We start from the raw sequence: 576,716 nt of genomic DNA on the forward strand, positions 1-576,716 counted from the left end.
TCCACAAGTGCCATTGCATACGTCCCCCAAATGGCACCGGCCATGGCAAGGGCTGGTGGAAATCAGAAGACGTTCGACAGCCACAGTGCGTGGGCGGGTGGGAGGTCGCCGCTGGGTTGTCCACCCGTCATGCTTAAAGCCGTATGTGCATCCCCGAGTGTTGATTCATCCCCAGTGTCTATGCGGTCCGGGTCTGGTGTGTCTGACAGGCCGGGGCAGTTAGCCGAAGTAATCGGACGCCGACTAGGGTGTTGTTCCACCCGCAGTTCACAAGTCCGCGATGTTGGGGAAACCCCAAAGGCCTGCCACATACAAGGGGCCACCATAAGAGGACCTGTCAGCCTCTCGAGTGAAGGCCTTCGATGGCCTTAATCCCCCCGGGCTTGAGTGCAAGCCCTTATTGGCCGGAGGACAGAAACCTGCCTGGAGAGGACTGACATCAAGAACTCAGTCGAAGTGTTGACATTCCGGTGACGGATCGCCAGAAATGTTTTGTTGTGTTAAATTCCCATCTATTGTTCGAGAATGTCCCCGGGTTGTTGTGACGGTCGGTTATGTTCACGTCACATGCATTATGCAATGTTTTTATTGTTGGGTTTTTTGGTGTTTTGTTGTTCTTCTTCTGAGTAGGATTCTTTTTTTCTCTCCTCCTGCTCTTCGGTCCTAACATATTGCATTGTATGTTCGTTAGTTATTGTGTTATGCAGATGGTTCTGCCTCAGAGATGTTGTATTGGAATTGTGGTAGCCGGGGCGGCTATGTTTTTAAGAGAGGGGGGGGGGGGTGATGTAAGGACAGTACGGCTCCTCGTGGCAGTGGTTACTAATTGACACGACGGGCACTGACAGGATCACGTAAGGACAGCACGGGACCTAAGTGGTCGTAAATAACAATTGAGACAGGGACAGACTGGCCCAGATGAGGTGAGTGTTCGGGACAAGGGGCGTGGCCGGGTCGAGGAGTGGATAAAAGCCGGTGTGGAACAGAGCTCTGGGCTGCTGTGGGGGAAACAATAAACTGTCATCGCCATTGTCTTGGAGTGGGTCGTCTTCATCATCTTGGATCGGGCACCTTGTAGTCTTACAAGGTGAGAGTTAATGTCTCCGTGACTACTACGCGTCTGCTCCTGTGTAGCCAGCCAACTACATGGGGAGCGTCGCTTAGTCACAGAAGTTACCCAGCGGTAGTCAACCCCCCTTTCTCCTGCCCAGTTGTGTAATAGCTGCCTTTAGTTATGGTGTGCCTAAGTGCCCTTATACCACCTTTAAATAATACTAAATTATCATACCAATGCTCGTTCCCAGGAGGCAGTCATCAAGCTGCAATAAAATACATTAAATATGAAATAAGATACTGTTTTAGCACCCCTTCTGGGTGGCGATTCTCTTTAATAGATTCCTTCCAACCCATGTGCATTTTACGCAAAGTGAGCAGTTTTCCGTCTTTATTCAACAGCCGTTTTTGCCATATGGTTGTCATTCTGCAATTACTAAGTATCCAATACAGCATTGTCAACTGCACAATTGTTGCTTTTTAGCACCTTTATTCACGAGTAGATGAGACAGCCCATTACATGCAGACATTTGTGTAGCTTTATCAGCTTAATCCATACACTGACAAAATAAAGTATGTAGTAGACAGCACTGTTTCAACAAACTGACATTCATTAATACTGCTTTGTAAAATGTAACAGCGATGTTTTGGGGAAATTGCCCTTTGAAAGAGGGTAAATTGGCTTACATTTCTGGACAACTTTGTGGTGAGCAGAATGGAAAATGTTAAGTTGACTTGTTTCGCATATACTGTACGCTTTTCATGAATCGGGCGCAAACCAATGTCAATCTTACCCCATGCTCTGAAGGGCATGTTCCCAAATTGTCAACCTATTACATGTCCCAAGGTATTACCATGAAAAAGTATTCAGCTGCACGCCACTATGAACGGTCCACAATTGGTTTGTGTTCTACAATCCTGCTACTCAGAAAAATGCGGTTTCTTGCTGTTATGAAAACCACGTGCACTTGCAAAGTCCATTCCCTCTGAAAAAACGTTGTACAATTTCAAAAATGTATATTTGCCTCGACTACGCAGTGCAATGAAGCAGGGCCGCACAGGGTACAACACAAAAGCATTTATTGCCTTTAATGTAAAGTGATACATACATTTTAACAATCTAAATGCTAGTAGTAAAATAGAGAAATCACTAAACGTGCCAGGCGGCCATTTAGCTATTGAGAAATCTTTACTGAATGTTTTTTGGTACAAAATTTTACATTTTAATTTACACAAGGAGCGGGTGTATTATATACAGACAAGAGTTCAAGAATGAAAACGATTGCAGCCGTTACCATGCGCGTTTATCCCTTCAGCCAATAATGCTTACCGTCCACTGCCTTCACTGCAGGGAAACTAAGGCGATGTACAGAGCTCCACTACATTTAAACACCGAGCAGGATTACGATTCTCATGTCTTTATTAAGTATATAAATAAATATTTGCAATTTTCAATATCAAGTATTTAGAGGGCTAAGCCTGGAGAAATATTCACCACAAGCCAAGAAAATTGTTAATATGCACTTCATAACAAAGCACAATAATGAAATGTAAACATTTTTTTTTTAAGTTTTATACTGTAGAGATTCCAACACCTGAGCTTCTTGTACCTCCACTTTATGCTGGTACTTCCAAGACTTTACATCTATGAAGTCTTTAGGAATGAAACTAAACTAAAATGAAATGCTAAAACGACATAAGACAGATAAGGAAATCTTCAAGAGACTTACCAACTCCGAAGATTTTCAAATGCAGTTTTTTTTTCTTTTTTCATAAAACTGTTACGCGCTTGCTATAAAAAAAACCCACGTTGAATCACAGTAAAACCGCTGGGGTTCCTCAGCGGCTAAAAGCAGACATGAACGTTGCAACAAAACTGTACAATTTTACCCTTTTTCTTTAACAGCAAAAAAGCAAAACGTCGACCTGCTCATGTTGTTCAGTGTATTTACTTAGGGAGAGGTGGAGGGGGCGGGGGAGGGTCGGCTGGCAGTGGCGGAAGTGGTGGTTTACTTGGAAGTGAGGACTGCCCTCTGTGGATCAGTGGATGGAATCCACGGGCCATGTTTTGGCTGTAATAGTTGGGGCTGAAGTCTTGCGTAAAACCCGACTGGCTGGTGTTGGTGGGCGTGTTCACACCCTGTGCACAAAGCAGCGACTCCAGCATATCACGGGTGGCCTTGTAGCTGTCGCCCTGCATGTGGGGCATCGGCTCGTCCAAGTCCAAACATGAGTCCGAATTGAGCCCATTTAATTCCTTCCCAGATCTTTTGGGCAGCTGCCCATAAGAAATTGAGGTGGTGGGTGGTGGGGGAGGCATTGGAAGATGCAGCAGCGACTGCACTGCAAAGGAGTGCTGCTTGGCAAAGGAGCTGCTGCTTTTGGAGGTCTGCTTGCTCATCTTCTGCGGGTTTCCATGAGATGTGGCGTTACTCTCGCGTGGTCGTTTACGTGACGATCCAGAACTCGAGCTGCCACTGCTACTCGTAGTACCTGGTTTGGCTTCTGGTGATAATACAAAGCCACCTTTGGAACCATCAGAGCTATGTTTCCCGTTACCACTGCTGTGCAAATGAGGGTACGAGTGCAAGTGTTTATGACTGTTTCCATGGTGGTGATGGTGGTGGGAGGCAGGATGGTGGTCTTTGTGCTTTTCTTTCAACATTGCCTGGCTCTGGTGTTTACCTTTGCTGATGCTGTCATCAGTGCCACTGTTATGTTCATGTGCCATTGGCATCTTGATTTTTACTTTAATCTCACGCCCATCTTTAGTATCATCCTGGTTTCCAGGTAGGCGCACTTTGATAGAACTTTTGTCCTGTTTTCCATGTTTGTCCACTTTCTCATTGCTCTGGTGGTGAGATTTGTGTTTATGTTTCTGCGACTGCTCACTGGGAGTACTCGTGCCACTACTCTGTTGCTGCTGGTGCATCTTTTCGCGTCTTTGAACTTCCAGAAGTATTTGAGCTTCAGAGGCATACTTTTCCTTGAGTTCAGCTTCCTGTCTTTCCAGCTTGCGCTTGTGCTCTGCCAGGACTACAGCATGCTTCTCCTGGTACTCCAGCAGACTAACCTTCTGATGAGGAACCTTATTTGCTGTGGCAGAAGGTACAGACCCTGTGGCAGTGCTAGGCTGGGGATCCCGGCTTGGCAATTTCTGGGATGAACGCTCTGTTTTTAAATACACTGGAACGTCAGAGTGCATAGGATTGTCAGAATGTTTGGCTTGCATTTCCACTTTGATGGGTACCGAGTCATGGGTCTTCTGTTGAAGGTCATGAGACTTCTGCAGTTGGTAGGACTTCAAAGGAGCCATGACCTGACCAGGCGGCGCAAAAGGAACCGACTGCACAGGAACCATCGGCACACTTATAGGCTGTGGCACGGAGGTGGATGCAGATTTCACTTCAGAAGGTGCGGCGAGGTCTGCAGCATCAAAGTGGAATGCAAGACTATCCAGGCTGTGGCAATGTGCATCGTTTGTTGGTTGCCCTTCCACTTTCAGTTTCTTAATTGCTTGATTCTGATATGCCTGCAAGAGAACACAGTCAAGTTATTTTACACACACAAAAGGTATGATTCTGGAGGCAGTTGGCCAGTATGAGGATTGGGAAATTGCAGAGGTACTGGGGAATGAAGGATGTGAGTGAAGCTTCGCTTAAGTATAAGTAATTTGAGAAATGTTTCATGAGTTTAGCAAATGCAATATTGAAGAGTGTTGTTAAAGTCAAGATTAATTCATTAGGTGATGCGACAACTTATTTACATGTAAAGAAAATAATTAGGAATCCCATTCACTAATGGCTAATGGAGGAAGAGCCTTTCTAATAATGGCAAATGTCTGGCATATTGTAAAAAAATGAAGCAATTACTATATTAAATTTACATGTAAACAACATGAAACCATTGATTAAATATTTAAAATAACACTCAAAGCATTAATCTAGCGTAATGAGTTGCCATAACCATGTGGAAGAGGTGGATACATCAAGACAGTAGTAATCAAATGATACATTACCTAAACTATTGTGATGTTTTTAGAAAATACAAATGCATCATCTCATAGTCAATGCATTTATATTAATCTACTGTAGACCGAGATGTCCACGGGCACTTGTTCGACAAATACATCAGTCTACCATTTGGTGTTATTATATGAGCAGTAGTTATTTTTGGACATTTTATGAATTTAAAAACAATTACAATTGACGTAATTATGCAAAGCATACTTAGATCTTGACTTAAAGCTTTCGTGACTCCAGGAATTCATATTCTTTGGGTCTTTCAGTAAAGTCACAAAGATAGGTTCAAAGAAAACAACGTGACTTTACCGAAAGACCCAAAGAAAACAAAGCAAACGTATCATTGACATAGCATTCTGGCCAGTATTACTTTGCCCTTAAATAAAAATTTCAAACACCATTTTTCGCATACTCAAATTCCAATTTACAGGTGTCCCACTTTGAGAGGTTTTCCTGTACAAAAAGCAGCAGTTGGCATGGAATCGTGCAGTCCTGTACTTGCCTAAAAGCTGCATGGGAGAGTGGGCAGTGCAGTGCCATACTATAAACCATCCCATCCAATGGAAACCACCTCTTGTTTGCATTTGTGGGCTATCACTGTCACTTATCGAAAAAGTTATCAGCGCTTAAATTAAAACTCTATGTTTTTCAGTGACACGCATACGAAGTTGTTATTACACAGCAACAAAAAAATACTAGCCAGTTTATAAGAATAGGTTTTCCCCTGTCTGGCAATAAAACAGGTGTTAAGATGTTAAAACACCAAACTGAAACCTTTTGCAAGGAGTCATGTCTGTGATTGAGACTAGGCTCTAAAGAAAGCTGTCGCTTGTGTGGACCAATCAGTTTCTAAGACAATGCATATACTGTCAGATGTTTTTGGTTTGTATTTTCACCGCAAGTATATGTGGTTAAAGGTTTCAGCTTGGTGTTTAACATCTTAACACCTGTTTTATTGCTCGAAAGGGGAAAACCTAGTGTTATATTTTGATACTGGCAAAGGATGTCCCATAATACTAGCCAGTTTGCAAAAAAATAAGGCTTTTCACATGATTGTTAATGTATAAATGGGAAATGGTAGGTGGGTACTGTTGTATCAGTGTGGTCTACTTTCAAGTTAAAGGAATGTTTTCAATCGCGGACCAATATTGACAAACGCAAATGCAGGTTTCCCTCGATTTATGCAGGTTCAGTTGTGTGAACTCGTGTATATGCAGCTAATCTATTTTTACCCAAAATTCACTATGCGGTTTTAATTCAGTCATATGCGACTATGCGGTCGAACGTGGGACAAACATTGTGTTCTTAATGCACTACTCGACAAGGCAGCCGTCTAGTGCGGTTTTGCTTTGTGCGCCATTTTTGGAAATACATCTACCGCATGCAGGGAAACCTGTACTACAAATGAAATCTACAAAAAAATTCACATTAACCCAAAGTAGTCCAGTTTTATTAGATTATATAATATTTTGGCTCTGTATTGTTTATTATTGACTAAATGGAAACGTAAGCTGAAACTGTGGACTGCAACAATGAATTTTTTATTAACCCAAAAGGAAGAATTTATAACCTATTTTGAATAATCGGGTGTCTAATCACAAAAAATCCACGAGTTAAATTAACCAAAAGCATCATACAAAATGACTTACCTTCCAGTTTCTTATCCTTTTTAGCCTATTTGGGGTTTTCTCAAGAATCTGAAGAAATTCATGTGTTAATGCTGAAAAAGCAAAAATACAGTTAGACATTAAACAAAAAAACTCCAATATAATGCCTAAATGTCATATTCTTTGGATGTCATTGCGAAGAGCAGTACAATGAAGAATGATGCATGTGAATTTAATGTTTACCCAAATAGAATTCTTTCAATTCCAATTCGTACAAAAATATCGATTTAGAATCAGGCACATGTGGTGGATTCCTTACCATCCAGAAGGTTCATGCTGACACCATTATCAACATATTCCCACCATGGTTTTCCATCACTCGAGACCGGAATCTCCCAGTTGGACCACTTACAGGCCAAGTGGATACAAACGCAGGCTACCACTGTGGGCTTGTGCTGCAAGCAAAATGTGGTGAGGTGTAGGCTGCACAGCCGTAGACGCAGGATGGAGAGGACCCCGGAGACAGTAGGTCCAGAAGCCGGCAATTGGCAGGTTCAGGTTTGTTAAGTGGTCATTGCCATGGGGACAGAGAAAGGAGCCATGACTTTCACATCTACATCAGTTTAACAGTGGCCAATGGCAGTGCATATAAAAAAATGTATAATGTACATAATTTGAAAATTGAAACATTTCATATAATATAAAATATGCATGCACATTCACAAAATGCAATCAAATTTACGCATTTTAATTATGTATTAAATTAGTTGATAATGAAAGCAAACATTTTAAAAAGATAAATATTATCAAGATATAAGCAAAAAAGCAATAAAGAAAAAAATGGGATGCTCATACTTACCAGGGTAACTCTCACTCCTAGCTTAGACTAGCGCTCAGAACGATAGGCTACCAGTTTACACCGATATGCACGCAGTACTGGCAACCGTACAGACAGCAACACTACACTTCTCTAGTGCATACAACCCCCTGTGCCGATGGTGCCCTGGTACATTACACCGCACTACAATAGGGGGCCAACGCCATGGGGTATGGCGGGCCTAGCCCTAGAGCGAGACAGGGCAGTGGCAACGGTAGGGGGTTCTGCATTAGGGGAAGCTTTAGTGCGCCTTAACAGTGCAACGTATGGGTGTGGGTAACCACCTGTTGGTAGCCATGAAATACGAGGTCTGGGCCAGATCCTTACTCGCTGAAAAAATAAAAGCAGAAAACGTATTATGACCAAATAACGGAGGCAAATATATATTTATCTTTAGTGTTTCAATGTAGATTTGGAAGATAATTACTTGTAACTTAGAATACATGCTTTGCGTATTAATGTTCTGCACATGAGTGTGGTTCTTACCCCGTACTAACTGTGTGCATTTCACAACATAAGTATGAGGGTGATCTATTGTTATTTCAAAACCTGCAAAATGAAAGAGAGCACATATTAATTTCATAGGTATATAATCTGAAAGCTCTATAAATCAAAACATACCTCTTCAATTTTTTTAATGCAAATGTATCTTTCAAACGAATGAGCCATTCCACGGTGATTCAGGAAAGACCACAGACCAAAGAAAGAATTATTATAGGCTCTGTCTTGAAACTGAAAACCAATGGAGAGGTTTACAGCCTTGAATCAGGGCCGTTTTGAGGTCAATGTTGTAACAAATTCTCAATTCCTGGGTAATTTAAGTGGAAACTTTGTTTTGAATAGAAAATATGAACAGTTCCAATGTCAGCTTCAACATACCCAATGTCTGAAGCATCACATGTTCATTCATCACCAAGTCTTGGGCTTGCTGAAGGTAAGCCTGACGAAACAGGAAAGAAATTCTCCTGCGTAAGTTTTTTTACGATTGAGTATTTACCCAGAATTTCACCTTGCACACAAAAGACGTCCGAGTGCATATTGGCTCAACAGTCACAGTACATTGAAAACATATTTCATTCCTCGCGTGCATCCAACATATGTACAAATTAGCCGAATAGAGAATGGAAAGGTGCAAAACCTCTGGGATGAGATAGAATACAGAAAAATGTATCATTTAGTCTCACTTACATCACTCTTTGTATCCAGCGGAGCTTCCTGTGGGTTAAGGCACGCGTGTGCCACTTTAATAACATGTTCCAGCTTCCGTGGTTGCTCTTCTACTTTAGCAGCAAGGAACAAAGCAGCTGGAGAAATTGCCTTCAGGAAGAGATAGAATAACTTTTGAGTGGAATGCTTTTAACCTTAAGAAACACCAACAGAGCCTGGGCCCAGCGTGCAGTGTTACACATTCCACGTGTACAGCGCGTAATAATTGTAGACTGCAAATGTAAGTGATGTCAGAATTTCTTCAAATTCGAAGTATACACGTAAAACTTACATTTCTGTGGAACTTTGAGAAGGTCTGCAGCATATAAAACCTGTGCATATATACGATAGCTGTGTTTATCGTCAGCTGAGAACTGCGCCGAGTTCAAAAAATGAATCAAATGAAACCAAGGGTCAAGGAAAGAACACGCACAAAACCACAACACACACAAGCGACAGAAATCAACACTTACATTTACGAGCAAATCCCCCAACGACCCCGAGCCGGCGGCAAAATGGACACTGGCGGTGGAGGAAGCGGTACCCCTCGCCCCCCGGGTTCACACGACTGCAGCAACGCACGCGGCGTGGAGGTTACCCCCAAGGTTGCAAGCATTCGCACCCTCACGGGGAGAATGAATAAACGCGTAGAGGAGAATGAAGGCTCGCAGAGAGGACGCGACGCGCCGAGCCGGCGTGGAGGGCGAGGACAACATGGCGGCGACAAAGGAGAGCCGCGCCCGGGCCTCGCCGCGCTCGGCTTCAGCCTCCCCTCACAGATACCCCCCCCTCACAAGTCGCGCCATTGCAACGAACCCTGCTCTCTAACGCAACTAAACACCGCCACAATAAGCACATTCATTCCCACCGAGCTCGAGGTTAACGCGAGTAACCAACGTTACGTAACAATGCCTCCCCTCCCGCGAAAGCCTGCGCGACAAGGCCGCACGGCCCGGTGACGCAGCCGCCCCCCGCCCCCCGCGCCCGTCTGGTAAGGATACACGTTGAGCCTCTGTCCCATGTCCTGGATGAGGTTGGCCGCCTGTTGGCGGTAGGACAACTCCTTGTCCACCTCGATGCCGCATCTGCGCGACGGCGTGGCCTCGAGCTGCTCCCTGCTGAAGAACCACTTGGCCGGGGGAGGAGGAGGCGGCGCCGCCGCCATCGCCGGAGCAGCGCGCGCGCGGGCAGAGACGGCGGAAACGCGCGACGTCACGTCCGGCGGAAGTGGCAGCGGCTGTGACGTCACGCGGGACTGGTTTGGGTGACGTCACGGGGGGGGGGCGGTGGCACGCGGACGGGCGGGCCGCGCTGCGATTCGACTCCGACAGTCCGCCCTGGAGGCGCTCGACGAGAATGTTGACGAATCGCGGATGAATGCGATTTTAATTTCATTTATTAGGTATATCCCTGTGAGCAATTCGGCTCTTGAATCGGGTGCAACCGCAACAAACAAAAACAAGAAACATCTTAAAGTTACTACGCGCAACAGAAAACATACAGGAAAACCTGCAGTCTTCCAGAAAAAAGCACCGTATATCAAACATCCCAGCGGGATACAAGTCAAACAATATCAACCATAAGACAATTTAGATTAAAGTTATCAGTCTAACTCTGTACTACAACAAACAAATATGGCTAAACCAAAATAAAGCTATAAAAACAATGTAACAGTGATCATAGGAACTGTGATGTGCGATGAGCCACAGATGCCCATTCGGGACACGGGGTCAGAACGTTAGAATTACGAACAACACACAAACGCGATAGGAGTGCAAAGTGTAGGAAAGGTAAACAAATTACTTTAAAAAAAATACAAATAAAACTAAACAATTTTTATCTTCCCAGGTCGGGCTCACTTTTGTACAAACAGGGTTGTTTTGTCCATTCGTACTGTTCTTTGACAATTATATTATTCGACATGTTTATTTTTATCTTGGCTTTCGTGACTGCAGGAATTCATATTCTTTGGGTCTTTCGGTAAAGTCACGTACATAGAAAAAATAAGAATAACAATAAAACATGAAATTAAAGTGAATAAAAAATATAAATATCACGACGTTTCGATCGTAAAGTTGCTGAAGCAGGCTGTTTTAAAGGTTGAAACAGCTTGCATCAGCAGCTTTCCCCCATGTTTTCTCCTGATTATGATTGCTTGTGTTGCGATCGAAACGTCGTGATATTTGTATTATTTTGTATTCACTTTACACATTTTTATTTTTTCTATCTACGTGACTTCACCGAAAGACCCAAAGAATGTTTATTTTGCTTTGTTGCACGCATGATCCCACGGGAGATCCGTGGTGCGTAAGTTCAGCAACAACAAACACGTCAATGTTGCAAGGAAACGCGTATTTTGCACAATGAATGACGTGTTTGACCGTCGTACAACAAAAACACGCTGTCAAAATGTGAAAGTTAAATATTAAAAATGTAGTGGTGCATAAAAGCTCTACATGTAATGAGATAAACACGTAATGGGAAATATTAAATCGCGGCTGTAGGAACTATATTGATTATAGTTATATATGCATATATTTTTATATTTAACAATATTTTCACCAAAGGTCAATTCCCACGCCAAGGTTGTTTCACAATCGACTTCCAGCTGGGGAGGGAGGGGCAATGGGGGGGAGGGGAAATGGGGCGGGGGCGCGTGACTCCAGTGACGTCACCGCTGATTTATTTCGCATGGCTGCCGATGTAGACGCAGAACAACAACCACAGTCTCACATTCGGGTAGTGAAGCCAGACAACCGCGCGTCAGGAGTAGCGGAGTGTATCGCCGTGATGTCTCCTTCGTATTTGTGGATCGGGCGTTGCGTCGGTTATATGTTGTACGGTCTGCTCTGGATGACCACAGTGGCACACTGGGAGGGTTTTTAATCTTCCATATTTTGTGCATCAGGTATCCGCATCTGCTGCTGCCGTGCTTTGTGCGGTGGATGCGATTTAGGATGGGCCATGAGCAGCTTCGTGGAAGGTCAAACCCTGGTATCTTGTGCGTTGGCTCTTTCACAACAACAGCATCGTGCCAAATGTTATTTTTTCAGGGGTGAGGACGAGGCTCTTACGTAACCGTTAGTGACGTCATTGACGCCGCGATGTGATTGGCTCGCGGCTTTTTAAATGGGGGGGCGGTGGCAGGCGGTGAGGGAGCGAGGGGGGGCAGTGTCATGGCGGCCGGCGCCTTTGTGCCGTTGGCGCATTCACGGGCGCGCGAATTTTTACCGCAAAAGAAAAACGAAAACCTCACGAAACACCTTGGTCTGCACTAAAACGAAGTAAAGCGATCGCTCGTCGGAATTGCGTCTCGCATTGTATCGCCGGTAAGTGATTGGTGGTGGTTGTGGTGGCGACGGCGGCGCTGTTGTTTAACGTTCGCCTCGCCCACGGCGACTGGGGGCTGGGCGGGGGAGGGCGTTGCCGTTACGTCACTTCCGTTGTTGTCGAGCCGGCGGCCATGTTGGGTGGGGGCTGCAAGGAGGCTGTGTCAGTCGAGAGTGAAGGGGTTTGTGCACGTGTGTGTGAGTGAGATCGCTGATTAGTCAGGGTTGTCACGTACGCAAAGACGCGGCAATTCGTTTCCACTTCAGCACACCGGAGTGTTGGCGAGTCAAACCCACAACGTTTACGTAGCGAGTTACCGTGACGTCTTGAGGGCGATCACAACAACAGCAGCCAAGCCTCGTCAGGCGATTCGCCACGAATGTGGCGGCAATCGGCTAAGAGCTCTTGTGGGTTCAAGTCCCCGGTTGCTTAACGTTCATCCTGGGAATTGTTTCGACGTTTGCAATTTTTAAGTTGTGCATCCGTTTTAAAAACGTGTGAGTATGCGAATCGAACGTTCGCAACGCAGCCCGATTGTGCAAACCTCAACATTGAAGTGGTTTTTGTTGAGGTGCGATTCTTTAATTCTAAACGTTGCATTTCTATTAATAGTTGCATAAGCGGTCGGATGCTGTTGTGGTTGAGCGCGCGTGATTCAATCGAGAAGTCGCCATTTTCAACGCTTGATTCGAAATGATCCCCGTCATAGGAATGTGGAAATGCCACCACCGGTTGATCTAGCAATTTAAGACGAGGGACAATTTAATTTATGTAAGAACTCGGCGTATTTGCCTTGGAATGGGAAAAAAACTAAGGTGACGTTTCGGTAAATGGCCCGTCGAACGACAAATGTTAAGTTCTAACATAAAATTATACAACTAAATTGTCCCTCTGTTCTAACGAAGATGGGGCGGTGCTCGTTTAGGTTGTGCTTTGGAGAAGGGCCATAGTCCGAAACGTCGCCAATTGTATCTTTAAATTGAAGGCAATGGTATTGACGAATGTGACTTGTGTCATCGCATTAGGAGCGCTGTAAAGAGCAGAACTGAAAATTGACACATCGTCTCGAAGAAGCACTAAACGTGCTTAGGGGTAGGATTTATGGCTAATGAGAGTTATTAGTTGGGATAGGGTTGGAATTATTGGCTACTCCGCTCGTTACTTCGTGTTTGGGTCGGTGAGAAGCATCGCACTGGAGGCTGGTTTGCTAATTGTTTCTGGTGAGGAGTCGGGGTAGAGACGAGGGAGAAGGTGAGAGTGCAACAGATCGCAAACAAGAAGACTGCTGTTTTTGCCAGGATTTTTCTGTTGCGTGTAGTCACTTTAAGATGTTTCTTGTTCATGTTTTTGTTGCGGTTGCTCCCGAGTCAAGAGTCGCATTGCTCACAGGGTTATACCTAATAAATGAAACTTAAATAAATAAAACTGAAAACAAGAGTGGCTTTGGCATGGAAGAAGAGAGAAAAAACACATCGAAGAAAGGCGACGAACGTGGAAGGAACGGTCCAGATGCAGTCCTAGAAAGAGGTGGTTCCAGCTGGTGAACGAGGATAATGAACAGGAATGAGTGTACTCAGGAGGATGATTCCACACGAGTGGCAAAAATCCAAGGGAAATAATTTTGTTCGACAGGAAGAGGGGATCAGAGGGCTCATAGTGTTTGGATGGTGCATTCCTGCAAACTGATTGCCGCCCGCACTTCTTCCCCATTGTAATGGATGCTCTGTTTTTTTACCGCTTGCCTTTCCCAGCGCAATGAATCGCATTCGCATCAACGTGCTGGCAACGTCGGGCCGCGGGCGCGCCGCGAGCCTGAACCGTGTGCCCGAGCCGCAGAGCTGCGCGCACACGAGCCGGCCGTGCAGCCTGGCTCGCCTCGACGGCTACGAATACTGCCTGAAGCACATCCTGGACGACCGCGCCGCGCCGTACCGCCAGTGCTGCTACGTGTCGGCACGCAACAGCAAGCGGTGCCCCAATGCCGCACCCCGCAACGAGCGCAAGGACAGGTGTGTGGTAGAGGGCCGTGGGTGGCAGTGGCGTGATACGTCGGCCGCGGTGGATGGCACGGCGATTGCGTGGTTGTGGTGCATGTGTGGTGGCTGGTGTATATTTCAGAATAATTTATACTGGAAGAATGCGGTGAGCTATAAAGCTCTCTTTCACAGATGTCCAGTAGAGGCAGGTCAGAGTGTCGTGCATGGAATGTGGTGATTTTGGTGTTGGTTGTGAGGACTGGTGTGTGACAGCAATCGCAGGTTGGCAGTCGCGTGGGCGTAAGGTTGCGGTGGTGTGCTTGTCCACCCTTTTTCACCAGTGGGATCACCAAAGACTAGTCTCTTGTGTAGTGATCTAAAGTATTTGGTTAGATTTGAAGTTTTCGTGACTGTAGGAATCCATACTCTTTGGTTCTTTCGGTAAAGTCACATAGGTACAAAATAAATTAAATCACGACGTTTCGGGCGCAACACAAGTGCCTGTCATCAGGTGGAAACAACCACAGCAATAAACAATTGCTGAAGTGGGCAAAAAAAAAGTCGTGATTTAATTTATTTTGTACCTACGTGACTTTACCGAAATAACCAAAGAGTATGAGTAAGGTTTTTTTGTTGATTATTAAAGTTAAACGTTAAGAGATATGACCATCCATACAGCAATTCATGTGTATTTTGAAAACGTGCAGTCGTGGGATTCATTTGTTTTTTTATTCGACGGCTGAACGTTTCTACAGCTCCTCCCTCTGCGCCGAGCATGCACGGAAGGCCAGCAAAGCTGCACGACAGCAGATGAGGAAGCAAAGCAGTGGCATCACCACAGAAAGCATCCTGGCAGATCTGGGAAGCTACATGCTGGAGGACGGACGGGCCAGAACCACAAAGCACAGCGACGCTTCCAGACTACTGGGTGAGTGCTCGCCACCTGGAAGCGGCGGTTACACCTGTCGGAGCGGGATGTTTTACGGAAGCGTGATTTTTGCCGATAAAATGAGCGACAATCGCGTCTCTGCCTACAGACGACAGCTGCAGTGAAAGTGAGGGGGAGCGGATGCAGCTGGACCATAATTGGCGCGGGGACCCGGACAGCGAGGCTGAGAGTGTGGACAGTGACCAGGAGGATCCACTCAAGTTAATATGATTTCCTGTTTGCAGACACTTTATGGATTTATTTACAATACAAGTTGTTTGCTTCCTTAAGTAAATATACGACTGGCACAGATAGCCTTTTCCTCTGTCCAGTCCTCTGAACTGATTGTACAGCACATTAGTGTGAAATGTGTGGACACATCTGTGTTTGAGGCATGACATACTATAACATCTGTAAGGTTATGAATTTCCTTTTTATGATATCGTGTATAGTATATTAAAATTTGGTCTATATATTTGTACAACCAAAATGTATCGCCTTGCCAATTAGCCATAAAATGGGTGATGGAGTCACTGGAACATTCCCCAACACGTATCTGGCCCTTGATGATTTTTTATACCATTTGTTAGTGTGTTACAAAAAATGCCACACTGGGAAAAAAAAGGTTGCATGTCACTGTTGCAGGCACGCGGAGGTATACACAGCGGAGGAGGTGGCCCTGATCACACGAGAGAAGCTGATTCGTCTGCAGTCTCTGTACATCGACCAATTCAAGCGCATGCAGCATCTTCTGAAGGAGAAGCGCCGTAGATACCTGCATTGCCGACGCAGTGAGGATGATCCCACCAGTAAGCTGTTGCTCATTTTTGACTTTGAAACTTGTAGAATAACGTGTTTTAAATTGTATTAAACTAAAGCATGGCGTGTATGTGATGATGAGAACAGCAGGCATTGCGGTGGGAGTGGAGGGCATCCAAGAGCAGGAGGATCTCCGCCGTCTCAGGGCAATGAAGCGCTATCGTCGCCGATTTGGGGTGGAAGCCCTCCTGCACCGACAGCTAAAGGACCGCAGGACCATCCTCTCGGACCCACACACATTGCCGCAGGTCAGCCTTCCCCGTATGGGTGTAATGTAGCCGCGTGGACTATGTGCATTTCTTTCCAAGTGATTCCACGTAATCCACTATGTTTTTTGTTCTGATCCCAGCTGCCATCCCATCGTGGTGCACAACGCTGCATGGGAACTGTGGACGGAGTTCGCTGCAGCAACCGGATTCTGCCACTTTCCAAGCACTGCGCAGCGCGTATCCTTTTCCAATTCATCGAGGAAAATATTAGCGTGTGAATGCTGTTTCCCGTGTGAGCTATTGGCCGTGTTGCTTTCCAGTTGCAATTGTTAGCACAATGATTTTCGTGAATTTTGCATCCTGTCCTGCCACACGTTTGCCCTGACATGAATGTGCCCAGACATCTGCCAAGACAGCGCTCAGCTTCTCTTCCGAATGTGCCCTGGAGTGGAGGGGGCGCCATGCAATCGGCCGGTGCCAGTCAGCCTGTCAGACAACCCCCACTGCCCGCTACACACGCCTCTACCCCCCTCTGTTTCGGAGCAGTCCTTGGAACTGAGCGAGGTGTGACGCTCTAGCCAGTGAACCTGCATCTGGGTGTTGTGTTTGAGCAGTGCCTGTTCTTTTTAGTTTTGCATGGTGATCCAAATCTTGTGATAATGGTACGTTAAAAGTGACCATATAATGGATTAATTAATCCATGAATATGATTCCCCTTGCAATATATGCATTGAACTGAGGACTTAAACATTTGCATTATGCTAACTACTGCACCACAGCTGCACAATACGTTGAGTGAGGGTCTGATCTATGTTTAAGTTTAAACCAGTGAATCCCAACCTTTCTGAACTGGTTGACCACTGCCAACCCTCAAACCCCATGGACCACCGTATATCCATAACAAATTCTAAATTAAAACTACACAAAGCATTGTCAATATTAACTCAAACCATACAATCAATTGACATTGTTAATTGACTAAATAATTGTGCAATGGGCAATGAAAATATAGTGTTCTGTGAATAATATCTGCAAGAGTCCTGTGAACCACCTGTAGCTCACAGAACACAGGTTGGGAACCACTGGTCTAAGTGATGGTCAGTACTCCTGTATTACGATGTATTCACACAAATCGTGTATTTCAGGACTGCTCCAAACACATTGATGTTGTCGGAGAGGATCCAGCACAGTCAAGTCAACTGCAAGGGGTATGTCGATTACAGCAATTTACAACAGCTGATCTCGACTTTGTTCATCTTGCATGTTTTGAGACATTCCCGTATGTTGCTAAAGAATAAATAAATGTGCTTATATTTGATAGTATTGTACGTAACCTCCTACATTACCATGCAAGCTCCGCCGAGAGTTTGTCACGTTGGTGTGATTATTATAGCCATTTGGTTTTGGGTCTCCACGCAGGTGGAAGGTGGCAGCATGGAGTGGAGCGGTGAACAGAAGGATGGGGCGGGGAACACCGCCGTGTGCCCATCGCATGGCAAAGAGCCTCACGTCAGCCCCTCGCCCACAGTGAGCTCGCTCAATTGAGTGCCTTCTTGGGGCAGCGACGTGGCCTTGCGGTGGTGCGTTCATCACTTGTTGCGGAGGCTCATGGCTCGATTCCAGCAGTATTGCGGGTGCATTCACCCTAACATGACATTTAATCTGCTTCACAGTGTATTCTAAAGATCCTATGTTGTAATTTGCAAGAGTAGGCCATTTTGTGCGGCCATCACGGTCAACATTTGAAAACAAATTCCCTACAATTTCTTATTTGGAATCTGTATAGAAATTATTCCCTACTGTGAAAATGTGGAAAAGACCCTTCTGAAAGTGTCATGAGACTCTTTGAGGCTTTTTCAGGAAAACAAGCACCTGACGTACCAGTCACTGCAATGATAACTTGCTACTTGAACTGTTTATAAAGTGTAACATTTGCTGCCAGAGCCAGGCGGTAGCGGGAAGCTTTTTTTTTACAGCACATGTAACCAGCTACCACCACACTTAAAATGCATCTGTGGTGAGAGATACAATAGTATGTGATACTCTGTACATGTGTGTAGAGCATGTCTTGTACTGACAAATAATAAATGCGATTTTGAAAATCTTTGGTTTCAAGTGGCATGTTTATATTTTTTAAGCGCTTACATTTTTAAAGGTTTTTTTACTAAAATTTGTATAGGGAACTGCATTTCCCTTGGCGTTTACATTTTTGAACGTAACATTTGCTTTCAACAATCGACGTTGGCTCATTATGCACTTAGCAAAAAAATCAACAATACATTTTCCTACGTGTTTTACAAATTAAGTGCTACAAATAGAACAATAAGTACTTCAATTAGTTGACACTGGGTTGCGTTGCCTTTGAAATATCACTTTTTTACCAGGCTAGGCTTGACTGGAGGCCCCTGCAGGAATGCTTTGCAGCCTGGGTACTGTGTGTTCAGCCAAAACGAGCACCGTCCACACCCAGGAATTCCAGGGCATTTGTAGACAAGAGCTTGTCCTAGAAAAAGACATGAAGGCCAGGATGACAACACGATGTCTGCTTGGTGGCAGCTCACACTATAGTAGCAGGCATATGGAACATGACCCATACCTTGAGCTGTGGGGAAAACTCTTCCATGGTTTCAATCAACCTCCCTGGCTCCAGATCGCCTAATGGAAAAGGGTAGTCGGTTCCCAGCATCACGCGGTCCTGTGAAAGGCATGAATGTATTCAAGTTATTTTAGTGCAAATGTTATATCTCAAGCTAAGCCGGCTGGAGCCAGATTAGCGCTTGGATGGGTGACCACTAAGCGCACACCAGATTTCCATGTGTAGTGCAGAAAAATCTATTGTGCGATTCCATGCTCCCCATCTTCAACCCGCACTGACCAGCGTGGTGAGGTATGGTCAAACAACCCCGGCGTCTAGCAGTGTGGTGGGGCCTTTATGCAGCTGTGGATTCATTAAGGGCTGCTGTACATTACAATGTTGGGCGCTACGAACTAATATTCCAGGTGAGGTCCCCTCCTCGCCAGCCCCGAGCACCTGCCCCAGGACGTCCACGAGGAGACGGAGCGCGTGGGGGTCGTGGACCAGTGAGTCCGTGTAGAAGCGGCCTGCGTAGCGGCGTGGCGGGTGTGGATTGTCCACGGCACACAGGTCTGGCCGCACGTCAAAGCCATGCTGGATCCTGCCCAGCGTGAAGGGGAACGAGCCACCTGGTAGGAAAAACCCTGGGTGTGTCCTGGAGAAACTTGATAACGAAAGTTTTAAGTCTAAGCCTAGATATGTAATTTGGGATGGTTCAAAAGTTGTTTTTGTTTGGTATGAAATTACATCACTTCCATGCCTTTTGCACTAAAAATGTGTTTCATCTGGCTTTGGATAACGCCAAGTTTGTTAGCACACGGCCATGTTCAAATATTAGACTGCATATGATCTGAGAATTTGAATAAAGATCTTAATTTTAAATCCTATCCCTAAACTAAACTTTATTCTACAACCTATGGCACACTTCCCCCTGTAGCATCTGGTAGGTGTGTGTGTGTGACCAGATTCGTATAATTTCATGAACACCAGGCACACGTTTAGGGTGCATCTAACTTTCTAGAATGTAAAATCCAGGGAATATGGTAATCTATTAAGATGAGCCAAGCAACTCAACAATTCACTTTCTGACACTGCCATCCCCTGGTCACCTCAGCCCAGCAAGTCTGGGAGGTTACCACGTGTTTGTGTTATACAACCCCCCCCACCCCCCCCTAAGTGCTCGGACAAAGATGCACGCCACCTCTACTGGTCGGATTTTAATGCGTGTTGGCACAGTGATTATTGCACTGCGCTCCAAAACATGGCAACCCGAGTTCAATTACCAGCCATGGCTAAAATCAATGGCAAACATTTGAATGAGGACTGGGCTGCCTGTAGGTCGACTCGATCTAAATTAATAGCTGGTCCAGTGTGTAAATATCAGCAGTGGGTAGACGAAGGCAGCTGGGTGTTGTGTTAAAAATACCGCCCCCTCGTGCCATGTCAGCCTTTAACAGGTGCTCGCTAATGGCACTGGCCCTAGCAGTTTGAAAAAAGCTATATGTGGGATAATTGTCTTTGTATGTCGATAGTTTACATGCGGACCAATTTAACTTGCACACATTCACCCACTCACCTCCATGTGCAAAGCAGACCTTAAGCCTGGGGAACCTCTCAAAGACTCCGCCAAATATCATGGAGCAAATTGCAGTCGTAGTCTCGGCTGGCATCCCTGGACCAACACACGTACACATATAGCCCGTTGTCAAGCTACTCACACAGACTCGCATAGCTCGGTGAATATCTCAAACGCTGCCGGTAAATGATTGAAGCTGGCAGTGACGTTACCGTGTGGTCTATGGTTTGAGTTTGGGGGCAAATGTCACACTGGGTGCGATTCTTATTTTCCTATTTGGGCCTGCCGTAGGGTAGAATGCTTCCGTGGGGTGGCAGGAGGTGAAGGGCGTTGACTAACCCACGAGCCAGGGCAGCCAGTACTTGGCCATGCGTCCTGTGGTGTCCATGTCCCAGGGGTGGATGAACAGGGCACAGCCGAGCTCCTCCGCCTCCTGAATCCCGACGGCATAGTGGCGTGAATGAGTGTCAAGAAGAGCGCACACAGCGACCTGCTCGGCAGTCCACACCGCACTCGTGTATGAACTGCAGACTTGCGTGGGGCCACAAGAGTGGGAGTTGACCAATGGAGTGAACACAGACAGTGCTCCAGATGGAGTGGGTGGATAATAAGTTTTGACCGTTACCCATGTGTCACCAATTCTCACTGTCTTCTCCCCACATCTCACCACCATGTGGTCCTTTAAATTAGTTTAAAATATGTACACGATATAGATATTTAAAGTGATGAGGAATTTGCCAAATGTAATTTCTGCAAACATCTACTGAAAGTTTAAACGTGGTAAATGTGGAGCGATGGGAAGTACGAAATCTGGTGTTTGAGCGTCTCTCATCTGCGGTCTCTGAGGGAAACTCGGTACGCTGTGGTGCGTGCACCTGCGACGCGAGGCAACGCCAGGGAGCCGGCGTCTCACCGCGAAGACGGCCCTTAGCTCGGGGTCGTCCAGGTTGCAGGCGTTGATGTGCGAGCCGATCTGCACCCCCGGGAAGCCGAGCTCCAGAGTGCAGCGGCGCAGCTCCTGCACAGCCAGCGCGGCCGACTGCACCGCACAGACACCGCGGCATCTCACGCCACACCATCACGCGGCACCGCACGGCACCGCACGGCACCGCACAGCAAGACAGCATACAATAGCACACCATACAGCACAACACAATCCAGCACAGTACACAGCACTACAGCATACAGTGCTGCACCATACAGCACAACACATAAGCATGCAGCACACCATAGGGCACCGTACCATACAGCACACTGCAACACACCACAACATATAGCACCTGACTACAGCACAGAACCCCAACAAGCGATACAGCAACAAACCCACCCAGCACTACGCTGTTCAACACCACTCGGCAGCATACCACCCTACAACATACGACACCACGCAGCGCAATATCCTAGCAACGCACCAAGGCATGCAGCAAAACACCCCAGTAACACCACCTCATAGGGGACCCCATAACCACCCCACACCACTGAGCGCGGTGCTCCACAGCTGAGCGGAATGAGCGAGCGAGCGAGCGGTTCAAGCGAACCTGCATAGGCAGAGTGCCGAGCCCGACGAAGCGGCGCGGGAAGCGGCCCACCACGCCCGCCAGGTCGTCGTTGAGGAGCCGGCACAGGTCGTGTGCGTCCTGCGGCCGGGCCTGCCGGGGGAAGAACCCCTTTAGGGGGCACGTGGGGGGCGATCCGAACCCACTCACTCGCCGCAAGGTGGAAAGGGAGTCAGCGACGAGGCATCGTGTCTTTGAAATATTGTCGCCTCCTCTACTATAGATATTGGGGTGAAACGAATCGCTCCCCATCAGACAAAACTCGTACCAAGCACACGTGGGGATGACCCAAATCTTAACACCGCCAGGTGCAAGGTGTCCGAAGCGAGTCCTGCTGTTGACATGCCACTACTTCCCCTGCAGATTCTCGAAGTTGTGCTGCTGTGTAGCAGCCCTCCGATGTGTTGTTGGGCTGTGCTGCGAATTGTTAGGCAACAATGTGCGACGTTTTGCTCCACATGCCGGGAGAACTTCATTAAATGAACAGAAGCTCATCGTGCTGAACACGCAGTATCACCCAAACAGTATCAGACAACGGCCCAAGGCAACGGATATCACATAACTACCTCTTGAGAACAATTCCAGAGACCACTGCTGCACACAGTCGAGGGCAACGCTTTCCCACCCGCTCTGCGACTGAGCGCGATGAGTTGTGAGTTGTGTTCGTCGCCGTGCTGTTGCTCGACGTCACTGTTCGCTCACTCACCCAGTAGTTGAACATGACGGGCACGGTGGAGAGCGCCTGCACCGTCACCCCTGCCCACGACGCACACGCCACGCACATCGCGAGTAGTTACGTATTGAAATCTTTTGGTGCCATTCTCAGACAAAACGTGATGCACTGAGTAATACGCTGAGTTCACAATGGAAATTCATTGATCGCATGACGTGGCAATGCTGACAGAACGATCGGAATGCAATTGGTGGAACAGAGCAATGCATTCTTGTAAAACGTTGTGACACCTAACTGGTGACAACCTCTGTGCACAATTAATTTGTGACACGCAAGCTTTGATGATGTCGCCGGGTGTGGCATCACGCGTCGCACCCTGCTGGTCCATCTCCCGGATACGCACGGCCGGGTCCCAACAGTTCTCCTGGATCACGCGAAACACCTTCCCATCCTTGACCATCTTGGCTTCACCCTGCGGCACAAGGCTCTATCAGTCAGCTGAGCAGAGCTCACATCTGCTGTGCAGACTTGGCATGTAAACCTTCACCACCACTACCACCTGCAGTGATTGATGAACATACACATGTAAAGTGAGTTCTTCGAAATCTCCTTTCCACCAACCGTGTCCCTTGGTCCCCGCTCTCGCTCCGGTCTCTTTCCTGCAAAATTTCTCAAAGTCCTCGGCCTATCCCATGCTTTTGACTGGACACCCGTCAAAAAGAGCTTCACAGCTCATCGGATTCCACCAGTGTTAATAAAGATTCCGATTTCTCCCACCTGGCTGTGTCCCAATAGTGGTTCATTAATTACTTAGGGAAGGTGTCCTTATGTGACCATGACATTATTCAAATATATTCTTACACGATGCTTACACATTAAGGTAAACAGACGATAAGAGACATGCGTAGATAGAGGTGCTTAAGTGACTTGCTCTCTGCTGCTAGATGACCTTTTATCTCCCATGTCTCCCTGCCCTGACCCCCACACTCCGCTTCTATCCTGTTTATTGTTTGTTAATATTATTTTAGTTGTAAATAGTGTCGCTGTTTATGCAAATACATCTCACAATCGCCGAGGAACCACAGATAAGTGGGAAGGTAGTCAGGCAGTGTGCCAGCACAAAAATGCCCCAACCTCTGGAGTCCTCTATATATTACGATATTTTCAGCCAATTAACGAGTGTTAATATATGTGGGACAAAACCGGAGCACCTGTTTGTTTGTAATTTTATTTTCTGAGCAAGATGTCTTGATATATGATGACATTTAGAGGCAACATAGTGCATATAAATGATTCCCCGCGCTGTATATATGTTTATTCTACACAGACAAGACGAAACAAGAATACACACAAATTCTACGTACATAATGTACTCAAATAACATACACGTAAACATGTTACACGTATCTCCTTTCTTGGCGTACGAGCTGTTTAAGATTGTTTTAGGCTCACCAGGACACATGCATATCGTGCACAGCAACGAGATCAACGAGATGTTGATCATCGGCATTAGCTACATTAAGAGTTGGGGAAAGTTGCTATAGTTAGCGCCTATTAAGGGCGGCAGGGTAAACGAGTGGGTGGGTGGTCAACACTCTTATCTTATCAGTGCTGGTGTTTACAGAACGTACCTGGTACTCGTTTGAGGCTGAGTCGACATAGGGGAGGCCCAGGACCGGTTCAAATATTCGCTCCTGTTTGTTAGCGATCGAAAATCGAACTACCCCTCCCCACTAATCCATGCAAGTACATGCACGTACATGCAGTGCAAGTCTCTGTCACAGGGCGAGGTGCTGTACGAGGCAAACTCACCTTGGAGTGATGCTCCAGGTGCACCCAGCCTCCATAGCCGTACCTCTGCAGGGACACAGCGACGATGAGGGCAAGAACATCGACTTCGCTCTCTCGACGCGGGAGCCAGCACGTATCCCACTCCCCATAACACACTGTCGAGCAGCGGACGGGATCTACCTGAGCTGTAGGCGTGGCTACCTGAGTAATGGGAGGGGCTACCTGAGTAATGGGCGGGGCTACCTGAGTCGTGGGAGGGGCTACCTGAGTAATGGGCGGGGCTACCCGAGTCGTGGGCGGGGCTACTAGGGCAGTAGGCAGAGCCTATGAGCAATGGGCTGGGTCAATTGGGGTCAATTGGATAGGCCACTTCCAGACTCCAGTGTACAGGGCTAGCGAGGGGGCGTGGTTATATAAAGTGGGCGGGGTGAGGGAGGGACTACCATCTCACAAGAAATGTGGATGTCGATGTATTATTAATGAGCAGATAGAGAAGGCCCATCACCTGTCACCCCCTTGTCAGTGCCCCACCTTGTTACAGACCAATTCACACCTTATTGGTTACCCCGTGGCCCTTAAAAATCTCAACGTTCATCCTACAAAGTCCCATCACAAGGGAGAAACACAAACAAATAGACACAAATTATGTTACTAAACAAAAAGTTGTATGTATTTTGATAATTGGTGCCAATGATACGACTGATCATGCTACTGTCTGTGATCTTGCATATTGATGCTGCTGCTTGCTTGATACGTGGATGCACACATTTGTGTTGATGTTCTAGCCCGTATAGAAACGGCTGTACGTCGTATGGACCTGAAAACTCAAGTTCTCTGTACAAGAATACGGGGTAAACCGTATGGGTTGACAGCGATCTTATGCGAGCAGTGGTCTTCAGAATGACCTCTCAACAATCATGCACGAGGAAGATCTTGTGTATGGCTCGGGAACACTGCATAGAGAAATTAGAATTGAACATTGTTTTCAAGGAAATGTTATTCAATCGTCAAGAGCTTGTTTCCTATCGAGTATGTTTCAGATGTCAAGCCACATCGCCTATTTCAGTATGTTTGCATTTTATATTTGTACTGTAATGGGAAAAAATGTCGAAGCCCTTTACAATGACATGACCTTTACTTTGGCTGCAACCCAGGCATGATAAACTAACACATATGACGCAATATGATGTGTCCGTCGTGTGCTGTCAGCACGTAGTCTATAGGCGGGGATCAACTTTCCTCACTGAATATGTTCCGGTCGTGATGAGTATACTGGATGTGGTGTGTCGGGTGGGGGATGATTATTATACGAGTCGCCAACCCGGACAAATCTGGCTGCAATTAATCCCTATCGACAAGCAACTCGTGTCTGCGAGCAGCCTAGACTGTGAATTTGGTACGGCATTTGACTGGAAACATGACCACGCGTTAATAAAAAATGTTTGCTGAAAGCAGACATCGTGCAGATTTACACATCGTGCAGATTCCGCGGTGGTTACCGCACCGGGCAAAGTGCACTGCAGGCCTGGCAGACGTCGGTCATGAACCCTGCGTGCTCAGAACACAGTCCTCTCGGTAGCTTTATAAAATAAGTAGCCCCACCGATCAACTCTACTCCCACCTTGGTGTGCACATTATGTTATGGTTATAACACACAATTGTCAATGTGTAATACGCGCTGATCCAAGTTACGTTTGATTGGAACTACATCGTACCGGCAGTGTGTCCGATATGAATCGACCACGTTTTGTGTGAGCGTTATGTATGAATGCACAGTTGGTGTCGTGTTGGTGACAGAAGCAATTATATTACACGTCATTTCTGGTACTGCATTTAGAATTCAGCACAGTACACAATATATACCTGCGTTAAGTCCGGCCACTCCCGAGGAAGAATGTGGCTGTGAACATCGATCTTCATTTTCCACGTTAAGTTGATAACTATGCGTGGATTATAGCAACAACGACGACGACTGTGATAATGACAGCAGCAGCAGCAGCAACAACAACAACAAGAGTGACCAGCACCCACCCCACAAGTCCACCCGTGGCACGCTTGTGCTTGGTGTGTGCTGTGGTGTTTTGGCACAGGGAGAGGGCTGCGTGGGTGTTTCTGGGGCTTGTCTCGAGCAGCCAATGAAAAGACCCACTCCGCTTGAACGCCCAGCCATTGATCACGACTTTGCCCTAGGAAAACAAAGCAGTGGGACTCGCTTGAACGGACGTTGTGCTTGCTTTGATCTTTCGGTAAAGTCACGTAGATATAAAACAAAATTAATTAAATATAAAACAAAATTAATTAAATTAAATCACGACGTTTCGGGCGCAACACAAACGTCCGTCATCAGGTGGGACAACCACAGCAGGAAACAACTTCTGAAGTGTGATTTAATTTAATTTATTTTTGTTTTATACCGACGTGACTTTACCGAAAAAACCAAAGAATATGCAGTCACGAAAACTTCAAATCTAGATTTCTTTGATCTGTTCACGTTCTCGTGATGCAATATACGTCGAGGCTGCTGAACACGAGGCGATGTCACCGCGCCATCTCCTGAGACGCGTTCCATTCTATACGATTTGTCTTTTACGAGGTAATAAAGAAGGCCCATTGAGTTATATAGCTCCTTTTCAGAAGCCACCTGGCCACAAATGATATCCCAATGAAGTGGCTTATCGTGTGGACATTCCTCGCAGCCAAATGCTCTGAACGCACGTTTCTAAATCAATAGGCTACTAGTTGACACGTCACACACATAGACAATAATACAGGCACGGTCCCCACGTCATAGCCTTTAACAGTTGGGGAAAAGTGTTTTTTTGCGAACACCTATAACGCCATACAAGCCAAGAGAGGTCTTTTGTGGTCAACACTTTACCCGGCCGCCTTTTTCTCCCCAATTCTGATAGTTAGACACCGCAGCTGCTACTTCGTTTAAGGCTGAGTCGACCTATAAGATGCACTACCGTTTTTCCTGGTGTTAAAAGCAAAGATTACACTCGACTATTTCAAGCAAAAGTAAATGCAAGCCGAACTCTGTTCTGTCTCCACATTAAAGTGAAAGCGTGTTTATGTCGAATCGGAAAACTGGCTTCCCAGACCAACGTTATGTAGCTGCATTCGTTTAAAATATAGAATTCTTGCAAATTCGTAAAAAGCACTCCGATGTTTGCGAATTATTTGGATGATGCTGGCAGCGGTGCAAAAGTACAGGGGCCGTCCATAAATGACGTCACGCGATTTTGGACGATTTCTGACCCCCCCTTCGTCACACGACGTCACAAAAAGTCAGACCCCCCCTCAAATATGACATCACAAAGCTCTGCCTCCCCCCCCCCAAAAAACATGCTTCAAATCGCTTTAAACTATTGTGATTGTAGTGCGTATTTAATGTGGCGCTGCACTCTGATGTTGTAGGAGAAAACATTTATTAAAAAAAAGACTATTTTATTAAGTAGAACGTGTTGTCTATATTTATTTAAAGTTGTGCATTTTGATGTGACGTCACATTTCTTAACTCCCCCCCCCTCGTCACACATCGTCACAAATGTCTGACCCCCCCCCCCCCTAGGTACGTGACGTCATTTATGGACAACTCCACAGTTAATAACAAAAACAAACACGTTCGTCAGTAAAACTAAAACTATGGTCTTAAAAGAAAAGTATATATAATAGGCCACGTTTTCAAACAAGTGCTGTAATAAGGGCCTTTGCCGGAAACGTCGACTATGAATTACTTAATTTCTTTGAAGGTATTATTAACGCAAGTGTTGGATTTTTTTGTCAGTTGTTCACGGTGGTAATGCTGCCCCCTATGCCACGGTGTGAGAAACGCAGCGTTACCCTTCACGAGCCGCCACCAACTGGGGCAGCCTCGTGGCGTAAATAAATAAATATATCTTCTCTCCAACAACAACTCTCGTATCAAATACATGTTATAGCGGCGACTGATTTTTTAAAATAATTTACACTTTAAACGCGCAGCTAATTTCAGCGAGCAGTAACTATTGCGCAGTTTAAGAGTAAAATGAATTCTTAAGAAAAAAAAATGTGCATTGGCCGGGAATCGAACCCGGGCCTCCCGCGTGGCAGGCGAGAATTCTACCACTGAACCACCAATGCTGACATATTAGACGAGGAAGAAGAGGAGATTATATTCCTACTGTCTTCATCAGTGAAAGGATGGGGAAGATTCACAGCATGCTTGGAATGTCGGGCCAACGTTGTAATGTGGTTGGAACCGTTAGATCAATACTCTTTGGTTCTTTCGGTAAAGTGACGTAGTTAGAAATAGATAAAACAAATCATGACGTTTCGATTGCATCATCAGGTGGGAAAAGCACATCAATATTTTTTTTTTCGAAACGTTGTGATTTGTTTGATTTTAATTTATTTCTAACTACGTGACTTTGCCGAAATAACCAAAGAGTATGGATTCCTGCAGTCACGAAAGCTTCAAATCGTTAGATCAACGTTTCCCCAGCGTTCCGTGTTAACTGGGTTAGCAGGAGGGCTGTCTGATTTTGCTTTGACCACACGTGGCTGGCAACACTGAATTGACAAAGGGATTAGAGTGACTGAGAAAATATCACGAGTTTCTAACACACATTGTATAATGTTTTTTGACCCGTATATTTTTTAAGGTTTCCTTTAATCCATAATGTTAATATCGACGATGCAGAAAGACAGATTGTTTTTTTTTAATAGAAAAAAATCTATAAAAATGTGCATTGGCCGGGAATCGAACCCGGGCCTCCCGCGTGGCAGGCGAGAATTCTACCACTGAACCACCAATGCTGACATGGAGACCCATCCTGAGACAGCCCCTTTTGTCTCAATGATGGCAGCGAGGCGTGGTGATGATGAGGCGTGGTGATGATGAGGCGTGGTGATGATGAGGCGTGGTGATGGTCAGGCGTGGTGATGGTCAGGCGTGGTGATGATGAGGCGTGGTGATGATGAGGCGTGGTGATGGGCAGGCGTGGTGATGATGAGGCGTGGTGTGAATGAGGCGTGGTGATGGGCAGGCGTGGTGATGATCAGGCGTGGTGATGGTCAGGCGTGGTGATGATCAGGCGTGGTGATGATGAGGCGTGGTGTGAATGAGGCGTGGTGATGGGCAGGCGTGGTGATGATGAGGCGTGGTGATGGTCAGGCGTGGTGATGATCAGGCGTGGTGATGATGAGGCGTGGTGTGAATGAGGCGTGGTGATGATCAGGCGTGGTGATGATGAGGCGTGGTGTGAATGAGGAGCGCTGCTGCGTGGGCGGTGTGGAGGCAACATTCACCGCAGAGGAATATAATGCAATATAATGTGTTTGCATTACAAACATAACACTCGTTATTACATGACAACAAGACGAACATGTTTCAAAAGTAATGGTGTTCGAAACAAATCTAAACACGCTAATCGAGAGGTAACTTCTCTGAGCTGACAATATCGCCCTCTCGTGGTGACCTCATGTGCTTGCATGGGGGATCATGTGTTATGCAGAAGGGCTATTGCCTGAAACGTCGCTCATTATATATTTTTGTCCTTGTAAGGCCGCAGTGGTATTGACGAGTGTGTTGATGTTTGTGATATTTGTGCACCACTGCCAACGCAGCATCAGCAGCATCAGCGGATACTGATGTTTAACACGGAGGCTTTCGCGACCAATATCCCCCATAATACAGGTGGACTTCTCCACAACTCAGGCTGTCGCCTGACGAAGATAGTGGTAATTATTGGTGAAACGTCGTACTCAGATTGTAAATGTTGTGGCTTGGCTCTCCAACACACCGGTTAGTGCTGTACTACTGACGAATTGGCTGTGTCGGGTGGTGGCGGGTGTAACGACACATTCATATATTTACGCGATCTAACCCCCCCCCAAACCCCCCTCCCCCCTATATTATGAATACTGATGTGTTGAATCATCAGCCATGGCCACTCCGCACTAAACTCGACGATGCGCATCACCACCATAATCTGATGGTGATGATTCACCATCGTCATCACCACCATCACCACCATCATCATCACCACCATCACCATCATCACCACCATCATCACCATCATCATCACCACCATCACCATCATCACCATCACCACCATCACCATCATCACCATCACCACCATCATCACCACCACCATCACCACCATCACCACCATCATCACCACCACCATCATCACCATCACCATCATCACCATCATTACCATCATCACCATCACCATCATCACCACCACTATCACCATCATCACCACCATCATCACCACCATCATCACCATCATCACCATCACCACCATCATCACCATCATCACCACCACCATCATCACCATCACCACCACCACTTCGGGGACGACATCGCCCCCCCCCTCAGCGCCAGGGAAGCGCCAGCAAGCAGCGAGCCGCTCGCTGTGTTCAGCGTTTGTCGTCCTTCCCCGGCACCTCCAATTAGCGCGGTTCGCTACGTACGGTGCGAAAGAAGTTCGACGCAGGGTTAGTCTCCAGCATCTCCCAACATCCAACCCGCCACGCACGCCTCTCCCATTGTCGGCCGAGAGCGGCTCGCGGGACGGATGGAGGGCGAAAGTCAACGGAGAGATGACTGCCGTCAAACACGGGGAGAGAGAAATCGCGCAAAGTGTGCAGCACACAATGCGCGTGTCGGCTCCGGGGCGGGTACCCGCGGTGCGTGTGCGCGCGCGTGTGTGTGTGCGCGTTGAACGTGACGGGTAACGTTGTGATTCTCACTCCATTCGCTACAGTTGCCGACACGAGGCTCACGACATCCTCCATGAGACGAACCCCTCGGTTGAAGGGCACGTGAGAAATGGAAGGGAAATGTGGGCACGAGACACCTGAAATGATATCAGACATCAACTTCCACTGAGTTTATCTAGTAACACGAGTAGTATACAACGATGCATCGATGCACCAATGAATATGGCATGGTTATTAAACTCATAATACATGTTTTTTTTAATTCTTATGCAATATGTTGCAATCTAGAATCGGATCGCTTCTAAATTGTTTTCTGAATCACGAGTTGTGGCACGGTGCTCTGGCACGCATCCCACGCCAAATGAGTGAACAGCAGCACCCCCGGGAGGTCCTGTGGTGTCTACGGCGTGCCTGAGGTCACGTTGTTTCTGCGAGAGGCTCCGAGTGAAATGCCATGGTCTCACGACAACACGACTCTCTGCAGCAGCGACCATGGAATTTAATTGGGGTGGGGGGAAGAGACAGACCCAAGCGCCGTACGACGGAATGAGGCACACACTTCTACGTCGGTCAAACATCAACCGTGCAGCAATCGTGCAGAGTTCGCCTGACGGAGGCGCATTTTAAAACGATGTAAAGGAATCCTCTGTGTTGTGGGTGGTGGTGGTGGTGGGGGGGGCAAGCTGCGTGACTTCGCACGGCCAACTCTGTGCGAAAGCGGCGTGACCGGCTCCCATTCAGCGAGGCACAAGCGCGACCACTGTAATTGACCACCACGTGGATCGGAGTCACAAGACAACATTCAGCAAGCCACATTTAACTTTATCGCGTCTTCGCCAGTATTGTTTGTGCACTTGCATGCGAATGCTCTTGAGTTTTTACGTCTCGAGTCTTCTTTTTATTTTTTAGAGTGGTGACGTGATAGTTTGTGCACTGCACTATAACCTGAGTTCGATTCCCGGCCATGGCTAATATCCTGGCGAGATATACCTGAACCGATCCTGGGCTCCCCCGTTCACCGACCAACACTGACCAGGGTGGTGAAGTATGGTCAAAACAACCCCGATGACCGACACGGCGTGGGGAGGCCTTCATTCAGCAGTGGATTTACCAAGGACTGTAACTTAGTTGTGTTGCTGTAAGGAAGAGTGGTTGGCCACGGCGAGCATAGCATGTTCTGCGATAGAGCACAAGGTTAAACTTAGTCTGGCATGATCTGCTTTGGTGGATGGGGAGACATTGCCATCATAAACTGAATTTGCAATGCCTGCCCCCTGCTCTCTTCAAAAACAAGATTGTAACGGCAATTAACCCAAGCATTTACACAGGCTTATGACTTTTTCTGGAAATATGAATGGCTACTGTTTAAATTGTAAGGCAGTCTGTATGAAAACGTCCGGCAGTTTACTTGGATTTATCCTGAATACTGTATCCTAACCACTTAAAGCGAGAGTGAGAAACGTTAATTATCACGCGCACTAAGACAAAAAAAACCCTGTAAAGCCTTTAGTACATTGTTTGGAGCAAGCACTGTGAGCGAGCACGGCACAGGAAGGTGTTGGTGATGTGGCCAGTATCCCAGTGATGGAAACACACCGCTCAAAGTAATCATTTAAGGTAGAGTCGATCTAGCGGAGGTCCAGTACCGTAACAAATATCACTCGACACTGTTATTAGCCTCGATTGGGAATCAGATAAAATCTGGTCCATCGCGCAGTTTGCAACTCACTGCGTCACCACTCGGACACCCCTCCCCAAGCACACGTACACACCGTGTATCTTTACTCGGAAAGTTTCCAATCCAATCTGCCTCAAAACCCACACTGTACCACATCCTCCTCGTAGCTCAAACCTAATATTGACTCAACAGGTGCACGCTGCGCAGAGAAGCTGTCCCATACACAAAACAGCAGCAGGGGGGAGATTCGATGCGTGGGTGAGTGGGAGTTGTGTGCGCGTGGGTAGCGGTTGTGTAGCGGTTAGCGCGCTGCGCTACGAACCCGGCTACCCGAGTTCGAGTCCCGCTCACGACCAACATCAGTGATTATCGCCACTAGAGAGACAAAGGCGGCCGGGCGTGGCGCTGGTCACCCACCCCCTTGTGTGCCGTCCCGGGCTTCATAGGTGCTCGCTAACAGCACCTGCCCCAACAGCCTGTTAAGGCCATACGGGGGGTGGGGGTCTTTGTCATTGTTGCGTGTGTGTGCACGCCAGGAGTTGGTGTGGTTAAAACCACGCTGGGCCACATCTGTCTTCCACAGTGCGCATGTCCACGCACTGGGCCAGGTGCTCATTGCAGGCTGAACACACCTAGGGGGGAGACCCAGCACCGGTTGAAATCACCACGATTTCACCATGATGTATGCGTTGCCAGGAATCGAACTCAGGCTACCAAGTTGTCCACGTCGCTAATTCCTGCGCGACCGCTCTCAAAACGCGCAAAAAAGACCCCAGTGGAGCCTCCACCGCCTCTTGGAGCAAGCGCTTTGAGCGAGAGCGCCGATGTCACCTGTGGGCTGGCCAGCACCACGACGGGCCATACACAAAGACAATACTCTCATATGGAGCCATACAGCCTCAACAGTCTGTTTGGGGCAAGTGTTGTGAGCGAGTACCTACACCCACTAAGACCATGCACTCATACAAAGACAAAGATCCCCCTATAGCCTTAACAGCGGTGGCACAGTGGACACGGTATACACGGGGCTGGGTGGCCGGCACCACCTCCGGCCGCCTTTGTCTCTCTAGTGGCTATGTTTACACATCGTACCAGGCACTAATTTAAGGCTGAGTCGACCTAGGGGAGGCCCATTACCATTTCAGATAATCGTCGCTGATGCTGGCCGTGAGCGGCAATGGAACTCGGGTCGCCAGATTCGCAGCCCACAGCGCTAGCACACGCACACACACAGACGCCCACGCACACACACAGAAGCCCACGCACACACACAGACGCACGCGCACACACACAGACGCACACACACATACGCACACGCACACACACAGACGCACACATACACACACACAGACGCACACGCACACACACATACGCATGGCTACGGCAGTCGCAGATGTAGTTTTGCCCCCCACCCGCCTCTGCGTGTGCCTCTGGTGGTGTGCATCGCTGAATAAATTTGCCACGTCTGATTACAGCGCAGCGGAAAGGCCGCCACATGACAGGTCACGTCTCGCCAGCGCGCACACACACGCGCACACACACGCGCACACACACACACGCGCACACACACACACGCGCACACACACACGCGCGCGCACACACACACGCGCACACACACACGCACACACACACGCGCACACACACACACGCGCACACACACACGCGCGCGCACACGCACCGCGGGTACCCGCCCCGGAGCCGACACGCGCATTGTGTGCTGCACACTTTGCGCGATTTCTCTCTCCCCGTGTTTGACTCCCCCCCCACCCCCCGGGATCACCGATCTTTGCCTTTTCTCTCCACTTCTACAACTCGCCGAGCGAATCAAGACTCGTTCGTGTTGGCAGCCTCCCCGCAACACCGCGTCTCTGCCGTGAGTTTTTTTTCTTCTTTTCAAATTAGTTTCGTCCTTTGTTTTTAGTTTGGTGATATCCCATATTGCGTGGGGAAGCGGTGGCACAGTGGGCATTGTCACGCTGTACTTGGGACGTGGCAAACGCGAGTTCGATTCCCGGACACGGATAACGCCAGTGGTGAGCCGATATTCGAACCGGTCCCGTGCGCCCCTGCCAACGCCTTCGCCGACCGGCACTGAGCAGTGTGGTGGATGATGGGTCCATTGAACCTCGCATCACCAGCACGGCGTGGGGATGCATTCATCCAGCAGTGGATTGTACTCTGCACTGTGTTTGGCCGATTCGATGCAATTGCTTTGCCCGATACCATTGCAATAACGAAAGTGTGATATAAGGAATTGATTCTGTCGATGTTTTGTGGAAGCACATTACTTTCGGTCACGGTATTCGATGTAACTCTTAATAGTCTACCTACGGTAAGAAACACAAACAAGGCGATGTAAGGAAAGTGATTGGGCTTGGGTGAGATTCATCGCTAGAAGGGGTGGTGATGACCGCTGGACGAGACTCGTTGACGACATCGCAGCCAACGGAGGGAACGCGCCCGGGAGGACGATCACCGGTTAGCGCTGTTGGCTACGTACGGTGCGAAAGAGGTTCAACACACACATACGGAGATGAGATCGATGACATACGTATTGTGTGCAGGAGAGAGATGGATTGTGGCATCGCAAAACCGCGAGAGATAACCCATCGTGTGGGGGGGGGGGGGCTTCACCCATCCAGCCGTGGATAAACCATGTCTCGTGATGATTGTTTAAAGGGTAATTGCGAGCGGAGCCTTGCTTAGCTCACTTAGTCACGGACCCGACGAAGCAAGTTCGATTTCCAACCACGGATAACATCAGTGGCGAAATCTAAACTACCCTGGGCCCCCCCATTCACCAACCCACAATGAGCAGCTGTGGTGAAGTATGGCCAACAACCCACATTACTGATACGGCATGGAAAGGTTCAGGAGTTGAATGACAAAGGGGAGGAGAGTTAGTATAAGGACTGTGGTTTATGACAATATGTATTAATCGCAGTATTATAAAACCTGTGGCATGGAACGTCCCTGGGGATGGCACCACTTCTGTCGGTTCGCAGTGGCGGATTTCCAAAACCGTCCTTCGGAATTTCCTGAAACTTTCCCAAGTCTTAATATAGTTCACACTGCACTGTACACGGCGAAGGATGTTATCGTATAAACATGCTTCCATCCTGCAGTGAATTGATAATGCCTGATATCTTACACGCAGTCGATCGGCAGGTCTAGTGCAGTGGTACACCCAGCTTTCATGACCCACAGTGGTTGATGATCTTTGTTGATAGCCAGTCGGCTTGTAAAGTATCATCGTCTTAGAGAAATACATTTCAAGTGAGCCAGCTGTATTAAAGTAATGATCAGCCACGGCAGAAGTATTGGTCCTGCCGTGTTTCAGATCAGCCTTGTGTTCACGAACACGTTCCGAGGCATGTTATTTACTTCCCCCCATGTAACTGCTGCCGCAGACACAGCTTAGTTTGTAGACGCTGGGATATTGCATGTCAGGAATCTTGTCCTTCACAGATGGGATCAGGTCACGAATTTTATGCACTGTGTTAAATCGGACCTGGATCTTGTGTTTGTTCAAGATTTTGGAAATCTTTTTGGTTATCCCTGCTATGTAAGGTAAGGTGATGGTTTTGATTTGATCTTCAGATGGCTCCTTCCTCACGGTTGTGGTGATGGCTTTGTGGCCAGATGACGAACGTGTCATCTACGTGCCTCTTCCACAAGGACGGGCGTAGAGTGGATGCCTGGATGGCGTCCATCTCAATTTTTTCCATGAAAATGTTGGCCACAACCGGAGATAAGGGAGAACCCATTGGGGTGTCTTCAGTTTGTTTGTAGAATGTTCCATTCCAAGTGAAGTATGTATTGGTGAGGCAGTGTTTCACCAGAGCTGGTACATCAGCATTCAGTCCTTGTTGGACCAAATCTAAAATTATTGCAATGGTATCGGGCACAGGAACTTTGGTGAACAAAGAAACTACATAGAAACTGATGAGCTAATCACCTGGGGACAGTGAGATGTCTTTAATTGACGATGCCAGGTGAGCTGAGTTAAGTACAGAAGAGGTGGTCTTACCAGTGAATGGATGCAAGGTCTCAGACAGATATCGGGCCAGTTTGTAGGTGGGTGAGCCAATGGTGGAGACGATGTGATGAAGGGGTGTACCTTCTTTATGGATGTTTAGTAAGCCATTTAGTCTGGGTGGTCTAGCAGCAGAAGGTTTTCAGGAAAACCGTTTGGTCTGTTCAATGAATGAAGCTGAATCAGTGATGATACTGTTCGTTTTTGTAACGAGGCTGTTGGTGGGATCTCTTAAAATGTTTGTGTAGCTGCCATCATTAAGTAGGTCCTGAATGTTGTTATTGTACACGTTTTTGTAACGAGGCTGTTGGTGGGATCTCTTTTAATGTTTGTGTAGCTGCCATCATTAAGTAGGTCCTGAATGTTGTTATTGTACACGTTTTTGTAACGAGGTTGTTGGTGGGATCTCTTTTAATGTTTGTGTAGCTGCCATCATTAAGTAGGTCCTGAATGTTGCTATTGTACACGTTTTTTGTAACGAGGCTGTTGGTGGGATCTCTTTTAATGTTTGTGTAGCTGCCATCATTAAGTAGGTCCTGAATGTTGCTATTGTACACGGTTTTGTCCATGATGATCGTGCCATTGCCCATGTCGGCTGAGAGGATGACGATATCTTCACTCTTTTTTAATTGAAATAACTCAAAGCGCTCCTCCTTACTGATGTTGCTGACTGGTATCTTAGCGCTTTTGATTATTAATAAGGGGGGCTGGTCGATGTTGAGTGACGTCATCTGCTCATGATTATTAATGAGGAGGGGTGGGGGGTGACCATTTGGAGGACGTCACCTGCTCATGAATATTAATGAGGGGGCTGGTCGATGTGGAGTGACGTCACGAGCGTTAAGGACATTCCTGGGTGATTATAGAAGATATGTTTAATGGGGGTTTATATAAGCGGTAGGAAACCGGAGCACCCAGATAAAACCCACGCACGCAAGGGGGCAACGCTCTATCCCCATACAGATGGGTACAGATTGCGATGAGTCCACTTGCTGTATCGCCTTCTTCTGGCGATCCAGGGTACGGGAAGGGAGTTTCACAAAACGCGTGCGGTGATCCACTGACCCTCGCTGCTGCCTCCCCAGCGCTGAGTGACAGGCCACGGGCATAGCCCCCCCGCCGGCTACCCCCCCTCGCCCCCAGCGCAATTAGATTAATCGTAGCGATTTCGAGTCACAATTCTTTTCAAGTCCCGATGATGTTTAGTGTCGTTGGTGTTGTCTGTACGATGTTGACCTTGTGAAGTTTTTGTTCTCGTTATTTACTGATTGAGATTATTGTCCGCTGTGGGTTGTTCCGTCTGTCTCGTTTGTATCGTCTGCCTCGTGCCTAGTCTGTCCTTGTTGTCTGTGACGCCTGTCTCGTTTGTATTGTCTCGTCTGCCAGGTTCCGTCTCGTTTCTTTGGTCTGTATTTGTACTCCCGCGCTCCTGTCTGTCTCGTTAGTTCCGACCCTTTAGCCCGAGGGAGCATATTGCATAACATTTCCTGGCGTCGAAAATAACTATCGATACCGACTTGTACGAGTCTAGCCACTGTAGGTGTTTTCGGTGATTGAATTGAACCGCTTACTCCTTCGGTGTCTTTCGTTTAAGTCCTCGCACCCAGCGACATTAGCGGCGCAGTGTCCCATCGTTCTTGACTCAAGGGTTGGTGGATCGCGTAGAGATTTGTGAAGCTACCACTCGCTGGGCTGTGAAGGTGGCAGAAGGCCCGTGGGTCCGTCTGTGTGGACCTTTGGGTGTTATTTCCGCTTTCGCGTGGGGTTTGTCCATGTTTTCCAGTTTACCTCTCACACGCCAAACATTTATTGAATTGGCCAAACATCCCAATGCAGGACCCTCTTGAAAACGTCTTGAGCTTCAGTGAGACTCTTTGGTAAGTAAAGGCCACTCCTATTGTCATGAGCAGAAGCATTTATGGCGCACACGCTGCCATGACCTCGACAAGCTGAGTTAAATTTTCCACCAGGTCCATCAACATCCGTGGCGAGTGATATTTGAGCCAGTACCGGATCTCTCTTTCACCAATCCGCACTGACCGGCGTGGTGAAGTATATTCCAATAGACTCCCATGCCCGACACGTGGCGGGGAGGTCTACATCCCACAGTAGATTGGCAAACGTTGTGCATTGCACCCGATTGCCACGGTTGGCTACGCACGGTGCGAAAGAAGTTCAACATACAAACAAACATGTCGATCGAGCACCACAAGGGGGCGAGCATCGCGGGGCCTTGTCACTGCAGACTCCTCCTCGTCGTCGTCTCCTTCGCTCCCATCTACTCGGGACAACAAATCCCGCTTCTCGTTTGTTTTAAAATCAGGGTGGTAATTGTGACGACAAGTTTCACCGTCAGGTGTGAATCACTCTGCATCTGATGATTCAACTCCCCCCCTCCTATTCCAAGCTATTCGATTAATTGTGACAATTCGGAGTTATTTTTTAATATTTATATTTTTGTTTTCCTTTCATTGTGAAGTCACACACAGCAGGTATGCTATTCAGTATTCGTCGGATTATAAGAATCTGTGGAAGTAAGACGTGCCTTAAAACTTGTGCCCCGTGTCTATGAAGTGATACGACTCTGGTCTCTCGCACACACAGCTACCGCATTAAAAGACGAACCCTTCACATTTTGCTTTAAAATACTTGGAAAAAAGTGCGCCTTAATCCACAGAATACGGTGACACACTGTCCTTATCTTCTCCTCCACACGTGAATAAATGTGAGGTTTATCTACAACGGAAGCTCCTGGTCTCTAGTTGTAACATGGGGAAGTTAAAATCGACAGCACATGTGGGTTATAAAAAAAATGAGTAAAAAATGTCTGAAAGTTTGTCGGTTACATAAACAACACCGCCCACCCCTGCGGTGGCAGCAGTCACAACTCGCAACCTCCCCATCACCGACCTCGCGGCGAGCACCTCCATCCCCACTGACCCTCACGGGAAGAAAACCACAAGCGCTTTCTTAGGGATTATATAGATATAAAAAAAACGAAAATATATCTCTTTCACGTAAAAACGTAAATGATTGTTAACACAATCAATCGGCCTCACGTCCTTCTGGGAGTGCGTAATATTCAGCAGCATGTATTTAGTCGAAGCAAAACCCCTGTCAGGTTTTCACATAGAGTGTCTCGTCAGCGGAGCCAGGCTTGATTCAGAATTGGTTTCTTTTGGGTTAGGCCGTCTAAAAAACTGTGTGTCATAAACCCTCCTCAAACCGACAGCCAATTAATAAAAGTGTCACGTGAATCAAACGTGCCTAATTTATCACCGCGTCAGCACCGCCGGTGTGTTGGACAGTGGGCACGACGTGGGCACGTCAGGCTTGCTTGAATGCTGCTGAACTGACAGATGTTATGGGCGAGGAGCATCCTACAGGAAGGGAGTGGTGGCTGGGTCGTAGGTCTGTACACATGTTGAGCTTCTTTCGCACCGTACGTAGCCAACCATGCTAATCGGAGGTGCGGGATTCACCCCGCCAGGAAATGGATGAATTGCCACAATTCATGATCGCGATTCGATAATAGATTCCTTTTTGGTTTTGTGTTGCTGTCTCATTTGTATACTTTTTGGTTCGTTCTTTTGTGTTCATATCGTGTTATTATCTTGAGATACTAACAGTGCAGAGGACCGTACCTCGTTTATTATTGATTTCGCCGTCACGAACAGCAAAGCGCATCGATTTTGCCATTCGAAATTGTCGCGATTGCCCCGACAGGCTGGCTGGCAGCATGAACCGCTCTGCAGAGATGTGCAGAGGCTCCCGCTCACGCCACCGGTGGGGCGTAGGGCAGGTTAACCCGATGTGCCAATTTGACAGACACGAGATACGTGTTTGTCAAATTGTTATTCGCAATGCTCCATATCAGTGCATACTAGGTTCGTTATATAGTTGTTGAGAAAATTACATTTTAAATTGACCTTCATGTGTGCTCTGGTGAAGTCACTGGAGAAACGTAAAACAAAATACGTCAACCACAGGGATGTTGCTGCGGTGTGCTCATGAGCACACCGCAGGGACGTTGCTGCGGTGTGATGTCCAAGTCTCCCAAATCCACCTCTGCACTGCACCCGCGGCATCGTGACGTGAGTCCACCGCAGGCCACTTGCGGTGGAGCGAAGTGTGAGGTGACTCCCACCTCCTCCAAGACGCCTTGCCAGCGCGGAAGAGTAGGCCAAAAAACACAACACTCCCTCGAGAGATGTTCTCTCCAGAGCTGCTTCTAGCGGAGGGCTTCCACCAGCAGCGTGTGAGGAGCAAGCCACTGCAGCGCCGTGCCTGCACCCTCGCCATCAGCTACACAACAGAGACGTCACGAGAGCGAGCGAGTCCAGTGTTCGTTGTTGCTGACTTTATGACTCCCATGAAAGATCACAAGGCGATGTTACGCGTCTTCCTCCTTAATTTAGGTTGTTTTTTTATTGGGTTACATCGCGTAAATATAAATGCGTCTATAAACCCGCCACCACCCGACACAGCCAATTAGTAAGGGTTGTCACGTAAACAGAACGTGCCAATTCGTTACTAGTACGGCACACCGGCTGTGTGTTGGAGAGCCAAGCCACAGCATTTATAATATTGGTGCGAGAGTCAAGATTGTAAATGTTGTGCCGTACTCGTAACGAATTGGCACGTTCTGTTTACGTGATAACCCTTACTAGTTGGCTGTGTCGGGTGGTGGCGGGTTTAACGACACAACATTTATATATTTACACGTTCTAACCCAAAACCACCTCGATTGTGGATGATATTGGTCGCGAAAGCCTCCAACGTGTTCAAGCGTCTCCCTCCTCTTTGGCAGTTGAAGCTCCCCCCCCCCTCCCCGTCTTGGTGCCGCGGTGACATCGCGTTCCCTGCCTGTCAGCGACGGTGCAATTCATCTTTATCAGCGAGCACGTGAAATGTCGAGCGACCTGGCGAAGTCGAGGGCTTCGTATAGCCGCTCTTGGTCGATACGCCAGTGAGGCGATGGTGTTGCGCGAGTCGAGCCAAAACGAGCGGCGGCCGCAAGTTCCAACTGTGAGAGGGCTGCAAGAAACCGTCACAAGCCCCACGACCAATTCGACACAACCCCATCGGCCGCAGGGCCCTCTGGGAGTAAGAGCGGCAGTTCACCAGCATTGATTCAGTTCACCAGCCAATTCAGTTCACCAGCATTGATTCAGTTCACCAGCATTGATTCAGTTCACCAGCATTGATTCAGTTCACCAGCATTGATTCAACGCTGAGTGTTGAGACCGGTCCAGAGAGTTGCTTGTTTTTGAAAAAAAATGCCGCTGAAGTTGCACACTCCCATGAGGCCGTGCGGCAGACGGGTTGTGTAAGAATTAGTTGTTTTAATGTGAAGACTCATATGTGAAGAAGACATTGTTTATTTTGCTAAATATGTATTACCCTACGCTTACATTGTGTAGCTTATATCCAAACAATTGATGACGTATTGGACAGACATCACAAACACAGGACAATCCAGCAAAACGAGCTTTGAGATTCGGGGAGGCTTTCATTGACGAACAGTTGGAAATACACGTTAGTATCAATTCTGTGCAGTGACGTTATGTTATTCCACATGCAGCGTGGTTAGTTGATCGTGTGGACAGGGTTCACTGCTGATTTAGTTTGGATCGAGTAGCCCTATTCCAAAGCAGCTCTCCTGTTGTCTGTTTCATTGCTGCAGACACGTTATCCAGAGGTTAGCAAATTAGAGCGTGAATGATGGAAAAGAAAACACTGCAAAATAGTTCAGGCAGGGCCATGCCATGGATGCAGTTCCAGTAGCAGTGAGCTCCGCTCCGGGTTTTGTCATTGCAGGTGATATAAATGCAGTATATGATTATTACGTACGTATTTAGAACTTCTTTCGCACCATACGTAGCCAACCGTGGTAGTCCGAGGTGCTAATGGTGCTGCTGCTGTCACCAGCTCTTTTCTCTATGGGGGCTGCACGGACATGTTGGCGTGAGACGAAGCTCGCCGCAGATCCGACCCCTCAGCGCTCTGTTCCATGCCTCCACAGCTCCGGGAGGCGATGGAAGCTGCCGTCCAGAGCAATGGGCAGGGCCCCAAGGGAGAGGCGGGCAGCAAACCCCACCCCGGGCTCACCCTGGACCCCCTTCAGCACCTGGATGGGCCCGAGTGGCTCCAAACAGGTGCCTCGCGCAGCCGTTTCATCGCAGTCATCCAGAGTGACCCCAACCCCAAGTTCCTCGCCACTTACCCACCACACAACGCGTCGTTCCCAGCTCACCGATGTACACGCTGCTGCTGCTGCACGTGCCTCATGGTTGCTAAACGCACCATGCGGGACATGTACACAGGCCAACACATCTCTGCGGCAGAGAATCCTCACGCCTAACGCAGACCGCTTCTCGCCGTGTGCTCCTAAGAGATTACATCACTCAACGTTGTGTTTACATATATGCTGGGTGGTCCATTGATAGGTACCCCACTAAGCTATGTAGAAAATGACTTGTTGTTTCAAACACCTGCACGCGTTCCCACCAATCTGAATTCACGTATCCAGTCTTATAACGCTCTCCTCTCTAAGATACGGAGCCACGACATTCGCAATATTCAATCAGCCATTGAGACGAAAACAAAGAGGATCGTTCGAAATCAGTGGGTTATCTATAAATGGATCGTCCAGGATATCTCACTGCTGCACCCATGTTCACGATGTAAGCACAGCGATCATGCTCATGATGGTTGTGAGCCCACTGCTGGATGAAGTCCTCCCCATTTAGCGGCCACCATCTGGGGTTGATGGACCATACTTCACCACGCTGGTCATTGTGCGTTCATTGTCTCAGATGTGTCACTTGCGCATTGCCAAACCTCGCACACTCCTCCACCACGTCGCCGCTGCTTCACTCGACAATTCGCGTCCGCGCTGCTTGCGCCGCCATGAATGCGCTTCGGGGTTAATGATTCGCACCGACAGGGAACTTTACGCACCGGTGGCTCTCTTGGCGAGCGATGACGGGGCGAGTGCCGCCAAGGAGGAGGAGGAGAGGAATCTGGCCGCCAAATGTCACGGGCCCGTGGGTGCGAACGATCAACGCGAAGAACTTGTTGCACGTCTCGAAGTTTCCCCGCAGGGGGAGTTCGTTGTCTATCAGTCGGAATTCATCATCAAGCCAAGCTGTGTGTCTCCCCTCCCGCCCCTCCCCACTAAATATGTCCAATGTTATCTTTGTTCAGATCTCTTCGTCGACTTTGAATTAAGCCACCCAGACTTTCATGTATGGGGTGCATATCGATATGTCTAAGAGGAGTGCTGTCACAGTGGCTACCGCAATGAGCTACGCCCCCGGCTACCCGAGTTCGATCCCGAGCTGGGCTAACGCCAGTGTTGGTGACGCATGAGCCGGTTCCCGAGCACCCGTTCATGCACGAACTCGCACGTGGCCAGCGCGTGTGGAAGTATTGGTACACAAGCCCCCACCCCCACGACCGACTCTGCATTGGGATGCTTTAATCCTGTTTCCTATCCATAATAGAGGGATGTTTTGGGTAAGATCGCGTAAATATAAATGTGCCGTTAAACCCGCCACCCCCAAACACAGCATTTGGTAAGATGTTCCAATTAGTTACTCGTTTAGCACACCGGTGTGTTGGAAAGTAAACCCAGACCATTTTCGAGTACGACGTTATGTGCAGGGTACAATCTTGTACCATGTATCGGGTACAATACCTTGTGAATATTCGTCAGGTCTATTGCAATTTTCTCCGAAGCTACAGGCCTCTGCAGGACAGTGCGAGCTCCTTATACGAGGTGCGGGAGTTCATTCCAGACGGCCCCATGAGGCTCTACCACTTAAAAAAACATCCGCGGGCGATAGCGAACCTGCACCTTGGCCGCACTCATCGGCTCCTAGAGGGGAATGTCTCCTACCTGACAACAACAAGGCTGTTTTATGAATGTAAACACCACTCAGCCATTTGTTGTCTTTTCAAGGAGTTTTGAGCCGTAAATTACATGCAGACCTCTCGCGTGACCAAAGTTTAGTGTCAGAAACAATGAGCGTGCCCCTCCCCCCCACCGAAGGTGTTTGAAAGTCACGGGAACGAACCTCCCCAGCATGCAGTGAGTAGCTGTGAGTGCTAGTAATGATGCACGGCGTGCGCGTGCTTATATAACTCTGGTGGCTGTGGTGGTGGGGGGGCTCTCTCCATGCCACATCCATCACCAGCACCCCGCCCCCACACCCCCCCGCCCCCACACCCCCCCGCCCCCACACCCCCCCGCCCCCACACCCCCCCGCCCCCACACCCCCCGCCCCCACACCCCCCCGCCCCCACACCCCCCGCCCCCACACCCCCCCGCCCCCACACCCCCCGCCCCCACACCCCCCCGCCCCCACACCCCCCGCCCCCACACCCCCCCGCCCCCACACCCCCCCGCCCCCACACCCCCCCGCCCCCACACCCCCCGCCCCCACACCCCCCCGCCCCCACACCCCCCCGCCCCCACACCCCCCCGCCCCCACACCCCCCCGCCCCCACACCCCCCGCCCCCACACCCCCCCGCCCCCACACCCCCCGCCCCCACACCCCCCCGCCCCCACACCCCCCGCCCCCACACCCCCCCGCCCCCACACCCCCCGCCCCCACACCCCCCCGCCCCTACACCCCCCCGCCCCCACACCCCCCCGCCCCCACACCCCCCGCCCCCACACCCCCCCGCCCCCACACCCCCCCGCCCCCACACCCCCCCGCCCCCACACCCCCCCGCCCCCACACCCCCCCGCCCCCACACCCCCCGCCCCCACACCCCCCCGCCCCCACACCCCCCCGCCCCCACACCCCCCCCGCCCCCTCCCCCCCCGCCCCCACACCCCCCGCCCCCACACCCCCCCGCCCCCACACCCCCCCGCCCCCACACCCCCCCCGCCCCCACACCCCCCCGCCCCCTCCCCCCCCGCCCCCACACCCCCCCGCCCCCACACCCCCCCGCCCCCACACCCCCCCGCCCCCTCCCCCCCCCGCCCCCACACCCCCCCGCCCCCTCCCCCCCCGCCCCCACACCCCCCCGCCCCCTCCCCCCCCCGCCCCCACACCCCCCCGCCCCCACACCCCCCCGCCCCCACACCCCCCCGCCCCCACACCCCCCCGCCCCCACACCCCCCCGCCCCCACACCCCCGCGGTGATGCGTCGCGCGACTGTTTTCGCCGTAGAAGTCGACGCGGCGATGTGGAATTCGTTGCCGCTACGACGAGAGCTCCGATTCGCTTGATATGTTCCATCCGCGAGCAATTAGTCGCCGAGGCTTTCGGCCCGCTGTCGTGGTAAATTATAATAACGGGGCTTTTATTTAACCCAGAAAAGCCTCGGTCTCGAGACTCGTTTTCATGTTGTTGTCAGGAGGAGTCCTGCTACGCCGAGACGTGTGGCCAATTCCACTGAGGAGTGTTGGGCACGTGAGAGGAAACACGGGAGTAGTTCGAAAAAACACACTGACACACACACACAGACACACACACAGACACACACACACAGACACACACACACACAGACACACACACAGACACTCACACAGACACTCTCACAGACACACACACACACAGACACACACAGACACACAGACACACACAGACACACACACATGCACACAGACACACACACAGACACACACACACAGACACACACACACAGACACACACACACAGACACACACACACAGACAGACACACACACACAGACACACACACAGACACACACAGACACACACACAGACACACACACACAGACACACACACAGACACACACAGACACACACACGAGGGGGCGACACGAAAAGCTCGAGCAATTAGTGATGTGGCCCAGCAGCAACAGCAGCGCGTTTGCCGCTTGTTTCAGAGGTTCCCGCTTAGAACCCAACGACTGCCCTCATCAGCGCCGCTGCTGCCGCCGCTGCTGCTGCCGCTGCGGGTGTAAGAGCCACGAGAAGGCGACACGCGCCGCGTGTACGCGCACGTGACGTAGCCATGCAGATGACAACAACACTAAAGACTAAAAGCAGTTCTAGAAAGTAGTTTTAACAGTGGACGTTAAAGATCCCCGTATGTCCTTCGTATTGCGTGCGGGTATTAGGGTCCAAATCGGTGGACTAATGCCCCATGTCACTAATTATAATTTAAACTTATTCTGGTCCCTTGATTTATCACCTGGTTAAACAAAATACATTTGTGATTGTGTTTGATAATTCACATCTGTATGTTCACATCTCCTGGGCATCTCGCTCACCCAAGCATTATTCAACACGTGCTGTTCGCAGGCACATGTTGTCTGCCGAGTACTAATGAGGGTCAACTCCGTTTAGCTTTTGAGATCTGAGCAGACCGGACACATTCAGGATCATTAATAACCCGAAAAAAAACATTTGGAAGCTAGAGGCTCGTGCCGAAAGAGGAGCTCCGCTTCTGCCAAAGTGCAGCAAGGCAGCAATTAGAGCGGCGTGGACGGCCTCTGCGAGTGCGTGACTCGGTGGAGCTGGATGCAGTGACCCCCATGCGATAGGTCCCTGCCGCCGGAGTGAACGACTCGGAATGCAATTTGTGCGCGCGTGGCAAGCGCTGTTCGCTCGTCGGTGCAAGGCCCCGAAGAGAAATTCTTGGAGCCCGGGTGTCACTTTTATCTCCCCCCCTCTGCCCGCGCTCAAACTTAATAAGTACACAAACGCTGCGAGGCGGTTACAAGAAGAGTAAGCAAGCGAGTAAATAAATTAATAAGTAAGCAACTTACATAAATACATCAGCGCCATCCCCCGCGATCCACCCATCTTCTCGTCGGTGCCATCTCTGCGCCTCGTGGCGCCCGACACGCGGCCCACGAGCGGGGAGACCAACTCGGCCAAGTCTCCTGCGTGAGCGGCTGTGGATCGGCGCCGCCGGCAGCCACGGCGACTAGCGAGCTACAGGCTCTGAGGACAAAACAATCAGGAGACCCCCATCGGCGCGTACACCTGGCACCATGATGCTGAAAAGTGGCGATAGCAGAGCGCGGTTGTTTGGCGAGGAGAGCTTGGAGAGACTCGGTGAGTGGACGCTACGCACCGGGGTGCACAGCGCAGCGCGCAGTTCCACTCACGCGAGCACCTTGTGACTGTGGTCCGGACGTTGCATACACGAAGGAGGTAAAGGTGCACCCATGCATTTGCATGCAAATTAGATTACGCACGCCATTGCTGGCGGAAGGGCATCCGCTAGACCAGTGTTCTTCACTAATTTTGAGAGGGGGGGGGGCACTAACGCCGATAAGACATCATCAGCGTGAGTGCCGCCACACTTTTGTAACCATTGGGGTATGACAGCAGCACGATGAAGAACACTGCGCTAGACGGAGCTCTAGAGACGTCTTGGGAGAGGTGGGAATGCCCACACTCTACTCCACAAGGTGGACTTGAGGGCCTGTCCATTGTCTCAGCTGCCATGCTGATGGGGTGCGGTGGCGCGTGTGGTAGGGTGATGCGTACCTGCAATTGCAGATCTTTGTTAGCCGCTGAGAGCCCATTGGGACCAAAAGTCTCGTTTGAGTGGAGACCTGGTTCACATTGGTAACGTGAAACAGCAAATTACACGACGTGTAAACAAACATAAACTTGCACGTAAAAAAATACCATGCGGAACATTTTGAAAACAGAATTAAGAATCGTAATTTTATAACATTTGTTGTTACTGTTGAAAAGTGTGCGAATATTTTTTTGTCGTGGACAGGACACGTTGGCAGACCTTTATGTGCTTGTGTGTCAGCCTGGTCTCAATGTGGCTTGTTGAGAATTAACAGAAGTTGGTGACAACCTGTGGAGGGTACCGTTTTAACCGGTAGCGACTAAATATGTGATAACATTTGCAGTGGTCAGCGTTTACAAACACCACCTGTGGTTTATAAACCCGTTTCAAAATGTACACCGAAAACCAAGGCTTGACGGGCAGCTAAGTTAGTCCACCACGAGTCGGCCTGAAGTCGAGTTTGGTGGACAACTCAAGTCGATAAAAAAGTGACATTTCCGTAATTTATTTATTTGTAGTTCTTCGAGTTTTCATTACAAATCAGGCCGGGCAGTTTTTCCCAGAAATCCTTGCGAGTAGGACTTTCTCGGAAATTCTCGCGAGGAAAAGGTCAGGAAAGGTCAAGACCGTGATGCTGACAAACAAAATCACGGGCACGCAGCGCTGAAGGTGCCTGGGGGGCGGGGGGCAGGGGGGGGTAACTCGAGCAGTCGACAGCGCAGCACAGTGGCTCACGAAGTGTAGGCACGTGGTACTGACAAGTTGAATAACTGCTTTGGATTCACAGGACACGTTGCATGTCGTCTTTTATTATGGTGTAATGTTATTATGGTGTAACGTTATTATGATGTAACGCCTTTATGGTGTAACGCTATTATGCTGTAACATTACCGTACTGTGGTTCATGAATTCCAGAAACCCCACTTGTCCTGCACCAGCGCAGCGTATGATTTAGCGTTGACCAATCTTAAAATAAAATCAGAATGTGGAGAATTCTGATGAATTCTCCAATTTCAACATACATGCTTACATAGGAAGATGCAATTTATTATCTGACCTGAGGTGGTACAAATATAAAATGTGTAAATGCGCATGGAGTTATCCAACTTCAAATATGACCATACGTTGAATTGTACCCCCAAGTGTCGCGATTTTAATTCAATCAGCTGAATAATAACAATAATAATGATTATTATGGTTGCATAGCTAGTGTCTCCCTGCTCAGACGAGCATTCTGACCCAGTGGTGAAATTCCACATTCACATGGCACGATCCAGTCCATCAACGCGATCAACACTGTTGACCTGCAAACAACAAACGACTAATTTTCACCACCACACATAAAACATCTACAAACTTTTTGCAATAATAAACTTTAGAAAACACATCGTGCACTGTATTATTAAATTGTGATCACAAAAAATAATCATAATAAACCAGGAATAATTTGTTTACTTGCAAACAAAAACTCCCATCAGCCAATAGACGTCCTGATCAACGTTTCCAAGAGGAAACCACTGGATGGGTTTCCAGTTCTCCGAGTCTCATTAGCAACGGGTGACCTTTTAAACAAGAGTAATCTATTTAGTTATCCAGGCGAACATTGGTGAGTGTCAACACTATTTGTCAGGGAGAGCATGCATCATGATGTTTGGCCAATTCCTCATAACGGAGTGCTTTATGCAGGAGCTAATCTGGAGAACACCGAGATACTCCACAAGGGTACAACCCTCAAAGGTCCGCACATACGGTTTTCATGAACCCACTTGCTGTCCTGCCATCTTTCTGTCAGCTCACTTGCCAGAGGGTTATGGAGTTTTACATATGTGTGTGTGAGCGACCAACCCCTTGATGTTTCCACAGCGATGGATCATTGGCGTGTGCCACCAGTGCTGGGTGGATTTAAATGAAACGATTTCGGGGGGGGGGGGGCATGTGACGAGTAGACATATAACGATTAGGGGGGGGGGGGGGGGAGTGCCCTGGCAAATATTATAACTCCCGTTGTTAAACTATATGCGGTAGACGAGTACCCTTTTTCAGAATCTATGAACGGTTGCAAAAGTCCGGAACCGCTAACCGTAATTTTAGTAATGATTGGAACTTGCACAATTTGTTCCGACTGCCATACCGGAAGATGGAATTGAACTGGCGACCTCTGCATTGCGAGTCGAGTGTGCTGACCGTTACACCACCGTGACAGCTCTCTTCGTTTTTTTGGTTAAAAATATAAATACAAAACTGTGATGCTTCTTGCTCCAGATATTTTTTTATATGCCAGGAAAACTGGTCACTGGGTTTTCATTTTTTTGCTGTGGCTACAGGTTAACTGCAATTCTTTTAACAATCCTAATTATCACCCACATTTATATTAAGCCAACCCTTGATAGCTTCATTGGGACACTCTATAATCCGTTTTTATAATCTCTGCACAGATGACTGTGCAATTAACTGATATTTGATGTTTAATCTGCTTAATCTGCTGCCTGGCAACAAAAGCCGATTTTCAGGACAACTTGTGGGTTGTCGCCTTTTGATCACAGATTAAAATTAATTATTATGCTCATGATATATTGTTCGGGTCACGTGCCAATGACTTTCTGAAGATCACAATGCAGAATGAGCACATTTATGATGGAATTTTGGTTTATGGTCCAATAGATTGTAGGCCACAGATGAGACAGAATGAGCCAGAGACAAAAAATATCCCAGCATATATTATCTCATTCATGTGCATTGAAGGACCATTACGCAAATTATCACCTATATATTTACCTTATTTGTGCACCACTGCCAATAATAATTGGTAACGCCAATTTTTTTCCTAAAATAATGTATCTATTCTTGAAGCGAATCGTTACATCTCATCAAACTGCAGTTGTGGTACCACGTGTACATCATAATTCGGGACTGTTTGGCTCTTAAGCAGCTTGGGTCATTTGACAACCTTTATCCCAAGCACCTACTTATTAGAAAATGACTTTGAAGCACGTCACTTTCATACATATCTTGTTATAATGCAGAGGTGGAAACCCCGCTTCTGTACGTGCACAGTGTTTTGTCACTCCACTGCTGGAAGAGGGCCTCCGGAAACCGTGTTGGTCTCGTGGTGGTTATTTGACCATACTTCACCACGCTGGTCAGTGGGGGCCGTTGAGGGCCAGGAAGCATGGACGTGGAAGCATAGAAATACAGCACAACCGGGGTTACTATGCACTGCCCTCTGCTGTTGACATGGCCTACGTGAGGTTACTGTGTGTTCTGGATAATAAGATGCTCCGGAAAGTAAGACGCACCTCAAACTCGTGCCCAAGTATCAGTAACGTTACACAAATATGGTCACACACACACCTACCAGAATATAATACGCATGTCCAAGTTGTTATTTAAAATACAGGAAACGAGAGTGTGTCTTATAATCGAAATAAGGTACTATGGGCTGTGCGGGAACTCTTAATTTTATTGGCATACAGTATATAAGCAGAACTTAATGCTGTCTTTCCACGTACATATATTAGGCCATCCGCCTATTGGCTTTGCAGGCCAACATTAGCCAGCAGAATTCGTTTAAGGCAAGAAAACTCTGCACCGGTTTCGACATTTTTGGTTTCATCAGCAGTCGGCCTTGTTCAACAAATGCTGTTGGTTTACCAGACGTCGTTGGCCAGAGCACGCCGTGACTTTAGACGGCGGAGCGGCGTTCAATGCTAAGCAGCAATGCCGTGGACCCAGGGCCGGACTGGGTTTGAGGGCCTCAGGATAATAGGAAGAGCCTCAGTGTGTACAGTCTTACATGTTGCAAAAGATGACGTCATCAAATATTATATATATTAAAAAAAGGTATTCGACTCAAGGTGAAAATCATCAAACATACATCACTCACTACACTCATGTCTTCTAACATTTCTACCCCCCCCCCTAGCTTTAGCTCCTGTGGCAAAGTCACGAATGATGTCATTCTAAGACTTAAACATTTCCGATGGTCGCGCTACCGTCGCTTAGCTGTTACTTCAACATGGAATGGAGGGCCTAAAGGAGAGCCGACAAATCATGAGGTCCGAAGGCCCTATTAGCCTCTGGTTTAATCCGGCCCTGCGTGTACTGACTTGTTATTCTTTTCACAGGACGTATGTTGAACCTCTTTCGCACCGTACGTAGCCAACCGCGCTGATCGGAGGTGCGGGGAAAGGACAACAAACTAAACACAAGAAGCAGTTCTAGAAAATCGAGTTGGTCAATCTAGATGATGATGATGATGATTTAAAGGTGCACAGCTCCCAGTGGCTTCCTAATATCGGAAGGAACAGCGTTCCAGACGGCCGCAGAAGAAGCGCATCTGAAAGCGCGCGATGCGGTGACCGTCTCTGTTCGGTGGTGCCGTGCGATGGTTGTTGATCCGTGCGATGGTTGTTGATCCATGCGATGGTTGTTGATCTGTGCGATGGTTGTTGATCCGTGCGATGGTTGTTGATCCGTGCGATGGTTGTTGATCTGTGCGATGGTTGTTGATCCGTGCGATGGTTGTTGATCTGTGCGATGGTTGTTGATCCGTGCGATGGTTGTTGATCCGTGCGATGGTTGTTGATCTGTGCCATGGTTGTTGATCCGCGTGGCGGTGTCCCTCGGCGGTGCGGTGCAGGGCTGCTGGAGAGCAGCCAACGGCTCAAGCCGCAGGAGGCGCAAAACTACCGGCGCAAGGCGCTCGTCGTCTCGTGGCTGTCCATCTGCATTACGCTCGCCCTCGCCGTCGCCGCCTTCAGTAAGGATTCGGAGTTGGGGAGAGGAGGGGTGGTGAGGCGGGAGGGGGTTGGCTGATTAGTTGATCACAACGATGTGTAGCGATAGCATGTGGTTTGTAAGCGTGCGCTAACCATAACTGCAAACACCTTAGCCCCATTAGGGCCACTGGGGGAGTTTGTGCTAGTGGCTGCTTGGCTATCACTAGTGGCTAGTGGCTATCACTAGCGGCTGGTTGGCTGGTACTAGTGGCTGGTATTAGTGGCTGGTACTAGTGGCTTTCACTAGTCGCTGGTTGGCCAGCTGCTTCGGGGTTATGGTGTTGAACACAGAAACTGCTTACACCAGTGGTTCTCAACCTTTCTGTTGTGGTGGGCTCCAGTGCAGGCCACACAGCCCTAACCCTGCAAAGAGGAGGGCCCACGCGCCAGGTTACGAAGGCCACAACACACAGAGGGTGACTGGCAGGTGCAGCATCCAAGCTCCACCGCGCACAATGAACCCTCATTCGCCTGATGGCGAGGCGAGCACCACGGCCTTTGTCTCCCTAATGCTGACGTTGACACACACCAGGTACTCACTTAAGGCTGACCTAACCTAGGGGAGGTCCAGAACCTGTTCACAAATGACTCGCCACTGACGTCAACCTTGGCCAGGAATCGAATTCAGACTGCCGGTTTCGTAGGACAGCGCGCAAACCACCGCTTCACCTTTTCATGTTAATGCATTAACAAACATATACGTACTGCACATAATACACATCACAAAGCCCTCTATTCACAACCACACGTAGCGCAACGAAACGAAAGTCTTCCTTTTGTTTCTGTTATTCCGTCGAGGCGAGATTACTCCAAAACCCAACAGACCGGATGGCTGACACCCACTCACCGAGCGCCCCAACCTTGCCAAAACCCCGCAGTCGCGTGCGGAATATCAAGTGCATGTGGCTGACAAGCGCGAGTTTACGCGGACACTTTTTTCCCCATTCAAATAATCATAAGATGTTCCCTGCAGCTGGCGAGACGCCAAGACGTCATCCCATCGTGAGTGCATCTCCTGCAGGGTGCTGGTGCTTGGGCGTCTTGCGCTGCGAAACTGCAACTTGCCAGAACCGAATGAAGGGCTTCTCCACCCCGTGTGGGTGGGTCGTGGTGGTTGGTTGAGCGATGAGGCTTTCCGAGATAGATCGATAGATATAAATATGAATGTTTTTTTAATCGGTACAATTCCAACTTGTGCTCTCTCAACTGGCTGGCCACTCGGCGTGCGAGGATTCACCCATTTGTGAAATTAATTATTTCGCTCGTGATGCAAGCAACAAATCATGCGTCTATTAATTGATATGCGATTTATCGACATTATATGGAAATTATATGCAAGGCGAAACCATATTGAGCATACGAGACAGGCAGTACAAGTTTAAAGTTTAATTTATTTAACCAGATGGGAACTCAAGAGACCAGCCTGCGTCTCATTTGCAAGAGTGCCCTGGGTAAACGAAATGGCACAAACAATGGGGGAACAAACAATCAATTCTTAAAATCGGTTTAATTCGTGATTTCAACTCTGACAATTCATCAAACTGCAGGGGGGGTACGTCCACTGGTGAAGGGGCCGGCTTCACCAATACACGGCCTTGTCATTTGGAAACTTCACCATGTCCAGTCGTCGTTTTTATTGTTTTGTTCGTGTGTTTTTTTGGCTGTAGCCAGGTTTCCAAAAGTGTAACCAGGCCCCCATCGAAATAAGTACGTATTGCCCAATGTGCTTTACCTGTGCCAAATTAAACCCAACGGAACCTGAGGTGGCATGACTTTCGCGTTTCCAATTTCCTTATGTGGCCAATACCAGTGAATGATGATGGTTATCTACTGGACATCTACGGCAAAGAGCTGTATAGCTCATCAGCTTCCTCCAGTATAAATACAGATTCTGATTCTGAAATGAGTGAGGTTGTCAAATAATTCACTCGCATTGGTCGTACAAATACATCGGTAGCACTGAATTGGTCTTACCCCGGGTGGTACTGATTTCTGTTCTGGCCCACGGACTCAATTCCAGGGATGGCCTCACTGCTTCCGATGTCCGTGGAGCGTGGTCACGACCCTGCCGTGCTGCTCGATATCACACGACGGCTGCCTCGCTCCCCCACCCACCCACCCACCCCCAGACCCCCACCCACCCACCCCTAGACTCCCACTGTGGTCCCTGGTCGGTCTCCTACCCCCCCGACCCCTCTCGAAACTTCCTTTTGCTGCCCGCACGGCCATCACGGCACATGCTAATCCCGGGCAAGGCTCGCGCAACACAACAACAGCTTAGAATAGCTCACAATTGAGATGTGCTGGAAAGTAGAACAGGAATACTGCGTGTGTGCGCGCACGCACGCCAATGTGTACACAGTTGCACTTTATTCATTACACCGTACAAAAATAAGATGCTCCATTGCCAGTGATGTACATCATTACCATCATTAGGTATGGTCTTTCCACTGCTGAATGAAGATCTGTCTCGGGCTCGCGCCATTACCAAATGGCGCTGCGATGCCAAAGTTCATCTCATGCCGGTTAATGATCTTAGCTCGTCCCCTCATTCCTGTGATAGTCTTCTCTAGCATGCTCCCTCCTTTGCCTGCTATTCCATCACCAGGCTCGTCCTTCTAACAATGATGTGGCCTGCCTGCCCAAGCCCACTTTATTTTTCTCTACGGTTTATATTATTTCTCTGATTTGCTTTTCCCCCTGATCAGTGAGCGCTTATTCCTGTCTCTAGTGTTGTACAGGCACGCAAATATTAATTGAAAACAAGAAACTCGCATTGTTAGTCATTATCGCTGCCTTAAAATAAAAAAAAATATATAATAGGCTGACGTTTCTGGCAATTGTTCTTCTTCGGAGTAGAGAGATGCCAGGGGCTTTTCTGGCTTTTTATTGACTTTTGTGTCACATTCCAGGTGAATTATTTATGAATCACCGATGATCTATGTATGTGTAACTTCTTTGGCACCGTATGTAGCCAGCCGTGCTAATCGGAGGTGCGAGATATATATGATAGGGATCATGTATTATTGAGTACAATATGCTACTATATGAGGGCCATTCCCCAAAACGTCGCCTATGTTTTACTTTTCAGGCCACGGTGTAGAGTTTTGTTTTATTTTATTTTGCTTGCGTACCCCTTCCAACGCAGCAGGACCGTCAACAAATACGATTTGACATTGCGTTGAGCCGCGCGCTCCAAACGACTCACTCGTCACACACTCACCCCGTCATATATCGGCGTGCCACATCAACAACCACGTGCTCGCCGTGGTGGGCAGAGCGCGCGGAGGATGCCCCCTCCTCGCGAACGACGCGTGCACGAAACCCACCCGCATCTCGCCGAGATTCATTCGTCCACGTGCGTCCTGTCGCTGATGGACGACCCTGCCACCTGGCCGTGATTGCACATATGACTCTGATTAGTGGGTGTGTGTCTGTGTGTCCGGGAAGTGTTATAGCAGCGGTGTTTAGCGCACTGCGCTTTTATACCGGCGACCCGAGTTCCATTCCCGTTCGCAGTACGACAGTGGCCATTGTCTGAACCGGTCCCCTGGGTCTCCCTCCCGTCAGTACTCAGCCTTACATGAGTACCTGGTACAATGTGTGAACATCAGCATTTGGGAGACAAAGGCGGCCGGGCGTGGAACTGGCCACACCACCCCTGTTAAGGCGATGCTGCACTGGGGATCTTTGTCTGTTTTGTGTGGCGAGCGGTAGTGTCGTGGTGTGTACAATAGGCTACACATCTGGCCGGCTTTCCACGTTCGGTTTACGGCTACGGCGAACATCAGTGGCGCGGGATGTCTGAAGTGATCCTGGGCCTCCCTAAGGATGACTCAAACGCGTACCTGGTGCGTTGTGTAACGAATCAGCACGGGGCTGGAGAGGCGACGGTGGCCTTTGTGCTGGCTGACAACGATTGCCTCGATCGTCCGTGAACTGTCAATGCAGTGTGCACCAATGTGCTCTCTTCACAGCGGTGTCTGCTATGCGCTCCAGTGCGTCAGCGTTTGGATTTGGCGTGAGTACACTAATACAGAGCCACAGCCAAGCGCAACCACAGTCCGTACCCACACAACAACACGAGCACAAGCCACGGTTACGGGGGTGGGGAATGATCGTGGAGGGAGCGGGCTGGTGAAGAGTGAGCAGGCGAGCATTGCTATGAAGCGGGCACCTGAGTTCGAATTCCGGACATGGTTAACGTCTGCGACACCTAAACCAGTCCCTCTCCCTCTTCACCAATCGCTAACTCAGGATGGTGAAATATGGTCAAACAACCCTCAATGAGAATTCATGCATCAGTGGATTGACAAAGCACTGTAAGTTATATATATTTAGTTTTATCATATAAATGTTACCACATCTCACGATAGTGAACAAGCAGGGAGTTGAATGGGATCTCGGGTATTTAATTTCTCCCCGAAAGCTGCCAATGTATTTCATCATCCGCACGCGGTCACACTCCTCCGATTCCGCCTGGAGACGCCCCAGCGAAGCGGAGGCATCACGAAGCGCGCCGGGGCGGCGACGCCTCCCCGGGCTCATGCGCGTGGGACGCACGGGGCAGAGTGGCAGCTGGCCACACAACTTTGTGCAGCCGTGTCGCCGCGATCCCCAGGGCTACTAATGGATAAGGCTCTCCATGGCTACTGTTAGACACAGGTATCCATGGTTACTGTTAGACATGGGGGAGCCAGAGCAGAGTGGTCAGAAAATGGAAAATTGTCGCGTGTACTCATCCATTGTGAATACGTGCAACAAGCGTTTTCATGTGTGTAGTAGCTGTCGAGAATAATGCGCTCATAAGCAGCCTGCAATGAAAATATATTCATTTAAAAAGTCATATTCCAACAGAGCTAGATGTAATCTGTTTAAAAATATTACTCTGAAAAATATTGATTCATAACTCACTCACCTGCCAAGGGCAAAACTAGCTCGAGGCAATGATGATCGTGCGTATAGAGGGCATCATCACCGTTATCGTCAGTGTATCAAGCGCAATGTGCCAGAAGAAGGGTCATTGTCTGTAAGAATGGCAGTTCACCAGCAGTTCCTACTGCACGCCTGTGAAAAAGGGCATTGTAGCTCATCGGATATCTCCTTGATAGATACAGATTCCGATTTAGATTCGGACAAGCCTGACTGCTGATTAGACACTGCGTGTCAAAACCCGTGCTTGGATTGTCTTGAATAAAGTTCATGAAATAATGCCCTCTCAGGAGACCTTGGCTGTTGAGAAATATTTGTTGACGTAAAGATGGACACTTGGAGGTTTATTGTTTCACTTGTTTATTTTTATATTTTTTAGGAGATTAGCGATGTGCTGAGAGAGACACACGCGCAGAGAGCAGGCGATCCCAGCTCCAGTCCTAGCGCCCACGCATATCAGAATCAGAATATTTATACCGGCGGAATCCGATGAGCTATAAAGCTCTTTTCCACAGATTTCCATTCGGGGCAGGTCAGAACGTTACAACAACAATCACTGCAAACACAGGATAGTAGTGTACAGTACAAGAAAGGTAAACTAAATCACCTAAAATATTCAAAAAATCTAAACCATTCCCATCATACCAGGCAAAGCCCACTGAGGCATTTACGTATTTGGTTGCAAACGATCGTTCTCCAAAGTTGCTTATCGTGTGCAAATTGACAGCAGCGAAGTAATGTAAATAATCTCAATGCATGAATCAGTGCTCCACCTATATTTGTTAAACAGTCTTCTCCGTTCCAAATGCAGTAAGTCGTTACACGCTTTACGTGCAAGATGATTACTAAACTCGTAGCACGTGACGTAGAGACAATGCTCTTTACTGTGTCGTAGAAAGTAAAAAAGCCATACACGCCTCTCGGCTCAAACTAGCATGGGGCATTAATAATCTCCGATTTGCACGGTTGGCTACGTACGGTGGAAAATAAGTTCAACATACTGTACATACATCGCCATTAAAGTAAATATAAATACTTGTTATCAGGCACTCTTGCGAATCAAGTCAATCACGCATGCGCCCAGATCCAGGAGTGGAAATTACACATTCCTCGGGCCAGAGCCAGTCTATCCACAGCACCACGACTGTCAACTTCCCACACAACTCTGCTCATATTGACTTAAAGCTTTCGTGACTGCAGGAATTCGTATTCTTTTGGTCTTTCGGTGAAGCCACGTAGATAGAAAAATAAATAAAATATCACGACGTTTCCCTGAGACAGGATGTTAGCTGCCTGCCTCAGCAGCTCTCTCGCTATTGTTTCACCTGATGACGATTGCTTGTGTTGCGACTGAGACGTCGTGATATTTTTTATTATGTTTTTCCATCTACGTGGCTTGACTGAAAGACCCAAAGAATATGCTCATATTCTCATCCGCCTGAGTAACGCCACGTTCTCAAAAATACTTACATCATCATCATCAGCCCAGCGCCGCAGCGTTGCAATATCACCACTGCTGCCGTTGTTTGTCTGACATGAGCCCCCACCCCCCACTCCCCCACTACCCACCCCCTACCCCTCACCCCCCCACCCCCCACTCCCCACTCCCCACTCCCCCACTACCCACCCCCCCACTCCTCACCCCCCACTCCCCACTCCCCACCCCCCACCCCTCACCCCCCCACTCCCCACCCCCCCACTCCCCACCCCCCCCACTCCCCACTCCCCACCCCCCCACCCCTCACCCCCCCACTCCCCACCCCCCCACTCCCCACCCCCCCACTCCCCACCCCCCCACCTCCCCAACCCCCACCCCTCACCCCCCCACTCCCCACCCCCCCACTCCCCACCCCCCCACCTCCCCACCCCCCACCCCTCACCCCCCCACTCCCCACCCCCCCACTCCCCACCCCCCCACCTCCCCACCCCCCACCCCGCCTCCCACCGCACAGTTCGACGCTCTACTCGACGTGCTGTCCTCTGCTATCGTGGCGTGGCGCTACAGCAACGCGGCGGCCGTGCACTCCGCCATGCGGGAGTACATGTGGGTCGGTGTGCGTGGTGTGCGTGGTGTGTGCATGTGCGTGGTGTGTACATGCGCGTGGTGTGTATCATCACTCACAATTCATGACCATTAGCACCACCACCCGCATCACAACCACTATTATGACCACCACAATTACCATCATCACTACTCCAGCTCATCATCATTATTCTTATTGTGATATTTTGAATAAATAATTGCAATGATGATGCAAGTACAATTGCCCCTGTAGCTTGCGTAAACGTATTTATTTTACCAAAAATATGCGCTTCAGGAAATTCGATAAATATACACAGCTACAAGAGAACATTCATTATCTGAGTAAAATGCAACCGTGCAGCAAATGTTACACAATTGCCAAAAAGGTAAATATTTACCTTGATGACAAGTGGATGGAAAGGCTCATTGTCCTTTCCTTTCAGCAAACAGACGTGGCTTGCATGCACACCGCTTACACACTGACGTGCACACACACATGGCCAGGATATTGCATTGCTGGCAAGAGGGTTCATGAATCCGCCAATGCAAACGTTTATTTAACCTCTTGTTGTCCGCAACGCGCGTGGCACTGCTCGTGCTGCTGCCACCGCCGCAGGGCGTGCGTGGTGCTGGGCGTCGTGTTCATCATCTCGTCGCTGTGCATCGAGGGCAAGGCCATCCACGACTTGGCCGTCAAGATGCTCCCAGACGTGGTGAGGCCCTCGCCGCGGGGGGCTCGACGCGCTCGGCTGCTCCGCTCGACGCTCCATCTGACGCTCTTGCTCCTCCGAGTGTCGATTGGCTCCTCACACCGAGCGACGGGGACGAGGGCCTAGGCCGTCGGGTGCTCAGCTCGATTGGCGTACTTGTTGGGATGAAGCAAGTAGCCGTGCGTGTCTGTGTCTAATCGTAGACGTGGGTAGCTACGAGTCGGGGATCATGGCGACGACTTATCCCAGCCGCCCGAGTTCGATTCCGGGCCAGGGCTAACATCGGTGACGTGTGCCCCCCGGCCCCTTCATCAACCCGCATTGACCAGCGTGGTGAAGTGGAGTCACAGAATCCCATGACGGACACGGCGTGGAGAGGCCTTCATTCAGTAGCGGCTTGACAATGGCTGAAATTTGAAATAGCGCTCGACACTGGGATAGGCGCGACGTTCGTATTGGGAGCATTCCATGATGGCCGGTGCCACAGTTGTCTGTGCCGCAGCGTAAACATTGGCACCTGCATGCGGATTAACAAGACCCTTGCAACATCGCCCGAATGCCATGCAAATTGTAATTGGCAGTGCAATTTAAACTTCAAGAGGATTCATTATCGTCAAGTGAAACCTGCTGGAGTCGCGTCTAAACAGCGGCACGCGCGCACGGCTCCTTGCGTGTGCGCCGCGTTTCGTTAAGGGAGAGGGATCGCGATGGGATGATCCACGAGGGAACCGGTGTGAACTGTGAAGTCCAATTCCGGCGTCTGAAACCCAGAGCCACCGCTTGTCTCCTACAAAAAAATAATTATCCAAGGCAACTAAGACAGAGGGAGACACACACACATACGTGGTGTGTCTTTAATTTATCTTGAAGCATTCATTTGATGGCTTCTGTTTGAGTTCCACAACAGTCACCATCGCCACGCTGCCTTATCAAACACGACTTTTCAGAAGCGTCACTGACACTCCCAGATAAACATTTGGAGGGGACAAATTGCTTCAGTGTTCATAAAAAGTCAAATCATGGCAGGTAATATAATGTATAGACCATACCTGAAGTTTCCATCGTGTATCTAAACATATAAGTTAAAGAATGTGTCGATTGTGGGTTTATTTAATCTTCTGATTGAAATAAAAAATAAAAAAAATGGTCTGACATACAGCGGTCGTGTGCAAGTGTGGGGAAGGAAATTGGCCATCCCCGCCTCCCCTTCCGTACTTTGAGACATTTCCTCGACAATCGGCTGCCTTCAGCCCCTCCCAAGAGCAGCGACCCCAGACGGAGCTTCTCAGCGAGCGAGCTCAACGGGCCTCTCACGTGAGCGCTGCGGTTCGAAGTTCAATTCGAGATAGAGAATTTACGGCTGTCCCCCCCCCCCCCAGTTTTAATCCCCGCGAGTTGCTATCTCGAGACAAAGAATGCGCTCGGAACTTTCACAGGAGAAGCACGGCCTGACGCATCAGAAAGCGGCTCAGAGAAGATATTTTCTGCGTAATCTTTTCAAACGCCTTCAAGTGGCGTCTTTAATTTTGTACAGAGAGCGCCCTTGTCCGCGCACTGCCACGAAGTTATCACGCGACTGAAACATCGATATGGAAAATTCTCTATAATCGCGTTTTTTTGGGGTTAGATCGCGTAAATATACGAGTGTTGCACGCGATCTAACCCAAAGAAAACCTCTATTGTGGATAATATTGGTCGCGGAAACCTACGTGTTAAACATTTAAAATTCTCACAGCAGGAATTTAGCCAAACCAAGTGCATAACTACATTTTACATGCTTTGTATTAAAAATGCAGTTATTGGTGACCAGCCTGAAACCATCAGCGGCTGGCTACACTTGAGAACTCGGTTCAATCACGGGCGGCCGCCAACATTTGAACCCAGCATCTTAGCGGTGCCGACTCAGCGCTCTGACCTCTGCGCCCCCCGCCGCCTCTTAGCGCCACGTGTAGATCTAAACAGATCGTAAGCGAAGCTTTACCCCCCCCACCTCCCCCCCCGAGCGTTTCTACTCAGCTCCATCGTGGGTGAGAGCCTCTTTTCCCATAACGCCTTCGCAGACGAAAACCAAATGTATTTTCTTAGATTTAAAGCGTTCGTGACTACAGCGATTTATTTTCTTGGTTCTTTCGGTAAAGTCACGTAGAAGGAAAATAATAAAAATAAAACAATAACATTCTCACGACGTTTCGATTGCAACACAAGCAATCACCATCAGGTGTGAAAACCACAGAAATATTTTTTTGGAAAAAAATGGCGTTTTTCCCAAAAAATTCCCTTCTACGTGACTTTACAAATGTAATTTATTTCCCGTGAGCTCAACCTTGGGTGTGTGTGCGTGTGCGTCTCACCGTGCAAGGACACTTTTCTGTTCACGGTGTCCATCCTGAGCGGGGTGCTGTGCCTCCTCCTTGCGGCTGGCAAGTTCCTGCTGGGCAGGGTGCTCACGAGTTGCGCCCTCATCACGGACGGTGAGGCCCCCCGCTCGGCGCGGACCCCTTGCCACCCTCTACGGCTCGGCTTGCTGTGATATCGTTTCTTCCACGATACGACACGATGAACAGTTCTCGCGATTGACCAAAAACATCTTGAAAATAGAAACCCAACGTAGCAGGACCGTCTTGGAAAAAAAATTTCCACGCCTCTATGGGTTTCATAGATACATAAGTCAGATGTATGGCCAGCGTGGAATAGTAGGGCAAATACCCTCTAAGATGGACTATCCGTACGGATGTATGTTGAACTTTTTTCGCACCGTACGTAGGCAACCGTGCTAATGGGAGCTGAATCCTTGAGCGGAGACTCTTATGGAGGGTTGCATCTTTATAATCATATGAAGCAAATGTGGGGAGTGGTAACAGAGTGAAAACCGGAGTGTCCGGAGAAAATCAATGCACAGATGGGTTCACTCCCTAGGCTCCCCAGTGCTGATGTTTACACGCTACACCAGGTACTCATTTCAGACTGATACACGCAGAGACAAAAGACACACACACAGTGTAACAAAGACACAGATCCCCCGTATCGCCTTAACACATTGTTGGAAAAGTGCTGTTAGCGAGCACCTATGAAGGCCGGAATGGCACACCAGGGGGTGGGTGGCCATCACCACGGCCGCCCTTGTCCCCCTAATGGCGATGTTTACACCCTACACCAGAGGCTGAGTCGACCTAGGGGAGGCCCATGACCGGTTCAAATAATCGTCACTGGTGCTGGCCATGAGCAGGAATCGAACCCGCGTCGCTGGGCTCGTAGCACAGCGCGCTCACCGCTACACTGCCTGTGCTGTCAAGGCAGAGTGAGACCCACACGGACACACGCACTGACACACGCACAACGGCGATCACGAGTTGCGCTCCTGCTTGCAGGGGAATGTGCAGTCACATGCGGGGAATTAGTGGTCACGGCCACAATACGCTTGAACTGGTACAGATCCAAGTGGCAGTCAGGATGAAATCTAAATCTTATGCCCCCCTTTCTCGGCATCTCCCTCCCCCCCACCATCAACCCCCACCACCCTGGGCAGCCCAGAGTCTCCTGTACGCCCTGGGCCTGGAGGCCCGGGACACGACGCCACGTGACCCCCACCCCCATTCTTGTTCATAAGCGACACAAATAAGCCCGTTCGTTGTGGGGGTCATCTTTAGTATCGGGCCCGAGGACAACTCTCCCTCCTCCCAGCCCTGTCACCACGACCCCTCCAGAACTTCCCGTCCCGCGGCCCCCACACCCTGACCTCACGCGTGTCTGTGTCACCTGACGCCGCCCTTCTGCTGCGGCTGCTTCGTCAGGGTTCAACTCGCTCGTGGGTGCCGTGATGGGCTTCAGCATCCTGGCCAGCGCCGAGGTGTTCAACCACTTCCCCGACATCTGGTACTTGGACGGCTCCACGGGGGTTCTCATGGGACTCGTCATCTTTGGCTACGGCGTCAAGTGAGTGCACGCGGCCGGCCCGGTAAACGTCCAACGTCGGGCCAAAGGGAAGCAGGAAGAACATCAGAGAACTGAGCTGGGAAACGCAACGTGGAGCACGCGCGGATCGGAGATGCGGGCGATTAGCTCGCCTCCGATCGACGCGGTTGGCTACGTACGGTGCGAAAAAGGTTCAACATACGTACGTCACCGCGGGTGAGCAGAGCGCGTCGCTAGGAGTCGCACGCCGAGGAGATGGAGCGGTGAAATCCGCTCGTGTGCGAGGAGCTCGAGCGGCCGCTGCATCTCGGGACCGTGAGAGGTGGCGAGGGCCTGGGCAGCCTCTCGTCGTCCACCATGAGTCCAACCATTGGCTGACGGCGATGATGATGATGACCTCTCAACCACATGACCCTTGAATATTCCCAAAGTGCACGTGACTGACTGATAAACACACCCCAAGGGCTGCAGGTGAATCTGAATGCACGTGCACGCAACACAAGACGCATGATCTCCGCTCCTGATCTGAACCCGCGCGCTCTTGCCAAACGCGTGGTACGCGTTTAGCAATCATCGGGCACGTACGGCATGTAATGACTTAATCTCGAAAAGAGAGGCGAGATTTGTGCAGGGTCGCGAGAGAGCGGCGCAATCAACGCAAATCGCCGCCTGCATCGAGAGTCTGCTCTGGGGGGCATTGCAGTGGTTCGGCCAGCAGGTGGCGGTACCAGTCGCTGGGTCTCGATGGGGGTACAACACGATGTGGATGAATAGAAGCCGTCGAAATGCGACGACATCTCCGGAGACACCCTGCGAGCAACGGTGGGCACACGTATCGTACAGAGGGAGGCAGCATAGTCTAGGCGGAGTAGAACAATGACGCCTTGGACGTGAATCGGGCGGGGGGCTGACAGCACGCGTGGCTGGGTGGCGACACCAGAGTCGTAACACCGGTGGGCAGCACAGTGGACTCGAGGCTGGGGACCTCGGCTCAACCCCAGTGGCGTTTCGTCCACCTTGGGCGAGTCCACCACCGGGTTTTGTTCACCCGGCGTCTCAAAGGGGAGCAAACTGCCCTCAATCGAGACAAAAAAACACTCAACACATTCATTAAGGACACTGCCTCAAATGGGAATATAACAGGCGACGTTTCGGTCAATGGCCCTTCGTCATTGCACAACAAACGAGCCGAGCATGCACATGCCGCTGGCAGTGTGAGCAGCGTGGCGAGATGTTAACTACCTCGCCTGGTACACAGGAGGTCGTGGGTTCAAGCCCCACCATTACGCCTGCTGCTGTATATTTGGAGTTTGCGTGTCGCTCGCCCCGGGGTCGCCCTGGGGTCGCGTGGCTTTTTTCCGGGTCGTCCGGTTTTTCCCCTCCACATTGAGAAACACGCGTTCAGGGTATTTGCTGCTGCTATAAATATCCACGTGATAAGCTGCTTCCTTGAACGATCATTTGAGATAACGGGTCGCTTCTGAAAGAGAGCTATATGACTCCTGGTAAAATAAAACGTAGCTCATAGTTTCGTTGTATAGTTTATAGCATCGTTACCTGGGACGCAACGAACATTGTATTGTGGTCTGTTGTCCTCGGAGCCGCCTGATTCCATAGCATTTACCATTTGTTGTATCTGCAGTTTCACAATAACTGTAGCAAAACCAGCCATAATCATTTACTCTCAACGACATCTGCGTTTCCGTCTGCCCACGTGCACCATCTGTTTTGGATATGTCGCAATAATCATACACGTTTCCTCCGTCACAGCACATTTTAGTTAGATGTAGTTTTCGAGAGAGAGCGCGAGAAATGTTGTTTTTGTAACAAGTCGGTCACTACACTCTGCGAGTCATTTGTTGAATTGTTTTCTTGGGATTAGCTCACAAATACACCCGGCCACTCTGAGCAGCAACCCGGTAATAACTGCCCTCTGTTAAGAAACAAATTCAGGAGAATATCAGGAGCTTAAAGTTAATTACGCAACCTTGTTTTAAGACCATTGGAATGCTTCCGCCTGATATTTTTCACAGCAAAACATGAATAAAATGATCTCTCTCATACGATATATAAAGCACAAAATTCATGAGGCTTATAACTTGCTGGCCCATTAACATTTTAACTATTTAAAAAAAGGCTAATTCAGCCCAATGCTCGGTAACAAGAAAGCCAAAGATCCCCCAGTACAGCCTTAACAGACTATTTGGGCAAGTGCTGTTAGCGAGCACCTATTAAGGTTGGAACGACACACGAGGGGGTGGGTTGCCAGCACCACGCCCGGACGCCTTTGTCTCCCGAACAGCGATGTTTTTACACGTCGCGCCAGGCGCCACCACCACCACCACGCAAAGCGCATCGGAGTGGCGCACGGCAGCACGGAGCGAGCGCCGTGGCTGTGTCGCCCACAGGTTGCTGGTGGACATGGTGCCTCGGGTACGGCGCTCTCGGCTCTACGAGAACCTCGGCTGATGGCGGAGGAGGCGCAGTGGAGGCTGCGCTCGGCACGCACTCTCAGACGACGCTCGTGAATTTGCATCGGCAGCCTACAAGGGGATCCATGGAGGTCACGCCCTCGATTGCGACACAAGCAAACACAACGTATGCCGCTGGTCAAAGTGCATCTGTGGAGAACGCGTGCGGTATTCATCTCGAGTTTCAAATTCCTGCCTTGTCTTTTCCCCGTACACGCAAATTGGCGTTATACACCTGGAATTGAATGCCAGCTGTGCCAGGTGTTCCTTGAGACTGTGCGAGCGATTGGTGCTCGAGGCTTCTCGGGCAGCAAGTGGTTCTTGTTACCCAGTCGAAGGTGACTCTGTGTCAGCTCAAGCGTGGATTCTCACAGCGCATGTTATCTATGAACTACTGGCTGATGTGCACTTTTTAACACTTCCATCTTAAGGTTAAGGGAGTTTAAATATTCAGCTCAGAGGTTAAAGATTAAGGAACAAAGCAATGGTACTGAAGGATGGACATGCCTCTTCTTGAAATGTTTCCTCGATTCTTAAGTTTGACGATGGTCGTCGTTTTCAAAGCGACGTTCGACCACACGTGAAGCGCCGTGGTCGCATCAAATCACGCCTCTCTCTCAAAATATCTCTCTACCTTTAGTTTTCTAGTTTCTTTTGTTTTCTAGTTTCTTTTGTTTTCTAGCAGACCAGTGGGGCCTCAGCCGATGATCCGTGGGCCACTGGCGGTCTGAAAAGCCGTGGGAAGTGGTTTGCGGGGCCGTTGCAGGGCTGGCAGTGGTCTCTATGTTCAGGAAGTTGGGGAAGCACTGGCGTAAATTAAAAACCGAAGAATATAGTTTGTAGCTGACTTACGAGACGTCCAGAGGATTCTAAAAAGTACGATTTTATTTTGTGTATGTTTGCACATGGGTAGTATTGTTGTATACAACTGTAATAAAATAGCAATGTCTCTTCTTTTCCTAAGCGGAATGCTGAGATGCCTGGTGATGTGTGCAAGTTGTAAGGGGAGAAAGGTGGCAGATTAGAGAAAGTAGAACTCGGATTGTGAGAGTGAAGCCGATCACAAATAACTAAACACTTACCGCGCCCGTCGATACCGCTGTGTGGCCTTAAAAGCAAAACAACAATCTATAATCGGCAACGTTTTGGGAAGTGGGCTCCCTTTATAGCACATGAATGAGAGGTCAGAAAGTGGATAAGAGATGGAGACTGCACTTTACACCATGGGGCCTAATAGGAATTAGAAAAGATAAATGTTTTCAATTGGCATATGAATCGTTAATTAACTGAGTAACAACCACTTCAACAATAAAACATGTAAATGACGATATAAAGCCATTTGTATCGCATCACACTGCTCAGCTCGCAGAGTCCTACCCACGCCAGAGACAAAGACCCCCCCGCCCCCGTACAGCTTTTGACAGGCTGTAGGGGCAAGTGCTGTTAGCGGGCACCTCTGAGGGCTGACACGGCACACGAGGGGGTGGGTGGCCAACACCGCACCAGGTACTCAGTTGAGGCCGAGTCGACCTTGAGGAGGCCCAGGATCGATTAAAATAATCGTCACTGGTGTTGGCCGTGAGCGGGAATCAAACTTAGATCGACGGGTTCATCGCGCGCTGCGCTACCCGCGACACGACTGCACCCACACCACACGCAATCAGATGCACACATTCACTCATTTGTAGTCCCACACACAAGGCATTTCATGAGTTTTTGTAGTTAATGTCCGATGTTATCACAATGACACGAAGAGACGAATGGCAACGAGTTAACAGTGGAAAAGGTTCGCTCCATTATCACCCCCAATTAGCTTCACATTCACACGCCGATATACGACTGGATACAGTGTTGCTTTAGGACGAGGTACCAGGTGACAGATGGCAGTACAGGAAAACAATTATTGAGTCTATCTGGGCGGAGCTTTGAGTGTTTTCCCCTTTTATGGGTGTGGGGTTTTCTTTTCAAACATCCCACGCAATTATTCGTGAAATTGGCCAAACATCTCGATGCAGGAGACCCCCCCGCCCCCCCGCCCTGAAAAAGCGATGACCGAGACCCGAGCGAGGCCTGTCTGAGGACATGGGAGAAGAGCCCCGTGCTTTGTCAAGGCCACAATTGGAGCGAAGGAGTCGAGCCGTGGCGAGCCTACCGCGACGTGGGCCCTGGCCGACCGCCCTCGGCAGCACGCGGCCACCCCCCATCCCGCGCCGTGCCCGAGGAACGCGCGCGCGCCGTGGGTCACGCGCGCCGCTGGCTGGGCGCGCTCGGCCCAAGGAGCGGCCGAGATTCATCTCCTCCCGTGGCGCTTCAACGGACACGCGGAACGCAAAGCGACAGGCCGCCTCGCGCACGAGCAGATGCCGGTGCACTTTTAATGAATCTGTCCAGCAAACGCTGGGGGGGGGGGGGGGGTGATGACTTTGCCTCTCGTTGGACGAACGTGCCCCTCTTATCGATCGCTCGCAGGTGGCAATGGTGCAGCCCTGCCATAGCTTGCCCCGTGCGGCTGCCGGCAAGGAGGAGGAGATCTCGAGGAGCCCGGCTCGAGTATGTGTTGTCCTGCTCTTCCCACGCTCGCGTCTCACGATCGTTACACGGAGGCGTCTTTAATTATTTCTCATCTGTTTGCCGGGGACACGAGCGACGGCAAGTGTTTGAAGCCGAGTTTGTGGAAGTGGGCCTTGTGAATCATTGATGGCGATGATGAATAATGAACGCTTTATGTGACGTTCAGTTATAAGATGGAGAGATATTCCAAGAACATACACTGCAGGGAACACATGTGTTTTTGTGTGGAGGGGGGGGGGGTGCCGTGATTTTAATGATGGAAACAAATAACGACAAAAGTGTTCACGATCATTGAAGAGGCCACCCGTGGAGTTACAGACACCCCCACCCCTCAAGGTCACCCCATGGGAACAGGGTACGGAAATACAGGGTGCTTCAAAAAAAATGTGAACACTTCGCAGAATTTGAAACAACACCACGAGAAATGTGCCGCCTCCGTGCTCTGGAGACCACCTGGAGAAGATTCCAGGCGTGCGTTGACGATGATAGCGAACAAGTGGAAACTATTCTTGATTTGAAGCTTTCGTGACAGCAGGAGTCCATACTCTTTAGTTCTTTCGGTAAAGTCACGTAGTTAGAAAATTAATAGACCACGACGTTTCGATCGCAACACAAGCAATCGTCATCAGGTGAGACACACACAGCAGGAGGACTGCTGAGGCAGGAGAACGAGCTGCTGCAACACGAGGTTATAGAGGCTTTAGGTGGGCTCAACCCAAGCGTAAGTGGGCGGAGCTAGAGATAGAATTTGCATGTAAATGTTAGTGTAGTATCCCTTTTTCCATTAAAAACGATAGTCCCATATAAGTGTAATTTTTTTTGAAGGAGTATATTCCTTCTCTCTGTGGAAAAACATAAAATCGCTGTCGGTCTGTGTGCGTCGTCGATTCACGTCCCACGCGGCATTCCGCCACAAACACGACCACCTGGAAATGTGTCCCCTTCCGTGGTGGCCACACAACCCCACAACCAATGGCTTATGTTCCAACATCTTTGCACACATCAAAAGCCTCCTCTCCCCGTTACCCCCCTCCCCCTCAACCACCCTACCCACATCTTAACCCGCAAAAATACAGTGAAGGCAACATCGACTCGGCATAACCTGAAACGGCAACACGTTCATTAATATCACGGGGCCTTTTTTTCCAATACCAAAGTATGAAAAATAAGAATAGGTTTGAACACTATATTGTCAAGAGCATGTACGTTTGCATGGCCACCACAAGCACGCGTGGCTAATGCAGACTTGATTCTTTGCGAAAGGTATCTTTTTGGTGTTTGACCATCTTAACATCTATTCTGATATGTTCCACACGTCCATGCTGCGGCAGGGTGCACATTTGCCACAGCTGCCCCATGGACGAGACTTTTCACCGTCGGGCCTCAGGGTGACGGCCGCGTCGAGGGAAGTCGGGAAGCAGCTGACGGGAGATTCGCAGTCTTTCTATTCTGCTACAACCGACAGGAAACACCGCCCTCTGCAATCAGTGACAGCAGAGAGCAGGTAAAAGCTTTCTTGGCTTAAAATTCTTGACAGGCAGTTATGACCAGATTGTGATGATCAATAATAATGATGACCCTGATGATGATGTTGGTGCTCGCTGTGATGGCATATACACACGATCTACAGCCCATCATGACATCAGCTACAACTGTATTAGTTACCAGCAAATACAATTATTTTTTTTACAAAATATTTCGACAATGTTTTGAAATTAAATAAGTCTTCGAAGTGGAGCAGTTACAGAAAAGACAAACGTTCACAGACAATCAAATTCACAAGCTACGACACCTTTTGCTCATAACACTTTCGTGTGTATTTTTAAAAGCAGTTTATTTCGTGACGCACCCAACACACGCTTGTCGTGGTCTCAATGGCTCGGCCGCTTGATTTCATTCACACGTCATTCACACCTCTCTTTCATTCAAACCTCTCTTTCATTCACACCTCTCTTCCATTCCTCTTACGGCGCCGCTTCCACGCGGCTATTGAGCGGGAGGCCCAGGGAACCGCGAGCAGCAGCAGCAGCAGCAGCTTCCCTTTGAAGATGCCCATTAGGCCCCTTTCATAGGACGATCAGAGCGCATTCAATGGGTTTTCATTTCAAATGTAGGTAATAATGTGTTCGGCAGCGCCTGCGCGTCACATCGATGTAAACACTGCTCACTCATAAAAGCATTTGCGCTTATTTTTGTAGTTCCTCCAACAGATTTCCCGAGAATATAAATAATTAATATACATAAATGTGGCGTTCAGATTGAGCTTGTAAACAAAAAAAAACAACCTGACTTGGCAACACCTCGTTATGAATTCAGAGGCTCAGAAAAAGTATGTAATTCTGGCAATATTGCCACCCAAACAGTATTGTCGTTCAATCCAATAGCTTTTTGGAATGTTTGTATTGGTAGCCCTCCACCCTTAACATCCGCCCACCAAGGAGTTTAATGAGTGCAGTATTTTAAAGTCACCAGAAAGCCAAACCTTATTCAAAGTGTTTTTTTCCAATCACGATTATTCTCTTTTATTGTTTTTAACAAAAAACAACAATCCACCACTGTCAAAAAAAAGAATCACCCGAAAAAGGGACGCGGCCGACAGCAGCTCCCCCCCCCTCGCTACGACCGCCCGCGTCACCCAGCCCGCGTCACCCATCCCGCAACGCGCACGCGGCCACGCACGCGCGCGATTATGTCTCAGAGGTGGCGCGCGAGACCGCAGGGGCGACTCGGGTGACATCTCAGCCGATGGGGGCGTTGGGCGCGAACTGGCTGCGGAACGTCCAAGTTCGAGTTGACAACGAAGGGAATCCCAAGCCACGACGACGACTCGTTGATGAACGCGGCTGTCGCCACGTCGCGCACGGGTCGCGTGGCAGCTGCACGAGCTCCCCGTCAGGTGCAATGATGAAGACGTTTGGCGGGTGAGAGTCACGGGTGAAATTTCGTTTCAGGGGCGATTTTGTCTCGAGGTTCCTCTTATCTACCGAACTGCGATTAATGCTGCAAATAAATTCGCGTTTGTTTTCGGGTCACCTTATAAAGTTGATCATTGCCTTCATGAAAAACAAAAAAGAATCGTATTCAGTGTTAAGGCTTTTGTCCTTTAGTTTACACAGTGAAGCTTCTCAAACTCCGGTCTTTACCAATTGTTGTGTGCATCGATGTGCAGCAATTTTAGTTATGGATGTATATGGATTGGTAAATGTGTAAAAGGTGGAATGGAGCTTGAGAAGTCCTGTTCTAGAGGATTTTATTATCCTATTCTACAGATCCGGCCACGGCCCGCGTACCGACACTGATCGTCTAAGACTGCGCCAAATGACGACGCGACACGAGTTGCCTGGGTCATCATTTCACTCCTTCCGTCTTTTTTGCTTCATGTCTTGTCACTGTACATTACAAATAATAATAATGTGCAGATAAACTCTGACTGCAGCTCGCGATGCAAGTTGGCCGAGGTATGCGTTTGACGATCCCCGCTACGGATCCGATCAGCGAGACCGATGGCACCACAACGCCGCCGCCGCAGAAAAGCCACGCAAATAAATAAACAACAACAACCGTTTAAAATCGTCGACGAGCGAAATCGCGACGCGAAAACGCGCGGGGAGTCTTTGCCGCGATGATGGCACCGCCGCACGACGATGGCGAGACGCGGTTTTGTGTGACCGGCGTGGGCGCCACGAGCACACACACACAGAGCTACACAGGCAGGCAGGCAGGCGTGGGTGTGTGTGTGTGAGTGGGTGTGGGGTGTGTGTGTTTGTGATAAGGCAATGTTCACGTGACGACGAGACGAGGCACACAGTATGTCTGTAGAAATAGCAAACGAAAACTAATTAATACGACGCTGGCACGGTTATGTTGACGTTAGTTTGTCGAGAGCGTCAACCCCAAGCATTGCAATGCTGGAGCGAGCGAGAGTGGGGGCGAGGAGAGAGAGAGAGACTTTGGGTTTAGTCAACACAGCAGAACACAAGACGGTAGCGCGGTGGGTGACTGCTGACCGAGACAGCTACCCACAATACAGCGGCTGGGAAATGAAACAAAAGCACGGAGAATAATTATCTTTGACCGAGTCAGTAAATAATAATCTTTGACCGAGTCAGTAAATAATTATCTTCGATTGAGTCAGTAAATTAACCTGATGGCGTGACCCCGGGGCCCCGAATAAACGGAAGTTAAAATCGTAATTACATTTCTTTTTGGCGACTCTGTCCCACCGCGCACATAAACGCCGCGACCCGCCTGGCGCGGTTCGTTCTGTTGTCGTGTCCAAGCGCAGCAGCGAGGAGGAATGCGCAGAAGAAACACAACTTTGAAACTTTGATTAGCGCATCGCGTAGAGCTCGTCGAGAGGGACAGATCGCCGTATCGTTCGCCTTCAACAGACATAAAATGACGTGGCAACGCAGTTTATGCGAGAGCCAGGGGCTTATGGGACCCCGGGGTCCCGCCATAAGGTTCATATACACACACACACATGTATGTATGGATGTAACCAATTCAAGACAGGGGCCGCTGTGGTTAGAGCGCGTAATGAATGGAAAGACTGCGAGAGTTGAAATCCCAGCGAAGATCGACTAGGCTCAGCATCCCCCCCTCACCCTCCAGGGCCAATTAAGAGAATTACCACTCCGTTAGAAGTCGTCAAAACAGCGGTCCTGCAATGGCCAAACAGCCCTCCCCCCACATCACAGGAATAGGGACATTCGTCTATATGCACCACTCGTTTAACGTTTAAGCGAGTGCCGTAGCTACGGAACGATGCAGCAGGACTTAAGGGCCAGAGGGGACCCCAGGCATCGGCTACAAAGAGGGGGGGGGGGGGGGGCGGGGGGGTTTGACAGCCCCCCCCCCCCCCAAATTCACTCCTCGCAGCGGGGCCCGCGTCAAAGTCGCTCTCAGCCGCTGTTGCGAGGACTGTCGAAGGGCTCTGCACGCACATCGCTTTCATTGCCCAGAGCCAAAGGTGCCTCGCCGCTTTGGTGAATCTAGTGCATTAAACCTGGAACGAAATAAAGCCTAGCCTCATTAATAAATATATAATACACGCCAATATACATGGTTTTTTACTCAAATTGGACAACCAATAATGGCATATATCATCATTGTAAAAATAAAATTGAAAACAAATTCAAGTTTGAAACGAGTTAAGTGTGGCTACGAAACCCAACAAGACTGCCACGCATTTGTAAGTATAGCACAGAGCACACACAATGTAGTTGAAACACGATATCACGATAACAGTATATATAAAAACCAGAGACGCGTTCCGTGTTTAGATTTTTACAGACTTTCCATAAACCAGAGAAAAAAACTTTTTTTCACGTCTTTTTTTCGGATTGTGCATTTTTTGCCAAAATGACGGGTTAAATAAACAATGATGTCCATGTACCATCGGAGTCGGTTTTCCACACTTGAGCATTTTACGCAGTGAAATTTAAACCAGGTTGGAAGTTTAGAATGTTAACATTTAAAACGCTATAATTGTTTTGGAGAATGTCTACTGCAAGGGCACGCTTGCTTACGGACATTACATTTCACACTCAGAGCACGCAAGCATTCTGAACAGCGGTCCGTCGTAAGCGCTTACTTTTTCTTAACGTTCTGAAATGTCGGACGAGATGGCATTGCATGATAAAATACTTCTCTCCCACTACCGTAGTTTCCCTTCGTAAAAAAAAAATCAAATAGCAGGCCGACGAACTCTCCCTCGTTTTTCTAAAAGTTTCGATTTTTATTCCAGTATTTGTTTTGGTCCCAGCGTCATGTCATGAGAGAAAGTATTTGTTCGGATCTCCGTGGTTGCGGACGGTATACGGCTGGGAAGTTAGCCAGACTAAATGCAGAACCAAATTTAAATCGGATGGGGTTTTTTTTGCGCAGTCATTTGTGACTGGGCTGAGATCATCAACTCGCTACATTTGAGAACATGGTTTTAATCACAGAACCTGGATTCAAACCCAGCCCCGTCATTGCGGTGCCGGTTTGAGCCGTGCCGAGCCGTGTCTGTGCGTGTAGGGCTCAACTGAACCGTGCCGAGCCGTGTCTTGCATGTGTCGTTGTCCATTTCTATAAAACTCCAATGGTCTGCCGGGGTCGCTGCTCTGGGTGAGATGTCGTCTTAACCTAAGTCACGAATCATCCGTCAATCCCAGCCAACGCTGTCCAGAGACAAACTTCTGCTACTGCTGACGCCCCCAGAACTACCGAGATAGGCGGTGCACTTCGGCAAAACCGTTGGTAAAAAAATTCACACATCAAATAAATTACTCGCGAGGGTATTACCCATTACATAGCTACACGTAAGGAGGGCGGTCAAATCCAGACCCCTGTAGCCATATGGAACTCTCCGCCTCTGCTCGTCAAACCAATTAATTCCATTTGCTCGTAAATCCGGAACCTTGCCATGCCGCATGCATGAACATCGAGCGGTTGACGTGACAATCTAGATTTGTGCGTGGCTGTTTAAGCCCCAGGGGCTTCCTGCCACGGCCTGAATAACATCACGCAGATGTGTTAATTATAAAGAGGTAATTATAGGACTCCATAGTCGGCATGTTACGATTCATCTTTCCAGCAACTCCGTGAACTGTCACGATGCGAGCTATATTTTTGTTCCAGCATGCAATTTTCTTTCATCTCATTGTTATCGTATGATTTGTATTTTCTGGTGTTTAGTTTTTTTTCTCTCCACTACATTAGCCTAAAATATAACAAAGGCATTTTGTATAAACAACCGATTTGTACACACACGATTGAATGCGTGTATTGTGGGCATCAGGATCGATTTGAATCTGCGAAATGACGCATCGCTAAACGCCGACATGGCAGTCAATGTCTTGATTTATGTATCACCACCATCACAACTACACGAAGGGCTTCACAACAATGCTGCTGTACGACAGCCTGTCAACGCGGCTTCACTCATTTCAGGAGGTGCACACAACCTGCCTTGGGCTTTGCAGTGCTATGCCAAATTAAGCTCCAAACTAACAGTCAATCGCGACGAAGAAAACACAATAACAATAATCAAGCTATTAGAAAGAACACACGCCAATACTGGCCCAACACGCAAGAAAAATCCTCAAGTGCGCGTCGACACACTCGCTCGCTAGCCGTGTGACAGGCACAAATATGACTCGCATATACAAGGCTGCTGAGCGGTGGTGCTGATTCAAAGCGGTGGTGGCAGCAAGTGGGATGATTAAATTCAGTTTCCAAATTTAGATTCTCCCGTGATGTTTGTTTCCTTCTCCCCCCCCCTCGCGCACGCGAATGAAAGCCGGGGCCTGGCTCAACCCCCGTTCGAACGCGGCCACAAAGCAGAGAGAACGAGCAGTGTATGAACTCAGAATTCAGTAGCTTTTGAGTGTGAGAGAGATAATCTCCGTCGGCCAAACACGCGACACCGATCGTAACCAAACGGGGACACCGGCCAAGAGCGCACGTCACGCAAATTCCAGAGAAACGTAAAAAAAAATCCATCTCAATTGCATAAATACAACAAAACGCTTGCTTCAGTTTGAAGAACGCATTCACTAACATTTCCTGTTACAACGTGTACCGTCACTTACAGCAGCAACTGTCTGCCCAATGGGGACGGAGAAGCATCTGCGGGAGGCCTTGCAATGTGAATTGGAACGGCCACCGCAGGTTCAGGCCACGCGCAGAGACGGAGCAGCAGCGTCCGCCGCAGCGAGCCCCAGCGGATGACGACGCGCCGGTCCAACCGTCCGGAGTGCCGCTCATCTCGCAAAGCAGCAGCAGCAGCGGCGGCAGCAGATGTACCGCGTTACACCGTAATAAATACGCCACGCTCACATGATGCGCGTCTGCCTTCATTCATGCATCGTGGGTAACAGAGCAGCGCTACCAAACGTACTCCGTACCTTTGACGTTAAAACGTACGCCGCAAAATCTGCGCCAACTACCTCGAAAGACAATTCTGTACCACGGACACAGTTTTATACTCGAACGTACTTCTCGGTTAAGTGCGAGTGCCTGCGTGATTGTACCGGACAAACCAAACAACACATTTAATATATAGATTTCCTGTCTATCTCGAGTTTACACATTTACAAGGACAAAAGAAATGCCAATCTCCGTCCAGTTTCTTCATAAAAAACAATAATCCATTAACAATGTAAAGATAATCATACACAAAAGTAAAGATCGGAACACATCCCACGACGAGGAGACAGGTAAGTGTCTCCTCAGTTCACCGTTTTCATGATATCATTTAAATATCGTAAGGCTGTGGAACAGCTGCCTTCCAGGAATATTCAAATCTACACGGGAGTATGAAGACGCAAGTTCGGTGGATCAGGGAGGGGCGGCAGCAGCAACGGGGAGGGGGCGGTTTGGTGGCGGAAGGACAGAGGAGGAGGAGGACATGGCCAAGCACAACGTAGAAAACACGAACCGCCGTTTAACCGCGGCACGCCGCGACGCGATGATGCATGCGCTAGGGATGTGCACGGGCCGAGTCCCTTGTTTGCGTAAAGCCGGAGAGGCGCTCCACGTGTCGCCCCCCGCAGCGCGACGGGCCAAGGGCAGCTCCTCCGCTTTCGACTGTGAACGCCGAGTTTTCCACCGGCTTGCACCAGATTCGGCTGTTAATCAGGCTCCCCAAAAATTGGGCTGTTAAATCACCTTCCCCCGAACCCAACTTGTACCAGCGACCCGGTCCGGAGGTCACGTTTGCTCTTCCTCCGTGCGATCGTCATTTGTGAAGCTCCACAATCGACGCTCAATGAAAAGAAAACAAAAAGGCAGACGGCCACATTTTTCCTTGTTTTGGGGCGATTTTTTTTCTTTCTCGAAACAAAACAAAACAATAATTTAAATCCATTTGGGTAGTTGAGTTAAGGCTTAAGCACAAACGGCTCGGTCACAAAAAACGAAATCGACGTGGAAAAAGATGGAGAAATCCTGGCTCAACCTCCCTCAGGATGCGACTCGTCCTGCCGTCCGGCATCCAAGCGAGGGGGTCAGGGGCGGCGGCGGGTCGCGAGCCCTTCACAAGCAGTCCCGGCACAGCGCCACCTGGCCCTTCATGTAGTCGCGGCACGGGCAGATTCGCCGGTGCGTGTCGTGGCTGCCGGCGCAGCTGAAGAGGAGGTAGTCGCCCTGCAGGAGGCACTTCTTTCGGCCGGACTCGAGCGCCGGCACAAACACCTCGTTCTGCACCTCCGCCGAGTCGCACTCGACGCCGTGCCTGCAACGGCACGCCCGCAACGCGCACCCCGTCAATGCTCGGCAAGCACTTTCTCGACGCGGTGAAGATTTGCCGATGAGGCTCACGACGCGAGTGGCAGCCACAGTTGGGAACGCGGATGAGAGGACGACTTCCATGTGCAGGTGTGTTGCAATCCAAGGGCGTGAGACACGAGAAATGGCAGTGGCTTCGGGGAGGCATTCATCCAGCAGTGGATTGATCATGACTGATGGTGATAATGATGGTGACCTCACCAACAAAGCACCCAGCATATCTCATCGAATCTCGAACGCTAAGCAACTTTGAGCCTGGTTAGTACTTGGATTAGCTATTGTCAAGTCCCAGAAACGGCATATTGAGGGTGATTTGGTTTTTAGGCCATTATCATTACTTTGCTGTTGTTATATTTTTGGGTCTTTCGGTAAAGTCACGTAGATAGGTTCAAAGAAAATAATGAAAAATAACAGAAAACCACTTATTATTGAACCTATCTACGTGACTTTACCGAAAGACCCAAGAAAATTAATTCCTGCAGACACGGAAGCTTTAAAAGTCAAAATTTGCTGTTTTTTCCTGGATTTTTCTGTTGAGCGTAGTCACTTTAAGATGTTCTTTGTTCATGTCTTTGTTTGTTGCGGTTGCACCCGAGTCAAGAGCCGCATGGCTCACAGGGCTATACCTAATAAATTAAACTGAAAAAAACTGAAACAACTGATCACTAGCCTCAGCCATGAGCTCTCCACGACTGGATGAAGGCCTCCCCTAGCCACTGCCATCTCACTCAGCCGTTGGTCTCGACTGCCGGCCGTCATCCTGTCTAACAGCGTGCTCCTGCCCAAGACCCACGTTCTGAGCTGTCATGTCTCTAACGTGTGCGCCTTCTCGAACCCAGGTGTTCCTCTCGGTCTCTCATTGTCATTCCAAGCACGCACCTTGCCGTGCACACTCTTAATCTCTAAGACTACTACACACGAGGCAATTTGAATTTATAAAGCGCCTAAATGAGACGCTGCATGTACGTGACGGAAAACGCACAAGAGGAGAGCTTCTCTATTCAAGGCAAAGAAGGAAGTTAGGGAGAGGAGTCTGCAGGAGAACAGGAGTGAATTCATGGATAGGCAGAAGAAGAAGGAAGGTCCAAAACAACGAGCAACTTATAGTACTACGCAGACCAAGTAATAAATATAAAAAGTGCGTGAATGTTGCCGCGTCGCCAGAGCTGCCCGGACAAAATGAAAGGATTCATTTTCATATGGAACAGCCTCAAGAGAAAATAATGACCGACATTCAATAAAATCATATTTCTGTAGCCTAATACGCAGAGCTATTCGCACGGAAATAAATGATGCTCGTAGATTATCGCACCAATTTGATGTTTCTGTCGTTTAAAGGCCAAGGGATCGGGTTCCACCAGAAGGTGGTGTTGGTTGTGCGACGCGAGGCCGATTGGGGGTCAACGTTTAATTTACACACAAGGCGTGCACACACAAGGCGTGCGCACACAAGGCGTGTACCCGAGACCGCTTCTCCAGATGCTGTGCAAAACAGTGGGATACATTAATCATGGGGAAACAAGGCGGAACATTAATAATGGACACAATTAACTTTTAAGAAATTAAATAGATGAGGCAGTCGGACAGAGAGAGGAGTAGGGGAAAGGCCTCGAGCCTGGACTTGGCCAGGGACTGCACGGACGGCGGGGGGTTCCAGTCCGTGGGCGCAACAGCGGAGCGACCTTCCACTCACCGAGAGAAGCGTTGATGATTAGTCTACTAGTTTACTCAGGAAGGCCTCACTCTCGGCAGATTACTGGGGCTGACAAAAGGTCGTGGTTGCTGGAGCGAAGAGGACAAGAGGGGGAGCCGAGTTAAGCTGCGGCAGGAGAGGTAGACGTTGAAATGTACGTTGAACTTCTTTCGCAAAGTACGAAGCCAACCATGCTAATCGGAGGTGCGTAAGCAAGCGAGTGGGTTCACGGAGGACCTTGAAGACGGTCATGTTTTGCCGCATAAAGCCAAAGAGTTTTCTCGGCATCACAAGTTCAGGCTCCGGAGCTCCAAGTCTAAGTGCTAGAGAACGAAGCACTGCCTCAGAGGCTCCCATCCAGATGAGATGTTTAATCTTGGCTTCTGTCCCACTCTTGGGATTTTAACGACTTCGTGGTGCACTCTATAAAAGACCCATGCGGTAATTATTAAGAACGGTGTCCCTGCTCACGCGGGTCAATAGAAGTGCCAGTCTGTCCGTGTGCTCCCCCCGTGCTCTGCCAATTTCTACAAAACGAGCGGACGTCCGGGTGACGGGCTGCGTGGTATATCAAGCGGATCCGTCTCGCACGCGTCAACGCGGCAGAGAGATAGCCGAGCGGCCACCGAGCCCCATTTATGTCGGCCAGAAATCCTCGAATCCCACGACAGCCTGCAGATTTCAAAAGGCAATTACCAAAGCGAGTTGCTGTTTGACGTAAAACGGGCTTTTTTTTTTTTAAAGGCGGCCGGAAACTACTTACGATAGTAGAGGCCACCGCGCGCTGCCAATGGGGGCACAAGAGTCAAATCGGGAAATGTTCCGTCGGGCGGCTGCGACGGCGACACTCGGTCCCACTGGCAGCCACAAGCACCTGGGGGGTTTGACTCCCGATTCCGGTGCCTTTCTGTGCGGCGTTTGTGTGTTCTCCCCTTGTTCTGCAGGGGTTTCCCTCCGGGTTTTCAAGTTTCCTCACATAGCTAACAAAAATATATGTGTAAAATGTGACTTGTATTGGCCAAACATCCCAATAGTGAAATATTGAGACGCAAATTACTCGATTGCGATCACATGCAACAACACTGTCCCCCACTGAGAAGACTTGGCAGGACCCTCCTGAAAAGGGTGCCCTTTGAGAGTCAGCGAGGCTTTCCCGGGTAAACGAGCTCAATAACGACGGAAGACAAAACCCAAAAACAAACAACTCCCCACGAGTCTGAAGCTTTGTTATTGGTGATGGACAAAGCCTTACCGTCTAAGGTCCTGCTCCTTGTTGAGGTGAGCAAAGTACGTCGGCTCGCAGATCAGCTGGCTCTCCTGGCACAGGTGCTTGCACGACTGGCCTGGCTGGGCCACCTTCACCTGCAGGGCGCTCAGAGGTGGCCACAGCCGCTTCTGATGGCAGAAGTCCTGCAGCAGGGGAAGCGGCGTGGTGCGCGCAGCGTGACATGCGTGCGTGGTTAATAACGCCGAGGGTCTGGGGAAGAACGTGATGATTCGCTCCCCCACCACCATCACCAACCATCACCTCGGCTATTTCCAACATTTACATTAGCATGGTACCAAAATTGTGGCATTTACTGAACACTTCAATTCTAAACACAAATTCACCATGATATAAAAGCTTAAAGTCGTATTGCAATTTTTTTATGGAACACAAGTGAAGCAGATAGGAATATAAACCCATCACACGGTTTGGCAATTTACGGTGCAAAATAAGTTGAACATACATACAACTTTGGGATATTCTAGACTCATGAGTAAAAAAGAAAATGATAATGATAAAGAACTTCAACCCTTACTACAAAAAGCCACTCAAATGTGCATTGAATGGTGGTCTCAAATAGCAGACACAGAGCATGTCTTATGGCAGGGACCCATGCCTGCACAGTACAACCATTGCAGAATTCCCACAATTCGTTACCTATTTTATCGATCCTGGAGAGATGGGGTGCTAATTATCAGACGTGTCACGACTCATCCTCCTAAGTGATCCAATGAATCGTCACAACACGGGGGAAAAAGCATTGAATGTTGATTCAAGTCTTATTCCCTAACACATTTTTTTAATCGTTTCATTTCTATCACGTCTAAACGTGTTCTCATTTGTACAGTTGCCTTCGCTAGGCACACCTAAATGCAACGTCAGCAAATCACAGGCGTATCATTTTTCACAAAAAGGCCACCGATGCATTCTTACGTGCCGAGTTTCAGAGCACGCATCGCAAGCGTCAGAAAAGATTTTAATCCGCGGATCGATGCGATGTTACAAAGCTACTAATTACAAATAAGTAGCGAGAAGCGCCGGCTGCCACAGTTGGCAGATAACAAGCTTCCAAAAGAGCAAAAAAAATCAATTCATAGCGATTCTGGAAATGCTCTAACGTTGCCTGCTGTGAAGTATGGATTTATTTTCTATCCCCTGAGCCGTGGTGGGGGGAGGGGAGGGGTGGGAGGAGGGGGGGCTCTCGGCGATGTGAGGAGAGGGCACGAAGGGACCACCCGCAGCTCCGATCCCTGCGGCCCACGCGGCGCTCCCTCGGCGCGCCACGCGGGGGGGGCGTCTCTCACCTGCTTCTCGATGAAAGCATTCACCCGCTGCAGCATGCCCTCGCACGTGAACTCGTACGGCATGTACGGCTCCGTCTTGGGGGGGGGGGGGGGGGGCACAAAACAAAGCGACGCTGACACGAGCCGTTCCCGGGAATCCAAGCAGGACCGCCGGGTGCGTGGCGGAGCTCTCAACACACACACATACAGACAGACATACATACATACACACACACACACATACACACACCACCACCACCAGCTCCCCCAACACACACACAGACACACATACACACACCACCACCATCACCAGCTCCGCCAACACACACACACACATACAGACATACACAGACACACACAGACACACACCACCACCATCACCGGCTCCCCCAACACACACACAGACACACATACACACACCATCACCAGCTCCGCCAACACACACACATACATACACAGACATACACAGACACACACAGACACACACCATCACCATCACCAGCTCCCCCAACACACACACACAGACACACAGACACACACAGACACACACCACCACCATCACCCGCTCCCCCAACACACACACAGACACACACGGACACCACCCAAGGGAAAATGCACAAAGACAAAGATCCCCCCGTATAGCCTTAACAGATTGTTTGGGGCAAGTGCTGTGGGCGAGCACAAAGCCACGCACATGCACGCTCGTGGGAAAGGCGAAGACAAGGCGCGTCTGCCGTTTAGCCGTGCAGACTGCTGGAACAACAACAAGAACAGTAATAAAGATTTCAACACGTTATTATCACGTCTGCATGGAATTCCATCTCAAGGCGCTTGACAAAAATGAACACCGTGACGGCGCAGATCAGGGTAAGGCAACCAGCGCCCAAGCCCACAACAACAAAACAACAAAACAACAACAGTAGCGACAACAACAAGCCACGGGTGTAGCCGGGGCAGCCAGGGTAGCACCAATTAGTCCCAGGGCATCCTCGGGTTGTGGTGCTGGTTGGCGTTTAGATTGGTGTTCCTGGTGGTGCTATTGATTGGTGATATTTGGTGTTGTTATTGGCGAGTGTTGACCTACAGTGGTGCTGACAACGGTGGTGGCACTTTGCTGTGTTCATGGTTTGTGCTGGTAGCGGCGGCGGTACTGGTTGGTGTTTTTTTCAGGTGGTTGGTATTTGTTGGTGGTCGTCGTGGTTTGTTGGTGGTTGTGGTGTTGTCGGTGTTGGTTAGAGTCGATCCCAGCGTGCGTTGTCCACCTTCTGTGCCACGATCTGCCGCACTGCCGCCTCCACCTCCTGCGGGTCGTCGATGTCGATCGTCCACACGTGAGGCTTGCCGATGTACACCTCCGCGTACGGGTGCTGCGACGTCAACTGGCGGGCAAGCGGCAAACGGGGAGAGGGGGGAGAGACGTTGGAGGGGGAACGCACGGCACAGCGAGACGGCACGGCACGAGGGCCGCGGGTGAGCCACAGTTAAGTCGTATAACGCATCGCGATGATGTGCGCGTGGCATCCGTGCGCAGTGCGTAACGCTCCGTTATTCTCGCGCTTCACTCATTTCAATCAGCGCGAGTTTGTGTTTTCCTCCACTTTTAAACGATTAATGTTTTATCATTTTGGGATACTCGTCTCTTTAGGACTCCCCACATTCAACAACATCAATTCCATTAAAATGGCCATTATCCTGCGTCTGGTCGACAGCAAGAGAGAACGCTTTTTGTTGGTACGGTGTCTGTAGCTCGGCCTGCAGAGTTCATGAGAGTCCACGAAGAACGACACAAATATTGGTCTCCGCACCTCGTTGGATCTGGGAAGCTAAGCAGGTTTGAGGCAGCAAGTGCCTGGACGGGAGATGCGTTGCAGACACCTGACTGCCACGTGTCGGGAGACGGCAGAACAGTGATCGGTGCAGTACACCCTTACATCTGGTCTACTCAGTGGATAATCTGCATCCGTTTGTGCAGAGTTTTTGTGTTCTCCCCTCGTATGCGCGGGTTTAATCTCTACCCTCCATTTACCCCTCACAAGCAAAGCAATTATTAGTGGTACCGACCAAACATCCAGAACCCTCCTTAAAAAAGTCTGCAGACTCAGTGAAGCTTTCCTGGGCAAATAATTGGCATAATTACAATCTCAAAAATAACTGGCCTAATTAGTAAGCTACCCTTATGTGAACTAAGCGGTCAGTAATTTTCAAATGTTGCATAATTAAAACCTCACCCCTAATTACTGCAGGAAAAGTGAAAGCGACCAAGACTCAGCGAGTCGACTCGGTTACACGAGCGACTGAATTACAGGTTCGCAACACGAGAGCGCCACGTGACGGAACCAAACAAAAGCGTCAAGTGCGTCGAGGCCAGGTCGGGGCAGCGTCCCCGCTTTGCCCGAGCGGTTACGCTGCCTCCGTATCGTCTCACAGAGGTGGGCGGGGGGGGAGGGCGAGGGTAATCAAGTTTAACCGGCATCGTGGCGTGGGCCAACGTTGTCACCTCCGGGAAGAAGAATATCTCACAATCCCGAAAGGGGGAACCAGTCTTGAGTGGTGGATTATTGCTATTATCTATATATATGTATGTAGTTGCCCTTGTTGTCCTTCCCCCCCGCACCTCCGATTAGCACGGGTAGGCTACGTACAGTGCGAAAGAAGGGGGAAGGACAAATCATTACGCAATAATTACACAACTGAAACAAAAACCGGAAGATTTACAGATTGCCCAGGACAGCGGCTGCTGCAAGAGGACGATGGTGGGAAAACCGGGACATGTGGCGACCGTTAGGCCAGGGCGACGAGCCTGCGATTAGAGTCTTCGTAGGGACACGCCGTCCCCACGGGCTCGAGACCACGCGGCGCGAACGATCCGGGCGTCGGCGCACGGAGGGGCCTCGTTGGCAATCGCGAGCCCCGAGGGACGGCCGCTTGCTCGCTCGACCCGACAGCTCCACGATCACGCCGTGGGCAAGCGAGGGGGCGCGCCGCGATGGGGTGGTGCTCGCTCGCGTACCTCTCTCAGGGTGGGCTTCCCCTTGAAGAAGTCGGTGTTTTTGCTGCTCTTGGGGGGACGGAAGCGAGGGTTGAGGAAGACGCAGCCGTTGGCGATGGCCTCCAGCGGCGCGGGGCCCTCGTACGGGAAGCCCAGCCCCACAAACAGCTGTGGAGTGGGGGGAACCGCAATGAGAGAAATGCTCGGCTTTAATTTGTTTTACCAAAACCAAACGCACAGCCTCGCGTTGTTTTTGCCAAGGAACGAATCTCCTCGTGTTTGTTAAACGGAAATCTCACGGTTATTACGAACACGTGACGGCGCGTCATTGCCTCGTGAGCGTTGTTAGGGATTTTTTTGTCAGTTGGTGATTGTGTGCCAAATGTTAAGGCAGAGCTGCCGTGATTTTACCAAGGAGCAGGTGTTGTCCAAAATTGATCTTTCACAATTATGCACTCGTATCGATCGCACGCGCCGTGAAGAATTTTTAATAGGTCGGGGTGATTTGGGTTGATCATTGAAAACAAAACATTCGCATGCAACTCATTGCAGAGTGCAACCGCTGCTGCACGGTTACACATTTCACGCTCGTCCCCGTTTCCGTGACGCCGAGAGATTCGGCACGTGGGTGCCCGCAGCGACTCCGAAGCCCAGCGTGGTGCGTCTGGGTCGAGCCCGCTCGTTGTGCTTGTCAGTGCTCAAGCTTCCGCCACTCACAACCGGAGGCGTCTTCACTCCTGATGATGCCCTACGGTCGTGCGTGGCGAAAGCTCGCGTAGAAAGGCCGAATACCATGTGGCTTAACTTGGAAGAGATGACATCATATGGCATCATATCTCGGACTTCTGATGATATTTGTTGGACGATTCCAAGTAGACCCTAGAAAGCGACCACCCACTGTAATTATATACACCTGGAGAGTAACCTTTCTAATTTGCCATATGGAGATCGTACCGCGAAGGAAGTTCCTGCTCTTCTAACTCGCAGATTTAATTCCCGCTCCCTCGGCCCCTCCGGGCGCATCGATGTGGCTGCCAAAATTGAGCTCGTGATTCGCCCCCAGTTGGTTTACATTTTACCACTCGTGACAAAAGAATCCACGGCCACCCCTCGTGGCTGTGCGACATATGCAGCGGCTTCCCCAATGCCAGCCGCACGATCACTACCGCACGATATCAGGAAACGTTTAAACGTGTTCAAGATTAAGAAGATCGCCCTCCGCCAGCCCGACCACACGCCACTGCCCAGTAGAACGTGCAACGTCGGGCCGACGTCGCACGTTCCCTGGACGACTGCTCCCTAAAGGGATTCTCATAGATTACAGAAATATACGACGTTTATTTGCACCTCCGATTAGCAGTTGGCTACGTACGGTATAAAGAAGTTCAACATACATACGAAGCTTAACATCTATTTATAACCAGTTAAGAAGCCACTGCACATGGAAGAGGAGACCAAAACAACCCATGAGGGGTTCTCTGCAGCTACCTATTGTGGAGGCCCTTCCACCAGCTGTGGCATGAACAAGCAATTGCAGGGCTGCTCCTTTATCTTTTCAAGAGCCCACAGTGACCGGGGAACATGATGTGCAGATAAGTAAATAAATAATTTGGACAGAAAAACACCAACACATTCTCGGGTGCACACCGAACAGCGCCGGAAAAAACAATCCGACAATTGTTTGAGCAAAATTTAAGAATGAATATGAAACCATGGAGGATGTAAGACGATTCGACATTAATTATAAAGTAACATCGCTTAAAATGGAACACGACACTGCGAGCCCCGGCAAGGCGGTGCTGAGCGCAGCCTCGGGCACAACCACAGGCTGGGATGCGGACCCCTTGCGCAGGCTTCTCTTCAACCGCTCCGCCCGGGGGAGGGGTGCGGGTAAAGTCACGACTTTTGACCACTTCAAAGCAATTGACCTTTGAATCAAAACCGCCAATGTCCCAGCGACACACACGGGGTGGCGCTGCAGCTTTCACGAGGTCGCACAACGCCCACCGCCCACGAACGAAACTGGCGCCCAATCAAAATCTGTATTTAGACTGGAGAAATCCGATGAGCTATGAAGCTTTCTTTCACAGATGTCCAGCAGGAGGTACGGGGTCAGCGAGTAACGGTGTGGAAATAGAAGCTGCTGCAGGCTGCTGGGAGTGTGATACCAGGGAACAGATGCCGCTGCCAGACTCCCGGCAGTCTCCCGTCCACGAGACCACCCGGTCCAAGCGAGCCCTCAGGTTCCTCCACTGCACCCATAATCCAGTCCCCCAGTCAGTTATGAGAACGCACTCACCGTTTCCAAGAATCCTTTATGGAATCGCATCTCATTGCTCATCTCACCGTCCAGGCACCCTCCGATCTCTCCCCTTCTCAGCTCACTCTACTCCGATAAATACTCTCGACACAAAAGTAACGAAGGGGTTTTTTGTTGGAGCTACCCAGTCAACCATTGCTCAGTGGGAGGTTGTGCCTACCCCTCTGTATGTACGTTGAACTACTTTCGCAGCGTACATAGCCAACCGTGCTAATCGGAGGCACGTTGTTAACTCCCCTGCCCATATTCAAGTCGAGACTCAAAACCGTCATCTTCCCCTTCTTTCTAGGGCCGTCTCTTCTCTATTAACACACAACGCCTATGTTCTGCGCACCCTTTCCACCGCCGAGCGATACACGAGTAGCACTATTTCGTACAGCATCTCGCCGAGGGATATGTGGTCGAATTTAGATGTCCCCCCCCCGCCTCCAATTCCAAGACGTGCTGAATCCAAAGGGGGTCAAACAAAAAGTAAAAAGAGACTTGCGCCCTTTCCCAGTTGCCCCTCTGTGCTCGCGGGGGGCAGCAATCCTCCCACTCGCTTCCCGCTCAGAGTTCTCGTTTTGGCTTCGTCAGGTGGCAAACAAAAGGGAGAAAGGGTACCTTGGTCTCACGCAGCAGGAACTGAAGCTCGCGACCGCTCAGGATGCCGTGGTTCTTGACGTAGGGCGGCACGTTGACCGTGGCCCCGTGCACGGTTCCGTGGATCTCCGTGTACTTGCCGATGATGTCCAGGTACTGCATCTTGCCCTGCACGCGGAGCCGTGACATCACGCACGAGCAGGGTGGGGGGTAGACGCATGAATGGGTGCCGTCAGATTTTCCTTTCGAGAGGTGAGGCAGGTTAACTGTTATATGAACGTGGGTAAAAAGTAAAAACGTGGATTCGTAATTTATGTTTGGGTCGGAGCGGGTGAGTGAAAAGTGTCGTACACCCGGCTCCACCCAACACATTTCACTCGCGCGACGCGATCCTACAATGAATTTTCATTATATCGGTCGCAAAAGCTCACGTGGAAGCAAAGGTGAATAATAACAACAATTCCATTCATTTGTAAAGGCTAACCGAGTCTCAAGACTCTTTCAGCAGGGTCCTGTATTGGGACATTTGGCCCACGTTAGCCGTATTTTGATGGTGTGAAGAAAACCGAGTGCCCGTAAAAATATCAATGCATAACACTCAAAATTCCGCACAGATGGATTTTACGAGCCTATTTAATGCACTGCCAATTATTTGCCCAGGAAAGCTTCCAGTGACCTGACAGCGCTGCGGGTTTTGGCGTTGAATGAATCGGGGTGATCCATCAACCCTTGCCTCCAACGTTCTGGATTGCAGGCAAAGTGCTTATGGCAGCCACAGTCCAAGAACACACATCACGAGACCAAAACGCATTCCACTTCATACACCGAGGCTCCACTACGCTGTATTTCGTATTACTTGGCGTGTGCATTCCGGTCACAGTAAACCGTGCTGTAATCATGGGTAGGGGTTTAACGGTGGATCGCGTGAGAACCGGCATTCTTTTGACACGTGTACGTAGTGCAACGGGTTGGCGTGACTGCTGCAGCCACTAGAGGCCGCTAAACTCACCCCGAAATGCAGAAGAAAAAAATCTATTTTGAATAACATCTCTCCCTACCGACAAGGAAAACGTCGGAAAAATCAACAAAGCTACGGAGCAACGCTTTGTTGCCGCTACGCGGCTGCTGCAGAGGAGTGGAGTGAACTCGCTGGGCGATAACGTGACTCGGCTATACCTCTTCAAGGTGGAGATTGTTCCGTTTCAGCGGAAATTTTCTTTGCAGTGGCAGGCGCCGTGGGGGAAACGGCTTCAATAAATAATTAATAGTCGATTCGCAAATCTGAATCCCGACAATCCATCGAATCTCTTCCCTACATTGTTACAAACTGAAGTCACAGTGATTGCAAATATGTTCGGTGCCACAAATTGTTTTTTTAAACTGCGTTGACAGTGAGAGCACACAAAAAACCCTACATTCATCAATAACACTGCCCTCAAGGGGTAGCCGTATAAATTATAATTATATACGGTTATCTATAGAGAACGTTTCGGGCAGCCTCGCTGTGCTATATAGTAGGGATATTCCCCGAAATGTTGTCCATTATATACTTGTTTTTCTTCAGGGCCACACAGTTTATTGACAAATGGGTTGAGTTTCCGTTTTCCAAGTATGAATTCACCAAGGGAAAGCGCGCTCACCCACCCCAAGTGTCGATGCACAGACCCGGAAGAGGAGTTCTAACGCCCCCACTCTCCCGGTTGCGGCACGGAGCGGAACGCGCAGAGGCGGCGCCTTGTCAACCCAAGCGCCAGCTACGAGCGGAGACGGGAAACCGATCCATGACCCCGCGACCCCCAGCGACCGCGTGCTAAGCGGCCACGTGAAGACGTGGACGTAGCAGCCCACGGACGCGCGAGACGCTCGCCCCCCGTGCCACGACGCCATCCCGGGAATGGGCATGGTGTGAGAGTTGGCGCGAGAGTTGGCGCGAGAGATGCAAATGCCAAGTTTGTTGGCAATATTAACGAGGCGTTAACAGGCACTCCTTGAAAAGGTGGAAAGTGGAGACAAATTAAACCGCAAACACACGCGTGTATGCATGCGTACGTACGTGTATGTGCCGTATTGCTTTTTTAAGATCGGGCGGAAGAGCTCACAATGGGTCCTGTTGACAAGGTATCCATGTACTTATGAGGGTGCCGCCTTTGAGTAAATCAACATGTAGATAGTATAACAAAAGCAATGCTGCGTGGCATATCAAAATACCATTTTAATGACCACATCTCTCTCCGTAAAGGTCTCCTTTAACTCGGCAGCACACAGTCTATTGTCCTATGTTTGGCAGAACGGCAGCTGTGTTAGTCAAGTTTCCTCAGGAGGCCACCGCCAGGCTCTCGCAGCAGGGGGCGCTGTTGCTGTGCGCAATCCCAATTAAGTAATTTGCAAGCAATGGGATGTTTGGGTCAATACCAGTCACATTGTATGTTTTTGTTTTTAGCTTTCGGAGGAAACCGGAGAAACCGAAGGAAACCTGTCAAGGAACAAGTTGAGCACAGAAAGGGTGCCGCCTTGAGTCGGGACTCAAACCCAGGCCACGCTTGCCGTGAGTCATGGGTTTAACTGCTGCGCCATCCTGACGTTTGTTTAGCATTATGGGTAAAAGCATACTTAAGCAGAAATGCAGGATTGATAATATTTAAAAACCAAGAAGGTGATTGGACGAATTTATTATCATGTGCAGACAGAAGAGATTTGGCGAATTCTAGTCGATGATCCTGAAACTCCAAAACCCGCCGGGTTGGAGATGGCCAAGAAATGGCGGTACAGCAGGCGGGCTGTTGAATCCTGTTTTTCACTGTGTTTTTACCAAGTTTAGTTGAACACGTAGGCTTTCGTGACCAATATCGTCCATTTAGTTAGTTGTATTGACTGGCGAAACATCGTACTCAGATTCTAAATGTTGTGGATTTTCTCTCCAACACACCGGTGTGCTGTACTAGCAACGAATTGGCACGTTCTGTTTACGTGACAAACCTTGCCACGTAATTGTCTGTGTCGGGTGGTGGCGGGTTTAACAACACATTTATATTTACGCGATCTAACTAAATAAAAAAGCCTGTGTTATGTGTGACTAAGTTTAGTTTACTCTGTGCTTGCTGGAATGCGACGTGTTGATTACCTTCAAAACGTTCAACTGCGTGGCTTCAGTTGTTTGCACTTTAGAATCCGTAGCTGTTATACACCTTTTTTTCGAGTTTCAGCTTATGGCATACTAAAAGTTTACCGTTATAAACTATAACAAGATGTGGATATCAGTGTCTAATATATTGCACATTTGAATTTATTCCGTAAGTTTATTGATATGATGCGTGTAACTGTGGTATTTTTACGAATCACATGCGAACCAGTTTTATGCTATCATATTTCAATTTGCATTCTTACAGTTGCACTGGCACACACCAAATATCCACCGAGCAGCATGACAGACTGTGTTGGAAGGTGCTGTTAGAGAGCAACTCTGAAGGCCGGCATGGCACACGATGGGGTGGTGGTGTGACACCGCCACGTCCGGCAGCCTTCGCCACCCTAGTGGCAATGTGTTACGTATCGCACCAGGTTTAATTTGAGGCCAAGTCGACCTACGGGAGGACTAGGACTGGTTCAGATAATTGTCTTGAGCGGTAATCGAACTCGGGTCGCCGGGTTCGTAGCGCAGTGCGATCACCGCTGTGCACACACGGGTCTCTTGTATGTCACCAGCGGACTCTCCTGCCACGAAGCCGCCTGCCCCACCCACCACAACCATGAATATGACACAAGAAACTTAGAGTTCTTCATGTGGGCATTTGTTTTTTTGTTCAAATGTGAATCACCGTATTACTTGAGGCCCCCCAATTAATTTTACTTGGACAACGCAAACGCGCATGCGCTCGTGTGCCATAATTATATTTCCCCGGGTCTCCCTTGAAAAGGAGACTGCTGGTCTCAATGGGTGCCCATTAACCAGAGCTACTGCACCCCAACGTCTTGTTGCGGGCCCGCGCGCTGTCCCCTCGTGTCACGTGGGTTCCCTCTGGGCACTCCGGTTTCCTCCCACGTGCAAGAACGCTCCTCAACCGAACTGAACAAACATCCTAAAATGCAGCAGCACCCTTATAAAAATTAGTCTTGAGACTCGCCGAGGGTTTCCTGGGGAACAGAAACTCCAAATATACGGGCGTTGGGCTCGAAACCACGACCTCCTGCATACCAGGCGAGGGAGTTAATATCTTGCCACAGTGGCTCCTAAGTAGTCAGTAAGTTCCCAAGACAATGGTAGTCAAACCCAACCTCTCAATCGCTTATGGAACGTGAACGTGACTAAGGCTCGGCGAGAAGATTCGGCCACACGAGCAACTGAATTACAGATTCGCAACACGACAGTGCCACGGGACGTAACCAAACAAAAGCGCTAAGTGCGTCGAGGCCAGGCCGGGCAGCGTGCCCGGTTTGTGCTGGATAAATTATTATTATTTAAGCCCATTTCGTACTTTCAGTGTGTGGCCCTGCGCCACCCCACCCACCCATCACCCCCCTGCTCCCCCTGGCAATTCCACTTCCCTACCCCAGCCACCCACCTCGTGACCCCCCCCCCTCCTGAGCACCGCGTCGCGCTAATCCTACACGGCCGTTTGCGACGGCAGGCATTTCGAAACCGAGAATGGCAGAGCGGGACACGCATTCACAGCAGCTGTACGCTGCCGCGGTGAAAATAAACGGATCGGACTTATTTTAAAATAAGCCACGGGGAACGCCGTTCACAAAGGTGTCATGCTTAGCAATGCAGAGGTCGCCGGCTATATTTAACCTCCTGGCGCGGCAGCTGGAACAACGGTTCACATTTATTAAAAACCCAACCCTCTACTGCTTCTGTGCACCCATCGGTACAAATGGGTGCAGCACCGGAATTAGTGCATGGGCAGGTCGTGTGCGGTGGGATTAAGTGGGCGCACTCTCGCCTCTTCCAAGTTGTCTTGGGTGGCGTGTGTGGAAGAGGAGGCCAAATGCCCGCAAGAGCGGCTCTCTGGTGCTCCCTCGAGTCGAGGCCCTGCTGCGGGCAGTGGTGTGAGCGAGCGGCTGCAGGGCTGCAGTGTTTAATATCTTTCTTGCCTCCACAGAGAACAAATCAACAGGGGGGTTTCAATGGCGACGACGATATCTGCTTCCGTGCTTCCTGTTTGCCCCCATTGTGGCTGCTCTCGTTAATGAAGCGTGCGCGTGTCGCACAATGGGTCCCTGTCAACGCATTGTGCAGCGGAGTAATTAGCGTGCGTGCGTTTGTGCGTGCGTTCGCAGCGGTCACACCGACCGGTGTTTGGCCCGCGACTCCGCGCCGAGGGTATTGTGATAACAAAACAAAAGGAGCGCGTGCCGTTTACCGCAAAAAGCCTCGCCGAGTCTCAAGGCTCGTGCTGGGGGGGGGGTGGTAGGGGGTAATTGCAGTACCAAGCAAACAAAAAAAATTATAATTACAGAAATCCTGAGAACATTTTAAGCACGGACAGCAATGGGCAGATCAAGAGTAAACATTCACCTATTCTTTATTTTAATTGAGACTCGTGCACAAATAAAAACACACACGTAAAACAAAGTCAAAGACTTTAGACTGTTGTGGCAAGTGCTGTGAGCGTACCTCATTAGGCCGCCGTGCCGTATCTGGGAAAGGTGGGGCCAGCACCAAAACCGACTGCCTTTGTTTCCCCTGCGCTGATGTTCACCCACCGCACCGGCTACTCATTTAAGGCCGAGTCAAACGCAGGGAGGGCCCAGGACTGGTTGGGATTATTCGCCATTGATGTTCGCTTCCGCCGGGAATCGAACTCGGGTCTGCACGTTTGGAACGGAATATAAATGGTGGTGCACAATGTGCAATGTGCACCACCATTCCCCACGATACTCGCGCGCAAGCACACGCGCAACACGCGGTACCTTCCAGAAGTTGTCCACTTTTCCGTAGACCAGAGACTGGTTCTGCCTCTTCACATCTTCCATGTGCGCCGCGTCGCTCGAGTTCAGGTGCTGCTCCACCACAAAACCAAGGAAGCTGTTGTCGGGCGTGTGGGCTGCACACATGAAGGACACGCATATACACGGACTCGTGAGCAAGCGTTTTACAGGAGGTAGGCATCTACAAGTGCGTCCAGGAGAAATAGCGCGGGCGGATAGCAAACGCGTCACACTTACGGCGAGGAGTTTCGGTGACAGACTAATTTTTTTTAAGGCATTGAAAAATGCGAGGAATTGTGAGTAGACGGCAGAGGAAGTCATGCGGTGTGTCCTTGCTCTGCAGATATTCCGTAGCCCCGCGGGAACAACACGCAATCTAACCGACAGAGCTCGAGGACTGAACAAAGTGCGCAACACAATCCCGAGCTGTTGCTGCTGCTGCTCATGTTGTTGTTCACTGCGTCGCCATGCTGCACATGAACGCCATGTCGGGCAGTCCGGGTTTAGTGCTGTAGCTACTGTAGCATTGATTTTGTGAGTAACAGATTTAGCTTCTGGTTGTTGCATCGTTTTTTTAGATTTTTAAACAATAGAAATAATACTACAAGCTGTATAGAGGTTAAATGTGTTCTTCACGGAAACAACGGGGGGGGGGGGGGGTTTGTGAAGACGAGCAGTGTCCAAGGCAACACGGCCCCTCCATAAATTAGCACGGTATTGAGGACACAGGCAGGCCTATACGGACGCACGAGCACACGCTCACACGCGCGTGCGCCCGCCCACACGCCCGTAAGGTCAGCGGCAATGTTATTCTAACGCGACACTGAACATGACAGCATCCGATGTGAAACAGATATTAAGACACTCTGTCACTTCATTTTTCTCCATCAAGCATCGTTTAGTAAATTGGGTTCGCAGCGCAGTCATCAATCCTCGGAGGCACGCAAACTCGAAGTAGAAACACGTCCACAAGGACAGGAGCACAGTTCATGAAAATAAATATTATTAAAAATAATAACCCCACCCATCCCCGACGGCGTTGGGCAGTGCACCGCCACACCCGTGCGGTGGCCACGGCACGTTATCGACATCACCTATCTCGCGAGTGCAAATCCCAAGCTGTTTTTATAGTTGGTGTGACGGTGCGCATCTGGTCCTGGATAAATAAAGGACGGGACTTTTGCTGCGTGAAATTCAGTTTTACGACAATGCATAACGAGGTTTTTATATTGTAATGTGTTTTTTTTTGCGCTAACAGGGCCCCATCGTGCAGGTGGAATGCTCTTGCAGATAACATCAGACAATGCAGCAGTGCGTGACTGCTCATGAGACCTCGAAGGTGGAAACCATTCCAGAGATGAAATACATTCTGCAGGATAACATTGAGGTTAATAGGCTGGCTGAAGGACTAAAACATGGATTATTAGTTGTCAATATTTTTTATCCGTTTTCTATTTTGGTGGAACAACTCCCCGACACATTCCTCCACTTCCCCCAGGACGATGAGGATTTGTCATGATTCAGGGTCGAGATTCCATTCGAGAATCGAATTTGTTTTTCAACCTTGCGGTGAATAGGGGCATCTCCAGTGGCTGCAGGGGAGATGTGAACTCATTGCACACGACACGCACAAACCGATAAACTGATTACGCACACGAGTAGATACACAAATCATGCAGGCAAATTTAAGTTAATCGACGAATGCATTAATTGCTGCACCCATACTACCCCTGGAGCCGCAACAAATACCGATAAATTTCGCCCAAACTTGGGGCCCAGCAATGTTAGCAAGCACCTATTAATTATTAAGGCCGGCGTGGCTCCGCAAGGGGTCGGCGTGCCCAGTGCCGTGCGCGACGACATTCGCCTCCCCACCACTTCGGTCGACCGCCGCACAGCACCACCCGCCACCTCCAGATACCGGCACGCGTCCGTCGACCCGCAACGCCGGCCGGGCGCGACGTACGGAACATGGTGTAGAACTGGCGCGGCACGAGGCTCCACTTCCCCCAGGGCGTCTTGTGTCCGCGGGACTGCGCGTACTGGGCGTGGTTGAACTCGGGCTCTGTCCCGAAGGAGTCGAGGACTCGCAGCATGCACCTGCGCTCGCGTGCGGCGAGGGTTGGGGTTTTGGGGGGGGGAGAGAAGAGGCGTTGAAGTGTCGCTTCCCTCTGCCAAGCCGCGGCAGTGCTGCTGGGGAACCCAAGCGAATTCCATCGTAACCGTGGCGTCCCGAGCACTCATGAGGATCGTTTGCGCTTCGTTCACGCGGCACGGGGGACCAGGGGGGAGAAGTGCAGATCGGCGAACGGTTAAATTTGCGAGCGAAGACACCCAAGATAATTTCCTCTAGCTGTGGCGCCAACAAAGGCGCGCCCCGCTCTCCAGTCGAAAGGCAGGAGGATTAGAATAGTTGCGAGAAGTCGCACAATTGTGCGCGCACCAGCAGGTAGCGCGTATAATTTGAATAAATTGAAAGGAAAGCAATTACGGATAATCTTCATTTTCCCCATTGGTTAAATGATTTACGATGATTTTCACCGAAACACAAAGCCAGGCGAGTGATTTAGCGAAGGGTACCCCCCACTCCCCCTCCACTGTGGAAGGGACGAGATTTCCCCGCCGCGCTGCACGAATCTCCGGGGCCGTCTCTCTGGGGCCGGAACGCGACGAGCGTGCGGCGCAGAGGGCGCTGCTTACTGGTAGTGGACCCAGGGTGGACCCACGGCCTTCTTGAACTGCGTAAGGCCCACGATGTCGATGTAGATCAGGTCGACGACCTTCTCCCCTTTGACGGGGCACCCGGACTTCACGCCGGCCACACGCTTCATCACCCTGAGCGGCGGGAAACACCGCCATCAACGGCGCACGTCACCACCGTTCATTAATTTTTAAAATTATAATTAAAATACGATACCCGGGGGTCATCCGTTTACAAGGGGTGTCCAGGGGTGTCAGGTGACACGCACGCACACACAAGCACGCAGCAAACACGAAATTACGCGTGTGCACAAACGTTTTTGAATATACTGTGATACTGAGCAGAACTGCACTGAGGTTGATCAGCTTCAATGAATTCTAGGTTACACTTTCAATTAAAACAAAGAGCTGGCTAAAAACAACATTGTGATTGTAAAAATACTGAATAAAATTAGTATTTGTTTTCTATACAGCTGCATACATAACAGCATTTGCCCATCTGTCTAGCAAGTTGAGAGATTTGCATGCAGGATATAAATATACGTGAGAATTGTGCTGAGTGGAGGTCTTTCGCGCCCACAATCCACAGAGGAGCCCTGCGGTACATTCTGGGCACAGAGCTTGCCACTGTTTACGGCTCGGGGTCCCATAGCAACCTAACGCCGTGTGGCGTTCACTTCCATTCAAAGTTCCAAAGCCCCTGAGCTGCAAAGACTCTGAAGGGGCCTCAAGTTGCTCAGAGAGTGAGCTTTGATTGCTTTGAAAAATTACCATTGGTACAGACGAGATGAAAGCTGTGATAGTATCTACAGGGGGTGGATACTCTGCGTGAAAAATGCAGGTGTAGTGATGACCTCAATTCCAACATCTTATCACAAGGCTTTGTCAAGTGCTCAAGACAGCCAAAGGGATGCAAATGCGAACTTTATTACAGCATTACAATAAACGCTACTCGCATTCAGGAATGTAAAAGCTGCACACATTAACTCGGCAGCAAAAGTTGAACCTTGAAGTTCAGGCACAAATAAAAAAAACTACTGCACGAAAGAGCAAAAACACCAGCCGCAGTCAAAGAAAAATGATCATCGCACACAAAGTTCCATCGCGAGACAGCGAGAGGCGTCTTTCTAGTAGCGTTCTCATCACGATCAATGAAATCGATCGAGAAAATGTCTCAGTGGCCGATGGAGACTCAGTATGGCGCGAAAGAGACGGCACGGTGAAGGGGATGGACATTGGTCGCCCACTTGAAGTCAGAAAAGCCAGCTGCTGACGCGTCAGAATGTGCAAGGCGGAGATTCAACGTAGCCCTCGGTGGAGTAGACGACTCTGGGTCATCCCACCGCTGGCACCACAGTGGAGGCGTCCGAGTCAGAAGGAGCCGAGGTCACTCGTAAATCGACACTGGGGCATGAGAACAGCTTGGAAATGAGATGGCCAACACAGAAGCCGCTCACTTATTGTAAAGGCCAACTTGGAAGCGTTTTGTTAGCCCCCAACGTGGTCGCTGTGAAAACCGAGGGCACTGATGTCATAGTGACTGCATGGAAAGATGAAACGAGAAGTGAATGGAAAAGGAAATGATAAGTGTGAGCCAGTAGTGTACTTATAGTAACACACTTGAAACATGTTTGGGCCTTTCTCTGTGGATTTAGTGAACCAATCCCGGTTTGTTAATACGTTACTGCCTTGAGGAATCTCACTGACAGCAACGACTCGCTATTTTTATGATGACCGACTGAAGATAAAAGCAGAAATGAAACTATGGTGCCACAACGCACTCAACTACACAGCGGCACATCTGTTACATAACCCTCTCTCTCTCTGCGGCGAGGGTTATGCATTCATAATTATTGCATGGAATCATAATAAGAAACGTTACTAAAATGGAGACAAGGTGGAGTGTCTCCCAGGATAACAAGCAATGGCGGCAGTGCTCATCTCTGTTGGCTGCCGTTACCCGAAGGCCAACAAATGAGACATTGCCATGCCAGGGCCAAGTCTCTCCATCCATTTGGTGATTACTGGTAGCTTCTCACAAAGTGGAACATGTGCACAGCGGACAACGAGTGAATGCAATGTTGGAACAAATGTTGTCCAACTCTTCAGTTACAAATGATCCAGGTGAGATTTTTAGTTTTTTTATTTAAAACCACGAGGGCAATTTTAAGGCAACGGTTTTTGTGCCGTTTTATTTGTCAAAATTTATTTTAGTTTCCCAGATCTGGACAAATCTGATCACTGCTTTGCTTAGCGAGAGTCTGTGTTGGAAAATTCCAATAATAACTCAACATCTTGCGTATGGCAATATGATGAAAGTAGCACTGCAAGACGTCTCTGCGGTGGGAGACGCCAGCCAGAGGCGAGAAAAAATGGTCAAATTTGCTCTAGACGTTTCAGACAGGGGGCCAAACACAGGCTCATTTGTCTTTCATCAGGAGCTGAGACTCCCCGAACAGGTAAACAGCAATACAATGTTGACATTTCGTTTAACTACTATTTTTATTTTACCAGGTAAGGCCCAATGAGCTTTTGTAGCTCTTTTTCAGCAGCGACCTGGGCCACAAATGATTGCAGCTAAACACTCCACACGATCACGGGGAGAACACGCAAACTCCAAATCGAACCCACGACCTCCTCTATACCAGGCGAGGTAGTTAACTTCTTGCCACCGCGGTGCCCGAGAACAACACCGTAGTCTTCATGGGACCTTGTTTCCAGCATCAAAATGATGAAAAAAATAAGAATAGGCTTTATCCTTTCTGGCAATATTATCAGAGCATGTTTGTCTTTAAGTTTTTCCACAAGTACGTGTGGTTAATTTAGACTTGCTGCCTTGAAATAGGTATCTATTTGGTGTTTGAACATCTGAATACTCGTTTTAATACCGCAGCCTACTCCGCAGTTGGCCCAAGTAAAGTCAAAGTCAGTGAAGCACACGGAGGCGAAGCGGGGAGGGACTGAGAGATGCTTACTCTCGCAGCTCGGACACGGACACGGAGAGCTTGATGTGGTGGCCCAGGAGGTAGAGGGCCGAGATGACGTCCCCCCACTGCACGAGCTCCCCGAGCGGGCCGCCCGAGAAGGCGCTCTCCGCGATCTTGAAGCCCGACTCCTTCGTCAGGAGGCCCAGGTGAACCAGAATCTGCCACAGGCGGGCATGGGGCGAGCAGCGGGTGACGCGACGGGATGAAGCCATGGTTCTCCCGCGATCAGCGCGATTCCCCCATTTAGCATTGACCTGGGGTCGACTATAATTACCACGTCAACAATGTCAACTGAAACAACGTTTACAATCAAATTGTCACAATGCGATTGTAATTCATCACGAATTGCACAATTACCATTTACCCCAGGTCTGCAATTACATCACTCCCGACCCCGCGACCTGTTGTGCAAACAGGATATTTAACACAACTGCAGACGCACAACGAGTCACCGGATGGATTGTAGTGGATTGTGTCCAGGAGCCAACGCGGTCAAAACGTCGGCTGGCCTCATTAATGCGCAACAACAGCAACAATACCGAGGCAAAGAATGATGACATGTGGCTGCGAGTGTCGACCTCGTCGCCAATAGATAACGCCCACACGGCCACAGCTACCAACGAGACGACGCACAGACAGGGCTGCACACGTGCGGCAGGAGCCCCACGGCACTTTCGCCGCCAATTGACACCCCGAGCGCGCAGCCATGGACGACACAACGAGGCTGACAAGGTTGCTGGACCAGCGGTCTCGGGGTAACGGCGCCGTCGGCGATGAAGCAGCGGCCTCGTTACCATCACGGGGGCCGGATGCCGTTTTAGCCCGACGCGGTAACCGGTGACGCGTTGCCTCATCGATCGAAGATTGATTTTTACACTCGCATGCACTGAATAGTTCGCGTGTGAAAAATGTGTAGTGACGTAAATGGAGTCACTATGGCGTTTAGTGTCAGCGACTGTCACAAGAGTGGAACTGTACGTCTTGAACCTCTCTCTGGCACCAGAGTAGGTATGGCATAGAAGTGGGCCCTAGGGGGCATGGCTCTGGTGATGGTCAGAGAGAGGGCAAGTAAGGACGTGACAGTCTGGGTGAACCCGAGAGGGCACGTGACCAGGACAGGGTAGTGAGGGGGCCAAAAGTGGGCTTGAGGGGCAGGTGATGCTTGGTCGAGAACCTTCTGGTGAGATCCAGAAGGGGGCGTGGCCAAAGGCGGAGTGAGGCCACGTGCTCGGGAGCATAAAGGGGAGGTCCCGAGAGCAATCGCGGATGTCTGCTGGAATGGAACCCTCGGTGCGACGTCTCTTCGGTTTTCGGTCTTCGGTCGTCACGTTCGGCATCGTGGGTCAGGCAGTATGTTACTGACGGACCCAGTTATGTAGTTACCCTGTTGGGGTTCAGTTAACCTGTTGTGACGTTTAAGTAGCAGCCCTGTTAGGGCCGTGCAATAAACGTGTTGCCTCCAAGTTCAAGTGTGTGCCTCCATAGAACCACTACAAATGTATTACATGTAGGCTAACGAAATGACTGGAGCAGTATAAATCAGAGAGGAGATGCGAGAAACAATAGAAATGAGATGGAAAAACAAGGTGAAGTAATTTCTAGTTGAACCGAATTGCGACCCAGATTCACTAATCGCTGCACAGGTGGCGTGTTAAGCATCTAATTGCAAGAGTGCTCTGCCAATTAATAGTCGTGCCTGCCAACTCAAGACACCCAAAGCCTTGTGGGCCCAGAGCCATTGAAACAACTGGCACTGTGATTTCCACCATGCACAGCAGCAGCAGAAGCAGCAGCTGCATCAGCTCCAGTATCAGCAGAAGCCATAGCATCAGCTGCAACATCAGCAGTACCAGGTGCATCAGCATCAAGTTCCAGCGGTATCAGCATGAGCAGGGTCAACTGTTCCTGCAGCACGAGCGGTAGCAGCAGCAGCAGCACCAGCAGCAGAGCCAGCAGCGGCGGTGGGAGCGCTGGTGGCGGCACTGGTAGCAGCGCAGCGTGCTGGAAGACGGACGCGCTCACCTTCTTGCGCGTCCGGCCCTGCAAGTCGTGCTCCTCCGAGAGCGAGCGGACGGCCGCGAGCCACGACTCCTCCATGCGCAGGATGCGCATCTTCATCCAGCGGAACTCCTCGCGTGACGCCATGCGGTGGAACAGCTGCTTGAAGTCGGTCTTCACCTCCGCCTGCGGAACGCACGTAAAGACAAAGGGTTGCCGCGCACAGCAGACTGTTGGGGGACGTTGTTAGCGAGCACCTATTTAGATCGCAGTGGCGAGATTTTAACCACCTCACCTGGTATACAGGTCGTGGGTTCCATCTAGACCCCCACGCCTGTATATTTCGAGTTTGCAAGTTCTCCCCGTGGTCGTGTGGATTTTTCTCCGGGACCTCCGGTTTTTCCCTCCACATTTAGAAACGAACGTTCAGAGTATTTGGCCCCGGGGCCAGCCCAGGATACGCTGGCGGGACGATGTCGCTCGGCTGGCCTGGGAATGCCTTGGAATTCCCCAGGAAGAGCTAGAACCTCGCCAGGACAAGCGGACTGAGAAACTAATGAACTACCGAAATTTCCACGTGATAAGCCACTTCGCTGAGCTATAATTTGTGGCCAGGTCACTTCTGATAAAGAGTCATGTAGCTCAGAGGGCCTTAACTTGGTAAGATATAAATAGTTTAGATTTAGTTTATAGTTTATAGAGGAAAATGACGCAAGGCACCCCAAGGAGTGGTGTGGTCAAGTGTTGATTTTTACACACCGCACCATGTACTCATTTATGGCCGAGTCGACCTAGGAGAGGGTACAGACCAGTTCAGATATCACTCGCCACTGATGTGAGCCATGGCCGAGAATTAAACTTGGGTCACCTGGTTTGTAGGGCAGTGTGCTAACCCACTGCACCACCGCTCCGCTCGCACACACGTACAATAAAGTCATAAACAAAGCCAATGCTCCCCTTTTAGCCGTGAACAAGAGATTGTTGGGGCAAGTGCTACAAGCCAACACCCATTAAGGTCAGCGCGGCACAAAAATGAACATGGGGTCAGGTGGTGGTGTCATACTGGAAGAGAGAGGTGGCAGGGTTAACCATTGCTCAGTCTTTAAATTATGTTGTTTTATTAACCTGGAACAATTTCCCCATTAGCCCACAGGGTGACCCCGCTAGTTGTCCTCACTGGGACTTGAGCGCAGTGCATGTGGTTAAATGTCTGCATTAGGGAGTTCAAGCCGGGCGATGGTACACAAGGGGTAGAGTGGTGGCGCGGTGATTGGTGTATTGTACTTTGACCCCGGTGATCCGAATTCGAATCTCGGCCACGAAAAACACCGGTGGGCGAGCACTACCCATGGTGGTGAAGTATGGTCAAGCAATCCCAAATGACCGAAAGGTCGCGGGGGAGGCCTTATCCAGCGATGAAATTGAGGGCTGTACATTGTTACACATTTACTTTGCGTAAAGACTTCAGCGCCTGTGTTTATAAAATGTGCAGCAATTTTTATAAGTGCTAAAAAGCATTATGGTTAAAACCCTCTTGAGGCCTTGCAAGTGTGCATGACTGCATGTGCACAATCAGTTCCATTGCAAAACTTTACAAGGTGCACGGCAATCAAGCTGAATTTGAGGCACACGCGTTTATTTTAAACAGCCTTCGTACATTTTGCAACCCCGTTGACTGTTGCAAGCCAATAAAAAGCAGCCCAAATGTCGACGGTGAGTGTAGCCTCGCTGGGCCGCCTATCCTCACCAGGGGACCTTCAGGCTTGGCGACTTTTTTTCTCCAAGGAAGCTGAGGACACCACGTCTCCACCTGCAACGACAACGTTCACACGTTTATCACCTCTGGGGGCAAACCAAACAGGCCAAGGTACAGAAGGAGATAACGCAAAGGTGACAGCTGTTATCGCTAGCGTCTCGTGACCTCCTCTTGTTCTTTGATGAGGAAGTTGATTCCACATCGCAAGTTTATTATGTTTAACCGGGTGAGCACTCAAGAGACCAGGACAGAGTATCATTTATGGAGTGACCTGGGTCACTCGCTTGTCAGTAGAAAGCAACGATATCTGTGTACAACTCCACTTGAGTAATCTGCAGATAATATTTTTTATTCGGAAAAGTTGGGATCTGGACACAGCCCCATAACGGTTGACTCTCGCGAATGACATCCGGGGATCTTTAACATCCGTGCGAAGCAGACTGCGCGTGGTTTTTATTACAGCTGTGACACCCGCAGCAATAACCAGGGCGGCCGCTGAATTCCAAACGAGTGAACCTCCACAGCAAATGGCAAACACGCTACCTCTAGGCCGTGTCGCTGCGTTACGTGCAAAAAAGACAATAGGAATATGTGAACATGTAGATTAGTAACTGGGCCGTGACGGAGTACAAATATAAAAGTTAATATTTACAGTTCCCCTATGCGTGAGATGCATTTAAACAATGTGCAATTCACACGGGAGGGTACAAAAAGGTCTTTATATTGTCTTTTCACATCCAGCGTGAGAACAAATATGCAGAGACAGGCCTGTGCAAATGCCGACGTTTTATTTTTGGTCTAAACTATTTACCTGACCACTGCTTGCGATGACAGCTACATTTGCTGTTGGGTGCCAACTTAAGGTTGAACATTTTTCAAGATTACATTTGGAGGAGGAAAGCAATGGCACACGTCTAGAGCAGGCTGCGATGACAAAAACATTGGTAAAACCGTCTCGTTATTTGGAATACACGCAGGCAGCGGACAGCTGGACACCAAAAAACAGTGCACAGAGACGAAACGAGGGGACTTATTGTCGAATGTTAATAATAGAGAGTCAAAGCCAAGGCTAACGAAAACCTTATTTAAAAATAAGTAGGTGTTGCGCTGTTTTAAAAAAAGGATCAATGTCTATTTTACAAGGGCAATCAATCTTGGCGTTGGATTCAAGATGAAAGGATTTCGATTTATTTTATTACCGAGCTCGTTGATCAATAAGTTACGAAAAAAGGGAGAGAGAGAAAAAACAAAGCAGGCGTGGAAACCACGGCAGTCCGTAACTCCTCAGGGTAACGATTGAATGGGGCACTGACGCACGGAGGTGGCAACTGGAAGCCTGGTGGTGAAACATCGAGCAGCAGACAACAGGCGGCACAAACTCAAGTGTTGGAGGTGGAACTTGCAGGCTGGGGGGGGGGGGGGGGCACCAGCAGCGGCCAGGCGGCATGAATAGTGGGCACATTATCTGCGAGAGCTCGCAACAGAATTAACCCTGACTTGCGCGTTTTTAATTGCTGAGAGAAAGAAAAATGCGGCGTCACCTTACGGCAAACGCTGAGGACGCCCCGAGCTCCTCCAGAACAAACGCAGATGCAAGCTAAACGTGCGAGGGAAACGGAGCGAGGTTGCACGCGACGCGGAACGAGTCTGCAGCACATGAGCAAAACCACGTGGAGACGTGGCGAGCGGTGCGATGCCGTAAGGGAGGGGGGGGGGGATGGCGAGGTTGTGAGCGGCGGTGTCGATACGGAGCCATCGCACCGAGCCCCCGCGATGGACACACGGCAGTCCTCCGCATTCACACACGCCGCCTCTGGGCGTCAATGGGAAGATGATCATGATAAAGATAACGGTGGGAATTACGATGACGATTCCAATGGCTGTCTTGATGATGTTGAGGACAATGGGAGCTATGAACTAGACCTTCGTGGTGGTGGTGGTGATAATGGTGCAAGTTTTGACTGAAGTCTGAATAATCAAAATTATGTATTTTATACCAAGGATGGCTTTGCTTACCTCTCTTCACAGAAATAATGTGTTCCTTTTAACACAAACCAGACAGTCTATGACAAGCCCAAAGAAGAAAGGAATAAATGCAGTTGGTAGAATGTGAGAATGCACTGCCAATTATCCTTGATGGAGTGGATAGGTGTAAAAACATTTAATTTACTGCGAAGAGCACACACCGACAAAACAACATTCCTACTATGAAACGTATGGATTTCATTAGACACGGTTCCTCGTGAAGCGTGCCTTTTGTTGTGTGGGAAAGGGGCAAGACTGCATGCAGGGATCCAATTATCCATGCAGCCACTCCTTTGCGGGCCGATGATTAAAACCCGCAATCACATAATAAGCATCAACACAAGTTTGCGTTCAGGGGCGAGAAATATCTCCGACACCAAATCAATTTAAGGAGACGTCAAATTATATTTTTTATTTATGTAAAATGTATAACTGTCTCCACAAAGTCAGTAATTTTCTTACATTCGAACCTGACTGCACAAAAAAATCCAATGCAGACAGTAAAATACGGGCACGCAACGTGTCTAGGATAAGTGCGCTTGTGTTTAAGGATCACTAACGCAGAAGAGATGAATGCGTCTCAAGACTGCACACCTTTTCACATGATAGTACAAGTGGATATTCCTCATAACACTGCCATGTCTGTAGGCCAAAGGTACGAGCTGCTATTTTTGAGCACGCTGGGAAAAAAGCCACACACACACCCCCCCACACGCATTCTCATGGGTAATTCAATAACCATCCTACGATTGCACACTTTACACCCCCACTCACGACTATCAGAAAAAGCGCACGACATTCTGCCATGAAGCCCATATACAATACAGTCACCACAGCCGACCTTAAGTCCCAGATATAAACTGTCCAAACAAACAAAAACCAACCAAATATTTTTCTCTAAAAAATCTCTAAATTGGTAACAATTATTTCTGCAGCCATGCTGATGAATATATTTACCTATTTGCGGTCCGTCTGCTTTTTTAATGATCGCTCTCGGAAATAAACAACGGAAGCCAAGAAGCGAGCCGTGATCGTCACCGTCATTTTTCGTCGCTCTTCGACCTCGCCGTTTAACACTGAACGAGTCTTGAGGTAATTAGGAAAATGCAAATTTTGTTAAATAATTTAATTCATTAAGAGCGTGGGGTGGCTTACATTTGCGTTAACTGCCGTACAGTGAATTATTATCTCCTGGGGATGAAGGTGGTGTTGACACAAGCGTTGTAATTTAGAAGCACTGCGAGAGAGAAAGTGTTACCCCCATGCTTGGCACTACATTATATATACTATTTATATTCAGCTCTTTCTACAGCATCCTTTTCCACACGCGAATCAACCGACAGCGCGATGGCTGTGGGCTGATGCACACAACTCGTCAAAAAAAAGTGTTCTTTGTAAATTATTTAGTGAGTCACCAGATCGTCCTCAAATCTCCATGACATTTAGCTGCCAGTTATTCTCAACATTAATCAACCGTGATAAATCCACTGCTGGATGGAGGCCACCACAAATCGTCGCCATCTCTTCACTATCCAGCGCTGTATTCAACCACCACTAGCACCGACACGAGAGCTGATTTCACGAACGAGCCTCATCAACCTAATGGTCACTTAATTCAATGTAAAAAAAAGTCAAAACGACTGTTTTTGGGGAGATGTTCTCTCTTGGCGGTCCTGAACTAATCACATAAATTACACATTCCTATGACGGGGACCAGTCTAATCCAAAAGATGACGTAATTTTCTGCAGCAGTAAAAAACTGAGACATGATACAGATGCAAGCATCTACTTTTAATCGATTAATCGTTGTTCGGCCTGGCGCGCGAGTTCAATCGCAGGGCCTCGGCAGTGTCGGTTCAACGCGAGAACGCAGCTGTGGGTCACATGGCCGCCGCACATCCTCATTTATTCGCGAGCTTAAGAATATATACTTTTTTACGTCTCGTTTGATCAAGAGGCCTGTGTTCAAGCCCTGGATCTCAGCGTTGCCAGCTCAGCGCTCTGACTTCCGAACAGTCCACTTTAATCAAAGCTTCAGTGCACGCCTTGCGCAGAGTCAATGCTCCTGCAACCGGCTGATCCGCAGGTGCAATCGCAGTGCCAACAGAGGAGCTCGGCGAACGCCGACGGATGGATGGGCGGTGCGCACAATCGAATCAAGTGTGCCACAATCTATTATTTACGACATATGCTCATGTTACATTTGGATGCGAAGGGCAGATAAATGCACATAAGAGACATCTATCCATGACAAACAATACAAGCCAAACGGTAAACACAGGACAGAAAATTATAGATTTGTTTTAATCGAGTCGTGATCCAGACTCCCGACATGTCATCGTATCATTGGGCTTCATTACAAACCTCCTCTCCAGAGCACGAGACGCTCGTTGTAACCATCTCTGCCCTACAAATTACATCATGGCGGTCGACGAGGTTTGAACGTTAAAATTGTTTTATTTGAGACGGCTCGGAGGATGGGGAAGGTCACGTCCCCGGGCCGAGCCGAGCAAGGCCGAGCCGGGCCGAGCCGGCAAAAACTCCGCAGACCAGAGCTGACGCACCTCGCTCAGGTAGATGATGAAGGAGCACAGTGAGCCGTCGACGCCAAAGCTGCCATAGCACGTGTCCGACTGCCACATGTCCTTCATCCACTGCCAACGGGAAGACACGGCACGAGGAGGTTGGCGACGGAAGCTCGCCGGAGAGGTGGGGAGACACGGGGGGCGAGCTTTCGCCCGCTGGCCATCTCAATGCACCGGAATTTGACCGAGCGACAGAAGTGGAGGCGTCGATTTAATTGCCACAACACCGACAAACGCCCGGTGATATGGGCCGTGTGTCATCGTCACGACCGCATAGCGTTAAGATGATGCCAAAACTAAAAGTGTTAATGCATTGTTCGTGTGGCTGCATATTGCTGATAAATGTCAGTGTAAACTTTTACTCATTTTTATTCATTAGCAAATGGAAAAAGCAAACAAAAGAGTTTATTATTAATATTATTGTGGTTGTGCCGAGGTGGGATTTTTTTTTTTGAGAGAATGAAGTGGAAGCTTCTGTCACACTTCATCGAATTTTATCTGGCCAGCTGAATTCCCATTACTTTGCTGCTCGGCCAACGTCACGCACGGCCGCAGGCGGAGTCTCACGAACCGGCATGTGGCGAACAACAAGTGTCTGTAGACCGCAAATCATAAGAGCCAAGGTGTCATTAAAGTACGCAACGCTATTCTATCCCAAAATATATTTCTGCGTGCGTTGGAATAACATCAACGCAAAATTAAATACGAGTCTACATTGCACACGGCTCTCCTTTGAACAATTCCACGATCTTACTTCGCAAGACAGCACACACGTCCGGAGCCCGCGTGCACCGATGGCTTGCGAGCCCTGCGCGGTGTGCCGCTTACTCTTGGTGAAAAGGTTTACGATCGTATTTTTTCCTCCCGCATTAAAACTGCTCAACAAATTAATGTGTGTGTGTTGTGTTCTGTAATGTCGTCATGATTATAATGTACAGCCCCTTGTCAAGCCACTGCTGGAGGAGGAAGGCCACCAAATGTGACGTCAGTCATCGGGATTATTGTACCGTACTTCAGATGTGAGCATTGGGGAGGAGAGGCAGTGGGGGTTGGTGCCCAGGACTGGTTCAAATATCACTCGCCACTCATGTTTGGCAGGGCTGAGTTCACAGTGCAATGCGCTAACCGATGCACCACTGCTCCACCACAGTTATGAGCTATATATGTAAAAATTGGTGCTGCTCTTGCGAAGATAAAATAAAAATAACGTCGACAAGGAAAGAAAGATGTTTTAGAATTTTTTTGTTTTTCTTTCATTGTGTTGGTGCGTATTACAAGCAGCAGCCAATCAAGACACGCCAGCTACTGGAACTAAGGAAGCGTCACCACATAATCATGCAAGCGTGAACACAAAACCCAGCATTCAAAAATAGCACACAGAAGAAAAAAAGTCAACAGGTGCCATTTCTCCGAAATGGCTTTCTTTAAAATAATGGCACTTGCACAGACGCCGAAGGAAATTGGGAAGGCACGGGGTACAAAGGGGGGTATGGTGATGAGCGGGGGGGGGGAAGCGGCGAGCTACATCATTTGCATACCTGGAGTTTGGTTTCGCAGTGTGGAAAGTCGTCCAAGGATTGCAGCTTGCACTCTTCCTGTACCCCGTTTATCAGGCCTATGCACGCACGCACGCACACACAAACGCACACACAAACTGTTTGCCACAAAAAACATGCACCTCAGCGATGGCACCGGCGATATATGAAGCTTGCCATGCACTCAGTGGGGAGCAATTCAAGGCTGAGAGAGAATGCATATTGTTCCAACGACTGTGCTATGCGATAGCATGCACACACATTGACCCATGCGCCCACACGCACATACGCTTGCGCACACACACACGAGCGGACACAAAAAAATAAATTCCTCTTGTCGCCTTATTAGACCATTGGGGCAAGTGCTTTAAGCGAGCGCCTTTGAAGGCCGACAGGGCACACGAGGGGGTGAGTGTCCACAGCACCACGCCCGGCCGCCTTTGTCTCCCTCATGGGGATGTTAACACACCGCACTAGGTACTCATTTAAGACCGAATCGATCTCGGGGAGGCCCAGGACCAGTTCAGATATTCGGCAACGGTGTTGGTCGTGAGTGGGAATCAAACTCGGGTTGCCGGGTTCGTAACACAGCGCGCGCTCACCACTGCAAGATCGCTCTCCCCCCATATGCTCGCACACACACACGTTCACGCAAACAGTGTTTCTGTACTTAACATTCATATATGCAAACATTCCACGCTTTATTCTTAATGAATAATGTATGACCCAATTTCTGCCAAAATGCCACTTCAGCTGTACATTCATTAGCATGCGTTGTAATAGAAACAAAATAAAGATTTCAATCAATTAAACATTCCTGCATGTATGCCAAATGCCTTGGCAACTGCCGCATCAGCTTGCGTAATGTAATTTTGAAAATCAATTATAATAATTATGTGACTGCGATGGAATGGAAGTCAGAGCCAGTCGCCCCTTCTTTTTGAGTGACTCTCGTTGCGCAAAAAAAAAACCTCACCACCGCGGCGCTGAGGCTGCACACAAAAGAAGTCGCGTCTCCACTACTCGGTAATCTGACGCGTGACCCTGTGACCCCGCGAGGTCACGAGCCGCTCATTAGCATACGAGTTGACCCCATTCACCGAGTGTAGTGATGCACAAATAAGCCGCGCATTTTCACATCTTTTTTTTATCTCGTGCGCACCTCCGATTAACTATGTACGGTGTGAAAGAAGTTCAACATACATACACACATACACAATATACGTACGTACGAGCAACGAGCCTGTCAGGTGTGCCCTGCAAATTTGGCGCAAATTCCCAATAAGTGTCCAGCGATACAGCGACTTTTGTCCACTTGACTTTCATCGCTTCGCTCTTTTGGCCGTTTTCAATTATCACCACATTTCAAATTTCGTCCATGTGGCTCTCCTCTTTCGTCCGATTTCATCCCGAACCTTCCACGACGTTGGCACCACGCGCCGTCTTTTTCATTTTAGTCTTTGAATAGAAGTCGTTCAGTGAGCATCTCTTAAATTTGTGTTTATTCATATATTATTAATACTGGACTCATTTCTGTGATTATACTGTAAACAATTCATAGTTATTTTTGTGATAACAGTATAATACAACAGTGTTCATAGTTATTTTCCAATATATTCATCGTTCACTTACGCAATGAAAAAAATATATCAAGGTATCAGTTTGTTTATTTATTTATGTCTATTTATTCTTACGTTTATTTTTCTTTCATATCTGTTTATTTAGGTTTCGCATGCATGTGTTATATAGTTACTGTAGTTATTTGCATGTATGTTTTAATATTTACTGTAGTTATTTGCATGTACGTTTTTTGCCGGCCAAAATAAATTTGCCAGCTAAATAAAGGGTCCGCTTTGACATTCGTCCATGCTCTGGTCCCTAATCAGACGAAAGTGCGAGGGATTCCTGTACTACACTCTAGAGCGGTGACCATTTAAGTAATTTGATTTACCATAATATGTTAAGACGATTGGCTATCAACAAAGACTTGTTCATGAAGCCATCCATGTATACAGACACAGACACAATTTCAATCGAGAGGAAGGTTATAGACTCAGCAATCATTAGAAAGATGTCATCAACCACTTTGAGTCATGACTTGACTTGTGTTTTCTTGTCAATCAACCTCCACCGTCAGCAGTGTGGTGTGTAGAGTGTGGTGTGTGGAGTGTGCTGTGTGGAGCGCGGTGCAGTGACTTCCTGGCGGCCCTTTGCTGCATTGGCATTGCTGCTGCATTGGCATTGCTGCTGCATTGGCATTGCTGCTGCATTGGCACTGCTGCTGCATTGGCACTGCTGCTGCTGCATTGGCATTGCTGCTGCATTGGCGCTGCTGCTGCATTGGCATTGCTGCTGCATTGGCATTGCTGCTGCATTGGCATTGCTGCTGCATTGGCATTGCTGCTGCATTGGCATTGCTGCTGCATTGGCATTGCTGCTGCATTGGCATTGCTGCTGCATTGGCATTGCTGCTGCATTGACACTGCTGCTGCTGCATTGGCATTGCTGCTGCATTGGCATTGCTGCTGCATTGGCATTGCTGCTGCATTGGCACTGCTGCTGCTGCATTGGCATTGCTGCTGCATTGGCACTGCTGCTGCATTGGCACTGCTGCTGCTGCATTGGCACTGCTGCTGCTGCATTGGCACTGCTGCTGCTGCATTGGCATTGCTGCTGCTGCATTGGCATTGCTGCTGCTGCATTGGCATTGCTGCTGCTGCATTGGCATTGCTGCTGCTGCATTGGCATTGCTGCTGCTGCATTGGCATTGCTGCTGCTGCATTGGCATTGCTGCTGCATTGGCATTGCTGCTGCATTGGCATTGCTGCTGCATTGGCACTGCTGCTGCATTGGCACTGCTGCTGCATTGGCACTGCTGCTGCATTGGCACTGCTGCTGCATTGGCACTGCTGCTGCATTGGCACTGCTGCTGCATTGGCACTGCTGCTGCATTGGCACTGCTGCTGCATTGGCACTGCTGCTGCACTGGCACTGCTGCTGCATTGGCACTGCTGCTGCATTGGCATTGCTGCCCCGCCCATGCTGCTGGTGCTGCTGATACACTTGGGCTACCGCCCATCTCCAAACCTTTATAAACGGTGTGCCTTTAGAGGCTGACCCCTTTTCCTGATGACGACCGCTTGTGTTGCGATCGAAACGTCGCGATATTTTTATTCACTTGTTTTTTTATCTGCGTGACTTTACCGAAAGAACTAAAGAATATGAATTCCTGCAGTCACAAAAGTTAAGTAAAAATGTTAATTTAAAGCGTTTTGTGCTTAAGATGAGAATGCACTTTTCTACTGAAATGTAGAAAAAATGTGCAAAGTTCAATAACAATGAAAAATTAGTTTTCTGTATGAATATTGCACAGCAGCGCAATAAACCTTTATTTTGTATTAACCGTGTTAAATACAGTCGTCATTATTTTACGTGTAAGGTTTATACATTGTCATATTGGACAATTCATTGTAATAAATGCAGTGGTGCAATTGTGTTACGTCATTAAAGCTGTAGTATAGTCATCACCATCATCAGGCACAATCAAGAGGTTTGCGGATTTTTGATGAATTGCATCCCCCCCCCCCATACACAATAATTATTTAAATATATTATTTGAAGACCCCTGCCTGTCCGCGTGCTCATTGAGTGATTGGCGTCAAGCGAAGGGGCTCGTGTGTGCAACTGAAGTGCCTGTGAACGTTTTTTTTCCAGGCCGTCCCGCGTCGCTGCTGCCCCCACTTTACTCGTGCCCACGGCTTTTAGCGGCGATGAAGTCAAGCCGGAAAATAACGGCGGCGAGTGGCGAGGCCACAAGCGTGGTTTAGATCCACAGGTGGGAGCTGCCAGTTTTTCAAACATTCGCGGCAGTTCTGAGAATGTTCGAGCACCTAAAGGAAATGACACATCTGATATAAAAATAAACCATGATATCATGAAACCAAAGGAAATAAAACTAATTCATGATTAATTTGGTCACGAATGAATTTATATTTTGTGAAAATATATAAGTTCCGCGCAAATATTCCCCGTTTGTGAAAAATATGCCACGCGATTAGGTTCACGGTGTATTTTTTTGTACCCAAGACGTTGCTTGAAATGTTTACGCAAATAATTCTATTTTTTAAGTGGGTAAAATTTAACATCAAATAATCATTAACACAAAAATTCTCCACAACTTAAAAAATTGTCCTTATTAACAAGGTTTTAAATTGCACCCATCTTTCAAGTTAAAAACTTAAAATCCTCCAAAAACTGCTGACATAAAATAATTGGGACAAATTTGGTAGCAATGGCGAGAAAACTAAAACCACCAACAGCATGCATTATGCATCGGATTCTCGGGCGGGGGATAGAACTCCTAAAACCAGCGCACGGTGCCATAGTTCTCATTACCGTGGCTTCGCTTTTGCATTGAAGAAGGCGGTTGAGATGGCAAAAACACAGATATTCAGAAATATTCTCTCCTGCAGCTGTCCCCCATGAGCACGCAATAGCCCGCCCAGTATAGATTCTCACGGCAGCCTGCAAACTGCTCCCAGGCTGCAGAGCCCGGCCTACGTGGTCGCTCCGCTTGACAAGGAGACTACGCCCCCCCCCCCCTCCACCTCCCAGCCTCTTTCATCCCAGGTAACTTCTGGGCTGCATTCTCATGAGCGCAAAAAAAACCGTGGTGGAAAAAGAGCAACGTAACGCAGTATATGTTGATTTGGGGTAGGGTAAACCTACCCAGGCCACGAGTTAAAAAACCTTGTGAATAATGCAAACAAAAATATCAACGCCACTCTCTGTATGCAGAGGGAAGGGAGGGGGGGGGCGTGGGAGTATAGAGGGGAGGGCTCGAGCCCGCCGCGCCCACCGAGCCCACCGCTTTGGAACAAGAAGCAAGATGTTCTGGGCCGTTTCAGGAACGTTCTGGAACGAGTAGGAGACACTTGTGAGAACGCACCATTTGATGCCATCCCAGCAGCGTGGCACTGGACAATCTAACATGCAGAAGCACAGCTGGCAGCATTAATTTGAACTCAGCGCGAATTAAATCTGGGTGGGTGACCGGGTGTTGGAGCTCATCACACGCTTTTCTCCGTGCTACAGCAGACACCACAGCCCATCAAGAGGCCACTGAGATTAGGGCTTTGGCGATTCAGAGATGCGTCAGTCCAGCACATTGACTTTAAATGAAACATTTGCTTGTTGCTGTAATTGAAAAATTGTACCCACTAATTATGTTTGCTGGTGCCAGTAATTTGTCTGCATTGAGTTTATAATTTGGAGAAAAACAATAATTTCATCCAATCTAAAAACATCTCTGCTTCATAAGCTAACAGATTATAAAAGGCAGAGGAGTTTATTATTATCATTATAATAATAATAAAATATCACTCAAGAATTTAGAAAGATGTTACAAATGCAAAGGTTTCAATCATTACTAATTGTGACACTTTAGGGGCAATGAAATATGTTGTTCCTAATTGCAGTGTTGGCATCAGATTTCCCAACAGCATTCACCAAACTTACTGGCACTGTGCTGGGCAATTCAATATTTCATGCATGCAGCCGTAGTAATAAAAATGAGCTGAAAGTATTTTGTATATGCGAGAGGCAAAGTATAAATAAGCCAAATACTACGTAACAATCAGCACCTTCACGCAAAAAAAAGATGGAAATAAGCATCGACTTCAAATCCACTGTGGTCACCTGTCAACGCTGCGTTTCAATTGTGACAAAGCAGGTTTTGAAAAGTCTTAAGGCCATGCGCAAGTCACAATCACATCCAAATGCGCGGAGCATGGCAACCCAACGATAGCCCTTGAGGTGGGGAGGACCAGGGCGTGCGGGAGAGCGTTTGCGAGCAGTCCCGCTTGGCGGCACGCACGCCGCCGCAATCGCCACCTTTGCAATTGCCACATCGGATGTCCAATTTCCCCCGACAGCGAGCGTAAACGTGACAGAAGCCCGCAAATTGGTTCAATTTGTTTTTCCCCTCTTTAGAAACTACATACACCCCAAAGCTTTATTTAATGTAACCCAATTCATTACAGTGGAAACGTTTTCAAGTTCAGACTGCGGCACGGCCGCGTTGAATGTTTATGTCTTGGACGCGAGTGCTGTTGGCGAGCTCCTATTAAAAGGAACGGAGCACAATGGGCAATACGATGATCATTATGCTCGCGCTCGTTCCATTTTCCATTCCCCATGATGGCACTCCATATCACACATTGTATTTTTGACAGATTGAATTTAAGTAGGATCCGCACTGGGTACAGATGCCATTGAAGATCACGGCCAGGAGTTAAAAACGGTGTCATTGGTCCCGCACACCTCCGATGAACACGGTTGGCTACGTGCGGTGTGCAAAAGAAGTTCAACATACACACATACATTGACAGAGTAGCTGAGTAACAAAATATTTGCATTTACTCTTATATGGAACGGCATCTCGGAGACCTCCAAACACAAAGGAAATACAAAACACATCGGAGCAAACAAGAGGGGAAGAAAAGATAAAGGCTTAGAAAACAGGACCAAGAACGGCACCAAAATCAACGGCGGATGGAGACGACCGACGGAGAATCCCAGCACCTGCAGAGTCCCAAGGAAGTCCGGACGAATACGACAACTCTAACATATACATGCAAAACAATGATTACACTCACACACATTCTCCGGGAAAAATAAAACAGACAAAGATCCCTGGTATAGCCTCAAGACTGTTGGGACAAGTGCTGTTAGCAAGCACCTATTAAGGCCAGCACGGTATACGAAGAGATGGGTGGCCAGCACCACGCCCGGCCACCTTTGTCTCCCCAGTGGCAATGTTTACACACCACACCAGGTACTTATTGAGGCTGAGTCAACCTAGGGGAGGTCGAGGACTGGTTCTAATAATCGTCACCGGTGTTGGCCGTGAGCGGGAATCGAACTCAGGTCGCCAGGTTTGTAGCACAGTGCCTCACCGCTACACTACTGCTCCCCACACGCGCACACGCGCTCACACACACACGGCACACCGAGTAGCACAACCGTGTGCGTGGACACCCACCTGCAGCGTTGACCCTGCTGTCGCTGCTGGCCGGGGTGGTGCCCAGCAATCCCGAGTGGTTGGTGTTGGATGCGTTGGTCCGTGTTCCATTGTACAGGAAGTCCACCTTGGCCTCCAGCTTCCCGACCCGCTGGAGTATATTATCCAGCAGCACAGCCAGCGTCTTTTTCAGATCTGGACAGATGGGGGGGGGGGGGTAGGAAGTGGGCAGCGGACCCAGATTATAAAACTATAAACTCATTTATGCTGACAAATTTAAACAAACATCGCTTCACCTTTAACACATCGCACTGCGCACGGTAGCTGGAAACCATTTAAAAAAGGATGAGGCTTGAATTACGTTTATTTGTGGTCACAGCACAATTGAACTCTGACCCCAATTTCATTTTTCAACGGAAAAAAAGGGGGGACTGAATTGGCAGCGGTGCGCAGAGGCACAACGACACTGAAAAGACAACGTCACAACATTCGTCATACGCTCAAGTTCGTTTGGTTGCACCCCTAATTGTATGCCAATTATCTGTAGTTGGTCGTAGTGAAGCATTTAAGGAACACAATTATCAAGTGGGCAATTCACCTCCTTCCCGTGTCCGTCCCACCACGTAAAAAACAAAGTTTGTTCTTACACATCCCATGAGCCACACAGCCGCGTTGGAACTCCAATGTAATGTGTTTATAATCATTTACTTCCTATTCACATTCGCTTAACAATTGTGGGAAATATTGGCCTCTAATTTTATAACTCAACGACCTTCCTACATTGCAAACCTGCAATTCGGTGAAAGCTATTTCAATATAAACGTTACTGTAATATTTAACTCGGGCCTACAGTCACACAACGCTTGCCCTCTCGTGGTGTTTGTCAGAAGAGTCCAATCACTTCACTTTTTGTAAATGCCCTTCCTTGGAATATAAATATGCCCAAAATGTCCAGCGGTCAGCAACCAATAGCACTACTAAAGGCAAAATAGCAAGTTAATGTTTCTTGAATTGATCAAGATAGTAAGAATGAGGGAAACTAAACGACGCGAGGGAATTCCAAATGAGGATGAGATGAAATATTCAGTGTGGTAAACAGAGTCCTCAAACCGGGTAAGGAAATCAACAAATTAAGTTCATGGGAATGGTAACTATGGCCATAGTGAGAGAAGAAGTGACAATTTAAACGTATCCATAATATAAGGTTCTGGGTTAGATTGTGTAAATATAAATGCGTCCTTAAACTCGACAAAACCTCTATTATGGATAATATTGGTCGCAAAAGCCTACGTGTGAAAACTGAATGTAAACGTATATTTTGGGCATTGGAAGGGTTGAATTGGTAGTGTCTACTAAATAAAATCGCTTTATACGTCAAATTAAAATTGTTCACTGGTCAACTTTCTTGAAATGTCCCAGGATTTCTATGGCCCCACAACCATAGAGCAATTCTTACAACCGTCGGCCACGCAACCACCGCCTTTGCTCTCTCCTCTGCAGAAGGACCAATTGATCTAAACTCCAGCCTATGCGCTTTTTTTTACTTCCGTGCGAATGATGAATGTGGCAGGTTTTAATGTAATATTTATTATTTCTGACAGCGCAAGCTAGGGAGCGCGCGGGAGCCAAGGAGTGGAACGCATTCCAGTGGACGTTGACCAAGGAGATGGAGCGATTAAATCAGCTTGTGTGTAGGTGCTAGGGTGGCAGAAGCTTGGGGGAGGCCCTAATCTCGCAGTGGATTGACGATGGCCGATGGTGATGAGGACTGAAGCACATTCAAGTTAAGTTCACTGTCCGTACGAAGGTTAAGGGTTAATCTACATAAATTGTGTTTTCCTACCATCTTTGGTTGGTTATTCACCCTGTACTGGTCATTAGGGTAATTTAAAAATACACGATCCGTTTAGGGAACCTGTGGTGGCCTTAACGGGCGGAAAATGTAGGTGATGACTGCAATTAACAGAAATGATCTATTTTCTCTCTCAGGTCCGCACCCCAACTCCAGGCTGCTTATTCACAGCTTTGTTGCATTTGAAAGGGCACAACGCGCAGCGGAACAAATTCAGTATTTTAAGAAATTCGTCGTCTCATTAATACGACACGCGATAACAACCTGCAGAAATAGAAGGCACGCACGCACGCACACACCCACACGCGTGTGCGCACACACCCACACGCGTGTGCGCACACACCCACACGCGTTGCGCACACACACACAAACACCACTTTCTCCCACATCACCGCACCCTTCATTCACGCCACGTGTTCCAGACGTTGTTGCAGGAAATATATTTTACGGCTTATGGCAGCGCAATTAGGACACGCATACAGTACGCTGTGATTTGTGTAACCATTTCAAGCAACACCATAATAACACATTTCAAATGATCCCCCCCCCCAACAACAACGCATTCATCAATAACGCCGTGGCCTTAAAAGGATAAATATATGATAGGCGACGTTTCGGTTAATGGCCCTTCTTCATAGCACGTTGAACACCGAATGCACGGGCTGCATGCAGTGTTCATCTGGTCCCACTCTCACACCTCTTGTGAGTTTTATTTACAGTGCAACGGATTCGTAATAGACGTCTGTGCAAGGCCATGTGGCGACCTGACCAAGTGTGTCGTTAAGAACCATTGTGAATCATAATATTGGACGAGGTCATCCGTTGGGCCTTCCAACCTAATGCTTCATCACAAAGGCTCTATGCAATCTAGTACATTTGCCAATCATATCCGCTCACTCCGAGGCCTATTTCACATCGGCAGTCTCTTGAATGGTATTAGTATTGTTATTCATATAAGGATTGCTGCTTCTATGTCTCTATTTGTGCTTGTGTTGGTCTTCGCGTATGAACCCAATTGCCAAAATGCCTGATGTAAATTTAGCGATGCCAACCCGAAATGAAATCGCGACGTTCACTTCATTTGTAGTAAAAAAAAAAATCTAAAATATCTGCCGCCACCACCACCACTTGGCCGTGTGCGCGAGGGTTGGGATGGGCCGGGTGGCATCTTCCCCTGTGCGCCGCCGCGCTCTCCTTGCGACGACTTGTTAAATGGCTGACGCAGGCGTTGCAAACGGCATTTTGCCGTCATGGAGGTAGATTTGGGGGGTATTTTTACAACCCCTCCCCCCGCCTTTGCTAAACCACGATTGAATGGAGGCCTCCTCAGACGATGTCAGTCATTTAACCATACTTCACCATGCTGGTCGGTGAGGGTTGATGAAGGCCGGAGGGGGGGGGGCAAGGTCCAGGAATGCTTCAGATATCAATCGGCACTGTGATGTTAGCTGTAAAGTATGGAAACGTAAGTGCACACCTCGACGCAGCCATGCAATCATCATCACAACCCATGGGGAGATAGCCCCAAAGGTGTCCACTGCACATTTCGTCATTTATTTCCACTTTCCTCTGTCTTGTAGTGCCAATATCCTCAAGTGGTGCCACATCTGTCTGGCACCAATCCCTTATAGTGTCATCAAGCCATTCTCTATTAGGTTTTCCTCTTTTTGGTTATTTCCCTTTTTCTGAACACACTTTTTATCTTTCTGCAGTTGTCCATGCTACGTGTGTAAAAATAGTGCCAGTTTCTTCTCACAAATGCCTGCATCATCAAGTCTTATTCCATGTGCAACCTTTTTCTTCTTATTACGCCTGTTACTACTACGGCCATGTTCTAGCACCAGAAATAAAATGATCTTCGAACGGAATCGTAGGCCAGAATCTTGAAAATTAATCTAATTGCCTGGTCAAGGGGGGGGCACATTTCTCTTTAGCTGGACGGTGCCAGACGCACCACATCACGGCGTGCAGGCCGGCTCGGGGAGACAGCGCTGTCCGCTCCGTGTGTGCGGTTCGTTTAACACGGGTTGCCGCATGCAGACGCTTCATTTCAATTAGCGACAACTGGGGCAGGACAGAAACACTAAAATGGGTCTCGCCAAAGCACGCTTCGCGAGGATTACGCTCCACGGAACTAAGCGCAAGGCGGACTGGAACACTTCATCTGCTGAAACGTAGGAATTTAATAAGTATTGCTCGGGGAGGAAAGTGCTCTGCTGTTTCATGGTATTGTCACTTTCTGTTTAGACACACTGTTAGAGGTTTTATCCTGTAATCGGTCATGACTAGGCCGCTATTTGCCTGCACAGCAGCTGCTGCTCAAGGCAGAAACCTTTCTGCCTTGAAATCTTTCTCCAATAACAAGCAGCTCTTGAGCCGTGACAAAACTAGGTTAACAGCCTACTATCAGCAGCACAGAACGCGTAGAAATAAATTGACTAATATTTAAAAGGCAGGAAATTGCTTTGCGGGAAACGGGCACGACCCGTGACGGTTTTCGGTTCGCATGGCGCAATCTCCGACCCGACTCGGAAAGACGGCGATGTTGGTTTCATGGCCGTCCGCGTTTTAATTCTGGTCTTCTAGACGGTTAGCGTAGACCCGTGACGAAAGAGGCCGCAAAACAGTTGTCACGTCCGCGGCGGAAATTCAGTTTTTGGTTTCGCGAGCCTCTATCAGCTAAGATCTGAAACCAGATGTGTGCACTTCCAAGAGCGGTACCTCCTCGGTTGTGCCGCGAGTGAATGAGGCCTCTTCCTTCTCTCGAGCTTTCACCACACACTCCTGTGGACCTCTTCAAAATTCATAACGATGCCTTATTTAGTTATCTTCATACTATAATATGCACAGAGTAAATTGAATGTTCTTCAAACGGTAAAAAAAATACATCTAATTCACTCAAAACGTTATTTCGCCACACTGCCCATTGGCCACACTGTCATTTCCACCTGGGAAATCGAGCATGGTCTGCCGCCCGCCTTCCCTAAACCGCATTAAAGGTGCTTTTCAATCTGCCGTACACTGTGGATATTAAGCAGTAAAGCTACATTAGGGCAAATGATAAGACCTTAAGAGTTTAATGCACGCACTTGCAAGAGCAGGGAAATGTGTTCTGCGTTCACGGTTCACCCATTGAACCCCCATCATCATTTTCTTAGCGAAGGCCGGATTTACGGGGTGGGGGGGGGTATAGAAAGCAGTTTTCAGCTGTTTGTCAATACTGCGCCATCACCATCATCATTGGCCTTGGTCAATCCACTGCTAGATTAAAACATCCCCCAAGCAACCTGCCACCTCATCCACCCAGCATCTGCACGCGAGCCCATTTCATGGCTCCATGTCCGCCGCAGACGCCCTTTTCCAGATGCATTCCAGTTCCTATCACCTCCAAGACAGCAATGAAAAGACAGATTTATGGCGATCGTGGCTACACGATGCGACCACTTTATGGATTAATACAGAGCACATGTGTTTTTGTACATTGTGCACCCTGGGAAACGGATTATCTATACGTTGGCGAGGATGCTCGGCAGGGATGCGACAACTCGAGCGATTAAAATCCGATTCTTACATTCATGACACATGCACAGAATTGTGCATGCAAGAATCAATTATTTACGATTCAAGAAAATTGTATGTACACGTTACGTTTAGGCTAAAGTAATGATATGAGACAGACGATACAAACTTGAAAGAGCTAATTATTTCTTGAGCTGAATTGTGGCCAAGAACCATGCAAATTCATCGAATTGTGGGGCAGGGGACAGATCATTACACTCCCCTGGCCAGGTTAGGCGGACTGAACAGTTTGGATTCCTGCCACTGGCGCTTGGTAATTACTGCAGGTGGCGACTAAAACATGCCGTCTGCTGCACAGTAGATAATACATATTACAATCGTAACAACAACGATGGCCATTTCTACAGTTCCGTGACATGGCAAGCCATTATAAGCGATGTTAAACAAACAAAAAGGATGGCTTCAATTCTTAAACTCGCAATACGTGCGTGCACATGGTGTACCAAAATCATCCAGCCCTTTTGTCAATCTACTGCTGGATGAAGGCTTCCCCACACCATGTGTGAAGTGAGTTCCAGGTGGCTTGCTTGTCCTCACTTCACCAAGCCAGCCAGCGTGGCCTAGTGAAGGAGGGGGAGAGAGTGTGGGTGGCCAGGACTGTTTCGGATACCGCTCACCACTCGTGTTAGCCGTGAATCGCACGTTCGCTTTGTACACGTGCAGTTCCTCAATTGGCGAAGCGTGCCGAGGAAGGGGGTGCACGCATGGTGCGCAGTCGTAAGGACGGACGCACCGCAGCAGCAGTTGCAATGCCGGTAACGGATTGCGGGATCTCGTGGAATCTCGCCAAAGCACCGATAAAATGATTCCACCATGCACGGCGCTTATCTCAACATCTGCCCATTGTGTGTAAATCGTTATAAAACGTACAATTTAGGATGCCTCAGTTCTAATTACACACTCAATGGCTTCCACCAATTACACTACCCCAAGGGGTAGCTGGTGCTGCAGGCCTGCGAGGCGCTAATACGGCTCCCTGGGACACGGGGGAGGGCGGCTCGCAACGATCCCGAGGACCTCGCGCCAGGGCTAAAACCATTCTTTACGCTGCTTCCAATTCTGACAAGGTTTCTGGGTTTTATGCTAATGCAGAAATATTCTCATTCCTCCGTATCCGCCCGCCGACCTTAAAGCCTCTTCCCGCGATTCATCCTGTTAAAATGTAATACGTGTGCCCAATCAGATCTCCCACTCGCATCGCAATTACTTCATTTACACACGCGCTCGCGCGCCATCCTCCATTTTCCTTTTGAAGTACGAAGCATAACAAAAAAGCGGGGTGCACGTAATGCAATTTCCATCAGCATCCTTCACTGCGTGCAACACTTTGAATGACCTGAAAAACACCCGGCACGACACAGCCGGCAAGGCTGCTGTGCTAGTTAGTTGGCACGCCACGGTGATCACGGGTCGCTGGCTGGCTTCTTGCAAGGAGGCCACAATGTTGCTCTGCTCAAGCATGTGTGCGTCTGCGTGTGCGTGCGAGGAGCCGAGCCGCGAGCACAAAGGTCAACGTGGGTAAATGTTCTCCCATCTGTGCTGTGATTTTTGGGTCACAGGCGTGAAGTGCCAAGCATCCTCCAAATGAAATCGCTTAACATCGAGCAATGCGGACGGATATTTAAACACCGTGCATACGTCTATGCAGCAGCAAAGGGGGTCGCGATTCTCCCCTCCACCGTCACCTGGCGATTCGACGAATTGTCGCGATTCAAGGATTGTGCTTTGATGAAAGAATAAATTAAAACAAATTTACGTGGCAAATGCAGCAGCAACTCGTGGCTGCGGGGGTCAAGTGAACCCATTAACGCGCAACATATATGACAAATGTCGATTATTACACACGTTATTCGACGCATGGTATCCAGGAGCTTAAATAATTGATGTTAAATCGCTGGATCGATGCATCGTTACGCCACAATTATACTTTATCTTTATTGACTCTGACACATAACCTTAGATGACTCACATCTCTACTAAAGAGAGCATGTAATGATGAGCAGACGATTACTGAGAGAAAAGGAAGACTGACATTTCTATCAAGGGTCCTTTAACAAAGAGGTTAACAAAAAGGACAGTGTCTTAAACAGTCTTGGCAGGTGATCTTGGCTCGTGGGTGTTGTTAGACAGGTGTAAACCTACACTTTTTCATGATTAAAACAAAACGGATAAAATATTTTGCAATAAAAACACGGCCGTCGTACAGCCGTACAAATAAAATGTCAACGCAGCAAAAAGCCAATGGGCAACAACATGTCATTCACCCACTGGGGGGGGATGACGACTCGATACTGCCTGCCCATTGGCCACATAAGTCCAATTTCTCAAGCGTCTCTGCGCCAGATATAATTGCCACGCGGTTTAAGTTAGACCGCAACCAAAAGCTGCGTGCCACCTTCCACAAAAAACATCGGTAAATGAGACAGGGTCCAGTGGTAACGTCCGATCTGTGCATTCCACGAGAAGGCTTGCAGTTCATTATTATTATTAAACATATCCAGGGCTCACAAGGTCGGCGATGGTTCACGAGCTAAATGCTGGTCCGATGGGGGGGGGCGGCGAGATTGGCTCTGGGTCGCTGCCCGAGAGGCGATGATGATGTAGCGAAAAAGACGGCGACGGGCGCTGTCGCCGCCTTCACGAGTCGGCCGTTACGGAAATTTCATACCCGGGGAGATGAAAATCGCGACTTTCACAACGATGTCCACGCCCCGTGATAACGCGTGGGATTATTCCACCATCACTGGCAGACCGTAATAAAGACCCCGAACATCTGACACTCGGCATATTTGACGAATCAAGGCGGTCCCCCCCCCGTGTGTATTGTAGGGGAATGGGGCTACTTCACTTCGAATCTCCCAACGCAGCCACGGCAAGGCAAGTCTGAGCCTAGATCTCTGTCATCCTCTCCGCATCTTCCTCCTCCGCCCCCCTCACTTTACACCCATCTGCATCTTCAAAAATGGCAGACGGTGTGCATGTTGATACCGCTCTGACAATTATTATTATTGTGGTGGGGGCTTGAGATGGGCGAGACGACAACTGAACCCTGTCCTTGTCAAGTTGAAAGATGCTGAAAAGCACCTCTGATGCACGGACGCCATATCTGGCAGTAGTGTCAGGCTTCAAAAGACAGCCACTGAGATGCACCCCCGAAACCTGTACAAAGATTTTATATGCTCAAGCCAACACTGCTGGAAAACAACTGTTCACAAGGTCCAAAAACCGATGGACTAAATTTGTGTTTCGTTTACTTTACCTGGTGGAACAAACATTAATCTCTTCCAATGTCTTGATTCTTGTCATTAACCCTCCACCACCCGAAAAGATTGTCACGTGTCCACAGATATTATTCATACGTACGGAGGTATTGATCAAATTCTGACCAATAAGGCTCCTCCTCCTCACCCATGACTAAAGACTTTCCAGGACTCTATTCAACAGCGACGCTCGACGACGATTTGATCAAACTGCTTTGGGCTTCAGCAGGTGATGAAGTGAGGTTTTGTACCTTTGCAAAATCTTGTTTCCCCAGTCCATGCCGTCATCCACGGTGGCATGGATGGGAGGAAAAATAAAACTCGTTAAGCGAGCGAGCGGCCTCACCTGATGACCTGAGGAAGCTCAAAGTAGTCTGAGCTAAACGTCATCGAATATTGATGACGATTTTAGTCATGAAAACTCCTGAGCCACAGGTGACGAGCTGTGTCGTCACAAGTTGACCAGTAATGTTGGCACGTGTAAATAACATGTTGGTAAACGTGATGATGACAATCTTGTGGTGGTTTTGTAGCACGAATTTTGGCCAAAGTCTACTACAACGTGACATAACCCCTAAAAGAAAACATGAATAATTGCATTGGGTATGAAAAATAAAATTAAATGAAAAATAAAATTAAGCGAGCTTTTCTACATAGCGATATGGTGGACATGCACCACAAATCATCATTGGGTGGACACGTGATGATTAAAACTAATACAAATTATTTAAAAGTCCATCTTACGTTGAAGATCAGCAACCACGGCGAGAGAAAATCTCAAACGGCAGCCACGTCCACCTGTCACTGCGCGCGCCACCAAGAAATGGCACGAGAGCCAGGACACCCGATTCTTACTTAATCGAATATCGAAATATACTGGTAAGAGTTGGAAACATCTATCCTCGGCTCCGTCCCCAGGTGCCGCTAGACGGCAAGTGGACGAACCAAGTTCAAACTGGAACCGCGGTTTGTGTTGCTCTGGCTCGTGTGTGGCTGTGGGGTTTCAGGGGGTACCAGAGATTCAGTTTATGGGGGGTAGCAGATTGGAAGCACCTTCGTGGGGGGCTCCGATCCCTCATCACGGCCCCGCGTTGCGCACACCCCCGTGGTCAAACTGTTCACACGACACTTCGTCTCCCACTTCTGTATTTGCATGTCTTTATAAGTGACATGTCAAAACCGCTTGTCATTTATTGCCTCATTATTTGAATGTCAAAGCTATCAAGTCGCGTTACTATGGTACCAAAATAACTTAATACGCCGTAAAAACGCCTTTCCCGTTTAAGTATCAGACTGGGATGTCCGCTGGAGATGAGAGCGAAACATTGATTCTAAGAAATGTTGCAATCAATGAGTGGTAAAGTGATTTTTTAAATGCGATACGATATTTCTCAGAATGAAGCATTGCCGCAGTGATGAATGCCCCACACAAGGAATCCACCGACATCCTCAGATGAATGACCAGCTTCGGCAAACAGTGGTGGCGGAACGATATCCCAACCAGTCCCGTGGACGTGCTCTTTACCAGGCGGCACTGACAAGCGTAGTGAAGTATGGTCAAACAGCCTCCATGCCTGACACGGTAGGGGGGGAGGCCTTCATAGAGCTGTCGATTGACAGAGGATTTCCAAATATTTTATTGTCAAGACATTTTTTTTTATTTAGTGAGCAATCACAGCCCGGCTAAGCTATCAGAGTTTAGGCAAGAAGCGAATTAAAAAGCAGCACATCACATCACGTTGATAAAAGGGCCCCGAAACAAGACCACTTACTGTCCAGTAGCGCGTTTACAAATGTCCTGCCCCTCGCATCAGGAAAAGGCCAAATCTTGTGAAAAATCATCCGATATGAAGCAGTATTTTTGTGAAGACATTGGAGATAGGGCTGAGGATCACCAACTCAGCATCACTTGAGAATCACTGCTTGTCGAACGCCGAGTTGGCTGGTTTGTAATGATAATAATGCGATTTGACAAAAAAAAAAACGAGTTGCTTTTGATCTCGTTTTGTATATCAATCTTTTTACTTGACTTGTCTCTCCAGCTGTATTTGCTCCGTTAACTGAAATGTAACATTAGCATATCAATTGCACTTGACATGTGCAAGTTACGAATTATTAAAATGCACGATCTAATTCGCATAATAAAAGCGTAAGAATCTACGCTTAAACGATGCATCGTTACATTCCCAATGCCCAGGTTTAAGCTCCCCATTGCATTATTAGTCTCGGCTCTATGCTCTCACAGGGGCATAGCTAAGCCTACTCAGTCAGCTGCTACCAGCTTTTTATCTACCAGCTTTAACATTAACAAGGCTAGTTAAAGCATTGCTCAGGAGGAGAGTGTTCCGCATCTACATAGGGCAAGAGGCAGCTGACCGCACACCCACTTGAATCCAAAATAAAAATTTCCCCACGTTCAAGGCATCGATTTTATTTGTTCTTGTTGACTGTTCACGACTGCACGCCAGGAGTGCGAGGAATTTTTGCGAGGTGTGCCATGCGCAGAAATCACTGTTTTTACACACTCCTGATCATAAAAAAACAACAAGGTGGAATAAAGTTGTCAAGTGTGGATGGATTAACAATATTTTGAAATGCGCCTTTTTCTACAAAATACAGGTTAAAAGCAAGATTCCACGTTCGAATGCCTAACTTGCAGCCAATCAGTATACTGTACGAGCCAATTACCCCACAGTGCAGATTTTAGAACGCAACCGCATTTTAGGAAGCTGTACAAAATAAAGCACGTACATCAGGGGGACAGGAGGCCACACACTGCCCATTACAAACTCTAAAGAGAGGGTGCAGACGTTCACTAGCAGAGCAGAAGAGGACAGCCCGGACTTGCACGGAGCCAGGAGGGACGTCGGACTGCACGTTTGGCGTCAGGGAATTTCAGAATTTGACAGCAGCAGAAGAGGAGCGATCGGGCTGGTACAAACAGGCCATGTAAAAATACATCCAGGCCGTAGGGGCTATTCCACAAACACCACTGTTTCACCGCCAGGAGTAGGAAGGGATTGGTCTGTCCAGACTTCTAAGTGCATCCGCAGGGTCGCTCATCCATCCACACTCGCTTGCATCCACAGTTGCACTTAAACCACTCGCCCAGAAGAGCTGGCAAAGCAGATGCCCTCTCGAGTCAATTATTGGTCCACGAGTGTGCCGAAATAATTCGACGCAAGCGCGTTTAAAAGTGGAGAGAAGGATTAACCGCCATCCCTCGTGAACAAACGTCCGTTCTAATTAATCAGAACTAGCATTTTTGATGTTTGTACTTTAACCATGTAGAATAATGAGTTATTTACTGCTCTCCTGTGTACGTGAACTTAAGGCTAAATCTCTGATCATGCCGATAGCCACAGGATAACCCACAAAGCATTTTGTGATGTCCTCAACCTGCACAGTTACTAGGTGGCCGGTCGACAGCGCAGCAAGTGGGTTGTAGTCCTATCCGAGTGGATTTTAAGGATTACACCTTCATATGAAATCCACTGTTGGAGTCATTCGTGAGGGTCGCTCGACCACACTTCACCACATTGATCATTGCAGGTCGGGGCAGGGCGGGTGAAGAGTCGCCGCTCAGATCTCACTCGCTGCTGATGTCCACCGTGGTACCGAGGAGGTGTTCTGACATCACTCGCCACTCATGTTAGCCACTCATTGTTAGCCGTGGGCAGGAATTGAACTCGGGTGGGCCCGGTTCACAGTGCAGGGCGCTAATCACTGCGCCGCCGATCGACTCCGTACGTCCGTATGCGGCACCGTGAGCATCAGGTCATGGCCGGCTACTCCAGCTTCCCCACGTGGAAAAATACCCAGAAGACATTATCCCAATGATCCAAGCAGGGCCCTTCCTGAAGAAATAATCCCGTGAGTGACGTTTGACTCTCCCGAGTAAATAAACGACATTTCTTTACTTTGTGAACTCAGACGTTCCCACCCACACTGAAGCCATCCCCAGAATATATGAATAGAAACTAAGCAGAGGTGTAACGCAAACAGCTGCTGCTGCTGCTATTGCTGGGCAAAATTATTTGCATGCATGTGTGTGGAAATGTACTCTCCATCTACCCGTGTATGAATATTGTTTTGCTCTGTTTGATTTGGCAATCTCATACACAAACACGAATGGCTCTTTGGCTCACACTCACAATTATTCTCTGCGCCTGCATTCGAATGCATCTACTCAAGTGTGACAACCTCAAATATCTCTCCACTGCAATCTGTTTCACCGTACGCCCCCTGCATGTCGAACAGAAACATAACCACCCATCGTTGATTCGTCAATGAAGGACCGATCCGATTGTACACGTCGAATCGTGGGCAGTTAAGAATCGGCTCTTTCCCATTCATACTTGTTGCACGTAAATTCGTTCACACGACCCTTGCAGCGAATAGTGGGCGCTACACTCGCCACAATTGAACAAATACTATGGACTCCCGGATCGAGAAGTAACGACCTTTGAATCGTAAAAGTTGGTGGAATTACGAGGGACGGATCGGTAGATGCAGGAGGCTTCATGTCAAACCATGTGACAGGCGACGCTTTGAACAACGGCCCATTCTCCACAGCACATGAAATCAAGTTAGTTTTATGCGCCATGAAGAAGGGCTATTGCCTGAAACGTCACCTATTATAATATTATTTTTAAGGCCACTTGGTTTCAGTGGAGACTGTATTTTTTGTTATTTTTACTTGTGCACCACCATCAACGCAGCAGCAGCATCACCAAATTTGTAAAAAAATTCATTCAGATCTGTCCCGCTTCAGCAACCTGGAAAATATTCCTACACCCGGCACACAACATCAGGTATACTTCTTGATGTGGCTACTAGTCACGTGCCTACTCCAATTTACCAGCGACCAGGGAAATATAGTCAATGGGTCACCACTGAACAGAGCTCAGCTCAATGGGCATTACCCAAAATAAACTAATGGACCGACTGGTTACAGGCCTCATGTTCACTTTGGCCAGCAAGGCAGCTGAACTCTCCTCTGTAATGTGCTGCATTGGCCTCTCTACGGCCGTACTGATGTCACGTGCAGCCTTGGCTCTCTGTCCGGCGAAGCAAGCAACCGGCACATGACGGACCGTCTCACTCGTACAAGACGGCCAACGCTTCGTTTCCTAGCGTGGGTGGTGACCGACTTTCGGTCGCGCGTCCGGTCGCCCGCTCGCCTTTCCCAACCGCCGGGGACTCTGCCTGCCGGGCACGGCGGCAGCGAGCGGGGCGGTGCTCGGCATTCCTATGCGGAGCGCGTATGCGGCGCACGGAGGGGCAGACGCGCGCCGGCTCGCCGCCACCACCGTGAGAGATCAGAAGAAAGGTTCCCTTCAGCCAGGCCCGAAGGTTACTAGGCAACCCCTAAGTCGGGCAGCCAAGGCCAGCCCAAGTTGAGAAATGGAGAGATGGATAGGAGGACGGGGGAGGAGGATGGAGGCGCAGGGGACCGGCGGGAGGGGCCGTGGCGGGGATGGAGGGAGAAGCGGAGAGGGAGGATGATGTAAGGGGTGGTGGTGGTGGTCACTGGGAGGCTTACAGCTGAAGAACTGGACGAGCCGCTTCATGCCCAAAGAGCCGAGTATTGTGCATCGGCTCCTCTTGCATTACCGCCAACATGTCTGTGCAAGACATATATCTCGGACAACATGTTCTACACGGACGCATGCACCCCATGCGGGCGTGCGTGTAGACATGCACGTATGCACACACTTGACAAGTTTTGTGTTCACAAGCCTCTAAAAACGCAGTGTCAAATTCCGCAATTTTTCAGCACTTAAAATATTAACGCGTCAGATTAAACGATCGTGTCGTGCTTGCCGAGATCAAGCTGTACATCCATGTATCCACTTACAACATGTGTTTGCCCTATGCGCTCATAAGCAACACAAAACTTTTCTAATTTAAAACAAAATTACGAGGCACTCAATGATTCGCTCTCCCGGAAATTCGTTGAATTGAAAAGTTTCGGCCTGAGAATTTCAGTCAGCTCAAGGGCGATTGTTGTGCCATTGTGCAGCAAGTCAATCCTAGTGGCTGCATGGGTCACATGAGCCAAGGGTACACAACATCTACAAACATACACGAACCACGAATAATGAATCCTTACACAAAAAATTAGAAGCGCGTACATCGAGTGCGAGAATCGATTTTAAATCGACGAATCGATGCACAGCTACATGCCCAGTAATTAAAGTGCTGGTAAATGGATATTCAACCGTTTAAAGAGTTACACTTATCGATTCCAGTTGATGTGTCTCGATTCCCCATTAAATAACGATCGCCATGGAGATGATATGCAGCTTCGCCATCCATTTCGGCAGGATAACGCAAATCGTGCGCACGCTCGTTCGCAACGTACGCTCAGCACGTCTCTCGGGATTTCACCCAGTTAAACAAATAAGTGCGAGAAATAAACTTGAACGTTAATGCATAAAGAACCACATTAAAGAAACTAAAATAATTACATTTGCATAACCTAGAAAACCACACCTGCCGAGATACAATTGATAAGCCCGTTTTAAATCACAGGTGGAGGTTGTTTGCAAGCCTGGATTTGGATGCAGGGGCTCAGCGATATTGGCTCTGTGCTCGATACGGCCACGGACACACCACCTAATCACCATAGAAGCATCCTCATTTTATCAGATCTCAGAAGCTAAGCAGGGGTGCGAGCCTGCTTCATAGCTGGCTGGGAGACTGCCTGGTAATACCGGCTGGTGCAGGCTCGGGCTGTGAGGTGGCCAGGAGAAGCCGGCGCTGGGGTCTTGAATCTGCGCAGAGCTTTGAGCGTAATCTCCTCCAGGACAAGTTCTCTTCGGATACTACAATGTTCTCCCACAAAAGCAAATATCACTCATTCGCGTAATTAGTTATCCAAACATCCCAACGAAGGACCCCACTGAACAACGAGGCGAGGCTTTCCGTAAGTCAAAGAGAATTTTTAAAAATTTAATTTTATTGAGGCCACGCGCGGTGGCCCGTTTGTACGTCACGTTGTGACGCACGTACACACCATGAACATGAACTAAATCCGTTTCGAAAAGCAAGGGGATAGAAAGACAGGGGGGGGGGGGCAGATACCCTACTCCAGACGGGGTCCCAGCAAAAGGGGTAGAGACGATGACAAGGGAAGGGGATAACCAAATTAAGAGCAGCATTATTATTGGTTGTTATTATTACTCCTGCCAAAGCTCGCGGGCTGCAATACTAAACGGCAAACGCGACCGCACACCTTGCTGCACGAAATGGCAGGTGTGCGGTTGCACCAACGGGGGCAATGCACCATCTGGAGAAGGGGGGGGGGGGCTCTCATTTCCGTCTTCATAATCGTGCCCAGGGATAGACCCGTGCCGACGGCAAAAGGAGGCGCAATCCTCGTCGCAAGACGAAAGGGACGCACACGCGTGTTAGGGACAGGAACGCGTGTTTGTACCCACACCCAACAGCAGTGGTGATTTTCTGAACCGGTCCGGGGCCTGCTCTAGGTAACACCTCAGCTTTAAAATGAGTACCTGGTGAGATGTGTAAACATTGCCACGAGGGATACAAAGGCGTCCAAGCACGGTGCTGACCACCTACCTGCTCGTGTTCCGTGCCGGCCTGTGTCGGTGCTCACAGCACCTTGGCCCAGCGGTCTGGTAAAGGCTACACGGGGGTGTTTGTCTTTGAGTATCTAAAAATTATGAAACTGCATTCACACGTTCAATGATTATTTATTTATTTATTCAGCCCCACCTCCAGAAATGTGATGAATTGTCGTAATTCCGCTCACCCCCCCCGCCACTCCTCCCCTCCCGTCGTTTTTATCCCCTCGTCTGTTGGTTCTTACTTGTCCGGTCTTACAGAGTAGACAATTATTGTGCAATGCGCTACTTATAATTATTGTGCAATGCGCTACTTATAATCGGAGTGAAAGCAACCGGTATTAATGATCGACTCGGAAGCAGTAGGAAGCTCCACAGATCAATGCAGAGGACGCAGATAAAAGGAAAGGCGGTTAGAGTGAGTGGATAAGAGAAGTTTCGCTCTACATACAACGATCCCTCATGCAACCTTCATGGCTCCAATCCCGATGGTGACCACACTGCGCCGGGAGGACATCTGAGGTCGAGCCAACCCAGAGCAAACCCCAGGTCAAGTCCAGAAGTCAATTGGCGGTGGTCTTGTGCACCATGGCCAGCAAACGGGCCGCTGGGATCGTAGCGCAGCGAGCAAACAAGGGGACGCGCCCCAGAAGATGACCACAGAGAGAGGTGGCACGACGGCAATGTCGGGAGGCCTTCATCCAGCAGCGGATTGAACATGACTGACAATGACCATGAGAAAACCACGTGTCGCTTACAACTTGCATGCGAGGAATGTGTAGAGTAGGATGCGATAAGCTGTCAAGACTCAGGGAAGGGATTACATTCAAGAATATATATTTGTTTTGGTGTCATTTGAACAATTTGCTTGGTATTGGTGTCTCGTAACGGTGTCGTTTGTACCATGAAAACAAAGGTGACTTTTGCGTACGATTTGTATGAATCACGGGACCGAATCTTACAAGCCCAAGCGAGTGCATGCCCCAGTTATTGTTAGACTAAGCTTGGACAGATTGATCACTATACGCCTACAATGGACTCAATATGCATACCTGTCAACCCATATGGCTTACCCGTATTCTTGTACAGGGAAATTTAGTTTTCAGGTCCATACGGCGTGAAGTCGTTTCAATGCGGGCAAATATTTGTTTTGTATATTTGTTCGTGTTTCTCCCTTCGTGATGGGGATTTTGTAGGATGAATGTAATAAGGTAAGCACTGATAAGGGGTTGACAGGTATGAATATGATTACACTGCGCATGTACACCAATATAGCACGATACATTTACAGCAGTCACCCCTGTGGATGTTGTCTCAAGCAAAATGCAAAATTACAGCAGCGGAGCAAAATCTCCACCGCAACTGCACGATGAAGCCGACTACTTTCATTTGTCCATAAGAGGTTTTTGGGTTAGATCGTGTAAATATATAAATGTGTCGTTAAAACCCGCCACCACCCGACACGGCCAACTCGTAAGGGTTGTCACGTAAACAGAACGTGCCAATTCGTCACTAGTACAGCACTAACCAGTGTGTTGGAGAGCCAAGCCACAACATTTACAATCAGAGTATGACGTTTCGCCAGTAATTACAACTAGCTTCATCAGGCGACAGCCAGATTTGAGAAGTCCAAATGTTTAGTTCCTTATATTACCGTTGGTAGGGCTATTTTAATAAACAAAATGGACAGGAAGGACAAGATCAAAGGACTCGCATAATGTGCATGCATAATGTACGTTGCCGCAGTAATCCCCCCTCCCCATCATTGTGCAAGTGCGCAGAAGAGTGGTCAACACATCGACGCCTCTATATAAGGAACGAAACAGAAAGACTTCTCCACAAATCTGGCTGTCGCCTGATGAAGCTAGTTGTAATTACTGGTGAAACGTCGTACTCAGATGGTAAATGTTGAGGCTTGGGCTCTCCAACACAGCGGTGTGCTGTACTAGTGACAAATTGGCATGTTTTGTTTACTGCCTCTCACTGCCCGCCACCACTTCACTAATCCACGCCGACCAGCATGGTCTTCATACAGTAGAGGATTGACCAAGGTCTGTTATACGATTCTATAGAATGCTTTACTTACTACCCCAGCGTCGTATTTATTGTGACTGAAAACAAAATACAAATATTTTTGTCAGCATGTCTGCCAGAATGTAAATACCCACGATTTGTTTCTCAAAAGGCACCAGCATGATAATGGCATGAGCACATGTTTTATTCAGAACAATATCCCCGCTTGCTGGGAAATGAAAGAAACTCAAGTGATGTGCATCGCGCAAGATTTCCAGTCCCGATCACGCTTTACGATTTGAATATCTGTTAAATATGCACACAAATAAATAATTGAACCAAAAAGATGAACCATTCAAGTGTGTGTGTCTCATATTCCTCATAACACAAGAGTCCTTTTGTTTAACAGAGCAGGATCACTCGCAGAAGCATTCCGAGGATAAAAAAGTAAATTATACTCGCTACTGTAAAAGTTACAATGAAAGAAAAGCATGCATATGCATGGATTCCATGACAAAAAGCGTTTGTCCTAGTCAACAATAAGGACATTAAATGACAAGCAGTACAATAACATAATCTCGCATGGCAAACGACCGGTTAAGGTATCACTCGCCACTGATGATAGCCGTGGCTGGGAATCGAACTGGGGTGACCTAGTTTCAGAGCGTAGTGCGTAAACCACTGTGCCAATGCTCCTCACAGCCAGCCACGCACCTGAAAACATTCAAGTGCTCAAGGTAATGGAACCCATCGAGTCCTCAGTGGCCTGCGACGCATCCACGCGTGCCCCCGCCACCCCCTGCTCGCTGCCGCCTCCGCCGCGGTTCAACCCGGCCGCCGCCGATGCCCTCAGAGCCCAGCCGGCCCCCCGTCCCTCCGTGCTGGGGCTGCCACCGTCTGTGCGACGCTGGCAGCCGTAGCTGGCAGCCGTCACGGCCCCGTCGATTCACACACGCACGCACCCACGCACGCACACTACGAATTCCAGCCACGGCTCTGGACAAGACCCAAGATCCCTATCTGGCACTTGGGAGTTTCCATGTATTTCTTAATTTGCCACCGACTGTACAAACATTACGGAACTCTGCTCAATTCTCTTCGAGTCGATTCCTCCTCTTGCCTCCCTTTCCTGAATTATCTTCCCAATCTGTACTTCACTTGATACCACCGACCCACGCAACACCTTAGAATGAGCTTTTTGCCCCTGTCTCAGAGGTGAGCTTGTATGTTACCTGCTGGGTGCAATGTTCCTGATCCTATCCTCGTGTACGATACGGATAAACTGCGGTAGATAGGCACAGCTGAAGGATTGGAACTAACCAACAGAATGGCTCGTCAAACTCGACATCAACATCTACACACCGCTCTCCAACTCCTCGTCGTTGCGATAGGATTGTAAATTCACTTGAAAACACGCGCGCTTGACAGAGGATGGTCACGTAAGCAGGCACGGAGCAAAACTGCTTGGAAATGGCAACTTAATCTTCCACACGTAGCATAGCCCATAAGGTGGCCAGCCCCGTTGACATGTTGCAGGAGATGCAGGTTTGTCAATTGTTTTGTGAAAAACAACAGGCAGCAGATAACAGCGATCGCTTTCCCACCAAGATTGAGCACGAATTGACCCATGCCTGTGAGCAGCCAATGAAACTGCACCACGCGCACCGCTCGACGTGGCTTGGATGGAGCCTTCGGCGGTCCCAGGACCCGCTCGTTCACCTCGAGACGCGGGGCGAGAGATCTTTGTCTCGCCTCGCACACTCTTCGTTTCTTTATTCCGCTGTGCTCAAGCGTTCAGCTTGGCAGCAGCGCGGGGCTGATATTAAATGGCAACAGCTTGAACGGAGATAATTTCAGAACATAAGGCACACACGCGATTGCACATAACCGTCATAAGCACGAGGTCACATCCATACAGCAAATGAGGCCTTCGCAGCACTCACGCCACGGATATTTGCACCCTGCGTTTAATATTACATGAATCGTGGTCGTAACATACAGTCTGAGTGCCATAAATGGTGTTCATTGCCAGAAGGCATTTGTTATGCATCTGAATTATTATTTTGTATTATGAATCCCTGTTGCTTAGAAAGTATTTTGTTAGCTTCAAAAAAAATAACATGTGTATACACACACACAGAGGGGAAACGTGTGATGTATATTAATTGTTATCAGTATGCCATGTCCATGCACTAAAGACAAACTTAACCCTGCGTTATAATTTAAAGTTCGTATGTACGGTAATGTATTATGATTACTCAAATCAACAGGAAAACTGACAAACCCCAGAGAGAATTGCGATCATCATCAGCCATGATCAATCCACCGCTGCATGAAGGCCTCTCCAAGTAGTCTCCACCTTCAATGATTTAACAACAAACCATCTTAGAGCAGCTGCACACGAGCCGGATCCATCGCTCCACCTTCTCGGCTGCAGCTCGCTCGCTCGCTCATCATTCTAGATCATCCAGGGTGACTCCTCTTTATGTTACGAACGCTGTGTCATTAATGAGCCTGTGTGCGGTATTCCCTCAATATTCGCGTCGAGGGATACGTTCCGGAGATGCTCATGAACAGCAAAATTCACGGACAATGATATTTGAATTAAGTACCTTAAACAAATACGTCACTAAGCCTTCTCTCTCATCCCTTTCTCACGTTACATTCCCTCTCGTCACACTCTCTCTCTCGATGCAGTCATGTAGAGTTGTAGATGCCATTTGCGGAGACAAAATTGCGGACGGCGAGTCCGGGAATAACGAGGGGATACTGTGTGCGCTCTCTAACCCCTCGTCTTCCTCTTTCCGTTTCCCAATGTAATCTCGCGCGTGCCTCTGGAAATTTTGTAAAAAATACCAATTCTAATTAGAAACATTTTCATCCATTTAGCGATGTACTCAATGGCACGGTATTGAATGCGAGATACTTTCCAACATTTATCATTAAGCAAAAAAATAAAAGTGATTCAATTACGGTTTTAGTTTAAACAACTTTCTTGGCATGTGTGGAATACCAATTAACAGTTGCTTGACTGGACGTCATCGATGGATACATCGCACTTTAGAAGTGCCAAGTAAACACTCGCACTAATTGGTTAAGCGAGTATTTATATGCGCACACACGAGCACGATACGGCAAGCTGCGGTATCAGTAAAAACAGCGCACGCACAGGCTGGTGATCGCACGGCAGTGTTGTGAGTAGCAAGGGCCGGAACAATTTAACTCCCCGACAAATTGTCACAATTCAACATCAAAATGCGATTCTTGTCTTAACACCGCGGCGAATTGGTAAACGTCTCGAGCGGCCGTGGGGGGACGGGGGAGCGGGGGGGGGGCAATGTGAACTCGCTACATGTGAGGAGCATGGGTGAAAGAATTTTAAAAAATCGCTCGCTATCTGACAAAATGGTGCGTTTCAAGGTCGCGATTCGACTCGAGACTTGGTTCTTTGTTAACATTGCTGTGGGGTGAATCCAAGACATACGAGGCATATGCATTGATAAGAACACATTTATTTTTCACACCCTGGATTCAATGCATGCATCAGGAGAGATTAGAACTTTGCATTAATCTATGAACCGCAGCATGGTTCGACCTCTGGTGCCAAAGCATCCACATGTGCGCGCCTGGCATGGAAAAGCAAGGCTGGTGCATTCACATGCACTCAATCAGGGCAAACACAAAGATCCTCCTTATAGCCTTTAAAGCCTTTGGGGTAGGTGGCCAGCACCATGCCCAGCTGCCATTGTCTCCCCACTAATGTATACACACTGCGTCAGATACTCAATTAAGAGACAGTCGACCTAGGAGAGGCCTAGAACCAGTTAAAACAGTCACCACTGTTAACGTGTCTTAAGCAGTATTCGAATTCAAGTGACTGGGTTCGTACCGCAGCGCACTCACCACTACACTACCACTCCCCATACTCAATAAGGCAACACACACAATAACAAGATTCTTATTCCAAACCGCACAGACCATAGTCATGTATTAGGTGGCGTGGCAGTGGAGAGAAACCAATTTAGAAGGCCGTTAGGAGACTCTCCAAGAGGTTATGGGGACATCTCACGATCCCCAACCTGCAATCACGACTCCATTCGAAGAATCGAATACGATTCCTGATGGAATCAGAATCATGGAATCATGTTGGGGACAGGCCACGGTTGTGTAGACTACTCACAAGCCACCTATTCCAGTCCATCAGCAGCCTGGACAATATTCTGTGAGAAATCCAGCCCTGCTTTTGACTATATTGTAGAAGACTTCAGTATGACGACGCATCAGTTGATCGATTAATGTATATTCTTAGACTCACAATTGTATTTGTAATAAACTACTTTTTTAATTCCCACATGTTGTATGCAAATCATACCAAGTTGTAAGTGGCACAGCGGTAATACGTTTTCACAGCGCATCTGCCAGAATACAATTGCAGCACTTGCATCTATCACACATTCAATCTGTCGTGGGCCTAAACATTCCTCCGGCTCCGCTGGGAGGAAGCGTGCTGTGGACGGTGCTTACCGGGGAGCGCGCACGCGTAACACACTGCTGCCCGGCAAGGGAGGCCATGCGGTGGGACCATCGGGAGTGCACTGCACTCGCTGCAATCACTGTCACAAACAACCGGCTCTTTTGCCTGCTCAGGATACATCCCACACGCTCTCGCTTCATCATCCCTGCAATGAAGAATAAACATTTCGGACAATGCTACTCTGTGCGCTGTTGAAATGGTAAATATGCGCCATTTAAAACCTAACTGCATTGCGCATTTGAAACTAGTTAATAAATATATAATTATACAATATGGTATGATGTATTTGGAGGGCATGGTGGAGCAGTGGTTAGCGCTTTGCACTATAAACCCAGGGATACGAGTTGGATACCCGGTCATGGATATCATCAGCCACGGAGAGCCGAACCAGGGTTGGGTGTCGCCTTCAACAATCCGCACTGACCAGAATGGTGAAGTATGGTCAAACAACCCACATGGCCGGCGCAGCTTGGGGAGGCATTTATCCAGCAGTGGACCCCGACAAAGGACTGCAAATTATTTAGACCTCTCTTTCCGAGAAACGTGTAATCCAAGCAGTCTAATCTGATAAACTAAAGCTACGTTGTTGACACTAAATTATGTATGAATTGAATCGGACCTATTGGCCCATTACCGTTGAAGAAGAAAAGCCATTAAGTACTATCCCAGTAACAATGCCACGTTGGGCCAACTTCAAATGTTTACTGTGACACTACACATGCCATGCAGGTTTGCGTAATTATTTAAAATCCAAACAAGGTGCACAACCTGCAGAAAGAAGACAATGAAAAGGCACAAGGCCCTGCACTAACAGAGCTCAAGGCATGGCCGGCACTGTTTCACGCGCAGGCCGGCGTTTTACACACTAGGCCGGCGTTTTTTACACACCGGCTGGAGTAGAATAATCGCCGACACCGGACTAGGCGGAGTGCTCCCTTGCCGTGGTTTTACTCGGGTGGGAGCAAAAACTCCGATTGAATTGCAGCTCCGGGTGGCACAGCACAATTTATAGCCCGATGCGTGAAATCTATTTACGTACGTGGATGTACAACGTTGCAGTTCTATTCCTGTATTTGAAACAAATAGTAAACATGTGCAGCCGGGGCTAGCGGCAGCATGGTGTTTAGCATCCTTGCGTTAGGAGACTGGACAAACCGAGACTTGGGTCCCCCCCATTCACAAACATCCACTGGCCAAATGGTGAAATATGGTCAAGGCAACCCCATGACCAATGTCGTATGGGGAGGACTTCATCTGGAGTTGAATTCATGAAGGGCTGTAAATTATTATGCAACATGTAGGCCTCTCTTCCAAGACACTTGATGCCACAGTGATCTGGTGTGTCTATGCTTAAATGAAGGCTGCGTGGTGCTCATTAGCACTCGTTATCCTGACACATCGGTGGAAATTCCACATTCCCATGGCGGTGATCCCAGTTCTTCATTTGGACCAGCACAGAAATCTTCACGTAAAGTGGTACGAATTTTATCAACCTCAGGTGTTAATAATGAACTTTGGGGAGGGGCGGGAGAGGTGACAGTCATCTTTACAGCTGCCATACTTCAATTTTACAGCTCTGTCAACCCACCGCTGGATGATAGGCCTCTCGTTCATAATTCACCACGCCGGTCAGAAAGGGCCGGTGCAGGTTGGTGGGAGATATCATTCACAAATAATATTTGTCATGGCCAGAAACCACACTTCTACTGAAGCAAATGCTATGGTGATGCTGCATTGGCAGTTGTGCACAATGAGCACAACAACTCGCTTCCAACTATAATCCACAAGGGCCATCGCCCACAATGCCGTCTATTACATTTATTTTTCCTTTTCATGGACCCGGTGTTGTTGCGTGCACAACCCGAGGCTATTATACTCCACAAGCAAAGCCAAAACAGGGCACAGGGTGGAGAATAACGAGGAACGATGAATAACCTGGCGGCGCATCTCGCGGAGCGAGCGAGAGGCCAGTGCAGGGGCAGCGGTGTCTCCCAGCGCTCGCTCCCTCGGTTCTCTTCCCTTTCGCGGCGTCACGTCGACAGGCCCCGACGGCAATTATTTTACCAACAAGATTTTCCCCGAGTAGGGAGGTGTCAGAAAAGTGATTTTATGGTTGTCACCTGACGATGATCGTTGGCAAATTGTGTCGTTAAAAATAGTCACCGCCGTCTCGAGACAACGTGGCACAAAAAATTTGCACAGAGGGCGTGCACACACACGCACGCATACAATTATTCACGATCACAACTCGCAGCGACTCTCGTTGCCAAGCCGTCATGGGGATTGTTTGACCATGCTCCACCACGCTGCTCAGTATGGAATAGGGAAGGGTGCGAGAGGGCAGGGCTGAAGACGGAGTTCAGATATTGAGGAATCGAATTCAGGGTGCCGGTTTCAAAGCGCAGTATTAAGCCAAACACTGAATCAACGATCCAACCGATACAATATTAATACATGTAAAATTCACACTTGTAATAATGTCATACTTTATAATATAATACCGTACCCTATGAATTGTGGAATCACACAAATGTGACCTCCATCTCTAAACGCTGTACAAATTGGAGTAGATCGAAGTAACATGGTAGGGATTTGCTTCTCTGTGTGGGAGGCAGTGAAGAGCTTCCCGGCAAGGGGGGAATGAAGGCGGCAGGGCAGCGACGTGAATGCGAGCGATTCACAGGGAGAGAGAGGCAGCAATTTGCACAAAACACTTGTAAAGGGGTCATCTTGTTCCTTAACAGCACCCAAACAAATCGTGAACATGCACCAGCCAGAGGGGTAAACTTCACCGGTTGAACTCCAGTGAAAACGCAATCGCTCTAGATTTCTTCCGCACCAAATTGTATAACCAATCCAAGCGTGGTTTCTTTACAAACATTTTTATTTCCGTCCCCATCTAAATATTAAACAGCACCGTTTAATTAAATGCTTGCAGAGGTGAAAATAAGTTTAATTCAGTGCGGATTAGCAGTTGACATTTAATCTCATGGAAGAGGTATTGAATGCAAGGGAAAAAGGAGGGAAACAAGAGAATGAAGACACAGGGAGCCGGCTGCTTCTTATTGCCCAGAGGGAGCAATTAGCCTGCGATCACGCTGCTCCGGAAGATGGGCAGAGCGCGCGGGTGTGGGAAGAGAAAGCAACGACTGATATAGAACACGCCTATTTACAAAATGGCACACTTCATAAACATGGCAACGAGTGCAATCATATTCTTTTTTTGCGAGCGCGGATGACAAAAATGGCTCAAGTTAAAACGAGCACCCTACAGGGCCTTGTGTATTCAAATAATAAACGAAAGGTTTTACAGCTCGCAATTATGGAGGTCATCGTGAGCGGAGCCGAGCTCGCGGTGGGCGCTCTGCCCACGATCGCCGTCTTCGTCATCGTCGTCACGTTTACAGATCTCCTTCAACACAAAGTGACAGCGCTATCGCTCTGCCAAGGGTAGGCCCAGTTTCTCTCACTCTCAACGGCTGGATGGCCTTGTATGGAAGAGTTCAATGGGCATTCCAAGACGTTTGGAAATAACTTCAAAGCGTTCGGCGAGAGGACAAAACGGGGCTCATGGTGTGCGACTTTTCGAGCTCGTAATCAGACGACACGTTACTCTGTTTGCATCGGGCCGTAAACGCCACACGGTACGCAAAGTGCGCGTTAAGATGAGAGCATAAAACGGGCAATTAAAACGTTCAAGTCTTTGGCACAAAAGGAAACAAAGGAGAACTTCATCTCACGTTTAATAAGGTCACGACTCCAGCATTAACATTCCAACGCGTGACTATTTTGAGCCGTTTCAGTCGATCGCCGACTGCTGACGCTCGCAATTAATTGGGCAGGAATAGAAGAGCACAAAAAAACAACAAAGGAAATGCAAATCAATCGATTGGACGCGAGTGATCTAGCATCAACAATTTCAATAGTGAATCAATGCCTCGGCTTGTTATGGAAGAATGCAGGGAATTGGTGGTTCACTTTATTGCACAGATGCCATTTTCTTTCATTACTCTAGGTCGGGTCAGCAAAGATCGTTAGCTGCAAATGTAATAACATTGCCGATAATTATCAACAAATTACGCACAATTCAAATGTTGTTATTTTGAAAACCGTAGCCGCTAACCTATTGGTATAATCACATACACAGACACAGCCCCACTAATAGCCTTCATGGACCATTGTAGCAAGTTCCGTTAGCGAATACCTATTAAGACCTGAACAGCGCTAGAGGGAGCGTTGTGGCCAGCACCAAATCCAGCTACCTAACTCTGCCCTGTGGTGGTGTACACACAACACCACGACCTAGAGGAGGCCCACGACCTAGAGGAGGCCCACGACCTGGAGGAGGCCCACGACCTAGAGGAGGCCCACGACCTAGAGGAGGCCCACGACCTAGAGGAGGCCCACGACCTAGAGGAGGCCCACGACCTAGAGGAGGCCCACGACCTAGAGGAGGCCCACGACCTAGAGGAGGCCCACGACCGGTGAGTTCCGATTCTTGCCACCGACGATCCCAGGTTGCCAGGTTCACAGCGCACGCTCACCCTCTTCTGTGCACCGCGGCCAACCCCCTCAGATAGCAAACGGACGGAAACGCCCTCAAACGTGCGCTCGCACACGTGCAATCATTCGGTCCCGCAGACTCGGCACTCACCGTATCCTGTGGCCGTGCCGGCGTAGGGCCCGTCCACCGTGCTGCGCGTCTCCTCGGCAAGCCTCTTCACGTACTGCTTGCTGAGCTGCAGGATCTGCTCCTGGAGCTCGGCGCTGGTGGGTCGGTGCGCCGAGTGCTGCTGAATCGTGAAGTGCAGCAGCATCATCCCCCAGATGAAGCCGAAGGTGACCAGGAAGAAGCCCAGTTTGTGAGAAGACAACTTGCGCCAGGGAAACATCGCGCCTCGGATCGATTCCCTCCCGGCGGCCGGGAGGCGCCGCTGCCGACACAGGCTGGGGATTTATTGAGATTTTTTCTCTCCTCTGGGGAGCGAGCGAGGGGACGCGTCCTGCCGTCACCGCCGCGACATGACGGCTTTCGACGACGACGCCGCCGCCGGGTGTCTTCACAACGAGCGTGCGACGTCTCTCATCTTCGGCGGTTTGTCTTCAGGGCCGTTCACTCTGAGGGGAGAGAACAGGACGGGCAGGATTCAGGATGACAATATATAAGGTGTGCTCAGAGCCTACAACTTTGCTCAGGACAAATACTAATTTGATTTGAACACAAAGTGAAAACTATTTAAACTTAAAAAACACTTTGTTCTGAACAGAAGGTTTCAGGAACCCAAAGCTGGCTAAAATGACCACGGCCAGTGACACAGATTGTTCACCTGACATCATCTCTCACCATGCCTCACAAGCGACAATTTTGGAGGATAAAATGTCGATCCACTGCTGGACGAGGACTTCCTAATTCCATCCCCGCAGTCCTGCGATGTCACTCCAGGGGGATTCATGATATCAGTGAAAGTCCAAAGCCACCGACGTTGCACAGGGCTAATTTTCTAATGGACAAGAATCGTTGGCGACTTTCCCCAATGCAATATACAACGGCGATTTATAATAGCGATTTCGAAAATGCAACCACACCTGACAACGCCGTACACAAAGTGGGGATATTTATTTTACGGATCGACGCAATCGGTCGAATGGCTGCAGAGAAACAGGAAGGCGCTCGAGCCTGAACTTGAACAGGGGGCAGGGAGTGGACAGCACGGATGGCGGGGGGGGGGGTCCAGACAACGCACACCGAGAGACGGCCTCTTCATGACAATGCGGGCAACAAACAGTATGGCTAGTGCCGACGAAACTCCCATCAGACCGGAACAAACGTGCTCATGACTAATGCCAGTGTAGACATACGTGTGATAGCTAGAGGGAAGTTGGTAGCAGGTCATCCTTTGTACAAAAACATGGGGTTGGGTTGGGGAGGTAAAAATTACTATGTTGTAATGGATTGAGGACTCGCACAACATTTTTCAAATAACCTATAATGGAGGCACAGGATACTGGCAAGGCCAAACAAAGCACACTAAGCAATCATCTAGCGAGGAAAACCAGGATATTGATTATCCGAAACTGGCTTGCTTAGAGGAAGTACATTAGGAGAGATGGAAAAACCAATGAGGCTGTACTAGTTTACCGCCGGGACATCAGCGTTGCAAAACTCGTGCACGGAAAAAAATGCAGGGGGATAAATGCTCTCGGAGAACTTTTAAACTGCCCTGTAATTTTATTCTCAAGTATTTGTGCGAGCAGTCAAAATCTCAACGGCGCTGATCGACAATTGCAACATTTCACGGTAAAATCATAACACGTTCAAGAGCACCTGAGCTTTATTGGTGAATCGTTTCAATTAGCTTCCCCACAAACCAAAGTAAATAATGGCTGCAAATACAGAACTTGTATAACAAACACAAAACCAAATGGCCATAGATAATCATCACAAACATTCTTAAACACTCGCCTGCAGCGTAATCCCCGAAGCCCATTTGCCTCCGATGCCTGAGAAATTGCAGCCTTTTAGGAGATGCCGCAACCATGCACGTACAAGCACAAGAAATCAATGGCGTTGTAATTGATACTTTTAAATGTGAAATCCATGTGTGTCTGAAAGCTAAACAATCAAAAAAGTGTTCAGCAAAAGTGCAGAGAATTGATATTTTCAGTCTGGTTCGATGGGGATGTGGGGACCGGTCAAAGGTTTAGAAAATAGGATATTGAAAGCATGCCCAGATGCACTGTTATTATTACTTTATTTTTCGATAGTTTCCTCCAAATGTCAATATTAATTTAATATAATTAGCGCATGAATATAGAGCGAACACGAGCTGAACACGATTTTTTGGGAATCTCATTCTGAAAACTTTACTGACCATTTATCAAGTCGCGAATCGCACAAGGAAACACACCCTGCGTCGCAATGGCAAAAGAGCGTCGCGATTGAAGGCACGCGCGCATCGCTGGGAACACCTCCGCAAAGCAGGCGCACAGCGTGCGTTTACAAAGGCTCGGCGACAGAAGGGGGAGCCTTATTCCAGGAATGATTGCCAAATAAATGGTCGGGCCCTGCCATTTCACGCAGAATTACCAACGAATACTTCTGAATGAGTCGCTTTAGGCCACACAAGGAAGCTCATTGCATCTGCAACCATGCGGATTGCAATACACCTCGCAGTTTTGCTCTCGCCTCCGGGACAACCACCAACCGCTGGCATTTTGAAATCTCGATGAGAGCGATTGACTGCTTGTGGCACACACAAGGGGGGAGGGGGACTCGTGCCAAGTCACCAGTCCATCCGAGGTCCACGCTGTTCAAACACGCCAACGCACAAGCTACTGGAAGGCGGGCAGGCTCCCCGTGCCGTACGACCACCGATGCAATCACGTTTCTGTAAGATCGATTCTTCTCCACCCCTTTAATAGAATTTGATTGAAAAGCCAACTGTTCAGGGGTAGAAATGCCTTTCAACTGCATTCAGCATCCTTCACCTAACCAAGTGAAAGCTCGTTGACGTACACTGGACATTTCTGTGAAAGGAGACTTGGGAAACTTCAATTGCATAAAAAAATCTAGGCTGCAACACAAGAATGCAATGGCGACAGCTTGCACGTGGCATGAAAGAGACTCTAACCCACACTACACACTGGCAATGCACTGTGGCATATTACATCATAGTGCCAAGACTATTGACATTCAACAGGAATACCTTATTTCTCGTATTATGCCATAGTGTTGTGTTTTAAATACATTTTTGTGAAACTTTAATTCAAATCATAAAAAATGTAAAGTCATCGACAGGAACACATTTTACATTTGGCAGTTGGAGGGAGTAGACACAAGGTGCACCTAGCCTGGCACAAGCACCGTGGGGGGTGGCCAGCGGTGGCCGTTGTCTGTGTGCGTCTGTTGATCAGTTCAAAAACACCGTGGCACACGTGGGAGTGTGCGCAACACCTGGCTGCAAAGCATATTGGGAGCTGGTGATGTCGAGGTTATTTCTTTATCCAAAGGACTCCTCATTCGTTGAAATTAATTCAGCAGTCTCGGAGAAGTTATCTGGGCTCACAAACACGTATAAATATCAGCTGCATGGATAAAGATAAGCTCTGACACAAGTGAGCAATTGCCAGAGGTTGAAAATTGAGCATGCAATGGCCAATGCATCGATCAAAATCGATTTTTACACCCTCAATCGTGCATGCAAGAATCGATTACTTTGGATTCGTGGAAGCGAAAAGCTCATATTACAATGAGGCTAACGGAGCGAACGAAACCGTACAAAGACGAGACCAACCAGAATGAAAAATGGACAGCAATTGTGAATCCCACTCGTGGCCCTTAGAGATAGTGGGCACTAGTTTACACAGACCCCTAGACTCGCAGATAGCCCGAGACTCGCACAGACACCTGTCTGTCCTAGACTTATAGTGGACATGAGGCCACGATGTGTTCCACTATTTGTTGCGGTGATTGGAGCAGATAATAAACGTGAACCAGACCCATGTTGCTGCAGCAAGGCGGCCACCACAACGAGACACACTCTTTAAGGCCACGGAGCTCTGCTGACACCACACGTGACAGTCGGAGGTGCTCCAGTGGTTTATAAAGATAATACGAGAAAACTAAAAATACTTAAATATCTTAAGCATTTTATGTTCAAACATTCATTCTATGAAATTTAATTATAAAACTTGGGTTCACCAACTAAAGATAAGGGATACTTACAATGCAATGATTAATGCCAAGAAGAGGTTTGAATATGTATAATTTAAATAGATTATTCAGTTTGATTCATGTTTCAAAAGTTGGTGCAACATTTAATGGTTTTTCATATACCACCAAGTGAATAAAGAATTGCCTCTTGAACCATATCATGATCCGGAATCATGACAAGTCATTGAGCCGCGTGTGGACGAGGTGGTGGGGGGGAAATGATGGATTCTGCGGGGGTTATGCACATCGACACATTGCTCTAAAATCGGATCAATCCTCCTTCCGTAAATCACGTGACTTGTGTGTGGCCACCCCCACTCTGTACTTCTCCCCTCCACCCGAGAAAACAGACGCTGCTCCGTGCAGCTCACCACTGCTCGCTCCTTCTCTCTCCCCCTCTTCCTTCCCCTCTCCGTCATAATCATCATCACTCTCTCTCATCCGACATCTTGCGACGGTCATTCCTTCTCCTACTCCCCGTGAGCCATGCTCTCCGCTCTGTCCGTCTTGGGGACTCCCATACCGGCCTCCCTTCCCCACTCATCCTGCACCACCTCCACCCCCTGCTGCCCTCTAACGCAACAGACTCCCCTTCACTTTCCCTGGTGCGGGGCCATGGGTATAAAAAGTTCTAACAAGATTATTTGCTGAAGAGGAGTTTGTTTTCTTTGCGAATTTATTTCCGAGAGAGAAGGGAGTGAGGGGTAGATGTCCACAGGGAGAGAGACAGGAATGCCTTACTGCGTACAATCACGAGGATAATTAAAATGCTCAATGATTTTGACTGCTTCCCGACTTGCTACTCATGTTTGTTTTTACACGCACACCAAGGCATGACAGTTTAATAACAACAATACAAATGTAGAGCCTTTGGTGTATCAACTGCTTGATGAAGGCCTCCTCTCCACACCAGTTGGGTCACCACGCTGGTTCATGCGGGTTGGTGAAGTTGGGGGGAGGGGAGGAGGCCTCGGAACAGTTCAGATATTAATTGCCACTCATGTTAGCCGTGACATTTAATTTAGGCTAATTGGGTTCATAAGCTACAACGCGCTAACCTTCTGCGCCATGGTTCCATCCTAAATAATAAATAAACAGGTTTTTTTCTACACAGAGGCAAAAAAGCGAATTCCTAGCATTGAAGAGGTGTAAAAGGTGTGAAAACAATTGCTCGAGAAAAGTGTAAATCTCAACAGGTGTTTGCTGTACCAAGGATTTCATCTCGCGTTCACACTCGACTTGGAAAATGCACAGTTACTGTTTTGTTACCATCATCTTGGGATGCTCAATGTAAAACGGAGTACATGCACAGCCATATAACTACTGCACAGTTGTTTCTCCAATGACAACACTAATTCCGGCCAAAAACACCGGACTAAATTTTCCTTTAATTTAACACCACTCCGTCCGTGAGCTCCCGCCTTGTGTTCGCGCGCCCGGCTCTCGGCAGCGGTGCACAATCGTCCCCTCTGTGCTCCTCAACGTAGCCCCCCCCCCGCCGTCCCCACCATTTCCCGGCGCGTGAACGTAATCCCAGCTGCCCACTCTCAGCACCGGAAAAATGAGGCAGGCAGACATCTCACCCACCGCACTCTCATCACCAGCGAAAATAAACGTGGAGTGTGCGTGGGCCCAACCATGTTCTCTGCTGACATCTGCATTGGCTGTTTCCCAGTCTTCTAAAAAATGAGAAACGAGTTTTCTGGAATGGCCAATCCCACCCAGGTTAGATTGTTGTGGACAGGTTCAATTGCTGCATTCTACAGGAAAGCCACCCACACAGATTCCTACTTGAAACCGGATTCCCACCACCACCCATCTCAAAAGAATTCTCTCATCAAAACGCTATACCACAGAGCCCATGGCATTTATGACCAACACCACCTGGCCGGTGAATTAAGACATGTACATCGGGCCCTCAGGATGAACGGATACTCTGACAGCACTATCCACCAAGCTGTTTCTCCCACCACACAGAAACAGCCACATGAAACTCCGACCAAAACTATCACGTTACCATACATAGCAGGCGTGACCAAAAAGATCTCCAAAATTCTAAACAAACATAAGATCCAAGTCCGATTCAGTACAGTGCATAAAATCCGTGATCTGATTCCATCTGTGAAGGATGTCGTTCCTGACTTACAGTATCCTGGAGTCTACAAATTGAGTTGCAGTTGTGGTGATTGCTACATTGGAGAAACGAAACGTCATGTTTCTGATCGTGTCCGCGAGCACAAGTCAGATCTGAAACACGGCAGAACTGATTCTCCGGCCGTTGCCGATCATTGCTACAACTCGGTGGGCTCTCATGAAATTGTCTTTTCCGAGACCAAGGTTCTCTGCAAACCTCCTGGCTACCATCAAAGGTTTGTACACGAAGCCATACAAATATACAAACACAGACATAATTTCAACCGTGATGATGGTTACAAACTGAGTAATCATTGGAAAGATGTGATTAACCATGCAAAAAAGATTTAACTACACTTATTTGGACCATCTTATTTGACAGACAACTATTACAGGTTATTGATAGACAGCCAGGCTTGTTTTACCATGTTTAGTTGTTCCTTTTTTTCAAACTATTGTTATGTAGGCCAGGCTTAGTCACAAACCGTACCTCTCCATAACAAAGGCTCAGCCTCTTAAGCCTCACCTTACCATATTAATAAAAAGTGTGCCGTACTTGGCCCTTCCCCCCTCTCCAACCATTATATATACGGAGTGGTAGCTCTTGTAATCTCTCATTTACTTGATACAGCTGTCGTGGCTGTGACGTGTTCCACCTGAAGACGGAAGCTTGTGTTGCCTCTGAAACGTCGTGATTTTTATTTTATTTTTTATTAATTTTAATGTTTTACCTACGTGACTTTACCGAAAAAAAAAGAAAGAAAAAAAAACCTAAGAATATAAAAGAAAACAACCAGAGCTCAGGGATGTGCAAAGCTAAAACGGCGGAGTATCCAACACCGTGGTCTAGTGTGCTGCAAGGGCCGTGTGCGTGTGTGCGGGAGCCGTGGCACAATGGTTAGCACACCTGCAACCAGCACTGACCAGCATGGTCAAATAACACCACTGACACAATATAGGAAGTCCTTCATGCAGCAGTGGATTTACATGTGTATACAAACTGGAGCTTAAACAGCAGTATTCGGTGCGCTCTATTCACACATCACATGTCAAATACACTGTGATGCCTATACAGGGGGATCCATTTATAGATACCACACTAAAATAAAAGGGAGGAGACATTATAGAGAAACCAACATCTAACATCAAAGCTTCCACGTCACCCAAAATTGTCAATACACTTATTAAATCTAAATCACACTCCCGCGGAAGATAACGAGCCATCGCCTTACTAATATTCAAACAGTCATTGATAAGAAAGGAGGGGTCATTAGAGATCAGTGGGGTATCTATAAATAGATCACCCTGTATAATACAGTACCTTGTCCATCACAGACAACTGTGTTTGCACGTTAGACCAATTTCACTTGTTGGCATGCGTCCCATTTAGTCAAATGTTGGTCAAAAAAGCGTATTGGATGTCTCCATCACCAACAATGAGGCAAACGGCCTTGGTATTGCTTTTCAGTCATCACCGTCAAATGGTGTGCCTCAATCTCTCCTCTAAGTGCTGTCGTAACAACAGGATGCTCTCAAGAAAGGCAAAGCATTCGAGCAGGAGAGAAAATACACCAAACAAAATGATCTCCAAGGACTATAACAGAAAGTGAATATAACATTTCTAAAGAAATAATATTTTTTAAAATTGTATTTAAAATATACATTACACCTTTTGAAAAACCAGAGAGCCCCGCTTGGACAAAGGACACCGGGACACACCCCTGGAGCCACGCCTCGGGGTGGTGTTCGCCGGCAAGCTCCTGGTGGCCGGGTGACCCACGTAACCCGGAAAGGCCCAGCCCGAAATGGCTACGTGGCACCGTCCTGTGGGCCCCCCATCCGCAGGACAAAGAGTGAGGGGCGGGCGCGATGCCAGTACGGCAGGGAGTGGGACGGTTTCAGATGGACTGGACCTTGGCAAAGACCCCGGGGATGACCCAGGACACGCTGCTGGTACTGTGTCGCTCAGCTGGGCTGGGAACGCCTGGGAATTCCCCAGGAAGAGCTAGAGTCTGTGTATAGTAGTGTAATGTATAGCAGTGTAGTGTATAGCAGTGTAGTAGTGTATAGTAATGAAGAGCTAGAGTCTGTCGCCAGGGTAAGGGAGGTCTGGACCGCCCGACTCAACCTGCTGCCACGGCGACTCTCACCAGGACAAGTGGACTGAGAAACGAACGACCGTTTTAAAGATGTCTATCCACAACTGATGATGCATCACATCTTTATCTTAGCCCCTATTGACAAAAGCAAGGCCAAGAGTTTCAGACATTGAATGCAATGCACATTACAGCCAGTTGTCAAAGCTGGGTGAGCTGGGACTGCAGTGCAAACATCCTTCATTGAGCCGTATATTTGAAGCAGGAATTGTTCGCGAGCACCTATTAAGTTCTGCACAAAACCCAAGGGAATAGTATCTATACTCCGGGCCACTTTTGTCTCCAATTTCAGAAATATTTACCTAGGGGAAGCTCAGAGCGGATACCACAAGACGAAATATACAAGAGAATCTCTCACACTGTAATGTGGGCTGTTTCCATGACGGCAAAAAAAAACTTTGCTTATCCACACAACCTTCCAGAATAAGTAAAAATTTTCATCCGAAAAATATCCTCCCATCGTTCACCAACATTTCACATTTTGTTTTTCTTTCCACAGCTTAAGGGGAAAAGGACAGGCGGCTCGGTGAGTAAGCCAGAACGTGCGAATAAACAGGCTTAGAGTGCCCGAGAAAACCCAAGAGAACAGCAAATTTGACATTTCAACCACCGGAAACAGTGGTGGCAATTCCACAACCAAAGCACCGTGATTGTGCACGGACTCGGCAGATGTCGGAAGCTAAGCAGAATTTGAGACTGGCACGTACTCATGATGGTTGAACTGCCAGGAAATGTCAGGAGTCGTATAGGCTTAGCCCAAGAGATAGGCAGGAGTTGGCAGTCCAAATATTACTTATTTAATCCACCAATGTGTGCCGTTTTGAGAGTTATCCCATCAATCATATGCCTGAGTTTCCTTCACAAATTATGATCTACTCAGACTGCCACATACATGGAATTGGCCAAACATCCCGATGAAAGAATCTCATGAAAACAGTATTAAGACCCAGTGAAAATTTTCTGGATGGATGACATTAACACTGCACTATTATTCTAACCACCGAATTTACATCAATGGCGCCGCCTCACGTGGTGGTGCTAACTTAAGATCCTGAGAGAAATGATGATGGTCATGAGTCAAAGTGTACCCTGGTTAGGATACGAACTCACGAATAATAAACCTGCTGCTCTACAGAGCTACAAAATACTCACAACCCCCGTAGAATAAATCCTGTACTTTAAAAACGTGAAGGCATTTTGTCAATTCACTGTTGTCATCTTTCCCCCGCACTGCCTATTATGTACAGTGTGCAAAATAAGTTCAATATGCATACAGGCTGAATGAAGACGTCTCCCTCATGCAGGCATGTTGATTTTTGACCATACTTCACCACGCTGCTCAATGCGGATCGCTGAAAGCCCTGGTACCAGCAAATATTTCACTTGCCTCCGGTATTAACCGTGGCCTTTTCACTGTGGTATACCACCAGCCTGTGAAATAGTGTATCATCGTTCGTGCTATAAGGTACATTATTGGAGCATACACATCGAGTATTAGCAGTGCCAAATTATTCAGTATACAATGGACGTTATAATGCAGCTGTGTGTGGATGAATTGCAACTTGGAATGCACTACCGATAAAGTGAATTGCAGTAATTTTTTTCAATCGAGATATTTATAGAGTGGGTGAATTACATAACGTCCTGGTGTTATAATATGACGAACGATATCCAGTAGTATTAGTAATAGTGTGTGGATGGATGTCACATCGTGAGTCAGGAGTGAACGGCCCATGTTGTAGTGCACCATCTGTAATTGTCATCAGTACGAAATCACAGATACTATGAGCAATACGATTTGGTACAACGTAGGGATTTGTATGTTATTACATAGTGATACATGAAGCGTTGACACCGAACACCATACACTGCACAGTGGACACGTTTTTATGCTGTTAATTCATCGTTTCCTGTGTGTACAAATTACGCGAAACAACTTTGTCAGCTGAAACATACCACACTAACATCACTGAGTCGAGACATCCTAACAACGTTACAACTACTGTCCAGTACACTCCAACACATTGTAGTGGTGTGTTAGTGCGGTGCTATTGTACTATACACACCTACACATTGTAGTGTTGTGTTAGTGCACTATACACACCTACACATTGTAGTGGCGTTAGTGCACTATACACACCTATACATTGTAGTGTTGTGTTAGTGCGGTGTTAGTGCACTATACACACCTACACATTGTAGTGTTGTGTTAGTGCGGTGTTAGTGCACTATACACACCTACACATTGTAGTGTTGTGTTAGTGCACTATACACACCTACACATTGTAGTGGTGTTAGTGCACTATACACACCTATACATTGTAGTGTTGTGTTAGTGCGGTGTTAGTGCACTATACATACCTACACATTGTAGTGTTGTGTTAGTGCGGTGTTAGTGCACTATACACACCTACACATTGTAGTATTGTGTTAGTGCGGTGTTAGTGCACTACACACACCTACACATTGTAGTGTTGTGTTAGTGCGGTCTTAGTGCACTATACACACCTACACATTGTAGTGGTGTTAGTGCACTATACACACCTACACATTGTGGTGGTGTGTTAGTCCACTATACACACCTACACATTGTGGTGGTGTGTTAGTGCGGTGTTAGTGCACTATACACACCTACACATTGTAGTGGTGTTAGTGCGGTGTTAGTGCACTATACACACCTACACATTGTAGTGGTGTGTTAGTGCGGTGTTAGTGCACTATACACACCTACACATTGTAGTGGTGTGTTAGTGCGGTGTTAGTGCACTATACACACCTACACATTGTGGTGGTGTGTTAGTGCGGTGTTAGTACACTATACACACCTACACATTGTGGTGGTGTGTTAGTGCGGTGTTAGTGCACTATACACACCTATACATTGTGGTGGTGTGTTAGTGCGGTGTTAGTACACTATACACACCTACACATTGTGGTGGTGTGTTAGTGGGGTGTTAGTGCACTATACACACCTATACATTGTGGTGGTGTGTTAGTGCGGTGTTAGTGCACTATACACACCTACACATTGTGGTGGTGTTAGTGCGGTGTTAGTGCACTCACAGTGTGGACACACACCACGGGGCCTCTCTCACAGTGTGTACACACCGCACGGCCCCCCCCCTCTCACAGTGTGTACACACCGCACGGCCCCCCCCCTCTCACAGTGTGTACACACTGCACGCGTTACACCACATGGCCCCCCTCTCTCACAGTGTGTACACACTGCACGCGTTACACCACATGGCCCCCCTCTCTCACAGTGTGTACACACTGCACGCGTTACACCACATGGCCCCCCTCTCTCACAGTGTGTACACACTGCACGCGTTACACCACATGCCCCCCCTCTCTCACAGTGTGTACACACTGCACGCGTTACACCACATGGCCCCCCTCTCTCACAGCGTGTACACACTGCACGCGTTACACCGCATGCCCCCCCTCTCTCACAGCGTGTACACACTGCACGCGTTACACCGCATGCCCCCCCCTCTCACAGTGTGTACACACTGCACGCGTTACACCACATGGCCCCCCCTCTCTCACAGTGTGTACACACCGCACGGCCCCCCCCTCTCACAGTGTGTACACACTGCACGCGTTACACCACATGGCCCCCCCTCTCTCACAGTGTGTACACACCGCATGCCCCCCCCCCCTCTCACAGTGTGTACACACCGCACGGGCCCCCCTCTATAATCTCGCGTCCCCCATCGCGATGAAGTATCACCCAAACAAACCCCACGACCGATACGAACCCCGAGGGAGGGGGAGGCCTTCATCATGCAGCGGTGGTTTCGGCACCGAGGATGCGTGTACACAGCAGCATTCGTGAACATCGTGCGTGCGCGTGTGCCCATGCGATGCGGTACTCACTGCAGGCGCTCTGATACCGCCGCCGCTGTTGACGATCCGGCTAAGCAGCAGTAGCGCTGCCATCACCACCACCACCACCGCCACCACCACCTCGGCCCAACCACTCGCGGACAGATCCAGCGAGCTCTGGATTCAGCCCGCACCCCTCCACCCCCAGGACCTTTACCACAGCCTCCACGCTAAATCCACGTGTGTGTGTGTCGCCTTCAGCGAGAGACCAAGCTACCCCCTTTGCGAGCGTGGCTTGCGATGTCCCACAGCCGGGTTATTATGCGCGCCGTGACGATGATTCACTCTCTCTCTCTGCCTGCCCTTCTCCCCTCCCCTCGCTCTCTCTTCCCTCTCTGCCGCGGCACGCACAATGGCACGCAACGCAACGCAGGCCGAGCGCCCCTCTCGGCCACGGGCGGTGTTAAACGCAGCAGGCAAGGCGGCGTCACCTGCTGTTTGACTCGGCAAACTGCTTGGTACCTACCGAAAAGGTGGCAGAGCCAATTGTTGTGATGATTATCACCAGCAGCTGCTGCTGCTGGCATGAACAATTCACTGCTGACTGAAGACCTTTCCAAAACTTCTCGCAGCTGATTTCATCGTTCCGTCGTCTCGATTGACGTTTTCTCTCAGACACTTTAGATCACTTGGCTGTCACTGTCGGGGTTCTTGGCCATCTTCGCTTCTAAACATGATGTGTCCTGGCCAAGGCCCACTTAGAGTACTTTTTTTTAGACTGAATGATCTCATCATCCTGCCTACGTTCTCGAACCCGTGTGCTCCTCTTTCTGGTCTCGATTACATTCCAAGCGTGCTTTTCTCGCCGTGTTTTTCGAACTTTTAAATTTTTGTTAAACTTTTCATTGCCTACACTTGTTGTTAACTCTTGTTAATGTCTGAATGATGTAGGCTGGGCGAGGAGTCCATATACCTCAGTTCTAATAAACGGTGTGGTTAACTCCGACTAATTGAACGTGTCTATCAGTTGATGCGGAGTCGTGGTACTTCAAATCTGTGCTTACAGTATCTCCAAAAGTGTGACCTTCCATTTCCCATCGAGACCACCTGTGTTTTACACAAAACCACGCTGTGCAGAGTGGTCCAGAAGTGACCCCCATTTAATTCTCTGAAAGTTAATGTTTTTGAAGTAAGGTTTATTTAAAACAGACATTAATATGCAAATAAAAATATGTTAGGGGTCAATTCATTGAGGGTCACAAGACAAAAAGGTACAGCTAATGCTCACTTATATGCTACTCATTTCCATCAACAGCCAACTCGAGTTGACCCGATTTCTCCCCATTACTCAAGTTGATGAACATCTCAAGTTGGCAAAACACATATTCTGAGTTATTTTCCGAGTTGGGAAAGTCTTGACCAGAAATTTATATTTTTAGTTTGAAAGAAAAACTTTGATGGAGAATTCAGACCGGCGAGAGAAGCTAAATCAGCTTGATCAAATTTGGGCTGCTGCCGGAATGGACAGGCAACTTGAATTGTCTAAAAACACCGAGCTGGGTGTGTGGTGGGGAGCAATCCAAGTATGGACATAACTTTTGTGGTTCATGGAAACAGGTTAGACAACGTGTAGTAGCTCAAATAAGTGTGCGGGGGGGGGGATAGCACAGTGGTTCACACATTTCCCCGAACCGGGAAACTTGAGTTTGATTCCCACCCATGGCTAAAATAAGTCAGCAGTAAAATATTAAACCAGTTTTGGACATCCCCATCTTCACCAACTCACACTGACCAGCATGGTGAAGTATGGTCAAACAACCCCCATAACCAACAGAGTTGGGAGGCCTTCATCCAGTATTCGATTTAAGGTCTGCAACTTATCATGAATCATTAAGTTATGCTTATTTGACTAATGTGCTATTTTGTTGAAATTGTATCTTTTTTTAAGTGGCATGACTTATCCTGCTTGTATTTAAAAACCCTGTTCATGTTTCATTCCAGTGTATACATTACTGTGCCTTGTCCAATCTTAATAAACAGAGGCTGCAGTACTGGCATAATATTTCACTTTGAACAATTATGTTTCAGCAATTCATTCAAATGTAAATGTGTGGAGGAAGGCGGTGATGCACAAGCCAAATTACAATAACAACCGACTCAACGTATAACACAAATATATTCTTTAGTTAGTGGATTGATGCTTTCGGCAATTATCCTCCCTCAGTATAACGAATAACTTAAAATGACAGTTTACTATGAGTTCTCTTTTCAGTGCAGTAATACAGGATTGACGACTATGGTAAGTTTTAGTGGGTGTGTGCTTGATTTCACACCCAGTTGCTGGCTGTTGGGAAAAAAACAGGATGCCATAAATGCACTACCCAGAGATGTTAGGTCTTAAAATATTGCACAACATTAAACAAGATGGCAGTGATAGTAGATGCAGGTCATTATGGCGGTACAACAAACACACACACAGATACCATTTAAACTATCAACAAAGTGTATACTAAACGCGCGTATTGTAACCAGGTTGTGCAACACTTCAACAAACGCTTTACTATAGAGCATTCTGGTAACAGGAAAAGGTGCAGCCCTGAAATTGCCTCCTCACGCCACTATTAGCAAAAGAGTCTCCACTGCAGGGAGCAAGAGAGTAATTCTAGATTTGAAGCTTTCGTGACTGCAAGGATTCATACTCTTTGTTTTTTTCCGGTAAAGTCACGTAGACACACTTAAGCGGTTGTGCTTTCACTACGTTGTCCCCACCTGAAGAAGGACGCTTGTGTCGTGCCCGAAACGTCGTGATTTAATTTAGTTGTTTTCATTTATTTGATTAGATTTTTTACCTACGTGACTTTACCGAAAAAACCCAAAGAGTAGCAAGAGAGTATTTTGAAGAGGTGAGAGTACTCACACTTCACCCCACCACACACGACCTGCATATCGACAAACGGATGTACCCCATTTACACTGCTGGGTGGACAGAGTTGGGGAGTAAATTGAAATTTTTAAAAAGTTCCCATTGTTTCAATTGTCACGCCAGGGGGATTAAATCCGGAGGTCGCCGCTTTGATTCCAAGTCCCGTGTGCGAACTCATTACACCACAGCTTTGTGAGTAATTCCAGGTTGAATGAAAACAAAACCTCGCTATGCATAGCAAACAATCACAAAATGTAGTTCATTCTATCGACCTACCGGCCTCGTAGACCCATGTCCATCAGTATCACGTGTCTCAATGCACAGCCTCTCGACCGGTTTGATCCTTTCCGAGGCTCATCAGAAGAGTCAGGCGAGGTAAACGGATACTGCTGGCTTACCACACGAGCACTCTTCTCAACACCAAAGGCCGTCACTGCAAATATTGTAAATCAATATTTACACATTGGCAACAAACTTTGCATTGCAGCGTTCTGGTTGATAACATTAACCACTGTGGCTCCAGATGAATACTAAATGTGCTTTCTCTCAGCCTGCTGATGTTCCAGACTTAGATGATAATTACCGTGGCACATCCGGAGAATGCAGTACAGAAAAATTACGGGCTCGCCCTGTTCCGTCCATATAGGCTAGTGTTTTCCCCGGGTGCTCCAGCTTCGGATAACACCTTAATACGTAGAGGATCGGCAGAGCTCGGGAAATTTTTGGTGGCGGCCTACGCTTTCCCCTGCTTGCTGCATGCCTTCTATGTCGGCTGCTCGGCTATCACCCAGGGAGAAAATGGGGCTATTGCACCCTGGGCTTTGCAGATGACGAGCAAATGGCCATCCGCGCCATCCACTCAGAGATAATTCAATTGTCTTATTCAATAACGCCCCACTATATTCATGACAGGAAACACCATATAGATTTAACCAATGTATAACAATGTAACACCAACAATCTATTTAATGAACCAGTGTCATTATTTTCTCACGCCGATCATACCCATATTATGAACTAAACCTATTGACGCGTCACTAGAATCACAATAACATTAAAACGCCAGTTTCATAACCAACACAATTTACCGTGATGTAATTAAGGTCAGCCTATTTTCGCCAACCCTTAAGTACATTCACCTTATTAAACTGATCTAACATGCCAATCACACCCAAACTACCAGCGATCAACTCTAATTATATTATTAAACCGGATCACGTGCATGAGTGTATGCTGCATTCACACGCACAACCACCACCTTGCACTGCACGCATATGCCTGCCAGCTCGTCCGTGCAGGTTTGTCATCTGTGCAATGGGGCGTTGCACCGAATCTCAAATTGGCCCTAAATAATAACACAACTTACTGTGTTGCTGCATCTCTCGCCTGGGACGTGGAGACCTCAGAGTTAACCATGGAAAGGGATGTGGAAAAAAGAAAAATATCCTGTAACGCGGTCAGCTGAAAATGTGCACTGGGTGGTTTCGGGGAAACCTTAGGGAGTTTTAGTAACGTTGAATATTGAGTTTGCACGTTTCTAGCCAAACGCATGCGTGTGGTACAGATGGCGATCTTGTAGTTGACAGCTACTGACCCAAATTAATATATAAAACCCTACCGCTTAGGCGATCCGTTCTATTAGCGGCAGGCAGGTCACTGATTGCTACTGCCAATGTCTTAGTGTTCCTTGCTCATGTGAAGTTTAATACATTTTTGTCGCAGCGCCATGCAAATTAAAATGTCAATTGAAAACTCCTAATGCACTCTCCAAGCTCTCCCGAGACATTAAGTGTGCTACTTTGTAGATAATTTATCGCTATGAAATAACACATTTTACAGAAATTAATTAAAGTCATTGTTTTCCACAACGCATTTTAGCGCCTTAATTTGCATCAGTACACAGCAGTTTGTATTCTGTTTGCCTTCACTTCATTCTTGTCTGCTTCCCCCACCTACAATTAGCTCTCGGTTGGCTCCATACGGTGCGAAATAAGTCCAGCATACACTAAATACTTCCTCTACACCTTCGAAAGCCTCAATGGTGTGGTCGGTAACCTGCTCGACTACAGAGACACCCGGCACTTGAACACGTTTTGATTGTGTAGCACCTGTAGGGGGTGTGTATGGCGTGCACATGGCTAGCAATAACACTCCAAAAGCCTTGTACAAACACACAGATGCGCATTAACCCTACACACTCCTAAGGCCGTAATCGCAGCAGGTCACTACTGAAAATTGGTGTAACAGTTGTACGAGAGAGACTGTTTTTTTAAACAGACTGTACTGCTACCGGTAAGAGGTTTGCTCTACCCTTGCCTGCACATATTCCACAGGATGGTCCAGATGTCTTGTGATCCCCATTTACCGTAATTATCGAAAGCGTTTTTTTTGTATACTAATGGGTGCGAAAATAGAAATGAATAAGCAAAGGAAACACGTGTTTGGAGCCAATTGTGGGTTCACAAGCCATGTGAACCACACTGTGCACGACACCTCTGTGGAGAGCTGTCACCAGGTTATATCACGTGTCAGGTTTACAGTAAACTTGTTTTGTTGTTAAACCTTGACTTAAAGCGTCCGTGACTGCAGGAATTCATATTCTTTGGGTCTTTCGGTGAAGTCACGTAGATATGTTCAAAGAAAATAAGTATGTTTTTGTTATAAGATCCAAAGAATATGAATTTGTTTAGTTGTTGCTGTTAAAGTACAATTGATGCCCGCATGCTGAAGTTGAAACAATGGACACGTGACTTCATCATGGGACTCCACCAAGCAGTGCAACCACAGTTGGCGATCGGCAGGTCACGTGTGTGGTGGGGGGGGGATACAGTTCAATCATTTTCCCAAGAAGTCTCGCTCGCATGGAAGAGTAGTAGGCCAGAGAGCCCCCTCTCGTGGAGACGCTTCCACGTAATTAAAAAAAAACGTCCGTCACCGGCGAACAGGATAAAAACATTTGTACATCATTTACATTGTGATCGAAATGAATTTCGAACAGGGTGAATACATTTGAAATCATGTCCTGGAAGGCTTACCCATTATCTCTGGTATTTTATCACTGAGTTTTGGGTGACCCATTCATCAATTTGCTCAGTTTTCCTCTAGGTTAAGTCCCTAATAGCAGCACAACTTTATACTCATGTTTAACTTTGAATGGATTGTTTTTACGAGATTTATCGTCACCCTAATTGTGTCGGAAATAAATAGCCACAGACAGAGCTAATGCATGAATCCTTTCAACTTTTGTTAAAGTGCAAATAATAGGGCAATTCCATTTTGAATAAGCTGAGAAAACGTTTCCTTCTTTCACAATGAAAAGCCGGTGAAACGTGCATTCATTCGTTTGAAAGGTGCAATCATTTTGCTCTTGCACACAACTCCTGAGAGCCTGTGCATTGCATTACAGTATTTCTTGAATGCATTGTAAACGCGCTCTCAATGAAGAAGTTCAGCAGCAGAACCGATACCATTCGTCGCTTACAGCATTTCTTTTGTGCAAATAATTTCACTTCACTGGAACCAAATGTCATTTGCATTGTGCTCTGGAACAGCTCTGAACGTATATTAAGTGTCCTTTGCGATGGGTTGGGTATACACGGCGTCGTTACGGTGGTTCGTTCTCTTTATAGATGGACTCGAGAGGTGGTTGTCTTTATTTTGACACTCTTTGGACCACGTCTAATTTCGCAGTATATATATTTTCGTACACGTAACCTCTCTGACTTTTCCCGCAGAGTCTGCAGCTGTGAGCACAACATGAGTTCCTTGTAGGGTAATGGTATGCTAAGTCCAGATTGAGCAAGCCCTGTGGGCTGCTGTTGAAATCATTCACACTGTATTTAATTGTAGTTCTACTCTCTTGTAGTATTATGAGATGCTCTTCTTCCCAGATTTTTAACCCCAGGTGCCAATCCAAGATGGATGTCAAATGTAAGATTATGTGCGCAGCCACAAGCGAGATGGCACTAGAACTGGAAGTGAATGTGTTACATCAAACGTGGATAACAGAGCTATCATTCGCATTCTAAGTCAACATGGCCAAAGCTACTGATTGTTGAAAACTATTGTCTTGATTGCCCCAGCTCCTGCTTTCTGTCTAGATGGGTAAACAAAAAGTGCTTCGCCCAGAGCTCCATCTGGTTTGCGTTAATAATAATCATTAGGCCATCCCATAAGCCACAGCTATGATAGCCAAAGCCACAGCTATGTTGGACACTGATGCCCCATCCTCGGCTGTTTTGGCATGCAAGGATCTGCCTCATGTCTTGGGAATTAAGTGTTGCACACCTCGAAGACAAATGCGTCTGTTCACACGGCTTGGCAAGGGCCCTTGGTCGAATTTGACCTCAAGCTAGAGACACGACCCAGAGGTTATGTTATGCCAATTCAACTTCTGTTCGCCGACAGATGGTTGTTACGTTAGTGTCCGATCCAGTATATCGTGAACATGGATAAACTCAAGTCAAGGTCAAACCAAAACCAAACATTCCGTGTGTCCACGCCTTCTACACGATACTGCAATCCTTAAGGTATGCTGTGGGTGGATGTTTCCAGCTGGACGCTTACCAAACCAAAGCATGTGCTGTTGAAACATGTAAAAAACATGTTTTACAATGACGAACTTTACCTTCATGTGCATACAGTTCACTTTTGCTTGGAGGCCAAATATCTTGGGAGCATGTTTTATTAAAATTTATCCATGAAAGCTCATGACAGGAATGCAATCATGCATTGATTAAACAATTAAAATCTATATTCGTGCCCTGCATACCAATTGCCAGACTGAGGCCCTGTCATTGTCATCAGACAACACTTTCGTCATGTTCTTCTCATTAGGCCCCACGGTGTGAAGTGCATTCTCCAACTCACTACCAGTGGATTGACAAAGGGTAGCGAGTTATTATTTATCAAACTAAATAAACCAGGTCTACTTGTTTACCGCTACTCTAAAGTAAATAAAGTCATACGCTATAATTTGACATCTCAGACTCATAGCATTATTTGGCTTCCAGGTTTAGTTTTAAACTAATATTCCCCCCCCCCCCTAAAATACCATTACTTCACCTATTACTCGTAATGTTAACCATGGCTGGGAATCGAACTCGGGAAACCGGTCAGGTTTATAGTGGAGTGCACCAACTCCTCTACCACTCAACCCCTGCTGTAAGCCAAGCTGTTTAAACATCGTCCCTAAATATATACAAGAAGGAATATCTGCTCAGTTTTTTCTTACACGTCTATATTCCACTCTTTACGTACCAAACACTCAACCCTGCGCGAAGGTTCATTGTACATTGTACTGTACACAAACGTTCTAGTAAATGTTCAGAGTATTCCTTGTCCGTAATCTGTTTAACGCGATTAATGTTTTAAAAAAAAAGTAAATTGTTTATATGTTGCACGAATAAAATACCCCGCTTCCTTTTCGCATCTCATGCCCGCCCTGAAAATCCCTCGCCACAAATCCCCAACTGTTCCCAGCATTGCCGTTGCACAAGTCCAGTCACTTTAGCTACGTGGCAATCAGCGAGCTGCTTATCAATTAACCGGTCGATACCTGTAGGCTAAAATAATACAATTGATTTAAACACGTCCCGACTTATCGTGTACCGAGCGTACAAATCACCACATTCATGATCTGAAAATCATCAGCCGTCACCGCCATTGTTATGATCATTGTCATTTATCATTAATCAGCCACCAGTCATCATCGCCAATGTCAACAATAACAATCTGTATCTATCATAATTTTTATTATTATTTTCGTAATTGTCATCGACATCATCGAGCAGCAGTCATTACCATCGTTATTATTTCCGAAGAATTTCGCTTCGAGAACTTTGTTAAAGACTGACCACAAGCAGAGGAAGCCACGGACTTCGGCATTAAAACTCGGGACACGATATCCCTTCCCAGTTCCACTATCCAAACGGAGGCGATGTGCACATGATCAAAAATGAAAATCCAGCAATGACAACAAGGACACGATAGCAACCGCTGATTTGAAAAGTACAAGCGGCTTCAGCGCTTACCGCTTGCGGGGAGAGGGCCGGCCGTCGTGGCGAGTGGCTGGCCGGCTTTGTCGCTGTTCGTAGAGGCAGCAGGAGCAGCAAGAGACTAAAGATTTCAGTGAATCCACTCGAGAGAGGAGTCCGTGGCCACAGGGCACAGACCGATGACGCGAGTGGCTCATTCTGTCGCTGCGAAGGCGGGCGGAGCGAGGCGATAATGCATCTGTGACGTGACGCGGGGAACCCGTTTTCTCGCATTCTCCGAGGGTACGAGGCATGAGATGGTCACGATAAATGTCGTTCCTGATTGCGGAAGTGGAGTCCTTTGTTTGCGATGCATGCGAGTGAAGTTTCTAAAAAAAGAAAAGCGTTTAAAAAAAAGGTTCTAGGTTTTTTTTTCGGATTCCTCCACTCGAAATTCCGATTCTTAACAGCCAGAGAGGTTTCCTCCTCCAATACGCCAACACGATATAGGGAATTTCGCTAGAACGTAACTTCTAAATTATGGATACGTTGTGTTAAATTCACATTTACAGAATTTTGAATCTCTAAAGTATACATTGCTGTGGGGCGGGTGGAGGGGGGGGCATCTAAGGATACAAGGGTCTGCCGTGTAACCTCGCGTCCACTGCACGCTGCTCAGTTGACACATCGAGCAGCACAGCTGGCGCACCTGCCACTCATCTCAGCTGTTGCACCTGCCACTCATCTCAGCCATTCCACCCTGGCACCTGGGTCCCCTCCCGTGGCCTGCTAGCAGCGAAGCCTTTGGCACTTCACGTGGCCTCAAAGTGCACCTAGCCTGGCACAAGCGCCGTGGTGACATCACCGCCACTTAGTGGCGAATGGCGTTTGTTGTTGCTGCTGCTCCAGGCGCTGGTTTCTCGCGCTCGTCACGGCGCCCAGGCTCGGCTCGTTCTGCTTCGGTACTTCGTGTTGATCACGTCCGGTGCTGTGCCGTGCAGGCGGCTTTCACAGCTCTACCAGGGTCTCGTGCTTCAATACAAGTGAGTCGAGATATCTGGAGAGGGGCCATCAAGTGCCTGGTGATCGCAGCGAGGGCGAAAATAAACCGTGAAGCAATAACAGCACGACACACACCAAGGCGTGAGGTCAATACTGGACAGTTTTTCTTATTTCATCACTTATTTTAAGAACGGTATTGTCAAATCATAAATACCGATTTTCCATTAAATATGTGCTTAACAAAGGTTCCCTGCTTTTGTTAAGTGTGTTGTGTTTTTGGTTTCTTAGGAACGCATCTCCGATTATACAATGGAAGTCAACGGGAAAATATGGTTCTATGTACGGAATGCCTTTATTCGGTTCAAAGAATATATAGTCATTGGTAGAAGTAACACCATGCGAGTGGTTGGAGAATGTATTTTACCTTCAGGCACACAGAGTCGCTGTCGTCGGAAGCTGTTGTCTCTCCAGCAGGGCCTCCTCGTGCTCACACCGCCGCCACCAGCTGCACGCGAGCCTGCCACCTCTGCACCTTGCCCTCGGCTTGTGCCCAGACTTGGGAGACCTGGGCGGCCCTGCTCGCCCTGTGTCCAAAGGGGCTGTCCACAAATGACGTCACGCACCTAGGGGGGGGGCAGACATTTGTGACGATATGTGACGAGCGGGGGGGGAGAAATGTGACGTCACATCAAAATGCGCAACTTTAAATAAATATAGACAACACGTTCTACTGAATTAAATAGACTTTTTACTAAATGTTTTCTCCTACAACATCAGAGTGCAGCGCCACATTTAATACGCACTACAATGACAATAGTTTAAAGAGATTTTAAGCATGTTTTATTTTCAAAATAGAAAAATGGTTTGGGGGGGGGGGAATTCTTTGTGACGTCATATTTGAGGGGAGGGGGGGGTCTGACTTTTTGTGACGCCGTGTGACGCCGTGTGACGAGGAGGGGGTCAAAAATCGTCTAAAATCGCGTGACATCATTTATGGACGGCCCCTGAGTATAATACTGATATAATAGTACAATTCTGAAGTATGTACCAAGTAACCCTTATCGCATAGTATCATACTTTGTAGTTGTGCATCATTTAGAGATCTTACTTTTACGTCACATTAATCTAAATTTAAACTGATTTTAACGGATATCTTTTTAACAGATTTTAACAGTCTGCTGTCAGTCAATCTGCTCTTTTTTTCGGGTATGTAATTTTGACGTCATTAAACCCACATTCTAAACAACATATTTCCGTTTAGCTTGCTGGTCGAATATTAACAAGTACTCTACATCTTTTCTAAACTAAAATACAAGTCGGGCATTGCTCATGTCCATTCCCATAGTGTGGGTTGCTCTACATAACTATTCCACTTTGCTTCCTTCTGCATACCAAATAATAATACTTGTCAACACACCACTCACTACACCGCTTCAGCCATGGGGGTTGATTGAGCAGCCTTCACCACTCTGGTAAGTGTGCGGTTGGCGATGTGGTTGGGGGCCGTTTAAGATATCACTCGCTGATGCGAGCCGTGGTTGGGAATTGAACTCGGGCCACCAGGACCATTGCGCAGTGCACTGACCACGGCTCCGACACTCCACACATTCCTCTCCCTGCACCGACGATGCGCTATTTAATGCATTATCACCAAGGGAGTCGTGGTCTGATTCGACTCCGGCTGGGATAAAGCATTGCCGCTCTCTGACGGTGGCTGCTGGGGCCACGTGCCATGGAACGCCACGCGGCTCGCCGCGGAAACGCTGTCAGCTCGGAGGCATCCTCCCCGTCGGTGACTCACTCGACTTGTCGTGATCTATGTGACATTTTATTAATGGTTATTTTCCTAATCTTTGCTAATTACAAAACTATAACTCCGATCCTAACTCTAGTCATATGCCGCGTAGATCACTGGCAGTTCATCAACAAACGCATTAAACTATTAACCTAGTTAATTTAAAACTCTTAATCGGCAAACATTTAAAAATGTAATTCTTATCAGGCCCTATGGTACGAAGTGCAGTCTATTAGTCTTCGCCACTCTCTCTCTCTGACGTCTCTCTGTGCGATGAAGGGCCATTTTCCACAAGTTACCTCTGACATGTTTCCTTTAAACCCCAGTGTCATTGACAAATATGTTGACTTTTGTTGTTAATGAATGCGCAATTTTGCAACCCATTTTAACTTCGTGCTTAACTAATCTTTCATTTGGCGAATTTTGTTTTCATTTTCTGGCCCTCCAGGCGGCATGTGGGGTCACAACAAAGCACGCCCCGAAGTTTGGACCAGCACGCCGGATATGGGTGGCGGCTGCGCCAAGCGTGGCAGCTTTATCTGCCGATGTGGCCAGGGTATGGGAGAGCGGCATGCGTCGGGGCAAGGTTCCATCCTGGCAGCCTACAGCTGCCACTGTGTGCTTCGTTTACAACTATTAAGCTCATTGAAAACTTAAGGTCAATGCAAACGAAATTCTTCGTGTTTGGTGTCGATGCAAGCGATCGAGCCTCACACGCCTGGAAACTAAAACCGGTATGTCTGAAGGCCGATGATGGTTTATCTCTCAATCAATCAAATCAATCAATCTTTATTTTGCGTGCCAATACCTGTCCTCCCATATATATAAAGTGGGCATCGGTGCACATTTCAAAGGAAGGGGAACGGTCCCGGGGGCACGGAGCCACATGAATGAGGAAAGAAACCCGTCACGACCTCGGCGGCTAACACCCACCGAGCAAAGTGAATTGCAACCGTGCGCAACGACCCCACCCACTGTAGGCGCCTGCGTTGTAGGTAGCTGCATAACACCGATCTACTGTCATCCTCATACTTAGCCATGGTCAATCCACTGCTGGATGAAGGCTTCCCCAAGCCACAACTATCTCCTCATCCTGCGACGCAATGATCCACCCCTGCACCTGGACACGAGCTGATGTCATCGCTCCATCTCCTTCGCGGACGTCCTCTCAGACGCGTCCTAGTTATGCACAGCACTGTTCAATATTGATGGAGTCCCTGGAGTGGATTTAACAGAGATGCTTTTTTTGTTTAGATAGGGGAATGGTGCTTGTATATTATTAAATGTGTAGGGGTTATTACGGGAGAAAAGGCGGACGGGAAACACAGGGGTGTCTGCACTCACACACACGGGTGTCTGCACCGACGTCCGCATCCGTTAACCACTGGGGGGCCATGGGGGCTCTGTGATCCCCCATAACCCCGCCCCTCCGAGGGGATCCCTATAAAAGGCGGGGAGCCAGAGAGCTCGGGGCCAATTTGACAAGAAGCTGACCAGTGAAGTCTGAAGACCTGCAGATTAGGCCCTGGGACTCCCCTGTCTCGCTGCCCTTGTCAGGGCCGAGCTGGGTAAGCCAGCGGCGCGGCCCAAGAGCTCCCGGACCTCTGCCCTTGTAAGGGCAAGGCCGGCTTAGCTGGTGCCGGGATCTGTGCTTACCAGGGCCAGATCAGACAGCCTCCCGTAGCCTATTAGAGGAGGACTGGGGAACAGGACAGGGGACTTAGTACTAGGGTGGGTTCCCAGCCAGTACGGGTGAAGGGGCCGTTACCCCTTCAACTATTGTGTCTGTCCCTGAGTTAATAAAAGCAGTGTGCCTCAAACTCCGTCGTTCGTCTCCCTGCAACTCACTACAAATGTATATCATATTATATGGATATTTCGGTAAAGTCACGTAGATAGGTTCAAAATAAATAATAAAAGAAACAAAAAACCACGACGTTTTGATCACAACACAAGCGATCGTCTTCAGGTTGCTTGTCTTGTGATCGAAACGTCGTGGTATTTTGTTTCTTTTTTAAAATAAATTTTGAACCTATCTACGTGACTTTACCAAAGGACTCAAAGAATAGGAATTCCCGCAGTCACGAAAGCTTTAAGTCAATATATATACAGTATGTTTGATTTTATTGCAATGTTGAAAGCAATGTAAATTATTGTTGTGGAGCAGTGGAGTTTTTTTTATTATCTCCTTTTGATTTGTGATAAAATATTCGTGGAACCACAGAAACGTTGACCACAGAAACCGCCGATAAAACAAATCCACAGCTTTGATGTGAGCGCACATGCGAATATTGATAAGGTACGGTATATGTCTACGGACCGATGTAGATTTGTAAATAAATGTTGAAAATGAGGGATAGTAAATATTAACAAATACAGACCCACAGCTTTATCGCTCGGACTGCAATCCCTATCGTTGATTCACGTCGCGTTATAAGATGAGCGCGTAATGACGGGGCTTAACAAATAAGCGTTAAACTGAGCAGTTTTGGCTATTTAGAGTCTGTGGGAGTCCGTTTCTCAACACAGTTTGGCTGCCCTCCGTAAATACTGTGTTGAGTGCGCTATACCTGGAGCCCTGGCTTAGAAATTAAATACTGTAGCACATAAAGTGTCAGCCATGAAACACACACATTGCCATGTACCCCTCCTCCCCCCGCTGCCTCAGTAATCTGCTCATATTTCACTGCAGCAGCTGTTTGAAGAAATAATTAAAATAGCAAATCATGTAATTGGATGTGTTGTGTTCCTGGGAGGCTCAGATTTATAGAGAAGCTCTATTGAAGATGAGCGCGTAGAAAAATTGGCCTAGCACTGCCAGGTTGGGCATTTGGCATCCTAACCACCGCTACTCAATTTCATCAGCATCTGTATAATTGTCTACGTGCGCTTTCACGGCCAATATGATTTATGATTGCTTTATTTTGGGTGAGGCCGGCGTGTCAAAATATGTGTCGTAAACCCTCCTCCACCCGACACAGCAAATTCATAATGAAAGTGTCACCCGCGTCAAACGTGGCCACATCTCGCGCCGCTGCTACAGCAGCAGCAGCAGCTACAGCAGCAGCAGCAGCGCCCTAGCGGTGGTGTTATTGTTGGAAAATAACCTCGCAACACCTCGCAACATTCACGTGCGGGAGAACCGACGATTCACTGGAGACCACACATCCAGCATCGTCAGTGCTCGAATACATTCAGCAAGTTTGATCACGTGACACGTGTATTGTCCGTGTCGGGTGGAGGAGGGTTTACCGAACGTATTTTTGACACGACGACCGACCCCGAAAGAAACCAGGTGGGATCGCTTCTAGGGAGACCACCTAGTGCACCTTTGGCTTACCCACGTCCACCGTCATTAACGGTGCGAATCGCTCTCATGGAGGACCTCCCACACGACAGTTCTACTGCCCCCCCCCATCACGAACGAACGTATCGAACGAACAGTGAAAAATGCACAAGGAAGGACGTAGATACGCACGCTTGGAATTACATTCGGAGACAGAAAGGGGAACACACCGATTAATCATTCAAACTGTGAAGTTAAATAAGTGGGCCTGGGCAGCACGCGTCACGGTTAGATGGGATTAAAGCCGATGGCCAAGCATACGGATGGAGTGGCAGCCAAGGAACGAAGTGCGTCTGAGAGGATTTCTACCGAGGAGATGGAGCGATGAAATAATTTCATGTTAGATGGATTAGAACATCACAGGATCATGAGAGGTGGTAGTGACTTGGTGAGGCCTTAATCCAGCAGTGGATTGACCATGGGTGATGATGATGACCAATATTTCCCGCTGGGAATTCACTGCTGGTTTTATCTCAGTGTCTAACTAATGACGCACCTGGCAAACGATCTACATTTTAATCGTGTATCTGATGAACCTGGCCTATTTTCAGCCGTGCAAACTATGTGAACGCTGGAATTATACCGTCGGCATGCAAATTTACACACCTGCCCACATTCCAAGCACACATACATCACTCTCCAACCCTCCACTGACACTAATCTAACGATACCCTTTCCCTGCAATCTGCTGAAACCATAAACAAACGATGGCACTAAAAACCGTGATACTATCTGCAGCAAGTCCAACCATTGCGATCTTGTTTAACAGGAAAAAAATAAATACATCACAAATATTTTTCACGTTTGTAATTTTTAACACATTTTCACCAAACGCTTTGTTTTACATTAGAAAATGTGCTTTAATTATTATTTTTTAGATCACGTGTATGTATTTAGCATGGGAGTTTAGAATGTCAGAATCTGAATACAGTATTTGTTAATGCTGAAGGAATCCGATGAGCTATAAAGCTCTTTTTCACAGATATTAATTTATCAGATGTCCACCGTTGAAACAACGATGAATGTTTCTTTGACCCCTCCCCCCTTCCTATGTCCACACAGCAGTGAAGATGGGTTCACCACCGTCGATCGGCAGTACGCGTGGGGTGGGGTAAAGTGTGGGTACTACCACCTCTTCCAAGACACCCACCTGGCCAGACGAGTAGGCAACAACACCCCTCGAGAGGGCCTCGCTTGAGCTTCCTCGAGCGGATGCTGATCTGCCAGCAGTGGCGTGAGCAAGACATTGCAGGGCTGCGCCTTTACCCTGTATGTATGTATGTATGTTGAACTTCTTTCGCACCGTACGTAGCCAACCGTGCTAATCACGGCGAATGACATTCACTGTTGTACACACGAGCTGCTACTTGCACTGCACGCAGTCGCTATAGCAGCAGATCATTGCATTGGAACCTCTTTAACAATTGATTCATGTTTACAATGTAGTTTATTTTGCAAAGTTTCAAACCAAGATGTTTTGCTGGGGTGTTTGATTATTTCTACCAGAATTTTAAAAACAATAACGAAATAAACATACACATTTAAAGAATTCATCAGCAATCAAAATAATAATATCAGAAAAAAAGTAAAAATGTATACATGCTTACAATTATACGAAGAGACGGATGAGGGAGTAATCAAAACATTCAGACATCACAGCGACTGGTAGGTGGGCTTAGACCGGACGCTACATTGTACGTGTGTGTGATGCATGTATGATGTATGTATGATGTATGTATGTTGAACTCATTTGGCACCGTACGGAGCCAACCGTGCGAATTGGAGGGTGCGGACAAGAGACGCTGGCCAATGGACGAGACTGGTGAGAGAATGGCAGCTAAAGGGAAATGGGAGAGTTCGCCAGAAAGGATGAGCCAAGCAGAGGTGGAGAGCTGCCATGGGCTGGATCGTGTGTAGGAGTGAGATGGATTGTGGCGTTAGAGAAACGTGAGTGGTGACACGGGGAAGCCAGCATCTGGCAGTTCACATGAACCATGCCTGAAATGAAGAAGTCCATTTGGACTTTGCAGCGCTACGCAGAGGCAAACAGCAACTGTGGTTTCTGTTTCCGAGAGACGGCCGGCGAACACAAAATCGGATTTCAAATGAACCAAATAAAATCCCAGTTATGTTTGATGTGGTGTGTGTGTGTTCTCATCACCAGCCTGCACGCTCTTACTCCGGGGATTTGCTGTCCGTTTTTTATTATCCAAATGATTTCTGTTTTAGCGCTGTACCGCACTTTAACACCTCCAGGTGAAAGTTGCTTTAAAAGTGTAAATTATAATGATCCTTGTTTTTTTTTATCTGTATGCACTGTGCTGTGCACAGCATTGTACATCTGCCGGCCCTGCTGTACAGTTTGAAAACAAAACGGCCCTAGTCGAGCGTGTAAACGTAGCCTGTGGCCATTCATTGTCGCGTTGTTTGGTAACCCTGCACCTTACAAACGACGTCTTTGACAACAGCGGCTGAGTGGTGACAGTGGTCGCTGGGCTATGAATCCAGCGACCTGTTGTTGGAGTTCCAGGCACGACTAGCGTCAGTGGCAAGTAAAGTCTGAACGGCTCCTGCCTCCCCAAACTGGACACCTTTGTTCATTTATTTTCAGTACTCTTTGTTTTTTTCGGTAAAGTCACGTAGAAAAATAAGAATAATATTAATAGATCAGGACGTTTCGATTGCCACAAGCGGTCGCCCTCTTTCCCACCTGAGGACGACCGCTTGTGTGGCGGCGATCGAAACGTCCTGATCTATTATTATTATTTTTCTACGTGACTTTACCGAAATAACCAACGAGTATGGATTCCTGCAGTCACGAATGCTTCAAATCAAGATTATTTTCAGTAGTTTACAATTAAGTTTAACATGTAGGCTGTCGCAACCAATGTCATCCATCATCCGGGTGATTTTTTGGTAACCCTCCCCCGCACGCCCTGTATTATGGCGTTTACAACTGAGATGAAAAATACATTAATTATATGCACCTGCGATTCCTCATGTGAGTCAAAGCGAACCCTTGCCTCCCCAAATATAGAAGTCAAACTCCGCCTATGCCTCTCGCCCCCCTCATTAACAAAGACCTGGTGACGAGTGTGGCGAAGTATGGTCAAACATCCCCCATGGGGAAGCCTCAATGCAGCAGTGGAGTAATAACGTTCTGAAAATGGCAAATCCAGTTATTACTTAAATCGGCTTGCAATGGGAACGGCGTTATGGTCATTCACAATGATGCTGCATACTCAGGTTATAATCAATGTCGATTAAACAATCCATTTTCAAATTTGAAACAACAATGATTAATATTTTAAACAAAAGCGATCTTACGACTCATTGGTATAAAATGTGAATTATCTTATGTTAAGATAATTTTATGTTGGTAATTTCTTTGTTTTCTTATTAATAAAAAAAACATGTCCGTATATAATTTTAAATAGAAATTATTGAAAATGTGTGTGGTGTGCATCGGGTATGCAGGTACATAATTGTATGTGATATGTAAAGTAAACAATCCCATAATTACAATGTTCCGTTGGATATGACTGCAGATTGCACCCGGAGCCTTTTCTAATTTATGTATTAGTGTGAAGGTCGTAGAGAGCCATTCTTTACCCTTCCTGACCACCCACATTTTTCCCGGATATCTGTAAACATAAAGGCCGAACAGATCGCGTGACTGCACGCTGAAATTCCAGCTCATTCCAGGCCCGGTATGTTCTGCAACTCGGAGTGTGAATTGCATCGCGGTGTGAAGGAGAACGCATTGACCCATGCCACAGCCATTACTAAAAAAATGTTTGCCTTTGTATTCATTCCTTGGCTACATCAGCCGCCTTCACATGCCTCTGACAGCTTTGATGAGTGGATGAAACTCGTTTAAAGGCTGCACATGGTGAAACTAACCCTATTAAAAGTCTGCCCATCCCACAAAAGTGTTTGTTCTGCATGAAGCACAGCACCGTCTCTAAGCTGGGGTTTTCATCAGGATTAGCTGGGTAATTGGAACGTCGAAGGTTTTAATTGGGTTGAGGCGGTGTGCAAATGAAATAATTGCTGTGCCCTGTATGGAAACCTGGGCATAATGATAATATTTTTTTTGGAAATGCAGCAGATAACCAATTAAAAGGCCTGTCGATCACCCTAGGTCTGTGAATGTGCCATGTCCAAAAGAGCAGCAAAAACAACGGCACGAACCACCCCATTGCTATGCTATACCATCACGTGCCATGTGTGTGTGTTTTTAATGTGTGTTTGTGTGTGTCTGCAGATCGCAAGCAAGAGATTTCAAGCATAACGATACACATGGGCCAGAAAATTGACAAAAACAGGACGGAGAAAGTGATTCATCTTCCTCAAGAAAGGAAGGGAAGGCGTGGAGACGGCGGGGAGGGGTGCAGACGTGGTCGAGATGAAGTTTTGAACAATGGAATTCAAAACTGCCCTCATCAAGTCCACGCTTACTCATGGTTCTCAGATATGAAAGAGAGATGTGTTTGGAATTGGTGCCACAAATACAAACACACTTGCTGCTGCTTCAGCGAATACTAAACTATACACAAGTGTTTTTTTCTCCCATAAAATGTTTACTGCTTATATAATGAATTAATTGTAATCGGACATGATCAATCCACTGCTGGCTAACGGCCTCCCAAAGCTGCCACCCCTCGTAAATACAAACACTTGCTGCTGGTGCTTCAGCGAATACTATACTACACACAAAAATTTCATTTTTTTCTTCACAAAAAAATGTTTACTCCTTATATAATGAATTCATTATAATCGGACATGATCAATCCACTGCTGGCTAGCGACCTCCCATCGTAATCCTGCGTCTACGCTCAAGCCGATCTCGATGAAGTTGTTCACGAAGACGCGGCTCGTCGACTGACGCTCGCCGCTCCAACCCAGAGGTTCCGCGCCCAGGTGATTTGCTGCGGGCGCACGGACCGAGGACACGCGCCGTCTCCATCGCTGCGGCCGATGAAGATCCCCTCGACGTCAATTGAAACGAGTAGGCCATCGTGTGCCGGCGACGTGCTCCAAATTATGAAGAAAAGCAACAACCGCAAATGGCTCAATTGAATTGACACCTCGCGGCATCGCCCCCTGCTGAGGTGCCATTGAAAACGAGCTTCTTAAATCAATGAGCCTTACCCCAAAAGACCTGACTACTTTCGGCTGTGTCAGACGTATAGCATCTTCGTGACAGCCTTATGCTATAAGAATGTCGCGCAGACCAAATGCACGAAATTATTAATATTCTGATGATGTTTTTTTTTTCAAAATACATCTTCTGATAATGAAACGCATGTAACTGGACAATTAAACTACACGGTAGCTGTGCAGGAATCAGTGGTGGCCCAGCGGTTCACACACTGTCCACAATCAATTGCTCAGTGTAGTTTATTTAAAAGCAGGTGAACATCCTGCCGAGATTAAATGGCTCTTCATCACGGGAAAAACTGCGTGACAAACGCAAACAGTCCACGTTTGATTCAAGGTCAAAACATCATCATATTGATTCCTGGCCATGATGCACATCACAAGTGGTAACTGGCATCTGAACCTGGCCCAGGCTTAGCTTGATATCAGCTCAAGTCTAAAATGAGTACTTGGAATGGAGATGAAACATCATCATTGGGGTAGTTATAGCATCCAGGTCTGGTGCTGGTCACCACCACACGTGCTCCTCTTTAGGAGCACGTGGGCAAAGTGGTACACGTCCCAGGCGAGTCTCTTGACGACGTGACGTTTGTCCGATCCAAGCTGGACAATCGAGTCAGTCTCATTCCTAAATTCGCGACTGGGGATTCTCCCGTGATGGCGGTGGTCGAGAAGGGAGCAGTCCTCGTGCGGGAACACGGTGCCCGAGAGGACATCCCCCACGGAGATGGAGCGGCTCGCGTGCAGGGACTCGGGGAGACTCATCCAGCGGTGGGTGGATCGTTGCTGATGGTGCTCCCTGATGAACAGCACACTTGTTAATGGGTTACACTTAAAATGTCACTTTCATACTCAAACGGATTTATTCCCATTAAATTGCACGCATGCACATCGATGCATGTATAAGTATTTGTGGCAGACACATTAATTCAGGCAGCCTTGCCCTGCATGCGACGTGCATTGTGGTCTACAAATGAGTTTCAAACAAAATAATTACCATAGTACAGTTATTCATCTTCAAATGCTGTGTTACTTACGAGACTGCGTTGGCAATAGTAAAGTAGTCTTTGCTCCGAATATTAACTTATGATTGTTTAATATAACAGTACACATTTTCTCTAGAGGGGCAGGGAGGCTATGCTTTAATGGTTTGGGCGTGTGTGTATGTATGTTAAACTTCTTTTCGTACCGTACGTAGCCAACCGTGGTAATCGGATGTGCGGGCGGACAACAAACTAACACGCACCAATATATGAAGAAGATGCATTTAGGCGAGCCACGGAGATACGAGGCGGTCATGGAGATGCGACCGGTGCAGGGCAGGAGGAGAGGAGCGGGAGCGAGGGGCGGGGAGGATGCGGTGAAACAAGAGACGGGTCCAGCGGATGTGACTCGAGAGGAGGCACGGAATAGAAGCTCATGGAGAGAGATAATATTTAAGCAGCCCATCCCATGCAGTCATGGGGCTTGTGGCTTAGGTGTAGGAGTACGGGTCTCTATGTAAGTCTGCGGCTCTATTTTTAGTGTATGAGCATTTATGTAAGTCTATGGTTCTGTACGTAACTGTATGATCTCTACGTATGCCTATGGATCAGTATGTAAGTCTATGGATTGCTGTGTAAGTGTACGCTCTGTAAGTAGATATAGTGGCTGCGACGAGAGAGGAGCAGCTGACTCCATGCAGCCGTGGGATCTATGGCTTAGAAGAAGATCGTCCAATATGTGCGCAGCACATCACAAGGGCCCCGGCATTGTGTGGCTTGTGACGATCACAGCGTACTCTGTAACCGAGTACAGGGGGTGTTGTTGGTTTTCTATGGGTACTCTGCTCAGCTTCTGCATGATTTAATCTGGCCAATGTGGGACCCCCTCCCTGCAGACACACAAACACACCGGAGGAGCTGCGCGCCATTCAGGCTTCACGTGGCGGCGTGGTCGTCACGTGGTCGTCACGTCGAGTCTGATTTCAACGAATCGCGTTTCTTCAGCTGCCGTGTGTCACAACAACAACAGACCGGCCCCTCTATGCCACAGCCCGTCATCCAGCTTGACTGACGCGTGGACGGCGCAGTTCGTCCATCGGCAGAAGTGTCGAGTCCCGTCCGGCTGATTTCGCGGGCTGAGATGTCACGCGGCCACGGAGGGGCACATTCGCAACGGGAGAGACGCGTCGCCAACATGCACCAGCGACACAAATGCAAGTCTGCGTACTGCCCACCTCCTTCAAGACACGCGGCCGGTGTGGAAGACCAGGCCAAGTACCCTCCAGAGGGGCTCGCCGGAGCTCCGTCTAGTGGAGGCCATTTCCACCAACGGTGGCGTGAGCGAGCAATTGCGTGGCTGCGCCTTTATCTATGCCCCGCGCATTGAGATGGTACATTGACGACAAAGCGCGTCATTGTATCCATCGTGTGAATGCTCAGAGCAATGGTGCTGTACAGGAACAACACAATTTGGATGTTACGAGAGGTCATCGCTTGCAACCTGCTCAGGGCCTCCTCATTCGCTGGCACTCACTCTCGTTGAGTGGAGGTGGCCTGGGTACATCGCAGGGTGTTAAAAACATTACACGAGTGTGTAAAAACTGACGTGCGTTATGCTAATGCAGAGCAGAGTACAAATTAAATTCAGGTTATACGCTTAGCGCGGTAAAAAAATGCATCATTATCGCACGTAAAATACACAATATATTCAGAATACATGAATGTTACAAAAACCTCTTATGGTGATTACAATACTGTCCACCCAATTTAAGTAAACACACTAATGTAATTTATTCCCTAAATAATACAATTCCAAGCACATAGTCATATATACTGTAACGCAATATGATTATTTTACATTATTCATAACCAATGAATCGTCGTAATAATAATAATAATAATGTTGTCTATAAAATAATGACGAGTTCTCAAGAGACGATTGCAGAAGAGTTCCACATGGAGATATTTGGCCAATTCTATTCAGGAGCGTTTGGTTCGTTGAAGGCGATGCACTCAGAACAGGCCACTGATTATGATGTCATGAAACGCGCTCACAGCTCCCCATCAATCTATCCAAGACTCCTCCACAGCGGTGCTGCCATCCCGTAGCCACCTCGCAGCCCAAACCTACATCACCTGATATTCATTCCGAGGCAGCCTCCCATCCGAGTGCTAAAACAGGATCAAGCCTGCGTAGGTTGCGAGCTCTGCCAATGATAAGGCGCATTCAGTCGGTGCAGTGTCTGCTCCCTCTTGCTGTGGCCCGAGTCACGTGTCTACTGCCGTCTAGCGGCGAGCCAGGACAATGCTCGACGCGAGATGAAGGGCCCGCTTGTCGCTGCTTGTCGGGCACGTGACGCCGCAATGCCTCGTGCACAGCTCACCAGGGCCGGCTGTGTGCCCCAGAGAGGGGGGTGTTGGGTGGGGGGTCTGAGCCGAGAGGATGCCGGTGCACGGCTGCCCCCTGTCGTGTCCACTCCTTCATCGCCTTCGTTCAGTGGTTCCTCTCCGTGTCCGCGATGTGGCACTGTCGAGCTTGCATTTTTCGATTTAAAGCTTTCGTGACTGCAAGGATTCATCTTCTTGGTTTTTTCGGTTATTATGTTTTATTTGTATTATTTTATTGCTTCCCTTCTACGTGACTTTACCGAAAGAACCAAGAAGATGAGCTTGCATTTGTCATAACAAATGAAACCCATTCGTCAATAACACTGTGGCCTTGATGACCCTCCTTCACAGCAAGAATAATAATAAGAGCATATTGACTCTTGACTCGTAAGTTGTTTTGTTATGTATGTTTGTTGAATCGCTGCCAACGCAGCATCATCGTCACATAAGTTCTTATATTTGTAATGAGTCGAGCCACTCTGGCAGTTGGATCAAGATCTTTAAGTCGCCAATCGAAAGGGAATTATGCAATGCTCATATTTCCTGTGCTAAGTACGTTATCACAGAATCCACGTTTATTCGCTACATCCAGGAAAATGGTGTCACTAATTGCCGCCCCTCGTGCTCTGTGGCCCACGCACTGCATCGTTTCTCGAGATGAGAAGAGACCTCTGGGGTTTCATGTCGTAGGAGTTGATTGCAAGCCATGTGTGCACCGCGCAGCACGGCGGGATACAGTCTAAAGGCAGTTGCGTCTCAGGAGGGCGGACACTTGGTGGGAACGTCGCGGAGAGCCACCAGAAACAGGGATATTATAGTGTACCCTATTTATATTCAAGACATTTCATAGACGGAAAGGAGACAGAATCAGTCACAGACAGAGGAGAGTTTGAAGGAACCACGTGTAGCCAGCCGGAGGGAGTCCCAGATTCCAAGGGCAGCAGCAGAGAAGAAGAGACCTCCCATTGAGCAGAGGTTGACAGGGTGTTTGGACAGAAGACCCTAAATAATGTCGATTAACCATATGCATAGCTCTCTGTTATATGTTCGGGTTCTACCACGTGTTGTTCGGCAAGATGTCCGACGTTTTGCCGCACGTGCTGGGAGCTTCTTCAGGAATTGAATTCCTACCCCGAAGCTCCAAGTACGTGGAGTGAAACAACGGACATCATTCCGAACAGCACCGGGGCAAGGACACATCGGAGAGCCACACAGCACGTCCACGAAATCCCAGGCAGTTCGTACTAAACACTGGTTGCGGCGTTTTACAAGTCACCGTCTTTGTTTCACAGAGTGTCTGCCCAGGGTCACAATCATCACTCTCACTGTCACGGAGCGCTCCGCGTGCTTCCTTCGCGTAATCTGGCTCGGGTAAGGCGGATTAGAGTGTGGTTCTTCACCCGTGACCTGTCGGGGTGTCAGAGGCCACTTTCGATGGGAGGAGCGAGCTGATGGTTTACACTGCTCACGGCTACGTGTGCGGCACCGCGGGTTTTCCTGTTTGCTTGTCTGCCAGGCATTCGCTTCCTTCCCCTGAGCGGCGCGCAGACTCTCATTATTCTCATCTGCCCATCTCCTTTCCTATCCGTGTGTGTCCATCTGTCTATCTGCTGCCCCAGTCTCGCATTATCTCTGTTTGCCTGGCTCTCTGCGTCTCATTATCCTGTCACTTTGTCACTCTCTCGACCGTTTTAAGGATGCACCTCGAGTACGCCACGCGTATAACCTCTTGCTTCTTGTCTGCCTCCATTGCTGCCTTTCGCAGAGCCTTTGTAATCATGGGCATAATGATGCCATCATTAGTGCCGGTCTGGGTCCAGTCTTGTGATTACCGCGATGTTCCTACTCGCTTGTCAACTACAGCCACATGTGCAACTGTGGCACGCAGCTGTGATTTATGATTTGACAACTGTGAATTTGCGAGCATAATTTATCCTTTCTTTGGATAAGTTTTAACTTTTGCTTTATGTTTTCGACGCTAATTTGTTGATTTCTTTGAGTTTACGTACGATTTAGTTTACGTATGGTTATTTTTTCATTTGTCCACCGATTTAACTTCCTCGGTAATTTACCACTAATTGCCAACCCCAGCTTTGGGTGGGCACCTATGATTTTATGTTTTACCAGGTAAGGCCCACTTAGCTTTCGAGCTCTGGTTCAGAAGCGACCTGCCCACAAATGATAACTCAAGGAAGTGGCTCATCACGTGGGAATTTATCGCAGGCAAATACTCTAAACGCATGTGTCTGGATGTGGAGGGAAAAACCAGAGGACCCAGAGAAAAATCCATGTGACCACGTGGAGAACGTGCAAACTCCACATATACAGCAGGCTACAGGGTTGGGATTGAGCCCACCACCTCCTGTATACCAGGCGAGGTAGTAAACATCTCTGTTCACAGCTCAGATTAAATCAAACGTCTGTGTCGGCAAAGTGTCACTTAGCGGGACTTGTTGGAGTGTTCTGCAAATTGCACAATATCTGACTTATGACCGAGGATTTGTGTTCTACACGTCTCCACAATGATTGTTCTGGTCCTTCAGCAAATGTTAATTTCACTCGATTACTGGAAATTTGACAATGATTTACGATGGCACGTCTGAATAAAATTACGAGTCACTCCACTGTGGCACATCCATGGATGTGGAGGCGTTGGCTGTGACTTTGTCAGATTTTAATCTTTTGTCCTCTTGTCAACAATAAAAACAATTATGAAGACAGTTTTAACAGGATTACAGTGCACCATATTAACCCTACACACTGAGCAGACCTTGACGCTACACTTAAAGTACAGTTCAATTCATGCCAACTATTTACACCAAGAAAGCCTCATTGAGTGTCAAGACACTTTTACAGGTGGGGTTCTACATTTAAAAATGTTGACCAAATCTGGCCATCAGTGTTTAGCACGTGGGAGGAAAGAGTAGTAGTCAGAGACACCCCACGGGAAGTGGTCTCACAACATCAGTGTGGTCCACCGACCCTTGCATCGTTGGATTACGGGTGTGCATAGCCACCGCCGTCTGGTTAACGCACCCACGTATATGAGCGAGTAACACTCACCACTGCAATCTCATCACTACACCTTGCAGCTCCAAGCCTACAGCACCTGGCAAGCCCTGTTGGTCACCCATCCAAGTACAGTACGTACAGGGCTCACACCTGCTTAGCTTTCGAGACCCGACGAGATCAGGCACACTTAGGTTGATTTGGTCGTTGTAAATTGGGAATTTGTTCGCACCTTTGTTGAAACTCTTCCGCATCGTGCGTAGCCAACCATGCGAATCGAAGGAACCAGGGAAGGATCGCAAAATAAACACAAGTAATGTACCAAAAACGATCCCTCGCCAAAATAAATTAAACTTTAGGATTAGAATGAATTCCCAATCATTTATTTTAAACATAGATGCTTTAAATATAAAATGTAAAAACTGGTAAGAGAGGGGTTTATATGCACACACCTCAAGGCTATGGGGGGGGGGGGGGCATTATGGGCTGGGCATCCGATTGGACGGCTGTTCGAGATTATATCCTCAGATCGAGGCGAGACGACCGTGAGAAATTCCAATTTTCCTCGGCACCGAGTGAAGCTCATTGAGGAAATGACATCTCTGGAGCAACAAAGGGTAGAAACGCAGCTCTCATTGAGATGGGTTTTGGTCACTTCCACTCAGCTGACTCGCATCTGAACCTTGAGGGTCAATCCCAAACATTCTCAATACCGCTGGCGTTAGTGTTCATTCACTAAGCCCTCCCGCCATCTCTGTCCATCCCAGCAATTGACCCAGCAAAGTCTCTACACCGTGGGGCATTTCATGAATGCAAGAGAGGAGTTTCGATGTACAGTATTCGTTTTATCACTAGCGTTGTTGGATCGCACAAACACCGTCTTTTTGAGACGTCCACCTGCGGTGCTAAGAGGTGTTCTTTTTTAGAAGGCAGTACAGCAAGTAGGTTGTTTATAGAGTTCGCGAATTTACCTTGTGTGCGAGTGTGTGCTTTATGGGTGAACAGCAATTTTCTTTCGCATGCAAAAGTACTCATGAAGGCCAAACATCACGAATATTACCCTCCTGAACAAATTCCTTTGGGACTCAGTTGGAGCGTCCGTGCATGAACAAGAGAACTATTCCTCGATGTGTCTCTGGGTTGTACTACTGCGTGTTGTTCAGTTCGGTGTCCCATGTTTCACTCCACATGCTGGGAGCTCTGTCAGGAATGACATCTTGTTGTTCAGCATGACGAGCCAACGTTCCGCAACACATCCGGGGAGCATCTTCAGGAACTGAAAAGGGGATAACTTACGCTCCTGCCCAGCACATGGAGCGAAACGTCAGACATCGTTACAAACATCACGCGGTACAACCCAACAAGACATCGGATAGCTACGCAGCAGCGACAACTTACGCGGCGAGCGACGTATTGTTTGGTCTAAGTATGAACAACTCCCGACTTGTATGTGTTTCCAACATTGCGTTTTTTTGTGAACACAGTTGAGACGTTTTAGTATCGCGGCACAAAGAGCGGCGAGGAAAACGTAGTTTCATGAATCAAGTGGCTCTCCCTGTGCAGCACCAACAACGGCTCAATGTGTAAAGGTGAGCCCAGTGGAATGACTCTTAAACAGAATAAACTGGTACATCATGGGTGAATGAGGCCACTAAGTAAAGCAGTTTTGTTTGTATAATGTATCCTGTTTCATCTGGTATAAAACAATGAATGTACAGTCCTTTGTAAATCCGCTGCTGAAAGAAGGTTCGCCCCACGCTTTGTCCGTCATGAAGCTGGTGTGGCCTTTCTTCGCCGTGCTCATGAGTGCCGACTGGAGGGTCGGTGAGGTGGCCACATCGGGGCAGATTTCACTCGCCACGGACGTTCCCATTGTCTGGGAATCGAACTCAGGTGGTCGCGGGTGGGGAGTGCAGTGCGATAACCATTGCTCCATTCTCCATCCCGCAGTATTGTCCTATGATAGAATCACTTTTTCAAGCATTCGTTCTATTTCGTGGAAATGTAAGCAGCTTTCTTTCGGCATGAAGGGATCATGTTGTCAGTGGAGCCTCGACTGTGAAATGGACAAGTGTAAGTGACTGTGTTCAGGTGGTCGCAGTGGTGCAACTGTTTTTACACAGACACAGTCATAAAGAGGGCTTATCCTTCACAGGCTGAGCTATGTTGTTTATAATATATTTCACGAAACATTCCCCCCCCAGGTTTTGGAGGTCAAGAGTAGGTTGAACATTTCCGAACCAAGACGTCTGGATGCAATTAAACAAAGGCCTTTTCGAATAAGTTTGCGCTGATTAAAATTCGACCTGTAATTTCATGTGGATAAGAGATCAGAGATTAAAGTGTATTACTGTATATTCGTAGACGTGCCATGGAGGTGGTTGGTACTGAATAATGCTGCATTTTTTTTATCATGATTTGAAGTTGTTAAAGAGTATTCATGATTACTGAGGACAGACGATGCAATAAAACACACTTTTATAATTTATTTGATGGTGCAGTTTATGCTAAAACAATATTTTCCACTTTAGTAAAATAAAAGTTTAAAAGTCAGACCAAGTAATAAAAATGTAATAATGGATTTTATGTCTCGCCTTCCATCGCAAGATTACAAAGCGCTGTGAGTGTGAATATGTCAACACTCCGTAAAAAACCCAATCATTCAGGGGAACCAACATTTATATATTTCAATAAAACATTGATGAATACTGGTCCCATTTCGAAGTAACATTTGACACGGTAATTTTGTTGTGTTGCGTTCTTACAAGGCACGGTATACGATTGTTTTATATATGTAACACACGTGAGTTTTGTGGTGCACTTTTAATATTGAATTTTGGAAACTACAAACATGATTAAACTTGGCAAGTAGGAATTTACAAAAATAATTTGCAAAGCGTGCTTGCTTTACGGTGAGCTACATGATGGTATGCGAAGTTAAGGAGGAATACTACGAGCTCGGAGATTCCCAGCACAATCAGGCACATCACTTTCAGCAAAGGGGCTTAGAGCAGACATCGGTTTTGTTTCGGGGTTTTATTTTGAGTCTAAACAGTCTGCACCTGAGATGGACGGACTTCCCGCGGCGGGTCTTTGTTTAAACTCACTGGGACAGGTACGACGTTCCCTGGAATTTTGTTTAAAAAAAAAAAACAGAACGGGGGCCTTCACGGTGTCTCAAACGAATCTCAGCGACGTGAAATTATTGTGAGAAACACGCGGCTGTGGCTGGTGGTGGGGAGGCGTCCATCCAGTGTCGCCCACCCCCCCCGTTCTCGATATCGCCACCCGGGCGTTGGTGGCACGGGTCGCGCTGTGGAACTCTGGCAGCCTGCAAGTGGCGGCGGCGGTCGCAGCGGTGGCACGTTGACCGACGCAACAACAACAACAACAACAAACAACAACAAACAACAACAACAAAACACGAACCCGGAGTTAACAATGCCGGAGCCAGCCGGCAAGAGTTTAAAACCCAAAACATTCCGTAAGAGGCTGCAGCGGGGTGACATCACCACCCTTGGCTCGCAGTCCTTCCCTTCCCACACCACGCGAGCCAAGCCTGCAGAGACCACCCCCACCCCCACCACCACGTGCACCACCAAGCCTGCAGAGACAACCACCACCACCACCACCACGTGCACCACCAAGCCTGCAGAGACAACCACCACCACCACCACGTGCACCACCAAGCCTGCAGAGACCACCCCCACCACCACCACCACGTGCACCACCAAGCCTGCAGAGACCACCCCCACCCCCACCACCACGTGCACCACCAAGCCTGCAGAGACAACCACCACCACCACCACGTGCACCACCAAGCCTGCAGAGACAACCACCACCACCACCACGTGCACCACCAAGCCTGCAGAGACCACCCCCACCACCACCACCACGTGCACCACCAAGCCTGCAGAGACCACCCCCACCCCCACCACCACGTGCACCACCAAGCCTGCAGAGACAACCACCACCACCACCACCACGTGCACCACCAAGCCTGCAGAGACAACCACCACCACCACCACCACCACGTGCACCACCAAGCCTGCAGAGACCACCCCCACCACCACCACCACGTGCACCACCAAGCCTGCAGAGACCACCCCCACCCCCACCACCACGTGCACCACCAAGCCTGCAGAGACAACCACCACCACCACCACCACGTGCACCACCAAGCCTGCAGAGACAACCACCACCACCACCACCACCACGTGCACCACCAAGCCTGCAGAGACCACCCCCACCACCACCACCACGTGCACCACCAAGCCTGCAGAGACCACCCCCACCACCACCACCACGTGCACCACCAAGCCTGCAGAGACCACCCCCACCACCACCACCACGTGCACCACCAAGCCTGCAGAGACCACCCCCACCACCACCACCACCACCACGTGCACCACCAAGCCTGCAGAGACAACCACCACCACCACCACGTACACCACCAAGCCTGCAGAGACAACCACCACCACCACCATGTGCACCACCAAGCCTGCAGAGACAACCACCACCACCACCACCACCACGTGCACCACCAAGCCTGCAGAGACAACCACCACCACCACCACGTGCACCACCAAGCCTGCAGAGACAACCACCACCACCACCACGTGCACCACCAAGCCTGCAGAGACAACCACCACCACCACGTGCACCACCAAGCCTGCAGAGACCACCCCCACCACCACCACCACCACGTGCACCACCAAGCCTGCAGAGACAACCACCACCACCACCACCACGTGCACCACCAAGCCTGCAGAGACAACCACCACCATGTGCACCACCAAGCCTGCAGAGACAACCACCACCACCACGTGCACCACCAAGCCTGCAGAGACAACCACCACCACGTGCACCACCAAGCCTGCAGAGACAACCACCACCACCACTACCACGTGCACCACCAAGCCTGCAGAGACAACCACCACCACCACCACCATGTGCACCACCAAGCCTGCAGAGACAACCACCACCACCACCACGTGCACCACCAAGCCTGCAGAGACAACCACCACCACCACCACCACCACGTGCACCACCAAGCCTGCAGAGACAACCACCACCACTACCACGTGCACCACCAAGCCTGCAGAGACAACCACCACCACCACCACGTGCACCACCAAGCCTGCAGAGACAACCACCACCACGTGCACCACCAAGCCTGCAGAGACAACCACCACCACCACCACCACGTGCACCACCAAGCCTGCAGAGACAACCACCACCACCACCACCACGTGCACCACCAAGCCTGCAGAGACAACCACCACCACCACCACCACGTGCACCACCAAGCCTGCAGAGACAACCACCACCACCACCACCATGTGCACCACCAAGCCTGCAGAGACAACCACCACCACCACCACGTGCACCACCAAGCCTGCAGAGACAACCACCACCACCACCACCACCACGTGCACCACCAAGCCTGCAGAGACAACCACCACCACCACCACCACGTGCACCACCAAGCCTGCAGAGACAACCACCACCACTACCACGTGCACCACCAAGCCTGCAGAGACAACCACCACCACCACGTGCACCACCAAGCCTGCAGAGACAACCACCACCACCACCACGTGCACCACCAAGCCTGCAGAGACAACCACCACCACCACCACCACGTGCACCACTAAGCCTGCAGAGACAACCACCACCACCACCACCACGTGCACCACCAAGCCTGCAGAGACAACCACCACCACTACCACGTGCACCACCAAGCCTGCAGAGACAACCACCACCACCACGTGCACCACCAAGCCTGCAGAGACAACCACCACCACCACCACGTGCACCACCAAGCCTGCAGAGACAACCACCACCACCACGTGCACCACCAAGCCTGCAGAGACAACCACCACCACCACGTGCACCACCAAGCCTGCAGAGACAACCACCACCACCACCACCACCACCACGTGCACCACCAAGCCTGCAGAGACAACCACCACCACCACCACCACGTGCACCACCAAGCCTGCAGAGACAACCACCACCACCACCACGTGCACCACCAAGCCGCTTAGAGCCACCCGCGCCTCCCGTTCTCCCGGCCAACCGTGCCCCTCCTGCCTCGAGTGGACACGCACACAGTACACGCAGTACACATACATACAGTACACACAGTAGACACAGTACACACGCACACAGTACACGCAGTACACACGCAAACAGGACACACAGTACACGCAGTACACACGCACACATAACACACACGCAGTACACACGCAGTACACACACACACAGTACACACAGTACACATACACACAGTACACGCAGTACACACACGCAGTACACATACACACAGTACACGCAGTACACACGCACACAATCCACACACGCAGTACACACACGCAGTTCACATACACACAGTACACGCACATTGTACACACACACACAGTACACACATACACAGTACACGCACATTGTACACACACATTACACACAGACGCAGTACACGCACACAGTACACACAGTACACATACACACAGTTCACATACACACAGGACACACACTACACACAGACGCAGTACGCGCACGGGCACCAAGGGCTCCCGGTGTTTGCGTGACTGTGGGCGGCGCATCCATTGCCCCGTGCCGCCCTCGTGCTGCTGAGTGATGGTTTATTCACGGACGCGGCCAAAAACAACACGGGAGAGCCGAGCTCCTTCTTCTGCAAGGGCAACACGAAGAAGACGATCGTCATTTTCTTGCAGCATCCCGGCCGCCGGGAAGGGATCTGTGAAGCTTTCGCAAAAGCTAATTTTCAAGCGCAGCACATTTTTTGCAGCTTGGCGGTCGACCAATTAATTCACAATCACTTCACGCCATGCGGAACGGGAGTCATATTTGTGTGTGTGTGTTTCTTGGGACGACACGGGACCACTGACATGTCACGTGTGACGTCTGTGTCTAGTGGGTGCGTGCCTAAGTTGCCCTTATTTATTAGCAACGAGCCAGAGACGTGTACCCATCTGATTCTGAATTGCACAGGAGTTTATATCCGTGTTGCTGTTAACGGCGCATGGCTGATGGGAGGATTGTAAATCTCAAGAAGCGTGGTGTTTATGCCCTTGGAAACGGGTGGCAGAATGCCCAGCCAGGCATGAAATTTGTTTTAAGCTTTCAGCAGCTAAAAATTAACCTTGTTACTCTCTTCCATAAATAATGACAGCATTTTTTTTGTCCGTGGCACTGTTATTGTTGTGTACAACTGCGATGTTTAATTTTTATTCTCGCTTGAGGTCGATGTGAAATGTTTTTTTTTTAAATTCACTCAACAGGTATGTCCAAAGTGGTTGTATATTTTACTGTGCTTGCTCATTCTATGGCAATATGTTCAAGAGCTAATTGCCAAAGTCGAGATCAGCGAGCCGTGACGAGAGAGGGCTTCAGGAGAGAGTACATGCGGCTTGCTACCCCTCTGTCGAAGCAGCGCTGAGGACAATGGTCTACTGAGCGGTCCACAGTTTGGGTTGCGTGGCCCCAGCCGCACTACTCTGGCTCGCCTTTAACTTCACATTCATCAAGCAGAGGCGCTCATCGGCCTGCTGGTGTTCTGATGCGGTCGATGGTTACACCACCGCTGCCTTCGCGGACGAGGGGGGGGTTGTCAAAACCAGGAGGAGCGATGATTGTGTCTCGAAGGAGACGTTTATTCTGGAGCTCGTTGCCATTTAGTAATCGAGTCAAGTGCCTTCATCTGCTCTCTCTCTCTCTCGCAATGTTGTGATTGCCCCACGCGTATACTGTATATGCCGTCTAAATCGGCGGCGGGGCTTGTTTATTCTGGACAACTTTCTTATGTTAAAATATTTATATAGATGCGCACCGTTGAAGCACTCGTCTTTTTTAGTTCGATTTTGGAAGTAGTTAGAGGATTGTAAAAGCTCTGAGACTTTAAGACCGCGATTATTTGAAGGCTTTGGGAATCAAACAAATGTCTGGCAGCGCTTTTCACACGCAACGCTTCGTGATGTCGTTTGCAGGGAGAGAAGTGAGCGTCCTTGAGACAATGCCGCACACATCGAGTCACACTTCCAAAGATTTAAGGCAGTGGCCATAGAGACAAATAAAATGTGATATTTCTCGAACGCGTACACTGAATCGCTGTATATACAGGCTGGCCAAAAAGTCAGTATACACAGGGTTATTATATTTATGTTATCTACTGTATGTATAACTTTTTTCTCACCCTACAATAGCCAAACGTGATACTCGGAGGTGTAAATCAACAAAGGGTGATTTAGTTTACTTTAACAAACGTTAATAATGACTTACATTAATGCATGTATTAATTTATTTTTGAAATTAATCTCGGACTTGTTTTTTAAAGAGTACAGCTGCCTTCGTTTGCATACATGCAAACAAATTGCATTCTCGTTCGTCTTTAGTCAATTTTACTTTCCACTTTAAAATTTCACCTGAAAAGGAACAAGAAAAATAGATGTTAATAGATAACATATTTACTAAAATAATAAAAATTACAATATCTTAACGCCAGTAAAGTCACGTAGAAGGGAAATAATAAAATAATAATAAAAACATAATAAAATACAATTCTCACGACGTTTCGGCCACAACGCAAGCAGCCGTCCATCCTTTGTGGCCGAAACGTCGTGAGAATTGTGTTTTATTATGTTTTTATTATTATTTTATTATTTCCCTTCTACGTGACTTTACCGAAAGAACCAAGAAGATGAATCCCTGCAGTCACTAAAGCTTTAAATTGAGACTTATCGCCAGTGTTAAAATAAATAAATAAGCATAACCCAAGTGTCCTGACTTTTGCCCACCCTGCACAGTCTCGGGGTGGAGTGGTGCTCCAGTGGCGAGCGTGCTGCACGTGTGACCCCAATGTATAAAGTGGTCCCGCACTCACGGTGGTGGTGAAGTATGGTCAAACAACCGCTTTGACCGAGAGGCACGTGGAGGCCTTCATCCAGCAGTGGTTTGACAAAAGCCTGTAAATGGCGATACAATTATTGTGCGTGTGGAATTGAGAGATAATTTTAATGTTTTGAGAATGAGATCATAACAAGCCACAGCGTGTGGACCAATGTTACGGAATATTTGAGATTGCATGTTAGGTTTGTGAGCAGGTTTGAATATAAACCGTAAAAGCAACGGCGTATTGCGACCGAGTCTGTACTTAATCAGCTTAAAGGAGGCCTACTACTCTTCCGAGAACATTTTAATTGGTCAGCTTACGTACACAACGACACGCACGCAGCCTGTTGCAGGAGCGAGCGTCCCATGCTCATGCGTGTGATGCTCAAGAGACACTTTGAGAAATCAGATCCTGACGCTCACAGCGTGACGTGTCTCATCACAGGGGAAGCGTCCCTGCGGTGCTGCTGCTCTGTGTGCCCGCGTCGTGCCGTGTTTCCCGGCACGGGCTCCGACGTTTCGCTCCACGTGCTGGGCGTTTGCTGGAGAAGCTCCCAGCACGTGCGTGAGAAACGTCGGACATCGTGCCAAAGGACGCGGGGAGGGCCAATGGGGTGGCGTCGTTCGCGGAGCCGGGCGAGGCGAAGGCCCTGGAGGAACGCGGGCCCCGAATGAGCGCACGAGAATGAGCGCGCGTCTCGCCGGCCCAGCGTCTTCCCACGGCAGCGCCGACAAACATCCTGGCAGGAAGTCTCCGGGAGGCTGCGCGGAGGTGGGGGCCGGGGTGGACGGAGAGGTGTGGACAACAACAATGACGACGGCTGAGATGTGTGCGATACGAATGCGGCGAGCGAGGCTTTAACGAGCCGACGCGGGTAATGCGGCAAGAGCAAAACATCGCTTTAGTGTTGCCACCTGTCCTGATGTTCCCACGATCGCCCCCCCCCCCCCCTGTTGATGCAGTCGTGCCTTGGGAAATATGTAAGCCTTCCCAGGATATTAAACATTACAAGTTCATATTCTTGGTTCTTTCGGTAAAGTCACGTAGAAGGGAAATAATAAAATAATATAAAACAATAAAAATTATCACGACGTTTCGACTGCAACACAAGCAATCATCATCAGGTGATATATTGTGTTGCGGTTTTATATTATTTTATCATTTCCCCTCTACGTGACTTTACCGAAAGAACCAAGAATATGAATCCCTGCAGTCACGAAAGCTTTAAATCAAGATGACAAGTTCAGCTTGTTGCCAGGTCCACGTAGTTTAACCCTCGCACGGGTTGTGAGATGAACTTCTTTCGATGGCACGTCCCGACTCTCTGGACCTCGGGGGTGGCAATCCAACGTCAGCCCCGTTGGACGGGCTCAGCACTCCGCCAGACGAAGGCCTCGACACTCTCGTGACCACGTCCCCCATGATCCTTTGCAGTCGCATTCCATCTCAGTCCCTCGTGTAATGCTATTTTCATCACTCCATCTCCGCTTTGGTTCGCCCACTCTCACTCCCTCCTTGCCCGCCTATGGCTCCACTCCATCGCTGGTTCGGACCGCTGTAGAATATTCTCGTGAAGTGATGTGCCCAAGTGCACGCATTCCTCCTTATTTCGGGTGTGATGTTTCACGCTATTGTTTGTTCTCTGAACCATGTTGGCTCTCCTGGCTCTCAGAGTTATCCCAAAAATGTGTCTTTCTGCACTACTTTGCATCGTTTGAATTCCTTCGCTCCATTTTCTTTGCCACCGACCGAGTTTCCGACTCAAACGCCACCACGGGCCGTCTGTCTCCGGTGATGGAAGACTTCTCTTTTCAACCCCTAAAAGCATATCTATCAACTTCAACATGGAATTCCGCTTTCCAAACGCGCCTCATATCCTTCTCTGGTGCCTGATAGCACGACATCGTAAATATAATCCATATTAGGTGGTTTCTTCCACATTCGGATGTTCTGTTATTTATTCCCTTTCATAAAAAATATTCCCACAATGGCTAATGGGGACACATTTATGGGGTTTGTGGTTGACTTTTGCTCTCGCACCGATTCTGCACAATTTGCAATAACTCCCGTGCACGTGGCACTGCGCGAATGGCGCCATGCACACGGTGGCTGCGCGTGAGCTCGTGCACTTACTTCGTCTCGGACATGCACAGCTTCCATAATGCAATCATCCGTGAATTAAACATTATAAACAGACATTCGTTAGAGCTCGTTCCTTCAAACTTTACAAAGACAAAGATCCCCCGTATAGCCTTAACAGACTAGGAGCAAGTGCTGTTAGCAAGCATCTTTGAAGGCACGGGAGAGGGTGGGTGGCCAGCACCACGCCCGGCCGCCTTTGTCTCCCTCGTTGCGATGTGTATACACCGCACCAGGTTCTCGATTGAGGCTGAGTCGACTTACGGTAGGAGGCCTAGGGCCGGTTCAAATAATCGTCACTGGCATTGGCCGTGAGTGGAAAATCGAATCCGGGTCGCCCTCCTATGCACACATGTATCTCACTTGAAATGTTTAAATGGGCACCCTGAGTGGAAGCTTTCCTTGCGTGGCACAAGGTGACTCAGCACGTGGCTGCCAAGGGGGCAGCGGTCCACTCGTAGGGGTCGATGATTGCTGCTGTGTGTGTAATCTCGTTTGGCATTGGCCATTGGCGATACACGTCACAATGGGGACTTGTGCATTCCAGGTGCCTGCCAACATTTAATTCGTGATTGTTTAAAATTATTCTGTTATTTTCTGTTGAACATTACGAAACCAGTTTCGTGGAAAACATTTTATCTTAGGTATACAGTATGAGGAGTATGTTTCCAACATTTCAACCGTGCAAGTTTAAACTGCTGAATGAATCACAATGATTTAATAACGGATGAAATATTCATGGAAACCTTCATGCACATACCCGGATTGTTTTCATTGAGCAAAAACATTCCCTCTGAAATGCTTTTGAGAGAGTTCAGTAAGCAATCCCCACCCACCCCCGTGATAACCGAGTAGTAGCATTATTATTGTGTCCGCACATGCACAGGAATGCTTCATATAGACAAGCATACATTCCAGCAAATTCCTGCTTTAAACAAATATAGTCTGCAAATCATGTCATTGGCTCTGCTCGAGTGTTTAATTTGCCAGCCATTACACCCGTTACGAGATATCAGTTATGTATTCGCATGCATGAGAATGCGTGTTTGTGTTTCATATCGGGATCCTGGCTCGTGAAGCTGCGCTGGCTGCCAGTCCAAATCCAAGCGGGTTTCTCCCAAGAGGTGCTCACAACTTTGGATTTTAAGTGCTCCTCTTTGGCTTAATAGGGTTAAGTTTGCGCTCACCAAAATGTCGTGCTCACCAAATTCTTTCGCGCGCCTGCGTTGAGCGTCCTATTCTTTCTGGAGCCGTCGGCAGTAAAAATGGACCTGTTTGTGTGCCCTGGAAGCCGCGCGACGTTGTGTTGTGACAGCTTCATCACCGGAATCTGTAAAGTTGCCAGTGCGGCCGTGAATCTGTTGGCTTTGGTCTCGGGCAGCGTGCGGATGCTGTCACAGGCGGAGCCCCGGAGAGCCCGGGGCAGTGGGGGCAGTGGGGTGAGGTGGGAGCGGAAGAGGGACCGGGAGACGCCGCACGCTCCACCCCCTCCCCCACTGCTTGCACCACCCCTGGCAAGGGAAGGAAGCTGGGAAAAAATCCTTTCCCATTTCGTGGTAATTCTGGAGAGGGGGGTATTTTTTGTTTTGTTTAAAAAAAAAGTTTATGGAAAGTTAGGGCAGACTAAACTAAAACTAAACTTTTATTTTAAAACTAAACTATGTGTATGTCATCAGGTGAAGCCCACTGAGCTATATAGCTCTTCTTCAAAAGCGATCTAGTTACAAATGATAGCTCAACGAAATGGCTTATCAACTTATCACGAGGTAATGTATTACAGCCTAATATTGGAAAACACATTTTTCTTAATGTGTAGGGAAAAACCGGAGGATCTGGAGAAAAATCCACGCGACCACGGGGAGAACCTGCAAACTCTAAATGTACATGCGTCAGGGTCGTGATCGAACCGACAACTTCATGTATAACAGGCGATGTAGTTAACATTTCGCCACCGAGGCGCCAAACTATTGGGTGGACGAGTCATTTCGAGAGCCTGATGAGAGAGAGAAAAGCTTTTGTAAAATAAAAAAGTCACAACCTTGTTAAAATAAATTGGCTGCGAATGGAATGGTTGTGAATGATGTCCTGTCGCCCCAATTATACCAACGTGTAGAATTCGCGAACAGGATTGCGAAAAAAAAAATTCCATCTCCCGGTCGATGGGAATTGTATTGGCAGCACGGCAGACGCGGGACGCTTTCCGCTTTCCCACACGAACGGCGCGCGACGCATCAGCGGCAAAGCCTCGAGCAGACGCCGCGGCCCAGGAATCCCTCACCACCGCGGCCACGAGAAGCGAGGGAACTTTCCACTGTTTACCTTCAGAATTATGCGCACGTATAAACTGTGAGCGTCAGACAAATTAATGCATCTGTGTATGTTAACGCTCAAGCCGGCGAAGGTCGTGCACGTGATGGTGATGTTGGAAGTCCCTGGGTGCCATAGATCAAGAGGGGAATGCGTCCCTGCAGTCATTCGTTGAAGTGTTTGAGGACCGATTCGCACTGGGTTGTGGTGGGCGATGTGTAATGCTTGTCCAGCGGAAAGCTTTGGAGTCCATTGAATGACAGGGAAATTAGATTTAATAATCCGCATTGCTACAATGATTTACTCCCAGAAGACCGCACGGCTGATGTGTTGGGTAATAAATTACAGGAGACATTGATTATTGATTGCACTGTTACAATAGCTGCTTGGCTTAGTGGGTGGCCATGTCGGCTATGCCACGATTGCAGCTGACCGCGTCAGCTTGTTTATAGCCAAGCAGATCGGGGCCTGGAGAGTACAGTACAACACTTGAGCGCGAGACTGCCTGGCGGTGGCAGCACAGCCAAGACTCCTTCCATCTGCCTTGCCAACTCTGCATCATCAAACGGTTTATATTGTTTTAATCTGTGTCCAGCTTTGCGTGTTGTTCCGTCTTCTTGCTTGCGTGTTTCCCAAGAAGTCTCCTCCAGGCTTTCTCTTCCCACGTGAAGGCGAACTCATGAATGGAATTGGCCAAACATCTCAATGCAGAACTCTGTTGATAAAAAAGTGTCACAACTCAGCGGGGGCGCTTTTGTTGTCGTCGTCAATATTGTTCATTAACACTCATGATTATTAAATACATTGGAAGGCAATGCCTCATTCTTAATCCCGATTTCTCATAGCCGCTGTGCAAGCGCCGAGCCCACTTGATCGCGAGCGATGATTAGCGTGACGAGCTCCAACGCCGTCGACTAAGCCGCATAAGAGCAGGTTGTAAAACTGTTACGGGGTTTGTTTCCATGTTCACTACAAGCGCGCATGCTTAATGCAGACTCGAGTCCCTGCGAATGGTATCTGTTTGGTGTTTGAACATTTTAACACCTCCCTGTTGTATTGCCAGAACGAGTAAATTCTATTCTTATTTTTCATGGGTGTTCAACCCGTTGAGAATAACAGAAAATAATATTTGGTAATAATCGGTGTGCATCTATGCGGGGAGTGGTGGAGTAGTGATTAGGGCAGTGCGCGGCAAAACCCGGCGAACCGAGTTCGATTGACGCTCACGACTAGTAACAGCGGCGAATATTTGAACCGGTCTTTGGCCCTGAATGAGTACCGAGTACGGTGTGTGAACATCAGCACTTGGGGAGACAAAGGCGGCCGGGCGTTGTATTGGCTCGGCCACCCCTCGTGCGCCGTGCCGGCCTTCATAGGTACCACCCGCTAACAGCGCTGGCCCCAACAGTCTAGACCAGGGGCCGGCTACCTGCTGTCCGGGAGCCGCATGCGGCGGCTCTTCAAGGACCGCTTCGTGACGTTCTTCATTCAGGACCCACCGTCTCCTATTCACCACAGTGCATTGCGGCTCTTAAAATATTGAATGTTTTTACCGAATTCGAAACAAGAATTGCTCTTCGTGTTATTTTGGTTTCCGATATCTGGTCTCCACGGGGGACATGTGTCTGTTGTGTGCGGGTGAGCGAAGCTGGCAGAGCTGGGCACGGCCAGGAGGAGATGCGCCAGCCGCGTGAGTGGCGGTGCTGCTGGTGCGGCGGGGCGAGTGGAGCGTGGTCCACACGCGAGATGAGTGATGTGTGGTCCACATGGGAAAGTTTATACTTCAGCCCAGAGATGGTCAGATAAAGAAGCGCCTAAAACGCCTCGCCGTGTAAACATGCAGTATTTAGCGAGTACTGCAACGGGTAAACAATGCGTTTCTTATTTATTTACTTTATGTAAAAGAACATCAAATGTTCCAATCTTAATAGGAGGACATTCTAACTATCACGCGCGCTATCCTGGGATTATATAATTTGCTAACGCAGGCACGAGGGGATTGTTGGGCGCCGCTTAATAGTGTATTCATTTGTTATGACACGAATAATTTTCCAGAGGAATTCGGAAAAATTATCTTACCAAACAAAGTGCCCGCCATAACAATGATAATGATAGATCCCACCGTAAATGTGTACCAAGTATGAATACGGGCAGTCTGAATGTTGTTATTTATAAACTTTATTCTAAAATAAGCGTTGCATTTCCATTTAATTGTTAACGGAGCGAAATGGATGTGGAAGATCGAGGCGAGTTACCGGGGAGTGGATGATGATGAGGAGGCGGCAGAGACACGGGCGGTTACAAGACGGAGAAGCAGTTTCTGCTGACCGGCTCTGTGGCATGCTGGAGCGAATTAAGAGGTGGTGGCGATGATCAAAGTAATTCTAATTGCAGGTGCAATGAATTTTACTATTATTGATATATTATTACATTCAGTAAGATCTGACATCTCAAATGGTTGGATAAATGATCAGGCTTCAAAATTAACTCAACAATGAACATTATTATTCTTTGGTTCTTTTGGTAAAGTCACTTAGATAGAATAAAAAATAATACAAATAAAAACCACGACGTTTCAATCGCAAGACAAGTGGTCGTCATCAGGAAAAGCGGGTTAGCCTCTAAAGGCAAACTGTTTATAAAGGTTTAAAATGGGCGTAGCCCAAGTGTCAGCAGCATGGGCGGGGCAGCTGATGTTAACGGAAGTGGTGGGCACCGATGGCGTTGGTGGTGGGTTCCACCAATTAAAGGGCTGCCAGGTAAACATTAGCATGTTAATGTAAGATCGGAGAGCGGCCTCCACGTCGAGGTAAGGGCGCGAGGTGGCTGTGTTGGTGTGAGAAATTTAACCTGTTACTGTAAACTCGGAGATCCGAAAATAACAACTAACATCGGAAGGTGGCAGGATGGGAACATCACAGCCAGTTATGACTCAAACTGGTTGATCACGTCCTTCCAATGATTGCTAAGTTTGTACCCACCCTCTCGGTTGAAACTGTGTCTGTCTGCATATATGGATGGCTTCATGAACGAATATTTGTTGATAGCCAGTGGGTTTGCAAAGTACCTTCGTCTTAGAGAAATCAATTCCGTGTGAGCCCACCGCATTAAAACAATGATCAGCCACGGCCGAGGTATTGGTCATTCCGTGTTTCAGATCTGCCTTATGTTCACGAACACGGTTCGAGACATGTCGCTTTGTTTCCCCAATGTAACTACTGCCGCAGAGACACAGCTTAGTTTGTAGACGCCGGAATATTGCATGTCAGGGATCACATCCTTCACCGATGGGATCAGATCACGAATTGTATTTACAGTGTTAAATCGGACCTGGATCTTGTGTTTGTTCATGATTTTGGAAATATTTTTGGTTACCCCTGCTATGTATGGCAAGGTGATGGTTTTGATTGGATCCTCAAATGACTCCTTCCTCACGGTTGTGGTGATGGCTTTGCGGATTGTGTAGTCAGAATATTCATTCGCCTTGAGAGCTTGGTGTACGTGTTTGAGTTCACTGGTTAGGTGTTCATGGGCGGAGATACATTGAGCTCTATGGTGTAGAGTTTTGATGGGGAATTCTTCTGGAATGGTGGTGGGAATCAAGTTTTAGGTAGGCATCAGTATGGGTTGCTTTCCTGTTACTATTTTTTCTTCTTTCGACGTGACTTTACCAAAAGAACCAAAGAATATGAATTCCTGCAGTCACGAAAGTTTTAAGTCAAAATTGAATGAACATTACTTTTTTTAATCTTGGTACCAACACATTTTTGACTGCCCCCTTTTGCTAGAGTGCGATTAAATGTCACTCAGGGGCATGTCAGACCTAACTGGTGATGGTGTGAGTCATACACACGGGTTATTCATTATAACATGAGTTTCACTCGAGATGTGTCTTCAATTCATCTGCACTACTTCCCTCCTGCATGTGCTCTCTGCTGCAGTAGCAGCAGCAGCCGCGGGCTGTCAAAACCCATTATTAAACCTCCACTAAAGCGGAGTGCTCCTGCTGCTCCTGGGGTCTGTGAGTCTCTAATCTTGGTCATCCGTGCTGTCTAGTCCCCTACCCCTTGTTTAAGATCAAGCTCAGAACCTTCCTTCTCTTGCCTTCTTATGACGGACTGCCTCTCGTCTATGAAGGGTCTTCAATCGCACTTCACCAGAGTAAAAATAAACCCTATATTACCACCCTGTTCATTTGTCTATGTTAAGTACATGCCTGACTATTTTGTACAGCGAAGTAGTCAGGCCTTGAAATGTGATGGTACACAGATGCTATATTGAATAAACATTGAACGCAATCGCCTCTCAAGACACCGTACAGAAACAGAGGGCGTTATATTTATATATATAAATCCGAATTTTATTTTATATTACTTCGCTTGATTCTTCACACTTTTGGCCCTTGTGTTTCCGTCTCGTTGGACGGATGGGAGAGTCGCCTGAGCGAGCCGAAGCTGTGTGTGTGGTTGGTCGTTGAGAGGGCATGGGACTGCGGTGGCAGGGGCGGCGTAACGGACGCAGCGGTGAGGCAGCAGCAGCTTGAAATGATGCAATGGGAATGGGGATGAAGGGGGCTGGCGACGTAGAACCCGAAGCCGGCGACGGAGGCTTCGCGCTCCTCCGCCACCCCCCGCGACCGCACGCGAAGCACAATGGCTCCGGCGCCAGTACGCAGAGCGCGCATCCGATGTGCGTCCCTCGCCTCTGCGCCGCAGGCAGCCAGGCAGGAAGGAAGGGGGCTTGCCAGTCCAGGGCACAGTTATGAGTCTTTGGTAGGGGGGAGGCTGTGGGTGGCGGGAGTGGGTAGTGGGGGGAGTGGGTAGTGGGGGGAGTGGGTAGTGGGGGGAGGCTGTGGGTGGCGGGAGTGGGTGGTGGGGGGAGTGGGTAGTGGGGGGAGTGGGTAGTTGGGGGAGTGGGTAGTGGGGGGATTGGGTAGTGGGGGGAGTGGGTAGTGGGGGGGGGTACTCCGGTGGGGCGGTGTGGAGCCGTTCACATTCCCAGGCAGGCTCCAAGGGGGATATGCCAAACTGAGACCTTTCCCAAACAGTGATTAAGCACAAGGAATTCCAGGCATTCTGCAGCCAGCCATGCAGCCAACACTGGACTCCTGGAAACATGCAAGGCCACAGCTGCACAACCTAAAAACTCGAGGGATATATATATTTTCTGCAACTGTGTTTTTTTTTACAATTTCTCTTGTGTTTTTCATTATTAAACCCTCTCCCCCCCCAACTCACGCGTTTGCGGTCCCTGCGTAGCAGCAGCCGTGCTGTGCTTGCGGTGCAGGTTTCAGCAGCAAGCTCTCATCGTTATCAGCGCCAACGACATCGAGTTGCTGAGCTGTGCGCGCTGTGAGCGCTATGCGCGTGGCATCCTCGTGGTGCCAGGCGCAATTGCGGCTGCACGAAGCCCGCGATCTAAGGCGGAAACAGCTCAGAATACGAGGGCCGGTGGCTCCCCTGCCCGTGGCCTGCAATCAAGAACTGTGAAGGCACTGAAATGTTGCGAAACTCCACTTCCCGTTGAAGTCAACGCGCCATTCTCTGGCTTACCAGGAGAACAGAAAATTGCGGACTCAAACGATGTCCTGTCTGTCTCAGACAGCGTGTCCCCCTCGCACGCGTGGGGTTTCTCTGGGTGCTGCAGCTTCCTCCCACTGGTATAAACACTCATTCATTGGCCGAAGACATTCTGATATATAGAGGACTGCAGAGCTCGGGAAATTGTTGACAGCACCGGCTCACTGGCTGGCTGTTGCCTTCTAACTCGTCTGTGGTTCTTCGGCGATAGTGATTGCAATTTGCATGAATGACGACAATATATGAAACAAAACATCATTACATTATCATAATTTCAAACTTCTTCAAAATTATTATAATGTTCGTTGGCTGCTCGTGAATTCTGTTGAACATTTTGCTGGAGACAAACGATTGAGGAAACGCGTTTACAATGTTTTAGGGTGCACATTACAAAGACCCTAGAAAACAAGGTATAAGCAACAGAAACGTGTTTTTAAAGAAGGATGTTAAAATATCATGGCAAGCTGGTACAAAATACAAGTTGAATAATTAGAGAAAAGCAAGTTAGATGTATTGGACGTGTAATGAGAAAACACGAGACTGAAAGTAATGTTTTAACTGGGAAAAGTATAGGTACCAGAGTTAGAGAAGACAGCGATTTTTTTTAACAAAATATCGTGCAAAGAAGATTGGAGAGATGCACGCTTGGGATTACATTGAGAGACACGAAGAAGCACGTGGACTGAAGAACATACACAAGCGAATGACATCATTCAATCTGTTAAGGATAGTGTGATCTTGTACATGACACGCCACCACAAGTGATGTTTGGCAGATCGTCAAGAATAATAACGGAGTGGCAGCCAAAGAACAGATCACGTCCAAGAGGGATTTCCGAGGTAATGGAGTAATGAAATAAATTATTGTGCAGGTGCTACCTTTAATTATTGCATCGCTGGATCCTGAGATGGTGGCAGCTTGCCGAGGCCCTTTCGTTCAACAGAGGATTGGCCGTGGCTGACAACGGTGACCGGCAAGAGAGTTTAAGTTCAACCCCACAGCTTCTACCCTCGCGGGGATCGTGGCCACACGCGGCGCCGCCGTTCCCTTCACTGCGGTGGCAGCGTGAAGCGGGCGGCGAGGCGAGATCCAAGTCCAGGCGGTGGCGTGGCGCGACTCGTCAGCGACGGGCACGGCTCCGCCACATTCCACGTCGCCCCTTGGTCGCTGGCTTCCCGCACTGCGGGCGTCAAAGACGCGCTGAGGATCGCAGCAGGGCGGCGTGGCGGCCCGAGTCGGCACGCAGACTGCGAGCTTGTGGATTAGAGTTGGGGCGAGGCGAGATTTGGGATTAGGTTGGCAGATTAAGGCTGTGATTAAGGCTAAGACGTGTAGGGTTGCGGCGAGCGGCATTGTCAGCGTGAGGTGCATTAAGAATGAGGTGCACCCCGGCAGCCGGCAACCTGCACCTCCGGAGACGCACGCGACTCTTTAAAATGACTGCTTTGTGACGTCATTTACACGCACGCGGCCCTTTAAAATAACTGCCTTGTGACGTCATTCACATGCACGCGGCCCTTTAAAATGACTGCTTTGTGACGTCATTCGCACGCACGCGGCTCTTGAAATATTGAGGTTTTTTTACTGAATTATAAAACAACGCCTCTTCTTCCTGTCATTCGGATTGCCGACCCCTGATCTACCCGATTTCGTTAGCAGCGTCTTATAAGCAACACTTTGGGCTGTTGCTTATAAGAAACACTTTGGGGAGCGTCTTACAATCCGATAAGGCGTGTTTGTGTGTGAGAGAGAGAGAGACCACAGCTGTATGACATTATTGACGAGTTGGGGTGCGTCTAACATTCCGGGTCGTGTTTGTAACCCGGAGAGCACGCGGCACGCTGCTGCTGCTGTGTTTGTGTAATGTGAAGCCCACCCCCCCCGCCCTCGCGAGGGCTGGGCAGGCGCTCCACGTGGAGCCGGCTCCAGCTGGGAGCACTCGAGCCGGCCCGGTTTAAATGCCCGCGCGGGGCAAGCGCGCCCCGCTTATGTCATCGCAGGCGAGGGAGGGAGGGAGGGGCGGCGTGCAAGGGGATTGGAGAGGGCGAGAGCGAGCGAGCGAGAGGCGGCGGTGGTGGTGGTGGGCGGCAGAGGGACGGGGAGGAGCTGGAGGGAGAGTGGGGGGGAGTGTTTCTGGTGCTGTGGTTACAGTCCAAGTTTGCCGGCTGTCCCCTCCAGCAAGCGCGCGTCTCTCTTCCCTCTCGGCGGCTCGCGTCCCGGGGGCCATGTGGGACACTCCGCGTGGCCACGAGCGCAGCCCGGAGACGCGCGGACTGCACTCGTGGTGAGTTCTCGAGGCGGCTTCCCCGGGTCGTCAGACGCGGCACCCGCGCGCGGCGACACCGACAGCCCCCGATGTCAAGTCGGGAACGACGGGGGGCTCTGGTGACGCGCCCCCCCCACCCCCCAACTTTTTTAAAATTGCAAAAAAAACGATGTAAGTGCGTCTTATAAACGTGACAATACGGCTTGTATGATGTATCTGATGGTGGCGACTCTTTGAGTGGCGTTTCCTCGATCATTATTTAGTTCGCTTTAAACTCTGGGAGCTTGTGAGCTGCTGCACGCTGAGTGTGTGCGGTGAACGCCACTTGGTGTTCACGTTGCAAAACTCGGGAGATGCACTTTGTGTGCACTCCATCACTCACACACAGACGCAGGCAAAGATCGCCCGTATAGCCTTTTGCAGACTTGCTCCAAGTGCGGTTAGCAAGCACGTATGACAGCCGGCACGGAACGCGAGGGTGTGGTGTGGTCAGAACCACGCCCGGCCGCCTTTGTCTCCCCAATGCTTATGTTTACACAAAACATAGGGTACTCATTTAAGGCTGAGTCGACCTAGGGGAGGCTCCGAAACCAGTTCAGACACTGGTCAGCGATGTTGGCTGTGGGCGGGAATGGAACTCGGGATGCCAGGTTCGTAGAACATCAGTGCGCTAGCGACTACATTACCGCTGCCCATGCACACGCGCGCACACACACACACACACGCCTGTGTACACAGCTGTGTGCTTACGTATGTGTGTATATGGTCATGGGCCTCCCCTAGGTCGACTCAGCCTCAAATTAGTACCTGGTGCGGTGTGTAAACATCGCCACTGGGGAGACAAAGGCGGTCGGGCGTGGTGCTGGCCACCCACCCCCTCGTGTGCCGTTCCGGCCTTCATAGGTGCTCGCTAACAGCACTTGCCCCTACAGTCTGTTAAGGCTATACGGGGGATCTTTGTTTTGTTTTTGGTGCACGAAAGTGTAGACGTGGGGAGCGGTGGGCGCAGTGGATAGCACGCTGCTGACGATTATTTGAACCGGTCTTGGTTCTCCCCTACGTCGACTCAGCCTCAAACGAGTACTTGCTGCAATGTGTAAACATCGCCACTAGGGAGACAAAGGCGGTCGGGCGTGGTGCTGGCCACCCACCCTCTCGTGAGCCACCCCGGCCTTCATAGGTGGTGCTCGCTCACAGCACTTGCCCCAAAAGTCTGTTAAGTTTATACGGGGGATATTTGTCTTTGCATATTATACATATACGCACACGTTTACACGCATGCACACGCCATACACACACGTGCACAAGAATACATGTGTGTGCACACACACGCGTATCGAATGTGCAAAGGAAACAGTGCCGCTGTGTGTGTGATTCTGCTGAGTTGAGTTTACTTGGCAATGCAAACTGCATTTTAATGGACGCTTTTGTTAAACGTAAAAACATTCGGCACGCAGAGGGCTTAGAATTCACAGAGCTATAGAAACACTGCAGCTGCATATGCTTCGGTTGGGGTATGCGAAGTGCACTGTGTGTGAATGCTAAGTAACTGAGTACACTTTGAAATTATGAACAAAAGCAGTGAGGTTCTCACAGTGAAGGATACGTCTCCGCGCTAATCAGTCGGGGTTGGTAAAGGTGGCGTAAGTGGAGGTTCCAGAACCAGTTCAGGTAGCGGTCGCCACTGCTGCGAGCCGTGCTCAGCAGTCGAACTTTGTTCGTAGTCCATGCAAAGTGTCGTCATCCAACTCTGCCTCTCTCTCTCTCTGTGTTGTGGAGAAGAGCCATTGCCCGAAATGTCGCATTTATATATTTATATTTTATTTTAAGGCCACAGTGTTACCGACGAACGCGTTTGTTTATCGTGTTGGTGGCGGTGTCTGTGCACCATTGCCAACGCAGCAGCAGCGTCACCAAACAATGAGCTTCGTCCGTCGGGATCGTGTTACATCGCATCAACCACCGACACCACCCCTCCGCGGCTTGTCGCCAATTTGTCTGCGGTGTTTGCCCGTTTCAAACTCGTTAATTCGTTCGTGTAAACTGCAAAGTTTGCCCGGAGCAGTTTGATGGGACGTGCAATTGAATTGGACTGCACAGCCCCAGTGCCTGCTGAGGTGACCTCTCTGTACTAAGTTCGACCAGGTGGTGGTGGTAGTTGTGCTGGCTCATTGGGGGGCCTGACGCCTACATTATATTTGGCGCCCCCCTTTCGATGCGTAAGCTCCCACTTAGATGAGAGAAGAGTTAAAGGCAAGAGGCAGAGATGTTGAGGTGAAATGAATCTGGACAAAGGATAAGAGTCCTAATGAGATGAGAAACGAGATATACTGCACAGATGAGACAGATACGCAGTAACACTAGATAATAGATTCCGAGACGTTATACATTATTGGGATGGATTCAGTTGTTCGTATTAATGAGAGTTTTTATATAATATGATCTGAAATAGGGGTGGTATCTGGTGCATCGTTATATTTGTCATGAAATCTGGGGGCCCTTGAGCCGCTTACGCCCATGGCCACCACTGGCCGTGACATCTTCTCTGCTGCCATTTGCCCGACTCGTGAGTCCCGCGGGGAGGAACTGAGCCATTAGCGCTGTGTGTACGTGCAGCACAATGTCCCCCCCACACCGCGTTTAACTGGGCTCGCATTAACGAGCCGGGCGAGGTGCAATTAATGCGATTCGGAAATTATGTTTCCATCCTGTGCGGTTGTCTCCAGGGCCCCGTGTTTGGGATGACTGTGGTTTAACTGGGATGCACGTTGAAGAGACGTGGACTTGTTGATGTAATAATGCCCTTTACCCTTGAGGTGGTGGACAATTCCATCAGTGCGGTGTTGCTTCATGTGGGAGGAAAGTCGGCGTGGTCGGAGAAAACCCACCACGTACACGCAAAGCTCCACAGAGTCAGATTCAAGAAGTCATTGCTTTGCTGACATCTCTGGGCCACATTGCAAGCCAAGCCTGCAACACCTGAAATTTTGCACAAGCTCAAACCTCCTTAGTTTCTGAGATTTAACGAAATTTGGCAGCATAATGATGATGGTTCTGATGATGGTTATGATGATGGTCATGATGACGGTTATAATGACGGTTATGATAATGTGTATAATGATTATTATGATTATGTTATGATGATGGCTATGATGACGGTTATGATGATGTTTATGATACACCAGCACGGGGAAGGCACAAATACATCTGTTGACATCGCATTCCAGTTACTCAATTAATCCACCTGTACACATTACTTGAGAGTGAAAGACCACGAGTGGACTTTGTCGCCGTTTGCTTAATCCTGAATCATTATCCGAGTGGCTATGACTACATCGGCTCACCGCACGGCCAAGCATAGTCTTTGCTGAAGTAATCATAGATTAAAGTCAACGCAGCTGTCATTCGGCACGCCTGAACCCTTGCAGATGAACCCACATGGCAAGAGGTTGAATCAGCCTGAACGTTGTGGGTTTTAATAAGCCACGATTTATCCTCATCTTTGCGTGAATTTATGCAGCATCCCAATAACAAGAGGTAATATCGTGCAGCAGGGCGGAGTGGCGGGGCAGTGGATAGCTCACTGAGCAATCTGAATTCGATTCCCAGCCACGGCTTACATCGATGGTGAGTGATATACGATCCAGTAATGCCCCCCCGCCACGTGAACAGACCACACTGATCACAATGGTGAAGTATGGTCATACAACACCCCTGCACAATGAACACAGCATAACGAGGCCTTCATTCAGCAGTGGAGTGACAAAGGCTGTGAGTTATTGATGCAATTATTTTATTTTAAAGTCCCTACTTGAAGGGTAATGCACGGGATTTATAATTGTAAAAAGAAATCCTCCAAAAACACTTGCGAAAACACGTGTCTTGCAAGACGTGTTTACTTTGGGTCTCCCTAGGAATGACAGAGGGTCGTGGGTATGTGTTATTATTCTGTGGGTGGTGAGGATTTGGGGCTCTAAAGACAGCAGCGGCAGCAGGACTGAACATCCTCTGCCATGGAATCCCCCAACCTCTGACCGGCTGCAGCAGTCGGTATTGATGTGACTGACGCTCGTTAGGGATAATTAGCGGTCCGTCACTACCGGTGGAGGCTTCGGTGGGCTTAGTCCGTGTTTTGGTCGACTTATCCTGCACAGGCTTTTCGGTTCTAAGTAGGCCGGTGGTTCCGCTAAGATAATTCACATTTTGTTGTATCTCTTTGCGTATCCTCATTCAGTTCATTTTGACCCGCATTATCGCTAAAGCATGGCTCCTTAAACCGGTTAAATGCTGAGCTTCGCGGCTTGGCCATGTTGGCGTTGGGGTACGTGTCTTGTCGGACGCAGGCGTAGAGGTCAGGGTTCATATCCTCGTGTGAGACAGCAGAGATGGTGCAGAGTTATGTTAGCGCAGATCCACGTCTCGTTATCAGAGGGAGGTGAGATGAGAGAGATTTTGCAACTGGGAGCACGTGGCGCCGCAGCTGCAACCCACCACTCTGAACGAATGGCAGAGAAACCTGCTCATTTGACTGCCTAAGGTGACGGCAGTCGTGCGTTATAGCTCTCCCAGGTGCTATTTGGTTGCATTGAACATTGTTCGTGATGATATCCGACGTTTCACTCCACGTGCTGCGAGCTTCTTCAGGAATTCCTCAAGGAGTTTCTGAAGAAGCTCCTAAAAAGTGGAGTGAAACGTCGGACATCATGCCAAACAAAATTGGAGTCAACCCAAAAGAACACATAAGAGAGCCAGAGCTTTTAACTATTTGCAATAAAATAGTTGCAAGTTGACGGAACAAATCGGGTCATTGGGTGCACAGGCGGAAGTGTGATACTCGTGAGTGCTCAGGGAGGAATCGAGACCACGTCAAAATGCGAACTTGAAGCGGTGCAAAAAGAGCAGACGCTGCATCAGCGCACATAGGTGCACTTGTGATAACCTAGGTGATGAGAGTTGCGCTTTTATAAAAGTACTTAGGCAATTCAGCGCTCTCCAAGTTTTATGTCCACTGTGTAATCGCACTCAGCGCAATCTTCTCGCACACGCAACGGTGCGATGTCGGCGTGGGGCCGTGCAGCGATCGGTCGGACCGTCCCCGCCGGAGGAGATCGTCCCCATCCGTCGAGCTTCGAGGCAGTATGTTAGAATGTTCACCGCGTCATCAGACATGATCAATCCACTGCTGGATCAAGGCCTTCCCAAGCCGTCGCGGTCTCGTGGACATTGCGAAGTAGAATAAACCTCAGTTTAACACGTAGGCTTTCGCGACCAATATTATTCATAATAAACGTTTTTGGGTTAGATCGCGTTATTTATAAATGTGCCGTAACCCTCCACCACCCGACACGGCCAATCAGCAATAAGTGTCACGTTGACAAAAGACAAATAGTTCACTACTTTAGCCCACCGGTGTGTTGAAAAACTGTAACATTTACAGTTTTTATAAATGTTCTGGATTCACCCTTAAACAAACCGGTGGGCTAAAGTAGTGAACTATTTTGTATTTTGTCAACGTGAAACTTTTTTGCTGATTGGCCGTGTCAGGTGGTGGAGGGTTACGACACATTTATAAATAACGCGATCTAACCCAAAAACCTTTATTATTTAAAATAAACCTATCTGGCACCTGGACACGCCCTAATTTGATCACTCCATCTCCACGGTGACCTCTCGAAAGTGCTTGCCTCCTCTTGGCTGCCACCCCATCGTTCGCCTCGACGCCATCACCTCCGCCCAGGTTTCTGGGTTCACCGTTCACAAGTCCCTTGCTAAAGTCCCTCCTCGCTAAGGGCCTTGTGATCCATTGCTATTTATATGACGACTTCAACCCCCCTCTCTCTGGTCCTCGCGCCCGATAGGCTCACAGTGGCGACATCGCCTTTACTCTATTGAAGACAGAAACAAGAAGACTGTCTTCACAATCCTGGCCAGTCGCCTGATGCAGCTGGCTGTTGTTGTAGTCGCCAGCGAAACGTTACGAAACTCAAATTGTCAATGTTGTGGGTTTACTCTCCAACACACCGGTGTGTTGGAGTAGTAATTTACATGTTTTATTAACGTGACAAACCTGACTAATTGGTTGTGTCGGGTGGTGGTGGGTTTAACGACACATTTATATTTACGCGATCTACCCCCCCCCCACCCCCTTGTTATGGAAGCTTCTCACCTCGCGTTCCGCGGCGACTCAGCAGCCAGAGCGGGGCGCGAGAGTTCTCGAGACCGTGGAAGCCCCGCGGCTTGTTTGTCGGCGAGCCGCCAACTCGATCACATTCCCGGCGACGTTCTCCTGACTCGGGAGAGCGGAGCCAGCAGGGGGAGCCCCCCTCCTGCTGTCGTGTGCGAAGCGACGGAGCCACCGAGTGACGAGCGGCGCCGTGGGGACGAGCGGGCAGCGTGAACGGCGTTGGTCGGACTGCTCGCAACCGTAGACGCATCACGCATCGCGTTGCTGCTGCTGCTGCTGTTGCCGTTCTTGTACTTTGAGACTCACTTTTCCGAGTGCTGTTGCAGTAAAGTGACAATGATGATGATAAAAACGAACTGTTTAATGACTATTCTATGTTAAAATAGCCATCTTCAGTCAAGCAAAGGGCGTTGCGAGCAGGCTTAAAGCTCCTGTGTGTGGAGCAGTGGTGCAGAGGTTAGCGTACTCCGATGCAGGGCGACTGCTGCTCACGGCTGACATCCGTGGCGAGTGGTGTCTGAACGGGTACAGCAAGCGACCACTTTACCAACCCGCACTGAGCCCTGTGCTGAAGTACGCGGACACTTTCTCCATGAGCAAAACGTGCACCTGGAGTTTTTCATGCAGCAGTGGACTGCTAAATGTTTGCACAGTGTATAATAATTGTTTTTCATTATTATTGTGAATCCTTTGAGATACAGCATCCACTTGAGGGGAATTCGAAAGCTTGTGATCGATTTAAATGTAGGTGTGTGTGTATAAATCCGAATAGCATGTTATTGTGTACACTTTACACTGCCCAGCAGCGACTGCATTGCCCACCGTGTTTGTACCTGCCGTCATTCCGACGTAGGGGACACACAACGGGGCCTGTTGTCCTCTTCTAAAGCGCCCGGGGAATGCGCTGGCCTCAGAGTTTGTTTCCTCGTTTTAATTTGAGAGATTAGCCACTCGCCAGCCTCCCACGTGGCCCCGGGCCCTCAATCGGCGGACCGACACGCGGTGGGGCGACACGCGGCGGGGCGACACGCGCCGCTCGCGGACGCCGCTCCGCTGCCACCCGACGGCAAACACAAACCCCTCGCCCAGAGGGCACCGGGACGCCCGACACGCTGCGTGCACACACATCGCCGTCGTCATCAGCAGCAGCTGTGTTCAATCCACTGCTGGATGAAGGCTTCCCCAAGGCGTCGCCAACTCGCACGAACGTGCAATGCGAGAGTTCGCCAGGCGCGTCGCTCCTTCTCTCTCCGCGGCGGACGGCCGCTTTCGGGCATGGCCCCCCCCGCCTTTGACCGCCACTCCGTCGTTAGTCTCGACCCCTGGTCGTCGTCGTCCCGACCGCGGACGCGTGCCACCCAAGCCTCCGCTGTTCTTCGGAGTCACACCGACGTCTCACGCCACGCACGCCCGTACCCCGCATTCGGTCGTGCGTTGCGGGCGGGCTGGGGGTCAGGGTTCATGGACGCTGCCTGTTAGGGGCCCTTTTGCACTTTGCCACGGGCAGCTCGATAGGGTGAAGAGCTGTTTGGGGAAGGGGGTCGCTCCGGCAGGTCGACTGCAACGTGAGGGCGCTTGCGTGGGCCGAGACAAAACCTGGGGTGCCCGGTGCTGGCGCCATTACTCATTAACAGCGGTGACCGCGCGACTCTTCAGGTCCAACGGGGACGCCGCAAAGTCCAAGGGCGTCGCGCAACGGCGGCTGCGTGGCTCTCCGCCCCAGCCACAGCCTCGTCCGCACTGACGCGGTTGCGAGGGAGCGAGCGATCAGCGTTCACTTCTCTTTGAGAGCAGGCGAATTCGCGGACGCGATTGCTCTTTACGAATTAACACAAAAAACGAGCCGCGCTGTGGACCGAGCGACAATTGAACTTAGCACCCGACGGTTAACGGCGGCGATTTCAATCTCCCAGTGAGGAGGCGGCCCGGTGATTGTTGAGTTCCATGCAGCTCAACGGACCTGGCGGATGAGAAAGAGGACACACGCACACGAATGTTGCGGGACGCTTGGTTGTGAAGATGTGTTGGCTTGCGGCCACGAGCTAAGTGTTGTGATGCGAATGGTTGCTTCCAGAATAAGCTTATGAAACAAACGCAGCCAAATGAAGCTCCCTCGTGTTTTTCTTGGCTAATAAATATTGTTATTACACGGCAGTAAGTTGTTCTTTTTTATAGTAACTCGGCAGTTATGCGCAGCCCATGCCGTGTATAACCATTTTTTTACTGAGGAATGTATTAATTTCCTAATGGTATAAACAATAGCTGTAATTAAGTTAATGCTAAAATAAATATTTGGGTTAAACATACTTTTCAGAGTGACCCTCTTCCCGCGGGTTAATCTAACGCTGGCTTTGCTGAATCGCTCACAACACCGCTCGGTACTCTCTCGTTGATTAAAACTCCCCTGACGGGATACGGTCCACCCCGCTTCCAGAAATCAACAAATAAGGGCCGCCTTCATCAGCTGCATTGCTAATTCTCTTAACAGCAGCGCAGCGCCCCGATCTAGCACTGCCCCTTGTGTACCCCCCTCCCACCTCTCTAGCCAATACAAATTATTCCCGTGATTTTCCTCCTCAGCGTTATTTTAATCGCTGTGCCCCCCTAGAAAAAAAAACCGCTGACAACTCAGGCCGACTCCCCTCCACGCTCACACACACGGAGGGCGAAGGGCCGGCCGGGTGACTCGTGACTGTGCAGGGGGCGGCAGGGGGTGAACTTGAGGACCGCGGCTTTGCTTGCTGCTCGTCGCTGCCGTCGTGTGCGTGTCTGTTGCACGTGTGTCTGTGTGTGTGTCTGTGTGTGTGTGTCTGCATGTGTGTCTGCATGTGTGTGTGTGTGTCTTGTCTGTGTCTTTGCGCGCGTGCGTGTGTGTGGGGAGCGGTAGCGTAGCGGTTAGCGCGCTGCGCTCTGAAACCCGGCCACCCGAGTTTGATTCCCGCTCACGGCCAACACCAGTGGCGATTATCTGAACTAGGCCTCCCCTTGATCGACTCAGCCTCAAATGAGTACCTGGTGCTGGCCACCCACCCCCTGGTGTGCCGTGCCGGCCTTCATAGGTGCTCGCGAACATCACTTGCCCCAACAGTCTGTTCAAGGCCGATACGGGGACCTGTGTCTAAGTCCGTACAATGCCGTGTGTCCAGCGAGCGATTTTGCAGCTGCACGTGAGGTTAAGAGACCCCCCCCCCCCCCAGCGTTTACTTTGCGCCCTCCCCGGGTTCCGTGGCACTTTAACGGCTCTGATGGAGCCTGTGTTTGCGCTCACGCTGTGAACTAATGAGCTCGCAGCTCCACCTCGATTAAACACCCCCATGGAAACGAGGGGGTTGATAACTCCCCAGGCCGCCCCACACTGCCGCCCCCCACTGCCGCCATGCCGGTTAACGTAACCTAGCCACAAATCCAATAATTTCGGCTCTCAGAATGTCAGTGGAGAGGAGCTGTTTGGGCGTGGGCTGGCTGCCGCAATCAACTATCGTCTGCCCCATTTTTTTAATTAAATAATGATGTCCTTGATTTTTCAGGAGGTATCTGAATTGCGAGGTTTGGCCAGTTCCATGAGTGAGTGTTTCCCTCTATGTCAGAGGAAACCACCCAGAAAAATCCCACCAATGCAAGAGGGGCGACGCTCAAAGCTCCGCACAGAGACATTGAAGAGCACACTGCCTGTTGTGTCATTTCCTTTACACCTTATAGGTGGCCAGAATGATCTTTTTTAATCTTAAAATGTCGTTTGGGTTTTTACTGCGGATGCAGCGGGGACATTGCTGCATTGGCACGTGCGGGCTTTAAAGGGTACAGCATTCACCACCCTTTTGCCGAGGCGCGAGTGGTCCAAAAACAACAGAGCCGTGGCCCTTTCCAGCGGTAGCAGCACGTGCAGTTGGGAGATGAACGTTCGATGAAACGGTTAAGAGGAGGTGTTTCCAAAACGAGGAGGTGTTTCCAAAACGGCTCAATGTCGAACCCTTCCCAGGTGCACTGATGGGAAGCGGCTTCACCAGGGGCAGCGACATTCGCCAATGTAAATATTTATTTGCTCTGCTTAAACCCATTTTCATAACCGACAGCCTAAACTTTGTCCTAATTACACAAATCACGATTATCGTATTCCAGGAAATTACGCGACAGCCCCATCCTGGAAAGCCAGCTACTCTATAATCTGAATAAACAAACCTGGCTCGCAGTGCAGGCCTCGCGATCTTCTTGAGTTGTTGCTTGGAATGGCATTGGAAATGATGGGATGGAAATCCATCCTGTTGAGTGTGTTTATTCCTAGAGGATCTCACACGCGCCCGCATGCACGCATGTGCTCACAAACGGCGTAAATTTATCGCTGTGGTGCAGCTGACTTTCTGAAGCGTCGGTGTCCATGTTCAATATCTTTATGGGATCAGAGATGGCTGGTCTTCCCGACCAAAAAAAATGTCTTAGACTGTTGGGTAGTATGTGCATGTATGTTAAACTGCGTTCACACTGTATGTAGCCAACCGTTCTAACTGGAGGTGCGAGATAAAGACAACAAACTAAACACAAAAAGCAGTTAAAGTTTAAATAGATTTTTTCTATTTGATATAATTTCAATTGAATGTATTTATATGTTAAAGTGCATAGCTCCATTTTCTTCCTAATATCGGAAGGAAGAGCATTCCAGAAGGGTAGAGAGTGAGCCAACATAAATTACTGTCACAGTAAATATAATTCAAATAAAATGCCTCTGACCAACTTATCCAACTCACCCAATCTCATGAGATGTTGTCTGTGAAGCAGGGTTGAGTCTGGTCAACACTTGGATGGACGACCACCAGCACTTGCCAGTGTGGTAGCTCTTGGGTTGTGAGTTAGCCAGGAGATGGCATTGCTGAGGATTCTCTATTTTACGTGATGGCATTCTCTGGGTCTTCTGATTTCCTCTTCGCATGAAGCACCTCCTATTATCACGGCTGGCTACTTACGATGTGAAACAAGTTCGACATACGTACAGGTCAAGCACTCATTTATGAAACTGGCCAAACATCCAATGCAGGATCTTCGTAAAAAAAGGGTCTTGAGACTCAGTGAGGGTTTTCTGGGTAAATAGTTGCCATTATTATTACTTGCTTACTGTTTCGAAGTTTTAACGGTGTGAGGTAGAACCGACAAATCTGGGATTTCAAGTGCCCCACGCAACCCTCCTGTACCCCTCTATCTCGGCTGGGCGTCATGCACCGTGCTGCAACGATGCCCTTTGTACAATATCAGGGTTGGCCAAGTGCAATAATAATATACACTCGGCAATGTAATCCCGGCCTAATCTCTTGAATGTTGGGCGATGGTGTAAACCGATAGGCCTGATCGCGAGGTCTTTGGTTCACCTCATTGTATACCCACCACAAAAGCAGGCAGCTTGCCCGCTTCCAGCTGGAGAAGACAATCACGGAGCTTGGCTGTGGAAGGCGAGGAGGTTGTGTTTATTATCGAGCTTTCCTTTTCAATATCTAAGGGGTTCAGGCGGTGAAATGTTGAAACGTACATTTGTTCGGCTTGTGGAGCGCTGATGTCATCGGAATGTTTTGGGAACAAAGACAGAGGGAACACAAATCACGGCGCTGTTTTTGGTGTTTTCATTTGGGTAGAGTCATGTGTTTTTGATTTAAAACCTTTTTTCCCATACATGCCTCCATGTTCATTAAAAGTGTTTAGTTTCATTCGGCGAGGCTGGACTATATCCACACGTGCGGCGGGGCGGGCAGACGGTGTGTTTATTGACTGCAGCCTGCATTCCACGGTTACCTAATGTGTCTTACAAATAACAATTTGCAAGCATTACGGGTGTTAGTGATTTACTGCCCTGAATTTATGGACTCTCTCGTGCTTACGTTGTAGCGGTGTTCTGAAAAATGTTTTGATACATTTTTCTTGGAAAGCACACGGGTTGCATCATCGCCTGTCCTTTTCGGAGACCAACGTTTATCGGTTGCAGTCCTGGACTGTTTGAGCGCTGCGGCTGTGTGCACGCTGCTCCGTGTTTGGTGCGGCGGCGTGCCCGTAGCCACGAGGCCGTTTGCTGAAGCGTCCCTCCACGATGGGGGGCTCGCGGTGTCACACAGGGAGGGGGTCGACGGCTGCTTGTTGCCTGCAGTGGTTATTGTTATTATTAGGGCACAACACCGGTATTTTACCCAGGAAAACTTCACAGGGTCTCAACATTCTTTTGTTTGATAAACTTTACAAGTGAGTGTGTGGCTTCATGTTGGGGGGGGGGGGCAGAGTACCTAGAGAGAGAGAGCACAGAAGGGGAATGACGCAGCACTGCCATCTCCTCGACACCTCACAGCTCTATGTCTACAGCAGCTGGTGGAGGCCTGGTGCTCACCCATACAAATACTCGCCAGGCTCGGCGCTGCTTGGCTTTCAAGATCCAATATGATCGGACACGGCCGGGGTGAGCCAGTGCCCTGCTTGCCCACAGCCCCATGCCGACTCTTGCGCAGTGAGTTTATCGGTGGCCCAAGAGCTCCGATTTTGTCCAAACAATGATCTCACTTAAACTCAACGCTGCTGGGCACGTATTCAAAACATCATTTTGTTTGTTGTAAAACATATTCCACACTTATAACTTCTTTAATTATGTCATCGCCAATTAGCAGGAGCCGCTGTAATGAGTCGACGGGTCAAGAGGACCGTGGCAGTGTCTGCAGCTTGCGTGGCGCCATCATCATCGTGCTTCCTCTGTGGACAATGGGACCACAGCCATGAGATTCCCACCGCAGCCGTGACTGAGAGGGCACCAAGTTGAGATCAATTATTTGGGAGAATTACAGAGGCACGTGTGACTCAGCCACGTTGCATATGAAAGCGTTTAGCGGAGCACCCACATTCTGCTGGTAATGAAACGTCTATGCGAGAGGCGGTTCCTGGATGTCTGGGTGGGGGGGGCGTTGGGGGGGGTGTAGGTGGCTGCGGAAACCCTGACGGCATAATCGCTTGTCCCCAGGCCAGTCGGAATGGGACACACGTGGGAGAGGAATTCGACGCTCTCTCGTTTTGGGAATCACAGCCGCGGCACACTCGGTCACTTACTCACTCACCCACCTAAACTCCCCAGCCAGAGCCCTCTGAGGACCGTCGCCACGCAAGCGCTGGGCACCACCGGTGGTTTCTCATTTATTTATTAAGATGGAAAAACACCCGATAATAGCTCTATTTCTAAAATGCTCCATCTCGAGATTGATAGGCCCACAAAAGGAGGAGGGATTAGCTGCAAGAAGACCGGGATTGCCAGCACAGAATTAAGCCTGGGGGGCATTCGTGACCGTGATGGTGGGATTGTGAGGTTTAAGGTTTGTGAGAAAGTGAGACGGGAGGGGGGCGTTGGAGTGGGAATATCCAGGAGGGCGAAGTGGACTCAGAGGGAGGGAGGTTGGGGGGAAGGGGGCCGCCGAGGCTGGCTGCGGATATTTGGTGCAGTCGCAGAGGGTGGGAGAATGCGAGCTGCTGGGAGCTGCAGCCAGCTGAATGGATACGCTGTGTTTTGACCGAACTGAGGTTGCCTGGCCATTGTGGATGGTTTTTATCACCGGTAGCGATGTGTGTGTGTACAATGACGATGTCTTGGCGTGGGAGAGAGGCCCCCTCCTGGATACGATCACACTCCAACATTGCTGTGGCCTGGCTGTCTGCATGTGGCGTCCCCGGGAAGGGTGACTGATTACGTGCCAGAATGTATGGGCCCTGTGGCTGTAGCGGAATCACTGCTGAAAGGAAACACGCCAAAATGAAAGGACCTGGATTATATTAAATGCTATACCGTGTGTATGTGTATATTTATACATTATAAGGCAAACGTAATGACACTCGAGTGCCGATCATATGGGGTGAACACCACGCGGCTTCCTCAGTTCGACCTGATTGCATGGTGATATTTGGATAAAACTAATTGCGTCTTTGAAAACTGTTTTTTACTTTTACAAATTATTTGAAACTATGATAAAAAAACGTCTTCTTAGTCGACCGTCGTGAGCGACAAAGTGAAACTATCACGTTGCTGGGTAGATCAGCGGTGGAGCGTGGAGTGGCCTTGTGAGTCCGGCCCTCGCGAAGTCGGCACGGCCACCGTCCCAGCGGGGAGGACGGCCTCGGTGAGCCGGCGATGCTGCTGCTGCTGCTCTCCTTGTTGTTTATTTAATGCCACACATTTGAGAAAATGTAATATTGGCCACTTTATCAGTTACGTGTCTGCGTGAAATTGTGTTGTGTGTTGGATCATATAAATGCCACTGTTTGCAGCGAATGTAAAGTGTAACATGGAGGCTCAATGGTCATATTTGTTTTGAGCAACGGTGAGTTGCCATATTTGGGATGTCTGAGTCAATGAATACAAATACTCTTATGATCATTATTGCGCCATGAGGTGTCCGGGAGATGGCAATACACAGCATTAAATCCATCTGTGTGGAGCTTTGATTCATATCGCCTCCAATGTATCAAATTGGCCAAGTATCCAAATACATTAACTTCCTCGATGATTCTTGAGAATCAGTGAGGCTGGTTATATACATAGTGTATCTAAAATATGTATAATATAGTTTACAAGAAGATGAACAGAGTTTTAACATTAAGATTAAACATTCGTACAAATTTTCCTTGTAATATATTTTACACATATTAGACACATTTATATCTCTCCTGTTGTCATTAAAATTTACATCGTCACACATTAGTGGCTCTGTTTGCCAATACTCTCAGTCAATTTTTTGAGAGTCAAGTTTAACGTTAAACATTAACCCTTGTACGCGTACCGCACTTTCGTTCTGGCGATATCAGACACGGTAAACTCTGTGGCTGTGCACAAGCAAACACAAACATCCACAAATATAAACGCAAACATGCCCCTTATCTTCCTGATTGTAAAACTTTGTTGAGCAGTGGCTAGCAAATCGGAACAAAACAAATCCAAGGTTAAAAGAGCATGTAAAATAGCGGACATGCCATAGTATTGTGGGACATTGATTCTTCTCCTTTGCTGCCTCTGGGGTCTAAAACTCCCCACTGCTGTTCAAGACCAGGCTCAAGACCTCGCTGCTTAGCTCTGCCAGTCACGGTCTAATCAACAAATACACATTACGCAGTCTCCTTTTCAATGTGATGAACGAGTCCCACTATCACATCTGTAAATGACAGCGCGCGATTTCCGTCGGCATGAGCCAAGTTAATGGGCTGCATGGTGTTGATGTGGGGACTCCGCATGTGTGCTTCCCAGCGGGGAGACTTTGTAGCGGCGAGCTTTGGTGACCGGACCGTGGTTACGAGTCCTCACGAGAACGCAACCGGCCCGCAGTTGTCTATCACTCCATCGCCGTCGCTGCTCTCAGTTGGTCTCATTGTCCCACATTGTTTGTGATCAAAGACAATAGGACCACAATGCATTTCTTCAGGAAATTCTGATGTTTTTTTCTGCACACTGCACACAGGCTGTGCGTGCGTTTTACACTTTTGTCGTTTAAATTTTAAGTCCCACTTTTATACACGTCTTCACATGTGGTTGACTTTAGTCGCTTTATGCATCCGAATTGTATTGCATTTCCGTATTTACATAATAAATGTGGGAAATCAGGAACGTCTCAGGGAGTGGTCGTTGTTGTCTTGTATAAGATGCATTTGCAGTTTTTGATACGAGCGCTGTGTCAACGGGCTTGGGCACACCGCCGGTGGTGAGGGTTGAGCGACCGAGCGGCAGCCGAGGAACGGGACGCGTCCGAGAGGACATCCGCTGGAGAGACGGAGCAATGCAATCAGCTCGTGTGCAGGGGCTCGGCCGATTATTAATTTGCACAGCCACGGAGAGAGATGGCGATGGATTTGTGGAGGCTAAATTTCAGCAGTGATATAACCATGGCAGCTGCAGCTGCTATGTGCACTGTGTATGCGCGTGCTTGCGTTTTAACTTGGCCTCCATTTCTCATTGCGCTTTTCCGCGTTCACGGTGCGTGTATCGCGTGATGTATCAGTGCACCTTTGCCTGCGACAAAGCCGAGCCTGGGTCATGTTGGGCCAGCACAATTTAAAAGCCGCTCCGCAAACGGCTTGAGTTCACATTGCACTCAGCACCGTGCTTCCCCGAAGTCGACTGAGCCTCATCGAACACGCTAGCAATGACGCACACGCGCTGGATGCACTGCCTACTATCGCACCTTTCAGTCGTGTTGTTGGCGTTATTATTTGGAGAAAGATAACCCCCCCTTGTCTCACCTACCTACGATCGACTCTGTCTTTGAAATATCTCGATTTGCAATTCTAACATTGTTCCACTTTTCCTGCTCAAAAATATAATCTTCAAACTGCCCCGAAGCCCTAAACTTGCCCATATTTGTGCAGCATCCCCAGATACGGTGGCTTTTAGATCCTTAACCGACGCGAGTGGTAATTAATTATACCGCACAGTGAAAGAAAAGTGTTCCCTCTGCAGCGAACTGGAGGCAGAGTGAGAAGGCCATCCGCACGCTCGGTGACTGAACTCCGATACACTGTGGGAAGTTGATCTTTTTAAGAAGACAAACTTCACTTGAGGATGCATAGAAGGCAAAGCCCTTGGGCCATTTGTGTTTTGTATTCGTCTTGTGCAAGGCTTGAACATGGCCCCTTGATGAAGAGTTGCATCAGCAGGATACCCAAGTGCTAAGCCGGGGAGGTCCTATCCGGGGAAAAAAACTGCCCCAAGGCAATACTGATTACACACAGATGAGTGATGACGATGTTGTTTTAATGTTTTAAATATGCACTACTCCATGCATGAAAACCCCTACTGTGCAGCCAACAACGGTATCGACTCACAAGCTACCCCCTCGCTTGTTCCGGGTCTGTTCGTGGTTCCGCCGGCTCATTTTCCAAGCGAGCCGGAGTCACCCCGCGAGGCGCAGCTTCCAACTGCCGCAATTTGAGATGTCAAAACCAAAAACACGCGAGAGGGCGCACAGGGAAAGTTACCCAAACTTAAACTGCGAGCGGAGAGCCAGCGGCAACCGATGCCAAAAATGTCAGCGCACTTTACGAGTAATCCAAGGTTTCGTGTTCCCTAAGGGCCAGATGTTAAGCTTACAAATGTGCTCCAGCATGGTACTTGCTACATTGCCAAACATGGCTGGGCACAAATTCAGCTTTGGCGGAAAAAAGGTCTCATAATCCTAGTAGCTTTAAATCCGAGTTGGCGTATAAATAGCATTTGACGCGTGCTATTGTGCGAGTGTGTTTTGACTAATTAAGCATTTAATATGTATTTTGAAAGTGTCTCATTAAAGATGATCGTGGCTTCCACGAGCAGCCTGGAATTCGTATCCAATTTCAGAGGTGACGATTAACTTAGAAACGAACCTTGTGGACGTGGTTTGGGATCCAACTCGGGTCCCTGATCCCATCGTGTGCAGCTCTTCCACAAACAATTAGCATTTCTTGAGCCTAAATTTATACACAAACGTGGCCAATCAGAAAGGGGAGAGGTCAATAGGAAGGGATGTGATCACAAGTAATTGCATCATCGCTGGAATGCACAAGCAACTGATAACGATACAAATTTAAAATAAAACATGAATGAAACACAACCTTTAAACCATTACGTGTTGAGCTATAGATAGGGAGGGTCTCCCATCACTTCAAGGGCTCACAGCACGCTCTTGATGGCACTTGGGAGCTGTTTTCATCATGAACTCCTGCCATGTCACTTTTACACGTCTCATGCACCAATGTTCATTGACTGGGTGTGGTGGTGGTGGTGGTGATCGTTATGCATTCCTGTAATCCGGCAACCTGCAAGGATGGTTGGAAGGTCACGCGGTAACGAGAGGCGTGGTGATGTGTGCGCGAGACCAAACAGCTGCGCAGGAGTCACCACAAGACGACGCAGGCTTCTCTGTGCAGACTTTCATTGTTAACCCCTCAATGTGTGCGGCTTTCTCCACCAATAATATTTTATTCCAACTTGCAAAAAAAACCTCAAACACAAAACAGTTAAATTACAAACACCCAAGCAGAAACCTTCGGTCCTGAGACTCGGTGAGCATTTTTCTCGATAACCATTTTATTTTTACTCACGCAGCCAAGGAATAAAGTTGTCACGTGACTCGCATGTTGGCACGCGCTCCGCGTCGCCACCCTCGCGTGAGTATTGATGCGCCGTGTGCTTTTGTTTGCACTCAGATTAGCGTGCGTGGAATGACCGTGCCGGCGGCTGGGAAGTGCAAAGACATGGATTTTGTCAAGTCGGTGGTCAAGAAAGGGTTGCTGCCCAGGAGCCAGGTAAGGCAGTGGCCGCCAGGTGAGCCAGGCGGTGTGAGTGGCCGCCAGGTGTAGAGTACGCACACACAATTCCCTCCGTGCTTAAACCGCGCATGGAAGTCGAATTTTGTTGTTGCTTTTCAGGTTTTCTCTTTTCACTGTGGGTTAGGGGTGGAACAAGTCACCCGATGCCCTTATACCCCATCCCCCCCTCGGCGATTTGAAGAATTGTCGGTTCATGAACTTTGCAGTGAACTCAGCGTAACACGAGCGGCTGCACGGGTCACGTGAACCCATTCCGTACAACATCACAACCAAAAACATTCCATAAACATTTATTCTAACACACACGATTTAATGTTTCGTGAGTTTTATCATCATTATCATCATAACCATCAGCCGTGATCTGTCCACTGCTGGATGAAGGTCTTGTCACATTATCTGCATCCCTCAGTGGCAGATTTTTGCCAGAAAGGAGTCACTTTCTTGACAAAAGTGCGTAGAGAAACATTTTCTGGAGGTGCGCAGCTGCAAGCCAGCACCGTGGAGGTGAGGGTTGGTGGATCGCACAAATATTATGAAACTCCCTTTCCTTGGGTGTCGAAGTTCCATACCGTGGCTTGATACGAGAGGACAGTACAGCAAAGTGCAGACTAAACTCCATCTGTTCCATCTGTGTGGGATCGAGTGTAGCCCCCTTCACCCACGTGGGTTTTTATCCGGGTGCTCCGATTTCCTCTCGCATATAAACACTCATTAATTGGCCCATGGCACCTTAATAGATAGAGGACCACGAGGCTTGGACAATCGTTGGTGCCAGCTCACTGCTTGGCTGTCTTTGGTGCCTGCGTGTTTGTGGTTCCTTGCGCATCTTCTCTCTCTTCCAGAGCGAGCGAATACTGTGTCGCGCGCTCCAAGTTGAAATTATATTTAAAACAAAAATCGAGAATGGCACTGAGAAACAGAGTCACACATGGATCAAAGAACATCGTCGGATCCATCCGGTTAAGAAGAGTCAATCGGGTTAGGGCAGGACACATCTTCACTTCACAACACCGTCGTTCCACCACTTGCCATTCATAGCCCGCGTCGAGCCAGCGTTGGCGTGCGGTCGGAAGCGCAGGGCCGTCGTCGGCCGGCCAGTGCGCGAGCTCACGGGCTGTGCAACTGTGGAGAGGTGTGGACCACACAACGACGACCACGCCACAAGTGAGAGAGCTGGTACCGTGGCGTTGGCAGGGGCTGTGGCACCTGGCACCACATTTGAGCTCCATGTGAGATCTTCACGGGGATTAACGCGTTCCACGTCAGGCGGAATTTGTTTGTTGGTGGCGCGTGTGACGAGTGTCGGCGCTGACGGGATTCCACCGCCCTTCCCAATCCTCCCGCTCACCAAAACAACGAACAAAACGAAGTGAAACGCTCGCCAGAAAGAGGCGAGTGTAGTTGGATCACGGGAATCTCGCCAGAAAGAGGCGAGTGTAGTTGGATCACGGGAAGCCACCACGTGCGGCCCCTGCACGGCGGCGTGAGCGGAGACGTGCGGGAATGGGCGAGCAAATGAACTCCCCCGCATTCTGAACTTGAATGAAATGGCTGGAGATGCCCTGCAATCATACATACATACATAGATAAAGCACGCACGCACGCAAATATTGGAATATGAATAAATAGGTAGGAGGCTGGAAAATGTACACACAATTGTAACAATACAATTAACGCAAACAAAAATACAATGGGTGCAAAATTAAATTGTCAGCAACAGACAATCATTCTGGAATAATAATTACTATAATAATAACACACCAGTAATAATAGCAATTTGACAGTGATTATAAAAATAATTATTATGATATAAAAAAAAACCTGCCTGTGTTGTCTGCAGGCCAGTGTGGACCAATCGCGGTAGAGCTGCTGATCGTGTTGCCATGGCGCACGTGGTCATGCGGGAGGGAGGGGAGCGTGCTGATTGGGAGACCGCGTGCGCGTGCAACATCGGGGGTCACAAAGGCAACGCGTGTGCACACACAAAGACAAAGAGCCCCCGCGTAGCCTCAACAGGCTACTGAGACAAGTGCTGTTAGCGAGCAACCTACGAAGGATGGCACGGCACACGATGGGGGCGGTGTTGCCAGCACCACGCCCGGCCGCCTTTGTCTCCCCAGTGCTTATGTTTACACACCACACCATGTACTCGTTTGTCGCTGAGCCAACCTAGGGGAAGCTCGGGACCGGTAGATAAATTTGTCACCGATGTTGGCCGTGAGCGTGAATCAAACTCAGGTCGACCGTGTTCATAGTGCAGCGTGCTGACCGCGTGCGTGCGAGCGAGTGTGCACGTGCGTGTGTGTACGCGCGCGTGCACACTCGCACGCACGCGCGCGCGTGCACGCGATGCCCTTGAATTCTGAACCGCCACCACATCGCCGCACTCCACAGCGCAAACATTAGGCTCCATTGCAGCCGCTAATTGCTTTTTCATCGCACGAGGGCCCCAAAAATGTGTTTGTGCCATCATTTAAATATCGCTTTCCCGAAATCTTAACTTGGTGGTATTTGCAATGCAATGATGAAATGGCTATCATACAATTTACAAAACTACGTGTTTTTTAAAATTCTAATTTCCTCTTTCTGTTGCTGATATTTTTAATGCCTTCAAGCAATTGGCCTCTTTCATATCTCTGTGCTTTAATATGCCCCAGCTTTGTGTTTCTGCCACGTAATCGTGCATTCTCTATCAGCTCTTCGTGTCCACCGACTCGATTGCATTGCTGGATAAGCATGGAGAGCACGGGCATTTTCAGCAAACCCGGCAAAAACGATCACCTCGATTTAGAAGATTCGGCGCTGTTACTCATAATCAGGAATGAATGATTGTGCACACAATTGACAGTTTTCTCATAGATAATTGCCCCATCTGTCAAGACACACTGCCTGCAGGGTTTGATGCTAAGCATGTTTGCTATTAGAGTAATCCACAATTCTGTTTGCGTATTATTTATGTATACCGTAGGTGTTATATACACCGTCAAACTGTGCAAGCAGTTAAGGTGAGAATGTAATTTAGTCCAACAGGCAGGTGCTTGGTGTCCGGGATTTTGATGAAAATTCGATGGCCCCATGAGGTTTGAGTGAAATATTAAAATGTTTTAGAAGGACATGGTGCAGGTGAATTTGGAATTACGTTGGAAGTGCATTGATTTAAATAAATGCGCAATGAGCAATGGTAAGTGTATTTAAAATATATATATATAAATATTCCAAATAATTTCTTTCACGTCATTAAATAGCAATAGCTCATCTGTAAAGGTAGGGATCGTGAGAGGCGGGGTCTGCTTGGGGAGACCTCCATCCGACCTCCATCCAGCAGTGGATGAATCACGTCTGATGATGATCGGTAGAAGAAGGTTGGCCAATCGAGCAGCTTGCAATGCAATGCGGCACTGTTAATGCGCGGAGAAACCAGAGCCTTGCGATGGGGAGTGACCAACCGGTGGGAGGCTGCGAGTGAAGGGGGCATGTAAGTGAGACGAAACATGTTGTACACATTCAGCACGCGCAACCCTCCCTCCGCTGCTCCAGCGATAACAGAGCTGCAGCCCAGCGCTGTGCGGTGGGGGGGTGGGGGGGAGGTAGTGAAGCAGTGGAGGACATCACGTGGGGTGGCTTGTTTGACGCGCCGCTGATCTTGCCGAGAGGCGAGTTGGAGCCGCGCCGTGAAGGACGCTCCGAGCGGCCGTTCAAGGTTGGCAGACGTGGGGGCGGGTGCCGGCGTAGACCACGTGGGTGGCGGTAGGGCGCCGGGGTTGGGCAGGAGTGAGGAGGGATGGGGGCCTGTCGAGGAGGGGGGCTCCGTGGGGGAGGAGGGTCGTGGGTGTGGATTCGGACAGACGGAGTTGGGGGCATCACGCTTGTCATTCACCCGCTCGGCCAAGTGTGGCATTGGGATTTGGGAATGGACCCGGATTGTAGCAGAAGAGAAATCGCACACCGTCTGTGCGGCGCATTAGCGAATTTGCAACAGTTTTGTCGGATACGCAATATGTGCCGCACCTGTGCTCCTTGTGCTAATATCGACGGTTACGAAGCACGCTGGGCCACTCTGCTTAAAAAAAGGAGTCTTACAAACGTCATGCTTCCTTTTTGTGTTTTTACTTTTTTCACCAATTTAATTGCGGCCGTGCTATCGGCATAGAGCTACAGAACAATGGACGTTCCCTTCTTGGAACTGTACGATGGCACATGGGATTGGCCCAGAATTGACACACTTATCTTTGTCGTTACATCCTGCGTCGTGTTAGTTGTCACAATCTCCAGCCTGCACAACAGAGGATAACTTTTCACTTGTCGTGGTGGGCGATATTAAATACAGCTCTGTGTATAATGAAACATTCCACAAGTATTGCACAGGCTCAAATTTGTTTGGCTTATTTTGAAGCCCAATCTTTATGCATTTAGAATTTTATAAATACCTCTCTGCCAGGGGTTACAACATTGGAAAACAATTTGCTGAGCGACGGCTTGCTTACGCTTAAAATTCCATCCTAAAAACATACTGGCCCTGCCCCGTGCTTCATTTTCTTAAATTAAAGTCAGAATAGATTTATTTTTTCACCGAATTCAGCAGAAAACAAATACATGGCACAGTAATTGCGCGCGTGTTCCTAAATAAACAGCCACCACCATCGCGGGTCGCTCAGGCGCACAGCTCCAGGGCGCCGTGCACGCCGGCGGAGGGCGTTACAAGCGCCGACGCATCGCTCATGGCCTCGGCTCGGCAGCTGATGTTGTTGTCGAGTGGCTGTAGTTAACGTAATGAATGCAGTAGCCCAGGGCAGTGCTGGGGCAGAGACGTGAGTAAGTGAACATGGCAGCACCAGTACGGTAATAGCCATGTCTCAGCTGGGGACTCCGACTGTGGTACCGGAGTCGTGCCTTGACGGTTCCCCTCCTCGCTCTTTCAGTCTCAGTCTCTGTGCCCTTATTGTGGTGTCTCTACCTCAGTCTCGTGCTGAATTTAATCCCACCTCCATCTTTGTCTAAGTCTTGATACAACCAGGCCAACAGAAGCCATGATTTGCCATGTGAAATAAATTCCCACTGCACTACTCGTGCTATTTTAAGAGTTATTTATTTACATATGAATGCCTCAAGGAGTCTCTGAGTTCTTATTTCAAGATGATCGTTTTTTTAATGTTTAGCTCTGAATAATACTATTGTTAATAACGTCGTTCATTAACACTCACTGAATCTAAAGACTCTTCCAGGAGGGTCTTGCATCTGCATGTTTGGCCAATTCCATGCGTGAGTATTTTGCATGTGGAAGAATATCAGAGAACCCAGAGCAAACCCATCATGCTTATCAGGGAGTAACGCTCAAAGCTCTGCACAGATGGATTAAAGCGCCTGTTGCTATACTGCCATCTCCTGGCTACCTTGCAGGACAAACCTACAACTCCTAAAGTAATAACCACGCTCAAGTTGGCTTAGCTTCCAAAATCTGACGTGATCGGGCACACTTAGGGCGATTTAGTCACAGCCAATTCCACTTTTGTATGGAGTACTTTTTGTTTTCTGTGCAAGGAAGCTGGAGCGCCTGAAGAAAACCGCACTCGCAGCTGGGACAACACTCGAGGTCACGTTCATGGTCACGGCTCGGCTCTGGCCTGGCCTCGAATGTGGCCCAGCTCAGGCTTGAGCCGCTTGGGCGCCACGGTGGCGACGAGATGTTGACTACCTCGCCTGGTGTACAGGAGGTCGTGGGTTCGATCCCGACCCTGACGCTTGCTGTATATTTGGAGTCTGCGTGTCTCTCTCTCTCATCATCACCACGGTGGCGACGAGATGTTGACTACCTCGCCTGGTGTACAGGAGGTCGTGGGTTCGATCTCGACCCTGACGCCTACTGCTGTATATTTGGAGTTTGCGTGTCTCTCTTTCTCATTATCATCACGGTGGCTATGAGATGTTAACTACCTCGCCTGGTGTACAGGAGGTCGTGGGTTCGATCCCGACCCTGACGCCTGCTGCTGTATTTTTGGAGTTTGCATGTTCTCCCCATTGGTCACGTGGATTTTTCTCCAGATCCTCCGTTTTTTCTCTCCACATTTAGAAACATGCGTTGAGAGTATTTGGCTGCTATAAATTTCCACTTGAGAAGCGACTTCGTTGAGCTATCATTTGTGGCCAGATCGCTTCTGAAAAAGAGCTATATAGCTCAGTGGCCCTTACCTGGTAAAATAGATTTTTTTTAAATAGTTAATTTAATTGCTTTCAATGGAGCATGAGCAGCGCAACCATGGTTTGGTTCAGGCTTGGCTCATGGGAATCTTGAGCGCATCTGTGACCATGCTCGGAGCCAGAGACGAGCCATGATTTTAAAAAAAGTACAAGCCGAAAACTCCAGGCAGATATTCCCGGGACAGGTCAGCAAGCGGATGTACGGTAACTCTGTGTGTCACTCGGGGCCTCCGTTGAGCGATGCTGGCCCCCGCTTGGTCTCGGCCGCGTCTTGGCTGGGCGGCGCCGCAGGGCACGAGGGGTGCTCTGAGGCACAATGTGGCCATCACTGCAGCCGGCTGGAATTTCGAGTTGCGTTTGAGATTAAAATAGGACGTGCCATTCTATTGCGGCAGCACAATGGCAGGTGGCAGCTGTATTTTATCGGCCTACTGTTGAAATAAATATTGGGTCGTTTACGAAACAAAAAAAACCCATTATAAATATAACTCGCCGAAATGCAATTTAAAAAGAGTTATGGTGGAAAACCCAGGAATTTCTAGAATGAGAGGAATCCTGGCGCTTCTTATTTGTATATCGACGCAGCATGTGCGGCTTGCCAAATTGGAAAGCAGTTTTTGGTCTCACGCTTTGATCTTACTCGTGGACCTCACTCCTGGGCCTCACTCTTGGGCCTCACTCGTGGACCTCACTCTTGGGCCTCACTCTTGGGCAGTGGCGTTAGCAAGCCGAGAGGCCTTCGCATCCAGATACTGCGATAAAAAAACAGCTGATGAATGACGGTGATGATGATGAGTAACCCCTTTGTAATGACATTATAACTCGCATTATGAATAAACTACGAAAAAAGAAGAAAGCAGCCAATTAGATTAAAAAGGTTAGCACTGTGCAAAGGTAAAACAAACGTTCGTAGTGTGCCAGACAAAGAGCGGGGTCAGCGACAGCTTGGCATATAAATAAATAATGCCGCGCTGCCAAGTTGAAGAGAGGCATGGTGCGGGGTGGAAGACGGAGGGAGGGGTAACAAGAGTGCGTGGAGGGGACGAGGAGGAGGAGGCACGAGGGGGGGGGGGTAAAACCCCACTCTGTGGGCCCGGCCAGGGTCCGTGGCCCCTCTCCACGTGTTTCATTTTAAACGCATTAAAGGGCACTTATTGGAGCCTGCTTGTACTGTACTTTATAGATGTAATGAAAAGGGCTATTCGTTTTGGGCTCTGTTGGTGATAAGTGCACAGCTGTAAAATATTAATTATAATAATAACGTGCATCCTTCGGTCCATCCACTGATGGATGACGGAGGAGGTGCATTTGTACAAATCCACTCCTCCCAAATGCATTGAGCAGTGCGGGTGAGCGAATTTCCAGGTAATTATCCAACTGCTGTTTTCGTGAAACGCTTCACGATGTTTATTGCTTTTAAACGTATGTGGAACCGGGCTTCTCTGGTGGCTCCTATAAATACCTTCGGTTAAAGATCTTGTTTGGAGAGAAGTGTTCGATGGACCATTGTTCGTGCGGAGCGTTCGTGTATCACCGTCCGTCTTGTGCTTCTCCTCATCACCATCATCGCCGTCGTTGTCATCGTCGCGGGGTCATCGTGTGGCTCTGGGGAACAGCGACGCTGCCTCGTCTTTGTCTCGCTCGCCAGCGAGTTCCAGTTCACCCTGCAGCAGTAGCAGCAGCAGCAGTGTAGCAGCAGCATCAGCAGTAGCATCAGCAGCAGTAGCAGCAGTAGCAGCAGCAGCAGCAGCAGCATCAGCAGCAGTAGCAGTAGTAGCAGCAGCATCAGCAGCATCAGCAGTAGCAGCATCAGCAGTAGCAGCAGCAGCAGTAGTAGCAGCAGCATCAGCAGCATCAGCAGCAGCAGTAGAAGCAGTAGCAGCAGCATCAGCAGCATCAGCAGTAGCAGCAGCAGCAGTAGTAGCAGCAGCATCAGCAGCATCAGCAGCAGCAGTAGCAGCAGTAGCAGCAGCAGTAGCAGCAGTAGCAGCAGCAGCAGTAGCAGCAGCAGCAACAGCAGCAGTAGCAGCAGCAGTAGCAGCAGTAGCAACAGCAGCAGTAGCAGCAGCAGTAGCAGCAGCAGTAGCAGCAGTAGCAGCAGCAGTAGCAACAGCAGCAGTAGCAGCAGCAGTAGCAGCAACAGCAGCAGTAGCAGCAGTAGCAACAGCAACAGTAGCAGCAGTAGCAGCAGTAGCAGCAGCAGTAGCAGCAGTAGCAGCAGCAGCAGTAGCAGCAGCAGCAACAGCAGCAGTAGCAGCAGCAGCAGTAGCAGCAGTAGCAGCAGTAGCAGCAGTAGCAACAGCAGCAGTAGCAGCAGTAGCAGTAGCAGCAGTAGCAGCAGCAGTAGCAGCAGTAGCAGCAGCAGCAGTAGCAGCAGCAGCAGTAGCAGCAGTAGCAACAGCAGCAGTAGCAGCAGCAGCAGTAGCAGCAGCAGCAGCACGGGCAGCCAGAAAGCCACACACCGTCGCGCGTCAATCACTCCTCTCAATCGCGCTGCTGTTCTCCATTACGTCTCTTTTTCCTTTCGCCACCGCTTGTGTTAATGATGTATGCGTGTCAAACATTTTCTTTCACGGGGAGCGGCGGCCCAGTGGTTAGGACACTGCGCTACGAAACCGACTTCCCGCTCAGTCTAAAATGAGTATCTGGTGAAGTGTGAAATATCAAAACTTGGGGATACAAAGGCGGACGGGCGTGGTGCTGGCCACCCACTCTCTTGTGCGCCGTGTCGGTTTTCATAGGTGCTCGCTAACAGCACTTGTCCCAACAATCTGTTAAAGCTATCCAGATGATCTTTGTCTTTGTTCCATATATTGAGTTTAATGATTTGTGTTATAATGTTATCGAAGTGACAGGTAGCAAGCGGCCTTTGCTCGTTGTTCATTGGCCTTTGCATCACACTCCACTGCAGTTGAATTAATTGGTTCACTCACGATGGAAATTACATTTTTGCATATAGCCTGAGAATGAAAGCAACATGTGACAGGTTGCTTTTGGATTTTTCTAGTCATAAGCATGAACTGAAGTATATTTGTTCCAAATATAGTTTGAACCGCTGCACCGTCAATAATGACTTACATTTATACGTGGGCCTTGACCGCCGGTATGATTCATGATTCGTTTCTGTTAGGTTAGAATGTTAGATCGTCATGCAGTCATCATGTACATTTTTAACGTTCGCCTCTACCACCCGACGCAGCCAATCCGATCGAGGTGTCGCGTCGTGTGCGAGTGTGCCGATGGATTCGGGGTTTTCAGCAAAACGGAGGAACGTCGAAAGGGAAACAAACACACATTTGGATTGTTATTTTAAATACGACGAGATGACTCCAAGCCCCCTTGTCGTCGATAACAGCAGCTCAGCTCTGACTGTGTATCGTCTCCGTAATGAACCAAGTGGGCAAGGAGGTTTGTGTCATCGCTAAAATACAAATTACATTTAGCTCCCCCGACTCTCCAGGCTCCAGGTGAACGCGCCGTAGTAAAGTGGTTTGAATAAAAATCACCACAATGTCACCACACGATTTCATGCATGTGGTGACATTTCCTTTGATGGGTACTTATACAGCACTAAAAAAGCACTTCCTTATAATTTAGATCTTACGTTTTCGTTATAATATATACGTGAATGTATCAATATCGCATATATTAGTCCTGTAGCCAACTTAAACATAACTTTACACAGTATGCACGTACACATTAACATCGTAACACATTTGTGTGTTACGTGAATGCATTTTTTTTTATTAAATTCGTTTTCCACTGTCGCCGCGTGTCCTTTCCACCCCGCCGCCTCGCCCATCTGTACCTCTGGGTCGTCTCTGCCAGCCACAGCTGGCACTGCCAAGCCCTGCTTTTGTATTGGTGTGGGGCGAGGAGCGTGGGGGGGGGCGAGGAAGAGCAGAATGTATCTGTGGCCGGTCCATATAATCGACAGACAAACAAACCCACTTAGTCATGGCAGGGCCAAGCAGGGCCCAACAAACGGTGTGGACGTGTGGAGTAGGGGGAAGGGTGCGGGGATGAGCGGGGGAGGGGGACATCCCCCCGAGTCGCAGGACAATGGGGCCTCATTTCGTTGATGAGTCGATTGTCGTGGCCGGCTGTTGGCGAGTGCGCAGCGCCGCCCTCGGATAAAAGGCGGCGGCGGCTGTTGTCGGGCGCCTGCCGACATCTGTGCTCCTCCGACCCGAGATGCAAAGCAGGGAACAAGAGGGGGGGGGGTGTCGGAGGAAGGGAGCGATAAGCTGCGAAGGGGAAGCCGTGCGGGAGAACAGGGATGGGTGTCAGCGAGGAGGGGTCTCGCTCTCGTGGGTATCGTCGGTGGAGGAGGGGTCTGGCCCCGGCTTTGCACATCCTTTCTCCCCTTTGTGCGTGGCATATCCCCGCAGTGGCCGTTTCTCTCCGCTGGATGGAGGTTTAATTACCGTGATGGTCAGTCCTGTGGGCATACACAGACACTGCGAGTAAATCCAGGCGGACACCGCGAGCTCGGCTTCTGATGCCCGCAGAGCGGCGGTTTTATTTGACTCTCGGCGCATTTTCACACCGAACAATTAAAAACGCACCGGGCCTATCAGCTGCAACTGTTACCCCCCCCCCCCCGATACGTCAGACAGCGGCGTTTTAATTTGATCGCATCAAACGCATCAGACAGACAAGTGGGGCGGGCGCGGGGTCGTGATTTAGGGCTTTAATAACCTTCCGATAAACAGTAATTTGTATGCCTCCTGCTGTCTGTTTTATTCTTATAAATGCAGAAGTACAGTCATTAAATGCCCCACTGCCACAAAGTGCGTATTTGCATACTGGCTGTGTTATATATTTGCACTCAGTCATCATTGGTAGAATATCTGAACAATAATTTCGGTTTGATTCAACAGCAGAACATGTGGCTGCTGATGTGACTCCAAAAACCACAAAACGGGGTTCAGAGTTTTGCCTGTTTCAACAGATATTGCTGGAAAACATGGCTCACGGAGCTCCATATGCTGCGGAACTAAAGCCTAATTGTATGTTTACGTGGCAGGGCAGAATGCCGCACGTTCATCTGGTAAAGTGAGTGGTGCTTCACAGACCCTTCGGTTAGTTACGCCAAACCCAACATCGAAGCCCCGCACACCCTAAATTTAGCTTAATTGGAATAAGTGCATATTCATCGCACGTCCCTGACTGACTGGACCTGTGAGAGTGCGCGGTAACAAACGTCCAATCTCGCTCACTTACGTCGTTGTAATGTAAACATGCATCAAAGAGAAATGATCAGTTCAATAATAAACCACTTCAACTTCAACGCAGTGGATCCTCCTTGAGCGAAGGCGACGCGTGAACGGAGGCGTTTAACACGTCACCTATTGTCAGAAGATCTTTTCATCTGCAAGGAAGCTATCTTGACCTCGGAGCAAAGCGCTCGGCACGCAGATGGGACGGCCTTCTCCCCGCTCATGTATTTACGCATTTCATTTGTGCGTTTGCCGATTTGTTGTGAGTGGCGTCCCCACTGTTATGCTGATAACTGGCCATTAGCGGTGCTCGGTTGTTAACCAATTATTTTCTGAGCGTTTGCTTGAGTCGGCCAGGTCAGTGACCTCTGGCCTTTAAACCCAGAATGAACATGTAACAACATGGCCATTAAACCGCACTCTTGTCCTTAATTCTTGTTTGCTCGCACGGACCTGAACCACGCGCAGACGGGGAGATTCGAGTTCCAGATAAACAATCGCTGGCGCTATAAACAGCCGCATCTCGGGGCGAAGGAAAGCCAATTAAAGAGAGCGAGAGAGGGAGAGAGAGACAGCTCGGCTCTGATGGCTTTGAAACAAACTGATCAAGCATTAGTGGTGAGCCTAATCCGTTAAGTTGTTGAATAGATTACTGCCGAAGTGAGGCAAATGGCATGTATGCTTGGCCCCGATTACTAATAAAGCTGTTTAGAAGCGCTTATTGTTTGAAGAAAGAGGTTGATTGTATTAGATGCATTCCTCGCTTAATTCGAAACGGAACAGCTCCATGACGGGACAATGGCAGGGATCGTTAGCACATGCCTGCTGTCTGGCTGCGTTATTATTATTTGTTTCAATGGACACAGATGGAGAAGAGGCAGATTATGGAGAGGGCGGTCGCGTGGCCTTGAGATGCCAGGCCGAGTGCCCGCTACGCACATGCACTCCTGCGTGTGATTGTCAGAGACGCACACACACACACAGAATGTCCTTTACTCACAAACCCACGATGTCCTCCTCGCCTCCATTGAGTCTTGATTCATCTCTGTAATATCCACTCGTCTGACACGCAGTGATCTTTTGAACTATATGATGCGATTACTCGTGCGAAAGCAATGTGTTTTTAATAATGATTATCATAATCAAATAACGAAATAGACCTTATTTTGAAGACAAACATGGTACATTAAACACGATCAGTGGGGCAGCGGAGGCACTGTAGTTTCGTTAACCTGGCGATTTTACTTAGACTCAAGGCTACGTCTCACATTGAATGGCGAGTGATGTATGAACCGGCCCTGTGCCTTTCGTTAACCAACCCTCACCAACTAACCAACGTGGTGATCCAAAAAATGTGTCAACATGTTTCGATGTTCAAACACAAAAATAGATAACTATTACAAGACATCATGCGTTGGTAATGCACGCATTGTCTGTGAAACTGACCGAGCTGAGTTTGATTCCCGGCCCCGGCTAGCATCAGTGACGAGTGATATCTGAATCGGCCGTGGCTCCCCTACCACCACCATCTCTACTAAACGCGTACTGACCATTGTGGCGAAGTTATTACCCCCCCCCCCCGTGACTGGCCCGCCGTGTGTGGAGGCCTTCATCCAGCAGTGAACTAACTATTGGCCGTGCATTAATATTGTAAGAAGCTAATGCACTCCGATGGGCCTTTTGGGGTGACGGTGGGAGGGAGCGGTGGTGAGCTGCCCTGCGTTTTCGAGGATTGGTGCCAGGCGTTTCACCATTTTTAAAGGACTCTTTTTTTTATGAAACAATCGATCAATGTATTTGATAGACTACTCTTGGAAGTCTACTATTGGTGTGTAGTAGATCACCATCATGATGAGCACGTGCAATTGAATGTCAAATGTCAACTAGGGGTCATTAAAACTATGAGGTTAAAATGTACGGCTGTATTTAAATTATGTTTCAAGGTCTCATCCAAGTGAGTTGATGAATTGTCGCAGTCTGAGTTAAGAATCCATCCTCTTTTAGTTTAGTTTTTACCATATTGTTTTGAATTGTTCCTCATTTATTCTGTCTTGTTTGTACAGTTTAGTTCGCTCCATTCACCCCAAGTGTAACATAACCATACCATTACGTTCAATGTATGTTTTATATAATACATCATCACACACGCACAATTCTATACATGCGTCATGAGTATGAAACATTATTTTAATCGATAAACCAGGTCATCATTGAGTAGCTAATTGCGACACTTGTCCATGAACACCAGGACAGGCTCACATTTTTCCCAAACAGCACCAACTCACAAAGAATAAGATCCCAAATCCTGACCATTCGATACTGGTTCGAATAATAACGGTTTGTTTAATAATTTGCAGCAATGTTAAGGTTAGTGTCCTTACAAAAACATGGGAGGAATTTGTGGGTCAAAGTGCTCGGCCTCAAGGGTTATTGGAGGCCCTCCTGTAGCTTCAGTTGGTCTCGGGGTGAGCCGCAGCGTTCACACCGCACACAAAGAGCCCGTTCCGTGGAGCGTCCTTCAGAGCCAGCCACGAACATGACATCATCACGAACCGTGCCGTCAAATCAATCCAGCGCTCGCATCCTCAACTGCAAACCCGGAGCTGAATCCAACTGAAAGGCCACCAGGCACGGACTCGGAGTCGTCAGAGGAAGAAATAATGCAGAGCAGACCGGCAATGTTGCCGAGTCATCTGCAGACACATCGCCACGTTAGGAGAGTGCAAGGCATCACAACTCAGCCAGAGCAGCAACGGAGTTGGCAGGTGGGTAAAGGCAGGATGAATACCTGAGCGCTTTATTTTCCAGTGCTCATTCTCTGAAGATTACAGCGGGAGAATGCTGTAAATATGCTAATAATTTTACGTGGAAATGAAAAAAGCACTGTGGGGATTTGAAGTATTCCAGTATGCCCCTGCCTCTGCTGTAGTCACGTTTTATTACACTCCGTTACAGAGCCACGCGGTTCTTCACCACTTCTTTGCATAAGCGTTCGCTTATTGTCAAGGGCTCTTTCTCTCCCTGTCCTGCGCCCTCTTGCACTCTGTCGCGATGACATCACCTACTGGATGGCCAGAGAACAACAGGGCCCCCCTTCGATCTTGAGAGCTCCACTCTTTACCCCCATCGTTTTGTTTCTATGCAGTGAGTGCCGTTCTCGGCAATCAATGGGTTCTTTTCTCTCCCCCCCCCACCCCCTCTATTTTCGGGTGAGTTCCTGGGCCCCCCGCGATGCTGCGCAGAGTGTGGCAGCGTGCCGAAAATATACACGCGACCCGTTCCTTCCCCTCCCTTTTATTGTTTTGTCAATATTTTATGTTCCGCTTTAATCGCATTCTTTCTTTGATGGCTTTGTAAAAAAAAGAAGCTTCACTCTACAGCTGTTACATTGAAACACTGAACTGCGTTCAACACGTTTTTATTTCGGCCTCACTGCATACTTAGCTGTGCGAGCTATCTGGGGAATTGTTTTGGGTCCCGGTTTTGTTTCTTCCTTCAGCAGCTCGGCGAGGGGGCCGAGTCGATGAACGTCCTCGATAAGAGCCCGCCTGGCTCCCCTTGGCAAACTTCTCAGGAGGCAGTCATGCGGCGAGGGACATCGTTCACAGGCCCGAGCGAGAGAACGCCTCTTACCCCACCCGCACTGTGGACGCACTAACGATCCGTGACTAAGGTCTAATCGGCTTATAGCGCACGGAGCACCGCGCCCGACCCAAATTAAAGTGATTGTGGGCAGACATTTATTTATTTGTTTTTGAAAAATCTACATCTCCGTTGAACGTTGCCGTAATTTCATAATAATTATTAATGCTAATGATGACAGCAGGAAGTGCCTATTGTGGGACGGGACGCCGAGTTGAGAGCGAGATGAGGCTGCACGCGCACGGCGGTGATTCGTTTAGTTGGGGGGAAGCTGCGATGCAGGCGACTTTCCCAGTGTTATGAGACATATTCTAATCCTTAGCAGTCGTGCACCACGTGTGATGGAGATGACTCAAGAAGGGTTACCGGCTTATTCTCAAGTCATGCCGGTCGACTCCTTATCCACACCTGTGGATGCCCTCCCTGCAAATGGTGTTCTCGTTGAATAGCAAATATACTATTCCTCACAACTCTAACCGTTGAAATAAGTTTAATTTAACGAATAACCTAATTCAATGGTGGGGTTTATTTTTCTTCTTTTGGTAGACAATGTGTTCCAAGACGAGAGCAATGAACTCGCCACAAGTTGAGAGCCCGGTTTAATCGCAGGTGGCTCAAATCCGGATTGGATCTCGGTCACGCCGCCTCTGGGCCTGACTCGGGCTGAGCCCCTTGAGCGTCGCGCGGCCAACTCCGGTGAAATAGTTTTGAGAATTACGTACTTGTTAAACACTTAGCCCTCGACTGTGAAAGCGATTTGATATACGGCATTAATACACACAGTGCGGCATATTGTTTTGAAGACGTGGGGAAATGTAGCACGGTTGAGTATAGCGGTAGAATGGACGATGTTCCGTGGAAAATTCCCGAGAGATGTACGTTTGTTTTAGTCAGGGCGATGCACTGCTCGTGGGATACATGGGACCCCTCTGTGTGCCCAATTGCTGCAAAACATTACCTCATGCACAGATTGAAGAGAAAAAAACCCCGTAAAAATACACAAACACATTTCCCAGCACACACACACGCGTCGGTCTCTGTCTGGCCTCCTGACAGAACCAGAGGGGGGGGGGGGTTGGGACTGGGAGTGATGCTCTCGAGATGAACATCAAGGAGACCGCGGGAGATTTGTGATGATGCGTTAAGCAGAGACATCGTGGTGTGAAAAGCGCCGCTATTGCGTCCCTTTCACGGGATGTCGCGGCCCTCCTGTCGGCATGTTTGTAAAACAAAAATGCCGTAATGTTCGATTACACTATTCCAAACCGCCATCACATTTGCTGACATTGAGTAGATTATTGCGAGGCGTGAGCCGAACCAAGTTGGGTGAAGGCGGTGGGGGGAGAGGGTGGGGGAGCATCACCCACTCTGCCTGCAGACAACGCCGGCTCTGACTAAACCATCGCTGTGCCACATTTTCCCAACATGAACGAGGAGTGACCTGCGGGTTAACCATCCTCGTTTCCTGCGCTTCCTGTTCACGGGTCAACGTCATCAATTTCCGTTCAGTGATATTTGATGAACAAAATAAAAATTCCCTGTTCATTCAAAAATGTTAAATGGGATTGTGGTTGTGAAGAATGTGGGACATATTGAAAAGTGAAGTATTCGCTGTCTTGATGGGTTGTTGCCAGCTTATACGTAATTCCATTGGGAAATGTTGACACCTAACTGATGACGTTTGATTTCCTCGTTTTACATCCAACATTAAATGAGTGCCACTATGGACAGACTCGCCCCTGCCATAGGAATGTGGAATTACCACACTGCCTGCAACCAGGAGATGAGCCCCGATGGCCTCAAGGCTTATTTGGAGTTTCTGCTGGAAACGTGGGTGTGCAGTTGTGTTAAATAAAAATAATAATCAATAGAATGCTTAGCAAGCGGCGATTTATTTATATTTGTACTTTTCCCCCTTCATGTGTGAGTTAACAACACAGACATCCAGATGATTCAATTACATAATAATTGGTAAATATTTGGCACAATCAAGGGCAAACAGAGTTTGATTTGTTCGGCTTACAGACTTTGTATCACTTTATGATGATTTTTTGTAATTGTATTTTTAGAACTGTTTTTGTGTTGGGTTTGTTGTTCTTCCCGGCACCTCCGATAAGCACGGTTGGCTACGTACGGTGCGAAAGAAGTTCCACATACATACGTATTATGCTATGCATCTTGATCATTATTTGGCACACCACTTGTCATCATACAGCGCCAATGACAATCCGCAGCAGTGAATGCTGAAAACAACACACAAAGTCTACAAACTCTATTTTACGTTGAGTGCACAAACACTTTCCATTGGTGCCATCAATCTGCTTAGTACTTAGTTTAATTTTTTTTGTTTAGCTTTTCTTTTCGAATTGATGCCTCAAATTAGCCATGGCAACTTGCCACGGCCGTGTGCATTTTGTTGACAAAAAATACCCGGAATAACAAGCGTGGGCAAGCACGTGGGTCAGGGGAACACACGCACACACACACGTGCGCCGCACACACACAGACAAAGATCCCCCGTGTAGCCTTAACAGAGTGTTTGGGCAAGTACTGTGAGCGAGTAGCACCTATGAAGGCCGGCACGGCACACGAGGGGTGGGTGACCAGCACCACGCCCGGCAGCCTGTGTCTCTCCAGTGGCGATGTTTACACACCGCACCAGGTACTCATTTGAGGCTGATTCGACCTAGGGGAGGCCCAGGACCGGTTCAGATAATCGTCACTGGTGTTGGTGGCCGTTAGCGGGAATTGAACTGAACTCGGGTCGCGGGCTCGTAGCGCAGCGCGCGAACCCGCTACGCCACGCTCATTGTCTTTGCTACACGGACACACACACACATCACCCACATTTATCATTCGTCCACAGAGCAGGGGACCGTACCCCGAGCTCGCATTCACTTCAAAGCAATGGGACACAAACACAAATGACGCCACGGTCAAATAAAGGCACGCGCGCAAACAAACAAACAACAGCGCACATGACATGACGCCACACGATAGGAATGCACAAAGACAAAGATCCACCCCCACCCATAGCCTTAACAGACTTTTTGGGTCAACATGCACACACATACGCACCACGCACGCGCTCGAACCCAGTACACACGTTCCTATGACGAGACCGGGCGTCGAAGGGCAGCGGATACGCCGCGCGTGCACGTGTCCGCACGCGCGCGTCAAAACTGCACAGAGATCCATTCACTCGCCCGCCGGGGTCAGCCGATCACAGCAGAGACGCCGCCTGTTTGTGATATCCGCCCGGCAGAGAGGCGCACGGGGGTCACGGCGCTTATCCATCACTGCCGCGGCCTCCGAGCCGCGGGCCACTGTGACGTGGACACGCGCTCCCCCCCCTCACCCCTTAAACTTCCGCGTCTCGGCCCCAGTCAGCCACTTGATTCGAGGCTCGTGCAGAAATAGACGCGGTTGGCTCTCTGACTCGCTCGCTCGCTCGCCACTGACTGTGGCACCTTCACCCGCTCGCGACGAACCCCGCTCCGTCGCAGCACGCGGACATTGGGTGGCTTGGGGCGCGGTGCAGCAAAGCACGGGCGACCTTTGACCGCGGGCTTTTGTGCACTGACGCACTCCAACCCTTCCGTTATATTTACCAATATTTCTCCCATTCGAATTGGCAAACGATGCATGGATTGCCCCCCCCCCCCGCAGACATCTGCTGATGGGCAGAGTGAAGGGAATGTGCGGGGGTTTTCTGGGGGGTAGGGGTGGGGGTCTGCAGTCGGAGGGGTTTCTCTGATAACGAATCGCCGAGCGTTCGCACGCGTGCGTGCACACGCGGCGCAGGACAACGTGGCGAATGTTCTCAGGGTCCGGGGGACGCGCCTCGGGCTGCGGGAGACACCGCGCACGAGGCCTGCGCACGTGCTGGCACCGCTGCCGTGCGCCTGCAGCGCGGCGCAGCTGCCGTCTCGTCGCCCCCTCTGCCCGGCAAACGTCTCACGCGCGGTGTTTACCGTCATGGGGAGGTCGTGCCCTCCCAAACATTGGGGTCTGACCTCTTGGCTGCCGTCCCGTCATGGAATTCTCAGGGTACAAAAATTTAGGTAAACGAACCGAATTCAGCCAGACTCTTTTGTTCTTTACCTCCCTTGTGAGTTTACGAGTTAAGCCAAAATACTTTTGAGACTGGGTATTGGCCATGATAGACAGGCACCAATAACAAAACCTCAACACAGTCGTCAATAACACTGCCCTAAAGAGGAACACAGAGACAGTATTCATATTAGACGACGTTTCAGGCATTGCCCCCTTGTCTCTGTTATGAAGAAGGGCCATTGGACAAAACGTCGCCTTTTTTTACTAACTAGTTCAGAAATGTGCTATAAATCTCGATTATGTAACTGATTATTCATTAAACGTCTTGACTTAGTGCACGAGTGTCAGCCGCGCAGCCAGCGCTTTGTTGAAGAAATATCCTCTAATTAACAGATGGACTCGTAACCAAGTGGCTCTATTTATATCCCGGGTTTCCGTGCCAGAAATGAGCCGAGCGCATCCGTGTAGCGCCGTGTATCGTGTATCTGCCGGCTACAGGCAGAGAGGACACGGGCATGTACAATGCGCGTGTGGCCGGGCTAAAATTACAAATGTGCAACTAAGCCAGGGTCGGAAAGGTTCCATGTTTTTGTCGGGGATATTCGTAAAGAGCGCATGATGCGTCGGCAGATGTTCAAGCGTCGTGCGCATTGTCTCCGTGGCCGCTATTGTTCTCTGCGGCGTCTTCAGGACGTCGTCGTCGTCACCACGCCGCGCTCACGTGCACCGCATTGCTGGCGCTGCGCCTCGCAGCAGCCGCTTGCGTCACCACGCCGCCGCTGCTGCCGCCGCCGCTGCTGCTGCTGCTGCAAGTCGTGCACTGAGCACGCACAAAACACTGCACCGCGGAGACCTCCGCTCAATGACTGTTGGTGCAGAGCAGCTGTTTGCGAGCGCCTATTGGCACGAGAGGACGATGAGCGACAGCCCCACGCCCGAACACCTGTGGCCCCGGTGCTGCCGATGTGCGTCGCGCACCGTTTAAGTACGGCTGGGATAACCCAGGGGAGGCAATGGACAAGATCGCATACCAATTGCCGTTGATGTTATTCCCGCACGCATATCGGACCCCATGTAGGCAACTCGGCCAGCGCCGTGCCCGGCCGTCTTTGTCTCCCCAGCGCTGATGTTTGCGCACCGCACTCGGTACAGTTCTCATTTAAGATCGAGTCAACCTCGGGGAGCCCCAGGACTGCTGCACTTTGCCCAGTGCACTAACCACTACACTACCGCTTCCCACTCCACCGCACACACATTCACGCAACACCGACATATACGTGCACAAATGCACACCGTGGCACGCTCTTTTTGATATTCTCTTGCATGCTACGAGGTTCACGGCTAACTCATTAGTTTGTATTTTATTCTTTGTAGTTAATTATTGATGTAATGCGTGTACGCATTCGGTGCAGGTGATTGTCATTATCGGTGCGCTATGAACCCAGTGACCCGAGTTTGATTCCACGGTGAGCGCGAGTGGCGAGCGACATCTGAACCAACCTCGCCCTCGACATCTCCCACGTTTCACACCGCCCACCGTTCACCAGCCGGCACGGGTGAAGTATGGTCAAACACCCAGAACTGACACACACGCACCTCCGCGCCCCTGATTAGCACGGTTGGCTATGTACGGCGTGAAAGAAGTTCAACATACTGTAGATCATTCGGAGGTCTTTATTAAGCAGTGAATTGACGAGTGGCTGCGAATAGTTATTACAATAATGACTAAATTGACACTTGTATAGGCTTTACACCACCCCTCCTACCCACCCACACGGCCACGTGCCTGATTCTGACATGCCCCAAGTTCTCTCTGTGCAATACTCATCGACAATTGTCACTGAGTTCCTGATGTAAATTCGAACGATGTTTTGGGAGAGCGGTAACGTTGAATAACTACAAAAAGCTGAAACACTAATTTTCACGTTGTTCCCTCCCAAACATTTTGGGATAGAAATGTAAAACGTTTTGAATTTGGATAGAGTTCACTGTTTCGTTCTCCACCCGATAGTTTTAAGGTTATTTTCTTCAACCAGGTAACCGATTGGGGGCGATGGTTTCCGTGTAGAGTTTCAAATTGAGTAATCGGCGATGTGAATTTTGAATTTGGCGAATTGGAACCCTGACCTCGTTTGGACCACGTTAGGGTCTCCTGTATGAATACAGTAAACGTGGATACCAATATGACCAATACAGCATTGCGCAAGCGTTCTCGCGCTCACCATGCCCGTGTGTGCCCACGTGCTCAGGTGTCTCTGCTCACTTGCGCACACCCCCATCAACGATCACGAAGCACCGCCAGCGCTTTGTCAATCCACCTCCCCATACCGTGTCGGTCGTGGGGGTATTTAACCATACTTTACCACACTGGCTAATGCGGCTTGGTGCGGAGGAATGCACCCAGGATTAATTTAGATAATCACTCCCTCCTGATGTTAGCGGTGGCTGGGAATCAACCCCAGGTGGCGGGTTCATAGTGTAGTGCGTGAACCATCGGTGAGCGTTGGGCATGTGGAATGAAACCGAAGTATCTGGATATGAAAGAAATATACAAACATACGAGGAAGCAACACACTCAGAGGTCCGCACATGTATATACAGAATCGGCAGGTGGACTTCCATCTCGTGGTGACCTCGCAGCCATATGCGGTATAATGACGTGGCACGTGTATACACACATAGCTCGATCACGTTTGGTGAACGTTGGTCAAACAACTTGGCTCGGCAGGAGGAGGCCTTCACCCAGCAGTGGATTGACAAAGGGCTGTAACATATTTAATTTGTATGCACATCGACTGCGGAGGAGGGTGGGTAGAAAGCCACTACACCCTCCGTCTTAAGAGCGGTGATGATTTACTGCGCCTACTGCGCCTGGCATGCCCCTGTAGTTGTGTGCACGCTTGTACAGTCTACAGACGGTCAGGTGAGCACTGTCCCAGGTGTCTCCACCCCCCCCGAGGTGGGATACCCAGCGTGGTGGTGGCGTCTCCGACACCTGTCCCATCCCTACCTCAACCCCTTCCCTTCTACCGATGTTACCTGCTCGCTCACCCGAGTCCTCCCCGCCCACAACATTCTCCTTTATCAGATGTGTGCGTCACAATGAAGCCCGTCGCAGCTGGAACTATGAGTGCGCCGCCAGGAAACAAAGAGCTTTAATAACGCACAAGGGTGTGCAGCATTCCGATTGGTTTGGATGAGGCTGCACGCACACCATTGTGTCGCATCGAGGCTCACCTGTAGCAACGTCTCCCTGATTGGCCTCCTCACATCTCATTGAACACTCAGCCCGGCCGCAGCTACTGTGATGATGATCATCAACACCGCACGCTTCGTGCGGGTGAGGGTATGTTGAACTTCTTCCGCGCCGTACGTAGCCAACCGTGCTAAATCGGGGGGCAGCATAATACAGTACAAGAGCGCATTGCGAGATGGAGAAGGGCCGTCGCCCGAAACGTCGCCTATTTTATATATTTCATTATCAGGCAGAGTTATTGTGAATGTGTTGAAGAATTAGTGAATATAGATTGTTACGTCTCGTCATCAATGCATCGGAAAACACGCGCTGTGTAAGAATCGACATGAGTCGCCATGCGTAGATTATAGTAGAAGTTTTGGTGATCTCGTCACCCACAATGCACCCGATGATCTCGTCGCATCTCGTTACATCTCGCAAGGAGCCTTGAGCCGGGCTCGCGTTCGGGCTGTTTTAGTCGCAGAGGGCAGTGCAGCGGCACCCGATATTGTACTGTACTTGTATGGTCCTTGTCATGAAAACCCCTCCTGCGCGCACGCACGGCGTGGGGGTCCTCATCCAGCAGTGGATACAAGACAGTGAGGCTACACATGTACATTTGCAGATTACGTTCAGGCTGATTATATAAACGGCGGAGCGAACGTGGCTCCTGTCAGTAGCCTGTGTTTAACAAGCCCGGCTCTGCTGATGAGATCCAGAATGTCGAAACCGGTTAAACGAAAAAAGCCGCACAAAGAGCGCGCACACGATACGGCAATAACGATACGAGAAAACAATTGCCGCATCTAATCGTCAGGAGGTGGGAGTCAGCATCGGAAACTGCCCTTCCTCCAGTAATCTGCATAGGAAGGAGGAGTGGGGGGGAGAGAGTGTGAGAGGAGAGAGAGAGGGAGCGAGTGGGGTGGGAGGCGAGGAGGGATGGATGGGGTTGCTGGTGCCACTGCCGCTGCGTGTCTCTATCAGTGTGAGTGAGTGTGTATGTGTCAGTGTGTGTGTGGGCGTAGGGGTGTGAGTGTGAGTGTCTGTCGGTGATGGGAGTGACGAGGGCTCGTCTCCGGAGTAGAAGATTTGGATGCGAAGAGGCGGCTCCGAGTGATGCGGAGAGCGGAGCTGCAGGTGAGTGGCGTGCGCGTCGATGGAGTGGAGCGGTGGCGCAGCGGTTAGCGAACTGCTGCGCTGCTCTGCGCTGCAGTGGCGATTATCCGTGCCTCCCCTAGGTCAACTCGGCCTTAAATGAGTACGTCGGTCAATGTGTAAACGCATGTGCCGGGAAGACAAAGGCTGCAGGGGGTGCTGCCCGCACCACCCCATCGTGTGCCGTGCCGGCCTTCATAGGTGATCGCTAACAGCACTTGCCCCAACAGTCTGTTAAGGCTGTACGGGGGATCTTTAGTCTTTGGCCATACTTCACGACGGTCAGAAGAAGAAGGGAGCAAATACGCGCGAGCATAGAAGTACAGTACAGGACAGTATAGCACTATACGGACAGTATTTCCTGTGTGGCCTCTGCTGTCAAAGTAGCCCCGCACACCACACTGTGTGCACCCTGGCGGTCACCCGTCCATGGCACCGTCCAGGCTCGGCCCTGCTTAGCTTCCGAGATCTGACGAGACCCGGGGCGCATCCTACACAGTTGGGGAATAGCAATGGCGTTCTGGACTGCGTCTCTAAATACACGTGCTTCTCTCTGCCAGTACTCGCCCATACCGATGCCGCCGTGCTTGCACCCATCCACATGCTAAAGTCGCACCACCTGTGCCATTGACATTCTGCCCACACGCAAGCAACAACAATCACCACCATCTCTATATAGACACGCGAACGGGGCTCCATCGCTCTCATGAAGAGATCCTGCCAATATTATCCATCAGCGTTTGTTTAACAAGCCCATCTCTGCTGATGAGACCAAGAAGGTCGAACCCGGTCCAGACGTTTTTTTGCTTAAACGCTGGTGGTGTAATGTCGGTCTGGAGAAGCAAGAGGCTGATGGACTACATTCTGGCTGTGCGTTGTATGTGCAAACAGAACGGAGTTTTGCTTGTATGCTGACACCGCTAAACGCGTCTCTCTAACTCTCCACGCTCACTCATGAGCCGCGCAGGATGCGTCTGCCGGCAATTGCCAATGGCATTGGCCCTGCGGCGTGTGTGGTTATGTGTATGCTGACCTGCATATAACTAGGAACCATATTTAAGAGAGAGAGAGGGGTCTTTGTCTATGAATCATCTGGCAGTTCTCCAGAATTGGTTGAACCAAACCTACCAGGCTAGAGTCGACATTTTTTTTATTTTCATTCACTTTTTTTTCCATCTACGTGACTTTACCCAAATAACCGTAGAATATGAATTCCTGCAGTCATGAAAGTAAGTCAACATTCAACCAAGCCTGGCTGTGCACGAGACATGCCAGACCGTCCCAGAGAATCCGCTTGTTGTTGAACCAACGCTGCTGAAAGTTTGCACTCCCGGACGGGATGTGTACATTTTTTTATTAACATGGACGGTCATAAATGTGGAAGTGAATTGTTTGCCACTTTTATGTTGGCGATCGTGGCTCTGGTGGCTTTCTGTCGACGTTAGTGTCGCACTCCACGGAAGGTGAAGTTCCCTGCTTTCAGCACGGGAGGGATTCTTGGTTGTGTTGAGCGCGAGACGCAAAGCAACGGAGGAGAACCTTCGGCTGATTCTGCCTCGTGAGTGAATTCAGTCGAGCTCCAGGCCTTTAGAAACATTGGTTTTACGATGTTCTGGGGTTAAGCATAGACGAGGGCGTTTGTTTGCCAAACGTCCAATTATAACCCTACCACTCGACGAGAGCTTCACAACTTACATCAATCACTCGATTACCCCATCGTCTGGATGTACGAGATGTAGCTCTACAATCCAGAGCTGTGTATGCATCCACCTTCAATAGACTAGACTCTATCTGTGTTCGATATCATCACCATCCATTGGCTATCTACTGCTGGATAAAAGCCTCCACCCCCACACCGTCCACAGCTCCTACCATTCATGCCATGCACATGCCATACTATGCATGAGTGTATCTGGTGTGCAGCTAAATGGATGGGACTTTACAACTGCATACTACATTAATGTATGAAACCGTGGGCGGGAAGTCCTGTACCCTTGCTTCACAATGAATAATGTTAGTTTTTAAAGACAAGGGTATGGGGACTTATTGTCCACCGTGCACAGAACCAAAACGATTTGTATTCAGGGTGCACACATACTCGGTGTGTGTGTGCTTACGTTAATGTTATTAGAATGCGTTGTTTTTTTGTTACCCAGGAAAGCCTCATTGCCATGATTATTATTCAGGAGGGTCCGGTCACAGGTTTTCTCAATCTGGCCGATGCTACGATGTTACGGTGTCGAATCCCAATTGAGTAACAGCAACAGTCTACGACTTTGTAATATGTAATCATCGTATGGATAGACTGGCGTCTTCAATGAGAATGGGGAATTTCCACCACCTACTTGGAATGGCCATTGGAATGAGAGTTCTTAGCCCATTGTTGACTTGGAACAAGCTGACATGAGGAGGGTTTCTCGCGGACTAATCTGCCACAGGGCAATATTTCACATAGGCATGATACTTTATGATAATGTGGCTCGGTGTTCAGTGCACTGCACTATGAACGCAGCAGCATGAGTTAGATTCTCGGCCATGGTTAACACGAGGAGTGCGGAGAGTGATATATGAACTAGCCCTGGGCCTGGCCTCCCTTCACCATCCCCCACAGAGATGAGTGACCTCCTTGTGCCACACGGCATGGGGAGGCCTTCATGCAGGAATGAATTAACATTGGGCCGTAAATTATTGCAATTATTATTATGACTACGTATACATATTATTATTGCAATAATTTATTTGGCATATGTGCGTTACATCACACCTAGAAGACACATTCTTGTGATGTATGGTTTAAAAATACCATTTTTTACAGGTTGCCTTCCCAAGTGAGGTATTAAACAGATAAAAAAACATCAGTATGAACTGATGCATTTCTTATGAGTTTCCATCTGTGGGCCGTTTTCTTTCGTGGCAAGTCTCCACTGCGGATCACATTGAACTATGGTTCACTCGGCCACAGTTCTGGTAAAACACGGTCATCTCATTTTATTAATTCAAGTCACGGTATATGCGCATGCCTCTGGCATTTAAATACGGAATTAATTCGTTCGATTGTTTATTTACTATATAATTATTCACCGGCACTGCTAAATATGCGTGTGATTGATTGTCACAATTGCACACAGAGTTTGTAAGTCTCTGTTGATTTTTTACCTTTTACATTTGCATGAATTAAGCATAATTGGATATATCATTTATTGATCTTGCAAAGAAATTGCACTCAAATGAACACTAAAAATGTATGTTTGTGCGAGGGATTTTGGAAAATGCGCTAAGGTGAAAATAAAGCAATTGTCATTTTCTGGAGTTATTCGAAACAAGTGACAGTTGTTTCCCACTGAATTGAGTGTGTGGTGGTGCCGATGACCTGTTTAGAGCCATTGGCGGAAGTTCAACATTCACATGGTGGATATTTCTGTAGGACCACCACTGTTGACATTTCCTCTAAGTGGCATGGTACTACTTTATCAACCACGCATGGATGATTGGGCTGAGTAAACTCCCAACAGGGATTTCAACTAATGACCTTCCAGTTGTGAGCTGTACGCTCTGACCACTGTGCCACCTGGCCGGTTTCTTAAGATTAACGACGACCTGAAAATAATATAAAAAGGTAAAGTATTCAAGTATAGACATTTTGATAACATCGCAAAAGAGGCCATTACTCACACTGAGTAGGTGCTGTCATAATAAATTGTACCCATTCATTGGCTGGGAATTAAACTCGGCTTGCCAGGGTCACAGCATGGAGCACGAACAATCGCGCCACAACTTTCCCTTTCAATAAGTGCAGTACACTCGAACGGTGCAGTTACTAATTAAAAGTGAGCCAAGTGACGAACTGACGTTTGAAAGGTTTAATAGTAGTCATTGTAACATGTGATAGTTTGATAGTGGGCATTGTAATATGTGCTGTCTGCAGTCGTAGTTGCCGTGCTGTTGTGGGTCGTAGGAGCTAGGAGTGGATCTGTGTCGTTAGCTCGGCCGTGGTGGCGGTGGTGCTGGTGGCAGCACTCGGGCAGGGTTCTATGGCTCTGCCTATCACCTGATGATGCTGGTTGTAATTACTGGCGAAACGTCGTAACTCGGATTATAAATGTTGTGGGGTTACTCTCTCAACACACTGGGGTGCTGTACTAGTAATGAATTGGCACGTTTTGTTTTTACTTGACGAACCTCAACTAATTGGCTGTGTCGGGTGGTGGCGGGTTGAACGACACAACGTTTATATTCACGCGATCTAACCCAAACGACCTCTATTAGGGTTCTATGGAGGTGACGCGCCATTCCATCCGCGACGGAAACCGCCGGTGGTGCCGGTGCAGTGAGAGCCTCGCCGCTCGGTGAGTTCTGCGCACCGGGTTGCGCACAGATGCGGCCTGGTGGCCTCTGGCGTCGCGAGTGCTCCTGGCAGCTGCACTGTTGGCCTGCAGGAGCTCTCACAATCGCTGAGCATCAGCCTACGATAAAACAACAACTTTAACTTCAGAGGCGCTAAGTTACGTAACCTAAACGTCTCAAGATGTGCACGTGCTCCTGACTTGTTGAGACTTGGCATAGGAAGGTTATGCCAATTGCGAACGGCACGCCTTTTAAAACGCAATGCAACATATCGTCGCTTTGAGGTTGTTTTTAGATTTGAAGCTTTCGTGACTGCAGGAATCCATACTCTCTGGTTCTTTCGGTAAAGTCAACAGGTTGTTGGTGGTGTTGGGAAGTCTGTCTTCATTACGAGGCAATGGCAAAGGTGCTGAAGTTACTTGCTCACGTCACTTGTGCCGTAAGGGCCTCCACTTACCATGAGCCCCTCTAGAGAGCCCCTCTACGGGTTGTGTTAATTACAGAGCAATAATATAACAACACTGCCCTTTAATTACTCGAAGTCCTCGCTGACTGTTTAGTTTAAGGAGGGTCCTGCGGTGCGATGTTTTGCCAACCCATTTAACGTGCGTCGAGCAAGTAGGAAATGGACTGTGCTCATTACGCACGCGCCAGATTGCTTGCGTGATCGATGATTATTTCAGATGTACGCTGGTGCCACATTTGGATGAGTGTTTAAAAGTCGAGTCAGAATCAGACCAGCATCAGAATATGTATTTTTACTGGAGGAACCCGATGAACTGTAACGCTCTTTTTCACAAATGTCCAGTCGACCCTAGAGTGAGAGTATCGACAGAACAATTGAGGCAGGCCACGCAAACGAGATGTAATTATTATTATACCTGAAACAAAAATATGAAAAATATGTGTGGAGGGAAAAAAAAACAAGTACAGTGTCGAAAACTATTTCATTGGGGTTTGGCATTTAACAAAAAGGTAGGTTTAAAATAAAACTATTACACGTTGTAATGTTAAACCTTTATATTCCGTTCTTTGTTAGATATTAACCACTCCACCCTGCCCATGAATTGTAGGGCATTTGAATGATATCCTTTGGAGTGTGTGTAGTTTGTTTTATTTGGCTAGAGCCGAATGGCACCATGCCTTTTCAGCCTCTATAGGCCTCGAGTAGGGTCAAAGTTTGAGCCTGTGGTTAATTTCTTAGCCAAGCACATCTGCGATGCACACGTAAGGTATATTGGCGATCCTGGTGTCGAGTATGTACATATGTTGAACTTATTTTGCACCGGACCGTGTTGATCGGTGGTGTGGATGTTATCGTGGACCCTGCTCGATCCACTTTTTCAAACGCTCGTTGTGCAGGTTGACGGTTCGAACCCAGCGACCACACTGATTAATACTGCATGTGTATTTATCCGCAAAATACAATGCCGTCCGCTGCACAGTGGACGTTAATGATCTCGTGATATCATTCACAAGATCCCGTGATATCATTCACAAGATTCGACCATCATCTGCCGGCGTCTTTGTCCATGTTTGCCAAATTTTTTACATTACACCACAAATTCCTCAAGTGGAATCTGCACAGCAATCATCACCCCCTCCTGCAAAGGCTTGGCAGGACCCTCTTGAAAAACGGTCACGAGACTCGGCGAGGCATTCCTGGGTAAACAAGCGGAATAATAAACGGTGAAAAATGTTTCATTATTTGCACATTAGGGCGCATCGTGTACATGTAGTTTTTGGAAAGATTACAACTTTACGCCATGCTGATGAGACCCAGATGGATCAAAGTGTTGTTGTCCACAGTTGCTGCTTAGAGAGAGACGTGCAAAATTGGATTTTCGTTTGGGTTCAGTTCTAAATGGGAAGCATCAAATACACACGTGACAACGGGACAATTCGAGCCTCCGCATGATTCCGTCCCGCATTATATACGCCGTGATAAAACAGATGCAATACTAATGATTGACCTACATGCCTCTTTCACCGCTAGCAGAGTGACTGTCAATTACACCTCTTTCCTTTAGCAATAAAACATGTTTATTCCCTGGCAGTTTTATGTGAGCACTTAGAATTGTGCTTTACTGCCACTCTCATGCGCGGCTCCGTTGGCTGCGGTGTCATGCGGCCCTCGCGGGGCTAAACAGAGCGCACAAGTGGACGGGTGAGGAGGGCTTTACTTCTCAAGCAGCTGCAGCTACCAGGAGAAGGATAAGGGACTGCGTTGTGCTCCAGTAACTCGTCAAGTCCTCCTCGCGAGCCACACGCGTGTGGACGCGTTGACAAATGCGATGCGCTTTGTTGGGCACCGTGCTCTGTGGGTAATCGAGGGAAAGCAAACGCGGTGCCGGTGGTTTAACTCGTGAGCTTGCAAGTGGTTGCAAAGTACTGGGATGATTTAAACAAATTTGACCTTCATAGCCAATATGGTATTAGCACTCCAGTTAGAGCAGTGTCAGGGTTAGCATTGTGTAAAGTCTGCAGGTTCCGTTGGCTTTGGTCAGCGAGCTTTTCGTTACGGTGCACACTGCACCTCGCCGCTCTGCTCCACCTGTGGGGGGGGGCAAGAGGCAGGTTTAAGATGTGAACCGTGAACGCCGCAGATGCACGGATACGAGCGAGCGGAAGAAACGACACCAAAAAATAACGTCCATCACGACGATCACGGCCACGTGTGTCCACCGTCCTGCACCGCCGCCGCATACGCTCGCCGCCAAATGAAGGAACCTTGATTTAAGGAAGGTCACGGTCACTGGCTCTGTCGAGATCCATCCGTCACAAGGCGCAGAAAGTAAATACGAGAGAGTGCGCAAGAGGGAGAGAAATGCCGATGTTGGGGCGGAAAGGAAGCAGTCTGAGGAAGGACAAGGTAGAGGAGAGGGAGAGGGCGTGAGCCGGGCTGCTGCGGGACGGCAGGGCAGTGTCCATGGAGGCGAGCGTTATTGAGAAGAAAGGTTAATCACGCGGGCGGTCCATCACCCGGCTGACGCGCGTGCATTTGCGCTGATTTACTGTCGCGCATATTGCATTAACGGCGCGGGCTGACGGCGCCGTTATTACCGTAACGTCCGCACGAGTCTCCGCGGAGTAGCCCCGAACGCTCACCTCTCCACTGTATGAATACGTAAATTCCTGCGGCAGTGCGACGGCATTTGGACGACGGCGGTGGTTGCTGCCCTGTAAATATAATTTTGCGACGGTTTAATTCCAATTCGTATTCTGCACGTGCGTGTCACATTTTCAAGCGCTGTTTTATTTTTGCGGAACGGGTGGTGGGTGTCGGATTAATAATATATGCAGGACACATTTTGCAATTGGATAAAAAAAAAACGGCGCGATGCCTGGAGGTGGACGCGGCGTTGCGTGCGAGCCGCTGGAAATGAACTGCCGTGCCGGGGCTGCCGGGGAAGGGAAGGGCTGCTGAAATATTGACTGCGCCGGGCTTCTGAGTGATTGGATGGTGGGTGCAGTGGCGGGGTGCTCGCTCGCTCGCTCGCAGGGCGGCACCGGCAGCTTCCGCGCCGCCTTGGTAAGAAAAAGAAAAAAACCTCCCCAAAAACTCGTGGCGGCGATGGCCGGGCGGTCGGGGAGCGGCGGCGGCCACAGCTGCAGGGATGGCTGCGCGTTTCCCACGCGCTGGTGCCTCGGCTGCATGGGAACTTCTCCCAAGTGCACGGTGAGATCGGCGTCTCTCGCTCGCTTTTGTCCCCCGTCGGGCGCCCCCCCAGCACCACCCTCCTCCCCCCCCCCCCCCGCATGTTTCATATTAGAGCTCTGCAGACGCTAGAGTCCTTTGCGGAAGAGCGGAATTCGTCGAGATGACTGTTATTGTGATGTCAGCGGTGTCCCTCTTATTCCTCGCGACGGCATCCCCTACGGTGGTGATGCCGTCTAAATGCCGCTACAGTGATTCCGCATTCCCGTGCAGATGAGCAACTCGCTGCTGCTGCTGCTGCTGCAGCTGGGCAATTCTGACAGCTGCCCCCGGGGAATTCATGGAAATGGCGGAAGGAGTATTTTGCATAAACATCATGATTAATTACTGTCATTTTCTCTTCATTAATTAAAAAAAGGACAGAGTCACAATTGTTGCCAGGCAGCCAATTCTGCAGATTTTCGTGGGTGGCAGCAGTGGGGACGTTGGCGGTTACACATTGAGGCGTGAATAGAGAAAATGCTATCTTTCAGAATTTTCAGAGTGCGTACAGAACAGAATTGGCATGTTCTGTTAACGTGACAACCCTTACTAGTTGGCTGCGTCGGGTGGTGGTGGGTTTTAATGACACATATATTTACGCGATCTAGCCTCCAAAAAATACTCTTATGGATGATATTGGTCGCGAAAGCCTACGTGTTAATGTGGCGCTATTGTTAGCGCATTGTGCTTTGAATGTCGTAACCCGAGTTGTTGTATTCCCCGTCGCGGCGAACAACGGTGGTGAGCGGTATCTGAACTGGTCCCGTGCTGCCCCTAATATCACTCGACTTGTAACGACTACCTGCTGTGGTGCGTAAACGTCTGCACTGGGGAGACAAAGGCGACCGGGCGCGATGCTGGCCACGCCACCCCTTTGTGTGTCCCGTACCGGCCTTCAAAGGTGCTCGCTTGTGGCACTTGCACCCAGCCATCTATGCAGCCTGCGCTGGGGGTAGTGGTCTTTTGCCATTGTCTTTGTCACATCCGCCTTTTACGGTCGTGCCTGCCTCCGATTGCTGTGGCTGCTCCTGCTGCTGCCTCTGCTGCTCGGTGGCTCTCTGGAGTCCTTGCGTAGAGGTCACGTGTGCAGCCTTGCCGGGCATGTCCTCGCGCACGATGGATGCGTGGGTGCAGCCCGGCACATTGCAGCCATTGGAGGCTGAGGCTCTTGCTGGATTGGTCTCTTACTGTTGCTACACAAGACCTGCACGAAGAGGCGGTAAGACGTGGGAATATGAGAAACCAAAGAATGGCATTTTAAAAATGCTCTTCGGCTCAACTGTCCTGCCATCGAATATTGGTGCGATCGTGCATGTGTGTAGCGTCCTGTCATTGTTTTCTCTTTCATGTAATTTTTGTTCAAGAAGGCCCCTCTGCTTTGGGATGTTTGGCCATTTCCTAAGGAGTGTGTGTGCGTTGATTACGGCAAGAAATATTTATACCTAAAAGAGAACCTAACGTATAAAAGGTTCATTCAAAGGTCCACATCAACGATTTCACGATCTGCCGTAACACTCGAAGGTCCACACACTGCCATGTCCTCGTAATCCTATAGCCACGTGGTGCTGCAGGTCCTCTCGGATGGGGGGGGGGGGGGCAGTAGAGCTGTGGTGTGGGGGCCACCGTCGCAGTGCTGCCCTGCTAGAGAGGAGAGTGAACGGGGGGGGAAGGTGGGAGGTGGGGGCTAAGGAACATTTGGTGGTGTGGGGCCCATCTCGGCAACCCCTAGCACTGCCCCTGCTGCCCACTGGGCCTGGCTTTTAAAAGCTTCACCGTGTCTGGCTCGTACTGTGATGCACGTGCACGTGTCTCTTCCTGTAACAATTGTCTACCGAACTTAATCTTGCAGACAAATACAGCTGCTGATGCAATGGCCGTATTAAATCCGCCTCGGCAGTTGCTGGCTGGGATAATATTCCAAGACCATAATTTGATCCCAGTGGCTCAATAATTGTATCGTAAATGTCAGCTCTACCTGATCAGCTTGTGATCCTGGCCATTGCAGTACTTGTGCATGTTCATATAATTTATTTCCCATTAAATTAATTTCTACATTTTCCCAGATGCCGCAATGGCTTGTGTCTGGGCGTTATTGTTTGCTTTCGTGTGAATGAGTTTCGAAAAAAGAACGCGTACGTATGTGTTATTTAATTATAAAACAAACCACCTGCAAGGAAAGAACACATTGTGGTTACAACATTGACAGCTTTACATGTTACAACGCAGGGTGCTGGGTCGTGCTTGCTGAGTAATTACAGGAGTGTAGTTACATAAATACACAAGCACTCGTCAGACTCCTGTGATGATCTCTCGTGCATTTCGACTCGTGTCGATTCTCAAGCTTTCGATGCGTGCATGGAATCTCGTGCGAAACAATGGCTGTTTTTCGATTCATGTGAAATGGGTCCTGGAGAGTTTGCCATGTGTCGCAGTTTGTTTCTGTTTTCATTTCAATTTAACTTCATTTCATGTATTTTGTTTGGCTTTTGTCAATTTGGTGACACAGGTCACACTTACAAACGAGACTCCTCTATCCTCTTGAGTTATCAGCTGGCTCGACAAGAACTTCAACTTGAAACTTGACTCCTCCAGCTGCAAGAGGCTTCCACCCCAAGTCGTAACAGTCCTTTGAATCCTGTGGGAGGTGGGTGGGGGCGGGCAAGTAAATAATCACAAGCACAAGTCAGATCTGAAACACGGCAGAACTGATTCTTCTGCCGTTGCCGATCATTGCTACAACTCGGTGGGCTCTCATGCAATTGTCTTTTCCGAGACCAAGGTTCTCTGCAAACCTCCCGGCTACCATCAAAGGTTTGTACACGAAGCCATACAAATATACAAACACAGACATAATTTCAACCGTGATGATGGGTACAAACTTAGTAATCATTGGAAAGATGTTATCAACCACGCAAAAAAGACTTAATTACACTTTTTTGGACCATCTTATCTGACAGGCACTATTTTACTTTACTTTACCGAGTGTTAACATCCCCAGTTATTTTTTGGCAGTGCTCTCTTCATTGTTCAGCCAGCATTGGTATAAACATGGGCATTTTCGTTCTTTTGTCTATCATGTGTATCAGACCTCCCCTCCCCCCTCTCTGTCCATTGTGTTGGCGTGTACAGCAGCAACCTCGTCCAAGCCGTAGTCCATTGTTTTTTCATTGGCTACCACATTCTGATGAGCTCCCCCCCCCTCTCCTCCCCCCTTCAACTTGCTTATAAGGGATTACTTCTTGAATCATTGCCTCACTTGATGCAGCTAATTCGGCTGTGACGGTCCCACCTGATGACGGAGACTTGTGTTGCCTCCGAAACGTCGTGATTTTTGTTTTATTTTATTTTCATTAATTTTGATGTTTTACCTACGTGACTTTACCGGTAAAAACCTAAGAATATGAATAAGTCAATACTCAACAGTGATCTAAAATGATGTGTACATATCCAGCATGAACTACCCGCAATATTAATGAGATCGAATCTGTGTAATATAGATGCTCATTCGTGCAGTTATTTTGGCCATCATTCCCCCCAATATTTGGCGGAATGACGACCAAGTTCCGCATTAAAATTGGATAAAAAAAAAATCACCTCCGATTAGCACGGAGGGCTACGTACGGTGTGCGAAATATGTCCCACATACATGCGTCACGTGCGGCTGGTTGCGTGCAAATATAGAATCCCCCTCTGATCCGTTCCTCGGTGCAAATTGGGCTAGAAACTGACCACAAGAATGAGGCACAATAAATTTGGTGGAATTGGATACATTCCAGAATTTCACGACTGTGTGGAAACACTCTACGTGAATCGGGCCTACAATAAGCTACAATTCAACAGCATACACTTAAGAAAATGCTATTACCATGAAGGGATACGGCTTTTGGTGTGTTGGTTGTGTAAGGTTGTTATTTATCCGTCGTAATGCCTGTTTTGGGTATATTAACTGGTCCTCTTGTGGGATGCGCAGTTGGTCCGTGTGATATGTGGGTACTGTCGGAATCCATCATTGAGTGATCGCCGGTGTTGGCACTGTGCGTGCAGGCCGTGAATGCGTCGGCCAATACATTTTACCGTTAGAAACAAGTTGAAGGCCTGATGGAATATAGTATCCCATTTCGAGGGGGGATGCTGATTAACTTTATTTTATAACTGTGATTGTGATATCATACACTTTGGATTTATATAGTGACTAAATGCCACCACATCTCGATGCTGTATTGTAAAAGTGGGCATATTTTATACAGAGGCAGTCATAGGCAGGGGACTGTCTTGAGCCTGAACTTGAACGGGAGTAGAGAGTCAACAGCATGGATGGCTGGGGCAAAGGAGTTCTAGACAGCGGGCCAGCAGAGGAGAATGAGCGATCTCCCACTCGGCTAAGGTTGGCTGGGAGCTTAGGCAACAGTGTGCGGAGCGTGCGTAGAGGGGAGTAGAGGGTGCAGAGGTCGGCAGGGGTTATGTTTTGGAGGATCGTGAAGATGGGGAGTGAGATCTTGTCATTGATCTGGGATTGGATTCGCAGACAAAAGAGTGATTTGCGTATTGGGGTAATGTGGTCTAATATATGATTTGTGGGTGAGAGTCATTTAGCACAATGTCATTGCATGGAGATTTACAATTTTTTGACTCGTGCTCCAGAGTAATGTTTTATAAGAAGTAGTGTAAGAAGTCACCTATTTGCCATTCAGCGCATTTCAACAAATTGGAGTAACAATTAAATTCTGTTTTTAACATCGTGGTGAATTTAGCGGCTGCAGAGGCCATTTGAACACACTGCACACAACATATAGCAATCACAAAGACGACTGTTAATCACACAAGTCATTGGAATGGATGGTGGCTTGGCCCAGCGCTTATTGCAGAGGTTCACGGTTCAAAGGCAGTGGCCGCCCTGGTTATTACTGCGGGTGTAATGACAATAATAATAATTATACTACGCGCGGTCTGCTGCACAGTGGATATTAAATGATCCCTTGACGTCATTCACAAGAGTAGGGCCATTGTTTGTCGGCGACAGGGTCCAATTTTTGTCATATTCGAAAATTACCTGCCATTTGCTCAAATGGGATTATGCAGCAATCATTGCTCCCTCCTGGCAGACTGATGCCTGTTTCCAGGTCCCCTGCAGTCCCCTTGTGCCCACAGGAACAGCTACCACTGGTGGTGCCCTTTAGGACGTTTGAGATGAGATGCGGTGCTCTGAGACGCCCTGCTATTTTGGGGCTCTGTATCAGAAACAAATCATTATCATTCGTGTGAGCATACAGGGGTGGATCGATGCTGCGGTGGTTAGCGCACAACGCTACGGACCCAGCCGTCTCGGTTCCATTCCCGGCAACAGCTCGCCCCGGTGGCGAGTAGTATCTGAACCGATCCTGGACCCCTCCCCTTCACTACTGTGATAAAGTATGCCCCAACAATCCCATGACTGAAAGGTCTTGTGAGCCCTTCACTCAGCAGTGGAATGACAAAGCACTACAAATGATGATGATTATTATTGTAGTTATTGTGAGCTTATGAATGGGGATGAAATGGAGCAGATGATGGGAGAAGCCAAAATAATTTTAAACGGATGTACTGGTGGGGACACTTTGACAATTGAATATTACTCCTCTTGCACTTGACCCTAAAGCGCCGCGGTAGAGATCGTGGCGCCCGGCAGATTGGAGCCGGCAAGAGGGTGGAGAGGGGACGGCAGCTCGCATCACGGGCCGAGCAAAATGGGCAACTTTTGTATTTATGGCTTTATTAACCCCGAGTGTGGCGTGTGAAATGAGGCCGTCGTTAATGTGCGTGCGGTTCAACGGAATGCCACATTGATGTGGTTGGTGAAGCACACTGGCATAATTAAAAATGTGCCGGCCGGCACGAGAGTGACCTTACATTGATTTTACTGCTTCAGTGAATATCGCCTCAATGACTTTTTCATCAGCCGATGGATTTCATGTTTTTATTCCCGGCTATCATTTTGTCCTGCGTGCAATTTTTTTTCCCAGCCATCAATTTCACCCACCTATCTTTATTATTTTATTTATTTTTTGTTATTTCATTGCTACCATTAATCAACTTTAATTAATGCACAGATCTTTGTTTTTTATGGCCAGCCTCTACCCGAATGGGAAATGCACCCGCATTGTCCCACAAACAGGTCGTAAACCATCCCGGGGTAATGTAATTAGTAAATAGGGAGGGTTTGCTGCAGGATTCTACATTCCATTAAGCTTGAGATGCTAATTACCTTTTGCAGAGACACCACCGGTTTACATTGTCCATGACCCCATCATTAACATGGTTGCGTTCCCTTGACCGTGCCAAGTTATGCGCTTATTTTAAAGCTCCCGGCAGTTCTGACGACTGCCTTCTTCTTCTCGAGGCCACGCAGGGCTCTGAGCTTCTCTAATTCTGTGTTTCTATGTGAGCAATGTGTTTGGATTTGCTCCCTCCTCCCATCCGTATCTCTCCGTCTATCGTCATATCTCTTTGTCTGCGTTTATTGCCGAATCTGTGTCAGTCCGCATCTATTCACGTGTTTGTCATTGTCCGTGTCTTTGGGGCTACCGCTCCTCCACGTCTGCCTGTCTCCATTTGGGTCTGCATCCTCCGTGTGAACGCGTAGCCATCAATATCTTCCAGCGCTGCTCGTTTGTCTATCTCGACCCATCTTTCACAGCCATCTGTCCACGTCCGTTGGCCTCTCTTTGAGTCTGTACTCATTGCATCTACAGTTAGTCATAACTCCCCACGTAGAATGCATATCCATCTGTTGTTAAGTAATTTTTGCCAACACCACCGGCTAGTTAATCGTTGTTATTGTTAGTTTAAAAAGCGCACAACCCGCAGCCACCCCGGTGTAACATTCCACGGCCGATCGCGATGCCGATGCAGCCTCGGCGGTGCGAGCGCGCTGAATGGGGGCGCTGGCTGGACGCTTGACTTGCAATGCCACGCTTGAGCGCGCTTCGATTGGCAGTGACTCCAGGTGGTACCGGTGGCAAGGACACAACCACCACCGCCGCCACCACCGCCAGCACCTCCCTCCCCACCACCCACAGTCCGTGTGTGCGCGCGTGTGCGTGGAGGGGAGCGATGGTGCAGCGGTTAGCGCGCTGCGCTACAAACCCAGCGACCTGGGTTCGATTCTCGCTCACGGCCACGATTATCTGAACCGGCCCCTAGATCATACTCGGCTTCAAATGAGTACCTGGTGCGGTGTATAAACATCGCCACTAGGGAGACAAAGGGGATCAGGCGCGGTGCTGGCCACCCACCCCCTCGTGTGCCGTGCCGTGTTCGCTAACAGCACTGGCTCCAACCGTCTGTTACATGCTATACGGGGGTCTTTGTGTGCGCGTGTGGCCACGATGTGGCCATGCTGGACATTGTGTGAAGATCGCAGTCGAAGCCACTTGGCTGAGGACATCGCTAAACCCCCCACCCTGACCCTGCCTCGAGCGATTGCAGGAATTGTCGAGATTGAGAATTCCCATTTGATTTAAGAATTGATTATTAATGTTATTTACACATTTTTATCGCTTTGTTTCTATAATTTCTCCTTTTACAGCATTGTTTGTACAGTTCTGTTTGTCCCATTAGCTTAAAGGTTATATTTGGATATCATTTGCATGTAATTTGCATGTAATGGTGAATATTAAATGCCCACAGGCACACAATTAATTGCGTGTAGCTGGAGCATAAATATTGATTTTCTATTGGTCTCATTGTTGTATGCGTACACGTTAGCAAACACTCAACGTTTCCCGGGCTCCCCCACTCTCTCTGGGCCTGCTGTGGTGGCGGGGGGCATGCGAGGACTCATCCTCACCGGCTTGGTGACTTTAAAAAATGTGTTTACTCTGTTTGCTTTAACGTGAATGGCATTTTCGAGACTGTATCCGTGAGAGCATGGCATTTGATGAGATGCGCCCAGGTATTTCTTCCTGCTGATTGAACGGTGGAGCCTTTTGTTCAGCAGACTTAGCTATGGATTGAGTGAAACAAAGCGCTGGCTTAAGAAGGATTAGCGTCGTATGCGGTGTCACATGGGATGCTGCGATATCTTTGAAATGTGTCTCGCCAGTTGGTTATATTTGAAATCTACCCCCGTTACCGTGCAGTAGCACCTTGGCTGCACGCCATAATCCATATTTGCCTATTTTATAAAGCAGCTAAAACCTCGAGTCGAAAGTAAAAGTGATTTCCTGGCCATGTCTATCTATAAAACAACCACTGTTGATTTCTCCACAAAGTGGTACTGATTTTATCGACTCCAGAGGGATGATGGGCTGAGTCAACCCCCAATCAGGATTTGACCTGGCAAAATTCCAATTGCACGCCGCTCTTTCTACCACTTAGCCACCTGGTAGAATCTCTATAAATAAATCAAGTATGTCGCCGGGAAGTCATTGATGCGTGGGTGTTATAATGTCACAACACAAGGGAGATTATTATTATCATCACAGTATAATTTTGTTTCAAATTGACATTCTACATACAAACGTCAAGTGTATAGTAGCCTCAGACCCTATATATGCTACGTGGCACAAGGGTGCACAGAGAGCCAGATGTAGAGGTCTGTGGTTCGAATCGCGAAGGCCACCCCGGTTATTAGTTCGGGCGGATTAACCATTAAAACACATGGCACTGCCAGTTCATTCACAGTGGACGTAAAGAAAAATCCCCCGACATCGTTTGAAACGAGAAGGCAACGTGGGCTGGCATCGTGGTTCCAATTTTGACAAGTTCGTAAAATTACACTAATAATGATTCTGTTATTACACCAATAATGACTCTGTTATTACACACAGCAAACGCCGCTCCTAACTAGCACACGACGTTCGACTGTGAAATGCGGCACCTCTCGTGATGGCCCTGCGCAAAATGAGAATGGCAGGGTTCCATGTGAATGCCCAAGACTGCGGAGAGGCAGCGTGAGGAATCGTTAGGATTCTTCGGATATTATTTTATGCTTGAGACTCATCGAGCCAGACGAAGGCACCCTCAGGCTTCTTAAGGTTGAGTGTCACAGAGCCAGACCATTGCACCTTTACAATTCGTCGAGTTCAATGTTATTGGCCACTGCTTCCAGAGAGACGGTGTTGAGAGCGGCGTAGCTACGGCGAGCCATCCGGTTGGTGTGTGCCGTGTCCAGCGAGATGGGACTACCGGCCAACAGCCTTCACGTGTGGACAATCTAAAGAGGTTGTGGCAACCCGATCTATTCAGCGGTATCTGGTCACAACAACAGAAAAATCGTGTTTGTGTTTGCGTTTGACTCCTGTTTTTGAAAGTCAAAGCAGACAAAGCGAGCCATACAATTGGAGCCGAGCTGCAGTTGCCGTGTGTTCACTTTGACGACCGCGTGTGTTTTGAACGGGCTGGGGAGGCGGTGGGGGGGCAGAGGGGGTGGGCGCACTAGGAACTGGTCCGGATCGGAGTGGCTCCGCGTCGTCTTGGAGCAGGACGTGCTTGTTGGGTCGTGCGCCTGCCGCCGGTAGACAGCGCGGCACCTCGGGGCAGCGTCCTGCGCTCGCGGCTCCCGTGCCAACGCTGCCCGGGCAGAGGGCAACTCGCCAGGGTGCCCGCCCTCGTGTGGCCACCGTGCAGGTACGTGGAGGTTCTGTGCTCGTGCGTGCCGCAAATCGCGTCATTAATTCGACATGTTTATTTGATTAATCGTCATTATTTATTTGACAGTGAAGTGTAGGGTCAGTCAATTAAACTATTTTTTCTCAATTGATTTTTTTTAACACGCAATAAATACATTGCTTGTTAATCCACATTTGTCTTGTTTTAACAGTGCCCCCTTTTAAAAAAATATTTTTGAAAGACATGATTTAGCTTAAAATATCAATGTCTATGATGATGATCACTATTGTTTCTTGGGTTCACTTCCAATGAGTGCCCAACTGATACCAGATTGGAACCGCTTATGCGAGGTCATTGTGAGCGGGTACTGATGCCTTCAATAGGCAGTGCCGGCACACTGAGTAAGCTCTATTGCCGGGTAGTACCGTGGCGTGGCTGGCATGCTGCCTGGGTCACTGGCCGTCGGGCCCCGTGCAGTCGCACCGCCTGCACAATCGACAGCGACACTACTGTGGCCCGCACGTCCACACTGTGTCTGCTTAATGTCATTAGCTACTGATGCGTTGATTCATAATTACTTTCTTTTTTTGGGTTAGATGGTAGTGTAGGTATAATGCCAAGGGTTATCTGTGACCCTCCACCATCAGCCAGTCAAAGTTGTCATGTGGGAAAATGTGACAATTAATTTGGTGATTCAGCAAACCAAAATGTTGAACAGAATGCATAATCTATGCTACTTGATACGACGTTCCGCTGGAGGGAGATTGCATCCAGCATCGTCGTCGGTTATCTCCAAAGCGCGGCTCTCGCTCAGCTCTCCGCCACGCGAGATTTGACAACTTGACTCGATTGACTCTGTTGGGTGGTGCATGGTTTTATTTAAACAGTGGCGTTATACCTACACAGTGATCTAGCCCAAAATAAACTAATTCTGAATCGCGATTTTATTGGGTCGTGCAAGCCTGCGAGCGAACTGAACCCAGGCCTGGTGTCGCTGCTGCGTGGAGCAGCTGGGCTCGGACCGGCGTGCGAGTTCCACTTCTGTTGCACCGAGAAGGTCGTTAAACATTCGTGTACATGTTCATCACCTCTGATTAGCGCTGTTGGTTACACATGGTGCGAAAGAAGTTCAACATACATACAGAATACCCCCAAGATGGGCTCTCTAGAACTTCCGTTCTGTCAGCAGTTTCCGAAAGAGCGAGCATTTTCAGGGCTGCACCGTTACACCTTCTATTCCACGGAACAGGTTGTGCATGCGGGCAGTGGGATGAACTCAGAGGCAGCCGCGTGGGACATTGTGTTGAGGACCAAGAGAAAGCAGTGGAGATTCCATTTCATTTCATCTCCAGCCAAGCTGAGGAAAAATTGGGTCAAGTAAAAACAACAACTTTGCAACAGCTTACATTATTGATGTCTGCTGTTCTTCTGGTTCCGTAAAGAAAAAATATTGATCCGTACATTTTTTGACCCACATTATATTGTTCCTTTAATTGCGTTAACAACGTAAAAATGTAACTTGCATTGTAAACACAAACAAGATCATTATTATTTTAACATGCATGCTGCACACATGGAAATCATTTGGTGATGGCTAGCCAGGCCCCGAGACCATGAAACCTCCCTCGGGGAAAAACCGTTGCCGCAATAACAACCAAAAACGCTACCCAGTTATACAATTCCACATTCTTTCTCCTAATCCCCATGCCTTGTATATAAATAGAAAAAAACACGCTGTCACTAATTTTTCCCAACTGGCTTTAAAACCATTGCTTGCGCAAGGTCCGCGGGCGGTGTCTGGGAATTGCGGCTGCTGCTGGCGACTGGCCGCGAGGCCCTGGCCTCTTGAATTGCAGCGCCACGCGGCCTCCTCCGAGCCTCTCTCCCCCGCGGTCCTTCACACTCCGCGAGCTCTCGCACCGCTCCTCACGTCGCAACGCGCCTCGCTTCGCATCCTCGTTAAGTTTTCACGCCGCGCCGCGTTCTTTCGGCGACCCAAACACGCGGAGACCCAGGTTTGTGTGTGAAAGTAAGAACAACTTCACACGGGCAAAGGATCATAGCAAGGATCGTAGCTCTCCGATGTGTTTTCGGTTTTGTGTCGGCGTTTCGCTGCGCGTGCCGGGAGCTTCTTCGTGAGCTGGAGTGGCGCGGATGGCGTGGGCCGCAGAAGCTACCGAGAATGTCGAGTGGAAACCGTCAGATACCGAAGAAACGCCCAACGAGCGGAGCGAAACGTTGGACGTCGTAGGTTTAGCAACGCACAAAGATGTGCATTACGTGTACAAGAGCTCAGACGTTGTTCGTGCCAAACCGGAGAGCCACACAGCAGCACATCCGTGACAACCCACACCGTCGATGAAGGGGTTCCCGTTTGTTTGTTTGCATCTTCTTCAGGGGGGGGGGGGGGTCATCTTTACATGTCGTGACAGCGGTGGGTCTATGGCGACTGCAAGGCCCCGACTGCGTAGCGCGGGGAGGAGAGGTCACATCGACTCCACTCAGGTGCTCAACAATCGTGGGAGGCGGTTGCCGCGCTTGGCCCCCAGGGGAGGCGCTCTCACTGACTGACCAACAATGCCCCCACGCTCGTTTGATTGTGGCTCTAATCGCTCCGTTAAAACACAAGCCATCGTCGCCTGCCAGGAGCAAGGAAAATTGCCCGGTTTCCCCCCCCCCCCAAATTAAGGGTAGACCTTTTGTTTAACTCCCAGGGAGGCTCACCAAAAAATAACCCGCAGAATTGTTTGATTTTGACTCTTGATGTTTCTGAATTGTTTTTCTTTACGCTCCAGACTGTGGGAAAGTCGCCTCTTTTGAATAAGTTTGAGACTTTTCCCGTTTGTTTTGTGATTTTATAAATAGTTCTTAAAGGGTTCTTCGTAAGTCAAAGGGAAATAATTTTTTGGCAGCATTATTCTTTGAAACCATCAGCTGTGGACGGTGATTGCAAGACAGGATCAGGGCGGTTTCTATAAAACAATAGAAGCAAAACATTTCTCCACACACTCCTAACAACAAAAATGTAAATCATAGCATTTTGCACCAAGTATCAGTAACTAATGAGCATCGTGCCAGTCACATAATACCTTTGCTTTTTGAACGTCAAGGCGCATGCCTGGAGTTACACTGAGCGAGACAGACAAGGGAGCACACGGAGAACAAACTCAAATAAGATCCATCACGTCGTCCAGAAACGTGGTTGAGATTGGGAGAGAGCCATAGCAATGGACGATGGTGAGTGGGCAAGCTTGGTGATGGAGTAGCAGCTCAAGGAGGGAATGCATCCAGAGGACGGCAACTGCGGAGGTGGAGCCATGAGAGTAACCATGAGCCGGAGAGAGATCGAATGCGGCATTGGAGAACGGTTCGTGATGCTGATGTCACGCACCGATTGATAGGCGATGACTAATATTGATGATCAGCTGTATTGTGCTATGATAGAATTAGTATCTGAATAGTTGTCATAGAAAACCTTGTCACGGTAATGCTTCCATGCAAGATCAAGGTAAATAAATTCTAAAACGTTATTTGCAGGAGGGTCCTGCATTGGGATGTTCCCGCCGATTCTATTGATGAGTGGTTTGCCACGTGGGAGAACTATAAAGCCCAGGGTGCTCGGAGCAAACGCACTCATGCTGTTAGCGAACAATTTATTTGCCTCGTTGGAAACTGCTCGCCAGAAAACAATAAAAAATGTAATTCTCACCAGGCCCCCACCACACCCCCGTGGTGTTAAGTGCAGTCTTCCACAAGGAGATGGACTCAATACTGCCACCTTCTGGTCGCCTCGTAGCCCCAAGCCTAACATACCTGGCAAGCTCTGCAGGTCACCCATCAAGGTCCTAACCAACATGAGAATGGGGGCGTTTAGGGTGATTTGGTCATGTACATGATTTTTCCAATCAACCATGCCATGCCCTGATGAATTCTGACATTCCTTAAAGGTCCCGCAGTGTACCTTTTAACTTTTCCACTGTGTGCCCGTGTTATGGCCCTATAAATGAGGCTGTTAAACGTGTGGTTTTATGTCTTCATTTTGTACAATTTTATATTGGGTGGTTCCATCGGGAAGCATCGGTCATTTTCCCACTGATGTCCATTGCTCCCCTTTGCAGGGCGAGACTTTGCCAGGCAGGGCACATTTGGCCAGGTCAGAGTTATTTTTTTTATTGGTCCACACATCATATGGCTTTCTCAGTGTCCACAGGCTAAACGAGACTACGGTTTACTGGTTACATGACCCCTGCGGATTGTAATACAGGTGTGGCGTGTGTGTGTGTTCAGTTGGGTTGATAATGGAATATGAACAACATTGCGGGCAATGTTTGAGCAAGTTTCTAGTGTAAGGATTTTCTGTGCCACGCTGCATTTTGGCATGGTGGGAAATCGCTCGCACCCTCGCGTGAGGCTTTGCGTGCGTATGCGAGTGTGCATGTTTGCGTGGGGAGCGGTAGTGAAGCAGTTAGCGCGCTGCCCTAAGAACCCGGCGGCTTGGGTTCGATTCGCACTCAGGGCCAACATCGGTGACGAATATTTTAACCGGCCTTGGGCCTCCCCTAGGTCGACTCAGCCTCAAATGAGTACCTGGTCCAATGTGTAAACGTCGCCACTGGGGAGACAAAGACGGCCGGGCGTGCTGCTGGCCACCCACCCCCTCGTGTACCGTTCCGGCCTTCATAGGTGCTCGCTAACGGCACTTGCCCCTACAGTCTGTTAAGGCTGTACGGGGGATCTTTGTCTATGTTTTTTGTGCGTGTGAATTTGTCGTAGCTATGCAGTCCTGCCTGCGTGGCTCGACACAATGAGCCCGCATTCCGCTGGGAACGTCGGGATGCTTGAACGTCCAAACGCACTGCCCCGCAGCGCTTCAATGTGTGCACCCACATCCAGGGCAGAAAAGCGCGCGCGCGCTATCTTCACCATCCACAAAGAAAAATGTAATCTCCTCACCGTGACAAAATACTGCGCTGTGACGAATAGCGCAATTTGGCAGAAGATGGACGCATGGGGTGGGGGGGGGTGACGGTACACAAATGTTCCTCGGGCTTGACGACACGGTGCGGTCTTGTTCTTCCTGCTGGCACGGAACGTGAAATGTTCTCTCGGTGTGCAGCGGAAGGTGATTGGGGTGCTATGGTGGCGAGAAGTTAACAACCTCATCTGATATACAGGAGGTTGTGCATTTCATACAGACCCTGACGCCTGTATATTTGGAGTTTGCACGTTCTCCCTGTGGTCGCTTGTATTTTTCTCCTGGTCTTCTGGTTGAATGCGCGTTTAGAGCATTTGGCTGCTATAAATGTCCACGTGATAAGCCACTTCGTTGAGCTATAATTTGTGATATCTAGGTCGCTTTTGAAAAAAAGAGCTCTGTAGCCTTCCCTGGAAAAAAAAGTTTTAGTTTTAGATGGGGGAAGCCGAGCGGCCGCTTGGTTGAAGTCTTTTCACGCGGCTGTCAAGGCTGGCTGCATGGTGCCTCTCGTCCGAGTGACGTGTGCGAGAGTCTGAGAGAATACTTTGTTTTAAAGAGATGTTTTTCCGTTTTTTTTAATCTTTCACCTTTATTCCGGTGCTATCGGCGTTTTGTCGTAAGGCAAAGTTAATTGGGAACTTTCGAGGATGGTCCGCGGAAAGGGCTCGGACTGAACGTCTCTCGAAAGCGCTTCACGTCACCTCGTTAACCACACAATGGGACCATGCCACAACTTCCCAAGAATAAATGTCTGTCCCGTGGCAGTTAAACAATTGTTTAATGCTTAGAGCTGTACATTTTCAAAAACAAGTGAAATCCAATATAAATGTTTTTTTGTGCATTCACTTATGGTCAGCGTTGAGACCTTTAACTAGTTAGACTTAAGAACCAAATTTAATAACGGGTGGCTGAAACCCAGATTCGAACCCAAGATCTCAGCGGTGCTGGCTCAGGGTCTCTGACCCCTGACCCAGGAGCCACTCGGCCGGCCACCTCCACACTTTGTAGTTTTATGGGAGGCACGTGTGTCGTCCCTTGGGAGAGGGACGGCACACGTTCGGTGGGAGGGGTTAATTTTGAGAAGCAGATTGCTTGCTTGCTCACGGAGGAGGAGCTGCCCATTCTTTATGGCAGCAGGGGGCTTGTTCCATGGAAAATGGGCTTGTACGGGAGGGGTGAAGCTGGGGACTCATTTGAGCAGACTGAGGGAGCAAGAATACACAGAAGCAAGAATGCTCATTCCGAGGGAGCGCACAATGGTCGTGGAAGTACGGAGCCAGCTTTAGTAGTTTAGCGGTCACTCCTTAGTTTGTGGGCTCAGGAGGAAAGGGGCACGTTTCGGGCGGATGAGTCCAACTGAATGGGGGCCCAGAACTTCCAAGGCCCAACGAAATCTGTTGTCCCATTGTGCTGTCAAAGGGCTGTCTATGCACCGTCAAGCCGAGAGAAAGCGAGATGCTTTCTAAAGTGTTTGAAAGATGAGACTCGGAAAGAAGGAATTTGTTCTGATCTTAAGGAATTGCAGAAATGCGGCATCTGTCCTGGGTCCACATGGCGTGTGCTGACTGCTGTATTGGCGTGTGCTGTGTGGGTGCGTGTGCGCTTGTGCCTGTGTGTAGTCTTAGTGTTGTAATAATTTTGGCCTCATCGAGTTTATTTCTAACCAGGATGGTCGCCGGAAAATGTGAATAATTATTTTTTTACTCATTTGGGAACCATGCAAAGTTGACTCAGCATAACCCGAGTAAACAATTTTTGTGTTTTATTATTCTGCTACTTTATGAAACTTGTTTGGCCTCAATTGCTGTCTCGGACGATTATACAGTTGTAACTCAAGAAGAGTGCGTCTTCGGATAGATTTATGTTTCCTTTCACATTCATTTACAAAGTTACGTGTTTATTACTCGGAGCTGAAAAGCTCTTGGCTATCGTCAGCCGGTCCTGTAAAAAACTCCATTGCAGATCAGCATTTCTTGATGGGCTTCCTCAGCTAAACTAAACAAATCTGGAGAGTACTAAATCATTGTGTGGGGCGAACAGAAAGTTTTACAAACAAAATAGAGTACTTTTGGGAAAAAAGTTACATTTGCCTATATTTGGCTTGTAAAGAGTAACATTAGTCTCTCTGTCGCTTAGCAAGTTATCCAATTATTTCCTTCCATCCAGCGGTTGCTTCTCAATATTCAACTCTTCATTAAACGGGAGTATTTCAACATAAACTGTAAAATCTGTCATGGGAGTTGGATTTAACGTCCACAGCTCAATAAATAACTCGCAGCACTTTGAAATAATGCCGCGCGGTACAAAGCTCTGCAGTGTTCCTCCACGATTATGGCGAGGAGACCCGTGTGAATTTTCGCAGGCAGTTAAGGGCGCTTCACATTAGCACCTAAACGCCGCCCCGTGTGTCGAGGAGGCTCTGAAAACGAGAAGCTAACATCCATGTATGTATGTTGAACTTCTTTCGCACCGTACATGAATTCCACGCGTTGGTGAATGCTTCTTGGGCGCCGGTCCCGATTGAGCCGCGTTGCTTTCCTGTGGGGCTGGAGCGTCGCGAATGTTTCTCGTGTAAAATCTTTTTTTAAAGCTGCATTGGCAGTGGTGCACAAGCAACAAGTAACAACACACACTCGGCACATTCGTCGGTCACATTGCCCCTGAAGTGTAAACAAATCTATAATGCGCTACGCTTTGGGGAATGGAAAAGGGCCATTGCCCGGAACGTCGACCATGATATATTCTGTCTTGCGAGCACACCCGGCTGATTTTCACAGAAGCCTTAAAGATCTTGAAGGAACAACGGGGGGATGTAAGGCAGGCAGACCACCGCCGTAACTTTGCCTCTGACTGGTATTTCCTGCGTTTCAGGCTCTGGGCAGCCCAGCCTGGCCCCTGTGACACCACTGCACCACGCGGGCGATCGCTATTTATGCTCGGGGCGAGCGAACGAGCGAACGAGCTCACGCCACGTGCAAGCTCTCAACCCCGTGCTCCCTTCGTAGTTTATTTATTTTTTATTTTTAACGGTTCACCCGTGTACGTACGCACGCACCCGCAGACGGCTCGCGGACGAGATGAAGCGTTGTGGGAGAGCGCGTAAGTCTTTCAGAAGCGAGTGACTTGCGGGCTTTACGCCGTCAAACGTCTGTTGTGTGCGTCGAGCGGAGCGCCATCGCGCGGGTGCCGTGCGAGGGCGAGCGCTGGATGGGCCGCCGCTGCGGGACGAGAGATGTGAAGTGTGGTCGTCCAGCAACGACGCAATAAGCTTCTTCAGCCTCTTGTTGCTCGCCGGGTCGCGTCTGTTTGTCGTTAACGGCCGTTTCCTCGGTGGCGATTGCCTCGCCGCAGTTCGAGTAGAGGTTTTGCTTTGGGCGTTTCGTTTGAATTTAAATCGTAGCAATTTTTATAATTTAGACAAGCACTTAAATGCACAGAATATTGGCATGTATGCCATACGTTATTGGCCACTCCAGTTTTTTTTACTTTGTGAACAATGCCCTCTCTGTGCGGCCAGGAGCGGCGTGGTGTGTATCTTAACGGGTTAGCCTGGTGGCTATCAAATTCAATAACAACAGAGGGCTTGCTGCTGGTGGAGCTGAGGACCGGGAAGCAGCGGTGGCCTGACCTCCGGCGCGGGGCCCCCGTATCTGATAAGACGAGCACGGCGGGAGCTCGCGCCCGAGTGGCGGCGAGGTCAAAGAGCAAGGCGCTCGGGGTAGCCTCTGGGGCAAGAGGGTCAGTGGCTGGAGTGATTGCGGAGGCTCAAGTCGCGCAAGAGGCCAGAGGTTAGATCCTCATCCTCCCACCGGTGGCCCCAAACCGGAGGTCCCCTCCTTCGCGCTGGAAGGAAAGGACGGGTCATTTCAGAGCGGGCTCACTGGCCTGGGGTGGCCGTTGGTCACACTTAGAAAACCCTGTCCGGTAATTTATGTCAGATGTGAAGTGCTGCGGACTTGCAAGGTTTTACCCCCCCCCGCCCCCCCCCCCCCCCCGAGGTAAAGTTTGTCAGTGCCTGGGTGAGATTCACTTTGGCAGAGGAGGGGGAGATGGAGTGGCTTTTGGCACGGTTGGAGTTGTTCTGCGTAGACGCACGGCTGCGGGCGATGGCGCGGCCTGGATCCGTAGGGATGCGGAGGGTAGCGCAATTTCATTACGGTTCTGCTTGGCCTGGTTCCTTCCAGCGCTGATTGGGGGGGGGGGGGGCGAGTTTGTACGGGGAGGCTTTGTGCTGCCAGGAGGCCTCGAAGAGCCGTCCCTGCATTCCATCCCTGTGCCCAGCATTGCCTCCTTCCCGGTACGTGTGACTGGATGCTGTAATTGCTCCATCTGCCACACGGAGAGGCTTCACGCGACATAAATGTCAGTGTCATTACTGTATTTATTTTGAAACTTCCGATGCCGAATTGAGTGATGTAATCTCTTGCAGCCGGCGAGGGAAAATAACCGGACTCGGAAGGGATGGGTAATTTGGCCGTGTGCATTTGGGATTGACCTTTTCGCGGGTCATGCGGAGGAGACGAAATGGCGGTTCCTTTATCAGCGCACTCCGCGGCTTCCACTTTTAATAGCTTCCTTGCGTGCGTAGCACACCGCTTGCATGTCACAGGGATGGAGTGCTGCGTGTGTGCCCGACCGTATCTTTGTGTTGAAAAACTCAAATCTAGGTCAGTATGGGTTTATAATTGCCACGGGGTTATGTTGCAAGACTGTTCAGGATGCGACATTGCATAGCTTCCTGTTTTGTTTGGAGTGGATTTTTTAAATTGTGAATGCATGGCCAAGGTGTAGGGACACAGCTAAGGCTTGTGAAACGTCTGTGATTGAAGGTCTCTCTCATTCACGCCCCCTGGAACTGTATTAGCCACATCTGATGCGGCGGTCCGTTCGTCTGTGCGGCCCGTTGTCTGGATAGCGTTGTTCCCAATTTCAGACCTCCCAAGTACAAGCTAGACTCTCTAAGGTTGTTGAGTAAAAAAAATATCTCGGAGGGGAAAAAAATAAACACGGGATTTTTGTTTTGTTGTGCAAGAATCTAAAATTGTACGATTGTTGAAATTCATAGATGCGGAGTCTGTTACTGTGACCCCACAAACTGTTGTACCTCACTCGTGGATTACCGTACCTTTGCTGAAGGTCTTTGAGATCGCAATTAATACTCTCTCGTGAGATGCGGAGCTCTGCTGGAGGCTTAGTGGCGTCAGGGCGCCATGCGGCTTCATGGCAGGCGCACGCCCGCCCTGGGCTCGCTAATGGAAAGGTGATTAGCAAAACAAATATTTTCCACCATTAGGCTCCCGTTAGCGCCGCTTGACCAATGGGTACGGAGCGCCGATGGCCGCCGGGGTGCACTGAGCTGGCACGGCGGGGCCGGCGTTTGTCGCTGGCTGTAGCAAAAAGGCGGCGGTTGATATTAATGAGATCCGCGATGACGCATTGCATTGCCGCTGGCCTGCCTTACGCCCCAGGTCACCTGAGGCTCCCTCCTGCATTGAGTTCCCCCCACCCCACCTGAACGCAACTCCGATGAATATTTGATGGCGCTTTTCGACGGAGGTCTCCATACCTCTCCCTGCCTTTATTTTGTTTTGTCGCGTCCCTTTTCAGGAGCCGCTTGAGAGAGTGGAATGGCTCTGCGCTCGATCGGTCCATTGTCCTCATGGAGACACTCTCAAGTGAAAACATCTGCTCCATTGTGGTGTGGATGACGACACCATGTAAATTTATAAATAAGCGAATGAAGCGCCGGATAAAACGAGCGTGGCAAAGACTAATGATGCCCGCGATAAAAATTGAATTTTACAACTGTCAACAAGTTGGCATTTTATTTGTCCACTCGATCGGGTGTTGCAACATTACTCGCGGCTCCCCCCATTCTCTCCACCCTCTCGATTGTGCCTTTAATTTACTCCCTCTTAAGGATCGGGTGCCACAAAGATTGACCTGTGAACGCCGTAGATAAACGGTTATGGATTGGAAACGCTTGTGCCAGAGTGATGGTTCACGTTGATCCGGGGCCGTCAGTCAGCCTTAAAGGCCGGCGCGTCACGGCCCCCGCGAATCGACGTTGATGACTCATCCGTGCGTCGTCGTCGCACCTCCTCACTCGAGCGCGTGCGGGGCGAATGAAAGGCGCGTGCACGCTGCCCCCGATTGCAGAATTAAACACCCGTGGGTGGGCGGGTGGGGTGTGCGTAGGAGACCCGTTACACAAACTCGAGGATTTTAAATAGACGCACGCATGTGTTAGTTGTTAAAGAGGAAGAGTGAGAATACTGTGGCGAACGTTGGCGCGGTGGCAGGCGCACTGTGCTCCCACCCGAGTTCGATTACCGGCCAAGGCTCGCGTCAGTTCGCGGGCGGACATCGGAATTGGTCCCGGGCTCCCATTCGGTTTGACCAAATCGCCACTGACCAGTGTGGTGAAGTATAGTCAAACCCAAATGCATGACACGATATGGCTTGACCCTCATTGGGCAGAGGATTGACAAAGGGCTGTCCAACAATAATAATAATTATTATTATACAGTCATATAATTTATTTACTCAGCAAATCGTCACTGTATCTCGTGATTTTTGTTGAAGGTGGGTTTTGCGTTGAGCTCTTGGGATCATTTTAAAGAGCGTATTGTACAAAGGAGGATACCGGAGTACAGGTAAGAGCACAATGCTCAAAACCTGACACCGATGGGTTCACGAACCCGCTCGCCGTTCACCGCATAGCCGAGCAGCAGGTTCGAGTGTTCCACAACTCTACAGAGTAAATGCCCAGAGCTTTGCCCAGCTCACTAAGACAACATCACCTGGAATAGCATTTGATCTCGCCAGGCGTCAGAAGCTAAGCGGGGACCCGGCTTGGAGGGGCGATCACCGAGCACACAACAGGCATGGAGAGAGCTTGCGGCGCGACACGGTGGGGCAGTAGAGGGCAGCAGAGCAAAATCTATTGTTGTACTCTACTTCTTCTATGCTTCCCTCCCCCAAGGAACTCGTGGGCTTGCTCCCTCGTGCCCCCCACCCCGACTGCCTCCGACCGCCCTCCACGTCCCCCCACCTCCCCCCACCTCCCCCCAAGGAACCTATCAGTGAGCCACACGGTGGACCTGTGGAGAGGTGCTCCTGGCAAACCTGTTTGCCATTCCTGCATACGATATACCCCTGACAAGGCCCTTCCCATCCGATACCTCGTGTTCACTGCACATTCTGATGTGGCAAAGAAGACGTGTCATTAAACATAGTACCAAGAAGGAACACAATTAGATACAGTGTATAGAAAGGTATCGGTGGAGTGGTGGTGCAGTGGTTAGTACGCTGCGTTATGAAACCAGCTGCATTAGTTAAATTCCAGACCCTGGCTAACATCAGTTGTGAGCGACATCTAAATCCATCATAATCCCTCCGCCTCACTACACCAATCCACACCAACCGGTGTGGTGAAGTATGGTCAAAGATGTTAACTACCTCGCCTGGTATACAGGACAGTCATGGGTTTGATACCGACCCTGACGCCTCTATTTGAATGTTGCATGTTCTCCCGTGCTTGTATGGATTTTTTCTCTGGGTCCTCCGGCTTTTCCTTCCACATTTAGAAAGATGCGTTTTGAGTATTTGCCTGCTATAAATGTCCACACGGTAAGCCACTTCGTTGAGCTGTCATTTGTGGCCAGACTAATATAGCTCAGTGGGCCTTACCTAGCAAAATAAAAACTAGTTTAATCTCACCCATCAATGAGTGGATTTGACAAGAAGAGATTCACATGTGCATGCATTGAGCAAAATTGAAATGTGTGTGCTGGAAATCTTAAAACTGATCATGGCAGGGAAACAGTGCAGAAGTTCACAAAGAACAAGTGGTGACTTAATTTCCTAACCTCGCCGTCACGCACGCGCGCATGCACGCGCACGCACGCTCCTCGTACTCACTCGCTCACTCACGCCACTTGCATGGGTAACTCCAGTGTGTTCCTGGAACAATTGAAGAAGAAAAAAAACTCCCCGGCCCTTTAATCAGCGTTAGGGCTGTGGCCACGCACGCCTGGAGAAACGCCGTTTGTTATGCAAGTTGCTCACAGAATGTGTGGGTCGCCTCCACCCCGCGGAGAATCAAAGGGGAGTGCGTTTGAAACGCGCGCTCTGTGGGATGCTCTTGTTGAAAAGATGGCAAAGTCAGGGCCACGCTAACTGGCCCTACTTGCTTGTTTGACCGTGCCCCTCTCATCCCCCTGGGGCTTGGCAAATCAACCCCTCGGCTGCTTATGTTGAGCGAGTGAGCGCACACCGTTTAACCTGCGGATCGCACCCGGGCTAATTCCTGTCCCGGCGAAACTTGCCGGAAGATTCCCGCGCCAGACCACTCTCCACGAAGATGAAAGGGGTGGGGAGTTGTAAATGATCAATGTTGAATTATGAACACGGCACACGACTTCACAGCGTCATTAATAAATGCAGGCTTGGACACATACTGCAGGATGATGAGAGCCTGTAATGGTAGCATACATTATTATTAATGTCACTTCCGAGTGCATCCTGGTCGAATAGGAGATGGTTTATTTTACAGTCCTGGTAGTTTTCTTCACGTGCATGATTACAGTCCATTGACATTCCACTGCTGCATGAAGTTTTACCCATGCTGTGTCAGTCACGTGGCTCGTTTGACCTTACTTAATCATGCAGGTCACACTGCATGTTGGTGAAGGGGTTGACCCTGGACTTTGATGTTAACTGTGGTCAGGAATCAAACTCAGGTCTCTGGGTTCATAACGCTGTGCTCTAACAGACAATTGCTCCACCCCATACTGGCATATCATGCACTATATGAATGCAGATTGCATTATATTGTGCATACAAAGACAAAGATCCCCCTATAGTGTTAAAATACGTATGGGCAAGTGCTGTTAGCGAGCACCTATGAAGGCTGGTATGGTACACGAGGGGGTGGGTGGCCAGCACCATGCCCGACCGCCTTTGCCTCCCCAGTGGCGACGTTTACACACCGCACCAGGTACTGGCTTGACGAAGAGTCGACATCTATTGTGCATACAGTACACTGCACACATAATGTCAAATCTCACACCCGTAATGAATATGAATCATGCCTTGGAAATAATACGCTCACACATACCTCCACAGATACATCCATTCCCACATTGGGAAACACTTTACAGAGACCTATTCACAGAGTTCTGTGCTCCGGTTCAGTAGGTCATCTGTAGCCGCACTTGGCTTTATATTTCTCCCACTTTAAGATGCCTGTTTTGCTCTCTGACTTAAGTACGTCCGATAATTAATTAGTGTAATATCACGTTTAGGAGCACCTCTTTGTCGTGGCTGACTGGGCTTGAGACCATTGCACTTGGCATGGACGGGGATAACCTTTTTGACCCAGGGCTTGAACCCACTATCTCTGAGATACAGGCTCATGACTGACACGAATCCCTTTAAGCAGCTGGCCCAGCCAGCCGTGAAATTGTTTTACTTAAGTCAGTTGTTTTTAACCTGGCCACGCTGCCGTATGGCCCAGTATTAATAGTTGTCTGTTATAATATCCCAATTGTGCCATCCATAAGGCAGATATTGTCTCATTAAGTTATTTTAGCTCGGGGTTGCTTGCGGCAGCTCAGATCAGAGGTAATAAAAGCATAGTCCCATTTTAATGGTTTGAGGTTTATTTATTTCATTTTGAAGATGATGTCTCGTACTGAAAAAACTCATTAAACAGCCGCGCTCTCTCATGCCTGCTTTCATGTGGTGAGTGAGCAATTACCTTGTGAAGCCACACATTATTCAGCGAACTATTTTCTTTCTTAGACGCGAATCTTTTGGTGGCAAAGGACCTGACTGATGGCTTTATTTTCCCTCCACAGCGCTGGTAATAACAATAATATATACTTAAAAAATGCATTGGAGGATTGCCAGATATTACACATGTACACTTGACTCTGCCTGGTGCATTTAACATTCTTTCAAATATTAATAAGCTTTCGAGCAATAAAGTTCACATTTATGAGGTTTCGTATTATGGATTACGATAACTCACCCATTCTCAAAAATAAATAAAGGAATAAATAAATAATGCGCTCAACCACCAGAAATGAAAACAAATTAAAAACTCACGAGACACCAAAAATATGGTCTTGAAAAATGTGCCCTCAGAAAGGAGTTACAAAAAAAAATCCCGCGTGCGTGTCCTTGCAGAAACCCGCTCTGCGCGTTCTTATTTTGGCCTCCTGTAAGCGCAGGCGGCTCGTAGCTGAGGCTAGCAGCGGATTTAAATTAGCTACGAGCTGGGCGGCGCCGGCTGGACAGCGCCACTCTCAGGCCCCACTGCAGCCGCCCCCACCCCCCGCCCCCTTTCAAAGGCTCCTCGCGCTCCACTCTTGAGATGGCTCGGCCCACTGCGATAAGCCGCGGTCGCTGACGCGGGGGTTTCCACATCAAAGGCCCCAGCTGTCACTACAGCGTCAGGGCTTCTGGCCACGGTGCGGGGCCAGCGGTTCTCCATCCGTTCGGCTTCGATCGCCTGCTCGAGGGAGAGCCTCGGAGCTGTGCGTCTGTGCGCTTGTTGTACTCGTTGTGTTATCGCCAGCGATGGCGCGTCCGCATTGGGCGCCGTGAAATCCTCGCACGCCCCTCGTGCGGTGATTGTGCCGTGATTACTCGTGATCGACAGCTAAAGAATGGCCTTAATATTATTGCGCTGCCTCTGTCAGCAATGCAGTTCCGTCGAACAACGGATAGAGTGATCCTCTTAACTTATAACGCCTTGCTTCATGCAGAGCACACCCCGACTTTTTCAATGACATTTTTTTTTTGTATTTGGAGAACCGTACAGAGTCTGGCAGGCGCCGAGCAAGCGAAGTTGCCTCTCGTGTCAATGTGGAGTGGTGAAAGTCACGCGCCCCACTGCGTATCTGCTGCCCACCCATGGGCCCGCTCGCCGCAAGGCCTCATGATGCCGCCAGCCCGCGTGCGGCGTTATCACTCGCGTTCTTGAGAGCGTCAGCGCTGAGTTCGCACGATAGGCGCTGCCACACACGGGGCCAGCGTGCAGGACTCTCCGCGTGACCTCGGCAAGGTCGGCCGGAGCAGAGGGGCCCAGAGCCGAGCGGTTTCCGTGCGGTTGGCCACCCGGTGCTCGTATCTGCCATCTCGAATCGCGTGATTCGATGGCAGATACGTATCATCCTTGAAGTTTATTTCAGTTACGACGCACGCACGCCCGCGTGCACGCACACAAATTTGTAGAACAATTTCAAGTCATTGTACAATTACTATTTTTATTATTAACTGAGGACACATTGATTAATTATCATCAGGATTTTCGATGCATTCAGAATGTGAGCATGTGTTGAACGTTCACAGCTGCGTAACTGTAGACGTAAAATGTTAACCGGTCTCCGGGTGAAGAGATACGGGGTGTGAGGAGCGTGCAATGGGGGTCAGGTTCAGAAGAAAGAGGACTTGCCTCAGCTGCTGGGGCTGTCGTGAAGAGTGTGGTGCTGACAGGTGATTTCAGTGGCTTGTGATAACTATAGATCACATGACACACATGATGGGCAGGCTGCCTTGCACAGGAAATCTTGTGGAACATGCCCCGTGGTGGCTCTTGTGAGATTTGCCTGGCGTCTAAATTACATCGAGGTACCTGTTGTGGGCCTACGAGCATGCGTCCCCTGTAGGAGTGGAACGATACATCGATTCATTCTAGACATGTTGATTCTTAAGCTCACAAAACATGCTCCGAAATGGCGTGTGTAAGTGTTGATGCTCTTCGCTGTGTATGCGCTCAATGTCATGGATTCAGGTCACTGTGGCAGCCAGTGTCGGCGCCATTATTCACCGCAATTTAAAAACATAATTACCTTGAACCAAAATTGTATGTAGAATCTTGCTAAGTCATCGCATCGTTGTTTTGATTTTTTTTTTCAACCACCACAAGGATTGTTCGAAAACCACGAGTGATTTCAGAATTATTTATTTCAATTCGGTTTATGTTTAGCTTTGAGCTCAATGTTGCTTTGTAATGATGAGACACGCTTTTGCCAGACCAAATGTGATTTCTATTCTCTGGGCCTGTTGGTCATAATTGGTACCAAAATAATGAATCACTTGAGGAGGAATGCATCCAAGAGGATGACCACCGTGGAGATGGAGTGGTGATCTCAGTTCATGTGCAGCAGTGAGAAGGATGGTAACAGCAGTGTACCGTGATGGGTAATGACGGTGTGGGGAGGGCCTTCATCCAGCAGTGGACTGATGATGGGCAGAGCCTGATGAGACACCAAGTCTCTCTTGCAAGAAAGTGAGTTGGCATCACTTCCTTGAGTTGGTGCGTTGGTGCAGTGGTGCAGTAGCTCGCTGCTTTGTGAACCTGGTGATCTGAGTGTGGTTCACCAGCCAGCGTGACCCAACAACCCCGACCCCCAGCACGGCGTGGGGAGGCCTTCATCTGGCATTTGCATTGATAAGGGGCTGCCAATGATCACAACGTGTATTATCGTTATGAACTCTCCCACCCCACCACCCCTCTCTGCCTTTGCATTAATCCTAAGATTGCCTCATTTTACATGGCTGGCTTGCAATGTGACTATTAATGGCTGAGATGGCTGGGCTGGATAGGCAGGTGTTGGAATAATTACTCATTCTGTGATTTTCCTGCGGTCATTGTGTGCTTGCAAATAGTCCTGGCTCGTTAGAAGTGGCCGCATTAATAACTCGGTGCCGCCGAGTGGGTTTTGTGGGACGTGGGAGCGGACCATGCGTGTTTGACATTCGGCGGCGGGAAGGGGACTTCATCAATAGCGGCTGTCACCACCATTCCCTGGCCTGTCTGCCTTCCTGCCACTGCGTAGGGGAAAAAAAATGTAATGAAAGGCAAAACAAGCTGTGAGGGAGAGGGAGAGAGGGAGACACACGAGGAGAGCGAGAGAGAGAGAGCGGGTGAGAGCGAGCGCTGGATAAGAATGAGTAAAGAGACACGGAGGAAGAGGGATGCACGATACAATGGACGAAACGGCAAAGGGACGCGGCGACGAGTGACCGAGAGAGGGCGAGACGTTGATCAAACGAGAGCACCGTAAGGGCAACAGAGGGGGAAACGGCGAATAAAAGGCGCAGTGTGTGCGTGCCGTGGCGGAGACGCGAGGTGAGGGGATGGGAGGGAGAGAGCGAGACTGATGAGGCTGCTGCTGCTGCTATGGCGTTGTGTAACGGCGGGTGTCCCTTTGTCAGGCAGCTCACGTAGTCGTCTCCGCCGTGATATGCATCGCAAGCTCCGCGTCCGCCTTCAAACAAAGAGAAATCTCGAGGCGATGGCAACCTCTCCTCTGCACGTCGAGCGGTGAGCAGCAATGAGCGACACGTGCGGCGGCGCGAGGGTTTGGTTTCGTGAGTTCCCAGCAGCTATCGTTTGCCGTCGGAGTGCCTCGAGTCGTTTGAACGAAAGATAAAAAAAACACCACGCCGAGAGCGGTTTGGCGGAGTGTCCTCACGCGGCGGTGGCGAGCCACTTGAGGGTTACGGGGAGCGCGAGTGGGACGCGTTGATTGACGAAGGCCAAAGCACGGCGAATGCCCTGTGTGCGTGTGTGCAGCACCGTGTACGTAGTGGCATGGGCTGCGAGGAAGTCCGCTGTTCCGGTGAATGGCCTCAACCGGCGTGGCTAAATCTCGCCTGCCGTGCGACGGCGTAGAGGTCACGGAGGGAGCTGCTGCTGCTGCTCCGCTGTCGTCGTTGTTGTTGGTTTTGGAGTGTGGGGAGGAAGGGGGTGGCACGGGTGAGGCTCGCTTGCCAGGGACGGTGCATCCTTGTTGGCCGTGGCGAATGTGTTGGTGTTGCTCGCACAGTGCCTGCCAGCGAGTGATTTGAGGCTCGCCAACCAATTTGGTTTGGGTCCAAGTTCAAGTTTATTTATTTATTTCAACATAAATCCCTGCCACACTCCCCCCCCCACCGCAGCCTTCCCGATAAGCCGCACGCCAAACCACTGCTCCCCCAGCACAGCCCACGGCCCCCACCTCGTCACGGTTTCTCTGTTGCCATGACGACGGCGGCCGCGGAGATGGGGACCAGCGACGGTGCTCACCTTGTTCAGGCCCGAGGTCACTCCTCCCCCCCCCCCCCCCCCCGTTTTGTCCGTGTGTGCACACGTGTGTGTGCAGAAAGCACACGTGCACACGCGCGCACGCTCTGCCTTTCCCATGTCCTCACGGCTTGGGAGGTTTGTTATGACTGTGGAGATCTAAAGACTGGGAGAGAAGGGAGCCAGGCTGACAGAACGTGACGCTAAGTAGCGCTAAATCAGTTTGTTTTTATTTAAAACAGCAGCTGCTCACGGGTGCCGCCGCTTGCTTTCCTCGGAGCCTGCGCAGCGTCACGCGTGGAGTGCACCTCGCGCTTTAAACAGCGGTCGCTTTTTAACACACAAAATGTCACGTCGCGCTACCGCCGGTCGCTTCTCTTCGTCGCCGCTGTTACAGTATCTCGGTGATTTCGATGATTTATTTTGGAATCTGCACGTCCTGTCTCTCCGGCATGTTTCCACCCCGCTAAGGACGTGTGAACGGCTCCGTGAGAATCTGCCACGCGTGGCTTGGGGCTCTTCCACGGAACGCTCCCTTCGCACGTCTGACACCGCGGCCAGACGTAGGTGACGGCCGCAATTGTAACCTGTTGAGAAAATGTTGCGGTCAAAACAAAAACGGCAACTTTAACCGCTGATGGGCTGTGTAAATAAAAACTTTTGTTCTTTTAAATGGCGATTTTCTCTGCGTCGAGGGCCTGCTAACAGTCAATTTTAAAGTACTGGGGCCCCATCCATAAATGACACGGGCAAAGGCTGAAAAATGTTGATGTCACCGCATTTATCAGAGCTCGAAGCATATTGAGGGGGAGCTGACGCCGTTGGTCAGAGTTCTACCCACAACGTAAGTTCCACGCATTCCTCCTCCTGATTTATGAAGCCACATTGCATTTCATATATAGCATGCGAATAAGCAGGTTGGTGCAGTCTCTGACCGCACTATGTGTTTAGGCCATTATCACCATCAAAGCCCAGAGCGTTGACTGTGCACGATGAGTTTGTGCGAGACATTTAGGCAAGTAACACTGCATCATTTCATCAAGCGATTCTTACGCTCTTGATATATGCATCAAATGACGTGGGTGAGAATCAATTATTTACGGCCTCTGCAATTAATAAACAAATTATATGCTCTTAGTCTTTGGTTCTTTCGGTAAAGTCACGTAGATAGAATAATAATAAAATATAAAGTGAATAAAAAAAACACTAATGTAGACTGTAGCCTGGTTCTTAATCGGAGTGAGTGTACTGGCAGTCTAGTATTTGCTCTTGTACAATGTAGACGTAATGGGCAGTACAGAGCTGTAGAGAGGCTTGGCGCCGCACAATGTCCGACGTTTGGCTCCACATCCTGGCTGCTTCTTCAGGAATCTAATTGAGCGGTTACTGATTATGCCTCGATGATATGAGCATACCGGGGGATTTGACTCTCGAATCGAAAATCGCTGCCCCCGAATTGTAGCGGCTCATCGAGGGGTTGACTCACGATGTGCCGAACGACCTCGCGCGTGCCCAGGGTGTGGGTGCGTACGCGCAGGGTCAATCGCGCGGGGTCAATCGCTCGTTTCCCACTCGCGCCGTGCCTCTCATTTTTCACCACCGATGCAGGGCAGCGAGGTGTCATTGCTCAAATTACAGTGGATCAAAATGACACCCACAGTTAACGTTATCAAAAGAAAAATTAAAAAATTCCTTGCACGGTTGTCAAAATTTGGCTTCACAAAGCGATTGTGAATCGCAACATGCTCTCGTCTGCTGAAGTCAATCAAATTAAACTGTTTGGTCTTCGCTTGCCCGTTTTTCAATTTCACCCAGCAATGAAAGATCGCCAGCATAGGCTAATTTTCCTACAACAATCAACTCACGGTTGTATTCAACAGCTGTTGTCAGCGATACTGTGTGTTGCGCCCAGGCATGCCCCAGGGGATGGGGGGTGGTAGTAAAGGAGATGGGGAGGGAGAGCTGTGTGGCGGTGGGGGAGGGGCGTGGGGCAACGTGTGTCCGGATGGAGTGAAGTGTCGCAACTGAAACACGTGGGGACGAAGATGGAACGTGATTTATGACGGGGCGGCCGTGCGCTGATGTCCCCGCGCCCGCCGCCGCCGCCACTACTTCTGTTGGCTCCTCCTCGGCGTGGGAGACGACACGGGAGTCCTGGAAACTACGGGCGTTGTCGGGCGAGCGGACAAGTTCATGGGGTTGACATTGAAGGTGGCATTCCTGTTGTTCCGCGGAGAGCGGCGGTAAGGCGAGAGTGTGTTGGTGTGCGTGTACGTGTGCGTTTTCCTGTGTACGTATGCGTACTTGTGTGTATGTGTGCGTGCGTGGAGGCGTGGAGCCGTGATGCAGTGGTTCACACACCGTGCTATGAAACCCGCGGCTCGAGTTTGATTCCACAGATAACATCAGTGGCGGGGTGGTGTGTGTCATCCTTTCTCCTGGACTTACCGGAGATGAAAGGCGAGAAGGAACCTGGGCCCTTGCCACAACAACCTTCCCTGTGCAGTGCACACTTTACTATGTGCCCGTAATCCGTACTTGCCCCTATGCACGATGAGGCTAGATGGGGGATCGTTGTCTTGTGTGTGTGCGTCTTGGCACGTGGTGAACAATCGATGCCATCCTGGAGAGAGTAGGTGGAGAGGCAACACTGAATCTAGGGGACAGTTCAGTTCGATGGGCCAGGTGGTCATTGGGGCATTTAAATATGTAGGGTATTCACTGCCATCAGCAGATTCTGTTGATCACAGGGGCCTTTTGAGAGTAGCACAGACATGGGTTAAATAATTGCAGAATCGTGTACTCATTTGAATGTAAATTGCTGCTACAGAAACAGAATATATCAATTAATCAATGGGATTCTTTAAGTATTTATAGCCAGGTAAGGACTCCTGTATATACATAGGGTAGATAGGGGCCTCGTTATTTTTTATGTTTGCTGCTACCAAGACTCGGAGACGAGGCCTGTAAATGCATGCATGCGTTACAACATTACGAACCGCGATGGTGCAAGATTTGCGTAATTATTACTTCCCAGAAGTCTTTAACTGTGATCTTCAGCTCGGCAGAGTCCTAAAAATATAATAACCTTCATTACAGATTTTTTTTAAATCTCCGTTGCCAAATCAAGGATGGGGGTGTGCGGAATGTAATGAGCCAAGTCATTTCGGGGCTATTTACATCTAAATGATGTGACCGATAGCATTATCTCCCCATTTCATTTCCAGTTTCACCAAAGCGTGTAAATGTATGGGGAGGATGGACATAAGAGTTTAGAGGAGGGTGGAGGAGGCGTAGCTGATGGGTTTCGCTAAATTCTTGTATCATCTGCCAAGGGCTATTAATCCAGAGGGGACGTACTCGCGTGCAGAGACCTCTGCATCCACCATCGCCCTCCCCCGGATTTCCCAGGGTGCACCGCGATGCCACAGAAGACGCGCTCAAGAGGCGCGCCGCACACCGATTGCAGTATCTGCTCACGAACGGCTCCGTCGACCCTCATCCGTGCCCACGTCATTTGGCATTGACGAGCCGCAGTTTGGAAGGGTCGCTGCTTTGCGTGTGGCGCCCCGGCTCTGGGTATGGGGCCAGTGCTGTGGCTATGAGGGCAGCACAAGCAGCTGTTGTCCGCTCGATGCGTGCCATCGATATCGCACCACGAGCAGCAACCTGAACTAATACACCGCAACCGGCAGAAGTTGGCAAGTCTCTTGCGAGAACTTAGGGCGTCCGTGTTTCGTGCCCTCTGGTCTTGTACCATTCTTCTTGCGAGTGTCGTTTCTTTTGGCTGATTTCCTTCCACTGCAGGAGATATTCTATGGGAACCTCATTTGCCAGTAAAAATATGATAATTGTTTTTTTTTTACCCTTCTATCTGGCAACAAAACTGACACCTTTTTACAAGGAGTCATGTTTGCATAGACCACAATACCTGCAGTCATAATACAAACAAAAGACATAACTCTGATAATGTGCACTGTCCTTGAAGTTGATTGGTCCACACCCGAGACAGCTTTCCTTAGAGCCTAGTCTCACATGGGTTGGACCAGATGACGCCAAAAGGCGCACAACTCAAAGACAATGCACCATCAGAGTATGAGAGCTCGGGGCAAGCATCTACTCTATGGGAACCTAATTTGCCAGTAAAAATATGATAATTGTTTTTTTTACCCTTCTATCTGGCAACAAAACTGACACCTTTTTACAAGGAGTCATGACTGCAGGTATTGCGGTCTATGCAAACATGACTCCTTGTAAAAAGGTGTCAGTTTTGTTGCCAGATAGAAGGGTAAAAAAACAATTATCATGCAGGAGATATCTTTCAAACTCACAAGCGCAGAAACTTGTCCGATACATTATACAGTAATATAAACAAATTCGATTTATTTCTTTATCGATTATCTTCTTTAGTGATTGGTTTAATTGATTAATTGACCAATCTTTATGATTAATTCAACACAATTGACTTGGTGTAGGGATCACTTTGGCAGGTGTCACTTTCTGTGGAAGCGTAACTCTGGAGCGCGGTTGCTGCATCTGCCAGTCGAGAACTGCAAGCGATATTATTTAGGCCGACGGCATGCTGGCCATCTATTGACTTCACAACACGATAGAGCACTCATTTTCCTTTGATTTTAACAATGACAAAGATCCCCCGTGTAGCCTTTAAAAGGCCTTTGGGGTCTGTGCTCTTTAGCGAGCAACTGATGAAGGCTGTAATGGGTTGGGTGGTCAACACCACATCCCCCGCCTGCCTTTGTCTCCACAGTGCTGATGTTTACACACAGCACCAGTTGTTCATTTAAGGCAGAGTCGAATTAGGGGAGGCCCATGATCAGATCAGTTATTCACCACCGTTGTTGGCCGTGAGCGGGAATCGAACTCGGGTCGCCGGGTTAGTAGCAGAGTTCCTTAACCCCTGTGCCACCATCCCCCGTCATGTGTGTGTATATATATTCACGCACCGTGTATGTGCTGTGAGTATGCACAATCCCTATGTAGTCTACGTATTCATTGCAAAGCTCTACTGCAGGAGACGTGTTATGGTTGAGAGGAGCTCGAGTTTCCAGCGTTCTTCCGGATTTGGGTGAGATCCTAGGATGGCGACAGTGCGATCCCAGAAGGGGGATCGAGGCTTGTGAGTCTGCGGCGAGGGGCATTGTTGAGGTCGGTGTACCTCGCCGCCGACTCAAGAAAGATTACAACGCAGCCCATTCATAAATAACACTGTGGCCATCAAAGGGGGAAACAAAAAGCTTAGCAAAAGAATAGGTGACACGTTGTGCAACGGCCCTTCGTCATGGCACGTACGCAGAGGCCAGAGCGATGGAGTGGATCAGGGCAGGAGCGATAACCGGCAGGCCCCACGCGGTCTGAGAGGTGGCGGCTTCACTCGGCCCTCGTGGCGGTCGCCCCGTCTGCCCCGGGGAGGGCGGCGCGCCGTCGTCATTCATCCCCCGGCTTCGGCGTCGTCGCCTTGCGGGACGACGACGCCGCCGTTGGGTTTTCGCTGCCACATGCCTGCCGGATTCCTCCCGCATTCCAGCCTTTGTGTGCGCCCCACTCAGGAACGTGATACTCGCACTTATAAAAGTCTCTCTCCTTTGCGGATGTTATTTAATAGTTCATCCAGATGTTAACTCCCTCGCCTGGTATGCAGGAGGAAGTGGGCTCAATCCCGACCCTGACGCCTGCTGTAGATTTGGAGTTTGCGGTGTCTCTCTCCCCGTGGTTTCGTGGATTTTTCTCCGGATCCTCTGGATTTCCGCTCCAAATTTAGAAGCATGTGTTTAAAATATTTGGCTGCAATTAATGAATTAATGATAAGCCACTTCATTGAGCTATCATTTGTGATAGCCAAGTCCCTTCTGAAAAATAGCTCTATAGCTCAGTGGGGCTTACCTGCTAAAATAAAAATAGCTTTTAGTTGATTTGAAGCTTTCGTGACTGCAGGAATCCATACTCTTTGGTTCTTTCGGTAAAGTCACGTAGGTATCAAATAAAATAAATCACGACGTTTCGGGCGCAACGCAAGCGTCCATCATCAGGTGGGAAAGCATGGTCTGCAGCATGGTCTGCAGCATGGTCTGCAGCAGACCATGCTTTCCCACCTGATGATGGACGCTTGCGTTGTGCCCGAAACGTCGTGATTTATTTTATTTGATACCTACGTGACTTTACCGAAAGAACTAAAGAGTATAGCTTTTAGTTTCCAATTGGTTATTCGTTCGTCTTGGAGACGGTGGCGCACGACGATGCTCAGGCCGTGGTGGACGCTGCTGAGAGCAAGCAGAGGGGCGACGTTTGCCTGCGAGTCTCCAGAGGTGGGACAAAGTCATTGTTATGCAAGTCCAAGTCGAGTCGCAAGTCATCAAATTCATGACTCGAGTCTGACTCGAGTCCAAGTCACATGACTCGAGTCCACACCTCTGCGAGTCTCCCTCTGATGTTCCAGGGCTCTCGGTTCTTAACGATTTTCTCGATCCATCGATTCGAGTGAGAATCAATTGGCAGTGTCTCATTCGTGGCTATCGTATGCGATTTGATGTAGGCGCTGCTACATTTACCGCTGGCAAAAAATAAAACCGAACTGATTCTTAAATCGAATTGCGGTCCTGAATTGTGACAATGCGTAGAACTGCTCAGTAATCTTCTGCGGAAAAGTAATCCTACTCACAAATACCAAATCACTATCTTTGTACCATGTTGGATGTCAAAAACCTGCTCCGTGTTTTGTCCACTGCTGCTCGGGACACCAACTCTTACCAGCGAGACCGTCCCCTTCGGTGCACGCTCGCCGCAGGTGGTGTCATGCACGACTCGTTCCCGGCGCCGTGCCGAGCCGGCGCTCGGACCAAGCGAGCGCACGATGGCCGTCCATTAGAGATAGTGGGGGGCGCACCGTCCGAGGAGCCGTTTCCCCCGCGGCTTGCGTGCGGTCCTCGCTCGACCCCGCCGTTTCTCCAGTGCCCTCGCGCCGTCGCTTCGCCATCGCTGCCCAGTTTCAGCAATTAGTGCCCGCTGCGCTCGCCACCGATCGGTTCAATTTGGTCGGACCCCCGTGGGGCAGGAGTGAAGCCGGTGGTGCGGCAGGATTTTAAGGGAGGGTGGGTGGATGGGGGGAAGCTCTGTGGGCAGAGGGGATGGAGGCTATGGTTATTGGGGAATTGCAGTATTTTCCGCATTATAGGAGGCAATTTTGCCCCTTGCATTTCCAAGGAAAAGTTAAAAGTAATGAGTGTTTTAATGCTCAGTTTAACACGTAGCAAGCTTTCGCGACCAATATCATCCATAATACAGGTTTTTTTGGGTTAGATCACACAAATATAAATGTGTCGTTAAACCCACCACCAACCGACACAGCCCACTAGTAAGGGTTGTCACATGAACAGAACATGCCAATTCGTCACTAGTACAGCACACCAGTGTGTTGGAGAGCCAAGCCACAACATTTACAAACTGAGTACGACGTTTCGCCAGGAATTACAACCGGCATCATCAGGTGGTAGCCAGATTTGTGGATGAATGCTCCTGTTTCGTTTCTTCACACGTCCAAGTTTAAGTCTGTGAGCCATGCGATATTTTCGGGAGTTGCACGACTAATACTGCTCAGTCCCGCCGGAGAGCCTGGGGCGTAGGATGCGGTTATTCACGACAAGTCCCATTGTCTGGTTCGGGTGGCCGCAGTGACACCGTGGGTTGTCTTCAATTCTCCCCTTGTGGAGGAGGTGTGGCGCAGCGACCAGTTGCTGTTATGAAGCGGTTGATGGAGCACCGTAGTTGTCTTGGCACAGAGCGTCTTGTAATCCAGGAACATTCGGTAGTGCTGGGGTGAGATTTGTGGGCATGGGATGGAAGAGGGGTGGCCGGTGCCACTGTGCGTCGTTCTCCATCTCGCGTTCAATAGAGCAGCAGGCACGGTGCGCTGACAAATTCCACGAAGTGGTGTGAGTTTGGTGTTTTCAGTCTTTTATATGTAATATTTTTAGCTCCGTAATCCTTCACCAGAGATATTTATTGGATACAAATTGCATTATAAATGAGAATGAGGAATGGCTCTGTGCAGCCTTAACAGCCATATGCTGCTTTGATGTAGGTCTGGTTTGTGTAATTGTGGAACATAGTTTAAGTGTAATTGTGGGTAAACTATTTGGGCACATTCGGAACGGTATGCTTATCTTGCTTATTGCCTTTTATTTGCGGTTTTATGATGGGTGTAAATTCCTGTTGCAGTAGTAATGAGTAGAAATAAAAACATTCATGAAAACGGAGTTCAGCGTTTCAAATGATGTTTCGTCAAATACTACTTGCTATCTAATCTCCAGAAACATCGTGATGGGGGCACAGCAGCAAACAGCCACGATTGCTATCAAATAATTGGCGCAAGCTGCAGACGAGTGTCCAATGAGGCAACGCTTTCTTTTTATGGGGGCATTTACAGCCCCGTCTGACGCATTTATCCGTGGAAAAGTTGGGAAAAGCGCTCGTTAAACAGTTTGTAAACAGATTTCTGACCGTCTGTCGGCGGCTGTGCTTCGTCCGCTCCTGTGTGAACGGGGGTACGTCTTGTCACGAAACGTACAGGGCGATCCATGTATAGATATCCCACCAAAATAATGTGTAGCAATTATGGGAAAAACAACATTTTGAATTCAAAACCACTTTCCACATCCCACCAATCTCGTTACACTTCTTACATCTGTAGTGTTCATCACGGAGGCACACACTTGACTTGGAGGCAACACGTTTATTACAACACCCCAACCGGGTAACTGCACAAACGTGTTGATTAACAATAGAGGTGATAGCCAACTTGAGTATTTCTAAGCCACAATGGGGCAACTACATAACCGGGTCAGTCGGTAACATTCTGACTGCCCCACGTTGCCGAGCGAAGACCGAAGATCGGAGAGACATAGCACCGAGGGTTGATTCCAGAGAACAGCCCCGACCGGGGGCTTGGGTCTCGGGCTTTATTGGCCGTGGCGTGGCCTGACTCCGTCCTTAGCCACGCCCCCTTCCAGATCCTTCTCGAAGACTCTGGGCCCTACATCACGTGTCCCTCTCTCCCCCTTTTGGGCCCCCCTTGCCACCTCGTCCGGTCACGTCCCCTCTCAGGGTCACCCAGACTGTCACGTCCTCACCCGACCTCTTTCTCACTGTCACCAGGACTATGCCCCCGAGGGCTCGCTTCCATGGCATACCCACTCTGGTGCCAGAGAGGCCCAAGACTCACAGCTCCACTCTTGTGATGGTAGCTGGCGCTAACTGCCATAGTGACCCCATCTATGTCACTACACATCTTTTAATCATCTACTCATACACTTAGATTAATTCCTTGTTAATGTATCACTAATCATGTACAGTGTTGATGTTGTGCACAGTAATACTGTTATTGCTAATATCTTTGTAATAATTATTGCTACTATGGCTGCGCCAATACTGTGACACCACTCAACTCAAGTCTCCCTTGCAAGCACTGCTACGTGACAGACAAAGAGTGTCTCGGTGCAAGCCTTAATAAATAAAGGTTTCGTGGGATTGATGATACGGCCGCAAAATGACAGTGCGACAGCAGGAGTTTAAGAATGCGCCTTCGGGAACTTGTGAATGAAATCACAATCATTGCGAATGAATCTGGACGGCCCCTTGAAGTAAATGAAAGGGTTGCAGGAGGAGAAAGGCGTGGGAATGAAACCTGAAGGGTAGCTCAGAGGAAGTGTCGGCGTAGAACAGGTTTTACAACAGAGATATATTTACTGCTTGCCAGCAGGGGTTGATGGAACAGAGGAGGGAAACTCCGTACTTCGATGGTTGGTTGAAGTGTAACATGGAGCAGTGGTTCACGTCGATTAAGCTTTGAGCCAGGAAGGATCAATTGAAAAAAAAAAACGACACAATTTTTGTCGTAAATTGGCACAGGACGATGCGATGTGTGCGCGAGGAGCTCGAATTGAGCGTGTAGTGTGGTGTGGGACGGACGATTAAATTAATTTTCGTCAGGAGATTCGGGCAGGCACGTCGGATAGTGGGTAAATTGAGGTCTCCTGTGGAGGACGCGGAGAAAGTAGCAGATGTGCAGAGATTGAGAAGAGCAGCATGAGGCACAAGGGAAGTTCATCCGGAGCTGCGGTGCTTTCTTGGTAGTGGCGTCAGTAGTTTTAGGCTGTATCAGGAAAGCAATATGCAATATTATTACTGGGGCTATTGTCATGTGTCGTGAAAATCCTCTCGTCAGAGTACCGATTATCTGATACGCTCGTTATGCATGCCTTCATTCGATCCACCAAAAATTCCATTATCAATGGATTGATTCGTCCCATTAGCTGCTGCAGATAAGATTGACCCGGAAGTTGTAGCAAACTTGATCTGTTATCTGCGCTTATCCGTGTAGCAGTCAGCTGATGAAGTCATCTCCCGGAAGCACTCCATTCATCCTATTTATCCGAGCGTTCACGAAGATAAGAGGAGTGACCCAGAAGTGATGACAGATTCATCCGTTTGTCCGTACTCGGACAAAAGGAGTAACATGAATGAATGGGGATAATATGATCTACTGGTACAGCTTCCCCGCCCCCCCCCCCCTCAACGGTATAAGAAACATTTCACCACAGTGACAAACACACTGCGCGTGATTAAGAAGTCCCAAAGTCCGTTTGACAAATGGTCAAGGCCCGGCCATAGTGTGTAAGACATGTCAACGTCCCATCTGTCGAAAAGTTGAAATATTCACCCGCAAGCGATACGGGCGCTGTGTGCAGTGCGCAGTTTGAGCACGTGTGTTGTTGTGTTATTGTTGTTTGTTGCATTCCTACCACGTGACAAAAGTTACACACGTCGCGGTCCCTCGCCTGGGCTCGTTGCTGTAGGGCCCTGACAGTGGGTGGTCGGCCAAAGAGGTTTTCAGGATTCGCCTGGTTCGCGAGGCTTTTCGCTCGCGCAGCATGCCAGCATTGTTGAATGTGAACAAAAAAAAGCTTTAAAATTTTTGTGTGCGAAGTGGGGGGGGGGGGGGTATTTATTTATTTATATACGGCCAGGCTAATTCCCACCTGCACGTCGCGACGGGTGTGCTGAGCTGGGGCTTCAGGTGGTAATAATGGGGTGGTCCTGTGGCTCTTGGCCAGATGTCATGGACAGGAACAAGGGGGGGGGGGGGGGGGTTTGAGCCGATGATCCTTCCTCGGAGTGAGAGCCGTGTGCCTCCACTGCTCTGCCTGGTAAAAGCTATTCGTATTGATCTTCGCTCGACCCCCGGTAGGACGCATCGAGGCAGGGAAGAGGCGAGGCACTCGGATTCATTTTTTCTTTAAATCCGCGAATGTCGCTCACTGCGGGGCGGCAGGGTTAAGTGAACGGTCGCCTCGGCACGCGTCACGGACGCGCTCGCAAAACAGTTTTTTTGCGCTAAGTGTTTCCTTTCCTTTAAGACGTGCAGCTTTTATTAAATAAATTGTTTCGACGAGGCCTTGGAGCGCAATATTTCTTTGGATCTTTTGTCAAAAAACGTTGAGGCGGCTTGACTAAATATTGGCTCAGGGAAGAGTAACACGACGCACGCCAAAATGAGAGAAAGTGGTTTGTACGGCGCTCAGGAATGCAAAAAAAAGACGCACTGAAAAAAAAATGCGCTACTTGGGCTTCATTTTGGAGCCCGCGCCAACGCACGGTAGAAAACCGGTGCCCTCTTTTCGTGCGTGTGGCTCTCATGCCTGAAGTCCGTTACGGCATCGAGTTTCACAATCTGCTGAACATTCAAAGTGAAGCTGGCCTTGGTGGAGGAGTGGTTAAATATGAAAGGGCGGCCCTGTTGGGTGAACCCCCGTTGTCCTTGGCCAGGTTTTCGCGCGCCAAACACGCGTCTGGCTTGGCACAGGCAAACTTCTTTTATAGCCAGCGCGTGCGTGTGTGTGCGTGTGTGTGTGTGCGTGTGTGTGTGCGCGTGTGTGCGTGTGTGCGTGTGTGCGTGTGTGCGTGTGTGCGCGTGTGTGCGTGGGTGGGGAACAGCAGTGCAGCGGCCACGCTGCACTGCCCACGGTCAACACTGGTTCTGGGCCTCCCGTAGGTCGACTCGGCTTCAAATGAGTAGCTGGTGCAGTGTGTAAACACATCCATTGGGGAGACAAAGGTGACCGGGCGTGGTTACTGGCCACCCACCCACTCGTGTGCCTTCACAGTCTTCATAGGTGTTCGCTTACAGCACTTGCTCCTACAGTCTGTTAAGGCTATATGGGGGATCTTTGGCTTTTTTGTGTGTTCATGCACATAGTGCTTGTCATACAGCAGTCCCATTAAGGACAGCAAGTTTTATCATGTCGTTCCACTGCCCTCTTCATATGTGCATTAAGGAACAATCTATGATTGACGTACACAATTCATGTACATTTACCGTAGAACGGTTTATGCATAAACTGTGTTCACTATTTCACTGCATTGTGTGTGTTAGACATGCAGTGATTTACACCTCCCAGTTACGTGATGGATCGTCGTGGTTTAAGGGTTGCGATTTCATACAAGAGTGGATTTCGTTTCCGTCCCATTTGTTCTCTTTCATTTCTCTCGCCCTTTGTTTGTTTTTGTCCTGCTTCTATTGGCGTCTTCACTCCATGAGACTGTTGCATTGCATTTGCATATCAAACCCTGAACATTCATCCATTTTCGGTCACACAATTCATTGTTCAGTGTGTGTAACGCGAGTGCAATATTTCAGTTCGGACGAATTAGCGCATCATCATCATCGCAACGTCTTAAAAAACGAAGTAGTTTTTTTTTCATTTGCATCAGTGCACACATGTGGTAGTCGGAGGGTACGGCGGCACCGTTGACACGGCCAACACGCATCACAGGGCCACGGCAATCGCTTTAATAAGAGCCCCTAAACGCATTTTTTGAGCCTGCGTCGCCGACGAAAAGTGGCCGGCACGATTGGGTTGCCGAGCCGCAATAACCGCAGCCAAAATCCCCGCGAGGGTTTCTCCGTCGATGTGCTGTGCACAGATGCGGCTTGGCGACGAGAGCGGCCTGCGTGCAGCGTGGGGCCGTGGGTGGGACGCGGGAGCCTGGCGGAGCGCCTGGCGGCCGTGTCTTCGCGTCGCCCTGCGGCTCGGCAACGTCGCGTCGTAGAGTTCAGCCGTCGCTGTCAAAAAACCTCAAAACACTGCCGTGCACGGTTAAGCATGGGGTGGGGGGGGGGGTCCTTGGCCAGAACCTTCGAACATGTACGCACACGCGCAGCGTGCACGCACGGACGCACGTATTGAGACGGACGGCAGCTACAGCCGGTGCACTGGCAATCAATCCTGCTGATTACTGCAGTAATTCTGCCAAGTTCTTACGGCTAATTTACTTCCTAGAATCCAAGCGCTCTTGCATGTACAGAACAAGTGGGTTTCGGCATTTTCCTAAGAATTTAATGTGTTTTTCTTCAATAAATAATTCCCAAGAAGCTTGTTTGTTTGAACAGCAGGCGTTCGGATTTTCTTCCCTCATCCCAACACCTCGCTGGCATGGGGGGCGGGGTGAGTGGGGGGGGATGAGATGAGCTGATTCTCCAGATGTAAATAAAGATGACGCAAAGTCCTCGTCGGCTGCTTCCTGTGACGATGGCCGCGACGGTTTGGCCGCGGCCTGTCGCGCGAGCGGTGAGGTGGAACCGCGTGTCACGCAGGCGGAGAGCGGCGCGCGTCGACTTGTAGGCTGTATATTGGGACTCATCGCTTGCAGTTTATTCGTAGTGTTTACAATCTGCGTTAACTATGTCGCACCGTGAGGGCTGTGGCTATTTGCAAATCGGCCTCGTGCGAGGGCACATGGCGCTGGCTGAGGAACGCCCCCGTTCCTCGTCCGGGAATCAGAGCGATTGGTCAAGCTATTTACACGCTCACAATTTTTAGATCTTGTTTTCTTTAAATTTTTTTTGTTTCCCCTCCCCACCCTCCCACTGAACGCAAGGCGCTATATCAGGCTGTCAGCGGAGATCAAAACACGCATTAGCGTGAATGCCTTGGCGAAGTGTTAATATTGGCATTGCATGACAGATATCTGGCCTTTATAAATATCTCTAGACCAAAGTGTTTACTTTTCCACCATCCCCACGACTGCTGCACGCGCCGCAGCGCTCGGTCCGCGCGGCACTCGCAGAGTCTGCGATGGCTTCGCTCACCTCGTGCCGTGGAAGGCGCGGTGCTGCTGCTGCTTGTTTAAAACTCCTTTGCCTCCGTTTGGGCGGTGCAGCTGTTGACCGCGCAGCATGCAGGCGGGACGCTTGCGGGTTCAAATCCCAGCCGAAGGTCGGCTCAGCCCCGCAACCCCTCTGAAGGCGATAAAAATTGTACTTTGATGAGCGTCTGGGGATGTCGACAGCGGTTGCATTATGGAAAGACTTGCCCCTGCCACATTTATGTTGAAATTCCACCAATGGCATAGGGCGAATAAACAGAATGAGTGCCGCCTATTGGACTTTTAAAAATGAACATATAGCCGACTTCCTTAGCTGGTTCTTTTTACTGTTCAATTAGTATTGTGCTGAATTCATAAGTGTGCAGTCTTCTGCATGAATATGTTTTCGCTAGGTCTCTTTCGTAAAATTATTGTTTGTTGCAAAGAGCTCTTTACTGATTCATTCAAACAATGCATTATAATTTCATTGATTTTATGCAGCTTGAATTATACCGATACACATTCACAGGCTCGAGAATCTTGGAGTGATGAGTGAGCAGCCCCGCACGGAACACAGATAGGTTATGTTTATACATCAGATAGACATTTGTTTCGGATGTAATGTTTTACGTTCCACGTTGTGGTGGGGTGCCTTCGCCCTTATGCCGGCACCCAACAAACAGCTCACTGCGGTGTCACGGAGTGGTGGGATCTGTAGCATGCGCCCACAATAGCGGCGCACATGCTTTTTGATCGCTGTGACCTTGGGGCATTGTCAGTGGAGGCAGGATGAGGGCTCAAACCAGTGAACCTCAACCCTTAAGGGAAGCGCCCTGTCTGCTCCAAAGACCACCCAACCACTACAAAAACGAGCGAGTTGACACTCCAACTGCCACGGCGAGCCTGAGTGCGTGGTGTACGTTGGGAGCAGGAGTTTAGTGGTTTGTGTATCGGTGGCAGATTTGAACCCGGTGACGAGTTAGATTCCCGCTCACGACAAATAACGGTGGCGAATATTTTTACTGATCTTTGGGAGTCCCCTAGATTGACTCAGCCTTAAATGAACATCTGGTGCGGTGTGTAAACGTCAGCACTGGGAAGACAAAGGCGTCCGGGCTTGGTGTTGCCCACTCACCCGATCGTTTACCGTGCCAGTCTTCATAGGTGCTTTCTCACAGCACTTGCCCCAACAGTCTGTTTAAGGCTATATGGGGGGGGATCTTTTGTCTTCGCCTTGAGGGGTTTTGTGGGAAGCGGTTGTACAATGGCTCATACATCATTGGTTAATGCTGTCGTAACTGATCTAAACTACCCCTTAGGTTGACTCGGCCTTAAATTACTTACCTCGTGTGGTGTGTTAATGTCGGCCGAGACAAAGGAGGGTGGACGTGTGGGGCTTGCCGCACGACCCCCTCGTGTGCGTGCTGGGTTTTTAATAGGTGCTCATGAGCAGCACTTTCTCCAGTAGTCTATAACAGGCTGTGCGGGGGATCTTTGGCTTTGTGCGCGTGTTTACGTGTAAATATGTGACGGGCGGTCGTGTCTTGTTTCACACGCGGTGCTGTAACCCTCGTGACCGAGGTTTGATTCCTCACTCTGATTCACAGCACCACTGGTGATTGAAAGCTGAACCTGGCCTAAGCCTCCCAAATGTCAACTCGGCCTGCATTTGACATTTACCGGTTTGCACATCGGTGCAACAGTCTACCTAATATATCTGTTTAATGTTTCTGTGACTTTATTTGTACTATGATGAGTATAAGATGAATCTGCCTGAGGTAACTTACACTGCAGGGAATTTATTATTTTACGTTGATTTATATTTTGTGCAACATTTTATATTTCTCACGCGACACCGTTGTTTTACTCTGATTTATATTTGCCTCATTGCGGTATTTATTTTACTTTGTATTGCTATTGCCATTTTGGTAACTGTTGCAAATGAGACCCATGCCGGTCTCTTGCATTCTCACCTGGTTCAACACGTGACGCAACGCGTGAGCGTCAGCACTGGGGTGGCTCGTATGTTGCCGACTACCCTCCAGAGACCCCCCCCCACCCCGCCCCTGTGTGCCTTACCCGCTTGGATAGGCGCTCACTAACAGCGCTGAGAGGGAGGGAGAGGAGGGGCGTGCGGGCCAGAGAACGTCCGCGAGTTAGAGACGTCACGTTGACCGTTACGAGCCGTAAGTGGGCGCCTGGGGCAGGACGCGTCGCGTGAGGTTACGATGGCCAGTGGCCGTGCCTAACGATGGAGCGGCACTCAAAGGAGGGAACACGCACGAGGGCACGCGCAACGTGGAGATGGAGCGATGAAACCGGGCCATGCGCAGGTCGCTCGATGGATCGTCGCATCGTGAGGCCGTGAGAGACGGCAACGGCTCGGGTAGGCCTTCGTGCAGCGGTTTGTTGGCCGTGGCCGATGATGATGAACGGGACAATTCCATGAGGCTGAAATGGAAGGGTATTTCAATTTGCTGTCTCCGGGGTTCCTGTATTTCATGGATGTTTCTTATCGTGATGTCCAAACCGTATATTTAATTCACATCTAAAGCAAAAAACAAATTACAGCTAAAGCTGCTGAAATCCGCATGGGGCATTTTCATGGGTTACATCGCTTGTGGAAATGCTGCCCTCTTGGCATCTGCTCTGCCTGCATGGCTCACATGCTGCTGCGATGCTCTTAAATGTATCCGACATGAGTCAGATTTCCCGGGGATTACCTGGGGCTGTGCTATACACATGAATTTATACATTCTGTCAATTTGTGTGCGCACGTGCGTGTGTGGTGAGCACGTTTGGTCGTGTACGGTGCGAAATAAGTTCTACGTACATACGTACGTTAGCGCATCGTGCTACGAACCCGGCGACTATGATTCTCGCTCACGACTAATAATAGTGGCGAATAATTGAACTGGTCCTCCTCTAGGTCGACTCAGTCTTAAACATGCGCCAGGTGCCTTTGTCAGCGCTCGCCAACAAAGGCTATATAGGGGTCTTTGTCTTTTGTTTTTGTGCATGTGTGTGTGTGTGTTCATGGGCCTGTCTGTGTGGTGAGCAGTGACATCGTGGTTAGCACACTGTGCTACAAACCTGTTGACCTCATTCCCCTGGTTTACGGAGTAAAATTCCTGACCATGGCTGACATCCGTGGTGAGTTATAAAATGAAACCAGTCCTTCGCTTCCCCTAGGTCAGCGCCGGCTTAAACGGGTACTTGTTGTGATGTGTAAGATTGAGCGAAGATGGCTCGACGTAGTTGCGGCCACACGGCCCTCTCGTTCGCCGTGCTTGCTTCAAGAGGTGCTCGCTGATAGCACTTGCCCCGACCGCCTGTTGAAGGATAGATGGCGAACTTGGTCTTCATCTCTGGTGAAGAGCTGCCACACAGGATGAGAAAACTTAATTCTAGATTTGAAGCTTTCGTGACCTCAAGGATTCATACTCTTAGGTTTTTTTTCGGTAAAGTCACGTAGGTAAATTTTTTTTCTAATATATATATGTTTTACCTACGTGACTTTACCGAAAAAAACCTACGAGTATGAGAAATTGCTGACCAATGCCACAAATGTATACTAATAATTAATGTCCTCTACATTTCCAGGAAAGCATGACTGAGTCTCCAGACTCGTTTGCATGATGATCCTGCCTTGATGTTTTTTTCCCCATTTCTTTCAAATGAGTGTCATGCGCTGAGGTGTGCTCTTCACTATCACAGTGCGACTGTTTGTTGTACATCTGTGCGAGCGTGTTTATACTTGGGTGGGCATGAGTGTTTGAACATATGTTTAAATGCATACGAGCGTGTTCATTTGACTGTGTGTGTACAAGCGCGTGGGAATGCTTGACCACGGTCCTCTACGCAGTCAAAGGCAGAGAGGGATCCGTTGTCCGCCTTTCTGCAACCTTCTGATTGGCCGCTGACGTGCGAGGTTCTGCCGGTCTGTCCAGTCGAAGCTCCGCGGGAGTCACGGCGAAACGTGTCGAAGTCGTAACCCCAACGGCGCATGACTTTGCGACGCTCGTGATTGCTTGCAAGCCAGGGGCGGTGGCTAATCGAGTGTGCAGGTGGTGCAACTGCACCGGAACCCATGGCCCGGAAGGGGCCCAGATGTCAGGCTTCGAAGAGGAGAGACATGGAAGAGGCCGGGGGCATTTAATTCCATGCACCAGGGCCCATGCTAACCGCGCTACATCACCGCTCGCCGCTCCCTTAACCACGAACCCTAATTGCCCTAAAATGCTCACACGTGGGTTAATGCCTTTAACCGAGTGCACGTGCAATGGCTGATGAAAAAGTGGCGGAGGGAAATATCCGAGAGAGAGTGAATAACGATGTCAGGTGGCCGCGCCAGTCCGGACGCCGCTTGCACGTGGCGCGTGATGCACAGCGGCACGCGGCTGCACAGCAAGAGAGTTTGCCCGCGGCTCACGGGAAGAGGAGTCCGGAGCCGCATCCGAGCGCTCTCGAGCCCTGCTTTGCGTACGTGTGCGCATCGCCATTGCACGCGGTGCAGCCCGCTGCGCACGCGCGCGCCAAATGGCAGGGATTTTACTTCGTAATAGCCTTGGCTTTTTTTTTTTGAACGGCGTACAGTTGTGCAGAGAGATTAAAGCTCAGGCGACTAAAGGAAGTCGCTCGCTCTCTTCTCTGTGTTTCGATCGTTGGGGGATTTACAAAGCGCCTCGTGTGAAAGACCTGACGCAGAAGCTCCCTTGGTATCGATCTTCCGTGAAATTTATGGGCAACCTTAAACCGCATCGGCTCACAAACCATGGCTGATGCTGTTTCTGAATGCACCCATGGAAAATAAACTTAAAACCAACTCCGGTGTACGACTTTTGTCGGCCCGAACAGAATTGTGGAGCGTATAACGACTCAACGGCCCGATTCGCAATTACGAAGGAGGCATCGTCATATGCAATGCACTCCATTATCTGGCTCAATCACATGGGTGTAAAATTATGGCTGTTGCTGTACATCAACATAGGCCATATGAAGAAGAATGAGGATTGTAAATTAAGTGAACCCTCATTGCGTTGATGACTTGAGTTTTGGGTGGCGCAAGTCGTGCAAACTCTCTCGTCCTCTGTCACCTCTGTCATGCAGTCTGCGTGCGCGCGTGTGTGTTACGCGCTGCGCTACGCTACGCATCCAGCGACCCGAGTTCGATTCCCGCTCATGGCCACCAACATCAGTGACGATTCATTGACCAGGTCATGGGCCTCCCCTAGGTCGACTCAGCCTCAAATGAGTCCCCGGTGCAGCGTGGCCACCCACCCCCTCGTGTGCCGTTCTGGCCTTCGTAGGTGCTCGTTAACAGCACTTGCCCCAACAGTCTGTGAAGGATATACGTGGGATCTTTGTCTTTGTTGTGTTCAGCTCTTGAGGGAGGTCTGAGCTCCCCCGCCAGGCCTCCTCATTGTAGCCAAGTCCCCTCTCACGTGAGTAGGGTTCGTACGCGTAAGGTAGTTAGTTTTTCTTTGGGTCTTAAACCTTTATAAAACGTTTGCCTTTAGCAGCTAACTCCCTTTTCCCGATGACGACCGCTCGTGTTACGATCGAAACGTCGTAGTTTTTTGTTATTTATTTTGAACCTATCTACGTGACTTTACCGAAAAACCCAAATAATATGAATTCCTGCAGTCACGAAAGCTTTCAGTTAAGGTAGTTAGTTTATTAAGAGGTGACCCACTCCCTATGGTTAACGCTTATTTATACGCGAGGATCAGTGAGATTTTGAGATGGGGTTATTTCAAGCATGGCCGAGCCACGCGCGTTATTTAATATTTAAACATAGCGTCCTGCCCCCGACAGCGGTGCAGCGGTTATATCGGCGCACAGTCGATCACTGTAGTAAGCAAACACGGAGCCCCTAAACGTGGCGAGCCTGAGCTCCCCCATTGCTTTTTAGAGTCCCCGGTCGCAGCCCTTTGGACTGCTTTCCTACAGATAAACTTTTATTTGTTGGCTATTAGTGGTCAGCTTTGCGTTAAGTGATTGCGTTAAGTACATTCCGATAACGTACTGCGTTCCGATAACTGGTCACGCTGCTCGTGTTTATTGGTCGTCATCGATGCAAATATCCTTGAGGTGCTGTCACATGAGATGGAGGTGGAACAGCAGAGTGGACTGTTATGCTTCCAGCACACCGGTGAAGGAGAGTGGTTGGGATGGGCCCTGGTGCTAGGAATTACATGGGGATCCCACCCTGTCCAATGTCCCCGCTTCGTCTTCTTCATCTACGTAGCCCAGCACTTCGGCCCCTCCAGCTCGAATCGGAATCGTGATTGAGACGGGAGGAATCCGATGATCTGTGGAGCTTTCTTTCACCGATGTCCAGTCGGGGCGGGGTCAGCCAGTGACAACAACAAGTGAGCAATCGATAGTGCACCGCCTACACTCTCGATTGCATTGCCACTGTTGTTTGCTCACTAAACATTTATTTTTATGCTTTTGCCCCTCGGTTGTATTGTGCCCGCAAGCACAAGTGTGCCAAACACGTGACCAGCTCTGAGAACACTACATGTCACGAGTGGAACTCCACCCAATTTTTGTGAATCACACCCGAGTTGCGTATCATGTCAGGGTTGCCACCTGTTTAGGTTTGAGCCGGTCAGTCCAGGAATTGGCACTTGTGTTTGGGTGGCAGGAATTGTTTCGTGTGGAGATCTGGTATCGGTATTTATTGCAGTAAGCTGCACAGTTTTGATAGATCGAGTGCTGAATGAGAAATACGTATGGGTTTAGTCTTTGGAAAAAGTTTCAACCCAAATCCATCTTGAATGAGTGATGTGTGCGGAATTTGCTCGTTGGAAGGTGTTACGGGGTTGATGGTGCGTGGCAGGAAGGTGCCACAGGCACAGAGGCAAGGAGTCGTTCATTGCTCTCCTATTTTTCGAACTCGGGTCATCAGATTCACAGCGCACTAGACTAAAACTCCTACACTAAAGTACTTGCCTTCTCTGAATATGCACAATGCTTGCAGGTGTGTCTGTGTCTTTGTGCGCCGAGTGCGACGCGGTGGTACAGTCGTTAGTCTGTTGCGCTCTGAACCCGATAGCCTGAGTTAATTTCCCGGCCACTGCTAACGTCAATGTCAAGTGATAGCTGAACCGGTCCTGGACCTCCCCTACATTGACTCAACCTTAAATGAGTATCTGGCGTGGTGTGTTCAACATCAGCACTGGGGAGACGAAGGCCTTAAGAGGCCCTCGCTAGCAGCACTTGCGTGCCCAGTCAGGCTGTGCGGGGTCTCGGTATGTAGGGTGGGGGTGCTAATTTCCAAGCACTTGTCCCAAAAGTCTGCTAAGGTTATACGGGGGATATTTGTCTTTTGTGGGGGTTTTCTGACTAATGGTTGTGCTGTCGTCCCATCTGGTTTTAAAAATTACAGCAGGATTTCGCTAATCCGGATTAATCGGAGACCAAACTGCAGAAGGGGGAGAAAAAAATCGCGATCCAAACAATAAATTCCCACGATGATTTACCATCGGCCGCTCCCCTGCATACATGCGGGAGCAGCAGCATTGTGAATGCAATCGGTGGCCGTGATAGGGCTGCAGCAGTGTCTTCCGTTTACACTGATCAATAGCGCGCACACAGCGTTTGTCTTAGAGCAATGCTTAATAATTTAAGCCGTTATGTAATATTCAAACGCCATCTGGATAAAGTGGGAAATCCGGATTAGCCGAGTTGAGAGAATCAGAATAGTTCCTGGGTTTATGAATCTCGATAAAGCAAAGCTGCAATCGATGTTAACTAACTTATCTTTTGTTTTGTATCATACCCATGGTGAATGTGTGAGGGTGATGGTGTGATGGTTGATGTCATAGCTGTGGTGATGATGTGAGGGTGATGGTGTTGATGTTGGATGCATGGTGATGGTGTGATGGTGTTTAGCACAGAAGAGATGCTGCTGTGTGGAAATCCCAGACGGACGTGCTTATCACAGCTGCCGGGGCCCTTGTGTGTGTGTGTGTACAGAAGCCCATGTGGGGAGCGATAGTGTCGTGGGGAGACAAAGGCGGCCAGGCGTAGTGCTGGTCACCCACCCCCTCGTGTGCCGTGCCGGCCTTCGTAAGTGCTCGCTTAATAGCACTTGCCCCAACAGTCTGTAAAGGCTATAAGGCGGATCCTTTGTCTTTGTGTTTGCAGGAGCCCATGGCCGGTGAGAGGAGGATGGACGAGCTTGTAGGGGAACTGGAGGTGGAACGGCGCAACCTCAAAAGGTACCGGTCGTGGCGCCCGGCAGTAGGCAACCCAAGCAACAGCGTAGGGTCCCAAATAGCTGAGGGTGGGGGGTGGGGGGGCTCGCACTCATGAAGAAAATATACGGGGTCACCAAATACCAACCCAAACTCAGATCCTTCCTCTAACTTGTGGATCACTTTAATTATTTCACCGAAGTTGCGTGGCTCGCTCAGCACATCGCGTTTGTTGTCGTGGGATACACCCACAAATCATTTTTGCTTCGTGCCTCCAGAGGGCTGTCGGCCAGCACTGAGAGGACCGCCGGATGGCACGGGCTAAATGTCGCGCACAAAACACTCAGCCAAACGTAAACAAAACAAAACACGACCTCTTTTTGTAATTGTGCACACTCTTTGTACGTTCTCTATTGCGGCAGCAGAACCCCCTCCTTTGGGTTTGCAGACTTTGAGTATCCAGTTACTCATGAGCACGTAGAAGTCACTTTAAGCAATTTACTAAAAGTCCAACCTTTGGCAGATTGCAAGCAGCCGCAAGCTGATAGCGCTGGGAGCCGCTTATAAAACATTTACAGGCCTTGGCATGGGGGTATAGGGACGTTTATGAGTTTTCTCAGTGAGCCCGCGAGAGCGATAGAAGAGAGGGGAGAGGGAGGGTGGGAGGGGAGCGCGCTGCATGGCATGTACCCACTGGCTCCGTCTGCCCTGCTAAAACAAGCACCGCACGTGACCTACGCAGGGAGAGGGTCATCTGGTCCCTAAACCAGCTGACGCTTGTGAAAACAAAGGGACCACCATGCCCGGGTCTTGACCAACACTGGCTTTTACAGACTCGGTGTCTCCGTCGTTGGGGAGCTCGGTGTTAGAGTGGGGAGATGTTTAAAGTAGCGGGGGGGGGGCGGTGGGCACGGACAGAGCCGTGCCTCCTTCGCCTGTAGCACGCATCTGCGCCGGTTTGCTTATCTGGCCAGTTCATGCGGTAATATTGCCAGTCGGTACGCCTTTCTGGTTGATGTCTTCATCACAGAGTGCTCTGCCTCCGTGCCCTGCGAATCCTCTCTGCCTCGCAGCACGTGGCTGGCTTCTGGGCTCCTGCATTAGCGTCGGGACACGGGGTTGTTGCGGCGCGACGGTGCCCGCCGGCCCCCGCCGCGTTTCCCGAGGGCCGGTGGCTTCGGTGTGCAAGCGTGTGCGTGAGTGCGCTCCGCCCGCGTCAATGGACGTTTGTGTGATTGTTGAGTGGAGCCAAGGGGCAGTCGGATGGTTTGAAAATGAGATACGAGAGCAAGCCACAAAGATCCCCCCCTGTATAGCTGTAATGGACTGTTAAGTCAAGCGCTGTTGGCGAGGACCTGTTAGTGATGTTTACACATCGCACAAGATGCTTATTTATGACTGAATCGACCTCGAGGAGGCCCAATGTTAGGTCATACAATCGAACTTGGGTCGCCGGGTTCGTAGTGCAGCACGCTAGCAGCTACACTACCGCTTCCCAGCTATGTACACACTCATACAATTGAAGCCCATTTTGTACTAATAATACAATTATCATCAGAGACTTTCCAGTAAACATGCAATGTTGGGCCAACGCTGGCCCAATGTTGGTCCAACGGTTCAAACCTCGTGCCAACGTTGGCTCAACATTGCATGTTTACTGGGCTCATATATGTCTTGAGAATTTTACAGGCACGTGCGTGATGACATGCACTTCTCTTCGGCTCACTTCGACATTCTCAAAGTGTGTGACGTCCTGCCAACACGCCGTGTGCAAGCCTGTACGCAAGTCTCCATTTGTGCGCTTGGCAATTAATGCAAGTGTGCGCATATGTGTGCGGGCGAGCGCGGTCACGTGACCTCCCATCTATCTGTAGCCATGATCGAATTTCAGCGTTTGCCAATCGGTCCTGGCGAATCGCTCACGGGTTTTCGTGGGATTTTATTTATTTAGTTATTATTTTCTTTGTTATTTGTTTTTGTGCACCGGGGCTCGTGAGGGCACCGCGCGTTTCTGTGGCACAGCTGTCTGCCAGCACCACCGCGTCTCCACTCTATTAGTCTGATGACTTGTGACTGGGCGATGAGTGTCGGCGTCTGCACGCGAGCACGCGAGCGAGCGAACGAGCGCTGGCTCTAACGGAATGCTAATGTGTGCAGCAACGCGTGAGGATGCGCTCCGTTTTAATGGGCTATCGTCGTGCCCCTTCAGTTCACTTCTTAGAAAGGCAATGTGGTGAACACAAGCGGTAAATATGAAGACAAAACATTAAATATTGATGAGTTTAAGAGGCGACATTGTGTGTCGGAGCTCCGATAAAATCAACAATTACACTTGTGTCAGCCGTGAACAGAAATTATAATTCTATGCCACCCGGCATGGAAGGTAAAGACTCGCACTGCATGTCTAAACATTTATTTAATTTTAAAGATGATGCATCTTTATTTCCTTCATTTTTTCCCCACGGGTTAAAGTTTGATAGACTCATTTGTGAAATCGCTTATTATGCGGCATCATTAATGACAAATGCCAGCAGCTCCCATTCATCACAAGGTCCTCCCAGGCCATCCATCTCAACGAGTAACCTTTGTGGTGTGTGTAGCAAGATTTGTGGCTTTCCATAACCGCTCTGTGAACCTCAGGTAGACGTGTCACTATCGTTGACATTTGAAACGTAGATGAAAGCAATTTTGAACGAGGATTGAATGGGATTGTGCGTGTATATACTGCTCTAACGTAAACAACTTACACCTACATCATTACCCTTTGCGTTAAGTGTATGCATATGCGTGCGTATGTGTGTGTGTGTGTGGGGAGCGGTAGTGTAGTGGTTAGTGCACTGCGCTCCAAACCCAGCGACCCGAATTCAATTCCCGCTCGCGGTCAACATCAGTAAAGATTATCTGTACCGGTCCTGGGCCTCCCCTAGGTCGACTCAACCTCAAATGAGTACCTAGTGCGGTGTGTGAAACATCGGCCAAAAGCACCTGCCCTAACAGTCTGTTATGGGTCTTTGTCGCTGTGTGTGTACCAATTGAGTTCGTGCAGAAGCAAAGCATTCCGTGAGCTTTCGTTTTTACAGCACAATAATAATTATTATTCCAATCGTGCCTGGCTATGCAATCTCCAGGAGTCCATTCTGATTTGTTCTGCGGGGCATTATTGCTGTTTACATTGCCCGAAGATTGTTGATGGAGTGGTGGTTCCTGCATAAATCAAATGGGAAATTTGCACATTTGAAGTCTACGGCCACCACCTGAGCCGTGGCACTGGCTCTGGTGGTGATTTTACACTTTAATACACTTCGTATCCAAAACCCACACATTTTGACAGGCACGTTAGCGATACATAAATAGGTCAATTTTTTCTCCTCTAGCATGATGCTGCTATCCGAGGTCTCCAAACATCTATTTGTGCTAAATGTATATTAGGCATCGTCCGCTTTTTCCCCGTTGACTTTAACCTCAGGTGATTACTTTTATCTAAAGTGCTTCAAATATTTGTTTTATTTAAATGTTTTGGTCATGCTGCAAAGTAAACATTTCAGCACACCTTAAGTTTGATGTGCAGTCTCTTATGCACCGTTTAATAATTTAGATTTTTGGTTCGAATGGATTTCTTTCAAGTGGTATTCTAAGGTGCTATAGTTAATGATTAAAAATATACATTAAAAGTACTCTTTTAATGTATATTTAACCATGAAAGCTGATGTTGCTTTTGAAGAGTTTTTCAGGAAGGGCTATGTTCTTTCAGCTCAGTGTTGAGTACCTATTCGTGATGTGACTATTCACTATTCCATTAATTTTTCACAATTCAGGATGGGGATTTCCAAAAACTATTATTAATTAACATTTTTATCATTTCCTTTGTGGTGTTTCTCTATATTTTGATATTGTTTTCAGAAGTGTGTTTTTGCTCCCGTTAGCCGAACAACACTAGTATATAATTAGCACGTCTTTTTGTATACATCGATACACATTGGTACTTGCACATGCGATTCAATGCGGGTGTCATTTTCCTGAAGTAAGATTTCACATTAATTGATGGAACAATGGTTTATTATATCACTAATATTTAAGCACGTTGGAGGAAACTGCAGGAAAATATCACTTTACCTCTCAATCTCAATAAAAACATGAATTTCATTAAATTAACACATGGATAAACTCATGCTGTGTCCTGGGGTGGTCCCATGTCTGTAAATAATAATAGTAATGTATCCAGGAGAGCACTGCTGAGTGTCAACAGTCTTCTTCAGGAGGGCCCTGTAGTGGGAAATGTTTCATTGTCATCAGCCATGAGCAGTCCACTGCTGGATGAAGGCCTTTCCAAGCCACCACTATCTCTCATGGTCCTGGCGATGCACCAATCCCCTTAGCACCTTCACCATTCGATTTTCGTGATGGACGTGCTTTATTTTCTAAGCCACAGTTTTTTTTAGCACGTGGGATGAAAGCAAAGAAAGACCAGCACATACGAAGGGATACGACTAAACAAATCTGCTTTGATATATCAACAACCAAATTGCTGTGTTTCCTTTTTAGCTGAGCACTCGCAGTGCTGCAGGTCGGAGTCTCACGCGGACCGTGACGTCTGCACGGTCCACCGAGCCGGTCCACCAGGCCGGTGAACATTAGCACTTCACTTTCCGTGGCTGTGGCGCCGCTAGTCCCAGGGGAGGTGGCCTGTTGTTGTTGTCTTTCGCCCGCCTTCCCCGTGTCACCTCTTTGATCTCTTCACTCCGTAACGGCGGCACTGGCGACGCACGTTTATGTGGCGTGACCGATCGGGTGTTATTACAGGGTCGGCTCTGATGGAAGCCGCGCACCTCCGCAATCTTCCTGCGCACTCCATCCCCACTGCCGCTCTCCTCCCTCTGTGTCTCTCATTAGTTCTCTCATGTGACTCACTCCTCAACGCTTGCCTCATAATATGCTCTCTGGGCCATCTCTTTGCTTCACTGCATCCGTTTCACTTCTCTGCCTCTCTCCTCCTACTCCTCCCAGCCCCCCTTCGGCTCCCCGTCTCCCTCGTCGGCTCGCTCGCCACTCTCTCTGTCCCGCGCCCGCTTCCTCCCACCTCTGGCTCTCAAACCACTTCGCTTGTGATGTGACCCTTGAGATGAAGGTCATAGCTGACCTGAGGGTGTCCGTTTCAAAGCCGTTTCTGTGGTGCTGCTGCCTGCCCGGGGGGGGGGGGGGGCTGAAGGGAGCGAAGTGGGGGGCAGAAATCGCCGTAAATCCTTTCCGAGCGTGCCCCCCGGCACCCGCGGTACCCTTGACGCGCTGTCCTCACGCAAAACGAATCTTTCCGGAGCGATGTCCCATGGGCCGTCACGCCGGGTGGGGCCTCTTTCACGGTGCTCGGCAGGCCTGGCAGGGCCGTACCGTGGCAGGCCTGGCAGGGCCGCACCCTGCGAGGCCCGACAGGAACCGCACGCAACCGCTCGTGGGTGGCCGCAGAGGAGACCTAGAGCCGGGTGGGCAACGTCGCTCATCATGAACTTTGGGTTCTGTGCACAGTGGTGTGTGGCACGCTTGGCTCGTGGTGTGGCACGCTCGTGGTGTGGCACGCTTGGCTCGTGGTGTGGCTCGCCACGCGGCAAGTCGAATTTGACGTGTTGCAGAAGCAAAGTGTGACCGAACACACGTGTTTCTATTTCACATTTGTTCTTAATTTCACTCCTTTGAGTTTATTTAAATTGCCTTTATCGTATATTTCAATTCGTATTTTCACCAATGCACACTGACCAGCGTGGTGAAGTATGCTCAAACAACCCTCACAGTGTGGGGGGACCTTCATTTATCAGTGGTTTGACAAAGCGGTGAAGGTGATTATTATTCTTATTTTAGTGTTCACATGGCTTATGTTTAGACGGCACCTGCTGCATTTAAAAAAAAATAATTGTTCCTTCATGGTGCTCCTGCGTATTATAGTTCGACTGTTATTTATGGTTCACAACATCCTGTACATTTTATTTTCTGGCTCCAAGACTTGTTACAGATTTGAGTGCATCTTCAAAAAACTCAACTGGATGAGGATAATGATGATGAGGGCAGTGATCGGGCATCACGCATAACTCATCATGTGCATGAGGTGCCCATGTGCAGTGCTGTGAGTGGTACCTGGAGAGGTTAGGTTTTGTGGATTTTGTTGACCGATGGCTGAAAATTATTACTATTATAGTAGCATTTACATACATCATAGCATTCGTGCATTGGGCTCATAAATCAGGACAAATAAATGCGACCCATCTCGTGCCGGACAGAGCGAAACGAAACGTCGGCGTCATCGTCACGATCTTGGGGCGGTGCAGTTTTGGGTGTGAAACTTTGCCGACCGGTAATTAATCGCAAGGGTTTGAGATATGCGGTTAAACGGGCAGGTCGGCAGCAGACAAAGGAGGAAAACGCTGACCTGGCGGCAGCCGTGAAAGCTCCTTTCATCAAGGACGGGACGCGACGGGACGGCCTCGGCGTTTGTCGTGGCCCCCCTAAGGACGTGCCACGCCGCGGGACGCGGAGGAGAAGGGAGCTGCAACGCGGATGCCGGACGGGAGCTGCCTCCGTGCTCGCGAGCGCCGTCCCATTAACGTGCCCGAGATAAGCCAGGCGAGCATGTGGAATGGTCTTTAAGTTTCACGGCCAGGGGAACAGATTGAGCAGAACTAATTCCCATATGTCCCTTTAAAGAGAGAGAGTTGTTTGGACGCTCTCTTGACTTGTGAACTCGGGAAGGATATTTACCGTCCGCCCTCAATCAAAGGGAAACATCCCCGGGCTGGCTTTGCTGGTCTCTGCCCCCTCGCCCCTTGCGAGGTCGACGTGGAGGAGCGCGGCTGGCAGAGTTGTGGCCTGGCCGTGTCGAGGAGTGGCACGGAAAGGTCAAGCGCAGCATTGGACGGTGCCGCAGGGGTCGCGGTGACTCGGTCAGCAGATCGCCTCCGGGGAGAAACACGCCGCTCGGCAAAGAAGGAACTTAAGAAGGTGGTCGTTTTTATTTTCAATCGAGAAAGATTACACGGACGTGACCGACGTCGATCAACATCACGTGGGCATACGCCGAGCTTGAAGCTCGCGTCGGACAGATGGTGCGGAGGCTTCTCGGAGGGCGGCGTGGAGATAAATGAATACGTCTGCTGGGGAGAGAAGCTCGCGACGAGGAACCTCTGCCGCCCCCACGTCACCCGCACCATTGTCCCTGGCTGCGTGTGCCGGGAGCACAGCATGCGCTTCGTGATGGCTTCTCTCGCTTCCTTCCCTGTGTCTAATACGGTCGGACACCCTCACCCATCTCCCCCCTCCGCCACCCCGGCTACCACACGTGTGCATCCTGTCGCGCTTCGCGCCCCTCGGTGTATGCAGCCCAAACAGCTGGGGCAGGGGGAGAGGGAGACCCAGAGGGCATGTTGTAGAGGAGGCAATGAGGTTTTGCACGGGAAACAAAGGGAGCTCTCGCAGCAAGAGAAATGGAAGGGAGGATCGTGCACTGAGGTGGGTTGGGGTTGTCCCGGTAGCGGAGAAGTGAATGGCGTCTCCGATGGGAGGTGGTTACGGAACTCGCGAGCGTTGTGCTCCTTTCAAGCCGCCCCCGCTCTTACGCCGTCTCCCAGTGTCGCCCCAATTTTTGCCTTGCTGTCACCTCGGGACACACGGGAAACTTCCCCCCAAAAAGAAGTCCCTTTCACAAGTATAAGGAGATTTGCCTGGAGAAACTGTTGAGCCCCAGTTTTGACACGCAAGAAGCACATTCCATGAAGCTAACTTTTTAGTGTCCTTTGCATAGAGGCATGCATCAGAGCTCGATCCGTCGTGAGTCACGTCCGGCTTTAATGGTGTCATGGAATCCACTTGCGGTGCGCCGCTGTACGGATTAGGTGGATTTTCCTGCCAATTTTAAATGGCTTAGCAGGTCAGTGCTGCCTGAGTAAAAAGTGCGGTCTTGCTTTGCTTTTTAGGTATCGTCTGCTCCTGCAGGCGAGTTGACGTTAGGAGGCATTTTCATTCAGCATATCCAGTAACCCGTCCATTTATCTGCCAGCTTGGGAGGCTGGGCAAAGGGTGGCTCAATCTGCGCGTTAATGGAATTGCGCGCCCAGATTTCAACGAGGGCTACGTTTACATCTACCCTGCTCATCGGCGCCGCTCTGCATGCATGCCCACGCGGCATTGGGGAGAGCAGCACGCCGCTTGGAGGACTCTCTCGTCGAGGTAGTCGTTGCCACTGGTGGTGAAGCGTCACCACAAAAACAACGGCCGGCTGACGACATTCCAAACACATCGCTGTGAGTGCGTTGGGCCACTCAGAAGTTTTTTTCGTCCCCGATGACAATTTTTAATCCAATTTCGCCTGGGTACCCGCCGGGAGGCCAGGAGCCCCGCGCGGTGCCCTGAGAGCACGCATTTACATGTAAAGTGTGGCTTTATTGGATCGCTCACGTGTTTAATCCGGTTATTTGGGAGAAAGCCCTAATTGCGTGAGTTCGGTCGGAGGGAGAGTCGAGGCCCAGGCCGTGCGGGGTGCCGCCGACCCGCGAGAGAGAAACCTCCCCAGCGCCGCGCAGCCAGAATGGCCGAGTGTGCCTCGAGGTGGCTTTTGTTTTGGTTTCACTCGAAACAAAATCTTTTACAAGTGGCATGCTGCCAAGTGCGATCATGTATGCCGAAACGCCACCGAAGTTTCGAGGTCACGTTTATTGACGGTGTGCAGAGGCGAGGAGTTGCGCACTGTGGCCAGTGCACACACGAGCAGCGTGTCCGCGCGTGCGTTCACCGTGAACATAATTGGTAAAAAAATTAAGTTTGCTCAAATTGTTTGCTTACAAAAGCCATGCTTCTAGAAAGATAAACATTTCTCCGTCTTTCTTTTTTGTCCTCTCTTTACATATAAATAACTGAATAAAGAAATTAAATATTGGGGTTGTTTTTCCTGAGAAGAGGAGAAAGGTCCCCGTGGTCTTCAGGAAGAATGAATAATACATTTATTCACGCCACTGCTGGATGAAGGCCTCCCTGCTGCTGTGCTTATCGTGGGACTTTGTGACGATGATTCACTCAGCTGGTCAGTGTTGAATTGTGAAGGTGGAGGGAGGCAGGCACCATCACCAGAGATCGCTGATCCCACCCATGGCCACAAATCAAACTCAGCTCACTTGGGTTCACAGTGCAGAATTCTAACCACTACACCACTGCTTCCCCGCTCCTCGAGAGATAATTTGATGGAAATAAACATTCTCTTTATTTGCACATAACATGTTCTTATTTTGATGTTAGTGGCAGTTTTTTTTTCCTCAAATAATGCAGGTCCTATTAATATTTGGGAAAAAAAATAACAACCCTCTTTTCAATCGGCCACCGTTCATTGTGCCAGCTCACTGAAGCAACGGCATTTTAATTGCTGCCGTGCGGTATATGCATACGCAAAGATGTATACTCTACCGCCGCTTTGTGCAATTGCTGTACGTGGCCAGGGTGTTTAGTGAAGTGACTTGCACAGAGAAAATTCCCCACCGCAGCATGTAATGTGATTTAGTTGATACATAAAATGACACTTGAGTGCGGCCTGTCGGGTCACATAAGCGCAGGGGGCACTGGGCACCGTGCTCCATGCTGAGTATCATCGCTCGTCTCCCAGGGGCTGAGCCGAGGACCCAGGCCTTGGCTGCCACGCTCGTTGCGCAATCAGGAGCAGCCGGGCCAGTACCGTGGGCAGTCTGAGCAGCATGGCATTCAACCGCGTCTGACGAAATTTGTCCATCCGGGGGAATTGAGACGTGTGTGTGGTGTGTGTGTGTGTTGAACTTATTTCGCACCGTACGTAGTCAGCCGTGCTAATCGGAGGGATGGGGGGAGGATAACAAACTAAACACAAAAAAGCAGTGTGTGCGTAAGAGTGAAGGAGACCAGAGTAGTGTCGTGGTTAGTGCACGGTGCTACGACCCCGGCAGCCAGAGTTCAAATCTCGCTCACTGCCAGCATCGGTGACAAATATCTGTACTGGTCCTGAGCCTCTCCTAGTTGGACTCGGCCTTAAATGAGCACTTGTTACAGTGTGTAAACATCAGCACTGGAGAGACAAAGGTGGCCGGGCATGGTGTTGGCCACCTACCATCTCGTTTGCTTTACCGGCCTCTGTATATGCTCACCAACAGCACGTGTTCTCACAGCATATTTAAGCTTTACGGGGAATTATGGAACAATGGTTAGCGCCATTTCCCTACAATTCCCAGCCACGTCTGACATGCAAGCAGGTGTGCTCAAATATGCCCTGGGCCTGCCTTAGGCCAAGGAAAACACGCACCTGGTGCGTTGTGTAAACATCACGTGTGGGGGAGACAAAGGTGGGCGGGTGTCGCGCTTGGCACACTACCCCCTTTGTGCATCGTACGGAACGGCCTTAATGTATGCTCGCTAACAGCCTCTGCCATACGAGGGATATTTGTCTTCGTTGTTTGTGTGGGAGAGTTGGAGAGAGACTGCACATGTGGGCGTCACGGTAGAGAGATGTTAACTACCTCTCCTGGTATGCAGGAGTTCGTGGGTTTGATCCCGACCCTGACGCCTGTACGTATGGAGTTTGCGTGTTCTCTCCGTGGTCGCGTGTATTTTTCTCCGGGTTCTCCGGTTTTTCCCTCCACATTTAGAATCAACGTCACGCGTTTAGAGGATTTGGCTGCTCTAAATGTCCACATGATGATGAGCCACTTCGTTGAGCTACCGTTTGTGGCCAGGTCGCTTCTGAAAAAGAGCTACGTAGCTCAGTGGGTCTTACACAGAGAAATACAAAGTTGAGAGTTTAGTTTAGAGGATGGGAGAGGAGCGTAGGTCGTGAGTGAAAGGCGAGAGATTGACAGGGAAGGAGTTGAGGGGGGTGGGAGCTTGAGTAGGTGAGAGAGAGAGGGAGTGAATTGAGGGTCCAATTTGGTTCACCGCTGGGGTCAGATCCGAGTGGAGCCTCTTCTCGGTCAGAACCCGAGGTGAGGAAGGTGTGAAGGCGTCGACTGTGCAGCCGCCGGTTAATTAATACATTTATACGAATACATTAATTAATTGAAATGAATTCGCGTAGCTTCTTATCCGGCATGCCTCAAGTGTTGCTGCATCAGCACAAGCAGCGGGCGGGCAGCTGCGACGTAGCAGTGAGGGGAGGATGCGCCAAACAGCAGAAGGATACCGTCTGCACGTTCATTATTTCATAAGCCCAATTGTTAGGACGTTCTTGGCAAGTCGTTACATAAGCTGTCAAGTTTCAAGTTAAACAGTAGTGGTGTATAACACGCTTGATGGTTTTCTTATTTAACATTTTTGTTACTCTTCATTGCAAAGGATGGTGATTTATTTCATTTGGGATCGTAACTTTGTGACGCTTGCACGCAACCGGTGTGGCAGATGTTACCCCGGTGGCTGTTACTCTCATCATTATTATTAGTGTCATGGACGTGGCCTGTTCTGCCCCAGTGCACCTGGGAGATCACGAGCTTAAAAAAGTGGGACGGTGACATGGACGCGTCTTCAAAGCGAGTCGGAGGCTCTGTGGCCCTGCCCTCGGCGCGGTCCTGCACCCGTCACCGGCTGCCCAAGGAGCTCGGGCGACATCGCGACTCGCACGCCCGACGCGCACCATGGCGTCATTCACCAGTGCATGCCCCCTCTCACAGCCACTTCCAAACTAGTAAACATTTTTTTTTATTTTACCAGGGCAGGCCCACTGAGCTATATAGTTATTTTTCAGAAACGACCTGGCTATCACAAATGATAGCTCCGCGAAGCGGCTTATCATGTGGACCTTCACAGCAGCCAAATACTCTAAACTCATATTTGTAGATGTGGAGGGGGATAAACCGGAGGAGCCGGAGAGAAATCGACAACGGGGAGAGAGACACGCAAGCTCCTAAATATACAGCAGCAGGCGTCAGGGTCGGGATCGAACCCACGACCTCCTGTATACCAGGCGAGGTAGAGTTAACATCTCGCCACCGTGGCAAGATGTTAACTCCTGCCATGGAAAGCAGTGGCAGGAGTGGGTGAGGGGTGCGTGGGTAATTAAATTGTAAATTAAAATGATAATTCAAAATTTGAATGCAAATGTTGGTGACACCACAGCATGGAAATGCCCCACAGGTCCCTCCGTTTACTACCCCGGTGCGAGCGCACGACGGCCTCCCTATTTTTCATGTCATGGTTGCATTGATTGACAGCTGATGTGATTAGCCTAATTGTTTTATTACCGCTTCTAAAAGCGATCTGCGGTCGGGGCAGGGGACGAGGGGAGCGTTGAGGGCGGGGGCGGAGGGGGGCTGTGCATTCCCTGTAGGGAAATGATGAAAAGAGTTAAACGATAAATGGAGAAAGAGACGTAGAGAGAGAGGACGCGCTCAGTGAGTGAGAATAGAGACGCTGCTCATACGCATTTAAATATCCCCCCCCACGCACCCCAAGCCGGCCCCTCCCCCCACTCGCTTCCATCCATCTATCTTTTTCCCCCCGCTGTCCCTCCTCCCACCCATCCAAAACTCCGTGGAGGGGAACAAAAGGACCCACAGGCAGCGCGCGCCGGCCGCCGCGTTCCGCGGGCAGATTTGTCGGAGGCGCTCGTGCGCGACCGATTGTCACGGCAGCAGATGGAGCGGACTCGGGGGCCGGCGTGCCGCTCGACGCTCTGACACTCCGCCGCTCCCGCGCTTCCGGAAGCCGGGCTCCCCCCGCGCAGCTGCCCACCTCCTGTTTCCGCGCCCTCTCTCTGCCGCTCTCCCCCTGCGCCGTGCCTCTCGCCTTCCCGTAGCTCCTCCGCTCCCTGCGCGTGCTGTCGTGCGCGATGAGCAAGCGGGGGTGGTGAGGAGGAGCGGTGAGGAGGGAGGGAGGAGAGGAGGAGGGAGGGAGGAGAGGAGGAGGGGAGCGTTGGAGCGGGGGGGGGGCACGGTTTTGTGACGCGGCGGTGGCGGTGGTCACGGTCGAGCGCTCCGACACGGAAACTTCTCTGGCCGCCGTCGCTGGCGCGAGCGTGCCGCGTCGCTCCCTCCTCGGAGCGTCCCGCACTCCCGGCGCTCGCTCAATTCCGTCCGCGGCAAGCAAACTCCCCGGGGGAATTCTTCCCGTCGCGTCCGTCGCCGCCTCTTGCGTGCACGCGCGCACGCCCCGCGTCCGGTCGCCGTTGCGTCCGCAGCCGTGCCAGGCGCGAGGGAGGGGTGCGGACTGTCAGGTTGGCGGAGCTGAGAACGATCAGGTGATGTACTCCTCCTGCCCTTCGGGGAAGATCTGGAAGCCGCCGCCACCTTCGCAGCGAATGGCATAGACGCAATGTGCGTGGACGCGTGTCTCAAGCGTTCGTCCCGCGGCGTCGCCTGCGCCAGCTAGCAGATGTCGCTTCACGTGCCGGCTCACTCCAGGGAAATGCACCGCCGCTTGGCAGGTGAGGCGTGTGTTGATGTCGAACTTCGTATGCATGTTGAATTTCTTTCGCACCGCACGTAGCCAACCGTGCTAATCGGAGGTCCGTTCGATGTTTGCGGGGCGCGACGCGTCACGGCGGTTGAGCCGGAGCAACTCGTTTGGTGCACATCTTGAGAGCAAAGTATTACTTGGACCCCCTGACGCTCCACGTATTTGGTGTTTAATTCACGTTTGTTCACCTTGGAGAGTTTTGTAAGAAGCGGTTTGCATTTTTTTAAATGGAAGGGGCGCGCTTCCCACCGCTTGCACGCAGTCGTCTGCTCTGCTCGTTTTCCGAAAACGAGCCAATTCGGCGTGTATTTACACGCGCACGGTTTTTATTCCCCAGTGTGGGCGGAGAGAGCGTGCAGACTGGCTAATACGAGCTGGCTGCCGTCTCCTACATCAATTGAGGTGGCCCGGCCTTCGCAGTGCATTTGTCACTTCCTCGTGTTTCCGTGCCACAGGAGGAATACAGATCGGGGCAGAGAAAAGCCTTGCAGCAAGGGGCGGCAGAAGGAGAGAGAAGCGAGCACCGGGGAGTGTGGTGCTGGGTGGTGATGGGTGGTGATGGGTGGTGCTGGGTGGTGCTGGGTGGTGCTGGGTGGTGCTGGGTGGTGCTGGGTGGTGCTGGGTGGTGGTGCTGGGTGGTGGTGCTGGGTGGTGGTGGTGGGGGGGAGGGCGGGCGGGCGGGCGGGCGAAGGAGTGGAGCAGGGAGCTCGGCTCGCTCAGTTAGTTTTGGGGTGTGAGCCAAGGACAAAGCCCTCTTTTCTCTTGGAGGAACAATCGCCCGCCCGCCCGCCCGCTGGCGGTGCGGTGGGGACCCGGCGGCGCCCGTCCCGCCTGCCGGGTCGCACGCACGCCTGTCGCGTGGTGACGGGGGGGGGGCGGCCCGACGTGGGCGGTGCGAGCCCCCCCCCTTCCCCCCGTGCCCTGCCGGCGTTCCCCTAACGAGCACGCGGCCCCACGCACGGTCCCCGGCGTGGTCGCACTTCTCCCTTTCTTGTTGAACAAACAGCCATCGCTCGGATTTGAACTTAGTTGTTGCCAAGTGTAAGTAATGAAAACGTGGTGATGTTTTTCAGCTTCCTTATTGTTTGTAGATTTATCGAATCTTATTTTTTAAAGAATTTATATTTGTTGTTAATCTATTATTTGTTTGTTCGATATAGCAATAAGTGGTCTTCCACATCAGCACATCAATAGTTATTAGAAAAGCTTCCAGGCACAGTGACTTCCATGTTATGAATGCACGTTGGGCCTCCTTCGCACCGTACGTAGCCAACCGTGAGACTGGGGGTGGCAGCGCGTCCCTTCCCCACCGGCCCCGTTGCGCCGCCATCCCCTCCTGTATAACGAATCGTCTTTGCTTCACCGCTTAACCTCACGCCTGCCAACTCCCTCCGTTGTTCACGTGCTACATCTCGACCGGCTCCTGACCGCGCGAGCGATGCGTGCGGCTGGATGATGTTGATGATGATGCACCCCCCGGCTATAAATCGTGAAGCTGCCAAGTCGGTAACAAGTTGTGGTTTATCTGTGCACGCAGCGCTCGGCATGCTGTGTCTTCAACTTCCTTTGTGCACGATTCAGCGCCGTCGCAGCGACGGTTGGGAGATCCCGCCGCGGCTTTGCAAAGCTCCCGCACCCGCCGGGCTGTGCGGTGGCCAGGATGTGGCAGTACAGCAAATAGGTTCGTGAGCCTACTTGTACCGACATTTCCAGGTTATCCCCTCGCCTGCGTGAGTTTTTCCGGGTGCTCTGGTTTACTCTCCATTGCAAACAAAATCTATTATGAGAACGTTGCTTTTCCCACTTGTGCTGCACAGCCCTCTGATGCACAGGTGGAATAAGCCAACAACACATCAGAGAGCCATGGCATTGTAGGACCCTGTCACTAAAAGAATAGTGTTACTACACGAGGCTGTCCAATGTCATTACCGTATTATTAATGACTACCATCGGTCCCCAACGTGGCGTCGCACGGACACGGAGACCGTATCTGCGTGCAGCGTCTGTTTACTATTCCAACCGAGAGTATCGCCAACGGGAGACGTCAGCTTGTGGCTGCTGCTCACAGTCGCAATCAATTGGCCGCGCGTGGAACCGCGTGGCCATCGCTGGGAGATTTGGTGCTGTTTGGCCGACACCACGAAGTTTCCTGTTCGGTCGGCGGCTCTTAACTGGCCGATGGAGCTTTGTTTAAAGGTTTCCAGGGTTGACTTTGTGATGTCCCTCTGAGCCAGGGTGCTTCGTGTTGGGTCTCGACGTCGTGAAGCAAGCCGGCGTGGGGTGTGTTCCTATCGCGGTTGTGTACGAAGCCACGAAACGCTTCCGCTTCGAAGCAACCTCCCCACCTCCTCTCCATTAAAAGAATAGCGTAATAGTTAATAATGATAATAATCTATATCACTTTGTCAATACCATAGCTGGATGAAGGCCTTTCCAAGCTGTGTTGGTCCTGAGGGATGTTTGTCTATATTTCATCGTCCTAGTCGGTGCAGATCGGTGAAGGTTGAGTTTGGTAGAGACCTGGGATTGGTTCAGATATCACTGACCACTGGTTGTCGCCATGGGCAGAGAATCGAACTCGAGTGGCCGGGTTCAGTGTGCAATTTGCTGACCACCAAATTAAAGGAAGAGGCAAACAACACAACAACTATCTCTTATCTTGGTCCTGAGGGATGTTTGTCCAAACAAGATACATTTTAACTTCTATCTCTCTCCTTATCTAAGAGATACACACGCAGGGTGTGTGCCCTGGCCTGTTCAGCATGAGTTTGAAGCTTCGTAAATGAAATTTAAGACTCGAAAATGTGGGTCAAACGTACCGTCAATGTGCTCTAGTGGCCAATGCCACTGCAGTGACCATTTAGAAGATCTGGGAGTGAGCATCGCATGGACGAAACGAGAGAGCTGTACTGTATGCACTTGATCACTACTTTAACAAGTTTTATCATGAATAAATGTGTTACCTTGTATCAGCCTGGGACGCACAGACTGTGTCCATCTCTGGGTCATGATCGATGGCAGTGTTCCGGTTTAATCTTCCTTGAGGGAGGTTAGTGTAACATAAAGTGACACCACTTTTTAAAGTGTTTTTCTTATTTAGTGTAAAGTTTTTAATTGTTCCATTGTTATTATCGACGATCTGCTTATAATTGCCATGGCAATATAATTTTATGAAGTGTGAACAGGTACGACCTCTGCCACTTAATATGCTGCAGTAAACCTTGTTGAATTTTAATGACATTTTGCAGTACAGTTTGTCTCAATAAACGTCAAAGCCACCCCGCTCTTAAATTATCACTGGGCAGTTGCTCATCGTTATAAGTCACTCTCAGCAAGTGGTGGAAATTCCACATTGCTGTGGTGGGGATCAGTCGACAGCTACCGTTGCCTTCTGAACAAGTCGTGTTCAGCTGGCGGTGCAACGTTGAATCGGCTCTGGACGGCACGTGAACTCACCGTCTCGTCACCGCAAGCCATGCTGTTCTGGCACAAGTGGACTACCTCCGAGCCTCGGTGCTTTGGGCTGCAGATCTTGCCAGTTTGTGCATTTTTTTAAATGCACCTTTGGTTGGATGTCGTTATGTTTGACTGCTCCCCTGATATCACCCTGACGATTGACACAACCCCTTTTATCAATCCATTGCCTGACGGTAGATGTGTCGCTCGTGGTGGTTGTCCGACAGTCCTTCACCCAGCTGGTCAGTGCAGATTGGTGAAGTGCAGGCAGGGCCCATGACCCAGATTCAGATGTCACTAGCCGCCAGTGTTAGCCGTGGTCGGGAATTGAACTCGCGTGGATGGGTTCATAGCACAGGTTGCTACCACTGCACTACCACCACTCCACCGAGACTCTCCTATACAGTGTATCTAATTACGTTCCTTGTTGGTACTATGTTTAATGCCACATCTTCTCTGCCACATCAGTATGTGCAGTGAACACGAGGTGTCGGATGGGAAGGGTCTTGTCAGGGCCTTGTCGTATGCAGGAATGGCAAACAGGTTTGCCAGGAGCACCGCTCCACAGGTCCACCGTGTGGCTCACTGATAGGTTCCTTGGGGGGGAGGTGGGGAGCGGGGGAGGATGAAGGGGGCGGGGGGGGAGTCAGACCCACTAGTGGATGCGACATCTCAACCCTTGGGAATTCTGGGAACAGATGAGACCTCGGACAGGCAGATCCGATTTCCTCTGCTTGGAAATGTGTCTCACAGACGCCTGGCAAAGGCTGCTTAAATATTCATTGCACTGTCAGCTGCATGTAACTGTTAAGGATAGTATCACCAATAAACCAGTATTATGATTGTAGCCCACCTATAGTGAATTATCTAAAGATGGAAAGCTTTGTGTAAAGCCACAGTGCAGTGTCATTGCTGTAATAGTATGATGTTCATCATCATCACAGGTCCTGTTGTATCCACTGCTGGATGACGGCCTTCCCGCACAATCACCACCCTTCGCGGTCCTGAGGAGGTAGAGTCCATCTCGCTGGTGCGCGTGTCGTGATTACATCGCTCCATCTCCTTCGCGGTGGTCACCAGTCTCGCTCACCGGTGATCATACCTCCACGCAACACGTCTAGCGCAGGCCCCCACTCGCCTTTCTCAATGGTCAACAAGATGTCGCTCATTGCCATTTGTTCTGTGATCCGTACATGCCTCTTTCTGTCTCCCAGCGTAATTCCCAGCATGCACCTCTCCATGCTTCTATGTTTTCTTTCCAGGTCTTGTTCCATGTTTTTTGACCACGCTTAGGATACATTTCCCCGCACCTCCGATGGCTACGTACAGTGTGAAATAAGTTCAACATACATACATACATTTGTCAGTAAGTTTTAAAGGAAATATGTGCCCACAGCGAGTGCATCGTGAGGCGAGTGCATCGTGAGGTTGAGATGCTTGCTGTCCGATTTGGCGCTCGATGTGCCCAGGGGTCAGGGGCAACGCTGCCAGGGGTTTTCGATGGAATGGATTGGGGTCAGAGTTGAACCACGTGGAGGGGATAACCCCCCCTGAGCTAGACTCTCCAAATCCCACAGAGAAAACAGCTGAGGCATTTGTGTTTACCGTGACTGTCCGCTTGTCCATTAAAAGGCTGCCCCCATTATAATTTTCATGAGCCTTGCAAGGAGTGTATTTATCCGTTGGATTATGAGTGAATGAGTGCGTCTGTGTGTGTGCGTTTTTAAACCAAGCGTGATCCCCCGCGGAAATGCTGCAATGTCACAACTTTAGTCCGTGTCTAAGATGAGATGATGTCGGCATTACGAGCATCGTGTGTGCACGTGGTGCCCTGTTATAGCGCGTTATTGCTGGACAGGGACCCATGAATTAGTTATTCTTTTAAAAGCATGAACTTGACGAATAACTAAAAATAATGGGATGGCGGGGGGAGTTCTTTGGCAAACGCTAAGGGAGTGGGAGGAAATTTGGCTTCACGAATGCCATGCATTATGCGATCGTAATCTGCTTAAAATATGAACGGAAGGACTATACATAATCCATAATTTGTCCTGGAAGCTGCGTGTCTCTCGCGCTGTAGAGTGCTCTCCGTCTGGTCGCTGGGGGGGCCGAAGCGCCGTGCGGCCGTTGGACAGGAGTGAGAAGGGAGAAGGGACGAGAGGGGCCAGATGGCGAGGGGAGGCATCCAAAAACTGCAAGGCTCTCCTTCTTTCAATCCCTTAGTCTGATCATACCCATCTCCACAATACACCTGGGAGAACCCCCGGAGACACTGACACTCGGTGAATAAAGAAGGTGGCAGAAGAGTTTATGGCAATGCAACCCTGAGGATAAGAAGGTGAAGGAGGAAAGAAAAACTGCCCAACCATTTCTAAGAATACGGCTCGCCAACGACAATGAAATACGATGCTTCGAAAACCATTGTGTGCTGCGACTTCTCAGCTGACGGGATGCTCCTTCAGGGCTGTGGCTTTCCCCATATCTCAAACGAGCCCCTTCTTTCCAGTCAGACGGTGAATGCCTTTCCTTCACTTGGACACTTTAAGAAAAAAAAATGCAACTCGTCATGCCATTATTCCTCAATGCATTATTTACCATTTGCGAAACAGTCGTACTTGCTAAATGATTTATTACATAATATGCAACACTACGCCACGGCAGAGCGCATGATTTAATCATGACAGCCGCATCATTATCCCGTATTCCTTCTTCCGTTGCAAGCTTTCTGTGCTGTTTTGAAGCCTCTTGCGTGGATGGTGTTTATGGCGCCGCACGTCTTGTGTACAAACAGCAGTTGTTTGATGCTTGATCCAAATGCACCCTCTGTGTATTTGCGGGGGATTTTGCATGGGCGATTTGACTCCATTGAGCAGCCCCTCCAATTTTTCAATCTTGCACATTAAAAAGGGTAGATTTTTTTGGTGTATTTTAAAATCTCGAACATGTGCATGTCACCTTCGATTCTTTCACACTTTGTGAATAGACCGTGGTTTATGATGTCATCACATGTTGGCCTGTAAAAAAAAGGGATTTGTTAATAAATTTACTGGCTTTCTCGTTATTGCATTTATTTTTTTTAGTTTTCGTCGCTTGGGATTCTTTTTGGCCGGCGTGCCCGTAAGCGCTCCCGTCTGCAGTGTCACCATCGTCCCTCCCTCGGTACTCGGCACAGCGGCGTGATCATGCCGCTCGCGAACACCGCGAGCGGCAGCGCGAGCGAGTACCTGGCACCGGGCCCTTTCTGCTCTCCGTGGTGGCGCCTTTTTCCCTACAAATGGCTCCGGTGATCCCGCTGCTTTCGCTCTCCGCCTGCAAATGTCAGATGTGCCGACCTCCCGCGCACGGCACTGCACGCAGAGAGCGTCGCGTGATCATCGCCGTTCGTTCCCCTGGTTATATCGTTAAGGGTTGAACGATGGATGCGTTCATTGATGAACCAAGCTCACGATAATGTACGGCCGTTGGGCCAGTCTACTGTTGGATGATGGCCTTCCCAGTCGGTAACGGGGGTTGTTTTCTTGGTGAAGGGGAAGTGGGGGCGACGGGGGGGGGGGTAGGACTGATTCGGATATCACTCGCCACTGATGCTAGCTGATGCTGGAAATTTAATTTCTGGCGTCGGGTTCGTAGCGAAGTGCGCTCAACACTGTGCAACCACTCCGCCCACGCTACTGATACGTGCGTCCAATTTAATGCGTAAAAATTGTTGAGTTTAGATTTGTTTATATTGTATGCAATGGGTTCACGTCTCGCCGTTCAATCCCTAGTCGTCATCATCAACATCGTTAGATTTAGTCTATCCACTGCTGCACAGGGGCCTCCTCACCCAATCGTCCTCTGCTGTAGAAGGCCTCATGCGGTTTCTGACCGCATGGACTGCCATTGGGAATTAGTGAGAAGCCTTTGACAAGTACATTTCGAGATTGTGCATTTGGACTGTTGATTCCTTTGCACTGTAGTTTCATTCAGTTCTCCCGGTGCGGCTGGTTAGTGGTACTTGTCTGCAAGAGCAGTAAACAACCAAGGACTTGGGACTGGGTGTTGCTGTGCGGTGCGATGCTGAAACACCACATTATCTCTGCGTGGAATGTGCCGGGCTGCTCATTTCCATGTTATGGATCTCCGTGAAAGAGAAGCGACCTCTGAGTGGCCTGGTAAAGGCGGAGGAAGTCGTAGACTTTCACGTCCGAGTCAATCATTAAACCTCTGCAGTGTCTTGTCTGGCATCTAGCAGAGTGCGTGAATCCAGTCGTCTCCTTTGTGCATTTTCGCTAAATCTGCCAATTTTCTGGGTTGTTAACTGCTGTTAACTTTGGGATATTAGCAGGCAATTGCAGACAATTTGGTCTTAAAGACAAGGCAATAAAGGCTAATAGCTAGATCCTTACAGATGATTGGAATCACCAGAAAACTCAGGCGGGTGTGTTTCATGTGTGAGAGCTCGTGAAGGTGAGACAGAGAGATGGAGGAGGATTGAGAACAATTTGAAAAATGGTTCTCTACCACGATGTCCCCAGGTCATGGAACAATATTACAGCCTTTGTTTCTTTAAACCATCCCATTGCAGTTGGCTTGCCACGGCAATTGGATTCATTGCTTGAACGATATGAAGGTTTAGTTAACCAAACCTCAAACCTCATCTCAGACCTATCTCAATGGATTTTTTACTTTAATTTCAAACTTTTTATTATTTTTTAATGGTTTGAAGTAGTTTCAGTGTGTATCTTTATCGCTCAATATATCTACCCGGTTTGATGCCGTTTGACCTTTATCACTTGTGTACAGTATTGCTTTCGTGACTCAAATCTCCCTTGATAATAAAGAGACTTCATTCTTTATGGTCTGTCACCTGGTGTTAAATGAGGGTTATTGGTCGTAATGGTTGGAAATTATTATGAGTCCGTCCATTGAGATGTGTCCTTGGTGTATCGCTAGATGAGAGCCCAGTGAGACGAAAAGTGGCTTTTCTCATGCGATTGGACCAATCCTCGTGATCCCTCCCAGAAAGCGACTGCTTCTCCATCACAAAGCACTCGATTTTAACACGTGTGTGTTGACGCGCACACACACGTGTTGACGCACACACACGTGTGCGTCTTATGGGGAGCGGTAGTGTAGTGATTAGTGCTACGCTGCGCGAGTTCGATTCCAGCTCTCGGCCAACACCAGTGATGATTATCTAAACCGGTCTTGGGCCTCCCTTAGGTCGACTCGGCCTCAAATGAGTACCTGGTGCGGTGTGTAAACATCGCCACTGGGGAGACAAAGGCGGCCGGGCGTGGTGCTGGCCACGCACCTCCTCATGTGCCGTGCCGGCCATCATAGGTGCTCGCTAACAGCACTTGCCCCTACAGTCTGTTAAGGCTATACGGAGGATCCTTTGTCTTTGTGCGTGTTGGTTCAGCCCATTTTCTGGTAACATTCATGGGCTGCTTGCAGAAGGGAACTGAGGAGCATCCAGCCCTTTGTGTGCCAGTGGCAGCCTCCCCGCAGTAATCTCATCACCGCGCTCCGTGGCGCAGTGGCTTCACTGTGCCACATTATTAGCCCGTTTTGCTGCGATCGGTGATGCCTTTCAGCCAGCTATCGCAGTCATTAGGGGCCTCCCCTTGCGGCCGAGGAAGGAGGTGTGGTGGTGGCGGTGGGGAGGGAGGAGAGGCGGGGTGGCGTACGGGTTAATGTCGTCAATATGCACCCCACGTGGCCCTCGCCACAAAGGCAGCATGCTCGTGCTCCAAGACACCACCGGCTTCGATCACGGAATGTGAGCTACAGGGTTGGCGGTAAGATCGCGTGATTTCATTGCAGCGCACAGCATCCTATCGGTTCCGTTAACCGCGTGTTGATACAAATTGGCTAAAGTAGCAGAGTTTTCCTTGCCTGTGAATTGCTATTTTTGTCATTATTAGATTAAAGGTCAGAGTTCAGTTTATTTTGTATTGCTTAGTTTGCTCTCAACAGAAATTGTAATGCCAATGCAGAAATGCTAACCAACATTGTATTTTGTAGGTCTCACAGAGAGTGCCTTATCTGCTTTTCTCAATGATGATGTTGCAAGGCAGAGCCGTGATGCAGTGATTAGCATGCACTGCACTATGAACCTGGCAATTTGAGTTGGTTTCCTGACCAGGGCTAAAAGTGGCAGGTGATATCTGAACCGGCCCCCCTCCTCCTCCCCTTCACCAACCCACACTGCCCGGCGTCACCGACGCCCTTACGGTCAAACAACCCCCACAACCCATAGGTGCGCAGAAGCCGTCTTCCGGGAGAGCCTTGACAAAGGGCTGTAAATCACGAATGTAATTATTATTGATGATAGAGCACAACAACACAACTGTGGGAGTAGTAATAATGTTCTAAAAATGTTTTTTTTGTTCTTCCTTTTTCACAACCTCTGCGGAGGGTGACACCGTTTATCAGAAAAACACACAATCTGTGAAGGGGGGCTTGCTCGCAGCTGCTCCGAGCAGCGGGGGGCGTCGGCACCACTGGAGGGTGTCCACACTCGCTTGTGGTGACATCTGCCTGCTGAGTTCACTCTGACGGCCTCGCGCCCTTCCCTCCCGCGCCCAACCCCCAATGATTCCACTTCGTCGTGACTCATCCCCGGGATCGATTTTATTTCTCGCCACCCCTCTTACCGTCTCGTTTGTTTTCTTTCTCGTTGTGGGTTCGGTTTGGTTCGCTCCGTTAGAATATCGTCAACCGCTTCATCAGCCGTGATCAATTCACCGCTTAATGTGTGTGTGTGTGTGTGTTGAACCTCTTTAGCACCGTACATAGCCAACCGTGCTAATCGGAGGTGAAGGTCCCTCCCCAAGCCGTCGCCAACTCTCACGATCCTGCGGTTGATGAGTCTGACCAATAGTTAAGTGCACAATTCAATGCATAGATTTTATTTGACGCGTTTGTTGCCGTGCCGGTGCTGAATTCACAAGGCACGCGTGGGCATTTTAATACTCAGCCGGAATGAAGGATGCCCAAAATCAACGAAACGATTTCTCCTTTCACAGTGCGAGCAAATGATGCAGAACCGTTCTATCTGCCTGTGGCTTGAGCGTGCAGCTTGCCTCTAAAAATCATATTACAGTGATCTCCAAATGGATATACGGTAATGCAATACGTATTTTATTTTTATTTTTTTCGCCAAATAGCCCGGTCGTTCCGCTGCCATGAGTTCCGCGTGAATACATCATCGCTGTCTTTGGCGACGTGCGTTGACACCGATGTTGTCGTTATCCCGCTCCGCTACTTGCTGATGTGTCACTGTCTGTCCGCAGTTGCCGGAGAAAACACGTGCGCACGTGAGGGTTTGGTTAGCTGTAACTGTTTCTGGGTTTGTTAAATAAATAAATACATTTGTTCGAATAGCTGCCATTTATTGTAATTGTAATAATATAGTGGATACTAGCATTGTTCCAAGAACGTCTGTCCCATTCTCGCGGACTTGATAGAATGTTTTTCGGTTGCAGTAAATAACAGTTAAAGCTAAAATAAGCCACACGTGGCAGATTCCATCCAATTGCGTGTATCTATAATTGTCTAGAAGGTACTGTAGAAAAATAAAATTCGTGTGTTAAAAATTACAGCGCAGGATGCCAGTCGTGATTTTGTTATAGAGAAACGGTTACGTGTTGTTGGAAAAACGGTCACGTTTGCTCCACTTATTCAAACAAAAAAAGAAGGCAATTTTGATTGGGGCTATCCGAGTTGTTTTTTCACCCCCCGGCTTCTCAATGGAGAGTCGGTGCATGGATGCCCTTACGTGCGGCGGTGAGGCTGCATCGTTACGAGCCCGGGACTGGGTCAATCAATGTAATCGTGTGTCGTTGCAATACAATGTGTCACTGCGAGGAGTAGTAATTTCACTGCACTTCGCTTTACCATATTGATTGGCTCTGACTGAAGATGCGGCGCAGCTCCGCATCGTAGTGGCAACAGGGGTGATGGAGAGATGTGGGAATGGGATATTTTGTTCGTCATTGAAGCAAGTATGCCATTCTCACGTATAACTTGGATATGGTCAGCGTTCGGTGATAATGTACACAAAGGTGGCATTGCGAAATAAGTTTACCTTTAGTTCTGTGGGACGTTGATAGTGTCCTCATGGTGATTGCTTAAAATAGTTTGACACAATTTAAATGTCTAAACGTACATATTTGTACAACATACATACGTACGCATATGACAACGTGCACTACGCAGCAATGTATATCGAAACATTGCAAGTGTAAATAAATGAAGATGTGATTTTACATTCCTGTTCCTCGCTTTGTAAGCAAACTCTGCGGTCCCCTTAGATTATTTATTTTCGCTTTCTACGTACAGGACGCGAGTTTCGGGAGAGTTGGCTTGGGAATGTCGACGCTGTTTCCGTTGCGTTGAGAGATTCTTGTCCACGCAAAGCGTCTCCGTCCCCAGTGATGGCGGCCCGAGGGTGAAGCGAAGTTCCTTTTCACCGCCCGGCTCGTCGCGCGACCCTTGCAGAGCGCCGTGACGATTTACGAACCTCTTGTTTAAGTTCGATGTAAATATCTACGCACGGCGCACCTGGCCACTCGGCGGTGCTTCAGCCAACGCACCTGGCTCTTGCGCGGTGCGGCGCACCTGGGCCCACAACGCAGCGTGGCTCGGCCGGCGCACCTGGCCGGAGCGTCAACGTTTCGCCACAGGCTCGAGGTGGGGTTTGGTTTCTATCTTCCTCGGGTGCCTCTCGAGGTGAGAAGGGAGATCCGATGACAACCAAAATTGACGGTTCGATCGCTCTCGCTGATACCATGATGTTGACACACGCACTTCACCTGCGCGTCGGATAGGGACGTTGTGAGCGACAGCGCCAACGATTGGTGGCTGCTTATATAAACAAGCGTGCCCATCATTGGCCGTGGCATGTGTGCGTAATAAACGTAGTGTGTGTGAACTTATCTATGCGTGCTTCACACGAACACTTAATGCTATATATTTCCACACACAGAGACAAATATATCTGGAATAACCGTTTGGGTTGTTGGGGTAAGTGCTATTCGTGAGCGCCTATTACACCCCACGTACTACAATTGGTATTGTGGCCAGCACAACAACCAGCCATCTCTTCGTACTGATATTTACACACTGTTTCAGGTACTCGTCTAGGGCTGAGTTATTTGATTGGAGGCTCTCAGTACAAGTTCAGACATTGCTTGCCACTGATTTTATCTCTTGCCATGAATCGAACATCACGTGAACCGCTGCACCATCAATCTCCACAGACACACACGCACACATGCCAGCCCATATAACCCAAGCACCATCCCCTTACACAACATGTACCCACTGTGCAATCTAGCCGGGAATCGAACACCGTTCGCCAGGGGTCTTAGCGCAGTGCTTGCACCACTGCGCCACACACAAGACAAAGATTCCCCATATAGCCTGTAACAGACTGTTGGGGCAAGTGCTGTTGGCGTGTGCACACACGTACATATTGATAGAACCTGTCCCCGGGTTTTTGGAGTGACAGGTCTAGGCATTGTGTGCGATTCCTCTCCGTGTTTCCGTCTCCCTTGATCGAATCCTTGGGTGCCGCTCTTGACCTGTCCCTCCCTCCCCGCCCCTTCTCCCACTCTCGCCCCCACCTCCACCCCTTCTGCCCTGGCACGGCAGAGAGAAGCAGGCAGTGGCGCGGCTGCAGAGGGAGGTTGCCCGGCATCGAGGCGAGGGCTCAATGGTGAGTTTCCGTCGTGGTCGCGGTTTCCCGACCAGTGCAAACATCCCCGGTGGCGTGCGCGTGCCGCTCACCGCTCGCACACAACGCAGCGAACTCGCCCCCGAGATATTGTCACTCGTGTAACCTCGGCCAGCCTGAAGTTTTTTTTAATGATTTCGTTAACAAATTCTCGCCAAATTTTAAGGGTCTTTTTCACGAGTGTCTTGCATTGGGATGTGTGGACAAGGCTCTGAATGAGCGTTTGGCTCTGCGTGGGAGGGGAGACCAGAGCACCTAGAGAAAGAATCCATGAGGGGGTAACCCCCTCAAAACTCCGCACAGATGGGTTCAATTAACAACTGCTTTACTACCACGTCCTGGCCACCTTGCAGGCCTAGCCTACAACATCCGGCTTTCCCAGGCAGTCTCACATCCACGCTGATTATTGTTACGTTTATTGTCATGCTGGTTGGCCCAGGAAAGCGTCACTGAGTCTCAGACGCGTTCAGGAGGACCCTGCCGTGTTTTCTAAGTAGGGGGCAATGTTGTTGCTGCTGAGTGCGATCCCAACGGAGTAATATTCAGGTAAGTTTTCAGCTTTGGGATGTTTTTAGCCAATAGCAATTACATTGCTTTTTTTGTGTGTTTTGGTTTCTGAGATCTGATAAGATTGGGAGCAATCGGGGTGATTCAGTTGGAAGCAAATGTTCTTGTTGTCTGTAATGTCCATGTCAAAGTTGAAAGCAAATTATGGATCTTGCCTCGATATATGACCGGCATGATCTATGGGTCCTGGCCATTCAGGCTTGAGAAAGAAATATCAAATGTCAAAGGCATGCTTGAAACACGATGCTGTAGTGTACCAAGTCATTTATTTTGTAAATTATTAAGAGTAATTATTACATTTTAAAAGCATTAGCAGCCCTTCCAGCAGATGTAGCACACCAATTTAGCCATGTGAATGTATTTAATAAGTGTTGTAGTTCACCGAGTCGTGGGAACGCACTCAGAGTTGTGTTCATGCATGTCACATGTAGAGGTGGCACGATACCCCCTTGCAATGAAATTCATCATCGTGATTCAAGGTCATAATTCGGTTCAATAATCGATTATTTTTTAGCTTTGTGGTGAACGTAGTGGCCTCTAGTACGTATGTTTATTGAAATTATTTTGCACCGTACGTAGCCAACCATGCGAATCCAGTTACTGGAGTGGTCATGTAAACCTGTAACGCACAATACCTACGAGTTGACAAACATCCATTCATGCGTCGTGCGGTTGGGATTTGATACTATAGAAGTTATAGATGTAACTAAATGCTGTGTCATGCATTATTGTGAATTATCACACTTGTCTCTTAAGACTTTACAAGCGTATGGAGGGATATGCAAGAGCATCGCTTGGCGGAGTCGTGGCACAGCTGTTTGCCCACTGCGCCATAGATCTGACGACATATGTTCGATTCCCAGCCATGGTTAGCATCAGTGCTGAGTGATACCTGACCTGGTACTGGGTCTTATCGTCAGAATCTTTATTTCCTTATCCTGGAGAAATCCGATGAGCTTCACAAATGTCCAACCTGCCGTGACCAGCGTGGTGAAGTTTGGTTAAACCACCCCTCATGACCGAAGCCTTCGACAAAGAGCTTGCTATTTATTTGCTCACGTGGTTTTTTTTTGCGCGCGCATTACTGTTGCTGTGATCAACGCCTGGGGAGTCAGAAATGAATGAGAGGCTCCATGGCAGAGGCACTGGGAAGGGTGCATCTCGATGTACAGAGCTGCACCCCCTTCCTCCAGTCATCGTGGACGGCTCGCTGTCAAAGTCCTGTGTGTGTGTCTCCGCTATTTAAACTAGACACACACACTAGACACACACTAGACACTAGTGTTTAGTGTAAACACTAGACACACACACTAAACTAGACACACACAAACTATGCGAGAGCGGGCCGATTGAGACCAAAAAGGAGCAACCAAGCGATACAATCTTGATTTTGAAGCTTTCGTGACTGCAGGAATCCATACTCTTTGGTTCTTTCGGTAAAGTAACGTAGGTATAAAATAAAAGCGATACATTTACACATGTAAGCAGTTGAAACAACCGATATCATTAATCTGATGTCATTGCGTTAAACTACGATGAATGAGTTAAACTACAATTAATATCAGATGAACAATAAACCCGGCACTGGCCAATATCGCATTCTCGTCCAACAAAGTTCACCCCCTCGTCCTAGCTACGATTTATTACCACATTCATCATCGGCTTGTTCATTTGTTGCAATAACAACAACAGCAATAATAATGTCACGCGTTTATTACTGTGCTTTACACTCCGGCGATAAATTGACCCAAAGGCACAAAATCAGAAATGTCAAGGTCATCTTTAATGCGTTTCAAAAGTGGCAACAGTTAAAGGCTCGGGCGGTTGGCTTCCTCGCTCCTAACGGTTGCGATGCAGCCTGTCTGATGGGTATCAGTGGTGCTGTGGACGAGTGGGTCGTTTTTGTGGAGTGGGGGGGTTATAATGGATTTGCTGGCAAAAAATAAAACCCGCGCACGCCTCTCTGCAGCTCCCTGGAGAAACGCCACGCAAAAACCATCTTCCCCGTTTCTCTTTTTGGGTGTTGGTTTGTTGTTTTCTTCCAGTGTTGCCAGCTTTCTCCTCTCCCCCCTCTCCTCTGTCGCGGCTATAAATAAGGTGGCCATCGACGTACTAATAGAGGGCTATAAAGCGCGGCCCGTGCGGGGAACGAGGAGGAAGTGTCCCTGCTGCCCGTAAATGCCCTGCGCTCACCGCGCGCCCTGCAAGTCGTGTGTGCCCTTCTGGCCCCGCCGTCGCAATCCGTGGTTCGCAAAAGATGCTGTCCATTGATCTCAGGACTAATCAGAGCCAACGCAAACATAATCAGACGGCAGTTGTCGTCACGGCCGATGGGACAAATAAAAAAAGTCCGCGACTGTGAATTAATACGTTATAAAGACAATGACGACTTCTACCAATAGGCGGCGCTAGCACTTGGTGTGCCGAGGCTCCAGAGTTTGTTGCAGGGCTAAATCATTCGGGTAATGGTTGGTCTTCTTGCTTTTTGGGGGGTCGCGGGGTCCGTTGAGATCTACTGACATGGATCACGGTGCTTGGTGGCTTGAGTTTGAGGGGGGCCCGGCCCTGTCATGCTTTTGCCCCCCCTCCTTTGTAAATTCAGTTCCTTCCCTTGACTCTTTCACCACCACCCATGCCCGATGATGCCAAACTCTGCCATTGTTATTCATCTTGATTATTTCTGTTGAAAGTAATTTAGTTTTAAGTGATTTACGGATTACAAACCTAAATCAAAGTTAAAACTAACAAAACAACGTTTAATTTTGGCACAACGGGTAGTAATACAGATCGTGACGATGTGGTTTGAATTGCCGAATGGCCTACAGGATTTGGCATACATAGTGCTGCATGGTATAGAGTGTTTCAACCGTTGTAAAGCCGCAGTGGCAGCCATTATTTATTTATTTGGGGGGGCCCTCGAAATCCAAGGCCCAAGGCTGCAGCCCCTGATGCCCCCGGCGCTAATCCGGCCCTGGGTGTTGTGGTGGGGGTGGGGGGCATGAGCCGGGGAGGATGGAGTGGTGGAGGAGGTGGCGTGGTGGAGAGGGTGGGGGGGGGACGCTTCTTTGGAAAACCTTCATCGAGGGCTCCCGATTCTTCACGCACGGACGCTGCAGTGATTTACTGACGATACCATGGTCCAGAGTTCACACAGCCCCCTTGCCGTATCCGTTTCTCGAATGAACGCAAAGGGGGCGGTGTGTGTCCGCGCGCGTGTGTTAGTAGTAAAATGTGGGGAGCGGGAGTGTAGCGGTGAGCGCGCTGCCCTACGAACCCGGCGTGCCGAGTTCGATTCCCGCTCGCGGCCAATACCAGTGGCAATTATCTGAACCAGTCCTGGGCCTCCCCTAGGTCGACTCGGGCTCAAATGAATACCTATTGCGATGTGTACACATTGCCACGAGGGAGACAAAGGCGGGCGGGCGTGATGCTGTCCACCCACCCCCTCGTGTGCCGTTCCAGACTTCATTGGTGCCCGCTAACAACACTTACCCAAACAGTCTGTTAAAGGCTATATGATGGATTTTTGTCTTTTTGTTGTAGTCATAGCAATATTTACAAGGGTAGCTCGAGTTTACATCGCTGGTCAAGAACATCATCATATGCCGAATTAACTTTTTCATCATGCCAGGAAGTGTATGCAAGGAGCAACTGATCACCATATCTTCCAAAGTTTGGAGTTCGCCATAGTTACAGGGACGATTGTCTCGTAATCTTTGCCACTTGCGTAACAGATTCGATTCCCCCCGTGGGACGTCCTGATGCAGTTTATGACCACCCACTGTCGTCAGGATAGCATGAGGCCAGGAAGTTTTGGCCGTAGGATATTCAATCGCGCTCCTGTTATTGACGTCCGTGCTGCCCCTATTGGTGTTGCCTACTTCTCCTCTCGAGCGAAGTTCGATTCCAGAAAATGGGCAGCTGCTATTGTCCAGAACGGTCGGCCTAATATTAATCAGGGAGGCAGACAAGCAGTCACGATCTTCACAGATGGGTAGCATTGCGTGATACTGACTTGAAAAGAGAGTAAGTAGGCTTGGGCAGAACATGTCACCAGAAGTAACGATGGCCGCTAGCCGATAATTAAGACCGATTGACAGCCAAGGGAAAAAACGGGCCTGAGAGGTCCAACCACCGAGGCGATGGAACTATGAAATCACCTCGCGCGCAGGTGGTAAGCGGATTATTATGTTGCGCGATCGTGAGAGGTGGCGACACCTCGGGAAGGCCTTCATCCAGCAGTGCATCGATCGTGGCCGAGGATGACGACGATGATGAATGCTCCACAGCAGCACAGAACGATTTTGTTCGCAGGGGGGGTCGTCATTCGTTGTCTTGGTGTGCATGCTCGCATGGGTCCCACACCAATCATTGGCTGAAGCCATTGGGGCAAACTCTACTGCCTCTGCCCCAGATTTACTCCGCGCAAAAACCAATCGGCTCTCCCAGCGCAGTATATCTTGCGGTGAGACAAAGGTTCAGCCGCAGCGTCCTCGGGGTTGTGCTGCTCTCCTGTGGACTGATGTGAGTATGAATGCATGTATGTGCACAGGAGGTCGCAATAACGCAATGGATTCTTGCATCCATCTGTGTGGAGCTTTGTGTTACAAAAAATCGATGTGGTGTTCTCTCGTTGCACCGGGTTCCTTCCACTTGGTAGAAACTCATTGAAGGAATTGGCCAAATATCCCAATGCAAGAGCCTCCTAAACAAGGGTCTTGAGGCTCAGGCTTTCCTGGATAAATTTAGAATCATAATTAATTTTATTGTTCAGACATCGGCGAATATATGTTAACAACGTGTGTGTAGGCAGAGTGGTGGCATAAAGATTAGCGTACTGCTTTAAAATAATGGTGACCAAGGTGCAATTTCTGGTTGTACATTCCAGCAGTGGCCTCCCCTAGGTTGTCTCAGCCTATAATGAAAACATGAGTAGCTAGCCGCGGTGGGAACAAAGGTGGTCAAATGTGCTTCTGGCCATACCATCTGCCTGTGTGTCGTATCAGCTCTAATATCCGATCACGAACAGCACTTGCCTCGGCACGAACAACAAACAGTCTGTGAGGCTAAATGAGTGATTTTCATCCTTTGTGTCTGGTGTGTGTGTGTGTGACCCTGGGCATTGTTACACTCATCCCAAAGCCGAAGCAGACGACAAGAGGAAACCACTCCAAAGGAGCGTTGGAGGTTGTGCGTTGCCTGTGCGCGTCTCTCCCTGCCTCTCTCTCGCTCGCCAGGAGGCCGTTAACAACCAAATAAAAGCGTGGGGCAGGTGCGGGTCGGCACAAAAGGGGTCCTCGTTTTTTAATGCCGCAGCTTTGCGGGCGATCCCTGTCGCCGGGTGTTATTGGGCAAGCGAACGTTTAGTCCAAAAGGCCCGTTTGTTTTGCAAGCTGGTAATGCAACGATAATTGCATCTTATCGCAACAAGGGACGTGGTGACCTGTTACAGCTGAGTCAGCTCGCTCCTCATCTCAGAAGGATGTGGTGTGGTGATGACGATGGTGATAATTCACCTTGGGAGCTCTTGGCGATGGGCCACATGCCCGCACTGTGTCAGGTGACCGTGAGACATCCGCGGTCTCCTTTCCGTGTCGCTTGTTGAAGTGTGTTGATGCAGCTTTCCTGTCGCGCTAACCGTGCCTAATTGCTTGTAATCGTCATTTCTAATGATTCCACTAATCTGTTGCATGAAAAGGGGAGTTTGTGCTTCGATTTGTAATGGCCATGAAATGTGTTTCAGATATAATTACGATTTAGTTTATCTGAAATCAGGAGACAAAAAATAAGCCAATGTAAATGTCTGCTAATGTTCGTTAAAACTCCCTGATATCCACTGAAATAAAATATAAAGCGCACCGATGTTTATCCTTAAAACAGTAGTGCATGATTTATATTGCCTGGGCTTTTTAAAATAATCTAAAATAGATTTGGAAATAAGTTTGAAAAAATATAAGCTTCACCCAGTCATAGCAGAGTCTTTCCCAGGCTAAATTCACAAGGTTGGTGATTTAGGTTTGTGATTTATAGCGACAGTCTACTGTAGAAATGCATATATTTGTGCATGTGAAGAATGCGTGTCGGGTGTTATATTTTTTCGCGTATTTTTTTCGTGCTGTGAAGTGCGAGACGCTGTCCCGAGACGGAGGGCAGACGCTGCTGTGCGTCGCGTTTCAAGCCCGCGCTCTAGCAGAATAGCCGGGGCTTGTGTGATCTGCCCGGCTCTAGTTTATTTACACGCAAATAGATCCCATACACACTGTGAACATTATTTATGTATCGAAATTGCACGCATCCTGTTTCTTTGCCCGAATAAATAGCATCATGAGCAACTTTGGGGTTTAGTTTTTTTCTCCCCCCGTGAACAGTGTTTAATTATTAAGTTAATATTTCGCTGCACACGTTTTCATGTGTGTTTAAGCGTGGACACCCTATTTATATTTTCGCACGTGGGAAAAGGGCAGAATTTAGCACGTACCACGCTGTATAGCTTTCGGCCATTATGCTTTACGCGCACGACATCACGCGCCGCGAGTTTCTGCGTTTGCGTGCGTTTAATGTTCGGCAAAATTGCTGAGCCATAAAATTGAACGCGCTCGCCTTGGATATAAAACCGGCAGCAGGTTATTGCAGATGCTCGGCTAATGCAGAGATATTTAGAGAAGCTGCAACGGCCACCCGTTATCGTGCGTTTAATCGCTTCGCCCGTGCCACGGTGACTCCGGGGGCGAAAGCGCCGCGTGCGCCCTGTAATAAGACGTCTCGGTGGGAGCTGGTTAAGCAAGGACAAGCCCGCCTTCAGCCCCCCTGCCGAGAAGGCAGCCGGCATCAGCGTAGCCGCGAGCTCTCCTCCGGCTTGCTATTAACGCCGTGAGTGCCGTAATTAGCTGCCCTCCCCGCTACGGCCGCGGTCCCCGCAGAGATGTGAGACCGTGGCGGCATTAATGACTGTTACCGCTTGGGGGTTTACGTGGCGCGGAAGCCGGGGGAGGGATGCTTTGGCATTGCGGGACGAAAGGGATGAGGCTGTGGTGAGCGGGGAGGGGGGTGTGGGGGATGCAAGGTGGGTGTGCAGGTATTCCCTTCAGGCTGCACTACCTCTCAAAAATAAGCATTCAGATCTCTCGTCCCGCAGCGGGCGTGAACGACAAAGGACGACACTTGTGTTGTTATACAAACGTATTGTGTGAGATGTATCGGGATGGGTGGAGCGGTGGCGCTGCACTATGCACCTGGACGCCTGAGTTCGATCCCCAGGCACAGCGAACATCAGTGGCGAGCGATAGCTGTCCAATCGCGGCAACCCGCTTTGCCAGTGTCTTGAGGTATGTTCAAACAATTCCCATGACTGACACAGCATGGAAGAAGCCTTCATCCAGCATTGGAGAGAGAGACGCCTAAATATTATTGTATTATTATAGGTTGAAAAACAATATGCAGGTTCTTAAACCGTGTTTTTTTTTTTGAATCAGTCAAAGAGAAATAGCGAATACTTCTTTAAAGAGGCTTTTATAAATATGTCATGGTCTGGAAATGGGCCTCCTCTGTTTTTTCATTTCATGAACAATGCATCATACTCTTCATGTACAAGTGCAAAAATATGTATAACATACTGGAAATAGTCTCCATACACCACCATGTCATCTTAAAGTTATGACAATTACTCAAAATCGTTTACATTAGCAGTGGCGACTGAAATATGAAATAATAAAATAATAACCACTTTCCTATGCATGTTTTTAATATTTTGTTCTCAAACCGCCCCCTCCTCCCCCAACTTCTCATATATACATGACACGAAACAATCGTTATTAGAGAAGTTAATCCCTAACGTGCCAATGGAGAGCGTGTGGCTTCTCCTCGCACATGCAACCAGTTTTCGTAATTGCTGCAACCTTCATAACATGTTTGGCACGTGAGGCCCCCTTTCTGTCGGCTGCCATTAAACACGTGTATTTAAAGGGAAACCTTCCAGTGACCCACTTTTAATGGACTGCACATGTACTGTGACGGCAGATTCCTGCCGGTGCGTGGCTGAGAACCCACCAAATATTAGAGATAGACTTTTAGCAGCAGAATGAAGAATTCGTTAAAGACTTTGCTGTGTGAAACGTAACCCAAAACCGAGCATTTACGAATATTTGTCCTGGCTCAGAATGAATATTTGTCCTGGAATGGATACAAAACAGCTCAGGGTTGGGTGTCTGACTCTTACGATAATACAACCACAAAACCACGTGTTTTCTATTGCTGTCGGCACCCTCCCCCCCCCCCTTTCTCTCTCTGTGTCTATCTCTGTCGTCGGCATTTCGGCTGCTCGTGTCTCCGACCTTACGAATATTGGACGTCTGTGTCCTGACGTCATGTGACCGCAACGTGTCCCCGTCCTTGCCGGTGTGGAACGTACGAACGGAAGGAACGGTGGGCGCATGGCGGTGCCATCGTGTTGTGGGGGGAAGCTCACGCCAGCCGTTACCTGAGCTCACTCGGTCGTGAAGTGTGGCTCAATTGCAGCTTCGTTGTAGTGGACTTGGTGGTGGTGGTGGTGGTGATCGTGGTGATCGTGGTGGTAGTGATGGTGGTTGGAGACTGTTGTTGAATCTGGAGCTCTTCATGACGAGGTGGGGCCCTGCCATCAGCCAAAGCAAAACGCCTGCCTGAGCACTTCACGTCATCGAACGCTCTACCCCCTCAACAGTGGGTGGAGGAGTTGCTGCACACCTGGGCAGTGTGTTCACGTGTACCTGGAGATACTCTACGACCTTTGCCTGGTTGTAGTGAAGCAGAAACTTCGCTTTGGGCAGAAATTAAAGGCAATATAACTAATGGCTTGCGCCTAGAGTTTATTAAATATTTCCGAGTAGATTGCAGTTGGAATTTTAAAAAGAGTCTTATCTGCATGGTGTAAATTACCATTTTAATTACCAGTGTGCGCTCCCGTTGTTGATGGAACCTCCTGGCGCGAATGTCTATCGCTCTCTCGGTGGGGTGCGCAGGCCGGATTAGCGGTGCGCGCTGATAGACTGCGCGCAAACACCGCACGCACACACGCGTGCTCACACACACACGCGTGTTCACACACGCAAGCACGCGTGCACACACACACACGCACGGACGCACCGTGCCGTGACGTTACTGGCAAGGATTATGGTGGAATCAGGGCTCCTCTAATGCATCGTAAAGACCTATGGTTTGGGCGCTAGCCTCAACTGCAACCGTGCGAACCGAGTGCAAATACATCTTTGCTGCTGGGGATGCCTTTGGATTCGGTGTTTTAATTGGAGTGAAGAGGTGGCACAGTGGCGCACACAGCGCACCATCATCTCTGCGACCCAAGTTTGATACTTGGCCGTGGCTACCACCATCACTGGTGAATGATATCTCAACTGGACCCAGCTCCCCCCCCCCCAACTCCTTTTATTACCCCGGCTGGCCGTTGTGGTGATGTTTGGTCAAACAACCACAAACAACCACCATGGCTAACATGGTGTAGAGAGGCCTCCATCCAGCAGTGGATTTTCACACGGCTGTAAATTGTTGTAAAACAAAATGCAGTCGCTCTCAGTCCACCAAGGCCCTTTCAATGCCCTGTCCATCATGGGATATTGTTGACTACGCTCTACCACCCGAGACAATGCTGGGAATAGTTTTACTCTTTTATTTGTTGAAATCACTTCCGTTTTGTCTCAACATAAACCTTCGCATCGCACGGATAGATGTGAGGCTCTTCACGCGGGCCTCTGTTAGGGTCTCTGCTAAAAGCAGGTGTCCTGCAGGGCTGTGTCGTGCGCATAAGCGGAGACATTTCTCAGGCTACCGCACCCACACCGAACAAAACCCAGGAGGATTATGGTTCACTGTGAAGGGGAAATTATTTCCCTTTAGAAATGCCTCCCGAGCACGAAGTGACAAATTTGGAGTCGGTGCTCACAAGGAAAGGGAAAGAAGTTGACAGTAAAATTGCACCTATTAGGCTGGGCTTTGTGGGATAGCAAAACTCAACCATTCTTTAAAAGAACAAAACAACCCTCTCGTGAATAGAGAGGCCATCAATAAAGCTTTCTCGCACATTGCTATGCTTGAAACGGTTGCTTTTTTTTTGCTTCTTCCTCGGCGAACGTCGAAAACGAATGGCTCGTCCAGATCAACGCCTTGCGCGGAGACTAACGCGCTTGCGGCGACCGTGACGTGCCGACTGCATCCCGGGCACTTGTCCAACGGGGCCTGCCGTGTGTTTGGCCGCGGTGCACGGTGACGGCGGTGGCGAAGAGGGCTTTGGCCTCGGGTTGCCACCTCTGCCGCTTTTTCCCAACATCGCCTCTTTTTTGGTTTGTGCAGATAATCTGAGGCAAGTGCCAATCAGTTAACAATTATAATAATTATTGTAATACGCCACTCAACACAATTCTCCTCCCCTCGTCTACTTCTCTGTTCTTGCCGTATCGTGAGATATTGTTCGTCTCCTCCTCACGACGGGACGTCCCGGTTTTGTTTTGCAACCTCAGAGGTGGTGGCAGCCAGAGTTTGGGCCGCCGCTGTGCGACGCGGAGCGGCGGCGGCGTTGAGCGATCGGGCGGCGATCGACGAACGGAGCTGATCGATTCATTCGTGAGCCTTCTCCGGCGGCCGGTTCTGGGGGGGCCCCGCGTGGCCCCGCGTGGCCCCGCGTGGCCCAACTTGCTCGGGCCACTCAACTCCCGTCTCGCCCCCGTCCGTGTCTCTGCGGCGCGCTCAGCTGGGGGGAGCAAACGCTGCAGTTTGCTCCCGAGCCAGCAGATGGCTCCAGCGGCTTATGAATGCAATGAAATTACCGTAAACCCGAACGTCGGAACATCATGACCTGCGTGTAGCCGACTTGCATGTGTCGTGCACCCGCCACACTCCACCACCCACCCACCCTACGTTTGTTGTTCTTGGAATTTGTTTTGTCTTTTCGTCGTGTTTCCCGCTCGGCATCAGATTCGTCGTCTCAATGGGACTTGTTGTCCGGATACAAGCAAAATACAACGTACGAGTGAATTAACCCGGAGGAGGAGCAGGAAACGCCATGTCTGGTGTTCACGCTAACGAGCAACCTCCGAGGGCAACGCGTGCAACACTTGTTGGCCTCTCTCCAGATCTTAATCTCCCCATCCTGCGCAGCGGTCGGTTGCGTCTCCGTGCTCCGCCGCCGCCATCGCAACCGACTCTCCGCAGCGCCCAACTCGCCACACATCAAACGAGAAGCTCGGAGCATATTGCCCTTGATTGAATGCACCCCCTCGCTCCGTGATGAACACGCGATGAACACGGTTAACGAGTCTCGTGAGTGCGCCGAGAAAACCGCGGGGGGCTCCGGAGCAAAAGGGGGGCTGCTCGTGCCGGCGGCTGCACTCTCGCGGTCGGCGAGTTTCATTCTCCCCAGGGTCGTGCGCTTTCGCAGAAACTCTTTGTCCGTCGCTGGCTTCTCTCGTGTCGGCGTGAGGCGCGCTGTAGAAATAATAGTTCAAGGCGTTTGTGGACTCTGGCGCGCGTGGGATTGCGATTGCCTCGGCGGCGCTCGTTAATCATTTTGTTCGCAGCATGGAACGTAGCCGCCGTGAGTGCGACTTAGGGGGGGGCTCTCGCCTCTCGGCCCCCCTTTGACTCGTTAATGCTGCAGTGCTCCTGCCCTCGGGCCCTTAGAGTCAGCTGCTGCCTGATGCAGGTTGTTTTAAGTGTCTGCTTGAACAAGACACGATCGTATTATATGCCACATCCCAACTTATGTCGCCCCATTTTGTTAATGGCTGCACTTTGAGAGTGCACGTGAAAGTAGAAATGTAAACGAGTGCTCGTGGGTTTTGTTGTGAAGTTCGCCGTAGGGCGCGCTCCCTTCGTGATTCACAAACGTTGGCAGCAGCGCCTGTGGTGCAGTCTCGCCAAGCTGTGCACAAAGGGGATCATCCTTCTCGCCTCTTGAAAGCGGAATGACAAAACACAAATCGTATGAATTCATGACTAGCGTGATGATGATGTTGAGAAACATACTACTTACAATACAGGATTTGAAAAATAGTATAATTTAGCAACCTGGCCATCAATATCTCGAGTGAGCATTCACAACCAACACAATCATTGTTTTAAATGCCTGTCCTCCAGATTAGGTCACCATCTACAAAGTAACGAACTTGGGGTTTTAAAAAGTGATTTAGTTTTGCAGATATTTTTTTATTTAATTGCTCATCCTTGCACTACTTTTTGGTTTGGGAGTCTTAAGCAGCACGACAAGTGTGTTTTATGCGTCTCCTCTTCCGTCCGGCTGATGTTGAGGGCAGGAACGAGATGTTCCATGTGAGGTTGATTAGCCGCTGAATTGCGTCATCCTCAGCATAGTACCAGCGTGCCTCCTGCGAACTTGTGTTTCTGGGCGGTGTGGCATTATGTGTTGCATTGAATCGTTTCAGTAAATAAATAGCAGAACTATAGACCGGAGCAAAAATTGGTACCATAAGAGGTTGCGCAACTACAGTGGCACTGATGTCTCTATTTGGCGACTAAATTGATGTGAAATACTTTCCAAATGTGGCTCAACTCAACATTTCATCATAATACATTTCATTTTTTTACAAAACAAGCCCGAATAAAGTTTTTCCAATTGAAGTGGCAATGACAAATGAATTATCCGGTCTGAGCTCACTGACTCTTAAAACATTAAACTCCAGCCAATGATTCATCCTCAAGCGCCCTCGTTAAAAAACAAAAAATCTTGGCCGCGCCTCTGATTGCGAACATCTTAAACTGGCCTACGTGCGACGATGGTGGCATCGCTGCGGCGTTTCGCACGTGGACCGGGGTCGGTTCAGGACAGAACGCAGCACGTGCGGGGACAGCGGCGCTGGCGGCGAGCGCGGAGGAGCGTGGGACACATCGCGCGCGCGCTGCGGGGGAGACCTCTGAGTGGAGCCTTTGTGTCGATGCTAATGTCACTTTGAGGCCGTGCACAATCGCGGCGCCAATTGAATGGCCATTAGGCGCGATACTGTGTTTGGACGAAGCGGGCATTGATGGCAATGGCTCTGTGTGTTGTGTAAACACCGGCCACTGGGCAAACAAAGGCGGCGAGGCACGGCGCTGGTTGGCCACAACACCCCCTCGTGCACCGTGCTGGCCTCCGTAGGAACTCTCTTTCAGCATTGGCTGCAATTCTCTCTATTAAAGCTGAATCTTTCGTCATGTACTTATTTGCAATCTGTATTAATATCTTTCACTGAAGCAGGGTTTTATACACAATGCCAACAGGCGACAATAAGAGCATATTACGGTCGCTGCGTAAACGTGCCCGTTGGCTTTGTTTACTTGCCAGATATTACCCTGTGGCAGTTTGGACCAGATGCGTCCTTGGAAACTCAACTTCGAGGTGTCTCAGCGCGAGCAACCTATAAGCAATTTCAGGCGGGTTGACACCCCAAATATTGTGGCAGATTCCTCGAATGTTCAGCCAATCTCGAATGTCATACCACTTGAAAAATATCACGCAGTCTCGATGAATATTCTGACAGTCACGATGCATTTTCAGGGAGTCTACAAACATTTTAAACTGTTCGTAAACAGTCTGAAGCATTCCATGTGATGTGTTCGATTTGTTTTGAGTGTAGAAACCGGTAAACCACAGGGGGAAGAGAAGCACAGATTGTTTGACCAAATGATCCTTTAACGGCTAAGGCCCAACACATAGCTTAGAGGTTGGAACGGTTTGCGTTTATATGCCGTGTCACGGACTCATTCTAACAGTCAGACACTGATACATTTACGGAGCTAAGTTATTTATTGTTGCTGTGAGTTAATTTCTTTTGCTAATAACGGGCAAGTGTGCTGCGGTGTTGCTCGGATAGAATGCCTTTACCCGGCACGCGTCACTTAGGACTTGTGTTCGCCAGAGGGCAGTGTTGTTACGGAGAAGAGCTGTTCACTTTTTCTGGACCTCTCTCTCTCTGTAGCAGACATGCCATGGCAAGGAGCAGGCGGGCAGATGTTTTGAGTACCTGGTGGTACAAACGGTCTCGCCAATTCTTTATATCCTGCAGTAATATAACAAGAGTAATAGGAACATAAAATGAGCACTTAAATGTCAGGCGTTGTTATGAAGAGAGATTCGTTAAAGCCCTTCTGCAACATTGCATCTCGCCTTGGTATCTGATGACAGTCACAGAGAGGAGCTGATTTATTGGGAGTGCACAATACTGACAATCTTATTGCGTTTCCGCATTCCCCACAAAATGTCATTTTTCTTGTTTGGTGTTATAGCAAACCTGAATTATGCTTGGGACAGCTAGGGATAAAAAAGAAATGTGGAAGCAGATCCTGGCACAAGGGCCCTGATTTTGTCCAAACTGACCTGTGCCGCCTTGCATGAATCAACAGACTCTGACCACTCTGACATTGCACGATATGTAAACACATGAGAACCCATCCGTTAAAAACCGATGAAAATCAGTTCCTACGTTCACGATGCATTTTATATGGTAATAGGCAAATCAAACTGTACAAACGAGAGAGAAAAAAAACGAGGAACAATGCAAACCAGATGGTAAAATTAATGTCGGAAAAATAATCGACTCCTATCGAACCATGGCCAGGAATCGTGACCATTCATTGAATCGCCGTATTAGCAGGAGGGTGGGGACAGGCATGGTGTAATGGTTTATGCCTCCTCAGTCGTGCTTTGATGTTGGACGGTTCTAATAAACATGGGCACTAGGTGAATGCATCTGATTTGTCCGTACACTACTTCATTCAGTACCAGTCTGAGCGCCCAATGTGTCTTGAATTCCAGAGCCAAGAACCAGCACTGGCCCCGGCGCTGTGGCGGCGGTGGCGAGAGTGTGGCGATGACACTTGACCGTCTTGACAGACAAAATGTTTAATGGCAAAGAAAAGGGAAAGGACAGCTCCGGGGGGCTCCGGCTGTAACTCTGCCTTGCGCCCTGTCGAAGGCAATCTCAAGAAAGGTCCAAGTGATGTTATATGTCCCGAATGGTAAATGCCAGCACTAGATAATGGAGAGGAGAGAACATCCCAGGCCCACACATATTGTTTGAAGGACCTCTTGACATTCCATGAGTTTTATTAAGCTTTGCAATGGTAGCTGTTTTTGGGAGCTTGTTTCTCAGGCCTTCCCGAAGCAAATGCCTGACATTGCTTACTTTGGGTACTTCAGAGTCCGTTGTGGGTGCAGCTTATTCATTGCCCAGCTTAGGGTGAGTGGTGCTGGGTAGCAAAAGCTAATAAAAGGAGTACTATTGAATTTGTGCGAATGAGACGGGTTTGAAGTCGAGCAAATGTGCTTTGTAAATGTTAGCCTTTGTAAGGTACGCGATGATGATGCCTTTGTCGCTGCGTTGTGCTGTATAATGAAGCAGCATTACACTGTGATGGATGGGCAGGATCGTATTTCAGGGCGACGACTAATACCCACTCGCCGGCAATTTATTCCACTTTTATGTGAGCACCTTGGTCTGTGCGTGAATGTTTCATCTTGCCGCGTGATGGCCCGAAAATCACATTAACGGATTAGGGGGTAAGGAGGAGAATAGGTGTGTGTGTGTACGTGCGCGCGCGCACACACACAATATAAAGACACACACAGTCACACCCATACTCATTTGTCTCTATAAGACAACACAAACGAACGGACTACATTGCGAGTGATGCACAGACACGACTCAAAACTACTTACTGTGTTCATCACTTACACTGCCAAAAGGCGTCCTCTGGTCTAGCACCGTTTGAGACGAGGCTCAAAAGAAAGCTGTCTGGTGTGGACCAATCACTTTCAAAGACAGTGCATATATTAGCAGTGTGTTTTTTGTTTGCATTCTGACCACAAGTATTGTGGTTAATGCAGAAATTATTTGTTGTAAAAGGTTTCAGTTTTGTTGCCAGAAAAAAGTGGAAAAACCCTATTCTTAGATTTGGGAAACGGCTCTCATTCAGAATCAAACTTAATTTGGACTGGAGGAATCCGATGAGCAATGAAGCTCGTTTTTACAGATGTCGAGTTCAGAGAGTGAAAAGGGCAGAAAGATCGACTGACTTGCGGTGGAGTCAGCATAATTTCTATTTTTTTCCACTCCAAGTCGGTGATAATGATTTGTGCGGCGTGCGATTTGAGTAATTTTCATAAGAATGTTGTTGTCGAAATTGAGCGATTTTGCGGTTATGCGTCAGCTGTAACACCGAGACATTAAAATGTTTTCACGCACGTGTCGACAAAGCACGTCGGATACATCCACGTACATACACACAAAGACCTCCCCCCCCCCCCCCCTTGAGGCCTGAACAGACGTTCCCCATCGCACCCCCGCACGCACGCTCACAGGCCCGCACCTACAGCCGCACAATGCGCGCGTGAGCGAGCGAGCCACCACCGCGGCGCGCTTGCGCTTGTGTGTCCACGTCGCTCCCTGCGCCGACGAGGGCCCGGGCCCCGCGGCGGAGGCGGCGGGAGGCTCCGCGCCGCCAAAGTGGGTCGCCGGCCAGAAGATTTAGCCGCGTGGGCGGTTTGATCCGGGGCGCGCGGGGATCGCGCGGGAGACTCGGACATCCCGTCGTCGCCAGGGGCCGGGTGACCTAGATTCGTGCCACCGCGTGAGAAAGGCGGAGGCGCTGAGCCGGGAGCCCCTCTCCCCAGGTGAAGAGCTGCGCACCGCTGCAGTGTGAATGTGATGGGGCGGCCAGACGGCCGAGCTGCTGCTGCTGCTGCCCATTCCTCATTCACGGAGAGCTCGGCGTCGACGCGGTCTTCATGCCGTCGCAGTCATTTGCTTTCACCGAGCTCTGCTGCAGCGACTGCCATACCGGTCCGTTGCATTTGTACTGCCACCGTGCTGCCAACCTAACCCTCGCTGACTGCTATATGCTAACAGGTAGGGCTCGGGTCATGATGGCATTTTAAGGATGTCTCTGAAACACCAGTCACAGTGAGTGGTAGTGCCTCTTTCCTATCGATGTCGATGCAAGGGAATGGCAGTCAGAATGCAGAACTCGGAGTGTTTTTGCAAATTTACCCCTTTCCGTGCCATCTACGATGTCCGCAGTCCTCCCGAGTGCTTCTTCTGTGTCTGAAATATTGCCTTATTTTCGAAAACTTTAAAATAGATTTATTTTACTGCATGTTTTCACCGTTCTTTTCTCTTACAGTGTTCTACTTTATGCAGTTATTGAAAAATTTTTCCACCATTGTCACTGTTTGAATCACAAGTTTTTTTTCAAACACTCCCACCCGTTTCATGATGTGATAAACGGTTGTGAACAAACAGCTGTAAACCTGCTGTCCACGGAAGATACACTTTGTTTTCTGGCTCTGTAGGATAGGCCTGCCGCTAAGTACATAGAGATAACAGTGAGTATGTAATGTATTTAATGTTGTTTGTTCTTTGCTCAAATGCTTGTTTAAGCGGGTAAATTAAGTCCTTTATTAAACATAAAAATTCTGTAATGTGCATTTACAATTGATCCCACGGTATTCATTTTCCTCTCCTTAATGTGTATGCTGTGGTCTGTTGAGTCAAGATCTCCCTGGCTATTGGCTCTTCCCATGATTAACAACCGAATCAAAATTCCTAGTGGCTTTAAGGAGCTGCTGTAAACATAGACTGTTGGTTCTTTGTACACGGGCGGGCAGCATGCACGTGCGCGTGTGTGTGTGCACATGTGTGCGCCTTTGTGTGCCTTAATTATGAAGTAGCAGGCACTAACGGCTAGCGCCTATATTAAAAATGAATGAATACAAATGCAAAATGAATGGAACCCACCATGAGCCTTTGTGGTATCCAAAATATTAGGTTTCTAGTGTCAACAAACTTAAAGGAACACTAGATGTTTGTGTATATGTAGTTACCAGGTGCCACATGCAGATTGGGCATTTAAATATTCCCTTCCCACCAAGCGATTCCAAGAATTGATTATTTTTTCATATCAATTTTTACCGTCTCATCTGTTGCGTTATTGTTTGTTTCTGTCTTTCCTCAATTTGTAAGTCCGTGACGTCCCATTAGCATATCATTTGCATGAATCGTGAATAATTACTCCTCACGCACGTGACTCGATTTTACGCTGCCGAAACCGAATGATTACTTTTAATCGATGGATCAATGCATCGTTCGTTATATGCCTAATGCAGAGCCCTGCCCGCCACACTCTGTTTATGATGATGGAGTGTTGCCGGTACTGCCAGTCATGTAGCCCCGGTGCTGGTTAAGGCCACGGTGCCCCACCAAGCCTCGGAGGGACATCACACACGAAAAACGAACACCAAGCAAGGCCAACATGGCTATTAATGGAAGGCATACATACCCAGGTCTAATTCATGGCACTTGTAGAAAAAAAACACTGTGCAATGTCCACCTGCGTTTACCGGTGAATTTAAATCTGCATTTCCGCACCTCTCCCATTGGAACGCCATAAGTTGTGGGCCAGTTGACAGAGTGTTTTCTTTCGTGTAATTTGCTCTTGGCTGATGGTAAATAATCTTTGTAGAATGTGCGGGGGCTTCCGAGGTTAATTTCCCAAGTGCCGCACCATAAGTTGTGTTTGGTAATCAATGAGGAGGTGAGGATGACCACAAACCACCATGCGCTTGGACCGACCGGCCGACTCTGGCATAATTCAAACGCCTAATCGAAATGAAGTGCCCAAGTGCTAACCCCTCGTTGTTTAAAATAGTTTTTTAATTCTAGGAGCTAGAATGTGAGACAGGGACATAATTGCACTGCTTTGGTAAATCGGGTCAGGCTCATTAAGCAATTTGCCCGCGTTCTAGAGTTGCCGTTTTAAAAATGGAAACCCAAAGGGCCTTGACTAAAGAAAAGGTGGCATAAAAACAAAAGTATAAACGGTGAAAAACATGAAAAATTCAGGAGCACGCCTGCCCCGCGAGATGATGGAGCGTCGGGTTGACGATGCTTCTGGAAAACAAATCAGTTTGAGCTTCCGTGCTGACATTAGCCGAATCGCAGTGACCCAAATGTCACGTCAGTGCTGCAGATGCACGAGGAGCCCTCCGAAAGGAAGGACCGCTCTGTAGACGAGGCATACTTCGAGGAGCGACAGCAGCGAGGCTGTAAATCTCCGCATCTCCGAGTGTGTCCCCCCCACCTCCACCCCAACCAATTTCTCTGCATTGCCTCGGCACCTGTCGCATGTGGCCGGCAATGCCGGCAATGCAGACGTAGTGTGATGATCTGCTGAGTCAAGGTGGAAAGGTCCATGTTCGATCGCGGGAGCGGTCACCGACGGCGTGTGCCGGCGGGGTCAGAGTTCACGCCAGCCAATGAGTAAGGGCTTCGTGCTGCTCCACCTCAATTGGTGCCGCACAATCTCATCGTCGTCGTCGTCACCATCATCAACCATGCCATATCCACTGCTGGATGAAGGTTTTCCCGAAAGCGTTTAATGAGGTGATGATAACGGTGCGTCCGTCTGTGTGCCTGTCAGGGTGTCCCCTTGCGTACACCTGCCTGCCTACCTGTCTGTGTACACCTGCCTTGTGTTGTACATCTGCCTGCCTACCTGTCCGCGTACACCTGCCTTGTGTTGTACACCTGTGTGTCTACCTGTCTGTGTACACCTGCCTTGTGTTGTACACCTGTGTGTCTACCTGTCTGTGTACACCTGCCTTGTGTTGTACACCTGTGTGTCTACCTGTCTGTGTACACCTGCCTTGTGTTGTACATCTGCCTACCTGTCTGACAAACTCAAATGAGACTGTACTGTATTGTGTCCAGAGGTGTAAAAATACCGGCTGAACAAGAATCCGTTGTCCAAATGTGATGGCTCACAAACGTATAAAGGAGCCTGTGTTGTTGTTTTGATTTTATGAAGCATTGTTTGTCATTTTGTTTCGTAACAAAGCATCGCATCGTCGGTTCGACGAATTGTCGTAATTTGGGAGCACCGTTCAATGCAGCAATCGATTTTGTTCTTAACCACGTGGTTCATTTTTTTGGTGCCTCTCGTGGTGGCAAAGGTCACGTGAGCTAATTACAGGGCGGTACATGCAATATCACACGAGTATTTTTATTTATTTATTCTCGATGCTGGTATTATGAGGTGTAAGAATCGATCATAATCGATGAAAAATTGCACTGTTACATGCCTAGTTGGTAAATCAAGATGGTGCTAAAATCTTTGGGCAGGCCATGTCTCGTGATTTGCTTTATTTTGCTTGTGTTGTTGCCGTGGAGACCGGCAGATCGATGATGATCGATGTTCGGTCGCTGCGTTGGTAGCATTCATCGTCATTTCTCACTCAACAGAGCGGGGCCGCGCTAAGGCTGCCGTCTTCCACTCATGTTATTGTGCTTGCCAATCCTTTAATGAAAAAAAAAAATAGGCTTTGCTTAATTGTGTAGAAGCATAACCCAAAAGCCCTCTTTGATGTTCACGGGTTGCTGGAGGTCTCGGGATCACGGATGGTGTGCAGTCTGGGAGTGTGTATTGTGGTTCTTGGAACATCCACTTATCTCCTTCTGCACAGAATAACGCATCTTCTTTGCACAGCTGTACAATTGGGCGAAATAACGAATTGACAATATAATAAACCTAAATAATCAATGAATTAATATTTCCTTTCCTGATTGGTTTGAGTATGGAGAGGTGCAGGTAGGATGTTAACACGTGCATTACACAATCATAGGGCAACATTCTCATACAAATAGTACGTACATTGTTTTTTTTCATAAATGAAGGAACATTGTAAAAAAATTATCCACCGATAATGAAGTCAATCCTCTCCGGGATGTGCGTGGGTGTATGCACTGCCGTAGTGTGGGGAGCAGTCGTGTAGTGGTCCGCGCACTGCGCTATGAACTCGGCGATCTGAGTTCGATTCCCGCTCATGATCAATATGGACCAGTCCTGGACCTCCCTTAGGTCGATTCAACCTTAAATTCGTATCTGGTGTGGTGTGTAAAACATTAGCACTGGGAAGACAAATGCTGCCGCAACCGCCCCCTCATGTGCTGTGCCGGACTTCATAGGTGCTCGCTAACAGCACTTGCCCCAACAGTCCGTTAAAGAATTTATGGGGGATTCGTCATCTTTGTGTGCAGTGAGAAAATGTCATTATTGCAAATTCCACAATGGCCCCTTGCGTCCCAGAACATTACCGCTTACACATGTCAAAGTAATAATTTCATTATTGAAGTTTGGGTGAAGCTGCAATTGATTACACGCATTTAATTATTTACGTTGGCATGTGGTGGCTGATCCCGAAAAAACCCTCTTTATTACATTGATGGGAGCAGCAGGGTGCTTCTTGTTGTTCTTGTGATGATGTAACCTTGCCATGTTGGAGCAGTTCGAGTTTCGCGCATCCTTCATAGATACACGCAAATGTAATAACGCCCAGTGTCAACAAATACGTCTCTGCAGTGAAAGCGAACACACATTGCCACACGAGAGGGTAGAGAAGGGCATTCATTACGACAACAACAATAATAATACTACACTGTTATTCATAACATATCAGAGACACATGGTTACAAGTTGGCGATGCAACAATGCATCAAATAATCGATAATAATCCATTCCTACGCTCAGAAAATGCGTATCGTATTGTGCTCGTTGCACGTAAGATTCTTCCTGTAAAATCCTGCAGCGACCAGAGGAGCTACACCGACTGCTGCGGCCAAACATTCACGTTTGGATGAAATCGCGATCATTCGTCCGATTGCGAGTTGGGCGATTGTTACGTACCTAGTTCGTGAGCTCTAATAATTACAATCATTCCCTGCCTAGTGTCATTGATTGCCTTGTGGCACATTGTCTGAGCGGGCGGACTATATACTGTGACAATGATGTTAGTAATAATGCCCTCTGTTTACTCGCCAATGATGTGATTCCCTGGCACAGGAGATCCAACACTGCGCTGTGAATCGAGCGGTCTGAACTGGCACGGTGGGCCCTGATTTCACAAAACCTGCGCTGTCCAGCACGGTGAAGTGCGTTCAAAGCCCCTAGAACTGACACAATGTGGGAGCCTTCATCCAGCAGTGGATGGACAAGAGGGCTGTAAGTTATTTATTACCCAAGAGTCTCAAGGCTGCTTTTTCTGGAGGATCCTGGATTGGAATGCTTAGCCAATGCCAGTGATGAGTTATGTGCGTGAGAAAACCGGAGGACTCGGAGAAGACCCATACTCAAAGCTCCACGCGGATCGATTCATGAATCCATTGCTGTACTGCCATGTCCAGGCCAGTTGCTATTACTGGGCAAGTCTGCCGTCTGATTATAAACCATGTTTTTAAAAAATCCCGCGTAGCTTCTTTCGATGTCTGATCGGATCGGCGGGTGCGTTTGCGATCATTTCGGCCGTGCGTCTGCGCGCGCGCTCCCGTCAGCGATTCCTCCGTCGCGCGGGGAGGGCGCCGCGAGTCGCCGGGCACGCGGTTGATGTTGAGCACGCCAAGAGATTCGCCCGGCTTGAAGAGAAGACCCAGGCGCGCGTGCACGAGCCTGATAGCGATGCGCATTATGTGGGGTAATTACTCATTAGGCAATCATACTCCGTTCTCCGCGTGCCACTTCACGGTAATTAAGTGGCTCTGTTATCTGCCGCCTGACCCCCCCCCAACCCCGCATCAAGTGCTGACATTTGAAAAATATTCAGATGTGTTATTCTGGCGAGTTTCACGACTGGCTCATTGGCAAGTGGCAAAACGAAATGTCACGGGAAGACAGTTTAAGTGCGCAGAGAAGAAGTCATTTAACTCGTTAACGGTTTAGCGGTTAACGTGCCCGGGTTAGTGTTTGTGTTCAGAACTTGAATAATCCTTACTCCTTGTGTAATGTACGGTGTTTGTGTCAGGGCAGAGGTTGGGGTATTGGGAATTAGTGGGTTGGAGCTGGGTTTAGGGTATTTTTTTAGGAGGGAGAGTTAACGCGTGGATTTGTGTTAGGATTTGGAGGAGAAAGTGGTGTTAAGATTTTTGTTGTTGATAGGCTTGCCTTGGGATTAAGGGTCAGATCGCTGAGGTGAGCGCTGGTGCGTAGAAATACCTTACACGAATGAGAAACATTTCGCTTTGCATTAATCTACACTGACTTGAATGGCATTTTGTTTTTGTACGACTTGTGTTTCTTTGCTTCTTGTATTTCATTTGAAAATCGATAAATCATGCGCTCTCCTTTTGATGATGTATAATATGTGTAAGTTACATGACATATTAATACAAATATCACCCCGCTATGTGCAGAGGTGCACTCTGTGTCGCCCATACCACACTGACTTTCTTTAGAATTTCTTATTTACTCAGTTGGCGATTAATATCACACTGCAAACTCAGCTCGATATGATAAGGCTGGTAGATTTTATTGATATTTTTTAACATTTTTAAATGTGTTATAGCTAATTATTTGTGTTAGCACCTTGCCGTAAAAAATACAAACTTTTTTTCATGAAATCCCTTATGAATGATTTTCACGTGTTAAAAATATATATGCATTGCTGCTGCTGGAATTCAGCCATTTTGGCTAGTCTGCCTCTAACACAGCATTTAGCACCCTGGCAATGCTTAACTTGTAATGTAAATGTTTTCATTTGCGCAGTGACCAGATACAGAGCAAGCAGAGGCATTTGTGGAATTCAGTAATGGCGCTGGCCAGCAGCTCGGTTCAGTATTTCATTATTCTCTGGCAATGCCCAACATGGTAATTCCTTTGCTTGGGAGTCAAGCATCTTATTAAACATCTACTCGCTGCCGTCTGCTGCACCCAGATTTTCATCAGTGCACTTTAAGTGCTCAGTGGCGCAATCTTATAATTGTAGCGCGAATGATCAAACACCAGTTCGCTGATCCCTTTGGTGTTTGGAATTTTGATAATTAAAGTGGCTGAAGTGCCATCGCCTTGAGCCCCGAGGCTGAGACTGCATGTGGTCCATCACCCCAGACCTTCCCGCACAGGTCCAGAAGCTGTGGGTCAGCTTGCCTCGCCTCCGTGAAGAGAGCCGCACATTTCCAGTTGCGCATTGATAAACGAGGGGTGGTGCAGTCGTTAGCGCACTGCGGTGTGAACCTCCTTTAGCTTGTGTTCGATTCCACATCGCAGAGCTCAAATCAAAGTCTGAACTCTTCTTGGGCCCCAGACCTCCTTCACCAACCTTCACTGACCAGCGTGGTGAAGTATGGTCAAACAATCCATGGTGGACGCGTCGTGAAGAGTTTCTCATCTAGCTGTGGATTGACAGGGGGATCGATAGATAAGCTAGGTAGAGATTGAGATCTCATTCTTACCATTAACGCTGCACTTATCGGCATTTAATTGTGAATCGATTCGGTGATTAAGATGTATTCTTATGCTGAAGAAAAATGCATCAAATTCCACCCATGGGAATCTATTGTTTTTGCTGAGTATTCTTTCTGCAAATCACATGCCAATGGTACATTGAGGCTAAACGATGGAACAAATCTGTACAATCAAGACAAAAAACACCAGAAAGAATGCAAACAAAACTACACACTTGAGTAGAAAAAAAACATTTGTTAACTTAATTGTGACCCTGAATAGTGAAAATACGTAAAACATTGGCAAGGCAGCTGTTACCTTCTACCCTTGATCAGCCCACACATATAATGCATCAATATCCTGAGCAATGGCTCGTCGTTTTAAGCAAATTGAAGTTATTCTTTGATATCAGCGTCCATACATACCACTGCCAGCACATTTCCGAAGGCATGTTTTGATATTGGAAAAAAAAACACAGCGACCCTTGAAATCTCCGTCACGTGCCGTTCGAGTCGCGGGCAAATCCTTTGACGCCAGCGCCCATCTGTCACGGGCGATTTATCTCCGCCGTGGCCGACGTGGCCTCTGCCTGTGGCCATGCCGCGTGGCCTCCCACTTGGGCGGGAGGCCGTGCCGCGTGGCTTCCCACTTGGGCGGGAGGCCACGTGCGGCCCGGGCACTCGCGCGTCGCTCCGCTCGTAGCCGCACGCCGGCTCCACATCAGAGGAGATAATTACGGGATTGGGGGAAGAGCTGAGGATGAAGGGTGCAAGGGGCGGGGGGGGGGGGCAAGTGCCTCTGTTTGTCCTGGTGAGTAAATGTCACTGGTGCCCCAGGCAGCTGATGATGCTAAACCCCTTCAGAGTGTGCTGACACTCATTTCTCAGCTCCCACACCCCTTGCCCGCGCCCTGAAAGTCTCCGCGGTCTCGCCGCGGCGCTCCCGAGCCGTGGCAATGTCAAACAAAAGAGCGGAGGGTAAACACATCGAGCTGCGTTAGTTACGGTGAGAGTCTTTGGCACGAGGAATCTGGCGCGGCGCGCGAGAGTTTGCCGAATTCCACGCGCCACTTGCTCTCCGCGCTCGGCGCTGGAGTCGCGGTCTCCCCGCCGTCGCACCTGAAGGCCGATCTCCTGCCCCCGCAGCAGGTGCGAGCTCGTGGCGTGGCTCCAAAATCGTTCCCGTAAAAAAAAAAGTTTTTTTTTCTGAGCGCTTTTGGAAAAATAAATCTGTAAAAAATTTAATATTTTACGATCAAGAGAAATGAAACTAAGAAAGCGTTGTGAAGTGACAGAGGCTTTTTGAGAAAACGTTTTGAAAAGTGCGACCGACTTCCCTTGTCACTGCCCTCAAAAACAAGTTGCATTATGTACACAATGAAAGCGAGAGAGTGGGCTTTTGTTATCACAGTGTTGGAGGTGGCTGCGTTTTATATTCTTGCGAGAGAATCTCCGTGCCGTTGTTTGCTGCTGAGCTTGCAAAGCTTCGATGCTGGCATGCAGAGCAAATGCAGCAGGTAAACGCTAGAGACGATGCATTTATACAACACTAAACATGTTCTCGGCTCTACAGAAAAACGTGTCTGATGATGGGCAGTCGTCTGGCTTGTGCGAGCCTCTAATATGAGCTGTGCTGACTCATTAGGCTGTTGATGATGATTGCATTTAGCCCAGAGAACAAATTCGCACACACACAGGCCCTTTAATCAGCTGTTTGAATGTGGTAAGTAAGCCATGCGCGTGTGCCCACATGCTTCGGACACACGGTACTGCCGCTTTGCTGCCGCTTTGCCAAACTCCGGCCGCTTTGTGTGCATTGCTGTGCGTATGGGAGCGTGGAGGGGGTGATTTGGAATGGTGGAGTTGAAAAAAAAATGGGTTTCAACTTGTCAGCTCTATGAAAAAAAATACAATTTTAAATTACTACCGTCTGCCAAACTCACTTGCGGGGAGAGAAAATTCATAACAGCTGCCGTTAATGATAAGGGAAGTTTGTTGAAGGCACTGAACAAATAAAGACAATGATGCGGGACTGTTGCCCTGCTTGCTGCCACTATTGCCAAAGTTGTTTGTCCCAACTTTAGTTATTTTTGTTTGTTTTATACTTTTAAGGACTGAGACACGTCACACCGATTAAAAGTGGACAACCACTTTGTAGCCCAATATACCAAGCGCAGACAGCATAGAGTTAAAATGCAACTTTTACCATTTTACCATACGGCTGAATATTTATCATATTCTTTGGGTCTTTCGGTAAAGTCGCGTAGATAGAACAATAAAGTAATAAAAATAAAGTGAATACAAAAATTATATATCATAGTTTTGCCTGTAATTTCAGCGTTGTTTTTTTGAAGGTGCAAGGAGTCAGACACCGCGTTTTGCACAATTGGATTTGAGAGTCAGTGCTGTTATCGAATACTCATTAAGCACGGCACGGTAGCCGTAGTATGCGCTCCTGGTGCAATATCCACTGCCATCTTAATGTCTCTACAATAGATGTGCATACGCCACCACACCAGGTACTCATTTGAGACGAAGTCGACCCGTGGCAGGAATGGAGCTGGGACTGATGGAATGGAAGTGTCGTGGGCTGGTTAGCGAGCACCTATGAAGTCGACCACGGCACACGAGGGGGTGGGTTGCCAGCACCACGCCCAATCGCATTTGTCTCCTTCGTGGCGATGTTTACACATCGCACCAGGTACCCATTTGAGGCTGAGTCGACCGAGGGGAGGCCCAAGCCCGGTTCAGATAATCGTCACTGGCGCTGTGGAGAATCGAACAGGGATCGTCGGATTCGTAACGCAGCGCGCTAACCGCTAGACTACAGCTCCTCACACACACACGCCTATACATCTATACACACACGGGATGTTGAGCTGATGTTGAGCGAGAGATTAACATTCCACCGCAATTAAAAGACAACCAGCCATGTACTAAGAAGGGCATGCCCCCTCATGCCCCGCTGGCCGGTCGTGGGCAGGCGAGGCTGTGGCAAGCCGGGGAGTGGCAGGAGAGACAGACTCCTGGTCGTGCTGTTGGGACATCATCCCTCGGCCAGACGCGCTGGACGGGAGGCTGCGTCTCTCGCGCACAGCGCATAACCCCGTGTGTGGCGCTCCTTAACCCGGCCACTGGCACTCTTTATTAAATCAGCCTTGCAGGTGCTGTGCAAATCAGGTCCATTACTCATAAGTGAAGTACCAGTATGGTGGGTGGACATTTATGATTATTGCCCCGCACCTGCAGCTATTAAAGTGTTGATATTTTGTGTTCATCTGCTGGCTATTTGTGAATTGTTGTTAGGCAAAGTCTGGAATTAGCAGTGAGTGTTGGTTGCCAGTAGCTTAGTGCTGTGTTTAACCTAATGCACAGTGATGTGTTTCCTTGTTTTCAATTGACCCACTTTCAGCGGTTAGGATTAAATGTATGTTGCTCCACATTTGTAGCTATTATAATTATCAAGTGTCCTTGGGCCCACATTATCGGGTTTAAAAAACATTTATCTGATTAACATAGCACTTGATATCCGCCTGAAATAACATGCGACAAGGAATGCTCAGCCGGGTAAATTACACCCGGTGAGCTCATGTAGGATCACTGTTCTCTCGAGTTTAGCAGTGGTAACTGTCGGTGACATCATCCGTCATTCGTAATATTGTCAATAAGGTGATGCGAGAAAAAAAATAGAGGACTAACTTGGCAGTGTCGCATATGCAGAGGGAGAAACTAAAGCATCGCCATGTTAAATCATTAACGCCGCCTGACAACAAAACAACATCTATAGTCGGTTGACATTTCAGGCAATATTCCTTTTTTTCAGAGTAGAGTGGAAAAGGGCAGAGAGATTGAAGTTTGAGATTGTTTTACACTCAGGCTCCTCTGATGTAAACTCTGACCTCCAGCTGTAAAGTCAGTCAATCTTCCCACCCGGTCTCTTTATTGTCTGAAGAAGGGAAATGGCCTGAAACATCAGCCATTACAGTGGCACTTCAGTGGACGTTGTATGCCATGTGAACATTGCGAATTGCAGGGACGTACATGGTCTCCTCCGATTAGCACGGTTGTCTACGTACGGTGCGAAAGAAGTTCAACACACACACATACCGAGATACAACTGGTAGTTGCATTGTCAGTGTTGGACTGTGGTATAACATCGAAAAAGAGGATTGATGTGTTGCTCCCTCCGGACTTGCTTTGTCATTTTTGGGGCTCGCGGCGATCCACGCGTTGACTGTGGGGTTCCTACCAATGAGCAACAAAGGAACAATTGACGCGGTTATGGTTTGTGTTTTTGCAATCAGCAGAATGGCAACGTTTTCTGTCAAGATTTACGTTTTAATGTTTAACTATCTAGCCCATTTTTTGCTGCCTTTGACGATTCGAAGTTAGTGAGGGAATACATATGTAGAATTCCAATTAATTTTCATTGTTTTGTCAGATTTATTACCCTCGATTCACTAATTTTGTGACCACTTTATGGCCGTTTTGCTTTTGTTTTATCTCAGCAAAGCGGAGCTTCTGGATATGTTTGAGATTCTTACATGGAGACTGCTGTAATAATGGCTTCCCATGTCAATCATGGGCAGTAACTGTGTTGTTGTCTTTCCCTTGGCCAACAAGGATAATGCATCCCCATTGTGAGATTATTCCACCCACAGACAGATCCAAATAACTTTTCACATCTTCTTGCATCTCTTCTCAAAGCATGGTCCTGGAATATCTTGCAATGTTTTTTGGTGGCATCTTGTGCCAGATTAAGACCTCTTCTCTATTCTGTTGGTCTGCTGGGGCCATCCCCTGGCCTCTCAAAAATAAACCTTGCTCATGATGTTGCCGTGGAGCAGAAAGTTGACAATTTAGTATCATTAGATCTCTGCAGTCGTGCCACGTTTTGCAGCGGCTCGATGCCGTGATCATTTTGGGCATGGCCACAGTTAGAAGGAAAAAAAAACAGGGGAAAAAATGTAAACTTTACGAGAATGCACTCAATTGCAACGTGAGTTGCACGTGCGTGTTATTATTTTTTCTTCTTGCCGTCAGCTCATTACCGCACAGCAGGCCCTGCCTGTTTGGGACTGGCGCAAACACAGCCTGACAGTAAACACAAACGAGCCGGTCATGGCGTGCGTGGTGCTTGCAGCTGCTCGTTTGGCAGGGCCGTGCCTTGACTTGGCTTCTGCACATCGAGTGGCGTGATGTATAGGCTCTGCACTCCCGTGTTTAGCCTCGCGTGTTTAGCCCACACGCCACACAAGTCACTGCCAGGTTCATCCTTTGTTTGTGAGCTCATAGCGTTGCGTCACCGAATGCTGAATATTTGTCATGACAACTTTTCATTATTCCTCTATTTTACTCATTGTTTTTAGTAAACGCCTTATGGCTGCTTAGCTTACTTCCAATATGACTTCTAGTACCCACGATGGGTTGCAATTGTGGCCATTCGAAGCCAACTATGGCATCTCATAGCCAAAGCCAAAACCTGATGAGATTTCAGAAGTTGAATAGCAGTGGGAGGGGACCGTGCTTTATTGTGGCTCATGACTCTCAACGACTGTGTCGCTGTGTGTGTCGCTGTGCAGATGGTGACTCAGCCGATTGTCTCCGTGTACTTCTAGACGTCATTGTTCAGTACGCGGCCGCTGGTTGTTAAATGAGATGCGCAACAAAAGTAACATTTATCCTGTGGACATTAACGATGTGAAAGAAGAACGGCTCATTTGTCCGTGCGCCTGATTAATATCCTGCTGCTGGTCAATAAAATCACTGGCCAGGCTAATTTTTTGCAGACCTGGGTTGTACAGGAATCAAAGAACCTTGCCATGTACATGGTGGCTGTGTTAAATAACAATACTATGTGGCCTTTCAAATGCCGCCCATGTGTGAGGACTTGTACAAATATCTTATAGTCCATAGCTTGCATGGAGTGTTCCTGCCAATAACATCAAATGATTCGGCAGCATTTCTTTAGCAGGCATGACCCTACTGATGACACTCGGAATGTTGAAACCAGCCAGAGTTTGCCCGATTGATAAAATGTTGCTGTGAAACGTTTTCCTAGAATGGCAGTTTGATGGCGGTCGAATTTTTTTATAATGCAGGGAAATGTTTTTTTGTCACTTAATTTATGTGATGCACTGGGCCTTCATAATGACGCATAATGTGTTTTATTTATGTATACGGTGGTGGTCATTATCGGGCGTAATAAAACTTTGACATGGGTCTCATCGCAATGCCTTTCTGCGTGCCCCGTCTGTGCCGCCCTCACTGTGCCAATCCCTCCTCCGCCTCCCTCTCTCCGTCTCGCTCCCCCCTCTTCCGTTCCTTCTCCCTGTCCAGCGTGAGCGCCTGATGTGCGACCTGGAGAGCGAGCGACGCTTGCGGCTGGAGAGCGAGAAGCGTCTGCAGGAAGTGACGCGCGAGCTCACGCAGTGCCGAACCCAGCTCCGTGCTCTCAGGGACCAGTTCGAAAGGTAACGGGGCCACTGCGTCGCCGGTCCGCGTCCGACGAACTCCTCGCACCGTCATTCCCCGGTGCGGTTTCGGGTCGGGCCGCGAAATGTGCCGTGCGATGTCCGACGCTTTGCTCCACGTGGAGTTCCTGAAGAGGCTCCCAGCACGTTGGGTGCGGTATCGGGCATTGTGCCGAACAGCCCGTGGTACAACCTGAAATCAAAATCACACGTGGTACAACCCGAAATCACATCGCAGAGCAGCACACCACAAGACTGAAAATCGGCAGTATCCCATAGCTACTGTCCTACCCACTCTGATGCCCTTCACATACCAATGGGCCTTCCTCTGCTACTCCAAGTTGATGTTATCCATTCACTTCCCATGATGCAGTGCTGTCGTCTCAAATTGATACCAATGCGTTGAAGAGGGCGTCTGTGATGTTCACTATCAAAACGGTCCTTTTTTTATGCTTCACACCAACACCGCACATCTTTGTCATGAGATGATATGCAATTCTCCGCAACAATTGTTGATTGCGAGATCTGATGGAATAATTGTGTGTGTAAAGCGATAATTGTGTGTGTAAAGCGATAATTTGATTTCACAACTGTTGGGGGCATTGATTGAAGATGACTAAGTATGCGGCGTATGTGTTACAATCTTCCGTAACAAAAAGCCCCAGAGTGAAAGTGGTTTCCACGTCAAATGAACAGAGGGGTATTACACATCTACTGTTTCTATCCCTGAGCCATTCGTGGAAATTCCACATTTTTAAGGTGGGGGTGAGTATATCCAGAGGACAGCCACCTTTGACAAAGATTGTATACATTTTTACTTCATATTTAGTAAATACTGGCTTAACAAAGCACTTAAAAAGACTGACCGCCTGGTTTGGGCTCAAGATAAATAAAAAAAGCCATTAATTACATGTTTACTGAACCAAAAAACATTGTTGGAGGGGCTGCACTGGAAAGCGTAACAGGGCATTCATGGATTGGGATGGGATTATGTAATAGTGGTGAGTGAAAGCAGCAATGGAGTGCTCTTGCAACACTGAAAGTGATCATGAAAGACAGCACACACCAATGTGACAGCAGAAAAACGTTTTCAATCGGTGCACAGTAACTGCTTTGACATGGATCGGAAACATGGACACTGACGATTAAACATTTAAATAAAGCTGAAATATGCGCAGTGTAGATAGCATGGCGATTTGCACGCGTGGATTTACACTGAGATTCAGCGAGAGGCGCACGTGGATCAGGGAACAAATTCAAATGAGGGGCATCGTTATTGGCTGTTGGGAAAAGTAAAAGTGGGATTGGGCAGGACGCGTCGCGAGAAAGCATGACGGCCGATGGACGAGGCTGGGCACGAAGTCGCGACCGAAGGCGTGGACACGGCTGAGAGGATGACCACCGCAGAGATGATCATCTCACGTGCGCTCGTGGGATGGCATCGCTATGCAGTGGGTTGTGGTGAAGGTGTGCAGAGGCCTTCATCCAGCAGTGGATAGACTATGGCTGATTATGATGAGTCAGAACTATCTTCTGCAATTAAGTAATTGATTTCCACTCATTGTCATTTTCAAAGCTAACCATTTCGTGGGTCCCGATCTGTCCCGACTGGCAGTAGGTGCATTCATCCATCCCCGTTTTTTGTTTGTGCTGTTCCCAAGGTTGTTGTTCTCCTTGGGGAGCGTCTCGTTGTGCGGCTGTTCAGTGTGAGTGGCAGCGAAGCTGCTGGTGCCACTGTGTGTCAACAGGACGGTCCCTCGGGAGCTCCGGACTTGTATCACTGCCTGGCAGGAGGCAATTTGGCAGATAGGGGCACGCGCAAAGTGCAACGATACTCCTGGCCAAGCCGACGCAGATAGGCCTTCTCCTGAGCCGAGCTGCTGGTGAAGAGCTGATAAAGTTACTATTGGCTCTACGGCAAAAAAGAGAAGGCATTACGGTGACTCCTCTGCCCACAAGGCATACAAGGAATGGATGAGAGAGAGGCGAGAGGGGGATTTGTAGAGGCTTTGTTTTGCAAATGTCAAGGATTTACTTTTGTGGCTCAAGACAGATCACAGGGATCGGGGAGGTATGCATCATGCTGTTAATTGATAACAGCGCTCTCCTGTCCCCGTGTATATTTTTTACTTTCTATATCTCGCCGGGCATATCTTAGACTGCAATTATTCACCAATTATGTGATGTAGTAGGTACAGGGTTGAGGAATTGGGTGCTGATTTTCTCCACGGGGCGTCTGGGCAATATCAAGCGTAAGTCGGCAGGAGCTCCATGCAGCTCACCTTTCGCCACGTCTTTCATTTTTGCAACAGCTTGGGCCTTATTCCTCTGTCACTGGCATAGCGGCAAGCGGTAGCCCTAGAGCAAAATTATTTCCATAATTGGTGGAACATATGGGCCACTCTCTCCCAATTTTGCTCTCTGTGTGCGCCTTGGTTCTTCGAACCCCATGCGATGCGTTCATGGCAGCTGGAATCGAGCACCCCCCCCCCCCCCGTGTGCTTGTCGGGGCCCCCCCTGCTGGGCTGACTCGAGGCATTGCCACAGGCAAGGGGGCGCTCAACACGGCGGGCTCACCGCACGCGTTTGCCCCTCCCCGCTCACGGTTGCTCGCGGACGCGGGCGTGGAGCCGGAGACTCTTCCTCCTCCTCCTCCATGCACTCGCAGACTCCCTGGGACATGGCGTGCCCTTCAGCTGAGAGTGCACGAATCGAGAGAGGAGCGCGTTTAATTGTGGACGAATTAAAATGCCCACCGCATGGAGAAAAAAACCCTTTGTGAGAGATCTCAGAAATGCTTCAACATTCCTAATCCTGGATTTGCCGAGATGATTAATGCTATCTTGCTTGTGTCATGAGCCGACACCACTCATGGGGCCCGCTTTAACCACCGGGCAGTCGTGGTATCCCATAGTGCTGGATGATTAGATTTTTTTTTAAATTCCCGTTTTAATTTTAATTTCTTACTTAGGGTCGATGGACCATGATGCACATAGGGCTGGCTTAGCTTGACCAGCAGGAGTCGATTAAGGAAGAATTTGCCCCGAAGGGCCGGTTAACGGAACGGAGGGGGCGGCGATGGGGCAGAGGAGACGTGCTTGTAGCCGAGACCTGGGGGCGGGGCGAGAAACTCCGGCGCTGAGGTTGTACACCTGGTTGCGGCTTCGGCACTTAAATATTCAGACATTGCGCAGATATTTCTAATCGTCGCCACGTTCCTGGGTTGGCCACATGTATGCCTGACTTGGCTTGGCAGCCGTCTGCGGGCCACAAGTCCTCCCCCGTGGTTTCCCTCCTCTTCGCTCCTCTTTATTCCCCTCTGTTGCCCACTCGCCCCCCCCCCCCTCCTACTCGCCCACCGCCCTCTCGCCTGCATGTGGCCATGTGCGGTTTCGCGAGAGGAGTGCGCACGTGCCGCTCAACCGCACGGACACACAAAACATTATTTGAGTCCCCAAAATTGCTTACGGGCATTTAATACTGCTTGTTTAGTTGGTGGAAAGGCGGGGGTGGGGTTGCGGGATGGGTGGTAGGGGTTGTGAAATTGGTAAGATGTGCTTTTGTGATGGTGTGTTTGCCTTATATTTGGATGTTTTAGTCTGCACGCAGACTATACACATTAGGTCATCCAGGAGCCACACGCAGTCTCTTGTGCGCTGACCATATGCTCGTCGTGGAGGGCCTCTAACGTCAGGCTGCGATTTTTTTAACAGGCAACACTGCTGATGAGACTCAAAGAAGTCGATACTGGTTCTGAATATGCTTGCTTAAACACGTGCTGCTGGAAAAACAAGAACGATTTCCAAGGCTGGTGGGCCTAAATATTATTTGGTTTTATTATTGCATTTTTTTTGTGTGAAACAGACCCTTGTCTGTTCATTTATTATGTTCTGGCATTCATTTATTTCTGAATGTAATGTGCATCAGTACATTAAGTGACGTGTATGGATAATAACTATATATAAATGTAAAAAATCCAATTGTATCTCCATAAGGGGCATAGCGTTAAATTTGAAAAGTTGCAACAAATGAGCAATCTATGTTCCATGTGTACATGTCTTCCCTTCTCCTTATGCGCTGAGTGGCAATATCTGCTTCGTTGATCTTCACATTAAACCCATGTCGTACCTGACATTTAGTACTCCAGGGGATTTAATATGGAAGCATAAGACAGCATCTTGCTGCCTCCAACACGTTTGCCATTCAAAAAATGACTGAGCAATGTGGCCACAATCACACTGAAGTTGAAAAGGCTGGGGGGGGGGGGTGACAGTGGGGAGAGCGATCGGGCCTGATTGTCCCTACCCATGTCCTCCTCGTGTCGACCACAACCGCCATTGCGCTTGCTGCACGGATAAAAACCACGGCGCGATGTTGCCACACCGTGGACTTGTGTGCGAGACGTCGTTTACTCAGAAACGAGGGCACGCACCTTTGCGTTGCGAGCGTCAGCCCCCGCACTTGCGAGCAGGTGGCAGCTGAGAGCATTTATATTCCAGGAAAACACGTGGCCCGGAAAATCCTAACTAAACCCCGCACATTTCAGAGCGTGAATGAGTGAGTTGTAAGCGAGGGCTCAACGCCATTCACTTTTTCTTTCTAGAGTGGTGGTGGTGGGGGGGGGGAGCAAAAGTCAAAGGTCAAAGTGCGACAGATTTGTCAGAAATTGATATGTGTCGTTACGCAGGACTTGCTACTGGATTGTACTGTGAGTGTAAAATGTAAAAACGCATTTAGATAAAAATACATCTTAAATCTTCTCGCAGCAGATGGTTTCACTGAGCGCTTGGCTTGACTTGTTGCCACCGAGCCACACACTGCATGCGTGTGATATGTGCCAGTGGCCTGCCCAATAACTCCTTCACGTCACCGTTTTTTCCGAACTCCCAATGTTGTGGGCCGCAGCAGGGACACGTTAACCCAGGAACGCGCTGCTGTTATAAATACAGCGGAGAACCTCTCAGTTGAGTCATGCCAGGGGCATGTCTTCAATCTAGGCACAGTTGGTACTAATAAAGCATGTTGCTGTTTTGGCCACATTTATTTCATGGTGTTTATTCTCAGTAAAAAAAAAATTCTTCCAGTTCTGCATAGAAAAGTTTATAAGGAGAGGCGTTTGCCTATATAAATTGCCCTGTTCTGCATTCCTAAATGTTATCTTTCTATCGAGGCGGCTTCTGTGTGAGGGAAGTGTGTGTTTGCATCTATTCGTTCAGATGATTTTTTTTCCTTTGGCTCACGTCCGTGAAAATGCTCGGAGGTTTGAAGGTTTTGAAAACCAGGCCAACTGTTGTCGGCAAAGTATTACATTGCATTAGAGTAGAAGCCAGTACTTCTCAAAGGAATATTTACAGTTATATTTGTTTTCTTCCATCTTCTAAAAATATAGCCGTTTGGTCTAACCTATATTACTGGCTTGAGAGAATATAATGCTCAGATATGCAGTTTTTTGTATTCAGAATGCCTATGTGCTGCTGTCTTATTTTCGTATGTTTTTTTAAATGACACAGCCTCCTTTAAAAATTGCCTCTCAAGAGTCCATTTTCCTAGTCCACATGTCACAGGAAAGAGGCAAAGCTCCGAATTGCATCTGCAATCTTCAAAAATGACAGATGTGCGGCGGTCACATGCCTGCTCTGAAAAAGAGGCATGCACTCACAAGGGCCGGCACGAAGCCACAGAAAGCACGCAGTTTTGCATTCCCCGGATTAGATTCGGGGCATTTTCTAGCCCTTTGCTCAAAATTGTTATCCCTTTCCAGAACAGTGCCTCCCTCTGCACGCAGGCTCACTCTCTCACATTCACCCACACGCTCGCCACCTCCCCTGATTGCTGGTAAGGTCTGGCTGGAGAAATATCAGAGCTGTCGGTGAAGTGAAACATGTGTGGTCTTTCTGCGGATACGAGCCCATACGATCAGTTGTAGCAGTCTAAGAATATAAGCCATCTACAACGATTGCATAGCTCTGTCGTATTATTGTATTATCCTCTGGCGTTTCAGACGTCTGTGGTGCAACACCGGTCCAGCCAGTGGCATGGAGGCATTGACCACGAGAAATAACGAAAGCATCGTCATTGTTCGCACACATGAGAAAAAGGAGCAGCGTGACATTGAAAAGGGGCAAAGTTTTTACTTGCCAAAGGCGGGCCTCTTGAATAACCTCCATTTATCAAAGTTCTATAAAAAAAAATTTCGGTCAGGCACGCGGACATGTGGCAGACAGACAACAATCGGACCTAATGACCGACAGATAAATATGCACACAAGCAGGCAGACAGCAGACAAGAAGCTAGACGAGCAGACGGAAACGGGGAAGGAGGAAGCGGAGTGAGTGTTTCAGAGTGGCAGCGAAAGCATCCTCATGTGATCGTAAGCTAAGCCGTGGCTGCAGGTCTCTAAAGCCCGGACTTACACCACTTTACATTGCACGACATCGAACGTGGCCACTGGCAGCCTCCGCTGTACGCAGCACGGATACAGAGTGAGCGCGATAGGCCGAGTGGCTTTGAAGATGCGCCAGGCTGGTGTGCACTCGCCTGAGGGTGGCTCCCCATCGGAGGTAAGAGAAAGAGTGAGTGAGCGAGGGTGGCAGAGGAGGAGGGGGGAGGGCACAGACGTGGGGAGATATGCACATGTATCCAGAAGGACTGAGACGGCAAGCTGTCCAGTAAGACGGAGAGGGGACCTTGAGAGATTGAGCGATGTAGCTGTGCTGGGATATGCTCGTGGAGGCGAGCAGTGGGAGTCCATGCAGCCCCTGCAGAGAGAGGTGGCAGCACAGCATCTGGCCATCAGGTTTGCTCTCCAGGATGCAAGCAGGGGGGGGGGGGGCAAGGGCAGGGGAGGGGTGTGCAAATGCAACCTCGACAGTTCGCGTGCATTGCTGCTGCGACGGGGAGGGTGGGAGAAGGTGGCTAGAGGCAGAAAGAGGATTGGGGGGGGGACTGTAGAGCTTGCGGGGAGGAGGAATGGGTTTGGGGGGGGGGCAGTGGTGGGGTCCAGGAATGCGTCTCCCCTCGAAACCCACAACCTCCCCCCCAAAATACAACCCCTACCCCACCCTGTGCATGCAGACTGGCCCCTCCTTTCCTCCCCACCCACCACCCCTCACCCAAGGCTGTCGTTCAGTCTGCTGTCAATGTTTGAACTAGGAGAGCGAGGGTGAGATGCTGAAAGAGCGCGCACCGGTGGAGAAGCGTCAGTGGCGACGGGGAGAGTGTTGGAGGTGGAAGGGAGCCGGAGCTTGAGAGGCGGCAGAGCCCCACGGAGGCTGCCGAGTGAGAGGAGTGGGGCAGTGGGGCAGTCGGTGGTGGTGGTGGTGGTGGCATGAAGAGTGCTCCCAACAAAGTGATTACATGAGGGACCCCAGCAAAGGTGCAGAGGACATGAGGTCAGTAAACTTTAGAAGAAGGCAAATGACCGATTGATTTGTTGCAGCGTCTATTTCATTATTTGCGATAGAACGGAGGGAAGATGAATGTGATTCTCAATTCACCAAAGTTTGTGATGTCTAAATATTAGTTTTTGTTAAGTGGCGAAGTTTCTCTTTGTGTGCATTCAGTTGTGCAACTTTCTACGTGCAATTATTAAGATGTGTCTTGAGCGCGTTACATTTATATTGTTACCTGCCTATGGTCCTATGTAATGTGTCCTAAGTTTCCATCGAGCCGTGCCTCTTGCTGAGGTGCATCTTTGAAGTGCCGAGTGCACAGGTTATCTGGTCTCTTGGCATCAGTTAACGATAAAACACCCTGGGAGTTGATTTCATACAAAATTAAAACATTGCAAAGTCGACGGAGAAGGCATCCGAGAGTAAGCCTGTACTTGTGCATTTGCTGCCGGTTTGTCAATCCACTGCTGGATGATGGCCTCCACCACGTGAGCATTATTTGACCAGACTTCACAACGATGGCCAGTGCGGGCTTGTAAACCTTGCCATCTCATTTGCAAGGTTGATCATTTTCAGGGTGTCCATCCTTGTCGACGTGCTGCGCAGATTCTCCGGAGATGTCTCCCGCTGCAATGGGGAAGCACTGCTGGGCTCTACTCGGCTCACCATCCTGGCACGGAGGGGGCTGTGGTGGGGCTGAGGGTGCGGATGTTTGGGGGGGGGGGGTTGGGGGGTGGGGGGGTGCAGAGGGCAGCTTGGCCTGCAATCACAAGGGGCAGCACTGGGCAGTTCGCGGGGGTCAGGGGTGCTGCGGGGAGCAGGCCAGATGGCCTTGCGAGCGGCTGGGCGAAGGTTTTAATAACGGAGATCGGCCCGTGGTGGTTCCCGATTGACTTCCTAATCTGCGGTGGAGGAGTGGGGAGAGGGGGGCGCGCATCGGATCAAGAGTGGGAATCAATCGGCCGATGGGTTAGCTGCTGTGATATGCAGGCAGGGCCACCCAAAGTCATATGGGCTACATCAGCATGGAGGGGATTAGAGTGACAGAATGCGGTTTCATATGCCTACATTTAATCTCAAGCTCTGCAACCTCGCTCTCTGTGTAGCCCACAGGTCTCGATGTTTGGCAGAAGCAGCGGATTAACGTTGAAGACCTGCGGGAGTAGCATTTTCATTCATTTGTCGTTTTAATCGTTTGCCGTATCAGCCGTCTGACATGACAAGCCTTTAAGTCGTGATGTTTTTCCCTCCTCGCTTTGATGCAATTTAAATAATTTGCCTGCAGGTAAATTGAAGACGTTCCATTAATTAGCTATGTGGTTTCTGTTATTTCAAAATGATTGCTTACGCTTTGAAAAATATACAACACGTATACGAATCTAATATGGCTAAACGGATACAATTCCAACTCAAAAGATAGACAATCTGGTTTATAATTAATCCACACCACTCTGGGGAAACTTGATGACACGTGAGTCTTCTTTCTTGGAGCTTGCTTTCCATGTCCACCCTCGCATTGCCGTGGGAAGTTAAGGGACCCGAGTTGTAATTTAGAAGTCTTAACTCATTGTTGATACACACCGGATCTCAACGCTGTATGAGAGTGCCTTGCAGTAGAGAAAAATGATGGGCGCTGCGAGCCGCACCCAGGGGATTGAGCGACAAGGAGCAGGGTCACACGGTAATGCCGAGACTCGCCGATGTCACCGCAATGAACAGATGGTGCCGCTTGACCTGCGACAGGTTTTGCATCCTGGTTAATTTAATCAAAAAATCTACTTTTACCAGTGGGATTCCATGAATGTTTTACATGCCCGGGGTGAATAGTCGGTAACAAAGTACTTACGTCATCGTCGTCAGCCATAGGTCATTCCACTGCTGGATGGAGGCCTCCCCAAGCCGCTGCCATTGACCATCCTGTAATGTAATCGTCTACCCGGCACCCCAAACACAAACTTAACTTAATCGCTCCATCTCCCCTCAGTGGACATCCTCTTGAGCGCGTTCCATGCCCTGGCTGCTGCTCCGTCATTATTCTTGACCGTCGCCCATAATCTTTTCTGGCGACGAGCCTCACCCACGCCCCCACTCGCTGGTTTTAAGAGGTCGATTGGTGGCGTATGTTCTCCAATCCCACGTGTTCCTCATTCTGTCTCGTAATGTAATTGCAAGAGTGCGTCTCTCTGCGGGCTTCTTTCCGCACATTTCAGGTAGAGGTAGTCACTTTATTCAAAAGGTTTTTCAGTGGAAATGTTGCACACTTCTTAATTGTCGCTCACTCTTGGTGAGACTTTGGATAAATGCAACAGTTTTTCGCTTGCATTATTTAGCAGATGCAATCCGTAGGCGGTGCTCTGCTTTGCCTCACACAGCCGAATAATTGTTTGAGGGATTTTAAGCGACAGTTTGAGATTTAATTTCACGGCCGGCAGGGGAGCAGATAAATACAAACTCTCGACCAGACTACGGCTGCGCAAAAAATAAATTACGCTTTTGTTTTTGAACCGGTGACCCAAGTAAAACATTTTTTTTTAAACTCCCATTCAGCTTTCATTTATTCATTTATTGAGTTGTAAGAAATGAATGGAGAAAAAATTTCCCGCAAAGTTTTTCTCCGTTTTAAATGAAGGGGCTGTTGTTTGTCGCAGCCACGAGGTAGTCACGAGGCAAGCATCTGGTGTGGATTTTTTTTTCTTTTTCTCAATTTAAAAACTGGGGTGGAAGAGGGATTAAAAAGCACATTTAAATCACCCGTTTAAAAGGCGGCTGGAATTTGGGGCGTTTGCGGATCTGGTTTCGTCCGCCTGGGAACATTTACATAATGGGTGTTTATGTCAGGAGCCTCCTCCCGTTCCCCCCCCGATCCCTCTCTGTTGCGCTGCCGCTGAGCGCGCACAGAGGCGGCCGCTGTGTTCTCTCTCGCCGCAGCTCACGGCGGCGCTTTCATAATATTTTGTTTATGTCTCCTTAGCAGGGGCGGGGCGATAACGGGGTGCCCCCCTCCCCCCACCGCTCGACACCCCCTCGCTCACCTCCCTAACTTTGTTTGGAGAGGAGGGGGAGGAGAGGGCCCCCCCCCCTCCTCTTCCTCGAAATGCGATCAACGGCGAGGCGAGTCGCGCTGCCCGATTCCTGTGCCGGCGTGCGGTGCCCACACCCCAGAGGTCGCAAACGGGTTTTGATTCCTTACCCGTACCCGGCCGCACCAGGATCGCAATCGGGTACCCGTACCCTACCCTACCCGATACCCGGCTACCCGTACCCTGCTGGGTACGGGTACGAGTACCCGATTGTGACCTCTGGGATGAAGCCATGTTGCAGGCGTGGGTGGGTTGATTCTAGGAATTTGAATTGTGAGAAGAGACAAGACGTTGGGAAATGAGTGAAAAACGGTGACTCAGCAGTGACTCACGGCCTACCCGTACCCGTACCCGGCCGCACCAGGGTCGCAAACGTGTACCCGTACCCGTACCCGGCCGGGTACGGGTAGCCGGGTATCGGGTAAGGTACGGGTATCGGGTACCCGGTTGCGACCTCTGCCGCACCTCCGATGCGCACGGTTGTCTACGTACGGTGCGGTAGAAGTTCGGCGTACACACATTACGTGACCTACGCGCACGACTCCCGAGTGCGAATCCCTCGCCTGTGTCGTCACTGCTTTGCAGATCTGAAAGCAAGAAACTCTTCAGAGCTCGTCCACAGTTTGAGAAAGAGTCTCCGATGTTTCAAAATTTGACTCGTTTTATTATCAGTGCAAATAGAAGCTGGGTATGAGACGACACCCCTTGGGAGCAAGGGCAGCTGTGCTCATAAGAAGTGTGCTTATATTAGAATTTGCATTTCGCCTTCCCCCCACCAGTGCAATGTAAGGATGTGTTGCTTACATCAGAACTGTGTTTACATTAGATGTGCTTATATCCTGCTTCCACAGTATAATTGTGCTTCAAAGATACAAACAAGACTCTCCAAAACTATCCTGACTCAGTTTTGTTGATTGTCATCTTGGGAATTCAATATGACTTCTAAAACACACTGCTCTGGTATTGACATGACACTCATCATCTTAATCGTGGCACAGTAATTTCGATCGAGCGGTTGCGTGCGTCACGACGGAGAAGGTTATTGCGAAGCTGTGTCTGCGACTCTGTAGGCCGAGTGCCAATGAATATTCCCCGATTGCAGCACAGAGTGTCGAGGCAGAGAAGTATGAAAGCCGCTCATAAGCACCGAGATCATTGGGATAAGTTGTCTTTTAACCACCTCGCCCAGGACTGTTTTTGAAGCCACATTTATTTCATGTGCTGATTATAGAATTGAGTGAGTGCATTGATGTTGAGACGTCAAAGCATTTTCTACTTATCGGATGGTTCACACCTGCACCATGGGCCGTGCTTTTGCCGGTGAGCGGCGTGTGGAAGTTAACGGGAAGCGAGTCGTAATCTTCCAAATTGAGTCGTTTAAAGAGAAACGAATGAACAAATCGTCAAGTGAATTCCCCTTGCGACAGCATCGGCGGTTTTGCGTTATCGGCCTTAAACGTGACTATGGGCCAGAGCGCACGGACACTTTGATGTTGGAAGGCGGCGCGCCACGCTCTGCATGCCAACAGCTGCTGGAGGAATGTAAACGTCTCCAGCCGACGCTGCTGCTGCTGCCGCTGTGTTGAGGATGGAGCCATGCTGTAATTAAGGTTGTTCAAACGAAAATTTAAATAACAATAATGCGGTGATATTAAATCGTGCGCGCATACCCATTGGCACGGTTTGCTACGTACGGCGCAGAAGAAGTTCAACATGCGTGTACGTACGTACGTCACGCACGCGCCGTGTGCGCACGCCCCCCACATGTTCCACACAAGACAAACATTCCCCCGTGTAACCTTAACGGACTTTTTGGGGGCAAGTGCTGTTTAGCGAACACCTATGACGGCTGGCACGGCACAGGGAGGGGTGGGTGGCCAGCACCAGGCCAGGCCGCCTTTGTCTGCGGTTTATACACCGCACCAGTTACTCATTTGAGGCCGAGTCGACCTAGGGGAGGCCAAGGACCGGTTCGTATAGTCTTCACTGCTCTTGACCGAGAGTGGGAATCGAACCCGCGTCGACGGGTTTTCTTGCGCAGTGGCAATAAACCGCTACACCTGTGCATACGTGCATACGTGCATGCGTGCAATGGCACTCGTGTCTTGAAGCATCGGTTTAAGGCGGAGTTGGCTCAGCAATCTCCTGGTGGGAGCAGGAGGAGTGGAAGGAGAGGGAGTATTGTAAGGACTGAAACAGAGCACTCTTTGCAAAAGTGGAGGTAGGCGCTTTTGTGCACTCCTCATGTCGGGAGCATGTGCGTCTGATGAATGGCGCTCCTAAGGAGAACGTAAATGCATCTCTTCTTCAGCCACACAGCGTGAGTGCGTTTGATCGTATCTGGGTGTTTAGCGATGCATTGTGCGCCGTGGAAATAGTGCTCTACACGGTTACATATTGGCGAAAGGTAAGTGTGGGGATTTCAGGAAAATTAATGGACAAATTAATGGGCATGTACTAATATATACACAAAGATAATCATAAGCCTCATTGTGGAGGATATAAGTAACGAAACAGATAAGCAGATGATACGCCTTCTTCATATATCTATCTCTCCACGTAATCCTTTTATTTTTACACAACCCACGCATTTGGTGCTAAAGAAACTGTTTTGGACAAAATGTGAACCCGAACGTATTATTTTTAAATCCTATATTCTCTCAAACCCTCACGGCAGACTGCAACCTCGTGCATTCAGGGAGCTGTTGGCCGAACCGGAGGATAAATGTTTTTGTGTATAGCATTACTTTAATAAAATGTTACATGTGCACAAAATTGTACATTGGATCCATTGCTGTGACGCCGTCTTAATTCGGAATTGGTGCGGCAGTTCATCCAAGGGACGTCATGCTGCTTGCGTCAGGAGCACTGTCACGAATCATTTTACTTTGCGTCCCTTTTGTTGTGGATAAAATTACCAATACTTTCTGTCTGCTGTAAAATTTTGTCTCTGAAACACCACGAACTGGGCAACATTTATAAATTACCTTCCAAACATCGATGCTAGCTCGACATTTTTTCTCTCTCTCTCCCTCTTCACATTTTTCAATCTTACATTTAACAATTTTTTGGGGTGATTTTTTTTTGACGAAAAAGCAGGCTCCGTGCATTTGTCTTGCGGAGAGAATGTATAAATTGTGCAGGAATGTAATTAAATGGGTTTGTGCTCCATAGCCAGAGGTATGGGAGGGGGGAGGTGCACGAGAGTCCACGAGGAGATCCTTTCAAATTGCGTCTCCTCATTGTGGGCTGCTCAGGGCCGCGTCTCATTCCCTCTCCCAACGTTTTAATTTTGCGTCGTGGCCCGAGAATGGTGCTGGCGTAAGTCTCGCTGGGAATCCCACTTGCTAATCCTCCTTCCCTTCTCTCCCGCAACTCTCCTCGTCCCTCCCATCCCTAAATCCTCCTCTATCTCTTGAGCTTGCCCTTCTCGCAAGCTCATCCATTCTCTTTCTCGCAATCTCTCTGCTTCGCTGACGTGGCAATCGGTGTCGCCCAGATGTTTCTGTTTATCTCACGGCTGCGTACTTTGCGTTCCTGGGGAACAAAAACAATCGTGCACGCCATGAGCCAGCCGGGGGCTTAAGTGACACGCCATGAGCCAGCCGGGGGGCTTAAGTGACACGCCATGAGCCAGCCGGGGGGCTTAAGTGACACGCCATGAGCCAGCCGGGGGGCTTAAGTGACACGCCATGAGCCAGCCGGGGGGCTTAAGTGACACGCCATGAGCCAGCCGGGGGGCTTAAGTGACACGCCATGAGCCAGCCGGGGGGCTTAAGTGACACGACATGAGCCAGCCGGGGGGCTTAAGTGACACGCCATGAGCCAGCCGGGGGGCTTAAGTGACACGCCATGAGCCAGCCGGGGGGCTTAAGTGACACGCCATGAGCCAGCCGGGGGGCTTAAGTGACACGCCATGAGCCAGCCGGGGGGCTTAAGTGACACGCCATGAGCCAGCCGGGGGGCTTAAGTGACACGCCATGAGCCAGCCGGGGGGCTTAAGTGACACGCCATGAGCCAGCCGGGGGGCTTAAGTGACACGCCATGAGCCAGCCGGGGGGCTTAAGTGACACGCCATGAGCCAGCCGGGGGGCTTAAGTGACACGCCATGAGCCAGCCGGGGGGCTTAAGTGACACGCCATGAGCCAGCCGGGGGGCTTAAGTGACACGCCATGAGCCAGCCGGGGGGCTTAAGTGACACGCCATGAGCCAGCCGGGGGGCTTAAGTGACACGCCATGAGCCGGCCGGGGGGCTTAAGTGACACGCCAGTTCGGGCCTCTTAGGGCTATTGGGGGGGGGGGGGGGGCTGCTGCGCCCAGCCCAATGCTGCGGGTGTCTTTTGGAGGTGGTGGGGAGAGTTCACCAACAATTTAATCACCACTTCAGTAATAAATAAGTATGCGACATTTCATTCCACTGCCGGACGAAGGCCTCCCCCGGACTACATTATTAAGACAACAATGTAACATCCTCATTGTTAAATATACTCCAAATTATACCGGGTAATGTGTCATCCCAGGTTTCGTTTTGTGAACACGTTACTCAAAGCTTGAGGGTACGAAGGAAAACTATGCCAAACTGTAAAGCCTACGTGTTAAACTGCAATTACAAACATCAAAGCCATGTGTCCGACAATCTCTGTTATAAAATTATTAAATGACAATTATGTGCACATGTAATAATGCAAATGATGGCAATGATCACAATACATTGTTCAGAAATTGCAGTCTTTGTCAATCGGGTTGATGTGGGGCACCAGCTCGAGTTGTCCTGTGAGACATTTAAGCGGTTTCCTCCACGAGATGTAATATCCTCACGTGCTCAACGGAGGGCAGCAGAGGCACAACGCAGACGCACTGATGCTGTCGCTTCTGGTGCGCGAACTCTGAATCTGCCTCCGCCGTACGAGCGCTCGCACACTGCTGTCAAAATCACGGTTCTTCTAACGCACGCACGGAGCCACCCCCAGACACCTTTAATATCGCGGGGGTGTACGTTACGGTCTGGCTCGCCCCGTCAACCCCCAAACCCCCCGGTTCACGCTCGCTCGTGCGCTCTGACTCAACCCCCATCTATGCCGCCTCCCTCCTCCCCAACGCTTACCGATAAACGACCCTGGAGAGAAGAGCCGACCGCAGGTGTCAGAGAGCTGCGTTCTGCGCGGCATTCCGGCAATCGTGAACTGAGCAACACGGCCGATCAAATGACCAAATTAGCAAATGACCCCGAGCCCGCCGTGTCTCGACGACTGCCGACCGGCACCAGTGGACGCACCTCGCAACCTTTTCCACCCCACGCCAAAGCCAGACCCGTTTTATTTATTTGTTATTATTATTACTACTACCACTACCGCCCTCCACACAAAGCAGCTGAGGATTGACGGGCAGGGGAGGGAGAGGATAGTTTGTGTTGGGTGTTTTTTTGCTTTCCACGAAACCCATAAACATTTACGTTGCGCCTCTCGCTCCATCTGCAGGCACTCCGCAGAGCCTTGTGATGTTAAGGGGGTGCAGGTGAAGCTGTGCGCTCGTTGTTCCCGAGTGTGGTCCCACGCGCTGTGGTGCGGTGGTGGCACCGATCCAACCCCCCCCCCCTCCAACGTGCACGTATGTATATGTGTGTGTTGAGCTTCTTTGGCACCGTGCGTAGCCAACCGTGCTAAATCGGAGCTGCGGGGGAAGGACAACAAACTAAACAACAACAACAACAACAAGCAGTTCTCGCACACGGCTCAATGTGTGTGCGTCATGAGTAGTGGAAGAATCGATTTTATTCGACGAGTGGGTCACAGCGTGCCCAGTAGGATGGATGGTGGCAGTGCACGTGAATGCGCAGGCTGGCACCACCGCTGGGCTCCTCAACTCGTCACTCTCTCGCAGTTTTTGTATTTATAGGTCGTTCTGAGGATGGACTTGTCCCACCATAGGAATGTAGAATTTCCATCACTAATACTGTGAAGTAAACAGGAGAGGAGTATGCCCGTTGGACTGAATATCTTTGTCTTTATTTTAACTGTAAATTGTGGCGTCTATATGTAATACTTTAAATAGATGTTTTAGAATTTCATCTTCTAAGGAAGTTTAAGAATCCCAAGCTTTCTGTATATATTCTTAACTTACTACATTTTTTTTGTTAGTTTTTCATTTAAAAGAAATTGTCCAGTAAATAAATAAATAATCACGTAACATATTAACTTTGTTTCCATAACTACTCTTGAGATATATTTGTTTAGTTTTTAGCCTGCCTTTTGTGGAAATGATTACGAATTGTGACCAGCACATCATTCCGCATTTATGCGTCCAGCATGGTTACCCTCTGGGTTGACTCAGCCTAAAGTATATTGTGTAATGTAGCAATCCCAGTGGTTGCGAGACAAAGTTGTGAACTGCAAACGCTTGCCAGCGAGACATCTGCTCCCCATGTGTTCCGCAAGGCATAATAGGTGCTCTCTGACAGCGCGATTCTCTGCAGTCTACACAAGCCAAAATTTCACGGGGTTTGTCTGTGTGTCTGTGTGTCTGTGTGTGTCTGTGTGTCTGTGTGTGTGCGTGTCTATGTGTCTGTGTGTCTGTGTGTGTGCGTGTCTGTGTGTCTGTGTGTCTGTGTGTGTGCGTGTTCGCACTGCATTGTCTGGCACAGGATGGAAGAAACGGTCCAGGATTTGATGCGTGGGCAGAGTCGCGTGAACCCACCGGCCGGCAAGGCAACGGCCAATGGCTCTTCTGCCCAGGTACGGCGTGCCCACTCTTTGTTCACATTGACACAAGAATAATAATAACAGCAGCAGCAGCTGTCATTCACCACTAGATGACGGTGATGCCATTACAGAACTTTGTGCACTTTGAGGCTATCACTTGAAGTTTCTAAGGCTCACTGGGGAGGAATCATGGGAGGGTCCCCGAGGTGTTATGGGTTAACCAAATTAGATGACTGGCATAGGCAGCTCCTGTTCTCCCCACTGTGTTTTAGCCACCTGCTCGTTGTTGTGAGCGTTCCTCCTCTGCCCTCCGTTGTTACTAGAGGGCGACTGCCTCCAACTGCCCAGTAGCATCCTTCACGATCCTTCTCCATGAATGTACAGAAAGAAGACGCATATTCCCCGTGTAGCCTTAACAGACCATTGGAGCAAGTGTTGTTCACGAGCGCCTATGATGGCTAGCACGGTAAACGAGAGGGTGGGTGGCCAGTACCACGCCAGTCCGCCTTTGTCTCCCCAGTGGCGATGTTTACATCGCATCAGGTATAATACTCATTTGAGGTAGAGTCGACCTAGGGGAGGCCCAGGATGGATTCAGATAATCGTCACTGGTGTTGGCCGTGAGCAGGAATGGAACGCGGGTCGCCGGGTTCATCGCACAGCATGGCGCTAACCAGTACACTCCCGTTCTCCACAGACATGCAGGCGCATGCACGCACACATCCACGCACACATGCATGCATGCAGCAGTGGCTCGGAGAAAGCGAGTGTCAACACTGCCTGGAAAGAGCTAAAATTGATGAAAGGTGGTGGTTGGCGCTTGCCACGAGCTCCGGTTTGTTTGTTACCACGCTGAGAGTAGCATTCACGGTCACATTCCACGCTGATTTATCATCTTGAATGGATATATGCGCCATCAATATAATTATAAGGGCTTTGCCAAGTGTGCGCTGGGATGAATTCATGAGTAGCTGCAGGACAAGAAGTAGCTCTCATTTGTTTTGTTCCCCAGTGGTAAAATTCGCAGAAACATTTCATTCTACAATTATTTCCTGGTCCCCCGTGGCAGCAGGTGGTCATGCCCCTGTAAACACAAACTCGGTCAGGAGGAGATGGGTTTTTAGTAAGAATTTTTATTTTTAAATTATAATCCATTTGTCTATTGTCAGCGGACGTGCCATGAGATGAAGGCATTTCAATTAGGAACATTTTGCCGCAAGGAGTGGACCACTCTGTGTCAGAGAACAGGCATGGAAGAGGGCGCTTCAGTTGGCATCTTTGTCCACACTCGAAACTGTATTCGTTGTGGATGGATCACTTTATTAATGTTGTTATTTTCTGGAATAAGCCTAAATTAAGTGAAAACCAAACTTAATATGATGGGTTTTGTTTTGTGCAGTCATTGGTGACTAGGCTGAGACCATCAACTCACTACGCGTGAGAACCCGGTTTAATCTCTGGCAGCTGGCACTGGGAATTTGAATCCAGGATCTTCAGAGAGTGCCTCTGTCTCCTGAGCCACTAGCTCACCTACTTATTATCATTATTTCTTGAATTACTTCATAAATTGATATTGCCTTTTATGCATATTATCTTATCTGCTTAAGTTCAATCAGTATTAGAGAATAAAGTGTCATTGGTTTAAGAATCCTAATTCAAGCAAATGCATTGTACTTTGGATTTAACTAATTATTATTACATGGGGTGGATTGAGCAGTACTTTGATTAACAAAATGGGTCACTGCAGCCCTGCCCAGACAGCTCATGTCACGAGTGGTAAAAGAAAGTAATTTAATAATTGAACGCACGGCATTTCTCCTTGGCCCCTGGTTATTTACTGTGCTCCGTCATTTTTATGAGACACATATTTACTGTCTCATCCAATCAGTAATGCTTCCTAACCCTGTGCTGAAAACACAAGCAAGCACGACACGCAATATTGTTAATCACTGCCAGGGTAATTGAAATAAATGAATAACAAACAAATTATTGAGCAAATGGATCAATGCGAGGGTTATATTTAACTTCACGTGGGCATGTCGTTTGGATACAGACGGATCATGGAGCCTAAGTATGTTGGAAGTAAAATGCATGCAGGGTTGTGATATGAATCACGCGGCTAGACTTACCGCATTAGGCAGTGGGCGTAAGTGAAACTTTTCCCACACCCAGATCGAGCCTTCAAACAAGCACGATCAGTGTTCAAGCCATTCCTCAATTTAAATCAAATGATTAATTTACCAATTACATTCGAAACTTCGTGAGATTAATTAATTAACACGTTCGATCATTAAGGAGTTGTTTATTAAAATTAATGTGATCGCAAGTACCAGACTTTGCTGAGCTAAAAAAAAATCCTGGCCGGCCCATTATTCCTTGCTAGCGTGGGACTCGCTTCGTCACTTCGGGCCCTCTCCACGGCGCTGAACGTGGGCACAAATAAAGACACGCGATGGGGCAGCCAAGAAACGAGATGTGATGCATTGACCAAGCTTAAAGAAAGCTCAAGCTTCATTAGGAGTGTGCATTATTATTTGGCAGGGCAGTTAATGGCCCTGCGAACTCTGCACTCCTCAATAATTTAGGACTCCGTGCCACCTGCACGCATCAATATTTAAATCTTAATTTCTTGCGTGCCTCTGGGGCTCCAGACCCACACCCGGTGCAGGGAATCAATCTGCGGTGGTGGCGGTGCCTCGGGGGCTCCAGCGGTGCCGCGCAGGCGTAACAGTTGGTATCTCGGCACAGACGTGCGGAACCCGTCGCCGCGAGCGGCCGCAGCACCATCCCTCGCTGTGATCGGTGCCGATCCTGCGAGGCCTTCGGCCGATCTTCCCCGGTACTGGAGGACCAGCGCCGCTCGCGCCGCTCTTCATGCAAATCCTCTCTGCCACGCGGGCATTTGGACGAGCGCTCTTAATATTTTCGGTTATTTCACGAGAGATTGTCTTTTATTGTACATGTGCACCACTTTTGATTAATGTAACATTTTTTGGGGATTTACTGTCGACTTTATTTATTGATTACGAACACATCCTGCAATTGGGTTCTTTGTTCAGTTTCACACGGACGCACCGGCGATCGGTGCTTCAAGGCTCCGACTCCGATGCCGCTCCCGTGGCCCACGTTTAGCACGGAGCCAGGGGGCGTGCGACACTGCTCCTGAGCGATTGTGCAATGGGAGTCGGGAGTCAGGAAGACGGATGACTCAATTACCCTCCGCGAGTTATTTGCATGCTGCTCCCACGGCACTTTCTAGGCCTGGCTGCAAGCTGCACGCAATTCTGAGCGCTGTATCTGGAACCCATAACTAGCTTCGCCTCGTTTAGGTGCTAACGCCTCAATGTACCAACGTATGGCGCCGGCAGAAATATTTAGTTCACAGCTTCAGCCATGATCAGTCTACTGCTGGATGCAGGCCACCTTCTCAGGCTGCCATTTTTAATGATCCTGCGCATGAGTTTATTTGTAAAAATATTTAAGATTATTTTTATTTCTTTTAAGCAACAAAGGGGTGCGATTGTGAGGTGGTTTCTCACTGTATTCTAAACTCGGTGGACTGAGTTCGAGTACCAGCCATGGCCATCATCGGCAGTGAGTGATTTCTGAACCAGTCCACCTCCAGTAATAATAATACATTTATGCTCTTTGGTTCTTTCGGTAAAGTTAACTTAGGTATAAAATAAAATTAAACAGTGTTTTAAAACAGTTTGGCTCAGCAACAGACCATGCTTTCCCACCTGATTATGGACGCTTGTGTTGCGCCCGAAACGTCATGATTTATTTTATTTTCTACCTACGTGACTTTACCAAAAGAACCAAAGAGTATGGATTCCTGCAGTCACGAACATTTCAAATCAAAATAATACATTTATATAGCACCTTTCTAGAAGGTGCTCAAGGCACTGCATGTCACAAATAAATAAATAGTTTGTTGGCCAAGGGGAAGACACACTCAGAAGTATTGGAGATAATTGAGAGAGGTGAAATCGAGGGAGAATAAATGTGTCTTCAGGCGAGGTTTAAGCTCCGCCGTGGTCTCCGAACTGCCCTGGGCAAAGCGTTCCCTTCACAAACCCCGAACCCGCAGTGGCCCCTGGGGTGAGGTGTGGCCACTCAACCCCGTGGCCAACATTGTGGGACAAAGGACTGCACGTCCTTGTAGTTTTACTGTGAAGCAATGTGAAAGTGAGGAATGTGAACAAATCCACGCGCTCTGTGTTTTGCAAGCAATAGATTCTGGTACGGAGAAGCAATGAATCTTAACATTTCCCACGGAAACCCTAAGAACATATCAACGTTTCCATCACGTTTGTCATTAGGTGAGTGTGTGTGTGTGTGGGTGCACTCGTGTGCGTGCGTTGGCACGTCTATGCTTGTGTGTGTGTGTGTGCTTGCAAGCAATATAAATTTCACATCCTATGCACTCTCTAGGAGAGAGATATTAATTAGAATGTAAATTGCTTAGCGTGTTAAAGCGTAACTGGCTTTATGGTGAATTACCATGGATGATGACCTTCTTGATGGGTGCTATGGAAGGGTCCTCGGAACGCTCAGTTGTTGCATGCATATTTAATACGACCGTGCCTGCTTCTATCCATCAAACAATGGGGGGGGGGGGGGGGGTGCCAGAGGGGGGTGGGTGGGTGTAAGGTGGGGGGCGGCGGGGGGAAGGGCGGTACGCGGGTCTATTGGGAGCCCCGCAGGTGAGAGATGTGTGCATCTGTATACGATTATCGTGGATCGAAATATCTCTTATCCCTTGATGATGCTCGCGGTTTTTCCTTTCGTGAGATGTAAACCCTTCGTCGATGCTCCTTCGCCTGTCCGCACGCGCGCGTCGTCACCGGGGAGCGATCCCCGTGCAATCCGTCAGTGGCACTCGGGAATGAGTCGGCGTGTCGCGGGCACTGTCGAGCGTGCGAGCGAACGAGTCCGTACGTGCGTGCGTCCGATTGTGCGTGTGCACACGCCACGTGTGCCACTCAATCCCCCTGCTGTCCAGTTCGCTATCTGATCGCTTTTCCGCTTGTCCAGAATCGCTCGGCTGTTTTCAGCCACGTGTGTCGCCTAATGACTTAAGGAGCAGCGCATAAATTCTCGCCCGGCCCTCCGTAAATAAGCGGCGTCAGATGCGCGGTGAAGGAGCCGCTCGCGCTGTGGCCTCGTTCGTTGAAGCCTCCGGCGTGTTCTGTCTCCTCGCCAGGCCGTGCCCTGCTGATCAAGAGCTTTCTCTTTTAACCCGGCCCCGAGTCCGGACACGCCGGGGACCGTCCGCTACCCAACAAAGTGTCCCTTAGTTGACGAGTTTGCCGTTTATTCTGTGCCGTTTAACAACTACGTCGATAAACATGTTTTAATGTTCGTTCTTGTAATTTGAATTGGCGCCCCCCACTCCCCTGTTCCCTGCATACGTAGCCAGGCCAAACGTTTTCATTCGGTTGTGAGTTGAATTTTATCGAGGATGTCGGGGGTTAACATTCTCACTGTGTGAAATATCAAAGGATGTCACTGCTGATTTCATGCCTGTCAGGTAGATTGGACCACCGATTCTTTAAATAGTTTCTCTTTCAGCACCCTGTCGTGCAAGGGCATAGGTTGAACAATTGAACTGGACAAGGGGAATGCCTCCCACAGACTCGTTCCAGAATAATGGACAGCACTCTGCTCAAAGACCCGGTAATTTTGCCTCTATGATCGCCCGTCACCAATTGGAGCGCTGACCCTGCTTAGCTTTTGAGATCTGACACAATCCGGCCTCAAAGTACTCTGTCAACAGATTACTGGCGAACGTCGCCTTTGTACATGTACATTATGTGTTGTGCTGTGCCCTTTTTACAAGGGTCTGGCACTGTGACGCCAATCCAACAAAGGATGAACGCATTTCTCAGAGAACCAAAGTTGCGCAGTCTTGTGTTTTGGCTTGAGCCTGTCAGCGTAGTTATATTTTACTGCTGGTAGTCCAGAAGAAAGAAAACTAAAGTTACGTTAAGACCCTATCACGTTGCCTTCTTCCTGGCACCTGGTACGGGCCTGATTTTTAAGGAAATTGGCAGATATGAATTTTAAAAAGAGGCTTAAAACACTATTATGTCAACATTAATGCACGTTCATCCTATTGAGTGTTTGTGGCATGGCTGTTTTAAATGTGGTGGGGTTTATCCTTGACTATTCTCTCGGGGGCACATGAATAGAGTGCCATGGTGGCTAGGAGATGTTAACTGCCTTGCCTGTTACGCAGGAGGAGGTCGTGTTTTCGATTCCCACCCTGACGCCTGTTGTATATTTGGAGTTTGCACATTCTCCCCGTGATCGTGTGGATTTTTCTCCTGGTCCTCATTTAGAAACGTACATTTAAGAGTATTTGGCTGCTATAAACGTCCACGTGCCAAGCCACGTCGATGAGCTATCATTTGTGGCCAGGTTGTTTCTGAGCTATATAGCTCAGTGGGCCTTACGTGGTAAAATAAAAAAAATATTTAACGCAAGGCACAATTTACGCTGCGCGCGTGTGCGCGTTATGGTTTGGGTGTAATTTACTTGCTTACACTTGGTGCAAAGAGGCTGATCAAGTAAAGATGAAGTAAATGTGATCTCAACTGTAGGATTCCACTTGAATGAAATCTTAACGGAACAGTTGGCAGACAACAAACGGAAAAGACTTTGGCACTGTAAACAATTAACTTTGTCGCATGATGCGCAGAGCAGATAAAATATTGTACGGTACAAAGACTTCCGTATAGCCTCATAACAGCTGATGGTACAAGTGCCTGTTAGCGAGCACCTATTAAGGCCGGCTCGGCGCACGTCGAGGTGGCTGGCCAGCACCACATTGCTGTGTTTACGCACCGCACCAGGTACGACTTGCCGAGATAACCCTGACACCCGCTGTCCATTAGGACGTGATTTCGGGCCCGGATTACACGCCGCCTCCGCGGAGCGCCGACGCCGTCATCCCGGAGCTGCAGACGAGCGGCGTGGTGGGCGACGCAGGCTTCGAGGAGGAGAGGAAGAAGATCCGTGCCCTCTTGGAACGCCTGCAGAGCCTCGAGGTAACAACGCCTCTGAAGATTACGAACGCCGCGCCAACCCACAGCCCCCGCCCCCCCAGAGCCCTGTGCCACCCACTCCACCACTCCACTCGCCGCGCCACCACCACCACCACCACCACCCCCACGCCTCCCACGCCAGGAAGCTCCGCTCAACAAAAGATCAATTACAATGCAGGCCTTGTACTTGTTGCTGCTTGACTGGCTGGCTTGGGTTTCTCAGACGGGCAATTTTGCTTAATAAATGTTCGCTTCTGGCCATCATCAGACAAGGTGAAAGACCACGTGTTGAGAATTGTATGTTGTCCATGTGTTTCACATTATGTGTGTATGACCCCCTGTACACATACGTAAGCTCCAATTGTTGCCACTTTGCAGATCAAATGTGGGGTTGAGTAAAATAGATCGGGCAAAAAGTGGGGGTTTTTGACTCCTGCGCTCCCTGGTTTTTTTTTCGTCTGGAAGTCTGGCGTATCAAGCGACTTTTCATTTTGTTTGTGCGAGAGGGTTTTTAAACGCACACGCGCTCGACGTGTAGACTCGCACGTGGTCGTTGCCGTTGTGTGTACAGCGTTACTGACACCACCACTGCCGTCTTGATTCATGCCGCACGAGTCACAACTCGAATGTCAGCGCGCCACCTCCGGGAGACAGATTTTATCGGTGTAACAAACAAAAAAGGTAATTTCCAGGAACATTAATGCGTTCAATTTAAAACAGTGGAAATAACTTTTGCCACTTATCATGAGAACATATCACGTGAATAAGAATGACGAATCAATTAATCAATAATTCTCAACTAATCGCACGTGTAATTGGAATGTCTTAAAACCTAAGCACAAATAACTCACTACCTTTGGTTTATGCATATAAACCACAATCCAGGCCCTTGATTTACATCTAAGATTTTTTGTTAACAGTTATCGTCAATAATGCAATGATCAAACATTACAATTTTCAACAGATACTTCACAGCACAAGACTATTGTGTATTCACCCAATTTAAAATACACTTTTAAAATTGCATGAAGCCGTGAGTGAAATTCTTTACAAGTCGTTTATATTTCGTAGGGTGAGCGTCAGCTTTACGAGCAGCAGATGTTGAGGTTGCTGTCGTACAACTTGACTCTTGCCAGAGCTGCCTCCTCGTCTGTGGTGAAACTGCCACGAGGTAGTGTGTGCGGCGGTGTGTATAGCAGCGTGTATTTTAGTGATAACCCTTCACTGGCTTTGCTCTGGAAATAATTTTCCCATGGAAACACACACGCACGCACGTATACATCCATGCCGAGATACCATGGATGCACACGCCTGCTCACGACTCGGAACGAGATCTCCAGATTGACAAGATTATAATCATGCACATTTAAAATATTGAAAGCAGCGCATATATATAAAGCGTATTCATTGCCCTACGCCGACACCACAAACATCAACAGGAAACGTAAACTTATTGGTGGTGCTTTGACACCCTCCATTTTGGCAATTCAATATCTTCTACATAATTGCTGTGCATGTCGCTTGGCTGCAGAGTGGACTTGAGGGGCGTTTGCTGGCGTTTAATCAGAGGGAGATGGTCTAGACCAGTGACGTGCGGTGAGGCCAATGGCTGGGGAGACACTGGCTGGTGTCAGAGCCAGATTCACACACGGAGGGGGGCGTGGCCTCGTTTAGGGGGCGTGGCCTCGCCGAGAGGGGCGTGTGCCTCACGGAGGGGGCGTGGCCTCGTCGAGGGGGGCGTGTTAGACACGTCCCCCTCAGTGAAGCAGATGTCATAGCTGCCTCCCCTGGTACTTTTTCATTGCAGTTTCATGACGAGACCAGCGAGCCTAAATATATTTATACACATACGTGAAATAAGTTACCTGGAGTATGGAAGGCGAGGACATGAAATGAAGGAGTCTAGAAACATTACATTGGTGACATACTGAGACAGTAACAGGCATGCGCTTATTGCCCGCGCTCCACCCAGTTAGTGAGGGGTTGCGCAATCAGAGGGGAGGCTGAGCTCGTTGCTGCCTCACCTTTCGTCTCTTCCTGTATTTGTAGCGGAGCTCCGCAAATTTGTCGATTTTGATTATAAAAATTACTGAAATCGTACAAAAATTACATTTATAACACAGATCAGTGGAAAAATCTTTATATTTATTTAATTTGATTGTTCTTTTTTTTATAATTTTCGTAACAGCTGTTTTCATTGGAGTATGACAGGTGAGGCTCTGCCTCCCCTGCCTCCCCTGACCGCACGTCCCTGGCCTAGACCCCATATCCTGCGCACATTTCTTCCACAATAAATCATTGAGTCCACTTATCAGCGTTAAGGGCAAGTGCCCTTATCAGCACAGGACATTGTTGGTAATGGAAATGTTTCAAAAGTTCTGACCAAGAAGCATGTGCGAGATGTCAAGTGCTGTCAGTTTTTATATTTTCAAACAATGGGCCGTTTATCGGCTTTTGCCTGCTCTCGGCAGCCGAAAATTTCACGTGACAAATGAGACAGGTTCATGAGCCCGAGTGAAAGAATAACAGCAGCAGCTGCTTGCGGGAAGCACTTTGACATCCACTTTAGATGTTTCTGGTGGCTTTTATTACCTAAACATTTTTTTCATTGCTGGAATTGGCCCTCGCGAGCCACCCATGAGATTTCACTCCAGCGCCAAGCCGACGCACGCCGCTGCATCTGGCCCATGATTTCCCTGCAGTCTGTGACCATCTGCAATTAACTCGTTATGGGATACGTGGTACAACGTGTGACTTTGTCGCTTAACTCGGGCTATTTGTTCATGTGCTCTTTCCCACTTGCTTAACATGACATTGAGTGAAAGCTGATGCTTCCTGGAACATCGTAAAATGCACAATTTGGAAATGCAACCGATTCCGCACGGCGGATTCTTCAAATGTGTTTGACGGCGTGCGATGCGGTTGAGCACACGTTTCTGCTGACTGCTGCAAAAGTTAATCTTCTTTTGAGTTTGTGAAAATTATTGAGTGATTATCTATTTTTAAGCCATATTTTGCACAAGGCATGGAATGGCGACGCAGGTGGTTAACACACTGCCCTATGAACCAAGCGATCTGAATACAAACGATCTGAGTTTGATTCCCGGCCAGGCATGGCTAACATAAGTTGCAAGCGATGTCTGAATGGGCCGTTGTCTCGCTATTTTGTGAGCTAGTGCGATGAAGTATGGGACCTCCATCCAGCAGGGGATGAAGTATGAGACCTCCATCCAGCAGGGGATTGATAAAGAGTTGTAATTTAACTTTTTCACAACCATACCTCAGCATATGCTTTTAACGTTTTCCAGATGGCTATTTTCAACGAGTGTAATTATGTGAGGTTTCGCATCTTTTTATAAATAAAATGTTTTAACACGTAGGCTCTCATGACCAATATCCATAATAGAGGTTTTTTTTGGGTTAGATTACATAAATATTAATGTGTCGTTAAATCCGCCACCACCCGACACACTCGACTAGTAAGGTTTGTCACGTAAACAGAACATGCCAGAACACCATTGTATTGGAGAGTAAACCCACAACATTTACAATTCCAGTATGGCGTTTTGGCAGAAATTACAACTAGCATCATCAGGCGACAGCCATATTTGTGGAGAAATCCTCCTCTTTCATTCTTGAACAGAGGGATAAATGTGATGTCGTCACCTCTGAGCCAATTAGGTGCGAAGGCCAAAGAGGGTGGGGGTGGGGGCTAGTGTAGGCATCTAAATTACAATGGATATCCATTACCGGTTAGGTTATATAACTAAACATCCCTGCTGCGATGTGACCAGGAGATGGCAGTACATTGTGGGTTAATGAATCTATCTGTGCGATGCCCTTGTGTGCGAGAGATTTCTCCGAGTGCTCCGGTTTTTTTTTTCCGCACGTGAAGCCACGCATTTAATGAAGAGAATTAGCCGGACAACCCAATGCAGGGCCCTCTTGAAAAAGAGTGCGGGGGGCTTAATGTGATTATCGCTGGAATTACAATGCAGTGGTGGTAGCAGCATTAGTAAGTCTGACCTTTGAGGTTTTAATCATATTGACACTGACAGCCATGACGACATGAATACCAACAACTCAACACGTTCATCAACAACCCTGTGGCCTCAAAAGTAAAACTATGGAATCGGCAACGTTTCAGGCAATGGCCATTCTTTATGTGAATACACACTCTCTCAGTATATACTTTCCATCAATATATATGATTTATTTAGAAACTCATTTACCAGAAAAAGAAATGTTGTGTGATTTAATCTCTAATTTTCACGGTGTGAAAAATGAAACAACAGAATCACAAATTACACGACACAACGTAGATGACTACAGTATTTAAAACTCTGAAATGTCTGCAGTCATGCAAGCTTTAAGTCAAGATTTATGTCTGATACAGTTAATTTGGCTAACTTGGCAATAAAACATTTGCACCTCACTGCATTGCAGATGTGAGCAGGTCTGTCGTTCCATGCATGAGTATCTGTGTATGTGAAGGCAAGCTTTCCAGCGTTCATCTCAATTGAAGGTCCTTCGATTGAGACCTCGTTCTGTGATACGAAGAGGCAAGTGTTTCGTGTGCATTCCCCGATTGCTCCTCTGCATGAGTCGACGGGGGGTGTCTGGTGAGTTTGTCTGCAAACCAAAGCTGTTATCAGTCAGAATGTCTCGTGCAAAGGAGCAGAGCAGGCTAAAACTGAAGTCCACAGAGCACAGACACAGGGCCAGGCTCGGAACCAGGCTCGGGACCAGGTTCAGATACAGACTCAACGAGTCGGAATCAGGCTCCTAACCAGGTTTAGAACTAGACTCAATACTACTCGGAACCATCAGAAACAAACGCAAGCCATAAAGTGATTAAAACTAGAGTGCACATTTGTGTCAAACACCAATATGCCCAGAGGGAAAGTGAAAATGCTAAGACACGCTTTGGGATTTTGTAAGCGCAGATTTGAAGTGCCAATTTTTTTTTAATATTTCGTACAAAAAGAGCGATCGCTCAGAGCTGCATTTCCTCCGTTTGGAGTTTGCACCATGGACGGTACAGCAGAGAGCAGTGTTGCACAGCCCAGGACAACACTTTGACCTTAGCGGGAGGAGATGTGTTTGCTCTACTGCCACGGCTGATGAACGATATTGAAGCAAGCCACTTACATGCATGGATGATGTCTGCAAGATATATCTTAGCAATAGATAATGAATCTGGAGACCACATGGCCCCGTGGTAGTTTAGACTATTAAATAGAAAAATGGTTACATTTTTATCCCGAATTGGTAGAACTGCACTTTATTATTTTTTATTTATTACGAAATATAAAATAATTACTATTCCCCGAGGCTGCACCACATGAATGGATTGCCTTCATTAATTTTTCTCGCGTTTTATGAGCCCCTTTCTAAACAATGTGTTGTGCGAGTGTTGCTGTGCAGAGCGTCATGTGTGGGGTGATGATGTGCCCTGAAGATGGGCTATCAGATGTAAAGAAAAAATGTGTTAAAATGCGTAGCTTCGTAAAATAAGCCCATGACACATTAACTAACGGCAAGCATTATTACGAACGTTAATTTCATGTGAACATTTCAAGGAATATTTTCAGCGATTAAATTAATTATTTGCGCAATTTCGTGGATTTTCAAAGCAAAGATTTCTATAATTTCGGAGACTGAGCAACGACACCGAAGAAAAGTGGCATGGTGCCTGATCGTGTTCGCAGTTTCCTGATGCTTTATAAGACACGTGTTCATTACGGCATAATTAAACGGCTTGTATACATATCCCTGCATCTTTAAGCAAGTAAAGTGTAAAAAACGCTCTCAAGTATCGCTTGCTTAGACCAGATAACAAGATTGTAATCCACGAGGTGCTGAGACCACTAATCATGCTTTAATATGTTCCTTCCTTTTAATTACCACAGTGTGAAAGTCACAGAAATCCTCTGAGGATTCTCGCTCCATTTTTTTTCCCACAGTGATATTCTTTTCGCAAATATAATTACTTTGTCAGTATCATCGGATTTCCACCGCCGATTAAACATCAGTTTGGTAGGGCACAAAAGTGTCCCTGCAGCAAATGGTAACGCAATTTTTGTTCCGTAAGTATGCGGAGCTGAGGCTGTAGGTTGCATTATACTATCTGGCGTACAAAGTGAATTCCATTGACTGCCGAATTAGACAGAGAGCAAAGAAATGAGATTTCTTCACAGACAAAAGACGCCGTTTCAAATAGGGTTAGAATTGAGCTGCCAAGCTCTCAGGCATACCCACTGAAATGAAGATATTCCTCAAATATGTATAAGTAAAAAATAATCCAGTAAAATGGGGGCTAAACATTGTGCGTGAACAATATCATGCTAATTGGCAGAAGTGGTTATTGAATGGTTCGTCCAGACTCTTCCATAAGCGTCACGCTATTGTCTTGGATTTTTCCCTTACCTATCATTACAAAAACCTCCTCAGCATCTTTTCTTTAAAATTCAAGGCCAGTGTTCCGTGCACACGCACACACGAACGCGCGCATACATTCTTTTTCATGCTGTTACATTGTTCCTGCCATGTTTGATCATGGCTATAGAAGATTTCAAAGCAGATTTGCCCACAAGCTCAAAGGTCTTCTGTTGGCAATGTTTCCGTGCATTAACTTGCACGCAATGTGTACACGCGTGTGTGCGTACGCGTAGTGATTGTTGATTGAGTTGGTACCACAATCTGCTTGATTTTCGACGGATAATTATTTTCTTTCAGGTAGCGTTCTGGTTTGAAGCTGCTTCAAATTATACGGGTTTTGTCTTTACGTTTCAAATGCAGTCTGATAAACCATCACTCTTCCTGGAATTCATATTTATGGCCGTGAGAAGTTTGCCAAATTTTATTTAAGTGCACGGTGGCGCAAAGCGACGTCACGGAACTTCTTTCACACCATACGTAGCCAACCGTATTAATTGGAGGTGCGAGTGATGTCAGAAGGAGGACGGCCCACCCCCCACCCCCGTTGACAACCCACACCAGCCAGCCGTGGTGACGTATGGACAAACAACCCCCTTTACTGATTCAAAGCCGCCGATTAAAAATGCACCTAGCTTCAAGAGTGGCATTGCTAAGATATGGCTTTAAAATGGTATTTTATATATATGTCGTTTAGAAAAACAAACTGTTTAAGTATTTAAATTATGTCGCACATGGTTCAGAGAATTAGTGTGAAAATACAATGAACATTTTGAATAAAAAATATATAAAATTAGTGAGAATTATTTTTTACTGTCACTGAGAAGAAAGGGAATATTTTAAGTATGGCCTTCATATATAGCTAGCACTTGTCATAACAATAACTTTCATTGAGATTTATTTTTTTTCCTTCAAAGCTGTTAAGTTTTACGAGAAGGTAAATGTGATTAAAAAAAAGTTTCGTATAAACTCATTTCATGTGTGAGGGAGTAGTGCAGGAGTGATGGCTGCTCTGTTCACTGGTCCATGGAAGCTCAAACCCGAGTTTGATTCTCAGCCACGGCAAACATCACCAGCAGGCCATGTACGTATGTGGAACTTCTTTCACACCATACGTCGCCAACCGTATTCATCGAAAGTGCAAGTGATGTCAGAAGGAGGACGCCCCCCCCCCCCGTAACAACCCACACCAGCCAGCCGTAGTGACTGAAAGGCATCTCTTAACAAGGGGCAGTAAAAAAGATATACAATTTATGGAAATATATATTAAAACAAATCTAATGTGAATAAAGCGCCTACATTTATTGAATACCGATTATAAGTAACAAAGTAGTTGGTCCACAATGGACAACTTTTGAATTCAGGTACAAAAAGGCAGATGTTTAAATATCAGATGTGTGCAGGCATTGGGCTCTCTTTACAGAGTCCAGCAAATGAGTGCACGGTTCGTGAGCAGGAAGTGAAACATTGCTCATTAAACACCGTTACGAAAATAAACACGGCAAGGTCACCGCCAAAAGCTACACGCATGTGTTCAACCAGGAAATCTGCACACGTGCGCTTACACCTCAAACACAGAGCCTTTTTAAAGAGCTGAGCACCGATGGGGTCTAATTCAACGGAGCGCCTTGGATTTTCTCACCTTTGATTGGTTATAAAGAGTGGAATTTTCATTTCATAATTCCGTTACTTGCGCGGAGCGGAAAGGATTTATTTCTACACGCTATGTATCGTCTTTTTCTTTTTTGCGGAGCGCGATATTTAAAATGCAGTCTTAATGAGACTGCTTGTCACCGTGTAACAAATGACGTAATTTTATTTGAATAAACAAACAGGCTCGGCAATCAAACAAACCGAATAGGTATTGCGCTTGGATGTATGGATGACAAAATACTTACAGCAGCCACTGGCCTCATTAGGGTCGGCGGAGGAGAGTGCAGTCTGGACAGAGCAAGAGGCCCTGGCGTGATGAGGTGGGGGTAGAGAGAGGAATGAAGAGGTGATGGTAACGATGAGGATGGATAAGGTCACGTGAGGAAGGAGGAGCAATTGCTGGGCTGGAAGTTCCATTTTATGTTGACGAGAACTCGGTAGACCAGGCTGACTCTCACTCGCAGGAGTGACCTGGGTCACATGAATGACGAAAGCAAATAAAACATAAAGTACAGCCATGGTGCAGAACACAAGTCGGCGCAAACACGACAACATCTCACGAGAAATAGAAAACATTGCACAAACATGAATCAATGTTAAATAATTAGTTTCCCTGCAGCGCAATTCAACTCGGGCAGATAATTTTTAAACTGATCATAGTACAATTGCAATGAAGGTTAGTTAGAGGTGGTGATGGTGAACACACGATGGAGAAGCAGCGAAAGGTATTCAAGGATGTAGAGGGGCAGGGAGATGGAGAATTGTGATGATGAGGTTCCTATAACGAGGTGACAGAGGAGGTGTTGTGAAGTAATGGAGACATTGGCAGGACGTGGTGGTGGTGGTGGTGGTAATAAGAGGCAGCGGGAGTAATGAGGAGAGTGAGAGGCAGTGAGAGGAGGTGGAGGTAATGAGGGGAGCGCAAATGATCCAGTAGCAGCTTACGTTGGAAAAGACAAAGTTGCCCCACCAAACGATGTGCTGCCACTGCTGCAGAAAAGGTCAACGCGGGGTCATGCGTCATTGTGAACGGATGACACCGCGCTTGTTTCCCTCGTTTCCCCAGTGCCTTTCCGGGGCACGGCGATGCAGATGATGTATCCAGCGAAGATATAGTCTCTTTGCATTTGAGTTCACGTGTGCGTTAGCTTGAAGTAGCCTTCACTCTTCGTAGTTCAAGTTGCCACGCACGTGTTGTGTGCGTCCCGTGAACTCATATACTTGAGTGAGACCGCTTGCTCTATCGTCCGTATTTTGTGTTAACGAATGCTAAGCAGGGTTGAGCCCTGGTTAGTACTTGAATGGGAGCCTACCTAGGAATACCAGGGCATGTAGGCTAGGGCTGCGAGGTGACCAGGGGATGTAGGACCCCTCAGTGTTTTTTTCACTATGTGTGTGTGTTTTCTCTGGGCACCCCGAGTTTCCTGCCACATAGAAAACACTGTGAATGAATAGGCAAAAAAAAGATATTTCTGTGGTTTTTCTTTACGAATGAAGGGCACTATTATCACTGCCCGTGCATTTTTGGGGGATACAAAGGTGAGGGGGCAGGGTGGGAGTGGGGTGTGACGTTATTCACCATCGACATGAACGTGACCGCCTGTGCACCAGCCAGCCAGACATCAAGCCAGCCAGCCAGCCAGCAAAACTTTTCTTACATAGTAGGATATGTTCTTTTTGTTTGTATTCTCGTGTGCCATGCCAGGCCTAAGAGGTGCTCGCAAACAGCGTTTGCTCAAACAGCCTGTGTCGGTTATACGGGGGATCTTTGTGCATTGTATCACCCTGTGATTCCCTCACTCGAATGGAGAGGCATCTCTGTAATATTGCAAGGTCACGACGAGCGCACCACGAGCAAAGAGATTTGTTGCCGCTCGTTTCTGCCACTGGGCACATTCGACGTGGACGCTGTTATCGTGCACTCGACATCTCGAGCTACGCGGATTGAAAGCCCTGGTCTGGACACGATTGCTGCCGCTCGTCCGCGCGTGTAAATTTTGACGCGGCTCGCGATATCGGCTCCCTCTATGGCTTCCCGGCCTCGCCTGGTGAATGTGCCTTTCGAGAAAGACCCTTAATTTGCCGTTTATAAATCGTAAAATCGTGTTGGTTCAGCACCACACCCGGTCCCGCCACGGCACGGCTCGCAGGGGCTTCCTTCTTGTAGATTGTAAAGTCTTTTGGGCTCATTAGGTGATATGTTTAGTGCGTTAAACGTGATTTAATTTGCGGCAGGGAAAAAGGCCGGAGAGGGGCTCGGGGTGCCCCACCGTGGCTTTCATGAGACCCGGCACTTTAATCACATCCGACAACCAATCAGGGAGCCTGCCCAAGTGCCTGCGCAAAGTAATTAATCTCCAGAAACGAAAACAAAGAAGTTGTCAAGGTTTGTTTTTACAGATGTTATTGATTCTGCCACCGGGTTAACGATTTTTGGTCTCGCTCGTTTTCAAGCAAGAGGAAACCGAATTTTGTCAGTGGGCCGTAATGAAGAAAAGTTTGATTTGTACAACATTTAATTGGCGGACGAAGGTACAATAACACACTTTTGTGAGGAATGCATTTTTTAAATGTTTTTTTTTAATGGGTAGTTGGTATCCAGGCAGTGATGCCACTACCGTGTGTTGTTGTACCAGCCCGATAGGACGTTTGATTAAATCCAGTAACTTCATCTACGGCGCCCGGAGGGTCTTTACGTGGCAAGACTAAAAATCCAACTTGCTGCGAATCACAAAAGGTTGTGAAAACTCATTTCCCCTGTCTCCTAACACAGAGTTAAAGGCCAACGATCCTGGACATTATATCCGTGTTGTTCCCTCGGCTCAAGACCTTAATGTGCGAGGATGGCGTCGTTATCAACAATAAGTCTTATCACAGCGCCAGAAACGGGTTGTGCTTAACCGCCGAGGCCAGAATGACATCACAATGGGAGCAGGCTGCCCTCGTGTTCAACTCGGCTGGGGTGACGGCGATTCAGGGATGTGTCGGGGGGAAGGTCCACCACTCTTTGTTGTTGGTTGTGGTCGCGTAAATATGAATGCGTCTTAAATTCACCATCACTCGACACAGCCCAATCAGTCAGGTTTGTCAATTCATTACTAGTTCAGCACTAACCAGTTGTGTTTTGGAGCATAAACGCACGACGTTTACAATTTGAGTACCGAGACGTTTAGCTGGTGGCTGCAACTGCGCTCACAATGCTCGGGCTGCAGTGCGTCGAGAAGCGGCCAGGAAGGCACGAGGGGCTTTCTGCACTCCCGATCAACGCTTTGCTTTGTAAAAGGGCTTGGTGCAACGCGTGGCCGTTAGCGTCATTATCATCGTCGACATCGCTCTTTACTCGGCCAGCTCCTGCCTCGTTGGCATTTGTGCCGAGGTCTTCATGCCGGTGGTGACAATGCTGCTCCGACCCTGCCGTGTGACCTTGTTAAGAGGCCTGGGGCTGGGTGGGGTGTGGTGGCGTGGGAGGGGAACGTACAAAAACTCCATCAGTGGCGATCAAAGCTGAAACCAAACGTCATCTTTAAGAGAACGAGGAACGATACGGTGCGCTCGTGTCCACCGCGCATTCCGCGATTGCTCTCAAAACCTTCCGCGGCGTGACGCCCAACCTGGGGCCGACCTTGCACAAGAGCGAATGCTGTTTCACTGCCTCAACTGTTCATCTCCTGGTGAAATAAAGGTGACGACAAACAGAGGAGGGTTGGATGAGGATGGGGGTTCTGAGCCCCCTCCAACACCGTGCGGGGGGGGGATGTGGCTGTGGACTTGGGGGTGTTGGTGCTGAGCGCGCGTGACGCCGTGCACTTCTGTCGCAGGCGCAGAACTCGGCGCTGTCTCTGGAGAACGAGAGCCAGCGGGATCAGTACGAGCGCTGCCTGGACGAGGTAACCCCCCAATCGCCGCTCGCCGTCGTCGCCGCGCAGAGCAGCGCCGCCTCTCCGCCACCGCAGGCCCCCCCCCCCCATTCCCCCCCCACCCCCCCCGTCTCGCCCCCCACCCTTCACTCACTCGCGGTGCTGAGCCGGCCAGCGGCGCACGGCGGTTTGTTGGGGGCGTGGAACGACGCGTCGATTCGTCCCTGAAAATTATCTCGATCCCTCGCGATACGCACGTCAAATTGTGTGCGCACGAGTCGATTGTGTTTGATTCGTAGGCGTTGTATGGGATCGCTTCTCGTGGGGGCCCCTGCAGCCAATAGGGGCGCTGCGTTTTTCGCAATTTTACATGCGAAAAACCCCAAAAGGACTTGGGTTGAATCTGATCAATGAATCGTGACAAATGATCGACTCGAGAGAGGGGTGGGAGAGTCGCGGCGTGCCGAGTGGGCGGCAAACAGCAGAAGGAGCTGCGGCGTCGCAGGGTCCATATCGGTAAACCTCACTCACCGTGAGTTTTCTTAATCGCCGGTGGGCATGTCCGCCAGGACCTTTCTCACATTAACCCTCAGCCCAGGGGAGGCCGCCACACTCGGTTAATTGCCCCGATGCAGTGAGGATTGTCGGTGGGGGAGGAGGGCGAGAGGGGAGAGGAGGGGCGGGTGGACGGGAGGGCTCGAGGCCCCGCGATGAGCGAGGCGCCGGGTTGTCGTCACCGTCGCCGCTTAGCCTCCCGCCGCCTCCGCGGCGCCGAGGTCACGGCCACGGCGAGTTTCGCAGCGCCCACGCCGCCCACGCCGGCCATGCCGCCCATGCCGGCCATGCCGCCCATGCCGGCCATGCCGGCCATGCCGCCCATGCCGCCCACGCCGGCCACGCCGCCCATGCCGGCCATGCCGGCCATGCCGGCCATGCCGGCCATGCCGCCCATGCCGCCCACGCCGCCCACGCCGCCCACGCCGCCCACGCCGGCCATGCCGGCCATGCCGGCCATGCCGGCCATGCCGCCCATGCCGGCCATGCCGGCCATGCCGCCCATGCCGCCCATGCCGCCCACGCCGGCCATGCCGCCCATGCCGCCCATGCCGCCCACGCCGGCCATGCCGGCCGCGCGTCGCCACGCAGATCGCGGGGGTCCCGTGCGGCCAACGATGTTCACATGGCCGGCGGCTTTCGCTTGTGCAGAACAAAAGCCTTTGCGGTTCCAAACACGGATGAGCCTGATGCACATAAAACCCACGTGTTGTGCGTTGATATCTTGCTGCGGTAGGAGGGCAATCGTCAAAGTATTCTTTGTATGCCAATTGGGACACCAAACTAGCTTAACACATGACCTTATTTTGCCGCGAGCGAGCGCGCAGATGTCACGGATAATCTGTTATTATTCAAAGATAATTTCTAACTGTTTGAAGTTTGAAATCCACGGCGGCCAGAATGTCAGCTGTGTTTTTCTGAACAAGTTTTAATCTGACTTGTGGATCAATAGCCATTGAATCTCAGATCAATAGACATTGAGTCGTACCTCTGACTAACCGGCGTTGGTCTGGCCTCCTCCCTGCGCAGTCTGACATTCAGAGCAGCTGATATTTTTGGCGCTGCTGGATTTTTCGTGGGATTGGCGGAGCAGATGAAGCCTTTGTCCGAGTCTTCTCCCCTGCGTCGCGTCACCGGCGGCTCGTGGCGCTACCCTGCCGGGCAGCGCCTCGCGTCCCCTGGTGGGCCGTGGGTTGGCTTTTGTCATAAATATCACAGGGACCTATAAAAGGGAATGCATAAACTATATATATACATAAATAAAAATAAAGCAACACAATTAAAGCGAGGGGCAGGAGCGGAACTGAAATGCCAGGGTCATCCGGAAAAATGCCGTGCAGTCAATCGCACCGCGCCTGCCTGCCCGCCCTCCCTCCCGCCTGCTCTCCCCCACACCGAATCGTGTTAATGAAATGTTATTTTTGTCCTAGCGTGCGGAGTGGTGGTAAACCGGCCAGTGCGCTGTGCTGTGAACCAAGTGACTGTCAAGTTTGATTCCCAGCCGTGGCAAACATCAGTTGTGAATTGAATGGGAGCCGATCCTATCTTAACCAACCTTCAGCAACTCGCGCGTACCAGCATGGTGAAGAAAGGTCAAAATATCTCTGACCGAGACGACATGTGGAGTCCTTCATCCATTGGTGGATTGAGAATGGCTGGAAGTTGGGAATGTGCTGAGGAGCAGTGTTCCTTTAAGTTTCCTCCTCATGAGCCGGGCAAGTCTAAGCCGTTCATCGTCCCTGTCGCTCTCGCATCCGCCTGGCAAATTCAAATCCATTGGTGGCGTTGTGTCCCTCACGTTCTGCTGTGGTGTGTTTCGCCGCAGGTTGCCAACCAGGTGGTACAGGCGCTTCTCACACAGAAGGTGGGTGGGTATTTGCTGATCTTGCGATAACAGACGCTGATGTAACGTCATCGTCGGGTGGTGACCGTTAAGTCTGGGCCCTTGGCTTTTTCGTCTTTTTTGGCCTGTGGCACAGCAGCTGTGATTTAAAAAAATTATAATCACGAATTCTAAAATAGCCAATGTGTTTGGTTCGCTTGGTCACCTCTGAGTTTTAAAAATACATTTTGTAAGCAAACTAAAATCCACATTTCGACTTTAGTTTTTTTTACATTTGTGATGCGTGTTTGATTGTCTCAGCCCTAGTCACCCATGTCTGCACACATTAAAAAACCTGATATAAGTATGGCGTTTAATTGGCCTAGCCCACCTTTGAAGACTAAAAGTCATAAATATGTCAGATGAAGGATAAGAGGCCTGTTGAAGTGACACCAGAAGCACTTCTAGAGTACCATCTTCCGGGGCCATTCTGTGTTGTTAATGAGGCCTTGGCTTCCCGTGAGACTTCCAAGAGAATATTTCGTCAGCTTATTATTTAACTCAGAGAGATTGAGTTTGAATGTTTTCCTGTCATATGGGTCAAATTTTTGGGGGTTTATTTCCCCAGAAAACACACATCAATGCAAGGTCGAATTTTTAAACCTAATTGGCAATCAAATTTAAAATATTTTTGAAGCACATTGAAGAGCAATGAAACGTGTTCATACTTTCACTGGAAGTGACATCAGGGTACAGCGAAACCTGGCATGTAGTGGTGGCACTGCCCATAAGTAAGCTAAGCAAAGGTTTATGGCCACAAATAGATCAAGGGCCCCAGGTGTATGAAAAATAGGGGTGCACCAATTATCAGCTCGAACTATGATCCCTATAAAATTTAAAATAAAAGCTCATTCAAAAAATGCTTAGATTTAACAGCACACAGAGGTGTCCATTGCATGTACAAAAGCTCTCTCGACCTTATAGTGGTCTAAATATCAAAATGGCCACACAGTCAGTTCTTTTCAGCTATTGGTTTGGACAAGGTTGGTAACGTTTTCCATGCAATGTGCACCTGTGTGCATTGTTAAATCTGTGTGTTTCTAGCCTGCTTCCAATGTTTCAGTTGTGATGGAGTTTCTGTTGTCATGAACAGATTGGAATTACAACAACAGCGTTTAATAATATTTTTTATTGCGGTTATTATGACATTACACAAATTATATCACACGGGTGTGGTATAATTAAGTAGCTTGTCCACAATGTAATGTTTGCAGTCACGTGACACACCCACAAATCGTGTCTGCTTAGGGCCTTCAAAGTGCCGTTTCCCGTGGTGCACGCAGCAAGACCTGGGCACGAGGCTGTGCTTCGTGTTCACCGCCTTGCGCGTTGTTCACTGCCTTGTTCACCACCGTGCGCGTTGTTCACCGCCGTGTACCTTGCTGTGTGGGGTGGGCATGGCGAGTGGCTCGTGTCAGTTCACTCCGCAACACCCCCTTCTAATCGTTCATGTCCGCACCTTTGCCCGTCCGCTCTCTTGGCGTGCATTGCCGACAGATCTGCAGTGTGTTCTTCTCGCCGATGTTTATTGTTTTACTGAGCTCTCGCGCGTCTGCGTGACACGACAGAGCGCATCTGCGATGGCTTGCTTGAATGTGTGACTTCCCCGGCAAGGTCCAAGAGTTTCATGAACTTGCGTTGAATTGGTGTAGAAAAAACACAAGAAATAATTGTATATATATGGAGAGACCAATGTAAGAAGAAGATGTATTGTTTATTTATTTTGTAATTTTACTTTTTCTACCTACGTGACTTTACCGAAAGAACCAAAGAGTATAATTTAACTTGTGTTTGGTAATTCGTTATGCCATTTTTGAAGGTTGCATTATACGTGCACACAATGTTTAAATAAATAAATACTTACATATATATTACAGATATATTATGGCTGCTTAGCTATATACAAAATCTACATACATAAAAAGACTAAGTTCCACGTATAGCATTATAGTCTGTTAGGGAAAGTGCTATTAGTGAGCACCTATTAAGGCATGAGCTGGTTGATGTCACCAACACCACCCCTGGCTGTCTTTGTCTTCCAAGTGCTGTAGTGTTAACACTGTAGCACACACGCATACACCTAAATAATAATAATGATACCGAGAGGCACGTATACATGTATACATACATTTAAACACGAGTAGATACTCGCCTGTACATGGTACGTATATACAAACCTATTAGGTTGCTCTCGCGAAAGACTGGATAACATTTACACGTCCCGTACATTCGCAAAGGTTTTACAAACCCTGACGGGGATCTCGGCGAGCCCTCGGCCCGTTTCACTCGGCCCCACGCGTGGCTCCGGAGCGGCCGACCCGGCGTGCGTGCCGGGTGGGGGGGGGTGTCCCTCGAGTCCTGAGGAGGCCGCGGGATGGGTCTGGTGACGGACGATGCGCCCTGGCCTCTCGGCAGGACCTGCGCGAGGAGTGCCTGAAGCTGCGGACGCGCGTGTGCGACCTGGAGGAGCAAAACCGCAGCATGAGCATCCTCTTCCAGCAGAAGCTGCGCCTGCCGTCGGAGGCCACGCTGCAGGTGAGGGCATGCGGTGGTGGAGTTCGGTGGGCTCACGGTTCACGCCACCGAGCCAGAAATGTATTGATCTCTTCATTTATTCACACTTGCCATGCAAAGGCCCAAAGGCCCAAACGTGCGTAGCAGCAGGCAAAACAGCATAATTTAAGGTGTAACAGATATCAGTTAGTACTTGCATTGAATTAAGCGAGATTGACAGAACTGGGAAAGCAGACGATGGGAGGGAACTTGAAAACGGAGTAGTGCGAGGAAGAAGCATTGTGGCGGATGAGATGAAACGGTGAGTCTGGTCGACCGAGTCCTCAGCATTTGTGAAGGATTCAATGAGTGACCTTCGTTGGAACAGTGCCATGGTAGTCGTAGCGAAATGAGAGTGATAAGGAGGCGACTGGCCGCTGGTGATCGAGTGAATGGAGTGAATCAGTGAGTGCTGGAACATCAATCGATCAACCTGACTGCCTGATTGTGTAGAGATGGAGCCTGGAGCCTCTGTTGAGTGCAAGTCCCCACTTATACAGGCCCTGAGGTGTTCTCCATAAGGCGGCACAGCAAGTAGGATTGAGTTTGGATGTTCTCCCATAGCAGGTGTAGATTTGATTAAAGGGCACGATTTTCAGATGCATAAATATATACGTATATATATACTTACGTATGCGTAGTGTATAAATAAATTGACAGGGTTATCCTGCATCTGAGCTTTTATTAAGTGAAGAAATAAGTTGGAGTGTTGTCACATATTTTAGAAAACCTTAATCCCACTACTTTATGGTGGTGTTACATTTTTAGGGGCTTTCATTTGTGTGTCGTTTATTTCACTTTTTATGCTATTCAAAAGACCATGGTTGCGGTGCACCCTTTTATTTACCAGTGGTAATCTGATCACAGCAGCGCAATTGCATAGTGGTTGCATTGAAGGTGGGGAATAAAATACAGAGGGTTTTTCAAACATAAGGCGGATGACGGAGCAGTGTGAATTACGCACAGAGGTACGCATTAGAGCCGTGAGTGGCTGTCATTTTGATGCTTCCCATCGAGAGCGTGCGATGTCTAATGCCGTGACGGGGAGAAAAAAAAAGGTCCAATTGAATTAACTTGCCAACCCCCCCCCTTCGCCCCAGCAAAAAAAACACGCGGAGACGGGCCTGCTCATTTGAAAAAGCCTAGATAAGAGTGACATGCTCCGCAGAAGATTACCCCGCGTATTAAATGGCACGGATCTGGCGGAAAGCCATTTCTCTGCGCCGTGCGCCGTCGCACAATGCCCGCCCGTCTCGGCTCGGGACCCTAATGAATCGCGCTGTCGCGTTTGTGAATGGCGCTGTCGTGTTTTGAATCCCCCTGCCCGTTTGATGGGCCCACGCCGGTACGCTCAATAGCACGGGCGTATTTATTCTTCGCATTTGTTGACTGTAATGCAATAATGGCTCCTCGCAAGGTCAGAGCCATGTCGCTGCTCAGTCATTCACGCCGCGGCCGCGGCCTCCGACGGGAAGTACGCCCGCCGCATCCTTGGCTTATGGATTTCCGTGTCGCCAGTGACTCGTAGGGAAAACAAAGGAGCCACTGAAAAGGCCATTGGAGCAAATGTAACCGTGTTATCTACTGGGCGCTTTTCTCAAATTGTCATGACAAACGACAATGGTGTGTCCAAAAAGATCGAGTGCACGCATTTTTTTCTTTTTAGACTGTCAAAGCTTCTTTATATGAGGTGCATCAAGCAGGAATGTTAAGCTGCCTGCAGCTTGTTTACAGCAAGGCCCGATCTGCTAGTACGTGTCTGTGCGCCAAGTGGATTCATTTAAAGTCGCGTGCGCGCCCTGTACAATGAGGCGGTGACTGAGCCCCACTTTGTCTGCGTGTGCCGTAGCCGCAGCGGACGTTGACGTGAAACCAATTAAGCAGAGAACACACGAACTGTGTTTGCTAAGGGGCCTAAGGTTGCATTTTAAGCCAGTAAGCCTCAGACACGATGAGAGGGCTCTAGCCACGAATGCCGGGCGTATAATAACGCGTCCCAAAGCTGCGGTCCAATCGATCAACGATCCTCGCGGACCCCCGAGGCCACGAATCCCACCCCCCTACTATGCCCCCCTCCCCCCGCCCGCCCCAAGAGGACACTGCGATGACCCTCTCCCAGGGCCCAGAGACACGCTTGCTTCTAGACGCTCTCTCTGCCTCCCAAGACCACTTGCGGATGAGCAGATGGTGTGCGAACGTGCGCCGCGTATTGTTTCCCAATCTCCTGGGTCTTAGACTTGCACGCTGTAATGACCGGTGTCGCCGTCGGCCCTTGCGACGCTGCGACAGGCTCTTAAACAATGCGCCCCGTGCCTGCGGGGGGGTTTGCGGACCTCCGCGGTGCACGTGCCAAAGCAGCGGCCGCTGGCCTGCGTCCCCCGGCAAAAAAACCCTTCGTGCGGAGTGGAGCTTCCACCACGCCTGTTAGGTTGCACAAAGACAGACAGACGAAGGGGGACTCCGCCGACTCGCGTCAACGTCAACCGGTGCGCTAGCTATCGAGTGTGCAGTCTGTGTAGCTGCACGGAGGCCAGGCCTAGGGGGTCGGGCTAAAGTTCACTCCTGACGTCGATGTGCCGTGTCGCTCTGCTCCAACGAGCAACGAGACGGCGCTCATGCTCGTCGACGACCGTGATCCGTTGGTGCAAGCTACTCGTTCTCGTGGCGGTGGCGAAACATGCTATTGCTGAAGAAGGTTTTTCATAAGAGCATTGGCCTGCATTAAAAGTAAAGAGTAAATATGCGTACGTGTACATATATTACTGGAGCGGTGCCGAGCAAACTGGGCGATAAATCTCAGCCATTGCTAATTAGAGTAGCGCGTGATATCTGGACAGGTCTTTCCCCCCCACCCCTTCATCAATCTGCCCCGACCAGCTTGGTGAAGTATGGTCAAAGAACCTCGCGGACCAACACTGCATGCGGAAGTCTCCTTATAGCAGTGGATAGGCATATGGCAGTACAGTAAATTATTCTGATTGTTTATACGTATTATAGTAAATGTATTGGTCGGGGTTTACACAAGCGTCGTAAAAATAACTAAATGAAGTCTGCCCCTAATAGCGAACTACTCTACGAAGCCAGCCAGCTGAGTTTGCTTCCTGTCCACGGCTAACATCTGTGTCAAGTGAACAGGGTACATCACCTCTCCTCAAACAACCACCTCCCAGTATGATGAATGGCTGTACATTGTCGTCCTTGTCGTTCTCGTCGCATGCAGCGTTGATGTTGTTGAACACTGGTTTAGGATGCCGTTGCGATGGGTTTTCCTGCATACCCCTCTCTTTCTGGGATTCCATCGCATGATCAAGGCAGCCAAGGTCACACGGCAGTATTTCCATTTTCATCTGGTGCGGTGTGTGTATTAGCAAGTCGTCGCATTCAAAGGTCACCTCGCTCGCACACGCGCGCATGCACGCACACACACGCAGACACACGCACACGCACGCATGCACACAGACACGTGCACGCACCATTAAGAGGGTCTTTATCACCTGTCTCCATCTAATCAGATACAATGTCATACTCCAACACACTAATATTCCCTTCATCGCATTATAACTAGGAGGTGCATGATTGCCAGACTGATGGGTAACGCCTTTGGTTCCTCAAAGACGTGCCTGAATGGCACTCAGCCTTCTTCATTAAAAAAACAGAGACAAAGGTTCCCCATATAGACACACAGGCTGTTGGGGCAAGTGCTTTTAATGAACACCGACAAAGGTTATCACAGCACGCGAGGAGGTGTGTGTCAAACACCACGCCTGGATGCCTTCATCTCTCTCGTGCTGATGTCTCCACATTGCACCAGGTGCTGATTTATTATTAAGTTGACCTAGGGGAGGCCCAGGACCGGTGCAGATCTCACCACTGATTTTGGTCATGAGAGGGAATGGAACTCGTGTCGCTGGATTCATAGCGCAGTGCGCTAACCACTCCAACATCCCTCCCCCCTCACACACACACACGTGCACACACACACGTGCTCACACAAACGCAAACGAACGTGCAATTGTACGCGCGCACACACACGCACCAACACTGATTTCTACAAGCTCGCGCACACGCGCGCATGTGCGCACGCACGGACCAACACACATCAGCAAGCGAGCACCTGGGGAACACTTGACGGGCCCAGTAAAAGCTGCTTACCCCGGCGCTGACAGCATGCTTGCTTATATATCACAGCTGTGCCAGGAAAATGCTCCTCTGCTCACATGCTCGCAACCTTCCCACCTCGCGGTAAATCCCGACCCTTTAGAGCCACTGGAGCCATTCTGCCGATGTTCCAATTTACAACCGCAGCGAGGCTTTGACGTCGCGGTCACACTCTGCAGATCACCCCCCACACCCCCCCCCCCTCCCGTTACCTGTGCTGAAATGTTCACGGCTTGTTTTTGGGATCGAATTAATTTGGCCGATTGTTTTTATTTAAAAACATTTTTGTTGTTGTTGGGTTGTCGATGATGATGCTCTTTGTTTAACCAGAAAATCCTCACGGAGTCTTAAGAACCTCTTGCATGAGGGGGGTGGGGTCCAGCATTGAGTCCGAAGTGCCGATTCCATTGCTGAGTGGCAGGAAAACAGAGTGTTGAGAGAGACCACACTTCATACGGGAGGAGAACCAGTGCCTGATTATCCCAGTAGCACAAGTAGCTACATATGCTACAGGCCCCGCACTTTCAAGGGCCCCGCGCGAAATGCTTTCAAGCTATCAATTCCGGTTCAGTGATTCTGCACTTGCTCTTACTGTAGTACTATACCACCTTAAACTTTTATGAACGACTGGGTGTTTAAGGTTAGCGATTTGTCATATTATCTGGCTGTTTCGCAAATGAAAAAATACAAATACTTTACTATGCAAGTTAAAAGTTTTTCTTTTAATATTTGCGTGTTATTTTTTTTAATTATGGCCCCTTTATAACATATGCTACAGGCCCTGTGCAAGCTTAATCCGGCACTGGGGATAACACTCAACAAGCTCTGCACAGATGGTTGCAATCCACTTGGCTCCTTCTTGCATCTTCTGGTTACCTCACAGCCCCAGCGAGTTTGAGAGCTTCAGATATTTGTGGGGACTTGAAATCCTCGCCTCCCAGGTGGTGGGAGGCGAGATTTCTACGTAATAAAAGACCAGAGCAGAGATGCACACTCGTGACAAATGAAAACAACTCAAATGTAACGTCTCTGTGACAATTTTTGGCGGAGATGTGAGCTTTTGTAAGTATGCTGAACTTTTTTCACGCTGTATGTAGCCAACCGTGCTAATCGTAGGTGTGGGGAAAGGTCACATGCTAAACATGTGACCAACTTTGTCAACAATGATGTCCACCGATTGATTTGCCACTTCTATTAATCGCCTTCCATAAACATAAAAAAACAGTATTAATCTATTTGTATGTGTAGTGGTGGTATTGACGTGCGCCGACTGTGACAGTGATGGATCACGGGGCGGCGCGGGGTGCGGGGTTGGGCACGCGTTGTGGGCGTGGTGTGGACGCGCGCGCCGGGAGTGACAGATGACGGGGCGGCGCGGAGTGAGTGGTGAGGCACGATGAGATGTGGGAAAAGAGGATCGTAGCCAGCGCCCGGCGATTGGTCGAATAAGTGGGTGCTCGCAGCGACGTCCGCAGGTGGGGTATAAAGGGGGACGCGCGAGAGCACTCGGGGAGAGTTACCCAGTTGAAGACCCGAAGACGGAGCTGAAGACTTAGTCGCCAAGTAGCTAAGTGGGTGTTTGTCACCCGAGTACTAAGTGGATGTTGGTCATCCGAGTAGCTCAGTGGGCGTTAGTCGCCAAGTAGCTAAGTGGGTGTTTGTCACCCGAGTACTAAGTGGATGTGGGTCATCCGAGTAGCTCAGTGGGCGTTAGTCGCCAAGTAGCTAAGTGGGTGTTTGTCACCCGAGATACAAAGTAGGTGTTAGTCACCTGTAACCAAGTTTGATAAAATAAAGAGTGTGTTACCCGTGAAGTCGTCTCCCGCCGAGTTACTACATTACAACTGGCGTCAGAAGTAAACCTGTCTTCAAGAAGTATGGACACAAGGAAGACTACCCGTACCCACGAGCGAGGTCGGGATGACGACGGCGTACCGGGGACACCGACCTCGGGAGTAGAGGACGAGGAGTTGCCGCCGATGCAGCACTTCGCGGTGATGGCCGACGCTCCGCTGGCCTCCGACACCAGCCTCCAGGACGCGCACTCCCGGTTGGCGGAGTTGCTACTCGCCGCCGCCGCTGTCTTGGCCGATATCTCCGTTCCGGCGAGCGGAAAAACGGCTGCGGGGGTCGTGGAGGAAGCGACGTTGGAGGATTCCCGCCAAAAGGCGCTTCGCGCCAAAAGTCTGGAAGTTGCCGCCGTTTTTGGGGGGCCGCCACCGATTGGCGGGAAAGACGGACGCCACGTGGCCGGACACCTCCGCGCAGCGCAGCCCACGTCATCAGCGCGCGCCGGAGCCCTCCATTTTGCGCCTGACAACCGAGCCGACATTTTACACAACTCCAGCGGAGCGCGGGAAAATCTCTCCGACGTCGACGACGATCGGGTCCTCCAGCAAAGATTGCCCGCGCTGTCGGCGTTCAAGGCGGATGGGGGCGACTGGGGGGCCTTCCAACGAAGGTTCCTCGCTCATCAGGAGATGTCGGGGTGGTCCGACACCACTGCCCTGCGTGCGTTGCCAGCGATGCTTGACGACGACGCGCTTGCAGCCTTCACATCTGCTGCAAGGTCGTCCCGCTCTACGCTCCAGGCCGCACTACACCTGATGGCGAAGGTGTTCGGGCCGCCCTCCACGTGTCGCCACCAGTTCTACGATCGGCGGAAGGTAGCTGGGGAAACGACGCTAGCCTACCGCACGGCACTACTCGCCTTGGCGGACGCAGCTTTTCCCCGCATGGATAAGGAGGGGAAGGACGCCATGGTGACGGAGCAGCTGCTGGTGTTGGCCCACGAGTTGGGGGTCCCCATCAACGTGGCAGACGAGATGGAGATCTGCTCCCTGGCGATCGCCACGAGCATTCACGCGTACGAGGTCCTCAAACGCAAGCCGGGGGTCGTCTGCAAATGGCCGGGGAACGCGGCACTGGCCGCCACGATCGCCGAACCTCAGCCAGCTGCGGTGCAGGAGCAGGCCTTCGCTGCATCGCGTCCGGGGGAGTGGAGAACGGGAGGTCGTTCGCCCACACGTTCGCCCCGCAAGCTGGAGCAACCGAAACCTACGACGTCCGTCGTCTGCTACAACTGCGGCCTTCGGGGTCACGTCGCAGCCGGGTGCCGGGCCCCGCGTCAGCGCGCCGCAGGACCACGTCGGGACGACGACCAGGGCCACAAGTCATCCCACCAAGGCCCGGTGCCTCGGGCTTGACGGCTGCTGACCGTCGAGAGCCTGAACCCCGGGGCACGCACGAGTCCTCGATGCCTGGCCGATGTCTTCCTGAACCGCCGGCACCACCGGACGTTCAACCGCGTCTGGTGCCGTACGACGGACCGGCAAGGCGGACTCGGGCTAGGTCTCAACAATTTTCATGAAGACGGTTTTTTTGCTCTACACCGAGCTCGCCCGGTGTTCCCCTCTGCCGGGGTAATGTCCCGTTGTAGGGACGCTCGGAAGAAAAGGGGACACTGCACGAGTCGAAAGAAAAAAAAAATTTTCCATTTATTTTTTTTGTATACACATTGCTATTGTCACTCGCCGGTTTGTATATATTGTTCTATTGTCGCGGTGACATTGGTTGAGGGTTGCGGATGGTAGTGTTCGCGTCGTGTTGTGTTGTTAGCTTAGTTGTTGTTCTGGTTGTTGTGTTGTGTTACGGGGCACACAGGGGGGGTTTGTATATTTTTATAGCAGCCGGGGCGGCTGCGAGCTATGTGGTAGGGGGTGATGTAGTGGTGGTATTGACGTGCGCCGACTGTGACAGTGATGGATCACGGGGCGGCGCGGGGTGCGGGGTTGGGCACGCGTTGTGGGCGTGGTGTGGACGCGCGCGCCGGGAGTGACAGATGACGGGGCGGCGCGGAGTGAGTGGTGAGGCACGATGAGATGTGGGAAAAGAGGATCGTAGCCAGCGCCCGGCGATTGGTCGAATAAGTGGGTGCTCGCAGCGACGTCCGCAGGTGGGGTATAAAGGGGGACGCGCGAGAGCACTCGGGGAGAGTTACCCAGTTGAAGACCCGAAGACGGAGCTGAAGACTTAGTCGCCAAGTAGCTAAGTGGGTGTTTGTCACCCGAGTACTAAGTGGATGTTGGTCATCCGAGTAGCTCAGTGGGCGTTAGTCGCCAAGTAGCTAAGTGGGTGTTTGTCACCCGAGTACTAAGTGGATGTGGGTCATCCGAGTAGCTCAGTGGGCGTTAGTCGCCAAGTAGCTAAGTGGGTGTTTGTCACCCGAGATACAAAGTAGGTGTTAGTCACCTGTAACCAAGTTTGATAAAATAAAGAGTGTGTTACCCGTGAAGTCGTCTCCCGCCGAGTTACTACATTACATATGCAAGCGTTTATGTATGTATATAGTCCAATTCATAAAAATGTACTTCCTCTATTACGTCGTGATTATTGGCGTCATGCTCATCTCTGTGAGCCAGAGAGATGAGGGCGGTTTGGAAGTCGCCGATTGTGGAACACAGCTAGCACCATTCGTTCTAGATTTGAAGCTTTCGTGACTGCAAGGATTCATATTCTTAGGGTTTTCCGGTAAAGTCACGTAGGTAAAAAAATTAAAATTAATAAAAGTAAAATAAATAAAAAATCATGACCTTTCGTGATTTTAATTTTAATTTTACTTTTATTATTTTTTACCTACGTGACTTTACCGAAAAAACCTAAGAATATAGCACCATTCGCTCAGCTTATTTTGAGAAACGCGATTATACATCACACAAGCCGCGAGCACAGAATCCAACCGCCTTTAGTTTCGGAATTCCCGTCACAGCATGTTACGATCGTTTGACGTGCAATTTTAACAAACTGCAGTGGCATCTGGCGCTCAGGACAAACACGGCCCTGCTGGCTTGGAGTATGACCGTGACATCAATTGAATGAAGCTCAAAATGTATATGCGTTTGCGATTTACATTTGGCGCCCATTGACCTACTTTCACATTTTGTTTTGCGGGTCATTGTCTACGTGCAGGCGTCTGCGCTAGCTGTGGGTCTGTAGTGTGGAATCCACTTCAGTTGTGAATCCTTTCTGGGCAAAAAAATAAGAGTTGGAATTAGAAGGCTTAAAGACGCCATACAGAAACGGTGACTGTTCATTTTATCGACAGGAAATCGGTCACAAGCGGAGGAAAACGCGGGGAGATCTAGACGATCCTGGAATTGAACATGGGCAGAGCGTTGAGCTTTATGGCAGCGAAGAGTGTACAACATATATGAATTGAAAATAACCGATTCTTGCAAGCACAGTTCGATGCATTTATCGTGAGTCTAAGAATCAATATCGATGCGTCTCTACGGGCACAATGTCAGCGCTCACGTTCATCACCTGGTGGTCAGCAAGCTTGCCACCGAGTCGGTTTGCGTGGATTCGACGGTTCCTGCTCGATTCCTGGTTGAAACCCTGCGATGTCGCTGGAAAGAGATAGCGGCTTATTTTGTGCCAATGTTGCGGTCCATAGCCCATGTTTAAAAGATTTACTTGAAATGGAATAATACACACTTCACGACTATCTCTAACGAACCGTAGTATTATAGGCGTGTGTCACGTTAAATGTGATTTCATTTCAGCAGTCTCGCGTGGTGTCCATAAAGGGCATTGTGTCCATCTCACCCCAAATCACCATCAAACTGAACGACAATAGAGTGGCAGGAGTAAAGTTTTCGTATTTTTAAAATGCACATAAACCTGTCCCTAGTTATGACTTTGATAATTCAAAACGGTTTTTAAAAAAACAAAATTGAATTAAGCAATGAAATAAAAAATAAAACAGAAGGCCGCACTCTATTCATAAAAGCGAAATGGTGAGAAGTTATAGGCGGGAATAAAACTAACGCGAGCGGGCGTTAGCGGGAGGGTGGCGGGGACCGGGGCCCGCTCCGCAATAAATCAATTTTCCATCTGAGGCCGTCGCTCAGCGGTGCGTGTCTTCGGCGAGGGCGTGCGTGTGGCCGGCGCGCCGGGGCTGTTCCCCACCCCCCCCCCCCCGGGGTTCCTCCTCCTCCCCCCACACACCAACCCCCCACTCTCCTCCCCCCCCTAACTCCACCACCGCACAAACCCAGCCGAATGCCATTCGGGCTCGAAACACCGATTCGGCAGAGCCGTGGGGAAACCGTTCACCCGCAACTACCCTTTAAACAAAACAAAAATGTCAGTGTCTGGGCGGCACTCGTGTATGTTGGTGGGCCCTGAGTGGTGGTAATTCCACAGTCCGATGGTATAGACCAGTCATTTTTTTTTTATGATGATGCCAAATTGGCCCTAATTTTATCAGCTTGCTGCATTTGAACTCTTACGAGTGTGCGAGTCGAGCGCTCTCCCACTGACGCCGTGCGATCTTTGCCACATGGGTGGAACGTCTAATCGACGTGTTTGAGCGCTTCGCCGAAATGTGAAATATTTTAATTTTTCATATTTAATGTAAATAATACATTTCCTGATGAAAAGTGAATGCCCTTTGGCTAGCATTACACTTCCCCGCCCCCCCCCACACCCCCACCGCCACCCACAAACATAAGCCAAAACAAACGCTGCAGGTATTTATAAAAGTTTATGCGGAGTTATTAATCATTCCCGACCGCTCGACCGCATTAAACAATTGCCGGCATGGTGTTAACGTAAGGCTTCCCTGCGCTGCCCGCGCAAGGACAGCCGCAAGGTCATGTGTAATGATCTGTTAGGCTTTTATGACCCAACCTCTGTAGGGGGCCACCCTGCACTTGCGGGCGAGAGAGACGGCGGGGGCGAGAGTGGGTGGATACCTAATCAGCCATTTAGTCGGATCATCTGCCAGTGCCAATCAATAGCAATGACCATCGCCGCGCCTTCCACCCTCCCCGGGCCACACGACCGGAAGACAGAGGGCGACGCGTATTGTCCGCTTGCCGTGTTGTTACAGGCGCGAATCCCAGCGAAACGATTCGTAGAATTAAGAGCAAGCGTAAACGAGACGTTCGCGATACGCTTGCGTGCGTCGGAGTGGTGGGACGGGCGCGCACACGTGCTCACCCTACCGTACAATTACTCAATTGGATCCTTGATTTAAATGAAAAAAAAACCTGCTGACAGCCCAGTGAGACTAATGTCTCTGACAACAGAGACCCGGTGGAATAATGACGTTCGTAACGTTTATACATTTAAAGCGATTACCATGCACGGGAAATTAACAAAATATTGTGTATATTTGAAAAAACACGACAAAAAACGCAAGAGCAAATCTAATTACAAAAATGGTTGAAACAAAAGTTAATTGAATTCAGGAAATGTAGGTTGAATGTTTAATTCCAGCGTTCAACAATGGTGACTTAAATAAAGATGAGATTAAACAATCATACGCTTGAAAATAAGAAAAACAATCCATGACTAACACAGCGTGGTGAGGCTTTCATCTAGCAGTGGATTATCGGATTAATAATAATAATATAACAAATCATTAGCATACATTTTCATAAATATTGCTCTTGCCATTCCCTTTTGGAACCTAATCCCTCCTATGCCTGGAAGTGCTCGATTTAAGATGCGTGATAGCGACACAATGTTTGGTTTCAGAGAAACGACGAATCCCTATGCTTAAGCGTTCAACATACAAAAATATGTTGCAAACGATTCTACGTGTGCTGTGTTACAGTACGCGCACGCATACAGAGTACTTGGTTACATACTATTTCTGCATACAACATACGCAATGCATGTTCGCACACTGAGTATGCATTAACGCACACTTAGTATGCATGTACGCACAATAAGTATGCATGTGAAGGAATTTTAGGAATGGGGGGGTGGGGAAATGTACAAGCAAAACTAACGCCAATATTCGGTTTATTTGAAGGTAATTTGTTGCATATGTTTTTGTATTGGGGGCGTGTGGTGGCACAAAGAATTTACACAAGATACGTCTCAGGAACTTGCACAAGAGTAGGGCCGGCTGTGTGCGGTGGCACGGCCCTCCCTGTACCGTCAACTTTACTCGCATTGCAGCCGTCCGCTGCGTTGGCATTTTATTATTCCGTGTTCTGCGAGGATTCGAGTAAATGGATGCGAGGTGGAGAAATTCTATTTGCGAGTGAACCCGACGGTTCAGCCTGTGCGCGAGGCCTTAATCCACTGCGCTCACGCAATTGGCCATGGCATCGCCCAGTCGGTAACGAAACTTCGTTGCTTCCCGCTTTGTTACGAGCGTCGTTTATAAAAGCGGCCCTGGTGCCGTTTGCCGAAGGAATCGCGGCGATGGTGAAAGGGTGCCCGAGGCGAGTTGTCGTTTCCGATATTTTACCTTCCAATACAAACGTTGTGGCGAGGTATACGTCTCGTTTAGAAATGTCCATGAGTGCTCTTCAGCAGTTTAGTTTCAATGGGTTTTCTTTTTATTTCAGTTTGTCTTTTTTCATGCGACGTTCATTTTAATAAGTGTGCAGTGAAAATGTAGGGGTTTTTCAAAGTAGGGTTAGCGTTTTTTTACATCTCTCCTGTTTGATTAGTTTATGGTAATGTTTACAATGTTGGGCTGTTTTCTCCTGTTTCATATATCGCATATGTAATTGGATGCGTTTGCATGTGTATTTTATAGCAATCGGGAACCATAATTTGTGTGGTCTCTACCGGCACTTCCAGAAAGTGCCGGAAAAATTAAGTTATCAAAATTATTTCATGTTTAGATTATACATCCTTTAAAATCTCCAAATGAGAAAAGAATGTGAAACATTTTTATATATTTTTTTATACAAAATGTAATACAAATTTGGTTTTCAGATTTTAAAATCTCATTTCACATTTGCATGTATCATATATACATGAACTGCTTTGATATCTTGAGTTTAAACCAAAGTGAGATCACGATGAAATGCATCTCTTTTGCCAACGACAGCTGGCGGAAATGCAGTCATAAGAACGGAGCTGTTATCACAAGGGTATCATTGTATTACATTCTGTACATGACTCACTCGTGAATCAAGAAAATCCATATAGTATTGTGCTTTGTACTTGCATCTATAAGCACAGAGGTGTGGTGGGCTGTACAGGTGTGGAACGAACGAGCGCAGCGCCGTACAGGTGTGCACCATGTTCGGCTCGGCCGCTCCATTGGTAATCGTGAGCGCTAAACTAACGCCTTTCTGTCACTGGCCACCTGCAGCCCTTCGTTCTGAACTAAAACTAAACTCTATTTTATCTTACTAGGCAAGGCTCGCTAAACGATATGGCTCTTTTTCAGAAGTGGCCACAAATGATAGTTCAACAGTGGCTTATCATGTGGAAATGTATAGCAGCCAAACACTCTAAACGCACGTTGATTCTAAATGTGGAGGGAAAAACCGGAGGACCCGGAGAAAAATCCACACGACCACTGGGAGAGAGACACGAAAACTCCAAATATACAGCAGGAGTCAGGGTCAGGATCAACCCCACGGCCTCCTGCACACCAGGCGAGGTAGTCAACATTTCTCCAATCTGCACTCCCGCTCCTTCGCCCTCATCGATTAATCCGGCCACTTTTAAAGTTTCTCACGGCGCGTGGACCGGCCCTGCCGGCGAGCAAGCCGGCGCTTTGCGCACGTGCCCCAGGACATTCTCGTGACACTTGGCCCCGCCACGCGCGTGAAGGGCACAAAAAAACAACGCTCAGAAGGGGAGATCGCATTTCCATCTCTCACCCCGCTGTTAAGGTGTCATGGTGGTGATGGTGAGGAATCGGGGATACGATAAGCTCTCTCCTCTGTCGTTGAGAAGCTATTCCGGGGGGGGGGGGAGGTGTTTTTTCACCATTACAGACGGTGAAATGCTCGATAACAGCGATTTGTTTCGGCAAAGATTCCTGCAGCAACCTAAATAAGGGGCATGTTCTCATGGAATCTTTCCCCTGCCTTAGCTATCGGAAGGTCTGTACCCAAGCCACTCCAATTTCTTGATCGGCACTTCATCTATTTCGATCGACCCTCGCATCCCACCGTTTCGTCTGTCGTAAGGGACGGCCGTCGTCTGCGTGTTGGGCAGCACCGTAGGCGCGTGTGATAGCTAGTTGCAGTAGTAGTAAGGCGGGCGGCACACGGACCCCAGACGGCCACACAATGGAATTCCTGGCCTTAAGTGAAAACGGTTACAATGCACGGACGTGCGTATGTATTGCACACATTGTTTGGTGAGGCTTGCTGCTGCGTGGGCAGTGGTTCGCCCGATGAAGCTGGTTGTTGTAATCGCCAGCGAAACGTCACGGTAGCTCGAATTGTAAATGTTGTGGGTCCGCTCTCCAGCACACAGTTGTGCTGAAGTAGTAACTAATTGGCACGTTCTGTTCACGTGACAAACCTTGCTAATTGCCTGTGTCGGGTGGTGGCGGGGTTAACGGCACATTTATCTTTACCCGATCGAACCCAAAAAGCCTTTACTATGGATGAGAAAGCACGAATGATAATGATACAAATGTTGTTACTCCATGGACCTTCTTCAAGTGTGCTGTCTCTCTGTGTGCTGTGAAGTAGGGGCTATTGCCCGAAATGTCATGTATTCTTTTTTTTCTTTTAAGGCCACAGTGTTATTGACGAATGTGTTGAGTATTATACGTATACAATTACATATATACACATCTCTTCGAAAAATCTAGTAAATACCGTCATAACCAAATATGAACAGTGATTGCAAAACCATCATCGTTTTGAAAGCAACTGCGCTATATAACGAAATTGCGTTGGGAATTTTTTGCGAGTCCTTATATCACTTGAGTAATTGACCGACAGTTGCCAGAAGCAATGCGCTTTAATTGTGTTACGTGTCGTGCATAACATTACGGGGGAAAGACGGTCCTGAGCCATCTCCATTAACAGCCCCGCGGATAGCGCGTGCTTATCGCCGCTGCATTAAAACTCATATCGCTTTAGAGATCCTATCGGCAGCAGCTGCTCGGTCTTTGGCATGCGTGCGGCATTCTTCAGGATTTCCGAAGGAGCCAAGCGAAGGGGGTGCACTCGTTACGTCTACCCCCTGCGCGCACGGCAGAGCGTGCTCACCGTGCAGCCATCACGCAGCCATTTGGTCGGTGGTGGATTTACGGGAAGGGGTGGGGGGAGCTGGGCGCTGGTCGTGGGGATGTCGGGCGTCGAGTCAAAGAGCAGCTGCATTCAAGAGCTGCCCGTGATTGGCCATGTGACTGGCATTACCCGTTGGATAATTGTGAGACTGACGTCCAGAATTTCCACGTTTTACAAGAAACATCAGAGAGCTCTTGAATGCATGACAATGGCCAATACATATTTGTTTACATTTTTCCTTTGGAGGTATTTGTTCTCTGGATTCTCACCAATGTGTTGTTGTGCTTTCTCCAATGTACAGTATGCATCATATGTACTGACAGTGTCACTCACAGAATGAAACTCTCTGCTACTCCAAATTATCTGCCTGGCAGCAGACGCTTGCCACAAAAAGAGACGTCACTCAATGCAGTATCATATTTCAGATATCTGTGTACTTGTGTGTCTATTATTATTATAACGATGACGTTTTATTTATACGATGTCATCACGGTTGGCTATGGCTGAATTAATTGCAATTATAAATTTAAATAACACGTGATTGCCAATGACAAAATAAAACATCCCTGGGTAGTAGACCTGGGCAAGTCGGTCAACAGGTTCTAACGAGAGTTTTGTTGATAGGAACATCCGCCGTGCAATTGGATTAAAAACAATTGGCAGAACATTCGTCATCACCATCAGCCATTGTCTATTACCGCTCACAATCCAGCACTGCTACCATCCATCTCATCGCTCCATCTCCGCGGCAGTCGTCCTCCTGGACACGTTCCCTCCTTCGGCTGCCATTCCATCACCAGTCTCGTCCACGGGCCATCGTCCCGTGTAGCAATGCGTGCAGCCCAAGTCCAATGCCGACTTTTCTTAACCACCAATGCGATGTCTTGGATTTGCATTTATTTCCTGATCTATGAGATTCCTTTTTCTTTCTTTTGGTGTAATTCCCGAGTACGCATCTCTCCATGCAGGCAGAACACTGTGCATTAAATTATGAACAGCTAATCAAGCAGGATAATATATTAAACGTCATGGTTCCGAGAACAATTATCTCAGTAATTGGAAAATTTCAGTGGCAGAGATTTGACAACGAATAGAAATCAGGGTAGATTCTGTTCAACAAATATTCACATTGTATTTCAGAAATGTAATTGAGAGTGGCTTAACAAAAACACAGCCAGGTGTGAGCAGCAGTACAAACTAGATGTGACGACTCGCCTTCCAAACACATTTTCCGATTATGATATTTTTCTCCATGCGCATCAACGTGCGCACTCACGCGTGTGGTCCGGAGAGCCTTGCTGATGTGCGGCACAGCACGGAGCTGCCTCCGGTCACTCAAACTCAGGCTCCGGCTTCATTATTACGTCAGCTGGTAAGGCTCATGGAGCTGAGCCGCTCTGTTACAAGGACGATCTCAGCCCAGTGGCGGCAGTTACAGGACCGTCGCAGGGTGTGAATGTGCAAACAAATAAAGTTGCACTGGCCAGGAAACGAATTCAGGATTTAGCGGTTGTGTTGCTACAGCTCTCCCATGTGTCTTATATTCGTACCCCTCGATGTTTGATGTTTCGCTCAATTTGTTGGAGCCCTTCAATGCAGTGCTTAAAATAAGCTCCCTGCACGGGGAGCAAAACCTCGGAGCTCGTGTGGAACAACGGGCGGTACGAGCATGAAGCACGTCGGAGATAGATTGTAGATACACGGCTCGCCATTCAGCAGAGGGGGTCGTTGTCACGGATGAGTCAGTGGCCTGGTTGGATTTGTGGAGGGCACTTCAAGTCGGTCGTCTTCCTGCAAGAAGTTTCGGTTTAGATGTTGGGCGATCCCTGCAAGAGCGCGGATCCAACCCTCGCCCCCCCCCACACCTCCCGCTACCCTCCCCCCGCGGCTAACCGGCAGCAGGCGGCCCCCAACCCCTCAGTCCCATCGCTGAATAATTTGGAAGGATACGCATTTCTGCCTGTTGGCACTTGGGTGAGATGTTGCCAAGCGTTATCCCCGAAAGCCACTTTGGACTTGGTACACTGCCCTTGTGATGTTGTATGTTTCGGCACTCAGCATTCTGGGCATTCTCAGCGATTCCTTGCGTTTGCTCCATGAGCAAACGCCGCCATTCATTGTCAGCATGTAATTTGACCTTTCAGTGGAATCCTCAAGCTCGTGTACACGCGCAGACCTTTGCCAATGCACGGCTGGATGAAGGCCTTCCCGCTCCCCGCGGCTCTTGGGTGTTTTTTTTTAGCATACGTCGCCACGCCGTTTAATGCACATTGGTGTAGGTGAGCAGCATAGAGGTGAGAACACAGAAGTACACTCCAACAATAGATTTTATGGCATCGTCCTCCGCTGCCCCACGGTCTATAACACCTGTTATGCATGGTGGCCGCCCATACAAGCTCTACACAGACTCGACCCTAGTTTGCTTGAGAGATCTGACAGCATTGCATTCTGGGTGATTTAGTCAGAGGCCCTCACCGGGCTCATACGGCAGATTTAAAGGTATTTTACAAAATATTGTAAAGTATTGCAACTCAGAAGAAATGGAATTTCGTACAAATATAAATATTTTATATATATAGAATTGGCATTGATTTGAATACCGTGCTACAAACCCAGTGACTCATTTTAATTCCCAGCCATGGCTACCTCAACTGGTTATGGTCACCTTCACCAGCACACACTGACCGGCGGAGTGAAGTATGGTCAAACAACCGCCATGACCAACATCAATGGTGGGTGGTCAAGGGGCTGTATATTAGCGCAGGACAGACAATGCAAGGTGCCCTCTTTAAAAGAAAAGCCACCCATATGTGCGACTTCTTGTGTGAGCTGATGGGCTCGAGAGCACAAGCGAAACACGATGGTCTGCGAAAGGGCAGTGCTGTGGTACTTTTGCACGGCCCCAACAGGGCCACAGTCCGAGATTGTAAAACGTTCACCGACGACGACGCAACAGCAGCAGCCTCGGAGGACATTTCCTTTCCATGCAAAGAACTACAGTTTGACGCCTTTTGTGGACCAAAGTTGTAATCCATCGTCGAGGCGCATTGTGCCCAATAAATTATGAAACGGACAGACGTGACGTTTCAATCCTTCAGCCTGCGCGCACCTTCCGTACATTTTATGCCTGGCAGCGTTTGTTTAAGCAGCCAAACCGCGGACTGCTTTTGATTGTCCGAGTCTCATTAGTGGTGCATGGCCTTGGGCTTTTTTTGTTTGTTCATATATTTATATATATATTTCACCTTCCTTTGACATGTAGCACAAACACTAATTTTTTGTTGTACGTTGTGGCGTCTGCAGATTTATTTTTTGCCTCCTGGACGTTGTATTTGCTTGTGCATCAAGGCTTGGTGGGGGAGCTCCATTCTCCCGACTGGCTCCTAATAAACTGGCAGCGTGTCCACACTGCATCAATCAGTTTTATGGCTCCCCAGGTCACATTATTACCGCTTGAAAAGCGTCATAAACCGGAGCACTTAAACACCTGTCATTGGCAATAAAACTTCATAGACCTTCCAACATTTTGTAATAATTTATGTTTTGGCCTCCCCATCTCCAAAATTCCCTTTTTTGGTAAGAGGGTTTTTTGTTCTCTTGTTATATTTTGGGAATCATGTAATTATTGCACTTAATCAATATAATATTCTTATCATTTCACGGTAAAGCAGAAACGTACATTGGTTTTCAGAATGAAGATTGATGATCGTGATCAGCTCGCAGTGAAAGCCTGAAACAAAATGGGCAGTCTGCTGAGAGATGAAGTCGCCCATTTAGAAATTTGGTTCCGGCATAGAAGACTTTGCCTCACACAAAGTTTCCTTAAATGCACCCAATCCTATTAGAGCTTAGAAGCGAAGTGCGATTGAGTCTTTGGATGGGATGGTACCTTAGGAACACCAGATATTTACAGGCAGGTTTGACTGGTAGATTGCAGGTCAGCAATGTATCCTTGAACCTGTGTAGTGCGTTGAGTGAAGAGGCAATTGATGAGCTCGAATCTGCTACGATGTCATCTCCTGAATAAATGAAAAACATGATTTACCTAAACCGTAGGTTTTCGTAACCAATGCAACGATCTTTGTGTTGGTCTAACCCATAAACAAATACGTGTAACGTGCCGTTACCATTATTATTTTTGTAAGCACATGGTTTCAGAGAAGCTGTACCAATTAAATTATCAGCAGTACAAGGAGATGAAGCTTGTGTTTAAGAGGGGCTCGTAAACGCTGTGCTTCACGCGCATCGCTCCTCTCTCCTCTCTCCGCCTGCCGCTCTCATGCTGACGCGATGGCAGTGCCAGTGGGCACGGCCTCCTCGGCCTTCTCCTCTCCGTGGAAGAGGAGGAGGAGCGGGCAGGATGCGGCATCTGCGATGACAGACCCTGCAAGTTGAAGGGCAGCCAGCCGATAATGAGCAGCGTGCAACGGGGGATGCGCATGCCTGAGTGCGTACGTGTGTGGCTAGTGGCGGGTGCGGTGTTTTGCGCAGTGCGCTTACAAACCCGGCAATCTGAGTTCGGTTCCAGGCAGTGGCTGATAACGGCCACGAGTGTTCACTCAACTAGTTCTGGGCCCCTCCCAAGTTGACCCAGCCTTAAACGGGTAGTGCAGGTTGTTTAAAGATCAGCAATGCGGAGACAATGGTGACCGGGCATGGTGCTGGCCACACCACCCCATCGCCACACGCTGCTGGTCTCGAAAGTCCCCGCTGACACCACCTGTCACACCGTCCATTGTAGGCAACATGTGGGGTCTTTGCCGCGGTGTGTGGAGAGTAGTGGCGCAGTGCTTAGCACACTGAATCTAGGCAGCTGGTTCCGTCAAAGGGAAGCGGTATAACGTGAGCCTGTGCTGGGCACACCTCGCTCATCTTTGCTTGAGCATCCGTTGTGGTTTGTAAACAAAGCAGCCCAGGCATGCTGCTCGCCTCTCTCCTTCCTCAAGAGCTGTGTGGACCTTAATAGGTGCTCACTAAACGACGCTTGTCCGTTGGACTACATTGCGTAAACAAGGTATTATTATTGTCTTTTGTGAAGAGTGTTGCTGCAGAACAGCAGAGAAGTTGGCCTAATAACCTGGCCCAGACCCATTCCTTATGCTAAATCAGCGAGGCAGTGGGTGCGAATAACATCGATACATCTTTATGAACTTGGATATAGGGTCAACTTCAAATCTATGTGAGGCAATCATGGCTGGGGTTGCATGCTGCTGGCCAGGGGCATCTTATTGATCCTCCATCCCCCGTACCCGATTCCATGAATTGTCAAGCTTCAGGGTCAACATTCGATTAAATGATCGATTATTTTGACGTTTTGTTACCTGTAGAAACTTCAGTGGCTGCAAGAGCGACATGGACGTGTTTTTATAAATAATACATTTTTACATGGACAATTTAATGCACTTATCATAAACATAACAATACATTTTGATTGATAAATCGATGCATAGTTACACGTCTAGTGCTGGCCATCCAATCTCCCGCGTGTGCTTCCCTGGCCTTCATCGCGGCTCGCTAGCAGCACTTGTCCCGATGGTACACAAGGCGTATGGGGGATATTCGTCCGTGTGTTTGGGAGAAGGAGTGAGAATGCACGAGAGTGGTGTGATGTCACAGCTATAGCGCTCCGATTCGTTTTCAGGTTGTGCCCATCATCATCATGTTCGACATGATGATGTCCGACGTTTCTCACATGCTGCTGGGAGCTTATCCAGGAACTCGAATTTCACTTAGCAGCGGCACCACCCGGCTGTTGGAAGCCTCCCCTCCTGAGCGGGAGATGTGGGAGAGGCCCACCGCTGACGTCTTGCGACCGACCGCCCGCCCGTGCGCGGCAGCGTTTGCCTGCAGAATTGTGCCAACTTATGTCAAAGTGAAAAGTGGCCCCCGTGATGGAGGAGCGTTGCCAGGGGAGTGCGCGGAGGCCGGCTCGGGACGGCTTGTTTTGCTTTGCGAAACAAGCGCGCGGAGCCGAGAGGCGGAAAACTCCACGGATGCGCGCGTGATTGATAGCGGCGGGAGCCGGCACACCGGGACCGGGCCTTCACTCCTCCTCTGCTGTCTCGGTGCAGATTAATTGCCGCACGGTGTGGGATGAACCGGATTACATGGGAGGGATCAATGTTACCCGGTGGGTGATGAAGGGTCCTCTCGTCCGAAGCCTGATCGCGTTACCCGTCTGTATGAGGATGAATTGCGCGGTTTAAACCAGTTTGTCGGAAAATTGCTGCTGTTTTTGGCCTTAAAGGGAGTATTCCTATTATCCCATTATATCATCACATAGGAGTGACCCTGTGAAAGTCACAATTTCCTTGTGTACGACGAAAAAGATGTTGCCACCTTTTCCCGTAATTTATTCCCCAACGTAGGCTCATAAAAGCGCATTAGCTCGTGACTCCTACACCCGTGGTTGTGCGTCTTCAGTAGAGGAGGATATTAAAACTGGAGGCAAATGGTCTGTTAATGGTCAGCTCCGTGTAAAGTATCGACACCAATTTGGGATGTGAATGGATTGTGCTGAGGATCGGGGATTGTGTCCGTTCTAATGAAGTCATATCGGATCCACGCTTGACATCTCTGCATCTCTTACATGACACTGAACACTCATTATTTATGAGAGAGGGAGAAGAGGCATTTATCTCACTCACCCCTGCAAAAAAGTAGCACACCCATACTGAATACAAAATGCGCCTGTGCCGGGGACAAATTTTTAAACAATTGAGGTTTTTGTTTTGTTTTCGACTGCTGCACTGTCTCAGAATGCAGGGGGAGGTCGAGTGGCAACAGAGACACCGTCATGCTTGGCATACAGACTATAGTGATCATCCTATGGATGGACTTGCCCTCGCCATAGGAACGTTGAATTTCCAACCACTTGCAAGAAATGAAACTGTTCATTTTCAGCAACAAATTACTTAAACTTTTTTGCAAGACTAAATATATGCAAATTTCGTGATTCTGAGTCAAGTGGATGAATCCAGACGTGAGCCACTCAAGGGCCCGCCGTGCCCCTGGTGTCAAAGCTCCTGGCCAAAGAGAGAGTCGCCCTGTGCATGTGGGGCTGCCTGAGTGACGAGCGGGCCTTGGTTCACCGGCCAGCTGGCAATTCATTTCGCAAAGTTGAATTTGTCAGTCGCTGATGCGGCACTGCCATAGCGGTTGAACGTGTGCTGCACTGCAAACGCAGCGGCCTGGGCTAGTCCCTGGCTGTGCACAGCGTCGGTGTCTCAGTGTCTTAAACTACACTTGTCGGGCGTCTCCAGGGTTGACTCAAGCTAAACGTCGAGTTAGGAGCAAGCATTGATTATAGACATTAACAACTGGGAAGCCAATGGTGGCCGGGCGTGCAGCTGGCCACAATTCTGCATTGTATGGGCCTTAATAGGTGCTCACTAATGGAACTTGCTGCTACGCTCGTTAAAGCTTAAGGGCGTATTTTTGTCCATATCATATAAATTAATCTGTGTTTACATATCCATGTGTGGGAGACGTCCTGTGCCGGCTAGGCCATGCGATTCTATGACTTGTCACAATTGAATAGTCATTAAATTTCTCTTCCAATTTTTACCATCTGCCTTTTATTTTTCTCAGTGCATTCTGTCACATTGTGCAGTTTTGTTTGCTCCCATTAGCCTAATTGTCACATTAGCATATTGTTTGTAAATAATGTTTTCTCACACGCTCGGTCTATGTGTACATCACGAGCATGAACATCTATTATTCATAGAGTGGTCACCGGCACGCTCCGCATATAGACATTAGAACACCATTCCAATGTCCAGCACTTGGGGAGCTTGGCTAATGGATACTCTTTTTTTGCATATGCATTCATTTAATATCCATCGAGGCATGCGGGGCTGCCCTCTCGTGAGGAGGACGTTGGATGGAGCCCCCACCCACGTGACTTCCCCACGCATGATAAAATGTCGGCATCATGGGCGTAAACATCAATTGTAATCGGTGCATTGATGAAACAAGCAGGATACATTTCGATGGATCGATCAAAGCGTCGTGACGTGCTTACCGCCAGCCCGTACGCGAGTCCCACTGAGGATCGCGAAAGATCGTCTCGTGTGGCGGCCCCGTCCGTCGGTGCTGCAGAGCGGCTGTGCAGCGGTGGGTTGAGGGTAGGAGACCGCACGCTCAACAAGTACTTTTGGCGGCCTCCCTTCTCCCGCTCATCTCGCGTTCCCTCAAATTGCTTGCAAATCAGGACCGATGCTGCAGAGAAAATAGCTTTTGCTTTCGAAGCCTGCATTGCAATCTGTTTCATGATTACGGGACACACGAGTGGTTTGTAATCGGTCGGTGGTTTCTGTTATTCTAACGCTCATTTGCAGTTCCCTCGCCCGTGACGCTTCGCCCGCCGTTTGGTGTAATTGTAATATCATGCGCTCTGCTTTTCGTTTTGTCCCTGCCTTGTTTGCACTGTGAGCCATTCTGTCAATGACTTCCACTGATCACAGCGGCTTTGTGCTGCCATTGTACTCTGCTGCCGTCCATTGTGTGCCTAATGGGTGTGAGTTCGTGATTGAATAGATTTCGGACCAGATTCACACTTAATAAAAAACACGAGCTTGGCAATATGCCCCATAGTTGACGATGCGGAGACATTCACAAACACGCATATTCAGACGCTCGACATGCATCACACTTATTATGCACGCTTTGTCCTTCTACGAATGTATTGTCAAGAGTGGTATGGTAAATGCAAAGCCGTATGAAGATTGGAAATTCACAAGTTCCGAAAAAGAAATCTTTCCCCTTTCCAAAAAGCATCTCTGAATTTTGAGTGTGCATAACCTGACCTGGAATATTGGCAGACACATTATAACTGATGCATTGCGGCAACCACCGCCTCACTGCCATCTGCGAGTCGCAAAGTGGTAGATAACTGGGCGAGTGCCAGAGGGTTGTGCAACAGTGCATGCTTGGATGAGGTGAAGAGAGAAAGAGAGTAGGGATCACACTGAAGCTATCATCCGTCCATTGTGGTGATCAGACGGTTGTGAGACCATGCCATTAAACAAAGACGGTCACTGCGTCGCACCCTTTCAGATGCGCTTCTGCGGCAGTCCGGAACGCTCTTCCGACATTATTAGGAAGCCGCTGGGGCTTTGCACCTTTAAATCTGGATTGAAAACCGATTTATTTAGAGCTGCTTAGTTTGTTGTCCTTCCCCCTTACCTGCAATAAGCACAGTTGCCTACGTACGGTGCAAAAGAAATACAACGTACGTGCGTACTTAGGAAGCGAGTAGTCTTGCTGGTTGTATAACTCGAGAACCGCACGCACCGCCCGTCTCGTCGTGTTCCCTCGGCAGGCCGGAGTGGCGCTGGGCGTGGTGGAGGGCGGCGCGCTGTGCCGTGGGGTCGGCTCGGTGCCCACGCTGGGCCGCCGGCGCCACCGCCTCGTCACCAGCAGCTGCAGCAGCAGCAGCGAGATCTCGCTGTCCAGCACGTGCAGCGAGCTGTCGACGCACTCCTGCCCCTGGCCCGCCGAGCAGCGAGAGTCCACCGCAGGGCAGGTGGGTCGCCTTCTAGAGCCCGGGGCCGCTCAGATTGACGCGGGGCGCACGCGTGCGTGGGACACGCAGGGGCCTGCCGCCGCTTCGCTCGGCATGCAACAGGTTCGCGGATTCTGCTGCGTTGTGGGGTTTTTCGCGGTTTCGCTGGAGAGCCCTCCGATGTGTTATCGGGTCGTGAAACGTTCGGGTCGTCGCACTAAAGAAACAGGCGACGCAGACCGAAAACACACTAGAGATATTGACCGATTTTTCAGAAAGGCTCTGGCTGCGGCAGCCATCAAGTCACCAAGCGGCCCCTCTCCTCCGCCGCACACCCCGCCCCCCGTTTACCGCACACGGTGCGAGCGTCACTGGTTCACCTCCACCGTTGTTTTACAGAAAGTGGAGATGAGGGACGGGCGGCACGCGGACAAGGAGCAGGGGAAGGAGTCGGCGGGGAGCGAGAAGGATCGACCGTCCAGGATGGAGGAGCAGAGGCGGAGTGGCAGCGTGGAGCTGGGGGCCCAGCCCAGCTCCCACGAGGAGGCACTCAAGCGGCAGCAGAGGAAGGAGATGAGCATCCTGCAGGCAAGGATGGAATCTTTACTTATTCTGGAGGATTCCGATGAGCTATGAAGCTTTTTTTCACGGATGTCCAGTAAACGGCAACAACAACAACAAAAACAACTCACCACATTCGTCATACAATCACAAACTGAAGAATATATGCAGTCGTCTGATGTTTCAGGGAATGTCCCTTTTTCAGAGCCAGAAGAAAGAGGTTACAGAGATGTGTTGACTGTAATTGGAGATCATATTTTACCGTGCGAGGCTCGCGTAAAACTGGGATTCTCCTGCTGACTTTCATCAGCTGACTATATATCTTCTCTGCGGGCATGATGAATGTGGCGAGACATTTATTTATTTCTGCTTCCGTGCGACTGCCAGCAGACTCCCCTGAGGACTGTTGTGTAATTGTGCAGTCGAGGGAGACGTGGGCCCACGCAGATGGTCTCTGGGCGCGCTCGGCCTGCCGAGCCGCTCTGTCAAAATTGGACGATGCCCTCAGAGTTGTCCTTCAGAGTGAAATGTTACAACGATAATTTCCAATTAATGTATGAGTGCACTGTGATACATTCTAAATTGGCTGATCATTTTTAATGGTCTTGGCTGATAATGCAACCTAAATATATTGGCCGCGGTTTTAATTAGCTCGATCATTCGTTAGGTAGAAAGGTCAGTGGATGAGCGGAGAGTTGGCGACGCCTCCCAGCAATTGTTCCTCTGCGTTGGTCGGCACCACTGAGAATCAGCTGCACCTCCACAAAGCCAAAGATCCCCTATATAGCCAAGCAGGCTCTGATGGGAAAGTGTTGTTCACAGCACCTGTGAAGGAAGGCACAACGTGGTTGCCTTTCTATCCCCATTGTTGAATTTTACACACTGTACCAGGTTGACATTTCACCTGAGTCGATCTAGGAGATGCCTCAAACCAATTCAGATAATCGCCACTGTTGTTAGCCATGGCCGAGCATCGACCCCGGGTCTTCAGGTTCATAGTGCAGTGCGCTAACGACTACACTTCCACTCCTCTCGACAGAAAATGCAGTAGTCCACACCACCACCACCACTACCACCGCTGCCACTGACTAGAGAACACTTGCCAGGGCACCACTCTAACAACAGCCTAACTCGCACGCTCGCCGTCTCCCCCACAACACGTGTACCCCGCCAGGGCCTCCGGCAGCTCGTGTCCAGGGAGCCGATTCCTGCGCCGGACGATCGAAACAGCCTGCGACCAGGCGAGTGGACCACCGCCCACCGGGACCTCATGAGCTCCAACGAGGGCATCTACTCGCCCGGCTCCAAGCACAATGACTTCCCCGGCGTCGTGGCGCACGCCTCCGTGCGCCTGCGCGGCGTGCAGCCGCACCAGAAGTGCTCGTACGAGTCGGACTCGCAGGAGGAGAGCGAGGACGACGCGAGGGGCGCCAGCCTGGACCCCGTGCCCTGCAAGGAGTGGACGCTGCCCTCCTGCCTGCGCCTGCCCCACAGCCTCTCCGACGGCCTCTTCGGCCCGGGGCCCCGCGCGCCCTTCCCGAGGACGCCGCGCTGCGTGTACCAGGTGCGCGGCGTGGATGAGAGGATTGCCGGGTACCTGCCGCGCTGCCAGAGTCTGGGCAAGGCCTCGGAGAACTGGAGGTTCGGCCTGACCGCCAACCGCATGCAGGTCAGCCTGAAGGGTGGCGAGGAGCCGGCCGGCAGGCAGAACGGCGAGGGCGGCGGCGGCCGCTCAACGCTGGGAGCTGCGCCCGGCGTGGCGTTCCCCAACATCTCGGTGTCGCTGGCGCAGTCCGTGCACAAGACGGTGACGGGCCAAGTGAGCTCGCTGTGCGGTCAGGTGATCTCGCTCTCCGGTCAGGTAACCACGGCCGGCGACCGCCCCAGGATGCTGCAGTTCGTGAAGCGGGCGGCGGTGGCCGCGGCGGACGCGCCGGTGAAGCCTGAGGAGGAGGCACCAGGCCCGGCCGTGATTTACGTCACCAAGGACTGTTGCCCCTCGCAGCTGGGGTCCGGGGTTCAGAACCCCGGCGCACCGGCACTTCACGTCAGAGGCTCCGCCAGGCAAGAAGTTAATTACACTGAACTGGAGCCCGAGGCTGCCTCAGCCAGCAGAGCCGCGGACTACGCAGTGTTGGAGTCTCCCACGGAGGAGCAGCCGATAAGAGACTCCGATGGCAGCAGTGGAAAGGCGGCGCCGCCCGCCCCCGCTGGAAGTTCAACCACTGGAAACATCTCTCAGGTGACCTCAGGATCTACGTCGGCCTCGAGTGGTCACTCGCACAGTGCAGCGCCCACTCTGGCGATGTCTCACGGTGCTCAGCAACGCCTGATCAAGCCACCGTACAGCGGGGGCCACAAAAGCAACGGCCTCTACTCCGCGGGGTTCGCCGCGGCCTCCTCCTCACCCAGCGGCCCCAGGGTGCCGCTGGGCCGGATGTCGGGTAAATCTCAGAGTCTTCCGCAGCAGATGAAGGTCCCTTGCAAGGCGGGGGGGGACCCCAGCAGTGGAAATCCGCCGGCGTTCAGGAGCAAAAGTCAGGAGAAGGCCGGCGGCTGCGCTCCTCACGACAAATCACCGGGCCCCTCGTCCCCCGCCAAGCTATCCAGGTTCCTCAAGATTCCCAGCGTGGGCAGCGGCTTGGGTGTGAAGTCCGACTTGGCCAACCCCACCAGGGGAAGCCCCCAGCTGCCTCGCAGCTCCCGGATCCCCTGCAAGAGCGAAGCTGCGGCCGCCACGAAGCTGCCCAACGGCGGGGGCCCCGCAAGCCCGTCGCCCGAGGCCGCTCCTCCTCCCGGCAGGAAGCCCGTCCCGGTGGCCACTCTCTCCAGGGCGGCCCAGCAGGCCGCGCCCACGGCACCGTTGCCGGTCGCGGCGCCGCCGTCGCCGGTGCCGGTGCTCTCCCCGGAGCACCAGGAGGAGCCCGTGCGGGACAGCGCGTCTGGCGGGGTCAAGCCCTCGCACCTCGCGTCACCTCCCGCCCCGCCCCCGCCGGGCCGCTCCGCCTCGCTGCTCATCAAGCCCAACTACGACATCCCTCCCAGCATGACGCTGCTCAGGCCCAGCTACGACTCCCAGCAGAGCCTGCTGAGGGTGCGCTGCGGCAAGGAGCCGCAGCAGGCCGCGGGCGCGGCACGCGGGGGGGCCGCCAGCCGCCTGCCCGTCGGCTCGCCGACCCACGCCTCCAAGCCGGCGGCTGTGCCCAGGGTCCCGCAGTCGCTGCACAAGTCCCAGAGCTCCATCTCGGAAGGGGTGGGCTATTCTCAGACGTTGGCGCATGTTTCATCACATCAGCAGCCCAGGCCTAACCACGGCTCTATGCAGCAGCAGCAGCAGCAGCAGAGAAGTTTCAGTTGCCTCAGAGTCAGAGTGAAGGGAACATGACTCAAAATCAAGCAATACTCTCACCGAAGAGGACCGTTAATAATGTCACGCAGCATACTGATGCTACCAAGAGCTGCTTGACAATGAAATCTCCGGTGCTAATCGAGTCCTACAATGCCCTGTGCAGCAGCAGCAGCAGCAGCAATGTGCCGGAGCGGCAGAACAATTTTGTAGCAAATGTCACCACGAGCTTCACTGCTTCTGTGCGTCCAACAAATGGGTTAAATTCCCCACCCGTCAGCAGCAAAGGCGAAAGAACGTCGGACAAAAAAGAGTTGAAATTGGAACACGCTCACGGCGACCCTCAGGAAGTAGCCGAAGCTTTGACGAGTGTAACGCCGCCCTCTAGAGAGCCGGACCGAGCGAGCGATGCGGCGACGTGGGCGAGCAAGGGAGTGCCACCGTGCCCCCGAGCGTCGGACGAGGCGAACTCCCCCGCGACGCACAGGTGCGCGTCGTCCGACCTCGACGCCAAGCCTCACCCGGGAGAGGGGCCCCTCCCCTCTCCCCTCTCGTCTCCCGCCATGAGCTCCGGCGACGTGGAGTTCCGGGACGAGCTGAAGGGCCTGCGTGGCACGCCGCAGTCGCCCGGCACGGCGCGCCCCTACCCCAAGCCGGCGCTCGGCATGAGCGGCACCAAGGTGCGCAGCCAGAGCTTCAGCGCGCAGCCCGGCAGCCGCGAGAGGATGCCCGCCACCAGCTCGGCGGGGGAGCTCAGCCCCAAGATCCGCACGCACATCATCACCAACACGGCCGAGCGCGGGATTCCACTGAGCCGCCAGTCGTCGCTCACGACCCCGGAGCCTCCGAGGGTTGCGACGCCCTCAGAACAGCAACAGCAGCAGCAGCAGGAGGAGGATCACGCTGCGACCGAGCTGCAGCTTTGCGTGCTCGTGTCCGAGCCGCACGGGTTGGAATCCGCCGGCGAGAACGGGTACGACGTCTTGGAGGCGGTGACCGAGAGCGAGCTGCTCAAGCACTGCGCGCAGAACTTCCACAACGTCACCATCGTGCAGGAGGCGATCACGGCGCAACCGACGACCTTGGCCCTCGAGGCGGACGAAGAGACGGAATGCGGCAGAGTGGAGCGGAACCATGGCAGTCTCACCAAGCTCCCGAGCCGTTTGCCGGCCAGGGCCGAGAGAGAGAAGGTATCGACGAAGCCTGACGGGCCGCGCTCGCCAACGCATTCTGAGAGGCTGGACGACTCCCTCCCAGAGGACGGCGGCCACAGAGTATCCCCTGCCAAGGTGGAAGGGGTGAGAAGTCCGGGAAAGTTGGAAGATTTCAGAGCAAGGCAGAGGGCGCCCGGTCATAGAATGGTGCCAAAATTCGATGTTGTGAGACAACCAAAGGAGGGAGATTTACACCGGCCTGTGATGAGCCCAGAGGGATACAGAGCAATGAGCCCAGAGGGACTCAGATCCATGAGCCCAGAGGGACTCAGAGCCATGAGCCCAGAGGCACACAGATCCATGAGCCCAGAGGGGCTCAGAGCCATGAGCCCAGAGGGGCTCAGAGCCATGAGCCCAGAGGCACACAGATCCATGAGCCCAGAGGCACAGAGAGCCAAGAGCCCAGAGGCACACAGAGCCATGAGCCCAGAGGGACTCAGAGCAATGAGCCCAGAGGCACACAGATCCATGAGCCCAGAGGGGCTCAGAGCCATAAGCCCCGAGGGGCTCAGAGGAGTGACGAAGCTGGAGGAGCAGAGGAACGCCATGAACGCGAAGCTTCCGAGAGCGAAGCTCGAGAGCCCCCGAGCGATGCCCGGAATGGAAAGCGTGCGGCTCGCTCAGAACGTGAAGACTCCCAAGATGCACGAGGACATGGATGGCTTCAACAAAGCGGAATCATCGGAAGGTCAGAACCACATCATGGCGGGCGAGGGCGAGTGCGACGGATTTTCCATCAACGGCAAGGGGCTGATCCTCCAGGAGAGAGATGCCAGTAAGGGAACGGAGGCTCCGGGTCTGAGGCAGCTGAGGTTCGCGGGCACCAGGACGGGCCAGCAGCAGCAGCAGCAGCAGCTGTGTTCTCCACATTACGGAGCAAAGTCACCGACCAAGTCCAACCTCGAGGCTCAGCCGGAGTCTCCGAGGAGGCTGGTCCAAGCGCTGTCTCCTCAGGGCTCTGCCGCGGGCCCCTCCATTGAGGAGAAGGTGATGCAGGGCATTCAGGCGAACATGCTGCGCAAGGAGCAGCAGGGAGTGTCTCGCGCCGGCGTGAGCGTCACTGAGACGAAGCCCAAGTCGGGCGCGGCCTCGTCCATCGCCAGCTGGTTCGGCTTCCGCAGGCACAAGACGGCGGCGACGGCGGCGGGGACGGCGGCGGGGACGGCGACTCCGGCCAAAAAAATGGAGGCGCCCACCGGCGACATAAAGAAGGCGGAAGTGGAGAAGCAGGAGCCGAAGAAGGGCGGAGACGGCAAGGCGGAGGTGCAGAGGAAAGAGGAGAAGAAGGAATGGGCGCCCCTGAGCCGGCGCCTCAAGCCTCGCGGCAAGCGGGTGGAGGGCAAGCAGCCAGCGGACAAGCCGGCGCCCGACGCGCAGGGGAGCCGCTCGTCGCCCGACGGCAGCGCCCGGCACGACGCGCACGGCGGCGGCGGCGGCGTGGACGGAGCGGTGGCCACCGCCAGCAGCCCCTCCAGCGGAGAGTTCCTGCAGGAGATACTGAGCCGGTGAGTGACCGTGCGCCGCCCGCATCGTTGCCGTCTAACGGCGGGAAGCGGCAGAGCCTCGCCGGGGGTGAACGGAAAAACCGCGGCGGTGTCGTTTCTGTCTCGCGATTGTATTTGAGACTCGTACATTTCAAAACAAAATCGATTTTCCAGAACTTTAATTCGTCGGAAGGTGGCTTTGTAAATTATCATAAATTATAGGGAAATTGATGCCTCGTTGTTTATTCTGGATGAGTATCCCCTTGTGATTTTCCCTGCGGTGCCAATACCAATAACGCATTCGCCATCAGCATCTTTAGCCGCAGTATTGGCATATTTGTCTTTCCTCTTTTTCCCATAAATAATGCTCCGTTTTACATTCTATGCACCCGCATTAATTACCTCTTGTGAGAGATTATCAGCCGTAGGTTTTATAGATTTTTTCTTCTTTCCGAGATGATATTTATTAAGGTGGCACTGAAAGCCGTTAAGAGTCAGGTCTCAGCATCGCGGCGCTGCGAAGTTAAGCTGCCACTGCCTTGACGCCTGATTAGCCATTCATTACGTGCTTATCGGATTGCGGGAGTGCGTCTCCACGGCTCTGCTTGTAATTAACCTGGTCGCCCACCGTCCGCCCAACGCGGCTGCCGTACCAAGTACTCGTGCCGCCCCCCCCGCATCCCCTTTTCCTTTCTCCGTGACGCGCGCTCCCTCGTGTCGCTCCAAGCCGCCCGCCCTGCGTCCCGCTCCCAGTGAAGCTCTCTCGCCTTGTGCCAAATGCCGACCGTTGTCAAACGCAGCCCAGGACCGCCGCGCCGATGTAAGGGGCGCAGCGGGCGTGCGCGGTTTGTGTGGGCGAGAGGCAGCAGCGAGAGAGTTAATTATTCCCGGACAGAGCAGTGAGCGGAGGCCAGGCACTTCATTATAGTCTTTCGATCGGACGAGCGTCCGGAGGATGGAAACATTGGTTTCTCTCGCCGCCGCTGCCCCCCCCCGATATGAATTGAGATCAATGTTGGATGTTTGTTCCTCGCGTTACCCCCGAGGCCACGGGCCATAGCGCGTCGTACCCGGCGGACGACACGTGTGCCGGCGATCGTCAGACGCCGCCAAGGGAACAGGGGCGCAGATGACAGCAGTCGGTTTGTGTGAGGAGGCACTTGATATGCGCGGGAGGCAGGGTTATCGCAAAGTCACGGGTTATTTATTTATTTGTCAGTTTAATCATCGTTATTATTATTAATCCAACAAGGTCACTAGTAATGTGGTATTAACCTTAGGAAAATGCTCCGCTGACCTTCAGTCGCTCTATATTTTTTTCAATCAATTTTGCAACAAAGGCTTACTCTGAATCACTCAAACACATGAAAGGACTATGAAGCAGCAGTGTGCTCTATTATAGAATACATAAAATATATTTTTAAAGATTATTAGTAGCACCTGCAAACTCTCCGTGGCTTATTTGGAGAGAAGAAGAACACGTTGCTGCATGACTGCGTCTCTGCTGGTTTTAGTTTGTGAATAATCCTCCCTTTCTGGCTCTACGTTTGTGCCCCCCGCATGTTCCTGCTGCTGCTTTAGGGTTGAAAAGCGAACGATGTCCCCTAATCGTGCCCCGGAGGATTCTGGGAGAAAACTCGACCCGACATTACGCCCTCCCCATCGCGCGCTACTCCCACCTGACAAGCAGCCAATGGCGACGCCCGTGGAGTCTGACTCCTATGGATTGTCACTGGTACGGTCTAAGCACCGCAGACGAAGGCTGTCTGCGTGTTAGAGCACCAAGGGTAGGTGGTCTGGCATTGTGAAAAGGCATCGTGAAGAATCTCCACGGACGTGGATTTGTTTCGGAAACTACTGATTCTCCGCCACTCATATAATCTGTAGGGCCGTCCGTGCATCATCCTGACTCATACCCAAGCAGCACACCAACTGCTCTGTTCGTTCTCGGGTAACACATTCCCACTGACACAGCAACGTTCGCCTGCTCTCACTGCATTCCACAAACGCTCGAGCGCGTGCGATAGATCCTGCAGTAGAGAGTGATGATTACTGAGCAGCAATTTATGCCACCTTTGCTTCAGTATTTAGTGCACTGCACTCTTGAAATCGGTGAGACCTGAGTTTGAATGCTGGCCACGGCTAACATTATTTTACTGGGTAACCTCCTCCCCTTTACCGACTCGCATCGACCGGAACGTTAAAGTTTGTGCAAAAGCGACCCCCGTGAGTGACACGGCATTGGAAGGCCTTCATTGTGCGATGGACGGACAAAGGCATGAGCTATAAAAACACGTGTGCGTGCCATGTAGATTGATTGAACATTATTATGCCTTTTCTTACACCTCTAAACTCGTGCAAGTAAGAATCCATCACTGTGGGCCACACGGCTTGCTGCTGAGATGAGTGCTGCTTGTAGATTACATGTAGATTATATGTCGTTTACATGTAGATTACGTGTCGATTACATGTAGATTATGTGTTGATTTCATGTCGATTACATGTAAATACAGCTTGGCGATGCACTGTGCTCATCAAATTCCCATCGTTATTGTTGCGCTTAATGCTCACCAATTTGGAGTCATCTTGGCTCCGCACAGTGCCACTGAAGGGGGCTCTTGAAAATTATACTTAAAAAAAACGAAACACACAATCGTCTGCTTTGTTGATGATAGTAAACTGTTTGTTTCTAAGCGCTTTTCTGTGTTTTTGGTGTGTTTTGACGGCAATGTGTGCGCTTTGGTTTCATTTGTCTGGAGAGATGCAATGTGGCCCCCAGTGCTACTACCACGGCAACCAGAGCCTGTCTGTGCTCTAGCGCAGACAGCCGACGAGAGCCTTGTACTATTCAGTCAAGAATTAAACCGATTAGTTTCTAAATTATTATTATTTTAAGCCTGTGTAATCAATGTGGAGGTAAAAGAGAAAGTGTTTATCGGAGGACTGGAAATGGATCGGGGAGAAATAAATTGCCTTCTTCCTCAGCAGCGCGGGGATTGGGTTTAACTTGCAGGATGTGTGGACCACTTGGGTCTCTACGATGTCCGTGGAGGAGCGGAATGAATTTCGTGAAAGAGTCGTGCTGCAGCTGAGCTTGGGGACATGCTGACCAGCGTCTTGAGTTTATTCATTCTCAATGTAATCCACACTTAGCAAATACTATGTAATAGAATTGTGTAGAAAGAAATCCCATTTTAGTTCCAAGGCAATTCTTGAATATTGAGCAAACATTGTAAACTTTAATTCTTATGAATATATTTTATTTGTCAGGCATAATGTCCCGTGCCACCTTATGCGCACCGCGCATCAAATAAAAGCCGAGCTAAATAAACGTACGCTCATCGCAGTTTGCGATGTGCGTCAGCCGCGAGCCTCAGCTGGGTACGGATGAACAATGAACGACCCGAGATGAAGGGAGATCACATTTGGTCATCGTAACAACTTCCAAGAGGGCTCCCTGCTGACCCGTGCTCCCCCCCCACCACCCCGTGCCACCCCGTGCCACCCCATGCCACCCCGTGCCACCCCGTGCCACCCCCGTGTGCTGCCCTCCTGCAGGTGGGGCTGCTGAAGGGTCCGGGACGAGGCAGCGATGGGGAGCTCCTGGGCGTGTGGAGGCAGGAGCAGGAGGAGGAGTCCTCTGCCCTGCAGCTGTCAGAGTGGTCACCCAAGATCCCGCGAAGACAGCCCAACCACCTCGGGGTACACGACCATCATGCGTCTCTCGCACTCTGCTTGCCTGCCTCTCTGTCTCTCTGTGTGTCTGCTCGTTTCTCTCTGTCTGTCTCGGTCTCTGTCTCGGTCTCTGTTTAGTTGCTTGTGAGAGTGAATGTGTTTTTGTTTTGTCTGTGTCTCTGTTGGCCATCTGTCTTTCTTCTTTCACGTATCTTTATTCATAAACAACAACAACAACCGCCGTTCGCCACTAAGTGACGGTGATGTAACCACCGGCGCTTGTGCGCGAAGCTAGGTGCACCTTCTATTCATAACCACACGCACCTCCTAGAAGCGGATATGCTCAAACACTTGGAGATGTAAACTGGCTCTTGGTGGAGTCAAAGCTTTAATATAAGTCTCGGTATTTGGTTAAATACCCTTGGCCCTTGGAGCTTCGAATTCATTAAAGAGTACCTTGAGAATTATAATGTCACGGTGCGTGTAATTTAACAAGGACAAATACCAGGTTTACCTGCCCAGCAGCACGTGAGACATGAACGCGTGCATATTCCGGTCTCTTTACTTTCTCGGCGTGCCGCACAAGGCCAGGGTTTGATTCCACAATTGTGGAACGGAACGTCGGACATCGTGCCGAGCGGCACGCGGCACGACCCTGTAACGCGTCGGAGCACCGTACAGCACAACCGTGAAAACCTACCGAGTTGTAAAATCTACATTTTGTCAGAAACCAGGCCCAAGGAACCCACGAGATTTTGTTTCTGTCGGGGAACAAAAATGTGTCAACGTATCTGTTGCAGCGACGGAGCGGCATGCAACGGCGCGGTCTGGCAGACGTAGGGGGCACGGCACGGGGTCTAGCGGAAGCAGGGAGAGCAGCGTGGGGTCTAGCGGATGCAGGTGGAGCGGCACAAGAGGAGCTGATGTGGCCATTGTGATGAGGTAGAAACGGTGGTCATGACGCCGGGAGTGACGTAGGGAGAGGGGAAGTATTGGTAAGAAGAAGTAAAAAAACTCGTCTATGAAGTGTGGTCACAAAGTGCAACAAACACCTATATCTATCTTGCTGATTTGCTGATGCTTTGAAACTGATTTTTTTTCCACAGTCACTAAGGTGACAATGAAATAATATGCAAAGTAACGAGCGGCAAAAATACATTGTTGTGCAAAAACAATGGTGGAGTGCGTGCAAGTGGTCAGTACAACAACCACGGGGGTGTGCAATTTCAGCTTGGACTTGTCTCCAATGAGGAGGCATTCCATTACTGAAGCCATTAAACTTGGGGTGTCCAGTCGCTGGGGGCGCTGGGCGGACAAGCCCGCAGGACGAAAGGACGGACAGGCAGACGGGCGGACCCGTGGGCGAGCCCGCACGCCCCAGACAGCTGTGTCCACACAGCGCCCGTCTGCTGCTCACGAGAGATAGCCGCGGAGTGTCTGGCACCAGCGTCACGCAATCACCGTGCCGTCGTTCAACGTCGGCGGACGACCGCTGGCACGCGGCAAGCTCCTTTGTGCAAAAGTTTTGTTCCGTGTCATTTATCTCGCGCACCACGGAATGGGACCATTTATTATTTGCTCGTCTAAAACATTTAGGACGTTCGGCATTTGGCAACTTGATGATCGATCGGCGATGTGTCAGCCATCGCCTTGTTGACGATGCTGCGCGTGATGTCACGTTCGTCGGCCTGTGTTGGCTTGGCGATGATCGGCTTGGATTTGATTTGGCCGCTTCAATCACTGCTTTAATGACCATCGACTCATTTGCTTCATTAACCCACGCTTTCCCTCCCTGGTCTCCCCCCCACCCGCCCCTCCCCCCCCCCATGTCCTGGTTCACTCCTGCACTCACGCACGCACGCACGCACGCCCATCCACGTTTCCTCTCTGGCCCTCTCCCTCTCTCCTCACCCTCCCTCCCTCCCTCTCCTCGTTTCTGCTCTGTCTGCGCGTGCTGTGGCTCAGCGTGTGGGCGAGGGTGGCGACGGCTCTGAAGCCACGCTCGCGCTTGAGACGGCGCTTGCTGGGGAATCTGCGAGAAGTCACGCAGCAGGTAGATGCGGGGTGGGGGCACTTTGCGGTGTGTACGCGCGTGTAGGCGTGTGTGTGCGCGTAGACACAAATGAGCGCTGGCTCGCGAGCACAGCTACGCACAAAACTACACGTGAGCTCAAATACAAATGCTCTTGTGTGCACGTAACTAATGGACACCTGTGTTTGCATGCACGTACAAAGACAAAGATCCCCTGTGTAACCTACGCAGACTGTTGGAGCAAGTGCTGTTCGCGAGCCCCCTTTGAAAGCCGGCATGGCCAATGCCATACCCGGCCACTTTTGTCTCTCCACTGCTAAAGTTTGCACACTGCACCCAGTACTCACTCAAGTCCGAGTTCACCTCGGATTTGCCCAGGACCGGTTAATATAATTGCGACCGTTAAAAGTCATGAGCGGAAATAGAACTCGGGCCGCAGAATTTGTAGCGCAGTGCCCTAACCACGACACTGCCGCTCGCCACCCATGCACGCACGCATGCGTCCCCGCGTGTGCGCTCGCTCGCTCGCTCCTGAAAGTTACGTCACCCTGTTAAATCCCCAGTTGTGCTGACTCGGTGCTCTCTGTGAAGCCAGCTCGAGGTTTGTCAATCCCAACGCCAATCAGACTCATTTAAGTCTGGGGGATTGTCACTCAGACGGACACAGCCAAAGTCGCCGAGAGCCAAATCGCTCTCAATGAGCCGGATCTCATCGAAGCAACGCGGGGTTGAGCCTGGTTATGTACGTGCGCATGTTAAACTTCTTTCGCACCGCACGTGGCTGACCGTGCTAAATTGGAGGTGCGGGGGAAGGACAGCGAACTAAACACTCGGATGGGTGACCAACCGGGGCGTTCCAGCTGGAGTAGCCGTTGGCGACTGCGAGGTGGCAGTGAAATGACGGTGCTGATTGTGACCCCCGCTTACGCGTGGTGAGATTTCTCTGCCTTCTCCCGTTTCCTCCCACTTGAAGGTTTTGCACGATGTGCATTAAAATGGAGCGATAGAGAGAGAGATTGTAGCGGGGGAGGGGTGTGCAGGGTTCAGAAGAGACAGATGGGCGAGTCGCGATGCCAGCTCCGGAAAAAGTGATGGTCATTCCGCGGCGGAGGGAAGGGACCCAGAGACAAAGCCAAGGGCGCGGGTCACATAGCGGTCGCGTCGTGGCGCCGGGCGGTCTCGGAGCGAGCGCGGCGGCGAGTGAAGTTTTCGGGCACTTTTAGCCACTCGCACGCAATCGCCACCATCGCCGCTTCACCCGGGAGAGGCCGTGCACATTACGGGAGCGGCCGAATCCATCATGCTCTCGGCTCGCGGATCCCCATAAAGATTTAAATCTCAGATATCCGAGCCTCCCTTGACCCTCTAACCTGCGGCATCGCTAATGCTCTGGGTCCCACGTCGCCGTGCCGACGCTCTGGACCCCACGTCGCCGTGCCGACGCTGCCCCTCCCGCGCTCTCGCGGAACGCTCGTATTCGGGTTCCGTCCCCGGCTTCTACGTAATAAATATGTATTTTTTCCCTTTAAAACCATCTCTTAGTTTTAGATTTCTTTTCCCCTTCTCCCCATTACTTTTCTTTGAAGGTCACATTTGTCATCGAGGATGTATTTCGGAAGCTCAACGTGCCTAACCCAGGGTGGCCGTCGGGAAAGGGGCTCGCGATGGCCAATGGCGCTACGATTAAATGCCATACGCGGCGCGTTCGCGCAGTCTCACTGTGCTACCGAGCCTTCCGAGAACAAGCGCCGGGCACATGATTACTCACTTTAATGGGCAAAGCAAGAAATCACCGCCACGCGCCCGGGTTATTAACGGAGCTGCACAGCGTGCATCCCGCTCGCTCGCCCGCTCGCTCGGCTTCTCGCTTTTATGTTCCCGTTAAATTTTCAGGATTGCCACCGCGAATGTATTTATTGGCGTTTAGTGCAGGAGAGAAAAGAAAAAAACGATGTCGCGTTGAATGTGCACAGGAGCTGGGTTTGCATCTCCCACCACAGCAGGCCGGGGGCCCTTGGTTTCCTGGTGTTCTCCCACGCAGGAGGTTGAAGCAGCAGCGTGACGCTCGCGCAGCCTATGTGTCCAAAACATCATCCCTTTCAGAGGCTCGTAGTGTCGAACTGGCGTCCGTACGGAACTCGTGCAGCTGACTGGAGGTTTGAGCCCAGGATGGCCGCTCAGGATGATTCCAGGGCTCGGGTAGAGGGATTCATTTTCGCCAGTGGTTGTGCGTAAAGAGAACATCACACGAATCACTCAGGGCTTAGGAACTAGTGGTAGACACGCAAGTTGAGCCACTCATTTATTATGGCCACGATGCATACATTGAATTGTTTGTGTATATGGTATACACCCCCCCCCCCCGCCCTGCGGTCACTCGAGGCACAACATTCACCAGAATGTCTTAAAAGAGAAAGAGCATTGCTACCCCTAATTGTGGCAGTTAAATTGCAAGGTTGGTTAATTCTGTACATTCCCATAATTTGCACGTGTAAACGTGAGGTCGGGGTGGTACTAAATAATTAGTGAGTTCTACAAACTATAATTGGAAAACCTTAACGATGCTACCGACGGGGAGAAAGAGGCCACGGGTCGAGGAGACTCCGGGAGGATTTTCTGCGATGCCACGTCCCAGGGTCGTTCTCCGTTCCGATGCAAAGCCCTTTTATCCGTGGAAGCTTTAGTGACTGGCATATGCGTATCTCTGCGTCTAGATTTCAGTAGCCGTGATTGAGATATGATTGATAGCTTTTTTATATATATCCCAAATTATTTATAATGTTAAATATTAAACAAGTATCATGTCTCGCGCTGAAAGCTCAGCATGGAAGCGGATAGCCGACAGAAGATACACGCGGCGAATTTACTGTCCAGCGTGAGCTCCGCTGTGTCTGCGCAGTATTTTCAAATTCTCACGTGACAATTTATGCTTTTACATTTTTGGGGGTTTGGTAATTTTGGTGACCCTGGTCACTGTTGCAGGAGAGACTCTGTCCTGGTCTGTTGAGTTCTCAGCCGCCGAAACAAAATAAACTTGAGCTTGAAAGTTGCTCACACTTTAGTCTCTAACGCTCCACTTAAAACACACACACACACGCGCGCACGAGCACACTCTGCAATAACAGCCACGAGCGTGAACCCCCCTTCACTTATTTGCATGATGTACGTCTCCTCAACGGGGATTAGGTGATTGAATTGTCCTACTGTGGAGCGCGTGTTTTTTTTATCCTTGCTTTCGTGAATGGGGTAAGAAAAAGAGTGGCTAATGAATGTTACATTGAAGGGCTCTTATTCGACTCGTGCAGTGAGTGGCGGGTTTTTAATTTGGCATGAGAAACTCGCCGCGGCGGGTTTCATTTCGGCAAATTGAGTCGTGCGTTTGGGCTTTTCGCCTGGATTTTCAGAAGCGGACGCCGTTCTTTTGCGCAGCGGTGGCGTTTAATCTCCGGCGCGCCCCACCCCCCACTGGCGCTCTCGCCACGGTGAGAATAAAAGCGTATCCGCCGTCGCCACCATCGCCGTCTGCGGAAATTCCTTAATCCCGCGCGCGCCCATCACGTGAAATCCCCGTCCTCATTAACAATGCATCAATTTGTTCATTTGCTTTGTCGCTTTTATGTTCGACAAAATGGGAAGGAAATGAAGAGAAATAAATGTTTTTCTACTTATCAGGTAACGCTCACTGAGCTATTAGCTTTTTTTTCAGAGGTGACCTGGCCACACGTGGTGATATCATCATCATCATCACGTGGGAATTCATAGCAGAAGCCAAATAATCTAAACGCATGTTGATTCTAAATGTGCAGGGCAAAACCGGAGGAACCCATAAAAAAATCCACATGGCCACCACAGGCAGAGAGAGACCACAACAGGTGCCATCAGGTTCCGGGATCAAACCGATAACCTCCTGCATACCAGATGAGGGAGATTACATCTCCACGCTGCCACCGTGGCACTATTACCCCTGACACCATTAAGAGTAAAAAACACAAACACGTGCACAGTAAAAATGTGTTGCTTTTGCGTTAGTGAATTTGTTCATAAAACTGGTAAACAATATTGCCCACGCAGCGGGAGCTACATTGTTGTATATAAAAATATACAACTTTTAAATAGATTAAGTAACAGGTTAATGAATAAAAAAAATATTGAAACGTATTTAACTGTCACGATTTGGCCAACGGGCCTTCTTCGGGAAACGCTGAGGTTTGCAGAGAGAGTGGGGTAATTAGCCTCGCAAGGTCTTCTCCACCTCCGTGTCCGTCCACCAAAGTCGCACGTCTTTCCAGCGGCGAGCACATCACAGCACGCCAGCAGGTCGCCCACCGTGAGATCTGGCACGGAACAAAAGGTGTCGCGCGGTCGGCCTCTCGAGACAGCTGCCACAACGGCAGCAGCCACGGTGGCTCAGAGATGTTAACTCCCTCGCTTGATATGCAGGAGGGCCATGGGCTCCATCCTGACCCCGACGCTTGTATATTTGGAGTTTGCATGTTCTCCCCGTGGTCACGTGGATTTTTCTCCGGGTCCTCCGGTTTTTCCCTCCACAATTTAGAAACACGCGTGGAGGGTATTTGGCTGCCGTGAATATCCACATGATGAGCCGCTTCCGTTGAGCTGTCAATTTGTGATCGCCAGCTCGCTTCTGAAAAAGATATATACCGCTCCGTGGGCCTTGCCTGGTCGAATACAAATTGTAAGAAAATATATTTATTTTCAGTTTCTGGTTGTGTGGAGCCACGGCCGTGTTGCCAGGGTGGACCTTGAGCTTGTCCGCTTGGGTGCAGAGCCGGTTCACGGTTGTCCATGTGGTCCAATCCGCGATCACTCGCCTTGCTTGGGTGAGTGGGTGTTGTCAGACGATGGACTTACCTAGGGGTGCAATGATTCATCCACGTTTTAACATTTTCGATTGCACTCCGACAGTTAATATTCAGGGTGCCTGACTGAACTCGAATGAAGTATCCCCATTGTGTAAAAAGTCACTTGTGGGGTTTTACTCGATCAGCAGGGTGTTCATACGACACTCGTGCACGTGCCCGATGTATGAACGAGGCATTTTCTAGACGCGAATGTGGAAGTCTTCATGGAATTAATGATTGCTCACTGTTATCAGCTGTGCTCAATGCACCCTTTATTTCACAGGCTGCAGTGTGTTTGTAATTGCGCAGTAGTTTGTATTGGCAGCAAATTAGATTGGTGTAGCCTGTGTCAAGCGGCAGGACAACAATGCAGTTCGTTTCAGTTTGGCTTGGGAGGGCTTTTAGCCAGCAGTGGATTGATTATGGCTGCTGATGAATGTTATTTTACAATGTGTTATTTTACATACTTTCGATGTAAGGAAGCCACTGGAGTTATGCACTTTTAAATCTAGATTGAATACTCATTTTTTTAGAACTGCGTTTTTGTGTTTATTTTGTTGTCCTTCCTCTGCACCTCCAATTATCTCGGTTGGTTATGTACGATACGAAAGAAGTGAAACATATGCATACATGGTGCCCGCAGTATCTCGGCAATGCGTCGAGCCGTGGAACGGGTGAATTGTTGCTCGCTTCAACATTCGCACACGTGTTAGAGAGGGCCTGCTGTCGGGCACGCAGGCTTCTCCCACTCTCGGCGAATCCATTTTCTGCTGCACCCGCACCCCGATCGCTGCGTGAACATTCCATCAAGAGCGTCACACGAGACTGCTCGTGCTGACCCCGGGCACATCAGTGGCAGTCCGAGAATCTGTGGCCACGGCACGGTGGATGATGATGACGCACTTAGTCCCAACATTGTGCACGTCAGTCGGTTTCTGCTAAAAGCCTTACCATTTTCCATCTTGTTGCAGTAACCTGATGCACGCTAGATGTGCTGTATGATCGCTAGTTTTTATATACACACGGGTAACGATACATTGTATAGATTTATAAAGCATATGTACAATAATTAGACATTTTGGTGGAGCGGTGGTGCATCAGTTAGCGCACAAATTTTTGGACAAAAATGAAGTGCAAACAGCTCTAAATGTGGGGAAATGCTTCACTCTAGTTTGTGAGCGAACGCACGCCAGATTAAGTTCAGATGACTGCATGTGAAAACTTCGGATTTTGCGAACATCTTAATTGATAAGGACGGATACGTGGCGGTCGAATGCGAAACGTTGCGCCATTCACGTGTGTGCCTGACCTCCGGTCTCCCCCCTTCCCCGTGTCTCCCCCTCAGGCTTTCACTGCCAGATGCGAACCCTAGACAGCGGCATCGGCACCTTCCCCCCACCAGACCCCTCGGCCCGAGGTGTGGGGCGCAGCTCCTCCCGCCGCGGGGCCAAGCCCGAGTCCCACAATACCCTGCAACAGCCCCACAATGCAATGCAGTTTACCTACATCACATCTCCGGCCGCCTCTCCCGGCTCCGCTCGCCGCGTGCTGCCCCCGCCGCAGCAGCAGCAGCCACGTGGCAGCTTTCAGCCGCCGTGCCAGCAGCCGGCCGCGCCCATCCACGGCCAGCCTGGGGCACCGGCGGGAGGTGGCGGCAGGGGAGCGGGCGTGAGCGGCGGCACCGCGAAGGCCAAAACGCTGGACCGGGAGACGGCGCCGGGCGTGGGGGGCGGAGGGGGCTGCGTGGGCGACGGCGCCGACAGGATGAGTCACTCGCTGTCCGACCCAAGCATGGCCGCGCGTGCCTCGAGGGCAGCGCAGAGTCGCCTGCCCAAGCCCGTCATCGCAGGTTTGTGATGGGACGGATGGACAGACAGACATTTGGACAGACGGACATGTGGATCGATAAATTGACACACAGACAGAGCGCCAGGGTGAGAAACGAGACAGACTTTCACGCAGATGAATGGACAGAAGGATGGAAAGATGGACGGACGTAATGAATGAAAATAAGTCGTGAGAAACACGGATGGAGCGATATAAAGTAACGAGAAGGGAAGAAGAAAAGGTTAAATTTGGGAATGGTGTGGAGCGGGCAGCGTGAAAGGCGGAAGAGAAAGAGAAGAGTGAAAGAGGCAACAGAAGGAGGAGTAGCAGGAGAGGGAAATGGACAGAGAAGAAGAGACATTTTATATCAAGAAATGGAGGGAAAATTTCTAGAAAAACAGATATAGGAGAGGACAAGAGAAGGAGTGGAATCGTACCGCAAAAAAACTTTATCATAGTAAGGTTATTAAAGCAAAGACACTGACAAAAATCCATCCTCTGCAGTAGGCTCCTGCAATATACATTACAGAATGTATTACCTGTAATGCTGCCATAAAACCGTTCATAGTACGCACAGTACATCTGTATGAATATTAAACCTAATGGAGCTCTCGTATATATTTCTGGCACCCTCCTCTCTTGAAACACCACGGCGTTGGAGAATACAGATTGGAAACGAAGCGATTTTCAGCACGGTTGCCGCGTGCTGTGGCATGGCACGTTTTAATTTAAATAACAGACATTTTCCTTTTCACCAAAGAAAATGCATAGCGAAATGGCAGAACACCACATAGACACCTATAGACACCCAATAAGACAGAACACCACATGTGACCACGTGTGTCCGGGTCGTTCTGCGCGTTGTCTGGCACGATGTCTGATGTTTTGCTCCACGTGCTGGGAGCTTCTTCTACTCACTCCCTGAACAAGCTTCCAGCACGTGGAACGAAACGTCAGACATTGTGCAAAACAACACGGGGTCCGACCCACAATGCATCTGGAGAGCCAAAAGTCTCTGCTGATTCTTACGAGTTTTCTCTCTCGCTGTCTCGCTCGCTCTCCGTGCGGATCGCACCGGCTCCCCTTCTGCCCATCATCACCGCGAAGTTCCCGTCAAGTTGCCGGCGGCGGCGGCGCTCGGCACAGAGCGAGCCGACGGCGGCGGCGCCGACGACGACGACGAAGAGGAGGAGGCGGTGGCCGCGCACCACGGAGCTCTGCTGCGCACGCGAGCGCCGGCATTGGGGGGCCGCTCCGCGCCGCTCGGCCTCAAGCGGCTGCCGCTCGCCATGCCGCAGGTCCGCCCACCCACCCGCCCGCTCACCTCACTCCCATAAACACTCCCCCCTGAAGCACCACGATAGCTGGTTAGCGGACATCGCCGGTGGTCATCATCGGCCATGCGGTCGCTGTGAGTAGAACGCGTTCAGGGTCAAGGTGCAGCCCTGCAATTGCCACTGTTCGCCGCAGGGGCCTCCACTCGAGGGAGTCCAGAGAAAGAGACAGAGAGAGAGGGTAATTTGGTCTACTCTTTCACGCTAGCCAGACGTCTCGGAAGAAGCAGAAGTATGCACACTTTATCCCACTAGTAGCGTATGCATTTATGCTACTGCATGGACAGAGGCGCGGTGGGGGGTCGAATCAAACCGGCGACCCCCGGATCACTAGCCCAGGGTGCCAACCATTACCGCACTGCGGCACCTCGGTCCGAGTGACTGTGGCCAAACGGCATGGCCGTGCCGTCGCGTGACCGAGCTGTGTCAAGCCGGTGAAGGCCCCCTGTAATTGTTTACCTGTGTATTTGATGAGCAGCGAATTGATCTGCAGAGCGCATGCACGTGGTGATCACGTGACCTCTGCCCGTGCTATGATTGGAGGTTGCTGTCCACGTTGCCCACACGGGCCAGGAGCGATCAGATCTGTTCAAGCTTGGGCAATGAAAGTGTATTTACAGTAGAAAACGGCGCGCTAATTGTTGCTGGTGACGGCCGCCAACGATCGTTGCCATAAACCGTCTCCCGAGCATCGTGACTTTCAACGCGCCTCTCACCTCACCGGCAGCAGCTGGGAGACGTTCGATTTCAGGGGTCAGCCTTTTAGACCCGGCCTCCACTTCAGGGCCGTGCGCCGGCAGCAACGTTATCAAAACGCGAGCACCATCTGCTTATTTGCATCGCCGTGAAAGATCCCGGGACATCGGTCCCAGTTGTCGGCCAACGCGTGCCAGGGTGCCGGAAAGCCAAATGTTAAAGAATTACTCACAATTACCAAATTGCCAGATTGCCTTATACCGAGTGCCTGCCAGAAGCAGATGGTGCCGATTTGAGCTGAGAGAGCTACTCGTTGCCACAGATTCTAAGACATAACCGCGAGGCTCGTGGATAATAGTGGATTGATGTTTTTGATGGTGGCGGTCGTGGTGATGATGATGATGATGATGATCATTTTGATAACGATCATGATGATGATGGAGTATAATATGGAGTTGAACTAGCTGGTTTTGTCATTAAATATCTGCCACATGGCCACACATCATACTCTGTACCATCATCTATCCTGATAAAAGCCAAATAGGCAGTCACCTTCAACTTACCAGTCGTTGAGCAGCAGCAGCAGCAGCATCAATAAATCATTCGTTTAGATGCAGGGATGCAGGTAAGGGACACGGAAACAGCGCTCCTCCTGCAAGAAAGACTCAGGGGGGGAGGTGGGGGGGGGGCAAGGGGGGGGGGGGGTAACAAAACGCACAAGACTACAATCATGATTGCCACAATTAATAATTAGAAATGTCAATTTTACAGCGATAACACTCAGAGAAAAATCTGGCCAATATCGCTACCCTGACAAAAAACGGCAGCCCACGTGACCTCTCTGCCCATTGTTGTTGATGATGGAGACAATGATCAGCATGTTATTGTAAAAAATGGGATCAGATAAACATTTGCCAATGACGAGAGAGTGAGGCCCATAATCTAAAGCAGAATAAATGAAAAAAACGCGACAAAGCCACGTTGCAAAAAATATAAAACACCCGCCGGAGAAATGTCTCATTGACAAGTAATTAAATATCTGGAGCACGGGCGGTCTGTTGTTGAGTGATAAATGTCTGCCGGTAGCCAACGAATAGCGGCGCTTTGGCAAGCAAACTGTTTAAGCAGTCGGTGCCCAATGAATTCTCACGCCAGTGAAGCATGAGCCACGTGTTTGTTTTTTTTACTCTCGAGTGACCACCTGCTCCATCGACACAGATGTAAGAAGTTTGCTCCGTCTTGACCAGCCAACACACATTTTTATAATTGCAAAAAAAAATTGCATAGCTTCTTGGGGCATGCTTCTTTGTCTGGCTTGAGGAACACACGCTGCAAGTAATTCTCTCCAGATATCGATGCGCCCCTTTAAATCAGGTGAGAGTCTATTGCGATTCCAACTTCTCCGTCTCGAGGTTTTCTGAACCCATCGTCGCAAAGTGCTCTGCGCAGCACTTGCCCATGGAGCTGATCGCTCGTAGTTGGCACCTTGTCCGGAGAAGGGCGATTTCAGGGTCTTCAACACTTGTCAGCAGCAGGCAACACACTTTGATGACAGTAGTACTTTTACTTGTTCAATATCAACAAACTCTTAATATCCTCGTATTGTTTTTGTACTGCGTTGTTACATGTGGTCGCATGTAGATGCCATATGTATCCAAATCGTGTAACTTGGTGGTGGGGTAAAGTGTGGCTTCACGAATTCTGTCTACGTGTTTACTACCGAGTCACCAAGAATGCACCAGATATCATTGGATTTCAGAAGCTTAGCAGAGTTGAGCCTGGTAAACACGGAGACGGGTGACCACCACCAGGGCTTGCCAGGTGCTGTAGGCATGGTGTGGCCAGAACATAGCAGTGCTCTGGGTGCCACCTCGTATACACCGTGGCAGCGGGTTTTCTCCGAGTCCCGATACAGCAGTGGCACCCCCCCCCCCCCCCCCCCCAAAGAAAAAAAGTGAAAGTGTCTCGAGAATGGGCAGGACTTTGTCTGGCTCGCGACGCAGAGCGGGGCCTGGGGTGCATCCGCCGTCGTCGTTGTGTGCGAGTATCAGCTCACTCCGTTCATCGTCACGATTCACACCGCTACGCGCACGCGCGGGGGAAGCGCGCGTGCGAGCCTTGCTGCCCTTCGGTCGTTCTCCAACAGCAGTTGTGTGACTAATGCAGGCCGGCGAAGGGGCGACATGCGCCTCCCGCGCGCGTGTCCGTGTCATTTGGAGAGAACGCGGCGCTCACGCTGCCGCGGTCGTATTCGCGTTGTTAGTCGAGCCCCGCGTGGGGAATATACACACGGCGTAACGGATTACGGAGCCTGCCAAATTTCCACCTGATACGACACCGTCTTCACCCATTACGCCTCCTCCACCGAGCGTCGTCCCCATCGTTTCGTCCGATAACTCGCGTAGTAATTGCGGTGATGATGCCCCGCGTTTACGCGCGACGACAGCTAGAGCGCCCAAGGGTGAACCGGCCACGTGGACGGGGAAAACGCTCGAAGCTGTTTCGCGTAGGTCAGGGGGCGGGGCGGCATGCGACGCGGCACACGCGGCGGGGGTTCCGCGGTTCGAGTCGAGTGGCCGCCCTGGTAACTACCGCGGGCGTGTTCACCCGAGATAAATACGCCGCTTCCCAGTGGACGTTAAATATCCCGCAGCGACATTGGCTGAGTTGGAATACGCATCGCAATGGTCACCCCCTCCTCCCGCCAAAAATACTTGGCAGGACTATCCTGAATAAAAGTCATGAGACTCTACGAAGCTTTCCTGAGTAAAAAAAGTGTAATGATAATAATGAAAGATAATAAATAGATTCAAGAATCCATTGCTGTACTCCCATCTTCTGGCCACCTCACAGCCCAAGCCTCTCACACACGGATTTTCAAGGTCGTTTTCCATTCGAGTAGTAGCCATGCTCAAATCTGCTTAGATTTTGAAATCTCATGAGATCTGAGAGCACATTCAGAGTTGTTTTGTCATGATCAAATGTGATGGAGCTTAAGCGGTCTCTGAAAGCACGGCCCTTCGTCCGGAGGAAGGGCTAGGAGCTTTGGACGAACTGCCGTGAAGCTCGGCTTAAAGTCCTTAACAATTACAACATACAAAGGCAAAGATCCCCCGTGTAGCCTTAACACACTTTTTGGGCAAATGCTGTTAGCGAGCACCTATGGAGGCAGGCGCCACACGAGGGGGTGGGTGGCCAGCACCATGCCCGCCTGCCCGCTGTTGTCTTCCCAGTGGCGATATTTACACATCGCACCAACTACTCATTTGAGGCTGAGTCGGCATAGGGGAGGCCCAGAGCTGGTTCAGATAATAGTCACTGGTGTTGGCCGTGAGCGGGTATCGAACTCGGGTCGCCGGGTTTGTAGTGCAGCGCACTAACCGCTGCTACGTTGTACAACAACTGCCATTCGCTACTAAGTGGCGATTACGTCACCACGGTGCCTGTGCCAGGCTATGTGCACGTTGATGCCACGTGAAGTGTCGAACGCCCGCTGGCAGGAGGTCACAGGGCAGACCCAGGTGCCATGGGTCGACTGACTGAGATGGCTGGCCGATGCACCACCTGTGCCCCCTACAGTGCCAACTTGCTATGTTTTAGCTGCTCGGTGCTCCGCCCGCTGTTGTGAGCATCGCTCACAACAGCGGGCGTACAACGTACACACGCGCTCACACACACACACACATTTTACGTCATTCAGATGCACAGCAATCAAAGATGCTAATTAAAATTAACAAGGCCACACATCTCGACTGGCACTGCGTGGCTTAAACAATGATCTGCTTGAATCCCTCCCTCCTGATCTGGCACTTAACCTTCGACCTTTCTCCCCCACCTCCAACCCTCGACCGCCGGCTCTGCACCGTTCGCGTCGCCCACAGCAGGAGCTGGCGCTGCCCGACGTCTTCCTGACGGAGAGCAGCAGCGGCAGCAGCAGCAGCAGCGAGGACGAGAGCGAGGAGGGGGGTGTGGTGATGCCACGTCCCCTGGGCGCCCCTTCCACCGACATTTACGCCAAACTGCAGAGGGCCAACCGAGGTGAGGCCCGGGGATGGTGGGGGGTAGAGGAGGGGGGGCGTACCTTCCCAACCCATGACTCGGCAAACACGCCCATGTGTTCAAATTACTCGGGGTTGAACTTGGCACGCTGTCCGAGTGGTCAGTATGTGCCGAGTCCTGCACTTGTGCTGCACAGTAAATTACCAAAACGGATTTTCACATTGAGGTTATTACCGACTTCCATTCCCAGCCACGGTTGTCATCGATATGTGGACCGGTTCTTGCCTCCTCCTTTTCGTCCCACACTTTAACCCAACTGAATTAACCAGCGTGGTGAAGTATGGTCGTACGATTCTAATTGTTAACAAAGTAACTGACCACCGCAGTAGGGGGTGTCAGGTTAACGGAATGACTGATTGCATCGCAAGCACCGCACGCCACGTGCACGCGCAGATAACCGCACGCGCCGTTCGCACCTTCACCGCGTTATTTTTCCGTGTGGTTGAGTGAATTAAAATAATAAAATACTCGTCGTGTCAAGCAGTCATCCTTTTCAGATCAAAGACTATTTCATATATTATTTATGAACACATTCCTTCGGCGGTTATTAAAACATTAAATCCACAACACATTGTTAGGACCGTGAAAATGTGCAACGTCAAAGTCGACGTGTGCAGTGGCGCCGTGCGCTAAATCCGTGAGCGCTGTGGAGCCATTGATATCAACGCTTGGGCACCGTGTCACCCGCACAGCATGTGGACTCCTAGTGCCCTGCAAGAATTTTCGAGCAGCCCTTGCCATAATTCTCGAAGCTTAGCGAAACGTAACATGATTATTGTTTTCATCTTGCGTGAATAATGCAAAAGTACCGCTTACTTTCGAGGTTTTATTCCATAATAAATTGTCAAAAAATAAATCGGATCTTCAGTAGAAGCATGCACCACCGTGAACTTCACCTTGAGCGAAAGTTTGGAGCCTCATTTTACGTGCGATGGGGACGATGGTGGAAGCACCATCCAGGTGCGTTCCGCGTGCAAACTGGAGCGGCAACGCTCGCGCTGGCACGGCCGGTTTATGGTGACAGCGGGAATCGTAAGGCCGGCTACGCACACCGTGGGAAATCTTGCGCTTCATTCGGAACGGCCGGTAACACGTTGGCTGTGGGCAACTGCTTTGTGGAGATGGCACGTGCACCGTAGAACGCCGTGCTCAATTCGCACGTGTTGGCAAGGGGCGCTACATTTAATTTGGGAAATGCAGTAACTATTTATTTTCATCACTGAAAATATCATGGCATCATCTCTTGAGTTTTTTCCACCACGCCTATTGTTTTCCTCCATTTATGCTCCACCCCGCCTTCTAAATTCTCTCTCACTTTTCTCCGTGTTCCCGTCTTATTTTCTAAGCTCTGCCTCGCCTCTTCTTATCGTCCTCATTATCCCCTCTTTTCTCCCTTCTTGCGTCCCTCTGAATGGCCCCGCTACCTCTCTTGTCCGTCACGCACATCCTCGTGCTGTCCGTGTGCCGCAGTCATGAGGAAACATCTGGTGCTGCCCGCCTGCGCCCCGCCGGCTCCCATCTCCCTGGCGGACGCCTTCCACCACGGCTCGTACCAGCGTGCTCCCTGCCGCCCCTTCGGCGAGCGCACCACCATCGTGCCCTTTGACCTTCTCATGGAGGGCGAGGAGGAGGAGGAAGAGGATGACGAGGAGGGGGAGGTAAGGATGAGCTCATTGTGTCGGCCCTCGCAGCCCTCCCTCCGGGCGGTGTCCTCGACGCAGACTTGGCGTTGACACCGCCGTGCTGCCGCGTGATTTGTCGTCGCGCGAGCTCTTGTCTTTTGTTTTTTGTTTTGTCGCTGCTTTTGATGGGACTTTGCAGCAATGTTCGTTGTATACAAATAAATCGTGGGAGGAAAGGACTCTTCTTTCACCAGCATCTCCCATGCTGACATCACCCCTCCCCCCCCCGCCCCCCCTTGTGGCCTTGTTCAGCTGGAAGCCACCTCTCTCACATTTGTCTCGCTTTAACCGTAATTTCCCGTCGTTGCTGTAAGCCATGAGTATTGTTTTTCCATCCATCCACCGCCGTTTGTCACGATGTAAAGTTTACATCCACATTCGCAGGTTTTTTTGTTCGTATTCATTTTCATCACACCTCTCTCTATTATTCCCAGATAATTTGACCAGAAGCCCATATTTGCAAACCCATATCTCGTGGACGTAAACATCTACGTGTGCACATGCAACGATGGCGGCAGTAAAACAATTGGGAGAATGCTTTTGTGTCCGTTCACTCGAACACTTTCGCCAACCCTGGGGTCTAATTTTGTTTTCAGTGCAGACGCCGCTCGCGTCGATCCGTGCGCCCGTGCTCTTCCCCGCGTGCGAGCGCGTGTGCCATTTTCCACTGAGCAGAAAATTGCGGTGGAATCGAGAGCTGTTGTGATCGCCGGATTCACAAGGCTCTGACAAGTTAATGCTGCCAGGAGGGCATTTGTATAAAAGAGGGGGGGGTTGTAGGGGCCGGGGGGGGGGGCGTTTGCTGCTAATGCGTTTGGCGCTCGCTCAGGGAACCTGCGCTCCTCGCAGTAATCAGTATCCGTTATCCAGGGGGCCGGCAAAATGGGTTCGGAGAGCAGGGAATCAGCTTGGGTAAATATTTAACGTCGGGATAATGAGCCTGCGACTGACACCGGCATCAGTCGTGCTCTTGGGCAGGGGGCAGGGCTGGCCGTGGGGGGGGGGGGTGTGTGGGGTGAGGGGGGTGGGAGCCTCTCCCATCTGTGCCCCTTGTCCAGGATCGCAGCCTTTAATAAATTCGGCTATTGCTTTCCTCGGCTGTCCCGAGGCTTGGCCGATTTGTGAAAGCGGCGTCGCAGGTTTCTGTGTCGTTTTTGCCGGGGGTGGGGGAGGGGGGTTCGGTCGATGAGTGGTGAGAGAGAGGGTGGCGGCGGTGCCGGCTGGAGATGGGTAGAGGAAGAAACAATAATAATTATGACTTCAGTTGAAAGATTGGGAGGTGAATCGCACCGCGGGATTCCGCTTGCCACCGTTACGCGGCCCGGGCATTGTGCGGTGCGGTTGCAAGGAGAGACGCCTGGCCCCATCAGACACTCGCTGGGAGCGCCTGAGCAGAACAAGGCCAGGAAGGAAGGACTGGGTGGTGGGTCTTAATAATAATAATGCTGTGACACACTTTCTTGTGTCGGATAAAAGAGAACCGTCCAGGATATTTGTCATTTACCGCTCTCGTGATCGACCCGAGTGCGGTGTCAGCGTCGGCGTGGGCTTTATAGGCTTATGTGATCACGTCGAGACTGCTGAAGGTTCGAAAGCTGCACACTCGCCAGACTAACGCGCGCAGGTGCTCCATCGCAGCGTGCCAGGTGCAACCGCTTTCATTGCGCGCAGTTGATGGAGCACAGCGCCTGAAGCTGACTTTGTAAACATGGGAAAACTTAACGGTGGCATCTGGAACAGACTGCGAGTCAGTGAGTTGCATCGATGTGTTTTGCGTGTAGAGTGTGGAGTGAGTTAGTACATTGCATGGGAGGCAGGGGATGTGAATAGTGAGTTAGTATTTTGTCTGGAAGTGGTGCGGTGTATGGAGCAGAGTGAGATATCGGTCCTGTTGAATCCGTTCCGTTGGACTTGTGCACCGATCTACACCCAGAAAGGAACCAAGGCATCATCGTTTTGAAATCAGAAGATGCTCTCAAGAAACTGAAGCCGCAGACATCACCCGGTATGGTTGGTCTTGACGAATGGATCAACCAGCATGCCATGGCATCTTTACCACCTGCCAAAGACCCATGGGACCCCAGGAGCTTTCCAGTGGCTTGGGCAAAGTCAATTATAAGAGCCTTTTACAATAGAAGGGCAACCTCAAACTTAGGTGAAATCAGAACACTATTGGTGTAATTGTACACACAGAATCGTCTGGACGCGCATAAAAGCACGGGCAGACTTTCAATGGGGACCTGTGGAGGCCGCTGGCTGAGCGCTTCCTCCACCCGACACAGATTGACGGACTGGTCAACGTCGTCGTCGGTTTCAACAAAGCCCTGATGAACACGGTTTGGCATGCCGGCACGATATGTGCCTCGGGGCAAGACGACGCACCTGCAAGGCACCCGGTGCGCTCACTCGCCAAGAGCCATTACGGCCGAGGTGTCGTCTCTCCAGGCCTCGTCCATCTGCTCCGAGTGCGCGTGGCCGGCCAAGTTCTACCCACGGGGCCCTTTTTGCATGAAGACGATTAATTGAAGGGTAAAGCCTTTTCGTCTTTTTATTTATTTTTTTAATCGGCAAAGTTCGTATCTTTAACTGATGAGAAAATGTATCACAGCAGAAACATTTAATGCAGGCCGAAAACAAATAGACAGCACACACACAAATATGTGTACAGGAGCTCTCGGCCTTATCTAGACCACCAACTCAAAAGAACTGCATGTGTGACCATTTTAATGTTTAGACCAGGAACTCAGAGGCATATGGCAGCGGTTAATGTTCCTGACGGTGCTGTACTGAGGAGTCATAGTGAGGATGAAACTGGTGCCTGTTGTTGGGATGGCCACATTTCCTCACCTCTTTGAGTTGGTGCTTCTGAATGACAAAATGTCAACACGTTCAGTTCTTTTGAGCTGGTGGTCTGATTAAGACCGAGAGTTTTTGTACACGGCAATGCTGCACAGCTTTGAGTGTAGCTGCTTCTACTTCTGCTTGGCGATGGGTCGGAACGCTTGCCAATATACCACGAGCGTCGGACCTTCATACGTGCAGTTCACGGGCGCCGCGGTGGCGAGATGTTAACTCCCTCGCCTGGTATGCAGGAGGTTGTGGGTTCGATCCCGACCCTAATGCCTCCACATTTAGAATCAACGAGCGTTTACAGTATTTTGGCTGCAATAAATTTGCACGTGATAATCCACTTCGTTGAGCCATCAATTGTGATAGCTAAACTTTGTACATTTTGTCAAATTAAAAAAATTGTTTCGTTTACTTTTCAAGTCAGCAGTACGGTCCTTGGATTCTGGAAGGAGAAACAAAGGAATCGTTATCAACTAAAACCAAAATGTACACGTCATTTAAATTTTGAAAATTACATCCTGAACAGGTTTCACATTGCAGGCATCTCGGAGAGTTCACTTGACCCAAATAGCGCGTAGGCCACGTGTGCTCCCCACAGCTGGCAATTTTTGAACACTTGTCGGAATTCACGTTGTGGGCTTACGAGAAAACCGCACCTGCTGCCTGATAACACCATCGCGCTCCACAGCTGTGAAGCTTTGACACTAATAAGGTAGAAAGTGAAGTATGGCACACTTTCAAAACGAAGCGCCTAAACGTCTTCCTCAATATCATTTGGTGTGTGCTCACGTAACCAATAACGTCGCAGCCCGCGCCCCAAGGACTGAAGGCTGTACCATGTTGCTCTGTCACGGACGGCACAACACAGGCTTGGCATAAGCTGCAGGGGACATCGGTCAATGTCGCTTTTGAAGGCACCGGCGTCAATTTCAAATCGGCCACCTTCGTTGGCGCACAATCACGGCTGTGTCGGGCAGAATTGGAGCCGCTGATTGTGCGGAGCGCTCTCGAGTCGCAGCTGGACAAACGGGGACAATGTGTCGGGACGCAGAGCGGCCCTCGGCTGATTGAGCAGCCGGACGCTGATCTCGGTCGACAAAGAAGGTCACCGTCCAGTGGGGAGCAGACTCCGGTTGCCATTTTAACATCGTTGCATTACCGCGACAAAACCCTCTTTTTGCCAACGTGTGGATTTGCGCCGAGCGAACGAGGCCGCGTGAATGATGGCGGCGGGCGCCGGAGCAGACGGCTCCATCGCGGCCGGTGTTTGCTGTTTAATCAAAGCCAAGAGGGCGGCGAAGCGTTGAGGGGGAGGCGGGGGACGAGGCCTCTCAAGGCTCCCGCGTGGCGGAGCGCCGCGCCGCCGCGCTCCGCCACGGAATCCCGCGCTGGGTTGGAATGGGGCGGCCGTTCATCATCGCCGATCTGATTAGGCTGACGGCTCGCACGAACGGGGAGCCGGCGGCATCGCACGACCCGCCTGTCCGCCCGCGCCGCGTTGCGACGCGCGCCGGAGCCGAACGCGAGCGCGCGTTGCTGCCGAGCGGATCCGCGATGCGGAAGAGTGGCGGCACGCGAGCCTCGTGCCCGCTAGTGGTGCGGTGCGTGCCCTCGTTAGACTTGTGTTTTACGCAGCTCTCTAGTTATGTGTTTGTGCGTGTGCATTACGACGATTCTATTTTCCAGATAAAGCCAACTAGGCTATGAGCTCTTTTTCAGAGGCGACCTGGTCGCACATAATAGCCCATCGAAGTGGCTTTCATTATGATGTGTCGGAATTTATAGTGGGAGCCAAATAATCTAAATGCCTGTTGATTCTAGATGTGGAAGGCAAATTCGGAGGACCCGGAGAAATATCCATGTGAGAGGAGACGCAAACTCCAAATATACAGGCAACAGGGTCGAGATCGAACTGACGACCTCCTGCAGAGCAGGCGAGGGAGCCACACGCGGTGCAATGTTCCTAAAATCTCCGCAAGGAACTTCACTGATCCCTGAGTCTTGTTGTCAGTTACCAACACTACCTGGAGTAACTTTCCTTGTGTAGAGTCAAGTCAGGGCTCATTCTTGCCAGAATAAGCCGAATAACTATGGTGTTGATGATGTGCTATGTAAGAGCTTTGGCTTTCCATATAGATGCAAAATATGATCAGAATTATGGGAGTTTATGAATATCTAAACTATCCTTTCCTTCCTCTAAAGTTGAGTTAGGAGATCGGAATAAGTGCCATCCCATCTAATGTGTAGGATGGAATGGCGCCACTTTGTGTCAAAATATGATTGCATCTCAAGGCGATGCAAACTATTCTACAAGCGTATCCTGCTTGATTCACACAGTCTTGTTATCCAGACGGCAGAGTGGTGGCGAAGCGAGAGGGATGGTGATGGGTAGAGGAGCACCCGTGCCTCGCAACATAAAAGGGCCTGGGTGTTCGGGCTCCAGACGTTTGTGTGGAGTTTGTATGTTCACTCCGTGCTCTACGTGGGTTTCCTGTGGATTCTCTGGTTTCCTATATTGCAAAAAGAAACCTACAACGTAACTGGTGTCTCCGAAACATCCTAATAATGCAAAATGACTCATGGGCTCACTGGCAGAAAAATTGCCGCCGACGACAACTTGACAGGAACCTCCTGAAAGAGCCTTGAGACTCTGGGAGACTTTCCTGATTAAACAAGCGTAATAGTAGTGACAATCACAGCAGCCCAGGTTCAATCCCCATCCCCATGATGCTTGCCACACGAAGTCAAAGAGGTGCCAGGCAAACAGCACATATACATTGGTGTGTATACGTGTCGCTGTGATATTTTTCAAATCCAGCCTGTTTACTTTTTCTCGAGGTGCAAAGGTCAACAAATTATAGCTGCGAACTTGCATTTCTGCAGGCGGAAAAAGAAGAACAGAGCTCCGTGGATGCTGTGCGTGTTTTTGTAATGCGCATGTTGTGTGTATTCCATTCCACACTGAATATTATCACAGCTGCACGATGTGAGTGTTCAAAAGAGAAAAAAATCTAAAGAAAGAAACAACAACAAAAAACATACTGTGAAAGATTTAATAGGGGTCTTCAATATTTATTTTGACAGAGAAATATATCAGCCCGAGTTGTCCCTGCGGTATTGGCTTGCTGTTTGCTATCTCTTGAGTTATGAGACCTTTGACAGAGTAGATCACAGCCCGGCTGTAACTCTGAGACGTTGGAACTTTTTTGCCTGGAACAAACACGGTTTGCACAGCCCACATGCGAAATCGAGTGATCCCGCTCATGTTTCGTTTCCTGAACGCGAAGGAGTTGCTGTGTTTCATAATTGCTTTTTGGGTCAGATTGGGTTATTAAAGTGTCGTGTCGTACAATCCATCCTTCACCCGACGCGATCAATTAATAACGTTGCCATGTCAACAAACGTGCCAATGTATCCGTGTTGGAGAGCGACATACACAACAATTATGATAACCAGGAGGGAAGCGTACGACATAACACTTTGCGCAATACTCTCATCAATTATGAATCGTAATTTTGTTTGCAACAGCTCACGTCCTAAAACTCGCCGCTGTGTTCCGCGGATTTGGGTGAGGACATGGATAACAATTCTACAACCGCGGAGACACCGTGTGTACACGTGTCTTGTCAGCTTGTTAATTAAAGGAACGAATGTGCGATACCGCCGTTGGCACGCAAATAGCTCAACTCAACACACTCGTCAACAACACTGCCCTGAAGTGGGAATATTTAATAATAACAAGAACAAGTGATGCTTTGTAAAATGGCTCTTGTAGCAGAGAATACAAAGAGGTTGTGTCTGGATAAGCGCTGGAGATTGCGTTGTAATGGTGGGGCCCGCTCAGCGTGCGTGTTGGCTCAATGAGCTCTGCATGTGAATTCGTTTTTTTTAAAGCTGAGCAGCCTCGACAATGCGTGTTGCCCGCATCACGCAGAGCTTCGCTCTCTCACGTCGGCATGCCCCCAGCGTGTCATGCCGGCAACGGGGCCCTCGGTGTGCCGGCAACGGCCATCGGTATGCCGGCAATGGCCCTCGGTGTGCCGGGCGCGACGGTGGCGTGCTTCGTGCACGAGCTCCGCACGTGCCGAGTGAAGAGAGGAGGTTAGCGCGGCGATGGGGCGGTGGAGAGAGAGGGGGAGTTTGGGGGGTGCACGGGGGGGGGGGTGGATGGGGGGTGACGGCAGGACAAGACAAATTGAAAATGTAACCTTGGTTCTTCTGTAACCATCTTTTTATATCGGCCTAAAAGGATCTGCAATTTCAGCTTGAATCCGTCGGCAGTGAGTTCTGAATAAATTTATAATGAGCGGACCCAGCCGATATGAGTGGCGATAAGGAAAGCACATCCTTCCCCGGGGAAGGGAGGTGCGCATGTGTGCGTGTGTGCAAGGTCCTGCGAGTGTGCGTGCGTATGCATGCGTGAGTGCATGCGCGAGTGTGTGCGCGCGAGTGTGTGTGCGAGTGTGTGCGAGCGTGCGCGCTCGAGTGTGTGCCAGTGTGCGAGTGTGCGTGCGAGCGCGAGGGACATTGTTCCTCTCCCGACCGACCGCTCGCTCACCGTTCGCCCCTTTGCCCTATGCCTCCTTCCTCTCTTCAGCCAAATTCCTCATTATCGGCTCACAAAGCAAGCGCAGGGAGGAGCTGCATTACTCGATTCTCTTGGGGGGAGCGGGCGGGGGGGGGCGGAGGGGGGGGGTAGCAGAGGGGGAAGGGTGGGATCACCAGAGACCCAGGATTCTGGCTGCACTGCCGGGGGATTCATTCTTGATTGGGTTCGGTGCACGGATTGAAAATTAACATCCAGAGTCCGTAAAACGAAACCTTCCGTCTGTGGAAGAGTGAGGAAGTTATTAGCCAGCGACTGTGCGACATTCCCCGAAGATTGTCGGCCGTGTGCCCATTGTAGCTCGCACACCATTCCGCTGCTCTTGCCAGCGATACCGAGATGATGATGATGATGCAGAGACGTTGAGCTCTGGTCACGAGGGAAAGCTTTCTTTAATCATTTTGTGTTGGTGGGAGGGAATCGCAATCCACATTCTGCTTTTAATTACGAGCAGCCTAACCTTTCGCAGTTAACGTTGTCTCAATTTCCGTGTCACTTCTGGGAGTCTCTCTCTTGCTATTTGTTTTGAGCGCGTGTTGTGAGTGATCGAAGGGGAGGGGGGGGGAAGCTAAGGATGAGGGTTATCTTTTTTCCGTCTTTTTCTTTTTTGGCCAGCAGCGTTGCAAACTTTTACGCGTGCAAAATTATTTCCCCGCAAAATGTAATCCTGAATGATTCTTTCAGAGTCGGAGTGTGGATAATTGTAGCCATGTGAGTGTTCCCACTGCACAGGTATTGTAATTACTTTATTTTTGTGATGAAAATGTAATTTTACAACTGTCTGGTAGACACTGGTGGCAACAGTAACACGTTCACACCATTAACGTAAATATTAAATATTCATCTCACTAAGGCTGTCTTCGGGTGTATATATATGTAACTTTGTGCCGTTGTGCATTTATGTGCGCGCATGTCTGTGCATGTGGCTGTAAGTGTGTATCTTGTCTCAGAAGGTTGTATCTGTCTCAGATACACACATACAGCGGCCGGGTGTGGTGCTGGCCACCCATCCCCTCGTGTGCCGTGTCAGCCTTCATCGGTGCTATTCGATAACAGCACTTACTCCAATAGTCTGTTAAGGCTATACGGGGGATGTTTATCTTTGTAGTTCCATGGATTTTTCTCCAGGTCCTCTCACATTCAGAAACACGCTTTGAGAGTATTTGGTTGCTATAAATTTCCACGAGATAAGCCACTTCGTTGGGCGATCATTTGTGGTCAGATCGCTTCCGAAAAAAAGATACTATATAGCTTAACAGGCCTTACCTGGTAAAATACCAATCATTAGTTAATAGCTGCGTATGTGTCTGTACGCGATAGATAGACGGAGACGAAACGCAAATTGGCATTCGGTTCTCATGCCACCACCCCGTGCCGGACGCTCATTAATCTCTCTCCACCTCTCCAGGGCGACGGCGGGGGCCAGCGAGCCACGGCCGGCCCCGACGGCGCGTTCCCGCAGCAGCAGCAGCGGCGGCGGCGCCACGTGGCGGCGGTGCCGGGGGCCTTCACGCCGGCGGCGCTCGGGCCGGGCGGCGTCGTCCGCTCGCCGCGGGGCCCGGCGACGACGCCCAAGGACGGCGGCGGCGAGAGCGAGGATCGCGCGGGCGACGACGCGTCCTTCGCGTCCGGCAAGGCGACGGGGGACAACGTGGAGTCGCTGAGCGACTCTCTCTACGACTCCTTCTCGTCCACGGCCAGCCAGCTGTCCAACGAGGCGTGAGGGAGACGCCGGAGCGCACGACGAGCCGCACGACGCTGCCAGCCCCCGGGAAACCTCGCCTCGCGATCGGAGCGGGACCTCGCGATGAGCGGACGCCAACGATGGCTCGTGTGGTCGAAATGGTTTTGGAAGAACATTTTCTAGGATCGCGAGATTTTTTTAATCATCTGAAAGAAAAAAAACGTCTCGACGCTCGAAAATGGTTCCACGTCGAGAATGTGTCGATGAGCGTTTGATACGATTCGCCAGTTTTCGATATTTTTTTTCTACTTCCCTGAGAGCAGACGGCGGGATTGGACCATCTCGCACCCAACGCTGTTACGCGAGAAGTTTGGCGCCGTTTAACTGCACCATTTCCCCTTTATCGCGGCAGTAAAAGGCATATCAATATATCCATGCGTTATTAAATACTTATCTTCATGGAAACTTTTTTTAATTTAACCACCCCAAAAAAATGTGTTTTACATTTTTAAAACCATTTGGAATAATTCATCGAACGGCGGACACACACACACCCGCGCACGTGCGCTGCGTGAACATCGCCTCTGCCGTGTGACTGAGGCGACAGGGTCGCGATACGGGGGGGGGGAGGGGGGCGGCTCTCGGCGCCGTCGCTTGAGCCACCGTGCGGACGTGTAAATTATTTCGGTGTTATTGGTGCTAGGGGCACTTCTGTGCCGCGATGGCGCCGTCGCCACGCGGAAGGAGCGGCCCGAAATCTGCTGCCAGAGTCGCGGAACCGGCGGTGAAATCCTTCACCACCCCCCCCCTCGCGACGCGCAAAAAACCAAACGCCTGCCTGCAGCACTTCCTGCCCTCCCACTTGAAAAGATTAAGAGAAAAGGAACCTCTGAGGACATCTGTTTACATGTGTAAGAAGAATGATGTTTTTTGTACACGGTTTAAATGTTTCGAGCACAGGGACACGACACTACTGGGAACCGACTCCTCCGAGGTCGCCGAGGTGCACGGCTCGGCGTGGCGGCCACGTGCGTCGTCTTCAGCGCTGCGAATCTTCTCCGAGGATTCTGTGAAGAATTTCGCGGATCCGGTTGAGCCGCCTCGTGGGGAAGCGGAGCTGTGCGCAACAGCGACGCACGAATCTGTTTGCACAAATCAAGCGCCGTTTTTATAACCGGATGAGAACACAATGAAGATTCAATGTTTCTCTTGTCATGGAGATGCTGTTGCTCCCACCCCACTCCCCATCCCAAGCAAAGTATTTATATAAGAAGATTTTGAGCAGATTCTGCATTCAGGTGAACTCTGCCCCCTTTACCTCTGCCCGGGATGGATCGGCGTCATCCCCTTCGACTCTCGGCGCGTCTCGCGACGTCGAGAATTCTCGGCGTCGGCTCCTCGCTCACCTTTCATGCCGCGTAAAAACAGAGCAAGCGGCGCGTCACGGCAACGCTGACGGGGGTTTTTTTCTAGCGTGCGGTGTATATTGTAAGCATAGTCTTGATGCTTCCACGATGTAAGGAACGTGTACATATTGTCCTCTGTTAGGTGGTCGATCGGTCCGCCCCTGTGCGTGCGTGCGAGCCTCTTGTTTGGATGGACTTTGTTTTGCTCCCGAAGCTCCCTCCGCCTGTGCTCCCTGACGAAACGGAGCGACGTGTCGAGCCGAAGCCTGTTTCAGGAGAGAGAGGGGGGGGGAGACGTCGAGGGAGTGAGGAAAGAGAGAGCGAGAGAGGGCGTCGTGTGAGATTGGCGGTCGACAGCTCCGTTCGTGAATACCGACCTGCGCCGCGTGTTATAAGACGCGTCAACTCCTGCCAGGGTTGACCCGCCAACTTCGTACCAGTATTCTGCGCATTTCAAAACAAAAGTATGACATTTAATAAACATTTCTTCACGCACAAACACGCACACACACAAACTCGCATAAAGGCAAAACGAAAAAAACGAAAAACACTGGCATCGGATGTAATTTCTTTCTATAGTGTGCAAATATTTATCTAAACCTTTTGTACATGTACTTGTAAAGTAGCTGAGTCTATTTTCTTCAGAACGCACTTCTCTCCCGACGCTTTGTTTTGCCGTAGGGCGTGGACGCGTTTGGACATCGCCCCCCCCCCCCTCTGGCCACGCCCCCCCCCCCCCTGGCCAAGCCCCCCACGCCTCCCAGGCCCCCCACGCTCCCCATGCCCTCCACGCTCCCCACGCCCCTCGCTACTCCCCCGCACGCGGCGTTGAGGGGAGGGGGGTACCCTCGTCATTTTCCTCCGTTCAGTGCAATCTCATAGGGTTGGGATCGTCTCTTGTTCTGCCTGTTTGAGTTTGGTGTCAAGTTTCGTGTAATTAATAAAGTACGCCATGAGACAGCTGGTGCTGTGACTATAGCTTCCTCTCCTTGTACTTGTGTATGAATATGACTACGAGTCATTGTTTTACATCTCCCGGGGTGTGTAGATGTCGATGCCCACACACACGTGTATACGATCGAATCCTGCTGGGGTCCCCAACCTCGTGAGAGCTCGCAAGCTAATCAGGCCTGAGCCTGCTCACTGCTTGAATTGGGAGGCGGCCTGTAGGCTTCTGCTGAGAGGTCACCAGGCTCCAGCAGGATTAGTCATGGATTCTTTAATCCATCTGTGCGGAGCTGACGCGCCAAGTGGGTTTTATCCGGGCACTTCAGTTTGCTCCCAAAAGCAAATTATTCATGTAATTTGGTCAAATGTCCCGATGCAGGAACCTCCTGAAAGAGTCTTGAGACTCGGTGAGGTTTTGCTGGGTAAAGGCAGGGAATTATTTATCTCTATCGTTCTGCCCGCTGCCATTCACCTTTAATTTCACGGTCTTCCATATGATGTTCCAGAAAATTCTAATATATATGGATATGATTAGATTCGTGCATATATAGTATCGTACATTAGTACACATTGTTCTTCAATCGTGTATCACATGTTGAAATGTAATACACTGATTTCCATTGCCTATGCATACAGGCTGTAGGCGTGCGACAAGCATTGGTTTTGCTTTGGTGAAATGCGTGGCTTATTGCTCATCGAGAAACGAGGCACGGAGAGACGTATGCTCGGAATGATACCGAGAGGGAAGAGCAACGCGCGGATCGGAGAACGACCACAAAGGAGAGACGTCATGTTCACTGTTAGGACACGTCGCTAGAGCGTTGACCATGAGACGAGATCGCCAACTGAATAGCGGTTCAAGGTGAGAATGCGCCCGGGAGGAGGAGGATGTTCTTCCCCTTGAGAGGGATCGATGGGATGCAGGAGCCAGAGATAGATTGTGGATCCATAATACAGGGGGGGGGGTAAGATCGCGTAAATATAAATGTGTCGTTAAATCCGCCACCACCCGACACAGCCGTTTGGTAAGGTTTGTCACTTAAACAGAACATGCCAATGCATTACTAGTAGAGAGCACCGGTGTGTTGGAGAGCAAATTCTAAAGATTGTGGAATCGCAGGACTTCGAGGGATTGCAGCGGCGTGTGGCGGCCTTCACCCAGCAGTGCATCGACGGCGGTCCATGGTGACTGCTCATTGAGTTGAGAGGCACTTTCTCAAGCAGACGGTACAACCATTCACAGCATTGCACTCCCCTGATTTGTGGAGTGCCGATTATCATCATCACTGTGGGCACAGCCTATCAGTACGCCTCCCACCCCAGCCTTTGTTTTGTCAATATCAGCCGTAATAATAACGCGTGGACTTTGTCATTCCCCTGCTGGATGCGGGCCTCTCCATGCTGTGTCGGCTCTGGGTGTTGTTTGACCATCCTCCACCACAGTGGTGAGTGCTGGTGTGGTGAAAGAGGAGGGCCGTGTCCAATTCAGAAATCGCTTCCACTGACGTCACCCGCAATTGTGCCACGGCAAAGCCAGAACTTAGTTTTTTAAAATAATTTAAATATATGGGAACATGCATACAGACGTGAAAATAATGCGTATTTTATTACGATAGAATCACATTACGTGGATATCATATCTTATCAGCTGGATTTATTGCGCACTGCATTCAGAGAGGATACAAACTCTTGACGTATTTTATTTCAGTCACATCCGTTTATGCGCGACGTGCAAGTGTTATTGGACTTGATAATGATGAACACTTGACAAATGAGACCGGCAGATTGCCCCGGCGTTAGAAGAGAAACACCGCACACGAGTTGGCGGGGAGGGAGGGAGGGAGGTTGCCACCAAGCGTGCAACGTTCACCTCTCGCGCGCGTCTCTCCATCAGCAGCGCGTGCGGTGGCTCTGCGCGCCAGAACATGAAGAGCGGATAGGAACCGACCAGAGATGTGTACGTTGAACCTCTGCCGCATCCCCGGACGTAGCCAACCTCGTTGCGTGGGGTGGGGAGCAAACTAAACACGAGAAGCAATTCAAAGAAATTGAGTTTTCAATTGAGAAAAGAAGACGTGGCAAGCGGCTTTGGCGCGAAGCACACCGACTCGCCAAACGACAGGACGCTCTTTAAGACCATAACGACGTTGTTTCACGTCCAATGAATCCATCGGGGAGGGCGTCTCAAACTTCGGGCGCGCTGCGCCAGGCCGCGTCGCGGCTTTTCACGCCGAACGAATCCTTCGCGCGGAGAAGATGAGCGTGGCTTCGTGTTGAGATTTCGCACGTGACACTCGACGATAAATGTTTTTACGCACACATTTCACGTGCGTGTTTTCGGATGGTGTAACAAAAAAACGTTCGAAAACGATTCGAGGCAAAGCATCGACAGCGAGCGTCACGGACTCGTCGTTATGACGCGTGCACAACGCCGTGTTTACACGTATCCCTTATCACGTAACACTTCTTGTAAATTACGTATCGATTCTTCATTACGGAGCGTTCGTCCGTGGCAATAAGCCGTTTAAATGACTGCTTATATCCCTCGCATTACCGTCTATGGATTTTCACATGTTTTGCATGCCTTTTATTGCTGAATCTCAGGGCCCTCGTCGAATTAGAGGCTTGGCATCGGCAGGCCCGCACCTGCCTGTCAAGGTCAGCTACCTGCAGGGTGCAGCAGCAGTCGTTGGCAAACTCCTAAACCTGGCGAGCCGAGGTCGATCCTCAGCCAAGGCTAACATCAGCGGCGAAATGTGTCGGGACCGGTCCTGGACTCTTTCCGCCCTTCACCAACCCGCAGTGGCCAGGATGGTGAAGTATGGTCAGCCAACCGCCACCACCGCCACGGTGCCAGGGGCGCCCTTCATCCAGCAGGGAGCCAACAAAAGGGCTGTTATGTATTCTACGTTGCATGTCATTACACTTTACCTCTACAAATGGTGTCGAGGAGCTGTTAGTAATTGAAGCTCTGTACAGCACACTAAAATTAGAATGATGATTACTCTTTATATTTTTATTTTACCAGATAAGGCTCACTGAGCTCTTATAGCCCTTTTTCATAAGCGACCTGGCCACAAATGATAGCTCAACGAAGTGACTTATCGTGTCAACATTTGCAGCAGCCAAATAATACTTTAAACGCATGTTTCTAAATATGGAGGGATAACACGGAGGACCCCGAGAAAAATCCACGCGACCACAGGGAGAACACGCAAACACCAAATATACAGCAGCAGGCGTCAGGGTCGGGATCGAACTCACGACCTCCTTGTATACCAGGCGAGGTAGTTAACATCTCCTAGCCACCGTGGGACCGATGTTGTTGTTGTTGTTCTCGTACACAGCTTGCACGCGCATGGCTGATCTCCCTCTGGACAGAGGCGCGGCGTCCCAATGGCCTCTAACACGGTTCAAGCGGAGGAATCAACGCCGGCCATTGATTTATCGACAAAATAAGTGCATTGATGTTTGCATTACCGCGTTGAAAAATTAAGCGAACGGACATTAATAATGTTGAGTGTGCGTGTGCATGTATAACGCAGTTACAGATGGTTGGCATGATGTGCACACAGTGCATCACGAAATGTATAACAATTGGGCAAACAAGATGGTCCATGGGCCAAACCAGACATGTGCACCACCTAGGGTAGCATATCTGTAGCAGTCCGGACGTACTGTATTTATATGGGCAATATTTGATAACCCACTCATTCCAAGGATTATCACATCACTCACTGGAATTGGCCACACGCATCAATTGCAACCGCTAAAGTTATGCCACCCCTGGTGGCACCGACAAGTGAAATATATTTTCTGGGGCTCATTGACCAAGAGAACGACGGAGTGCTGCTGAGAAGCTGACGATGGTCGTGAAAAGCAGCGTACACAAGTGCCCGAGGAGGAACGTTTTCAACCATTGCTCCGACCCAATGACGTGGATCAGAAGCAGGGGGCACTGACAAAGACGATGCCACCACATCTGAAAGTTGCACAGCGAAGCGTGGAGAGAGAGAGGTGCTCAGCATTACACTCAAGGTGGTGATTGAGAGTCGATGGCCAGGACTGGTAATGAAATGGCAGCCACAAGGGTGACCCACCGTGGAGATGGAGCGATGCAATCGGCTCGCGTGGAAGTCAGATGGCTTGTGACGTACAGTCAAGCAAGGCACGGTTATGCCGTGTGGTGGCCTCCATCCAACAGTGGATATGCAATGGATCATGATGATTGTATATAACTAAGTCTATCGAATACGATTATTATCATTGCACGATATGCATATTGGCGTGATACACGCTGTCCTCTCTATCGGCTCATGTAAATACAAATGTTTCAACCCATCGGCCGATTGGCTTTCCAGACCAAGATTATAATTTGTTTCAGCGAGTCACACTCTGGACCGGCTCCAACCTTCTGGACCCCATCAGCAGAATCAGGCTTGTTAAACAAATGCTGCTGGGTTGCCAGATGTGGTGGGCAGGATCATTGCCTCTAAACAATGGGGGCTCTGTTCGACTCACATTTTTAATATTGTATACAAGCTCAAAGTGGGCAAAAGAATGTATATTTGTATGAGGACATACACAAGGGAGGCCTGTAAATGTGTGTTATAATGTACCACGGCAAGGCGTAATGAGGTTGTTTGTATGCATTTGAATGATCAATGTAGGAAATCAAGGAAGTATGTTTGTGTGTTTGTCTTCATTCACAGAACTTTGGAACAGAAACCCCGTAAGCCCTTACAAGTGACGCCCTGTTTTTCAATCGAACGTTTTGCGATGCATAGATTGTAAAAGTTTACCGAGTCTTGCAAAGCTTTCCCAAGTGCCGCGGTTGTGTCTGTGACTGTGGCAAGATTAATGTACCAGGACAAGTCTGGTGTGTGAGCGAATCACTCATTGCTGCATGCTTGGCACTGTCATGCGCAACGTTCACGGCTATAATTTTTAAACTCCCCAAAGTCGTCTCGGCCGCATTCATGCCACCGCTTCCCCCACCCTTTGGATTACACAGGTGGAAGCAGAGTGCGTACACGATCTGCTTATTACCTGCATCTCTTTGTGTGTGTGTGGAGCGGTAGCGTAGTGGGGACCGCGCTGCGCTAAGAACCCGGCGATCCGAGTTCGATTCTTGCTCCCGGCGAACATCAGTGACGATTAATCTGAACAGATCCCGGGGCTCCCCTAGGTCGACTCAGCCCCACATGAGTGCCTGGTGAGGTGTGTGAACATCGCCAGAGGCGGTCGGGCGTGGTGCTTAGCCACCCACCCCTTGTACCGAGCCGGCCTTCATAGGTGCTACTCACGGAACTTGCCTCAACAGTCTGTTAAGGATATACAGGGCATCTGTGATTCTAGATTTGAAGTTTTCGTGACTGCAAGGATTCATACTCTTTGGTTTATTCGGTAAAGTCACGTAGGTAAAAAATTTAAATAAATTAAATCACGACGTTTCAGGCGCAACACAAGCGTCCATCTTCAGGTGGGGACAACTTAGCTAAAGCACAACCGCTTAAGTGTGTCAGTAGATTTGAAGTTTTCGTGACTGCAAGATGTCCCCACCTGAAGAAGGACGCTTGTGTTGCGTCTGAAACGTCGTGATTTCATTTATTTTAATTTTTTACCTACGTGACTTTACCGAAAAAAACAAAGAGTAGGGCATCTGTGGCTTGTGTGGCTTGCGAGTGGATTGATGTCCGGTGTTTTTCTTCTTCACCAGGGTAGCCCTTTGCTCAGTGCCTCACAGTGCAAGGGGCTACTCTGAGCAGCGCCAGAAGCGTCCCTCGAGCCCGAGAACTCCGGTGCAGCTGCACCGCCTGCACACTTGAGCCATTGCTAAGCCAGCTGCGTCATGAGATGTTTAGAACGCTCATTTGTGCCCGTCTGTACAGACAACGCGCACATACGCCCCCATAGACAATTTCATAATCGGATTCATTACGCTAAATGACGTCTAAGTGTTCGTGCTTAATAATGTGAAATGAAGGGTAGAATTAGTTGTACTCGTACAGTGTTTAAACACCCGTATGCAGTGTATATTCAATATCTGGCACGTGGAACAAGGTAATGAATTACAATCGTTCATAACATCAACTTAACTTGAGTGAGTGTGTGTACCGTATGGTGAACTTCTTTCGCACCGTAAGTAGCCAACCGTCCGAATCGGAGTGTGACGCTGCGCCATTGCCGCGGAACCACGGGACAGAAGAGCATCCACCACAGGTGACAGGGCCATGGCTTCCCGTGGGGAGCATGGTGGGGCAGGGTACACTCAGCCCATTGCTCGTCACACACCCATCTTTTGAGCTCCCCTTAAAAATATTCAGCTATCAGTTCAGGGACAATACCAAGCCACCCCGCTGATCCGAATCACCTGGCCTTGCAAGCAGCGCCCTCACATCCAACACCAATGAAAACAGATGATAGCCCTACGTCATACATCTAAGCAACTATCCAAGCAGCCATAAGTTCTGGTTTCTCCACTGACCGTTACGCTGACTCGTTGATGTCACTGCCAGGCGCATTCCAATTCACCTGCGGTGCCACCCGAGAATGGAAAAATCCCAGGCCCGGACTTCGCTCCCTCCTCAACCTGGAGCCACGAGCCGCTGCGGGGCCTCCCTCCCTCTCTCCCAACCCATCCCAGCCTTCGTCTTCCTTTTAGAAACCACGCCGTGGCAGCAGTTGCACGCAGGGCCGGAGAGAGAGAGAGAGAGGGCTCGCCGCAGTTTCTGACATCGGGCAAAATTGTCTATTGATCTCATTTCTGGTTTCTGTTGAAATCAGCACTTTGGCGTTAATTGCTTTTAAGGAAAATCAATCCTCGAGCGAATTGGCCACCGTTGTGGCTGGCGAGCAAGCACGCGGCTGCGGAGGTCCCCGACTGTGGAGGCAGATAAAGAGGCCTCGCTCGCTCGGTTACCCGCTGTCGGGTCCAACTCCACGGCGGAGAGGGGTCGGCGGCAGGGGCACGGCCAATGTTGGTGTCGCCGTGGGTGTGCCGGCCTTCATAGGTGCTACTCGCTAACAGCACTTGCCCCAACAGTCTGTTCAGGCTACACGGGAGATCTTTGTCTCTTTTTTTGTACGCATACACCCCCCATCGTGTTTAAACATGACTGAGAGGAGGGCTTAATTCCTCACTCGATCTTATGTGGAAGGCTGCTTGGGCTGGCTTGAAGTGGGAAATTTCTGCATAAGGCTCTACCACTCCGGCAGTAAATGTGCTTCTCCATAATAACGCAATGTTATTGGTCCTTATGTTCCTTTATCCCTATACACAGGAGACCAAGCGAGAGTCAGAGAGACACTTCGTGTGGCTGAGCTTGGATATCCTGATCGGCCAGGTGTGGCGAGGCGTGGCCAGGTCTAACGAGGTGTGGCCAGGTGTGACTACGTCTGGTCAGGTGTGGCGGGGTGTGATCAGGTGTGGCCAAGTGCGGCCAGGTGTAGCGAGGTGTGGTTGTGTAACAGAAGGCCAAAAGCGTACAGACGTCGCTTGTTACAGAAGGGTCTCAATTTGACGCGCCTGGCGGACATCGATGAATGAAGCGATGCAGAAGACGGCTGCCCCGTGCGTTTCCGTTGAGAACGCGGTAGAGCGGACTCGCTCGAGATTGCCCTGCGCGTCAAGTGAGTGATGTATGCATTGCGCCGGGTATTTTCTTGATTCCATCAAATTATTACTCTAACTTATCTCGGCTTAAAATTCGTGATTACAACATATGGAGGCGTGTTCAATCTCTGTTCTGTTTTGTGGATAGGGTAGAGGTTATTTAATCCCTCAAATTTTAGATTTTCAGAATTACATTTTTACCCGCATAAGTACAGTTCATTCGAATGAGAATTAATGGCATTCATTCATCACCCAGTCAAGGAGTTTAAAGTAAGGAAAACAAGCCACGCGTGACTTGATTCCATTCGATCAGAGCGCCAGTTAAAACACGTGTTCGGTGCACCACAGCGCACGACGCCACTAGTGGCCGCTAGAGTAATAATTCTGTACGTTTCTCAACTTAATCGATCAATACCTGAACAATTTGCAATACATCGACTCCTCTACCTACGAACTAGTTAGTTTCCAGAGGTCTGTTCGTAAGTCGATTTGTTCGTAAGTCGATATGTTCGTAAGTCCAACGTGACTCCTGTCGATTCCAAACAAGTTGTACGACGTGTACACTAAACACGGGGAATGGCTCGAAAGGTTGAATAATCGCCTGTAGATGCCACTGGTTCTTCATGCCACCACCGCCATCTATTGCCACCATCGCCATCTCGGTCCGAGCAGGCAACTGGACATACGGCCAGATTCGTTCATATCTCTGAAAGTTAGTAAGTCGAGTGTTCGTAGTCGAGGAGTCCCTGTATAGAAGATTGATACATTTCTCCTGCTTCTTGATGTAAAGTCCGTGACACGCGCTGTCGTGATCCGCGATTTATTCGCCAGGTAAGAGAAGACCCAACAACAACAACAAACTCATTGTTTGCAGACAAAAACTCAACACATTCGTTCATAACAATTCCCGAAAGTGAACTAATATATAAACAGGTGACGATTCGGGCAATGGTCCGTCTTCACAGTAAAAAGGAACACTCTTTTGAGACTGCGAGTTTCATTGTTGCCCTAGAGTTCGTGCCCTCGTTCTACTGAAACACCGCAGCGGCAGTAGCACACAGGATTCTGGCGACGCAAGGGTCGTGCACGATTCGCTGCCTGCTCCACGCTCGCGCTGCTGCTGCTGTCTTCATTGCGGGTGATGCGAGCAGCGTGTGGACTCTGGTGGTGGTGGCTTGGATGGCTGTAGGGGATGGGCTGGGGGGAGACGTCTCCCCGGTCCTATAACAATGCAGTGCAGTACAACTGCCCTATGTCGTCTTGCCACTGGCCCTTCTCCCCACCATCCTCCCCTACACCGCAGCTACTGCGCTGCACGTGCCACTTTAACCTCCGCATCGCAAGACGCAACTTCCCCCCCACCCCACCCTGTAATTCTAAAGTTGGGGTGCTTCTTAGAATCCCTTAGGTGTGTGTGTGACCAAATTTGTATAAAAGTAATACTGTTAATCTGAATTGATATAATATAGCACGGCACTACAATTCCGAAGATTGTATGGCGCTCAACTGTTACGTCATTGACACTGGGGGCACAAGTTTGTGCTGCGTCTTACTTTCCGAAGGCGGTAATAATCTGGCGAATACGGCACCACCACCACCACCACACGCCTCCCCCTCGGCGTGTTTGTTATATAACGCAGCAGCAGCAGCAGCGACTGTCGATCGCGTTATTGGATAATCGAGCGTGCGTGAGAGCGCAACGAAAAGCTCAGCTGATGATGCAGGCTCGCGACGGCGAAGAGCGTGACACACGGATGAGTAAATATAAATTAACGACGTCTGGAACGATATTGTGCGCCGGTGCAACGATGGCAAGTCTGCATTATTAGTAATACTACTATGTTATTACTACTACTACATTATTATCACTACTACATTATTCCTTGACTTAAAGCGTCCGTGACTGCAGGGATTTGTATTATTTGGGTCTTTCGGTAAAGTCACGTAGATAGGTTCTAAGAAAATAACAAAAACTACGACGTTTCGATCGCAACACAAGCGGTCGTCATCAGGAAAAGGGGGTTAGCTTCTCAAGGCAAACTGTTTATAAAGGTTTAAGATGGACGTAGCCCAAGTGTCAGCAGCGTGGGCGGGGCAGCTGATGTTAATGTCAGTGGTGGGCAGCGACCGCCAAGGTGGTGGGTTCCACCAATTAAAGGGCTGCCAGGTAAACATTAGCATGTTAATGTAAGATCGGTGAGCGACCTCCACGACGAGCGCGCGGAGGTGGCTATGTTAATGTGAGAGATGAGCAGGCCGAGGTCGGCGAGCGAGGTGGCTGTGTTGGTGTGAGAAATGTAACCTCTCTTAATGTTCGACGGCTTGTGCACCAGATCTTATTTACTCACGATGCACTTATAAAAAAAATCCGCAGACTACCTGCCGGATCTCCTCTCTGTTTCGAAGAACAAATGTGACCTAAGGTCTTCGCTCAATTACTAGCTTCACATTCCCTATTGCCGTACAAATACTGGAGGAAGGGCCTTTGCTATTGATGCCCCCAGGGTCTGGAATGCTATTGCCAAATAAACAGCAACTTGAATCACTACCTATGAGATCTTCACTCAAAACTGCTCTAGAGGAGTTGTACACCCCGAGCTGGCACTGCTATTCAGTGGCCTAAAATCAAATGTTTCGCTCCGGATGACTGCTGCAAAGTATGATCTTGTGTTTTAATTTAGTGTGCTGATCTTTAAAGGTGCATTGAGAAATGTTGATACTCCAACAGATGCTCCTGCTGTTGTGGAGTAACTCATGCAGCCAGTTATGGCTACAGGGTTTGGTGGTATATGTTGTTTGTCGTTCATTGTGAAATGTTGGTCACAGTTCCTATGATCACTGTTACATTGCTTTTATGGCTTTATTTTGGTAATTTCGAAAAGTTTTAGGTTTGGCCATGTTTGTTTGTTGCATTACGGAGTTAGACTGATGATCTAAGTTGTCTTGTGCTTGTTGTTGTTGTTTGACTTGCATCCCACTGGGATTTTTGCACACAGCGTTGGCGTACGGTGCTTTTTCTGAAAGATTTTGCTGTTTTTTCCTGGATATTTCAGTTTGCGCATAGTCACTTTAAGATATTTTCTTGTTCATGTTTTTTTTTGTTGCGATTGCACCCGATTCAAGAGCCGAATTGCTCACAGAGATATACAAATAAATGAAACTGAATATCCATTCATCTTGAGAGCTTGGTGTACGTGGGCCAGTTCGCTGGCTAGGTGATGATGGTCGGAAATACATCGAGCTCTGGTATAGAGTTTGGATGAAGGAATTCTTCTAAAACCTGACTCCCACCACCATCCATCCCAGAAGATTACCGTACAGGGTACCGACCACACAATCTGCCCAGTGGTGAAACCGGGTCCCCTAGAGTTGGCGGTCACCCCCCCCCACCCCCCCGTGGCGTTTCCTCCCTCAGGCTGCCATTCCATCACCAGTCTTAGGCATCGACCATATTCATCACCTTGTAGCCATGCGTCCTGCAGGAGCCAACTCACTCGTTCTTTCGAGCCGATACGATGCCTCTCATTTGTGTTGTTTATCTCAGTCTAAATCTGAGCACCTCTCCCTCTCTATCTCTCCAAGCATCGCTGCGCAACTTTCAGATGTTGTTCCATTTTCTCTGTCAGCGCCTATGTCAGAGCGATGGTTGACAACTTTCATCCTGGGGCCCTTGTGTACGCTGCTTTTCATGATCAACGTCAGCTTCTCATCAGCACTCCGTCGTTCTCTTGGCCATTGAGCCCAGAGGACGCATCTCACTTATCGGTGCCACCCGAAGTGGCGTAGCTTTAGCGGCTCCGATGTGTGCACGTGCTTAATAATGGTGAATTGTGTATTTAACGATTTGGAAACGAGTGGGTTATCAAATAATGCATTTGCATTTTGCCGCATGAATGAATCAGCACGAGTAGATGTTTGCTACATTGGGGTGGTAACCAGTTTCTTGGTCTGGCCCGTGGGCTATGCAACGACTGTGCAGAGCAGCTTCGTCGTGTTCATCGCTGGGTGGGGTGGTCAACGCGATTCCTCTCATCCCAGCTCTGAGAATTAGACAATTCGGTGTTGTTGAAAGTACGTAGCAGTCTAGCTCGGCAGTGACCAAAACATCCCCGATGCTGAAAATAATTGTACCTGCAAATTACTTAATGAGGATCACACACAGCAGCAGCAGTAGCAGCGGCTTCACCCCCTACTGTCAGAACTTGGCATGACCCTCGAGGCTCAATGAGGCGTTCCTGGGTAAACAAGCAGAATGACAAGAATAGTTGACGTGCCACAAACTCTCTCTGACAGCGTTATAATAGTCTGCCCCTCAGTGGAGACAGAGGCATTTTCAAGCCACTTCTAAGTAGTTCTGTAGTATCATGTTGCGGGGGCCGCTTTTTGACACTGCTACCTGCAATAGTTCCGAATGGAACTGGCTTGCGAGGCCTTTAAGGACTTCATGAGGTTAGATGATGAGATATTCGATGCTTTTATATCAATGATGCTGGGTAACATAAGTCCGGATGGCAATTCAATCGATTGACTCAAACAATATTTGATTTTAACTACGGCGAAATTGTTAATATACTCTATTTTATATTGCGTATGATAATAGCACCAAGAACCTGTCTTTGGGCAGAGAAGATAATCGTAATAAGGAGGATCCCAAAGTCCTGACACCGATAGCAGTTGCACGCTCCACGTGTACATATACAGCAGGGCAATCGTCATCCTGTGAATGTCCACCCGCACACTCACCCAGAGACCCTTGTATCTGAGTCAACAAAGTTGGTCAAACTTAATTGGTAAAAAACAACAGTACCTCGCTCTATTAGGTATTTAAACCAATTGGCCCTGAAAAAAAGACATGACTTAACATTGTAGTACACTCATAATGTGTCGCGAACATTGTTGAGCTGTGCCATTGCGTGGGAATGTATGGGGAGGTAACTGCTCTTCCCTCCCAAAGAAAGCGTTGGACGCTGGGGGCAGACTACGAGCTCCCCCCTTCATGAGTAGCCTCGAGACGAGCCGCCCCCTGACTTCGCCTTATGCCCACACACCTACCCACCCCTACCCACCCACACACCTACCCACCCACACACCTACCCACCCACACACCTACCCACCCACCCACACACCTACCCACCCACCCACACACCCACCCACCTACCCACCCACCCACCCGACCCACCCACCCACCTACCCACCCATCTACCCACCCACGTCCAGTCGCACGCCAGCTTCAATAGCGTCCCAAAGACTCGGGACCCCTGCTTAATCTCGCGACACGAGCATAGAAGTGCATGGGTTGAAAAGATATACATATAGTTGTTCGCTTCGTGGTGTAGCTCAATGATGGGGTCACAGTAATCCCCGCAGCCGCTAGCGGGCGCTATGCATCCAACGCCAATATAAACTTTGGTCGATCAACTGCTGGTTGACGGCCTCCCGTCGCCTGCCGTCGCTATCTCTCGCGCAGCAATCGACCGGTCAGCTCCTGCCCACGGAGCCGATTCCATCGCTTCATGTCCGCGATGGACGCCTATCCTTTGGCTACCACGCCGACCCTAGGTATCGGCCACAGGACGTCAATTCCGTGAAGCGACGTGTCCCCTTGGCCCGAGTCTCGTCTTTACCGCTCACCACAATGTAATAGGGCTTCGACTCTTTAATGGAACACTCTGCAGACAACGATGCCCCATATAACCTTCAACAGACAGTTGGGGCAAGTGCTGTTAGCGGGCACCTATGAAGGTCGGCACGGTACACGAGGAATTGGGTGGCCAGCACCACGCACTGCCGCCTTTGTCTCCCCAGTGGCGATGTTTACACACCGCGCCAGGTACTCATTTTGAGGCTGAGTCTACCTTGGGGAGACTCAGGGCCGCTTTCAAATAATCGTCACCGATGTTGGCTGTGAGCGGGAATCGAACCCGGGTCGCCAGGTTCGTAGCGCAGCGCAGCGCTAACCGCGACACCACCGCTCCCCCATCCCACGCAGAGGCCCTCTCACGCGCCCCGTGAGCTCAGCGCGATGTCATGACCGCCAGGCACGTCCTGCCTCGCGGCCGCCCCACAAGGTCCGCGCGGGCCATGGCATCAAGGGAAGCCGTCCTCTGGTGCCAAGAGCCTCGCGTACACCACTTTCAGTTTCATTTAATTTTATTAGGTATAACACTGTGAGCCATGCGGCTCTTGACTCGGGTGCAACCGCAACAAAACAAAAACATGAACAAGCAGCCACGTGCGGTTTGCCTCCTGGCACGGCGATGCCACCGCCACTTATTTGTTTGCATGGGCACGGAAATCACTCTCCGATTGTAGAGGCCCCCCACGTCCCCCCCCACCCCCACACGGTGTGTGCCACGTGCTGTTCGGCGTGACGATGTCCGACGTTTCGCGCTCTCCGCGTGCTGACGGCTTCTTCATTCGGCGGGCGGTTGTTCAGTTCGGTTGCCCGAAGAAGATCCGAGCGCGTGGAGCGAAACGTCGTACATCGGTGCGCAGCGGGAACGCGATAACAACCCGAGCACGCACCGGAGCGAGCTGCACAGCAGCGCCGCAAAAGGCCCCCTTGCAGCTGTAGACGCACAGCGAGTAACTCGGGGTCTGGTCTACCGGCAACACTCGACGTGCCTGGACATGCTCCTGTCCAGACTGCGGGTTTACGAACTCCCGTGCTCGTGGCGACCCGCCACGGTGCGCATGTTCAAGTTTACCGGTCCCCTCCGCTCAAACGTAAATAAAGTCGATGCTACACGCCGCACGCGCCTGATGATTGCTCAACACGCCCCACGCGATGCGTGTGTGTTTGTGCGCGAAGGCGTGCGTCCAACGCGACGTCTCGTTCTGAATTCGAATCGGCGCTCGGCGTCACGTGGGGTGCGTTTATAGCAATCATCAGGCGCGTGCAGCGTGCAATCGCTACTGTATTAGCTTTTGAACGGAGAAGATCGGTCAACTGGGAAAAGGAGTGCCCTTGGTGGATCGCAAAGACGGGAGTTTTGTAAATGTTGGAACTGAAGTACGGAATAGCATGCCCGTGTGCCCACTCATCGTCTAAGAACCGTTGACCTTTCTAGCAGAACGCGCACGTGAGCATTTGCAAGGGCACGTGCGTGACGAGGACTCTGGATTTGGCGCACAAAACCCTTCGAAGTGATATTTGTTTCCCTTTTACGGCCACGTGTCAACACTCTCTCCAACGAAGGCCTTTCCACACCGAGCAGAAGCAGGTCAGTGCGTGTTGGTGAAGGGTGGGGTCCAGGCCCGGTTCGCACATCACTTAGCACTGATGTTAGCCGTGACCGGGAAACGACCAGAGGTCGCCGTGTTCATAGCGCATTACAGTAAATAAAAAAATGTCACGATGTATCCATGAGCATATTGACCTTCTGGATAGACACATTCGCGTTAGTTTCTAGTAATCAAACTCTGGGTCGGTTTAGACTTGAGGGCTACCGTGGGAATCTGGGTCGGGCCCACGTGGGTCCATCTCGCGAGCCGAACTCTCTTCGCTTCCCGGCGGGCCTGGCGACTCGGCGTGAGGGTCGCGCCGGCGCAGTCAGGCGGGGGGCGCACAGAGACGCTGCTGACTCGACACACGCCGTCCTCTGCCCGGTGCCGGATTAAGCGAGTGCGGGGCCTGCAGCATGTGCAGCATGTGTTGTTATAAAGGGGCCCTAAATAAAAATAAACGATATTTTAAAATTGTTTAACTTGCATTGTTATGTAATTGTATTTTTTCATTTGCTATACAGCCAGATAATACGACAAATCGCTAACCTTAATCACCCCTACTCTTTGGTTCTTTCGGTAAAGTCACGTAGAGAGAAAATTATTGATAGATCAAGAAGTTTCGATCCCAACACAAGCGACCGTCTTCAGGTGAGAGAGAAAAAGCTACTGAAAAAAGTCTTGTGTAGCCTTCAGATGGGTGCAGCATCAGAGATGGTCTGCCTGAGGCTGTGGAAGTGGCCATTGTATTGTGAGAGATTAGCATGTCAATGCACGAGCTGAGTATGCCGCAGCATCGGTGACTTGCCTAGTATGTCGCAGCATCGGTGACTGAGCGAGAAGGACATCCAGCCCGTCAATACAAAGACATCCAACCTAATAATGCAACCCAGAGAGTCAGATAAAATCGCAGGATGGACGGAAACATCACAGCAGGTTAAGACTTTACCTGGTTAATCGCGTCCTTCCAATGATTGCTCAATTTATACCCATCTTTTCGGTTGAAGTTGTGTCTGTGTTTATATATCTTGATGGCTTCATGAACAAATCTCTGATGATAGCCAGTGGGTTTGCAGAGTACCTTCGTCTTGGAAAAATCAATGAATCACCCAGTCGTTCATAAAAGTCGCAGGCGGTATAGTACTATAGTAATAGAGCAAGTGCAGAATCACTGAACCGGAATTGATAGCTTGAAGGCATTTAGCGCGGGGCCCTTGAAAGTGCGGGGCCCGTGGCATTTGTCGCTACTTTTGCTTCTCGGATATTCCGGCGCTGCCTCTGCCGTGACCTTTTCTTGCAAGTGGACGAGTGGTGCCTCCGTTATCAAAGCCACGCGGCCGGACGCATCCATCCGCCCGTGCTCCCAACGCGAACGCCGCCACTGCCAGCCGCCGCCGTGTGCGAGAGGTGTCACGGGTGGAATTGTAGTGGCCCTTTGAAATGAACGAAATCACAAAGCGAAAGGTTTCAAAGTGACATTGTGCCTGATGTGGCTACAGCACTTTAATTTCCGCGTAAATAATTTATTGTTACATCTGGCCTTTAATTTATTTTTCCTCTAAAATTTCAATTTTGTTGTTTTGGAATCGTGACGTTAGATAAACAATCCACGTGGAAATCTTGCCGATCGAGAAGCCCCGTTTCTCAGAACACAGCTGTGGACGGACGTGGGTTCCCACGCGACTCAGTCCACTCGCAACCTTCCGGTAGCCTCTTCATCAAATATATCGCACACTCGGCCACGACAGAATTTGTCGCTTGACAGTCATGCCTATAATTGCCATAATCGGAGATCAAATATAGCCACGTTAAGTGAAACCAAATGTAATGCGATCGGTCCTTCTGCAGTAATTGGTGACTTGCCTGGGAGCATGAACTCGCTACGAAGAAGAACCGGGTTTAATTGCGGTTGGTCGAGACTTGGATTCTAATCGAGAATGTAAGCGGTGCTGGCTCAGTGTCCCTGACCTCTGAGTCACTCTGCGGGCGAAATCAGTATTCATTGAAACACTCAGCCCGATTGATCAGATCTCAGAGGCTAAGCAGGCTTGAGCCTGGACAGCGCTTGGGTGGACGACCACGGTGCGCGAGAGACGGGTGCGGTGAGCGGCAGGGCGGCAACATCCAGCGCCGTGATGCGCTGTCCCCCACCTGCAGCAACGCGCACCGACCAGCGTGGTGAAGGGTGGTGACCAGCATGGTGAAGGGTGGTGACCCGCATGGTGAAGGGTGGTGACCAGCATGGTGAAGGGTGGTGACCAGCATGGTGAAGGGTGGTGACCAGCATGGTGAAGGGTGGTGACCAGCATGGTGAAGGGTGGTGACCAGCATGGTGAAGGGTGGTGACCAGCATGGTGAAGGGTGGTGACCAGCATGGTGAAGGGTGGTGAAATGTCTCCCGCGGCCCTCGAGGCGTGGGGAGGTTCCTCATCCAGCGGTGTTTTGACAAAATGAGAGCAGCGCTCGGGCACGGATACACAGGACATTGGCGGCGAACTCGCTCACGGTGAAATGTATTGCGGTTGAGCCTCAATGGGCTTGCCGCGAGCATACAAAGAAAGAAGTTGCCGTTTGTTATTTTTCTTGCTGACACGGCTCAAGATTCTGGCCCAAAAGCCCTCGAGAAAGGCAATGGCAAAGAGACAGACAGCGATGATTGCTGTTTAAGAGCCCGTCGAGACCAGCTTTGTCTTATTCAAGGGAAGACATGGGCAGAGTAGAAGGCGGCATCCTATGAATACGCGCTTATTAAACTAATTGTACAGACGATACAACGCCGTAAATTAAATATGAATATGAAGCAACAGTGTTCCGAGTGTTGATACAATTAATAAAAAAATGTGAGATGAACATACATGATCAGACGTAATGAAGGCAAACTACGTTTAGTATAAATATATACTGTATACTGGAATCAAATAAATAATTAATAGTGCCTTTGTTCATCCACTGCTAGATGAAAGTCCTTCTCACGCCGCGTCGATTATGGGGGTGGCTGTTCAACTTTGGTCAGTGGGGGTTGCTAAAGGGGAGGTTGCGGGGGCAAGGGGAGACGGGGGAGAGGGGTCCATGACCGGTTTGGATTTTACTTTAGCCGTAACCACGCAGGTGGTTAGCTAAACCGTAGCGCATTGTTTGTTAACCCCTACATCACCACTTCAGCCATTTTAGTAGGCATATATACCATACAACTATTAAAAATAATCTTATGCCTCGAGTCTCATGGCTGGCTGCTGGCTAGGCACCTCTCCACCCCAGCAATAACTCTGTTGTTGTTGTTAGTTAGTTGCAGCTGCTGCTGCGGGTCGTTGACACTGAACCTAGCTGGGTAACTGGCTGCACGGGATTTTCAGTGTAAAAACAACTGAATTGAATTGATTCGGTGGAAGAAGTTTGTAGGACAATAATTAGATTAGATAGCGCCACCAAAGAGGTGGGAGGAATGAATACAGAAGACTGGCCACGGTTCATTTAAAATCGCTCTAAATTTTCAATTTGTGCTCCTGTTAATGTATTTCATTTGCCAAAATATTTATAAAATCCTCGAGAATATAAAAAACCTCTCACAATAGATATTATCTTACCATTTTATGATGACATAAAAAGCAAATTACTTTTAGTGATCCGAGTACAGGAGGATTGTGAGAAAAGTTTGACGAAAACAGCTGGAACTTGTTTTCAATTGCGGAGCAATGGATTTTCTACTCGTGCTATTTAAAATAATTATTATCACAATACTATTATGAAAATGCGAAATTAATGAAGCAGTCCGCAGAATTTCTTCACTGGCACAATAAGCGAGGAGTGAGGCTCACCGCCTCTTAAACAACCACGAGCCAGCAGCAGCGGTGCTACTTCCCCATTTCTATGACGAGGGCGAGTCTGTTCACTGTGACAACCATAGCTTTCAACTTTTGTGTGACTTCCCACAAAGTAGTAACTATTTTATCGACCCGGGAGGGATGACAGGGGGAGTCCAACCACGACCAGGATTTGAACTCGTAGACGTTTCGATTTTAAGCCAAGGCGCCTTCGCTACCAGTCCCTGGACACATATCAACTACAAAGACAAAGATCTCCTGTATAGCTTGAACATACTATTGGGGCAAGTGCTGTTAGCGAGCACCTATGAAGGCCGGCACGGCACACGAGGGGGTGGGTGGCCAGCACCACGCCCGCCCGCCTTTGTGTCCCCAGTAGCGATGTTCACACACAGCACCAGGTACTAATTTGAGGCTGAGTCGACCTAGGGGAGGCCCAGGACCGGTTCAGATAATCGTCACTGGTGATGGCCGTGAGCGGGAATCGAACTCAGATGGACGGGTTGGTCGTGAAGCGCGCTGACCATTGCACGATCGTGAGTGATACAGTAACAAATCTCACCTCGAATGATGTTCTAGAAGGGCCAGATAATTTTGACTTGAAACTTTTGTGACTGCAGGAATTCATATTCTTTGGTTCTTTCGGTAAAGTCACGTAGATAGAAAAAAGAAAGTGAATTAAAAAATGATAATTTTAAAAATAAAAGCAAAAACCACGACGTTTCGATCATAGCAACACAAGCGGTCGTCATCAGGAAAAAGACGACCGCTTGTGTTGCGATCGAAACGTCGTGGTTTTTGTTTTATTGTATTTATATCATTATTTGTATTCACTTCACTTTTTATTTTTATTTCTATCTACTTGACTTTACCGAAAGAATCAAAGAATAAGGGCGAGAAAGCTCAAATTTCGTACAAATACAGTCGCGTTTTACGCGAGAGAGTAATACGTTAACATAACTTACAGCCCCCTTGTCAGTGCACCACTGGGAGAGGGCCACTCCACGCCATGGTGGTAATTGGCCCTGTTCGACCATACTTCACGCTCTGGATTACAGGGGTTCATTAGGCGGTGGGCGGGGTTCGGGGGGGGGAGAGCCCAGGACCCGGTTTGAATGTCATCCACTCACAACTCGTGTTAGCCGTGGCCGGCGAAATTTAGGTGGCTGGGTTTGACAGCAACGGCACGCAAATCACTTCCCCCCCTCCACCCCACCCCCGAACATGTCATCTAGAGGCGTCTTCATAATTATCTGAGCGCGCACGTGTACAGAGGACGCCAGTCGAGGTTAGTATCTTGTGGCACGGGAGGAGTTAATGTTTACTGAGACGCGGCGAGCAAGGCAGGCGGCGGGGGAGACGCGTACATTGCAGCGTTGACGCACGCACCCATCAAGGGGACATCCACCTCGCCATGTGAGATTACGTAAGGGGCTGAAGGTGGGAGGTGGGGTTGAGGGGGGGTGTAAGGCAGAGGCGGGATTGCGGATGGAGGGACGGAAGCGTGGGTGATGGGGTGTCGGTGTTAGAGAGAGGGAGAGAGATTGGGGGGGGGGGGGTGGTGGGATGGGTGGGGGGTGAATGCGCGCCTATTTGTCCGCACACTTATCTTGGATCTTGCCGTGGGGCGGCAAGAACCACCGAGTCGGCAGCAGGCGCACACGCAGGGCACACTCTCCCCGCGCGGGCGTGTCACCGAGCGGAGGAGGAAGAGTCGTCTCCACCACCCCGCCGCCCACCCGCGCTTTGATTTGCGCGGCGACCGCTCTCGCCGGGAGGACGGCGCGGCGGCTGCTCGACACGCGGCGAGGGGGGGGGAGGTCGCGCTCCGCGGCGCGCACCTCGTGCTCGAAGCGCCGCGCGGTCCGCTGTGCGGCGCGCGGCGGTGGCGGTCGACGCCGCTGCTCCCGCCGCGCACTTCGTAGCCGAGGCAGCGGCAGCCGCGAGGCAGCAGCGCGCAATGAGCAGCAGAGCGGTGCGGAGAGAGCGCACGCCTGGGCTATAGCACCACCACCACCCCTCCTCCTCCTCCTCTCTCTCTGCCTGGGTGCCTCTCGCCCTGCCGCTAAACGTGCGCGCGCTGCTGTGGAGACCTGGGACCGACCCCCGTGCGTCCAACCTGGGGCTGAGCGAAGCTTGGAGAGGGCGAGCGAGGGGCGAGAGGTCAGAGACCGAGACTCTCAAAGCATCGCCTGGGCAGCGGCTCCAGCGACTCCCCCGCGTGGCTCCGGCGTGATCCGCGTGGCTCCCCCCCCCCTCCCGAGCGCATGAATCGAGACGCGGGCACGGCCATAAGATGCGGGTTCCGCTGTGCGCATTGGCCCTACTCTGCCTGCTGAGCACAGGTAAAAGTGCATCCAGATATCGAGACAGATACATAATACACCATACATCCACACGTACAGAGATAGTTATGGACACACACATATATTGGTAAATAGCACACAGTACACACGTATAAATATATATACACTAAATTTGATACATATATAGAGACACGTGTATAGGTACATTGCAACATACATACACACGTGTGCATACACACGTGTGCATAGATACATATCGCCATATGTATGCATCATGTGTGTATACATACACACGCTATACACATTGATACATATAGACACATGCAAAGGTGCATAACGCATACACACGGTCGCATACACACATGGATAGTCCATGGCTGTATCCATGAAAGACAGACACGCGTACACTCTGCAATACACAGACTTACACTCAGACTCACACACTCACACACCTAGCAGACTGCTGGGGGCAGAGTGCCGTTAGAGAGCTCCACACGAGGTGACAAGCCCCACGCCCACCCGCCTTTGTCTCCCTAGTTTCGACATTTCCACATCGCACCAGGTACTCATTTGAGGCTGACATAGCCCGCGGCTCGCACACTCTCACACGCACGCACGTTCATACTCAGCCACAAAGACAAAGATCCCCCGTATAACCTGAGACGACTGTAGGGGCAAGTGTTGTTAGCGAGCACCTGTAAAGGCCGGCACGGCACACGAGGGGGTGAGTTGCCAGCACCACGCCCGATCACATTTGTCTCCCTCGTGGCGATGTTTACACACAGCACCAGGTACTAGTTTGAGGCTGAGTCGACCTAGGGGAGGCCCAGGACCGGTTCAGATCATCGTCACCGGTGTTGGTCGTGAGCAGGAATCGAATCCGGGTGGTCAGGTTCGTAGCGCAGCGTAGCGCTAACCACTACACTACCGCTCCCCACTCAGCCCCATACACTCTCACGCACTAACGCACGTTCAGCCACAGCCACAGTCACTCTCTCACACGCTCGTAAGCTTGCTCGACCGCCCGCGTTCCTATCCCGCGTGTGGATTTTCCGAACGCCTGTTGGGCATCATTTGTAAAGTGATTTGCTACTCCACATATTGCAGACAAACACACGTATCCAAAACACGGAAAGGATCCCGTATAGCCTGTAACAGACGCTTGGGGCAAGTGCTGTGAGCGAGTAACAATGAAGGCAGGAACGATACACGAGGGGGTGGGTGGCCAACACCACGCCCGGCCGCCTTTGTCTCCCTAGTGGCGATGTTTACACCCCGCACCAGGTACTGTACCCATTTGAGGCTGAGTGGGCCACATACACACACACATACACACACACATACACACACACATACACACACACATACACACACACATACGGGCACAGCAAGACACTGACCCGCAACACGCAAGATTATCTCCGTTCGCGGTTCCTCGTTTAGCGGTGGTAATTCCACGTTACTATGCCACGGACTAGTCTGTACGGAGGTCCTACACTGTATTATTTTCACACCAATCGGTGCTGCATCACTTGGTGGCAACGTTTTATCGGCCTCATAAGGATAATGCTTGATGATGTGTGTGTGCGTTTGTGAGACTGGTAGAGGCATGATTGATGATGGTAATGATGATTGTTTGGTGGAATTGGAATGGTTGACGACGATGATGATGATGATGATCACAACCGAAAACAACATCGCCCACAAGGAGCTGTCACTCGCACGCGGATCTGGCTCAGGGTCTTGGCGAACGCGATGACGCGCGGCTCCTGGAGGGCGCCTCACGCCGCGAGGGCTCGAGCCGGGTCCCCTGGCCCACCTCTTGGTGTGCCGGGTGCCCTGGCCCACCTCTTGGTGTGCCCGGGACAAATTTTGACTCCCATCACCGTCTGGCTGTGAGAGTTGCTCATGCACTCACTAAAACACCATACCCCCCCCAACACGAATCGCGACGACACTCACCACACTGCTCACCAATTATAAACTCACCACACTGCTCACCAGTTATAAACTCACCACACTGCTCACCAATTAAAAACTCATAGCGAAGCTCACCAACAGCAGTAATAAACTCACAGCTCACCAGTACTAAACTCACCACACTGCTCACCAGTACTAAACTCACCGAATATCTCACCAACACCAGGACTAAACTCGCCACACTGCTCACCAGCACCATTACTAAATCCACGACACGTCTCATCATCAGCGAAACTAAACTCACCACATAACTCGCCAACACCAGAACTAAACTGACCAACAATGCCCATTTTGTGTCTCATTATCGGCCAGATTGCTAAGGAAAAATACTTTCAACCAAACGAGTTTGCGTTTATTTAAAAAAAAACGCGTAACGTTCTTATTGCTGCTGCTGCGTGTCTTGTGTGATTAGCGCGCGCGTTCGAGCGACGCGTTGAGCCAAACCCTCGCTCGGGACTGGCTTGAGCAGCTTGTGCTCACAGTCAGAACGCACGCACGTGTTGTGGGTTCGTGTGTGTCTTTGGGGAACGGCAGGAGTGTAGTGGTTCGCGCCCTGCGCTACGAACCCAGCGACCCCAGTTCGATTCCCACTCACGGCCAACACCAGTGACGAATATATCAACCGGTTCTGGGCCTCCACTGGGTCGGCTTGGTCATAATTGAGAAACCTGGTTCGGTGTGCAAACGTCTGCGTTGGGGAGACAAAGGCGGCTGTGCCTATAGTGCTGGCCGCACCCACCCCCTCGTGCGCCGTTCCGGCCTAAATAGGTGCTCGCTAACAGCACTTGCCCCAACAGCATGTATAGGCTATTGGAGCATCTGTTGGGGCATCTCGCCTACGAGGCGTTCAGTGAGCAGCAGATTGAATGGGGTGGGCTGACAGCCACAAATGACACTGTGTCTGTAACTGAAGTGTTGAGTCTGTAAACTTAATTGGACCGCTCAGCTTGTATGTGTGTGTGGCGGGGGTGGAGGTTTATTTTGCATGGAACGCGCGCGCGTGTGGAGGGGCGCGGAAACCGCCTGGGTTCGAATCCACGATTCAGTCCAAGAGATGAGTCACATTGGTGCGGTGTGTCAACGTAAACATCGCAGTTGAGAAAGACAAAGGCGGCCGGGCGCGGCGCTGTTTATTCGCAACCCCCTCGCGTGCCCTGCCGACCTTTAGTCGGCATCTGTTCCTAAAGGCCACGACGTGCAACGACGGATGTTTGTAGGTGTGTGTGTGTGTGTGCTTGTGTGTGTGTGAGCGTGTGTGTGTGTGCGCGTGCTTGTGTGTGTGTGCGCGTGTGTGTGTGTGCGCGTGTGTGCGCGTGCTTGTGTGTGTGTGCGCGTGTGTGTGTGCTTGTGTGTGTGTGAGCGTGTGTGTGTGCGCGTGCTTGTGTGTGTGTGCGCGTGTGTGTGTGCGCGTGTGTGTGTGTGCGCGTGTGTGTGTGTGCGCGTGTGTGTGTGTGTGTGCGCGTGTGTGTGTGCGCGTGTGTGTGTGTGTGCTTGTGTGTGTGTGAGCGTGTGTGTGTGTGCGCGTGCTTATCTGCGTGTGTGTGCTCTTGTTTTTTCTTTGTCTTGTGTCTGTGTGTATTTGTGTGTATGTGCGTATGCTTGTGTGTGTGTCTGTGTGTATTTGTGTGTGCGTATGCTTGTGTATCTGTGTGTATTTGTGTGTGTGCGTATGCTTGTGTGTGTATCTTGTGTGTATGTGCGTATGCTTGTGTGTATGTTGTGTGTGTGCGTATGCTTGCGTGTGTGTCTGTGTGTATTTGTCTGTGCGTATGCTTGTGTCTGTGTGTGTGTGTATGGTTGTGTGTGTCTGTTTGACGAGCGGTAGTGTAGCATTACGCTTCAAATCCGTCTAATCGAGGTTGATTCCCGCTCACGGCCACCATCGGTCACGATTATCTGATCCGGTCCGGGGCCGTCCCTACCTACTACGTCGACTCAGCCTGGTGCCGAGGGTAAACATTCAGCGCTGGAGAGACAAAGGCGGCCGGGCGTGGCGTTGTCAAGCCATGTCGGTCTTCATAGGTGCTCCTTAACAGCACTTGCCACAAAAGTCCGTCCAGGCTATACGGGGGATCTTTGGCGTGTTTAATATCCGGGGACAGTCTCATCTGAGAGCTCATACGGCAGGCGCGGCTGCGGTGGCTCGGTCATGCAGACCACGTGGCCCGCGTGCGTGTGACAGCCGTCGTGTTAATTGATTTGTAAAGCCAAATTCCGCAGTTAATAGGGATAGGAAGAGAACAGAAATACAAACAAAACGGATAAATTGCCATTCAGCGTTTAATCTCATCCGTCGGGGCCCTCTGCCGAATATTGTTTTGACGAAACGTAAGTCGTTAATTGAACATTAGCGACTTACGTACTGCCGAGTCTAATGATGTAACACGTTTCAACAGGGAAGTAATCATAATAAGCAATGCTTTACAGCCCCCTTTGTCAATCTACTGCTGGATGAAGACCTCCCCCGTGTCGGCCACCTGAGTTGATTTAGACTATTTCATTAGGCTGGTTTATCACGCTGTTTAAAACAAAAAACAAATGTGGTGAGCACAGGATCAGAGGTGTCACGGGTTGTTGATGCGTTGAATCGTCAACGGTGACTCGACGAACTCGTTTTTAGTCAACACACGTGACTAGGCGAAGCGTGGGAATTCGAAGGGGCAGCCCAGGGCACGGGCGCTTCCAGGAGTCGAGCCGAGGATGACCGCGTCCACGGATTCCGCGCGCAACATCAAAAGCGTCGACTAGACGCGGGAATGCCACGGACCTGTGGATGAAATCGCGCGTCGACCTAGGGGAGGCCCGCCAGGATGAGTTCCACCAAACGCTACGAATGTCGAGGATGCAAATGAGCGGCGCGCCCTGGGTGTTGAGCCGGGGACGCGGGCTCTTCCCCCCGTCTTCCTCCCCCGGTCGGGAGGGGGGGGTGTCGTGATCCCTCGATGGCTGCGCGCCTCGGGCGATGGGGGCGCGGCACCGTGCGCGTGCACAGCGGGGTGCTCGGCGTGTGCGAATTCGTTCAGGTCAAGAGGGCATCGTGGCCAACGGCGCTGATGCCACCCGCACTTCGCACCGTCGCTGCCTCCTGCCTTCCTTCCGCTGTCTGCCGCGGTTGTTGCGAAGTCGACATCCGATCTCGAAGGTCTGGGGGCTTATGTCTCCCACCATTTGGCTTTGGATCTTCTTCCCCATTGGTCGCAGACGTCTGCGTGGCCTCTCCAATGAATCCATTTATCCTTCTGTATCGAGTCGCGTCGTGGCAGTGGAGCAACATCAATTATTGTATTGTACTTCTATGATTCCACATCTATGATCCCGGCCTTCACCAACACGCAGTCACCCGCGTGGTGAAGTAAGGTCATTATTCTTGCGACGATCAGCAGCACGTCGCGAGGAGGCCCTCATCTGGCAGTGGACTGACAAGGAGTGACAAGCATGCACTGTATAGCATGCTATATTGGAAATATACGTTTTGCTGGCTGGCACGCGGGTGGGCAAATGCGCGGCGGTGACTAAGATCTGCGTGATGACGTCACCCGCATTGAGCCCGGTTCGTGCGTGATGACGTCACGCCTACTCCTGGCCCACCGTAAACCCGCGGTATAATAGGCGACGTAACATGTTGTTGTGCTTTGGGTTACCCAGGAAAGTCTCACCGAGTCTCGAGACTCGTTTTTTGTTTTCAGGAGGGTCCTGCCATTTACTCAGAATGGGGTGCGCTCTCGCTACGTGTTAAACTTCAATGGAATAATTTGCAGGTGAATTTCAGCATTGGGGTGTTTCATTTGTTTTGTTTATCTACCGCAGGCAACCGGGTAACCCGGAGGGAAACCACGCAGGACAGGGGGAGAACATTCAGTTTCATTTATTTATTAGGTATAACGCTGTGAGCCATGCGGCTCTTTGCTCGGGTGCAACCGCAACAAAACAAAAACATGAACAAGAAACATCTTAAAGTGACTACGCGCGACAGAAAAATCCTGGGAAAAACCGCAAAGTCTTCCAGAAAAAACACCGTTTCTCAACGCTGTGTGCAAAAATCCCAGCGGGATGCAAGTCAAACAATAACAACCATATACAGACTCTGCACAGAAAGGCGCCCGAGTCGCGAATCAAACCCAGGTGCCCTCTTGCTTTGAGGCACGAGTGGGATTCCACTGCGCTGCCACATGGCCGCCCTCCCAACGGCGGTGATGTCCGAGCCTCTCGGACCTTCGCTTTCCTGTGCGAGTTGTAAGGCAAACTGGCAGGCAAACTCGAGCACCACCAAGATTGTGCAGTGTCCCTTGCTCAATGCACACACGCAAACAGCGCTCTCGTGAACACACACAGTGCACTCTGCGTGTACCATTAACGCTTCTTGATGACAAAAGCCTGCCGCGTGCTAAGTGGCGAGACACCGCCCCAAGACCTGCCTCCTGAAAGACCTCTCGGTACGAGTGCCGCCAAGGTCCTGACGCGCTCCCCATCGCGATTCAATGCGCCGTCGGGATTCTCATTAGCCGCTGCATGCACGAATTCACTCCTCCTGTGGTTGTTTTTTCCCCTCTCGTCTCAACGGCGTGGTGCGTGCAGCGGCCTCTAGTGGCTGCAGAGCGTCACGCGGAGCCGTTCCTGCCGACGCGGACCAAAAATTCCGCACGCGATTCACCATGTCCCTGTCATTGTCAGCTGGAATCACCGATACTGTGCTGATGAATCGATGCAATTGCCACACCCCCTGAATTGTTCAGCAGCGTGCTGCAGGGTCAACGATTGTGCATCCCGGCGTGGTGCAATGGGGGCAATGTCCGCTTTGACCTGCGTGTGTTTGTTGCAGATCTTTCGTGGATCTGTGAGCTCCTCGCCACCCAAATAAAGGCTGATTTAAACCCGCCACTGATCGTAGATAGGGCCCACCCTGAATGTGTTCAAGCGGGCCGAGGCGTGGCTCTGTAAACGGGGTCCCACGTTCCGCCAGCATAACGAGATGGGGGGCACGATTATGGCCGAGAATTCCTGGCTGGAGTTTCGGAAAACGAGGCGACGTTGGCTGGGTCATGTAGCCCGCATGTCCAGCCACCGCGAGCTGCTTGTTTGGCCGGATAGAGGGGCCTAAAGGGGCTCGGCACGGGCTAGAGACGAGGTGGGCTGGTACAGGAGGACGTGGTGCTGAGTGGACTTGCCAATGCCTGGTGCCAGCGGTGGCAGCATCGGCCTCCGTGGATGAGGCTTCGGGGAAAGACGCGACTGAGCATTTGGGAGGCCAGCCGCTCTTCACGAACAACGGGAAGTGGAGGAGTGACGCTCACAATCAGTCGTCTCCCTCGCCTCCCTAGGTAGACTCGGCCTAAACGAGTCACAACTGTCGAGGAATGTAACATTCGACGTTGCAGAGATAACCCACACACCACCCTCTCGTGCGCCGTGGCGGATTTAATCGGAGCTCGCTCACAGCACTTGCCCTAAAATCTGCCAAAGGCTATGCATCCTGACAAGTGTGTTTTTTTACGTGTGTGCGTATGCTTGTGTGTGTCTGTGTGTATTTGTGTGTGTGCGTATGCTTGTGTGTTTTTATGTGAATCTGTGTAGAGGTGCGTTTATATATGTGTGTGTATGAATGTGTACATATTTGTGTGCACGTATATATTTGTGAATGGATGTGTATGTGTACAGTACTGGGTATGTATGTTAACGTGGTTTTCAAAACGTAGGTGTATTTGTATGTGGATTTGTGTGTTTATGTAAATGTGAGTGTATTGATGTGTGTCTGTATGTATGTAGGTATGAGAGGGTGTATGAATACGAGTGTATGTATGTGGCTAACAGCAAATGCCCCAACAGTCTGTTAAGCCTACACGGGGGATCTTTGTCTCTTTTTGTATGCGAGTGTCTGGGGAGCGGTGGCGCGGTGGTTAGCGTGCTGCGCGACCGGGCGTGCCGGGTTTGATTTCCACTCATAGCCAATAACAGTGGCGAACATTTTAAGCAGTCCTGGGCCTCCCCCTAGGTCGACTCAGCCTCAAACGAGTACCCGGTGCGATGTGTAAGCATCGCTACTCGGGAGACAAAGGCGGCCAGGCGTGGTTTTGGCCACCCACCCCCTCGTGTGCCGTTTCGGCCTTCATAGGTGCTACTCGCTAACAGCTCTTGTCCTAACAGTCAGTTTAAGGCTATCTCATTTTGTTGGAGGTGCACGTATCTCCGTCTTTGTGCCCGTCTGCAAGTGTGCGAGTGTAAGTGTGTGCACCCGTGCACGTCGTGAGTGCGCGTGGTGTGTGGTGCGACTCGTGCCACCCTCTCTCCGCGATGCTGTCACGCTGCTCACCCAGTGCGCTCTCTCTCTCTCTCTCGTTGCTCAGAAGCGGCCACTTGAACCCCCCCACCCTCACATCGGTCTGCATGGCCCGATTGTAATCTCCGGCAGGCGGGCAGCGCACCAGACGAGCCCCCACACTCGGCCCACACGATGCTCCGGGCGGGGTGTGTTGGCAGGTGGTTTCGCTGCGATAGCGAGAGAGAGGTTTTTTTTGCTTCGCCCTAAATGAAAACCGGCCCCCAGATTGTCAGTTCGAGTCAATTACAACGCCTTTTAAGTCGGGGCGAATGGCCCCCTTTGAAATCCATTTATCTCGTGAAATCACTCTCAAAAGGTGCGGCTGTATTTGTGTTGTGTGTGTGTGTGTTTGAGTCGTGGCTAATTCGAAACTTGAGGATTTGCAGCGCCATAAAACCGGCTTCAAGATTGCGAATTGTACCGCAGCCCCTTCAATAAAAACAACGGCGACGACACGTCAAGGGAAAGGCGCAGCTCTAGCCAGTTGCTCACTCACCGCACTGCCGGCAGGAGACTCTCCAGCGGAGATAGCTTTAGAGACCACCCCTTCCCCCCACACGGGGGCATTTTGGCCTACCTTTCCAAGCTGATCGGACGCCTTGGAGAAGGTGGCAGTACCCACACTTTACCCCACCACACGCGACCAGCCCATCGACTGTGATATATCTATTTATTCTGCTGGCTGGGCATAGGCAGGGGGATTTAAGAAACCTCTTCCGTTGTCTCAACTGGCACGCCGCGAGATCGAACCTTGACCTCTGGATTGCACGTCCTGTATTCTGACCAGTACATCATCCAATGTATGTATGTATGTTGAACTTCTTTCGCGCCGTACGTAGCCAACCGTGATAATCGGAGGTGCGGGATAATATACTAATAGGGTGTATCTCGCACAGCCGTCGTCTCAAGATCATTTTTCAGGAGGTCCCTGCATTGAGATGTATGGGCAGTTGAGTTAACGAGCGCTTGGCTTCATTTTGGAGGGAGCTGGAGAACCTCACCACGCCTACGAGGGGGTAACACTCAAGGCTCTGCACAGATGGATCCGAGAATCCACTGCTATGCTGTCATCTCCTGGCCATCTCCATTCCCATGCCTGTCACACGTAGAGTTGTCACACAGCCGTCATTCATCGAACAACGGAGCGTAACTCGGCTTGGCTCGTGAGTTTTGATGAGACTGGGCACACTGCGGATGATTTGGTCATTTGTCCATTTACTTTGCTGATGAGTCCTAATATTGATGAAACCCTGACACAGACGCCCTGTCGTCCTTTAAACACGCCGCGTGTTTTGTTTGTTATCTCTTGAGCTGTGCTCATCGCAAAACGGCCGTGTTTATTATTACGCTTTGTTGAGCCAGGAAAGCTTCACCGAGTCTTCTCGCGACTCTCTCCTTCAAGAGGGCCCCTGTCGAGCGTTCACAGTCGGAGCCCGGTGACCGCCATGCACATTCCAGGCAGAGTCATTTACACTGCGGGCGAAACGCGCTGCACGAAAAACGTGGCGATGTCATCCTGACGCCATCGAACCCCAAAACAACAAACAAAACTCTGCCGAGAACGTTTGGTGATTCCCGTTGATATTCGAGGCTTGTGCCCCCTGTAACTGCGCCCTCCTCTTCCTCCTCCCTGCCACCACCACAGGGAGGAGCTTGCAGATCCAGTGCTACCAGTGCGAGGAGTTTCATCTCAGCGACTGCTCGGCGCCCGAGAACATCGCCAACTGCACCGTGAACGTGCAGAACGTGTGCCAGAAGGAGGTGATGGTCAGAAGCAACGGTACGCGACTTGTGCAAACGCCATTCCTGGGCAGTCACCCCCCTCCCCCATCGCCCCCACGCACTGAGCAGGACCAGCCCTGCTTAGCTTGTGAGACCGGCCGAGTTGGGTGCGCATTCGGGCTGATCTGGTTGTGAATAGAGCCGGGGCCACAACTGAGCGATAAGTTTCCCGCAACTCGGTTGCACAGTCGACACAGAGCGGGCTTTCGAGTTGCGGCGATGGATTTTCATCGTCACGCGCCGCACATTTGCGAACGAAGTCTTCGTTGTCACGATTTGTCCTGAGCGCGCATTGTCTCAAACGTCCAAGTTCGCGCAACTGCTCGCTACAGATGCGGACAAAGCAGTTGCGGGCGGCGGTGGTTGAGTTATGCGCGCCGTTTTTGAGAGCGATTCGTTGAAATGCAGCTCCTGGCGGTGTCGCTGCGGTGGCACGGAGAGTGCGAGGCGGAGATCAAACGGAGTTTGAAACGATGCCCCCCCCCCCCACTTTCCTGCCACGCTTTGGACGCTTCTGTGAAAAGAAGTTGGGAATTTGACTGTGTAGCGGATAATCACACGCACGAGGGCTTGCACAGTTTCCCCGTTGAAGGAGTTCTTTTTGGTTGAAAGTTTCCTCTTTAAAGTGTATGGAATGCAGCGTATCATACTTCCAAGTTGAAAGTGTTGAAATCTAAGGCTCACGCGTGGGGCACTGCTGAAGAGCTCCAGTCTATAAGTTACGAAAACACAACCGCAGTTTCTGACCGCGAGTGAGTGTGGCTTTTGCCTTCCAATTCGTCGCTTGGTCTTCGTTTGTATCGTCGTGCGTGTGTTTGTATAAGGAGACACGATTATCTTAACCGGTCCTGGCCCTCCCCAAGGTCGCCTCAGCCTTCATTGAGTGCCTGTTCCAGTGTGTACACATAAGCATTGGGGAGACAAAGGCGGCCGGGCGTATTGCTCGCCACGCCAACCCCTCGTGTGCCGTCCCAGGCCTTCATAGGTGCTCGTTTTCAGCACTTGCCCTAACAGTCTCTTAAAGGCTATGCGGAGGATCTTTGTCTTTGTAAGTAAGTGGGCATGCATCTGAGTGTGTGTGGTGGTGGTGGTGGTGGTTTGCCGTGCAGTAGTCTGGATAAGCCATCACCGCGGTTGCAAGGAGCCAAGATCCCCAGCCTCCACTTCACATTCAATGTAATGAGCAAAGCGGTAATAATTGGATGCTGAGAAATCTCCAAGTTAAACGGCTACTTTAAAATAGTGTCTTCTCGAATTCACAAGCGTACTTTTAGACTATGAAAGTAAAATGTCTCTCAGTTCCGTCACCCACAATTGAAACGTCAAATCTCGGCAGGGGGTGGTGTGGAGCACAACGACTCATTAGTAAAACTTACAAAACTCAAAAGTGGTTGTCCTATAGCTAAACTCGTTCCCGACATGGGAATGTGGAATTTTAATAATTAGTCGAGGGCTATGGACGACCGTCGCCCCAGGCTTGTTTGAGCAAAGACACTGCTTGAATATAAATGTTTACTTTAGCCAGGTGGTGGTTGTGGTGGCTATGCACGCCTGTGATCCAACACTGTGGAGGCGACGAGAGCTGGTGGATCACACAAATGTTGTGATACTCCCCGTAGCTGCCATACCGTGGCTTGCCAGGAGAATGTGGCACACGTATTCCATCTGTATGCATTCATGTGTTGCCCCTGCATGCGTAGATTTTGTCCAGGTGCTCTGGTTTCCTCCCACGTGCATAGCAACTCATTAAATGTCTGATACCATCTTAACATATAAAGAACCACTGAGCTTCGAGGGAAATGTTGCACCGGTTCACTGACTGGCTGTTGCCGTCCTGCGTGCTTGTCTGTGGTTTCTTCTCGTGTCTCCGAGTCGCTCTCTTGTCGAGAGAGAGAGCGGATACAAGTTAAATTATCATGATAATCATTATTATTATTCCTAAGCGCTCGTAAGTGTCGAGTTTGGATGGTCTGACCAACGGCAAACGTCTGAACCTACGTCGGGGGATAGATACGCGCCCTCCTGCCGTCAGAGGAAGCGCTTCCAGCCTCCCCTCTCGCTCTGTCGCCCAGGGTGCCTCGTGACGAGCCACAGCCGCTACAACAAATCTGTCGGCATCTATGCGTCTGATTTCACACGGAGGCTTTCACGACCAATGTTACGATTCGTAATTGGTTTCTGTCGGGCTACGTCGTCGCGTCAATAAAAAGTGTTTTTGTAAACCCTCTTCCACCCGACACGGCCAATTGATAAACATGTCACGTGCATCAAACGTGGCCAAATCTATTTCTGCTTCAGTGGCAGCAGCATCACCGGTGTTGTTTCTGGAGAGGAATCTCACAACAGAAATGCGCGCCGTGGATGTTACGGATGCCACGACATCATTCGAAAACGGAGTGGGCCATGTGCCGACGTCATGGCGCAAATTTGAAAGTTTACTTACAAACTGGGTAACGCACCACGTGCCAACATCGCCAACTGCCGCCAGACTCTACCCGTCCGTGCGCCTTGCTTCGTGATAGCCCTGCACGATAAGGAATGGCGCCAATACCAAACGCGCTAAATTCTTATTATTGTCTCAGCTCCCGTGCACGTCGAGGCGTCGCGGAGATGAATGAGCGATCCGTGCGGTTGTGGCGATGAGGCTGCGCGTGCGAGTAGCGGGGCGGGCTGCGCTCTCTCTCGCTGCTGCCGAGCCCGCAGTGCTAATGGAGATGGACCCACATATTTCACTCGGGTCGCTCGCCGGCGCGCCATTAGCGGCTCCGCGCGCGTCCGAGGTGACAACGCGACTTGCGCGCGTCGTCCGGAAGCCTTTTATTTGTTTTAAACCTCCGCGAGTCGCTCTCTCAAGTTACCGGAGCAAATGCAAGGAAGCTCACAAAAAACTACGAAATAAAAATGTATGTTTGTCTTCGTTAAGAGAGCCATTGCCCGAAATGTCACCTCGAGGTGTTTTTTCCCCCACAGTTTTATTGACAAACGTGTTGACTTTTATTCCTTTATGCTCGTGCAGCACTGCCAACGCAGCAGCATCGCCAAATAATGTGTTTATAAATGTACGACGTGACCGGTGTTTGGCCAGACATCCCAATGCTGACATTACCTGCAAATAACTCAAATGGGATTACGCAGAAACAGAGTCTTGAGACTACGCAGTTAGGCACTCCTGGGTAAACGCGCGTAATGACCAATACTCGTTATGCCCTGTGCATCTACATTTAGACAGAATGCCATTTTATTTCGAGAGGTATAGGGGGGTCGGCCAGCATGCGTGAAGGTGACTGCGGAGCAGCGGAATCCACGAGTGTACGGCACTTCTATGCCCCCATGTCTACTCCAACCGCCCTCGCCAAACCCATGCCGACCAACACGCTGAAGAACGGTCAAACAGCCCCCAGGGCCTGAAGCGGCGTGGAGATGCCCTTCATCCCGCAGCGGAGTGACAAAAGGGCTGTACGTGTACACACACTGAAGAGGACACGCACAAAAGCTGACACGAATTCTAACCGCTGGCCGCTTCACCGACACGTGTAACCCGCTGCTACTCGCAAGGCTCAAACGCCCCGGACAACGGACACACTGCCACAGCTGCTGCTGCTTCTGCTGCTATAGCGGCTTGTATATGTGCACCGTACGTGGGACTTTTTTTGTACCGTACGTAGCCAACCGTGCTAATCGAAGGCGTGAAGGTGCTAATGGATCCAATCCGTACTCGAGAACTTGCCAGGGTGCAGAAGGTTTTCCTGATGAGGAATTCTTCATTATGCAAAAAAATCCTCAGCGCCATTGTGCAAAAAAAGGTAATAATATGTTAGCAGGCAATTCGTCCCCTTTATAAATCTGTCGCTGCGCATGAAAAATAAAATCCACAAATATTTTATTTTTGTAACTTCAGCATCGTTGCCTTGGTGGAGGAAAATTGGTCCAGGTGTCGCTTGCACTGAATCACTGCAAATTTAATTACGCACTCCCAAAATAACCATGGGGCCGATTGGGTTGTAGAAAGAATACTTTTAGATGTTTTAGTTTAGTTTAATTTATTTTCTGAAATTGAGTTTCATTTGCAAGAGTGACCTGGGGCATGAGTCTACGGGGAGGGACAGTGGCTGCTACTCTGTGTGTACAATCCCGATTGAGTAATTTACGGACCCCCCCCCCCCATGCCGGCACACAATGTCCGACGCTTGCAAATAATGTCAAGGGGATTTTTCCGCCCACTGTGAAGAAAGACGGTGCGTCGGATCGTCATGGTTACTACACATACCGCAGTATTGACCAGGGCAGCCTGCCGGATTCGAACGGTCACTGCCCCCGAAACGAATATATGAAGGAGACATATTATCCGATTATCTATTTTTCTCATTAATTTCCGGTTACTGGGTGGGAATACACAAGGCTTAATGTCTCACTCGGTATATGTTGGAAAAACACTGTTTGGAGGAGGGAATATGACCCTTTCAATAATAATCCTATATTATTGTACCCTATATTTATGCAATGTCACGAGCATTTTTTGTAACCGCAGTAATATTTCAAAAATGTGAATGGTTAAATAATTCCCGGAACAGCTTTCCAATTCGTTCCGGCTGAAATTAAGCGTTGGGTGAACGCGCGTATATTTTCAATGGGATGCATCATTATTTTAGTATTTCATTCTTGATGGCGGTGGGGGAGCAGGGGAACCCCATCTCACATGAATCACGGATGCAACGATAGTATCTCAATTACTCCAACGTGGCAGGAGTCTGTGGATGGGTTTTCATATCTCAAGGTTTACCGAGGCGAGTGCAAAAGTCGGCGAAGGAACTGGACATGTCTCTCTTGTTCATTGTCACCACCAGCAAGAGCAGCAGCAGCGGAAGAATCATCATCATCATCATCAGCAGCAGCAGCAGCATCACAATCATCATCAGTAACAAAACCATCATCATAATCAGCAGCAGTACAATCATCATGAGCAGAAACATTACCACCATCCACGGTAACCGCGGCGAACTGTAGAATGCACATTTCCCAGCCAAGGGCGCGATCAGCATGCCCTCCACAACACATTCGCTTCTCTGAAAAACACGTGCTTGTTCAATAGAACATATTGCACGTGCGCGACCGTTGCGAGCGCTTGATGAAAAACAAACAATCAATGAAAGTAAAAAAAGGGGAAGTTTTAACGACATCTGCAGCACAAGATGACAGCAGCAGCAGCAACACAAACCCCCAACGCGGCATCGCCTTAGCCGCAGCAATAACAATCGCTTCTCCGGCGCGCGCGCCTCCTCGCGCCGTGCCATCATCACTTATATTTTCATTAGTTCCACCGCGAGCCACCATATACATCCACGCATAGCCGATTTATTAGACGCGCCCGACGGATGAGATTTAACACGAAGAGGTGAAATATTGTTGACGGGCAACGGGGACCTGCCACATTCGTAATCCAGATCTGCCCTACGAGGTGTGGGAAGAGGGGAGGGTGGTGGTGGCCGTGGCGATGGCTTCAGTGGTTGTGGTGGTGCGGGTGGTGGTGATGGTAGGGGTTGCTGTGGTGGTTGCGGTGGTAATGTGCGCCGTGTCGGCCTTCATAGGTGCTCGCTAACAGCACTTGTCCCAACGGGTCTGTCTTTGGTGGTGGCAGAGAGTTAGAGCGGTCATGGTGGTGGTGGTAATGGGTCTGGCTATTGTGGTGGAGATGATAACGATTGTGGTAGTGGTGGTGTTGCTAGTATTGGTGGTAATGGTGGTATGTTAGTGGTGGTGTGGTATTAGTGGTTAAGCATGTATGTAGAACTTATTTCACACCGTACGTAGCCAACCATGATAGTCGGAGGTGCGGGGGGAGGGGAACAACAATGTTTTCAATGTAGACGTAAAAGTGCCATAGCGCACAGTTCACAGTTGCTTCCTAATATTCGAAGGAAGAGCGTTCCAGACGGCCACAGAAGTGCATCTGAAAGCGCCGTGCAATGCGGTGACCGCCGCCTTTGTTCGACGATTAGCCAAAAGTCGCTGCTGCTGCGAGGGTGACCGGGGTTCACGTGAGGATGGTTTACGTTCCTTGACGAGATCGGCGAGGTATTGGGGTTCATCTGTGGCAAGCACTTTGTGTGCAACGAGTACGACCTTCCGATGTATTCGTTCAGGAACCGGAAGCCAATGCAGCTCAGCGAGCACCGGATGGACTCGGTCGGTGGTCGTGTTGCTCATGGGAGCAATAGTCGCGTGGGCCGATGGTGACCGCAGTGGTAGTGTGCCCACTCGTCTACAATAATCTGCACAATTTCTCTGCATCCCACCTTGCCGATCGGCACGTGCACCGTCTCAACAGACCCAGATCGACACCGTCTACGATCCGCAGCCCCACGGCGACCTGCTGTCACCGCCGCGTGGACGCCTCGTGCTATCGGCTCAGCGCAGTCTCGGGGTCTCCGGCTCCGAAGACCCGGAGCGCGTTACCGGCTCGCGTTCGGGGATCCATCGCTGAGCCTTGATGCAGTTTTGCAAGAGACTTTAAAACGGTGTCGTTCCAAAGAGCTCACCGCGCGTGATTAGTGCGCATTCGCGATGGACCGGCCTCCTGAGAGGACGCAATCAGGGATGCTCACACTGACTTACGAGAAGTCACGCTGGTCCTAGTCGCAGTGTTCGCTACTCGTACTGAACGGTGGCGGTGGCAGCAGTGGCGGCCGCGCTGCTCGCGACAGCTCGGGCTGTGTTGATGAAGATGATGATGATGGCCCATTCTCCCCGGCACTCTGCGCTCGCACCTTGCACTGTGAGCGAGCGAGCATCTCGCCGGGCTCTGCCGACGGCGCTAATTGAAACACGGCCTCCTGGGAAGGGTAATTCTCGTATGCAGAGACCCTCTGAAGGCGCTCTCTCCCTCTCTCTCTGTCTCTCTGTCTGTATCTCTCTGTCTCCCTCTCTGCCCGCTGTGGGGCTTTAGGGGCCATCCATTTAGCAAAAATCTGTCAAATCTTGACCCCTCCCCCCCTCCCTGTACGCACGCGCACTCTTTACCCCCCCCCACCTGCGTACGTTCGCCTGACGCACCCCCCCCCCCCCCCCCAGAATCATCTAGAACGGCCGATATTTAATCCACGCGTAAACGATCAAGGATTAATACTATTGACGTGTTTAAGCAAACAGATTGTCCACCGCCGGACTATCTAACTAATTTGAAGGCCAATGTAGACAAATTATTATCGAGGCTTCACTGCCCCCCCCCCGCGTTTCCTATGCGTAATTACATTGTCAGTAGAGCCCCAATACGCAAGCGTACGCACTTGGGTTAACCCCTCCCCCCTCCATGCGTACGGTCTAAGTGGCTGGCCCCTTACCCCACATGCCCCGCCGAGCTGCTTAGCAATCTGGGTAACGACCGAGCGCGTGCACGTGGCTGCCAGGGCTGCCGTGAAGACACTGGAGACCAATGTTGTGCGTAGGCTTTCGCCGACAGTGTATTATGATTCATCATCAGATATAAAAAGCTGACGAACTATTGTTTTAATTTTGGCAGGTAAGGCCCACTGAGCTATATAGTTATTTTTCAGAATCGACCTGACCACAAATGATAACTCAACAACGTGGCTTGTCATGCGGACATGTATAGAAGGCAAATCGCTCTGAATGTGGAGGGAAAAACCGGAAGACCAGGGGAAAAAATCCATGCATCAGGGTCGGGATCGAACCCACGTCCTCCTGCATTATGAGTCGTAAAATACATTTTAAATCTTATTTTTAAACTGCCATTTGCTACGTACGCTACGAAAGAAGTTCAACTTCTATACATACGAGAAATTATGTTTTCGATGCAACAGGAAAAAAACCCCATTAGAAACGTCGCAGTGACGCTCGACACAAACACAAGTGGAGCGCCGCTCCGCATTCAACGCCGGCATCTGTTGGCGAAGTCGATTTGCGGAGGCCTGCGAAGGGACTGCGACCAGACGGATAAGATGTGGTCACTTGGCCGACGGGACGGAGATCGTTCCAGTGGGGACACCCTGAGGGCAGGTGAAGCGAGCGGACACGCTGCAACCCGTTGAAATGGCTTCCAAAGTCTCCGAGGCGATGGTGGCAATGTCGACATAATTATTGCTGAACACTGATTATGATCATAATCATAATCATCGTCAGCCATGATCGTTCCACTGCTGGATGAAGCCCCCCTCCCCGCCCCCACCCAAAGCCGTTGCCATCTCTCCGGATCCTGCGATACAACAATCCTCCACACGAGCTGCTGATGATGCCGCTAATGCTCAAAGTAAATGATGAAAATCATTTTTCCCATGACAGCCTCACCGAGCCTCAAGCTCCTATTGTCAGGAGGGGTCTGGATCGGGTTAGGGGCTGGGGGGTCGGTATTTTTGGCAATTCCTCGTTCAAGAAGTGTTTTCCGCGTGAGAGGAAACGGCAGCATCGGGGACAAGGCCAGGATGGGGCCTGAGTGGGGGTGGTGAGGGTCGGGTTTGTGAAGGGACGAGAGGTGAGGAGGTTGAGACGTCTGGAGATGTATTTTGTGAACGTGGATTTCATGTGTTTGTACAACGCTGAGTGAGACGATCACTTCCACAGAGGAAGCGAGGCGATGGGTCTAGCGCACAACAAAACAGACAAAGACAAAGATCCCCCGTGTAGCTGTGCAGCCTGTTGGGGGCAAGTGCCGGTAGCGAGCACCTATGAAGACTTCGCACGTAGGGAGTGGTGTGGCCAGCATCATACCCGTCCGCCTTTGTCTCCCCAGTGCTGAACTTTGCACACACCGCACCGCGTGCTTGTTCAGGGCCGAGTCGACCGAGTGGAGTGCCCAGAAGCTGTTCAGACATCACTCGCCACTGACGGTGGACGTGTCGGTCGGACGTAGCCGGAGAAATCTCCCCATGCGTAACACAAGGGAGGAACAGAGGCCCACACAGATGGTGCCCTGTGCTCTCCTGCCACCTGGTCGCGCGCGTAGCACTGGAGAGGTGCCCCAACCACACTCATAATCGGCGATGACATTCATGACGACGATCATGGCAATGCCGATGTGCGTTACAGCAGCGCCGGTGGGATTACCGGGGTGTGGGGAGCTTGTGGAGTGCCGGTGGGGTTTTCAAACCTCAACGCGAATTTCCAAGGCTCTGCAGCTATCACTTACACACGCCACGCGGTCATTATACAGTCCGTGACACCGGAACTGCCACTGGAGGAATGGAAGGGGAAACAAGGCACAGGCTGACTCGAGAAGGCCGATGGTTGATTATTGATGAGGACCGAGCCTGAGTGTGCCGCTGAGCGTTATCGTTCAATTGTGACAAATGTGTCATTGGAGCTCGTTTTACGGGTGTGTGCCCACGTGCGTGTGTGTGGAAGTGTGGGTGGGTGGGGGTGTGTGTGTGCGTGTGTGTGTGTGGGTTTGTGTGTGCGTGTGTGGGTGTGTGCCCACGTGCGTGTGTGGGGGTGTGTGTGGGTGTGGGGGTCTGTGTGGGTGGGTGTGTGCGTGTGTGGGGGTGTGTGTGGGTGTGTGTGCGTGTGTGTGTGGGTTTGTGTGTGCGTGTGTGTGTGTGGGTGTGTGTGCGTGTGTGTGTGCGTGTGGGGAGCGGTGGCGTAGTGGTCGGCGCGCTGCGCTGTGAACCTGGCGTCCCCAGTTCGATTCCCGCTCACGACCGACAACAGTGAATAATATTGTAACCGGTCCTGGACGTCCCCTAGGTAAACTCAGACTAAAATGAATATCTGGTGCGGTGTGTAAATGATCAACATTGGGGAGACAAAGGTGGCCAGGCGTGGTGCTTGCTGGCCACATCACCCCCTCGTTGTGCCTGCCTAAATAGCTGTTCGCAAACAGCACTTGCTCCAACAGTCTGTCAAGGCTATACGGTGGATTTTTGTCTTTGTGTGTTTATAGCTTTTTTTTCATGTATCTATTGAATTGGACCCTAACCTACGCGATGGCTATCACATATTAAGTTCACATTTGTCGCTCTACAGACCACGGCGGAATGGTAATTGCGGGAGTGGGAAATCACCACCGGCTGCGATATATACACACACACACATACACACAAGTGTGTATGTGTGTGTGTGTACATGTATATCGATTATCTGAACCGACCTTGGGCCTCCCCTCGGTCGACTCAGACTCAGATGAGTACCTGGTGTGGTGTCTAAACATAACTAAGAGGGAGACAAAGGCGGCCGGGCGTGGTTATGGCCAACCACCTTGTCGTGTGCCGTGCCAAACTTCACTCGTCCACTTACACACTCGCCCACTTACACACTCGCCCACTTACACACTCGTCCACTTACACACTCGCTCACTTACACACTCGCTCACTTATACACTCGTCCACTTACACACTCGTCCACGTGCACACTCGTCCATGTGCACACTCGTCCACTTACACACTCGCTCACTTACACACTCGCTCACTTACACACTCGCCCACTTACACACTCGCCCACGTACACACTCGCCCACTTACACACTCGTACACGGCTGCAGCAACGCATTACCCAGTACATTCCGCTATCCCCTTTTAAAACAATTGCAACCGCCAATCGGCCAAAAAAGAACCCATTAGCAGGCATCTGGGGACCCAACTTTTAAAAGTGTAGGGGCAGCCCTGACCAGTATGGTCGTTGGCTAGGGCTAGGAATATGACGAGGACAAGTGGCTGGTCGGATGGGGTTCGGGATCGGGCTCGAGTTGAATCGCTCACACAATCTCCCTGTCGCGGCGCGTTGGCCTCTTCGAATTCCTCCGCACGCGTCGTTTCTGCCGTCATGCGTAAGCGGCGCGCGTGTCGGCCATCAGCAATAGTAACAAATCGATGGGTCGTTTTGGATTAATTGTGATGTATGCGACGGTGCTCAGAGTGCGAACGATGGGTCACGTTGCGGTTAAACGTGCGGATCTGTTGAATTCGGGACGCAGAGGTCGTTTGCTCTGGCAATCTTCCGACGAACCCACCTCGAGACCGGCTGACTGGGGTCCCAGTTCTGTTGGTGCTCGTCAGGATGCTCCAATTTGCTCCCACGTGCAAGGCAGACGTGAGACGGGAATTCAGCAAATAGGGCCCTCAACCAAATCTTTTCCTGTCGATATTAGGAAGCCACTGAAACCACTCACCTTTAAATGATGCACATTAAAAACTAATTTTTTTTGGAACCGCGTTGTGTGTGTTCGTTTGTTGTTCTTCCCCACACCTCCGATGAGCACGGTTGGCTACGTACGGTGCAAAAGAAGTTCAACACACATACATCTGTGTGGACTCTTGAGTGTGTACTATTGTCTCCAGGTACTCTGGTTTCCTATGCTCAGCAACTGCGTTGAAATAATGCAGCCGTAATGATTGCGCAATAATGATGATGATGATGTGTGCACATCAGCAGCCTGTTCAGACCGTTCACAGATTCACAGCAGATCTGCCCAGTTAATTCACTTTCCCCGTCCATTCACTTGCCCCGTCCATTCACTTTCCCTGTTCATTCACTTGCCCCGTCCATTCACTTTCCCTGTTCATTCACTTGCCCCATTCATTCACTTTCCCCGTCCATTCACTTGCCCCGTCCATTCACTTTCCCCGTCCATTCACTTGCCCCGTCCATTCACTTTCCCTGTTCATTCACTTGCCCCATTCATTCACTTTCCCCGTCCATTCACTTTCCCCGTCCATTCACTTGCACCATTCATTCACCGCACATTGTTTTAAGTGTGGGGCAGGTCACAAAAAGGTCAGGTCACGGTTGCGCTGACAACTGGCGTGGGGTGAGAACCCGCGTGCGGTTAGTGAGTGGCGGTCCCAGTGATCCGCGAGCTCCGGTCTGACGCGCGCTCACTCGAGTCGAGTTGTAAAAGTTGTCTTCAACTGGGATCACTACAAGCCCGAGGTCTCCACTGCATTCTCTGCCCCGCGCCACCGCTTGCAAATTAATATCGGTTGTAATTAACGTGTTAGTTATAATGAACGTGTTGATTAACACCGAGCGGCGCCTTTTTATTTCCAAAACACGTTCAGGCCTGCGAGCGGACATTGAGAGGAGGGGGACGAGCGGTTTCCCACTCCGACGTCACGCGCAAAGACTTTGGTAGAACGAGCAGTGGAGACGGGGGTGCTGATGTTTTTGTGAGTGGCATTGGTTGCCCCCACATCTTATATATACATATTCATACTTGTACTTTTGCAGTGCCAAATTGTGGCTACGTTTGCCTCCAAGTGAAAAAAAGTCAGCCGTTTACCGTCTAATAGTTTCACGCCTGGATATCTGCACGGCAGACGTATTTCACAACGCCACGGCGATTTGCTCCAAAAACTACAACGAAATGGGGACATTCTCCAGCAAGTAAATTGGTTTCTGAGTATTTATTTGTCTCACTTAGTAAAAACATTGTCGTTCTAAAGGACAGCGAATGGATCCGCTTGCCGCTGAAACACCTGGTTGCCTGTACATTTACCCCGTGTGTGTGTGTGTTTGTCTGTGTGTATGGGGAGTTCGATTCCCGCTCAAGGCCAACACCAGTGACAGTTATCTCAACCGGTCCTGGGCCTCCCCTATGTCGACTTAGCCTCAAAATGAGTACCCGGTGCGGTGTGTAAACATCGCCACTGGGGAGACAAAGGCGGTCGGGCATGGTGCTAGCCACCCTCGTGTGCCGTGCCGGCTTTCATAGGAGCTCACTAACAGCACTTGCCCCATTAGTTTGTTAAGGTTATACGGGGGATCTTTGTCTTTGTGTATACAGCGAGTGAAGGGCCTCTTTTGAGTGTTGTTCTCTCATCTGTGCGGGTGTAGGGGCACTTTGGGCACTCGCTCCAAATATTGCAATTTACGGCTTTCCTGAAAAAGAGTCTGAAGACTGAGTGAGGCTTTCCGGGGGAAATAAATGGCGTTATTATTATCATCATCGTCATCATACATATACTCATCATCATCATCATTATCCACTGTGGCTATAATCCTCCATGTTTTTACGCCATTACCTCATCAACTTTTCAAAGCCACCTTGCCAGTCACACTCAACCTTCTCGCTTCACCTGCTCTCAAGGTGTTCCTTCTGGAACGATCCCTGGACATCTGTCCCAAGGAGTTTTGTAGCTCATCAGATTCCTCCAGTACAAATAGTCTGATTCTGTCTGCCGACAGTCACCGGATTGCATACATCTGGCTGCCATCCCTTTCCTCGTGCATCTCTAAATCGACTTAGAACAATGACAGTTACTCAACGTACAACAACAACACAATACTTTGTTGTACACCTGCGAATCCGTTTTTGTTTGTGGAGCTTTCACGAGCGAGGTTCGTCATGGAGTTCATCCCTAGTCCCTGCAGGCCAGATCCAACCACAGACCTGTGGTGCTGACGATGAGCTATGAAAGGACTGCGAACTTTGACCTCGGTAATAAGTGCCCAAAAGTGTTAACCTTGCTTATCTTAGGGTGTTTAGAGGTTTGTAAACTCTCTTTACATTAATCTCAATTTTTTGTTGAACTTTGCTCCGTGTGCGTCAACTGCTGTGCCGGCCTTAATAGTTGCTCGCTAACAGCACTTGCCCCAACAGCATGTTGAGGCTATACATGTGACCTCTATCTTTTTCGTGTATGTTTCAGATATATGTGTGACTATAAGGACGTGTGTAAAAGTGCGTGTGTTTGTCTGGAATCTTTGGAGGGAACTTGAACAGTGACATGTCATTGGCATCTCCTTATGGTTCATGAGCTCAGCGCTAACGAACGGAGCCCTCGTGTCTCTGCGTGTGCGCTTTGTCTCAAACACTCCGCACGCACCGATCCTGGCGCACACACGCACGTCTCCACGCACGCGCCCGTGCACGCGCCGACACCCACGCACGCACACGCAGGCACGTTCTACCGCAAGTCGTGCGCGTCGTCGGCCGCGTGCCTCATCGCCTCGGCGGGCTACCAGACGTTCTGCGTGCCGGGCCGCATGGGCTCCGTGTGCATCAGCTGCTGCGGCACGGCGCTCTGCAACGGGCCCAGGCCGGCGCGCCGCCGCAACTCGGCCTGGCGCTCGGCCCCCCCGCCCGGCGCCGTCGCGGTGCTGCTCCTGCAGCTGCTGCTGCTGCAGGAGCAGCTGCAGCTGCTGCCCGTCCTGCTGCCGCTGCTGCCGTCGCCGCCGCTGCCGCGCCTCTAGCAGGGACGCACTCGGCTCGTGGACGCGCGCGGATCGCGAAGCGCACGTGGTCACGCTCTCCTCGGGTACATGACGATCTCTGTTGTGCCACGGTGTGTGTGTGTGTGTTGTGTGGCAAAAGTTGGCACAATAGGGGGTACAGCTGGTGCATCTACCGGTCATCTCAGTCTGTCAACCTATGGCACCTGGGTCTGTCTCGTGACCTCCTGTCAGGCGAGCCTTCGACACTTCACGTGGCCTCAAAGTGCACCTGGCCTGGCACAGGCGTTGTGGTAACGTCACCACCGTGGCGGCTGTTGTGCATTAGTGGGTACGTGGGTGCGTGGGAGCGGTAGTGCAGTGGTGAGCGCTCTGCGCTACAAACCTGGCGACCCGAGTTCGATTACCGCTCATGGCCACCACCGATGACGATTATCTGAACTGGTCCTGGGCCTCCCCTATGTCGACTCAGACTTAAATGAGTACTGTACCTTGTACGGTTTGTAAGCATCAGCACTGGGCAGACAGAGGCATCCAGGCGTGGTGTTGGAAATCCACACCCTCGTGTGCCGTGCGGCCGTCATGGGTGCTCGCTCACAGCACTTGCCCTTAAAGTCTGTGAAAGGCTTTGGAAGGGATCCTTGGTTTGGGAAACCAATGACGTTTGTTGGTTTAACCAGGTGAGAACCCAAGAGAATAGGATAGTCTCTTTTGCAAGAGTGACCTGAGCCATTGTGTGGTCGGTAATTTACGCCATGTGGCAAAAATCCGATACAAATGGGGCATCCGTCGGCATGAGGAATTGGGCCCCGATTATTTGTCTCTCTCAGTGAAAGTGTACAGGCGGTGCAACTGCACCGGCTCTCACGAGCCAGAGATTCTACGAGGAGAGGGGAAATGGGACAGGAGGGCCCCCGGTTAATTTCCTACAGCAGTGCCAGCCACGCTACGCCACTTGGTGATACATCGTCGTTCTAAAGGACAGTGAATGTGCCTGCGTGTCTGTAACGCACTTGCTTGTGCACGCGTTGACCCCCTGTGTGTGTGCGCATGTGTGTGTGTGAGTCTAGGGGAGCGGTGGCACAATGGTTCCTTGGACTGTGCTTCGCACCTGGTGATCAGAGTTCGATCTTCGGCCACGGTTAACGTCAGTGGCAAATGAAGGAAGAACCTGCCCGAGGTCAACTCAGCCTGACAGAATTGCCTGGTGCAGCGTGCATACATCGGCACTAGGAAGACAAAGGTGGCTGGGCATTGTCCTGGCCACACCACCCCACCGCACGCTGTGTTGGCCTTAATAGGTGCTCGCTAACAGCACTTCCCCCAATGGGAATCTTTGTGTGCGCGTATGCATTGTACAACTCTAAAATGCTAGTGCCAGTTTTGTTCATGTTGTCAAATGTGGCCTCCAAACAATATTTCAGATCATGAATTTCCCTGTCTCCTCTTTGCTCTGAAGGAGGGCCACAAACTGAAATGTAAGCCTGAGCATATTATATATTTTTGTCTTATGAGGCAGACGGTGGTGAGATATTTTTGATTTGTGTGTACATATATATATACCCATATGCATTTAGGCCACTGTGCTGAGGTCGTGAGTCCCAGGACTCAATTCCTGTCTATTCACAACGAGTTTTGAACTGAACTTGGCGTCGACCCCCCCCCCTAGATCAAATCAGCCTAAAATCAGGACCTGGTGCGACGTTCGAAAAACATAAATGTCAGGACAGGGGAGGTAGAGGTGGCCGGACAATGTGTGATATCAGCCTCACCACCCCATGGTGTGGCTCGCCTCAATGGTCGCTCAGGCCTATCGGTCTACAAGGGTCAACGCCTCTGTCCTAGGTAAAATGTAAATGCACGTGGCATGTATGTAGCAACATTGCACATACACGCACACGTGTGTACGGCCTGCAGAGGCGCTTCTCTGACATTGAAAGTTAACCGGCAATAGGCAGCAGCATATATAGCGGCTGCCAATAGGTTCGCTGTTAAACATTCTGCCATACTCCAATATACACCACAGTAAAACTGTGATATATAAATACAATTATACTTTTAAAACCTATCTACAAATACTAACATGCATACAGGGAATGCTGAGTATACTATGGTAAAATAGGGTAAGTAACTTGGAAGTCTGGAATAGAGTATTTAAGGAAGGTGCGGTAGATGTCATTGGGAAGTGGAGGTTGCGATGGGTGGGACACGGCTTGCGTATGGGTGGAAGAGGGGGGGGCGGGCAGGTTACGGAGGCAGGCATTGGAGTGACGCCCGTAGGTGACCGATCACGGGGAAGCCCTGCAGCCCGACACGGTGTTGACGGTATCATAATTTGTGTCGACTGCGCAAGAAGGCAAGTTCGTGCGTGCAGGTGACGGTGATGAGACGGCGAACTTCAAGGTTGGGTGTCAACTCTGCAACAACCGCAGGATCGATCAGAAATGGGAAGCGATGGCCTGATGCGGTGGCATCAACGATACCGATGACCTCTTGACCTGGACAGACTTAACCACTTGCTCTGCTCGGTCTTATTATTATGAGAAGTAAATATATTTAGAGATGTATTTACTTGTATATTTTTGAACTGTGGAAACTTCGTGGGTGACACATGGCTACATCTGCTTAGGATTCGCCGGTTCGAATCCAGCCCATAGCTCCGTCAAATGGCAAAACAGAGAAGCTAACGAAAATTGAAAGGGCCCTACCTGGCCACGATTGGAGGGGACAAAAAAATCTTCATTGGTGAAGCAGTATCCAACCAAACTCTATCCCCACCCCTAACCTTATACTAGCCCTGGCACTAGCCCATTGGTAATCCTAACACTCACCCAACCCCTGGCACGTCATTATTCCCCTTTTGTTCGCAATCCCATCGGAGCGGACCTCGAAAGTGACGCTATGTGTGTGTAATCGCTGTGCATTGTCCACTGAGGGATTTTGGCAGGCGATAGACTCGTAGACAATCTTGTGTTGCGCTCACGGATGGTCCTTCTGTAGCAATCTGCGGCAAGACAATGCGTGTCATGTGAACGCTAATATTAATGTTTTTCACTCTGTGGGCACTTTCTAAGCGGCTGGCGCCGTCATCCTACCATCAACATTGGCTCGCCAACGGCATTCATAGTGGCCGCTCAATTAATGGTCAAATAGCCACGCATATGAGATGACGTCGCTCCTGGCATACTCACACACCGACCCACGCACTCGACTGACTCTCGCCTCAATCGAGATCGAGGAATTCCGATCGCCGTCAGGGTCGGAAGGGGGAGAAGGAACCAGCAGCCACTGGAAGAGCCCGGTGCCACGTGACCCACGTGAAGAACGCAACGCCACAGCACTTCGCAGGAGAGGCCATGCGGTCGCAAGCGCCGTCATTCCGGATTTCCGAAATTCGGTAGCTAAGCGCGCTCCCACCATTCGGTGCTGAGTGTCGGAGACAATTGGGTTGGCTTTGGTGCAATATGAAAAACAACAATCCCTAGGTTTGCATCGGGCTTCATGTATGTGCAGGACACACCTACATGCACAGCCTGGGTGTCGTGTTGCCCACTCACGACGCGGAAGGACATTTCGCCATTCTGCTTCGAGGGCGTTCCCTCCAGCGTCCGTAGTCACAACGCGCGGCCCGCGAGAGCAGCGACCGCGTGTCGCGGTGTGAACGGCGGCTCGGTGGCCTGGCACTGATTCATTTTTTGTTTGCGGGATGACCAAAGCACGCCACCCGCCCACTGTGAAGCAGACGTTAAAGAACCGATGATGGCATCATTCACAAACGTAGACCATCATGTGCCTGTGCCGTTGTCCAAATGGAAATTATATTTATAAATTGCAGAGCTTGCAATTACAATATTTCAATAACTGCCTCTGCGTGACTGCAGTAGCCAAGATTTTGTTTTTGTAACAGAGGTATTGTCGGGTTGGTTTCGCATGCTTAACCAACGGTGATGATGATGTTGGTGGTGGTGATTCCCGCAAAAGCTGAAGGATATTGATTTTTATTTTACCGAGGGACACCGATCCGATATCTCGCACACCACCACTACCACGTCTCCACTGCCACCGGCACCACAGAGCCGTGCCCACCGTGTTTGAGAGAGTCAATGCGTCACGCTGCAATGGAGCCACGCGATTAGGCCCAGCAAGGCCACGGGTGGACCGATCCCACTTGCACCAATTCCGCGAAAATCGGCCTCGCTCTGCCCCGGTGGTCATGGGGACGTGGTATCAGATTTCAACCAACAGACCAGGAGGAGCATTTGTGTGAGAGGGCACTTGATGTGTGGTTGAACCTGGCACCAATCCACGCTTCACTTAGCTTCATGGTTCATGGTCAAACCTGTCCGGGACAGAGCTATAGCAAGACAATAATAATGATAATACATGTATACGTCTCTGTGTGTGGTGGATGAGAGTGCAGAGTTTTGGCCCTTTGAAGTGCAATGCCTGCCTCGCGGCCAAACTTCATTGTTTAATTTTTGACGGTGAGGCCGATGCGGGCAACACCACCACCACCCAGACCAACGTTTGCCTACGACTCGCCAACACTCGAGCATTGAATGGAAAAAATAAACCGCCTCCACCACTACCCCCGCCACCTTCACGATGCTTTGTCTGTGTGTGATTTTTATTTGCACACCCACCGCGCTATAAACACCGCACCGTCAAGTAAAGACGCAATCACATCGCCGGAAATCAAGCGGCTCTCATCACGACGACGTTACACGCCTTCGGCTGAGCGCCGGATTAATTTGTCGAGGTGGAAACTTTTCAACTGTTTTCAGGCCCATCGGCTGAGAATGGTACCCATTTATATGTTTTGTTTAGGAGAGTGTCAGATTCTCGTCGATGCATTAAGCGATTGAATTCCTCACTTACCTAGGGCAATTATTAAATTAAAAACTCTGAAACGAAATGATGGCATCACGAGGTGAACAAGAGGAGCGCGCATTGCCTGCTGCCTCGCTCGCGCGGAAAGACTCGCGACGAGTAATGAAAGGCGCGCAGAGGAGCACGCTCGGATTCACGCCGACAAGCGCCCTCGCACACAGCGCAGCACGCGGAGCTAGGAATAAACACACAGCCGAGACACGGTGCCGACTCGGGGGGACAGCATGTGGACCCCGGCGGTACACGTCGTGGACGCAAGGAACGGTGGCCAACGGACAAGACTGGTGATGGAATGGCAGCCCAAAGTGGGGGAACGTGGGTCCCCAGCAGGGGACGGTCGGCTGTGGACGCGCGGCGATGAGATCGGCTCGAGCGGAGGGACGAGATGGATTCGTGACAGCGCAAAACCGCGTCGGGGTGGTAGCAGCGAGCGGAGGCCGTCATCCATCAGTGGTTTGACAACAGCTGATGATTACCTCTTGTGCCCCTCTATAATTCATGAGCCCAGCTCCTACCTTCATTTCTATGATCCTATCTCCAACAATTAAGAGCTTTTGCCTCCAAAATGTATGGGCTAGAGTCTCCGTCATTTCGTAAGCCCATCTCTACCGATCCCATAGAGTGATATTCCTCTGGTTGTGGCGATGGTGGTGGGGGTGGGGGATGCTATTATCCGTGTTTATCCATGGAAATAACGCCCGGTATTCCCGCAGCTATCCACGGATAGATGAGAATTTGGGATGACTGCGTTGTACCTTCCAGGTTGCTTATCTTATCTGCAGAAAGCCGCAGATAAAAGGAGGAATCTGGCACTTTAAGTTAGCTCATCCGCGAGATGAGCGCGTAAAATAGAAGATTAGCATTTTTTTCCGCAGATCAATTTATGGAGGAGGGGGGGGGAGAGAAGCTGATAAGAAGGAAGCAGAAGCTTCCACAGTGAAGCGGTTGGTCCTCACTCAGAGCTCACAACGCGGAGGTTGCCGACTCCATCTGCCCGCACGGCAGCGGTTGAGGCGACGGAGCAGGTCCCTGAAACCCCCTCCCCCCCACCTCGGGCCCAGCTGGTGGACCGGCAGGTCACGTGTGGTGGGGTAAAGTGTGGGCACCCACGCCTCTTCCAAGATGTCTGGCCTGCGTGGAAGAATAGGCCAAGAAACGCTGCATCGAGAGAGGCTCTCTGGAGCTCCCTCGAGTGGAGGCCCTTCCGCTTGCAGTGGTGTGAGCAAGACATAGCAGGACTGCGCCTTTGCGTGTAACAGCAGGGGCTTGGGTACGAGGAGTGTCCCCAGAATCTCGACCACTCACGAGAGGCGATGTTCTACAGGTGGAGGCAATTTCGGATCATTTTCATTGCAGTGGTTTCACCTTCGTGGCCACTCTTGAGACCTCCCGTTCCTCGTCTGGATTGGTCAACGGGCTGATGTTTTTTTTTACTGTCACCTGCATTTGCCCCACGCAATCACAAAAATTGCCAAAAATGACACCAATCTTGTAAATTGTGCGAACAAAATTGACGACGAAAATGGCAAATGTTCCGATGGGCTGCGTGTGGCGGTGTACTGGGTTCGCACGCAAAAAAAAAAACGCTTAATAAAAATATTCGAGATCGATCCGCTAAAAGGTGTCGCTGCTAAACAAAATAGAATTGTTTTTATTTTGACGGGGGGCTGCCACAAATATGCATCAAGCACACGTTCCAAAAAAAAACGCGCAAAAGAAACGTGAGAAAAAAATATTGAAATCTGGTCCGAGCCTCTTCCAATAACCCTACCTCAAAAGTCTTTTGAAGTCCCTTCGAATAATACACGTGCATTATATTTATAGATTTCTGCCTGCCAAACCTCCAGGAAGGGAAATCATTTTCGTGGCTTCTTATCGCCAGAAATGCGTTGTATCACACCTGTGCATGCCGAGACAGGCCCTTTCAGGAGCTGCACAGGTGCGCGAAATGAATTGCGGAGCCAGCGATGTATTAAAAGGAGAGTTATACGCCGACTCCCACGGCCCCTGCTCGTATGATAGATAGGTTTGGCCTTTAATGCGGCTCAATGGAGCAGTGGGCACTGAAGAATAAAATAAATAAATGGGGGCTTTCTGAAAAGAACACTTGCACTTTAGGGCAAACAAAACGTTGACCTTGTAATTGCAAAATTCAGTATGATGCGCATGTGTGTATATATATAGTGTGTATATAAATTACAGGAAATATATTTGTTTATGCAACTCGTTTGTAGACGTGAGTGTTGCCGTCTTCATCCGTGAGGGATATGTGCACTGCCCAGTGCACGCACTTGTACAGCACTATAGTATGGGGTGTGCAGCGAGAAGCTAGATAAATAGAAATGACATTTTATTAAGTTACAGGGTAAGCCCCACTTGTGTCCTCCCCACCACCAATATTCTCTGCGTCTTTGTCTGTCTATGTGCGTGTCTCTCTCTCTCTCTCTACGTACTCACTCGCACGCACCGTTGCATTCCTGTTATCCGCATTGACACGGCACGTGCTACCTAGCGATCCTAATACATGGCATTTGTCCGTGCATTTCGCTCCTCTTATCTGTGTAATTAGCAGGGATAAGAGGATGGATGTGCCGCCACTTCTGGCGGTGAGCGATGCTGATGGATGATTGACCTGCGGCAGACAGCTGCTGGGTCGGTCCGGTTGTTCGAGTGACTTTGTTGTGCAACTTCTAGGCCACTCCGATGTTATCTGCACAAACGTGTGGACATTTGGAATGGATTTGTAGATTGGTTCAAGGGTGTGGATGTTAGGACCAGCGGGTAACGGGGGCAGAGAAGTGTCACTGTGTGCGTCTCTGTGTTCTCACATCACTGTTGGTGTCTCTCTCTGGCTCTGCCTCTGTTTCTCGATGCGTCCTCTCTGTGTGTCTGTCCCTCTCTGGATGTCTCTTCCTCTGTATCTGTGGCTCTCTTCATGCCCCCTGTCGGTCTCTTTCAGTGTCTCTGTGCCTCTCCTCTGTCTCTACGCGTGTTTATGTCTGTGTGTGCGCCTTTCTCTCTCTCCAAGTCTGTCTCGTGTTTGTATTCTTCTGTGTGTGTGTCTCTGTGTCTGTCTCCATGCCTCTGTAGTTTCTCCCAGAGGCCCTCCCTCCCTTAGGGGTGGCGGGTCGAGACGACTCTGTCCGGCCACCGTTCCCGTGTGCCCCCCTCTTGAGCCACGGGCTGCCCTCAACGTCCCCTGACCCACGTCCAAACGACACCACAGCTCAGCCGTAGGCCTTTGGCAACCACCGATTTGCTACGCTGTGACTATCAAAGCATCTCAACTCTCCCAGTCACGATCGTTGATGAATACAGGCGCTCATGACCGAGTGCGGCGGTGTCTAATGCCATTTCTAATGATGTTATCGGAGGGCTAAAAAGCTCAATTTTGGCACAGACAGAGGCGAGTCCATGCTCATGAAAGGAGAAGCCCGGAGCTTGATTGATTGGTTTCACACATCGGGCATGGCCGTTCCTAACGTTTAACTTGATTTCAGTCGCATGCTAATCGTTGTAACATATGTACATAATAATAATAACAAATACACGATATAGCATACACTGAAAATAACATGTATATTCATAATCACATATATCCATAATAGCGGATGTCAATAATACATATACAAATAATACCATGTACCCATCATAATATATACCCATAAACTGATATCCACAATCAATCAACAAAAGAAAACGTGCCTCCCATGGAGTGAGAGAGTGAGAAGACAAGCAACAGGAAGCAGAGATGCAATCACTGGCGCCAGGTGGACGCTTGTGCACCGCGTGACAAGGCAATGGCTCTGTCGGGTGGAGGAGGGTCTTGACGACACGAATTCAGCCAGATCAAGATGTGGCCTAACCCAACAACAAAAATCAACTATGGAACTTTCACACAATATACATATTCAGTGAAAGTACATGTATTGTTTTTTTTCTTCAGATTTGTTTACGAAAAAAAGTGCCGTACTCTTTCAGTAGATTTGATTCCTCAGTGTTTAGTTTTGTTTTTAACTGCTGGAATAGAAGTGCTCGGCAGGTTCAGGAGAAGTCCGATTGGAACAACTCAGAGGACACAGAGGTTTAGATAGATATATGTGAATGTATACACGGGAAACGCCAAGGAGGTGTGGAATGATTCAAGTGTCACGCGATGACAATTTCTGTCTGTCGCGAGGGGGCCGCGTGGGAAAGTGTTGCCCCCGAGTGTGGAGAAGAGGTCGCTTTGAGAGCTTATAAGAAGCGGTTCTGCGTGGTCTCCTTCTTGGGGGGGGGGGGGGGGTGACCGCTGTTGTGCAGCGAGAGTTCCCAGGCGAATGATTCATCCACGTGGTGTGACACGGATCGTGACACCCGTGACGTGACACCGATCGCGCAGTCGGCGTCACATCGGAGGGCCGCGGCAAGAAAAGACTCAGCGAAGTTTTCCTGGCCTGATAAAATCTGAAGAAAGTCGCTCACATGGGGGGGGGGGGGGGGTCACCAGAGCTCAACTACGACACACAGCAGACTCTACCAAACTCTGTACGTCGTGGAACCAATGTAGGCGTGTATGTCTAACTTCTTTCGCACCCCACGTATGCAACAGTGCTCACGGGGCGTGCGGGGGAAGGACAAGCAATCTGCGTGATTTGTTCGGAGATTTTTTTTTGTTCTGAAGGTCGTTCAAGACATGCACAATTTTCTCAGCTTTATATTAACAAGATTTGACCGTCGGCTCTGCTCAGGTCTACCTTGTGGTTTTTCCTTTTTTATATTTGATCTCTTTCTCCCTGTGCTCTGACTGCTGATTTGACCTTGGGAGCCTCCATGCCGACATCCTGAAGGCACGACTAAGCCAATAAAGTCTCCTTCTTGTGAGTTATTACTCTTGAGTGGCGTCCCGCTTCGCTCCATTACAAAAGATTGTTGTTTGAAACGAGGCTCTGCCATTTTTACCTTCAGAATGCGCACTCCATCATCGTCATCGTCAGCCTTGATTAATCCACTGCTGGATGAAGGCCTCCCTCAGCCATCGCCAATCTCTCACCATCCTGAGATGCATCTTTCTTTTTGAGTATTGCGGTGCATTGTAGTACCTTCATTGTAGAACCTTCATTGTAGTAGCTTCATTGTAGAACCTTCATTGTAGTACCTTCATTGTAGCACCTTCATTGTAGAACCTTCATTGTAGTAGCTTCATTGTAGAACCTTCATTGTAGTACCTTCATTGTAGCACCTTCATTGTAGTAGATTCATTGTAGAACCTTCATTGTAGAACCTTCATTGTAGTACCTTCATTGTAGTAGATTCATTGTAGTACCTTCAGTGTAGTAGCTTCATTGTAGAACCTTCATTGTAGTACCTTCATTGTAGCACCTTCATTGTAGTAGATTCATTGTAGAACCTTCATTGTAGAACCTTCATTGTAGTACCTTCATTGTAGTAGATTCATTGTAGTACCTTCAGTGTAGTAGATTCATTGTAGTACCTTCAGTGTAGTAGATTCATTGTAGTACCTTCATTGTAGCACCTTCATTGTAGCACCTTCATTGTAGTACCTTCATTGTAGTAGATTCATTGTAGTACCTTCAGTGTAGTAGATTCATTGTAGTACCTTCAGTGTAGTAGATTCATTGTAGTACCTTCAGTGTAGTAGATTCATTGTAGCACCTTCATTGTAGTAGATTCATTGTAGTACCTTCATTGTAGTAGATTCATTGTAGTACCTTCAGTGTAGTAGATTCATTGTAGTACCTTCATTGTAGTACCTTCATTGTAGCACCTTCATTGTAGTACATTCATTGTAGTACCTTCAGTGTAGCACCTTCATTGTAGTACATTCATTGTAGTAGATTCATTGTAGTACCTTCAGTGTAGCACCTTCATTGTAGTACCTTCATTGTAGCACCTTCATTGTAGTACCTTCATTGTAGTAGATTCATTGTAGTACCTTCAGTGTAGCACCTTCATTGTAGTACCTTCATTGTAGCACCTTCATTGTAGTACCTTCAGTGTAATAGATTCATTGTAGTACCTTCATTGTAGTAGCTTCATTGTAGAACCTTCATTGTAGTACCTTCATTGTAGAACCTTCATTGTAGAACCTTCATTGTAGTACATTCATTGTAGTACCTTCAGTGTAGTGCCTTCACGTGGCTGTCGGCGTCACGTGGACGATTTGGAACGTAAACAAATGTAAAATAATCGATTCTCACATTCACGATTGTACGTGTGCATCGTGAACACAAACATTGATTTTAAGAGATAGATGGATTGTTACATCCGTCATGGAAACGCACGATGACTGTGGGTGGTTATCCGGGTCACCGGTAAATGAGACTCATCCTGGTCTCTTGAATTTCTCACCCGATTCAACAAAATCAACTTGATGAGTTGATTTTTGCGTTTCGTTGCTCGCCCACTGAGGTTGCATGTCCTGCGTATTCTCCGAGTGCAAGGGAGCGGACTTCGGCGTATTGAGGCTGGCGTCTCACGCATGTTTGAAAGGCTCCCAGTGACGGCACCGAGGCCTTGAGAAGTGGGCGCATTGCCTTGGTGGGTCGCCGAAACAAACGTCGCGAAAACCCCTTCCCATGGACGTCGAGGAGGTTGTCCATACCCTGGCTCACCATGTGTACTCCGCCTCTATGGGATAGAGTGTTTCCCCCTCGCACTTGTAAGAGCTACACAAAAGTGTTCTGGAGGCTACTACATTCACAATGTGTGGAGTGTGCGGTTCTGTGAAAAGTGTTGCAGTGTTTCTTTCAGGAATGTGAAAGTTATGGCAGATAGTTTTTTATGATATTGCCCAACTTGATCATAACTCCGTGGTGGAGCGGTGGTGCAATTATGAACGCACTACGCCGTGGATCTAGCGACACGAGTTTGATTCGTGGCCATGGCTAACATGAGTGGTGGTGGTATCTGAACCGGTCCTGGGTCGCCCTTCACCAATCCACACTGAAGTGTGGTCAAACACCCCCCATGACGCACACGATGTGGGGCAGGCCTTCATCCAGCAGTGGATCATTATTAAACATAACTACAAACTAATAATATCATCCTAAGACTGCATCTAACCTAAATCCAAACTGAATTATATTCTAAAAATAACCTAACCCTAACTCTAACCACAGCTTAAAAGCTATTTCTATCCAAACCCTGACTCAAGTTGAACAACAGCCACACCTGAACCCTTGCCGCAACCCTTGCCCAAACTCTAATTCAATCGTAACCACAATTCAAACCCTGGCATTGAAACCTAAGATCAATCCAAGCCCTACAATTGTATTTATTTTATCGGTACATTTCTATTACATAGGTTTTTCTTATTCGAAGCACGTATTTTTTTTAAATTATATTCCAAATGTTACTCATATGACCACCGCTGATGTGAAGTTTAATTCAAAAGTATATATTGAAAAATTGCTTCACATCGGCAGCAGTGGACATATTAGTCTGACAAATCAAACATTGATTGCGCTTAAGGTGTGGGGGGAAGAAATGAGCAGTGGCCGCATGGTCTGTTGGTTATTAGGCACTCACATGGGGAAGAGTGGTTCTCACTCCGGTAACCCAGGGGCAGTGAATTTGTGTGCCACAAATTTGACACGAATACAACGGTGAGTGGATGGACGTTTAGTCGAACATAAAATCAGCTCAATTGCTGTGCAGTGAAGTGAGTTTCTTTTTTACGGAACTTAAAAGAGTACCACAACCAAAAGTTAAATGTGGCGTCCCCTCGCACACGTGCATATCCGTCCCATGGCCACTCACCTTGCACTCTCCAGGGCACCCATTGGCTATTGCCAGGCAATGGGTGCTACGCACGTGGCCTGTAATCCAGCACTCTGGAGGCCGAGAGTTGGTGGGTCGCCACACAAATGTTGCGAGACTTCCTGCCCGCGTGCGTCGAGATGCCATGCCCAGGCTTGCCAGGAGAAGGCGGTTGTATGCGGGTGCTCCAGTTGCCTCCCAAATAAATTGGTGTCAAAACATCTTCATATGTACGCACATTCATGTGTTGGAGATTATGCTGCATGGTGAGATTCAATTTTCATGAGTTACGCAATATTTTTCGATAATAAAACCCACGCGCGTGCCAGGGGGCGACAAGGCCCTCTCCCACACAGGGTACGGCACCTCCACGTCTCCCACGGGATTGGGAATTTCACGACACTTGTGTGGTGGTGATCCACCAAGCCTCGCTGCCACCCGTGCTGGACTGCAGGCAGCCAGGCGCGCAGCCACCACCACCCAGCAAAGCGTCCGGTTTGCAACGTTTCGGTCACATTATTTCCTTCTGCCAAGACAATACGACTCACTGGGTTTCCAATTAGAAGTAAGAAAAATTACTCCGCTGATGAGAGTGAATTTTTTTTTATATATATCCGTCTTCCTGTTCATTGCATCCTGAATTCATTTGAATAAAATTAAGGATGTGCAAATGGGTCACTGGGTTTCTCTTTCGCCTTTTGGCTGGAATAACGACACTTACGGTATTTGGTTAAAGAGTTTTGAATGGAATTTGAGATGGAAATTTAAATAATACCTAAATATAAACACTTCATCAGCACACGCACACTCACTAATCTGTGTTTCTCAAGAAATGTATCTCAATTGCAATGAATAACGACGATAATTTTTTTTTGTGTTGTAGATGTGCTTAAAGAGAATCATTTCTCGCACTTCTAATATACAACCCACCATTTGTCCTGCTATTAAAGTAGGTGTGCTTTTTTATGATGGAAGTATAAAACATATTTAGTTCTTCATCCTGTAGCCATTTTCCAAATGCTTTTCGCTGGAGTAATCAACATTCAATCCGAACCACAAACGCAGCCACTGCCGCTCAAACGACGACTCTCCTGGTAACACCCGCAGCCATGCTCCGTCTCGGCTGCGTCACGGAGCTGCCAAGCCGTACAACAAAACAACCCCCACGCCACACCACCACCACACCCCCACGCCACACCACCACCACACCACCACCACGCCACACCATCACACCACCACCACGCCACACCACCACCACCATCACGCCACGCCACCACCACGCCACCACGCCAAATCCACGACCACCACCACCACGCCAAATCCACGACCACCACCACCACCACGCCAAATCCACCACCACTACTACCACGCCAAATCTACCACCACGCCGCCGCTGCTGCTACTGCTGAACACCGCGGCGTTGTGCCCCCACCTACGATGTGGCGAGTTTGTACATCACTGGCAGAGGGCGGGGAGACACCGCTCGCCAATAGCATCTGGGGCGCTCGCTCTCCGCTCAATCGCTCTGCAAAGACTTTCTCCCTTCTTCATAATAAAGGGTTTGGGGAGGGGCGAGGTGAGATCGCCCAAGTATAAATGTGTCACGCGCCAACCGTTCGACACAGCCAATTTGTAAAAAAAAATGTTTTATTAAGAGTAATATTTGGTCGCGAAGGCCGACGTGTCAAACTGGACTCTTCCCTTCTTGCCGGCCCTTGCAATCGTCTTTGCGCGAAGAAGTTGACGATGGTCGGCGAGCGAGGAGAGCGAGACTCACGACCAAGTGGGGAGCTCGAAAGGCGGTGGCCGACGAGAGGCGACGTGGCCCGCCACCGTCGAGGCGGAGTGACGAATCGGACCCATGCGCTGCAGCCCACGTGGGTCCGTTGCACTGAGTGACTGCGAGCGATGGTGACGGCTGAGAGAGGACCTTCATCCAGCAGAGGATTGACCACGGATGGTGATGACGATGACACTGATGATGACCATAACTCCCATCAACGCGTTGTTGTTTTTTTCCTCCGCTGATAGCGATGCATTCAGGTGCACATGGATGTGTTTTGTCATCTGTGGCTTTTGCAAAGCATTGATATGCAATCAGTGAGTAACCCCTGATGTGTACATAAGTGGTACTATTTTAGGACGCACCTCACTCTCAAAGCCAACATCCGGCGAAGTGGTTTCCCCACTCACATTTTAATTGAAACTCCTAACAAAGACAAAGATCCCCAGTATAGCCTGTAACAGACTGTTGGGGTAAGTGCTGTTGTCGAGCACCTATGAAGGCCAGCACAGCACACGCGGGGTGGTCAACAACACGCCCGGCCGCCTTTGTCTCCCCAGCGGCAATGTTTACACACCGCACCAAGTACTCATTTGAGGCTGAGTCGACCTAGGGGAGGCCCAGGACCGGTTCAGATGATCGTCACTGAAGGAAATGGAGGGCCATTTGCCCGAAACGTCAGCCCATTGTGCCCAGCGTCTTCATCTGGCGCGAGGGCAGTGCTATGAATGAGTTGTGGTGCGTGTTGGTGATGAATGCATATGATGATTGAATCTCAGCGTAAGAAAGTCAAGAATTGATTGCCGATGTCGGCGCTGTTATTTGTTTACGTATTTCATCATCACCAGCAGCAGCAGCAACGATATATCCACTGCTGGATGAAGGTCTGACGCACACGCAAGCTGTCGCCATCTCTCACGTTCAAGCGAAAGCATTCCATCTTAGCCAGGAATCAATTCCTCACCGAATATTTTCGGGGTCACTGGTGAGAGTGGAGTATGTGACGTGTAACTAATAGCCACGGCCACGGCGAGAGAAACATACTCTTCCTCGACGTGGTGTGCCGGGTGCAAACATTTGTCCTGCCTCGCTGACCTAGACAGACCCGACTGCAATGAAGCCTCCGGATCAATCTGGCGAGCCTCAAACATCGTCACGTGTGGCCGCTTAATTGTCACGTGTAGCCAGTGTATTGTCACGTGTAGCCGGTGCGTTGTTGACCCAACGCGCGAAGCGGTGACGCGAACATGGAATTAAATGGGGAACGCGGCTGTGTTCGCGAGCCACATACACAACTCGGCAGCTCAATACCGCGACACTTAATGCGTCCTCGCCCGCGAAACCCGCAACCCCGGGCGCTCACCTATTATCCTAATTGCTTTTTGTGACTTATGTCCAACGAGGCCTCTCATAAATTATGAAGACACTGATCGATGACACGGACGCGTCTGGGTGGATGTAGGAGACACACTTTGCTGAACCTGCGAGGAGGAGGGCTCCTTCCTTGGACTTCACTTGCTGCAGGGGACGAGCGCCGCAAGACAGGATTGTTGAACTTCTTTAGCACCGTACGTGGTCAACCGTGCGAATCGGAGGTGCCGTGAGCGAGTGGCACAAGGAAGGGGGCAAGCTGGCGGCACTGTGGAAACGCCGAGCCGCCGAGGATGAGATTCATGGGTTCCAATCCGGGATTCGGCCGCCAAGTTAAATGAAACTGGGTTCTCGAGCAGGGTTGCCACCTGTCCTGGTCTTCCCAGGACAGCCCTTCAGTTGTTGACGATGCAGCTGCCGCCCCACGAAATATATAAGGTCCCAGTTGCTTCATAATAATAATGAACAACCCACGATAATGCATTACATGTAGTTCTCTCCCCTCTTCTGCTATTGCAAGATATCCCTATTCCCACATGCAGAGTCGTCCACAGGGCACGGCAAATCAGGGCGACTGCCCCGTGCCCCGCGCATTGGGGGGAAGGGGGGAGCGATTCGACGCACAGTGTCGAATGTAAAGCTTCCCGTTGTATTTGAAGGCGTCGAGGTGCCCACGCGGTGGGGTTTGCCCCGGGCCCGACACCCCACCTATGGACGGCCCTGCTCACATGCCCCGGTTTTCTGTATCTCAGAGATGGCAACTCTCTTATCAAGTGTAGCGAGTTGATTGCAGGCAATGTCTCCACGTAACAAAACTAATCTAACACAATTTCTTCTAGGAATGCATGAATCCAGCAGCATTGTTTCAGTAGTGGCAAAACTCTGGACCGGTATTGACACGCAGCGTCTCATCAGCAGTCAGGCTCGTGTGAACCAATGCCGAACTGCCCAGATGTCAAAAGGTAACGGTGCTGAAATTGTGCGCTCCCAGAAGGCAGTGCCGCTGATGGGATGTGTAACAAACACGTACACAACTGGTTTGTGCACAGACGTGTGTATGTTTGTGTATTTGTGTTCTGCAGCAAGGGCGCCACTGGTCACTTTGACTTGTGTACGCACAACCTCGGCGAGTCTCAGGAAGGTCCTGGTGTTTCAATGTTCGTCCGGCACCTCATCGTCGAGTCGTTTCTGCGCGCGTGGAAAACTGCAGGGAAATAAATGCTCCCGAAATCCGCGGACGAGTCAACAGCCTACTTGCTGTACTGCAACCCACTGGGCTGCTTCTGGCGTGTTCGTCCTGCAGGTAAGTTTTGGTTCGCTGTTTCGCGCATGTCGCGATCTCCGAATGAACCACCAACCCATCGCCTCCACAGCCGCGGGCTTGAGGCGAGCGCCACCACGCAATGCACTGCTTGTAAATACATTTGTTAATTTTACTTTAAATTCAAATGAGAGTATGCAGCAGTAAAATGTTTGAGAATGTATTGGTTTGTCTGTTCCTCAATAACTACTGATAGGGTAACTATTCATGCCAATAAAAAGAAAACTGTTAATCGGAAACAATTTATTTCGGTCTTTCGGTAAAGTCACGTAGATAGATTAAAATAATAATAAAATAAACGACGACGTTTCGATCGTAACACAAGCGACCGTCATCAGGTGGAAACATGGAAAAAAGTCAAGATTTAATCGGGCAACATGTTTAAGATGTAATTCTTATCAGGTCTCCTATTGTAAGCCAGTGGATTCTCCAAAATCGAATCCACGCTGTCTCTTTGGCCTCTATTGATGTGCGAAGGAACATTCCCCGAAACGTCGACTATCATTTGTTTTTACTTCTAAGGCCACAGTGTTATTATCGAGTGTTGCATGTTTCCTAATGCACTGAGACCAGAGTGGTGAGGTTTGGTCAAATAATGGTCACGACCTCATTCAGCAACGAATGGACAATGCGCAGGGCTTTCTCTCCACGCGTCCCCCAAGGTCCATTCAAATACAAACTTGAGACGTTACATGCTCCACGCGTCTGATGATTGGCAAATACTTTTATTGCAAAGTCTAGGTGAACCCTGCGTAGTGGGATACGCACAATACATTCTTATATTGCACAGTTGAACAAGTGTATCGATTTTAGAAATCGATGTTTTGTGTGTGTGTGTGTAAAATGAAGCGTCGTTGAGTCTCGCACTTAGGATGCGATTCCTGACCACAAGAGACTATCATGCATCATCAGTTGCGCCCTGGGTAGTGAAATACTGGACATCTCCAGTATAAACACCGTCTGATTCTGAAAATATTCGTATTCTGCATCGGGCTTGGGACCCGGCGGCTTTAGTTCGATTCCCGGCCACGGCTAGCATCAGTGGCGAGTGATTTCTGAACCGGCCCTGCCCCCACCGCCATCCCCACCACCATCCCCACCACCATCCCCACCGCCCCCTCCCACCATCTTAACCAACACGTATTGACCAGCCTGGTGAAGTATGGCCAAAAGGACCCCATGACTGACACGGCGTCGTGACGCCATCATCCAGCAGTGGATTGAAAAAGGGCCGTCACTTAACAACCTTTGCACATTCAATGAGCAGCGTCTTTAGCAAATGGCGAATACAATTCCGCACTTAGCGCGACGTGTAAACGCGGGGTTGGCGCAGCAAGCGCTCACATCGGGGGCTTCCCACGCCATTCACCGAGCACTTCATCATGAAGAGGCGTGCAAGCTGTAGTGTGATGGTTTACAGACGTAATACAGGGTGCTTCAAAAAATGTTAAAACGTATATGGGTCCATCGATTTTAATGGAAAAGGAACGGACAATACACTGTAACACGATAACAAATGTGATGTTAATAGCTTCAAAAAGTCTCCACTTGGTCGCCATCGTTGTCAACGTGTGCCTTGAATCTTCTCCAGGTGGTCTCTGGAGCCCGGAGGCGGCACATTAATGTTGGGATTGTTGAAAATTCTCAGAAGTGTTAAAACATTTTTTTAAGCACTCTGTATTCAACAACGATAGTAATTTCAACTTGTAACGCATACCGTGTTCGCTCACTCTCAAAGAGAAAGAACGACTCAGAGGTGTGAAGATGAACCACAGACGAGCGGGAAGGCAGCGGCCACGCGGTGAGCCGGTGCCAACAATTCCCCAAGCTCTGCGGTTACTCGATATACAAAGGTGTAATCGGCCAACTCATGAGTGTTTCACACGTGGGAGGAAACTGGAGCAGCCGGAGAAAGCACACACGTGCGAGGGGCAACACTCGATCCCAGACAAACGGAACCGGTGGAGTACGCAGTTTTGCTGCCCCGCCTTCTCCTTGCGAACCCAAAGGGTAAACGGCACCTCCTCGACATCCACGCGAAGGAGCGTTTCGCAACATTTGCGTGATCCACCAACCCTGGCCTGCAGTGTCGGATCACAGACGTGCGTGTGACCATCGTCGCCCGGACTCCTTCTATACAACTCCACGCGAGTTTCTCTTTTAAATCCCCATCACATCACAAGCGCCTGCGATACACACGCAGGTCGTAATTTTAGGGGGTCCGGCAATCGAAAACACGTTTCCACACCCGACACACCACGTCCAGCATGCCTCAACATGTGGCTCTGGCCACCACGACTCACGCGCCTACGCCCGTCTACCAGCAAGCCGGCAAACACGGAGCAACGAAGCCTTGCTCTCTCACGTGATAACCTGTCGCACGAAGCAGTTCGTGTACAACCACGCCTCGTCAATGCAAAATACCAGAAACATCGCTCACTTTGACAGAAGACGCGCAACACTTGTCTGTGACAATGTCGCCCCCTAGCCAAACAACCTTTCAATTGCCTCTGAACCGAGATCAACGCCACCCAATGGACGAACGATACAAGCGCAAACGCTCAACTGAGAACCGCATTGGATTCAGGTATTTGACCAACAGAACACTTTGATAAAGGCGCAGCCCTGCAATTACTTGCTAGCGGAAGAGCATCCACGAGCGTGAGCTCCAGGGAACTCTTCAATCGGATATTCGGTCCACTTCCACGCCGGCCAGACGTCACGATGGAACAGCTGCTGGCTGAACAAGTGGGGGGGGGGATCTAATAAATCTGTATCATCGTTTTAACTGCCGCACCAGACCACGAGTGCGGTGGTTTTTTTTAGAGTTGCGAGGTAGCAGTTGACAACTGCGATCACGAACATCGTGACCTTGGGAAGTCTGGGGGTGCCAATTCCGTGGACCAGGGGAGTGGGATTTCTCCCGGCGTGGTGCCTCACAACCGTAGACCTCTTCGGAGGCAAGGGCCGGGAGATGAAGTCGAGTTGCGAACGCACTCCAAGCCAACCTTCTGGGTTATCGGGCGGTCAGGAGATTGTAATGCAGCAAGCCGGTTGGTTCTCAAACCTTTCTGGGTGGCCCTTTTGAGTGTTGTTACCCCCCCCCTCCCCGTATGTGGGGGTCGTCTCCGAGTCGCCGTTTTCCCCTCCATGCGAAACGCTCATTAGTGGAATTGGCCAAACATCCCAATGGAGGGCCCCCTCCAGAACTAATCCAGAGAACTATTTTTAAATTCTTGACTCAATGGGGCATTTATAGGATAAAGGACATTATTAATTAGCAAAGGGGATCTCATGGGATCTCCTTTGCCAGTACCAAAATGACAATGTTTCCCCTTTTCACGTTGAGACTAGGCTCCAAAGAAAGCCGTCTCTGGTGTGGACCAATACGTTTCAAAGACAATGCATATACTATCAAAGTATGTTTTTGTTTGCATTATGAGCACACGTATTGTGGTTAATGCAGACATGATTCCTGGTAAAAGGTTTCAGTTTGGTGTTAACATCTTAACACCTGTTTTGTTGCCAGAAAAAGGGGGAAAACCTATTCTCATAGCAAAGGGTAGTAACGACACTGCAATGCTGGCTGCTTGGCCGTAAACTCTATTCTGGTTGTAAAGATTGCGAAGCGCCGCTTTGTTGTAGCCCCGAAACAACCCGTGCACGTGCGATCTCGTTTTAACTCGGTAGCCTGCCAAGTTGGCGGCTTTTGTCAAAACTCCAGGCCAAAATGTCCAACGCCTCAGCACTTAGGAGGCGAGCACCAAGCACACTTACACATCTCTAAACAGGTGCCATGGGGGGGATATAAAAAAAAAGCGCAAAGGAAGCCAGGCGTGGGGTGCAATTACACCGAGTGAAATTTGAGATTCATATTTAGACTTGACAAAAACCTCAGCTTCCCGTGACTGGTTGTTTATGCAGATGCGAAGCATCCGGGCCGTGTCAATAATTAATGTAGAGGGATGGCAAAACGCTGACATCAAGGCAGTCTGTGCTTGTGCTTTCTACGTGTAAATATATATATTTTTAAAGGTATTGAACATATATTCAAAACTTAAGCACAGGACAGTGGGCTTTTAAAGCCTCTGATAACCAAAGTCAATTTCGGTGACAGGCAGACTAGCAGCAATAGGTCTGCGAGTGTAACATTACCAAGTAAAATGCTCAACATTCAAAAACCTTACACAACTAGCAAAGGGATTTCGGTGCCTGCCGTGTTCGCAGCTCCACCACACTGGGCCGATAATGTCACCCAACAGATAAAAAAACGTGCTTTCCTCGCCAGTGTCGGCATGCAAATTAGGGCCTTATGTATCAATGAAAACACAAGGCAGCCAATACTATTTTTAATATTATATACATCCATAAACTACTTGAATTTATACGCATTAGATCTATTACTCCCAAGTTGTATTTGATAAAGTGAACGGCTATTTATTCCAATTCCAGACAGGAATTGCATTAATTACACAAGTCCCATTAAAAATAAAACACAAACCATTATGGACATTTACAAGCACACGGCCGCACATCTGGACACACCTAGATAAGTACTGAAACTATTTCTGCAAAACCGTACAAGGGCAGTAAATCTCATCACAATGTGATATAAATGCATTTTTTTATTTTTCTTTATTTTTTCATTAAACTGACAGCCAAGCACATTGATGTCAGTTTTTGCACAGGCCGTTACAATCTAGGTTTGAAGCGTTTGCGCTTTCCATTTTTATTTTTGACATCGTCACACGGCGAGTTGGGGGAAAGGGGGGGGTTAAGGGGGGGGGGGAGCGAGGGCAACACCATTTCGATCTGCAGGAATGGACTTGGTGCAACCTAAGGCTATAGTACATGGAAACACGCAAGTAGTCAAGTCAGCAAGTTAGTTGGAACACCCAACACTGTGCTTCATGAGAACTGTGTCCTGGACATTTTGGAAAGGCACACAATTTGGCAGGCCGACAAAACCCCATTTTCAAGTATTTTTTTTTCCTTGTGTATATATTTTTCTCTTTTTTTACTCCTCGCGTATGCGCGTAGCAATGATTTGGCCAATTGCAAATAGTACTACCTACATAATCATCTCCATGGACCTTAATAAAGGTCAACTTGCAGAGTATAAAACATATCTAAAGTGCTTTGTACAAAATTACAGCCAAATAATACAAGCCAATTTTAAATAATTCAAAATTTTCATCCAAAGTTTTCAAACACAGAAAATACTGGAAGCACAAGTTGAAAAGTCTATTTTGGTCCAGGACAGAGACCTTTTATTCACATTCATTTGGCAGAAAGTGAGCCAACATGACTAATCAGATGTCATTTACAAACATGTAGATTATTCAATTAATATTTCTGGCCGACCAAAATCCAACCAGTGTTGCGTTTCGGACCTTTATTTTGGCTCAGATTCTGCAGTTTTCCAACAGCTATGTTAAGACTTTGCATTTCCAGAAGCACAGTTGAGCACTCCACACAGGGTTGAGGATTCCAGAGGGATACTCAAAAGAGAAAGATAGGAGGGGTGGGGTGCAAGGGGAAGGAGATATGGCTGGGCTTACAAATAAAGGAGATGGGAAAATGTCAAAAAATAATCAAAAAGCACTTGCAGAAAAAATAAAGGGGAAAAAAGCGCTTTACGTGGTTTAGTATCTAAATGTTTACCTATGTGCAGTTTAGACTGCAAGTTTTTTTTTTTAACTTTCACTTTTTTCCATTTTTAGTTTTTTTTTCCTTTTTCCGATTAGCTGAGCAACACAAACATTCGCTGATGAGGATCTGTGTAACTCCAGTTTATCTTCACAGGCGCAAGAAGAAATTGTAATGCAAGGAACAGGAATATCTCAATCACACACACTCATACAGCTCCAAAGGGGCACGGTCCTTTGCTGCTTTATCTTGTATGCTGCTGCAGACAACTTCTTTTGTTCGTGTCTTGTTGGGGTAAGAATCTCTTTGTGTTGATTTTTTCCATATATTTTCATTCGTGGTTGTTGCTTTGCTTTTTAAATTACCCCCATATATCGGGCAGGTGCTGGGATCCAGCTTTCTGCTGCCATCTCTGCCTCAGCTCGGCAGGGTGAGACGCTCTGGGACGCGTAAAATCGTCCCCTGCGGAATCTAGCGGTGCTTTTCGGTGCTCTCTCTCTCGCTCTCTTTTCTGTCTCGCTCTCTCTTGCTCGGTCTCTCTCACACTCACTCACTCATACCTGCACTCGACCACACGGCTGCTCTTCCTGCAATAATATTTTTTTTATATTGTGACTCAGGGGTTTGCAGGTTCTAGTTGTGTACCCATCTGCAGGAAAACGAACAAAGGAAACATGTTAGCCATATCAGCATCATCACAGACAAAAAAGTGTTTAGAAACCACACCGGAGTTCATCCCAGAAAGAGTTCAACAAACCCCATGCCATCAAAAAAGAAACATGGCACATTCAACTTTGCATTTAAATAAGCTATTTAGGTTGAAGATATTTTCCTTGATGTTTATTGCTGAGCACATGTTTAAGTCTGAATGAGAATGCATGTCCACAATAAGCACGAACCACTTTTTCTAAATGTATACACGGTACAAATTAGTAAATTAACAGGTCGTTTGAATTAGTTTATCCCATAGTTGTTGAAACGCAATGTGTTTTACCCCACGTTTGTATGTCCCCCCAACATATAGAAAAAATGCAAAATACTAATTAAAGCTAGTGAAATGCTATTTTTAAGCAAGTATAAAGTTTCATACTTTTCTTTTTTGATGGCCAAATACCACAACATGCTCCATATTCCAAACCATACCACCACGTTCCACCAAATTGTTTTTCCAACTTGATGATCATGCTTTCACAAAGACATTATATATTGTATACCTTCCGTTTGATTTATATAGATACAGTGAAAAGTTATATGCTGTAATACACCATCACCAACCCTGTAAAGTATTCAAGAGGACCACATGCACAAGGATTCAAAACACCTTCATACTGGTTACAAAAATAGATATCACCCAACATCTTCCCTCCTATCACAGCATGAGATCAACACATGAACCAAAGACAGAAACACAAAATTGCCAGAAACACATTGAGAAGAAGAGGGCTAAGTCAGCAGGACACCATAACTTAAAGCAGCATCCAGCAGGCCACAACGCAAGCGAGACGAGAAAAATACTTTATACCCAATGAAAAATGATGTTACTCTATTGGGCATTTGGCTTGCCGGTAAATTATAATTAAATTGGGAGCTACTGCTTTCCCTGGCTGCTGCTATTATTCATACTTACACATACCTAATTTAGCGTGTCTTTATTAGGAGGATGTGGATGGTAGCTGCCAACAGAGTAAAATTCACAGTCTCTTTTGATTACGATAATATGAATGGCATTTTAAGAGTTTGTCACCAATGTGCTTAAGTCTTCAATGTCTAATTTACTACACAGTAAACATGTCTGCTAATTCTCGTGCTATTGCCGAGTTAATATTTTTTTGTAACTTTATAATGAAAAAATAGATTTTTCCTTAGACTTGTTTACTTTTCCTGTGTATTATTTGCACATAATTCTTTGCAAGATCTAATTACAAGTATGAAGCAAGCAGCTCAACAGAATATACAACTGTTCCACAAAGTATTGTGACAGATGCCTCACAAACGTATCACCATCGAGGTAAGTACTGTATAGCACAGCACTGTCAAGCACTGAATATAAGCAACTTAAATCACTCAATATGCTAACCGTTTCACTGGTTAGGACACATGCAATTAAATTTCCTGAAATTGAATTTGATCGAGTGGTGCAATTACTTGGGAGATTTTTCCTCGCTGTTGTTTGGGACTGATGAATCACGTGTATGGTTAGGTTTCTTGGAAGACAATTATGTAACAAAATTCACCCCCCACAAGGCCCCTTTCTCAATGTAAAAGACACACAAGGGCTCAAAACAAATCCACACCATCCTCAACAGGGTTATAATCCTGACAAACAGCCGCACATGCAAGCGAAACGTGCACAAATTGTATCATAAGTTACTTAAACCGTGCTCATGCATAACTGCACTTTTTATATTAGCCGGATAGTTTCATTTGTTCAGTTGCTATTACATAATTCCAAAGCAAACAACGAGTGTTACGAGGGTCAATTCTCAAGTGATCTGGCCACCCGAGGGTGCGGTGAGACGTTACCAGATCTGGTTTTTGAGTTTGCGAAGCTCCTTGGTGGCCCATGTGGCGAGGGTCTTGGTCTTGTTGGTTTTGGAGCGCCGGCCCTCTGTGAGCAGCTCGGCGATCATGGGCCGTGCTTCCACCAGCTTCAGGATCTCCTTGCCAAACGCCGCGCAAAGGTCTCTGCAGAGATCGTGTGAAGGTGCCGCAACACAGAAAGCATTGCATTTGAGCACATTTAAAACAGGACCAGAAAAATTTTCCTGCTAAGCATTCATTTAACAAAATCTCTTAAAAAGTTTAATTCACCTGTAAAGAAAAGCAGAATTATTATGACACGTGCACTAATCATTATTTTGAATCACTTGATGTCTGGCGCAAAAGCCATCTGTCATGGCACAAGCTGTCATACGATTCGACCACATAGGTTGTCAGTTTTATTTTTACAAAACTAGCAAACCCGCACGTCCTTTGGAAATGGCTGTCCATCCATCCATCCCTCCCAGTCAGCCAGAAAAACTTGGGTGTCTTGTAGAGAACTTTCTCTTGTTTCTCTCTGTACTGTATATCCAAATGTATCGAGATTTCTCGCTTTGTCTGTTTATGTTTCTCTATTCCTGGTGACCCCCCCCTTTAAATCCCTCTAAATGCCTCTCCTCGCTTCACTGTATCTCAACCACTTCCCTCACCCCCATCTCTCTCCATTTATTTCTCACCACTCACCCTCGCTCTCCTTATTCCCCCACCTCTCTCCCTTTCCCATCTCAATCTCTCTCGCTCCTCCCTAATTCTCCCAATACCGCTTGTTGTTTTCCATCACTTTCCTCTCTCTACTTTGCTCTTTCCTCTCCGTTTCACCCCCTTTTCATTCGCTTGTCTCCTCTCCGTTCCACTCCGCCTCTTCTCCATCTCTCTCCGCTATAGTATTTGCGCGGGCTTCATCGCTGGCCAGAGTGAAGGGTGGGTGGGGGAGAGGGGCCTAACGTCAGGAAGCAAGAACCCGGCTTATCACTGTGGGATGCAGGCGACGTTCCGCAGATGTGCATGGTGACGTCATTACATCGTATGTGCCAACCATGAATCCAGCCAGAAAAACTTTTTTCTAATATAGTACGAGTGTCTGGATGTGGTGTGATTGTACCCAATTAGTCCGGCACAGCAGGCTACGACGGAGTCGGAGCGGTCGTCGTCCTGAGAGATGTGGTCGATGAATGAGAGGATGAACTCAACTCGGGGTTGAACAAGCATTACGTCCGCTGCAGAAGCAAATTAAAGACGACATTGAATGGCTAAAACGGAACTGCTGAAAGAGTAAGGTTTGCTGAAAAAAAAATATCCTTTATTGACAATGCAAGATGCACTGTATTTTTATTCTTGGCAACACTTGCAGAAGAGTCCTTATCTCTGATCAGCCATGGTCAATGATGTGGAAACTCCACTAAACAGTTTAATATAAATTGTCATTACCCTACAATCGTCACACTTACACCCTATACTATAGCCCAAGATATCAAACACCTCAAAAGTACAGACCCCTCTCACATAACATACCAAGTAAATCAATTGTTAACAATGAACACAACATTCAAATTAAACAAAACACTTTACTTGTTGCTGGTCTCAGAATAACATTGTTTAGTCAATCATGCGCTTGTCAGCGTGGTGCATGATATTTCATCATTGACCAGCTCAAGCAACGCGACGATGTGCAGTGAGAGCACATGCAATGACTCCGTTTGACGAGGAGTTAGGGGTGGCAAGGCAGTGGCTTACTTACGGTGCACATTTTCCTGGTCTCCCTTCAGTCCCTGAATGATGCCCGTGTATGCCTCCAAGCAACCTTCCCTCAGCTCGTTAAGATAGTCAACCATGTCATAATCAGTCTGTAAAGCGCACACCACAGCCACACAATGCAGACTTATTGGCACTAAACTATGACCAAGGGAACAGTAAAGAACCATTTCAAAACGTGCTCGTACCATGATCGGAAAATGTCAGACAAACGAGTCCATACATTATTCCCCAAAGCTGAGAATGCAGGGCACTGGCTACTGAATCAGCCGCATATGTAAAGAGACAAAACATAGTGAAGCAGTACCTTGTCCACCTGAGCCTGAGAGGCCTGCTGCAGAGTGTCGAGAACTACACCCAGGTACTTCTTGAACTCCCCGCCGATGGCCAGTGCAATGTCTCCAAACACCGAGAGGATCTGGGGCTTCACTGATCGGTGTACATTCTCATCCTGGCCAGGACGACAAAGACACACAAATGGTTTTAATCACTTTATACTGCAATGAGCTAGCAATAAGGGGTCAACACAGAGGGCTAGTGTGCCTCAAATCGCAACTTTGGCTTAATATTCCAGCGTACCACACAACAGACACTTGCTGCAACTAAACATTAAAGTAGTTTGCACGGAACAGTTTTTACAAAAATAATATTGACGACTTAAAAGAAGAACATTTTTACTGGTCTCAGAAATATGTTGAGTCAATCATACACATATCAGCGTGGTGCATGTTCTTTCATCCCTGACCAGCTAATGTTCAGTAAAAAGCATTGAAAAGTATTATGCCAATTAATGCACAAGTTTCTAAAGTTTAACATGACAGACGTGTTATTTTTTTAAAGTCCTGTAGTATGTTGGTGCATACTGGCCACGCACCCCGAGGTTCTGCAGTAACAGCTGCATTATGTCGTCGCAGAAAGGCAGAATCTTAATCTGTAGCGCACGGCACAGGTCACCGACGAGCCCTACGGTGGCCACGCATACCTGTGGGCAAAAGAGCAGACATCAGTCCTTCCGAAATTCAGAGAACACCATTCCCAATGGCTTTTAAAACAGGCATATACAAATCTACGTGGTTTATCTGGCGCCGATATATAGGCTCGTACCAATATTATAAAACATCTTATTTCTGGCATTTTTTTTATAAATCATATTTCTGGTATTTTCCCCCACTCAACACAATTCAGAAATTAAACTATAATGTAAAAATGCACATTTTTACTGGTCTCAGATAAAGGTTGAATCAATCATATGTTTCAGCGTGGTGCATGTTTTTTCATCACTGACCAGCTATTGTGCTATACGAGGCATTAAAACGTATTTTGTGAATTATGGCGCAAGTTCTCCAAGTTGTCGCAGTAACAGCTCCTCATCTTGCCGCATGAAATTATCACTTCGTAAATATATTTATATATACATACACATTAAAAAAGTATTAATACGATGGATTGATCATAACCACTTTGGTTGAACAAAGCAGCCGTCTAGATTTTATGTAACAAACACACGCAAAACAGGTGGTAGTAGAACAGGCAGGCGTTGATCTTTGCAGCCGATCCATCGAAAAGCCACGTGGACAATACTGAAGGTAAGCACCGTTGAACACGATTGGTTGCGTTACAACTGTAGCTATTGCACAGCTCAAATGACGAGTGGCAATTGCTGCAAACCTTTTACTTTTTCAGCTAACAAGTGTAACCATATTCTTCATGTGGGGATGACCATGTCATCATTATCCCAACGTTAGTGTCAGCCGTAGTGAAATGACGATTCTCACAAATAAATGGGTTATGAAGCACAATTAGCTAATAATCTAAGATAAGCAAGCCCCCCCCACCCCAACAATCGAAAGAGGAACGTGAAAATATAATACCTGGTACTCTGCATGATTCCTCAGACCGACCGCCATGTACTGCTTGAACGCATCCATGTATTTGAGGAACTCAGGACCCAGTACTGACAGGAAACAGACATTTCACAATAACAATGAGAAGCTCAACTCCACTGGATAGAGTGATATTAAATATTCCACGAATTTAATAAAACTTAGAATTTTAACCTTTAAAACAATATTACTGTTCCATAGATGAGTAAACAAAATGTAATTTGACACAAGGCAGTATTTTCTTGAGGTTACTGGCTTGGAACGTCTGTCGAGTATTGTTCAGCAATGTATGACCATACTATGCAGGGACAAACGTGGGTACAAAAGTTACACATGAGCCTTTTTGTCAATCCACTGCTGGATGAGAGCCTCCCTACCCGACATGGGTAGTCAGTGTAATCTGACCATATTTCACCGAGCTCACCAGTGTGGGTTACAATGGTGGGAAGCATAAGCGGGAGCATACTAAAGTACAATATATTTTCCCCTACTGCCCTTAGCATCGTCCCACATAGCAATAATAACCTGTTTTACGCACAGTGGTTGTCCATCCGTACGCTATATAGGCTCAACCCCTACTTAGTTTGCAAGATCCGACAATACAGGGCCGCATTGTGAGTAATTTGGTCAGAGGTGGAGTAGAAGATTCTGAAGGTGCCCATGTGTTGTGCACGCTTTGTGGCGTACCCTCCACAAGCGTGCCCACGGCCATGAGCGCATCCTCCTGCACTCCCCCCGAGCCGGCCGTGCTCTCAAACATGCGCAGCAGCGAAGCCATCACTACGTCTGAAATCTGCACCGCGTCGGCTGGCTGCACCTTGCGCAGCACATTCTACCCAAAGACAAACACACCCATCCGTCAGGACACCCTCCAACACCCGGGGATAATGCAATGTGCGAAAACCAAAAGCACGGAATGAAGGCGACAAGCCAGAACATCACAGACATCGTTACAACAAGAGGCCTGTCAAAGACTGCCTCAGAGAATGTAAGATGTAGGGTGCAACTGTAACCAAAAAATAATATAAGCCATGGTAAGAAGTGTGAACAGGCCTCTGTTTTCCCTTAATTATCACTCATCCTAGCAGATATAGGTAATTACATACAACCACTTTGATCCATTCAGCCTATTTGATTACAAGTTACGATGTATGTTGGAGTAATCGTCATGGTAAGGAGGTAATCTATACATTTATGTTGTATCTTGTTGTTCATTGAAACATACAAAACAGAATGGCCTCTTTTGCAAAACGGGGGTCCCTGGCTAGGTAGGTAATCATGATAAACAGAAACTACCATAATTTGGCACAACATTTCTACTTAAAATGAATGATGCAACTACACAATGACAGTGGTTACAATTACACGAGTAGCTTGGAGGAAAATTATTCTTAAATAAAAATTATATTTGTAATGTCAAAAAGCACATTTTCACTGGTCTCAGAAAAACGTTGAATCAATCATACATGTATCAGCGTGGTGCATGTTCTTTCATCACTGACCAGTTACTGTACAATATAAGAATTTAAAACGTATGAGAAGATTAAAGCTCCCAGAGTTACGCATCAATGATATGTTCATGTTTGAAAGTACAGTGGCATTTTGGAGCACCATTCAACAAACAAAAGTTCTACAAAAGCAGCCGCATTATGCTGCTGCAGAAAATATATTTTAAAAAATATAATGTGCATGTAATATATAACGAAAAATAACAATAACAGGAGTTCATCATTGCCACTCGGTTTGAAAAAAGGAGCAAAGTCGAAATTTTATTAAACAAAACGTCATCCATAAGAGGTTTTTGGGTTAGATCGCGTAAATATATAAATGTGTCGTTAAAACCCGCCACCACCTGAGACAGCCAACTAGTAAGGGTTGTCACGTAAACAGAACGTGCCAATTCGTTACTATCTTCTTGGTTCTTTCGGTAAAGTCACGTAGAAGGGAAGTCATAAAATAATAAAAATAAAACATAATAAAACAATTCTCACGACGTTTCGGCCACAACGCAAGCAGCTGTCCTCAGGTGAAAACCAGGTCTCGACAGACCTGGTCGCCTCGACAGACCTGGTTTTCACCTGAGGACGGCTGCTTGCGTTGTGGCCGAAACGTCGTGAGAATTGTTTTATTTTTATTATTTTATTACTTCCCTTCTACGTGACTTTACCGAAAGAACCAAGAAGATGAATTCCTGCAGTCACGAAAGCTTTAAATCGAAATTCGTCACTAGTACAGCAAGCCGGTGTGTTGGAGAGCCAACATCATCGTTTTCCAAAACACTTGTAAAAGCAACAGGGGGTAATTACAGGCTGGCACTAGATGCTTGCGGCTATCCGATTCATCGCACGGCCAGAGGGACAAAAGCTGACTAGAAACAACAGCACTGTTGAGCACTGTTGCTCACATCACAACTGTACCTATTAATAGCACAGCTCAACTGACAGCTGTGATTTGCTGCAAACTTTCAACTGTTTACCTAACAAGTGTAACCATGTTGCTCGTTTGGAGCAATATGGTTAATAACAGGTATCAATTATGTATGTTTGAGATAATGGTCATTGCAAGGATTTAATCTATAAGTTGTATGTTCATATATCTTGTTGTTGTATTCTTTATAAAACCAGACGTTAAAAGAAACCCATTGAAACAAACAACACAGCATTGCCTTTTCCTAAAGGGTGAACTGTAAGGGTAATTGTAATTGACAGAAAAGCTACCATTTTTGGCACAAATTTAAAAAGATCATATAATGTTAAAAGCTCACCTGCAGTGTGGCGCAGAGATGTGACTGCAGGTCGTTGTACTGGAGTCGGTCGGACGTGCTCTGGATGTGAGACTGCGAAAGCAAAGGTGAAAATTTGAAAAACAACACAAACATATTTCCCTGGTTGGTGTAAGGGAAAAAACAGTATTTTACATTTGGATGGCTGCACTAAGATGCATCGATATCCATTAGCTTCCTTCTCCATAAGCAGAAATCGTGCAATGTTTTCAGAGTAGCTTTTATGTTTGCGTGCAGCGTGGCGTAAAAACATTTCAATGCATGGTGCTGAAATTTATGGACCACGATGGTCTACTTGCGAGCACTTTCAGAGATTCACGTGGGTGCCAGCGCTATTCGCTTTAAATTCAGACCTGTATTTGGGTGTGATAGGTTGTATATCCGCAAATACTAGCGTCACATGCATTGTTGACATTTTGTATAGTGGCAGGTTTGATGCCAGGGTGATGTGACAATTAAAAGGCTAACTTGCAAGGAGTGCATGTAAATTACTGAGAAAAACCTTTGCAACTTTTTAAAGGAACTCATTTTTTTCAAAACAATTATTTACCATTTAATATATGAAGTAGATTAGATTTGGTTTATTTCTTACAACTTACGTGCAAACGTTAACTGACAAATATTACCTCAATTATTTGTAGCTCACTAGAGAATCAATGTCGAAATCTGATAATTCGAAAATCAATTAGTATTACATGTCAGAAAAATTCGATTTCCAGATCGAATTAACTACATACAAATCCGTTACATATACATGAATTGCTTTAAGCTAAAATCGCAAGTATTCAATTTGACCAACTAATAATTTATTTTCCAATAAACATGCAAAATATGGACACAATAGTAAGTGAATAATGCAATGATTCCCTGAATGTATTTGTCAGTCAAGATAAACAAACATGCATTGCAAAGCCAAATCAAGTTAAAAAGATCGTGATGAAATCACAGCCCTACAAAGACCTTTGACAGTATATGCAAACAACTCACTCGGCAATAATTAACCTTATCCAATTAACCTTATCCAGGACACACTAGCCTTATCTTTTAAATACAATAATAAAACAAACAAAAGCACAAGCAATTAACCTAATAGGGCAACTGCAATTGATGCCCTATTATGCTAATTATACAGTACGTATAATGCTCAGCTCCAACTAAAAAACAATTCAATCCTCAAAGCGAGTCACCGATGCAATGCAAGTTGGGGAATATGGCTGGAGGATACATATCACAGATAAGTGTTCAGTGTTGTTTTAAGCATGAAATTACATCAGGAAATTAAATGAGCCTAAAGATTTTCAGTGGAGCAACTAGGAGGTTGACACTGGAGCAAGCATCTTACGTGTGACAATAGTGTGCTCATTTTTGCACCTGCAATCAAAGTCCCATTACAAGTTGTGCACCAATAAGTCCCTGCACATCACTCATTGGCAAAACGAGCCAACACCCCAAGGGGGAATGGATGGGCTCATGAGTAAACTGAAACAAGTTCACGATTAGGACAATACAATGACTACCGAGATATTATAGAGCGATTGCCCATTGTTGCAGCAGGGAGAAATGGCCTGTGCATCGCAAATAGGGAGTTGTGGTATAATGAGGCTTATCTTTGCTTGCTTTCAGGAAGGATTGATCCCCTTCCTTCTCATTTCTCAGCCTGATAAATGTGTTGCTGGCTCAGCGGGATGGGGAGGGTTGGTACTCAGGATTAAGCAGTGATGCAATATATGGACATTCAAAGGCTGCTTGAAAATTGGGCGCCACCGCAATGTAAAATTCTGGAGACAACATTATGTGCCTCATGTTATATAAACGTTTCCACACTACCACTGAACAATCACACAATGTATAGGCCAACACCAAGCCCAAAGCACAATATTTTATAGACATGCAACAAAATAGTTTTCCTTTTCGATTGAAAATGGAAACACCATTTCAAATGGCACATCAACAGCTCTCAGAAATGAAATGACTAGGCTCTGAAATGAAACTACTTATGAAATGACTTGGCCCAGGCATCCAACATTTTACACCCACCACCCTCTACCCTAACAAACATACCATAAACTCCCAATTTTACACAAATACTATGCAAATAATTGTTGTGACTTGTTTCCTTGAAATAAACTTCTCTATAGACATACAGCCATGGGTATGCACTCCCTTTAATTCAATTCTCATTGGATTCCGCTTTCACCGTTTCTTCAACGGAGGCTGGTTGAAAATGTAGAACACTTAAGACGAGCCAACATTTCCCCACCCAAACCGGCTTCAACTTCACACCAATCCAACACCTTGCAAATATTGCAACATGTTAACTTGACAACCATTACATCACTTAAATGAGGTTATCGTCACTGTTGCTCTTCATTTTCTGCAAAGCTATCCTGTGTGAATCCAGCATTAGGATACCAAAGCAAAAGAATATTTCTCTATTGTCTCATTTGTAATGTTTTGTCTGTAGCATGTAATTTTTTAAACCTGATTTTTGTTTCATCTTGTACCGCCTGTCACATACATTCAGTTGAAGTCTCATTCATTCGAAAAACAATAAACTGAAGGGAAAAGAATGAAGTTTTTAATCTTAGAAAATAATAATTGACTTTTACATGCATGATTCAATGTATGTATTATACATACAATTAAATAATGCTACGTGTACATTTTAAAATGGAATAGACGTGCCAACTCGTGTCTCGCAATTTTTCCTTTTTCAGATTCACCGCAGCACATACCTCCATCTGCAGGACCTGCTGCAGCCGCTCCATGATTACGACGGTGGTTTTTTGTACGGCCGGGTAGCAGTCCTTGGCACTATTCTTCACAATCTCCATCAGGGCCTCGTATGCCGCACTCCGCAGATTGTTTTGATGCCCATCGGGCCTGGGGTTGCCACAGAAACACAACGGGGCCACTTGTAATTTACTACTCATGTTCTAATTCAAGGACAATTTTAACTAGAAAGGATGATGTTCATGCTCAAAGTTAAAATTCAACCCTCCTAACCATCACTGTGGTGTAATATGGATGAACAAAATTCACACCAGCCTATGAATACAGCATTATATCGTGCTATTTAAATCTCATAACGTTATTGTTACATATTTGCTTTTAAAATGTATTGAATAATTTGCTATATCCAGAAGCAATGGTAGAAAATTCGTTCCATGAACCCCATCTAAAAAGCAGTCACTGTCATAAAAACAAGTACCATCTTATGCTAGCATTAAAAATTGCTCTTAAACAACTCTAAATCATCATGATAAAATAGTACTTGGCACAAACGCCTAGACGTTTCAAAAGATGAAAAGCATTTGAGATTATGAACAATTTACAATGGCACGCCATGACACAAACCCAACCACATGCCCAACACTCGTGTAGTTGCAGCTTGTTGTAAAATTAGGCTTCAGAAGGTCGATACTACGAGCAATATAAGCACAGAAAATCTAACGATAATAACCTACGACTGGGGTTTTTATTAAAAACCTAGGCTGCAAGATAATGCATAACTGAAATAATTGTTTCGATAAGTGCTTTTCACCTTTAGGCAGCATGTAAAATGCTGGTGTAGGTGCACAAACAGATTAAACGTTTACAAATATTTACATTTCTTTGAATTCCGAAATTCACGACAAGTGTTTTTGAGGTCCTTCCAGAGGTACATTCAGGTTTGTGCAGATATTTGTAGATGCAATGACACTGGTTACAATGACACACGAGTAGCTTCCAGGAAACGATGTTCGTAAATTAAAATTATTTGTATAAAAGCACAATTTCACTGGTCTCAGAAAAACGTTGAATCAATCATACATGTATCAGCGTGGTGCATGTTCTTTCATCACTGACCAGTTATTGTACAATATAAGAATTTAAAACGTATGAGAATGAAGATGAAAGTCTGAGAGTTATGCATTAATGATGTTATTTTTTTTAAGTACAGTAGCATTTTGGTGCACTGTTCCACAACCCAAGGTTCTGCAAAAGCAGCCACATCATGCGGTCAAGGAAAGGCAGAATCTTATTCTGTAGAAGATAGTTTCCAACAAATATTTCCATGTAAATATACACGACCAAAATTACCAATATTAGTTCATCATGGCCACTTTGGCTGAGAAAAACAGCTTTAAATCTGTATTTTATTAAACAAAACGTCATCATTTGCCAAACAAGTGAACACGCAACAGGGGTATTAAAGGCTGGTGTTAGATATTTGCGGATATCTGATTCATCGCACAGCCAGAGGGACAAAGCTGACTATAAACAGCAGCACTGTTGAGCACCGTTGCTTACATCACAACTGTACCTATTGCCCAGCTCAAATGACAGCTGTGATTTGCAAACTTAAATACTTTCTTTCGAACAAGTGTAACCGTATTGCTCGTATGTGGAGGACATCATTATTTACAGACACCATGCGGTAGATGATCCAGTCGGTGCATTAAACTTACAGGCCTAAGCATTCAATTACATCTGAATCGTTATTGTAGAAGTGGAACGGGCAAGTGTACCTGTCAGTAGTTTCAAGCAGCTTCTGAACAATGCCTTCAAAGCTAGACGAGAGGCAGTAGGTTGCTGGCTCATCCTGGTCTTCGAGGATTTCGGCTGCCTCATATGCAGCTTCTGCAAGACTTGAGAATGCCTAAAAGAGAAGACACCACGATAAATGTGGTTTTTTTTTAACTCACTTCGGGACAGTTGAGCAAGCCCCTAGTTCTACGTCAGACTTTCCACCACTTGTGCTGGGATTGAGACCACTTGTATCGGCAATACCTTGATAAGTTGCGAATACAGAAGACAGTTCCTTTCTCCACCAACGCTTATAACATGTAATATAAACTTGGCGACTAAAACAAAAATCACCAAAAACCAGGGATAGCAGTCGGATATTTTTTTGATACACACCTTTTGAAACAAAATGGAAATGTTGGCAACAAGCACGCCCAAAAATAATTAAATCAAAGACCTTAATGCTGCAGCAGTAAGAGAAGCATGAAGTTCAACATTGATTGGTGCTTTAAAATCATCCGCTTTGAAGGTTCATTAACAGGATTTTGATCAACTACTAAACCAGTGTCAAGCATGTGCTCAGACCACTAACATGCAGTGTGTGTGCACATCTGTACATCATAAACCCATCCACAGGGCAGCTCATAACACCCACAGTGTTTGGAGGTGAAGCCTCTTGTCAGCAACATTGCAGATACAGGCGTGTAAAGGATGGGTGGGCTTGATAAATTTTTTTATGTTTCACACAAGTTTGATAATGAATGAAAACCATCTACCAAAATGTGCACTTTTTCTATCGGCCATGTTATTTTATCATGCAAAAGTGGTTCCATAAAGCGTGGGATGGGCAACTTCAGCCCTCATTTGAGCTTTCCACATGAATCAAGCATTTCCGTTGACCTGTGAGCTCAGTGGCAACTGGCACTGGGTACACTACATTGATAGTTAGGGTATGGAACAGTGGGCCAAGTTCAGCTCTCCAAATCGCCCATGCATATCTCCCGTCGCTGCAGCCACATCACGGCTGCTCACGTGACTCACCCAACAAACGTTTGTGGCGACGCGAGGCTCAGCACTCAGTCCCTGGATAAGACACTCCAGCAGCATCTCCAGATACATCTCATTGATGGCCGCATCTGGAAGGACCTCGCAAATGCGGCCCACGGTCCATGCTGTCGTGTCACGTACAACCACGCTCGGGTCCTTCATCAGGTCGATGAGCGTCAGCATCGCCTGTGCACACACCACATGGCACATAGCAGTGTCATCGTATACACCAACAGTAGGAACTCTGCTTCAAATAAACTTAATAAAAAAATTGAGAGTTTGAAATGAGCCTGGCAAGTCCTTCAATGGAATGTATAGCCAGATGTTAATATTGCCAAATTTTATACAGCACTAAGTTGATCAAAGTTAATCGACCTAATTCCGTAAATAAGTAGTCAACTTAACGGCCAAAAAAGTCAAGTTAACCCTTGGTCAAAATAGACTTTCATATTCATTATACAGCACACATTAAAAAAATAAGGTACCTGTACAACAAGAGGCTTGAGCTGGTTTGGGTCGGGCCCCTCAAGGATGGAGCCAAAGGCCATAACAGCAGCGTCTCGGTAGCGCCAGTCAGGGTTCTTGATGTTGTCCTTGATGAAGGTGAGCACGTGTGGAACAATGTCGTCCTCGCAGCACGTGGCAAGCAGCATGAGGCACACGCCCGCTGCCTTGCATGGGTTCCAGTCATCGTCATCGTCCATTTCATCCTGAAAAAATAAAATAGTACTTGGCACAAACGCCTAGACGTTTCAAAAGATGAAAAGCCATTTGAGATTATGAACAATTTACAATGGCACGCCATGACACAAACCCAACCACATGCCCAACACTCGTGTAGTTGCGGCTTGTTGTAAAATTAGGCTTCAGAAGGTCGATACTACGAGCAATATAAGCACAGAAAATCTAACGATAATAACCTACGACTGGGGTTTTTATTATAAACCTAGGCTGCAAGATAATGCATAACTGAAATAATTGTTTCGATAAGTGCTTTTCACCTTTAGGCAGCATGTAAAATTCGGGTGTAGGTGCACAAACAGATTAAACGTTAACAAATATTTACATCTCTTTCAATTCCGAAATTCATGACAAGTGTTTTTGAGGTCCTTCCAGAGGTACATTCAGGTTTGTGCAGATATTTGTAGATGCAATGACACTGGTTACAATGACACACGAGTAGCTTCCAGGAAACGATGTTCGTAAATTAAAATTATTTGTAAAAAAGCACAATTTCACTGGTCTCAGAAAAACGTTGAATCAATCATACATGTATCAGCGTGGTGCATGTTCTTTCATCACTGACCAGTTATTGTACAATATAAGAATGAAGGTGAGAGTCCCAGAGTTATGCATTAATGATGTTATTTTTTTTAAGTACAGTAGCATTTTGGTGCACTGTTCCATAACCCAAGGTTTTTGTTTATTAATTTGGCATCCAACAATTCACTCCTCCTCGCAGCAATTCGACCAATTATTATTCGTTGACAGGGATCGATTAATAAATGAATGTATTTTTTTCACCATCTTATTCGTATTAAATCTCATTTTGTACAGTTTTAGTCAGTTCAAAAACTTAGATGTAATATTTGCACGAGTTAAATCCGAAGTAAGCACAATTCATTGCACAGTGAGCAAAAGACCTGGCCAGTTACAAGCCCATATACTGATGTGCATCTTGCACACGCAATGCCACATTTATATACAACTTGACTCAACTTTAAAGACCTGTTAACATAACAATAAACAGAATTTTGTTTAGTGCTCTTAAAGTATTTTTTTTTTATAATTGGCTACAATTTTAACGTATGTTTGTTAACACAGCACTCCCAAGAGCAATCGGTTTCGCAGGTGCTGATGCAGGCTGCAGATGCGTGTTTTGCCCTCACGGGCTTCCCACTAACGCGTGTTTAAAAACACACCAAGAATGCCAACGCACGCCCGCGGCACTGTTCAACAAGTGCCAGGGCAACTGGCAAACACACTCTCGTGCAGTAGATTCCAGCTGTTGCCATCACTGTGCAAGATGCACTTGATACCCATGCACCCTGCGCTGTCCGTAGATGTGCACCGTGCCCGAATGAGACCAGTGGGGTCACGCACGCAGCTGGCAAACAGTGTACATACACGTGGTTGGAGGCCATGTGGGGTAGCACCGCGCTGGGGAGTGATTAAGTAACATCCAGGCGCACGACACCAGACAAAGCATGCTTGCACGCTTATTCTGTGGCCTGCTTAAGTTTGTGATACTGAAAACACCAAAGAGTGTCTGCAAAGATTTTGGATCACTCCATGTGCCATGTACAAAGTACCTTAGAAGTTTTTGGGTTATATTGTGTAAATATAAATCTGTCGTTAAACCCGCCACCACCCGACACAGCCAATTAGTAAGGTTTGTTGCATAAACAAAACATGCCAATTAGTTACTAGTTCAGCACACCAGTGTGTTGGAGAGTAAAATCCCAACATTTACAATCCGAGTACAAAAGTTTGGCCAGTAATTACAACCAACCTCATCAGCCATAATTGTGGAGAAATATTCCTGTGAAAAAGTACCTGTTTGGTGAGTGTGACTGTGAGGATAGGGACAAGATACGGAAGGGCCCCCTTGGCATAGAACTTGCTCGTGTGCTCTGGTGGACGGCCCTGTTCTGCTGCCTGGAACCCACGTGAGGACACGCACACAGATTAAGTTAGCCTGCTCTGGCTACCTTCACCAGTTCACACAATCTCGCAAGGTGGTAAAAGGACACTTGCGAGTCTTGACCTATTTCTTTACAGCTTTGAGCAGAGGAGCAGCAGAGCAAATATATTTCCAGAGATCTAATGCAAATATTTAACTTCGGTTGAAACACATGCGTTGGCTTCATTATATTTACATAGCTGTTAAGTATACGATGTATACTTGAGCAAAAACATTTTTTAATAAGAATACAAGAAATGAAATTGCCATAGGGTGGCATACAAGGTGTTGATTTAATACCCACTGAAATTAATCTTTATATTTTGTGCCAAAATAAAAAACACACAGCAATGAAAATGTTCATTATATTTTATTCTCAAGTTACGAAATGCCACTGATTTCAGCAATTTTGTTTAATATCTCATTCACACTTGTCAGCGTGGTGCATGATATTTCATCATTAACCAGTGAGGCATTCTGTAAAATGTTCCATTATATATCAAGACTTCTACACATTGATACAATATAATTGTATTCAAGCAGCCACTATGTTCTTTCAATCGTGGAAAAACGTGACATGGGACGCTACAAAATTATTTAAAGTGTAGTTGTCTGTAATTATGAATGTGACCAAAATCATGAAAAAGCTGTTGCACTGTACCTCTGATGCCTCAATGGCGAGGTCCATCTCCTCGTCACAAACGTTGGACCAAAACTCAATTCCTTGGAGTGCCACCTCATCATTGTCACTCTTCATTGCCTCCACTGTTATCTGGGGACAATGCAAAAATTAATTGGCAACCCGAATTACAACACTCGACAGCGTGACGACAGCCCCACTGCAATTAACGCGCGTTTCAAACATGTTATTGAAATATTTCAACAAGCCACAAGTGAATCTGTGCAATTTTTTGAGGGCCAGGGGAGTCATGCTTGCATCGTCACGTGGCCACTGAAAGCTTTCGGTCACATTGAAAGCTACGGTGTAAAACTATAGGGGTACTCACAGCAAACAGAGCTGCACCCATGTATGTCTCCATGTACTGGTAGTAGAGTGACATAATCTTCACCAGGTTCTGAAGGGCTGCCACTCGCACCTAAAACAATATGCATAACGTCACCAACAAAGCTCCAGAATAACATTGCACGGACTGAATGTGTTTGTAAAAAACATGATTTGTTTGAAGCGTCACTACTTACTCTTGTATCGGGGCATTGGGTGGCCTCACACACGACTTGCATAATGAAGTGCCTTTCAGACTATTGGGTTAGGATGGGGAGTATGAAAAATAGCATATTGAATTATACTTCTTACAAATACAATGAAGAAAGTAGTTACAAAATATATTTCGTATTGAATTTTTTTTTGAATATACAGACTAACAGTCCAACAAACGCTCACACCGACATTCTTGAACATACAACTTAAATTTACAGGTATCCCTCGATTGAATTTTTTTAAATATGCAATTGGCAAATTATGGCCGCTTTTCTATTTGCGAAATCGAATTTCCATGTCAACGAAATTTCACAATGGCACGTGCCATGAGTTCAAACAAGCAACACCCGGGAGGCTGCGTCATCCATCCGCTGCAGCGTCACTGTAACCTGACAGTGCAAAAGTAAAGCCTCCACACATCAACTTTCCAGTCAGTCCAACATGCAGTCATAAACATTTTTTTGTGAAAAGCGATTAAGGTGTATTTTTTTAGAGTAGAGTTGGAATGACTATCCAAACACATCCCTATATATTTTTTATTAAATTAATGTGAAAAGCCATTGAGATTATTGCATTATTTTTGTAAAGCAAGCATTCCATTCAAAAATCGAGGGATACCTGTGTATGGAGCTAAAGCATGCAACCAAAGACCTCTAAATGCTCAATGATAGTGATTCGTAAAAATATTTAATGAAGATTTTGAGGCTAGTAATTACAAAGTTGAACACAAAATTTGTTCTACGGAAAGGAAAATGTAAAAAATTCACAATTACAGCCGATCACCGCAACAATTGCCACATGAAAAGAACGCACATATCAAACACATATTTCGAGGTGTTTTAAACGATCTCGTCTCCTAAGGTTATAATTCTGTGAGTTGTCATCAGAGGATCAGTGAAACAGGTGTGAATGCAAAATCACCTCCTTGTCAAAGTTGGCCTTTGAGAACTCGAGCGAATTGAGCAGCGCGGTGGTGGCTGCCAGCTTCACGCTGTTGCTTGGCTCCTCTTTGCGCATCCCCTGGATGATCGCCGTCAGGATCTCGTTTGATTTGTCCTGCAGGTGTTCGGGCTCCTGAGCACACAATGGCCCATTTGCAACGAGACATGGGTGCGCATTATTGCAAACGTTCAAACAACCACCCACACAAGACTCGTGATCTCAAGACACAGAGTTTGGTTAGGAAGTGTAAATAGACCCACATTTTTTTTATAATGTAATGTAAGAGTAAGAAAAACCTGTAAGCTCTCTTAAATAGTTTTAAAGACAGTTTAGTCTCAGCACTGTTGTGGTCATTTCACTTAAGTGGTCATCAGCATGGTGCATGATGATTCATCATCGACAAAGAATTGCTTCCATACAACAGCAAGTTTCACTTCCATAACTAAAACTGTAATAATTTTGGCATGATGCATAAAGTCACTGTTATTATGGCTATAGCTGTAAAATGTCACCTGGTTGCTGATATTTTTCCAACTTATGTCTGAGACAATGTTTAATAAAATATATATGAATGTATACTACAATGCTATTCGTTATGTACAATATTGCATAATTGATCACCGAGTCAAATGGCATGGAATTTCAATAAAATAACAAGTCGGGCAAATGGGTGAAAACTGCATCTGACAATTGGCACTGAAACCAACCAACATGGACGACAAGAAAAACAAAACAGAAGCTCAAAAAAATACTCAGAATTACACTGAGATACAGAAAGAGGAAACCATAGGCTGGGGTTGGACGCAAGCAGATTGGTCGGTGGTCAAACTATGGAGTGGCAGCCAGATGAGGGAACATGCCCAAGAGGTCACCCCCTGTGAACATGCAATGTTGAACTCGGCTCATGCCCAGATGCGATACGATTGCTGAAATCGCAAGCCCCTGGGGGGATATGACGCCAGCTTGGGAAGGCTTTCATCCAGCAGCAGATCATGGCTAATGATGATACATAACATCTTTAACACAAGTACATACAAGGTTTTGGTCAGTGATAAAAAAGCAATTTTAATGAAAACATGCTATGATTTAAGGTGACAAATGCTCACAATATCTTGGCAGATATAACCGATGGCCTCGAGTGTGGCCTCCCTCATTTGCTCCGTGCTGTTTGGTGCGGTCACGTTCGCGGTGAGCTGAGGGATGAGCCCCGGCCACTGGTTCACGGGGATCTCGGCGCACGCGATTCCGTCAATGCACTGCGCCGCTGAACTCGGACGATATGCTTCTGTTCCCAAGCTCTGTATAACCTGCATTAGCACAGGCAGTGCCACAATATGCCTCAATACATGGCTAGGGTTACACCATAAAAAAATAATGAGGCAAAGAACATGGTGTTATCAATTGAAACAATTATTCCTAGAGTATAAAACGAAACAATGTTTTACTTGTTTTAAAATATTAATATAGAGGTTTGCTAGGACCTCTTATTGTACATATGGGTACTTAACACAATACTATCACAAACATGTATTAAAAGTTAATAAAAAACACAAACGTGTAATAGAAATACTTTAAAAAAAATGTAAAAACAAGAGGAAAATCCATGGAAAAAGCAACCAAGACAAGAGCAGACACAATTACTTACATATGCCTTGATCTCAATTCGCGTTGGGACATCGATGGCCAGCCAGCGGGTCTGGTAGTGTGTCTTCACCTCCACGTCTTTAGAGGTGAGGGCATTTTTAATCTGGAGGCCAGATGCCATTCGGGCCACCTGGCTGTTTCCTGGGTTGGCGAGTACTTTTGAGAGCTCGCGCAGGAAGGTGGCCTGAAGGGCGAGATTGCAAGAAACTAATCAGACATTTTATCTCAAGCTTTTCAATGACACGGGTTGCTAACCTCAAAGCTTTACGAGTGGCTGCACGTCAAGGGCAAGAAAAGAAAATACGATAAACTGCTCAGCGACCTTAAGACTCAGACATGCTACTTAACACACACTATTGTTAAATTTCTTGCACAATGAAAAAATATACATTGGGCTAAAGTTTTTAGCAATTAGGACAGATAAGCTGTCTAGCGTGATGACTGACAAATAGCAAAAAAAATTGCACTTCTCCAATGTCACAGAGCGTGCGTTCATAAATTTCAGTGCCTTCTCTAAACAGGGATTTACTATTGAAATGCAGCTCACTGGTTTGGTTCACTCACGTGGTTTGTACCATGTGGCCTCCAGACAATGGAAAGGTGTGACTATTGTAGTAATGCTGCATTGAAAACAGGTCAGCAGCCAATCAGTAACTGACTGGAGCCCAACCCTACATGTTCCCTCTTTCTTATACATGGCGAAGTCACACCCATTAACATGGACATTACTGCGCCTCATGGAACCTAAAAACTGTAATTAATGGCTGAATAGTTCAGAGGAGCAGTGTGCCAGACTGAAGAAAGCATGGCACGGTGACACCTTCAACACAGCACTTTGGAGGCAAGGGTTGTGGGATCTTACAGATTTGTATGAGTAATGAGGCATAAGTCTGCCAGAAGAGGGCGATTATTACTATGTATAATATCAACACAGTAATTCGCTGATAAGTATTACCATGTATAATATCAATACAGCAATTTAGAATTTGGAAAATTTGGAAAACCCAACACACAATGGGCCTACTCTTCCGAATGACGTCATGATCTCGTTAACGTCCATCGTACAGTGGACGGCGCATATTGATGGTTATTACACCCGAAGTAATATTCAGGGGCCTCTAGATTTAAATCATTAACCAATGCAACTAGAAACGAACCCGCTATCGCTTGGCCATGTCACCACCTAGATATGCAGTGGGTTTTCTCCAAATCTCGCAAGTCTTTCATTGGAACCATCCAAAAATTTCAAAGCAGGGACCTTTTCATTTGGTGCTCGACCCTCAACTACTCATTCATGAATATTATCTTGTTGTTGACTAGTTCAACAGCACACCGAAAGCACCACCCCTCCACCACCTGCAGCCAGGGGCTTCCGCGTGCCCACACGTGGCCGTTGGGCGGCGAAAGAAAACGGACTTGGGGCCCCAACGTAAATTCGGTTTCCTCCGTTCACAACCCCCCCCCCCCCACCAAATGAAACTCCCGCATTGTTCACGGCCAAATATCTCTAGCCCATGGTCCCACAAACGAAACCCTACACAGCTCATCCCATTCCTTCTCGTAAAAAAAATGAAGCAACTCGGCTCCGCCTCGTGGGGCGTCTGAGAAGGCAACTTTGCTCGCTTGCATGACCAAAGAAAATGAATTAAAAAGAAATCGCTTCCTTTCAGCACTCAACAGGACGCCAGATATGTGAAGATCCCCGCGGGAACATTGGCACGCGTATATTTGTGGCCGCATGTTTAAGTTTGTTTAAATCGTGATTTAATCTGGGGGGCTTATACGCTGCCGCCGCTGTCGCCATGTTGGGGCCTGGTCCCGCCCGCCGGCAACGTGAGGCCTAGGCCTAGGAGACTCCGGGGGAAGCCCTCGCCCACGGCCCAAGGGACGCAGCCCAAGCAGCCCCCCCTCCAGCTCCTTTATCGGGACCCCCACGAGCACAGTGACAAAAGAAAGCATCGCTCACCAGGTTCTCCAGAGCCGCCTGCTCCAGGAACTTCTGGGCCGACTCCCGCTCATTCCGGTCTACGCGGGGCGCAGGGCCGTTAGCGACTCAACAATCATCGTCACTGCAATCAGCGGACATCGCTACTCTCGACATCATTCGACGCAGCCATAACGAATATCGTTCCCATCATCTGCATAACCATCATCATCGCGATCATCCAAACCATGTTCATTCAATAGCATCATTCAACATCACAACCGTCTTCCCCCTCCATCATCACCAGCACACCAACCACAATTTTTTACCACCACCATCATATTCAGCAGCATCTTCACCACCACCACCAATGTACTCGGCAGAAACAGTGATGCTCGCTGCTCATATAATTCGCGCGTGTAATATGCATGCGTCTCTATGCGCAGACGCATCTCATCTCCGTCTTTGAACGTGCACACGCGTATGTGTGCATACATGTCAAAGGAAGGCGCGCGCGCGTTTGTGCGAGTGTGTGAAGAAGCGGCCGAGCAACCCACCCGAAGACACGGTCTTCTCCAGGATGGATATGAGCTCCATGCTGCAGCAGCAAGAGGGGGTCGGGGTGGGGGGACAGACGCAGGCGGGACCGGCGACGGGACGGGGGGGGGAGCTCAGCCTCGGCTCAAGCGAGAGGAGCAGCAGCACGAGGCGCTCGTTGAACTACCGAAGACGACGAGTGGAGATTGGAGGTCGTCACTTCTGCAGCGAAACAGAGGAGGGGTGGTGAGCGGCGGCAGCGGCGGCGGCGGCGGCAACGAAGAGGAGGACGAGGCCGAGCCGCTGCACCGCTTGGCAAGCCGCCGGAAGCGCGCAGGGATACAGAGCGGAAGTGCGCACGCCCCACCCGGCGCGTGGAGGATGGGGAGGGGGGGCGGAGTCAAAGGTTACAACTGATGTTTCTCGTTTAATTCGAATAACTTCATTTGCGAAACTGTTCATTGAATAGTCTTGAGGGTTTTTTTTATCCGCGCAAGGTATGTTGGAATTAATGCCGACAAAAAATCGCGGTGGTTGTGAAGTGCGCGACTGAAACATTGTAACTTTATACGCGCACTATTTTTCAGAACGCGATTTTTTTCTCTCGTGCAGTTTGATCCAACTCACTCGCCATCGACTGTAATTAGTATAAATTTTACTTCATTCACGTCTTAATTTTAATATTCCTATTAAAACATAAATACATTTTGCCTAGTTATATTATTAGCGTTTTCGATGTAATATATTTTTATGGGGGGGGTGGTGTAAATATTTTAATCTGTATTAAGCGACAGTGCCGGCGTTGCCGAGGCACGCGTGCTCCGTGGCCACCATGTTGTACACTTGTGCGCCTGGCTTTTGGCGGGAAAGTCGAGCGCGCGCCGCGCGAGCGACCCCACCCCCCGCCAACCCCCGCACCCTCCCCATCCTCCCCATCCCCCGCCATCCCCCGCCACCCCCCGCCACCCCCCGCACCCTCCGCCACCCCCGCACCCTCTCTCGCACCCTCCCCATCCCCCACCACCCCCCACCACCCCTCGCACCATCCCCCCGCCACCTCCCCCCGCCACCCCCGCACCCTCCCCATCCCCCACCACCCCTCGCACCCTCCCCTCGCACCCTCCCCCCGCCACCCACCGCACCCTCCCCTCGCACCCTCCCCTCGCACCCTCCCCACCCCCACCAGGCGCCGAGTCCCCGGATGGGTTCGCTGTTGATGCGGGGAGGGTGTTACACTAGGTTTGTTTTTAGTGGAGGAATCCGATGAGCTATAAAGCAGCTCTTTCCTTCACAGATGTCCAGCAGGGGCAGGTCATAACGTTACAACAAACGATACAAAAAAAACACGATACGAGTGCAAAGCATAGGAAATGTAAACAAATCACTTGCATCCATAATAGAGGTTTTTGGGTTAGATCGCGTAAATATATGAATGTGTCGTTAAAACCCGCCACCACCCGACACAGCCAACTAGTAGGGGTTGTCACGTAAACAGAACGTGCCAATTCGTCACTAGTACAGCACTAGTGTGTAGTGTATAGTGTAGTGTATAGTGTAGCGTGTAGTGTATAGTAGTGTCGTGTATAGTAGTGTAGTGTATAGTTGTGTAGTGTATAGTGTAGTGTATAGTTGTGTAGTGTATTGTATAGTGTAGTGTACTAGTACAGCACACCAGTGTGTTGGAGAGCCAAGCCACAACATTTACAATCTGAGTACGACGTTTCGCCAGTAATTACAACCAACTTCATCAGGCGACAGCCTGATTTGTAGAGAAGTCTTTCTGTTTCGTTCCTTGCACAATGATGGGGGGGGGGGGGTTACTGAGGCAACGTACATTATGCATGTACATTATGCCAGCCTTTTGAACTTGTCCTTCATGTCTATTGTGTTTATTAAAATAGCCCTACCAACGGTAATCCCTATTGAAGTACGCTGCCCTTTGTAGGCATGCATTTAAATTATTTATTATTTTATTATTCACTTCCACGCAGCACTAAGGCGGTAGCTATCCGAACGGTTAAAGTTATTTTTATTTATTTCAATTTCGATAGATTATCTAATTAGTCTTGGCCTGGAGTAGCTAGATTTGCACAGAACTTCGACATCAAAATCAATTGTGTCCTTGTTGGCACACGTGTTCTGCTACTGCTGAACATTGCATTTGGGAGAATGTATTATTTCTCTGATGTTCTTTTAGTCTCGTGCTGATCATTCGTCCTGTTTGCCCAACATACCATTTAGCACACGTGCAGTTAATCCTGAAACACACCTTCTGTTGATAGCTTCCGTAATACATCTTTTGTACCAGATATTAAATTCTGTATTTTATGTACCGTGCCAAATCTGACTCGGATGTTTTGTTTTTCCAAACATCTGGCTAGTTTATCAGTTACTCCCGCAATTCTAGATTTGAAGTTTTCGTGACTGCAAGGATCCATACTCTTTGGTTCTTTCGGTAAAGTCACATCGATGAAAAATAACAATAATAAAATGAAAATAACTAAATTAAATCACGACGTTTCGGAGGCAACACAAGCTTCCAAAATTCAGTAATTTTGCTGTGGCTGTTCCACCTGATGACGTGTGTTGCCTCCGAAACGTCATGATTTAATTTAGTTATTTTCATTTTATTATTATTTTCATCGATGTGACTTTACCGAAAGAACCAAAGAGTATACTCCCGCAATGTACGGTATATTGATTGTTTTAATTACTTGGGCAGTTTCAATGCTCTTGTTATTTGATTTTAACGACACATTTATATATTTACGCGATCTAACCCAAAAGCCTCTATTATGGATGATATTGGTCGCGAAAGCCTACGTGTTAAACACATCACTTACAATATACATACAAGTAAAACTTTAGTTTTAATCTTACCAGGTAAATAAAGCCCACTGAGCTCTGAGCTTTTTCAGGAGCGACCTGGCCACAAATGATAGCTCAACGAAGTGGCTTAACACGTGGAAATGTTTCGCAGCAAAATAATCTAAATAAAACAGACGCATGTTTCCAAAATGTGGAGGGGGGAAACCCGGAGGACAAAAAAAATCCACGCGAGTCTGGTTCAGTGGATTCAGTCCCAACACCACTGACGAGGAGACACCTTCACACAAACGCCAGCCCGACTACCCACAATCTGTCAAACGCTCACATTGATACCCGGGGCTGTGTTGCCCCCACACCCACCTCCTGATCATAGCTGTCAACCCATACGGGTTTACCCGTATTCTTGGACAAGGAAATTGAGTTTTCAGGTCCATAAGGCGTTACAGCCGTTCCAATACGGGCAACATTTTAAAATGTGATGGGACGTTGTAGTTCATAATCAACGTTTTTGGGTTTAGATCGCGTTATTTATAAATGTGTCGTAACCCTCCACCACCCGACACGGCCAATCAGTAAAAATGTGTCACGTTGACAAAAGACAAATTAGTTCACTGCTTTAGCCCACCGGTGTGTTGAAGCGCGAAACCACAACATTTACAATTTGAGTACGACGTTTCGCTGGTAATTGCATCCAGCATCATCGGGCAATTCGCCAGAATGGTGAGGCTCTGCTGTGTCTCCCGTTCTTATATAGAGCAGCAGCAGGGTGACGTCATCATTAACTCATTGTAGGTAGGCACTAATGAGGGATGGACAGTTATGTGATGTTATGGTCTTTCTTAGAATCTTATTCTTGCAAATGGAAATATGTGCAGCAGCTAAATGCCAATATCGAGTCACGAGAGGGCTTCAGAATGAAGTTGTACTACATGGTCCATACGTTGGGTTGCATGTCCAGTCGCACTGTGGCTCGTATTTCATTTTCCATTCATGACGGAGATGTTGCGCATCGGGCTTGCTGATGCTCTGATGCGGTTGTTCCACCACCAGTGCCTTAAGAGGAATGTCAAAGGCAAGGTGGTTGCGATGCTCGGGTCTCGAAAGAGGTGTTTATTATTCTGTAAGTCCACATTGTTCCTCTGATCGCCAGCGTCCTTTCTGGATCTGGGTGAGATTCTAGGATGATGACAATGCGATCCCAGCAGGGGGATCGATACTTGTTTGATGGGTATGTTGTCTTTGGCAAGACGGGTGACCTCTTCTTGCAGCGTTGTATGTCGGATATATGGTGACAGAATGTTCACCAAAACAGGGAGTTAGGGGGGTTGGTGTCGGGTTCAGAATTCCGGTTACGATGCGAATTGCGGTAATTGTGCACGAGCTCTGGGATCAGGCTGGAACGCAGTCCTAAGGACTGGACTGAGTAGAACAGCGAGAGGGTTGTTTTCGTGTTACTTTAAAACACAACTAATGTTGAATCCATATGTGATCAGTGCATTCTTCTTGATAGGATAGTATATGTTCTAAATTCTGGAGAAATGTGTACAACCAGCATTCTCGCGTCGCTGGTTAACGACCACGTTTTCTGTTAATTGATTCATGATCTTCATGAACAATTTATGTGCAGTGGGTGATATTTGGTTGACAGGCATGTAATTCATATATATTTTTTTCATTTATAGAACACCGTATAGGCTTAATTCTACGATTTTATTTCAGTATTTAATTCGACAATTTTATTTCAGTATTTAATTTGTGTAACCAATTAGTAAATATGTTCGATAATTGTTTCAACAGCAGCTCTCCTTGACGATATCCAGTCATTCCATCTTATTCAGCTTTCCATTTTCATCTCAGTAATATGGAGGGCCAGTGGTAACTCCCAAGTGCGACACGTGGAACATTCCACTCTTTGAATAAAGCGTAAAACATTTTCTGGGGTACATTAACTTTTTTGCTGCATACATCTGCATATTAGCAGTTGCGTACGGTGCGAAAGCATTTCAACATAATACAATATGCCAGTTTTAAGATTTTTAGAACAGCACTTCATCACATGAAACCCTGAAACCCTTAGCAGATATAATTGTAATCGGTACTTTCGCATGAATATCCGTTTGAGTGAAAAGGTTAAATGTTGAGAATATTCACATACAACAAATCATAGCTTAAACCCAGTTTCTTGAAATGTTAGAATTTTACGTACACAGCATTCGTATCAAGGCAAAATACATTCTTGAATATATGAATAAGACTTTTACCATGAAAATAAAGTTCATAATCAACGATTTTTGGGTTTAGATCGCGTTATTTATAAATGTGTCGTAACCCTCCACCACCCGACACGGCCAATCAGTAAAAAAGAAAAAAAGTGTCACGTTGACAAAAGACAAATAGTTCACTGCTTTAGCCCACCGGTGTGTTGAAGCGTGAAACCACAACATTTACAATTTGAGTACAACGTTTCGCTGGTAATTGCATCCAGCATCATCGGGCAATTCGCCAGAATGGTGAGGCTCACCATTCTGGCGAATTGCCCGATGATGCTGGATGCAATTACCAGCGAAACGTTGTACTCAAATTGTAAATGTTGTGGTTTCACGCTTCAACACACCGGTGGGCTAAAGCAGTGAACTATTTGTCTTTTGTCAACGTGACACTTTTTTTTACTGATTGGCCGTGTCGGGTGGTGGAGGGTTACGACACATTTATAAATAACGCGATCTAAACCCAAAAATCGTTGATTATGAACAATATTGGTCGCGAAAGCCTACGTGTTAAAATGAAAATAAAGGTTGATAAATAGGCCAGACAAGCATTACTCATCCCTTAGTTTTAATGTATATTTCAACTGAAAAAATGCATGTTAACATATCAGGCGGTCATCACTGCAGCAAAAATGTACCCTATGCTTTTACATGCACTTTAATACACTGAGCGTATTTCAATACATTATATTCAATATTTATAAAGTCACCTTTTCATCCCAAAAGCTTTTTATTGCAACATAAAACCACAGCTATATGGAACCACAGTGAAAGGCACCTTTCCTGCTCCGCATAATGGCCTGACAATAAAAAAGGCATAATTACTAGATGAAAAACAGCTTGACCCAAACATGTGATTAAATGTATTGTTATCATTCAATCATTTACTAAATATAAAAGCAAAACAAGATTCGGATCCCTCAAGTATGTCTTAATTGTATACCAATCTTGAACATACTATCATGTACTCAGTGTTTTCACTGTCCCCCTGTGGGCCTACCATAATTTAATAATTAATCGATTAGATGAAAGAGGTTACAGCATAGGGACGTACTGAAATGCAGCTTTATTACATTCCCTGATCATCTGGAAATTTGAAACACAAGAGCAGCACATATGACAATGAAGAACACAAATGGTGAACTGACATTGAATGAATACAAAAACATTGGGTAATCATCTTGAGAAAGGAGGAACTGTGTCTTAATGGCAGTTCCCAACCTGTGTCTTGGGCACCAAGACGCCAAAGTACTGGTGGTGATTGAAGGTGGAGGAAACCAAACGGTTCTGGACAGCGTCTCAGGTTAAGCAATGCCCCTGCGGGCCTGCCCAATGGACACTTTGGGTAACCGCATTGTTATGCACAGCCCCTGAAGTTACTGTTCACGCACTTCATAAATATACAAAGCCGTTAGATTCCCTCTCCTTGGGTTTTTAATAGAAAACCTGCATATTTGCAATTTATGAAAACAAATCAGTTTCAAAGAACATGAAGAATTGATTATTTTTCTCAGATTAGATATTTATGGTCTTGTGCATGCTCAAAACCGATTGCTATTATTAAACGATTTAAATGTATGCAGTGATTGGTAATACTCTGGCTAACCGTTCTTATTGAATTGTTACCAAAGTTAAGTCGCTAGCATTGCTCTTGGATTAAATCGCCAATTTGGTGTTACCGTTTACAACAAATATACGGTATAGTGGCATACTTGTTTGCTTGGTATGATGCAGATACAAGGAAAGGAACATTGTCACTGCTCCACTGTAGTTTAATGCCACCTTCAAGACAATTTCTGATCGTTCATTTCATTTTAGTTCCGAAGACTTAATAAATGTTACACCTTAATTTTAACAATCCCCTTACAATTTTAGAAGCAACTACTCACCACAGCTTGCGATGGTGGAAGGAGCAGACAACGTTAAAGTCTTGCTACTGAAGCAGAGGTACTTGTATCAGTTCCATTACTGTTTAGTTTACATGCCAGTGGCAATCATGTTCACAGCAAATGTTTACATATTTATGCCTAAATCTAGTTTCAATTTCATCTACATTTAAAAATTACATGCCAGTTGTAATTTTTTCAATAATTTGTTGATTGAATTGCTTGTGCATGTAAACATAGCAACAGTGTTATACATTCGCTATAGTAAAACAATATAATAATCCTGTTAGGTCTCCTTTTACACAAATTACAAGACAATTCAATATCTGCACACATTAACGAGTTGCTGATACATTACAGTCATTTCATTGTAATTAGCAGGCTTTTTTGTTCAAGTATTGAAACTTTCTACATGCATTGTTGGAACACTAACCACGATGAGGAAAAAAAACACATTTGCAAGTCACACAGCTAATTACAGCTAACAACAATCACAAAAACATGGTTTATATGTTATCGACATTAATACAGCAACTGCCAAAATAAGCAGCAATGCAAAATGAGCAACTATTTCCTATGACAGCACTGTTCTGGTATTCACACGATGCCACGCAGGCCTGCCATGGGGATGCTGCGGACGCACTGCTTGACGTGGCCTCACACTCGGATGGCGGGGCCTGGCCTGCGATGCTGGAGGTAAAGGTGAACGGATTCGGCATCGCGTTTCAGCCACGCTCCGTTGAGCAGTATGTTCTCGCACGACTGCTGCACTGTGCGCTCTGCCGCCGGTGCAGGGTGAGCCGTGAAGAATGCCTGTCGTGTTGGGTAGCGGGGAAGGGGGGAGAAAAGCATGGGGGACGGGAAGGCAACAGCAACGTAAGATAGAGAGACAAATGGAAAAAAAGCTCCCAATTCACATACCATAACAAAAACTACCACGGTAGCACATTACAAACAAAATAAACATAGCAACATTCCCAGGGCTCACAGCCTGCAACATGTGGATGCTGACAACTAATCTGTGTTGCGCGCCACGGGTTTCGCCGTGTACCTTAATTTCTTGTGCTTTTTTCTCGCTCGCGAACCCTTCGGTGGTCAGCTGCAAAGAAAACCGAGTTTTAGTACTCTGTAAACGTTGAACGTATGGAATGCTATTCATCATACTCCGTTATCTGTTACAATCTGTGAATGTCGAGATTTCCCTCGACATTTACATTCTAAGCACTCTTCGGATTGCAACCAGATTATAGGCAGCTCCTGCAGGGCTTGCGTGCGTGCAGACACGTACCTTGACTAGGCGGGCGAGCAAGAAGCCACCCTGATAGCGATTGTGCAGCTCCGACCAGTTGTCTTGCACGAACTTCCAGGCCATGCTACGGCCCAGCTTGCTTCCGCCCGACACCCCCCCAAGTACAAACACCGTATCCTGCGAACGCACCTCGTCCTGGGGGAGGCAGGTGGTGATTTGATTTTAAATCGGAGCATTATAGCCGGCACTCTAAATTCTATTTACAGTTATGATGTCCCTTGTCTAATCCATGGAAAAAATTTAAACAATACTACATTTGAATTAGTACATTGAAGGAAATGTCAAACAAAATATTGCTGAAAATCTTTTTTGAAGAATATGCCGAGGAGGGCGATTTCATTATTTAAGTAATCAAAGTCTACAATTATCTTCAAATCTAGATTAAACTTCAAATTTAGATTCTACAATTATCGGTTCTATTTCACAACTAATCAGATAACACAAAAATCAATCAAGTTTTGGCTTGCAAGGGGGTTTCCCGTCTCTGCAATAGTGAATGTCGAGGAAGCAGCCAGTTTTAAGTGGCTCGACTTATCGACCACAATAAAGTAGTCCACATTTTTTTGGGAATAAATTAACCGACACATCGTTCGAGCTCTACCTTGCAATTCCCTCCTTAGACGTGAAACTCACCGACATGGCGAAGGCGAGCACCTTCTGCAGAAGCTCGGCAGTGGCGACGGCACCCAGTACGCGCTCGATGCGCACGCGCTCCTCCTGCATGTCCGTCTGCTTGTGCATCTGAGGCGCCACGTACAAAAGGGTCAACCCTCCAATGTTTATTCAGGGAATTTTAACAGAGGCCACACACACACACACACTGTGCATGTCACAATATAACTGCTTTTTGTGTTGAGTTTGTTGTCCTTCCTCCGCACCTCTGATTAGCACGTATAGCTACGTGCGGTGCGAAAGAAGTTAAACATACATACATAGAATGCTTGGAATCAATTAAAATGTATGCTTATGCTCACGATACATGCACCAAATCTCAGATTCAAGAATCAATTATGTTTTATTCTTATATATTATATGTTATGTTGTGAGAGCAGAGGGCATTTCAGAAAAATACACTACTATTCTCCTACGTCTTTGCTCCCCCACCTTCAACCCGCACTGACCAGCGTGGTGAAGTATGGTCAAATAACTCCTATGACCCACATGGGGAGGCTCTTATCCAGCAGTGGATCAACAAAAGGGCTGTACATGCACTGTGTATGAAAATACACATCTGGTATGTAACATGTACACATTACCCATGCAGTAATGGGAAGCACCACATTCACAAATATGTTATAAAACGTGAATGTTGACTATTCCTCAAATATCTGGAGAGTTTTTGGGTGAATCGTTAGATGTACTTTATAACTAGGTTAGAGTCCACTGAGATACACTTCTTGTTTTCCAGGGATCATTAATTTATTAACCATCTGCAGCATTAATCTAAGAGCTGATCAAACTTAGGAGAACATTCCCAGATCAACACAGGTGTTTCTGATAACAGCAGATATATAGTTTGGTTTGTTACATGCATCAGTGATTCATCAGCACACACACTTTATAAATGCGGATTTCACATTTCAGAAAATACCTTCAGCATGGTGTCCAACGTACTAGCATCGCCATGCTTCAGAACAGTCACGTACACCTGTTCACAACCACAAGCATCACCATCAGCCTCAGCACAGAGGCCTCTGCTGTGGCATTTTTCATCACTTCTGTGATGAAATCTACTGACAATACTATCCAGCAGCTAATCTAACATCACGCTGTGGTAACTAAAATGCAAAAAGCAAATTAGGATTACACAGTACATGAATCATAAAACTACAACATGGTGTAACTTTGTGAAAGACACATTGAGTAGCGACAAACTATGGTGGTGAAACAAAAACTTGACAAGTGCAAAGTTAATGTTGAAGATTCGGAATTGAAAAAAAGGCAGTGCATCACCCATTGGGAGTATGATCCATGGAAGCAGATATCAAAGAAACCAATTCAAGTGACCTCTGATCAACACGACGAGCAGCACATTCCCAATTGCCCCTCTACTGTGAGCAATATTTGCTGCATGACGGTCTGCAGACCATAACATGTGTGCACAGAACCAACGCCAAAATATACATGCGGGGTTAAACTCATGAGCTTGAATTCTAACATTTGCAAGCTGATCAAGCAGGTAATCAGCCTAACTTTTATATATAGTGTAAGTACTCTTCTTTGAAAGTATTTAATTGATAATCTTGCCCCCAAACTGCAGATATGGGCAGTGATTTTGTTAAGCTGTGTTACAAAGTGAATGGGTTTGTAGTTTTTTTGTGAAAACATGTAAAGTATCCTCAGATGGACAGGCACAATATTTCTCGGGTATAGCAAATAAGTGGTCTATTGGCACCCTTCAAAATATGCGATCGTTATAAAAAAATATATACCTTACGTTGAAGGCAATGGTACCTTTTTACATTTTTGGTGTAGGCGGATGCTCGGGGGCAAACAACTTGATAATTCATGCACATTTTAGCAGTGAAACCTGACACCCACATTAGGCACACATTCTTGGATGTGCTGCAAAAGCAGGTTGCAAGCAATGGCAGTTATCAAGTTCTGCTGGACTTATGAATGTTGCGGTGTGAAATTCTGGCACGAGGCAGGTTACCGGGCCGCGAAGGTCAGCTGGCAAAAGGTGTTTGCCGTCCACGTGCTCGCGGAAGCGGCGGCGGGCCTCCTCCACGGTGGGGCCATGCCCTGCCTTGCCCAGCTTGCCGAGCACTAAGCTTCGCAGCAGTGTATCAAGGTGGCCTGAAGCAGAGCACATGGGCAGATACAGAAATAAAGGGGCCACCCCATTTTCAGACTATTGAGTCACGTGACACATTCTATGCCTACTGAAATCAGTTGAACCAGGTCCAGCCACACGACCGTTCGTTAAGCGTTGCACTTGTCCTAACAATATAATCGTGTTTTTACTGTCAGTGCGAGGCAGGTGGTTTTGGTATAAAATAAAATTTTCAGTATGAATACAAACAAGTTACATTTCCGAGCACCAGGCAAAGCATACATGCACACAACGACACGCGCAGTCTAGGGTGTGGAACCGTTTGTGTGGTTCCTCATGAGCTTGTTTCAATTGTTCACTATTCTTTTTACTTTTCTTTTTACATTTTTCCAAGCTATTTTTATTTGGCAAACATTATACATTCCAGGAGCACTCGTTTGCACAAAGGTTCTTTAGAGGTTTACTTTAAGATAAACTATATAGCTTTTCAATTTTTAAAGACTTGACCATAACATATCCATCCATAAGACACATCACAAACAACCTACACAACTTAATTTTGAAAACTTAAAGGTAAAAACCTCATCTTAACATTTTATTCGTGTAAAAATTACAATCCTCTCCCATACCAATATAAAAAAAATTCAACGGGAATAGAATTACATAATTTTTTAAAATATCTTTTCATAGCCCACTCCAAATGCCCTTAATATATTTTTGGTAACATTAGAGTTTGAAGTGAACTGTAGATAAAAAAAAAACATTACATTAAACATTCGATGGTATGGAAGATGCAGCAACGGAAGAGATAACTTTAAAGAGCACTGCAAGGAGATAGCAGTAATGACTTAATTGGCCCAAAAGGATAGGAAATTAGAAAAATAAATAAGATATTGAGATAAGACGATAACATATTGAGAAAAGCTACGTGACAGAAGCAGATCTCACCTTCCCCTGGCTTTGGGTCCCATCCGATGCGCTGGCCCAGTGGGGCAAAGATGTCGATGGTGAAGTCCTGGAAGACCTGGTAGAAATCGGTGTTGGACAGCAAGCTTGACAGCGCAGTCAGGCTGCAGGAGATGTCACTCCACACCGTGTAGTTGGGCTCGTTCACAAAGGCCTCCAGCACCTTGAGCACGTCCACTGTGCTCACCACTCCTGCACGGGCCTGCCGGTCATAGTTAAGTGTGGCTCTGTGATGGGAATGTATTATTCAACTTTGCAAGTTGGTTCTGTGTGTAATGCACAGTCCTGTTTGTCAATGCATTGGGTTGCAAGGGTTGGTGAAGGTGGGGAGCATAGATATGGAAGCATAGAAGTACAGAACAACAATGGATTTTGCTGCACCATGCTCTATGGCATAACGTGCAACCCCACAGCCCGATAACTACATGTTGATATGGTGGTCACCTATCCAAGAACTATCTTTTTGTTTGCACCACATCATTCGTAATTAATACGATCTAGCTGGGAAGTAACATTATGTTACCCTTCGTTATTCAATTGTCACAAGGGTAACAATGCTAGTCAAGAATACAGTAAAACCTTGGATTGCGAGTAACTTTGTCTACGAGTGTTTTGCAAGACGAGCAAATTTTTTAAAATAAATATTAATTTGGTAAACGAGCGAGGTCTTGCAATACGAGTAGTACGTGTATACGCTTTGTCTGCCGAACGTCACGTGATCACAACTGATATACGAGTGCTTTGATATACGAGTGCTTTGGATTACAAACACGTTTCCGGAACGAATTATGCTCGCATTTCAAGGTTTTACAGTCTAAGTGGCAGCCAGGGTCATGTGCAACCATTCCACACAAGGTTTACAAATTTAAAAAAATCAGTTTCATATAAATGCTTCTAAGCATGTATCGTGATCGTAATAATTGATCTAATGAATCAATGCAACAATATTCCCCAACTTGCTAGGTCTTCCTTTTAAAAGAAGTGAGTAACGGTTTACTACATATTCATCTCATCAAAACATTCAAATCAAAATGCATGTTGGTGCTGCGATCTACAAGCAGTCGGTCCAACAGTAACACATTTAAAATGTACCGGATAAAACTATCCACTAGAGGGAGTGCATGTACGATAAAGTTACCCAAGGAAATAGGGTACAGAATTAAAAAGAAAAAAACATTCATAACTGAAAGTATTCTCAGATTGCGGCCAAGGTATTTAAGGGCTGTATACAGTGGCATGGTTAGTAAACTGCACAATAATCTGCAATTCATATTTGACTGCAAGTCACACACAACACTTGCAACTGGAATCTGAACCTTGCCCATACCAGAGGTCAAAGCATAAGTACTTGTAGCACGGACCTAACACCAACGTCAATGATTAACCCTCATAGGCATATTGAAATCAGTTTTCCCACAATCAGGGACTGTGAGGTCTCTCCTGGAATCCACCCACCTCTCACCACCATATTTAGTGCATTTAGGAAATGTTTAATATACCCATTGCTTGGTTACAGCTTAAACTAGTGCATACTGCTAATTAAAATCCTATCAATTGGAAAACACAATCTCGATACCCACCTTTCATTTCCTCCCTTTGTGTCCTACCACTCTCTCCTACTTACCAGAGCAAAGAGGTCATTCTGGATGCCGAGGCGATCGCGGGGCGGAAGGGACAGGTCGCGGATAGCGGGGAGGAGCGCGTCCAGCATCTCGGAGCTGTAGTGTGTCCTGTAGAACCCCACGGTGCCCGGGTTCAGCTGCAGGACATCCACACAGACACGTAGAGGCCACCGTCAAAATGCTCTTCTGTGCTGCGTAAAGGTAAATGTCAAGTTGCGAGCTGCACACAGTGCCCATGACAATTGTGTTTGACACACACATAAGCCTACTCATACACACTGGCCATTCATTTTGGAGGAGATAGGGGCATTGTTTTTTTTACCACTCTCTCAGAACATCGATTGGCAAATTACTTCCTGCAGGTGGGATGAAGTGCAAGGTAAAGTATCGAGGTATCCTCAAACTTTACACCATCTGCCGAAAGCAATTTGTCAATCAATGTACTGCTGCGCTTTATGCGTTTCTGCACTGCATAGATGGAGGGTGCAAGGTTTTTAACTGCACTAATCCGGAATAAACCTAATATTGTATATTTAATTAAAAGTAAACTGTGCAACCTATCTATGCTCCCGTGAAAACAAACAATACAAATATTCGTCTATGGACCAGTAGCACCGTATGCACAGACGTGCACACATACGTGCACTCATGCACACATGAGCATGCACTCGAACACACATGCACACACACAAACACACCAAAACACAAATGCGCGGGCACACACACACACCTTTGGAGGGACATTACAGCCTACCTTCCCCTATCCAGATTGAAACTTATGGTCAAAACAGGCAGAAAGAGAAATGTAAGCTTTACTTTTCATTTTTTAAGTGCACATCAGTCATGCATATGTCAAATGCAAAAGACACACCTATGCTATGCTCTAAAATAAATCCCCATTTAAGAGCTAGGGATGTTAAAACTTCCGACCACATGATGGGTGGCATACGTTGCAAACCCACACGATATGCAACCTGCATTAAACTTCATTAGCAACCCAATAAAATACAAGAAAAAGATGGCATGACAAGTAATCTGTAACAGTTATTGATTTAAATCTTGACTTAAAGCTTTCGTGACTGCAGGAATTCATATTCTTTGGGAAAAAGGTTTTTTTTCCCTTTTTCCTGATGACGACCGCTTGTGTTGCGATCAAAACGTCGTAGTTTGTTGTTATTTTCCTTGAACCTATCTACGTGACTTTAGCGAAAGACCCAAAGAATATGAAATAGTTATTGATTTGATTTATCCAATTAAGTAAATTAAAGCGTTTGCATTAAAAACGACGTTTGTTTGATGATGCTGTGCTGTCACCTTGAGCCACTGGCCCTGCTGCACGTCAGCCACGGTGATGCTCATCTCGGGCTGGTCGAGGAGGAACTTCACCTTGGCATGCTCCGGGTCCTCGCTCAGGCACACGCTCACAGGCACCATCCACTCGGGAGTCTGCTCACCTGGGGTCCGGTGAAGAAAAATGAATTCGCGGGCGATGGACAAATTTATTAAAATACCTAACCACATGCATCAATAACATTGCCTTATGACAGAAAATAACACGTGTAATGGTCAACGGGCTACAGTTCCCACACAGAAGGCCTGGGTCTCATTGGTGATACCCTGGTTGTTCCTTGGGTTCAATGGTAGAGCTGGACTCCGCTTTTGCTTCTTCACAGGCTGTGGCACAAAGTTGCACTCTTCTGTCCCTTGTTTCCCTGCCCTAACCGGTCCCCCTCTTCTACCAGAATTACGCATTTGTATTCATTTTTTTTTAGATGTGATTGCATTCAAAAGATAATCAATATGAAAATTGTTGTTGTTATATTCGAAGATTTTATGTAATGGCCCTACAGAGCAGAAAGAGGCCAGCAGAATCAGCAATTTTAGTGTTGTAGTGTGAAATTTACCACAAGGTAATGGTCACTGGATAGGGGTGGAGGTCAGTAATGAGGGTGTAAGAGCAGAAGTCATTGAGTAAAGTATAAAGGTCAAGAATTCAGGCTGAAAATCAGCACAACAATGATTTAATGGGTCAGTATAAAATCAAGAGGTAATTAAAAGCTAAATAAAAATTCAACTTAGTTTCATTATTCATAAAAAAGGTTTTTGGGTGAGATCGCGTAAGTACAAATCTGTCGTAACCCTCCACCACCCCAGTAAGGTTTATGATGTAAACAACACGCCAATTAGTTACTACTTCAGCCCACCAGTGTGTTGGAGAGTAAATCGTTTCGCTGGTAATTACATCCAGCATCAATGGGCGATTTGCCAGAATAGTGAAGCAATCCACCTGCTTCCAGTCTTAAACAGAGGAAGATGACTCATCACTGTGAACCCATCAGGTGCAGAGATCAGAGGCTAAAGCCTACATGTTAAACTGAAGTTTTATTATATTTTCTTTCTCTCCAGCGCTGACAATAATAGTTTGGTTGCTCCAATGTGGGAAGCGAGGTGTGCTTAACGGAGTTCTCAAGTATACCGAGTTGATGGCCTCAGCCTGCTTACTATTGGCTATACAAAACATGTTAAATTAGGTTTTGTGAGAATTTAAAATGTCTTAATATATGACACTCTTTGCATGGCATATACATGTGTTTCTGTTTTGGATAACAGGGCCTGTTAAAGTAACTTGAGCAGTCATTTTCCGGCATAATTTTCTCAGGCCATTCTCTTACGATGATGCACACTGCTAGCTGTGAGAGTTCCAAGTGGACGTTTTTTCATCTCATCACAAGATGCTAATAGTACAATTGGAAAATAAATGTAAAAAATTCAGCAAAATATATTGTTTCTATGATTACCTTTAAAGTGACCACCTGCACAGAACTTCTTTTGGGAAATATGCAATGTGCAGCTTTCACCTTGCTGGAAAAACACACGCATCAAACCAACAATTATTCTCACTATAAGGGTTTGTATCCATCATAGTATAGAGCATAGGCATTATTTATTTTCATCAGCCTATTATCTAAACATCAAAAAAGAAAGTGCTGATTTAGATTGTCACTTGTAAATTAAAACATTCGATGGCGCCACACTTCACAACAGAACCAATAACCGTGCGGCCACATGGGTGCACTGGAGCGTGAGAGAGACATGGGTAACGGTGACAAAATCATCCGGCAAACGAGTCCACACACGCCAGAAACAACACAGGAGGGCAGATGACTTGTCACGGTCACAAGATATGACATGGCAGGTCTGGATTGCAAAATAAAATGCAGCCCAGCGGCAATAATAAGTCATACGTAACCTGCCAACCAAAAAAAATATTTTTTATAAACTACCCCCACACAATGTCTTTTTTTGTTGGCAATATATCACTTGTAAAAACGTAATAATGTATGTAGAGACCACAGGTCACTCACTGAAGCAAACGTCTGTGGGTAATCACTGAAGCAATGGCAGAATTGCAGATCACAGAGGGCAGATGGTTACTTAAAATAATGCATATGAAGCAAAATTATATTTCACAAATAAATAAGCAGACAATATGGCTCCCTAAAAATGTTTCCTTAATATTGTCTGCTTTTATATGTTGTTATTTTCACGACAACGACGCTCATGATTATTGAGTAATAAATTATATTTAGGCCGCTTAGAATGAAAAACACCCACAATCCCTGCAAGCCCAGCTAGGAATGCGTGTGCATATCAGCCTCTTATAGCTACAAGCTACACAATATTAAAAGTGTTT

The 576,716-nt window shown here is 49.0% G+C and overlaps 9 protein-coding genes, 1 long non-coding RNA gene and 2 other non-coding genes across 16 annotated transcripts in view; 5 read left to right on the top strand and 7 right to left on the bottom strand.

Moving 5' to 3' along the window:
* Positions 1-2,223: 2,223 nt before the first annotated feature.
* On the bottom strand, positions 2,224-9,993 carry CCNT2 (cyclin T2). 2 transcript variants are annotated; one of them, XM_078866661.1, is made up of 9 exons: positions 9,767-9,991; positions 9,058-9,139; positions 8,748-8,876; positions 8,439-8,499; positions 8,046-8,108; positions 7,844-7,889; positions 7,002-7,165; positions 6,725-6,795; positions 2,224-4,585 (listed from the first exon to the last, which is right to left on the bottom strand). In XM_078866661.1, exons 1-9 carry the CDS (start codon positions 9,928-9,930, stop codon positions 3,002-3,004), a joined length of 2,364 nt encoding a protein of 787 aa, XP_078722787.1. In that variant the 5' UTR covers positions 9,931-9,991; the 3' UTR covers positions 2,224-3,001. The 2 variants fall into 2 exon arrangements, with proteins under 2 accessions (XP_078722787.1, XP_078722786.1); XM_078866660.1 differs by having other exon boundaries at positions 7,844-8,108; positions 9,767-9,993.
* Positions 9,994-11,909: 1,916 nt separating this feature from the next.
* On the top strand, positions 11,910-18,131 carry KANSL2 (KAT8 regulatory NSL complex subunit 2). Of its 2 annotated transcripts, XM_078866663.1 has the most exons (10): positions 11,910-12,094; positions 13,847-14,104; positions 14,827-14,999; positions 15,109-15,220; positions 15,645-15,808; positions 15,906-16,066; positions 16,168-16,264; positions 16,428-16,591; positions 17,173-17,235; positions 17,447-18,131. In XM_078866663.1, exons 2-10 carry the CDS (start codon positions 13,851-13,853, stop codon positions 17,570-17,572), a joined length of 1,314 nt encoding a protein of 437 aa, XP_078722789.1. In that variant the 5' UTR covers positions 11,910-12,094; positions 13,847-13,850; the 3' UTR covers positions 17,573-18,131. The 2 variants fall into 2 exon arrangements, with proteins under 2 accessions (XP_078722789.1, XP_078722788.1); XM_078866662.1 differs by lacking the exon at positions 11,910-12,094 and having other exon boundaries at positions 15,645-15,790.
* A 21-nt stretch (positions 18,132-18,152) lies between these two features.
* On the bottom strand, positions 18,153-26,214 carry ACMSD (aminocarboxymuconate semialdehyde decarboxylase). Of its 2 annotated transcripts, XM_078866664.1 has the most exons (11): positions 26,062-26,214; positions 24,220-24,264; positions 22,783-22,879; positions 22,441-22,490; positions 21,717-21,827; positions 21,092-21,217; positions 20,518-20,611; positions 20,179-20,274; positions 19,059-19,231; positions 18,624-18,722; positions 18,153-18,530 (listed from the first exon to the last, which is right to left on the bottom strand). In XM_078866664.1, the coding sequence occupies exons 1-11, from the start codon at positions 26,116-26,118 to the stop codon at positions 18,468-18,470; spliced, it is 1,011 nt and encodes a 336-aa protein (XP_078722790.1). In that variant the 5' UTR covers positions 26,119-26,214; the 3' UTR covers positions 18,153-18,467. The 2 variants fall into 2 exon arrangements, with proteins under 2 accessions (XP_078722790.1, XP_078722791.1); XM_078866665.1 differs by lacking the exon at positions 20,179-20,274.
* A 2,035-nt stretch (positions 26,215-28,249) lies between these two features.
* TRNAG-GCC (transfer RNA glycine (anticodon GCC)) lies at positions 28,250-28,320 on the bottom strand. Its single transcript has one exon. It is a non-coding gene; the product is annotated as a tRNA-Gly (tRNA).
* A 604-nt stretch (positions 28,321-28,924) lies between these two features.
* TRNAG-GCC (transfer RNA glycine (anticodon GCC)) lies at positions 28,925-28,995 on the bottom strand. Its single transcript has one exon. It is a non-coding gene; the product is annotated as a tRNA-Gly (tRNA).
* A 5,204-nt stretch (positions 28,996-34,199) lies between these two features.
* TMEM163 (transmembrane protein 163) lies at positions 34,200-68,255 on the top strand. Of its 2 annotated transcripts, XM_078864793.1 has the most exons (9): positions 34,200-34,457; positions 42,646-42,778; positions 52,780-52,899; positions 56,896-56,939; positions 59,803-59,894; positions 60,490-60,586; positions 62,943-63,054; positions 64,375-64,516; positions 66,904-68,255. In XM_078864793.1, exons 2-9 carry the CDS (start codon positions 42,658-42,660, stop codon positions 66,962-66,964), a joined length of 789 nt encoding a protein of 262 aa, XP_078720919.1. In that variant the 5' UTR covers positions 34,200-34,457; positions 42,646-42,657; the 3' UTR covers positions 66,965-68,255. The 2 variants fall into 2 exon arrangements, with proteins under 2 accessions (XP_078720919.1, XP_078720928.1); XM_078864802.1 differs by lacking the exons at positions 34,200-34,457; positions 42,646-42,778 and adding an exon at positions 47,474-47,665.
* Positions 68,256-72,032: 3,777 nt separating this feature from the next.
* Positions 72,033-157,540, bottom strand: MGAT5 (alpha-1,6-mannosylglycoprotein 6-beta-N-acetylglucosaminyltransferase). Its single transcript, XM_078866667.1, has 17 exons — positions 157,194-157,540; positions 144,967-145,430; positions 117,504-117,677; positions 110,465-110,541; positions 108,906-108,995; positions 104,308-104,370; positions 102,585-102,746; positions 100,551-100,720; positions 97,576-97,710; positions 96,842-96,975; positions 94,858-94,991; positions 88,969-89,115; positions 86,067-86,213; positions 84,319-84,435; positions 83,078-83,152; positions 81,759-81,916; positions 72,033-78,760 (listed from the first exon to the last, which is right to left on the bottom strand). Exons 2-17 carry the CDS (start codon positions 145,202-145,204, stop codon positions 78,562-78,564), a joined length of 2,220 nt encoding a protein of 739 aa, XP_078722793.1. The 5' UTR covers positions 145,205-145,430; positions 157,194-157,540; the 3' UTR covers positions 72,033-78,561.
* Positions 157,541-201,644: 44,104 nt separating this feature from the next.
* NCKAP5 (NCK associated protein 5) lies at positions 201,645-433,836 on the top strand. The gene is made up of 17 exons (XM_078876191.1): positions 201,645-201,753; positions 202,345-202,437; positions 202,733-202,745; positions 203,730-203,903; positions 204,817-204,949; positions 223,290-223,388; positions 305,919-305,992; positions 332,504-332,567; positions 363,737-363,870; positions 380,982-381,072; positions 387,939-388,091; positions 399,998-400,066; positions 402,417-402,455; positions 404,889-405,008; positions 429,522-429,725; positions 430,104-430,292; positions 431,440-433,836. The coding sequence occupies exons 1-17, from the start codon at positions 201,645-201,647 to the stop codon at positions 433,648-433,650; spliced, it is 3,969 nt and encodes a 1,322-aa protein (XP_078732317.1). The 3' UTR covers positions 433,651-433,836.
* A 41,034-nt stretch (positions 433,837-474,870) lies between these two features.
* LOC144937547 (uncharacterized) lies at positions 474,871-476,909 on the top strand. The gene is made up of 3 exons (XR_013637758.1): positions 474,871-474,983; positions 475,254-475,602; positions 476,598-476,909. It is a non-coding gene; the product is annotated as an uncharacterized LOC144937547 (long non-coding RNA).
* An 11,286-nt stretch (positions 476,910-488,195) lies between these two features.
* On the top strand, positions 488,196-515,694 carry LYPD1 (LY6/PLAUR domain containing 1). Its single transcript, XM_078866668.1, has 4 exons — positions 488,196-488,975; positions 498,878-499,012; positions 512,858-513,215; positions 514,200-515,694. The coding sequence occupies exons 1-3, from the start codon at positions 488,927-488,929 to the stop codon at positions 513,148-513,150; spliced, it is 477 nt and encodes a 158-aa protein (XP_078722794.1). The 5' UTR covers positions 488,196-488,926; the 3' UTR covers positions 513,151-513,215; positions 514,200-515,694.
* Positions 515,695-534,865: 19,171 nt separating this feature from the next.
* On the bottom strand, positions 534,866-559,711 carry KPNB1 (karyopherin subunit beta 1). The gene is made up of 22 exons (XM_078866669.1): positions 559,388-559,711; positions 558,873-558,931; positions 556,908-557,090; positions 556,369-556,569; positions 555,242-555,394; positions 554,302-554,361; positions 554,109-554,198; positions 553,763-553,873; positions 552,975-553,076; positions 550,904-551,128; positions 550,413-550,604; positions 549,374-549,504; positions 547,598-547,745; positions 544,845-544,916; positions 542,768-542,912; positions 542,069-542,151; positions 541,072-541,179; positions 540,505-540,648; positions 540,184-540,289; positions 539,548-539,662; positions 538,428-538,589; positions 534,866-536,553 (listed from the first exon to the last, which is right to left on the bottom strand). Coding segments are annotated over exons 1-22 (2,631 nt in total). The 5' UTR covers positions 559,428-559,711; the 3' UTR covers positions 534,866-536,552.
* Positions 559,712-565,023: 5,312 nt separating this feature from the next.
* The window catches only part of NPEPPS (aminopeptidase puromycin sensitive), a 33,512-nt gene continuing 21,819 nt past the window's right edge, over positions 565,024-576,716 (bottom strand). The window contains exons 15-24 of the mRNA XM_078866670.1: positions 575,821-575,884; positions 574,337-574,476; positions 573,025-573,159; positions 571,383-571,602; positions 570,315-570,457; positions 569,250-569,306; positions 568,292-568,399; positions 567,638-567,793; positions 567,401-567,448; positions 565,024-567,162 (exon numbers count right to left, since the gene is read on the bottom strand). Coding sequence (XP_078722796.1) covers positions 567,007-567,162; positions 567,401-567,448; positions 567,638-567,793; positions 568,292-568,399; positions 569,250-569,306; positions 570,315-570,457; positions 571,383-571,602; positions 573,025-573,159; positions 574,337-574,476; positions 575,821-575,884 — 1,227 coding nt within the window. The 3' untranslated portion in view covers positions 565,024-567,006. The remainder of the gene's footprint in view (positions 567,163-567,400; positions 567,449-567,637; positions 567,794-568,291; positions 568,400-569,249; positions 569,307-570,314; positions 570,458-571,382; positions 571,603-573,024; positions 573,160-574,336; positions 574,477-575,820; positions 575,885-576,716) is intronic.

Source organism: Lampetra fluviatilis, chromosome 2 (assembly GCF_964198595.1).
Source record: "Lampetra fluviatilis chromosome 2, kcLamFluv1.1, whole genome shotgun sequence".
In the NCBI taxonomy this organism is placed as follows: domain Eukaryota; kingdom Metazoa; phylum Chordata; class Hyperoartia; order Petromyzontiformes; family Petromyzontidae; genus Lampetra; species Lampetra fluviatilis.

Coding starts and splice junctions, on each gene's coding strand:
- CCNT2 (XM_078866660.1), bottom strand. CDS start 9,930: ATGGCGGCGGCGCCGCCTCCTCCTCCCCCGGCCAAGTGGTTCTTCAGC. Junction 9,140..9,766: donor ATGGGACAGAGGCTCAACGT/GTATCCTTACCA, acceptor AACTCGGCGCAG/TTCTCAGCTGACGATAAACA. Junction 8,109..8,438: donor TGTGATGCTTCAGACATTGG/GTATGTTGAAGC, acceptor TTCATTTTGCAG/GTTTTGAAATAACAATAGAT.
- KANSL2 (XM_078866663.1), top strand. CDS start 13,851: ATGAATCGCATTCGCATCAACGTGCTGGCAACGTCGGGCCGCGGGCGC. Junction 15,000..15,108: donor CGACGCTTCCAGACTACTGG/GTGAGTGCTCGC, acceptor CTCTGCCTACAG/ACGACAGCTGCAGTGAAAGT. Junction 17,236..17,446: donor AGTCAAGTCAACTGCAAGGG/GTATGTCGATTA, acceptor GTCTCCACGCAG/GTGGAAGGTGGCAGCATGGA.
- ACMSD (XM_078866664.1), bottom strand. CDS start 26,118: ATGAAGATCGATGTTCACAGCCACATTCTTCCTCGGGAGTGGCCGGAC. Junction 22,491..22,782: donor CCGGGAGATGGACCAGCAGG/GTGCGACGCGTG, acceptor CGTCGTGGGCAG/GGGTGACGGTGCAGGCGCTC. Junction 19,232..20,178: donor GGTCTGCTTTGCACATGGAG/GTGAGTGGGTGA, acceptor TTTTCCTACCAG/GTGGCTCGTTCCCCTTCACG.
- TMEM163 (XM_078864793.1), top strand. CDS start 42,658: ATGGAAGCTGCCGTCCAGAGCAATGGGCAGGGCCCCAAGGGAGAGGCG. Junction 42,779..52,779: donor GCCCGAGTGGCTCCAAACAG/GTGCCTCGCGCA, acceptor GGTGCGGTGCAG/GGCTGCTGGAGAGCAGCCAA. Junction 56,940..59,802: donor CGTCAGCGTTTGGATTTGGC/GTGAGTACACTA, acceptor CCCACCGCACAG/TTCGACGCTCTACTCGACGT.
- MGAT5 (XM_078866667.1), bottom strand. CDS start 145,204: ATGTTTCCCTGGCGCAAGTTGTCTTCTCACAAACTGGGCTTCTTCCTG. Junction 104,371..108,905: donor TCATCATCTACCTGAGCGAG/GTGCGTCAGCTC, acceptor TTGTCGTTGCAG/GTGGAGACGTGGTGTCCTCA. Junction 97,711..100,550: donor TCCGTGTCCGAGCTGCGAGA/GTAAGCATCTCT, acceptor CCCGCCGCTCAG/GGTGATGAAGCGTGTGGCCG.
- NCKAP5 (XM_078876191.1), top strand. CDS start 201,645: ATGGGGATGAAGGGGGCTGGCGACGTAGAACCCGAAGCCGGCGACGGA. Junction 381,073..387,938: donor CCAATGGCTCTTCTGCCCAG/GTACGGCGTGCC, acceptor GCTGTCCATTAG/GACGTGATTTCGGGCCCGGA. Junction 388,092..399,997: donor AACGCCTGCAGAGCCTCGAG/GTAACAACGCCT, acceptor CTTCTGTCGCAG/GCGCAGAACTCGGCGCTGTC.
- LYPD1 (XM_078866668.1), top strand. CDS start 488,927: ATGCGGGTTCCGCTGTGCGCATTGGCCCTACTCTGCCTGCTGAGCACA. Junction 488,976..498,877: donor ACTCTGCCTGCTGAGCACAG/GTAAAAGTGCAT, acceptor CCACCACCACAG/GGAGGAGCTTGCAGATCCAG. Junction 499,013..512,857: donor GGTGATGGTCAGAAGCAACG/GTACGCGACTTG, acceptor ACGCACACGCAG/GCACGTTCTACCGCAAGTCG.
- KPNB1 (XM_078866669.1), bottom strand. CDS start 559,427: ATGGAGCTCATATCCATCCTGGAGAAGACCGTGTCTTCGG. Junction 554,362..555,241: donor AGGCCAACTTTGACAAGGAG/GTGATTTTGCAT, acceptor CTAACCCAATAG/TCTGAAAGGCACTTCATTAT. Junction 540,290..540,504: donor CTCAGGCTCAGGTGGACAAG/GTACTGCTTCAC, acceptor TGCGCTTTACAG/ACTGATTATGACATGGTTGA.